Source organism: Corvus hawaiiensis, chromosome 5, assembly GCF_020740725.1.
Source record: "Corvus hawaiiensis isolate bCorHaw1 chromosome 5, bCorHaw1.pri.cur, whole genome shotgun sequence".
Lineage (NCBI taxonomy): Eukaryota > Metazoa > Chordata > Aves > Passeriformes > Corvidae > Corvus > Corvus hawaiiensis.
This window is the reverse complement of record NC_063217.1, coordinates 38,022,724-38,599,439: the sequence shown is the minus strand read 5'-3', so window position 1 is coordinate 38,599,439 and position 576,716 is coordinate 38,022,724. Positions and strand designations below refer to the sequence as shown.

The following is a 576,716-nucleotide window of genomic DNA, read 5'->3' as shown; positions in this document are numbered from 1 at the left end:
ACTGCCTAGCTTGTTGACAAGATTGGGATACCAGCTTCAAAACTTTGATGGCTGAAAAGCTGTTCCCTGGGCACAAAAGCCAATGAATTCTGGTTGCCTGCGGTTCTGAGTTCTTTCTCCCTCCATCACAGCTACAATACCTCTAAATCTCCCTCACCCTACACAGTATTGTTCTCTTTCTTCTATTTTTCCTATCTCCTGCTGGAGAGCATAGACTATAACTCATTCCAAGCCAAGTGCTAAGGGCCGACTGGCAGGCTTAACAGAGTAGGTAAGTCTTGCACTGTTTAACTGAATGAGAGTGGAATTCCAGTATTCAGAAATTAACTTGCAAAACTCAATTCTCTAATGAAAGAGAGCCTGATTAAAAATAGTGAGTTTGCTACAGGATATAGAGGTGTCTAACTTAGAAATGAGGTTTTGGATTTGGATCCTGAAGAATGTGAATGAGTTTGGGAGTCATCCAGCTTGAGGAGTTTGGCTCTAGAAATTAAGTTAACATATTTCATAAATTCATATGTGCTTACTGTAGTTATTATTTAAATCTCAGGAATCTTGCATCACTTTAATTCTTGTTAGTCAATCAATGTACGCAAGTAAGTATTTTTCAGTTTTCATATTCTCAACTCATGTAAAACACATAAAGCTCATCATCTGCTATTCACTTTTTTTAAACCTCCTACAAAGTATGAAAATCCAATGAAAATTGTTTTTAAATTCTTGTATTTTTTGCATGCAAAACATGAGTTCTTAATTTTTGAGACATCTTTTCATGAATGAACTAAAATTTCTAGATGAAAGAGCTCAATGCATTACAATGGAGGATTAAAAATAAAATAATATAATTAGCTCAATTGTCTTTTATATGCTTCTTTGGTCATTGCCTCCAAGCTTGTATTTTGAATACTTTCTTCTTGTTCTTAATATTTAAAATTGTTTGCCTTCTTTCATTTATCTCGCTCATTGTGGTAGAGTGATTAAATATTCCCATCAGTGGACTAATTATTTACTAAAACATCTAGTATAAATAAACATTCAGATACTAATTTTCATCTTAATTTTATTACTGACGGTTTGAAATTTCCTTTATTCCTGATAATAACAGGGCAACAAGAGGAATGGTCTTATGGGTCAAATTCCATAAATTCTTGAATTTAAGTTTAGAGTTGGAAGTAAGGAAACTCTACGGAAAGTACCTCTTACAGTCTCACTTCATTATCTTTAAGTTGTCTTCAGAGAATAGCTGTTATATGTCTTAAGACAGCCTGGCAGGGCTGGATTATTATCTTGAACTTCACAGTCCTTGCAGTAGGTCAGTGGAAGCAGACTGCAATAGGTTTCTTTAGTCTGAAGTAGGCTGGTACTTTGTGAAGAGCTGATAAGCACACATGTTTTGTGTAAACAGGTTACTTATCAAGTGAACACTGATACAAGCATGGGGGTTTGCATGCAAGTTTGACTTTGTCCTCATTGTGGTATTCCTTGTATTTTTTCTTGATGGTGTGGCCTTTAGGGAAAGGAAGTAAATGCGTACATTACAATCCTACTACCAGTTTTAAAAAAAAAGCTCAGGATCTATTTTCACCCATTGAGGAGCTAAAAGAGAACTAAAGTCCAAGGATTTGGGGTTCAAGGTGCTTACAGGAGCTGAGCAAAGCTGAGAGAGTAGCCCAGCAGTTTTTTATGATTGGAATACCGTCCATTTATATTGTTTCACGAAATGAGAGGCAAAGAGGTACAGGTTCAGAGGCTGATTAACCAACTGCAGAATATACTTAACTAGACATTAATATTAGTAGATGCTGAAAACCTTCATAATACACTTGAATGTGCTAAAAAAAATGCTTTCCATACTTTAAAATGGAACCTTCCATTTAATCCTTTCTTTGGATTTTGTCCATTACCATTGCATGTGCAATAGTTGGTATTCAATTTTGGTGTTGGGGTTATTTAACCTTTAAATATTGAGTTCATACACCATCTGAAGTGGCCAGCTTAAGAGACCTAAATATTCGGTTAAACACTGTGCTTCTACTTACTTGGAATCATCTCCTGAAATTATCATTCATGTTGTAATACCTCTACCATTTTTTGACTCTTTCGATACTAAAACTGGGAACATTTTATTTCACCAATTCTTTTAAATGTATCACTGTAATTGAAGAGGGATTGCTTACATATTTCATTATAAGAGCACAGTCTGGAAAGAAATTGAGAGGCTGAAAGTGTAAAACCAAGGAGGCAAATGAAAAAATCTTCAAAGGAACAATATTGAAAAAATATTTTACATGTCATCAGAGATGAGTTTAGATTACCTGCTTTCTGGGATCGGCAGAATTCAGAATCTTATTTTTAAAAATCTAGTGCTGCTTTCTGTGGCATCTTTATTCCTATCATTTCTATTTAAACGACTAGCATGAAATAATTATTTAGTATTTAGTTTATTTTAGGGGTTTAGTTTAGTGTTAGGGATTTTTCCCCAATTATTTAAATGAGATGTTGTTAATGACTGTGGTACATTATTTAGCTCTCAGTGTTAATTCAGATAGATCCTCAATGTCAGGACCCATGTCACTACTGAGTTACATGACAATACTATTTCCTGCTCTGCTGATTGTCTTCTGGAGCTAATGGAGGACCTTAGCCAAATATTACTATAATTAAGGCAATATAGTCCATATGTAATGATTTTCACATAATAGTTGAATTTAATAACTTCAATCATTTTTGTTACTGGGACTAATTTAGATAATACACATAAAGTTTTGTATCTGGATGAAGGTGTATTTGCAGGATTGCAAGCAGTCATGTTCTATAAAAATTTGAGAAATTACTTCCATTAAGGAGGTATATGGTAACACTAATCATAACTCATTGCAATGGCAAAAAACATGGATTAGTTTCTGCAACCCATTCAATAAAACCTAGCTAATGAGCAACTGACAGATGAAGACCTTGCCTACAGTGGGAAACACAAGTTTGGGAAAAATAGGGAGTGCTCAGAAATGTGAATGATCCAGGAGCTAGTCTGAAACAGGGGCAGCAGAAACTTGCCTCCTACTTTTACAGTTTGGATGGGTGCTATTAATTCAAAGCAATATGCTACACTTGAATGCTTTTCCTGTTAACAGTTTTGTCAGGACTCAGATAATCCTGTGGGAAATATCCATTATTTTTCTGTGAGAAACTTGATATTGTTCTCACTATGAACAGCAAATCTTCTATTGTGTAAATTGAAATTGGTTTACTTTTGTCTGGCAGCAAAAAATAGTTAAGGTAACAGCAGTAATAATGGGGAATCTGTGCTAATAGGGGTATTAATGGAATGCAACAGCAGCTACAATCTTACACAATTTTAAAAAAATAATGTCTATTTAAGACATCTTTGTATGAAATAAGTATTTCCATATAGGTAATTCATGTGACAAGATTCTTTTCACTGATCCATCAAAATGGAAACACTAGATTTTCTGTTGATTGTGTCAATCCTATCAACTAGAGAAGCAAAAGGAGCTTAAAAATTTAAAATAGTAACTAAGTAACATCGAAAGGAAAATTAAAGTTGGACTAAAACAGCAGACAGGTAAAATCCTGGTTCTACTGACATCTAAGGGAATCTAGGTTTGATCCATGCAGTCAGGGTTTCATCAAGAGTATAGAGTTTTGTTTTAAAGAGGATGGAAATTTAATATGGTCAGAATTTTGAATAAAAATTGCTAGGACAAGCGCCAGTTTCTGTTCGTGGGACAGGGCAACCCTGAACGTACAGATGGAGTAGGGAATGAAAGGCTGGAGAGCAGCACCACAAAGAGGGAGCTGGGGGTCCTGGTCAACAGCAAGTTGAACACGAGTCTGCAGTGCCCCGGCAGCCAGGAGGGCCAGCTGTGTCCTGGGGGGATCAGGCACAGCATCTCCAGCTGGGCAAGGGAAAAGTTCTTCACACAGAGGTTCTTCACACAGAGGTTCTTCACCAAGAGGGTGGTTGGGCACTGGAACAGGCTCCCCAGGGAAGTGGCCATGCCAGAGTTCCAGAAGTGTTTGGACAAGGCTCTCAGCTGCATGGTGTGATTCTTGAGGTTGTCCTGTGCAGGGCCAGGAAATGGATGGACTTGATGATCCTTGTGGGTGCCTTCCAACTCAGGATATTCTGTGATTCTACGACAGTGTCACAGCATTGTCTTGATTCTGGAAATAAAATGCTGAGAGAACAAAACCAAAATTATTTGCTACTGTCACAATTCACTATATGGGGAATATTTCAAGAAAATGAAGAAAGACAAGGACAAAAAGTAAAAGCACCTTTTACCCTGTTATTTATTAGTGTGTGATTTGGTGTGGAACTGAAAACATTGTTGCATATCATACTAGTTCTTGATTTTAATAAGGATCCTGGACTTTTGTTCAGACACTTTATTTTCTATAGTGTTTTCAGGCTACCCAATTTCTCTTTTAACAGTAATCCTTAAAATTCACAACAAGAACTTCAAGGCAAATGTATAAAGTAACCAACATTTTCTCTTTGACATGTAGACCATTGCTGTGACTAAGGGCTTTGGAATGCAAGTCTAACTTTTAGTTTTATGAGTATTCTTCTCTAAATTGACTTTTTTTTCTTGAGGGACAGGTAGAGTCGAAAAGGCAATATTAAAGTTCTGAAAGATAAAACTTTTTTACTGTTTGTTTTCAATAACAAAATAAATAACTTTTTTTATCCATATCCTGTGAAATATTGCCCTGATTATTTAAAATTTGTACCTCAGCTACTGAACAAAACAAAGAAGGCTGCCAACAGCATGTTTTACAGGATATGGATATCAATTTATTTAAAATGCTTTCTAAAATAAATGGGAATGCACTGTACTATAATTTAAGTATTCTTCTGTGTGGTAACACAGGAAGCTGTTAATAAAAAGAAAGAAAAAAAGAAAGACAAAAAAGTAATTTTACTGATACCTGCGGGAAAATCTAAAATAGTGGTCACTCATATTAAATTTATATCAACTTTATGAGGTTTTTGTCATCTTGACACATTTATGGAGCTGTTAAATTTTTGCTGCCTGAGGGATATAATGTACTTGATGTGACCCCACTTATTAAACCGAGATGATGCAAGTAACATTGATGACTTGTCATTCAGGAATAAAACAGAGCCAAGCCTTCTCTGGTTCTAGAGGCAGGATATATTTGTAGCAAAATAGGTAGAGAAATAGATATGGTCATCTATATCAAGAAGACACTTGGAAAGAGAATGAAGGAGAAACATACAGGCATTTAATCAGGTACTCAGAAACCTCCTGCAGTCGTTCATGGGTGGTGAAACAGGTACACATGCTAAAATAGCCTGTAAAACCTCCCAGTGTCCCAACATAAAACCTAAGAGGGCAAGCACATATTTCTTGTAACATATTTATGTAACATATTTGTTAAACATTTCAAATATCTGTATTAAAGTACTTTATAGAGTCTATATTTCCTATATGGCTTTGTATTACAGCTGGTGAGGTGGTCCGAGGCTGTGACCCAGGAAGAGATGACCGGTCTGGGGAGATGGTCCCGAAAGGAATCGCCTTCCCAGGGTCCAGTGTCTTCCTCTCAGCTGCTGGCAGAGGGGCCCTTGCAGAGGCTGTCAGCTCTTTAGTGATATCAGCTCGTGATTCCAGCTCAGCTCTGCAGGGCAGCCTCCAGGCCAAACCAGAGCAGAGAGAGACGAGAAGACCCGTATGGCTGGTTCCGCACGAAGGTAGCTTTATTGTGGGTCCCCTCCGGCGAAGGGAAGGCCAGGGACGAGCTCTCTCTCCACAGGGGCGAATTGGTCTTCTTTTATAGGGATACAGGGGATCAGCAAGGGGATCAATGGATTACAGAGGGTCTGGGACAGACCAATGGGTTACGAAGGATCTGCATAGTGTCTCCCAAAGGATTGTGGGTCTACTTTTCCTCACCATGACCCAAAGGAGTGGTTGCCTTTCCAGGGAGTCCTGCTGGGCGATTGCAAAATCTTTTATCTCAGCAGACATCCCTCCAGGGCAGTGGCTGGGCATACCCCACAGCTTTGCAAGTGAGAGTGCATTGCATTAAGGCTCATATCATCACTGTGTCATCACTGCCTCGGAATTACCATGATCATTAAGTTGAATCAAATTCAATTCAAATAAAAAAATATTTAAGTCTGATTTATTTTTGTTGGAACCAGATCCAATAACCAAAAACTGTCAGTATCCACTGAAATTCAGAGAGATCAAATTTAAAATTATTTTGCCTAGAATAACTTTAAGTTAGAATAACTCTAAATAATTCTATTTCATTGATCAGGAAGATTTCAAGCTCATCAGTTAGTAAGTCATCATGAAGAATGTAATTCTGTTGCTAAATATATGAGTTTTGTACATTATTTTTCACAATCACCGAAAAATTTAGAGTACTTTTAAAATAAGTTAATATGTTCATATTCAGACCTTCATATTCTCTAGAGCACATGGTATTTTGGGCTAAAATTTTGGGTCAGAAGGGAACAGTTCTTCTCTAAATATTTGTTTGAAAACTTGTATAACTAAAACACTTTGGTCAGATCCAGATTAATATCAATACATATAATTTTGTCATTTACAGTTTTTGTTCATTATCTCAAGCTAAATGGCTTTACATTTTTGATGTTTTAGAGTGAATTAATGGGTTTATCATCACTACTTAATTTTTTTTTTTTTTTTTTTTTTTTGTGGGGCACATTCTTCTGGTAAAAGAAATGTATTCTCTGTTTCACAGACAGAATATTTCTATTTTTACTAGGCACTGATTTGCATGGTCATGCAAATATTACTGACACAGTGGGAACCGCTTATTATATAGCTTTTAGCTTTACATAGGGAAATCTCATGGTAAGTATTTCTGTCTAAACACGGTGCTATATGGTATTTACTGAACTGAATCATAGCCCTGCAGATTTGACACCTGTGTTTGGAAGTGCCCTAAGTCCCTCCTTTTACATTGAGTTTTATCTAAAGCTACTAACACCCTGCTGATTCTCTGATATTAACATTGTGAAACTATTTACCTTGCCAAACTGTTAAAGAAGTTTTATAAGAATGTGTGTTCTGGAGAGCATTCATGGCAAAATGTTTCTGTCCAAATGAAAAGTTCAGTGAGTATAGACCATTCTTTAATGTTTTATTACTGCTGTTTAGCATTCTAAGTAAAGAAATTCATTGACACATGAAAAAATATATAGGAATTAATCAAAGTTTTTCTGTGTTGGAGCTGAAGAATCCGTATTTTTTATCCTTTCCACTTTTCTCATGGTCGTTACTATTTTAACACATAAAAATACTCACAAATGATGAAAGTTCTGAAAAAAACAAACAACAGTAGTAAATACTTCAGAGTTAAATATCTCTTTCCTGTTCCAGCCAGTGACATTAATAAAATTCCTTATGCAGCACAAAGAACAGTTAGTGTCTTTCCTGTGTAGAAGACAACCAGCTATGACTAATGGTAAAATAGCCATAAGGCTTTCTCTTGAGAGCAAATTCTTTTTTCTAAACAGGCAAGAGACAGGCAACAAATCCAGTTTAATCTGTAAATCTTCTTGGTAGATTATAAATTAGCATCCAGATTTTTTCATCAGGGAGATGATGGAATGAATCTGAAAACAAAGGTATTAATATTATCACATCAAAGATATATATTATCATCTATCATATATTATACATGGCTCTGAAACTTCTTTCATTTACATAGCTATATTGAAACTTAGAAAATTACTTGAGAGCAGCAGTAGTATTAATTTTTTGTATCCAAGCCAATTTCAGCCAGTCTTCGGTTCTTATGCTATTTATTAATATAATAAAGCACCATAAGCCATTTAATTTAGGTACTTTTTAATCCTCTTTGTGGGGTTTTTAGGATTTTTTTGGTTGTTTTCCCAAAAAGTTGCAAGTTCATTTAAAACAATTTCCCTATATAACTTTGGGCTTGGTTTATGAGGACAATATCAAAATATTTAACGAAAATTGAACTACTTGTGTATTTTTATGACTAAAAATAGAATATATATCAAAACTAAAGTTTTTTACATATGCCTCCCTAAGTTTAGGAGGAAAAGACCTTGATTACAAAGACTTGTCTACTATTTTTTTAGATTCATCATAGATTTTCCAGAATTGTTGTGCTCTGGGCCACAGCTGTTTCATGTGGATCAGTAATAAAGGCAGTGGTAGCCCAGAACAATTTAAATTTATTTTTTTCAGAGCATAACATATTGACATACTACATAGCATTGGAGACAGAGAAGTTAATTTGTACTTCTGACTTACTCTAATTGAAAAAACAATGCTGCATCCAATATCCCATTTCTGATGAGGTATACAGATATTAATATCAAATATTTTAGAAAACAAGTCAAATATTTTGAATTTTACTTGCTTAGTCATATCTGTTCGAACAACAAGCCCTCCATGTTTCCAGCTCTTATGGGATCAGACCAGTCAGCTTTGAAGAATTGAACCCTATGATAAGCATCCCCACTTGCTGTCCTCTGACATCTTGGCATTCTATGAGTTCTCTCCACACACAGATCCAGTACAGAGTGGACCTCGACATTGGAAAGAGGACCTCAGTGAAAAAAGAAAAAGTGAGTAGCCATGCAGAATTCTGTCAGTTTCCTGTTCTATCCTCTTCATTTCATGCTTTCTTACATTCATCAAAACATCTGTTTTATGACTAAATGGGCTTAGTTACAATCTCATTGTTTTTTAAATAGTTAAGCTGCCCATAAAATACGCTTACTAGAAATAATGTGTTTATTACAAAAATGCAAACCACTGAAGAAAACTAAACCACAGATATTTTAAGGCATACATATCACATGTAGGAATGTGAGATATGCTATATCTAAAATGTATTACTATCTTACAGAGGTTTGCTGTGTCAGAAATGCACAAAACTACTTTATTGATTGCAGTAGTTGAAACTGAAAGAGATTTTTTTTTTGTCCAGTGTGGCAAGAGGTGTCTTTTTAGCTCAGTATAAGGAAGAAAATAAACTTTAAATTTATATTCATCTAGAGGAGCAGTTTCTCTTCATCTGTTGACTCTGTACCTGAGCTATAAAATATCTTTGGAATCCAGGTGTATGGGATGACTGGGTTAACATAACAAAAAATTCTCATGAGATATTGAAAAATTACTGTTCTGACCAAAAGAAAACTGGAGACTTTTTCAATGACCTGATCTTTTGACTACTGTATCAATGAGGGCTTCCAGTTACAATATTTGTATGAGGTTGCAGCTATAAGTAGGTTTATCTATTAGTTATTTCAATTATTTTCCAGTCTGTGCTCCCGCTATTTCTCAAAAGCCAGTCAGACAAGATGAGTCTTCTCACTAAGATAGATAAAGTATTTCATTACAATTTCCATTATCACAGAAATAGGGAAAAATCATTCTAAACTAAAAACTATGTCAAAATATTTAAAACAAATATAAGTTTCAGGAGTTGAAATATTTAGCTCATTCATCCTGTTCAGGTCTATTTTTAAAGCCAGTGCTTTGAAATCTGCTTGGGGTTTTTAAATGAGCTGTTCCATCAGGATACTCTTCATTCGCAGAATACTTTTTTTCCGCTACTCACCTATTTTCTCATTCACTTTGTTACTGAGTGGAAATAGGTATTGAGCTATTTGAGGGGTAAAATCACCTCTTCGGGAAAAAGAAAACAAGCCTCAAATGCATCAGGTTTTACTGTCTCAGTATTGGTGACAAATTCCACAATAAATGAGTTATTGTGGCAGACTTTCCAGCTGCTACTTGAAGGAGTGCCATGACTGTTTTAGGTGAAATAATGCAAGTAAATGCAGGAAATATGCTTTTATCACTTGAATATTACAGAAGCAACAGATAAACATTAAAGAAAAATGGTAAAGAAAGATGGTTTACTCTATACGTGTCACTGAGAATACAGATTACTTTAAGAAATAACAAAAAAAAAGATCTAACTGACTTCCTTGTGTTTTAGACAAGTCTTGGTGGGAAAACAATTATTTTAAATGGTAATCTGAAATGGTAATTTGTGTGGCATTGGGTTTGTTACTGTCCCATAGTAGCTAACTTCTAGTGGAAGACAACAGCTCATAGATTTGAATGAAATTCAGGAGAAAAAGTCATATTTTTGTGCCTTTGAAAGTACATATATGACAACCATGCAAAATACGTATCTATATTTCAAAACTCCTTTCAGCAGCATAGCAGAACCATGGTTTTATCTACAAAAGTGAAACACTTGTCCACAAACTAAACATGCTGAAAGAGTAGTGACAAATGAGACCCGGTATTTAACATCTTAAGCAGGAAAAGAGCTGTACTGCATGTGAAATAGAACTGCAAAGCACATGTGGGATCTTCCTCCCTTTTTGCTTAGTTTTAAGAAAAAAACCCTGCATATTTTAGAATAACATTGAGCTCATGATAAATGAAGGATATATGATAAGTACAATCGCAGTATTATCTCAAAATCACTACAGTCCTTTACAGCGGTTCTGAGAAAGAACCACAAAACTAAAGTTTCATGACTGGTATTTTTTTGCTTGTGCAAAAGAAGAAATGTCAAGGAATGTAATTTTACTGAATGCCTGATGAAAACAGTAACTAGTGGTAAGCCTTTGAGCAGTGTTAGTTTTGGATGTCAGTACCTTGCTGAGTGTTTTACAGATCTATTTTCTATCAAATTCTGGAATTTTGTCATATTTAGGCTTATAGTCTTGTTCTTAAATTGGAGTGATATGATTCTGGAGCAGCTGGGTAAATCACTGTAGTCAATGTATATGATGTTTAGATCTTGATACATTTCCCAAGCAAGTATAAGTAGAACTTCCTAGGAACACAACTAAGATCAGGCATAGTGTCTCAGTGGAGAATGCAGTTCAGCCCCAGAAATGTTATTTTCTCATCTAGTCAGAATACCTTCATACTTTCAGTTGTAGAAACAAGTTAATCCATGCAGAGAGAAAAAAATATTTTGAGATATAATTTTTAAAAGAATAAGTTTTTCTCACATAGCATCTGAAATTCAAAGATCACCTTTACCATGCTGCTCAAATATTTGCTTGTCTGTAAAAGGAAGTTTAAATTATAACAGACATATTTAATTATAAGCACAGAAAAGGAAAAAAAAAGGTAAATATCACAAAGATGCAGAAATAAGAAACTGGGGAAAAGAATCTTTTTATCCTGCTTATTAATTCATGTTCTCACTTTGTTATACAAAAATATTTATTTTGAAGGAACACTGACCAAAAAAAACCCAACTATTTTTTATTTCCCCACATAAAATACTAACTACAATCCAAAGCAATTATGATTATTAACATGCATAAATGGAAATTCCCTTTTCCAGGGTATTTTCTAGGTTATACTTTTTTCAGTGAGTTTCAATATATACATCTGCCTGATATTCAGATATTAAACTGAAGGTTTCTAACTGTTGAAATCCTTGTTTGACGTGTTTTAATTAATGGTTAATTAATATGTTGTCCCTGACAACGAAAATTTGCTGTTTCTTTTTCCTGAAAAACATAAGGAGTTGTCAGTTCCTTTAATCTATGTTGGAAGAAAGACAAATTATAGACTAAATAAATGTGAAGCTGTGGCTTGGTTCTGTCTTGCGTACTGAATTAGTCCTCTGGTTACAATTTGTAAGGCAGAACTTAAAATTTAGGTTTTGCAAGCAAGAACCCACTTCCCAGGTAGCATGCAGCCTAGGGTGCTTCCTCCCACACTGCAGTGCTCGAAGCACGAACTGTATATTGTATTTGCTCAACCCTGGACATTAGAAAAAGTGTAGGCTATTGGCTGCTGGCCTATATTCTTCCTGAATACATGATCTTGATGCAAGTAGTTCTAGCACTTTAGAGGGGCATATTGCTATCAAAAAAAATAAAATAAAAAGAAAGGATATATAAAGGATGTATGTGAAGTAACACTGCTTAAAAGTTTTGTTGGAGCCTAGAAAGACATCCAGTGATCTTTGGGAAAATATATTAGATCTCTTTGGAAATGCCAGCCATGCTGCCCACTGGCAGAAGTGGGTTATAAAAGCAAAGGCTGACAAGGGCAGGGTGAACCTGAACTCCCAAGCATGCTTCTTCCAACCTACAGTCTGTGCCTCAGATACTCATTAAGCTATGCTATTTTGTCAGCTTTTTAACAGTCCTTGCATTTTTCAGTTCTAGGGAGGTTTAACCTCCATAAGATTCCAGGGTCCTCACTTTAGTATCCTCAAGATCTGACAGCAAGAAGTTACACAGGTTAATTAAACATATACCCGTGAGGTTACAAAAAACACCCAAAAAACCACCAAAACCCTACAAACAGACTGAACCAAAACAACCCAAACCAAACAACAACAAAAGTTAACCAAAACCCACCACAATTGTTTTCTATCTGCATTCTTGTTTAATTTCATTTTCCACACTTCTTGGAAAAAAATGTTAATTACTGTTTTCCTCTTGCCTGTCTGTGGTTTTTTTTAAATAATATATAGGTGTTCATCTTTTTTTCCTATAAACTGTCTCTTTCGCAGACTGAAGAATTCTAGTTTTAAATCATACCAGTTGATTTTCTCTGGACTTTTCCCAGTTACTCCACAAAATTACTGAGACGAAATCCAACTGCATACAGTATTCACGAAACAGTGCATGATGCATTTTAATGACAGCATAACAATGCTTTCCATTTTGTTCTTTTCCTAATTGTTTCTTCAATTCAATTTCTTTTTTTTTCATTGCTCCTAAGCTTTGAGCCAAAGTAGTGAAAACCACTCCTGAGAAAGCATAGCTGTTCTGTTTGTGAAATTAAGTTTTTTCCATATGCATCACTGTCTTTCTACACCTATTTTTATCTGCCATTTTATAGTATAATTGTTCATTCTTTTTTCCTGTCTGAAACTGTGAACATTTGGCTCCTTCCTCCCTATCTTCAATAACCTTGTATTGTGAAACTTTGCTCTTCACCTTCTCAGAGAAGATATGGATATACTAAACAAAGAATTAACCAGTACGAATCCTGAGGTGTTCTCTGCTGACAGCTGCTCATTCTTTTTACTGTTTTTTTTTTAAACTTTGAATTCATCCTTACAGAGCCTTCCCTATTATCTAGAGCTATTGGAGGCACCTTCTTGAATGCCTTATAAATAGACAAGTGGATTTTTCTTTTCCACATGCTATTTCATAATCAAGAGATCTGGAGGTTCTGTTTTCGTGATGAACCTCAAAGAGAACCTGTGTTGAGACCAATAGAGTAGAAGTATTTTCCTCTGTGATCATGCCTGATGCCAATGAAAAGTGTACAGAGTAAAACCAATGTAGATTTAGTTACTCCTAAAATAACATTTTTTATTTCTGAGATATTCACCCACTTGCAAGGCCTGTGGCTGAACAGCCTATATATAGTTTCGTGCATTGTATTTCTTTTAAAATTTCATTTAGGACTCCAGCCAGGAAGTAACAAGTGGAGCCCATTTGTCTCTAGTCATTATATATCACAGGATATGCCAGAATGCTGACCAAATGATATGTGTTCTACTTAACATATTACATTTTGTGCTTAAAAGTAAAGAGATTTATTGATAAAATTATTTTGGCAGTGTTTGAAGTTGCATTCCTTCTTATTCACTTATTCATTCTGTACATTCATTTGTGCAATTTTGATACTTGCAACTAAAGGATGGACCCAAATTTTGCCCTCACCTTACAATGTGCTGTATCCACTGTTTAATGGACTGAATCCAGCATGTGAAAAACATAAGTAATACTATCTTTCTTAATAATTTTATCCCTGTGATTATATGGTTCTCTCTTTAAGGATGGTATATTCTAACAATATAAACGTCATTAACAAAGCAAGTTCTTTGTTTCTGGTCAGAGTTGAAAAGGGACAACTTTTTTGTGAAACTGATTTGCAGTACTCCGAAAGCCATTTTCCCTATCCCAATGACAATTACTTTTGATTATTACGTGTATGCATGCTTTAATAAGAGCTGCCTTTTGAAATCAGCTCCACCTTAGACCTAATCTAGGAATGAAGCTGTAATGCCAAGTTTATGATATCTTAGTGTGTTGCTATGGAAGTGATATTAGCAGTATTAGAAATCCAGCACTGTGGGCTGTGAGGCAGTAGAATGTGATAGAAACTGAAAGCAAGGATGAAGTAGAAAATGATTTAATTTCAACACAGATGTATTTGATTCTTTAGAAAATCATCAAAGAAAAAGAGGGCAGTATATCAAAGTAAGTATTTTTAGATATTACAGTTTATCTTGATTAGGATGTCTAGAATGTAAGAATATAAAGTTCTTAATTGTCAAAAAATATCTTTTAAACAAATAAGTTTAAAGGTTAAAATCACTGCACATGAATTAATATTATTTTTAAGAAAAAAGAAAGGAAGTTTTTTTATTGCTTACTGTTTTGATCATAGGCTTCCTTTCCTTTCATATTTGCCTATTCTTTCTAATATCTTTCTTTTTTTTTTCATTTTGAGTCTGCAATGGGAAACAGACCAAGCAGATGGTAGCAACCTAGTTCTGTTCCTTTTTAGCTTTGATTATTTCCAGTGACAGTTACAGATGTTTGGCTGTCTTGGGTCCTTGTATAGTAAGCCTGTTGATACTGACTGATTATTGAATAGCTCTATAATATGTATTTATGTGTAATTTAAGATAGAAAATGATCAGTGGAAGTTTTGTAACAATGTTCTTAGATGCATGGAAAGATGAAAGGCTGAAGAGTGGATCAATAAAGTTATTACTAGATGGAAAATGTTATGAGAACAAATTGGTGATGTATGATTAAACTAAAGAACAAAAATCATATACAATCACTGGTTCCAGCTTTTGACAGGAAACATGAGCCTTTAGGCATAAATGACTGTGAATGGCAAAATGCAGCTGCTGCCTTCATTTGAATAGCCTAAAGAAGACAGGAGGCCAATCAAAACCTGCCCCAGCTATAAGCAATCATTTCAGAGCTTTAGCTGACTTAAAAAGCAATAGCAAGTTAGACTCTGAAGAGTACTAGACAGGATCCTGTGATGTGGCACTGCCAGCCCCGTTGGAGGAGTTACAGTGAATAAAGGAATATTCATGAGAAAAGGAATGTTCCACAGAGAATTAAACAGCTGCAGAACCCACAGTCTCTGCATGAAGCATCACATACATTCCAGTTTCTGCAGCTGCCCTCCAACCTCTCTTCAGCTGCTGAAGCTCTCATCTTTGCCTCCCTCTTTCTGATCCTAATGAGTGCTCTGAAGCAGCAGTTAAGGACTGTTTGGATGTTCTTCAACAATTGGATACAGTGCTATTAAAATCCGTTCTCAGCTGCATGGTTTTACATTTATTGCCCCATTATTCCTTTTTTTAAATTTTATTTTGCTAAGAATTTTAAAAGTGAGAATATGCCAGTTACCCTAAGAATGTGCTGGAGCTGTGAAGCTGCCCACAGTAACTATTACAAATTCCTGCTGTGAGTACAATTTATTTACAACAGTAGTTTCAGGAGGAAAGAAATTCCAGATAAGGTGCAAACCAGAGGTGTCATATCCTCACAGCATAATGCAGTTCCAAGCTCTTTAAGAGCCTTGGACACAATGATAGCACAGGTCTAGAAACAATAGAATCATATTAAGAACATGCTGTCCCAGCTAAAATCCCATTCTTATTTTCTTTCTTGTTTTGAGGCAGACTTGATCAGCAAAAGGCTGAAGGTCTGTATCATGTTGCCTGGTGTATTGTGCAGATATATCCGTAGCTGTCTTTAATCTTACTGACATCAAATACAGCATTTTGGGGGAAAGTAGAACTGATAAAACCACGTAAAATATAAAAATAAATTTATCTGTATTATCAGAGGAGCATATTTTGTTGACCTAGGTCCAGATTTTGCTGTTTTACATAGCTCTATTTTTCTTCATTCCTCATTCTTCCTTTTATTGCATTCCATAACTGCTAGAAACAAATGAAATCCAAAAATTCTGTAGAGAAAAACAAGTTAAGCACCCCCAGCTGTTTGCAACAGCATAAACTGCTGCTTCATTAATTCCAATATGTATGTGCATAGGCCTCTAGCACAGCCTTGCTCCAGCAACTGCTAGGATACAAAATTATTGCTTATAATAAATCACTGTAAGCCAATCGGAGCTCTGGGTACCCTGGTGTTGTGACACATGCTGCATTTGTGAGAACAGCATTTTCAAATGTTAAAAAACTTTGGGAAAACTTCATTTTGTTATTGTCTTTGTTGAACTTACTTCTGACTTTCATCAACTTAACATTATTCTTAAAAAAAAGGAAGAAAAAATTTGATTGCCAGTGTAAAGAAAAAGAGCTTAAGTAGCTCATAGAAGAGTAATAATGCTGTATGGCTTTCCTTACATGGAGAAGAGTTTAACTCAAGGGCCATATTAAGTTGAGAAAGGTTAAACCACGCCTGTGTCACCATTCATATATTTGTTGCTTCCTGCAAATGAGTCTTCTATAGAGGTGAGACAAAAAATAGCACTGTTTAACAGAAATTGATAAACTGAGACAGAAAATATCGTGAGTTGCTGTGGAGAATAAGGAGTTGCCCAAGGAGAATAAATAAAGAATTATCTCCAAGTCTTCTTGAAAGGTCTGGTCATATGGTACCATTTTTTTTCCTTAATAGAACATTTTGTAATGGTTAAGGGAGCACTCTGCTTAAAATTTCTCAAAACAATATGGCAATAGCTGTATCATGTAATACATCATGCATGGAGGTCGTAAGTAAGGAGTTTTTCAGATGAATCCACAGCCTTATATAAACATAGGAAATACACCAATTCTAATTAGTTTGTATTCACTTGAGCTGAATTGAAGTCTGGTTTATAACTAAGCCTCATTTTTGTACTATTTATGTAGGTTAATTTAAATAGCATCTTTTTTTTTTTTTTTTTGATTGGAAGATACAAAAGTCTGAGAAACTTGGTTTGGTTTTTTGGCTTTAAAAGAAAGGTAAAACCTACTTCTATTTGTTTACTTACTCCTGTCTGCTGTTTGTCAGGATCTAAGTTAAAAACATTCCAGTTCCTTTAGCTGCTGTGAGAAAAATTAAGTTGGGATTTGCAAGTGGCTTTGATATTGGTGTTTAGTAGCATGTTTTCACATCATCTACACAAAAGAGCTACTTTAATAGGCTCATCTACTTCAAGGAGAATACATGCAAGGGTCTAAACATTATTTTCCAGCTGAAACCCACTGGTGGAGGTTCAGATAATGTCAATAAGGAGAGAATAGCCATCCAGTGCTAGGACAGGTGTCAGATTGGCTGTCAATCACCTGTATGCACTGGGCAGTGAGAAGCCATAGTACATCACACAAATGAACATTATGAAATTTTGGAGCTTACTGGTGTGCATGGTACACTAATAATGTGAGGCTGGGAGACAGAGAATCCGCGTTGATTCGGGACTAAATAAACCTGCCCTTGTGGGGTTATTACTAAAGAGCATTCCAAGCCATGCTCATGTCTTAAAACCTTACAAAATTGTCCATACATAAAGTCTGACCTTTGTTCAGTGTACAGACAATTTCTACCCATGAGAGGAATCCACATTGTTAACATTTACCTGAAGATACAAGTCCTAGTAAATGCAACCCCTTAATTAAATAGGCAGCATTTGTGGTTTGGGAAGAAATACAAAATAATGCTGCGAAAATATATCTTAATAAAAGCAAAATTTGAGTTAAATATCAAAACTGTTGCATTTTTGATATTATTCAACTAATTGAAATCAATGATACAATTGTCTTTGCAATCTGAATGTATCCAAAAAAGTGTATGTGCTTTCAGGTGAGAATAAAGCATATTCCTGCTTAAATGATACATCATTTTATAAATGGTGTACCTTGGACTGTAAATGTAAGTTGCTAAAGGAAATCCATCAAAATTAGAACCATAGCAGAACAGCACTAGGATCAGGAAGTAGCAATTATGCAGTTTATTTGACAGTTCATTGCTTTGTAGAGAGGGACAGAGCAGGTATCTACTGATTAAGCAAATGCTTGGGGATAATTGATCTGAAAAAGAGAGCAAACTTTAAAGAACATGGAAATTGTCTACATTGGGAGAAAAAAGACCAAGCCAGTGTTAATTCAAAATCTTTGTACTTACAAGTTAGTGCCCGGCACTGTGAATCTGGAAACTGAAGTAAAATTTTTCTCCTCTCAGTTTAACATGAGACTTACCATAGTTTGAGATTAACCCTTAATTCAGTGGCTGTTCCACAGCTGACCATATATGACCTTGTTTTGACTTCTGTGAACTCATAAAATTCCCTATCTGTAAATTAGATGTCATTTTTCTGCTCAAAATGGATGCTGTGAGACTTAATTAATTGGTGTTCTTTGCTTATAAAGAGGTTCTTCTATCAACAAAGCTTACAAACAGTCAAAGCTGATAAAATATTTTTGAGTATTACAAGAGAAAATGCACAGGCTTAGTTAAATGCTTAGTTAAATTTTGGATATGCAGTAAATTACAAGTCATGCCTTGCCAGAATTATTTTGATAGTTTAAAAAAAATCTTTTTGAGGAATATAGTGCGAATATAAGGAATTATCTTCTATGCTTGTGTTGGAAAGCTTTCTTTATCTTGATAAGGTTTTATTTGGATGTTGTAAGCAGACTGGAGTGAATGAATTTCTCCTGAGAATTTTTAAGTACTGGTACAGCCTAAAATCTCATAATAGGATTGGTTTTGTTGTTGTTATTATTGCTATTGCTGCTATTATTATTATTAGTTTAGCTCTTATGATTTTCATTTTACTGTTTTGATTTATATTAATAAGTGAAAGTATATTTCATTTGCATTTTTACTTTTGTAGCTATGACCTCAATTTCTATACACATGCAATATGGGTATATACATTTTATTTAAATTATCTGATAATTGCTCAGAACATTAAATTTGTTGATTGTTTTTACAATATTTACACCAGAACTTTTTAATAGAATTGAAAAGGTCAAGTCTATTTTATCATATCCTACCTTAACAGGGACTGAATTAGAGTTAGCACATTATTGCATGAAAGTGTAGATGTCTATTTTGCATATAATTTTAACAGTTAGAGGAAAGTTTATCTACAATTAGTCCAATTCACATTCTCATGTGAATTAGATTATGTAACCATAACACTTTGAAAATATTTCAATCATCCAAAATTAAATTCTACTTTACATTTCCAGGAGTTCTGTAATACACTTACCCTATAAACACAAAATATTTTATAAAAGCTCTTCCGAATCAAGTTTTAGTCTTAACGTTGGCCAGGTAAGTATGGCCTCAAGATACTGATCTATACTGAATTTTGTGCCATGAGTGCAGAGGACAGATTCCTCATTCATTTTTCTTACTTTTTTGTACTCTCCTTTCTTCTAGCAATATTTTTAAATTCATTCACAAAAATCGATGCGCTTTTCATTTCTACTGTATTCTGGTATTTGAGATGTACATCAAATAGCACCCAAGATATTGTGGGATGTGTGTTATGTCTTACATCTCTTATTTGATTGCCATTACTGCACATCTATTATAAACACTCTGCTTATTCACTGTTTGGATTCTCTGTACCACAGAGTTTGACTGCATCTCCATTCCAGGCATAACCAACCTCCCTCCTTCAACACTCACTCTTTCTCTGACAGCACTTCATGTTAACCTTGGCTGATCTTGCATCATTCAGACAATGAGTTTTTGTCATCATCTTGTTAGGGAGGATGCTTCCTGGGCTGGATGTTTCCTACGTGCATATATGTGATGTATCTGTACAAAAATGATAACTTTCCTTTTCCATCTCTCTTTCATTCCTACATTGTAGCAGATTTTATGAACTCCACTTTGATAGTTGTCTGTTGTTTTCTGTAACCTAATGCCAAATATGGGAAAAATATATATACAATCTTTTTTGCTATTTGGGATTTTTTTTCCCTCCTTTTAAAGTGTCCTGTGCTTTTAGGAAAATAATTAATGCACAAGTTTAAATGCTCTAACAAAGCAGCATCAAGGTATTCATCATCATAAGGGTAATATTTTTATATCAATTTAAATTACTTTGATTCAATACTGAAGTTATATGGGGCATCGGTTTAAAGATATGCTTCTCCCTGTTCTTCCTCAACCAATAGCATTTGTTAGTAAGACTGTGCTGTGAATCGTGAATTGTTTACCCATCAGTTCAAGTTGGATTGATATTAAAACTATCTATTTCTCAGTGGATAGAATAATTTTCATTTGTATTTAATTTTTTTACAGTTAGTTGGTGATGGTTTAATTCTTGTTTACTTGTGGTTTCTTCTCTATCACCTAACATAATCCTATGGAATGCATAACTTACTGCATTAGTTTAAGGTAAGCCTTAGCTGAGTTTTGAAGCTGAGTAGTGTTCTCTAGTTAAAGCAATCTCTTTAAGTGAGCTGTTAAATACTCCACTGGGCTCAGTTAGAACGATGTACTAATTAAATGTAGAGTATGATCATTTCTGTCAGTATTTCCTATTTTTCTATACAACTTGAAACTTGCAAGTTTTTCAAATCACGTAGAAGTTGTTTATGAATGGGAATGGAATGTTTAGGAATGTCTTTTTATCAATCTAGAGGAAAATATGAAGAATTTTGTTGATCTGTGGGCGTTTGACCTTGGCTTAAGTAGGAAACTTATATTCATTATATTTAGGAAAGCTAATAAATTGATTGGAAGACTTAGACCGTATAATTTATCTTTTATCATGACTTTAAAAGTTAGGCCATGATTCTAATAAAAAAATGCCACTTTGGATTTTAAATCTATTTTTATCACCCAGAGCATCTTATCTGTCAATATCTGATTAGAGGTCCTTGCTGCTTGAGACAGCTTTTCTCTGTCTGACAGATAATCTAAGGCTCTGAGACCATCGATTGAGGATTCATCTCTAGGAGTAGGGGGAATAAGAAAAAAAAGGCTAGAAAGAGCTAGGAGAAAATTTTTGGTTATATTTTGACCTGTGACTTTTGCCTTGAGCCCAATAGAAAGGCTGAATCTCCCTGTCTTATCACTGCAAAGATAGAATGCTCCTGTATTGATTTAAACAGAGAAGTTCAAATAAGTTTCAGCTTGATTATTTCTTCATAACACGTCACCTGAGTTTAAGGGAAAGTGTCCTATTGTTCTTTCAGTCTCAATTTTTTGTCTTAATTTTCAGTGCAATAAATGTAAGTTGTTGGACTAAAACAGGCCTTTGGTATTCCTGTCCACAGTGCTACCCAGCCCATGAGAATCATTCTGTTGAAGCACCTTCTCTGAGGTTGTTACTTCATTACAATACAGTAACTGTCCTGAAGATGAAACAGAAATTAAAATTTCCAAGTAATATCTATGTAAAATCAGAAAGAGAGAAACTGATTGTTGTTGGAGACCCTGAAAGGTCTTTCACACCTACTTGCTATAGTGACAATTGTTTGTCTAATGTACTCATAAATACATCTTTTGCAAAAATTTAATTATATTTCATGCTACTTGTAAGAAGAAAAATACTGCATTTAATGTTTACAAGTATTCACTTTAGTTCACAAGTCTGTATTTGACAGTAAGTAGTACAAGCATATTTTCCTGACATAGCAATTTTGAGTGCAGCATATCAGGCATTTATTTTGCTATTTACCATAAATATGGGAATAGATTTCTACCTTTAGTTCTACAAGTAATTTTTAACCTAAAAGCATAGTGTGCCTGTGTTGTTTCCTGTTCCTAGAAGGATGACTGTGTGTTCTTCCTTGTACTGACAGAAGTGGATACTGGATAAAATAAATTCAAAGTCCAAGAGGCAGAAACTTATCAGCTGACTATACAAAACCTATGGCACATACTTTATAATTTTATATTCATATCTACCGTGTTGAAATTTGATAGTGTTCAAGGTTTGAAGTTAGATTTTATGTCACACAGAGAAGTGTTGGTGAAAAGCTGAAAGGAAGGTGAAACTGTGCTATGCCTGGGTATATTTAGTGTAGACAGAGTCAAGGGTTTCATCTCAGGTCAGAGTGAAAAGCCAAATTAGTCAGGGACACCAGTGACTACCTGAGATTGCAAGACATCTGAAGATGTAGTATCAAACTTACTCAAGGTAAGCATACATGAAAACAGGAAATACCACCACTAAAAATTTGCCAGAATTTTTACAAAGAATTCATCTCTGTTGACATTCACATTAATAATTTGATATCATTTGTAGATAGCTGGAAGCCAACGTAGTACTCAAAGGAGTTGTTCCTTAATATAGCTGTAAGGTTAGAACAATGATAGGGACCCTTAGTAATAGATGTCCAAATAAATGTACATCAGAGACACTCGCAATTATTAGATAACTCATATCTAATTAAGCTCTCCATTGGGTTTCTGAACTAATGACCTGATTAAATTTGACTTGCAGCCTTGCCAATTATTTATTTTCCTCTTATGCACCCTTTTTTGAAGCAAATTCACAGTATGAGCAGAGAATAGTGGTTTGCTCACATCACAGAAATGCCATTGTCTGCCTCAACTGGAGTGTTTCTTGATCATCCTTGTGAAATGCAACACTGTATCTACTTCCAGTAATCTGAGATTTCTTTATGATCTATGTTTGGATTAATCTGCTTAGTCAAAAACCTTTGAAAATAATTAATAGCTTAGAATTTTAAACAGGAATGGGCAAGAATTGTTGATTTTAACAAAACTTCATGTTGAATCTGCAGGTTTTTCAAGTTTTGAAGCTCAAGCGGTGAAAAAAAAGATCCTGCTCAGATTCTCACGGTTTCAAAAACTGCCAAGTGAAGAGTAACAGGTAACTTTACAGTTAACTCAGCAAACTGAGTCATGAAATAACATTTAATGGCAGTCTGTGTTTCGCAGCTCCCTGACAATAAGGGATCTTGGGTATCATGATGGTAATTTTGAGTATAGAAGGAAGAGAAGGTAAAAGCGACAGGAAAAATAAAAAATTTAGTCTTTCTTTTGAAGGAAAGGAAAGCTGTTTATAGTGATGCATATGTAAAAAATTTTCTCTGAGCCTAGACTGGAAAGACAAGCATAATTATTATTGAGGAAAAATATATTTAATTCACTTTCATTACTGTAGGAACAAAAATGTCATTTTGAGTAACATATTGAATCTGATTCATATTGAATCTGATGCATGTTGAACTTCTATAATCACAACTATAAGCAAAATTAGTTAACAAAGTAACAAAGTCAACTAAATTTCCGTATTTGCAAGAAAAGTCAGTTCTCTTTCTACATACTAGAAAATCACATCCTAGAAGAAAGATAATCCAGATTTTTTTCCTGTCTTTTAATTTGTCTGTTGATGTGTCATGCACTAATTGTGAACTTCAAGATGGAAATAACATATAGATTGTTAATCGTTCAATCCAACTTCACATTATACAAATTTCCAGGGCACTTTTTTTTTTTTTAATTTGCCTTTCTCGGGGAGATTCAAAGATTTAAAGCAGGTTTGGAGTCAACAGATGAGGTTGTGAATTTAATTTTTGCTTTTCTGCACTTCCATTTGCATTGTATCAACCTATTTCAATTCTAGAATTTCCAACAATGTCTTTTGTTGCTTTTGTATGGCAAGCATCCCTGCTTTATTTGTTTTAAAAATATTTACTTTTAGATCACCTTGCAAAATGAGAAGGTGACACGCTGTCATATACTGTCATACATGGAGATTAAGGTCAAAGTGCCACTCAGCTTGGTTGACAAACTGAGATCCCCATGACCTGCTTTCCAGGCTACTTAGCATTCCAAACAGCTCAATGGTACAGGAGCTTAAAGCAAAGCCCCTGCTGACTTTCTGCTGCAGCATTTGTTATTCAGTAGGTCTGCATATAGGGACCATAAGCCAGAAATCAGGTGATCACTAATTTTATGACCTTATTAATGGCAATCCATGAGAAGTCTATTTCAAATAACTTGCTCATTAGCACATAGGACTTCAGTAGCTAAGGAAAGAATATTATTTCATTCTACAGGTTTTAATTCAGCTGCTTTAATTGTGAGCATGGTTTTGTGCTGTTGCTATAACCTCAGGTTTATTCTAGGGAAGCAGAGATTGGGGAGGAAAGGAAGAAGAAAGAACTGAGCCTGAGATGGGCTCCTACTATCAGGGTTAATAAGCAGACTTGGATCATGCATGATCCTCAGATGCTGCTAAGAAAATATCCAATGGCCTCAGTCTGAAGCATTGTCAGTACAAATGTAATTTATCAGTTACAGTAAAGCTTCTTTAAACACATAAACACTTTTCTAAACATGTTTTTAAAAGCAGACAATTTGGGCAAACTTCCACAGGCATAGCTAGCTCATGATTTCTATGAGAACAGCCCCTGTTATTTTTTAACTGCATGCTTTGAAAGCACAGAATTTCTACAGCTTTCCAATTAATAGTTGATGAGAATCTATCATCGATAAGAATTTATTTTAATACTAGGGAAAAACAAGTTTTCTCTAAATTTCTTTTGCTAAAATCAAGATGAAACAAATTAAAGTAACCTTAAATGGAAAATTTCAGCTTTAATGATTCTGTTCTGTCAAATTACAGATAATTAAAATCATTACCTTAAAAAAGTCGGCTAGTAAACATTAAAGGTGGTACAATTTACACAGTTCTAATATTTAATGACAGAAAATAAAAGAGGAATTTTTTTGTATCTCTCCTCTTTTGCCAAAATACACTGTTCTCCGAAACCCTGAAGTGAACCAAAACTGTCACTGGCTGTAAATGGGCTTGAAACACAGCCCATATTGAGGCCACAATATAACTTTAACAAAATTTCTTATCAGAAGAGGCATTTTTCAATCCCCTCATAATACAGTTAGAAAGAGCTTGGTTGAAAGTACATTAGTAATTGTTACTTTTAATTCCAAGACATTCTGTCCATCAGTTCAGGTTTTTGACGTAGTTTCTATGATATTATTAAATCAATTGGCAAGTCAACTTTCTCTGTATGTGTCTCAGCAGATGGGCTGTTGGAGGTCCCACCTCACAAATGCTCATCTGGTATACCTGTTTAAAACTTTGATCATTCACATCAAATCTCCACTGTTTTTTTGACTGAATATTTGATTCATGCATATATACATGTTTGGGTGTATATACCCACCCTCTTGCCCAGATATATATATATATATATATGTATATATATATATATATAAGGCACACACACATATAGAGAGAGAGATAAACACCAAAAAGAACCCAGATATCCTGGGTTTGATTTTTATGTTCAAGAAAAGAGCTGTCACTCTGTAGTATCTGCTCATAGCTAACCAGACTGGAAACTCTTCACTCTTCCTGTGTGCAGAGATGTATTGACAGAAAGGTGGGAGGATTTTACATCACCAAATAAACTTGGCTTAATTTAAAGGGAAAGAAGCATGTCAATTATATGACAGAGTGATAGGACACATTAAGGAAATGTCTATCAGGTATGTTTAGACATTTAGCTTCCAGGGAGAAGATGCAGCTAGGAACGCAGTACTTTGCTGATTACATTAGTCTAGCTTTTAAGAAATCATATTCTGATGCTCTTATGCTTTTGGAAGACTCTTTGTTAATCTAATATTATATTTTCATATCTTGATAATGAAATCCCTTAAGTTTCCAGAAAAGTACGAAGGCTTTTTTTTTTTTTTTCCTTTTTAATCACACTTAAGAATTTCATAAGTTGTATCTTTTATTAAATGGTCAAAAAACTCCAAGAGAAGAGTATTATTCATTACTAAATTCTACCATGTGTCATTATCTACCTGTTTTTCTTTTGCACAGTAGATGTCCATAGACTCTAGTGAGACTCTTGAAGCTTTAGGTCTCTGCATTGCTTGCAATGAAGTCTACTTTTAATATTTGCAGGAAAATGCCAAGATGTTTCCCCAAACCCAAAGGCAGCTTTTCTTACTTGCCTAAAATTAATGATAGGAATTTACAAAACATCTCTTTTTCTGTGTAGGAGAAAAGGCTTTTGGAAAACTCAGAAACTTGGACGTTTCTAGAATTGCCTTGCTATGTTTATTTAAAGAGAAGTAATAAACTGCAATTAAGGGTTCTGAGGATTTTGCCTGGAGAACCAAAACCTAGAAAATATTGAATTATTTTGAATCTCAAAGAGCTGAAATATGGATACAGAAATAAAATTAACATCTGTAGAACTTCACTTTTACTGTTCACTTTTTATGTTCATTTAAAATGAGAAATAATTATCTCCTCATCTTTTAAAACTGATGAAACCATAAATGCTCTGCATTACACTGATGCATGGGAGATTTAGATCTTTTGAGCAAGTCAACCCATTCTATATTTCTAGTTTAAAAGTTTGAGCATCTAACAGAATGTGAATAAATAGTAAAGAAAGTATATCAGTCCAGCTGGGCTTTGGTCATTTCCCACTCACTGCTGTATTTTTGCCGGGGTACAAGTTCAGCTTCCACATCTGTGAACAAGAGAATCTTATTTCAGAAATGTCCTGAAGAATTACTCTTAACGTGTTACTTCAAAAGTGGAAGTTTATGTTGAAATAGATCATTCTGTAGATTATACTGCTACTGTGCAGACACACATACCACTTTAGTCTTACGTCAATGTTCAGGCTCAGGAACAGCTTTCTGCTGAACCTAGTGCTGAACTTAGTGTGACCCTGAGGAGTCATGCATCTCATGAGAGAATTGGATGCTTCACAGGAAATATAAATAGAAACTGTTTGGGAAATGCTGTGTTAATTATTTCATCTTGTTTGAAGGAAAAGCATTTTTCTGACATATTGACCCAATTGAGAGATACTAGCTGGCTGTTAGGAGCTCCCTATTTTTATATCTTATTGTTTAGCAACACAAATGAGTATGTGAATTTTATATGTGTAAAAAAATATGTAATTGGAAAATCATACCATGTAAAGTACCTAGAAAAAGCAATCATTTAGTCAGAAGCACTCCTAAATATGCTAATTATTTTACAAGTAAATGGGTTTATAGTTTCATATACAAAAGATTTTTTTTCCTGGTAATTTTAATGAAGTCTTCTTTAATAACTCTTAAAGCTCACTCTAGATTTGACGAAGTTTCCTTTGCTGTATATAGATGTCATGTAAAAATAAATAATGTTGAGGGGGTGTTTTAATATATCTGGTTTTAATTCCCATCTCTAAAAATTTTCTTTTTAGTTCGGATATTTGACCTTTAGGATGGCATTTTCCTTTCATTCTGTATTAAGAACAGGTAATGTATTCCAAACAAAATCAATGAATCCCAGAAAGAGTTGCATGGTAAAAATGCTCAAGAAATATTTGTATTTAGTTCTGAGATTTGGAGATAAATGTTCTGTAAGTTTGGAGAAAGGAATCTTTATTATGTACTATTTTTGTGCTAGTGAGATGGAGATCATGCCATAAAATTTCCTTATGGCATTCATCAGTCCTTAGTTGCTGTTACAGAAATTGTTAAGTTTCTATTCTCTAAAGTGCTTTAAAGACACTGTGAGCAGCACCTTTTTCAATATGTGCCAGAGCAAATTCAAGAAATCAGTGGTAACATTTTTGCATTTAAATGTAGCACAGCTGCAGTTCTGGTGTTGTGGTTGAAAGATGACAAAAGGTGTACATTAGGAATAGATAAATGACATATTTTTTATACATGAGCTTCACTGTTTTCTTTGCTCTGGCTAATCTACTCTCTGCCATTCTTGGCTCATCTTTTCTTTTTTTTCTTTTTTTTTTTTTTTTAGCTCAGTAAGTGTTCTTACAATTTTATTATCAAAATCCACCCTTTCCTTCTCTCTGTTCATGTTCTTAGGGGAAATTTGTCCTCTCTTTCTTTGTATCTAAAATTTGAATGCTTGACATATCATCTTCTATGCTTATGTGTCTCTGCTAAACTCCGGGGGTTTTGCTTTCATCTCTTGTAGAATCAAATTCAAACCCTTTGCCACATATTTAATAATGGGTCTTGCCTCACATGTTTAAACTAATAACTACCTCTTGTCCTTTATCTCCCTTGCTTCACATTACTGGTTTGTTTTTCATTGCTACCCTTCTTGCTTCCTGTGACGTGAATAGTAGTTCTATTACATCCTCTTATTACAAACTCTTTCTAAAAATAATTCCTTTGAGAAAATTCCTTACTCCTTTTGTGTCCCAAACTTCCAGTTCTTACATGTCTGCAGCAATGGCCTCTGAAAGCCTGTAGAGGATAATATTCCTTGTAAGCAATCGTATTGATAAGATAGCATGGAAAAATGAAAAGTGATATGACACAAGACTGACTGGACTGGTGACACAGGTTCAGATTGTCTCACCTGGTTTTGGCTGTTTTCCCTGACCTGCTACATTAGTTTTACAGCTTCAGTTGTTTTAGATGGAATGGTTTACAAAACATAGAACATCAGCTGCCAAAAAAATTACAGAGAGAAATGACTAATGTTCTTTTTTAGTAGAGAGGTTTGCTTTCTCTTTTTTTTCTTTTCACTTTACTCTCTCAGGCATGGATAATTCTATTCTATATTAAATGAATATGTAGCGGGTCTCCAGATTTTCATCACTAATGAAGACTAAGAGTAAAAAGCCCTGATCTGAAACAAATCTTAAATGATCCTTCCTACCAAAAGAGATATTAAAGGAAACAGGAGAAATCTAATAAATGAAATCCCTCCCATATTCACCCTTGAAATGGCTGGTCTTAGATATGGTGTGCTCTGCAAAGCATCAGTATTCATGCCAGAGTAAACTGAATTAATAGTGCTGAAAAGTGAATTATTTCATAGCACGGATTTTTGGTATTTTCTACTGCAATTGTCATAAAAGAGAAAATGAAAATGTATGAACTTTCTGCCATGAATTATTTTCTTATTTATAGTATTTAACTTCACTAGGCCATCATTGTGCACATCATCTCTGATGGATAAAATATTCTTGCAGTAGCTGTACAACTTTATAATGAAACTTTTTCTACTTTTGATGGATAAATTATTAGAAATATTTATATGGTGGAACAACTTCATTAGCCATCATTTCCCTTTCTGGTATATTGCATTAGATAGCCTCCATACATACTATAACATAAAATTGTGGGGAGGGAAAATACAGTCGGGATGAAATTACTGATAGGATTCTTTTTAGTTTTGACAGTGGAAGTTTCTTGGAGAGTGGTGGTAAAATACAGTTTATGAAGTAAAAGTTATGCTTTCAATTTGCTTGAAAATAAGTTAATCTCTTAAATATCAAATTGAAAATGTGATTTTAGAGAGTATCAAAATATGAGATCTTACTTTTTGGGGGAATTGTAAATACTGCTGTTAGTTTTAACCTTGAAAATTCAGTTATAAAAGTCAGTTGTTGAGCAAACACCAGACTTTCCAATTGAAACATTTGTGTGGCTAGCCTTCATAACTAAGCAGAATTTTTTATTAACTTTATTCCACTGCTTTCAATGGGATCACTTATTCCCAGAAAATCAGTATTTTCTTTCATGTTGCACAAAGATCTGACTTTTAGAAAGCACAGAAATGGTTTAGTAAGAGAGGAGACTCTGTGGCAAGATAGGACACCAACCTAAACTTTAGAGATGAACAGGGAACATGGAACACCTGGGATGCATTGCCTAGGAGACACTCCAACAGCTCAAGGGAACGCACAAGTTAATATCCTGTGATTGGTATATGCAGCACAGATCCCTAGGCTATGAATATGGTAGATTTGTACTGGGGTGGTTCTCTATTTTCTTATTTTTACTCTTTTTCTGCCCTTGGATGTCAAATTGTTCTTATGAGAGAAAGAAAGCAAGCAGGGCTAACCAGCTCACTTTCCATTAGGGGTACCTCTGAAAGACTGGTAGGAAGGATAAAATCAGTATTTACCACTTCAGCTCTTTGACCATCTCATGTAGAAAAATCTTGCGTGTTCTTTTCCACTGTTGCTTGTCCTTATCTCTCTTTCCAGTTTAATGGTCAATTTTAAACATAAATCTGCCTGAGTCCTATCCTGAAACTCATAACCTTCAGGTTCCCAGATACAGAAATATATCAACCACAAGGACAAGAGATCCCTCTGGAAACCAGCATAAATGTGATCCCAGGTGGAAGAAAATGAGACTTTTCCCTTTTAAATAGAGCAGATTCTTCTTGCCACAGCCTTGTCAGCATTCAAAAAATCAGTCAGATTTCAAGGTCCATTTAAAAAATTGTTTCATCAAACACTAGAAACTGCCTTAGAATGGAATTTTTTTCTCTCAATTGAGATTCCATTTCTAAGATTTTTGTCCAAAGTATCTACAGATATTAGCCTCCAAAGTATTCAAAGCAGAACAAGACATTTGAAATAACTGGTATATTTTTACTATTTTCATTTTTATTTTCAATCTTTCATGATCAAAAGTCCTTTCTCTGAAATGGTTGGCAGAGGAAAAAAGCATCTTACTGGAGTCTTTGGCACTGTGCATTTATAGGTGATAGAAACAACATGCACTATTAGAGGAAAGGAGCAAAGGTGATGGATAGAAAGGAGATGATATCTTCTCTGGGAATCTTCAGGTATAAGCTGGAAATTTAGATCCTGTAGTCTAAAAGTGGGATTTCCTCTTACAGATCGGTTACTCTGTACAATGGATGCATCCTGCCATCTAGATATAGTCCACTGAACTTGTGATAACCTGCAGTGCATTTCTGATGCTCCATTCAGTGTAACAGTGATAGATGCATTTTTGATGTTCCTTTTACCCTGCTTTATATGCAGCTGAATGGTGAAAAAATAGTTCAAAGAAACACAGTTTTGAAGACGAGTTCACCAGAACCATTGAAATGCATGCAAGAGGATATGCCTGTATACCCTATTAATGCCTTCCAAAGCACAGTTTTTATAAACTCCATAAATTAATAAATTTCAATAATTGGTGGTGTAACCTTGAGTAAATCAGTCACTGTGTTTTGAAGCAGAGTATGACCAGCATGAAATACCACCTCCAGGTCCAAGTAAAAAACCCAAACATTTCAATGCTGTTGAAAGATTATGTTGTATACAATTTTTCATAGTGACATTTTAAATATTATTCAGAGAAGAGATAATTAGGAATTCATGGCATTGGTGAGAAAGATTGGCCATATGTTATTGGAAGTTTCTAGTATAGATTTTTTCACTCTACAGTGTATCTTTAAGTATAGTATTTTAGACCCCCCACTGTTTGTAGGTACCCTTTTTCTCTCTGCCTTAAAGGGAGATTGAAACATTTTTGTTGTACAGTCATGTATCTAAACGAGTAAGACAAAATCTTTGGCCTCTATAAAAAGACCTATTTCTCTGGATAAAGACAATTAATAATGGCAAGAGTCAAAAAGATACCTGCCTGAATTGCCTGAATATTTGTCTGAACCAGAAACACTGTGTAACAACCAAAGAGTTTGATTCAGTGATGAGTATTTCTCTGTAAACTATTTGTTTTTATATGCAATGTAAGTTCACTGACTGTATGATTAAAAATTATTATGATCTTCCTTTAAAATGTTGTGAATGTTTTTACTTTTGCTTGTCTATTTTTTCAAAGTCGATTTCTGGTTTTTATTTTTCATATAAAAACATAAACCCATGAGAGAAAAATATTGGAAGGTTATTGGTGACGTCAAGGACTGAACAGAAGAAATGATGCTATCTCTACTCTGGTTGTCACTACTCTGCCCGATACAGCTATAAAGAAAAGTGTGTGAAAGGTCATCGAATCCTTAGTTCTTGGATCTGGAAATGGTAAGCTGTCTTTATGTGTTTGAGTTCTTGATTTTATAGGATTAGCACATCAAATTTAATGCTAAGTAGGACTCTAGGACTTACATTTTTCACAATTTTGGTTCACCTTAAAATTTGGTCTATATTTAAATACAATGTAAATATACACAGTGTAGAATAACTAGGGTAAAAGATTTCTTTTTCATTAAAAATGCAGCTCAGCAGATCTGTGATTAATGGTGACATTATGTATATGCCAATCCCTTCTGGAAAATTGGAGTGATTCTAGCCTTTGCCAAGAATTTGACATGCCACCCTAAATGTTTAATCAGAGATGCTGTGACATTCAATGCTGCTTGTATAAATGTGTCAGTCTAATTTTTATTAAACCTCTTTGAAATGAAACATTTCTGGAAAAAAGAAAAATCATGACTGAACCAAACTAATAGTATTAATATTTCTCACTGGATATGATATAAATAATCTTAAGTTAACTATGATTTTCACTACACTGAGCACAAACTTACCTAGTAAAAGTTTTGAATTGGAATAGAACTCAGAGGAGTGCTGTGTCAAATTAATGATCATGAAGCAACGTTCACAGAGCATTAGTAGTCAGCTTCTGCCTTGGGGGAGACCAGGGAATAGATGCCATTCAGGCATCTGAACAGACTTTCTGTGTTAAAAATCTGTCCTTCAAAAACCAGAAGAACCTAATGGGACTTTCCCGTGACTTCTTCATTGCATGATTCTATTCTGGCCATGGAAAATACATATTGGATTTCAGATAAGGCCCAGAGAAGCCAAGTAAAAAGAATCTTTATTAAACTGTGGTTGCTGCAGATTAAAAGAGCTGTATTAGCTAGTAGTTCCAATTCTGACAAGTTTTGCTTATATTTATTATTTTTCATTTGTACATATAGTCTGAGGCTTTTTAAAATGAGATTAGATGCATACTTAAGAAGACTTTAGCAGAATTTAGGTTTCTGGGTATGAGCTAAATTTTCCAATACAGAATGTATTTCTGAATTACTATTTCTATTTCATAATAATGCTATTACTGGTGTTTGTTCAGATTGCCTCTTATATACACTTTATTTGCTTTTCATCCCTGTTCTGGTATTGAAATAGAAAAGTAATGAGGTTCTATTCTGCCATCAATAAGTGATAAATGTTTTACCAATGCCAGATCATCCAGGCTTTAATTCCTAGTGCTTGTGAGAAAGTAATGGACCCCATCATAGTTTACATATTGATTTTTATTTGTTCTGGCATAGGACACTGGGACATGCTGGGTTGGGGAAGTTGCTCTATAAACACAGAACAGAAACAAGCTCCATAGGATAGACAAGGTACAGGCATATGCACAGAGTAAGCATAAGGCTAGGAGACAGTGCTGGTCAGTGTAATAAGCAGTGGGGCATTTGTGCATGCTCTGAATCTTCTGAAGTTTTACAGAAAATATGGTACTGAAGAAAAAAAAGACATTGTCAGACACACCTAAAATATTAATGGAAGAGAGGGTGAGTTTTCTCTTTTTATATAGCCAAAGCTTCCAGTCAAGTTGAAAGGAGAAAGGAACAATTTCTTATGCTGTTTCTCCCAATGTTTTCAACAAGAAGTTGTACCATATTCCCTTTGTGGAAAAAAAAAAAAAGACTCTAATACCTTGAACAGCTCTGGATTGTAAAGCTATTTACATGCTCTTACTTAATTAACCCAAAACTGCAGAACTGCTGGTTTTTTGTCAGCATTCTTTCCTACCTGGAAAGTGGGTACAGGCATAATCCCCAGGATCCTTTCTCAACAATGAATAGTTAGATGTATCTAGTGGCAACAAATATTGTTGTTCTATATTTTCTTTGGTGTGATGCTGTGTCCCAGGATATGCACTGCAGCACTTCTACCCAGACCTAGTATTCACCTCTGCTGCTGGATGGGAAGAAAAGGTACAGCCCAGGATTATATTCAGAAGTACAGGTTAGGCTTTAAAAAGACATCAGGTAATCTGGAGCTTTCATGGTCCCTGTAGATCCAAGGGTTTTTCTTAAAAATTGGTACTTTTGTGTAACTACAGACTTTTTCTATTTAATGCAAAGAAAATTCCTATTTAATTTCCTATAGTCATGTTTCAGAAATAATTATATGATAGCCATACTCTCTGAAATATTTAATATAGAAACACAAAATATTTCCATCATTATAGAGAAAAAAATTTCAATAGAGAAGAGGATTTGGGGTTCCTAAGAGAGCAAAAATATGGTTTATCTTGTATAAGGTCTAGTAAGATGCTAACTTTCTTATCTGGTAGCTGGATCTTTAATCTTATCTATTCAGCCGTTATTCTTTTAATGTACCCAGTCATCATTCTTCTATCATCAGCAAGAAGTTGTTATATCCAGCAATGAACTGAAAGGAGGGGTTAAAGCAAAGGGAGAGCAATGAAAGATGGAAAACACAATCTAATCTTTCTTACAGTTTTAAGGCCCCTTTTGCCATGTCACTGAAGTCCTAAACTTAGTCACAAATACATTCTCTTTGTCTGTGCTTGAGAAGAGATTTCTGTAAATTATACTGGGACAACTAGAGAAAATAGCAGCCTGCCCATTTGTTCTTCCCTGCCCCCCGCCCAAACCGCCGCCCAGTTACCCTGACACTTGGTTAATTTACGACCTTCAATGTAATTCACAATTAGATGAAGGATGAGGGTGCTTTAACATAGCTGCTGAGGGCACTATACTGTTAAATGTTGCTGGGGACACTGGAAGAAAATATTGCTCATCAAGATAGTTCTTTTTCCCCTCACAGCACTTTTATGTTTGTGTTTGTATGTAATTGCAGAATTTTGCATCTTACAAGTATCTCCTGCCTAAACTGAAGAGGCAGTTGTATGAGTCATATGGCTCCTTTGGGGAAGAGTGGAGAAGATTGACTATGGACAAATAGTATTGATTGAGTATCGAACACTGTCTTGTTTACTCCACTTGAAATATTTAAGTTGCATTAAAAGTATGCTCCATTTGGACACTACTTGGAGTTTGATGACCAGTTGGGAAGCTGAAGTTAAAAAAAGGCAGACTGATATGAAACCATTTGTTTGCTGTCTGAAGACAGTTACCTCCCAGGCTTTAAACACACAGCAAAAAAGAATTCTGGACACAATAATTCCCTTACTGAAAATATGAGGAATAAGCTTACAAATGGGGTTTCTGAAAAAGCCAAATGAGAAATCAGATAAAAATACAGAGATAAGTGTTTGATATTAAAACTCCACATGATTTGATCATGTTTGATAAAATGTTCAGCAACTGAGGAAAAGTAGCACTTACATTTTTCTATATTATAGAAGAGAATGAACAACAGGATTAAAAAATATAGAAATGACTGGGAAAAAACGATCTTTTACTGTAGTGCACATAGTAATGTTTGCATTCTAGAATGAAAAAGCAAAAAATTGGAGAGCCCTTTCAGTCATGCTAAAGACTGTATGATGATATACCAACCCCACAGTGGTCCCTAGTTACTGCAGCAGTGTGGTAAAGTCATATTTGCTATTCATATCCCAGCAGTAAAGTGAGGAAAACTTAACCTGGTCTTCTGGAGGCAAGCTGTCTATAACCTTAGCATATAGAAAAGGAAAAAGGAATGAGAAAAGCTGTAGAGTCTTCAAAGTTGCCTAAGGTGCCCTTTATGGCAGAATGATTCCTAGCCTCAGAGCAGAACAACTACTACCTGATCGATGCATCACATAAATTGCTTTACTCTGTAATCTTACAGAGAATTGTTTAGTTCATAATTTGCTTTTGAAATGCTTTATTTTACAGCACACCCATAACAGTAACTGCCATAACTTAAATGATGTTTTAATATCATGAGATCTCATTATAACACTCTGCTTATTCAGTTTTTGCTGATATGTGAAGTAAGAATGCCAGCTGTTCTGGTTGCATTACTGGGTTCATGGATTACTAAAAAGAAAATTAATATACTCATTATTCTTTTTTTCCTATTGAGTAGCATTTAGAGGCTCTAGTCAGAATTACAGTCTCATTATTATAGATGTTGTATAAACATTAAAGATGCCCTTACATGGTAAACACAGTGTGCTGTTATTGTTTAGTTTAATATTGAAACAAACTGAGCTTTGTTTATAGTTTCAGAAAGAGAGGTCATGTTTAAATGTTGTTCATATTTAACTAATACATTTAATTCAGTTATCCAAAACCTGCATAAAGACTAACAAAATGTATATCTTAGATCTAAGATTAGACTGAAAACTCTCTAATATGTATTTCAATGATTTTGGATTGACAGCCTAAATATTGTATTGCATACTGATCTGGGGGTGGGGAAATGGAAGTAAAACAAATTGTTTTCCATCACAAAACAACACTGAATGTAGTAGCACTATTTTATTTACAGCATAGATGTTTATTTAATAAATTTAGTGGTAGCAACCTAAAGAAAATTGAACCAAGTTGAAAAAAATGCAGCATTTCATCACATACTGAAAGAAGAATGTGTGCAGATATGTTGCAATTTATTGAAATGTACTGTATTTTTATATACATTGCATACTGCAGGCAAGAAAATTTATCTTTATATCTTATGTTATTATCATATGTGTCAAATAGAATTTTAGTTTTTCACGTTTCTAAAAAATATGGGATCATTTCAGGAAGGCAGTTATCACTCTATATGTATGTTTGCCGTATTTATTTTAAAGTCTTCACCATCATCTCATCTTGACTTTTCTTGGAGAGGTAGAAAGAAGTGACCATCTTTCTCACTGTTTAACAGAGGAAACTCATGAGCAAATTGGTAAGATCTCTAAAGATGATTGTAGCATTAGCTCATCTGGAGTGTGCTATCAAGAAAAAAAGGATGCCATGGAACAGCATTCTTGCCATGGTGTACTAGTAAACATGTGGAATGAACACATTCTTGGAACCAGAAACCTCCCCATGTAAAGAAGGGGCTGTAAAAGCATTGTCAGTGATTTGAAGTAATTCAAACACTTTTAGCTCTGCTTCTTAAAAAACATTTTTAAATCAGGAAGTTATGGCAAAATGTCAGAATTCTTTGCAAAGGGGAAGTTTCAAAATTTTGCCTAAAATTTTCTTACAAAAAATTTCCAAAGCCCTTATGCTATCATTACAGTTTAACAGTAACAAACCTTAAATAGCAAATAACTCTCTTTGATTATACTAAAAAAGAAAGATAAGCAGGTCTGTTTCTTTTCAGTTATTGGCTACAAGAAGAGAAGCTTCAAGTTTATTAGCCTGGGGTTGGAAAGGTCTCTGAGGATCGAGTAACAAGTCAATGAAGTGACAGTATTTTCCAATTTTTGTTTTTGTAAGAATCTCTGCTTTTGAAAGAAAAAAATATTGTTCCAGATTTTTTGATAGCTACCTTATTTTGTAGGTATTTTTAAAAAGTAAGTTTTAAAGTGAAGATGAGAAAATAGATTATATATTGTTTTTTCTCATTTTGCTTTCTGCCGCACATTTTCATATAAATTTTTTTATATAAATGCACTAAACTTTGAAATTATATTTTCGTAAAAACATTATGTCATACAGGAATAACAGTTAGCAATGATCCCTTGGAAAAAAAAGTGCAATTTGTTTATATAAATTGATTGCTCAGAGGAACCCAAGAACTATAAAATAAATACCCGTAATGTTACATGAGATAAATGCAGCTTCTACAGAAATCATTTTCAAAGCTTAATTAGAAATTGTTATTTTTGACAGATATGTCTGGCTTGAATTGGGAAATGTAATAAAATATCCAGACTAGAACTTAGACTTTTTCCTTTACCCTCTGAGACATGCCTTTAATGGGAATGGAACACATACAGGGTGGTTTTTTATGTACAGACAGAAAAGACTCTTCAGTGTAGCAATCTTTTAATATTAATATATTTTCTATGGTTTAGTAGTGTATTTGCAGAACAACATGTAACATGTTACTGCAGTGTGTCCCAGAACCAACTCATCACATTTAGCAACAGTCTGTGACCACAGTCGCAGGGATGGCCAGTATGGACCACAGAATGTATTTCCTGTATTCAGCTGTTCTTTTGACATTATTACATCCTTTAACCCTTTGTCAACACAAACTCCAAGTATTTTTGTTATATAGCATAAGAGAAATGCCAATAATTCAGTTGCAGAGGATTCATTCGTATCCAAAAAAATTAATGTCATTTAGTAACGCCAAAAATTGAAGTTCAGCATGGAAGATAAAAATCCAACATCAGGCAATCTTACAGGCCAATCATTTTGTCAAAGGTTATTCATGCAATAATGTATATGAGCATAGGTCTCAACCTTCATAATTATGACACAGCTCTCAGAACCTATAGTAAATATTTTAATTGTAGAAAAATTCTATTTTGGGAGCACTGCAGTAAGTCTTGCTATAGCTCACTGTAACAAGATTTGGGGTTTTTACAAAGATCGATTTTATGCAACACACAGATCAGTCAGAGCTCAAATGGTGAATAAATTAAACCCATGTTGCACTTTAATGTGATGTGATTGCTGATTGACAAGTATTGCAATATATAAACATTCAGTTCTCAGCCACCAGTTAAGATCCAATTAGTGAGAGACGCCTCTGCCCAAATTAAGGTGCGAACAAGACCATATGCCAAAGTCAATAGTAAGGGTTTTATTTAGCAGTAAATGTGAGGTAGGGAGAAGGAAATCAAAGAGAAGGAAATAGAAGAAAGAGAAGGAAATAAAAGAGGGACAGGGAGAAAGTGCTAAAAGGAGAGAGAGAAGGAGAGAGAGAGAGAGGGAGGGGGGAAGGAGGGGGAGACAGAGAAAGGGAGAAAGAGAGGAGAGAAAGGGAGGGAGGGCAGTGAAGAGAGAGGGAGAGAGGGACACAGAGAGAGAGAGAGAGAGAAATCAGACTATCAAGAGATAGTCACCATCAGCGTCCTATTGGTCCTTCTTCACCGTGGGCTTCTTTGTGGTGGGGGTCCCAGAGACATTCCTCTGGAGGATACTGTCTTTATACAGCCCAAGTTCCAGGTATCCGCGGCGATGTGTTCCCATAACTTGGGGTGACCTTTGCTCGATCGGTGATATGTGTATGAGCACTTATTTCCTTTCACAGTTTGCACCAGTGGGAATTCTTGTCCAGATACGTTAACCAGGATATGCTTACCAGATCTCGCTTCTGCCAGGGCTGGAATTAGTGCCTTCCTGTCTCAGATTCCTCCCTTCTGTGCTTATCTCAAGCTGTCACTGTGGAACCTTATCTTATGTCATGTTCCTTCTGTGCCCTTGACAGTGTTTGAGACAGGTTAAGTCCTTACAATACTTCTATTTGTTATTTCCCTGTTTCTTACTAATGGCTGATCCAGTTAATCCTTACCTTCTGTCATGATTTCTAATGACAGGAATTGTCTGACAGGTGCACTTGCAACAGGTAATCTTGGAGGCACGTAAATTTGATCTCATCCAGCCAAATAGTTCCTGTCTCTACTTATTTCCTGTTTCTGAGCTTCAGGGTTAGGGTGTTTATTTGCTTTATTTTCTTTTGTTTTGGATTTGTTTTGGATGGTTGGTTGGGGTTCTTTAAAGGAATACGAATAGGTTCAGAACAGAAATGGGAATCAGCTAGAATAGTAAATTTTCATGTCTTTTATCATATTATTTGCTATCCAAGTGTCTAGTTTGTTTATTAAAACACCTTGTCCTTCCGGGATGCCTATCAGAAATGTTGACAAAATTTGTCTCTAAATCTGAGCCCCAACCTGCTCATTTTCTATTTTGTTCACCTGATTCAAACCCCAAAAGGTGTATAGCCTGGCTGTATTAAAAAAGTTATGTAGATTATGTTATATTTCAATAGGCAAACACAAAACCTGGTAGTAGCTACAGCTGCTCACTGGTGTGTTGATGATATCCTCTGTCCTGTTATGGTTGCTTGGATGTTCAAAAGAAAGTTGACTTTGAAGGTTTCTAAAATGGTGCCTTTTATGGCAGACAGGTAAAGGCATGGGCAAGCAAAAGGCTGCTGTCACTTTTGGCTGAAGACCAAGCAACTTGGAAAAATTCAGCAGAAAGTTTGAATTGTTCACTCTATCATTTAGAGTGGAATGAGATGAATAGTCAAAATTCTTTTCAAGTGATCAAAATTCTATACCATGATAAGCTCGACATGCTGAAGATACATTTTATGTATTCGGAGTTAAAATATCATATTCAGAGACTTCTGGCAATGTGTTGCCAGAAGTTACAGCAACTTTGGTGTTGCTGTAATTTCAGCATCACCTGACAGCTGTAATAAAGATCAGTGAGTTATTGCAAATAAGTTGCTTATCATGTAGCTTTGCACTGGAAGAATATTTAGTGAAATTAGTGTCAGTGTTACTGACAGTGAAGCCATTTGGCAAATCTAGCAGGAAATTTAAAAACTAATATAGAAATAATATATGTGGCTCTCCCTCCTTCTCCCTGTAGTGTATAAACCTGAGGACTTTCATATCAGGTAAGTCTAAATCTCCCATCTAATCTAAAATAAAATTTAATAATTAATCAGATATAGAAATATTGATATCACTCCTAAACTCCTGATAGCAAGCTGGCCAGAGTTACTATTTTCAGATAAACCTTTAACATATTGTCTTTGAGCAGTACTTCTTTCCTATTTTCTGTGAGCAGCTGGATGGCCATGCAATACAAAGGTAAAGTTTCTTCCATGCTTGTTAAAGATTGTCTATCCTTATCTCCTTTAGATATCAGAGTACAGTTTGGTCTAAGTGGAGAAAATTACTGCTTGTCTTTGTTGCATCAGGGAAGATCAGTGTAGACTAGAAAGTTTCCAAGGTTGTGTACCAAGTACAAAAGATGAAACTGGGAGTGGGGGGAGGCAGGAGTAGGAGGGCTGAGGCGCTTAAATCAGAGCGGACAAGCGGGAGAATGATCCATACTAGTCAGAGGTCACCAGGAGGCTGCTGCTGTCTTTGCCTTCATCTTCCATTTAAGTCTGCACCTGATGTGTTGTCTTCTTGATGCATCAACATGTTAAGGAATGAACCATCTCAGCAGGCTTCAAAGGTCTTCCTCTCTGCTCATTACAAAAATTGGATAATTGCCTGTCCACTAGATAATATCAACCACCATGGATTAGCCAGGCAAGGCAAAGAAATGCTCTTCACCTGTGCTTTTGAATGTATCTATCCACTTCTCTGTCCAATCTTTATGTCACATCAGGACAGGAATTAAAGCTCTAAATTATAATAAGATTAGGCATGCATTTTGCAGGGGAGGGTATTTTTATTTTCTTATTATTTGTTTTGTGCATTTCAGGTTTTTTAATGTATTACAAAATTACCTGATTAAATAAGGTTTAATTATACTAATGTCAGGCATTCAGTATCAGATTTCTTGCTTTTCAGAATACCTTCAAAAAAGTATAAAAAGGATTTAAATAAATCCTGATAAAAACTATTCTAGCAGAAGTTTGCTTAAATTTAAAGTCCATGTGTTTGCTTCTACATTTCAAACCTAAATAGTACAAGCAGTTTCCTTTTAGCATTCGTTCTGGGTTTATTTACAATCTGCTGAGAACAGAAAAAAACCTTAGAGTGAGTTGCCTTATCTTAAAGAGTGGACAATGGAGCCAGCATGTAAAACTGTATATTAGCATGTCAGTCAGAGTGTTATTGTACTCCCCCAAAATAATAGGTCTACTTCGAACAAGACTGTGATTTATGATTCGAAATCACAAAAACTCTTTTTCTAAGCCAATAAAGAAGACATCTGGGAAGAGCAGATCTAAGCTTATTCAAAACGCAGAAATTTTATCTTTTATAAACTCAAGTTATCTGCTTTCAGTGCTGAAACAGTCCTTCATAATGGCAAAAGGAACTGATCACAGGTGTACAACAGCCTGACTTAATCACAGACTTCACTGAAAGTGTGCAGGAGAGGTTTTGTAAATGTGGCATTAAGAATAACTGGTGGTTGTCTTGTTTTGGTGTGAGCAAGAAAACAAATTCAAGTAAATGTAAATGGTGGTTCTTAGATGGCAGCTCCCATTACATTTATGTCTAATATTAGTAATTATACTTCTGAGAAAGTTAAGGAGCTGTGAATGCTATTGATTTCAGAATTTAGTTAAAGCTTTAAGAACCATGGGATTTGTCACATACAGAGTAAACAAAGGCAAATTGAAAGATCTCCACACACAATGGAAGTCAATGTGGTTGAAACTGAAGCTGCAGAAGGCAGAGCAAAAACACAAATGACAACTCTCAAGAGTTCATGAAGTTATCAGATCCTGGCATGACATTTGGTGACGTGATTTTATATGCCTGCTTTGTGCTGAGTGTAAGATCTGGAATAATAAATCAAAGGATGAGGTTTCTTATTCCAGCATATTTGACAGCAAAAGTTTTATGGACTTGAGTTGAGCCAGGAAAACACCCTGCAGCATTTTTGCAAATATAGCACAAAACATAGGAACTACACATTCTGAGATCTGTCTCAATACATTTGAACCTCTTGTTCTTCTTTTCTGATGACCATGTCACAGAATTCCTGCTCATCCTCTTTATACCATGCTCACCATACTTCCTTAGGAAAAAAAAAGAAGAAAGCAAATTATACAGAAATTTTTGGTAACATACTATCAAACCAACTTTTGAATCAGAGTGGAAGTATTTTGCAGAAGATTAAACTCACACTGAATTTGTCAATGCAAAATGCTAAGTCTTGTTCTGTTAGCTTTGTAGGGGATTTACCTACTGAATCCAAGTACTCACACAACTGCGCTAAGACATTTCAAACACAGCCTTCAGCATCACTTTAGTGGAAGAGGCAAAGAACTGCCTATCAGAAATTGCTAGCTTGGCACACACTGCAATCTCCAGCTATCTTCAAGTAAGGACAGGATTTCTCTTTGAAAGAGGTATTTCCATTAGTGATGAATGTTGTAATGGATTTTTCTGTATGAGTAAATGGGCAGTTTGTGTATGTATCTCCTTAGTATCATTTACCTAAGCTCAAAATGTGTAATTCGTTTATTGTTTTTTAAATTATTTTGAAGCTGTGCCAGAAATTAGAACAAAAATTGGAACTACCATAATATTATTTTTAATATGGAGTGCACATATAACTGGAATCAAGACATAATTCAAACTCGTTATAAATAGCAGCTTAACACTGAAATGTGCTGATATGAAAAAAATTAAGTACAGGATTAATTACAGAGAAAAATAAAGTGAACACATGCAGTAAACTAATTAGATGTGAACTTGTTCATAGAAAAGAGAATGTTTACCCTGTCCAGAGACAGATTTAAGATCTACTGATAATTAAAAAATCCTGCTAATGGTCCTAAAGGACATTAAAAGTTCCTGCAAAATATTCCATCAAATTATAGGATTCAAAATACAGGAAACTGCATGTATTTTCCATTCACTCTGGAACCATGTGCTTCAGCAGTTATTAGATATAAAAGCTATATAAAGCTATACCTTCTGAACGGCACTGGCCTCACAATATTTTTCCTCTATGCTAGTTTTCCTGTAACAGATTGGATTTGGTAATGAAACCCTTCCAGGTTATTTTTGGGCTTTTATACCTCTTGTACCAAAGGGAAATTAACTTTTTATATGATCAAATGTCATCAGGACAACAAATTATGTGACAAATATTCACCTGTTCTATTTCAAGTGTCCGTCCTTGGAGACCTTTGATGTGTAATTTATGGGAAAGCTAACTTTAAATGAAGAAGAAATGTAGAATTATACCAAAGGTTGGGTGTCAAGTAGTGCACATCCAGTAAGAGAACTTGCTGCCAGGGTAATGGGGAAAATACAGTAAGATAAATGAAATGTTTCAAAGTTTTCAAAAGGCATGTAGCTGTCAGCTTTCTGGTTAGGTTTAGGTTTGCTTTAGAAAATTATTGAAATTTGCCACAACCCAAAGCTGGTCATCCCTTCAACTCTGTGCAAAGCGTTCATCAATGCAATCCCAAACTCACTGCTCTAAGCTGGATGTCTAAGAGATTTCAAAGCATTAAATAGAACAAGAGTCCAAGGGTCATGGCCTTATCTCTGATCTCTTGTTTGAGCAAGAGGGAGGTAAAGGCTATTCCAATAAGTACATGGAGCCTCTTGTCTGTACAGAGAGAGAGACGAGAAATGAGAAATGGTCTCTAAGCACAGAAACAACAGTTGTCTCTGAGCTTTTTTGTTTCAAAGAAGGATTGATTTTTTTTTCCCACCCATCTGTGTACTTTATATACATATATATGTTTCAGGAACAGATGAGAACCATGTGAAATGAGATTTTTTTTTTTTCTTCTTTGCTATGCTTTATCCATAAGATCTCCTTCCTTCCTTCCTTCTTTCTTTCCTTCCTTGCTTCCTTGCTTCCTTCCTTCCTTCCTTCCTGTTTTTCCATTTGTGTTTAACTTCAGGCCAAAGCCAAGACCCACTGATTAGACGGAGTGTTTTTGTGGGTTTCAGAGACACCATTTTTTAAAAATCCTTAAGACAGCACCACTTACAGAGAGTGTTCCAGATCCTTTAGGCTGTTACATGATGGTAAATTTTATAATTTACTACTGCATAGGGCGCTAATAAATGCTTCTCTAATAGGTGAATACTTTTATTCCTAGAATGTCGATTACTATAAGTGATTCAGAAAGGCTCATTTTCAAAATTACTTCCTTATACATAACTATAAGTGATTCAGAAATCACTTATAGTTATGTATAAGGAAGTAATTTTGAAAATGAGCCTTTGGAGTGCATGAAAACAAAAAGAAATGCAGTTTACTTAGGAGGTGCTGATGAGATCAAAGAAGTCCAACAGAAAATGGAACTCTTGGACTTGACAGGAATAATTTTGTTAAGTGTGAGCAGATACGACTCTCAAAAAGAGTAAGCATCTAAATAAGAGGCATTTAATCTTAAAATAAAACAGTGCTTGAAGCATTTGCAAACATTCATCACATCCTTTCAGTATGGGCAAGGAATATTTTAAGATAGATTGTCACTTTCCTTTCTGGCAGAATTCAACTTATGAATACAAATGGCCTCTCTATCTAGTTTGCTAAGAGTAAAAGGCTAGAGGATGCCTTTGCACCCACTGCTGGCTGAAAAAGAACATGCATGATGAGGAGGTCACAGGCTGCTTCGGGGTATGATGTTTCATGTGGAAACAGTTAAATTTATAAGTTTGACTGATATCAGTTCCTGGTTGATACACCACAGCTCAGACCTTCATTCATGTGCATTCTTCCTTAGGTTCACTTCTTCTCAGGAATTTATTTATTTTCTGAGCTCAGTCATATCTTTTTACTCTCAGGCTTTCAGTAAGCCTTCTACTTCACTTGTGCTTGAAGTAAAAATTTTCTTCAATATTTCAGGAGTCCTACAGTGTTTCTACTGTCCTATTAAACTTCAGGTGCTGGGGAGGTTGGCCTTTATATTTTGGGGTGGGGTTTTTTCAGTCAAAATGTAAGCCTTCCTCTTCTGTATGATTTTTGAAATTTTCCCCAGTGTCTGAGGAAAAAAATCTTCCAGACAGCTTCAAGCTTCTTACTCTTTCTTTTCAACTCTGTACACAACACATACAAAAGTTTCTGTCTCAGCCTTTTTTTTCCCTCTGTGGAAATAAAGTCTTCAGAAACACTGCCTTTTTTTTTGCTTGCCATCTAGTTGTCTTAAACACTCTTTCATTTGAAGTATCTAGGTAGAGCCGAGTCTAATAGAAATGTCTATTTTTTTTTTTATTTGCTTTCAGGTAAGACTAGATTATCTCATGATGTCTTGCATTAAAGTTTGAACAATAAAGGATGATGCTGTCTACACACTGAGCACTGTGTGCTAAGGTAGATGTCTAAGGATTTAATGTGCCTGATGTGCAAACCTTTCTGAGATCCTCATGAACGTCACATACCTTCTGTGTCCCCAGTTCAGAAAGCGTGCTAGGAAACTACACATAGCATGAACTCAGCAATGCTGCAGCAGTGTGATTAGACTGTGAGTCCTGTATTGGGAAAAGTGATCTTTTAATTGCTGATTTGAATTCAGAAATTACACAGAAAAGCATTGTACCAGGTGTTTTAGACTGTGAAATTAAGAGAGGAGCATCTGCCAACTACTGAAATAAAAATGGGTCATTCTTATGCCTGTAGTTTTACTGAAAAAGGTATGTTATCGATTTCACAACATTGCCATGCTGACTCCTGTGTACATAAACTCTAACTCAAAATATCACCAATTAGAATCAGGACATAGACACAGATAGTTAGTTATCTCATATAACCTTCTTCAGGAGAATGGATTTTGGCAGGTGAGTACATCTAAAATTGTTCTGTGGTAAACCCCTGGTTTTGTGAAAGTGATCTGTTCCATAAAGTTTAAGTCGTCATTATTAGTCATTTCACTTTCTTGGTTGGTGATCAGCTGCCAAATGTTGGAGTGACATATATTCATCTCTGGGAAGTGAGACGAGTCAGTTTGGGTGAACTGGATGCTCTGCTTTTCTTCAATTACTTTAAATCAGGAAATCAATGACTATAAGAAAAAGCTCAGAAAATGCTTCTGAGACAACCATTTTCTCCAGAAAGGGCAGTGAGTGATGCATGCACCTGCAGCAGAATCCAAGTTCATGCAGCTCCTGGCAAAAGGAACTCCAGAGCCTGGCAAGTTCAGTGTCTGCCTAGGGTCATGAAAGATGTTTTCAGGCCTTTATGTAGGCATTTAGTCCTGTATTTCCTGGCTTTGTGCTCTGTGAACTCATAATGGGTAGCACAGAGTTTAACTTCACTCTGTGAGTCCTCCTAACTCTGGTTATGTTGCATACCTTGCTGTCACATATCTTTTCAGACTCTTTTCAGGCATCCAAGCTGATGACACCTAGGCAGTCACAGCTCCACCTTGCTCAGAATTTTACTGGGAGCCCCATTATTGGTGGTGCTTCACATAATTTTGATATTCTGAAAATGGTGAAAAAAGTAATGGTTTCAGTACAGAGGAAGAAGGATCAAGTTTACAGGTAGAGAGGAAGCACTGGAAAATCCTGGAGTTTTCATGTAAATATTCAACACATTTTGGATCCCAAATTAATAGCTGATAATCAAATGATTAGATTGTATTCAGTTTAAGTAAAATTTTTTAAATAGTGCAATGTTTCTAAAATACTAAGCAAAGAATTTTATTCAGACATTAGATTTTTTGAGAAAGGAAAACAACTTTCAGTGCAGACACTCTGGAAAACATAGTAAAAAATAAATAAATCATATCATCAGTGAAAAAAAGAAACAATACTAAAGGAACATTTAATTTGCTTATGTATACACAAAGAAAGAACCCATACTGCTTTAATCTGGGGTTGGATTGGTTTCAGTTGGCTCCAGTGATGTATCAGGACACAATTATTTGCGACAGATATGAATTTCTTGTAGGTATTTTATATAAAAACACAGAGAAGTGACAAGAAACCTAATAGGTATTTGGACCACAGCAGAAGTTTAATCTAGCTTTGAACCACATTTAGTTCTGTAGGAGTGTACTGCACTCATCCCTGGATGAGATTTAGTTATTTTGTGCACAGATTATGATATCACCACAATAAGCATGACAAATGCTCCAATTTGAGCAGGAATCCTGTCTGAATGTTAAAGATCACCTTCTAGGCATGCCTCTGGATTTCTAATTTCCTAACCATACTCATTATGAAAAATATATGAGACATCAGCAAATCCATTTTTTAATAAAGAGCAGGAAAAGCATCCAATTAAAATTCTCTGAGAGAAAGGATTTTAGCCTATAAACACTCAGATGCATGTGCATCCACACAGACCCTTTCTCCATTCCAAAATTTTTAACTGTTTTGTGTCCCTCTCCAGTAAAAGCTCCTCATGGGGGTCCTGACCAATATTGTGTTTTGTCAGGTGCTCATAAAAGTATTTACTGTACCATCTCTGTAGATCAAGCAGGTCTAGTCTGAAAAATTGAGTTCAATGTAACATGGTGAAATGTGGAGATATTTTCTGACAGCAAAAATTTTTTCACATGATATGCAGGTGAAAAATTTATAGTTTTTCATCGGGTCTCAAATGTATATAACCTAATCTTCTTCCAGCTCAAGAATGGTGATCACTTCTGAAGATTTACAGAGAAATGAGAAGAGGAGGTAACATAAAGAAAATAGAAAAATATTTTGCATGTTTGAGTTTATTTTTGAGGCAATACAAAAGACATTAAAGGACTTGTAAAAGTTCTCAAATATGGCATCACAAGGCACTGCTGAGACCTATGATTAGTGATTGTGGCCTAAAAACATCCTTAATCTGAGCATACTTGTTATTTTTTTAATATGCATACCTACCTTGCTGAGATTTTCCTTTTGTAATTTGTTTTTACACTTTCATATTTTGTGAAATTATTCCATAGCTTGAGTCTGAAGTAGAGGTCTTATTTTGATCCACTGTTGCTTGTTCACTGTTATTTTAAACATTATTATTTTCCTTGTGTATAACAGCTTTTTCTTATAAAATAGCTGTCTGTAATCAGAAGGTTCTACTGAAGTTGAAAAACTTTAATGAAAATTTGAACTGTGATACACTGGCTGATGACCTGGAGTGTGAGCTGGGCTGTGTGGTCTTCTTTATGGTAAGGTGAGTTATAAAACCTAGTTTATTTTTTTAACATATTGTCATTAAAGATTTTGCAAAATTTCTCTTAAGATTACTTGCACAAACCTGGTTATCCTGTGCAAAATTCAGCCCAGTTCCACAAACCACTACTTTCTTTTGGCTAAGTTCATATGGTACACAAAATGATACCTTTATGTGTACACTATATAACTTGTATTTTCATTTTTTAAATTACTTTGATTAGCTATTTGGGGCAAATTAAGATTTGGTGGAACTGACCAAAAGCAAGATGATTCTAACAGAAAAGTTAAACTGTAGTACCTATTTAGTAATAACTGTAAACTTATTTATTAATAAAAGTAAATTTTTTATAATTGGAAATGATCAGTGTGTTTCATGTAATCTGGCAGGAAATGTCTCTGCACCCACAGGGCTACTTAAGTTCAAAACTAATTTGGTAATCTTCCAGCTGGAAATTACAATAAATTAAGGTCATTTCTCCAAGCAATGACAAAAACAGTAAGTAGTGGAGCTCCTTCCTTTATGTGGAATTACATAAGTAGAATTAGAGCCTACTTAATTACATCTATTGTTGAATGTTTTGATCAGACATTTAAATACCTGCATCAGGACTCACAATCACATTTCTCTTTGCTAAGCTGGAAACATTAAACCCCCAAGCAATCAGGGCAGGCATATCTGTTCTGCACAAAAGGACATAGGAGAATACTGGCTAACTAATAAAGCTACAAAGGGGAAAAAAAAAGGTGAAAAAGTGCCAAGGCCTACATATTGCGGATTTTTACATTTCATTTAAAATATATAATGTCTATTGATGTTGATGTCTATTTTTATACCTTGCCATTACAGTTTGTGTTTTATTATTTTCAAAAAGTATAAAGGCCTAGGAAATAAGGGTAAGTAGGTGTTTTTCCTTCTTATTTCTGCACATCTCCATGTAATTTTGCAAGATATAATGTATCCTCAAAGGAGAGGCTGATCATTGCAAAGTACTTTGTGGGGCAACACAGTTAGATTGTCTTTATCTTCTCTGAACATCAAAAATGACATTATGTAAATACACTCACCTTCTAATTTGACTACATGCAAAAAATCCTTTTGGTACTCAAAATTTGCTTCTTGCTACTTTTCCTTTACATCATCTTTAATCAACCATCAAAGTTATTCAGTGTCACAAACCCAGGTTTTTGGAAATAAATGTGTAGTCCTTAAGCATCTACAGTCCTTGATATGTTTTGCATGTGTCATGGTAGCCCGAGTATGACTTTTGAGATTTGCTCAAGTTTTCTGATAGTAGTACTGCACTAAGAAAGCTGATTTAACTCGAGGCCACTGTGTCGCTTCTAAAAGAACAAACAGAAGACTTTTGGGGGAATTTTTCGCCTTCAGTTTACTCAGTACCTTAGTTTTGTACTCCACAATCCCTTGTCTTCTTTCTTATTTAAGGCAATAAGAATAGAAAATATTTTCTCTTGGGGCTTGGAGAGGTCAAAAGGAAAGACCACAGTGCACTGTCCAGGTGAGATTTTGTAGAATTCATTCAGGCTATTAGGCCTCAGACACTAAATCCACAAATATATGTGAAATTCGTGTTTTTCATGTTTAAAATCTTTGGCCTATTAGATAAACAGAGATGCAATAAGTTGACTCGAGAAATGCAAAGAAGGACTACATTCAGATGGATTAGCTGGAAAAGCCTGTGCAAACTGTAGTTGATGTTGACAAGTGAACTACGGAGTCTGTGTTTTATTGAATTTTGTTCAGTTAAATAATGTATGAAAGTGACAGAAGGAAATATATTAAACTTATACATATGGATGTTACAGTCATGCATGAACATTTTGGACATAAAAAGCTACTTAATCATCTTTCTCAGATAATAATGTTTGATGTTGTTCTCAGAAGCACTTTAAATATAAGCAGATAGTATTAATAAAGCAATAGAATTGAATTTTAACAGGAATTTTAGCTAAGTTCATGAATATTCATCCAGGTAACTTCGGCCTCTGGACTAGACAGCCATGATTTTCAATGCCTGCATAGCATGACCATAGTCCTGACTAGTCAATTAAAACCTTATTATTCACAACAAAAGGTGAATAAACCAAGACCTCCTACATGGATACAAGTCTCTACTGTTGTAAGAAACATTCGATTTTTTGTAGACAAAATTGGAAGTTTCTGAACAGTAATTACGCTTTTGTGTTATAATTGGACAAATAAGGTTGAAAATGCTTTCCTATTTATATTCTGTAGAACAGTGATGAGTGAGATACACTAAAAGTACATGAAATCAATTTCTCTTACTTATTTCACATGGAATTTTATGTTTCATTGCATATTTATAATTAGACTTTTTGAATATGCAAATGATACGAGTGAAAAAATGATCAATTTTAAAAAACACATAATTATAGTAATATTTAAAAACTTTAAAAATATTTATACTCCTACTATATGTCATTATCAGTGAGTGAAATGCTGGGTTTCAGAAAATGGAAAATCCATTCATTGTGCAAAGATTATAAAAGACTCTACATTTACTTAATCCTTGCTTAAGGGTTTGCAAATTCACTCTCTATTTTATCTCACTGGTGAGATACTTCTTTATTGAAAGAAGAAAGGCTTGCCATTGGCTTCAGCAGAAACCAGAATTTTTCCCCATGAAGTGCAGAGTATTGTAGATATATCATTTATTTTCCCAATAGGGTGCTTATTATAAGGTATTAGAGAACTTTCTCCAGACCTGTAATCAAATAAATTTTACCCCATCAGTATAAAATATCATAATGACATTCTGAATTCCAGGAACTAAATTCTTATTTAAGAAGGATTGAGCCAATATATTCAAGTATCAGGAATTTTAAAATGCTGTGACTGTGTTTCGGGAATCCATTTCAAACACAGGTGGACTCACCTCTCTTTTCAGATTCAGTTCAACTCCCCTTATCTGGCTGAGTGGTCCCATCTATCTGGAAATTTCCACAGGATTTCACATGAATCCCTGTCTTGTCCCTCATAGGGTTTTTATGTCAGCGGTGCTACTTAGTTTGAATCTCAGTACTCAGCAGCTGGCACCTGAGTAGAAATGTTAAGAAACACTAACATACATGTCAAAACAGATTTGATTTAAGGTGCATGTAAATTAGTAATACTTTTAAAGTGATGACTGTGTGCTTTTGAGGCATATTGTTTTACAATTGAAAAGGTTATATTTTGTGTTTCTGCATACAAAGCATGCATCAGTCTCCTCTAACAGGCTCATTTGAAAGCTTAGCTAAATACAATTAGATTGTAGCTTTCTTAATAATGAACTGTGCTTTGCTGTGAGACTAGTCCTTTCCTTACTCAGATATAAAGGCATGCTTGAACTTAAGGAAATGCTTTATAACATGGCAGTAGTCATGGTTCACTTTATCTCACTTTAATTTAAGTGAGGATTGGAAGGGTTTCTGTACTGATTGTATAGATTTTATGGGAATGCTAAAATATAAACAAATTATTTAAAGGAGCATTTGCTTATTATATATTGGTGGTCTGAAACCAAGCATCACGTGCCTGAATGGTTGGTTTATGTTCAAAGTTGCTGATCATGGAGATGATTTTAAAATTCTGGCAATAAAATAAAGGAAAGGTTAGAATACTTGTTGCACTTTCCCCCTCCTTTCAGTATTTCATTATTAAAGTGCTCCTGACAGAAGTAGCTTTTCCATTATGTTTCTGTGAATATGCCTCCTTTAGGACAGACCTTTTCAGTCTTGAAAGGCAGAGAAAAAAATTTAAAGAATCAGAAGATCTCAGAAAGATCTTAATACCCCTGCTAACTCTGTATATCATAAAGTGTAAAACTGATACTTCACTTTAACCATCTGTTAGTGTTTCTATTGCAGCAGCATCCCTCGAGTGTCTGATCAGTGATTCCTCTGTGCTAGACATTTTACCCCATCGTACAATACAATCCTTCCTCCAACAGCTTATGATCTTATGATCTAAGGTCCTACTCTTGCAATGGATCCCAGTAGCCAAATGGAGCACAGAAAAGCCTAAAGAAAAGCCTGTAATATCCAAATTCATGGACCTTTGATTGCAGAATTGTAAAAGCAATAAGCAGTGCTAGCAGCAATAGGGAAGAAAAATTTCAAGCTCCTTTTGTTAGTTCATAACGAGGACCCCATTCAGCAGTGTCTGGTGTGCCAACTAGCAGACTCGGTCAGAGTACTTTATGCAATTTCATTATAAACCCTGCTATTGAGAAATTTATAAGACTGCTATAAAACTTCACTCAGGGCTTATCAGTGCCAAAGGACATTCCTTTCCCACTCAAAAATAACACGTGGCTGCTGTTGATAAATGATAGGGTTGCAAAAGTGGAGACAAAGAGAAATTTGCAAAGGCATAAATTGGGGTTGGACACCCATTCTCCCTGTCTTGGAATAGCAGCCAATAAATTCAAAACAAGGAGAAGCAAAAAACTTTTACACAATTCCTGTGTAACAAAGCATAAATTTTGATTAATAGGAGGAAGTAACAATGGAAATTTTCCTGCATAAATTTTTTCCCCCTCAACAGGAAATCCTGATTTCAACTCTGTCTTTTAAAATTGTAATTAGAATTTGGATTATGCTCTTTTGGTGATTGAAACTTTAAAAGGACAAGTTGCTAGAGTTTCAAAATTATCTTCTATAACTTCTCCTTCATATAATTTTATACCTGCCCATATTGTCATTTTAACAACTTCCTGCTGTGATAAATTGTAATGACTATCTGCCCATGATCACCTGTCAGCTATAAAATATTGCAATATACATTTTGAAATTGGACAAATTAATCTTTACGTGATGGACTTTTTCACTGTCTTATTTCTTATATACCTCTGTAATATTTCTTCTTCTAAATTTGACTGCCTTTTAATTAATAAAATTAGGTAAGAAGAGTTAGACAAAGGAAATTAAATTTCAGGTTGCCAAAGGACAAAGAGTTTGAGCAATATACACAAAAAGAATGGCAAATCAGAGTTCTTGTTGCACCTCTGTTCTTCAAGGATTTAGAGATAATAAAGGTTATAAAATCTGTTAAATTTTTTTCTGTTTTAGAATGAATAGTGCATATGCACAGTATTATTAAGTGTGTATTGGCTGGATATGTTTTCCCCTTTCCATCAACAACACTCTAATTTGTAGAAAGGTGCAGTTGCTCCTCACTGACTTGGATATAACAGACTCCCTCTAAGCACTCTGCCTCCTCTCCAAGAACAAATTTATCTTGTGCTTTTGCAGCACGTTCTTAACCCAGGCACATGAAAAGAAATGGTAACTCCAGACGTGAACAAAAGGAAAAGGTGATGTTTAGGAAAAGCTCTTTCTGACTATTAGTCTAAAATGAACAACTGAACAATACCTCTCTTAACCACTCTGCTGGTTTTAACTTCCTTTCTTTTCTCTGGTGTTTCAACTCTCTATGATGGAAGATTAAGAGAATGTTGCTTGTGGAAGACGATTTAGTAAAACGGAATGAATGCAGACATATCACTGTTATCTAAGTTCTTGTAATACAGCTAGGGGATGGGATGCTTTGGCAAATTACCTCCAGCCTCCTGAGTCCTTAGGTTTTGTGGAAACACACTGACTAACAGGGTACAGAACATCTACCTTCTCCCTATAAAATCCTCTGACATTGAAAGAAAATTCCATAGAATTGCCTCTGGAGAAGACATAAATTATGTCCAGATAAATAAAATTTCTTGAGATATCTTCTAGTTGGAGTTAAACTGCTGTCCAGGTCAAACTGGGAATTAAAACCAGCCTTGTACCCCCTATCACGTGACAGAGTTTAGTACAAAGTTCCTAATTAATTTTAGAAAAGAACAAAGGACCTGTTAGAAAGGTGAGGTTAGTCTTACCTAATTTAGAATTGTGTTATCTCACTGTTCTCAGATATATATTGCTATACATAAGGAATAAAGGAGGAATAACATTGTTGGATTTTCCTATACTTTTCATTCATAATTTCATACATACATTTATATATATTAAAAAGTATTATGTGTGCTGTGTGTAGAGATGTTTTGTTGTGATGTGGGAAATCTGCTTTTCATAGTAATAAATGGTGGCAGGAATTTTTTCTCCTATGTATCATATGGCACTGAAATATGAGGAGCATGATTTTGCAGGAGAATAACAGTTTTAACTATATTACATGTTTAAAATCCCAACTGAACATAACATAACTTTACTAGCTCATTTCTCCTGAGGCATCAACACCATTTATCACTACTACTTCCATCTGGCATGTCTGAACTATCACGATCAGCATTTTATGGGGAAATGAAAGCATTCAATATGGTCTCTCTTCTCTAATGCTCTTAGGTCAGATACCATACTACTGCAGGGAGCGAAGATGCGCTTTTATCACACACTTGGGAGACATCCATTTGACATACTTTATATTTTTCTAGGCTAAGACCAGCCAAGCTTTTCCTTATTTGCACTGACCTGGCATGGGGTCATTTGCTGTAATAACAATATAAAATTAATTTCAGGTTTTTTATACTGCAGTGTTACAGGTTTGGCACATACAGGCAAATATTTGGGGGCTGAATCCCAAACTCTAGTACAGTTTTTGCAAATCTTAGAAAGGCAGTGGAATCTCTTGCCCAACAACTTTTTCCCCCAGAAAATGCTGCATGTGGTTTTCTTAGCTGAGGTCTTTCTGAACAGGTGTTAATTGCTCTTATTTTCTCATGGACTGTGAGCTGATAATTAAGTGCTTCTGGTAGTTTCGTTTTAAAACTTGAATTCCATTGAGTAAAAATACGTGGCTGTTCCTTTTTACACCACAAATTCATGAGTCTGTCAATTTCTAAGCCTCAGTAAACCATCATGTGAGAAGCAGTGTTAGCACAAATATGTTTTATCACCAGCTCCTTCACAGCCATTTATGATCATTTTAAGATAGAGAAGGAATTATGGAATAAAATATTAGTCTATAACTCTTCACAGATCACACCATAATCCTTAAATTCTTTAGAATTCCCCCTAATAACATATACCTACTTACATAATTTCAAACTCCATTTTTCAGTGCAACATTAAAATAAAGACATCCTTTTTATTAACATCATATAGGCCATGAAAAAACACAGGTAAATTTAGTGTAACAGGATGTGGTGAGTACATGGGAGGTTATGGATAAATTTTGTTCTTAGCATTGCTTTTTATTGCCTCATGCTTTTTGTTGATTGGAAATTATTGCATTAAGGCAAAGCATCTTCCAAAAATTGTCATTTATATGATCACCCTCATCTCTCAAATTTCTCTTTCACTCTTGTTTAGTATCGCAACTGAACCAAGTCTTGTCATCATCTGCTGTAAAATGGCTAATCAGGTATGTCTTGCACAGGATTGTGGCTGTATTTCTTTTACATATGTAAGCACTGATTATGTCAACTAAAAGCAGCTCTTCTTTACATAAATCCAGGTCCATCTTATGTTAGTGCATAGCTAATACCAAGTTGGGGCCTGAACTCAAATTCCATAATTGCACTCTACCAGAAAATCTGGAAGTATATACATGGAAGACTGGTGGTTTTTCTAAATTCCTTGTCTCTACAGAGAAACCTGACTTAAGCATCCTATTTTAGGGGTTTGCATAAAGGGGTTTGAGCAGAGGAAGAACCTCTCTCAGCCCAGGTTAACACTTGTGAGCAAGAGGGAAACCGTTCCAAACCCACAAGTTCTCTGGTGACCTCTCAGCTGCATTCCACTCCTCCAGGTGGTGGCACATGACTCCACTCCTGCCTTATGATATTCTGCTTGCTGGGAGAAAGGAATCCCAAAGTGTGACCCCACTGTCAGTGGGAGCATCCAGGGGACCAGGAGCCTGAAATGAACCGCTACATATCACCTTTCCAGTGTGGATAGTTTTGATGGTGTCCAGGTTTGACCTTTCCTTCCATATTTCTCTTCCATGTAGTTCAGGTATTGTATCACTAAGGTCAAAATTCTTCATTTTTCTTCTTGGAAAGAAGAAAAATGGTCACTTACACTCAGATCAGAAATCCAGTTAGAAAAACCTCATTTTGAAAGGTAAAATTTAGAGATGGCTTTGAAATCAAGTGCTTAGTGTTTGTTCAATAGCACACAGATGCCATGCCAACCTTGGGGAGAAAATGACAATCACAAAGCACTAAAATCAGTTATGAACTCTAAATTCAGCTGTGTTAATTCAGCTAGTCCTCTAATACAGACATTTAGTTTACTCTTAGATAACAGATAATTCCAGAAGAGAGGCAAAACCGAAAGGCCCTGACTATTGCTACAACTTCTGTTAATAGAATGAAAATTACTTCTTATATATTAGAATTATGATACCAAAACCAAATATATTTACAGTATCACAACTGTTCTGCACAATTTTTTAAAACATCCCTATCTGTTAATACTGAAGAGCTGAATAACCTACTGCCTAGCTGTTAGTACTTCCAAATAGCTTTTCACAGTTTCTGGAAACATACATTTCAGTATCTGTTGAAGGAATTAAAATTAGCAGAGCTTTGGAGAATTAAACCTAACTGACTAGGATACCAAAAAGTCCTGAAGGAATGATTCTCCACAGGTTTGCAAAATACTGTTGGAAACCTCTGGAAAATAACTAATCACATGGGGTTTTCTCTAGCTTCACATATGCTTTTATACTCTTCCCAAGAGATAAACAAGTTTTATACACTCTCTAAAGGGAAGAAGTAATGGCTTGACTTATCTATATTTGTTTTTTAAAATCTCAGGCTTGGTGTTCTTTGAGCAGTCAAAACAAAATGAAAATTCTAAAAATCAAAAATCAGAGTTCTTAAATTTCTAACATCCCATACAAAAACAGGTGTCTGTGTGACAGCCAGTGACAGAACTGTAACTGCTTTAGGCATTCAATCAAAAGCAGATACTTATTATAATAAAAAAACCCTGGAATTCAGCACAAATATCTTCTATTTGACAAGAAAAGATTGGTGTAATAGTGTATACAAAACTAATTCATCAGTAGAATAATTATCATTTTTATACTGATTTCTATTTTCTTCCCAGTGGTTTTATGTGACTTATATACAGGAATCATTTTGCTGTGAATTATTGTTTTGAGCTATCATCTCCCTGAAGGCTTTCAAAGTTTTGTTTGACATGTCTTTATCACCCTTCAAGCATACTTATTGAATATTCATTTTCTTTTGTTTGTTTGAGTTTTTTTAGATGCAAATAAGTAATACATTGAGAAAAACTACAGAAATTACCACAGAATAGCATGCAGACTTAAGTGAAAAGTGCTTGTACTTTAAAAGTTTTTGTTTAATCTGAGTTCATGTACCACTTACCTAATATACAAGATATTGCTCTAAATCCCCTGTCCTCAGGCAGAACTGAAATGTCAGTTGATGATTGGTGCAATATTACAGCTTTTGACTGGATGGAAATGGAATGTGTCTATAAACCTACCTGCTAAGAAGATGACACCAGCAGTTAACTTGGGGGTTTGCTATCCTTATTTGGAAATCGCATGTCACATTAAAGACATCTATAAATCTAAATTTCAAATGCCTATCAAATTACATGCTGTTCCACAGAAGCATCAACAAGAGCTTATTTTTCACAATTTTATAGTATCTAACCAATGCCGTTTTATTGCAGAAAATGTGCATCACAAACAAGATGAGACAAGCTAAGCAAACTTCTCAAAATCTAGGACATGGCATTCACTCTCTGTGTGTGTTCTACCCTTTGAATAAGCCCGAATGAAATCCATTATGTCATCACTGTTCAATGAGGCTAGAGAAAGCAAAAACATTAGCATCACTGAACTGTCAAAAAGAAGACCTTGTTGCCAGCGTTGAGTTTGAAGAACAGAAGGGAAAGTTTTGCACAGGATCACCAGTTTTGCCTAGTAGAGGCATGCTCAAGATGTGGGCCAAAAATGTTTCTGGCACCACAGCTTAAAGGACATCTTTCACAGCATGTTCATGTCTCAATATTTCCTAGGTTTTTATCATGTTTCAGAGCAGTATATGGTGGAGAGATGGTACAGGACAGGAACCACCTCTAAAATCAGTCAAAGCAAGGCTGTGTCCATCACTTCGCTTCAAAAGTAGTTTTTTTAATTACAGACAATATCAGTTAACAGAAAATACAGTTTATAATTCTCTGTTTAAAACATGCTGCAGTAAATAACAGACAGTACTATCAAAGTGTCAGTAATAAAATGTCACTGCATACCTGCACTTCAAGATCTTTTCATTGGGCTTCTGATTGTTGTCAGTGAAGCTAATAGCTTATATTAAAAGCATGTTTAGAAATACAAATCAAAACACAGGATTGTTTGTAGAAGCAAGGTTCTTTTTAATTAATGCACTGGGACAGTTCCCACAGCAAGGTGCCATAACTCTCTCCATTACCGTGAACATACTTTGGTGTTCATTTATTGGAAAAAGCTTTGGCTAATAAAGAATAATTATTTGGAGAGATTGAACCTAGATTGTTCTTCAGAGGTTTTCCCTGTGAAATGAAAATGTTACCATTTTCTTGCTTTCATTCTTTGTTTTCCTTATGTAAAATACATGTAAAACATTTATACAGTGAGATTATATGGTTCTAGATTTTTTGATTGAACACCTGTCACACAAATGACCTTACTTCAAGAAATGTGAAATGCTTTTCTTGCAAAGGGAAGTTGATATCTGCAAAAATGGTTGCAAAAGAATTTTCCAAAGATTCTGAGTCTCTGTGTAAATACTGAAAATACCAGCAAACCACTGTGAAATTTAGAATTCATATGGCACAGCATTGCCAGCTGGTTGAGGGACATGATTGTCCTGCTATGCTCTGTGCTGGTGCAGCCTCACCTCAAGTCCTGTGTGCAGTTCTGGGTGCCACAATATAAGAAAAATATAAAGTTATTAGAGAGAGTTCAGAGGGGACAATGAGGATGGTGAAGGGTCTAGAGGTGAAGCTATATAAGGAGCATCTGAGTTCAATTGGTCTGTTCAGCCTGGAGAAGAGGAGACTGAGGGGAGACCTCACGGCAGTCTGCAACTTGTGAGGGGAAGAGGAGGGACAGGCACTGATCTCTGCTCTGTAGTGACAGTGACAGGATCTGAGGGAATGGTCTGATGCTGAGTCAGGGGGGATTTAGTTTGGATGTCAGGAAAAGGCTCTTCACCCAGAGGGTGTTTGGACACTGGAACAGGTTCCCCAGGGAAGTGGTCACAGCACCAGCCTGACAGAGTTCAAGTGTTTGGACGATGCCCTTGGGCACATGATGTGACTGTTAGGGTGGTTGTGTGCAGCGCTGGGAGTTGGACTCAATGATCCTTGAGGGTCCCTTCCAACTCAGCATATTCTGTGATTCTATGATCTCATTATAACAATGCTGATCTAGTGAAAAGTAAGAAAATGGTTCAATATTATTTATTTTGTCTCTAAGAGAAACTGAAAACCTGATTTTGAAAGTCAATTCTTAAAAGCACTGAGCAGCACAGATACTAGTTTTCCGTAGTTTCATTCACCTTCTTTCTGTTCTTGCAAACTTCTCCATTCCAGATAACATTTCCCATATTTGCTGTAGTTAATGTGTCTCCTGAGGTTGGATATGTATTCAACTATTCCCACCTACTTCATAAAGCCTACAATTAAGACTATATCTCATTTTTAAAACTCATCTATTCTTTGAAAGAATTTTGAGCTTCTACTAATCAGCAAATGTAGCAAAATAGTTGGTACATTACCTTTGCACAGAGAATAGAATGTCAGTTAAATATGACAACTTGGACCAATTTTGTTTCACCTTTTGTAAAATCTTTTATAAAATGCTATTCTTTGATTGCTTCCACTTATATCTTCTCTCATGTGACTTCTTTTCTGTTCTTCTCAGTCTTTCATTTTGCTGCTGCTTCTCACCTTCTTTCAGCTTTCTACTGTTGCTTTTTTGCTGGGTTTCTGTTGAAATATTTGGTGTTCATAATCTTTTGGATTAAAAACTGCTACACTGTATCTTGCTGTATGAATACTTACCATGGACACAGATTAGTTAATATTTGCAATATTAATAGATCATGATGCAATTACAATGCTGAGAATTCTTGGCAAAATTTATGTAAGATAATTGTTTATCTAATGTACTTAACAAACTGTTACTTAACTGACAGGTCTTGGAGGCTTTACTTCCAAATCTGTATGTTATCCATATTGTCAATAACAAAGACAAAACTCAAATTAACAAACAAGATCATGTAGTTAGATAGTTAGACCTAAAAACTGCAGATCAAAACAGTAGGTAGTACCTTGCTGTTTCTTTAACTAAGTAGGCATCCAGATAGTAGTAGAGCTGTGAAAATCCATGGATTTAATTATTCCAGAGCTGCTAAACAGTCTTGAAGAGGAGCCATAGATTTTGTTGTCCTTGAAAAGGTATGATCATGAAAACTAGAAATAAAGTAGACATAAAACTGGAAAAGTTGACATAAATTTTAAACAGCTAAGTGCAAGTAATACTCTTAAAGGCCAACATAGAAGGATAATTATTCATGTTGCTCAGTTCATCATTTAATATGTTTGTGTAGGGAAGTTAGGGTGCAAATAGATTTACATCTTTTAAATCATGACCACAGATTTACACCTTAGCTATCCAGTAGCAGAAATAATGTTCCTTTTGTTTTATGCAGGTCTAGAACTCTGACCTTGCTTAGGGTTGTGGAATTCAAAACTGAATATCTAATACCTTTAGCTTCAAAGGTTTGATATCTGAAAAAGAGCTCTGTATAAATCCACGCTAAGTTTTATAGAGGCACTGGAACTACTTTGCTGAAATGAAGAAGATAAGCCATGAGTCCTGAGCTCGGCACAGAGACAGTAATGTGAAAATACTAAGAAAGTAATTTGAGTAAAAGAAGATAATAGCGAAAATAATTAATTAGAGAAAAAATTAAAGAAATAGGGAAGAAAAAAACCCATAAACTACAGTATATCTTCAATATGCACAGGTGAAGAGCATGCTACTTAAAAGAAACCAAGTGGGTTTTAATACACTCTATGTACTTAACATTTTTAAGTCTCATAAAAGAGACCAAGTATAAACATATGCTGCAAAAGTTTGAGAAGTATGGCACTGCACATATAAATGAAATTTTTTTATATGTCAGAAGTTTTAATCATTCTGACAGAGTCAAGCTTGTGCTGAGACCTTACAATTTCTTCCCTAGTTCTGGTTTCATAAGTAAAGCTCATAATGTAGAACGTTGTTTGATGGGCATGAAATTATGTTTGTGGTCAAGTGTGGTTGTTCTATCATCACAACCTAACAGTGAAAAAGGCTCAAAGTAATAAAAGAATGATTTGCTACAGTTTTATTATCAGAGTGAGCTGAATTTGACATTCCTAATTTATAGGGAAACAGCAACCAAATGTGTGTTTCAATGCTTACAGAAATTTTTATGGCAAATTGGGAATTTCAATGCTTGTAATAGATGCTGGTGTTAGATAAACTGAGAAATTATAGACACGTTAAGACTCAGAGTAAGACTGGAGAAGAAAAAAATACCTGAAATCACTTGTGCTTAGTGACAAGCCTATTAGTAATAGAATTTTTTTTGTAGGGGTATGACAAAAAGTAGTCACTTTGAAATTCAGAAGCAAAGTAATTTCTAAAACAGGGAAAAAGCAACATGTTGAATTTCAATTTATTTGGTTAGAAGACTGGCAAGAAGAGAGTGGATGCACTACCCAAAAGGTAAATTATCATTTTAGAATGGGGAATTTTTAATATGCAGTTTTATTTCCCCTCCCTATTTCAGAAAAGGTCGGTGTTCCTGAACACGCCTTGTAAGACAGCTGAGACCCTCACCCTCATTGCCTGAAAGTGATTGTGCATCTCTTGACAGCAGTATGAGTGACAGACAGCATTATGTATTTTAGAGGTTAAATGGCATTAATAAATTCAGTCAGTGGGTAGATTACAAGTATTTCAAATTACACAATAGGGTTCTGTAAAGTGTTGCCTTCTTTGCCTGGAAAATAGTGACGTGAAATTAAAAGTCACATGGTCAACAAGTGCCCTAAATGCCTTAATTCCATTCAAACCTCATATTTTTGGCTAGTTAGATTTTTTCTAGTACCTTGATTTGTTTAGGGAATGTGAGCATGAAGCCACAGAAACTCATGGATAACTCATGGGTCAAACTGATCATCAGTTAGCAGGTACATTTCTTCCAAGTATGTTGGATCCAAACTGATTTTCTACTGAGAGACAAATGTCATAATATATGAGATCCAAGACCTTACTAAACCATAATAAAAGCAAAAACCCCATAAGATAGAGGTCTTTGATAGCAGCAAAGCATTAATCTCTCTGGGGGTGATTAAGTAAATTTCTTTAAGGTTATTTCTTCCTACATTCCTGCCCACTGTAAGATGTAGACAGGGAGGATTTAAAGCAGCATTTTCTTCTGTGTAGACCCTCGTGAGGTCTCCCCGTGAGCTGCTCCTCAGCTCAGGAAACGGCCAGACTTCTCCAGGCTTGTAGAAATGGAGTCAAACTCATGGCTAAGTTAGCCTGACTTCTACTCCTTGCATTCTCAAGAAGATGGATGGATGAGCTAATTCACGCATTCTACTAGAGATTTAGGTTTTGACAGAGTGCATTACACACAGCTGTGGTGTCTCATCAAAGCTAGTCCCCTTCTCTGTTCTGCATAAACCATTCTCTACTACGACTTCACTCAATTCCCCAGTCATCCTTCTCTTCCTTTCTACCTGATGCAGAGAAGTGTGATGTGTTAATTAGGTAATTAACACATCTTCTTTGTAATTAACATGGCCTTCTCTTTACCCTGGCTACCCACACCATAAAGGATGATGTCAGGTAGATCAATTTACAGCAATCTAAGCTGTTTACAAGCACATAGGCAGCTTAAAACAAAGCTTTTAAGGTATCTTAAAAGGGCCTCAATTGGGAAAAAAGAAGTTTCATTAGCACCTACTGAAGTAGCAAAAAAAGGCATTTTCATTAGGATAACATCTATGTTTTACTCTCAAATGCCCAGCTGGTGAAAAGCTGAGGAGTGTTTTCTGGAAAAAAAATTGGGAAATGCTCCCACTGGGCAGAAACAGGGAAATGGAAGGGTGCAGGTTCAGGGAAAACATTTCCTGACAGCAAGCTTTGGGTGAGGCATTAGTCATTCTCTCCTGCTTGGAGCATGATGCTTTGTGTAGGTGAGTCTCCTGGGGGAAAGAGTGATTAAGGAGCAAGCAGTTTTCAAGGTTAGACTATTTGACTTATTCTATTTGGTTCAGCTAGGTATTATGATGGAGAGATTTTATTTTTAATTTGTATGGTTGTGAATATAACAAACTTTTAAACAACTAGGGCTAAATCAAAAAAGAGAGTTATGTATTGTTAAAAAATACTGTTAGTGCCTTACCTTTAAGTCATTGATCTCCTGAGTGGAAAACAAAACCTGAGAGGAACTTTTCAGTATAGACATGTATATTATATCCATTCCCTCTCCAGAGCGTACCTGTCAGACCTACCTATCAGAGTAGGCTCGAAGTTTTAATTTTCTCTACTGTGGAACTCTGATGTGGAACATTTTGTTGACAGTTCTCCTTTAAAAAGAAACATTAAAGACAGGGAAAGGGGGAGGGATGAGCCAAACAACCCAGTAATTACAATTCTGTGATATCAATTGTAGCTGATTACTGTGAGAAGTCTAGTGTGTAGTATTTTACATATCTTACACAGTTAATGTTTCATGAAAATATATAAATAGTCTTGCCACCTAGAGCTTCCCTTTACAGGTAAGTTACTTTTTTCTTTTTCTTCCACGGTTGTATATGGGTTTTTTGTTTGTTTTGGGTTTGGCTTTTTTTTGTTGTTCTATTTTTAGACTCACTAACAACTGAGTTGCTACAGGAAGTTTCTTGATAATATTTTTCCAAGCAATTTTTAGAAGAATTAAGACACCTCTAATAACTTGACTTTATGGGTAGCTTTATTCTGAAGGCATTCTGTGAACACTTTCAAGTGGCAAGAATCACAGGGGCAGGGAAAAAACCCAATTTTTTTTATATGGTATTAGGTTTAGGAGGGAGGTTGTATGATCTGTCTACTCAACACTATCAGGACTGAGGTTTTGTGGAAATACACTGAAGAAAAACTTTCAGCTCTTGAGAACTTATTGAGTTAAAGAAGTGGAGGCAGCAATGACAATTGGAAGTGTTCTAAGTGTGCTGAGGTAGATAAACAGGACCTTCTAGAATTATAAATTCTGAAATAAGTCTCTGTCTTCTGTCTAATTTGTGCTTCAGATGCTGAAGTCTTATTTTAAATCAAGATTCTAAAGCTTAGGTAGGAGTGGTATAAACCCAAAAGAGTAATAATTCTATATTGCTTGGGTGCAGTGAAGAATAGACTGAGTTGAGTTTAAAAAGGCTTTCAGAAAGCTTTTTCAGCTTATGTCTAGAATTTGAACAGTGTTCAAATGCAATGTAGTAATTAACTCATCCTCAAATTAGGTGATTCTGCAGATCTTTTCTAAAGATAAAGTTCTTTCTATTGGAAATGAAATGTTAGGAGCATTCTCTTGTGTGCAGTGCACACATGGCATGAAGGATGCAGTCCATGTGTTGCTGTGTGACTCACAGGGAAAAAGGTCCTCAGTGCAAGGGAATGCAGTCAGTTTATCCTGATTTTTAAATTTGCGTTCATTTGCTCTAGCTGCTCTTCTGAAAACATGATCAACTTAAAATTAGTGCTCAAGTCACCTTTAACAGATTTGTGTACTTAGCTGAAGGAAAGCAAAACCCCAAGACATTTTTCGCTTTGTTCTGTTGCAGTAATCTGTCTTGGCCACTGTAAGACTGAGCCTGTAGATGTTATGTGTGGTCTTATCTACAGAACTAGTTAGAATGGGAACAAAGTCTGTCAGAAATCACTTTGCATAACTCCAAACTTTGCTAGTTCCAGAACAAATACAAAGTGTCTTTTTGAGATATGTCATCAGGAACGGATGTTAATGAGCCCAGACAATCAGTGTGCAGCAGGACCAGACGACCATCCCTTGTAATTGTAGGGGATGGGCTTGTTCAAGCATGCACAGATAATGTTCTCTGGGTGGCTTTTGAAAGTGCATCTGTGTGACTCTGAAGCTCCTTACCAGCTCTGGGAACCATGGCAGTGAGAGCTGTTGTCTTAGGAGATGTGTGCACCAGCTTTTGATATCAACTCCTTTGTTAGGATGGATCTGTACCTTTGAATCCTAGCTAAGGGCTGGCTGCCTCCAGACAGGAAAAAATTGGGTTCCCAGTGTTCATCTAGGGATGCTCCCTGCCTCACACCTCTTCTTGGGTGTTCTTCAATCCACTTTAAAGCAGCATTAGGAATTTTCATTCATATGGGAGCAAACAAATGTTCATTGAAGACAGCAGTGGCCTTTCATCTGTACTACCTGCTGCCTTTACAGTCAGCATCCAAACATGCAGCACTTGAGAATGAAGTTCTCTGAAAGTCTTACAGTTATTGGGTTTTTTTTCAAGAACATTACTGTTCCAAAACAAAGGGAAGATATGACAAGCATGGATAGTTATGTATGTCTAAGTTAAAAAATTGTGACCAATAAAGAGTGAAATAAACTGCATGTTATATGCTGGGCAACAGCCAATTAAATCACCCCTGATTATTCCTGACATCAGCCTCAGGGATTCCCTCTTTTCTCCTGAACTCTGTGCTCTATGAAGAATTTACAAAATAAAAAAAATTGCCAACTGTTATTCAAATGATAAGTGGTGCATGCCAATTACATTTTATATGGTGATTAATTAAAAATATCCATGCAAATGTCTAATTTAAGAGTCACTCAATTCAGTAAGTCTTCAGACGCTGCCTAGCTGCCCTAGGCATTCGGTGGTTAGGCAATTTATTCAAGCTTTCAAAATATTCTCAGAATGTCTAAGATAACGAAGCTGCTTGAAAAAGTTCCAGCTAACTTGGAATATATAAACAGAGGTTTCAGAGCAGTAAAATAGCACTGCATATATTTGCACTTTTTAGACAAAGTACTCTGTGTATACATAAAAATAGACTAGGAAAGGAATAATAGAGATCCTAAATAATATGAATATTTAGCTTCACGGCACATAGCAGACTAGTTCACAGATTATCTCAGGAGCAGACGAAAATTAAATATAATCTTATATCTAACTTCTTTGCATAGAAAGACTTTGATTCTCATGTAGATGGGGTCTTTGCTTTATTTACACATATACATAGCTTTATCAGGAGAGCCATTTCATAACTGTGATTTGGTTCAAATATACTGAGCATTAATCCGTGGAGTATGCAATTTACAGAACAGATTACAATGGCCTGTCATATGGAAGAATAAAATATACAATATGAAGAACATTTTCAGAAAGTAATTAATAAAAAAGAGGTATAATTTACTTTTTTTGCTAATAGAAAAATAATGTTAATACCTGAATTGCTATTTTGTGATCTGATTCTATATGACTATTTTTTTGGTAGAATTTTTATTGAATTTGGTCAATAAATAACAAAAACAAGCAAAGAAGGAATGTGTCCAAGAAAACTCCTGTATTTAATTTCATGTTTCTGCTTAAGTAGAAAGCGGTAATCCAATGAATATTACCAAAATTCTTCCTAGACAAAATGCTTGATGTTTTTGTATCATGCAAGAGAATTTATGCTGTCCTACAGCATCCTACTCCCAAAACTTACCTTTCTAATTTTAAGTCTCTCTAAAAGATACTGAAATATTTTTCACTGGGGTGAATGAGCCTTGGATTATGACAAATGGTCTTAAGACCATCCTCTGCACTGGAGCAGCTTCACTCCAGTAAAGGAATAACCAATACAGCCATCTTGGGGAAGAGAATTATGTAAAGGCTTTAGCCATGTAATTCTGGGCCAGTTGAAAACTGTTTCATCTCTGAATCTTTTTTGTTAAATTTTATGTTTACAGCAAATTAGTCTGCAGGAATATTCTGGTATTAAACCAGAAGAATTTAGATCTATAACTGCTGCCTATTCTGATCTGTAACCAAATGTACTTATTTTTCCATGCATTAGGGATATACCTACTGCTCTCCAAAGATTCCACTTCTAAAAAATTGATTCAGCAATAACAGGCACTCTGAGACTGTTCTGTTTCGCTACAGAAAGCCATAAATGGTCTTTAAAGCCTCTGTCTCTGCAGACACTCCTACCTGCACACACTTTACAAACAGAAAAGTAAAATTAATTATTTGTAGTATTAATTATGAAGAACTATTACAGGTTTTATAAATAGCAGGTTTTTTTGCCGCATACAGTGAAACAATATTGAACACGATATCTGAGATTATATAATGAAACTTTTCTATAAAAGGAGTTTTACACACAGAATAAATATTTTATTTTTGAATGTTTAAATAGTTTACTTTTTAAACACATCACATAGCAGCTGCATAGAATTGTGAATAATAGAGATGGAAAAGACAATGTGTTCGGGTCTTTATTATTTATCCTTTGTTCATACAAATTGCTTACCTGTTTTTTAAAAAAATAAGTTGTTGGGGTTTTTTTTTTAGTTTCAAATGACTAGAATTTCAAGTGATGGAATCCAGGTTGCTTTCTACTGGCAACACCCATTGTAGGTGCATCAACACTGGATGCATGAGTCTAACGAACTCCCTCTTTGTACATCCAGAAATTATGTTTGGTGTCTGTTATTCTGCTAGCATCCCCAATTTAAAGGAGGTTTTCCAGTTTACTAATGATCTGCCAGTGGAGGTGTCTGGAGTAGTTTGAGATTTTACTAGGTGATATTTCAAATACTGCACTAATTACAGAGAAGTATTCAATGATCGCTGTCGTCTCAAAGTATTCTCTAGTCTCAAATGAAGTTACTTCATGGAGATAAATTTCCCAGCTTTCATAAGGAGTGCATTTAATCCATAATTTCTTTAACTTCAGATGAGGTGCCAGAATATATATTTATAGCATTCTCCAGATTTGCAAATACAACTCAGACCCAGTTTTTGGACTCTTAATGATCAAAAACTGTTTTTTGCAGTGGCTGTTTTTCCAATATAAATTAGCTGTATAAAAATATCCTAGATCTCACAAGTAGCCCAATAATTAGAAGAGATTCCTTGTTTCTCCAAATTTTTTCTCTACATTTGAATAAGAAACTAAATTAGAATTTTTTTTTTAAAAATCTGTAGAATAATAAAATAAGAGGGAAAATTTAATACATATCTTCAGCAAAATATTCTATCACTCTCCCATGTTTTGACCAAATACTCCACTCTGAAAGTGCACCAGATGTGTTACACCATAATGTTAGTCAGAATAAGTTATGACCTTAGGTCAAAATATGTGCTCATCAATTGAAAATCTGCAGTGTGTAAACCAGAGTATATCTACCATTTCTCTTTTCTCATGCATTTTTGGACAGTCACAGGAACTTTTATTACTTCAGGATCATAAGTATGATTTATTTCCACTTGATATCTGTCAGATTGACTCTCAGCATGGAAATTATTTCCTGGGAAGCTCAAAAAGTCAATTGAACCATTGCAGAGAACCAACAAAGTAAGGATCAGAGTTGCTCTTTCTGTCAGAGCACTATATATTCAACATTAATAAGGCCTGTTTCACATTGGTCAGCAACACAAAAGATCAGGTTAGGAACACAAAGCAGTCAGTGAATCAAAAGCATCAATGTCTTGTCTTCCAGCTGCTCTCTCTTTGTTGAAACAGTGACAAAAGACAATGCTTAGACTGCTCTGAACCTCATGCCTGTGTAGTCCAGAAGTCCATGACTTCCCTCTCTCATCCTGCCAGCGCCTGCTTCCACGCCATTCTGGTAGCCCCTACAGGTGTGGTTCCACCCAGGCTTGGTGTGGGCAAACACAGGCAGCCAGTCTGTGTAAGAGTGACTGCACTGGGCAGATGGGAACCCCATTTGTCCCAGGCATTGTCTCCTGTGTGTGCATGACACTACATTTAACTTGCAGGACAATATCATTCAACCAAGTTGCTAATTCCGATGAGCCCTAAAAACTGCTGTTAGTCAAAGTACTATTTCAACTGCCTGACTGTGACTGATCTTTTTCTTTTTTTTTTGGCAAATTTTAAAATTAGAATGAAATGGGAATCTGGCTAATAGGATATCTTACTGAGCTTGTTCTCCCTTTTCTTTCAGAGTATGCAAATTTTACACATCTTTTAACATATAAAGAGTGTAAAGAAAAATAGGTGTTTATATTTCAGAACATTAATGATCACTCTATCTCTTTGTAATTCTTTTGTTCCATATTTTATCCTCAGAATCAGTTCAAAAGAATTTTAATGGGAAAACTGAATGTAAAAATTCTACAGAGAAAAATACCTAAACATTTTGTAAGCTCATTTGCCCTTTTCACAGATCCTGTTACCATAACAACTTGAACTGTCACTATAGTAATATTCTTTTATTATGAAACACAGTATTTTTTTTTGTATGCAAAGTATTTTTGTAAATATCTTGACCTCCAAAATTAAAATTATTTAAAACATTTTCTGGAACGTATTTTGCAGTTTCATAGGACAGTACATGCAAGGGATAATTTTGAAAAAAATATAGTTTGATTTCTATTTAGGAAAAAACAAAAAGCTTCTCCTAAGAATTAAATGAAATTTTACATACTTATATTGTGAGGTCTTTACTATCTCCCTACAAATTTACTTTTCTACTCCCTTAATTTGTTGGCTTATGAAAAACAGAAAATGTAAAGATATTTTTAAAAGCTTATTTTTGCTTTTCATGTTTCTCTTCTCACCTTTATAAGAATGATGAGTGATAAGTGTTACTTAAAAGCTGATAATTTCTTTTTATATATGTACGAACCTAAGGATCAAAAAAAAAAAAGTGTTTAAAAATATCTTCAATTTAAAAAACAAACCAACACTATAGTAAAATAGTAACATATGAATTTAATTTATATAAATGAATATACATTATTTCATAGCTTATGTAATTTATAAATATTAACAGCTTTCCCCTTCTTATACGGCTTTTATAGGTTCTGAGAGAAAAGTCTAAATTTTCTGGATCCAAATAATGTATTGTAAGTATATTATATTTTTCTACCAGCTTCTGTTTACTTTTCCCATTGCAGTTTCCAATTTTTTTCCCTTTGTGAAATTTTGTCTTGCTTCTTCTGTGTAATGAGAAGCTGGTGCCCAGCTCTCACACTAGGTCTCCAAGGATAGAAGACTGTACTCTAAAGAGAACCTTGGCAAATAAATCAAAGCAGTTAAAAGTTAGGTTCTTTAGAGCAAGCTGTGTTTTTAAAAAACAAACAAAAACATAAAAACCCCACCTGAAACAATAGAAGTGACATTTTCAGAGAGATGCTATTTTTAAGCAAGGCATTTTAAATAATTTGTATATAAACTCCATCAGAATTCTAGTGTTTGTTAAAAAGAAAATTGGATCAGGAGGTCGATAATGCAAATTAGGTATTTTCATTTCATCAGGTCTGATTGTATTTCTGATATCTATTGCTAGACTAATCTTTTCCCTACAGGTGTGCCCTGCCTGAGGGCCACTTGTTTTGAAGACGCTGTCCTCAGAGGTGAGAGGAGTGGAGAACTGCACGTGTTTCCCCCATTACAACCTGCCCCTGAAGGCAAGGGTAGCTCAAGTCTTGTTAATAGATTCCCTGCTGCAGATGAGAGTGAAACAAAACTGAATGATCAGTGCTTATAAATATATATATATATATATATATATTTATTTTAGAACAGTTTGGTTGCAATGGAAACAACGTATGTAGCCATTTTGGTTATTATCTATAGAAGTACAGCAATATGAAAGCCTAAAAATAACACTTAAGAAAATGTATAAGGAAAAGAAAGCATAAGACTAGAAAAATATCACCACCTGAAGATCCAGTGACGAGACTTGATTGTTGCAATATTGATGTCTGTTCATCAAAGTGCTGATCACTGTCCTGATCCTTCAGGGGTGGGGAAAGCCCACAAAACATAGAGTTCAATGGTTAATTTAAGTTCAGATTTACGTGGGAATGCCCAAGTACCTCCCCAAAGGGGGAGTTCTATGATGTCTGTCACAACAGATCTGTTAGAACATTGGGATCATGCATGGTCCTCTGGTGAGGAACGTTAAGATCAAAAACTTCTTTAGAAGGCAATATAATTCAGCTGTTGTAAGATGGAATTTTGTTGCAGTGGGGATTACTGTAACATGCATATATCAAACCAGGAATCCCGTGGAAAGGAAATATATATGGACAGACAGATTCTTGGTAGATGTTTCAGAGATGTTTATTTCTCCAGCCGCATGGCCGGAGCTCTGCCGAGGAACTGTTCCAGTCACGGGACCAAGGGTCCTTCTGCCCGCGCAGGGAACACAAACCAACCAATGGGAACGAGGCTGAGCAGGGGCAGGGAAACCCCGTGTCTGTGCCCTCAGGGCCCCTCTCCCAGGGCTACACAGCGGGGGAGGAGACCCCGACAGAATTTGAGACAATTTGGTGCTTGAATTTTGTACTTGAACTGCTGGAAAACTCAGCCAACTCCTGATTCAGATGTCTTCCTTCCTAGTGTTAGTGATTACAAGTGGTGCAAGGTTAGAAGTGTTGGTATATTTTCTCTGTGACGTCATGTAGAGACTGCAGGATATCTTTGTTCTGGTGTCCAGTATCTCAACATTGAAGTTTTCTGGTACTGAACATCTGTTTTAGATGACACTTGCTGCTTTAGCATAGCCAAAGCTGTATCCTCCATAATGAAGCCACTAAGCTTGTTCATTTATCTCTTGTTCATATGCAACTCTTTTCTTGGATTTTTGTGTGGAAGACTACAGTCGTTCATCAGACACTCTTTATCTGAGCAAATTTCCACTTCTCTTGTTATGAATGTATTGACCTATGTGTATGTAACATTGTGAAGAATGCTGGACGTCATTTTTTAATGCATTTTAATGCCATAATTGTGAAATCTACAAGAGTGTACATTTTCTATAAAGAAAGCCTATAATTTATACGTCACGAAGAATTTCCAAATGACATTGTTATTTTCTGTTCACACATTTAGCGTCTTTTTTCATGTTGTACAGTCTTTTACAAAATATACACACTTTCAGTAATTGCACTGATAAAACACCAAAAGGACTTCCAGTACTGTATTTTGCTATTTTTCATTTTCATCTTACCATTATTATCTCATTTCTCATTGCTGTCTAGTCTGATACTACGTAATAGGTTGTCAGGACAGAGTGGAAGTTTTCAGGTAGGTATGAGACCATTTTTATTCATATTATTTAACTCTACGAGAGTATATCTGCTGTATAGACACTTGGCAGTATGTGTGTATAATACATTATTAGTTATATATATAGAAATTCATAGTGGGGATAACACCCTGTGTCTATATAGTGTTCTATTCCTATATAACATCATAGATAAACTCCTGGAACAGTACTACAGTTGTAAATTTATGGTCACAACATAGACATTCTGAAGCAGTTACACTGATAGGTCTTAGTTTTAATAATGTGAAAATTCATCTTTTACATGTTGAGAGCAAAAGTTGAAGAGTAGCTGCTCTACTACCTTTTCTGATAAATTGTTGTAAGAGAGGTATTAAGTCTTTAGTTTTAATGTTTACATTAGGGGGTATGCTACATTCAAGAAGGGTTTAAATAGTGTATATCTGTAAAATATTTTTATGCCTTGAGAGGGCCTGGATCATATTCAATGTCAGTTACTCATATCCAGGAATATTTCACTTTTGTTACTGGAAACAATGAGGGAGTTCTTACATCAACAAAAATTAATTTACCTAATAAATTACGGGAAAAATCAAGTCACCTCTATAAGATCAAGCTCTGATACTAGGGTATAGTCTGTACAGAACTGTGTTTTACTCCCAATTTTGTCTTGTGCCCAAGCTGTTGGAATACAAAATTGTGCTTATGATGCTGTAGGGGAAAATTTGTGTGCAGGAGCCAAAAAGCACTCCTGCTTGTAGAAGCCAGGCAGATGTACAACTAGCCCAAGCTTGCCACTGTATATTTCTTCTGTCCTTGCAGCAACATCAAATGATCAACATCATGCAGAAAATCTTAAACCCTGGAGGGGTTCCAGTACTGGGTTTGCAAAGGGTGGTAAGATCCTTAAGTCAGCCTGTGCTCGGGTGGAACAGCTTGGCTGCTCTGGATGAAACTAGATGTCATTCTGCTACTAATATAGGTGCCTGGAGCAGGGCTTAGGGCAAATGCTATGCTGTAACCTGTTTTTTAACATATATAACTCCTAAATTTTTGTGTTTAATGAGTGGAGTGAACATTTATAAGACAAAGTAGATTGACTTGATTTTTGTGTACTGTCATCCACTTATTTCCTTAACAACGTTTGTGTGGAAGGAATCTTCTGGGTTCCCCCTTTTTTTTCCACATCTTGTTTTGCACTAGGGATACTGTAGTAATGCTGTTTACAAGTCTGTGCTGTCCTTTGCATCTGAGATACTAAAAATGCTAATTAATGGGCTTTCTTTTCAGTCCCACCTTTCTCTTCATTTGTAAGTGTTCTGTAAGCCTGCCAGAACAGTCATGCATTACTTGACAAATATGTGCATTAAGAATTAGCTTGTATTTTCAGGGTAAGTTTGGAAAAAAAATGTTTATGTTACGAACTTCCTAAATACAGTTAAGTAATTTTTTGGGTCTTATTTTGCTCTCTTACCATGCCCATTCACAGGCTTCAATGAAAAACCTACTTATAAGTAAGGCTGTACAATTAATTCACTACATTATTTTAAGTGTGAAGGGGAAAATATGTAAATTTGTTGGGCTTTATAGGTAATCATAGGATTTTTCTACAAATAGAACTAAATGGTTATACCTAAAATGAATCCCAAATTTCAAGTTCTAAAAATTATGTTTTATCTTGCAGTGCTAGTGGAACTAGAGACCCAGAGCATTAAATTTAGTACCATAAAATTCCACGTAGACATCTGAATTTAAAAATACAGTGCATTACTACTCAAATCTTGATACCAGAATAAGTAGTATGAAGGCAGTAGGTGATTTCACACTCCTCAGAAAGACCTAACACTTGTCCAGGTGGTCTGTGGAAGAGAACAAAATGTCCCATCACATTATAAATATTACAGTTGTGAGGGTCTTGGGGCACTGGTGTCAAACCACGGGTGTCCTGGTTTGATCCACAAGAGAGTTAATTTTCTTTCTGGTAGCTGGTATGGTACTCTGTTTTGGATTTATTTTTACCTTGTTACACTAAAATTAAAATGATGACACTATTTAATTCATTATCCAGGTTACCGTGAGAGTCATCATTTCATAGAATGGTTTGGATTGGAAGGGACCTTAAAGATCGCCTTGTCCCAGTCCTCCCAACGTGGACAGGGACACCTTCCACTAGGCCAGGTTGCTGAAAGCCCCATCCAACCTGGCCTTCAACATTTCCAGGGACGGGGCATTCATTTCTTGGGCAAGTGGTTCTAGAACCTCACCACCTCACAGTAAAGAATTTCTTCCTAATATCTAATCTCAACCTGCCCTCTTTCAGTTTTAGGCTGATATTCCTTGTCCGATCCGTACCTGCCCATGTCAAAAATCCCTCTCCAGCTTTCTTCTGCAGGCTGAACAACCCCAATTCTGTCAACCTGCCCTCATATTGGAGATATTTCATCCCTCGTTTTCTCCTGTTCTTAAAAACAACATCCTTGAATGCTAGACTAAATTATACTCCAATTCTACTTCTGTGTATTTCCCAATAAAATTTTTAAAAAATTAGTTAAGTCACTTCAGCTACTCTTTCTTATGCCAATATTAACTAGTGCCCAGTATGGCCAAGTTTACCTCTTTTGACAATTAAGAAGTGTATCTACAAGTCTACATTATGTGGTATTTTATTACCTTACTAAAATTTTTTTAATATAATGTCTATCCAGCTTTAGGCAACTTACAATAACACTTCTAGAACCACCTTGCTGAATTTAAGAAATTCAGTTTCCCATGTAATAGTGCCCATAGGTGACTAACTAAAGATTACCTGAAGCTAAAATGATGGAGGAGAACTGCTAAATCCTAAATCTTTTACAGTTATATAGACCTTCAGCCATCCAAAACAACCCTTTAAGGGGCTAATCTCAAACAGCATAAGCTTGCCATTGATTTCTGAAGGCAGAGTATATTTGGAAAGGGTGAATAGTCTTAAAATGCTTGTTGAGAATCAGAGATAAATTAGAGTTTAAGGATTGCCTTAGAAGTGGATCATTGTGAGAAGGGAATAGGATGAAAGTTACCTTTGTGATATTGACATACAAGGAAGAATTCATAAAAATAAAGTATACTTGAATAATTTTGAACAAATTTGAATAATACTAAATTAGAAAGAGGGCCTAACAGTAAGAATTTGATACAAATAAACTCTCAAATTTTCATTACTCACATCCTTGATTCCTAATGATTCCTAGCTCTATACAGTACAATGAGTAAGTAATGACAGCTCAATTTCATGCTCTTCAGCAGTAGTAGCTGGGTCTTACTCAAAAATGAGAAAGCTGGAAGCCCAAATCATTCCAAAGTTCCCCCTGCAACAGTGACTGTGCATTTACATTACTGTTCATGTTTTCTGTTGAGAGCCAACAACCCATGCAGTGCCTTCTGCAGCACAAGTGTTTTATTTTTAAAAGATTAATGGTTCTGCAGAGTGGTAACATACATAATTAGGAAGCTTGTATTCCCACATTTAACCTGATTCAATGCCCTTCACTTGAAAGAAATGTAGAATTTGGCATTCTAGTTGAGTTCTGTCAAAACATGAATCAAAAGCAATTTAGTCATAAAAGAAAGTAGAATGAAAGCAAGACCAAAATTAGCTTGATCTAGTTAGAATCAAAGGCACCTTTTCTTCAGTAAGACAGGTGAAATTATGAAGAACAGTGATATAATTGTTGAATGTGGAAAAATTAGGAACAGCATCACATAAGGAAGGCTATGGCTAATGGCAGCATTTATGATAGGTACTTGAAAGGTAATGGAGCCTGCAGTGGTTAGCATGGCAATAAGCTAAAGCTAAGCCATTATATTCAAAATACTATGTAACGGTAACCAGCAGGTACCCATAAATTATAAGATTACTGCACAGAATATTTAGAGCTGTCTGAATAGCTGTTTCTTGTTTAACCATAAGAAACACAAACTACAAACACACCGGAGAGCATCAAGTGTAACTATAACTTTTCTTCATATTTGTATTTTCTTCGATTCATGTGATGGCTTTTATTTCCCCATTAATGTTTTACTTTTCCCCATTAAGACTATGTTTGCATCTAAATTGGTCCTGATTATGTCTGAAACCAGGAATTGTAAAGGAATACAAATATGATATGGTATGCAGAAGTTTAGCATATTTCATCCAAGAGTTTTGGTTGAAATATGGGTTATAACAACTTGATATAAAACTTGTGTTAATCTTTTTTCTTTTACTACTATTCATCCCTGAGACTACTTTAATGATTGAAAAGTAATTCTAACAGTGCGAAAAATATTTAGTTCATGTAAAGATTTCAGAGTAGTGCGTGTATGTGAGGAAAAAGAAGGGGGAAAGCATCCTGTGCAAAACCAGGATGCAGTAAGTAAAATACAGATATCATGGGAGGTAAAGTATCTAGCAAATTGTAGGGACAAGAAATTTGGGGTTAATAAACATGCAGACAAAATTCTTAGCTAGTTCTAGAAATTCCAAGGGGAACTAGCATCTTTCTAAGTAATAATAATTTCTTTAATAATGTGCTTGAGTAAATTGCCAAGAAGTGCAAAACATTACGTTATGCACAAATATAAGGATATTGAAAAGATATCAAAAAGCAAATTCCCTTTGAGAAAGGTTTTCCTAGTTTTTATGGGTAGAATAATGATCTTGAAAACACAGATGATTCCTCTCCCCTCTGCTGGTGAGATATGTCTGGAGTGCTCTGTTCAGGTCTCCTCACTAGGAAAAAGTGAAGCCAGTCTAGCAAAGCACATGAAGATGATTAAGGTCTTGCAGCACCTTTCATAAGAGGAGATGCTGAGAGAGCTGGGACTGTTCAGCCTGGAGAAAAAAGGCTCAGGCTTATCCATGTGTACAAATACCTGAGGGCAAGATGGGGAGGGAAGCAAAGACAACAGATGGTATTTACTATGGCCTGTTTTTATGAGTACCCCTAATGGATGTTGCACAAAAAAGTTAGGAGTCTTGGTAGATGTATGCAGCTCAATTTAAATAATTAAATAATTACAGATAGTGTAAAAGTTACATATATGATTAGGAAGAAAATGTTTGTATGATTAGGTTAGTGAAATTGAAAAGGAAGAGTTCTGAAAATTTCTTCTGTGTAAGAAAATGTGCCATGATAAAAAATAAAATAAATTGTGTACAACCTCTTCTGCTGCAGAAATAACAGATTGGAGTGGGCATAGTCTTCATACATTGAATTCTTGCTGATGTCTGCCATCTCTGTAGTAAATACTCTGGTAAGACATAGGGAGAGGGAAGGAAAAAAGCTGGTGAGTATTAACAATGTTTGGCAAACCTTCATGAAAGGTTTGATAATGGCAATTATGATACAAATATCTACAGCAGTGGAAGAGTTCAATGGATCTCTGATAATAAATATAATTAGTAAGAAGTCCAGAATGGACATTGACTATAATCTGTGTCCTAGAAGGGTTTTGTTTCCTTTTTTTTTAAACCAACCGTGCTTACATTAGTAGTTTACACACTAATTACTCACAGGTCTTGCATATTTCTTGACCCAGCTACTACAATGATTCAATTGTATTCTATTACAGAGCATGAGGCTATATTGTATTACTGCTTGTTATGGGATCATATTTTTAGTTCTTGTCAAGATGCATTATTCAAACAGTAACACACAATTTTTCAGTGTAAAACAGCTCCCACATTTATGTTATTTTCTCAAGACCGTAGGTTTGGATAGCAATCTTGATTCACAGAAGAGGTTTCCAGCTGAAATGTGCTGTCCTAAGGAGAAATGGCATGTGAAGGCTTTCATATTTTCAGCTGCTTGACTAGAGTGCTGCTTTTAGATCATTAGACTCTGCTGACAGAAAGGTACAGCAGTACCTTTTCGTCAATTTAAAAGTTTGCTTTACAGGCACATAGTGTTTCTTCAGCTTGCTTACTAAGTGAAGCTCTTCCTAAATAGTATGACAATCCTTCAATGCTTTCAGTAAAACAAAAAGCAAGGAAACCTTGGAAGCCCACAGAAACACCTGTAGAATGAGCTAACAATCTTTCTGGCTATCAGTTGAGGACAATGTATGGTAAGGTGAACTTGGGCATGTGCTGAAAAACTAAAACAATAGTCTGGAATGGCGGTGCAATCTAAAAATCTGATACACAACAGGATCAAAACTAGATAATTTATATATGTTATTTAGTGATAGTTATACCTTTCAGTATTTACTTATCACATAACACAGAAGAGGATTTTTTTACCATACCCCACAGGAAAAAATACTTGAATATGACTTGTTAAAATTGACCTTTACTTACACATTGTGACTTTTACATGACAGTATTATGATAAACTGACTCTAGCTTCAGATTTATTACTCAACCCTGACCTTTGGTTATATTAGAATATTGCTTTCAACCAAACTAAATAATAATGTCTCTGTGAATGTAAGGAACTGGCAGATCCGAGATGTCAATTGCCAGCTCAATTTTCCTTTCACCTGGGAGTACAGCATGTCACCGTGCTTTATTGATCTAAGAGTCATTAGAGTTCAGTGTTACAAGTCTTCAGTTTTCCACACAGAGCAGTACAGTGCTCTGTAAAAGGGATGAAGCATGAACTGGAGCATGGCTCCAGTTGAGACTGGTCAAAATCTGGAATGTTTATTTCATCAGAAATAAGTATAGTGATTTTGATTTTTTCTTTTCTAAGTTGGAACATGCAGCCGAAATATCTTTGGAAAGATATTCAAAATGATACTTCCAAAATGATTAGTGCAGAGTATTTAGTATACTGGAAAAAAGCCTGTTCTTGAGATTTAAGTGCTTAGTTTTGATGTTACTGGAACACTTCAAGCAATAGCATTGTTGCAACTACATTGCACTCCTATTTAGTATGGCATACTAAAATATTTCAATTTCATGATTTAATGTAATATTCAAAATGAAAGATACCATTATATTTCAAATTGACTTCTTGAAAACTTTTTTCCTATATGTCAGTGAAGTAGATAGATTTTGCTGATATGTTTTGATTTATTAAAATCAGTATCCATTGTTAAAAAGTGTTTAGATAGTCAAAAAAATTTCAATCTGCTGTAAACTAGAGTATAACAATGAATAAAAGCACCTTCTTGCGACTTCCACTCATGATGCTTCAGAAGAATTAATGTAATGGAATGTCTTTCGGGTGGTGCAGCAGCTTCACGTGGCCTTGCTTTTCAGATAGGGACTGAAGTCAGTAGGATTCTTTCTTTAGAAAGGACTATGATTATAATCCCAGAGAAAGTTGCATTATCAAAATAATAATTCATTTGTGTAACGTGTACATAAAGATTAAAGAGCATGACATACTAGTTTTGTTATGCTATTGGTGCTGGGATTCTTCCAGATACCAAAGCATATCTCTGCTGACATTCAGGCCTCAGCCAATTTTTAAGCATAGAATCATAGAACAGTTTGTGTTGGAAGGGACCTTGAAGATCATAAAATTCCAACCTCGTTGCCATGGGTAGGGACACCTCCCACTATACCAGGCTGCTCAGAGGCTCATCCAACCTGGCCTTGAACAGTTCCAGGGATGGAGCATCCCTGATAAGGACAGTAGAACACGACAGCATTTTACTCATTTGATAAGGATAGTAGAACAGCACAACCTCTACTCTTCTCAAGGACAGTAGAACACAACAGCACCGCTTTGGAGAAATAAATAAAGGATGCAACTTAAGCAAACAGAAATCATGCAAAATGCAAGCAGGATGCCTGCTCAGCTCTGCAAGGCTGACAAAGCAGAAGTTATATGGAATGACAATATTGAGCTCACTCAAATGCAGGGGTTGAGGAACAGTTGCCTAAAAAGGACTCCGGAGGTTGAAGACAGACCCCCAAAGAACCAAACAAGGACTTCTGAGTTATGGGCCAGACTTCTGTCTTAAGGGTGTGACTATGTAAAATAAAGTCAAGGAAGTGGGGTAGCTAGTGAGTATGTAACCAACGTGTATGATAAAAACTCTGTTCCAACACTTGTCGCACATGAATGGAGGAGGGATCCCCCAAGTGGCCAGCACGCTGTAATAAAGAACGCCTGCTTTCGAATACTCAAAACTGTTAGAAAGTTTCTATCCAGCTGGTTTTGGTATCACCACAACCTCCCTGGGCAACCTGTTCCAGTCCCTCACCACCCTCACAGTAAAGAATTTTGTCTATATATCTAAGCTAAGTTTCCTGTCTTTCAGCTGACCATCACTACAGTTCCTGATGAAAAGTCCCTCTCTGGGTTTCTTCAGACACTGGAAGGTTGCTATGAGGTCTCCACCCAACCTTCTCTTCTCCAGGTAGAACAACCCCAACTCTCTGAGTCTGTCTTCATAGCAAAGCTGCTCTAATCCTCTTATCAACTTCATTGCCTCTTCTGGACTTGCTCCAAATGTTCCATGTCCTTCTCATGTTGGGGACACCAGAACTGTACATATATTCATAAAGCTGTTTGCTATTGCATCTTACAACAGCCTGTCATATACTTCTGCCTACTCTGTTTCTGCATGGATGTCTTCTCTACCCAAATTATTTTTAAAGCTTTTGCATTTATTGAATATGTAACTTAAGTATGTAGGTATCCATAATATAGATACATTTTAACAATATTTTAACAATATGTTTTCTAGAAGACATATCATTGAATTGTTTTATTTGTTCAGTGACATTTAATTAACAGTGAAAAAAGAAAGAATTTCTCCAGAGATTAGCAGTATATATTTTTGTGGTTTAATATTTTCTTCAAATGAATTACATATTGGTGGGGTGTTTAATATTTTAGACAGTGTTGTGTGATTATTTTAAGAGTACATTCTTTCTTTCTTGCTCAGGGTGGATAAAAACATACTTTAAAGCTACCAGAGCAACTTAATAAGAATGGAGGTGATAAGTGACATAAAAACCACTGATACTGTCTTACGAATAGCAATCTCCTTCAAATTCACATTTGTTAAAACCTAATTTTGTAATTAGTATAGTTCAATACATACTTAGGTACTGTACATAATGTTTTATGCTTCTAAACTTCATCTAAAAAATTCGCTAGTAGTCATTGAACCATCACAAAGAGGTCTCCAGTAACCTTGCTTTAAAATCAGAACAGTTTACAACTGATACAGGATTTTATTAGTTTGATGGCAGCAACAAGGTTACCTTTAAAATATTTGTGTTAAAACAAATGTGTTTTCTGGAAAAAAATTCAGTATGTGATGCATTGAAAACAGCCATCAGTCAGCAAAATGGTCGTAGAAAAGATTCCAACAACTCTTGTTCACTTTATTTGACTGATCTGGTAAGGCCCGTATACCAGAACCAGTTTGTTATTCCAAGAGCTCTAACCTTCCTCTCACTTTAGGAAAAAAAATTTAAAAAATCAGTTGTCATTTTCAGCTCTTTAGAAGACTCTGCATCTTATTTTAGAAAGCAAATACTTGTTCCTATTATGATGGAGGAAATAAAAATGCAACTTCTGTCTAGAAGTTACTGCTTAGCTTATTTCTACTTTATGAGCGTTTCTTCCCCCTGACTGAGAACGCAGCTTAATTGCTCAATAAAAGGGTAAGGTTTTAAGACAAAAAATCTACTATAAAATTAAATGAGATTTAAAAAATGTATGCTAAACAATGTGTCAGTTCATTGCACCAGAGGTGGTGGCTTTGAGAGCAGAGAATTAGTGGGTCAGATTCATTAAAGCTGTATTGATGTCATACGAAGTTGAGGGAGCATTTTGTCCTAAGTTTACAACATACTCAAATTCAGAAAAACTGACACAAAAATCTTGTGGAAATGATCACTACTGGGGATATGAGGTCTTTATTCACAGATAACCACATCTTCCCAAATGAAAGAAAATTCAGATTGCAACACTTTGTTGTTAGGGGACTTTGGGCTCTGTGGTGTTTTTTTCTGCGAATTTCATTTATTGGGCAGTGACAAGGTAGAAAAATTGAATTCTCCCTGTGTGCTCTGCTATACAAAATTAATGAGAAAATACTGTAAAGCCTAGATTTTAAAGCTCCTGAGACGAGAATGTTGGAGATGCACCACAGGGGAAGGATTTTTGCCTGTAGCATTCGTAGAGATTCACAGATTTGCGAATAAAGCCGGTGCCTGACAGTTCGAGAAGATGGCACTCAGCAGAAACTCCTGTCAGCTATTGCCTTCACCTCACGAGGCACTTGGTATTTCTGTGCTGGAAGAAATGCTCCGGCTCTTTAACCTCCAAACCATAACCAGGGCATGTTTTCATATCGATTTCAGCACCCTGTCAAATAAGAGCAGCTTTTCAGAGACTGTGACCAAAGAGTGGTCAAAGCGACTGGTCCACGACTGGGGTCTAGACAAGGTTCTCCCCTTGCTCTGCTTGTGGAGGAGATGGACACTCCTGGTTCAGGTGGGACTTTGGTGGCAGGAGGCCATGACCCCTGGCAGGCTGTCAGCAGGGAGCAGCAGTGCAGAGAGCAGACCTTGAGAAAGAATTGATGAGACAAGTTGAGGTCAAGCAGAAGCTTCCAGTTTCATTTTGATATAAAATCAGAAAACCTGGGGGTGATTGGTGTTGTGAGGTTTTTTAGAATTACTTATATATACCAAAGCAAATCAGGGGTTTTATAAGCCAATGTGATATTAAATTTTAAATTATAAATCCTTTCCATAATCCTTGCCAGGATTAAAGCATATCAGTGAGTGAAATATTATGGACATTTTTACACATATTTGCTTTCAGTTTTTTAATATATATTTCATTGTCTGCTAAATCCTTGCACCACTAGAGAGCCTAAAATAGCTTGCTTCTAAAGCTGAAGCCAAACAGACTTCATTATAGTAGAAATGGCATAGTTTATTCTTCATTATTATTTTTTGTTTCACTGTTAAACTTTGTACCTCATAGCTTTCTGTCTGCCACTTATCTTTGTTCTGCAGGCTAGAGAAGAAGGAATTCCATACTAGTAAATCCAAATTGATTAACAAGTTAAACTCACTGGCCCTACCATCATTCTCAACCAGGGAGAAAGGACATTTTCTTACAGGTTGCACCCTTGAGTCTCAGTTATACTTGCTGTCAGAGAAGTACAAATCTTGCTGTCAGAATCTCTCACAGTTCTCATCATCTGTTATTAAAATTCCATTTTGTGGGTATTTCATGAAATTAGGGATTTCCTCCTTGATGAATGGTTACATCATAACACACAGCTGAGCAGAAGGTGGCACAAATTTTGAGTCATGGACTGATTAAGGAGGAAACATTTACCAGTAAGGAACACTTATTTGGACTTTGGTTACTCTGTTTGATGCCTCTGCTCTTCTGAGATTGAGTCTGTTTTCATATGGCCTCTGAATATTTGTAGGGATAAAAATACTAGCATAAAGCATGTGGAAAAATTCCTCTTCAAGTAATGGAAAAGAAGAAAAAGATCCCGCTTGGAAAAGCTCTGGGTAATGAAAACTGTTGACGTTTCTCTCCAAAAAGAGAAAGATTAGATCCTATTTTATCTGTTGCAACCTTGTAAAATGCCAGTAAAAGTAAGCTGAAGTTTCAATTCATGTTTACAGTTCCTCTAACATACCTTTCATACCTGAAAGAAAATAAAAAATAGTTATTTTCATTTATGCTTTTTAGAAACAGTGACTTTGAACATGGAAAAATTAATTATCTGGTGTTGCAGTTCCAGAGCAGAGAAGTGTTGCTGACTTGCATGGGAGTTCTCAGATTGCCACTGAAAAATTTAATTTTGGATTGATCTGATGCTTTTTCTCCTTCTAAATGTTTCATTTTATGTATAAAAAAGGTGATGACACTCATTTTTCTAGCTATTTCTAGAACTTCAGAAGAATCCAAAACCATCTTTCTTGCTTTGTTTTAGAATCTGGAACCTTTCATTAAAAAAAAGAAGTCCTGATATCCGGACAGTACATATTACAAACATTATGTGGAAGTTAAAACTATTATGTCCATTTTTAAAACTATATGCTTTCAGTTTTCTATGTATATATTTTTTTGTCAAACCCTTGCATCACCAAAAAGAGCCTAAAATGCCTTCAGGTCTATGTAGGCCAAATATTTTCCTTCTCTGTTCAACAGTCCCTAATTGGACCAGGGGCTTTTAATAGCTCTTGATAATTGATTATATAAAATGAAATAGTTTATTTTTCCAACTGGAATTGTAGCCAGATGCTTATTTTTGCTTAATTTTCCATGATTTTTTATGTATTTTTGTGAGTCAAGGTAGTTAAATATTTATTAGTGCAATAAGATATGATCGTAATATAGGCATCTGAGTAAGAGGTGTATGCCTTCCTCCATAGAACTTTTATTAAGAAATGCTCTATGATTCTCTGAATAATTAATCATTGACAATTTCAAATTTTTTAAAATAATATTTAAGTAACTCAGTGTTTTACCAAAGAATCCTTTCACCCACTTTGATATTCCCAAGTCTTTTAATTGCTTGGCACACCGAGAAAGCTTCACAGCAACTGATCAAGGTTGTGGATGACTTAAAACATTGTGGGAATTACCTTCTATCCTGATAAAATCATATGGTACGTAATGCACTCATTCATTTTGAATAAACTTTCAAAATTTGAAGTTAGTTGGCACTGATTCTCCCACAATGTCATTTTCTGAAGCAGCCTCAGTCTGAAGCAGTCTGCCATGCTTTTTGCTGCATAAATTATAAAGTTGTAATTTGACGTTTTATTTCATTTTAGAAAATATCAACCGCCAGTTGGAAGGAGCCCTACTGTTCTTCAGTACATGTGGGACCCAGCAGACAGAAGTGAAGAAAGTTTTTTATGTTGCTCTGCCAAGACTGGGTCAGTCAATGAAGCAGGCAAAATATTTAAGAGGTATCCACCTTCACACTAGAACAGAGAGAGATAATTCTTTGTTCTTGGTTGCTGTATTTTATGTAATTACAAGATATTTTTTCAATCATTCTGGATGCATTCAAGTTGTAAGTGGCTCAGGATGCACATAGTGAATTATTAAAATGTTGGCCTATACTGGAAGCTTTATGAGCTGTTCTGCCTCCTGATTTGTTAGAGGAAGATGAAACCCCATAAAAGTCAAGCTGAAAGCTACAAAAAAACATTAATGCTTTGTTTTTCCTATTTATGAAGCACTGAACTGTAGAGTACTCTAATGATAGCTTGTATTAATTTTAACAAACTTGAAAATCTTGCTGACTAGTCTAACATTTAGGTGCTTTTTCATTCTGTTTCTCATCAACCTTTAGCTTTTTTGCTGGAGGTGCCACATTTGTTAAGTTAGTGTAAATAGATAATTACAAACAGTGGTAAAATGAAACACCACCACTGGTAAAGCTGAGAGGCTTTTAAAAGTTTCATCCCACTCAGATACAAAAAAATTAATTTAAATTAAAATATATGGATTGTGAACATATCCATTTTATTAACAAAAACCTCTTGTTTTTTTTTGTGTGTGTGTGCTGCTTTTTAAATAGCTTCAATTCTCTTAGAAAATATAGAAAACATTCTGTTTCCTAAAACTAGCATTTTCTGGCTCTTGTTTTCTACTTACACATGAACAGTGGAATTTGCCTTCAGAAACTACCCATGGAATTTTGGGGGGAAAAAAAGTAATGCCTCTTCTCACAGATTGGTCTTTAACTGAAGGTTAAACTGTGTAGTTGAAACCCAGGTGATCCCAAGTTGTCTGTTGGAGGTGATCTTTAGCCTTTTGTAAGCAGGGCTTTATTTTGCAAAGACACCGGGGATGTGTTGTAGGGGAAGTGGGTTATAATGCCTGATGTGTTGTACTGGAGACCTGAAGAAGAGAATACTAAAGAGGGAATAGTAAGTGTTAAGAGAATAGCATGGGCACAGCAAGTGCCTCCTTCGCAGTTAAGTTCAGGACATGAAAAAAACCTGCTGTTGGTTCATTTGGAACATTAACCTGCAGCTGCACCTAGTGATGCTGCTTCAAACTTTATTTATGTCTAGTCAGAATACTCTTTATATATGTGCTGTAAACGCTACAGCTCTAAATGCTTTCTTTGGCCTTTGTTCTATATTCCATTATCCTGTGTGAAATTCATCCTGGGAGCAGACATTGGGCACAACATTACATGAGACTCAATGAAGTTGTCATATTAAAATTAAATGGGATGTGGACTATGTGCTGGCCCTTTTCCAAGGATGAATTTTACCATTTTTGGCATGAATTTCTGATTTCTTCCTTTGTAAAAGGTTCTCTATTTCTGTTAAGGTGTCCTTATGCTCCTTAGAAATTAATACATATTTTAGTCCTTTATTAAAAATGTGACAAGAATACTGGGAACAAGGTTTGCTTTTCTATACTTTTATCTTAGTGAGACTAGTTGCAGAAAAGGAAAAAGAAGGAAATACACATTCACTGGTGCTTCATAAATATTATTTGTAAATAATATTCTCAAAATCATGTTCTTCCTTTTTTTTTCCTGTCCCATTTTAAGATCAGCATATGCCCCAGGGGACCTTACAAAAATTTTAAATATCTTATGACAACTTTTTTTTATTTCCATGGTATGCAAAAGAGTAATCAATATTGCAGCAATGTAGTTCTTTGATCCCCTGACTTTATTATGCATGGAGAATGCATATTGCATCCACAGGTGTTTACTAAGCTTGTCTTCCTATGATTCTTGATAAAAGTAAGAATAACAGCCTGTCCTAAATCTGCAGACAGGGATGTATTTTATAATAATCATTTTCTAAACATCAAGTTACAGAATTTGCTTTTAGTCTGCTTAGCGCTGACCTATCAATACTTGTGTATTATAATTTAATTAATTTTCTGGTTTTTTCAATTATTATGGTAATTTTTAAAGACTTTTTTTCACACAAAAAGTGTGTATGCAAGTACTTACGCATATTCAATTTTCTGTATGCTTCATGGAGGTCACATTTCCAAGCAGAGCAGATAGCTCAGGAAAAAAATTCCTACACATAAACACACACTCAGACACAAGTGCTATATGTATGACATAGTTTATTCTGAGAGAAACAGAGATCAAGTATATTGAGTGAAAGGGAAATTTTTAGACAAAAGAAAAAATACTTTAGTTGTTGTCCTTGCATTAAGACGAGAAACAGTAACCATATGCAGGTTTCCAGGGATATTAAAATAGACTAGTGTTAGAACTGTGTAAGCAAATGTGAATTGTAATATAGGAATAAAGCATATGGCAAAGTGGTTGAATAGCTTATTGCAAGAGTTGTAAACTGATTTCAATTTAGGTCAGTTATTGACATTCCCCAGACCTCAACCATAGCTTCAACAATCCTTCTTTAGCAATATTCTTCATTTGTCTCAAATATGGTGTATTGTTAATTTTTTTTTAAAAGAGGAAAAATGTCCTTGCATTTTCAAAGTAGTTTTAAGATGTAAAAACAAAAAGGAAGTGCTTTATATCAAGCTAAATAAATGACTGGAAAAAGAGATGGTTGATTCTTTCCAACTTCTTTCTTATGCCACAGCTTCAAAGTGTGATTAACTGGTTGTTACACTCTGTAATAAATATGCTTCAACTGAAGAAGTGTTCAATTGGCTGTTAACACTTTAAATTAATCAGTGTGTACCTCACAGCCAGCTAGAATTCATTTTTGTGACTGTAAAGTGCCATCTCTGTCATCTTCTAGTACAACATATATACACACTATTCTCTACAATACCTTTAAAATAGCTCTGAAGTGATCTCCAGGGACCATACTTGTCATGAGATAATTACTGTCCTGTGCTATACGAAACTCTTGACTGCTCTTCCTGTTTTAGGATATCCCAGGAGAATAATCACTGTATAACAATGTCTTTTCTATTGTGATTTAATATCTTACGATGATTGACAAAGCAGTCAAAGATGAAATTAATTTATCTTGTACCAGTAGTTTCTTGGCACAGTTTGAAGCAAAAAGGCATTGGGTAATGCTGCTCAGAAGTGTACTAGTCCTCCTTTCTGAAAGCAGGCTTCAGCTACCTACATTTAAAAAAGTATGAAACATGACATCTGGTAAATTCATTTTTCTCAACCACTTTTTGTAATCAGGTTTAAGATCTCACTGGATACTTCCTAGCTGAACATGCACAAAGCATAGCTGCTGACATGGTTATTAGATCTTTACATACATATGGGGTATATAAACACACAGGTGGAGAAGATGCTGATATTCAGCACCTGAGCAATTCACAGTTTGGGTCTTATTGGGGTTAGGTCACCACTTCCAGATGGGGTTGGGTTGTGCAAAGGTAATCCAGATCCCCGAATACAGGAGGAAGTAAATCAGGAAGAACTGTGCAGGCTGACTTCACTGAGCAGTGAGGGAGAGGGAAATTGCTGAGGAAACCTCTGTGGTTATATGTACCCTTTTCCTGGGAGAATGGTACAACTCCTTCTCCTAGGCTCTCCAAGGGATGAGATATACATCTTGGTCAGACTAAAACTTGGAACACAGCTTGTGGGGCTAAAAAGTTGCTGTTTCTGGCCGCTTGTTACCAGCACTACGGTTCAGGGTTTTCATGGAACAGTATTTCACCTCGCTCCCCTCCCAGCCTCTGTGGTGCCTAGGTCCCAGAACAGCATCTTCTCATTCAGGGGGCAAAGCCTGCTATTTTTTGTAAGTTTCTCTGACTTATGTCAGTAACAAGACATGGTATTTTGAAAGGAAAAGGGAGCCAGGTCAGGGGCAGCTTGGAAAGCAGAGGAGGAAAAGAAAAAGCATTCAGAAATCCAAATTAGTATTTTAGTTATCAAAAGAAGGATGACTGCTTCTTAAAGATAGGAGTTTAGTTTTGTGAATGTTTTTGTGACTACATGTTCTTTTGAAATATATGCACCCCTTTTCACGAAAAAAAGAGTAACAAAACCCCAAAACTGATGCCTTAATTTTTATTTCTTATATAATGCAGCAAGGAAGCATATGAAAAGAAGGCTGTAAACCATTTAAATCATTGTTTGACTTATTATGAGAAAAAAAGTAGTTATGTGAGAATTTCTGATTCCTCACTCTCCAGCTGAAAGAGAAAAAAAATAATATACCACTGATTCATGACGCAATTCTTGATTTGCCCTTAAGATATTTATGAAACTATTATCTTTATTTCCCCTTTTTCTTCTCATATTATTTGATTTGTGTGAAAATTAATAGAAGAAATTACATACACAAAAGCAGTCCATAACTGCTGCATACTCAAATTGATAAATGTGAACCATACTCAGTGTGATATTTAACAGAAATGAAAATATGAAGGTACTAAAGTTATATCTCTTTTTTTTTCTCTTCATTGGTTCTGTTATTAAATGAAAGGAAATCTGAATATTATGTATCTTGACAATGGACTCTTACATAGAGAAACGCCATTAAGTGTTATTAAAATGTGAGTTATTCTTGTAATTGAAATTTTTTTCAACACTAAAACAGTGATTGATGTACATAATATTCACTTGATAATTCACAGAAAATATAGTAACAGTAAATTTCTAAAAGCAATTAAGTTGTCTTTTGTTAACATTGAAATTACAAGCAAAGAATACTTATTAAATTAATAGAAGTGATGCATATATAATTGAGATTGAGGTAGAAACTAATATAAACTGAATTAAAACATATTTTTACATATAATAAGCTTCTAGTAATACTTCTGCTTGCCTAGACAGGCAACCACAAGCTCAATCTAAACACCTTAATGCAGAAGGGAAAATATATTTTAGGTTAAGCAATGCTAAGTTCATGGTTGTACTCAACAGTCTTAGAGGGCTTTCCCAGCCTTAATGATTCTGTATCACTGAAAAACTCATCACAGGCAGGAAGTTTTATAAGTGGAAAAGCCAGCCCAGTGCTTCTTTCTTTCATGCTTTAGCAGAGTGGTTTCTCGGTTTTCTATGCAGAAAATAAGAACTTTTTGCCACCTTATTGTTATCTTGGTCTTCATCTGTATAAGATCATAAAGATCATAAAGAAGGTCTCAGATGCTATGGTAACAGTGACTTATGAGCCTGACGAATCACTAAAAACCACTTTATCATTTGAATAAAATGAAAAATATATTTGCTTGTAGAGACAAAATTAAAAGAAGGCAGAAAAAGCCTGGAAGGATGATGGGCACAAAGCAAAGAAAAGCACAGCATGTAAGTGAAACACTGTTGTGGTGATATGCAATGAAGACTTTTATAGATAATTGTTGCTATCAAAAAAAGTGACTTCCAGAATCACCTTAAAAGCAGGAATTATATAAAGCCTTCCCATTGTGGTCAATTTGCCATACTTTGGCAATGCATGTTTTGTGGTTGTTATATACTTTACAGAAAAAATGTTTAGAAAAGACTCTTTTAAATTATTTTTACCACTGGTTTTTGTGATTATTTTGTGACTATTCTTGATCATAAAGACTGAATGCTCAGTCTGTGAGGCAAAATATATAGTAAGTATACTTTAGAAATCTCTGAAATTGAGGTGAAATATGTCCCTGCCCATGGCAGGGGCATTGGAACTAGATATCTTTAAGATCCCTCCTAACCCAGTCCATTCAATGACGCTATGATGATTCTATGAAAAGCTTCATTCTTACTGCCATAATCCAAAGTTTCATTACCTCTTTATAGGTTATAAAAGAGAGGCTTTTTGTGCTTTTGAGAACTTAGACTTCTTAGAATCCAATTATTGGGAGATCAGTGAAGTATCATGTGCCAAATATTTCTCTAATGTTGCTAGTTTAGGATTGTTTCTTGGAGAGAAAATTCCATGTGTGAAAGCAAAGCACTTTCTTTCAAACACTGTAGTTGTTTGAAGCTATTCAAAGTTTATACCCTAGCTTAGTCAAATTTTCCTAGAAAACTTCCTAAAGTGTGTGTCTAAGTAAATGATGTATCTGTTGTGTGCATAGGTAGGAATGTTATTTCTAGGTAAATAGTGGCACTGAAGTCTTGCTCTGTTTCCTTCCGGAATTCCGAATAATCTTCCTAAAGCAGTGTTTTCTATCCATGCTCAGGCTTTTGGCATAATGAGTAAGAGCACCAAAGTGCAGGAAAGGATTTGCATAAAAGAGATCAGAGACTCTAGGTTTCCATGACTTATTCCAAAATACTCCACATTAATTTACCCAGATGAAGTGATAACAACAGGAGTTTTGCCATTGTTCATTGGGATCAAGGCTTCTCACCAAACCACTGCCCATAATTCAATGGCACAGCATCGGCAGCAGAAAAAGGCCAGCCTTTTCTCCACATATGACTTGCCTGCATCTTTGCTTTCTACTGCTTTGCAAAATAAGCGAAATATGCACACCTGAGCATCCAGCTGTTACTGTTGGCAAGCCTCCACTTGCACAAACTATAGAGGCGCAGGGTTACAAACTAACACCATCATGATGGGAAAGTGGTTCCTGTGTTCTTTTTTTATTATTATTCCAAGTTTCTTCAAGTGTAGCAAAGCATAAAACTATGTTTTTGTTCTTTCCAGGATGGCAGGACTGACCTTCAACCAATTGCTTAAGGTACTCTGCAGAGTCTGATGTGCTCCACACTGCATGATTTGATGGGAAGGAAGCCTACCTCTACAGGAGGGCATTGAGAAAGTAAGATAAAGCAGCACTCTGAAAGGAACAGCAGCAGGATATATCTCAAAATATTATCAAAGGACAACTGTTTTCTTAAAGGGCAGCACCCTCTATTGCAGAGGTAATATATTTGCATTGCAACACTTTTAGAAGGTATGTGATTTTCAGTGTGGTGTCATGGCATTCAGACAAAATGCCACACAAAAAAAGAAGTATTTATAACCTATTGTATGTTTTTAAAACCTGCCTGAAAGTGTGTCTGCCACTATGAAGTACTTCAGCAATTTAAAGAGAAGTTCTGCAGCTTTCTCACCCAAACAAAAAAAAATACTTCTTTCCCCTTTAAAGGAAAGGACACAGATAAGTATTAGAAGTAATGGCTGGAACTTTAACTATAGATGTTGCATAGAGAAGACATGGTAACAGCACATTATAGAAAATATTTCTTTCCAGTCTCATTTATTTTCTTCAGAATGTATTTCTGAAGGGACCATTAGGGTCTTAGATGTAAATGTCAGGAGCAATATTTTTAAAGAAAGAATTCATAAAACTTACTTAAAACTGAATTTTGATAGTTACACACAGACTGTCATACAATATTTCAGAGTGCTTTTATAAGATGTTGGAATGTTCTATGATTATCATACTTGAATGTATAACATCAAGACTGAAGGCAAAGGAATGTCAGAAGAAATACATTATGAGAATAAAAATTACATAAAACTAGCCTTCTAAATAAGTAACAGTCAGGCATGGCACTGGCAAATGTCAAAACACATAATGATTATCATGTTCAAATTCATATCTGAATTCTGCTACCGAGCAACTGTGCCATGAACCCTGTACCTTGTCTGAATGTTACATAATCTCTCCCTCAGATTTAGCCAAAATTGTTTGCATTACTAGGCATTAATTGTAACATGATAAAATGAACATAAACATCTAAATTTAAATGACCTGCATGCTAGGTGTCCTGTTTAAAGAAAAAGCTAACACTCTCTCCCCCACAAAGTAAAAACCCACCTCCCACTTAATAAAAAATATATCCATGACTAGATTTATTAAAAATGTTAACTGAATTATCCAGTTATTGACAAAAACATTCTGACTTCAAAATTCAACTAAAAGTATAGGATATCAGCTCTTAACTGTCCTGGTTTATCTGAGCATGATTTGCCTTAGCATCCTCTTCTGCTGAAGTGCTGTAGCATTAGAAATGTAGCAATACAGTTGCTGATAGTCCTACTTGTCAGAGCAACAGTCCTCTGCTGCTGAATCCCATCTCTGACCAGTCACAGGTGCACAGGGAAAGCATATTGAACATATATCTAGAGTAGATGCATGATCCTTCAGTACTTCCTCCAAAAGTCAATAATTTATATTTTATTATAATTTTTTCTCCCATATCATGTACACTAAATTTTGATGGATGTTCTTTTATTACTTCTTTAATCATTTCTTAACCCATTTTGGTTACTGATAAATGCCATGACAAAGTTATATAATTAACAATTGTTATTTTCTTTCACTTGCTTTAAATCTGTTGCTTGATAGTTTAAGGGCATCAAATAGTTCAGGTGTTTCAGCATGAAAAAGTAAATAGATTTTTTTTCCACTTAATTCAGAGCCTTCATAAGCCCATAGGGCTCAATCAGATTCTCTCCAAGCCACCCCTTTTTCAAAGTGGATAATAAATTGCTGCCTATATATTTTTATATGGAAGTTACTCAATGGTTTGCCTCATCACCTTTTGTTTGATGTCTAGGGGTTTTCTTTTAAATTAGTAATTGAAGTGTGTGTAACAGAATTTATCAATTTTCTTTGTGCATTGTTGCAGAATAACCTAAATTCCTCTAGGAAGCTGAAATTCCAGCAGTGATCTTCCTTTTCTCTGGCAGTAAAGCTGATTGAAAGTATAAGTAATCTACTTAACATGCTGGCAATTTCACATTGAAATATTGAGCAAATATCACATGATCTGTCTGATTTATTACTATTCCATTTATTGATCTCTTATTGAAAATGATTTATTAGCATGTCTGACTGAAACAATTCCTCAGACTTATCTCCTTTAAGGAATGCTCTGTGTACGAGCTTCCCTTAGCTTCTCCATATTGAAATGCTCAAGTTTTCTGTGATGGTTTTTTCTTCCCATAGCATTCTTTTCTGTACCTACAGATCCATTCACTTAAAATCACAGATCTTTGGCAAAGGAGTGAAAGGCCATACAGCTATTGGGAAGATTCTATGCTTATGAAAAGTCTGTAAAATTATTCATACCCTTGGACTATTTACTAAGACATTCCTCAAATCTTTTATTTGTCCTGCGTTGTTCATGGTTTCATATTTATGTTATGAAAGGTAATGATTCTCCTGGCCTGATTTACTTGTAACTTTCCTATCTCTGATTTATTTTTGCTGTAAGGTCCTCCTCTTTCATTATAAATGGCCCCTTTTTTCAGAGATGGGGCCTTTTACATAGGCTTTTGCTGCAATATTATTTTTATTCTGATTGCCTAGTGTGGTGCCTTGATCTATTTTCCATTATCTATTTTACCCTGTCAGCTGCTCTTTTTGATTTCCTTTTTTTTCAAGCTTCTCATTTTTATATACCACTGCTAATTGAAGGCAAGCAACTATGAATAGTTGATACTGTTTCTCTCTGTTCTATAAGCATATAGGTGACCGTCACAAAGTCACTGTTTGATTTGAACCAAATCCCATCCTTGAGCCAGAACTAAATCAGGTTGGTTTTTCTCTCTTTTTGCAAGTTCTGAAAGAAGTTGCTGTGAGTAGCAGTCATATATGATATAAAAAACATGTACTTTAAATTATATACCATCTGATGTTAGTCCACTTTGGATTATATTTTCATTTTTGGTTTTATTGACCATTTGGAACAAGACATACATTAAGCTGTCTAACTGAGGCTTTCTTCTGACTTAAAAATAGATCAATCAAACTTCTGATCCTGTTTACTTATATACAGTGAACTGTAGTTACTATTGAAATACATCCTGGAATTACTTTGGGAACCTTAAGTTCTAAAGGGTTAAGGGAAAACTAGTCCACAGACAAGGAATGAAAAGAGACTGGTTTTTAAACAGGGAAGGAAGAAATTTCTTCCATAAACTGAAGAATTTGATATCAGGACAACACTTTCAGGCCCATGGTGTGATTCTTGGGGTGTTCTGTGCAGGGCCAGGAGTTGGACTCAATGATCCTTATGGGTCCCCTCCAACTCAGTGTATTCTGTGATTCTGTGATTCTAAGAGATGCTTGAAGATTGAAGCAAATTTCACAAAAGAGCAGACATAGGGATATCCCACAGAGGAACTGTGGAGTTCTGCAAGAGCGAAATAAAATTGCCTACAGAGAATAATGGTGAATATTGTAAACCTTACTGGGTTACACAATAATCAAAATCTCCTTTTTCTCCCCAAACTGCAGGATAGAAAATTGTTTGTATTGGGAGAAATACAAGCTGGCAATTGTGCTTTAATTTAGACTTTTGCTATGTGGTGTATTTTGTAATTTCATGTGACAGGGTTTCAAGATAAATTGAAGAAATAAGTATTTTCCCAGATTACTAAGGTTGTGCTGACCCTGTGCATTTGCTACGTTAGACTTGTACTAGACTAGACTCCAGTACTCCTTCTCTGAAATGGCAAACATAACCATGGTACTCCATACAAAATTCCATTGTAAATGAAATGCTAAACTAAAGTACTCACTGTGAATTGCCTATCCATGTAATCTGTGAATTCCTTTCAATAATCCATAAAAGGAAACAGACCATGCTATGTTAAAGGTTTTTGCTGTATCTCAATGAGCGCAGCTCTGCAGTTGCACTTATTCACTCTGGGAAAATTTGTTAATGCTTCAGATGAAGAAAGCATCTTATCCTTGTAGTCCAGATCTCCAAGACTGAGAGAAAAAGATGTTCCTGTAGTTGTTCAGACAAAATAGTCTCCCTCTTTGACAGAAAATCCCAGAATGAATAGTTGAAGTTCGGGGAATAGCATGGCACTACTGAACAGGGAAGAAATGGAAAGCGTATCATGTCATTCTGATTTACTCCATATCATAAATACATGTTTCATATGAAAAAACTCTGCACAGTGAAATGGTTACTTTGAGGCCTTTCTTTCGACTTGATGTACTCAGAACTCTCTTGATGCCATGCTCCAGGCAGTGTTACTATGGAACATACATGTGCCATAATCCCGCCCCTCCAAAGAACACAACCAGGCTAGTTCATTAGAAAAGGGATCTCTTGTAAAGCTGGTGTCAGACCTTAGAGCTGCTCTATATACTAGTCAGCCTTAGTCATTGAGGTCTACTCAAGTGTTTACAGTGAACTACAAAAAAATTTACAGGATCATTGTGAGAGAGAAAAAAACAATCTTTGTCTTCAAAAATGCTGACAGTGTCATAATACAGAAAGACATGTAGGGGTGCTTTATAATTCATATCAGAGGAAGATTTCAGCATTGCTGATATTTTAGTACAGCTGCATAAGAAGAAACAGTCAAAAGAATAAAATTACATGGCTGAGATTCAAATATGCTCATAAAGCACAGAGTTTGGATGCTCAGTGAGCTTTGTAGCCCCAGCAATTCTCACTTGTGTCGTATCAGATGCCTTAGGCACTCCTGTCCTATGATAACATCTTGTTAGCAAGCAGCAGACCCCAGCAGAAACAAAGGCTTAGGGCAGCTCTGCCTAACTGCCCATGAACTCCTGTTTCATTACAATTCTGCCTAACAAGAGACCCGGTTACTAATTTGATTTGTAGAAGAGAAAACTCTGGCAAATTAAAAGCAGCAAACATTCCCAAGTGATTTGCTGCAAAGTAGAATAAATGAGTAACTGCTTTAAAGGAATCATATTCCATTAATTTTACATAACAGCAAGAGTAGTTGGGTTTTTTCCTTGTTTGTGGGTGAAATTGTGTAGTTTGAAAAGATCCATTATTGGAAGTATTGGAATTAAAGGGGGTTTATAGAAAATACTTGATTATAGAAGTCCTTGATGCAAAAGTTGTGATTTAAACAGTATTATCAGTGTCAGGGTACAAACAAGTAACCATTGCCTTACTCAAAAATTGCTTCGAAGTTCAGGAGAGAAATGTATTTGGAAAACAGTAGGAAGATTTTAATGCTTAACATCCCTACAACACAATTACAAAGTATGAGAAATATTTCTCACATGGATGTCTCACAGTCTAGTGAAATAATTGCTCTAACAACCAGATTCAAGATCAAACAACCTGGGCATACTCAAAGTATATTTTGCTGTTGTTTTCCCCATATGAGTTTTACAAGACATTGTAACAAGAGTTAACTGCAATAGAAGAAATTAAACAGATGAAAACTGGAACAGATGGGTCTATTCTAGGTTTTGACAGATAGAAGAATTTGAGAATCCAAGGTGCCTTGACCTATTTTGTGGGGTCAGAGCTAAGGCAAAAGTTCTCAATAATTCTTGAAATAGCAACAGAAATACAGAAAAAAGAGGACTTCCAGCTATAATGCTAGATAGAATGAAACATTTCTCTTAGCACCAGCATGCTGTGCTCTTAGTCATCATTCATTCTCCACCATCTTAATGCTTTTCTCTGTCATTTCCATCACTCTTCTGTAAGCAAAATAAAACAAATGTGTCAATTTTCACATAGAAATTTCTTCTTTTGGTGCTCAGCATCACTGACTGTTTTATTTCCCTTTCCCTTCAAAAACTTAATTCCCGTTAAAGCTAAGATAAAGCTTAAGTTGTAAAACTTATTCCCCTCCTGGTTTTAAAAGCAGTTTATTAATCTTTACTCACCTTAGAAGTGTCACTACAGTGTAGTGCTTAATTTACATTAATAATCCCAATTACTTCATTTTGTTCCTGTTGCGGGCCTGAAAACCAAATAGACACCTATAATCACATGTCTGATGAGTCCATTTGGTATTCCATCCTGCAACAGGAACCTGATGAACTAATTTGGATTATTTATGCAAGTTAAACATGTAGGTATTTTCTGGACAAATAGTTAACTGTACTTAACTGTTTCTCACAGTCTGTAGAAATAACTAAAGTGAATTGTGATTATTTTATAATTTCTAAAAATCATGGAAGCAAAACACAAGTTCCTTCCCCAGAGGCTGTTTAGGATCCTAGTACTTGTAAGGTGGTAGGCATTACTTTATGGCCAAATAGCTGTAGAGCAGCAGGATTGTTCAGACATGCATATTTCTATTTACTATGGTTATTGTAACACAAGAGTAGAACAGTGAGAGTTGATGGTATCTATTTTTAATATAGGCTTCTTGATAACCATTACCCACGAGAGGGAGCTGATCTAGAAATGATTGAAAAATAGTTTAATTGTTAATTTTGGTTTCAAGATATTATTCTTCCTCACCTTCAGCCTAAGGAATAGGGATGTTTTAGAAGTATGTGTACTGAAGTGAAAGATCAATCTTAATAGATGAAGCATGCCTTTTTATAACCATGTGTCATGCTTTTATCCTTTTTATAAACAACTTTCAATCCTAGGGTTCATGAGAAAAGCTAATGTGCAGGGCTCTGTGCCAATCTAAGGGCATAGTTATTAAGGTATGATATTAATGGAAATGACCCCTGTCAGTAAGACAGACTAGGCTTGCTTCTGAAGCCTACCTGGTCTTTACCAGTTTTATATTTCAGTTGTTCCCTTAGGCCCATCTGTGCACTGGCACATAAAGTTACAGAATTAAAGGAATGTAAATTCTACCAGTAAAAGTATTCCTATAAGTAAAGTAAGTTAAAAAGTTCAAACTTGATCAAAATTTGTTGAACCAATGACTTCAGAATACTAAAGACTCTTTTCTAAACGTTAGACTGGACTCTGAAAGAATCTTTCACTATTGGACTAATTTGATCTCTTGTTTCGTGGATATGGTATCTTCCTTTTTCTTTTCTTTACTTCCTAGTGCTCTGGAAGAATCCTTCCAGTTTATGGATAAATTTTATTATATTTAGTTATAATTAAAATTTAGTCTTAGGAATAACCCTATGAATCCTTAAATTTAAATAAATGTATAATCTTATCTTAAGTTGCTCACCTTTACACCAATTATTTCTGAAATCATCACTTTTAAGAGGAAATTACAAAGCAACTTAGGTCAGGTCCACAGTTTTTAAATTGCAACTATTTTTCTTGGTCACCCTTTGGATTATTATTTCAGATATGTGTAAATTAATAGGTATTTTTAAAAAATTAGTTGCTGGGAGTGTTTGAATTTGCTTGGTTTTCCATTGAAAGCAAACAATCATGTTTAAGGTAATTTTAGAGTTTTCGCTTCACACTTGAGGTGGACTCCATATCTTTAGGACAAACTGAAACAGCCCTTAGAAAATATTACTGTGTATATAAATTTCAAAGTTCCATGTATGTAAAACAGAAGTAGAGTAACTAGGTGCACTTTACAGTATCTATTCTATCTGTCTCACTCACAAAGAAATATAATTACCTATCTCTAGAGTACTATGAAAAAGGACAAAACCCAAAATTCTTTGAGAGAAATACCTTAACATCCTGGGACTAAATTTCTTGGCTTGAATGATAAAACAGTAGTATCTTATTTCCTAAGGTTATATAAAATAGTAATATATTCTAAATGTTTGGATGCTTTATTATCTACAGAAAATCAATATTTTTTGCAAGCTGCTGCTGACATTCATCAGTTGTTCATCCACATTCTGCTTCAAAGCCAGTGAATGTATTTTTAACTAAGATCTTTTGTATCAGTCAACAGATTAAATGTAATTTATTGAGATTGAGTTTGAGGCAGATTTCTGAGTCAACTTGCCAGCTGCATCGTTTTGAAAATCTACAGGTAGCTGCAGTGAGAGGCATTTAGAACTTCCAATAAGCTTAAATCTAAACGATCAGCAGCATGCCTGGGGCTGTGGTGAAAAACTAGGGCAGATTCACTGCCTTAGAAGCCAATAAAGGCAAGTTTGCTACATGCTACAGCTACTGGCAAGGGAGCACATCCATTCAGCACCTGCCGTGGTTCAAGCTCCATTGAGCTTCTTCTGGGCAGCTCATCAGATAGCCCTGAAGGAGAGTTTAAATTTTAGTTAAGTCCAAAGAAAAATCAAACAAATGTTTTGTGCCTTGAAGCATATAGATAGAAAGAAATTTTATATATTGCATAAAGCAGATACAGATTCATATATGCTTTGCATAATTTAATAAGTTAATCTTCTGCTTAGCTGACAAAGGGAATGCCAGCAAGCCTGACACCACAGCTTTTTTCACCACCCTAGCAGTAGATGGAGGCACTTTGGATGCACTGTGATGTGAAGTGTTCTTTCCTGGGAGCATCCTTAGTGGTCACAGTTCCTAAGAGTCCCAATCTTAGGAACAGTGGATTTTGGTCTTTAAACATAAATTTATAATAAGAGTTATGATTACATTTACAGTTGTAATTTCCACTTTAATTTCTTTTCTGCCTTGATTCATCTTATAAATTCTAGGTAAAGCTTCCACATTGGGAAAGATCATCAAAGCATGTGCTTTGATGCAGGTGACCCCCATCATAATGGCCTTCTTAAATTGGGACCGGCTGTCCCAGCTTCACACCAGATTATCAGCAAAGTATACAATTTCTGCCTTAGGCTTTCTTACCAAGAATTGTCCTTTAATTTAATTTAGCATTATCAGCTCATGACATGGTATTCCAGAGAGAAATGTCATGTTTTAGACACAAGCTGTGATTTTTAAAAATATTATTTGTCTTGCCTTTTTCTATATTCAACAGCAGAGATAAAACTGCGTCAAAATAATGTGGGTTTGGTTTTTTTTTTCATTGCAACTGGTCAAATTAGAAAGGTTACTGAGGCACTTACAGCAGAAAGATATTTCAGGAAAAGGAAATTTCCTTTTTCTATTATTTTTCATAGAGACAACTTTCTCTGAAGTGTTATTAGAGGTGAAGAAAGAAAAAGAATTGGAAGGAACTGAAATTCTTCTGGAAAGCAGTTTCTAAGTTACTGTGGAGGAAGGGTTTTTGAAGCCTCCCACAAAATTGAAGTTTCTCTCCAAAAGTTGTGTCTGCTCATTCAGATTTGAGAAAACTGAGATATGCCTGAAACCTTGAAATCTTAAAAGAAGAGAAGATGTTTTATTTTCTCAGCACAGAGAAAAGCCATAGATGTTTCATAGAGATATAAAGGGGGAAAAGAATATTCTGAGACGGAGGCAATTTAATCAATATATTCTCTAAGGGAAATTACAAAGTGATTAAGAACGTTAAGCAGACCCAGGGCATACAGCCAGGGATTTATCTCCTCTAATAAGTAAGACAAGAGAAGGGGCTATTGCAACGATATTATTCAAAGTTTCACTGAATGCAGGTATTATTGGAACATTTGGCCTGACCTTTATAGTAACTGGTCCTTCTCTTTTGCCAAGATACCCTGTACTGAATCAAAAAAATATTCCTGAATAAAGCATGTCTCCCAGAAAAACAGCAGGTGGGTCCCAATCCTATTAATTAAAGCATGGTAATGCTTAATCCCACTCATTGTTGAAAATGCATGTACTTTCTCATATGAGTTTCTGTGATTTTAGATTTCCAGTGCCTATTTCTTAATCTTGTCCTTTTTAAGTGTCATGCAGTGGTTTCACCCTGTGAAGATACTTAAGCACTACTTGAATTACCACTACTGCTGGTGGGGGCAAATGGGAAAAAACTAGCAGTTGCAAGGTCACTCACTGCAAGGTGTTAGTTTGCCATGTCCACTAGAAAATACACCTAATTACTCACCAATACATTTGTTGTGGTGACATTTAAATCTTCTTACTAACATTAGTTAAGCCCATTCTACCATGTATTTTTCATAATGCCTCTAAATTCCTTTATCAGATATCTGTATCCTGTATATGTTAAGTTCATATTGATTTATCTTCTGTTTCCCTCTCACTTTTTTCTTATACTGTTAAGTACTGTCCTCACGTTGTGCTGGACCAGGACACACTTTGGATGTCATTCTCACCTCGATATTGTTACCGCATGATTCTTGCTGTCTAGCAGCCATCTTATTTTAAAACAGTTTCCAAATTTCTTTTGACATCTTTCTCTTTAAATATTGTTCTCTAACTCATTTGACTTACCATGACCTTATTTTGGGGGAAATCACTCCTTTGGAAATCTGTGTATTAACATAATTCTTAGTGTCTGGGACTATATTCTTTTTCCTTGTGGAGAAATAGGTGGGCAGCTGCATTATTACTATTGGTCTGTAGGGTTCAAAAAAATATCCACTTCTGTTATTATTAATCTTTAGTCAACATAATGATGTCCAAATTATAATAGAATTGCAGTTAAAACAATGTCTCTTGAGCTCGAACGTTATAGTTTTTTATTTAGCATTGCTATAATTGTCCTGTTTGCTATCCTACATGCTTTAATCAAACTATTTCCCAAAATCCAATTTTACTTTATGCACGTCAGAAAAACAGTTAAGAATTACTTTATCTTGGTACTGTTTTCAATTATTTTTATCATCGTTCTTAATTACCACGGTTTCCTATAAATGTTTTTTAAAACTCTGTATCTTCAGTGATTCATATGCATTAAGGTTTTGCACTATCAGTACGTGATTTAGGTACAGGTTTTTCATGTACAGAGGGAGTCCCTCTTTTTTTACCACCTTCTTTATCTTGGTTAGCAGCATTTCGGTGACTTTTTAACATCGCACTAATCTGACTTGTTCTCACAGATTTCGGGCAACTCCTTGGCTCTTCTCATGAGTCATAACAATACTTTTCCTTAGCAAAACAACTGGCAATGGATCCATAGGCAGTTTTATATTCTTTGTCAGCTCAGCTGAACTTGTTTGCAATATGCTGAGTAGATGTTTGCATGACGGTTGTCATCTCAGCACCCTTTTCTCCCTGTTTCTGATACAACAGCCTCCTTGAGATCCAGCTAGTCTCTGAGACCACTGGTTCATAATCATAATCAGTGGAAATGCAGCCTGATCTCATTGGCTAGCCTCCTTCCTTATGGGGATGTGGCACACTCTTTTGCAAAAACAAATCTTACACTTTGCACCAGTTATGGAAATAGCAGCATGTGTGTAGCACTCACAATAACGAATCGTGCTGCAATAAAAACTTTGCTAATATCCTGAAATCTTCTGCTATTGAAGTGGACTCTGGCAAAAGTATGTCATTAGAGGCAGCATACAATTTTAGAATCTCATGCAATTTAGCATTGCATTTTTACTTTTGCTCTAGGCAATTAGCACAGTATCTTGTACTTACTCCCGCCAGCCTTCACTCTCTCCTTAGCTGTAGTAATGCTTCCAGCTTTTTATCTCCCACCTCTGAAATACTGCGTAAGTAGATGCATCTCTTAACTGAAGGGCTTGCAAATTAGAAAGGTATCTTTCAGTTCAAACAGTACTTCTCAAGATTGATCTTACTTCAGAGCTTACTTAACCTCTAACACTAAGACAAATGGAAATTCACTACTAACTTGCAATGTATGTTTCAACGGCTAGCGTTCCCTCAAAATTAAATGAATGTTTTCGATGAGTGGAGATGGACTGGGTACGATAGACCAACAGCTGTGTATGAAAATGTACTCTGTTAACATTCTGTATCTACTTCTGAATAGCAAGCACCCGTTCCAAAACGGGTACAGGATGTGCATGCCCATTGCATATGCAACATAAAACTGGATATTCTCCCTAATTGCTAGGATACTGAATGACTGGCACACACACAAACAAACACAACCCGTTTTAATAGCTCATTTGCTTTTATAAGTATTTTTAAAGGTCATAGCCCTGAAAATTCTATCTCCAGAAAGTAGCAGAAGTGACACGCTGTTGCCACTCTTAAATGAGAAATAAATGTCATTGCTAGAGTGTTAATTACCAATGAGGATACTGTCAGAGAAACATGGGAGGATGCTGTTAATTCTTTACATCAGCCAGGCAAAACCTGGGCAATGTCAAAGGAATCTTCTGAATCTTCTCCAGATATTACTAGGAATTGAAACCTGGGCTCCTCAACTGAGTGTGCTCTGTGCTTGCTTCAGAACAATAAGTAACCCACTGTAACCAGACAGAAGTGAGTTCTTCTGATAACATAATTTTTATAAATTTTCAAAGTGAAGATTCACAAAGCCATAAAACTGTACTGCCTCGTGCAACAAGAAGCAGCCCTCTCTCTCAAATGATTTTAATTGGTTTAAGAGACTGTCCTCCTATGCCTGCACTAAATAGGTTGAACTGTCTGTGACACTCAGTGGTTTGTCCAGATTAGTAATTTGGCATCTGAACTCTGTTCCCACTAATTGAAAAGCAATGTAGTAAACTGCTAGGGCATTTTCTTTTGGGCATCCCAAATGTGACATGAAGAAATGCATTAGGAATCACCTATTCTCCTTCTAAGGATGATCTATCCTGAACTGGACATGGGGAGCAGATTCAAACTTCACTCATGACCTTAGTTTTGATGCTTTTTTATTTTTCTTTAAAGAACTGTACATCACTAATACAAAAACAACCTATAATTGTTTTAATTTTGTCATTATTTTTTGCTCATATTATTTTAATGTCTATCTGAACACTAAAGTCTATAACACTTAAAAAGTAATAATTTCAAAGAACAAAACAGCTTTCAGTTTTGAAAATGAGATTAATGCTTCAGTAAAAACTGATGTATATGGTTCTTTGTATTTTAAAATATGCTTGTGAGTAGGAAAAAATACCCTTTGTTTTACGAAGCTAATTTTGGGATGATACTTTAGTAAATGAATAACTTATGCACTTCATCTCAATTAAGATGTTTTATACTGAATGATAATTTTCTTTGGCATATGAAGGTATTTATCTAAAATCAAAGATGCTGATTGTCCCCAGGACACTTGATTATAGTCTGAAATCTTTGTGGAATGGCTTTGTTTGTATTATTTCCTTTCTGAAATGGAAATTTCCCCCTTGCTGTGACATACTTATGATATAATCTACACTCAGCAGCAATGAAACTTGATGACTGGCACTCTACAAAAACAACTAGCTATTTCCGTTAATGAAACAGACTTCCTGACACACTTCAGTTGCAGCTTAGTTTAAGAAATCGCTTTTCTGTAGGGTATACTGGAACTAAGTTACTCTGTAGGAAGCTGGATGCTCTCACACTTACATTACGTTTCTGATTCTCTCTCAGCAGTAAGTGCAAAGCTCATGCTTTTGGCTCCACCATGGAGCTACCAATTGTAACTGCAACTGCACTGTTGACACTCATCATACCACTTGAATCTTAAACTTAAATGTCTTTGCATTACTATCTCTACCCTACCTATGTATAGTATAACTTCAGAGTCACAAGATTTTAAAGCACATGATGCTTTACTGAGAAATACTTACTAAGAGTAGAAAGGCTGCTAAGCTATCAAAAGTTATGTTTGCAAGTTAATGCATTTTCAAGACATTATTTAGAAATACAAACATGACCAAAAAAAAATATTTTAAATTATCAGTGAAGAAGCTGTTTTAGTACATTCCTATTCATCAAACAACTCTAACTTTCTAAAGTTCTTTAACCACACCATCACTTTCCTATGCTTATGAACTTTTGCTAGTCACAAAAATATGATTGCTTACTAATCTGTCTCAGTATATATATATCAAAACTGTAGAATTCTGGTCTGCTTTGGTGAAGATTTTTCTTGTTTCCCTCTTGAAAGCTTTTATATATGATTTATTTAATGTTTCATACTGTGTTGTTTCCACATTAGCCTCAGCTATTAAATTCTATTGCTATCTTCCACAAAGGGAAGTCCTTCCTCCCATGCCTTTAAGAAAAATACCTTTGAAAAATAACCTTTAATGCAATTTGAAATACAACAAAATGATCACACGTACTGACATGCCGCATACTACTCATCCCCTAGTATTCCCTCAAATGAGGACACATCACAGTTCACATTGTTAGGCTCACTGTATCTGAGACAGAGGCAACTGAGACAGCAGTTATTAGCCTTAGGACATGCTTTGTGTGTATGGGAAGGATTCATCAGTTGTTCTACCTGATACAGATTTGGGTGTGGACTAACTAAGGAGGATTACGAACCAAGCCTGCCCGTGATCACCATATTTCAAAACAGATTCTTCTGCTCCAAAATATTGGCAACTCATGCATGAGTCACTTTATGAAGTTCAATTTTTCAGAACTTGAAGCATTTTGTGACTATGTCGTATGAATAAAATAGAAGTATGTAAAGTCTAGTTTCACCTTACTTCAGTCACCCTCTTTCTAAAGTAGGCTCTCTGAGAGATCATTTTCTGAAACTTACTGGCAAGCAGTGTTTTGCTGAACTTTAGTGGAGCTTTGGCCATGCATAGTGTCTGACATTCCAGCCATGATAAAACACAGTATTTGAGACCTTGTTAAACTGGGAACTTTATGAGGTGGATTCCTACCAAAAGTAGAATTTTCATGTTTGAATTTATCATGATATACACTGAGGAACTTTGACACTTTACAACTTAGCATCAGTGTCCGTCTACAGTGACACTGACCAAAACTACTCAGGCTGTGGATGCAGCTTTCCTGGTTCAGAAATAAGCAAACAAACTAACATCTAAAGAGCTATTTTGTCTTCTGATTCTGGACCTTTGATCTGAATCAGCTAGAGACGAAATAGTAGACTTGTGTGACTCAGTACATAGTAAGTGACCCAAAAAGAAGAAGCAGCATTGTTTCTTCCCTTAAAAGGCACTTTGACCCTTGGTTCAATAGGGTTTCAGTTGGGCAGAAAAAATACTTCTTTCTGTGCTATACCTGCTCCCCCTTCTTTTCATTTAGCAGCTGATTTGTCAAAGGGACTAAGCCATCACAACTTTGAATTGTAAGCATTCTCAAAAGGATCCAGCTTAGAAATACTAATTCTTAAAAGAACAATTGGAAAACTAGGTAAGAAAGTACTCCTGGCTCTTGAAGGGCAATACAGAATTTGGAGACTTTCAGACAGAGATGAGAGTAGCATTAATCAAACAGCTACAACAAGTTTTAAATAAAATTAAGTTGCTTTCCTCTAATTCTTGATGAAATTTTAGTCTAATAGCCAAATTTTCAGTCCCAATTTTCATGATTTTTTTTTCTGGACATTTTATGTATGATATTTTCCCAAACTACACTCCACTCAGTTTCGCTTTTATTATTCAAGTCCCCAAGTTATTCTATTTTTTCCTATATGCCTAAATTTCTCCTTTATTTCTGATGACTCTCAAAATGTCATTTGCATATACCTCTTTTTGTGCCAAGATTTAACATCATATTCAGCAGCATTTTTACCACAACTGATGCTTGATCAGCCTCTACAAGAGCTGAATTTTACACAGTGAAGATAGGTTTATGAAAAAAAAAAAAAAGGAAATTTATATCTCAATTATAATCTGAAATAGGGCATACCCCCTAAAGATGTAAGTATATTTCTCAGTTACCTTGATAGAATACAGTCAGAGGTTCAAGAATAGAGATAAAGGAAAAACAAAATGCCAAACAACTCATGCCAGTAATAAAAAGTGCTTCTAAATAGAGGCCTATATACAGTTGGCTCCCCTTTTCTTTCACAAAAACATTTCATATGGGATATGGGTGAAATTTTTTTGAATAAACTATTGACCAACACCACACTGACCAATGACTGACTGATACCATGAAGATTTTTTGCCTTTTCTTTTATACTGCTGTTGTACCTTTTTTACAACTTCTGTATTCTTAGTGCTTTTAGCCTACATTCTTGGACTTGTTTGTCAAGCTAAGAGACTAAACATTTTAGAAGCTTCGTAGCTAGGGATCAGTGTGCCCCAGACCCCAAGGTCCTCTCCAGAACACATTCTGTAAACCAAGATAGAACCATCCAGGGGAAGATTCCTTGGGGAGGGGGGCTCACTTGAGCCTCTCATTGGGGAATCTTTGATAGATATGCTAATTAGTAAAACCTATAATGTTATACCAGATCTTTTGGGGTGGGAATTCTTTTTGTGGGGTGCATCTTGATGCATATGACCTGGATGTGTGCACCTAAGGATCCTTAAAATAAATACCAAGGTAAAATCCCTTTTCCCCTTCTATCCATGCATGACTCTTGATTTTAAGACCAGGAAAAGGCATCATGACATAGTGTTACATTATTAATAATAAAACTAGGTAAGCTTGAGGTAAGCTTTCCTTTCTTGGAATTATCTTCCCCTTGTCTTCTGCACTGACAAACAGGTAGGTGTAGTCTTTCTGAAAATTAGGTAGTATAGATGTGCCTCTATAATGATATTTATGCAATTATTTTTGTTAAACCTACCAAGAAAATCACTCACAGCAGCAAAAGCACTTTTTCTACATGCTGTCTGTGAGCATCTCCCCCAAAACATACATCTCTGCTATGATTTTTTTATACTTTTCAAGGTGTTCAAAAACTGTGCTAAAGTAGCTTTTTAAGTGCAGATGAATCAAGATGGCCAAAAACTATGTATTAAAAGTCGTTGGAACACAGGTACAGAAGAATCTTTCGTGTGAAAGCAGGGGTGATGGTTACAAACCAGACTTGTGTGAAAACAGGTCCTTAGTTGCAGTGGCCTCGGTCAGCAATTACACGGTAACAGCAATAAGCAGGTTCATTGACTCACACAAAATGGCAGTTCCATCCTCACTCAAAACCACACATAAGCAGTGCTTAGAAAACTCTTTAAACACTGAGAGATTCCCCTCCCCTCCCCCCTTTATCATCAATAAAATTTGTGTCTCTCTGCAAGATATAAGAGTATGTGTCATTGTTATTCATGGAAACTGTCAGGCTTTTTAACTCTGCTGAGAAACAAGAAGAGTGAATGACAGATGGGGCCCGCTCTCTTGGCAAGGAAGTTCTCTGCTAGCAGAATGCCATACTATGAGTCCTGAAAGAGAGAAGAGATGACAATTTAACTTGTTCTTATACATAACCGCCATCTGAAGAGAGGCATTTCATGTGAAGTAGCCTGATTTGTCATATTAACTCCTATATATATAGGCTGATGCTGTCTTCAGTCTTAGCCTTAGATGCCAAATGGTCTTTAAAAGCTCGAAACATTTATATTAGGTGTAATACCACGAATGAAAGCTGCTTTTCCCAAAGGCTGGAAAGCATTAACTCAAGTGTGGAACCTTGAGAACATGAGCCTGAAGATTTTATAAGAAACTTCAATAGTCGTACCTATTGCTGAGGTGTTCAAACTGTAGTGACTCTTTATCTTGCTTAGTATGATATGTTTTCCCATGCTTATTATATGCTCTTCGGGTCAGAAACATGAATCAAGGGTAATAAACTCCAATATTACACATGTACATTCACCATGTGCCAAGGTCCTCAATGCAAGGTCGTGCAAAGCACGGGAAGGATATAAGTGAAAACTCCTCAACTAAGCATGTGTGTGTGGGAACACAGGTGGGCAGGAGAAGAAGGCTGATGGCTGAAAGGAAAAACTGAAAAATAAAATTAATTTGGGGGAGCAAAAGCCCTCGTATTCATCAAAATGGAGTACTTTCTTTGAACTTTGTTTAAAAATGTCTTAAGGTTTTTTGCCATTTCAAATTTTAAAAGTTCCTTTACAATGTTCATATTTTAGTTTTTTGTTTTCAGTTTGGTGGAGTGGGGTTTCTGTTGTTTTTTGTTTTTAACCAATCCATTTCCTTCCACATGAACTCAAATTCAGAATTATTTCCCCATTGGGTAGAATCTATAATTGCAACAGAAAGTTGTTTCTTTTTTTTTTTCCTTTCTCCTCTAGTATGTATGAAATTGCAGATGTATGTACTTGGAAAAAGTTCTAGAGATTTTAGGATTTACTACTTAACAGACTTCATTAATAACTTCATAAAGAGCTCTTAATATTAGCTATTCTTAAATTTATCGTTAACTTCAGAATGAATGTTTTTTGAAAATCCATTTGGCTCTATTCTTAGCTATTTTTTATACTTGAACATGTAATGATTGTTTTGATATTGGACTAAAGGACTAAAATTAGCTCCCCAAGGTATGAAGGGTCTTCAGTATCTTAGTTATAAAAAAATGTTTCTTCTAAGTAATGAGGTGGGGAATTTTCTGAATTACATTTATTAGGATGGGACAATACCATGGAAATATGTCTCTCTTTCAGAATGTTAGCTTTTAAAAAAAAATAAGTGTGCCAAGCCATACAAACAAGTACTGGTTTTTTACCTTTAGCCTGATTAACCTCTCATTTGCTCCTGATTGCTGTAGCTAAAACGAAGGTGTTCTTGCTGTCACTTTTAGTAAAAACCTCAAGCCATATGAATGTGTTCAAGAGCTGTAACTCTGAAGTGATAGGACCAGACAAAATGCTTATTGATTTACATTGCAGCAGAGGATGTTATTGGCTTTCCCTATGTACATTTCAGTGTTGTCTACGCACTATCAGCTCTCAAGTAGTTACTGCAGTTCCAGCAGCTGGTGCTGCTTCTGATCTTATGGAGGCAAAAATTTTCTCTGCCCTCAGTTTCTTCATAGTTATTAGCTAGTCTTTTATTCAGCTTATGAGGAGAACACTCCCCCCACCAAAAAAACCCCACAAAAAATTACCCCCCCTCAGACTATTTAAATTTAGGACCACTTAGATACATGTAACTTTTTTTTACATCTGATAGTCATTAATACTGTATTTTCTCACCTTTGAGCTAATATGAAACTCATTGAAATTAAACCATTTTGTTAAAAATTTTCTAGCAGCTTTTGATTAAACTCTTTGGTTAGTTTCACCCTTACTTCCTTCATAATATTCGGTGATGTCTGTATCTCTTCTGTTTGATCCTTTAATGTATTCTGAGTCCTACTACAGTGGAATAGCCTATGAACCTGAATGGAGTCTGAGACTGAAAAGACAGCTTGTGATGTCTGAATTGCAATGTCTGAAAAAGTCTTCCAGTTCTTTTGACGGCTATTTTGAAATATGAATAATAACTTCCATGAGAAATACAAAATATATGGTTAGTAAGACCATAGATCAACCTGACAGTAGCTATTGGTAATAAAGGTACTAGTAAGCATTTTTTCTGAGTGGCATTCTAGTCCTTTATGTTCTGCCTTGGCTTATCTCTGCTTTTCAGCATTTGCATGAAAAATGTCAAAGATGTTAATCACAGAAAAGCAGAAAAAGCTTACTAATATCCCTTACAAAAATACTTTCTAATATAAAGTACTTATCTTCAGCCTTGTTTCTTTCAGCATTTATTTTCTTACTTGAATATGGTGGAATCAATATTGCAAATCACATTCACAGAGCTCATCAGAAATCACTGGATTTGGTGATTATAATTTTAAATAAAATGAAATTTTCGCCTTAATGATGGAGCACTACGCAGTCATTAGAACACAGGTTATGTAATTGCTGGGTTGCACCCAAAATGAAAGACCATCAGCTTGCTTTCTGTGCCATCTATTATGCCTTTCTACAGTATATGATGGAATTCAATGAACTAATGTTGGAGAAATGTGCTGCTTCTTATTTGCCTCATGTTTTTATATACATGTATAGTAGAAATTTGCAGTGATGGAACTAGAGCTGTCAGCATTATGATCTTCATTTAAATTCTCTTTGACAGTTTCTTCATCTACAAATGCAGAAAGTATTTATACAGCATTCATTGTCCTAGGTATAATTCACAGGAATTGTCAACCATTGGTAAGGTAGGGAAATACTACATGTCATTTTGAACTCTAAGTAGCAAACCAACATTTTAGTGTGCCCACTTCTCAAGCTGTTGAGCTCTGTCTTCAGCACTGGCACAATAGGGAGAGAAAAAGATGCAGGCCATTACAGTGTTTGAGGTGACATGAGGTCTCTGTGCAAGTCACTAAAGTGATTTTTTTCAGGCCTCAAAGACATGTAATGTACCCTAGGGAATGGCAGGAACATGACAGGGGTTTGGGGTACGTGATGCTCAGCAAACTGGGAGTGCATGAGGATGACAGAGGTATGAACAACCTGGTGCTGTCTCACCCACTCATCCTTACATATTTTTAACTGAAATAAATGATTCCCAGTGCAGGACCCAGGGTTTGTCCAGCCCAGCATCAGCCCAAAACAAAACAGAAGGCAAATGAGCAACTAAGAAATGTGGAGCTCCCTCTAGCCCATTCTGCTCTCCTATTTATCAGTGTAGACCTCTCCAAAGCTTGTTGGTGATGGCTCTAGTGAAAAATCGGAACGGAAGATGACATCTGTTACCTTTTTGTATATTCTGCATATTGGTGAGATGAGATTCAGTCTTGTTAAGGAAGCTTTGCAGAATTTACTGTTTTATTTCCAGTAATACGATGTTATTTTAGATCCAGCCTGGATCAGTTAGTGTGATAAAAGTGTGAAGGCTCTGTGTGTTATCAGACAAAGGAGAATCCTGTGTGTTAAAACAGTAAAGTTGATGTGAGGCCTTACTAGATACTTGGAAAATGTATAGCAAGGATTCTGACACGGGACAGCAAGAAGACCGAAAAGGAGGGCTGGTCTTCAGAAAACCAAAATGCTTTTCCTAACTATCACGGAGCTGAGATTTTTCTGTTCTTGTAAAGCTAATGCTTCTGTTTGTTGAAAAAGATGATCTAAAAGAAGATAACTTTTTCTCATCCAAAATTCTGCAAATGCCATGTTCCTGTACCATATTTAGGTCCAAATTACTGTGGATTTGTGTGAAAGGAAGAATGAGCAACTATTTTTCCTGACATCAGTGTTTTATGATTACTGAGCTATTTAGAAATATTTGACATTGTACTGATTTTCTCTCCCAAAATAAACTTTTCTGATTACCCTTGCATTTCAGTGATTTCTTTTGTGAAGTAGTGAATCTGCAGCTTGTGAGGTAACTGCCAAAAAGTCTGATCCATCAGCATTTTTGTTTGCTTTCTTGAGTTTCTAGTGGCACAGCAACAATGAAGAAGCAATCATCCATCATCCAGCTAGTCAAACAGAACAAAGTTCTGAAAGTGGAAATAATTCATGGTGTTATCATTATGCATTTAAATTCTATGTTACTTTTACTGGAGTTTTTCTTCAGAATTTTAACCAAACTTTATAATTCTGGAATAGGAATGATGCTATTTTCTAAATGCCAAAGGTTTGGGGGTGGGATGGGACACACAACTTCCCCAATAATATTTTCATATAATTTAGGTTTTTTATTTTTATAAAACTTTTTTTTTAAGGTAATGGACTTTAAGAGTACTACGACTAGAAAATTTCCACTAGCTAATAAGAAGCCGTCTTCAGATTTACATATGCTTCAATTCTAATAAATGTTTTTAGTATACTTTTCAAGTAAATTTTCTGTCTCTATGCAATAATGACAAACCTAGTAACTCAAAACACAAAAGCCAAAATCCAAAAATCTTGATAAAAGGAACTTCTCTCGAATTTGCTCTGGGAACTGAATTTCTTGATTTCCTATATGCATAGGAGGGTTCCTTGCTTTCCCTTTCAGCTGAAAGTTGACTTTGAGAGCAAGAGTTTGATTCCAAGAAAACCCCAACAAATGAGAATTACAAAACATATTCCCACAGTTAGCAGCAGTACAAATATGTGATGAGGATTTTGAAACTTGATGACAAAACTGGAGACAGAGGAGGACCAAATGACTTAGAAAGAGAAAGTCAATAAAAAAATGTTATATGCATTGTTACTAATAGCCAGAGTCTACATATAAAAGAGCATTTCATTTTTTGGGGTGAATATGTTGAAAATTTTCTCTTCAGAATATATTGAAAATAAAGGTTCTCTGTGGGAGTCTGGAGGATCTCGAATTTTGAACTTTTATAAGAGTACTTTTGTTTAATGTCGAATTTCCATTTCTACTATGCTATCAGCATCATGGCTTTCTCTTGAGGTTTAAGTGATCTTAAGACAAGTGATGGAGAGAGAGGGTGTGAGGTGCTCTGAGAGACCCTTGGATGTCTGAGGATGAAAACCAGGTGTGATAAAGCACATCAGTCCCCTAAATACCAGAATCACCAATTGTTTGCAACTCTGTTTCAGATCAGAGTTGTATTAGCAAAAGGACAGATCCCCTTGCCCTTCTTCCTGCCTTTGAGGATGGTTTGCAATGCTCTCTCCCAGAGCAGATTGAAAAAATCATGGGAACAGACCTGATCATTTTACATCCTGAGTTACCTGGAGGTAAATACTATAATGAAAGCAAACTCCCACTCCATTACACATTTAGACACTCTTTTTATATGGCAATATTATAGATGGTTAATCATCATTTTACTAGATTCATCCTCTGCTTAGAGCACATCAACCTCTGATGTTTGTAACAGTGAATGTGAAGGTGGGTACTTGTCTTTCATGTGAGGGCAGAGTTTTGCTTCTGCAATAAATGCACTGAATAGTGGATTTCCTGCATGAGGAGAATTGATTAGCCGTGAGCTGGAGTCTCTTTCGAGTAATTCTAAACATAAAGAATTTTCTGTGATCTCAGAAAATTTACCTTGGAGGACTTCAGCTTTCGGTTGGAAATGCATGGCTGAACAGCTTTGCAGTTCTTATCTCTGTTAAGGTATTTTACACTCTTATTTTCCACCCTAGGTCATATCAGAAATCTTGGCAGAAGTTTTGTCTTAGGTGAACATGGAAGAGGGAAAATGAAAATATGTCCCCAATACACTCAGTTGTGGAGCCAACATGTGCATGGTTTCAGGATGCAGCTCTTTCATTATTTATCATTTATGGCTTGAGATTTCAAACATCAAATACTTGAAGGTTTGAACATATTCCCATGAAGAAACTGTATATTCTGCAGCTCCACTGCAAGTTCTTCTAGGGCAAGCATAAGTTATTGCCGCATGTCTTGTTGTATATTTCCAGCTTTTAACTCACACAACAGTGATGTTTTCTTTTTCCTTCCTTCAACTAGCTTAGTGCTTTAAAAATTCAGCACTGCCTAATAGGGCTAGGTGGCTTAAGACTATGTGAAAAAATATTTGCTGTAAAATATGCCTTTAATTCTTTACAAAGCAGACATGAATTTTCCAGTTGTGGCCCATGACCCTTACTACAAAATTTTTCTCAGGATTCAGGAAATTAAATTGAATTTCATCTCTCGAGAGTCAATGTCTGCATTCACTTCAACCTTCAGAGGCAGACATAACTGGCAAGCTGTGGAATTCCAGATGCAACCTCTCCTAAATCTTTCCTGCCAGTAGTCTTACTTTTTCTACACAATTATTATATGATCTCATAGCAATCATTTCTATACTTAGGATGGTTTTAGCTATTATGCTTTTTGCACTGAGTGGAAGAACATCAGGGCTGAATGTCTTCAGACAAAAAGGCAGCTGAATCAAAATTTCCAATATGCTTGGTAAATTTCCTAACTCTGGATGATGAACTAAAAAAGTAAGTGGAATTTCTGACAAGACCAATGCCCTTTGGTTTTCTGAGTATTTTAATCTTTGGATGGATTCATCTCTTGAATATAAACCCAAAGTTTTAAAATTCAGTTAAACCAAATAATTTGTTCGTTAGATGCAACAATAAAAAAGTGTAAATGCTTGCATAGACTTTTTGGTGACTTTGTGTGACATTGTTATAGCCTGGCAGGGGTGAAAAGGAACCAATGAATCCTTTATCACCAAGACAATAGAACAAGCCTTGCACACGACAATCTTCTAAGCAAGATTAGTTTACTTAGGTATGTCAAGTTGTCTGGAAACTACAGAGAGAGTAAAGTATCCATGGCATTCCCTTAAATGTAGGAACATACATTTTACAGAGCTCTGTGAGGAACTAAAGTTCTTGCTAACAGTCTGGATTGCAGAATTGAACAAATTTTGTACATTTGTATATGACAGGAAGATCGGCTTAAATTCAAAGTGTTTTTGACCAACTGGATAAATATTTTGGAAAAAAAAAGTTATGTTCAATAGAGAGTACAAAAGGGAGAAATACTCAGTCATAGAAATATGAACAAAGGATTAGGTGATCTTGAAGGAAACAAAACCAACCAGAGCTTAAATTTTATCAAAAAGTGGTACTGCTGTTACAACCAAAGCTTGCATTCCATATGAAAACATGGAAAAAGAGTACACACTGTGACATGTGCATGATTATCCTTCTTTCCTTATAAACATCTACAAGATCCCAAGTAGCTTATTTGCTCCAGCTTTGGACTTCAAATGAGATACAAATCAGTTGAAGACAGTCCTGATGAAGGCAGGAGCATACATCAGCTCTTGAGATGTCCTGGAGTGCCTAAAGAACAGTTTCTGGAAGTGGGCTTTACCTATGTAAAGACTGAAAGCAATACTCTGCTTGCTGTCCCTTTGGCAGCTAGTGTAATACTCTGGAATCACAGCAAGGAAGGTTCAGGTTGTACGTTAAGGAACAGTTTGACACACCAAGTCAAAACAGATTGCCTGAGGAGGCTGGAGTGGTGCTATCGCTGGAGGACTTCAGAATGGGTTAGACAAACACTTGTCAAGAATGGCACACATGTAGTTGATAGTACCTCGGGGCAGAGCCATGGAGGAGCTGACCTCACAAGGTCCCTTCCAGTCCTACTTTTACATAAAGAGCATTATGCTATTTCCTCCCACCCCACCTTCATCGTTCAGAGTTTCCCTGTTCTGCTTTCAAGCTTTCCCTTATCACCAGCTACTCCCCTAAAAACAACCTTTCTACTGCCCCTTTTACTATTTTATGCATATGTAGAAAATGGTTTTTTGAACAAGACAGTTCTGTGGATGGACAAGACTGATCTCATCCATGGAAAAGGACGGGACTATTTCTCACCATTTGTAGCTATGTACTGTGGTTACAGAAAGAAAATTCTTACTGCAGGATTAAGACCTAGACATTCAGAAATATTTTAGTCACCAACAGAAACAGGAACTGTGGCTGAAGTGACAGCTTTCTGTATGCAGGGCAGAAAAAAAGGAAGGGGTAGCTTTATTTTTCAGTCTTCATTCTGGACACACCAACATTACGTGTTTGGTACACATTTTCCCACTGTTTGATGTGACAAAGCTGAAAGGGCATTAGGTCCTAGTAAGTTTAACCTGAGCATCTTCCTGTTTTGCTGAGAGGAGTTAGTTTGAGAAGATAAGGTAATTGCACTGCGTAGTCAGAATGAGCAGCTGAACTCAGACCAGAAGTCCAAACGGGTCCGACTGCAACATGCTGGGTACAAATCGACAGCGCTTTGAACATCTCCCTCCCTCGGTGCTGCTACCGAAGTGGGGAGTGACCTCAGCCCCCGCGGTTCGGGGAAGGCTGCAGTTGCTCAGGTTGCGGCCGGGCGGGCTCGGGAAAGGCGGCGCTGCGAGGGGAGTCCGGGGACACCCCGGCAGGTGAGCGCCCCAGCACCACCTGGCGCAGCGAGCCGGGGCCCCGGGCAGGGAGCCGCCCGCGGGCTCTCCGCGCGGTTCCCCCCGCATTTCACGTAGCGCCGTGGAGGACGGACCGGAACGGGAATTGCAAGCCCCGTCCCCTATGCACGGCGGCGGCAGAACCAGCAGCAGCAGCACCGCCCGGCTCCGGCCCGCGGGCCCCGCACCGGGCTGTCGCTCACCGCCTCGCCCGCCGGGGGGAACGGCGCGGAGCCAGGGGATGGGATGAGGGGGCGCGGTGGGGCGGGCCCGACACCGCCCGCCCCCGGCCCGGCCGGCGCACGTGGTGGCGGGGGGTGCGGGCCGCCCCTCCCTGCCCGCCTCCCCGGCGCGGAGGGGCGCGTTGTGCCGCGGCGCCGGCATCAGCCTTCTTCTCCTGTTTTTTGGGGTTTTTTTTTGAACTCTTGCTTAGCAAATTGCGCGTGATGAGCTCATGATGCCGCGCCCCCCCGCCCGGGCCGGGGCAGGCAGGGGGACGTGAGGCGGGCGGGCGCGGCCAGCAGCGGGGGCTCCGCGCGGCCGGGAGGAGGGGGAGCTGTCGGTCCCACGCTGTTTACTGGACTCGGGTTGTGAGGCTTTTCCCTCCTTCTGTTTTTAAATATATATATATGTATATTTATTTATTTATTTTTTTTTTGCCCCTCTCCCGCTGTGTGGCGGGTTGTTTGCCGCTCTGTTCGCAGGTGGATCCATGAGCTCCCCCAAGAGCGGCACCGCCGCCGCGCAGCGCCGCGCCGGGGCGGGGGGAGCGGCCGCCAGGTTCGGCCCCGCTGCCGCTGCGGGGGGCGGCCCCGCCCGGGCTCCGGGTGGGCAGGCGTGAGGCGGGCGAAGTTTCTGCGCGGTGCCGGGCTCTTCCGAGGGACTGCGGGCAGGGAAGAACCTGGCCCCGCGGTGCTGCGGGAGTTGACACCGCCGCCGCCGCCAGCAGAGCAGCCCGGCTTTGGCCATGAAGAGGAAACAGAAGAGGTTTCTGCAAATGACGCTGCTCTTCACCGCGGCTCTGATTTTCCTGCCCGACATCGGCCTCTGGTCTCTCTACAAGGAGAAGCACCTGGTGAAGCCGCCCGAAGCCGCCGAGCCGCAGGTAGGTGCGAAGCCGCCCGGGAGCACAGCCCCGCGCCGGGCGGAGGGAGGCAGCCGCCCCTCGGGGCACGGCCCCGGCTCTCGCCCCCTGCGGGGCTGCGGGGGGCCCGGCGCCGGCCGAGGGCGCGGAGCGGAGCGGGAGCGGCGGCACGTGTGCTTGTCCTACCGCCGCGCCGGAGAGAGAAAGTTGTGGGAGCATCTGAGTCTGCCGGGCTGGGCTTCCCCGGGAAGGGCAAGGGGTGAGCAGGCACAGAGGCCGCCTCTGAAATTAGGAGGACATGGGATTTTGTGTGCTGCGTTGGTGACCTGAGGGTGATGCTGGGCTCTAATTTTCATTACAAGAAGTGGAGGTTTTACCGCAACTTTTGTTTGTCTGCCTGCCTGCAATACTTCTCGAACTGGTGTGTGGCTGTAGGTTCGCTGAAATTGCTTGGGGTCCGTGTAGATGTCTTACCACCGAGATTTTTTGTTTCCTTTTCTGTTGTAAATTCTACAGAAGTGACTGGCAGTGTTTTTTCTCTCTGAGTATTACTATTGTGACTTGATGCGGCGACGCTGTGTGTAACTGCTTGTCAGACTGATATCACAAAGAACTTTCAAATATTTTCAGCTTACAGTTTCCTTAATCGCTTTTATTAATAAGAGCAGTTGACATAAGCTGTTGTTTGCTTGAGTTATTCTTCAGCTTGCTGGGTTTATGTATGGCTCATAAATCACAGTATGACCTGCATTAAGTGAAGTTTAGTTTTAGGGAGTTGTTGTAATGCACTTCTTTATAACCCTGCCTGTAATTTACCAAAGTTTGTGTTTGTTCTGTTCAACAGTACAATGTTCCTACACTGTAATTGTCAGTATAATTTAAATGTAGCATGAATGTTTCATAGATTATCAGTAGAGAAATTACAGGATTGTATGATCTTTTAGCTTGTTTACCACTTACATTGCCTTAACGTTAGAGTGTATTAGATGGCATCATTTATCATTTTAGTCTATTAGTAGCCTTCATTTCAAGGGTCATCACCCATGTATGTAATGCACTTTCCACATACTAAACGTGTTTAAGTCAATGGCTTCAATTGGGCAATAACTTATTTGATTCTTTGTTAATAAGGGTATCCATTACAGGAGTTAGTCCTCCAAAGTATCATAACTTTGGTTAATGAAATATGCTGAATATTACTAGAGGAGGAAGTTAAGTGTAGCTTCTTAATTTGAAGCTTACTTTATGTTTCTGTGGGTTTTAAAATGCAGTTAGTTGTCAGGTGCTAAGATTTAGTTGGAAGTAATTTCTGCTGAAAGAAAATTATACATGATCATAAGTGTCTGTCATTAGTTTACAAGGTCCACACTGCAGTCTTTGTAGTTTCTAATTTACTTTGTGACTTAGGAAGGCTAAGGTATTCAATGCAAATAATGATTTCCATGTGCGCATGGCTCTTTAGAATACACATGCCTTGATGTAAGATGAAATTTCTAATGTTCAAGAGTGCACTCTAAGTAGAGCATGATTGAATAACACTGAAAGGGAGATAACTTTTTTTTTTTAAGAAAAAAAAGGTTCTGGATAAAGTGATGTAAGAAATAAACAGCTAAGCATATGTGAAGGACTAGCGAGGCTTGCTAATGAGACCCCAGAAAATTTTACATTGTAAGTTTTCTGAAAAGGTCTTTTTACTAGCTTCCCTTTTTCTCCCCTTTTTTTTTCCCCTTCCCTTTTCTCCCAGTCTGAATACTAATTGAGCAGTAAGGGGACTGTTTAATGGAAAAACAATAAAAATGAGCAGTGAAACTTTGAACCTTACAGTTGACCCTAATGTAATTCCGTTATCATTGTAAGTATTGAAATCATGTTGGCAATGTCATTACCCAGTAAGGATGGAAGGTTGAAGTACAGACAAGTAACGCAATTAGGGTACTTATGTCTTTTGATGTGCACATTATAACCCAAAATACTTACAAGGAACAGGGATTGAAATATGAGTTTGAGTTCAACTCCCTGAAATATAAAGAAAATTTTAAGACTTCTTTGCGACTGCCCTAGAAATGAGGTCATACTAGAAAAGACTGCATTAGAAATAGTATCATAGTAGAAATGTAGCTTCTTTTTCTCCTATTAAGTTAGTAGCAGATGCAAGAATTTAAACACTCAGCACAGTTATTCTTTGCCCTTGAGGTGTTCAATTTCTTGATACTTAGTGTGACTTGACACAAGTTTAGAGGTCCGTCCCACTGAAACTGCAGCAGACTTTTCTTATATATTCTAAGATCATGTTAGGTTACAAAGGTATGTGTGTAGAGTCAGCACATCAGGCTAGTGACGTACAGTTGGACTGCTGTGGTGTGTCCTGACCACTGGAGAGAGCCAGAGTTGTCTGTGACTTCAATAATTTAGTTACAGGCTGAACTAGTTTTGCCCTCATGGGTAAAATGAGTGTCTAGTTGGTATTCTGACCTTGACAGTAATGTTTATAAATGTGGTGTCTTGTTTTAAGAACAGTTAAATTCATGTTATAGATCATCAGGTGGTTTTGAGGAGATGTCATGGTGAAATGATGTTTTGACTACTTATAAATTAGGCTTTCCCATTCATTGGTGAAACAAACATCCCCAAACTTCCCTGTGAATGAGGGCTCTGTCAGTCTCTCCCACCACCTCAGCTGCTTGCCACAGCACTGGAGTGAAGGAGGGATGGCAGTGTGATGGAGGAGGTATTGATCTTCTGACAGCAGTAAGCAGGGAAGCTGTTCAAAAGCAGTCCACAATGCAAAAACAGTCTGTTTCTATCAATGGTAGAACAGTGTCCCCTGGGGACTGTGTCATTTCCAGCGCCTAGAAGAGGCACTTGTGTTCTTTACTGCTATCTAGAAATTCCCATATGACGAACTAAGTTGACTTTATTTCCATGAAAATTGTGTTGCAATAAGTTACATAAGAATTTTTTTCATTGTGCAGATTCTGTCTCTGAACAGAGAAGCTCTTCTTTACGAAAAATTAAAAAATGAGAAAATGATACAACTATGATTTCAGACAACATTAATGATTTTGATCACTTTACATTAATTCTATAAAAATTATTAATCTCTATGAACCTTTGTTTCATATAAACTTTTTAAAGCTGTCATGTTTACACTTGAGAACTTGATAGGCTTGATTTTTATATTTTGCTTATTGCTATTTACTTTTGGTTTATCATATTATTTAAAGTGGAGCTTCAAGGGTAAAGGTATATATAAAGGTTCTGAATTATGTGGTGCAACAAGATTTCCATAAGATATAGTTTGTCATAAGTGGTAGACATGAGGAAAAAAAATATACTCAGTTTCTAGTTTAATCTTTCTAAGACTGCCTTCCTTGCTGTCCTGTGGGAATAAGGGAAATTGAATAGGGTATTTTTATTGCCTTTGTAAAAAAAAGTCTTAAAAATTCCTTTACACATTATTGTGTCCTTGAGTTTTGATTACAGTTTTTACAGTTAGTTTAACTTTAGAGGGTGAGTTTGTTTGTTTTTGTTTTGTCATTGAGATATTATGTATGTGATAAAAGTATCTTGTCTGATCTTTTGATAAAATTCCAAGACTGGGTTCTTTGGATACGAAGTTATGCTGATAAAACTTTTAATTTCAGTTTTGTTTTCTGTGGAGGAAAAGCAACAATTTAGTGCAACGAGTAGGATGTAATCCTGGTCCAAACCTGATTATCTCATGCTATCTAAACTTAGTGCTCCTTTATTTGGCTACAGTAAGGCTTTACCTTTGTCTGTTCATACACTGTCAGTATATGAAGCATAACTTAATGTAAAAGTACCAAATTTCTTGCAGCAGTTTTCCAGTGTCTGTAATGTAGGTATTGTGATTTGTTTCTTTCTGTTCATATGGGAGGCCAGTGTGGGTGGTGACTGAAAGTCTAGTGAGCTAGCCCCTTACATATTTCAGCTTCATTTTGTATTTTTTTTCATTCATTTGTCACATCCCTGCTTCCTGGTGTCAAATCTCCTCACTTAAAATTGGATTGAACAGCAGCACCTCTTAGTCACAGATGCTCTGTAATACTTACAGGTGTATTACTGAAATGCTTTATGATGTGTAAAGTAAGGAAAGAAGGTGGATTTCTGGCTTCGTTTCACATATACGCTGGGGCAGTGAGGTGCGCTGCTTTAACCTCCTGACTGAGGCACTTTTCCTGAGGAAACGAAACTGGTGATGATGTTGGCCCTTTTTTATTTTGATATGTGCACAGTGTCCAGATCAAAGAGCAAAAGTGGTGCTGTGAGGGGGAAATGTTCCGTGGGATAGTCATGGAACTCTCTTTCCATTGTCCTGTGAAGCCTGTACTTCTATCTGGTTAGCCCCAAGATTACACCTTTCCCATGGGATAGTGAGGTATGGATTTGAATGAACTCCTTAGGATAAGGAGAACTTAGTCCTTACAAATCCTAGGCCTCTATTGTAGTTGGCAAACAGGCACAAAATTGACTTACTAAGCCTGGTGGTTATGAAAGTACTGACTTTGTCTTCTGAATCCAGAAAGCAACTTCAGCCTCAATTCTGTCTTGCAAACAGTCATTAGCTTCTGAAGTCTGTGAAAGAAGTGAAAGAATAAATTTACCCAAGAATGCAATGTTTCCTACTGTTAAGCACACAGGTTCTGAAAATAATAAATTTTCCAGGACAGTTAACCCTGTTAACTCACTATTGGTGCCAGCAAAGTACAAAGCTTGGGTTGAATTCTGTTTCTGGTACATAAAAGCAGTATCTTGAGAGCAAAACTTTCTTCTCCTGCCCCCCTCCTTTAGCTGTATTTCCCTTGCTTTTCTGGTTGATTTCAACAGCTGCAAAATCTTGTACAAAATATAGTTTGGTTAGGACACAAATACGCACCTTTCTTTTATTACACTGTTAGGACACTGTCAGTTACTTATGCATTTAGTTCCACTGTCTCAATTATTTACCTTTGCTTTCACCACAAACTTACGAGGCAGGAGAGTTTTGTTTCTTTTTAGCAAAGAGGTAAATAAAGTATAGAGTGACAAACAGGCTCAAGTCTACAAAAGTAGCTGCTTGACTGTTGCTGACATTTATTTGTACTATTTTGGGTGAGTACCTGTCAGACCCTAAAAAATACTGATAATATGAAGCCTTACTTTCTCTGCTCAGTTTCTATGCATGTGCTGTTCCAAGCAAGTCCTCGTTTCTCTCCTCAGAGCAGCAGCTGGGACCTGGTGTGTTCAATCCCCTTTTATTCTGTGGCCCTGTTCATTGCTGTGCTGATTGCTGTGCTGGTGTTTCAGGTCCAAGAGTCCCCACACGTGGCATGACGAAACAGACCTTAGTGCCTTAAAATGCAGAGCATTGGCAACCTGAGATTGCCCTTTAGGTGTTTTAACTCACACAGTTAACACTTATGTAATTCAGTTCTTTTACCTAAATTGTTCATGTATAATTTCATTCCCTTGTATCTACTGAGGATAATATCATTTGAGTTCTAAAACCTTTGTTACTTTATTGCCAAAAATAGTACTGTATCTTAAAACAGTATGCTTCTGTTGTATTCAGTATACCAGAGGGAGCCCTCCTGTGGTTAATTTAATACCTATCAATTTTCAGGAGTGTTACTAAATAGAGTGTATCTTACAGGATAAAATAGACTGGTTTCTATATTTGATTTTCTTTCTGTTTAACTCACCATTTGTAATGCATTTCAGCTAATTTATTGTGCACAGTCATTTTGGATTAGTCCAAATCAAAACACAAGATCAAGAAACCTCAGTTCATGCCGACACTTGGACTTGTGGAAAGAATACTGTGATGAAGGGGATTCCATGGCCTTATTGAAGCAGTGGGGTGCAAAACTGCTCAGTTATTAAGGGGGAATACCCAAGCTGTGTTTTGTCCCCTCACTGGGACATGATGCTCAGTTCTTTCCTAAACTTCCTCATCTCCCTGTGCAGGGAATTTCTCTTGTGTTTCGCTGTGAAGAATCACAGTGGTACTATAGGTAGCTGGTCAGGAGCCAGACTGCACTGTATGTACTGTGTGTGTAGGCAGGTTTCTGTTCACATAAAGAACAATTCAGCTTTTCTCCTGTTTTTAATGCTCAGACAGGTAACTTATGGTCTTTGTTTAGCAATATGCTGCTGCAGACATTTATAGCAATTGACTGCAGCAAGACTGTGTGTGTGCTAACAATTTTGATGGATTTGGGCCAGGAGTAGACATCTTGGCTACTTTAAATTAGTCTGAAAAAAATTAATTCATAAATCAACAAGTTAAATGCAATGCAACTCAGGAATCCCAAGCTAAAAATTCTGCATGTGTTGTAAATGCTCCTCATGGTCAAAAGACTAAATTGCCTTGACTGAAAGAAATAGCAGTCCCATTCTTTTAATAGTTTCTTTAAAATGTGAAAAGGCTTCATTAGGAGATGGCAACGTTCTGAAACTTCTTTCTAAGAATTCCAGTGTGTCATGTTTTAACCTTAGCAGGCAACTGAGCACCACACCACTGCACTCTCACTCCCATCTAAGTGGGATGGAGGAGAGAATCCAAAGGGTAAAAGTGAGAAAACTTGTGGGTTGAGGTAAAGACAGTTTAATAGGTAAAGCAAAAGACCCACACACAAGCAAAAACCAGAATCAATTCTCCACTTCCCCTGGGCAGGCAGGTGTTCAGCCTTCTCCAGGAAAGTCAGGCTCTGTCATGCATAACGGGTACTTGAGAAGACAAATGCCATCACTCCTCTTGTCACTTCTTCCTTCTTCCTTCAGTTTTATTGTGACTCTGATGCCATATGGTAAGCATATCCCATTGGTTAGTGGTTTTCAGCTGTATCTTCTCCCAACTTCTTGTACACCCCCAGCCTCCTCAGTGGCAGGGAACTACAAGAAGCAGAAAAGGCATTGACCCTGTGTAAGGCCTCCTCAGCAACAACAAAAGCATCCTTGTGTTATCAGCACTGTTTCCAGCACAAATAAAAAATACAGGCCCCTACCAGCTACTGTGAAGAAAATTAATTTTATCCCATCTGCAATCAGCCCATAATGTAAACAGGTTTTTAAGGTAAAGCTCTGTAATAATTGATTTCAACCTGATTTTGACAATTGTCACATTTGGGAGGGTTTCACTGGATGATATACTTCTCTAGGTAGTCTTACTCAAAATATGTCTTCAACAGAGAAATAAATCCTTTCCCTCTTCATAAGAAACAGCTTGGGAGAGACCTGCTTGTGATGGTTTGCTCAAGAGGTAAAGAAGAGGAAGCAAATCTATTGCAGGGATTTAACAGGACTTCATGCTTATTTTTCAAATTCTTTACCTTAATTTCCATGATTTTCACACATTTTTCTATAACATGGCTCCAAGTCTATGCAAACACCCGGTGATTCAAGTCAGCTATTTAATCACCTGTCTTGGGGTGACTTCATGATGTTGTATCCCACGTCACTGCCCAGAAAGTAATTATGTGCCTTTCTATGCCTTTAAACTGACCCTGAGAAGAGAAAAAACCCGACCAAAACTTTCAAAGCAGTTTGCAGTGTTTCAAGGACACACAGAGACAGAGACAGTTGTGTGCTGCTGCGGGGAGAGAGAGGAGCGGAGGAAGCACTGCTTGCTTTACAGCCAGCTTTCGGCCAGGTTTTTTCAGCTCCTTTTTCTCCAGAGAGAGACAGAGTTGAACTTTGCTTTCCTGGGACTTTGATTTCTTTTTCTCCTCTTCTTTTTTGGACTGTTTCAACATCAGAATACATTGGGAGGACTTTCCACTGAGGCCTTGGCCCTGGAGGTGGGCCCACCACCCCCGTCCCAGCTCCAAGGAGGGGGAGAGAGTTCTACGGAAGGACTCTGAAATTTTCCCAGGTTTCTCTCCGCAGAGCGAGAGGTTTTATTATTTAGCATTGTTATCATTTTACTGTGTGTTTGTTAAATAGTTTTTATCTCTTTCACTTTCCTTCGAGGAAAATTCATTTTTTCCTGAACCTGGTGGAGGAGGGATGGTTGTAACCTGCCTTCTCTCAGAGGATATATTTCCAAATTTGTCCAAACCAGCACATTACCAAACTAATAACAAAGAGAATTGCAGGAAGAAAAATTATGAAGTGTATGTCCAGCTAACATAGAAATATGTAGGCCACAACATCCCACTCTTTTCTGGATGCTTGTATTCCGCAGGGTCAGAGCTGTCATGTTTCTGTTTGAGGTCATGTTTCACAGGAACAATGTTTCCTTATGCTGTCATTTTAAGATCTCTTGGCAGATCCTGTTGAAGGAATTTCTTATGATCTCTTTCTCTGGTCAAATCCTGTTTATTGAACACCTCTGCCCTTAGGAAGCAGTCACTAGCTGAAATATGAGGCTTTCTAGTCACATGTGGATTTAACAGATAACTAGAGCATCACTTTCCCCACTGTCACGTCCAGCTGTTGGTTACCTTCCCATGCCAGAAATTTTCAGCCAAATCTCTGATGACGGGACACAATGGTATTTGACAGATGCTTCATTGGATCATCTGAAACCACCTCCACAACAGTATAAGCCTATCTACCAGACTTTTCTCTGAAGAAGATGAAGAATATTTTTGTGTCGTCTGCAGAGCCATGTGAACAGTCACTCCCCTGAGAACTGCAGCAACAAGAAGTTTGGAGATTGGTGCCATCTGGCAGTACTATGAATGTGCAGTGCCATGAAACTTGTCATGTTTGTTTCACCTGAGAGCTACCATGTCCAGTGTAGTTTTCTGTGAGTTGCCAATTGTTGTTTTTTGTTTGTTTCTTTTTATGCTAAATTTAAAGTGCAAATTGGATATGGTAGACTGGAAAATCTGGCCTGTGTGACTTAAATGTTACATTGATCAGTGATAAACCATTGATTCTGTACTTAAGAAGCAATGGCAATTGAACAATTTTCTTCTTTGCTACACAGTGGTTTATGACAGCATGTGATACTGCTGAGAGGTTTAGCTAGGCAGAGTAATTATCTAAACTAGAATTTTGTCAGGACACCAGTATTAGTACAGGGTGCTTTAGAAATTGAATTGCTCGCTGAAGTGTGTAAGTGTAGATTTATCAGATTAACTTAGAGTGCTCATTTGCTTAAAGAAGCATAATTTTTCATACTTGTACTTAGAATAACAGATGCGTTTATTTAGAAAATTTTAGCCTGTTTACTTATTTTTGCTCTCTGAAAATAGTTTTCTATAAATTAAGTACTAGGAGAAGGCAAATATTTAGGACAAATAAGAACATTTTATAGCAGTCTGTGTATGACAAGTTCCATTTATAGATGAAAATGGGGAAGAGGAAGGACTCCTTGTGTCTCTGTTTAGAGCCAATGTCTGAGAAATACAGGCCCTGCAGTGTTACCAGCTCCTCTACTGTGAGATAAATATTTTATCCCATATGTTTTTGCCTCACTGTGATTAAAATCTCACAATTTTGCATTAGATGAAACAATTTTCTGCCACAAGCAGTTTGTCTTTCTGTTTTGTCATCCAGTCCCTGGGCTAAAACTTGCAGTTGTAATGTAACTTCTGGGTAAACTTTGTGTAACTTTGCTGAAGCTTTGTGGTTGTGTCCAGGTGGGCAAGGTCAAACTGTGCACATGGACTTGAGAGGTTTGAGACATTCCCACCCATGAGAGATAGCTCCAGCAGATACTGGCAACTGAAATCTCTACTGTACAGATTAACTTCACCTTTGGCAAAATTTTGCTTGTCCCTGGCAAAGCCTGTATAGATGCAGTAGTAGTTAGCCAGAGCTAGATAACTTGAGGAGAGACTGTAAATTGCACCAAATGTAGTGCTGAAGCACCATCCTTCAGTGGTTCTCCAGTTCTAAATCCTCAGTCTTGAACAGAATTAATACATGGTTTAATGCAATAGTTGACTTTTTTGATTTTTTTTTTTTTTTTTAATATGAGAGCACAATGCCTAATGTGGTTTTTCAGCTTTTGTTTTCAACATAGCAGCACACTTCCATCTCTTGCCTCTTTTTCTCTTTATTTGCTTTTTCTTGGGGGGAAAGCCCCCACATTTCAGATTATTTAATGGTTTTGATATCTCAGTTCCTGGGAAAATTACTATATTGGATTGAGTTGTGGAAATTTTTAGATTGCTTTTTCTATAGAGCAGTAATTTCACATTAGCATGGAGAATGCACTTAAAAGACACATTAATGCCATCCAACAAGCAATATATTTCTATTTTTCTCAGACTCTGATAAATGACTACATTTTGAGCTTTGTTTGTTATGGGTACAAAATGAATGACAGGCTTGAACGGATGTTGTTTTTCCAAAATTGCTCAGTATAAACTAAAGTGACATTCAAATTGCTGATCAAATTTTACAATTATAACACCAGTATAAAAATGTAAATTCAGAACTTTTATGATATTGAAATTCTCCACTAAAGTTACAGAATCATTAAAGACACAACATAGATGAAAGCAAAAAATACTTGTGATGGCTCTAAAAATTAGCATGAAACTAAAAAAATGACATACAAAAGCCTCACAGCAAAATATTCCTGCAGTATATGTAACCTGTGTTTCACATCAGATTAAATCTTTTCCAGCATCCTTGGGCATCCTTGACATAATTCCCAATAATGGTGAAGCAGTGGGTATTTCTCCAAGCATATGGAGATGCTCCTCCATGGAGGTCAGACTTTATTTTGAGTGATATTGCTTGAACTATATAGCCTGAGAGGAGTGTGGTTTCATATCTATTTTCCCTAAAGTAATCAATTTAAGAAATAGAAGCCCAATGAAAGTGTAGCCAGAACATTTATATTAGCCTATGCTTTGCTAACATGAAAGTGAAGTTATGTTCAGCTCCACCAACCGCTTGTACTAATGGATTTTGAAAACTGCCATTTTTAGCAATGTAGACAGACATGCCATGTGAACAAGAAGTGCTTCAGAGGACAGGAAACTTCTGGAATTCCATCAGGGAAAGCAGGAAAGCTGCAGAGGGATGGGGAATAAATTTGACTAGAAACACAGTCCGTTACCTTCTGTAATCTTTCCCTGTCTTTCCTGTCTGCTTGCTCCCTGAGGAGATGGTGCACCAAGAGCAGTAAAGATGCTGAGAGGTTGTTTAAACCATTCATACACAAAGTGTTGAGAGAAACTACGTGACAAAGAGTTATTAATGTGAGACTTACTTTCTATAAAACTGAGGTGGTTTCTCAGCAAAATTCTATGTGCTGTAGTGTGTGTGCAGATCCCACAACAGTGCAGTCACTGAAGTTAAAAGGTGTTTTCTTTGAAGCAACTTCAGTATGAACATGTGAGAGACATTTTTCTTCAAATGCTCAAGACTCACAACAGATGTCTCCATCAGAAGCAATGAAGAAAAAATGCATTTTATATTGGGAACAAGGAAATGGAGATGGCATCATGCTGAGCAGCAACCTGCTTCTGCATCTGGAATGGATGTGAATGACAGATGAACATGGGAGATTCTTCTGGTTTCAGCTGAGACAATTTAGAGTAACTTTCTTCCCAGTGGCTGGTATGGGGCTGTGTTTTGGATTTGTGCTGAACACAGGGCTGACAATATAGAGATGTTTCTGTTACTGCTGAGCAGGGCTAACACAGAGCCAAGGCCTTTTCTCCCTTTCATGCTGCCATGCTGAGGAGGCAGGTGGGGGCTCCTGGGAGGTTGGGAGGGGACACAGCCAGAACGGGTGACCCAAACTGACCAAAGGGATATTCCAGCCCAAATGACATCATGCTCAGTATGTATGGAGGGAAGAAAGAGGAAGTGGAGCAACATTTGGAGTGATGGTGTTTGTCTTCCCAAGTCATCATTACATGTGATGGGGCCCTGCTCCCCTGGAGATCGCTGAACACCTGCCTGCCCGTGGGAAGCAGTGAATTCATTCCTTGTTTTGGTTTGCTTGCGTGCGTGACTTTTGCGGTCTCTATAAACTGTCTTTATTTCAACCCATGAGTTCTCTGGCTTTTACCCTTCTGATTCTCTCCTTGATCCTACTGGTGGGGGAATGAGAGAGCAGTTGTGTGGGGCTTGGCTGCTGGCTGGGGTTAAACCATGACAGTCCTTTTTGGTGAGCCAGACAGGAGCTGAACTGAGTTAGTGTCAGATTTGACTGGGATGTATTAGATTGAATTTATATCCCTTAGTGGTAGCTGGTAGTGAACTGGCTCCTGTGCTTGCCATGGGCTTGCTTTACTTACTGTATGTTAGAATATAGTGCTTGTTAGTGGCTGCTTTTTGCTTTTGCTGCTTGTTGTAGAGCTGCACTGTTTATTACCTGACTGAATTGTTCCTGGGAACATTTTAATAGCAGCCATGGCCATGTGGCTGGCCTGGAAGGTGGCCAGGGTGTTGCTGCTGTTTTCTGTGCTGCTGTACTGGACAGGCTGGAACTCCAGTGTGAACCTGAGTTGAAGGGCCTGTGATGTGTGAATGAGTCCATGATAGAGCAGCAGCCCATGGAGGACCCCACCCCAGAGCAGGTGGATGCCTGAACGAAACTGTGACATGTGACCCTGTGAGATGCCTGTGATGGAGAAGGTTTGCTGTCAGGACTTGTCACCTCATGGGGGACCAACACTGGAGCAGTTTGTGAAGAACTGTGGCCTGTGGGAAGGACCCATGTTGGAGAAGTTCAAGGAGGACTGTCTCTTGTGGGTGGGACCTCAGACTGGAGTGGGGGAAGTAAAGATTACTGTGCAGACCATGGTGAATCAGGCTGTCCCCCAGCAGCCCATGGAGAGCTGTGATATGGACTATATGAATGGTGGACTCTAGCAGGAACCCCTTGTTGTTAGCCAGGCTGGAGGAATTCATTGCAATGGGTGTGCCTTTTAATTGTTGTAAGCCATGGTTTGTGTTACAGGAATTACTATAACAGGAAGCACCCGAACTAATGTAGGAAAAACAAGTTAATATCCTGGAGATGGCTGAACACCTGTCTGCTCATGGGAAGCAGTGAATTAATTCCTTGTTCTGGTTCGCTTGTGTGCATGACTTTTGCTTTTCCTACTAAACTGTCTTTATCTCAACCCATGAGCTCTTTTTTATCCTTCCAGCTCTCTACCTGATCCCACTGGTGGGGGAGTGATTGAGTGGCTGTGTGGGGCTTGGCTGTTGGCAAGGGTTAAACCGCAACAGAGAACAAGGCCAAGACTGTGCACTTCGTAACGCCTTCAAAGACATAGATTTTGGAAAAACTTGCCACTTCCTTGTGTTGTGGAAATGTTTGTTCTGTTATAAAGTAAAATCTTTCTGAATTAAGTTTAAAACTAAAATTCAGTGAAACTTGAAACCCTTCTTCAATGCGTTTTAAAGAAATTGCTAGTCGAATAGGTTGTTCAAAGATAGTTGTTAGTGTGGGTTTTGAGTTTTTCCTTTTACTTATATGTATACACATACATATGTGCACTTGTGTATGTTTGTTTATGGGCAGAAGGTGAAGAGACCATCTTTGCTTCCTAGAGGGAGGGGAAATTTATTTTTCTTAGTGTAGCATGCCAGCAATCTTGAGAGGAACGGAATAATTTTGTGAAAAACATTGTGCAAATACATGGAGAAGCATATGTTAATGACTATAAATTCGGTACAATCTACATTGCCTTTGGCATTTTTAAGTGTGGGGGGGTGGTTAATAAATTTGGAGTCTTTTGTTTTGGTCTCTTGTCCCTCTTTAAAAACAGATTGTATGTGGGCTGACTTTACATTCAGTTTTTGAACAGCCATAACTTTCAACAATTTACTGAATGTTTTTTCCTTCTCTACTTGAGAAGTCTTGAAATCTGTAGTAAATAGTGATGTCTCATTTCATTTATGCCCTTGATTATTTCCAGTCTTTCCTGTTAGTCATGTCTACTCTTTAGACAGTGGACTCACATACAGATTTTTTTTTATTTAGGAAACCATAGACAAGATTGTTCAAAAATACTTGCCCAAGGCTGCCATCCTTATAATATACTTTCCTGATCTGCTGGCCTCCTGGCATGTGTGATTTAAAATCAAACAACTGACCTTCTCTTCCATTTAGTAACCTTCTTCATATCGCAGATTAATCTCCAATTTACTCATCTGGTTGTTCAAGAGACCAGATACTATCTTTTAATGATAGCGGAGAAGCTGGCAGAATGTTAGAATGGAAGTGATAGGAAGGAAACATGAAAGTAATGAAAATATACACCAAGGAAAATAATAAGGAAAATATATCCCATCAAATATATATATATATTTATATTTATATATATATATATTCTTGAACTTCTAAGCTGTGTTGCTGTCATGTTTCCTATGCCTTCTCTTTCATGTTCTAATCTGCATGTCTGGCATATTTTTCTCTTTCATGTTCTAATCTGCATGTCTGGCATATTTTGCTATCATATTATTATTTTTTTAAATGCATACTAACTGCAACCTTGCTTCTCTGTTTTAATTTATTGTAGCATATTAGTAAAGCTGCTTTGGAATACCCTGGATTAATGATGCATTTAAATTGTTTTAAAATGACCCTGGGCTAGGTCAGTTATTGAAGTAATGCCAGTGAGGAATATTTTATTTTGATTGCAGTAAGCTCTTAGTTTTATGTTGACTGCATCGTATAAACATGACCTGTGGGCTTTTAATGTTGTAGTGAATTGGAAACATGTGAATAAAGCATGCTTTATATTTGCATGGAGCAAACTAAGTCTCCTTCTTGAGAGGAGATTCTATCTTCTTTTCTTTTGTTGTACATGGCGTCACCTTTTGTGCAAGTACTCTGAGAATACAGGGCACTTACATCTTTTTGATACAAAGGGAAGGCATAGTGAGGTGTAGGTGCTGCTTATGGCACGTTAGGCCTCACTGCAATCACCCCTTCTATATTCCCCCAAGTTTACACAGATCCATGGTACTACACCTGTACTCACCCTTTCTCTGCAGCCTGAAGGGTGGTGCAGTGGGAGAATTCTGTGATACTGGTTATTTCCCAAAACTTCATTTGTAAAAGCAGTGCATTTAATTTTTTCTTGTAAAATTCCCAGCCTTAATTATTGCAATATTTCTTTTCCTTTTTGGAAGTGTAGTGTTACTTGCTGTGTTCTGCTTTAGAATTGAGTTAGAATGAGGGCTTATTGTATATTTTTCAAAATGCAGGGATGTGGTTTTTCTCATCCCCAACATGTTTCTATGTTTTAATCTAATCTGCTTTTCTCTGTGAAACTGCACTGTAGTTGCCCTGCTAGATTCCAAGATGATGGGCAGCTTATGCTGCAAATTTAAAAAACAAACAAAAATCAGCTCTATATAACAAAATTTTAGTGGCACAAATTATGTCAATAAAACTGGTATCGACCGGTCTTCAACGATATTGGACTTCACAGGTTTGGCAGTGCTTGGGAAGCTTGACTTGCTCATGAAGTATTACAAGTAACTTTAGGCTGTGGCTGTTGTTTTTTGTTAAATAGGTTTTCTGGAAGAGGACCTGAAAACTGACTGCAGTCATGGCCTGAAAGTGCACCTATACCAAACGTTTAGACGTTTGCTTAAAATAAACAGGCAATACACTTGTCCAGAACAATGTTTTCAAATAGTTTAGTGGCCTATTAACTGTTTAAAGAGGGATAAAGCCAGTTTCTAATATGTTTCATGCCTAGGAAACAGAGGCATAAAAAAATCATCTGTGCATTCAATGGCCAGTGTTTGGAATATACATTATAGTGAAAAGATTTTATGTGATGGAATAGAGAGAAAATAAGGAAGTGGGAAGTTTGGGGTAGAATATGAGCAGAGTTTTGCTGCTGTATTTCAGGATCTCTCTATATAATCTTCTTTCTTTGTCTAGCCCTCTAAAGAAAAATGTGGATAAATTATAAAATAATGTTTATAGGGAAGTAAATAATCCTAGGTTTACATATGCAGCAATAACTTTTGACACAGTAATTGCTACTCAGGAAGGAGCTCTTGATGCTTATATTAGTTTTATGAAAATGTTAGCTTTCATTTCAAAGAGAATAACATTGTTATGACTACTGCATAAATTCATTGTGTACTCTCAAATATTCTACAATTCTTGCAATCATAATCATCACAGATGGGATAGAAAAGATAACCTATTAAGGGAGGCCACATTAAGTAAAGGCTTCATTGTTGTATGACTGATGAGAGGTCAGAGAATATGATAGGGGTACCTGAGAAAAGAGTAACATGGAAAAGATATGCAGGCATCACTTTATTGACTCTTTCTTTCAATAGAAATAATAGCATCAAATTTGATACTGTACTGATATCAAAACAAATGGCAGGTAGAGGTCTGTGTACAATATATCATTAAGCTGTGGAGCTTTCTGATCCGGGGATTTTGGATGTTAAAAGCTTACATGGCTTTGAGAAACAATTGCATACATTCATGGAGGAAGAATACATTGGGGATAAAGACGGTGCCTCTGGCTTGCAGTGTCATTGAACCATCAGTTGCTGGCATCTGGAAGGATATTGTAGGGAAGTTAAGTGGTTTGTTTGCCATGTATTTATATCTTTTTGTAGCATATGCTGTTGTTCGCTGTCAAAAACAGTTAGCTAGATGGACCTTTTTTGTGTAACTTAAAGAAGTCATTCTTAAACTAATAATGTGTAAGTTAAAGTCATCCATAGTAGTTGCTGATGGGAAATCAAGTTGTGGAACGGGAGCTGATTTTGAATGAGTTTCTTGATGACAGAGAATGTTCTGGTAAGCCAGAAAGAGTAGTATTGCCAGACAGGTTCAGTGTTGCTGCTCCACAATGAATTTGAGGTGTGGCACACTGAGAAAGCACATACCCTAGATTAAGTGTAATGTAATAATATGCATTTTTGTATTATAAATGCATATCTTGGTGTATGAGTTAATATCTGAGGGAGATTAAAGATACAATTTCAATATTTAAAACTTCAGTGGATACTTACAGGGGCACTTACCTCCATCCTCTGTTACCTGCTAGCAGTAGAATCCTAGAGTGTTCTGTGTAATTAGTTTGCTTTTACTTTTTATGCAACTTTTTCTCTATTCAAAATAATGTTAAATTATTCCTCTTCAGGTTGAAATGTTGAACATGGGCATGTTGAATATGGTAAAGTGTCATAAGAACACCTTCAGCCTGAGATCTTGGTATTGTTCAATATATGTGAAACAGCTTGGAGGGATTGTAGGTTTTGATTTCTGGTATTTTGTTTAATATTGAAGGAAAATATTTTCTTAAATCTATACATTGCATACAAAGAGGAGATTATGACCTTAAAATACTCACATTACTCTGAGAAATATCTACAGAACTGTGCATTCATTACCGTATAACCTGAACTCTTAGGTTCATAGATACGAAAGTGATAGTTTGCTATTTACAAAAGGTCCCCATTTTCCTGGTATTGAACTTTGTTTGATGTCAAGGTTATGTTTTTGATTTCAGTATGAATAAAATCTACCAGGAATGTGTATCTTAACCATACAGGACTAAAGAAAATATCTTTTCTCCCCCCCCCACCTCAGTAGAGATTACTTACAGGAAACCTTATTCATTAGGGTGCTATATGCTGTACTTGTCAGGGATTTGCCAGGTACTTACCAGAAAAGTACTTAATAGTTTGCTGAGAGTAACTGGTGAAGATAAAAGCTCATCTCTTTTTTGCTTTCTTTTCTTTTTTTTACTTTTTTTTTTTTAAGTTGATAGCATAATGTGAAGTTGCTAATGCAAAATAGTACATCTAAGATGGAAAAGGTGTTTTTAAAGAATGACAGAGTCCTTCAGCTTGGAAAGATGTTTAAGATCACTGAGTAAACCATTAACCCAGCACTGCCAAGTCCACCGCTAAACCATGTCCCTAAGTGCCACATCTACATTTCTTTTAAATACCTCCAGGGATGGTGGCTCCACATTTCCCTGGGCAGCCTGTTGCAATGCTTGATGACTGTTTTAGTGAAGAAATTTTTCCCGATATCCAATATAAACCTCCCCTGGTGCAATTTGAGGTCATTTCCTCTTGTCATAGGAAGAGGAACTCCTGCTTGTTAGCTGGGAGAAGAGACCAACTCAACCCCTTGTCTACAGCCTCCTTTCAGGCAACTGTAGAGAGTGATAATGTCTCTCCCAGACTTCCTACAGGCTAAACAGTCCCAGCTCCCTCAGCTGCTCTTTGGAAGACTTGTGCTCCAGACCCTTCAGCAGCTTTGTTGCCTGTCTGTGGACACACTGTAGCACCTGAATGTCTTTCCTGCAATGAGGAGCCCAGAACTGGACGTATCAGTTGAGGCCTCACCAGAGTACCAAGGGACAATCACTGCCCTGGTCCTGCTGGCCACACTGTTTCAAATAGAAGCCAGGATTGGCCTTCTTGGCCACCTGGGCACAGCTGGCTCATGTCAACCAGCATCCCCAGGTCCTTTTCCACTGGGCAGCTTTCCAGCCACTCTTCCCCAAGCCTGAAACGGTGCATGGGGTATTCATGATCCAAGTGCAGTACTCAGCAATCTCCTAGAACTTAGTTTTATAATCATAGAATGGGTTGGGTTGGAAGGGACCTTAAAGATCATCTTGTTTCAATGTCCTTGCCATAGGCAGGAACACTTCCACTTAACCAGGTTGCTCAGAGCCCCATCCAACCTCACCTTGAGCATTTCCAGGGATAGAACATTGTTGCTCTGAAAAATTTCTTCCTTATATCTGTTGTGGTTGAACAGCAGCGAGCAACTAGGAACCACACAGCTGCTTGCTTTCTTCCCTCTTGATGGGATAGGGAAGAGAATTGGATGAGTAAAACAGAGAAAACTCAAGGGTTGAGACAACTGCCGTTTAAGAAATGACACAGAAGCTGTGCGTATAGACAAGGCAAAACAGGGAGTTCAGCTGGGAACAGCCTGGGAAAACAGGGCTTCATCTCATGTAAAAAACACCATCACTCCAAATGTTCCTGCCCACCTTCCTCCTTTTGCCCCCAGCTTTGTATGCTGAGCATGGTGCTGTTGCTTGTTATGTTATGAAATACCCCTTTGGTCAGTGTGAATCAGCTGTCCCACCTCTGTCCCCTCCCAACTCCTTGTGCACCTCCAGCTTCCTTGGGTGGTGGGACAGTACGAGAAGCAGGAAAGGCCTTGACTCTGTGTAAGCCCTGCTCAGCAATAATGAAAACATTCCTGTGTTATCAACGTTGTTTTCAGCACAAATCCAAAACTTAGCTCCACACCAACTACTAGGAAGAAAGTTAACTCTATCCCAACCTAAACCCGGACATACCTAATCTAAATCTATACTCTTTCAGTTTATAACTGTTGTCACTTGTCTTATCATTACATGCCTTTGTAAAAAGTCCCTCTCTGGTTCTCTTGTAGGCCCCCTTTAGGTACTGGAAAGTTGCTATAAGGTCTCCCCAGAGTCTTCTCCAGGCTGAACAACCTCAATTCTCTCATCCTGTCATCATAGGAGAGGTGCTCCAGCCTGTGATCATTTTTATGACCCTCCTCTGGACTCCAGCAAGTTCATGTCCTCCTTATGTTGAGGGCCCCAGAGCTGGACTCAGTACTCCAGATAGTCTCAACAGAGCAGAGTAGAGGGTCAGAATTGCTTCCCTTGGCCTGCCGGCCATGCTTCTTGTGATGTAGCCCAAAATTTGGTTGGCTTTCTGCACTATAGGTGCACATTGCTGGCTCATGGCAAGCTTCTTGTCAACCAACATCTCCAAATCCTTGTCCTCAGGTCTACTATCAACTGATTGTCTGCCCAACCTGTATTTGTACTTGGGATTGCTTTCAAGATCCTTCTGGATGCACCACACCAGGTTGGTGGTGTTGGCAAACTTGCTGAGAGTGTGCTCAATCCCACTGTCCATGTTGCCTACAAAGATGTTAAATGGCACCTTGTCTTGATACTGACCCCTGAGGAATGCTGCTTGTCACCATTCTCTGTTTGAACATTGTACCTTTGACCACAACTCTTTCCATCCATCCATCCAATTCTTTATCCACTGAGTGGTCTATCCATAAAATCCGTATCTCTTCAGTTTGGAGACAAGAATTTCATGCAGGGCAGTGTGAAATGCTTTGCGCAAGTCCAGAACCATTGCATACTTGCTAAAATCTGCTCCTGGACTGCACTTCTGTGTATGATACAGAATTTTTTAAAATTTCTATCTTTCTTAAATACATGCCTACTATGTAGTCCCAGCTCTTACACACAAGTTGCAGTATGATCCAGTCAACTGTACTGTTGATCAGGTGTTAGGGCTTGAATTTAAAATCTATACATGTTCTTGTAGAGTATTTAATCAAGATCAACAGGATTTTGAAAAAAACAGACTTCATTGGCATAATCCCCATTGCCAGAGTAAAGCTTCTGTTGCCTTCAATGGGAACTGAGTTTTGTAATCAGTGCTGTCAGTCACCATCTGGACTGACACAATTTTGCCATAGAGAGAGTCCGTCTTTTCTGGGATGCCATCTGTTAGGCGGTTTCTTCTGACTTGTTTGCAGTATCAACCTTTGTACCTTCTTTCATGTTCTCTTTTGTGCTCCAAGCAACCTCTCAAATCCTCATTCCCCCTGCTGTTTTCAAAATATGTTTTTGAACACCAGTGAATACAATGAAGTACCCTAGCAATAATGTCTGTTACTAAACCCTGGGCAACATCACGATCATCCAAAGAAAATCTGTTAGGAGACTAAGGCTTGGAAGGCGTTGATCCCAAACCCTTTTCTTATCCCTAAAAGTGATATTTCAAAGCAGTGGCTGGGGGAGAAGTTTAAACCACTGATTACTTTGAGTCTTTGCTGTGGACTAAAGAAATCGGTTAGTATGACAGCTAACCTACTAATATCTTACAGAAGTATCAACTCTTGTAGGTTTAAAAATAAGATCAAGTAGCATTAATCTAATGGTATAACTGTTTTTCAAAGGCTTTTATTCAGTAAAGCCAGATTTATGAATTCTTAAAAAAAAAGTAATTTTGAGCTAATGGTTTCTCACAGTCCTGCACACAGTGTTCTCACCTGACACAGTTAAATGCCAAGAATTTATTTGGCACTTCATAAGCAAATGGAATAAAAAGTGTGAATCCAAAACCTTTCAGTTTGAGAGAGAAAACAAAAGAATATATTAGAAATAATAATTACATAAGGGGTGCATCTTCTTAATAAAATAAAGAACAGTAGTTACCATGTGGTTTCATTAATGAATTTTAAATATATTCACGCATGGAGGAGATGTCTGTGTATCTGAACAGCAGCCTTTCTTTCAAGTCATTTGAGGGTTGTGATTTTTCTGAACAAAATTTGAGTGAACTCTTCTTGGTTTATGAATTTGATTTGAACTGTAAGCAAGGATGATTCAGAGTTTCAAAGAGATAGAAGCAGTTACTTTCATAGTAGCAGCGTCTTTTAGTGTGTCTGTGTATATCTATCTATCTATCTCTGAATCTCTAAAAAAACCACCCACCGAAGTCTTTCACATTTTGGTCTACCTGTAGATAGCCTACGAGTAGAAACAAACCAATTGATGCGTTCAGACTGTATTCATTCTCCAGGAACAGCCCTGGCTATTTCAAAGGTGAGAAAATGTGGCAACAGACAATTATGTAACAGATAATGCAAATAGATTTTACAGGATCAACCTTGCCAACACCTTACGATGATGTATTTGCTTATGGTTATTTTGCATAAAAATTAGTAGTAGAATACTGTGTTGGAAAAGTATAACTACATTGCAGTGTAATTAAAAGCTGATACACAATATCTGTAGATACTCTCATTTGTTTAAATATATTGAAATGAGAATAAGCAATATTATTTCTGGGAAGCTAAGCCGGCATAAGATACCTTCCTTTTTCCCAAATATGAAATCTATTTCTTGCTGGGAAATAGTGTGAATGACCAAATATTGTCATGTTCCCTGATGACTGAGACTCTCTTCACGACTCTTCAGTCTCTCCATTTGTGATGTCTAGTTTTTATTTTGTGTGATTAGCTTCCCTTATTTTTAAGATGCATCTGGGAGGTCTTCCTCTGAGAAGCAGTTCTCAATTGCAGATGAACATTTCACACAAGAACCAGATGATCAATGATTATTGTGTGACTGATGTTACTGCTGAGCTTTACCTTACAATGGTTTCTTGAAGGCTTTTTCCTTTCTGGTAGATGCTACAGAGAGCTGGCTATATACAAACTGGTTTTTTCTCCTAGGATAAGATAGTTGTGTTTATTTTTCATTTCCACATGTATGGTGTTATTCTTCTACTGTTCCTCCTTTAGAGGAAAGTGAAGAAATGAGTCTGACAGAAAACTTAGAGGGGTTTTTCATCCACATTAGTGACACTGAAGTATTTTTCAGTCTTACATTAAATTTTCAAGGTTACCCAAGCAATCAATCTGGACTATTTCTGCTGTGGAAAATGGTCTGTTTCCTTCATTTTCCTTTTCCTTCTACGCAGACAAATAGATGGGGGGGAAAATAAATTATCATTTGAACTTTGTCACTAAATTTACTTGAGGCGTCTTTCTGTGGAACAATAGTATGTGGGAGCGAGCATGAAAAATCTGGCTGCAGTATATCAGCTTTCAGCAGCTCTGGTAGGTTACCACACTCATATTTTTCAAGGCAAAGCTCCAGAAGGTCCTAATCTGACTTTTTTTCGGTCCGTCTCAGAATTTTCCTGATTCAGTTCAAGCACTCTTAGCTGAAATGGGGAAAAAAATTAAAGTCTGTGAAAAAACCACTGTCCTGTTGTCACCCAACTACCTCCTTCTCCCCAGTCAAATTCCATAGGCTGGGGTCTGCCCTCATTCAAGTGGCCTATGAGCTTCTGATGTCAAAACCTACGTAGAAGGAGCACATTTGTCATCAGGTTTTCTTTCCAGGCAGTAAAATGTTTACAGTTAAGATGCTGCTTGAAATTGTCATAAAGCAGTGCATGGAAGTTTTTCACATGCACCAGAAAGATTTGTTGTGGCTTCAGACTTTGTTGGATGTTTCTGAGTGATCTCTTGAAGTGCATTTTATCAGTATGGGGGCTTTCATTACACTTATTTGGGGACACAATTCCATAATTTTATCACTTTTCGTAGGCTAGGTGCTGAGCAGTTAAGAGCCATGATTCAGTCTTCCTGCAAAAGCAGCTGATTTCTAACACCTTCTATGATACGGTAATCAATTATACATGTAGTCATCAGAGAATTGTAAAAACACAAGTCATTTGATAGTGAGGGATCATACCTAAAGCTGACTGAGCTTCTTCATGTTGTTTAGTATTGTGCTGTGTCTTAGAAGTTCTCTGAAGCAGAGGTCTCCCAAGGAAAGTTCCCCACTTTTTAAAAATTAGGAACTAGGTAAATATTATTACTACTACTTAAATTTACTCTGTAAAAATTTTAATAAATATTGATTATCTTTTGTGTGTAATTATTATATTTAATTTGTAACTTTTTGCCTTTTTTGATTTATTTATAGTGAATAATCACAATATATTTACAAAATATGAACTTCTATGTTGGGTAAACTGTTTTTTTTATTTGTCTCATCAGCATCAGCCCTTCTCCAGCCCTGTCTAGTAAGAGGTGTTAGAGAGTATTTTTTTTTTTTTTTAATTCCTGGGATGGATGGTTATGGAATATCATGCTCACAGGGAAAATTATTTCTTCCTAATCCTTGTCAGTTAGTGGTTGGCTTATTTCCTGTAGTCTGAAGACTTATAGCCCATATTCTAGTTCATACAGTACTTCATTTTAGTTGACTTCAAGTTTTGTTCATTACTGACTTCTAGTTTGGCAATGTTATTATTCTTTATTGTCTGCACTTGGACAAAATCAGTCAAGAAACCATCATTCTAACAGAAAACTGTGACCAATTGCTTTAAAAATAAATGATACTTGCACTGACACAAGAGAGAAAAAAACATTCATTAAAACTCATGTTGGAGAACTCTCATCACTCTTTTCCGATTGCATTTGACATTGCCTGAAAGACTGTTATATATTATGTTTATTTTTAGAGACTATTGTTCTCTTTAAATCTGCTCTACAACCTGAGGAAAGCAGTAATGCTTTCGAACAGAAGTTTACAGAAGCAAGACATTGCATCCTTCTGTTGTAGTAAGGGGCTATTCCATGAAATACCTCTTTTAAATAAGTTTGACTTCGGCAAGGAAAGAAAAAACCCAAAATATAAGGAGAATCAGAGGCTGCTTTAGGGCATACAGACTGAAAACCTGTGCACTTTTTCTCAAGAACATAATAACATTTGTAAGTGAGACCTTTAGCACGTCATGCTCTTTTTAGTAATTTCTTTTTAAGTGCTGAAAAGGCAAACTACTTTCATTTAGTTTACTTTTTACCTCAAAATTGGCCTACTCTTCTACTCAATATTCTGCTCATGTATGTAGCTCATACAAAACTAATGTTGTATTACACAAGAAAGACACTGACCTGTTGGAATGAGACCAGAGGAGGCCACTAATTTGATTAGAGGGATGGGACACCTCTCCAACAAAGACAGAATGAGAGAGTTTGGGCTGTTCAGCCTGGTGAAGAGAAGCCTTCAGAGAGACATTATGGCACCTTCCAGTAACTAGAGGGGTTCCAGTAACTCCCATACAAGTGGGCTGGAGAGGGACTTTTCACAAGGGTATGTAGTGACAGAACAAGGGGGAATGGCTTCAAACTGAAGAAGAGTAGATTTATATTAGACATTAGGATGATGCTCTTTCCTGTGAGGGTGGTGAGACCCCGTAACAGGTTGCCCAGAGAAGTTGTGGACTCCTTATCTCTGGAGGTGTTTAAGGCCAGGCTGAATATGGCTTTGAACAACCTGGTCTGGTGGGAGGCATCCGTGCCCATGGCAGTGAGGTTGGAACAAGAGGATCTTTAAGGTCCCTTCCAACCCAAACTGTTCTGAGATTCTATGATAATCACACACTTGGAAAGGCAAATATCTTTTCAGGGTTAAATGAATTGAAATATGTTTCATTTCATTTTTTAAGGAATTTAATATAAGCCAATAAGAAAATGACAAGTTATTTTGGTTTTATCATTGACTAAAGCTAAAACAGAGCCAGTTTCAATTAGAGCATATTTAAATATACTGAAAAAGGATATGGTATAACCAGACAAATTGTAAACAACCGCTTTCCTGCATTTTTCAAACTGGTAAACAGATTCAAGGAAAGCCACATATTTTGTGTGTGCTTGCCTCAATTTCTTTGTTCTCCTCAGTGTTTTGATAGTTCCTTTGCATGGAAAAAATACCAGTTTAAAAACTGCACTAGCTATTGCAGTAGCCTTGTTTCTCCTTTCAGGTTCCTTGTGGGTTTATCCCATACAGTAAACATTAAATGGAGTACAGGGTTGTGGCTTTCAGGGGCTGTGACTTCACCTTTGCAATCCTTTCATTTCAGTCCTCAAGACTGACTTTTGGTCAGGTGACACAGAACACATCATCCTATTTACCTGTAAAACACACCAGGCTTCTCTCTTTCCCTTTAATACCAGAGCATCTTGTGTTGCTTTCACCTGAAATGAACATTTGTAGGGAAAAAGAGATCCGTGACTAAATAAAAATTCAGAAAGTAAAGCTGTCATTATATATTCTACATTGCTGAAACAGATAACACATTAGAACAGCTGCCAAATTACCTGTAATGAACATCTACACAATAGAAGACAATCTGCATACTGATGAAATTGTGATTAACACCTATTAACAGGATGGAATTTGTCAATGAAAAAGTAAAGATGATTCAGTGCAATATTCAGAAAGAATTGCTGTCTGTGAAGCTTCCTGATTTTGGGCATATTATTTTTAGATTGTTGTTGGAAATCTGCTAATGGTTTGAAAACATGCTTTGAAAAACTGTGTTCATAGCTGCTAAGAAAAGGTTGCAAAATGATGCTTTAATGGAAAAAGTAGTGGGTCTGTCTTTCTTGTTTTTTGCCCCACCCCCACTCAGTAGTCCCCACTTCTGACTGAGTTAAATGACAAGAATTAAACCATCAGAATTTTTTTTTGGCATGTCAGGTCTCAAATCGCCATGGAACTGTCTGTCTGGATTGTTTCTCTCTTTCCTTATTTTATTCTGCATTCAAGCTCTATAAAATTTGCTGTAGTAACCTATGATAGGAGGATACAATAATTACTGTAATACCAACCCTGTTAATACCCCTGGAATAATATAGAGAGCACATGGACTGCTCTGTAGAATAGTTAAGTTTGTTTTTTTAATGCTCCCAAAATCTAAGGAGATAAGCAGGGACGATGCATAGAGTATTACAATTACTTCTCAAGTAGAATGTGGGACTTCATGGCACAAAAGTCAGCTTTGAAACCTTTCTTGGGTTTTAACCAGCTGGGAACCCTAGGGTGGTGTCTCAGCTCTGGTAATGCCATAGAAACTTACGAAACTATGATGATGACTCTATGAAATCCACCTTTGGAATTTGTGAGTTTGTCCTTTGATTTCTTTGGCTTAAGGCTTGATCCGAAAAGAGGTCTGAATGTTCAAAGTGCTGAGCTTTTTAACACATAGTGCTTAAAGAAAGTTCAAAGTGATCCAGAAGCCTGTTTCACCCTCAGGGTTAAGTATCTTGATCATATGCTTACTTGTGACCTACATGACTTAAAGAGCGGGGGAATGAGCCTGCATGCAAGTAGCTGGAAAAAATGCTGCTCAAGGCTGCTCAGCATGTGAATCCTTCATGGCATCCTTCTTAAGAAGCCAAGCTGAGGGGAGGTATCAACAGCTTTCCTCAGTGGTGACCGTGCAACTGTATTTTAGCATCCTTTATCTGGAGGAGATGTAGTGGCAGGTTTTTTTTGTCTTTTTTTTCTTTCCTTAGCATTTTTCTCTCAGACATTAACATAGCAATGAGAGCATGTGTAAATTCAGGTTCAGTTCCCTCCTTTGCCTGAAGGGAGCTAAGGGTCAGTTTTCATCTCTCTGGAGAGAGAAACTACAATTTTTCAGGCAATTTTGAGGTAAGAATGCTCACTTTTCTCCCTTCTGAGGGTACACATGAAGAGAATTCATCATTTGTTGGTTATCATCCAGGGACACTATGTTATTTCACTGTCTTGTCTCTCAAGTGGCTTAACTTTCAGTTAGCTCAGTATCCACATTACCTAACTGGTTGAAGAAACAGGGGCTACTGATCAACTTCCACACAGGCTGTGGGAGTGAGGGGTTCAGTGCAGCTAGGTTAGCTGCTGAGCAGTTGAGAGGTAAGTGGGTTTCTGAACTAAGGAAGGCTTCAGTTCTGAGTTCTGGAAATACAGTATCAAATCTCTTAGGCTTGCAACAAAAAATTTAGCTTGCTTACCGGGTTTTGTGAAATAGTAGGTATCAACAAAGCCTGTCCTAGAATAGCCTTGCTGTGTTCTACTGAGACATCTCGTGTCAAGAGTTCCTAGTTACTTCTCTTTCTTGCAGTGTATTTTGTCAGATACTTTTTTAGACTCATTCATTGACAAAAAAGGGCTTGTCAAATCTTGTCATCATGGTTTAGAAAATGAATAAATTTAGTAATTTATTTGAAGATTAGTCAGTCTCTATGATAGTCTACTATGTTCTGCCAGCAGAGTAGCATCATTAGTCAGATTTGGTCTTTGTTTCATCTGTGTAATCCCTGCCAGTGCTAACAGAGGCATACCACTGTAGCTAAGAAGAATAACTTGAGCTAGAAAATCTAAAACCAAAATTCATATGCAGAGAACTATTATAGCAATGGTTTTTTTAATCATTAAATACTATTTAAACAGTGGTGGGGATCTTGGTTGATTTAAGAATGTGGCGCCTTTTTTTCTTTTTTGTTTTTTTTTTTCCCTAATTCCGGGGACATGACAACTGGCAGAACTCATGTGTGGCTCTGATAAGACATCGGAGATAACTAACTTGGGGTTTTGGGCTTTTTTGGTGTATACATCTATCAGTATCACTGAAGCTCGGAAACTGGAAAAATGTGTTTTATTAAGTTAGAAATATCTGAAATGTTTATAAGGGACAGGGAAGAGCTGAGTCTGATGTTATGTTATTAGACAAAATTGTATTGATGTAGTTCTTACATTTTTTTATAGATAGACATTTTAAAGGTACAAAGAAAAATTATTCCCTGAAGTCAATAGGCACCTCTGTTAAAGGAAGATGAGTTGAACTTTATATATCTCCAGAGCTGTTCTGTGAAAATGAAGGCTGATGTTTTTAGGACTTCAAGAATTTTAAAACCTGGAGATCTCTATTTAATATGTGTAAAATCTCTTAAAGAGGCAAAGAGCATAATGTGGGGCACTTAAAAGCATCCAGCTCTGTAACTCAGCTATTCTAATGCTACCAGTATATATATATATGAACTGTGTAGAATCTGCTGCCTCTTGTTTGTATGAGATGTACTTCCCTTGCACTGGACCAGTGACAGGACCTTGATGATCCCTAAAGCCTTGGTAACTAAAATCCCATTGAGATTGTTGTGAGGTTACTCAGGGAGAAAATTGGAGGCCACACCTCAAATGCTGTGTTCAGTTTTGGGCCGCTACTACAAGAAATGATCCTGAGGCACCAGAACGTGTATGGAAAAGGGCAACAGAGCTGGAACACAAGTCTTGTAAGGAGTGGCTGAGGGAGCTGGGGGTGTTTAGGCTGGAGAAAAGAAGGCTCAGGGGGACTGCACAGTTTGGTGGGGATGGTGACCGCTGGCTGAGTTGCAAGCTGCTGGCTGTAGCTAAGCCTGCCCCTCCCCTCAGAAGGCCAATTAATCTCTGAGCAATGCCTTGTGCTTTAGCTGCTATGCTTTTATCATTAACCTACGATGGGAACCATTTCAGAAATGGAATAATGGGATTCGTGTCTTCTATATAACTTCTTTGGTAGTACTTGAAGGAACAACCTTAAGTATCATAATTTCTACAAACATATACATTGAAATGTAATAAAGTTTCAGACCAACCACAGAAAGCTACTGTGTCATCAAGGTTACTGTTCAAGTTTACTATTTTCTGGTTAGAATCTGAATAACATGCAATAAAGCAGTGTAGTTGTTTGGAAAATAATGTAAAACAATGGAATATGAGATTCATCCAGCAAATGGAGATAAGCATATTGCAGAGAAAGTGATTGATTTGGGGTTTTTCTAAGTGCTTTCAAGTTCGGTTCTCAAGGTGATTTTACATTATTGAAACTTTTCTACCTATTTTTCAAGGACCAAAGGATTCAATATTCTTATGCTGTGGGGTGATTCTTGAGATTTTTTTTTGTTGTTGTTTCATTTTTGCTTTAATCCACATTTTAAACATAAGGCACCAATTTTCCTGTGTGTTGTTTGGATTTTGGCTTGGTTTGGTTTTTAACCTTGTGTTGTCATTTTTGTGCTTTTAAAGTGGGAATAAAATTCTATCAGAACAGAACAGGAGTGTTTCACATATGCTTTACACCTGGCTCAGAAGGTATAAATCTTAACATACAGTACATACCATGGTCTTATTCTTCATTCTTGACCAGAATTTTTTTTTTTTTTTTTTTTTTTTTTAGTGGGAAATAGAGCAACTTCAAATGTTTTTCTGTTTATTGCTGCAGGGAATTGCCAGATAAATGTTAACTTGTTTATAACTATGGTGGTAGGCCTTCACTTTTTGCTCAAATGAAAATTCACATATTTTAAAAATAAATAAAATCCAATCTGATCTAGGCCTAGTTTCTTACGTTTGTTTTTGTAATGAAATAAACATGATGTGGAAATACACACAATCTACACTTAATTTCCATGCCATGATTTCATATATAGATATTTTGTCTGTTTGCACTGTGTGCTGACAAAACCAGAGCCATTAAAGATCAACTATAGACTTAACACCGGGATTTCATCAAATTTGAGGAATTTGATAAATTCGGATACTGCTGTTAGAACCCAATGCAATAGTGTTAGTTTTCTTTTTCTTTTAATCCTCTTAATCCTCCTGTAAGGATAATATGGGAGTATTGCAATAATTTTTCTTCCTGTAGTATCTGACTATCTAGACAGACTAACCCTGAAATGTTACTCACAGTGTTACCTTTTGGAAGGCAGCAGCTGGTATTTTCTTCTCTCCTACAGGCTATGACAGTCTATTGCCAGATTGGGGTATTGTGCCTCTTGTTTTCAGATGGATTTGGCTAATCCATGAGTTTTCTGCTCTGGTGTCTGTCACCTCTTTGTAGCAGTAATCCCTCTACACCCATCTGTGCAGAAGTAAGAGGTTGTTCAGGTATTGGAGTGAGGAGAAAACAAAATAGCAGGTTGGATTAAGTGTAATTCACAAATTAATATGAAATGAAAAAATCTACCTGATAAAGAAACCTGTCTGGTGGAGAAGAGCACAGAAGGGGAGGGGATGTAACTGCTAAGAGCAGACATGGGTAAATTTTAACTTTGGTCCTTAACATGTCAGTAGTTTGCAATAAAAATAAAGGGTGGGAAGAATGCCATCTCTGTCTACAACCAAATATACTCCTTGCTCTTAAAAAAAAAAAAAAAAAAAAAAAAAAAGTATGATCTCATAAACCTTGTAGAACAAAATATAATAATCCATTTCTGCTTTGGAGAGTAACTTCTGAGCTGTATTTAAGTCCATGACTTGTAGAAATTGTAAACAAAATCATATATTTCAGGAAACCAAAGTGACTTCACTCCATTGCTATTGCTGATTGATTAGAAATAGTGTAAAGGATACAGAAAACTCATTATTTTAGGCTTTTTGTATTACCACACAATGCAAGGCAATAAATTAATCAAAATAGTTCTGAGGACAGTCCAAGACCTGCATTTACCTATTTGGAATGTATTTTCTAATGTAATTCTGTGTTGCTAAAGCAGCTTACTATACTGGATTCTCATGTGAAAAAATAAGTCATTATTTGTTGAGCTATACATGTTACTAAATAAAAACTCATACACTTTAGTTTCACTTATTTTATAATTTCATGTTTTAATATAAAGTCAGAGTTTATGCAGCTGAAGTTAGTAACTGAAGTTTTGCTTATCCTTAATGATTTCCTATACTTGTTTTTCTGTGGATTTTTTCCTCTTCTAATTTTGTAATGAACTTGACACCTTTAGAGAAAGTTACACCATTCTTTAGCACACAGGGTTCAAATGCTTTTTTTGTCTTCTAAAAAAAGTTCCTTTAAACTCTGTTTTTGTATTATTAGCATTATTAATACTGTGTAGTACTTGAAGAATTGAGTGTCCTTTGTCATTATAACTCTGTTAAGATTGAGACACAAAAACTATTTTGTCTTGCAAATCTTCTATTGATGGAAAAAATCAACTTGTTTGTAGGAGTATTTCAGTGTATTTCATATCCTTCTCTCATGGATTATTTAATTACAGTAATATGTCAAAGATTTATATTTTTTTTTAGAATGCAGTGGGAGAAAGAGTGGTCAGCATCATAGCTACTTGTCTTCTACTCCTTTGACTCTGCTCTCAGAACACTATCATAAATGGCTTGAGTTGAAAGGGTCCTTGAAACATCACCAAGTTCCAAACCCCCTGCTGTGGGCAGGGACACCTTCCACTAGACCACACTGCTCAGAGCCCCATCCAGCCTGGCCTGCAACACTTCCAGGGATGGGTCATCCACAACTTCACTGGATAACCTGTTCCAGTGCCTCACTGCCCTCACAGAAAGGAACTTCTTCCAGGTATCTGATTGAAACCTACTTTCAGTTTCTATTTTCAGGTCATTCTCCCTTCTCCTATTGCTAGATACCCTTGTGAAAAGTCCCTCTCCAGCTTTCTTGTAGGTTCCCTTCAGATACTGAAGGAAGGCTGCAGTTGGGTCACCTGGAAGCCTTCTCTTCTCCAGGCTGAACAGCCCAGTTCTCTCAGCCTTTCCTCACAGGAGAGGTGCTCCATCCCTCTGATCACCCTGGTGGCCTCCTCTGGGCTACTCCAACAGGTCCATGTCCTTCCTGTGATGGAGACCCAGAGCTGGATGAAGCCCTATAGGTGGGGTCTCACCAGAGCAGCACAGAGGGACAGAATCCCCTCCCTCTCCCTGCTGGCCACATTGCTTTTGATACAGCCCAGGACACATTTGGCTTTCTGGGCTGCAAGTGCACGTGGTCAGGTCATGTCCAACCTCTCATCCACCAACATCCCCAAGCCCTTCTGGGCAGGGCTGCTTTCCATTTGTGCATCTCCCAGCCTGAGTTGATGCATAGAAATATATGCATATATATATACAGATAAATATATACACAGAGATAAATATATATACACATTCCTGTTGAAATGGAATTCAGTGGCTCTACAAACATTTAACCATATGTGTGGGTTTCCATATGATCAGTCTAAAGGGCTTCTTATTGAATTTATGACTTGAATGAAAGATTGATCAAAAGGGGTATAAAGACCAGTAAACCTTGCTGAATGTAATTTCCAACACAACTGTTCAGAGGCATTTTGTTTCACATTTTCTCAGAGTTTAAAATAATAATAACATTTAAAAAGCAATTAAGATGTCACTATCCTTCCCTTCAATCTGGCCCAAATTTCTGAACTCATGTTCTGTTTGCTCAGCTTGGCTCACTGGTCATTAATGCTCCATGAAACATAAAAACCATTTGGCAAAGGTCTCTATGGGGTAATTCGAAATTAACCTATGTGAACTAAAGTTTGCTTATTCTATATTGCAGATTTTGGGGGTTTTACTGATTATGAGGCTGCAGACTTGTTGCTGCATTGCAGTTCTGAGTAAATGCTACTCTGGAAATATGCCGATAAAATTATGAACTTATTAAAATCACTTACTGATTTATGTAATTTATACAGGTTTTTTATTGCTTTAGTGTTGAATGTTAAATTTTCCTGCAGTTGCACATGTTTTAATATATTCTACTTGCCTCAAAAATGTTTCTTGTTGCATGCGTATTAGGCAGGTGGCAAAAGACATTTTTAAACCATGGTTCAGGGTACTTCACAACTGCCTCTGGAGAAAAATCTAAAATACTTCAGACTTACTTTCGCTGATGATGTTTTACTGAGCTCATGAAACATGAGTTACATAGGACCTGCACAGATGTATCCCTACACCATTTCAACAATCCCTCCTCTTGTTTTTGTATTTTTCCATGTTTTAACAAAATGATTTGCCAGTGTTGAATCCTAGATTTCATAGTCTGAGATTCTAGTGTTTAGCTGGGAATTAATTAATTTGGTTGGCTTCTGACAACTCTGTGTAATCACTGGTATTTTTAAGTATTAATCTTGTTAGGTGTCACCCTGGCTATGGATAATTTCCTATACTGTTCTAATGGAAATAGTTGTGCTGACAGTGTTTCAGTGCAAGCCCAACTCAATCCTATAGTTATGGGCTGCCCTGAAGGTAGAAAGTCTCTTTCACAAGTAGGAAGTCAGCTGTCAGGAACATGGCTTTGATGAGAAAGTGCTGACTCGATAACTTGTGGCTGTTGATCACCTCCTGGAGAAACAGAGGGGGAGTGTGTGTCTTGTGGGCTCCCTGTTGAGGTGACAAGGAGCAGAGGTGTTTGGGGGCATTAATCCACAGCACGTCATCAACCATACAGAACTGTGGATGGATCTCTACCTGAAACTATCCATGAAGGTGTTTGGACTATGTGCGATGGTGTGCCAAGCAAAAGAAACATCTGAAGTTAGGCACATGCACCAACCAAGATAATTTAAATCAGGTATGAAATATCAACACCAGCTTGAATAATCAGCAAGATGTGAATTGCCTTTCTGCAGACAACACAGTAGTTGGGGATACATAAACCCCATTTCAAATAAAACAGACTCTTTCTCAAGTGCAGGAGCTTGAGTTAGCCCATAAGTGCACTTCTGTTGGAAGACAATATATACTGTAGAATAAATATTATGGAAGCATTTCATCAAATGAGTCCTGAGTGGGTTAAATTGGCAGTTTTTACAGGTTTCTCCTTTTTAAGTATGACAGCACTGAATATATTTTGCACAGCTATCAATGTACTGTCACTGCACGTTTACTTTTTAAACAAAACCTTATTCCTGAAAATTACTCAGCGCTGGGGGCTAAGTCTTTAACTCTGCTCTATAGCTTGAAATCATCCTGGCACTACAAAGAAATTTTTACATTGTTTTAATTGGACCCATGTAATTTTTTTTTGCTGTGATTCTATATCAGTGCTTAAGAGCTCATCACTGGTGTGTCCCTCACCTGTCAGAGAGTTGTAGTGGTTTAATCATTGGCAACAGAATAATGCACTTAAATTTGAAGATGCAAATGCAGTTAGGGTAGAATAATGAGTCAGTTCCTGAATTGTGTAGACAGGAGCAGCACTGTTGACTTCAGCAGACCTGTGCCTTTATACATCAATTGAGAATTTGACTCAAACCCTGACTAATGAACTCATTTAACTCCTGTGACTCAGAAATATGACTTTTTTCTCTAACTATAGCTTAAAGGGCAAGCTGTGTTTAAGCAGATTTAATTAACCTGTCTAAATTAAATCATCAGACTAATAGGTATTCCTGTTCACTTAGGGATGAGACAGAATCATTGTATTTTCTAATTAAGAACGAAAAGCTGTGTGCCCATTTTAAATATGTAGTGTTTGGATTGGAAGGGGAGATTTGGAAAGGAAAAGGAAGTTATCTGAACACTTAATACAAAAGAACTTGGCCAGGAAGGAAATATAAGCATTGCTGGTCATTACTCCAAGATAACAACAAGTGAATTAGAGAATATGCTTTTATTTCGTATATTTTGCAGTGGTTTTTTGTGAGGGCTTGCACACCTGGTGCAAATTTACATCTCATTCAATTTCTGTTGTTCTCCTTGCAAGAACTGAAACTGTGGGAAGACTGGGTTTAAGTTTATTTCTTTCAAGAGAGCTCTGATTCATCTCACTTCCTCCTCCAGCTTAAATAAAACATTTGTGGTGCTTTATTAAAGCACATGCGATTTTTCTTGCCATCTTCCCTGCTGGCCTTTGTTTTCTTTCCCTACTCTTCTCAGTTCCCTGTGCCTGACAGCTCAGGGTCTCCTTGTCTCCTCTACTGAACTCTACCACCTGCTTCTGTGCCCTTATGTGTTTTACCAGTTTTAGAGCTTCCATAGCATTTCTCTGAATCATGGGAAAATTCTCTCTTCACTCCTCTCCCCTAGGGATCTTTGTTATCCCTTCAATTTCTGTTGTCTCTCTCTTTCTCCCCCTTCCCCCAAAGTACTGTTGTCTCTCTCTTTCTCCCCTTTCCCCCAAAACCATCATCATCATCATCATCTCCTCTGTGAGATGAAGTGATATTGGAAATGCTGTCTCTGTCTTGTTCCTGGTTGTTCTTGGGTCATTTCTTTGCCTCTGGGTCCCTCTGTGTGCTCTGACCTTGTTACAGCTACTGCTCTTCCTACTGTTACTCCTTTCCAGGATGCTCTGGAACTACTAGAAAGGATATTTAGGACAACACAGATTAGGCACATGAGCAAATCTTGGTGATGCTGTTCCTTTATAAGCTGATAATAATCATCCTGATCAGAAAAGTATGCTGTCTTTGGCCTCCATTGTCACTATCTCTTGTGTTTGCATTTTTGTTACATGATGCCAATCTGAATTTCTGCTTTTTAGAGCCACTTTTCCTTTGTTGGATCCCTGTTTGCCATGGAGCAGTGGGAGGACTTCTCTGTTCTCTTCATTTCTCTCAGCTGGTGAGATTGATCTTATTGTACTGAAATTTGCTGTATTGAGGGCTTTCTGGAGAATATATTCTTTACAGTTTGTTAGCAACTGAAAAAGTAGGAGTTTGAATGAGCTTTAAAATAATGAATAATCCTGTACCCCTCTCATTCTCTGTATCATTAACGATTTTTAGAGATTTTCCACATCTGTATCTTTTCTCCTCAGTCATTATCTTCCCAAGCTGAAGAATCCCAGTCTATTTAATCTTGCCTTTTAAGAAGGAAAGTTGTGTGCTTGTTATCATCTCTTCCCAGCACTACTATAGTTTATGAAATTTCATGCATCCTTCAAAATGTAGTTAGACCTTGATCTACACAGCAGCAAAGTAATGTTCGTGTATTACCTTTCTAATAATTCTTGTCATTCTGTGTTCTTGAATACCTGCTGAGCACTGTCTGTAGTATGTACTTCACTTTTCCCTGGCACATACGACTTGTAATTTTGGGCAATAACTGAAGAGAATGGGCTAGTGCACTGACAATTTAGTAGGTAAAAATGCAAACCATGGAATTTGGGTAAAATACTGCAATTAATTGACTGGTATAACTGAGTTTGAGTATATATGTATATTTACATATATATATCTATATATCTCTAAATATATATCAGATAACGAATTAGAGATTGCTGTGATGGGAGTGCTTTAGAAGACTGATGTATCAGGCCAGTTCTACACTTTTTAAACTTTACTAAACTAGGCAAACACTAAGCACACCTGTTAAAAGTTTCTTGTACATTATGAATCTTTGCCCGTGTTCAATGTAGTCAGCCCTTAAAGTGTGCTTTCTGTGTAAGTTGGGAGTATACAACACTGTGCTGGTGCACCAGGAGATGACAAATGCTGCTTGCACAAACATCGCTAGTGTCAGCCAAGACAGCTTTAGGTTTTCCCACCTTCCCATTCCACTCTTTGACTTTTCACAGCAGGTCTGCAGGAAGTTTTCATTTCTCACTCTGAATCATAAAGAGGTGCTTGTCAGAGGGAAACAGTGGAAGATGGGTGGCTCAGAAGAGCACTCAGGAACTCAGAGGCAGTTGATCTTTGGATCGTTGTGACCTGACCCTACTTATGGCAACGTCTAGAAAGATTCTATTTTGCTTTGGTGTCCTGTGAGTCCTTACAGACCTCTGCTCTGTTAGTGGTAGATCATGTGAATCAATTCACCCAAAACCATGGAGAGAAGTTCTCTCTGTGTTTGGAGCATCAACTCTCAACTCAGCAGTCATTTAAGGCCAGCAGGCACTGGTTGTATGGTTTGTGGTGGCCGATACTAACTTTCTTAACAATAATGGCTGTTAATCCTGGAAAATTTTTGCGAATTCCAAGTTTTTGAGATTTAACAACATGAAAAAACTCCCCATTGAATTACTGGTACAATTGCTAGTGTTAGAAGAATTTTGCTTGAGGTGAAGAACCAAACTAAAAAAAGCCAAACCCATGCCATGACTGATCTTCAGTTACTGTAGTTTGTAATTTCAAGCTAAGGGAGCTATAAAAGTTTATACTAGCTGAGAAACTCCTTAATTTTTTAAAGTACATTCATAGCATTAAGTTCTGTAAATATGGCATTTCAGCAGCCAGGAATAAGAATAGTGTAAGTTGATTCTCTGTACTAAACAGGTTAAACCTGCTCAGTGGGAATTCTGAATGTGATGAGCACTTCAGAATAAAAATCATATTTAGGCACTTTAGGCATGAAATCAAAATAATTTGGCTGTGTTTCTTGACGTACACACACACACACATATGTATATTCTCTGCCTCTTTCTCTCATTGTATTCAGTTGCATCATCTAACCTGCAGCATTTTACCCAAATTGCGTGGTTTGCATCTGCAAACTTAAAACTGTCAAAATGTATTTGCAAATAATCTATTTCTGCATATATATGGACATATGTCTTCCAGTAAAGATGCAAGGCTGTATTATAAATTCTTGCTAAATTCTTATCAGTACACAAGAATTACTGTATACAGAATTTTACATATGCACTTGAGAACTGAAGCTTTTAAAGTTAAAAGAAGAGAAAGCCAGGGGGTGGGAGGGAGAGAAATAAAGAAGAAGCACTAGCAGATTGGCAATAATACTTAATAATGCATTTAAAAATTTCACAAATTTTGTAATGGGAAAAATGATACTTTTTTCATTCAAAATGGAGAGAATTCAAAAAAGTGAGTTTAAAGCAACGGCTAATGGTCTGTGGCATACTCTCAGACTTGCAAGAAAGAGACTGATGTTGCTGTGACTTAAAATGTTGCTGGTTGAGGTTTGAAATACTTATTTGAGTATACAAATATTTGAGTTCAAAACAATTGTTTAGAAAAACATAACGTCAATTTTCTACTTTCTACAAAATCAACATAAAATTTTCCCTGAAAAATACAAAAATGAGCTTCTTGGAAAGCATTTTGAAAACTCCCATTTAAAGTTATATTTTTTTATATCTGTTTCATTATGCGTCTTTACAAAGCCATTAATTAGGTGCACATGCAGCCATTTTCAAACTCCTTTAATACTGTCAAATTGGTATTGAGATACTTTTACTTGTGTATAGAGCTTATCTGTAGCTTATTCTGATTACAGTGTAAATTTTGTTGTTGGCATCAGAATTACTGTGAGGAGGGAGAGTTACCTGCTACAAATACTGTTAATTCTACTAATGCTGTTCTAATTTTCCACTTTTTTTTCCTATAGTCACATAGCACAAGCTCCATAGCATCTGTACATTGTAATCACAAATGTTTGCAAAAAATTGATAATATGGAAGTACATCTGAAAATTACATGCACAAATTCTCTATTCATGATACTGATAAGCTGCTAGAACTGTATCATACTAATAATTTCATTGCAACATCGTGATGCTTCATAACTATGAAAAACTTAATTTTCTTGTAAAGTAAGGGACTAGAAATTGAAATTAAACCATATTCTACACAGATACATAAGGTGTTTTATCTCAAGCTTAAGAATTCTTTCAAAAAAGAGCACATTGCCTGGAAGTGTCAGTTGAAAAAAGAACAAACCTAATCTCACGAAATTATTAAATAATTGCAATCTGCTGATGTGATTCTGTAGGAAAAAGGCATGTGTGACTGCAATTTTATAAGGAAAGGGTAATGGAAGTGCTTCCACAACCCTACACATTGCTGACAGCATTGTATTCCTGAATGATGAATGTAAACACGTGCTGAGGGACCTCCTGTGTGACCAGAGGAGAGGAGGTGGAGCCCACGGGAGGAGATTAAAAGATCCTCTTGTGTTTTGTCATTTTTGTCATTGAGGAGGACAAAAAAAACCCCACTACATCAAAAAGCCACAACCCACCTGCAAACATCCAGCACAGCTGCAGACTCCAAAAAGTTACAAATTGCTCAGGAGCAGATCGAGTTGAAAATGTGAAGGAGGTCGTTAAATATAAAAATCATGCAGAAATAATCTAATCTATCAGAGCAATAATTAAGGGATGAAGAATCCTTGAAGACTATGTTGACTAGTTTATGAAGTAGACTAAGCAGTTGTTGAAGTAATAGGCAGCAGGAGTCAGTGTCTTCAGGGATTCGCTGCTGTTTCTCACCTACAAAATACTTAGTTTTATTGAAAACGTACTCAAAATTTACTCCAAAAACTAGAGAGATCACAAATTCTAAAGGGCTTATTTATTTAATATTAAAGATTTGAGTTGGACAACAACTCAAAATACAAACTATTTATATTTTTGAATGACTTTCTAAGTCAGTGGTTTGGAGCTTTGTATTGTAATGCTCTGGATGCTTCTAATGCTGCAATGTTGTGGAAGTTCAGGGTGTCAGCCTCTTGCTTGGTTGTACTTTCTTTCATTTCTGATTTGGCTTGATTTAATTATGTTAGGTTTCTTTGAAACTGCCAAGTTACTCTGTGTGATAATACGGGTCTCTTATGCATAGGGGGTTGCAGACTTTGCATAAGTATTCAGAAAGGGAATTTTAATAAGCAGATTTACTATGCGTACCAGGAAATAATAGTTTACAACCTAATACCAACCAACTGTGTTTCAGGACACAGCTAGTGAATTAGATGTCAGCACTTGCATATTTCAGTGATGGTTATGTACTTTTTAAGAAGTCTTCTAAGGTCTTACATGCTGTTTAAATACTTAATTATTACAGGAAATCTGCCTCCTGGTTTTTAAATCTATTCACTGTCATTAAGAAAAGTCAGAAAAGGGGAGGACAGTTTGCTAGCAGTCTAAATCACAGAAATTAATTTATAAGAAATAGTCTAGGGTGTTTTTGTCATAAAAGATTCAGCCTGTTTTCTGAAGCTGACAATGTCATTCTGACATAAATACCTCATTAAAATGTTTCCACATTTATTATGTGAAAGGACCCCTCATACAAGTTTCAGGTCTCTTAAAGGGTGCCGGAAGGCATCCAAAGTTGGCTGTTTCTGGCTTGTGTAGACAGGGGAAGCAACAACAAAGCTTGGGCTGTGGCTGTGAGGGCTTCATTCTGGTGTGGGCATTGCAGCACCAGTGATGCTCATACGGTTGATCCTAAACATTGATACACCCTTGTGTGCTGTAATGGTTGAAGCATTTTTATACCCAGTAAAAACAATGTTGTTATTGCTGATAACTGTGCCTCGTGAGAAGAGGTATTCAGATAAACGTGCAGGGCCTAGCCCTGGCCTTTTGTTAGGCTCATTATCAACTAATTATGGTGACTTGCTGTGCAGAGTGTTGTGGTGGCACTTGCTGTGAGGATGATGTACAGCCTAGGGGCTGGGGTAGCAGCAAAGGCTTTGAAAGCATGAGCATAAGAAGACCCTGTGCCCTGCTGATGGGCAGTGAAAAGAGCATCCTGGAGATCCAGGAAGAGGCTGGTCTTGTTTAAGGATATTAGCCAAGCCAATAGTGTGAGGCAGTTTCTGTGCCCTGGAAAAGAAGCACCGGTGAGCACCTTGCAGCAGGTGGTATGGGCCAAGGGTTGGTGATTTTCTGCAAATTCAAATGTCTGACAAAAGGACAAGATTGCAAGTGCAAGTGTGAGAGGGGGCTGATCCACCTATTGACTCTCTCTCATCCCTTCTGGATGAGCTCTTTTCAGTCTGTGTGTTTTGCCCGTGAGGGTTGAGACCATCAAAACTAAGGTGACCATCAGCTCAGTGGAATCAGAATGTATGTCCAAAAATCCCGCTCCAAAACCTTTCTTCTATGGTCTTAAAGTGAATGTGTAATGTCTCTTCATTGATAGTGTCATGTTTGTGTGAGCTCTCTAATACATCCACATTGCACCTTACTGACAGAATATCCTTAGCTCATATATTGCAAGTTGTGTTTGGCAGATTTTTGTTTATATCAAGCCCTGGGTTGCAGAGTAGCAGAGGAAGTCTGAAATTCAACAAGGACAAATGCAGGGTTCTTTACCTGGGGAGGAATAACCCCAGGCACCAGTACAGGCTGGGGGCTGAGCTGCCAGAAAGCAGCTCTGTGGAGAAGGACCTGGGCGTCCTGGTGGACACCAAGCTGTCCATGAGCCAGCAGTGTGACCTTGTGGCCAAGAGGCCAATGGTGACCTGGGGTGCATTAGGAAGAAAATTCCAGCAGGTCAAGGGAGGTGATCCTGCACCTCTACTCAGCCCTGGTGAGGCCTCACCTGGACTGCTGTGTCCAGTTGTGGGCTCCTCAGGACAAGAGAGACATGGAGCTTGTGGAGCACATCCAGTGAAGGGTGACAAAGATGATTGAGGGACTGTAGTATCTCTCTTATGAGGAAAGGCTGAGGGAGCTGGATCTGTTCAACTGCGAGGGGACCTCATCAATGTCTGTTGGTATCTGAAGGGAGGGTGTCAGACGATGGAGCCAGGCTCTGCTCAGTGGTGCCAAGCAATAGGATAAGAGCAATGGGCAGAAGCTGATGCACAGGAAGTTCCACCTGAACACGAGGAAGAACTTCTTTACTGCACAGGTGAATGAGCACTGCAACAGATTGTCCAGAGAAGTTGTGGAGTCTCCCTCGCTGGAGATATTCAGAAACCATTGGGATGCAATCTTGGACCTTGTGCTCTGGGATGACTGTACTTGAGGGAGATCAGATGACCCCTGTGGTCCCTGCCAGCATTACCCATTCTGTGATTCTGTGATTGTGGGGGCACAGACACATCTGTTAGAGCAAGCTACACTGTAGTAGGCTGTAATAGGCATACGTGGGAAGTGCATGACTGAGGAATGGCATGCACAAAATGCAATATATACAAGTGAGCCGTAGGATTGACTTTGACATTCTGCAGAGTGCTTTGTTCTGGTCTAATACTTGTAACTGCAATGTGGAGCCTTTTTCCTGTAGGGCACTGACTACTGATCATTGCTTTCTGGCTACTAGCTGCAGGGAGGTGCCAGATCCAGTCTAGCTTCCAGCGGGAAAAACCTAGTTTGTGTGTAGAGAATTGCAATTCCAGAGGTGAAGATACTCTAAATCACTAATGATTACTCAACAACTTCCTTCTTTTTTTTTTTTTTAACCATACTTTGTTCTGTTTTCAATCATTTCCCTGTCTTAGATTATAGAATTGAGAGAGGGCTATTTTTCAGCATGACTGAGAACCAGTTCATATTACTATAGGGAGTCTGACTAATTTGTAAGCGAGAAGCAGGAGTGATCTGAAAGTTTCAAGAAAACAGAGAAAGAAGAAAACTTTTTCTTCATGAGTTACTGAATATAAAAGACCGATTATGACTTCTGCTTTTGTGGAGGACAGAACTCATCATCACAACACTACCAACACCATCAATCTGAACAACCAGACAATTTAAAAATATTCTGTCATAGCTTGTGGTTGTGTAGTTGTTCAGCTCCTTTCTCTAGAGTGAAATAATCTAATGCAGTATTGAAACTGCCACCAAGAATTGTTAATGTATAATTTATCTTTGCAATTAAAAAGCATTTTTAACCAAGTGTCACAACACAGTGACAAGTAAATTAGGCTGTGATTTACATTACAGTACTTTGCAACTTGATTTAGTGTCACCCTGGAGGAACTGACAAACAGCCCCAGTGGAGTAAGACAGTGCTTTCAGTAAAGAATGAATTCATTTCCCATGTGTTAGCAAGGATTGAAAGATAGTTGCTGCCTGGTATTGAAACAATGATTCATATTTTTTGTTTGTTTTCTAGCATGTCAAGCAATACAATAGCAAAAATTTCTAGACAGAAAGAATACTTGGGTCAGACACAGTGACTGATAACTCAGTGTTTTTATAAAATAAGGCTTAATTAAGCTTTTTTCTTTTCTTGTTATAGTAAGAAAGGAAGATGAATCTGGTTATTTTTATATTTTCCTAAATTGGGAGCTCTGGAATTTCAGAATATGAAAACCATGAAGAAGTCAGGTTAAATATTGCTAAATATAGTGCACCAAAGGTAATTTAAGTAAAACACAATGCCATTTGATTTAGAAAAAAGACCAGTCTCTCCAAAATCATCAGTAATATCAAATCTTCACTACATTAGTATTTTGGGATATCATTCACTTTTGGTCTGGGACACTTCATTGTATTCATGTCTTAACTTCTTTCCAGTGAGACAGTACCATTATGGAAAATAAGTGTGAAGCTATAATGATGGTGGGATTTTTGTTGAGAGAAAAAGACTTATACAGTGAGCTAAATGAGTAATTAATTATCCTTATTAACTACAGTTAGCAGTTTCTATGGAAACTATATGAACAGGGTTAGAGTGAGGTTTACCAGTTTGTTCCAACTGTACTTGATTTGCTCATCACTAACTTGATAGTTACTGGAAGTTGCTGAATGAACTTCTCATTCCTGGCAATGTGAGAACTGTTCTTGCAGTCTGTGGGATAGTCACAGTCATTAGAGGTGGTTAAGCAAAACCATTCCTGCAGTGGGAAGGAATCATATAATCATAGAATATCCTGAGTTGGTAGGGACCCACATCATGAAGACATCCACAAGGAACTTGCGGCTGAATGAATATTGTGAGATATTCATAATGGTCCATCCTTTAATCCACAGTCACAGAGATTTTTCTCCTCAGGTCCCTTTAGATTCTCTTCAAGAATGGTGAAAAAATGAGAACAGATCAATATCATCCAAACAGTTGCAAACAAGTTAAAAAAGGTAACACTATTTCCACATTCTATGTGCAGTAACTGCCTTTCACAGTGACTTATCACAGTGGATATCCATATACAAACTCACAGCAGCAGAGTGAACTGGTGAGTAGGAGCTCTGAGGGCAAGCTGTGACCTGCTAAGGTCACGAACTCACAAGAGCCAGCAAGAAAAGTGTTTTTCACAGTTTACAGAAGTTAGTTTCCCCACTGTTTTTTTCAAATCAGAGTCTGAGCAAGTGGTGTCAATTTTGGCAAAAAGTGTAATCCTTTGTATGACAAAGTGATTTGGCATTACTGTGACTTGGTCTCAAGTGCCAGCTATTGCTGTACAAAATATAGGTAACAAGACGAGTCTAGCACCCAGGGGTAGTTCAAGAGCATCTTCTTCTTGATGGGTTATTCCCATTGCTCTTATTCACCTGCGGTAGCCTTATTGCCTTAATAAAGTGTCCTCAAGGATACTGAAAGAAATAGACTAATTTGGAAGAAATTACATGGAAGTTTTTTTCCCCATGGAATATTAATTCAGCCCTAAATACAAATTCTTAGCTATGACTTATAAGGTCTTGTTAGGCAAATGTCTTGTCCGCAGGAAGAAGAGTGGTAGCAGGAAGGCAAGATATCAATTGTGAGAAGGCAGTTATTATTATTATTATTATTGGTAAAGCTCAGGTGTAGTAGCTTCATTTCCTGATTTCTCAGGCTGAAGGCTTGAGTACTTGGCACTCATAAGGTGATGTGTGCCTTGGTGTTGTCTGCTCCAGATCACTGTAAGCCAGAAATAAAAGCAGCACAGAGTGAATTTTCCTTCTTGAGGAAATTTATTTCTGTTCTGCTCCTGCTGTTAGTGGAGTCAATAACAGGACTGACTTCAGAGCTGGAAGTTGAATCATCTTTGGTCTTTGCTATACAAAAGTCAGGGAGCAGAACAATGATAAGACTGGAGCAAGAAGCATTTATTTTATACTGACATGCCTCTATTAGGAGGGCTATGCACTCTGTCACAGTGAAGAAGGAAAACCCTTCTCTGACCTGTCCAAAAAGAAAATCCCTAATCTTCTGCACTCTTTCAAGGTCTTGGAAGGTACTGATTTTCAAAAAGTTTTTCTTCACCTCCCCATGCCTTCCACCTTTGAATTCTCATAAGATTCTTTTTTGTATGTTGATGACCTAATAAATATATTGTAAAGATGTTAACAGAAATTGAACAGTGCCTATTTGCTGCCTTTTTTAAATTGATCAAATTAAAGTAATAGAGGTACAAATCCAGATGTGTGGCAAGCTTTGTAAAGTGAGAGCTTCATACTGAAAAGCTGGATTGACTAATAACTGTTCTTTCCCAGTTCTGCTATTAGAAAAATATATTTTCTACTAAAAAGAAAGTAGGTAAGTCCTCCTTTCAAAAGCTGTGAATTACTGTTGAGTGCACAGGAGCTAAGGTTGATGTTGCTGATTTTTATAGATGTGACTTGAAAGGTAGCCAGACTTTTGGATTTTCTCTGCTTCAGGTAATGAGTAACCTGCACTCATCTTGATTTGTGCCCTCCTTTCTTTTTCTCCATGGCATAGGTCAGTATTACAGAAAACCTCTTTTATATCCGTCTAAAGTGATTGTATTGTGTGATTGATTTATGCATGAAATATGTCTGTGTTATTGTCCAATGCAAGACAGATTATAGAAGGGACGTTACCTGAATGTGCATTGTTTTCTCAAGGTACCTAATAATATCTTTGCAGTGCTAATGCCACAATGTGAAAAAGAAGAATAGGGGTAGCAAGCACTATAGAGAAAAGGCAAATCTTGTAGTTTGTCTTAAGTATTGAATAGAGGAGCTGCTAGCAAGCCAAGCCGAGGAAAGGGACTGATTTATTTACCTGTTTTGTGTGTGACATAGAGACACAGATATTTGTGGACTTAGATTTAGCACTGTACTTACAAAAATAAAATATAGGAGATATTTAAAGTTAATCTAGTTGAAACTAGCTGGGTGCACAAATGGGTGTCTCCATTCCTTTATCCCTGCCTTTCTCCAAAGATCTGAGAACTAGTAAGAATTAACTGCTTGGAGCTGGGCTCCATACTTTCCATAAGATTGTGTGTGGTTTATATGTTTATATACAAAATAACCTGGTTATCTACTGTGATTTACTTTATGAGTTTAACTCATTTTCTGGTGCAGTTAGGGTGGATTAGAAGCAGAAAAGAGGCAGTGGGAAGGGAGAAAAAGTAAAAGTGGTGGGGCAGGAGACTTCAGGAGAAAGGTGATATGACAGTAGCAGGAAAGAATCCTTCCTTAAAAAGGAAAGTGTTTACTATCAGTGAAAAGCTAAAGGTGCCTGGAACTGAAGGAGAGTGTAAAAAAAGCAAATCACAGTGCCTTTTGAATTTTCTGCTACAAAGGAGGTTACAGGACCTTTGTCATAGGATGTGGTGAAGGAAGAAGGAAGCAAAAGGAAGGTGAGGGAATTTGCTCTCAGAGGTGCTTTACTTGTTTCTGTTTAGTGTTTTAAAATATACACTAAATACACTACTTGCACTGTTACCATTATTGTTATAACCAACAATAATCAAGAGGCAGGTTTCTGTGATATATTTTTTCCAAACCAATTTGGGAAGGTGATAGAAGAAACAGGCATTTAAGAATTAAGAAACAAAATATTTTTGTGAAGTATATTAAAGCATGTATAATTTCCAAGGCAGTTTATTTTAATTGATTATATCACACACTGGTAATTTTGACTTAACCTCAGCTTGAGTAAACTAGAATGCACAATCTTTCCTTAAAAATGTTTAGATTATTCTTAAATTATAGGGACATTTGCAACAACGTTTGCATATAATGGGAGCTTAACTTATAATAGACATACTGTGAATATCTTGTTGCTTTATGTAATGATATACCCTTAGAGCTGTTTCATATGTGGTTAACTCTAGGGAATTTGAAGGCATTTAAGTTTGTACAATGTAAAGATAGATGAAAAAAGGAAAGGGTCTGCCTTGTTAGTATGTTTATTTTAGTAGGAAACAGCATAATGGTAGTGATTTGGAGAGAAGAAAAATTGGTAACTGTTGGGATAAACTGTGGGATAATTTCTTTAACTAGGAAATTGGTATTAGGTGGGATGAAATTGTGCTTCTGTACTCTCAAGTTCAGTTTGTTTCTATGTTCTAGTCTTTCAGTCTTACCCAAGTAAATGTCTTTTGTCCTAAAATTTCTTGGCATACTCTTATGGCATGCAGTGAAAGTCCTCAGCACTGTGTTATAAATGCACTGACAAGCTGCACCACAGCCTTCAGAGTGCGTGAAGTACATTGAATTGAAGAGCACAAAATTACATCTTGGCTCCCAGCTGGGGCCAAGAAGCAGCCAGGAAGGTTTTTCTGGGAGCAGTGTGCGTGTGAGCCACCCTGGCCTGAGAAGCCTCTTAGTTCTACTACCAGAGATTGTTGGGTGTGAAAACATTCAACGAGGTAGACACATCTCGGAAAGATCTGTGATGTAATCTGTTTGATTTTAAAATGGAGCAGAGTAGAGACTTGTTCTCAAAACCAGCAGCTGGTGTTCAGCATGGAGTTGGAAACTACCAGCACAGCAAAGCCCAAGTAAAATGTCTGCTGTCTCTCAGCTGATAGCAGTGCCTGTCTGGATGAACTTTTTTTTCATCTACTTCCATCCAGCTCAGAGAAGAGCTGCAGAAAGTGTATGTTAAAACAATCTGACATTTTGTAAAGCAGAGCAGAACTGAAACAGGCAGGAAATAGGAGTCACTTTTTGTAGGAAAATACAGAAGTATACAAATGAGCATTCAGGGACACATCTTACTGGGAAACTAACTGCAAGTAGTAACACAGAGAAAATGTTTGTCTGTGTGAAAGAGCAGTATTGTGTATTTTCAAGACCCAAGCTTACAATTACCTTTGTTATGCAATCAAAATCATGCTTTTCTTATTGGCATTCCTTCTAATTGTTGAGAATTTATTGTTTTGTTAGATTGTAATAGTGTATCTGAAATCTCAGAGTGGTACTTCCAGCATTTGCCAGTTTATATTGAGAAGTAGCTGCAGCATTTCATTCCCTTTTTGGTCCCCATTTCTCCTTCCTTTTTCTCCATTTGTCTTTCTGGAGAAAACCATGGTAGATTTTGTATTTATGTACTAGATATGATTATGTTCAGCTGTGATCATAACATCCCAGCCAAAAGAGTCCATAATGTTCAGTGCCACGGGGGAGGAATGAGAGAGGGATGATTCTAGCTGTTGTGGAACTGAAACTCAAAAGATAGGAACATTTAATGTATAAGATGTCTGCGATAGATATTAATGTTGGTGTATATAAATCTAGTAATTATTTTGTTTGTAAATACATTTTATTTTAGCTAAGAGAAATAAGAAAGAAAAGTGCTAATGGGAGGCGTGCAATAAAACTATCTGATCTTGAATTAATATTTTTTTAATATGCTGTAATATTCTACTAGTTGTAGTTTGGTTGCAGAATTGCAAGTTCCAGCCATATAAAAGATTATGACAACCCTAACAGTTTAAACAATTCACTTTCAATTAAAAAAAATATTCCAGAGAGATAAAAAATTGCAGACAAACACTTATTAAGTTGTATAAAATGCTGTAATTTTACTGACTTCAGGATTAATTCTAATGTGTTGAGAAACTTGTCTATTTGAATCTTCAGTAATTTATCATACTAGCTGAGTTCAGGGAAAATTGCTGTTAAATTCCACAAACCTGAAAGAAAAACTGTAGTGGAAAAGAATATTCACATGAATGTTTACAATAATGGACATTTAACATCCTGTTCATGAACAAAAATGTTTATTGATGCAGTTTATATAATGGAAAAGGAATTGTATTTTAAAACTCAAAAGGACTTCAGAAACTGCTTAAGGAGAGACTGAGCAGGTTATGGTGGACCTTCTTAGGAGGAGGAATTCTTCAGTGTTTGGTCTTTCAGTAGCAGCTTCTTTAAAGATTCATGTGCTTTTGCAATATAATTTTTGATACACCATATTAAAAAAGCTATGGTTGTAAAGCCTATCACTGAATCAAATCCCTAGCATGAATACCATTACAGAACTTCTCTTTTTCCCCCTGAAATTCCAGTAAGTGATATATATGATGCTGATTGCTCCCTTCCAAAGAGACAAACAGGAGAGTTGTTGGACTCAGAGAAAACCTGTTTGAAGCATGGGAATATTTTGTGTGAATCCTCCTACACTGAAAGCAGACCCAGTGAGCATTAGCCAGAGATGCTGTGTGGTATAAAATGCTGTATGTGGAAGACTCAGTAAACAAAGCAGGGACATTAAAATGGTCAGAGAAATACGCAGCTTACAGGCTGGAAAAGGGACTACATCAGTAAGAATAAAGTGGGTTTTTTCTTTCAGAGAAAAATTAAGTAAAGTAAGTGTACAAGTGAAAACACTCAGAATGTCCAACAAAAGCACAAAATTTTGTATGCCTCCGTGAAGTATTTTTCATGCGGTTTTGTCATTTTTATAGTTTTATAGTCAGTGGCTAAACAATGTAGTCCCTGGAGCTTTTAGAGGGATTTATTTTATCCTAAGAATGATTAGGTCTGATAGTCAACAGAGGAAAGGAAGAAACAAGCAGATTATTGCATCTGTTCTTTGTAATCTGGATTACACAGAAACACCAATGGAAAGCACTGGAGTAATGGAGGAAGTAAGTATGTTCTATGTAGACACTTAGAAGTGAGTCAAACAACTCATAATAAAATCTTGTAGGCTGTAAACTATTTAAAAAAGTAGAAATCGAAGAAAAATCCCTGACTTTGCAGATAAGGCAGTTGTTCTGGATGCTGTGATAATAAAAGATGATCTGCAGGAGGAGGAGTAACAGCAGTGCGTTAATGAGCTCTGAAGGAGAGAGAATGGCAAAAAGAATTGTTAACTTACTGTTGCACAGATGTAGGACTTTTAATTGGGGCTGCATTGACTACTTTCAAGGACAGTGAGTAAGGGTTTAATTATTGGTTTTATGAAGACATCAACTGGGATGCCTCAACAGTTTTATTTTGAATATCATCCCTGCAATTTTGTGCAATTGATAGCACTCTGTCTTTCTTCCTTGATCTTTTCATGGTCATGTCACTTCTTTCAGAGTGTAAAAGGCCAGCTGGGGGAGACAGACTCCTGGTGTAATTAAACATACCATTTTTTTGTGTACAGATATTGTTGCAGTCCTGTGAGAATATGAAGTTACATCGTTGCACAGATTGCAAAACCAAACAAATAAAGAACCCCAAGCCAGACAGTACCTAGCCTCCATGATTAATAGCAAAGGAATAGAGTTCTGAAACTGTAATCCATAAATCTGACCTGCTCATTGTTGAAAATGTCTTAAAACTTCTGGCTTGACTTGAGGGTCAGTGAGAGATATTTGGATGGGAATCCCAATAAGAATTGGATTCCTTATTTCTGGTGGCTAACATTTTACAGGTTTTTAGAGAAAATCAGCAGAGATGCAATTGCACAGTGCTTCCAGTAATAGCTAAAAATACAACCTTCATGTTGGGAGAGAGAAGGAAAAATAAAATCTCTGCAAACCATAATCTTTATCTCAAAAGAATATAAGAGGTTTGCATGCTGTGAATACATCAACTATGTATGCTAATGCAACGCTATCAGTACAGTGTGATCTCTAGCATTATTGAAGTACATTCCACATTTTGGGCTTATCTAAATTTGTTAATTAAATACTGCATTTAAAATCTGAAAAAGTATGTTTTCTGTGCATTAAGGTCTAACAAGTGTGACACACTGCTTATCTTCTAGTCATCAGCAATTTGTCTTAAAGCAAATTGTAATGGAAGTCTCTGCTCTTTCCTGAGTACTTTGAAAGGGGACTTTAAAAAGAGAAGCTGGAAGCTGTAGCTAGAGCAACTGGTAAAAGCAGCAAGGAACACCTGAAGAAGTTTTGTCAAATGTGGTATTTCAAAGTTTGTATTTGTCATCGTAACCAGGAATGCCAGATCTTTAACTTTTCTAAATATTAGTAGCTGCAGAGACTTGGACAGATAACAGTAGATTTTTCCTTCATAATAAGGTTCTTTAGATGTGCATACTTTTTCACTTGAAGAAAATCCCAGTGACATCCACTAGCATACTGCTGGTCCATGTGCCATTTGGCAGCAGGAGCTCTTTGAGATTCACACCTGATGAAGCACTTCAAAGCCCACTTACCTCTAAGCACAGGATTTTGATCCAGTGATTTCAAAATGAGACAGTGCATCAATTTTGATAAAATGAGGCGTGAGAAGATTTGAGTTTAAAAAACAGAAGTAGAAAAAAAGAACTTACCTACTATTCAGGTTCTGAAAGAGGCTCCTTCCAGAGCTTTGGTCTGGACGTGAGCAATGCACCACTGCTGCAGCTGAGAGGGATCCAGAGTTGTATTTGCTGTGTATTGCAAAGAAAACAAAAACTTTTGTGTGTTGTTTGTAAAATTCCAAATCATTCTCCAACGTTTTTTCATTTTAACCTAGTGATAAGGGCAAATCTGTAGCACAGGAGTGTTACAACTTGAACAAGTTCAAAGCTATGTCCTACTTGATTAAGACAAGAATTATTTCCCTCAGCAACCCACCTAAAATGTCAGATACTTGGGTTGATACTGCCCAAGTAACTAAATATAACTGACATCAGTAATTATGATTGGAGATTAATAATGATGTGTAACAGAAACTGCTTCTGGGTTTGAAGTTGCATCTACCTTGCTTGTTTTATGGTGTGGTTTGGAGCCACCAGTTCATTTGGCTCTAACTCTGGTGGTTTTGGCCCATACTGTGTAAACCTCCCTGAGGGGGAACAGCAAAGACCAAAGTCTTCCCCAGATGAAAAACCATGATCGCAGATCTTAAGGACAGAGAGAATTATTTCAGGCACAACACCAAACAATTGCATGAGGCATCATGACTGTAAACCTGTCATTTCATAGCAGGATTTGTATACTGTGTATGGTTTCCAAAGTGGCTGGAGAGAAAGAAGGCCATTACAGAAGATCTGTGATAGTGAAAACACTTGCTGAGTACCACTGAGTGGGATGGATGTTTTCCATTAATGAAGTTCAGTCTTTGTATGATAAAGAAATTACTCTGCCAACACTGAAATTATGTATCCAACTACTCTAAAGTGACCATTAGAGTTCCTTGTTAATTGAAGCCAGTGGAGATACACAAAACAATGAAGTTACTAATGTATGGGAGGATTTGCGTATCAAATATATAACGTCAGTGTTGGGGTGTTTTTTCTAAAAAAAAAAAAAATCAATAATTCCCTGGTATATGTGTACTTTAAAAGAAAAAAGATGTAATTGTGCAAAGTCAGGTGAAGGTATTTTGGTTCTAAAGTACCACAGAATAATCTGATCTAATCAGACAAAGTAATTTGTGGCATAAGGAATTTTTGTCTAGAGAAATGAAAATCTATTTCAGAGGTACTACTTGCTTGAATATAATTTAAAAAGAAACCTCATACACACCACAGTTATCTAGCAAAATTTTAGAAATATAAAGCCAAATTTTCTTAAAGTTTCCATTATCTTTCTAATGTTGCTGATGATGTAATGTGTCTTCCTGCCAAATGGCCAGGGTTTACCCAGATGGATGTGCACAGCTGTTCACTCTGTAGGTAGTGACCTTCAGCGCAGAGGTATTTCAAACCCTCACAGATGTTTGTTTCATGACTATGCTGTGGAAATATAAAGTGCAAAAGGCAGATTTTTAACTAGAAAGCACCATCACAATCTTACAGCATTCCAGAGAAAACTTTGGAAAACATTTTTCCAGCATTTTAAACGACTGTTTAATTAAATCAGCTAATGGAAATGATATTGAATTATTTCTTAGTAAATTTATTTAATTCATTTTCGTGGAAATAAAATGGTGTGGATAAAAGCATATATAATTATTAATGAATGCTACTGCAGTTAAAATCCTCTCTTCAAATAGGATATACTGTGTGTCTTAAATAAGATTTATTCTTAAGAAAATTTCTTCTTTTCCTGACATAGGATAGAATTGTTTGTGTCATTGCTTAGATCTGTCATTTTTATAACTAGATAACTTTGACGGACTTTGGCATTTTTGTTGTAAATTGATATATATGCATATCAGCCATCTTCCTAAAATGAAGTGCCAAGAACATCAGCTTTGAAACAGCAGAGACAGATTAGTGTATAAAGTAGGAATCTTTACAGTCCTTTCTAATATAGGCTTTTAAATGATTTGTAATGCTCCTTCTATATTATCAGCTATAGGAAAAACACATCTCTGGCAAAGTTTTAAAGAAAGTTTTTATGAATCACCCTCTTCTGTATACACGTATCTACATTCAGTGGTAAACATACTGTTTTCTAACATGTTCTGAAACTGAAATTGAAAGTAGTTATTGCATCAAGGTATTGCTTAGGAACACAAGAAAATTACATTTTAAAAAAGCTACCCATGCTTAAGTGGAAGTAATGTATATTCCCTTATTCACAGGTGATTTAAACACATAAGATCCACATCCTTAGAGAATTAAATCTTGATTTTTAAATTCAGCTTGGGAGCCTAAGTCTATCTGAATAATGGAAAACAAGATCATATGTAAATCAGTAGGAGTCACCATTTTAAGTGCTTCCATTTGTATTTATAAATACTTTTCTGTATTTTATCTAAACCATATACATTTATCTTAAAATTTACTGAAAGAATGTGTATGTTTGGTAGCTTATAAATACACCTTTACAAATCTGATATCATGTTAACTGATTTAATATGAAATTTTTTATTCAGTTCTTGCTAATGGTTAATACAGTATAAGATCTCATCATTCTCTTCTGTGTTAAACTGAGCCATGCAATTTTCAGTGTGAGAGTTTAAATTATGAATTTCATCAGTTGATTACAAATTATTGCTAAAATGATTTTTTATAACCATCTATTTCTTACATTTTTAATTTTCTCAAATTGCTGGGTTCTTGCAATAAATTTCATAGGAGCCTTAAATGCCACTTGAAGCAGCTGTTCTTCCAGAGTACTGATGCTCCTTCTTGCAAGTTTGTTCTATTCTATTCTATTCTATTCTATTCTATTCTATTCTATCTCTGCTTAAACTTGTGTGTTGCTCAGTCCCATTATTTTAAAAGAATATGGCAAAGTGGACTGCTTTAAAATTGGAGAGTTCCCAAAGTTGCCTATTGTTGAGGAAAATAATGGGAAAATGATATTATGATGTCCCTTATTGGTTTTATATTTGATAAGCAGAAAAATAACCGTGATAAAGGTTTCATACTGCTGGCAACTTTTATCCCTAGGGCAAGATTGGCATGGCTGGTATCTTATATGCAGGTGTACAAGATTTGTTATCTAAGAAGTATCATTGCCAAATGAGGCCTAAGATACAGTGAGGGCATCACCAGTGTTGCCATTCAGCTATAGAACAGAACAGTTATAGGATATTGTGTTCAATCTTAATTAACAGTGCCTTCAATTAGACCTGAGATTTGGTTGCATAAATGGCAAAATCTTCACTAGGTAGAGACATCAAATAGAGAAGGGCTTTCTATTCTGGGTTCAGATGCTTGTCTTTTATGTGCAGTTCTATTAATTTTCAGTAGTAGTAATTACTACTAAAATAAGGTGAGAAAAAGTGGCCATTTTAGTTATTTGTATTGTGGGTATGTGTTCCTAATTATGTGTATGTATACATCAAAATGATAGAGTTTATGAATTTGAGTAACTGCACGTTTTATTATGTGATATACATTATGTTTTACATTTTATTATATAAATAATTTAAATAATTTAAAATTATATAATAATGCAAATAATTACGTAATACTTAACATTATTAAACTATTATAACTCTTTTGATAATATAAATATTGGTTTGCTACTGATACTAAAGTCTTCCTTACCTTTAGCGGATACAGCTGTAGTTGTTACCTGTTGTATTGCCTGGTAGAAAAAGAATGAATAAAATAAATGCAAGCAAAAGATTCTCAGGCCCAGAGTAAGTTTTGCGTGTTCAGACTGCAGTTCCAGTAAAGAGAGTGACATCTTGAGAATGGAAGCATAATGGCAACATGGATATAGTTTGGTGGATACTCCTGAAACAAAAAAAATCCAAAGGTCTGAGGTGCCAGATTACCTAGGAGGTAGAGTAACCAAGGGTCATAAATTTAATGCTTAAAAGCCATCTGGAACACAGGAAGTTGAATGTCAATATAGGAGAAAGTGTGATATTCTTCATTACTTGGCTTGAGCACACTGTGTATGATGAAAGTTTTAACAGGAGACTGGGCTATTGCATTACCATCAGTTTTCAAGCAAGAATGTCATTCTAGGTATTTGTTAGTGAGGGCATAAACTCAAAATTACTGTGTAAAGAATTAATGTTTTCTGCTGTTTCAAAGCATATTTGTATAGTGTTTTGTTTTCAGCAGTGTCTCTTTTCATACACTTTTTCCTTAACGAAATTCTCTCTTCTGTGATAATGATTTGGTGAACAGAACTCCTAAACTTGACAAAGTCACGCTGGTACCCTAGAAGAATGGGTCAAAAAATTAGAATTTTTGGTATTTTCAGGATAACTTAAGGTAGTTTCTTTCATCTTTCTGGATGCAGCCAGAGATGATATTAAAGATTTCCCCTCTAGCTTTCGAAGTGCTTGTGGGGGATTCAGAAGAACATGGTGCTGACCCAGTTCTCTTAAGGTGATTTGTAGCTTCAAAGGAGATGTGCCTCACTGCTTTTCCTTTTGAAGTATAGGTGAGCTGAGGTCAACTGTCCTTTGAGCCCCCACAGTTGCCAAGAAGAACCCAAGGTGCTGTCTGCCTGATCTGGCCTCTTTGACCAAGCACTCCTGCCTGTCTTTGTGAATACATCTGAGAGTTGCCTTTGTGTAGTGTCTGTGTTGTATTTGTTAGTTAAATGGGTGTTAATATCTTAAACTGTTAAGCAAAAAAATTGTTTTCTTTTGCCTTCCTTCCTTGCCCAATATCTGAAGAATTACATCCGTCAAGACCATACCAGTGTCCTGACCAATTAAGTGCTAGACAGTAATTCTGTTTAAACATAAATATATAAATACATATGTCAAGAATGTTTCCTTTCTTAAATAGGGAATTTATTTCCTCAATGTTTTATTCTGATTTAGAGTTACAAGTCTTTGTTCCTAGGTTAGTAACTGCTTTAGGCCCTAGGCTAAAAATGAGATATGCGCCTTTTTTTAACGTTTGAAAAGACTGGCGTATTGTACAATTTAAAAAGAAAAAAAATAAGCAAGTTCTATGAAAAACTGTGGTGTAAGCCTTGACCTTAAAAGCATAGTGTATAAATTATTTCAAAATTGGAGACTTAAAACCCCCCAAAATTCCTGTCAAAACTATGTGCAACTTAAGCGGCAGACTGTTGGGCAATTTTAGATAAAATATAGCTATATCTTTGAGTAATCTTAAAGGGGTATTGGTTGTAAAGAGAGGAAGGCAGTGTATTAGAAGTTACTTTACCACACAGTTAAGTGTTCTTTCTCCAGAGATTAATGCAAAGTATTTGATTAGGGAAAATTTCATTTCTGTGGTAGATCACTTGTTTACACATTACTGAAACAGTCTTGTCCTTGAGCTTATTCCATTCAGTCAGAGCTCTCAAAGTCAGCAAGGTGGCTCACAACAGCTTGCAGAGGTGAGATGTTACGTGTAAATCCAGATGACCTAAATTACCCAGATCTGCACTTCACCTTTTTTTCTTTATTGACTGCCTGTAAGTCTCCAGAACCAAAGGCCTTGGGACCATAAATAGAATTCAGACTATCTGAGCCTGAGCTTTTGTTCTCAAGACAAAATGAGATTCATTGCATACACCAATTGGTGTTCATGTCCTTTAACTGATGCTCCTCATACACATGAATTTCACCCTTTAAAAATGCATTAGTGTCTTCAGTTCTCAAACGAGAGGTTTTTATCCTGAATTTTTGGGCTTTCTTTAAATAGCTCGATGCTAAACTTGTAGTAAGTAGGGAAAATTCTGCTTTCATCCAGTCTCATGTAACTTTTTTTTGGTAAATAAATAGCACTGAGAGAATACAGAAGCTGTGCCCCAAACAGACAACACATTCAATAGGGAAACTTGAGATACCTAATCTATCTACACATTACTTTTATTATCCCTTTATTTATTGTTTTTTTGTGGAGAATCTTGTGATTACCTGCATAAGAAGTCATATTCATTTTGCGTAGTCATGCCTGTGAATTCTCTCTTGAAAATAGCAGAGGAGTTGTTACTCTGTTTTATATTTTAATTTACAGTGATCTTTTGAAAGGAGTTTACAGTCCTGGCTTTTGCACCAGGAGTAAAGTATTTAGGGGAAAAAAACCCGCACTTTCCAAAATACTTTGTTAAAAACAATTCTATGATCTCTCATTGGGCAAATGAAGAAAAGACTGAAGGCAGAATACTGCATAAGTTGCAAACTTCTTTTTAATTTCAGTGTTTAATTGCAATATGGTCTGGTTTTGTTATTATTATTTTACCCATGAGAACTCCTATGGTTAAAAAAATCATAATCACAGAATAGATATCCTTTCCTTTGTCTCTTTTACCTATCTGTCAATTAAAATTTAACTGAAATGGGCAAGAGTTTTTGCTCATTTTTTGTACTGTGTTATTTATTGTTAAAATGGTTTAGCATTTAACTTTGATGCTTCCCATTATTTTTTTCCTCTCCCTCTTGAGATAGTACACTAGCAGTGGTTTTTGTTACCTTTCAGAGGATGCTCTGGAAAAGCCAGAAAGGTTCCAGCTTTGCTTTGGTCTCACGTCACATTGCATGATGTAGATAGTTCAGTTGCAAAAAGTATCATCTTTCTTAGATCTTTTTTGTCTGAAAACCAGTTCTTGGGATCAGAATTTTGCACCAATTAAGCTTAGAGCCTGAACCAGCCAGGAAGAAGACATGATTAAGCCAAGTGAGTTGGAAGTAGACTAACATATGTTATCATATGATAGTAGACATGTATATAATTACCAGCATGGTGCCCTGGTGGTGCCCACTGACAGGATGAGGAGCAGTGACTGTAAACTAAACCACAAGAAGTTTCACCTCAACATGAGCAAGAACTTCTTTACATTGAGGGTGGCAGAGCACTGGAACAGGCTGCCCAGGCGGGTCGTGGAGTCTCCCACTCTGGAGACATTCAAATCCCACCAGGACACATTCCTGTGTCATGTGCTCCAGGTGACCCTGCCTTGGCAGGGGGTTGGACTGGATGATCTCCAGAGGTTCCTCCCAACCCTGTCAATTTTGTGATTCTGTGGTAATTTCTCTTTTTTTCCCCCTCTCCATACTCTTCTAAAACAAAACTCTATGTGTTATCTTTTTTATATCTATAAGGTTGCTGTGCCTTATCCTTTGTTCCAGTAGTTTATCCATGTCCTTTTCCACAGGCTCAGTTGGTGAAAATGTGCTTATGGAACAGCCTTTGAAAGAGAAACGATGGTGATGTCTTGCATCACCTGACAGATGAAAAAGCAACAATGGAGAAATGAAGTAATCTCTTGCTGCTCCTCTTGCATCCTTACAGGAGAGCCAAGCAGAAATCAGTCCCATGTTAGTATTTGATTTCTCTTTATGTTGTAGTGGATAGGAGCAGATGTTTCTTGACTGAATACAGGTGAAATGAAAAAATACCTTTTTTTTCTCATACGCTTGCAGTAAATACTGTCTTAATCTGCATTAAACTGCTGACATTAAAAAAATGTCTTTTACTTATCGTGTATCAACTGTGACAAAGTATGCCAGAATCTCTTCCAGAGATTCCAATCAATGAAAGGCTTTCATATAGTTATTTTTAAAACTATGGTGCTCTAAAACAGTATTAATAACATTGGAAAATAATTTTATTTCCTGCTTCATCTTACAGAATGTTTCTTTCTAACATGGGGAAATAAAGAACTTCTAAAAATGAGTTACTGTGTTTTTTACAAGCAATAATACATAATTCTAGATATGTGTGTAGTGGATGCTACGAGGAGATAACATTTATGTTGATAGAAGAGTAGCAGGAAAACAAACATGCCTTGCCTTCCAAAGGTGCATGGAGACCTTTTTCTGAAAATTTCCAGTAAAAATCTTTGATCCTCAGATAGGAATAAAAGGGAGGTTTATGCCCAGTGTCTGTGTAATCTTTGCTGTAAGATCAGCAAAGGTCAAGAGTACAAAAATTAAAGCACGGTTAATAACCAAAGAGAAATGCAATGAATTGGTAGCATGAAGGCAAAGACAGAGAATATGAATAAAGATTAAATATTTTAAAACATAGGCCTAAAATGCTGTATTAATTAGAAATTGCTTAATCTCACTTTGGACCTAACTTACTCAAATTCTGTTCTTCTACTTCAATACTAATATATATATAATATATATAAAATATAGCAAGGTAAGAGTTAAGCTTTGTCAATACGGTTGGATGCTTGACTATAAATGGAAAGGGAATGATGAGAAGAGAAGTTCACTTTATTAATCTCCCATTATCTTTTTGTCTATTATAATGTAATGTCTTTGCCTTCTAGTGTTCCTAACAGTAGAGGATTATTAATACCTCCTCACTGAATAGAGCTGAAAAATTGGTCATATGCTTTTATTTTCCTATTGAATGCTTGTTTCCAAATAAATCTGCTGCAGAAGGACAATTGTTGTGAATCGGCAACTGCTATTATTACAAAATAGAGACTGTTGGTGACTCTGAAGAGAGAGTTTTCTAGTCTTTGTGTATGCATAAGTGTTTTTTCTGAATAGTTAAAATCTAGACATTTGGTGTTTTCATTTGGATCTTCCAGTTGGTCTCTTGTATTCATACTAGACTTACTATAATGCAGAGGAAATCTACACAAATACGTAAGAACAAATCATCTTCTTCAGTGGCTTGCAGATAGGATCTGGTCTTTCTCATCAAAGTCACTGACTATACTTAGAGGTATACTAAAACTAAAAAAACCCAGGAGCAAATATGGAATTTAAATTCACATCTTTTGTTCTTGTTGCCTTAGTGAGTTTGTTCCACAAAAAGATGCATGGTCTGAGCTCTCAGCTGGTGACAGCTTTCATAAAGAAGCTCTGGCTAAGAGTCATATAATTGGAGCTTTTACAAGAGGATTTGCTTTTCTCTCTGTGTGGCAACCCCACAATAACTAGTAGCAGGTAGAGAGCACCCTGCGAAGGTTCATGATCAATGAAGAGCAGCTGAACAAGGCAGCCCAAAGCCAGCAGGCTTGTTAAAACCTTTCAAAGGCAAAATCTGTCCTGCATGGGAAACAGCTGGTAAATGGAATGCCTTGTTTGTATGAAGATCTCCTGTTACACGGCTTTTCAAAGAAAGGGAAATGCTTTGGTGGCAGAATGGTCATGGAGAATTTTTTGGCATTGTTTGTAGGTTAAAACTCAAGAAAAGCTGAAAAAAATGAAATTAACATTAAAAAAAAAAAAGGGATTTAAGGAATGTTTTAGTAATAATAGATATGTAGGGGTAATATGTGAAATAATGATTCGATGTTTCTTAAATGTGTAATAAACCATAGGTATTTTAAAACAATGAAATTAATCACGTTTATTACAGCAATACTCAGTGAGTTACGTAGTTTTGTAGCTCTGTAATTCTCATCCCACCATAACTATAAACACAATAGTATATGCAGAGAAAGATGAGAGATATAGACTATATAATGTACAGTAGTGTGATTATTACACGTTTGAGGACTGCTGGGGACCAGAAAAGCCTGTTGTAAGTTGTCATGCAGAGGTTTTAGGGATGAGAGGCTGTGTTTTATACCAGTGATAAGGGCGCAAAATACTCTTCCTTTATCTTCCAAGTACTTCCATGACCTGTGTCAACAATATTGATGATAACTATGTCATTTCAAAAGGAAAAAGAGAATGCTAAATAAATGTGTGGCACAACTGGATATATTAAATGATTATACTTATAATAAAACTATTTGGTGTTTTCAGTACTAGCCTCAGTTTTATCTTGACTCCTGGTGGTTAGCTAAGTCATGATATTTCTTCTCCTTGAAAGAACATGTATGTTCACAAAACGTTCAGAGAGGAATCATGAGACTTCTCTGTTATTTATTCTCTGGAGAATTTGGACTGCTACTCTTTCATAGCTTGTTCACTGAGAAATAAGTTATTTTATGAAACACATGCACTTAGGCATTTTATGTGTACACACATTAATTCCCCATTATTTCTTGGATCTCCAACTGCAGTGCTTTCTATGTTCACTGCACTGATATTTTTGGAGAGCCAAGCCTATAATTCTGGTTAGCTTCAATGTTATAATGAAAGGTATAGTTTTTGTTGGTGGTTTTACTGTTGTTTCTTCCTTCCCAAGAAGGAATGTAGAAGTCCTGAAGAAAAAAATAGAGCTGTAGATTTTTTGTTTTTCTTGCTTGCTTTTTTCTTTCTTTTCCTTTTCCATTTCCCTACCACTTCGGTCTCTGTTTCTTGTAGAATCAAAGCTAGAGCTAATCTTTGACTGAAATTGGTTTGTCTTTCCTAAGAAAATAAGACTTTTTTCTTTTCACTGCTCCGACCTGCCTGGGTAGATAGGTCAACATTTATTTCACAGTCATTTTATTTTGAAACACAAAAAAAAGGTTTTCTGAGAAAATTATTTTTCCACAAAAGCAATGAATTAAAAGAAAAAAAAAAGAATACCTAGCAATATGCAGTAGACATTATATGTACTTTGCAACTTCTATCTTCTTTTGCATATGATTCTTTGTGTGGTTTTGTGTGTGTAAAACTGCAAATGTGATACAAATAAATGCTACATACATACTGGAAAAATCCAATAATATTGGTGTAGTGATTGCAGACACTGTTTTAAAGGGATGAATTAGGTATTTCCTTTTACCTTTATGCTCCTAAATATTTTTTTTTTTACTTTGAATAACCAAAATTTAAATTAAACCATTTTGACAGGATAAAATATCATCTCTTCCTCTGCCTGTTCTTTGTTGTGTCTTAAAACTTCTACCTAACTAGGTCAGAAATTTCTGTCATATTCCATGTGAATTTTCCATGCAGTAAACTTTCTTTGTGGCGGGTGAGAATTTGAACAAAGAACAGACGTAAGATCAGCCTACCTCTGTGGAAAGATTTTGTATCATCGAAGCAAAGTAGTTGAGGATGTGGCTCACAGTTACTAAGAGACTTTGTTGTGGTTTTTTTTTTTTTGGTCTCAGGCAGCTCCATCACTGTGTTATATAAATGAACATGCCATGTTTAGTAGTAGTAAAACAGATGGATGTAGAATTTTTATCGAAATGGGCTGTATCAGGATCGAAGTTGTGTAGAATACCTTAGGCTAAGAACCTTCTTGTTCCTTTGTAACTGCATATGCAAATATGTATTCTCCAATATGTTTCTCTTCCAGCAGCTGGATTTTTTTTTTGCCTTTATGTACAAATCATTGACTAAGAAAACATCAAAATACTGAGATGTGTGGAAAAAATACTGTGTACTATAAACATCTATACTGACAAGATTTACGTATAATCACTGTGAGAAATTTTGTTTATATTTTTTAAGGAATAGCTTTTGAGCAATTTACTTACCTACAGCAATGAATCAATAAATGTATTACATCTGTGAACAGATTTTGAAGTGTTCACTTGAACATAAAAAAATCTCATAGAAGTCATTATGTTCTGATACTGTAACATATCTTGAAAATTTTACACAAAATGTTCTTAATATAATCAGAAATGTTCACTGTAGTCACAAAAAGAATTGATGCTAATTTAGAAATTCAGTAATTTTCCCATGTAATGTCTGTGAATGGTTGAGGTTACATTTATAAGTATATAAAGTTTTTGGAAACAAGTTTATTTGTGTAACTTTGGCTGAGTTCTGTGCATGTGTAGGCTGTGTTCTTTTAAACATGATGTTGTGCTTTGTGTTTACAAATGATTATTGCTCTCTCTGCTCTGCCCATAGTAATTCTATGATTCCATGGAGTTCATTAATAGAGTAAGAGGAGTAGTGCCTGGTGTAGAAATATGTAAAAATAACTTCATTTCATTTGATTTATTTTTTTAATCCTTACATAGAAAACTATATTGTTCCACATATATGCATCCTAGGCTATAACATGTCTTTCTCTCCTCATGAGGTTCCTTGATTTATTGTTGTAGAACTAATTTGTTGGAAAAAGAAATTCAAGCTTCAAATGTAGTGTTATTCCAGGTGAAATGCTGTGCATTTGACAAAGACAATAATCTTTGAGCATCAGAATTATTATTCTTTTTCATTTCCCTAGACCTTGTAATATTCTGGTTTCCAAATCACAGATGACAGTGTCTTTTTACCACTAGTATTAGTTCTTTATTACAAAACAGTATACACAAGGTGATGCAAAGTCATTATAGCAACTTGAAGTCCCAAAATCTACTTTCGTCTTGTCTCATCTGGCAGACAAGACAGAGACAGGAGCAAGACTCCTATGTGATGCTGAGCTGTGTTAGCAAATCCCAGCTTGGAGTTAAAGTGTAAATGCGTGTATTCATAAAAGTCTTATGTATACTTTAGAAAGTGATTTAGGAACAAGTAAACTCCAAAATACAGTGCCATCTGCACACTCTAAAACATTAAAATGAAGAATCTTGTAAACATTGTATAAATCACAGTATGTGCAGGTTTCAACCTGGATTTAAGCTACGCCGATTTTTTTTTCATAAATTTGCCAAATTAAAAGAAATATACAATTTTTTCAAAAAGCAGTGAGCTGGTCACTAATCCCTCTATTACCTATTGTGGATTCCAAAGATGTGAGATTTTGTTTTAAAAGTTTTTTCCCTGTTTTATCTGGCAATTCTCCACAAGAAAAAAATTTAATTTTGAATTAATATAAACAGGTAGGTTTATTTTCATTTAACCCCTTTGTAAAGAGTCTTTCCTCTAAAGCATTTTGCAGGGCACTGGGTAGAATGCCAGGGAGCTGATTACAAAGATATCCATAAAAGAAAAATACCAGTCTCATAATTCTGTAGTGATTACCTAAGCATTAGTGACTGCTGCACACTGTGTAGCAGCACAAGTGTGAATACTCTTTAAAAATTTTGTTGACTTCAACGTGACAGTTTTATTCTCACATTAGTAAATTGTCTCAAGAGCGCTGCCTTTTTCACATCTAGAAATTCAGTTGTCATTAACAGAACAAATGTTACATTGCAGGCATACTCTTAGCAACAACTGAGAGAGCAAAATCTCCATGTGCCTAAAGCTGCAGAGGAGCCTGCGTGCCTGGCTACTGAATAACTGAAAATGCTTTCTTGTAAATATTTCAGTGTTGTTTATCAGGGCAGATGAAATCAGTTTCCCTTATTCCTCACACCCACCCAAGCCCCAGAATCCTGTGGTATGTGGTCTCCAAATGACAAATAAGGGTACTTTTCATTATTAGTGACAATTTGTGGCTGCAGACAAGCTTTCCTCATCTAATTCCTGTTGATTTTTGTTCTTGACCTTTGCTGCTGTGCCTGCTGAATGGGCATCTAAACTCTGGTTCATTCCAGTGGACCAGATGCCATAAGGTACATCCCTCTTTTCATGATTAGGCTTAGTTTTTTTAAAAGTACCGCCATTTGGGTTGTAGCGGCTTTCTTACCTCCTGTGCCATAGAAAGGTCTCTAGAAATGACCAAAATATGACTCCTTTTTTCCCTGCTCCCCTCTGTTGGTGGGTATTTGGTCTCTCCCAGCTGACAGCAGAGTACCATCCACATGGTTCCTCCTGGAGGAGGTAGGGCTTTCACTACCCAGCTCCCTGTTATCTCCCAGATGCTTTGTATTTCAGTGTCAAGATAAGTCAGTTCTTTTGTAGGGCAGAGAAAGGTTCAAATGAAACATGATTAATTTCTATTGGTGGCGGCCAACTCATTACAACACACTCAATAGGATTATAGAACCGTTCCTTTCATACTAAATCAAACCAATGCTCCAGCCATTTTTAGTGTTCACAGAGGTTTTGATCTAGATATGGCTAGTACAAATGCAGAAACCTAGTGAACAATTAAAAACCAGCACATCTGAAACCTCTGTGAAACTATGTAGTCAGATTTGAGCCTCCTTATTTGTATTAATTTTTAAGTACCATTGTTTGTTCTTCTTTTTGTGTGTGGTTGGGGGGGGGAGTTGTCAGATTTTATTTTGTGGTGTTCTTTTTTAAGCTGGGGGGAGAAGAGTTCTTTTCCATGGGAAAGAACTGAGTATTTCCTTCTCCCCATCTTGTTTGTGACAGCATTGCAAGGAAAGTAAGGTTAGGAATAAAATACAATTTCTGTGAAAGTGACAGTACATTGGAAGGATATTTTATTTCTTTTGAACCAATAGGAGACATAAACAAAAAAGTAAATGCTGCTTTGAATCAGCCTGTGGTACTTGTCTTCTGAAATAAAACTTTTGCAATAAAGTCTTTTTATTTGTTCTGGCATTACATATTTCTTCAATTTGAAACTAAAATAAGTAGCATATATGCCAGTGGATTCAGTACTGAAATACTGAAAAATTATAACTGAGATTAGAAAATATATGGTATGTTTATCAATGGTTAGAATCCTTAAGTTTGCTAACATAGACTTTTTTTCTTTGAATAAAAGAGTTTTAAAACATGTTCATTCATTTAAATTTGCTGATAATATCAATTCAGAATGCCTAAGTATTTCATTTGCATGGAAGAATGCATGAGAATATTAGTTTTGAAATGCACTTTTTTAAAAACATGCTCAGTTTCTAAATGTGCTTTCCTCGGTGGCGTATCAGCAGTGATTAAAGCCTGTGTGTGCGTATGTGCGTGTGTGTTCCTTTGCATCTAGGAAGCAGTTATCCAGTTTGTGAGGAGGACTAATTCCGAAATATGTGTCTGGAGCAGCAAGATTCTTCTCTCCTGTAGACTAGAAACTGGTTTGACTTCTCTGTAAACTGCTTTTCCCTTTGAAGGCTTTGCTTCTTTGTTGTTGTTGTGAGTTGCTGCCAGAACCACTGCGTAGAGACAACCCTTCCCCAAGAGCGTGTGTTGTTGTGAATGTTTGCTTTTTGCATGACATCTGCCACTTCAGTGGCACTTGATGCTATCTCAGGTTCAGCAGGCTATCCAAATATCTCCGTATCTTCAACTACAAATTTAGGAGCAATTTTGTCCTTAAATGAAAATTAGAGTTTGCTTGCACCGTTTTCTAAATTGGTCGGTGTGCAAGGTAATAAAAGGAGATAGGAACCAAGGCCTGTAATGTAAGGGTAGTCCTTAAATCTTAGAAGTTAGGGCTGCTCAGAAGATTTATTTTGTGATTTTTATTTTACTACTTCTGTGGATGTTGATATTTGAAAATGTTATCTGTTTCTTACAGATATATTTTCTTCAAAGATAAGAATACTGATTTAATATCATTGGCATAGACAGAAGTCATATAAATATATATATACTTTATATTACCGTTATTTATAATGCAGGGAAAGCTTTTTGAGAACTAAAGTGTCATAATGCCTTTAAAATAGATAATGAAGGGAACACAGATAAAGCAAATTGTTATTACTATCCTTTCAAAAATAAAATAGATTGTGATCTCTGAATGAAGATTTCAAGGTTTGTTCATGTTATTTTATAGTATGTTCTTTTTTACAGACCTTTTTAAATCCTGTAACTTTATGTCATATATCATAAACTAAATCATTTATCTACTGCACACTTGTGTGCTAATCTTGGAAAATGAGGAACACTGCCGAAATATCTAAGGATATTTTTCCTCTATGTTCTTTTAGCAGACAAAATAGGTATAATTTAGAATGGATCAATTTCCTGGATGTATTTGAAAGTCTTTACAGAAAACTAATAATTTTCCTTCCCCCCCCCCCCGTTTTGATGTTTGTTTGTTTGTTTGAAATAAAACAGCTCTAAATGCTTTGTTGCAGTTGTGTTTTGGTGGCAGAGGTGCAGTGGAGCAGATGTCTCCACATCAGTATCAAGTTCTGCTGTAGAGGCTGTAGTTTTCTTCTTTCTTTTACTAATGGAAGTAAGCAGGGCTGTAGGTCAAAATTTTATTCTTCAGAGTCAACTTTTTTTATGGCATCCTTATTATCGTTAAAATCTACCACTATTACTATTTCAAAATGTTGTCAAACAGCATTGATTACTTGGTAACTTGGATTAATTCCTTGTCAAATCAGTGTTTGGTTTGGAGTCATTTGTTAGGATTTCGTAAGTTCTTTATCGTGACCCCACTACTGTTTTTTTCCCTGCAGTTTTAGGAAACCTAAATGGCAGCAGATCAGCAGTTACTCAGTTATGACCCTAACTAAAATGTGCTATGCAAGATGATATTGATGATTTACAGTTGACTTCTTATTTACTAAGTGTAGTGATAAATGTGTTCAGTCTTTTTTTCCCTCTAAAAGTGAAAAATTGCTAACATGAAGGGATAAATTCATTTATCTTATGTTTTGTTGGAGTTTTTTTCATGGTTTTTGTGTGTGTATGTGTGTGGTAGTGGTGGGTTTTGGGTTTTCTTTTTGTAAAGAATTAACTTTTCTCTTTCCAATTCAATGTTAAAGTTCCTCTGCATTCACTTCTACTTACTTCACTGGTTTATGTGGATCGTTTTTTACCCTCTTAACATTAAGATGCCTGTATGGAAAATAGGAGAAATCTTTATGATAAGTTTTTTTCATTGAAAGAAAAGCAACTTGTAGAATCTCTTAAAAGTGGAATATAAAGTTAAGTTTCTTACATGGGAATGCTGCATCTGAGGGGCCCTAGAGTAACCTTCTGTAATCTCAAAGCTTTTGTTTTTTAGAATACCTGGGGAAAAAAAAAATAGAAGTTTCTACAAAACATAAGGCCTTTTAATGAATTTTTACTACTATCCAATATTTAGTAACCCTTTAAGAGCCTTCTAGGAATGTTTCCTTCAAGTTTAACTTTCTAAGAACAGGCACCATCCTTGTCTTCAGCTCAGTGACAAAAAAGAAATAGTATTTATCTTCTTTACTGAGAAGTCCTTTAACTGTACTGTTCATTGATTAAAGTCTCTTCAATGGTCCATCTGCTGAAATTTCCTGAAACACTTTGAATCTACAAAATAGAATGGATTTCACAGTTCATGTGGTGTCTGAGAAAGTATTTTGTCATTGGCTGGTAGTTTTTTTCTGTTACTCTAAGGGTGCTCTCCTATAGTTTGCATTATGAGAAAGAATAAATGGCTCATTAGCTTTTTTATAAGATTCATGATTTCTGTAGCCTGCTAAGCAGAAGAATCTTGAAGCCATTCTCGGCAGCTTTTCATGTCTTTGATCACCTTTGTTGCCTTCCTTTATACAAGGTTTTGAGCTTAATTTTAGTTTAGTCACGTGTTTCTGAGATTGGGTTGCCATCAGTTACATAGTTTGTGGCATAATATTTTATTCTCTATTCCTTTATAATAACTCCAGAAGTTTTTTATCCTTTTGGCTTCTACTGAAAAGATATTACAATTTCTGTTTTTTTCTAAGAGAAAGTAAAAAATTTACAACTTATCATAAAACTATCATAACTATGTTATCAACACTCAATTTTGTTTCTTGTTTTATCAACCCCTCTTTTCAATTTACCTATAGTTTTCTTTATTATGAATAATTTCAAATCATTATTAAACTTTGATGTTTGATGTTATACCTTCCTTCTTTGTTGAACTTACTGAAGAATGCGGAGCTCAAGACAGATGCTGTAAAACTTATGAATACTGCATGTTGTGGAAAGGTGGAAAGGACCATAGATTCTTCTCTCTACTTTCCCATCACTAATATATAATCTTCCATAAATTCTTTTTAAATTTTATTTCATGATAAGATCGTTTCTTTAAGAAATTTTGAAAAATTAAAATAATTTTGGGAATTCTCCAATAAGACGAACCTATTCTTTCTGTAATGTTCTACTTTGAAGAATCCAAATACATCTGTCAAAGACAACTTTCTTCGAGCCAGTACTTACTATACAGCGTTATATAAAATACCACCTGACGTGCTTTTCTGGTGGGTGAAATTTACCTTTACCAGTCCTTTAAGTTATTGATTTTGTTTAGAAGATATGTAGTAAATTGTTTTACATTGCTGTGTAATATGCACATGGTGTAATGACTGATAGAGGTAGTACTGCATTTCTGCTTTCTAGAGGTTTCTGTCTGCTGGCCATGTATTTGCCTAACAAGCCCAAGAACCAACATTGTGACTTGACAGTTCTAGATAAATGCTGTGGTGAGGTGTCCTACTCCATCAGTGTCTCCAGTGAATTATACCAATGCCAATATAATCATTCTCATCTTCAGTACCTCAGTGAAGACAAATAGGTTCTCAGAGCTAACCTGCAAAAACGTATGTCATGTAGGTTCTGTGTGTGACTACTTGAGTGCCTTTCGTGGTCCTGATGTGGTGTTGCTAAAATAATGTGTGAAATCATTTGGGTATATATATGTATTTGTTATATTATTGGGTGTTAAAGGACAGTGGTTATAACCAGTCATTACAAGAAAGCCCTCCACAGAATGTAAAAGACTGTGAATGATAAAGAAATCCTCTTAAAAGCATGAAAACACTTAACACAATATAAGTAAAGAATTGTCAGGCTCATGGTTAGACTTGCCAGCAGGAATAAACTCCTTTAACCTAATAAAACATTAATATCTCCTTCTCATCAACATTAAAGTAATGCTGTGAATAATTGAAAACTGTAGATTGTCATCATCCTGTAACAGGAAAAATATTTTCTGTTTCTTTGTTAGTAAATAGGATTACAATAATTTTTCTAGATTTTTTTCATTTCTCTTCATCTGAGGTGTTCAGCATAGTTCTCTCCTGTCTCAGTGCAGCTTTTTTTGTTTTAATAGAAGCTGTAAACCAGTGTGACTAAGGACATAGCCTGAAGCTTACCGTTTCTGTAGCTCATTACTATTCTTTATCAGCAAACATGCATATAACATAAAGCAGGTGTATTTCCTGTTTCACTGCATATCTGCTTGATCTGGCATCCTACAGCTAAAGACAGCTTCACAGAAAAGACCATTGAGTGGATATATTTGGAAATGTATAATTTAAATTATTATTCTGAATACCGTAAATGTGTAGATCAGAACAAATAATTTTCGTGTATGCTATGTTTGTTGAGAGAGTGTTCTACATACAGATGGTCTGATATTTTAATCACTTAGGGCCACATTCAGTCAAAAATATAGACAGACTGTGCCATATTTGGATAGCAGATTAAGGCAGACTTTCTAACTTGTTCAGGTAGCCATAGCAAGAGAGACAGTGAAGCACTGTGCCTTGCATGTCAAAGAGAGAAATTGTGTTTGCCAGAATTTGTGAGAATCATCTTTAATCTTGTAATTCATAACAATATTGCTCATCCTGAAATATCTGGAACCATTCTATACAGAGTTGTTAAAACTCAGCCTATGGAAATGTCACACAGACACTGAATTTCTGATTTTCTTTATAGGCAAAGTCACGTATAATTAAAACTGCAAGCTCATTTTAGTGCTATTGTTCTAGTTCAGCATTTTTCACTGCTAAGAGCATTTGCTGTCTTCACGGCTTTTGGTTTTTGGCTTAATTCAAAAAATGTTATGTGAGTCTCAGCAAACTATGTCAAATATATATATCATTACCAGTTGGAAATCCTTTAACTTAATTAACTTAGTGCATTTTACTCAGGTCTTCACACAGAGCTTTTCACTTTTTGTTGCTTGTTGTATGAGACAGCATTTATTAGGTCAAATGATACCTGGGGACATACAGAGGGACAGTAAAGTTGTAACCTGGGAAGAAGCTTGCTCTAGCCCACACTGTATGGATATTGCTTCAGGATCCTAGGTACTAACTGATGAGCCAGAAAATCCTGCTTCTGGTGATCCTGGAAATCTCCAGGTTCAAATCACTGTGATGTCTACAGAAATTCCAGCACTGCAACAGAAATCTTGAGGTCAAAGAGGATCACGCTGTATTTGGGAAGATGAGAAGATCAAGATAAGTTTGGGAAAGCAAGGAAAGTTTCTTTATGTTTCTGAGAGATGTAGCAGTAGTAACAATTTGGGTGAGAATAATTTGCTGATGTTAGCAGACTTCCTTTAAATCACAGGACTGAGGGAATTTTCCAAAATATTACACTAAACCTGTTGCCAGAGGGAAAAGAAAACCAATTATTTTGTTTTGGTTTTTTTAAATTATGATTTTTAAATTATTTTACATTTCAGGACCTGGAGTGGGTGGTAATTTGATGGTTGGGTGTGTGGGTTGAGGAGGTGTGTTTTGTGGACTTTTTGTTTCTTTGGGTGGTGGGGGGTTTTTATTCATGTCTTGGATAATGTAGAAAGTATGTTTGTGAACTGGCTAATGTAATACTATATGAGAAATAAAGTTCTGCATTAGGGATATCTTGACATTACTGGCATTTTAAATATGTGTGCTTTATATGTTTATGCAAAAAGTACAGCTTTTGCTTTGTGAGGTGTTCTTCCCCTGTTAAAAGAAACTACAATATTCATACTCTATGGTACTTGAAGCAGCTTGGAAGAGCAATAGAAGGGAGATGGGTTAATGCTAATGATTAATGCTAATCATCAGCAGGAAATAAAATAACGTGACAGGGGAGAAACACACGGAGGAAGCCGGACAAGAGGATTAGCATGGGATACAGTGTGCTTGCAGTTTTTGCCAGCCCAAATGGTACAAGATGGAAATCTGTCTGCCTGAACTGTGAAAGAGAATAAAAAAGATATAACTGTGTATAAATGCTACCTTTCCCACTTGAGATAGATTGTCTGTGTGTAACAGAGGCCAGAGAAACAAGAATTATGTAAAAAAGTTCTTTATCATTTTGAGAACAGAGTGATTGGTAGAATAATTACTTTGCAAAGGGCAGTGAAATGAACACTGGGGAAACAGATGTTATAGCAGTAATCTGTTGGGAGTCCAGAAACTCTTTAGAGTGTGAGCAATAATCCATTGGAAATGACTGAGAAAAAGCTGTAATTGTATTGCAACACTCACTGAGGAACTACACACAGATTTCTCAGTTATTTTCTCAAGTGTTGTCGAAATTTAGCAGTACAGTATCTTCTTTTTAAGGTATATTTCAATTTGATAATGAGCTGCTAGTTTCTCTAAATGACCCCAACAGAGAACGCTGTGTTAGGTATCAACAGGTGAACAAGTTTCAGGATTTTACATAGCAATGTGTGATAATTCAGATAACACCTGTAAACAAGGAAAAAAATCCAATAAGTAGATTGTGTGTGAAGGGGTATTTTTATTTTCTTCCCTGGTGAACACTTGAGGTTTTGGTCTTCTGTAATGAGGACAACTAACTTCAGATGCAAAAATTTAGAAAAAACTTAAAATTTTGCTCTGAAATTATTTCATTACTGCTTCAGGACTGGAGGCCTAGACTTCAAAGAGAGTGTGTTGCAAACCCCAAAGCTGAACTCAAATATACTGCAATACTTCTGTTGTAGCTCAACTACTGTTTAGCAGTAACAATAACAACTTTAAAAATATTTTTATTTCTTGATATGACAGAATAATCCAAAACAATTGTTGCTTGGTAATTCTAATCTGTTGCTCATTTTAAGTGTTTTCCTGCTTTTTAGCATGTTCAGTAATTGCTCAAAGCCAAAAGCAGCAGTCCTGTGTCTGAAGCACATGAACTGGTCTGCGTTAAGTGCAGTAGGCTTCCCCGTTCTTGGCAGAAATAGTCCTCCGTGTCTTCTTTTCCCACTTAAAAATATTTATAATTAATAATGATCAATATTTGTATGTCAAAGACTCTTCATACCCTTGGTTTGAAAGACCGAAGCCTGCAACACTGTATAAACTTTCAGGACTCCCAAAACATTAGTCCCTGTTGGCAAAGGCCAATTAATCTGGCAGTTTTCCTTGATGTCTTGTAAATCTTGTAATCTGAGGGAGATTAGTTGAAAAACTACCAGTTTGTTGATTTCTTTCCCTGACTTTTTATGGAACTAGAGAATTGTTTTGTAACTCTTCATGGCAGATGTCTGGATGAGTGAGGACTGCATGTCTGTGACACCTCTGCTGTTTGCAGCTGTGGTATTGAAATGGGACAGTGACATATTTTTAGCACTTGGTAGCAATTACGGGCACCTTAATTTATATATATATCTTTCTATAAATAAAATAGAAAATAGAAAAAAGCTTCTCGTTTTCCCTCTGCTGTGTTCAGCACCTTCATGACAGAAACTACGTGGGTTTGAGCCTAGTACTGACTTTTCCCTTCTCTTGCAAATCTTGCCTTTTTCCATTTTTTAAAATGTATCTTTTGTTTCAAGCAAATCTTATATTAGTAAGATTATTACCAGTTCTTAACATTTCTGCTTGCCCATGGCTATTCACTCCTAATACTGCTGCACCTGGCACATATGGGCCTCTGTGTCAGTCTAAGCAGAAAAGAATAAACTCCTCATATCCATTCACTGATAAACTGTTAATTTTCTGTTGCAATATATGTCTAGTCCTCTGTGAAGAACTTCACTGGACTAATGTTACTTTTCTTATCGTTTTTGCTAGTGCTGTACTTGCTTTGCTGTGTTTTCACGTTCAGTTTTTGATCCTTGCAAATACGAGAACACATTGCCATTGTTTGCACTTTCTTCCAAATTTGAGCACTGCTTATATGCTGAGACTTGTTTCCCTTGCTGCAGTTCATGTTCCTTGTCATACATGAGCTGTTTTTTGGGTCTTTTTGGTTTGAATGTAGATTTTTAACTCTACTTGCTTTTCTTTCTCAGGAATATTTTTTGCAGTATTTTGCATTATAGGTCCATAGCGTTGCACATAGCACAGTGAGGTTTCTGTCAGCTTCTTCATACACATTAAGCAAGAACTAGTGGTGTAAACTGTTGCAAAGGAAAGTAATGTGGATTGTACTTTTGTGTGATTTTCCAGAAACAGTTTCACAGTTTCAGACTTTGCCTATTTGTATGCTATTACTCCAGAACAGTTTTTTTTTTTTTTTTTTTTTTTTTTACAAATCCTATAAACTTTTTGCCCATAGCCTTCTCTTGTCTCATTGGGTCTCAAGTTGCTTATAAAATTAGAAAATGTCAGCACACTTGCACACTTGTCTGGCACATTCTGATAGACACATACTGGCATTATGTGTCAAAAACTTTCTGAGTGTTGTGGTCCGGAACAGTCTGGTCGTGTTTCATGTACTTGGTAGTCTGGAAGATTTTTAGGCAGATGGCAGTATTTCTGAAATTTGACACATTCTTAACATGTTACTTTTAAGTTAACGGATACCTTATTGCCCATTAATAAAAAAAAAAAAAGAAAAAGAAAAAAGTGCTGTGTTTATTGAGAAGTAGCATTATCTTTTTACTAGTGCCCAGTAATAATCTGAAATGCTATGTGAATTTGCTTTTTTTCTGTAGAAATTTCTGTTCTTTCAGACACACTTTTATTTAATATTCTTATTGAACACTGTTTCAGCTTTCTCTCTATTTCCAGAAATTGCGTAGAGTCATGAAGCTTGACTTAATAGTGCCTATAATCTAATCTGCCTATCATGATTTCTGCATAGGAACAAGTTCCAGCAACTAGTTTAAATGTCCCAAGCCTTGTAATAGTGCTCTTCTTGCCTTATATTCTAAGTGATCGCAGGGTCAGAAGTATAAATTGTTTTAGTTTGCAGAGAGGTTGTTGCTTAGACACATGCCAGTTTTTGCATGGTAATGAGGCAATTTGTTGTTGTATGTTAATCTGTTACTTTCTATTTTAAAAGTATAATGAATGCTTGATAGGTTGAAATAAATTTGCATAAACTGTTACGGGTCAAATTCATGGATCTTCTTCTTTCTGAGTTTGTAATGAGACATGAAAATTCTAATGAGACATTCTAAATGAAAGAGTTTCTTAATATGATGCTGTGAATATAGCTGTGAAATGTGTTATGAGAAATGGAACAAAAAGAGAACAGGAAAGTTTTTCTCTAATAAGAGATTTTTAAAAACAAACAGCCAACCTTCTTTTCTTCTCTGACTCAATCCAAACTCCACTGAAGTCACCTTTGAAACAAAATCAGCAATGGAGAGAACAATTGGGAATTTTATAATTTTTTTTTTTTTAACCTTTTATTAGCTTATGATGTGAGACAGGGAAGACATCTACAATATTTCAGTCAACAGACAGAGGAATTTGCTGACTTAATGTAGAGAAAGGGCCAAGGCATGGCTTAGAGCACTGGCACCCACAATGTGGTGTTGCTTATGTCAGCTACCAGTGCATCAACAAAACTCAGGGCTTAGAATGGATGGTCACCACTGCCAAATTTTTTGGAAATGGCTGTATTGATTTGAGTGTTTGGAGAGTTTGGCACCAGGTGTATCTGTTAGTTTTGGGGGCAGAGAATGATGTCTCACCAGGTTTACTTACCAGTGTAGATACAGGTTAAAGGAGGGACTGCAAATCAAATAATCACCTCATCTTTGTTCATCTTTATTAGCTAATGGTGAATTTATGTATTTCCTGTTCTAATTTAGTGTACACAGTGAAAATACTGGTTTCTGTGGACTGAATTTAAGACTTGGACCTGTCTCTGAATTTAGCTTGTAATTTCTGAAAGACGTTGCTCACAGCATTATGTGCTTAAGCAACCTATTGTAACAGAGAGACTAAGAAAATGTAGGTATACAGTATTTTTTAAAGTGATGAGCAATAGCATAAAAGATAATAATTTCTGTTATAAAAGACTGTTCCAATGATATCAATCAAATTCTTTAATTTCGTAAGTATTGATAGAACAGTAATTTATTTCAAAATTAAGATGTACTGAGAGATGATGCAAAGTGAATGAATGATATCAGAAAACCTGAGTTACTGGCCAGTTTTCCAGAAGCTCTCTTGAAAAAAGAACTGCTGAATCCATGCTGTCATCTCCTCTCAATGATGCCTGGTGTGCCAGCACAGCTAAAAGAGTACATTTATCTCCCTACACCTCATTTGAATCCCTTATTAATGCTGACATCTGTTCAAATCTTAATTACCACATTACCACAAATAGTCCCTTGTCAAATCTAACCTAATTTAAAAATAGCTCAAAAACACAAGTGCAAAATGTGTCTCTATGTAATACAATGATGTTTTATTAATAAAGTAAATGGATACATCATTTGCATAGTATCAAACCCATCAAGATTACAAAAGTTTTTATTCAGTTAATGGCAATTTTTTGTCATGACAACTTATATTGCTGATAACTTTTGTATATATGAAAACTGACTCAAATGCATTATACTTGGAAAGAGGATCCATTATCTTCCTAGAAAAACCTTTTTGTATGATATACAGTTGTTTTGTAGTTATGTGTCTCTAGCTGACACCTTTTACAGAACTGCAGACATTGTTATTGAAAAAAAACCCCAAACCACCAAGACTGAAGTATTTTTGTGTCATTCTTATGATACCTATATATTGAGCACATCAGCGCATGTTTGAAATGAGTAACTGAGTAGCAGAACCAGAATGTTAGAGTATTTCCCCTTGACAAAAAAGAAAACAGTAAATCAATGGCCTTTCCTGATGCACATGTTTTCAGATGCATTGAAAGACCTTAAAGGTCATTATCAGGTGTATGTAGCTCCAGATGTGCCTACCAAAAGTTATCACACTTTTTATTTTTCTCAATTATATTGTTTGAGCCTTTGCACAGTATCGTGGCCTTTACCTATCAGGTGAAGTGGCAAAATCTTGGACAGTCAAAATCCCAGCAAAATCAAAGTTTGCTCCTTAGGGTTATGTAGATGAATTATAGTGCTTTCAGGTGCCTCTAAACCCTTGATCAGCTGTAAAAGAGATGTAAAAAATCTCAAAGATGTGTTAGGCTAAGGATAAGGAGTGCCTTCTGGTATGCTGCTCATCTGCTTGTAACTAAACAAAAACCAAAAAATGTGAAATGAACAGGGGGAAGTATATATATATTTATATATATATATATATATCTGGACTTTCTACGTGGCATTTAGAGATTGGTTACCAAGGCTAGCATCCAATCTGGGATTGTTCAGTAGCATCTCACCCCAGCTGTTGAAAAATTAAGAGCTGTATCTGAAGCTTATAAATTGGCCTTGCTACTTGGGGGTCATTGCTTTCGTGAAAAGTTTTGAGGCAAAAAACTTTTGTGTTTTTAAACACATAAGCACTCTTAATGACTTTTCTGATTATTCAGTCTTTCCTCCTAAATATGTTCAATATTTGTATCTTGCCATTGTGTAAGTTTCTACATACATATATCTTTTTGTGAAAGTAGTGTACTGGAAGCAACATAGTGCTATGGTACTGTAAAGAGGTAAACAGAGGTAACGTTTATTGTGCAGTTTGAAGCAAGCTGTACCAGCATTAAAGATTGTGCCCTCTGATTGCATAAATTTTATTCCCCCAAAATGCAAGTTTTAATCGTTGTACTTTAATTTAAATGTAAAGCACAAATGGAGTGTTATGTTGACCTTCAAGTTTATGCATACATTTGTATTTAGTTTGCAATCTGAGAACACTCATGCATCCTTATAATGACTTAAGTGAAAAATATCTTTAGGTAACCTTGTGAAGAAACGGAAAAGCTAAGCTTAGGTCTTGCATTTCCAGTTCTCTACAATATGTTTTAACTTCATCTTCCAGCTGACTGTTAGAGGACTTAGAGGATGATGTTTTCTTGGAAGCTTTTTAAAACCGAGATCATGTCTTTCGAGAGATCTGATGAATGTTGGTATTGAGATAATCTATTGTGTATTGAGAAGGAGTTTTATCTGCTGACTTATCAAACATCAATAACACTGATTTTTTTCCAGTAATGCCTTTTGTGAATAAAAACTCGCAGGAATCTTGGAAAGTTTTGAATGAGACAAATCAATGAGCTGAAAAATCAAATAATGCCTTCCACCTAAAACTTACGGTTTCTTGATTTATTAGAAATATGAAGTTATGACTAAAGCAAGCAGCTGAATTTTCTCTTTTTTCATCTCTAGTGTCAATAAAAAAGGAACACATTCTCTTAATTTTCTCAAACTCTTGAGTGTACTGGACAGCAATGATTTTAAAATAGCTAAAGGAGCGCAGATCTGCTGAATGTAAAGTGATGTATCTCAATCAGCTCTTTTTGTAATGCAAACAAGCATTTTCTTTTATTTTCTCATATCTTTTTGTTCTGCAGAAATTAATTTATGTCTATGATCCATGCTAATTCCTCCAAAAAACTCACAAAACTCTGCTCTCTCACTCTCCAGAGAAAGGGACCGAAGGGTAGTGCATGCTAGAGAAACATCGTATCCTTACTCTTGGGAAGCCTGATCCATGCTCAATTAAATGCTATTTCTTCTGGCTCAACATTCCTGTGTTCTAGACTACACGTGTACAAATGACACCCGGGGTATTGGGTGATGAATTTTGCTTTGTTTATTCTAGCACAGTTTACCACCACCATACATCATCGTCTGAGCAGAACTCTCATCTAGTGCCGAATGGTTTACCCACAACTAACGAGTAACATCTGTGAGGCTCAAGCAGAAGCAGCTGATGCTTACAGTCCATTTTGGATTACCAAACCTTTATTATGTATAATCTCATGATAGCAAAAAAATCCACTGACCTCTCTAGTCCACAGCTGGCTGCTGGGGGAAAATAATCTGTTTTCACATTGAAATGCAGCAGGTTTTTGATAGCCAGTGGAAACAGAATGTTCAGTGATGCACAGATTAAGAGTTTAAAATTTCCAATATATGTCTAGGTAATTGCTTGCTTTTCCCTCTCAGAAGCAAGTGAGTAAGGCAAGAATCATGCAATCTGTACAAAATTGTTTTCTAATTGTTGAGCCTCAGAATATACCCCCAAGTCTCAATCCCTTCTAATTTCTGTCACCTTGCATCTGCTTTCTTAGTCCTGTCAAGAGCATTTAAGAGCGATGCTTTTTATCAGTCACAACGTGCTGTCTGTATCATGAGTGCTCAGATCAATGCCATGTACTTTACCTCCAGAGGAGATCAATGTTATTTTATGCTTAAAACTGAGTGTGCCATCAACACTTCTGTTTTAGAAATGGTAATATAAGCCTGAAGCACTGAGGATCTGGCTGGCTGAAGGCTTAGGCTCTTGAAACCAGCAGCAAGTCTGCTGCTGTAATTGTAGTGTGTTGTTTCTGATTGTTATGTCTGTTGGGTGGGTTGCCTTAAATGTGTGTTCCTTTTCCCATCTTTTCATGTGTCAATCTCAGAAATTTGGAGAGGCTTTAAAAACAAAGTGGGATCCAGTAAATGTGTAGATGACATTCAGTGACTTTTGATGTGTTAAAAAGGACGTGAATTTCTAAAATGGAAAATGGATCTTTAGCTTTTCTTTCCCATCAGTGAAATATTTTGGTATCCTGGTCCTGTTTACTCACTTTTACAAATACTACATAGAGTTTCATATCACTATATTGAGAAATACAGTCTACATGTCTCAGCAACTAATTGATTGATTATCTTCTCATCTACAGTGATCAGAATTGATGATGTATGAAGTCAAGTTCTGAATATATGTTTTTCAAGATTGGCTATCCAAAGTTTACTGAAATGGTTAGAGCTGATCATTGCAGTCCCGTGAACAAGAACAGGTTGCAGAGTCTGCTTTCCTGAGGAACAAGTGCTTTCTCAAAAGCTTGTTTCAGATCCATCATATTATAGGTCTTAAAAATTAGAATGCCTAGATGATTAATAGTAAAGCTTGCTCTTCCACTAACAAATTAGTACAGCAGTTGTATGGTCTGCACACACTTTAGGGACATAAATTTACTATATTTGTGAGTATGATGCACCTCATTGGTCATGACTTTTCTGTAGAGGTGTCCTCAGCTGGTGGAAATGCTTATGTGACTCAGTTGATTGATTTCTGAGTTAGTATCTCTACGCAGGGGCACGAAATATCTCTTGCTCCTCCTTCTCTCATGATGTTCACCTCTGTGTACCATACTGAAAAGACTGTCTGATTTTAGTCCTGGCAGTGATCTGTTTCCCTTAAATTTATGTTCTATCCTGGTGTCTTGGGTAATGTAATAGCACAAACATTCCCATCTCAGTCTTCAACCACGAAGCTCATGTTACTGGAATTACATTTCTGAAAGGACTGCTCATTCAGTATTGCCTACTGCAAAAATAAGAATAATCCAAACTAATCATTCTTTGTTATATGACTGTTAGTTTGATTTGATACCACCTGCCCATATTCATAATGTCTCCGCATTTGGCTTCTTTTCTAGGTATGTTTGTTATGTGTCTTTCCAATTCAGTGCTTTCCCAGTGCTGGCAAATATGCAGTCTCTAATTCTCTTTCTTTTCTATAAAGGGAATATCTATTAATTCATCACAGAGGTACAGTTGTGTCTGGCTTCTCAAATGGATATTGCTTTTCCTTGAATATAGAGAATGTGCATTCTAAATTCTTGTACACTGATGGGATCTTTTTTTTTTCTTTAATATGTTCATTGAATCCCATCTTCTGTGTTTCAGATTTTTTTTCTGATTATCTACCTACCTGTGCACATGCATAATTGTAATTTATAGGTGTTCATTCATAAATATCTACACAAAGTAGGGATTTTTTTCTGGTTCAAAACAGTGCTCTGTGTATTCCATCTCTGCTTTGCCATAGTTTTTTCTTTGACTGCCTCTGGTCTTGTCAGCCTTGGCAGTTCTTTTTAGCCTTTAAACAACATCCTTAGGCATAGATAGGGACAGAGATCTTCCACAAATTCAGATTATATTTCGCTAATGGAGCATCTGTGTATTGTTTCTGTTCATGAATTTTTGTCTGTACTTAAAAGGCTGGATTTTCTTTTCTTGTATCTCTGAAAGATGTTCCTCTTTGACATTACAGTAAGCAAATAACCTCAGATTGGAAAGCAGCATCAGATTCATATGCCAAGAAGAAGTTTTCCCCCTTAGGCATCAGATTCCTATTTGCTGCTGTCAAAGACAAAGTAAAGTGTTGGTCTTCCATGCAGTTGTATATATAAGCTTATTTCTTGAAACAAAAGAGGAAACAAATTTTTTAAAATATTCTTAGTAATGTAGTACTAACACTCATTTGACCAGTTTTGACAAAAAAATCAGTGTTTAGTGTCTCTTGGAGCTGGATATACCATGTTTTCAGTATAGATCAAATCCAACTCTTTTTTCTAAACCTCTGAGAAAAAAATCCTGCGTTTCATAGCCAAAACCATTTAGCTCTATATTCTCTTTCCATATGTAGAACACAAGTTTTAAGTCATTATTATTAATACTGATCACTGAATGTTTAAGTATTGCTATTCTTGAGTAAGTGTACAAATATTTAAAAGAAACATGGAAGAAGTAGCTTAGTTAAAAATGCTTTTACTTAGGGAAAAATAGGTACACCAAAGCATTTTTACATGTGGTATTTTTCATGACCAATTAAAAAAAATATTTTTTTGATTGCTACAGTGTATATATTTTTTATTCCATGTAGAATATATATGAATTAGTGGTACAGGAAAGCATATGGTTTATCTCTACTAAATCTAATCTAAATGTCGACTAAAATCTAACTTTTTTAAAGTTAGGCTATCACGATTACTGTTTAAATTCTGTAGCTTCAATATGCAGACAGCACTATCAAGCTAATGTTCATTTCCCTAGTGATATGATGAAAGGTTGTTTATGTTAAAATGTAAATAATTTGCTAGAACAGCATCACTGTATGGACTGAATAAACTTAATTATATGCAGACATTTTTTTGTTTTCATGCCTTTCTTAATGATATGAAATATTTTCTGAATTCTGTTTTATTTTAGAGAATATTTATGTTTCATATAAGGATCCAAGTAATGGCGCTTTTGCCATTTTTCTCTCTTCTGTTTGGCCATGATTAAGCAGATCTGCATCTTATACAACTGTTTTAGTTGTCTTTGGGCAAAAAACTACTATTTACTGACTTTATTGGTCTGTGATGCCTCATACTCTACATACTGAAAGTGGGAAGAAAACTTCTGTAGTTGTCAGCATTCATAAGCAAGGTCAAGTAGTATATCTCCCTCCTCCTGTGTCCAAGGTGTTCTGTCTCATGGGAGGTCACAAAATAATTTTCGACAGTTTAGAATGGATGAAGAGAGTTTTTTTGTCCAGCCTGCAGGTAATACGTGTTCTTTTCAACATAATTGTGATGCTTGTCTGTGTCCCTAAGCACATGGTCACTCTTAGCTCCACTTGAAAAATGGTATTTGTCCATCATAGGAAGCTTTTTTCTTTTGCTGAGGGTGACATTGCTAAGTGTACTCCACTGAATATAAACACAGTAAATTACAAAAAAAGTTAGTAACCTTTTTTTTTTTTAATCTGTAATTTATGCTAATCTGTTTTCCTGGTTCTCAGAACATTGTTTCATTCCATCACAGGAAAAAGTACTCAATTCTAGATGTAAACTTATGTTTACAAGTTTAGTAAATAGCAACTCCTAACTTCTTTTGGACATTAAGTGTGTGAAAAATTTACTCTTCCCTGACATAGACAAATAGAGTGCCCATAGCACAGCTCTGAGGGTGCAGAGTTTCCCATTTAAATTTGCACCCATTGTTTACAGTGAGCACTTTACTTGAGGTAGATTGCATCATCTCATAGATAAGGGCAACGGAACTGGTGAAGGGTCTGGAGCACAAGTCTTATGAGGACCAGCTGAGGGAGCTGGGGTTGTTTAGCCTGGAGAAAAGGAGGCTCAGGGGAGACCTTACTGCTCTCTACAACTTCCTGAAAGGAAGGTATAGCCAGGTGGAGGTCAGCCTCTTCTCCCAAGCAGCCAGAGGCAGGATGAGAGGATAGAGCCTGAAGCTGAGCCAGGGGAGGTTCAGGTTGGACATCAGGAAGAATTTCTCTGTGGAAAGGGGTTGTTAAACATTGGAATGGGCTGCCCAGGAAGGTGGTGGAGTCACTATCGCTGGAAGCATTCAGGAAACAACTGGGTGTGGCACTGTAGCGGTTTGGTCCAAAACACTCATTACCGTTTATTAGTGCTGTAGTCTAGTTGTCAGGGTGGTGATTATTTAAGGGTTGGACTCAATGATCTTGGAGATGTTTTCCAGCCTAAATGATTCTGTGATGATTCTGTATTCCTACCTTTTTATGACAGCCATTGCATTTGACATTTTTACTGCACTGCCCGAAGAAAAAGAACCATTTCTGTTATGCTTTGATTTCATTACCTGCGTTATTTTAAAGAATAAATGTAAATTGTGGTTCAGTTGTTGGAGTATGCCACAGCTGACAGCATTTAATTCCGTGCTCTTGTTTTTTCATCACATAAGCAGTAGCTGAATTATTTTGTTGACATTCTCTTTATATTTACATTTATTTAAAAATCAATAAAGAAGCCATATTAGGTAATTTTTTTTTTTTTTTTTTACCGTGTGCTTTTATTTTCTGTAATTCTGACTACGCTGACATTTCTCCTAGGAGGACAAAAAAACAACAACAAAAATTCTGTATGTTCCTTGTTAGTTTGCAGCAATGTTGGTTAAGGTATTTATTAGTGAATTTGTTAGGAAGGCTTTATGTAGATGATAGAATTGCTTATACCATCGAAGTCAGTTAAGTCTGAAGACTTGAAAGCTGGGAAAACTTTGTGAAGTTTTATATAAACTGTATTCATAAATGTTTTGTAATAACTGTCTGAAACAGTATGGAGAGTGTGTAATAGAGATTTGTTTTAAAACTCTAAAGCCTAAATAATATTTGTAACTAACCCACATCATACTGTCAAAAGAAGGTTTTTTTTTTCTCTTAACAGTGACCTTCTATGTTTTAACTAGCTTTTTCTTCAGCTAACTTGTTTTTATAGAATAACATTAAAATGTAGGGACTAATTCTTTTTTGAACTTACACCATTTTGATTCCATTAGCTGGCAACAGAATTTGGTCACTGGTGTTTCAGAAACATGTATCACAATTAAATGCTTTTTCTCAGGGCAATGTGTTTTCAGGAAATTGATTTTTGAGTTACACAGTGAACATGGTAAATCTGGGAAGCCTTTATATGCTACTAGTGCTATTAATTATCCGTCAGATAGGGAATGGACTTCCGTGTTTTGGAATGAAGTCAGCCTTTGCTTCCTGATTGAAGAGAACCTGGATATAGGCATTCAAAAGCATAGTAGCAGTCACCCTGGGGTAAATCTTTCAGGCTGGTGCTTGTGCTTATACTGGTGTATGGCTGAGAAATACCAGAGGAAAATTGCTTTATCTTCCTTTTTCTTCTGGATCAATAGGAGCAGACTAAAAGAAAGCATATTAATGCCTGTTTCCATTATAACTAGGAAACAGCACAGAACATGGCTGTTTGTTTTGGCAGCAGTTTTTGGCAGCTATGAATAACCACGTAGCTACCACTCACTGATTGAAGGTGTTCTATGTCACATAGGAACTGACATTTTTGGAGCTTATTTTATTGTGTTTATTATACCAGTTATATCATGACAACTAAGTAAGTGGGAAGACAAAGAAAGTAAAGTATGTTCAGTTGAATCAACTGGAGAATTCAGCACCATGCTATTTGGTCATATCTTCAACTACCAAGAAAAAAGTTGAAATCTTCTGGTTTGAAATATTTCTGACAATAGTTTCTCATGTATAGGAAACAGAAGGACTTCAGATAATCACTATTTCAGATGTTTAACTTGAAAAAGCAAAAAAATATGTTTGTCTTTGCTTTAGGATTAGAACATGTTTTACTCAAAGTTCTTCACAAAGTGTCTGTTTAGGCTTGTTGTTCTGCCTTTCACACATTTTTGTTGTCATTACTTTTTTCCTAATTGCCAGCTGCATTTGCTAACCACCCTATCAGGCTTCAGGCTTTCATTAATTTCTGGTTCTTTTTTTTATTATTATTTTTATTTTTTTTATTATTAGGCAGAAACTTTCTTGTACCAGTATTTCATTGATTTTAGAAAGTTCTCTGAAAGTATCCAGTTTGTTTTTTACTGAATCTCGCAATGTCTTAGGCTTGTTGGTTTCTCGTGATGCAGACACCTTTTAATAAACTTGTGGGATGTGAGTAAATGATCAGTTTTGATTTGCCTGTGTGCAGTTCTTTATGTGATACCTTGTATAAAAAGAAAGTTCTCAAGCTGTTCAGGTAATGGTCTGTTTACTCTGAAAGTGATAGTGAATTAGATACTTCATGCACAGAAACTATATTAAATGTACTGGAAGTTCTTACCATAATCAAAGGTGTGGGAAAGAAAGGTAAGAGGGGAGCCTGGAGTGGTCAGCAGGAATTTCAGATGCTAGTCTGGATCTCTGTGGGTGGTAGATGTTTCTTGAAGGTCTAGAGATGGCTTACTGAATAAGTCACCATGCAGTGCAGCATGTGAAATCCCGAGCTGACTTCTTAGTAACTGGTAATGCAAAACATTAAAGATCTGTATACTAATTGTTCTGGAATTATTTTTACTTAAATGCTGCTACATGGAGGAATACCAGCAAAGAGACTAAGCTAGATCAAACCCAAGTGCAGTCTTTGAGTTTAAACCTTACCACATTTCTGGTTTCAAGTTAGTTATTGCTTTCTGTCGGTTTATACATCTTGTTCCTAATTACAGCCAGCTATTAAGATTAATGCTTACCTGGAGCAAGCAGTATTTGCCAGGTTTACCTTTTGTTTTGTCTGCCTGATGGATGTGCCGAAAAGAGAAGGTTTACAGGATTCCCCCTCAGAAGCAGGGAAGATTGATCAACTGTAATGATAAGAACAGCAGAGTCGTTTTGGCTTTACCAGGGGATAAAAGCTTATCAAAATGATATAGCTAAGCAAAAGTGAAAAACAATTAGTCAGTGACTGTAGTTTTTCTGCAGGGATTATGTTAACCTTTAATCACCTGATTAAATTTCTGTTTCATACATCTGTAGAAAATGGAAAAATGTGCGTTATTTTTTTTTTAATACTTGGGCTATTATTTTTTAGCATTATCTTTTAATTTATTTTACTAACAGATTGTTACTTGCATTCCTAAAGTAGAGAACATTTGCAGTCATCTCAGAACAATAAACACATATTAAGCTCAGTGACTTACACCACAAGTTGAGTCAGAGGAGTTTTAAAATCTACCCCAGGGTAGATGCAAAAAAGCTTTCAGGGTGCTTTTTAATCCTAGACCTGTGAAATTTGATGTTTCCTTACTTTGGTAGGCTCTTTATGTATACAGAGGTCTGTCTTTCCTCCTTTTATATGAAGAGATATATAGTCTGTAAGAGGACAGGAATGCTGGTTTATTCAGTTAGGTTATATTTTACTTTAATTATGTCTGAAGTTGAGCTAAAGTGATTAAAAATCTGTTAGTGTATTCTTCAAGCTAAGAGATACCTTTATCTTAAGAACAAAACCCAAAACCCTACAGTTAAATAATCTGATTAATTATGTGCAGTCATAGCCCTCCCTCCCTCCCTCCTTCTTTTCCAAATGTTGTTATTGGTACAACTGAAAGACTGAAATCAAGTAATGGCTCAATCCTCTTGAAAAGCTGCATCAATTACCCCTTTGCCTATAAATTTTCATGAGGGTGGGTGTGGTTGTTGCGCTGATGCACATGGGTAGCACTCCAGTGACCATAACAGGTTTTTATTAGGATTTGGCTGGCTGCCCACAGTGCTCTTTGGGCAATGTGGGATTCCTGTATCAGAGAGACAAGCAGCCCCCATGAGGACAGGCACTCTGATACTGCAGCATAGAGATGGCCGTGTTAGCAAAATCAGAAAAGCTACCTGTGCAAGAGGGTTTGAAGCAGAGAGATGGAACAGTGGTGGTGTGTGTTGCTCGTCAGCCTGATGCAAATGCTGAGATACTCGGGATGTTTCAGGCAAAGATATTTCAGACTGTCCCGTGCAGGAAGCACCAAGGGTCAGTTGATTTTACTGCTTCATGATTCATGGCATTTCAGTTCAGGAACTCTTAGGTCTCAAGAAGAAATAGTCTGCAAAGTGGAGTAGGAGGCTACTTACCACTGCCAAGGTAGTCCTTCTCCCATTTATTGGAAAGTGGAGGTTTCCAAAAATCTTGCAGTTGTCATTACTGATCTAATATCCTGTCTAATTAATTTTCTTGATTTCTTTGAAAATATTGTATTCTTCTTTTAGATCACAAAGCACTTGCTCCCCTAAAAGTACCTTGACATTGCTTGCAAATTTTAATGAGTCATAAATAAAAGTACTGAATAATATTCTGTTGTATTCCATAAGGAACCATTTGCAATGAGTTCCCACTCTGCATAATACATGAAAGACTTTGTTAATTAATTGCCCACCTTGTTTTCTAAAGGTTTTTCCCAACACATCTCAAGACTTGCTGGGCAGCTATTTTCAGCTGTGTCCCTTATCAAACACACACTTGGGTAACTGAAGCTTCCCATTCACACTAAGTCTGGAATTTTGCATGCTTCTGTTCTATCATTTCACCCACACTGCCTTTGTAGATGATCCATATTAGAACCTTATTATGAATTGTATGTATCTACTTAAATATGGCCAACTAAACTGCCTTTCTAGAAAAAATGAACATGTAACACTTGTAGGACAGGCAAAGGTTATTTTTCTGATTGTTGTCACTTCAAATTTATACGCTCTTTGGAGATTGTATTTTAAAAACACTAGTTTGTTGAAAGTATAATAACTAAAATTCTGAATATTTAAAGAATCTTCCATCTGGAGAGTAAATGGAGAAAACAGTTAGAAAAAATGCGAATCTTTCTCTATAAATTACCCCCAAATAAAGCTGTCATCTAAATTTAATGCTTTTTATTTCTTTGTAAGACTTCATATTAACCATGTATCTTTGTATTGTAGTGGGGATTCTCAAGTAGAATAATCTATTAAATGGAAAGCCGTGTGTTGGCTTGGTGATAAGACATTGTTTTATTTAACCCACTTTGCTATAAATATTATATATATGTATCTTAAAACTGAAACAAGTTATGTAATAAACTACTAAAAAAAATGAGACTTCAGAAAAGGCTGAAAAAAGCTTTTGAGAATTTATTCCAGCAACTATTCTTTCAACAAATGTTCTTAATAAAAACTATTGTTCTGCATTGTTCCTTTTTGTTGTCCTTTGTTTTTTCTCCCAAAGCTAAATATGCCAGGCATTGTAATGAATTCATTACATATAGATGTCAGAATTGGCTTTGGTTCTTCACATTTGCTAACAGGTAATGAGCTAGAACAATTGGCAATCTGTGCAGATTTCTTACTGTGAAGGCAGTTTCTTTAATTTGAACAGATGACCTGAGGACAGGGTCCATTAGCATAACCATAGTTGGTGTGCAAAGGGGTATTTAGCAAGAGGAGTTTCTTAGCATTTTTCCTTTCCTTTCGTTTGACAGAAATAGATGACATTTGATTTTGCAATTACTTAAAGCCAAGAACACTTTTGTCAAGGACAGTGTTTCGGTAACAGAAAACCCTAAATAATCTTGACACCAAAATCCAGAAGTATGAATTTTTCATGTGGAGTGTCTTTACTGGTAAGCTGTATAATGATCATCCCACAATATACCACAAATAAGTTGCTTTTTGACTTAAAATAGTAAATACCAATTACAGAGCATAGGGATCAGAACCCGGAGTGTGGCACTGTCTTTTAAATATAATTCTGTAGGCAATGTAGACTAATTCATTTGCATCCTTCCCAGGCATTATTTCCCTAAATTTTCACCTGCAGTCATCTTCATAATGTTCTATTTATTTTTCACTGTTATGTAACTACAAGGATTTTTATCTCATAATTCCATCTATCCAGTTTTGTTTTGTTGAGATTGAATACCATTTTTTAAATAGCATTGAAGATACCTGGAGTCACATTTTGTACTTGAAGGGTCAAAACGTGGTGTGTGCATTGCACATTGCAAGGAGTATAAACATGGCTATTAGGATAATTTGTTAAGTGCTGACAACATGACATAAACCAGGAAGACATGGTCCGTGTTGTAAAACAGCTTGTAAGGGTTAATTGCTGCCTCTGGCTAAGCAGGAATGTAAATGGGGAAAAAAAACTCCTACAAGTCACAGTAGTTAAAAGCTTCCTTGGGTGGTATATATCAGGCTTTGGTGTAAGTGTTTGGGTAGCACAAAGATAAATAGAGGAAAAAAAAGAAAGAATTGTAAGGAAAAGAACAGAAGCACAACAATCTGAAGGATTGTGAAGTTTTTGTGCCAAACCCTGTATTGTATTTTCCTGGTTTCTAGGTGCCCTACATGAGTTCCTAACCTCTGCCTGTAAGCTGTGGTGCTGCTTCCATTGCCTTGTTTGTTCCATAATTTTATGTAGGAAAGTAAAACAATGGAAGAAAGTCAATACATTTTGCTTCCCATGCTGTATAAATGTTAGGATTGTGCGTGTCATCCTGTCCATGCTAACCTCCAAGCTTAGCTGTCCTGACGGAGTGTAAAAAAGGGGGCACTCTGTCTTTGCTGTCTGTTGTAAGGACTTAGAACATTTTGCTAAATGAGCATAAGGGAGTACGTTGTAATGCTGAAAAACATTGTAAGAAGACAAACTGTCTTCAATTAGTTCCTCTATCAGTGAAGTACTAATGTAGAAGGTGATGAAAGAGGATCTAATTCACTCACACAAGCCTAAAACTTACGTCTGAAGACATTTTCATAAAGCCTGGCTAGTTTTAGTTCTTAAGAAGTGCTACTTGCAGGAAAAATGGCCACTCTCTTTGTAAGCAGGGGTATTTGAAGATTGATGAAATATGTTTTAAAATGGAAGCAAAAACTTCATGAAGTCACAGTTTTAAATCCAGTACACTGAATCTTGTTCCATTTTATTCAAGTTTTTCTCACATTCCTTTGACCTATAATAAGTTTTTCTTCTCAAATAGAATTTTGAGTGGTCTCTGTGCTTTCTCTGCTGGCTCCTGAAGGCTTGTTTGCACCCAGCAAATAATTCCAAGGTTTCCATTTCTTCCCCTTTCTTGCTCACATGAAGCAAAAAAATCTGTTCACATACCCATGTTCATGTCAAAGTTTAAAAGGAAGAAAACCTTTTGCTTCCATCTCTTACTGTCCTGAATTTTCTTTTCTTCTTTCCAGAACTATTCTTTTTATCAACTTATTCCTGATTTTAAAATTTCCTGGATATGCTGGAACAACAGAAGACGTTTATTTTTATAAAAGAAAACCTAGAATTACATGTGCTACAGATGGAATGCCTGATTTAAAACTCCATCTCATTCAAACATCTTGATTTAGCAACCTTAATATCAAATGAAGTCCAAAGTAGAGACAGGTGCTAACTAACCATTCATCTGCTCAAACACAGTGGATAAAGTGGAAAAAATTACTAGATACATGCGCTTCAGTTCTGAACAAATGGGGAGACTCAAGTAAAACACTGGACTTCATGAGAGTGTTAATAATCACTTGATAAGAGAAATGAAACTTTCTGCATTTCAGCAAAAACCACCAAAGAAATCAATAAGAAAGTAATTGTGATCAAAATGAACTCTATAGAAAATAAGCTTCCTGTGCATTTGTCTGTGGTTTGGGGTTTTTTAATTTGTTTGTTTTTGTTTCAACTGTGTCCCCATTGTGTTTTTTCCGATCTGAATTTATCACTGCTTTGAAACAATTTGGTTTTTTAATTTGTGGCCTAGCCAGCCACATTTCTTCTGATAACATAGTGTTTTCTGCACAACCAGAGGTGCCAAAGATTTATCACAGATAAAATAACGGAATGGATCTTGTAATTTCTGTTGGGTTCTTACAGTGGTAAAACACATTATCATTGAGGTGGTAGTCTATATTCTCCATACAGCCTTTGCAAATTTTCTAGTAATAGTGTTAAAAATAAATTACTATTTTCTGCCTTCCGTGATGGTGATGAGATGGTGAAATGACGATCTTTTTACTGAGATAGGCTGAGACACCTGCTTCAGTTAGCTGTGGATGACTCGTTTGTTTTTGTGTTTGGGTTTTTTTGTTTGTTTGTTTGTTTGGTTTGGTTTGGTCTGTTTTTTTTAATCAACTTTGAAAATGAAAGAAGGACTATTGCTGATAAATTGTTTAGATAGACATTCAGAAAGGCTTATTGGAAGCTCATATCTTTCTAGCAATATTCTCATGAATATAGAATTTGGTAAGAAAAAAGCAGAGACTATTTATTTATTTATTCCTACTGTGTTATGAGATGCAATAATTGCTTATCTCAACCCAAAGTTTAAACCCAGATCTTACGTTGAAAGAAGGTGAAGCAGTTACTCTACTTTTTGCGCTGCTGGTGGTAATAGGAATTATGCTGTCAACAAACTAAGGACAGATAGCAGTACTTAGGTGTGAAAACAAGCTGTCATTTCTCTAGGTCTTTATTTAGTGCATAATCACAGAAGGTCTGTTGTAAGGAGATTACAGAACTCTGTAAATGAAGCTAGAGAACATGCGAAAAGAATTGCCATCTCTACACCAACTGTTAAAGGAAGTTTAAGGTAGCTTGTCTTGCATAATTTTCAAAAAATGAAATGAACATAAGAAAGTCATAAGAAAGATTATTCAGTCAGTTGGCAGAAGATTTGCTGGAAAAAATGATTAGACTACTAATTCACCTGCAGGATAATTTTGTAAACAACATCCTATGAAAGTGGTTGATCTACCTCACCAATTTTTTAAAAATAAACTGCCTCAGGAAGCAGTCGTGAGTAATGCAAAATGGTGTAGCAAAACTGTAAATTATTTTTTTTTAATACAGAGATTACTAGAGCTGTCGTACCAAAGTGCACTGCATGGAATTGACTCATGGTGGTAATTAACAAATGTAGCAACTAAGTGTGTGGCCATCAGTCATCCTAAAGAATTAAAGAAAAATCAATTAACAATTTAATTAAAAGTCATTTGATGACCTCAGTTATTCTGTTTAAGTAAGATCATAAATTCACTTCCCAGTTTAGAATTTAGACCAATTATTTAATTAAAATGCCAATGAAATACTGACCTGGTTAAACCTTTATTCTAGGTGTTTTAAATATAGATTATCAAATTATCTTAACGGCTGCTTATCCCATGGGAGATGAGCAGTAGTGTGCCTTTTATTTTATAAAATAGTTTTACTGCTGGTGAATTATTATTCTATAATACAGACAACAGAAGGTTGCTCAGGCTATTTTTGTCTGTTACGCAAATTTTTAGCTGTTATGTGATGGCTAGTTTTCTTTTCCTCACCTACAGTCCATGTGTGTTTTCTTTCCCTTTCTTCTGATGAGAAGGCACACTGAAAGTGAATTTAATATTTTTTGGCATTTCTTTTCAAAATGTCTTTGCTGCTGTGGGTTGTCCTTTCCTTATTTACAAGAGGAATTTCTTGATTGAGTTCTGTCTCTTGTCTGCGGGAATTTCTGTTTTCCTAGATTCAGGTTTTGAATCGGCAAGATGGTGTTAGCACTCAGTTTAGTCGTCTAGGTTGTTTTTTAAAGGCAAATAAATTAATTTTAAATTGAATGTTTTACCGTTTAAAAATATAAATTAGTCAGCTAGTGTGGTTTTTTTGATTGGTTTTTAACTTAATTTTTTTAAAAAACTTCTGTGGAGCTCCAGACTTTCCTATTGCACTTCCATCTGCCCATATTTCTACTAGTAGAGGTTAAAAAATACTTAATGTAAAAAGAAGCATTAAAACTTAATAATCTTTAAATGCTTTCATATCTTGAGCAAAGAAAATGGAGAAGAAAAATACAGTCTATAAAACAAAACAGTATGTTAGCAGTCCTGTTTTTCCACTGGCACACTTAAGATAGTGGGGGATCTAATATGAAAGAAATAATTACCACCTTCCCTGCCTCTGCATTCTGCCCTGGCCACAGAAGCATCTGCAGTAATGAACATGTATTTCCCCATTTCTAAAGTACAGGTTCTTGATTACAGAAGGTTATCAGCATTATCACCAGTTGTCATGGATGGAAAGAGAGGAACTTGATGTAATTAATTTCCTAGGTGTCACTTGGTGCTGGGACAAGCACAAACCTGTCAAGCAGAAATGGGGCATCCAAGCTAACAGCAGCCAGTTAACAGTTAGCAGTGGGTCTTTGACACTGTAAAATGTACTGTGAAACTTGGAGTGATCTTCATGCATCTCTCTTGAGTAAATGTCAGTTAATCTTCCTTTGTATGCATATGTTGAGATATTTCTAACAGGCCCTGCTCATCAACATTCATGGAGGGGGAGAAGTAGAACTTGGGCTCATGATCATCTACATTTTAAGTGTCCCTTTTTGCCAGCCAAAGCAGTATGAAGGTTCTGGTTTTGGTAGTGGTCATCATTAGGATGTTGGAGGACATGGACTCAGTGTAATGCTTGCTAAATTACTTGGAAAAATCCCTGAATCAATAATACAAATAGACCATCGAGGTCAGTGCTCCATCTTCCCTTGTGCCTCGAAGGTGATGGAAGTATGCAGTCCTAGTGCACAGCTCCTGTGTGGACAGGCACTCTGTCCCTGCCCATCGTTCCACACGTAGCATGTTTTAAGTAGAAAGAAGGCAGTTACCACAATGTCAGTTTTACCACTCCCTTTGCTGACACAAGTACCAAATTTTTTTTTGAGACTTATATTGCGAAACAAGCTTGAACTATTTTTACAAAGCTCTAAAGGCACCAACTGATACCTGTGAGGGCTTACACTAGAAAATTAGTAATTTGAACAGTGTTTGGGTTTTTTCCTTATATGGAAGTTATTCATTAAACTGACCTTTGAGTTTAGACTGTTAAAAATGGGGAAGATGCATAATGTTGTATCTTACTCACTGACCTACTGAAGGTCACATTAAATATTTTCTGTGAGCAAATAGAAACATTACTGAATGAGTGTCCTGGTCTTTGAGGACTAGGAGCCTCTATCCTTCAATCCATGAAAGCAAAGTTAACATTCATATCTCTCCTTTTGTACATTGCATTTGTATACAAAGTCCAACAGGTATCAGAATATACAGCCAGAGAGCTAACGGGTTTTTTTCTTTTAACCAAAGTCAATAGGAGTGTAAAATTTTGTGAGAGTTGAATTATAAACAGTATATATGGACATACACAGTGCACTCAGTAGTTGTGCTACAGAGTATATAAGATACTTATGCCATGGTGCATTTACTACTTCAGATAAGTTGCTATTACATCATGATGTCCTAACTAAATCTTGCCCACAGTATATGTAGTTTTAATGTACAAAAATATACTTGAAATGTGGTTAAATTGGTTATCATGTGCTTTGGAGCATTTTGCGTCCTCTTGTCTGTCAGTATGTCTTATGGATGTGCTCCCCTTTGAACACCTTTAAACATCTTGTTTCTTTTAAGCAATCATAGTCAGCTGTTACTTGTCCATTTTTATTTCACTTGTAGACCTTTATATTGCACCTTGTCATTATGTGCTGCTTTACAATTTATTTTATAACACTCAACTATAAGACAAGGTCTGTATCTTTCAGTTTTTTGCACTAATCCAAAATGATGTACTGCCTGATTTAATAGACCAGGTCATGAGCCAGACTTGGTTCTGCTAGCTGGAGTTTATTTTTGCTGCTATAAAATGTGCATTTATTCCCTTCCTTTTTTTTTTCTGCCTCTAAATGTGCTGATTTTGTGATTTGTCCTTTTCATTTTGACTGAAATGTTAGGTTTAAAGCTAATCTTACTATAAGAATACAAACTCAGTTTTTCTTTTATGATTTTTTAACTTTAATTCTATTCTGCTCTTGGATGATTGAAATGTGATTTTTTTTCTCTTTTTTTTTTTCTCTGTCTAGACCTTGTTGCTCTAAGTCGTTTTAACAAGTGTCTGGTTAAAGTTGACTAAAGATACAGTGTTGTATGTGATTTTTATGGGGGTGCTTTGATGGTTGTTTCTACTCTTTGCTCAGTTGTTAAGTATATTTTACTTGGTTCTGTTAGTTTCATGTTGACTCTTGCAAACTGAGTTCTCACAGACGTTGGAAATTGCATTAGGTTCTTCTAGCTGAGGCGTCTGTAGCACTAAAGACTGCAACCCGCCAGTTCTGCTGACCAGCAATGGTTCTGGACTAGTTTCTCTGTCATCTAGACCAGTAACAGTACTGGGAGCAAAACATAGCAATACTTTATCATTGGAAGAACACAAATTCCTTGTTGCTGCATGTCATTTGCCCTAAGTTAAATAGACAAAGGTCTATTTATGCAAATTATCGTAAGACATAAGTCCGTAAGTACCTGGTACTGCAGCATATTGACTACCAGGAAGTGGAGTCCTGCCTCTGCCCCATTTCCTGATTCACCCCCTCCTATTCTGAGGCTGTTTGTGTATTATACTGCTCAAAATGTAATGAAAACTTTCCCCCAAAAAATTAGCTTTCCCAAATGCAGTTGTAAATCCTTTATCTCTAAATTACTTAAATTTGGGGATTTTTTGGTGTTCGTAGCTTTGTTGTACTGAGCATGTTTTCCTCAGTTTCCTGAGGTTGTGAAAACAGTGTGTTCTCTTCTAAACCATGTCCAAACATAGAGTTTAAAACTTTTGGGTTTCCATGGATCACAGTTTTTTAGGTCTTTTTTTGTTGGTTTTTCGGGTTTTTTTTAAAAATATGTCAAGAAATTATAAATATATTTAGCAAAGTTAGTTTTAGGCAGTTTTTTCATAAAATTGGGTGATTCTAGGAGTCAGAGACTAACAGAGAACCTCTAGTACATTCCTTGGAGATAAGAATTGTTATTATTTTAGTAATTTTCTATGCCATTTCCTTACTTATGAACCTTTCCATCACTCCTGATGGAGTCTGCATGTATCTTATTTTGAACAGCTTTTGTTCTGTTTTAAGCTTAATCTTAGCTATTTATGTGTATTCATACATTTCTTCATCATCTCACAATATAAAAGAAGGGGATTTATTTGTTACATGTTACATTTGCTACATTTCTTTATATTCCTTTTACCACTGCTTTAAACTTTAATTTTGTAAAGTATTTTAGTGTATGCTCTCTGTGAAAGATGTAATATTTTATTAAATTTTATTTTTCTCTTTAAGTTTGTGAAGACATCCTGTTAAGTGTAGTAAATTGTTTTAATGTATGGCCATGACTATTAAAAATAATACGGGAATATAAACCACCAGGAACATATATTTATAGCGAAAAGTTTGGTGATAATTTTCATACTGCATGATGAATGTTTCAGGATGTAAGTGATAGTGATTTCTAAGTGATAAATCTCTCAGGTTTTATAAAGGCTAAGAGCAAAACTTTTGCATCAAAAACTGTCATTCTCTTCTGGTACAGCTATTTGTTAAGGCAGCCTGGAAAATAAGTCTTTCTTTATAATGACATCTGAAGTTTCACAGCATGATTATTTTTATCAGTATTTCATTCTCTGAACAGACCTATGCTAAAGGTAGTTTATCTAGCTTCAACCTTACATGGAGATCATTAGTGTGGCAAAAAACTGACAACGTGGAAAAATTATCTGAGCTGTGGATTGTATTTCCACCACATATTGAGAGAGGGGTGACAAAAGCTTTGCCTTCCCACTGCAGTTTTCCTTGAAGTGCATGTGAATTTTATTAATCTGACGGTTCATTATATACTTTTTACATCATCCTTCCTATAAGATAATACATATGAAAATTTGGACGTATTTAAAGTATATATGCTATAAGTAGAACTTTTCTAGATGAAGTTTTGACCTTGAAAAATTCTAGAACCAGTAGGGCTTTGTTACACAAAGGCCACTGCTCTTGCCATTAATCATAGCAGACTGTGCCTACGGCTATTGTTGCCTTTTCCAAGTGAATTATTAAAGATATAGGAACATGAGGAGTATTTATTGCAGATGATTTTATCAAGCCAAAAGGGCAGGAGTCATTTGTATGGCAAAAGGGATGTTTTTCCTGTCTGCATTTACAGTAGGCCTCCAACTTAGTGCTTTTAGAACATATCAGCTTAAAATCAATCTACTATTAAAGGAGGATTTGATAAACCAATTACTGAGTATTAGTGTCTTCATTCACAAAAGTATCTTCAGCATCCTTTATTCCAATCCATGTCATCTGAAATCTCCTTGCATATTTAAGCAGTTCTCTCTTCTATTCCTCTGTATTTTTGGAAGCATACAGGATGGCATCACAAACTCCTATGTGCTATTTGTTAGATAAAGAAACAAATACTTGGCTGCCTTTTTATCTTAATTAAATCATCATTGATAGAATGATGTATTGATTTATAGCTCACAGACATGCCAGGATCTTGAGGTTTTAAGTTCAAATGCTAAAAATACTTTTTAAAAACAAAATGAAAATTGAATAGCGATATTACTTCCCCAAAACCCTCATTGTTCTCTTTCTGCTGGGTTTAATTAGTTGAACCAAAGCCAGAAGAAAAAAGTATAATCAGCAGTCATAAGAAATACGTCATTTGTATGGCAGATAAATAGAGGTAGTGAAGAACTGCTGAGATAGTCAAACTGTAGCCCCTTAATGATGCCTGCCCCAGTCGCTGAACAGGTGGATAGGATTTTCCTGGAGAAGGTGTTCATGAGAATGCTGGATGCTGTACTATGGTGCACCAATTAGGAATTTCCAGTAAATTTGCAGAATTCCGTTAACTGGAAATTTCTAATTGGTGCATACAATGTCTATTGCCATTCAGAATGGAGCATTGTAATTTGAGACTGACTGACAGGAGTTCCTGTGAAACAACTGCTTGTTTTATGTATGTCTGAAGAGACTTATTTGCTTATTCATCCTCAGGTGTTGCTTATTCAGTCTCAGTTCAGAATTAGACTTGAGTAAAAGTACATCATGGGGCAGAGGGAAGACAGGTTCCTTCAGAAAGTTCCAGAACAGGATGGTACCACAGCAGTGAATTGATTCCTACAGGTAAGACTGGAGAAACTTTGAAAGCCATCACCACTCTAAGTGTTTCTCTTTCTTTGAGCTTGAAGAGTCAAGAGGTAAATGAGTGCAAGTGCTAACTACATCGTTCTGTTGTGCACCTCTTGAACATGTTCAGATGGCCTATGGATGACACTTTCATCTTTATATGTGCATAAAAACATAAATATAGATACTTATATGTTACATTATTTCTATCCTTCCATTTTAGTTGATTGAATGCCATCAGTTCCACAATTTTGTGGAATGCTGTTTTTGTTAGTCAGTCCTTGTTACCAGTCTAGGGATGCAAATGTTCCCCAAAGCATATTTATAATGCACTTTTTGTCAATGTCAAACCAGTAGGGTTTTAAACTTACCATATATGCTAAACAATTAATTGCATAGCTACTCACAGATTATGTGTATACAAGGATGCACCAATGATGTGACCTGACAGAGAAAGATTCTACCAGGGTGTACTCTTGTAGCATGGCAAATTAAGTTTTGAGAATTTTTGTGCCACAGTTACCAGCTTTATTCAGCCATCTGAAATTCAGTGCTTGGGTCTATAAGAGGATTGCAAGTGAGAAGGTGTGTCACGTCTTTGAAATGAACTTTGAAAAAATAGTATTAGAATATTCTTAGTACTTACCAATACAGTGGCTGCTAAGGCATAGATACTCTTTGCTTTCTTTGTGTCAGAGTAGAACTTGGGTTTGAAAAGTTTGTTGTGTGCAGTGTCTCACATAAGTTCAGTTCCCTTTTTTAAGGTGTCTTTACTCTCAGTGTTTGGCTAACTTAGGAAGGTTTTTTTTATGTTGTCAGTATGAAATCAAAGCTTATTTCTCTGGAATATTGCTACTAATGTAAAACATGCTTTCAAGAAAAGCATGTGTTTTTTTCTCACTGGAACAAGTGAAAAACTTGTTCTTATTTTCAAGGTGATAATTTATACATAAGGTGCTGTAAACAGATACTTATTTTGCATATAATAACTTGTGGATTTTCTTTTAATCTGAAAACCCAGTTAAATGTTGGCCAGATAAGCTGCTAAACCCTCTTATGGATAAACATGATTTAAATTATTCCATACCTTCCTCTGAGAAGAAGAATGAAGAAAACAAATTTATTTGTACCTAGAAAGAGGACTGAAATGAAACATTACAATACAGACTTGAAAGGAGATTATAATGATTTTATACATCTGTAATATTTTAAACTGGATTTTTTCAATTGTTCAATATTTTCCCTTTTACAGTTTTTACAGGCTTTCAGTGAATCCTTTTACTAAATGAGGACAGTACACAGTGTTGGATGAAAAATGAGAATGCTGTTTTTCTGACGGTAAAAAACAAAGGAACATTAGAGAACTTTTGTTTCTCTCACAGTATTACTTTATGAGCTCCTCTTTCAAAGGAGTCTAAACACACTAAATTTGAGAGCTTGCAACAGTGTGTAGTCTATTCCAGAGCTTTATTAGATTTTTTTCTCCTGGTCTAACTGTGCCTCTTGCAGCAGTTTAAGACTGTTTCTTCTTGACCTGTTCATCAGATATGTTTCTGCTTTACATGTTTTAAAATTGCTCTCAAATTGCAGCTCAGCTTTTATTTATATATGAGGGCATTAGTGTGGGTATGAGAATAAATTAATGATGACATTATCCAAAACAACGAACAGTAGCACAAAGATGGTGACAATGATTAGAGATGGTATTTTGAAGCCTGCTCTTGGGCCCTTGGTGGGATGGTCTGAGGTCCCTTGGAAGAATTCCTGTTTTCCAGGGTGCTTCCAGGCATGCTTGAAGTCCAGGGAATAATGTCAGTCTTATTTAGTATTTCAGGTTTCAGCAAGTAAATTTAGACTACACAAGCTGCCTGCATGGGCATGACCAGCAGGGCACTGTCAAGCAGTTTGCTGCTGCTTTCAGGGCCAGGCACATGCATTTCATACTTCTAAATGTGAATTTGACAGGGATTTAAAGTGTATTCAATGTGTGAGTGACGAAGCAGACAACCAGATTGTTAGCAAATTGCTTGTGAGTATATAGATCAGATAATGGTATTACAGGTCCTGCTATTGTATTTACTCCTAATATATATTAGTTGATCTGTTTAGGCATATAAACCAGGCAGACTCAATTAATATCTTTTTTATATTATTAAAACTGGGGGGAAGGTCTAGTATTTCTGAAATACTTTGCAGGTTGAGGCCAGCAAGTATGTTCTGTGATGAGAATTTTGCTCATCCAAAATGGGAGAACCAAAATATAGATAAAGGTGAGTCTGAACTATAAAGTAAAAAAGTCCCCTCCTCTTCTTGTATCCTGTGGTGGATTTTGATTGTAAAAAAACAGTAGATTTTTTACAGAACTAATTTAATGACTAAGTGTCATGGTTAGAAGATATGAAAAAGAGCTGCACTAGAATGCTCTCTCAGCAGAGAATTCCATTATAAATAAAAATATGCACTTGGCTTAGGTAAGTATATATATCAATATTAACAGGCGTTTAAAATTTTGACTTTAATATGTTTCATAAATTTCTTTCCGCCAAAGATGGAAGTCTGTAAGCCTCTAGTAATGCTTTTGAAGCAAAGTAATACAGAAAATATAGTATAGTACTCCCAGAAGATGAAGGTGTGAATTTTCCCATACATCATCTTAATGGCAACATTTTCTACAAAATGACATGGGGCACTCCTTTCATATTTCATGACTTTTATTTGCCCAGCTTCAAAATGCCAAATGTGCCAGTGAACAGCACTTTAATATTCATGGATTTCTGGGATGGCTTTGACAGTTGTCAGCTAGAAAAATGGCTTAATTAGAAGGAGTATGACTTGTGGTTTCTTCTTCATACTCAGCCACATACACAAACATGCAACATATAAGTCCATGTTTGTCTTCTACAGAAAATACAATTCACAGATGGGAGTGTTCTTGTCCTATCACACTTGACTATGTTGATTGAAAATGCATTTTCATTTATTATAATTGCTGGAATAATACCTTTGAGGATAATATATTCTAATCCAGGGGGAAAAAAGTCCTGATTAGCACTGAAACTGATGATTTAAAATTGTAAATATGAGTAAAACAGTATTATCATTAATTTATGTTATCAAAGAGGCAAATAGAAAGCTAAACTAAAGGCAGATATTTTCCAGACAGCTGAGTAATTTGTGCAAGAAACAGATTTTTGAAGAGATTAAAGAAGAGGCCAGAGTGTTTGGAAACAACAAAAGTTCTGAAAAACAACAAAAGGTGGGGGATGATGTTTATAGTGTGTTGTTAACAGCAGGAAAGCGTAACAGGAAGCTAAAAAAAAGCTTCAGAAATTAATTGGACTAGTATGTAAGAAAAATCAAATGTAGTGGCACAACACGTTGTTCTTAGAGGAGGAAACAGAGTGGACCTAAGACTTATCCTAGTGGATGAAGGCCTGAGCAGTTTGGAGTTTTTATAACTTTACACACACTCTCAAGAATAAGAAAAAGACTGTCAGTATGAAAACTTGGAAAGTATATATAATATCAACTCCTTCTAGTTTGTCAAGTGCTCACTAAAAGCGAGGTGTGAACATGTGTGTTAAAGAAAATGCGTTGTTTGGATTGCCCCAGAAGTGCTTGATATAAATTAAGTATGAAAATGTAGGAAGCTAAGAATCTAAGCATCTTTAAGCAAAACATTAAGTGATCAGATAAAGTCAGAAATAGTGTATTTTGTAAACGACAGTATAAAAAACAGGCAGGAAGTTCTTTTTTAATTCTGGCACAAAATTCTAAGAAGGATCCTGAGTTTCATGGGTGTGTAAGTAGAATGACAAGACTTTAGAGTCTCTCATATAACTTTATTTAAAGGTATACAGCCAGATGGGAAAGTGTACTGTCTCTCATTAATATAACTTAACTCTCTTTCAATGAAGCAGAAATTTCCATGTTTGAATTCTATATGGATTCTTTTGCCCTTGGAACTCTGGTTCTATCAAAACTTAATGCAAACTGAAAAACCTGTTTTTTTTTTTAAAGTAGATCTTAGTTTAGTTTTAATTAACAGGTTAGATTCAAACATGAACAGGATTTGGATATTTATTACTAGAATTTCATGAGTTCCACTGTCCAGCTCAAACCAACAGCTAACTACTTTAAACTGTTGCAATTAATGAAATTTTTTCTCTGTATCTGAACCACAAGTTAGAGGAATTTTTTTCAGTTTAGGTCTCAACAAGAATCAAGATCCCAAGGCAGTGCAGATTTTATGATCCAAATTGCACTGAAAATAATGAGATGTATACAATTTAAAGTTGTTCTTGGCCCAGGCTGTGATTCTATTTCACCAGTGCCTCTAACAGTGTGCTGTACAGAGGTGTTTTTTTTCTGTCTGCATTTTATTCCGTGCTTGAGTTCGTCTGCATACCGCTCGTGGATTCTCACTTAAGAAATTCTGTGAAATCATGTGTATAAACTGCAGATGCTGTACACTGCAGGCAAATTGCAAAATGGGACATCCTTATCAGTTCTTGACCAAAAATATTTTCTCCACTAAATTCACAATGAAATTTCTATAGTCAAAAATGCACCATCGTAATTTTTCACTAGTAGTAGTAGTAGTATATCTGAAGGTAATATGAATTTAGATTTGTTATATAGTGAATTTTTCATGATTTCTTGTTCTTTACTGCTGTGTAAGTATTTTTATTTGATGTTAGATCCTGAGCAGTGGAGATACGCATGCTCATGACTAAGTGCTTTGCTACAGTGAGAGCTATGTAGAGCTAACTTCATCCAAGACCTGTTTCTGAAAAATAAATAGCATCTCCAAATCCCTCTGTAGTCAGGGAAGCACTTAAAAATTTATTTAAAATACCCAGCTTTCTTAGCAGTCAATGGAAAGGTACAGCATCTGAATTAAGTCTTGAATTCTGAACACAAGGTTTAGGCTTGATATGACAGAGAATCAATCATGAACTTCCTCTTCAGTTGCAAAATCTGCAAAACAAAAATCTGATTTTTTGATTATATCAGCAGTGAAATCTGTGGCAGTAGACATTAATCTGTACAGTAATTCAGGCTTGTCTGGGTTACTCTATAGTAATTTATTTCCCTTTTAGTTACTTTAGGAATCTAATACATGTTTTGGTAGCTTCTAGAAATGTTTTGGCTTTTTATTATGCTTATTCCCTGTAAAAAATGTCTTTTTGAAGAAAGTAATTTGATTTGTAGCACCTGTTTTACCATTAGAGAACTTGTACTTGAATGCATGCATTGTTGTCAGTGCTACAGATAATAAAATCTTGAGAGAGAGGGACAGCAGGGGATTAATTACTTTTATTAAGAAATGAGCATGAAGTTTGATAAATAATGATGAGGGTAGCCATGAAGTGTTACTATACTGACTTACTGTTTCCATTCATCAGTAATTATTGGCTTTTTCTGGACTTAAATACTGATCTTCTATATACTTTTGTTCATGTGTATATAAATTCAAATGAACTTCCATTAACTTCAAAAGAGTTCTCATAAAATTATATATTCATAAGCTTTGTAGAAGTGGCATTTCAGATTATTAATATTCTAGATAGAAACCAGGGAATTAATTCCACCTGGCATTAGCTGAAATAAAACCATAGATTTCCGTGATACTGAAGTGATTTGTGTCACCTGATTTTTTTTTCCTTAGAAGTTTTTAGATTTGGTGATTATAAAAATTTGGATTCAGTCAGTCAGTATTAGCAATATTCAAGGTCAGTTTTGCCACACGCAGAGATGGAAAGTCAAGGAGATGACACAGATACTGAGGTGACTGTGTTTATCTCGGCATCCCAAGTATGCAAGTACCCTGCCTTTTTCATGTAACACAGCATTACGTTTCATAAGTAATATTTTCTGTTCCAGAGTAATTTTTTTTTTTAATATTGCAATTCTGTAGTTGCTGTTGTCTGATGTGAGATAATCAAGACATTTTTCAGTGCTGTGGGACTTTTAAGTAAGGAATACTAATTGGGCTCTTTCATCATCTGTATGAGGAATAGGTCACTAGAGAATATAACATTCTCAGGTGACATACCATTATACAACAGGGACATCTCTGAAAAATTTTTTGACATGGCAGTATTTCCAAACCTGATTTGTGCATACCTGTAGTCAAATCTAATGTATTCCAGCACAGCTAGTAAATCTGCCATCAGTCTGTCAGTCACATCAGTAATGCTCCCTTTTTTCAGGTGTCAGTCCGTAAATCTTTCATTGTATTTATTGATTGAGCCACAGATTATTTCACCTTTGACCTTCAGAACAGCAAGAATTTGTTTTTTCATCAAAAAGAATGTTAGAATTAAATTACAATAACATATGATGAAAAAATCTGCATCCTGTTTACATATACTAGCCTTGATGTAATTTATGTTATTTGTTTCTCTTGTGAATAAAATTAGCAAACTGTGGGAATTTTTCATGAATTTACAAGTGATTTTGTTGCAACAAGTGTTATATTTCAGTGGAAACTCTTGAAGCTTAAACTATAATCTAGCATGTTCCATTTAGAGCATGTAGTAGTATATTTTCAGAAAACAGCACAAAAATGAGTGGAGGAAAGATGGAACTTGCTGCTGTTTTGTGATGTATGCCCTAAAAACTCATGAAAGTGAAAAATGCACTGGACTTTTGCTCATTTTTAATTGCTAATTTTAGTGTAACTAGAATCAGTTACAATAACCATGAATTAAAGAGGGAAAAAAGGCTGCACCAGTTAGCTGTGAATCAAAAATACCAAAAGCTGTACTTTGAGAGCAGTTGGTCAGAGCAGTGACATTTTCAGTAATGTACATTGCCCATATGGCTCTATAATTTTCTGTCAAGCTTCTGTCTGTCTTTACTGCATCATAGACTTGGTCAAGTTTGATATTATAGGATTTTGACCAGATCTTAAATTTTAGCTTATTTTACAGTGAAGTAGAACTCATGGAAGGAGCGGATTTGATTTTTTCAATGAAAGGATTAATTTGTGTATAGCTATTTTTGGGTTGTTGTGTTGTTTTATACAAGACTATATTATGTTATTAATGGTAGTTAAGAAAAAGACAATGAAACACATAGGAAACATGAAATTTTAGGAACATATACCACAGGCAGGTCCTTTTCCATATTATTTGTCCATCTTACTAAGAATCTTCCATATTATTAAGAAAAAAACATTTGTTTGAATGTATTAATTTGAATATTAGCAAGCAATAATAGATAATGAGTCATGCTATTGAATGGAGCACTAACATTACAGTGAGACGAGTCGTCAGGTACAGTCTTCACCAGGGGCGGTTTTTGACCTTTTGTATAATGATGAGTTTGTTAAAATTGGATGGATGTGAGAATGCAGATTACAAAGGGAAAAATGCAGTTTGTGTGTGTTCATTTTCTGTTCCTTGGCAGCATCAGGAAGGGTTCTTGAAAAGTATCTAAAATGTTAGTAGGTCTGAAGTCCATGAAGATGAGAAGATGGACTTTAGGAAGTGGGGTGAAGATGTAAATCCAAGCCAATACCTTTTATTTGACAATGTGCTGAGACACTCAATAAAATTGCACAAAAAATAATGAGGTTTCAGTTTATGATGTTTGAGAAGGTTGTGCTGAACACTCAGCAGAGAACTTTGAATTCCAAATTTGGCGTTTAAATAATAATATTGGTCGTATATACTTTGCCTATGCGGTGTTTTCCTCACATCTGAAATACGTGTCTATCCTTCTTTAGAAAGATGTGGTACAGTTTATATGTGCTGTGACTCAGTAAAGTACTTTACCATTTCAATTATTTATTGAGGTCCTCAGTCTTGATGGGCTCCTCAAAGTCACATCTCTTGGCTCTTGTTTCACCTGCTCTGCAGTCCTTGTCTCCACTTCAGCCATCTCTGGTCCCCATTGCACCACTCTCTGATGTCCTCCATCCCCTCAGAGCCTCCTCTTTGATTATTCATTGCTTTTCAATGCCCATTAATTGCTTTGGTTCTCTGGCACAGTCATCCAAAGCAGTCTGCCAGCATCTCCCTCTTTTCTAACTTTAGTTCCCCAAAAGTTGCATTGGCCTTTCCTAGCTCTTTCAGATCTTCCTGAAACTGTTGGGACATCCCTATTACTGCAGATGTATCATCCCTATTGCAAGGACACTCTCTGTCACCTTCATGCAGAGAAGTTTTTATGTGGCTGTCACCAAATTAAATTCATAGTAATTGGCAAGTAGAAAATAGAAAAAAAATCCAGTAAGAGATCTTACAGCATCTCTGCTTTCTTGCCTTACCTGCATGACTATTTTTTAATTAGTGCAGTATGAAAAGTTTCTAGTATATTCTGACTTAGTTTATTCTTTCAGGTTGTATCCCAACATTGTAGCTAGTTTAACAGTAAATCTCTAGAAAAGCCCACTACCTATCTATGTACTTACCTGTTTGTATCTCTGTATTTTCAGTTAATTCATCTAGACTGTTCATGATTATTAAGTGGCCGTACTTGTTGGCAGGGCAAAAGTTAAGCATATAAGTAATAAACAAGGAGATATGCAAGAAATAAGGTAGGAGTAGAGGTATAATTTAGAAATTTATCATAAAGCCCAGATCCTGTCGTTATGCTGAAGAATTAAATGGAAAGGTCAATACTTTAATATTCTCTTTGCCTCATCACATATGCCATTAAATGTCAGGACTTTACTAATGTGCATATTAAACTCATCTCCTATATTTTTGGTCTCTCAGTCTTTGTCAGGGGCTGTTGTTTTCCCAAAGTGGCAGAAGACAGTCCATTGTTTTAAGGGTTCCAATAGAAAGTGTATTTGGGGAGTTTTGGAGTGGAAGATGAGTCACAGGTTTTGTGTGATTGTAAAACCCTTGCTAGGGACAGTGTTTCACAACATCATTGCACTGAGCTTAAGCATGGCAGGGGTGCCTGCTGTCCTCCTCTGCTACTCACTGTCTTTGTTTAATTGACTGACCCACCAGCTGCTGTTCCTCAGTTGCTGTGTTCCCTGAAGCTCTCTATTGATTTTCTGGTAAGAAAAAGTTCTCTGAGACAGCTGCACTTGAATCTAGCTTGGTCTTTCAGGTTTTGGACTTTGCTTTTGATTAATTTGAATTTGTCTGTTTAAACAAGACATGTCTGTGGTCTTCTCTCGCAATGGATATATATATATATATATAAATATATTAAACAGTTATGGTGGCTTAAAACATTCATTAAAATTAAAATTGAGATAGAGTATACATTTATTATATAAACAAAAGGAAGGTGCATACCACTGGGTAAATAAAAAATGTGTCAAAAAGATGTATTAGTGGAATTTTATTTAGCTTTTTTTATTACTCCATAACCTGGAAAAGAAATTCAAAATCTCTAAAGGAAAGCAACTGTTGAATGAATTGTTTAATGAATTACATAAAAAACCCTGTATGTTGTTTTCATAAGAATAAATTGATCGATTTTTTGCTCATTTGTAGATTGTAGCCTGATGCTTTTATAACCAAAAATGAAATTATATTTTTCATTAATTTGTAAATTCCTTGGTAAAGGAAGTTCTTAACATTAATAGTATATTTTCAGGAAATAAAAACATTTTGAACAGTTGGATTTAATTTTATTAGTTAAGTGGTTCACCTCTCTTCATCTATATGGAATGGAAAAGTGCATGGCTAGCTTTGGCTCTGAAAGTATCTCCATTCACAGGTGTCTAGCGCCTCTGTTTACCTAGATCGAGAAGGCATTCAGGGTTAGACGCGTCCAGTTTGCGTGTGTGAAAGACTTTGTTCCTTATCAGTCCACACGTCAATTTTTCCCAAATTGCTAAAGATTTGGAAAAGTCCAAATCTGTGGAAAACCTTCCTCTGCCATCTCATGAACACTTTATTCTAGTCAGGGCTGGAACACATGATTTCTCAAACCAGCATTGCAAGTTATCTCCTGGTGTGAAATCAGTTGTGTATCTAGGCCTTTAGATCAATAGAGAGTCTCAGCAGGGCAGTAGAGTTACTGATAGAGGGCAACCCAGATTAAATTAAATCAGGACACGTTCAATTAGGTTTAGTAGAGACATTTGGAGAGAACATAGCATGGAAAAGAGCAGGAGAATTGTGACAGCATATTACTGCTGACAGCTGATATGCACGTTAAGTGTCTTTTAGATCTGCCTACAGAAATATTATTTATTGGTGCCTGGGCTGAGTTTTTTGTGTGTGCATGGGGTGCAGTAGTAGTATAATTGCATATAAAAGCAAACAGTAATCTAACATTAGTAGAGTAGCTGTATGTAAAACACTTGGTTGTTTCAAAGACACAAGTCTGGGAAGCCTGTCAAACAGTTCGGCCTTTCTCAAGCATAAAGCTCTGAGGAACAGGACAGAATTACTTTATCTGAAACTCTAAAACTACATATAATATTTCAAAATAAATGAACAGAACAGAATGCAGCAACTGAAGTTATTTGTTTGAATAGAGGGATGGAGTCTAGCCAAGAGTTTTTTCTTAAAAAGAGAGCTTATGACAAAATTGTCCCATTGGCACTGGGAGTGATTCTAGAGAGAAGAATTCCTTGTCTCTCAGTTGTGCACTGTCTGCTACAAATTCTGTTTTGATTTTAGAAACTCACACGTCATACTAATTTAAAATGTAGTAGATTAGATGGAGAAAGAAACCGAATACTAACAGATGATGATTATCCTTTTTTCAGTTTGTTTGTTTGTTTTATTTTGTGTTATGTTTGTGGGTTTTTTTGTACTTCAAAGCTTGTAAACTAAGCCACTATATTATGTTATCATGTGTTTAAAGCCTGTTTAGTCATCAGTGGTGGGTGCTGTGGGATATTCAGTGGATATAAATACCAGCTTACTGACAGATTGAAATTTGGGTTTTGGGCTCCCGGCCTCATCTGAGTTCCAGTCTCAGGAGTACTTTCAACTTCAGTCTCCCTGGCAGTGTTTTCCCTTTTACTCCTTGACACCCTTACTGCTTCGTGGTCTGTCTGGTAAAGCAGTCTTGCCCTCAGTGGCAAGCTGCCACAGGCAAATTAGACATGGCCTTGGGTAAATGATGCTCAAATAAATTCTGTTACAGAGTTCTACATCGAATAATTGCAACCCCATCTGTTTTTCCCAATAGCATATTTCTGAATTTGTTGACGGTAAAAATCAAAATCCAAAAGAATTAGGATGATACAAAATAATCTTCTTTCATCCTGTTTGCTGCTGCAAGGAAAAGCTCTGATCCTGCCCTCCAGCTGCTGCACAGCACACTGCTACCAGCTGGAAATGGAGGTATGATCTGTATTTTACATATTAGCATCATATATGTGATAGACAATCCTTGGTATGTTGCTAAGATTCTCCTGAGGCTCTTGTTTCCCTGCTAGGTTTATCAGCCCTTGTTTTTTAACCAACCTCTTGGAAAACAATTAATGCCCAGCAGCAATAAGCTACATCTGTAAACTCTGCTGACAGTAAGAGCAGGAAGCTTGGACTTCAGCTTTTCATTTCAGAAATTTTTTTCTGCAAATAATAATGCACAAAGTTGCTTCTTTTTTGCAGAGTGATTTTAAAGCTACTCCTCAAGAGATTCGAAATGCAGGTTAAACATTTGTAAGATTGTTCGTTATCTACAGAATTTTTGATTGGAGACTCCCTGGCCTGCACCACATGTGAAAATATTGAAAAATTAGCTAGATATTTTTGAATTACTAGCTCCACAGAGAAAAAAGCCCTGATGTCTGAAGTGTACACTGCTCACAGCTAGAAAGCAATTCAGTGTGATAAGTGTAAGTGTGAAATGAAGATGAAAAGATTAATGAAAATAATGGGAAAGTTTAGGAGCAGCATTGGGTTTAAATTTGTTCTGGGTAAAAAATATGTAATTATAAGTACTATAATCTTTTTTTGCTATAATTACATTCTAAAAATTAGAAGATAATTAGTGCTAAGGAGCATTCCCTTTTATCCATTTCTTGCTACATGCTTTTTACAACATTCTGAAGTCATTACATGCAGTGAAATACTGCATTTAAAATGTGTAATCCAGAGTATTCGAACCTCTGTGTTTTTCATGAGCTGAAAACAAGAAAGGACATTTTTCCTGCTTGTAAAGCCAAAAGGAAGGGTCTTGCATTACATGTTTTCTCCTGAACATTGCTTTTTTTGGGGTGGTCTGTACGTAGAGTTCTTTAGTGGGTCCAATGTAAGGAATTGTTCAAGTTTTGAAATGTAGCCAGGTCCTCTGTGAATCCTGCTCACCAATGTATGTAGCTATATCCAGTGTACATACCTATAAGGTACCATCTCTGTTACTAGCAGGAGAAAAGATCATTCAGAGTTAAATCCTGATTGAATTTGAGCACTGAAATCTCCTTATCCTTTTTCCTTTCTCTGAATTGGAGCAGCATTTGCTCTGTTTTCCAATTTTGTAAATTAAAATTATCAATCACAACTGAATTTTCTTCTGAAGAGTTATAGTCAGAAATAGAAAATTCAGACTCAGATACCTAGGAGTGCTTCATGTTTCACTGCTAGTGATGTCACTGGAAACTCATTTTGGCAATGTTCCAGACGTGGTGTTATGACTTTAAATATTTTAAATACTAGAAGGTTGAAATGAATTTAGCAATACTTAAAATTATACAGTCGTGTTATTCAGTATATTACTTTGAATTAGGTTATGTAGTATTAATATAGTATTAATATAGTGTAATTAGTTCAAAGGAGTTGCTAACTATGATTTCTCTTAGTAGAAGAGAAAAAGTAAGCAGACTGGTTAAAGCTTCAAGAGGAAAAATATGTGTGCTTCTTGCTGATCAGAAAAAAAGCACATGTTAGAAGAATATGATGTTTCGAATTCAGAAAGTACTATGCTTTATTCACTTGCTACATTGCATGAAAGCTTAGAAATTTACGTATCTATACACTTTTTTTTTTTTGAGTTTTAACAGAACTGGAATTTATGCTTTGCTCTGTTACTTTTTCCTGGATATGTCTGGAAGCTGAGCTTGACCATAAGATTTAGAAGTCTGAAAAGAAGGAGAACGATTTATCTCTCAACCCCAACTTCAAGTCTTTCTGACAGTTAGATGTAATACTTTACACCTCACTAAGTGATTGTCGAGTGGAGGCACTGACATCTGAGACTACAAAGACTAAAATATTCATGCATATTAAAAATACAGAATGTAAGGAATAGTGCTCTCAACTCACATTCACTGCTAGGAGTTAAGGCGAATATATTAATCATATCTTTGATATCTCTCTGTACCTTCATTCACTTGCCCAAAACCAATGATACAACATGCAGCTTTAGAGCAAGTTTTCATCTTCATTTTGAATGCTGATCATGTTGGGAAAAGAAGGCAGAAAATCTCAATTTAAAATTTCTAGTATTCATCCAAGTCTCTTTAAAAATGATCTTTTAAAAGAAGGAGAAAGAAATTGATTTTGTGTTCTTTATTGTTTTAAAGTAATTATTACAATCATTTTTCTCTCTTAGTTTTGGCAAATTAGAAAATTTCACACAACATCATGATTAGATGGAGCCATTTAGCATTGGCATATCTGCTCCTCAAAAGAAGTCATATATACGGGAATTGTATCAATCTGAAGAAGGCTTCTTTCAAAAATAGCTGTTGCACAGGGGAAAAGCTATTCTTTCTGTTCTGTTTTCTTATTTCTGCACACCTTTAGTGTATTTTTGGAAGTAAAGAACCAATATTTGTTCCATATCTTTCTTTACTTTTAAACAGGCAGTGGGGCAAGTAAGGCAATGTACAGTACAAACTGTACCAGAGCTATAATTTCTGCTAACTATTGTTCTACTGCCCCAATAGAAATCTTCTTTTCTGAATATTCCTCTAAAGTGGTAATACTTTCAGTTCTGTAAGCTCTTATAGTGCTTTTGAAATGCTTTACAATTTAGTATGCCTGTGGGAAGCTTCCATATGCTTCTGTGCGAAGGAGCTGGAGTAAAGTGGGAAAGAAGGAAAGACATTTTTCTGTCCTCACTTTGGAATCTATGGTTTTAGCTTAATGAGAGAACAAACAAAGCCTGGGATCCACAAAGACAAAAAGCATTCATCTGAAATGGTATTTCAAGTATAAAGAAAATATAAATCAAATTTTTGTTTATTTCAGAAAGTTATCTTTCTTTGCCATATCTGTGATTGAATAGAGAGGCAAATAATTACTTTTTGATTTGTAGGATCAGCAATTTTGCTTTTTATAAAACTTACTTTTTTTCATGTCTGGTTTGTGAATCCAGTTATCTCCTGGGTTTGTGCAAATGTCAGGTTTCAGAATGAATTATACGTGAATGGCTTAGATATACCAAAGAAATGCATTAATTCAGCTATATTGAATATTTCTCTTGTATTTCAAGTCAGTCACTGCCCAGTCAGTTGTTTAATCAATTTTTTTACCTTTTAACCACGGATAATAAGGTATCATTTTTGGTCATAGTATATGCAGTTTAAACAGTTATAAAAGGGAAACAGAGGAGGGTAAATTTATCTAGTTTGGAAAAGTGTATTTTCCAGATTGTGCTGGTTTCATCTGGGGTAATTATCTTCTTAGTAGCTAGTGTGGGACTATGTTCTGGATTTGTGCTGGAAGCAGTGTTGAAAATTCAGGGATGTTTTAGTTATTGCTGAGCAGGGCTTACACAGAGCCAAGGCCTTTCCTGGTCCTCACCCACCCACCAGTGAGGAGACTGGGGCTGCACAAGGAGTTGGGAGGGGACGCCGCTGGGACAGCTGATCCCAACTGACCAAAGTGAGAGTCCATACCATATGGCATATCGTGCATTTTTCAGTTGGTAGTGACCAGTCTTTCATTTATATCATGTGTCTGTCTTGGGTTTTATTTATCTCTTTTTTTCCCCTGCTATTTTCCTTTTCATTTGGTTTTATTATTATCATCATCATCATCATTTACTATCATCACCATGTACTATTACTGTTTTCATTCTTTCAGCTGTTAAACCGTTCTTATTGCAATGCATGAGTTTTCTCCCTTTTACCCTTTGATTCTCTCCCTCATCCCACTGAGGGGAGCAGTGAATGAGCTCAGTTGCCAGCTGGATTTACACCATGACACAGTTACACACATAACTGACTCCCAGCAAATGTAAGGAGACATTAATTGTTATTTGTCTTGTGCAGAACAGAAAGATGCTGAGCTTGACAGCATGATAAATTCCTTGGTGCCCTTCCCTTTCTTTGATGAATCCTTGAAAACTGGTACCTAGATTTAGTGTTGTTGACATCAAGTTAGACTAATAATTAAAAAACAAAACAAAACAAATAAAACCTTTATGCAAGTAATTTACTATAATTCTGAAAATTGAGACAACACTTACATTCAACTGAAATATCCATGACTAAATAGGAAACATTCTATTTTGGTTAGAAAACTAGGAAAATACATTAATATATTACTCAGTGCAGTAGAAAAAAAAAATCAATACATATAAATGAATTACAAAATGAATAACACTCTATAAAGAAAAAGAGCCATGCCACAATTATACTCTGACACGAATTTTTTTAAAAAGTGATAAATTAACTCCACATTTTTGAATAGAACCTTGTGGTAAGCATAGAAATCTAGAAATGTCTCTCTGTTGACTTTATTCCAAATACAAGAGAAAACAATACCATTTTCACCTGGAACATCATCTTTTACTTCACAGCACATTTTTTTTCTATACCAAGTGTCCTTGGTATTTTCTTGCTCTTGTTTTAGTTTTCAAGGAATCATAGATGAATGATTATCACAGTTAGGGTTGGGGACTTTTTTTTAATTGTTTGCTGTTGTTTTGCATTGAATTTCTGTCCCAATAAGTAGGAAGATTTTCAAAATATTAAGCAGTTTCTGATATTTTGTGACTAGCAGAGGAGCTCTGAGAGATGAACAGGAATAGCAACAAAGCCTAGATTAAAATCATGAGATTGGTAAAACTATATAAATGGGACTTTTAAAAAGCAGATTCTGATGTTACCACTTGACATTGCAAACACAATTTTAAAATACTATTTTACAACTTCTGATATTTAAGGACCATAAAAATACTTATTTTAGTATACATGATTTTTGCCAGATAATTCTGTAGTGCTCTTTATTATATATCAAATTGACTTTCCCAAAGAAGTTTTAATTGTGGCTTGAAAAGTTTCTGTTGAAAAGTTAAATCAGTACTTGAGAAATAAAAGAAAATTACTACTAATATTATCTGTGCAATTTCTAGTTGTGCTTCTAAGATGTTTTCAGGGGTAATTATAGTCTCTCAGCCAGTTACATTGTGAGCAGTGCTGTCTCTTACAGAAATGGGCTAAAATTCTAGAGCCCGGGTGTGATGTAAACCTTTAGTTTCATGTTCATGTTCATATAAAAGTGATTATCTTTCTATCATCTGACTTAGTGTTATAGAACATGTTTGGACTGTGAAAGTAATTTAAAACAAACAAACAAAAACCCAAGAGGTTATATAATTTCCACTGCTGAAGTAGTAACTGCACTGTAAGTTTACTAAGTGAGACTCAATGACAGCACATTCTGTAATAACCATCCTGAGAGATGCAGTTTCTTTGTGATTCATGCTCTGTCAATGCGGTCATTTCATGCACTTCTCCCTTACAAATCCTCTCCAAAACCACTTGTCTTGATTGGCAAACTGATTAGTTTCAGATTTTAAGATGTAAGTTTGTGACTGTTGGTAAATGTAACTAAGAAAAACCGTAAATATTCTTCAGCTAGAACATTGCCTTGAATGCCTCAGCAGTTTTTATAAGGTTATTTCCATTCCTTGTTTTGAAGTTATTTAAACTACATAGAGTTAGGCTTTTTGTTGTTGGTATTTCTTTCTCTGTATGACCAGTAAAAGAAAATCTGTGGGGCTTTTTTTCATTTTGTAAGTGGTCTTTAAGTTCTTTCTTATCGTTCTCACATAGATTAAAGTTCTTGGTAGAGTTCACAATTTCTTTTTTTATGGGCTTAGATTTCTTGAATTTCTTTTTTTCATGAAAACAAGCATGGCACAGGATGCATGGAACATCCCATATGATATTTGATCTCTGTATTGTAAAAAGCTACAAGACAAGATTTATAACTATGATATAGTGTCTCTTACCCCAAAACATGTATACAGGTCAACATGAGTTGATGTCATGGTGTTGATGGGCCCATGACACCATTTTCCTCATTCTTAATTTTAAGTTGGAGCAAAAAGAGCTGGAGGAGGGACCAGATCCTCCAAGATATTTAAAAACATGTTTTCTTCTTTAGTCACCTGCCTCTTGGATTGAACTCTGATCCTGAAATTCTTAGTCAAACTACAACCAGTGTCAGAAAACTAATTAAGGCCAGATGAAGAGTCCAGCTAACCTTCTAACCAATGCCTCATTCGCTTTAAATAGTCACCGACATTTGGCTGTCAAAATTACTGTAATTCAATTAAAATAATCAACATGGGTATTTACATTTATTCCCAGATAGAGCTTGTTACTTCATTTCACGTTAATGAAAACAGTTGCATGATTAATGTTACTGTGTGTCATTTTGTCATACTGCTGTACTCCCCAGAAACAGGACTGACCCTGCATAATATGCAGCCTTTTGTTCTTTTCCATGTTTTGTTTTCCCCCATGTTTCCAACAACTTCACGTGTCTTGGAAGAGCCCTTTTTTTTTTAATAGTTGCACCCTCCATAATTCAGTACTTGCATTTGTGGATGATAGGGTTGGAAGGAAGGTATCATTGAATCATCAGTTCCAATGGCTTTGAAGTTTTTTATGACTTTCTACAGAATACTCATTAGACTACCCCTCTGCCTCTCTCCAGGTCTTTCATGAACACTTTCCAAGATGGTGACCCGGTTGCCTTTCTTTCAGCAAAGCAACCCAATTAGCCTCACTAAATGTGCTTGCATTTATTTAGGCTTGTTTTTCTTTTCATACTTCAAGGGCCATTTCTTCATGTGCTGACAGTAACTACTTTTCATTGTTTTCATTAGCTCTCCTTATGTACTCATAAAAAATTACTATACTCTTTCAATAGTATTTTTTTTTTTCTAGTGTATATTAATTTGCTCTAATTTTGATCATGCTTATTACTCTTGCATTACAGAATAACTCTGTACTGTTCTGCATTCTTGCTATCACACTAATGCAACCATACAGATTAGCAACATATTTACAGTATTGTGTGTTTATCTGTATCAATACATCAGAAAGTTAATTGCCCCACTAAAACTGGCGGTACAGCCTCTCCATGTACAATCTCTAGCATACAGTGCTAGTTTTGTAACTCTGTTCACATTCAGTATATTATATTTCTCATATATTTTCATGCAGTACTATCCCCTAATCAGTATTTTCTGTGGTTCATATGTGGTCCCGTAGAGTTTTTCCTCTCTAAGTGTATCTCAATAAAGTCTCACTCAAATGATTGTAGCACTTATCCAGTTATATTATGTCTTTAGTCAACATGTTAACCACTTTAAAGTGTTTTCTCTTCCTAATTCTTGAAAAAATTTTGATTTCACCTTACCCTTCCTTACTCCACCTTCTTTGTATTCGACAGAGCACTGGTTAAGACATAGTCTTGCTTTTTATCATCTCTATAATAATGCTGTGCATTTTTCAGATGTTATTTTGTACTGTTTTTCAAATTCAGGGATTGCTTCTTCCTCTGGTTGTGTGACGTGATGTGGCAATATATATTGCCATAAATGTAGTGATTGTTGATTTCTGTGGCTATGGTTTTGGTTATACAAGCACTTCTTAGGGTCTTACTAAGACATAGAGTACGGAGTATGGATTTGCAAAATGTTTTATCTCTATAATGCCTTCGTAAACCTTCCTATTAATAGAAACTCTTAGTGTAGAGGGGAAAGGAAGGACTGCAGCTGCTGGCATCCTGAAGTAGCCAGTCTAATTAGGGTGAGGGTGTCAGCAGCACAGCACATGCAGAGGTGTTCCAAGCAGCAGTGATTTTGTGGGCTGAACATTTAAATAAGATCTGCTTTCACTCTGCTTTGACACTTGACATTGAATCAGCTTTGCTTTCTGTGTGCTCTCCTCTTCAGCTGCACTGTGCATCGGAGCTGGGTTAGATGTCTGGCAGTTTTGCCACCTGTTTCATGTCACTCTATTTTTTCTCCAGCAACTCTTCAGTACAGTGTAAGAGAGCTCTTGAGTCTGTTTAAGAATATAATTTGGGCTCTTTTGCTAGTAATCAGTGACATATTTCAATTGTAAATACAGTACAAACAGATAGAGTTGTTTATCTTCTTAAGGAGGAAATGGAAGTCCATTAACATAATCATAAGGCTTTTTAATATCTGCAGCTACAGTGTCATCACTGGACATGGCAGGAAGTGCTTTTCTATTCTACACGTCTTGCCCGATCTTTTTCTCAGCCTTACCAACACAAATGTAAAGTTTCTACAACAGTTACTTAAGCCACTGAAAATATCCCAGCTGAAGTCAGCTAGATAGCAAAATAGTGATTGAGGCATACAGAACTGAATAATGGTGTAAGCTTATACCAATAACAGATCATTGTATTGTGAAACACTTTGAGGTGGTATGCAGAGGACCCAATTGCTGTATTTTTGTTGTATTAGATACTTTTACTTGGATCATTAATTGACAGTTATGATATTGGAACTTGAGGAAGAAAAGGTAAACTGCTGAAAAACTTCAGAATATTTAGTTTATCTTCTGAATAAAAATAAAGCATTATGTTATTATAGTGCATTATCAGTGCATAATTGATCTCTAACTGACGATTTTTTTTTTTTTTTTCTCTTTTAAAGTTTGGCAAGGTAACAGCTCTCCTTGGATGGTTATATTATAGAGTCATCACAGAATGGTTTGAGCTGGCAGCGCCCTTAAAGATCATCTAGTTCCAAACCCCTGCCATGGTCAGGGGTGTCACCCATTAGATCAGATTGCCTGGGGTCCCATCCAACCTGGCCTGATCAATTCCAGGGGTGGGGCATCCACTGCTTCTCTGGAACTTGTTTTGTTGTCCCACTACCGTATGAGTGAAGAATTTCTTCCTGATTTCTAATCTAAATATCCCTTCTTTTAGTTTAAAACTATTCACCCTTGTCCTATCGCATATGATGTGTCACACACTGTACAACACAGAAGTAAATGTTAAAGTAGGTCTCTCTCTGTAGTTTGCTAAGTGTAAAGAAAGAGATGCAAAATCCCCATATTCATGTTTCTTACAGAGTTTATGTCAAGGATTCAATTATTCCTGTTATTTCCAATAGAATAATCTATGAAGAAGTATTTAGTCTTAAAAAAGTAATGAATTATATTACTACTTAATTTAATGTGACATAGATTACAGTAGGCCAATAAATCATACGCATCCTTAGATGGGCTTTGAAACATTTTATGGCCAAGACCAGGATATAAATTGAAAAACTGACATACCATTTTAGAATAATGATACAGCTGCAGCAGGGAGAGAGATGGCCAAGGATAAAGAGGCAGACTCATTTTCTGAGGTAATTGCGCCTGTGCTTCTCTCATGGTTTTTGACATTGCAAGAGTGAGGCCTTAGAAAGTGACTTCAGTATATTGCCAGTGTTCTTGTCTGGGACAGGGAAGGTGCAAACCTGGAGTCACGTGTCTTACGAAGTAACGGTTATTATAGAAAATATTTTTATTAATTAATTATGGATTTTTAGTTTACCAAGAAGCTGTAGGCAGTAAATAAAAAATACTTTAGGTCTAATTATCCAACTCTTTTTTGCTAATTGTTTTTGTGTCTTCGACTGATCAAGTGGTTTCCTTCTCACACAGTTCTTAGCTCATTTTTTTTTCTCTTTCCTCTACCCTTTTTGAGATTCAAGTTCTTTTACGACATTACAGGTTATCTTTAGTTTCAGATATTTTTGATCAAAAATCAAATTTTTTGCTTAAGAAACTTGTAGCTTGTGTTTTTTCATTTTTGAAGAAGAGCCTTTCTTGTCTTTAATTCTGTAGCTGTGAATCAGTTGCATGAGTATTAAATCAGAACATTTATTCAGGCCTTTTATCTTTTTTTCAGTCCTAAGAATATTTGAATCATTGAGTATGTCACCAAACATGATATATGAGATTACTATGGAGCTATGAGCCATTTTAAAAGTACCAATATTGTAGGAGATACTAATGATAATCATTATGTTTAATAAGATGACCATGTAAAGGTAATGTGTGTACAATTTTATTTGCCTTGGAGAACAGTTTAAATGCAGATGAGCAACACAACCTACTCACATTTGAAATATGTAAGTGGGGTTGCACTATATTCAGACTTAGGAGAAGGTATCAATATGGCATGACTGTTAGTATCTAATTTAGCAGGCTAAATTGCCTCACTAATCTCCCTAGGATCTCGTCAAAGTGTATGAGAGAACACGGCTTCTCCAGAGAGCAATTCTTTACCAACAGCCTAATTTAAGGTGCCGAATTGTCCTCTGGAGAAGCTTATTGCTCTCCTTTGAATAAGCCAGGAGCTTGGTTAATAACTACTAATTATTTATCATCATGCTAAGGTACATATCAAAACAGGAAATCAGAATGTGTATGAAAAGTTGACCTAGTTATGCCACTTTGGGAAGGTCTGTAATTTCAGGTGAAATGGCTCACTTTGGTCTCTTTTTTCTATAACTCCAGACTTCTTGTTGAATTTCAGGAAAATAAATGCTTACAATTATTTTTACCAGAATATAAGGTATGAAAACAGGCCTCACATCAGGAAATCACAAGAGAACTTCACATAGGTGTTCGACTAAACTCATGGAGGAAGACCAGAAGCAGATTGAAAGAGGCTGTTTAAAAGACCTCATCAATCTACAAATTCCTGGGTGTTACCACGGTGTATCTTGCAAAACCTGAGAGGCATGCCATCCCCTCCCTGAACTGTCTTTCAAAGGCAGTCTGTGCAAGAGATGCAGAGGCAGCAGCACAGTCATAAATATTACCTTCCTGAAGGAAAGTGTCTTTCCTGAGACCCCATAAATAGCAACTGCCAAGCTGCAGACCGAGAACTCGTCTCAGGAGTTCCACAGCTGTTGCCTTGTAACTAGCAGAAGCTGTAGTGTTGGTGTGGGGATTTTGTTGATTTGCCTTGGAACTGCATGATGGTTGCATTAACTGAAATTTTCAGAAAATCTTTAAATTGATGTAATAATTATAGGTCATTTTCTGCTTGGTAGGTAATTGTTTACTGAACATATGCAAGTTCATATAGATACAACATACAACATACATACAACAAGTGAATGAGCTCATCAGACAAACATGAGGTGAGCTCAGTTTCCAGGCTTTTAAGCAGTACCGAGCTTCCAAAAGCCAGAACAAGTGTCTTGAGATTGAGCCAGTTCATGGCCTTGTAGGACCTCCTAAATTGAATTTGATTGAATTTGAGCTAGCTCAACCTTCTGCTTAGACTGTTTCTCGAATTGGAGTAATGGTGTTAGAACTGTGAAGAGATTTATTATCCCTTCAGTTCTTCCATCTAATTAATTCTGGCCTAATTGTATCCACCAGACTCAAAAAAATTAAATGAAAAAAAGTAAAAAAAAAAAAGGAAAACATAAATGGAATAATAATACAATACTAGAGAGTCTACCTTTTTTATTTTGTGGTTTGTTTGGAGTTTTTACAGTGGGTGAGAAGGGGGGGTAGCTTTACATTTAAAATATCACCTAGGTTTTCCTGCCTGTTGTGAGTATCACTGTACTGTAGTCAGAATGTATGACTACCAGATTAGTTAGTCTCACCTGTTCTGCGTTAAATTGAGCTGGACTGAATCATTGGTGATGTAATGATTTTACAGATGTCTACATGAATTATACTGTCTTTATTAAACCTTATGTATTAATTTGTGTGGATTCACTGCTATTGCTCTTCATATTCATATGATACCACTCATGTATCAGTGAAGTAATTAGATAAAACCTCTACTGATGAATTTACTGGTATGTTGATTTGATCTAGAGATTTCTAGCAGATATTTAATGTGTTAATAGCATGTCCTGTTCACTTTCTGAAAAATGAGAAGCTTCTTGAATAATATTTGTTTAGGTTTGTGCAACACAAAAAAGCAGAGATACTGAAGCTCACTGAACTATTTTCAGACAGCACAAGATAATTGCATACAGCTGCAAGTTAGCAGCTGACACAGTACTCCACCTGGGTATTTATCACTCTGCTTGTAGTGTAGATAATTAAATAAAGCAGAAAAGATTACATAAAATTTCCCTCTTTTAGATTTCTAGGTTAATATAAGTTCTTACCGTCCTGTTAAGTAAATGCACTTAAAATTGAGGTATTGGGAGCAATGAAACAAAAAATTGTCTAATAATGATATAATTAGTGCCATCCTACATTGTTTTACGAGAAGATACTCTTCCTGATGTAGATGAATCATTTTGACATTATTATTTTGGCATGTTTTGCCTCAAATAGTCAGCTATGTTTTGTAATACAGAAAGTTTTATTTTCCTAATAAATCAAATACCACAACTTTCCTGTTGTCTAACTGCTACAATTTGAATTAATGAGTCCCAGTTCCTTATCACAATGCTTTAATTTACAGTTCTAACATGACCAATGACAGTAAAATGTTCTAGTGTATTATCTAGCAGTAAGTAAAACCTGTCAAAAAATCGATAAAAAGAACAGTGCTTAACAAAAGACATATGCCTCATAAATAATATGTCATGACAACTGGCAGTCCTAGTAACATATTTGAAGCAAAATGCTGAAAAAAGTAACCAACCATAAGGAGCTAATGGGTTATTTTTGCTAGAAATCTGTCATAGACTTCTCCTGTCACAATATTATTGCATTTGTGATAAAGCAAAAGGATTTGTACTGTGATTTTTCTAGCACACTATAGAAATCTCAATTAGCAAATATCATCTCACATTTATTTTTATGAAGAGAAAGTCTGTCATCCTATCACTAATCCTTTTCTATGTCAGTATTCCAATAATATTAGTCCTCTGTCTTAACCTCAAATCTGGCTTGTTGTTTTCCAAACATACATGATGCACTTGTGCAAAAGGCACATTTAACTTACGAATCATTTGTTCAAATCATAAAACATCATTTTGGAAGAAACACATTCTGATAGTTTGAAAATGACAGGTGAATGAATTTGAGAGAAATCTGTGTGTTTCACTTGAACTGACTAAATAACTTTCAAATCTCTTAATTCTAGTGTGAGGGTTTGGGTTTTTTTGTGGGTTTTGTTTGTTCGTTTGTTTTTTAATGAGTATGCTGGAAATATTTGTGGTGAATGGGCATATTTGCTTTAATGCAGCTTTTGATGATGAAGTGTAAAACTACAATAATAGCATGGAAGAGCCACACCACCACTACCCCCCTGAAAAAAACCACGCAAGCCCCCAAGATCCTGTCTCCCCAAAGCAAGATATAAAGGTGTCCTGAAACACTAGTTCTAAAAGTAAGCTTTTAGGGAGATTTCACAGCAGGAGTTAATTGGCCACTGGAATGAAGCCCAATTTGATGTCATAGAAAACTTCAAATATGAAGGCCAAATAATTTTTATAGAGAAGATAATGAAGACATAATATAGGGGATAATGCAGTTGAAAATGGTAGAAAAGTAGTAATAAAATAGAATTACAAAGGGAGGCAATTTTGAGACTGTAATCTTGAACTGATTCAAAATTAGAAATTTAGTTAAAAAGGCAAGGGAGGAGGACAGAAAGCAAGAAGAGTCATGGTTCAGCATTAGCAGTTGCAGGAAGGGGAATGGATTATGGCACTGGTGACGGCAAAGAATTTTTGTGCTTTACTCTTAATTCTAATTTTTTTATCAGCTTTGTATTTAGCTGACAAATTTAAATGCAAGTCTTCCATGTGTTTTCTCATGCAAAGAAAGTGGAAAGAAAGCTTGTAACATAAGTACACAAGAGTTCCTGAGTACTTAATGGGCTGGTTTATTATAAGTTCAGTACTTGTCTAATTTATCTGCATTTACTCTGTGGGTGGCAGAAGAGCTATTATTAACTATTGTCTTCCAGTATTAACTTAGAAAAAAAAAATCATGACATTTAAGTTAAAGCTGAGTCTTCGCTGATCTTAATACATTCATAGTTTTCCTTTGTTTCATTTGTGATTTTGCTGTACAAAGAATTCAATGCTCCTATTACTGCTGGTGAATTGAAAGTGTGCTATTATCACATCAGCCTTACAGAGGCTGGTATGTGAAATAATGGTAGGAGTACAACATCACAGCCCTCCTGATGTGTGAGGTGCAGAAGTTGTGCTGTTTGCTAATTATGTACCTTTTCTTTTGGGAATAGAGGTACTGAATAAGACCAGAAATGATAAATGGCATTGACTACCTGTATCACTTTGAGGTGAGCAGTGGGTCACAATTCAAACAGCAAAAGAGATCTCCTCTTCTTAAATAAGAAATTGTCCTTTAATGATAAGGGACATTATTTCTGTTATTTCAGAGGAGAGCCAAATGACCCACTAGCTTCAAAGATTGTTCTGGATGCCTTTCAAATGTATCTGCTTCAGAAGTGCTGTCTGATAATTTTGGTGAATAGCCAATAGGTTTTGGATATGATTTCAGTGCTTCTGTGTATTTACCTAGGAAGCATAGTGAGGAAAAATACATATTGAGAGAGAAGAGTAGTTTGGGTCAAGTGAATAATATAAAAAGGATCATCTCAGCACTCAAAGAGTCTGGTCTTCTGTGTCATTTGTGAAAAAACTCCAAGTAGACAGAAATTTGGAAAGTTTTAGTATATTTCTCCATTGATGAGAAAATATAAAATATGTGTAAGTTTTTGAATCCCCACTGATGAGAAAATATATGATGAATGGAAAAATATTTCCAGTAAAGTATCACCAAGTGTTACCTTGTGGCATTAGTAGGTCTAAGCATGGATCTCACACTGTTTATGATTTTCTGCTGTTATGGTCATAATATGGACGTTTGTCCTACTCAAAACATGATTATCTGTAGATCAGATGGGAATGTTCATTGTCTCTTTTGGGGTGGCACTGAGATTAATTATCTTCATTTTGACTTGTGCTAGGCCTGCATGTGTCTAATGTCACATCCCAGGAGTGCTTATTGGCACCTTCCACTAATATGAATGCAAGAAGCCTTGCACAATTCTCTGTGCCAGTGTTGGGAATCTAAATTAAAATATGCTCTCAGCAAGCAGTGCTGATATGTGGAAGAATATCTGTTTGCAATTTGGGCAGCATGAATGTTAGCCAAAGAAACCAGCTGTAGAAAACAAAAGAAAATAAAAGCACTTACTAAAAAATACAAAAATCATATTTAGAAGCCTCAAAGCACAGAGTCTAACCAAAGAAAGAGATTTATGATGTATCACTTTTAATTCTAATTTGCAGTCTGTTATTATGATATAATCTGTGGTTCTCTTCAGGGAACAGCAAACAGCATCTGGTAGCTCTTTGGATTCAATCCAAACTGCTTTGAAATAGATGTGAATACAGTAAAGTAGTGTGAAGAATAGGGTATTCAGTTCTTTATATTCTGGTAAAGTTTACTGTTACGAATGCTGAGTTTAAAACTTAAGTGAGCTTCTTATTTCAGGTGCTATAATACTGTTTTGCAGTGTGAATGTGTTCTCAGCTGACCTTGAAGATTTCTATAAATTGGATAGCATAGAACTGTGGAGGCTGACTGAGCTTACCAGTCAGTCTTGAGCACTGTGCTGGAGTGACTGAACCGCTTTGAGGCTGTGTCTGCTTTAGGCTCACTGTCTCTTTGATGTCGTGCCTCAGCATCACAGCCAGGGAAGGCTGGCTGGGCATGAGGCAGCATAACTGGGAAAGCCCACGGCAGCTGGCTGACTTCTGCAGCTATGGCAGCCTTTAAAGCCGACAGCTCAAACTCTGCTGAAAGAAAATACAGTGACCTTCTGCAGATCGATGTGAGCTGACTCCGTCAATCGTTTAGGCTGATGCAAAGACTTTGCTGCTGAGAATAACTGAAAACTCTTTGGCTGTGTTTGCAGAGTGCTGAATGCAAGCTGATGAATGCCATGTTTTCATTTTGGCCTTTATGGGTGGCCATCGGTGGCTAAGCTTATATCAACAAACAGTTTTGATAGCACAATAGGTGTTGCTGAGCACCCAGTGCCTAGTTTACTGTACTCCAGTGTGTTCACTCTGGAGTACCTCTAGACTGATTCTATGGACTAGCTGTGAGCTAGCAGAAGACCTGGAAAATCTCAGTTCTATGAGTTCTGAGCAGTTAGTTCCTATTTCTCCCCAAAAGCTGCCTAGATGTAGCCTAGAAGCACAAGCAGAGGAATACTACTTTGTAGGTGTACACAAATGCCACATTTTCCTTCCTTGCCTCCCTTGGTGTTTTAATAAAATATAATCACTTCCTTTGGAAAATCATATTACAATTTAATTAACCTAAGTGTTATGAAATGCCTTTTAATGTCCTGTTCAATTTCTTTAAATTGTGTCATACTTTTAATTATTTCTTATAATAATTTCATAGAAGTCCTCTGCTTTCTGTAAGATGACAGTGCTTAAATCTACATAAAAGATTTATCTTCTTCACCATATGTGATTATTTTCCATTTATAGTTATTTACTTTAAAAATATGAATAATGAGTAAACAATTATATAAGAAATGTAATTATATACCAAGTAAAGGCAATTTTTTTTGTTTTAATAGTTTATTAATAGTTGCCTCACACAGCAATCCTAATTGCCATTTATTTGTCAGTGTGACGATCTCCAAAGACACTGGTGCCTGTACAGTGACCTGATGTGAGTGCCCAATATTGGGAGTAAGGTTCTTATGCTGAAATCCCTACACCTTGCTTTTATGTTCATAAGTTCCAGCCTGTGTGCTTAAAATATGTACCATATAATGCAAATCAAAGATTCATATATAATCCATTATAAGAGGGATGTATAGGATTTTTCAAGCCTTTTAGTGATATCTCTGTTCTCCAAAAGTCACATGAGTCATGAACATGAATAGAGGAACAGTTAAGCTGTTTACTGTGAAAATGCTTACAGCAGTGAGAATGTTAAATATATTCTCATAGTGAAGAAATGCAGAGAAGTGGTTATTTAATCATATGAAATGTTACAGAAGTGAAATAGTGAAAGACATAAAGAAAGAGCTTATTCTTAATGCTTTCAACAGTCAACTGCCTCAGAAATTTATAAAGGATTTTACCATCACCAGAATTATTTGATTACTTTTTGCTGAGGAGTTGGAGTTCCAAGCATGACATCCAAACTAAAGATTTCCTGAAGTTCGTCTTTACTTGTAATATGAGAAATAGTAAAATAATTTACTAGTTAAACCACACTTTTAATTTCCCATCAGCTTAAGATTTCTTAAACTAGGAAATGTTATAGATGAGTGCTATTTGTTGTCTCTTTTCAGGGAAGCAGAGTGACTCTGAATGCTAGCTTGTGACTACTGCAGTGATCTTGTAGGGACAAGACATTGATAGTTACATTTTTACTCCTAAAACCCACCCAACCACCCATATCAGGCTGAAAAGTGTAGTACTTCACTTTAATGCAGTGTGAGCCTATTTGTTCCAAAAAATCTATGAAAAATAGAACGGAGATTATTAATAAAGCAATTTTATTGCAAATTTGCATGCAGAACATTAGCAGTAGGAGCTAGAAGCTGCTGGATCTGTACCTTTGAAGTTTACCCAGTCACCCAAGCAGACATTGTTCTGAACTCTGTCAGAACATCTTGCATGGGGACTTCTGTAGGGTTCTTTTTTCTTTGAAGTTTGTTTTTTTGGGGGTTGGGTTTCTTTTTTTTTTGTTTTCTACATAAAAAGCATGTGTGCTTATAGTGTGCTATTACATTATGTATTATATAACCCCATGCTGAAATGAAAGTAAATCTTACCTGTGCCAAAGAAACCCAGTTGCTTATAATTTGGAAAATTATTTTTGTTTATTGCACACAAGCAGTATAAGATGTGATAGACTTAGTGGATTATTTTCTCCCTTTATTTCAAGTACTGTGAATTTCTGAGTGATACAGCAGGAATAGTTATGGCTCTTAGTGGTCTTCACCAGCATTTTAAGCTAAGCGTTTTGGGTTTTTGTTGCCCTTATAGCCAACTGTATTCTGGGCTGCATCCAAAGCAGTGTGGTTAACAAGTCGAAGGAGGGGATTCTGCCCCTCTGCTCTGCTCTTGTGAGACCCCACCTGGAGTGCTGTGTCCAGCTCTGGGCTCCCCAGTTATAAGAAGAACATGGAGCAAGTGCAGAGGAGGGCCACAAAGTTTGTCAACTTTATCAATCCAGAGGATTGGAGCAGCTTTGCTGTGAAGACAGGCTGAGAGAGCTGGGGCTGCTCAGCCTGGAGAAGAGAAAGTTGAGTGGTGACCTCACAGCAACCTTCCAGTATCTGAAGGAAGCCAGAGAAGGACTCTTCATCAGGAACAGTAGTGGTAGGACAAGGAGTAATGGGTACAAATTGAAAGAGGTGAAATTTAGCTTAAATATTAGGAAAAAATTCTTTACTGTGAGAGTGGGTAAGGCACTGGAACAGGTTGCTCAGGGAGGTTGTGGATGCCCCAGCCCAGGCAGTGTTCAAGGGCAGGTTGGATAAGGCTTTGAGCAACCTGGTCTAGTGGGAGGTGTCCCTGCCCATAGTAGGGAGGTTGGGACTAGATGATCTTTAAAATACATTCCAACATTCTATGATTCTGTGATTCTTTGAGAATTAAAAGCAACATTTTTATTTAGGTTAGCTGAAGGAACTGAGATAATTTAAGCAGATTAGTTGATGACATTATTATTAAACTCTTCAAATTCATTATTACAAGTATTGTTTGTCTGTAAAGCTTAAAGTGTTTAAGAGACAAATTTGCAAGAGGGATGCTGGTGCCTAAATGTCCCTGCAGACATCTAAATCAAGCATTTAAATGTCAATGTATTCATACCTCACCTGTCAAGTACTGAGAAGAAAACTCCTGTGGATTTTTAGTTCCAAATTCCATAGCTGTATAAGCTGATAATTTGCTTCTCCACAGCATTTTCATGGCTTACAAAATGTGACCCATGTGTTGAGCTGCAAGGAACCTTTGCACCAGCAGCCTTATTTGTGAAAACAGTGAATATGCAGCATGGATGCTCACGACTTTTTCCATGGTGATATGCAGATGATGTCCTAAAATGCGCTGATGAGCTTCCAGAAAAGATGGTGTAAAATGGTTTTACTTAAAATACTTTGCTGAAATATTTGAGAGACTGGAGTCACACTTCTTCCCTTTTTCCAAGGGTTTTACATTCAGGTTTTTATGTTAAACAATTGACTAGTCCTTTCAGAGACTTTCATGATGGAGCTGTTCTATTTAAAATTAAGTACTTAAATGCCTTTTAAGCCAGAGAGAAGAACTCTGTAATCTAGGGATTAAGGCAGCCCTTTGGGATGGGAAAGCAGCCTTTCAGATTCCACAACAATGAACATTTCACTATTCTAAATTAAGCATTCATAATAGCAGGGTCTTGAACTCAGTCCTGCATCCTCCCAAATGAATAACCTAATCATGGAGCTATGGCAATTCCTATGTGCTTACTGTGATCCAGGGGGAATCTTGGGATTTCTTGTGGTGTGAGGGAGGTGTTCCACAGGAGCATAAGGATGAGTGCAGAGTCTGTTATCACAGCTGGCTGCGTCAGTCTTCTGAAACTGGAGATCAAGTGGGCATCCTTTATTTGCAGGGGCTTTGAACCTGTGCTTTCTGTTATCTCATGTGTGCATTGTAACCAGGGAGCAACCGGGTAAAACAGCAGCTATGCCAAACGTGTTTTGAAAGAATTGATGCTGCTTAGTTTTCAGAAGGAAGCTCAGGACTCTTCTTCAGAAAATTTCAGAGTTACAAATAAAGGGAATATCTGCTGCCTTCTGCCAGAGGTGAGCTGCCTGTGGAAGTGAAAAAAACTTTTGTAGTGAATAGCTCTATGCTGAGTATTCTGACTGTACGAAACTACTTGCCTAGTCACATGCTTATATACAGATATATTAATCAATTAATTAATATTTTTATATATATGTACGCACACATATATGCATATATATACACGTGCATAAATTTGTAGCCTTGTCTAAAAACAGAGGTGTAATAGTGCATTCTGCAGTAGTTTTTTATAAAGAAAAAGTTATACATTATTTCTATATAAACTTCAGGTTTTGAAATACATTAAAAAAACCCCTTTATGTAATTTTCCCTATCATTAAAACCGGCAAATTAGTTAACTGAAATAATGATAATTGAAAATGATTTGGATGGCGTAAGCGTGCGCTGCTTTGTTAAAATAATTGCAGTTCTTGGGCCAATTCTTTTAAATCTCTACTTGATTTTTAGTATTTTTGACAGAAGGTTCCTTTTGTCAGCTTTGACAATTAATATTGTAATAGAGCAATCTAGGGACTTCCCTGATTCAAGTCAAACAGTTTATACTCTAATACATTGTAGAATTTTTCACTTAATTACTGTAAGCAGAACTGATGAAATGTCTGTTAGGTTTGTTGAGTATTTCTCAATAGAATTTTTGATTTTAAGTGGCTTACGACACTACTAAGCATAAGGCATAATGGATGGAATTCCTAATGTAGAATATCTGCATCAGGCTGAATATTTGGAGATTTTTCAGGCTAAATGCATATTTCAGAAACCTCAAGTAGAGAAAACTATTTTTCTTATTTATACATATTATTTTACTTTAAATAGTCTTACTGTCCTACTTTGAAGCAGGAAGGTGAAACTACTCAGAGAAGGGGATTTTATCAAATCCATCCTTATTATCTGCTTCATAGGCCCAAAGTTGGACAAGTTTTAAAACTTTCAGTAATACCACTTTTTGCATTCCCAATGAAAATGTTTCAGTTCTTCCTAGGTAACTAGATTTGCTTGTCACTTAGCATTATTAACCTTTGCCATTTTATGGACTATCAGAGCAGAATCCTGTGGACTAGTATGTTGGGAACATATGTTGTCTGCTGAGGCAAGCTTAGAATTGAATGTGTAGCACATGAAGTCTGTGTCATGAGTGACATGGGAAAAGGAAGGGAGAAAATTGGGTACAAGATCTGGTAAGATTAGGAGATGAATGTAGGGGAAAGAATTGGTTTTACAAAGGAAGGGCACCAGAACAAAGAGAAGGAAAGTCTGGGAAGAGAATTTGATCTGATTAATTTGATTTGGTGGTGATCACTGGGCTAGGTGAGGTATTTTGGAAACAGTGGAAGCAGGATTCAGTATAGAAATGAGGCAAATGACTTCATGGAGTCTTGATTTCACCTGCATTGCTGGAGATTACATTTGGAAGGTATTGTGAATTAATTCCTTGCAAGATCTGATCCAAAAACAGTCATTAGGCACTGAAGATCATTTGCATTCCAGACAATATGAAAAAACGTGTTTTAGGGTTCAAGAATAATGTTGCCTCATAAGCAGGGCAACAGTAGACATGGAAAGGAATAGATAGAAGGGAAATTACTTTAACCTGATGAAATTTATCATCAGTCCTGCCAGTCCTGCTGTTGTCCCTGGAGCAGTTAGGGACCATTAATATTAGGTATGTAGTCAAATGTGTGGATGGTACCTTATTGATTGATGTCTTATTTGATTGGAGATGAGGCTGTAAATGTATTGGTATGACAGAGATAATGGCTACAAGGTGTAGTTCTTTCATCATGAATTTTAATTTCATAGAGATAAAATGTCTATTTTCTTATTTGACTTTGGAGTAGAGATACACACTTGAAATTGATTATTTAGAATGTTAATGCTATGGGAATCTCAAAGTAGTTTAAAATAGGAAAAAAACATCTGTCTGTGTTTCTGATTTCCCAGAGGAGGCAAGCATCTCTTTTCCTTGCCTAATTTCAGGGATAAGTTCTAGCAAAATTCTGTGTCATCAATAATAATTATTCATTGTCTTTAAATGTAGTGAGGGCTTTGACAAATAATTTCACATCTAATCTACTTATTTCAAACTTAGCAACTGTAGTTCCTTAAGATATCATTGAAATACAGGATTCAGAGTGAGTGAGTTCATCTTTCTTCTTAACTTGAGAATTCTCATTCCCATGACTTTCATCTGATAGAAGGTAAGCAATACCTTGATAAACCCATACTGCCATCACCTGGAAGCAAAACTGCACATTCCCTTGCTATGAAGAGGTGTGTGTGAATTGGGCCAGTTCCCCTCTTGTCACCTGCTCCTGCAAGCTCAAGTGGTGAAGTTTTTATTTCTTGTGTATCTGAAGCCGTTCTCAATAAGGTTTGTACATTTCAAATAGTATGCATTGTACAAAAAGAAAGATACTTAATATATTTTCATAAAGTCTAGTTGTTAGTGAGGAGGTTTTAATCATGATTGATGATTAGCACTATTGACTTGTTGCAATACCCTAAATAATGCTTCCTGCCAAGACATCACAATCACCTTTGAATGTTTAGTGCATAGTCTTGTTTCTTAGTTGGGAAAAGTTGTTTTTTTTTTCCATAAAAGTTTCTTTTCCATAAAAAAGGTAAGAATAGCTTCTTTTCATTGTTTCTCTCTATTCCCTGTAAGTCCTTGGAAGATACTAACGTTGCACGTGTAGAAATTGAGGGCAAAATTGGTGCCTTTTGCATTGTAACATAAGATCTATTGTAAGTGTAGATTATGCTAAACTGCTAATTTTCAGTTACTTCATCATGAGGAAGTGTAATAATGCTTTATTTTGCAGTTTACAGGTTTAGACAAATTCTCTTTTTCTGCATTATTTCTGAGCCCTGAAAACTAGAATTTTTTTATAAATGAACTTTTGAAAATGACATTTTTTTTTTTAAATGTGGAGGAAGCATTTCACAGTTGGCACAATTAATTTGTGAACAAGTCATAGGGTTTTTTTAAGAGATAAAATTAAAGATATTTGTACAGTCCGAATCATTAAAGATGGGACGGTATACTCAGATCCTAGAAGACAATTTAAGGAAAAATTATACTAAGGATGAGAAAAATTGAGTTTTTGAAAGAAAACTTCATGGATTACATGTTTCCTAGGGAGACTGTGAAATACCCACCTCTGGAGATACTGAAAAGCAATGTGGACATGGTCCTGGGCACCCTAATCTTGGTGACCCTTCTTGAGCAGGGGTTGGGCCAGATGATCTCCAGTGTTCCCTTCCAGTATTAGCCATTCTGTGAATCCGTGATAACCCTGTGGTAAGCCCGTATTGCTTAGAGGCTACATTTTTGACTGGATATGGTCCTTGGAAGTGAAAAAAGCAGGTGCAAAAACCCACCACATCTAGTTTTATTTATTTTTAATGATCTCGCTTAACCAATATTCATGGCTTTTATTTCCTTTTGCAGGAGTTCAGAGCACAGGTGAATCTAATTCCACATAAGGAATTAATCTCTCTACTCTGATTAGTCTTGATTTTCTCAGTGTCCTGCAAGTAAAACAAATGCAGCTGCAGCCAGACCTTGGCATTATTTGGAAAAAGATTTAGTTACTTTACAATTTATTTATTTTGGGAACTTGTACAGCTCGAGAGAATGGTAATTGGACACATAATCTATCACCATGAAATAACCGGTGTAAATAAGGTCACCATGATTAGTGATCAGAGGTTTTTTGGCATTCCATTGGAATAACTTTGTGAAATGAGATTGGTCTCAGTCCAGTTCACAGTTTCAATTTTGTTTTTTCACCTCAGGAAACATCAGCTTTTGCTGACAGTTTCCAGAGACAGATCAAGAACTTTTGCAGTCAGTCTGTTTGAGAGAAGAGTTGCAGGTGTAACATAGGTATGTTTTGATGCTGCCTGATGCTGTATCTGTATAAAGGTGTTTATTTCAGGTTCACTAAATTAGATGTTTCTGGGGTTGGTTTTTTTTAGGAATGTGTGTTACTAATTTTAAGCAAATATGTACCATTTTTAATGATGCCTTATCTTCATTTTTTTCTATTATAAAAAATCAATTCACTTTGAAACAGTTCAGTAGCCACTGTATTGTTAGCAGTGCTTAGTTGCGCACACAAAGCTGATTGATATTCTGAGCTTCTCTGCTTTTTCTTCTGTTCTTTTAAAGGCTTTTGGAGATTTTTTTTTTGTTTTTCTAATCATTAGATCCTGTCAAAAATTTTGAGTTTGTAAACCCTTGAATTAGTAAAAACCAAAACTCTGCGTGGAAAAATTTCTAATTGCAGGGTGTGAATGAGCATGATCTTCCTTAGAATTTTGAGATTTTTTAAAATAAATAAATCTTCCATATGTACTGTGAGGCTGATGAAGTAATACATACCATGAAGGCTGGTGCGAGGCACAACTGTGGCAACTTACTGGATCAAATCTCCATTACTTCTCCCACACCATCTAATAATTCATCAACAGAGAAGTACAAATTTAATTTTTACTTGCCAGGGTCTCAAGTACCAGCTTGTACTGCTTTCCTGCTGCCAGCCATTCTAGAAAATAAAGTGGTGACATTTTTTTAACATTTATAGCAGTGAAAGACTGTAATTTACAAGTTATGCATAGGTAGTTTTTATTTTGGATTGGAACATAAGCGTATGAATAATGGTTGTTTTTAAACTAAATGGTCATGAAAAATTGAATTCATTTTGCATTTAGTTTGTTCATTTTGGGTAAGAAATTAAAAACCTAGAGGGTTCTGAGTTTGAAAAATGATGTTTAAAGGCTCATAAAAACAATAAGTAATTTCTTCTCCTCTCCAGATAGTATAATCTTCTCCTCCTGTAACCAAACATACTTATATGCCTCTCACTTCATTTCTTAGCATGTGATGGAGGCATTCATTCTTCAGCTAACACTTTCATCCTAGTTTGGACAAGTCTGCTGTGCTCATTTCAGTACTCACCTTTGTACCTTAAGAAACACATAGACATCTTTAAGAGTCATAAGATTTTTCCATGCAGACATAATAAACACTTGATTTGATGGAAGGGACATTATTGCAATATATTATACATCAAATTCATTGGTAATTGCAACTTATCTTGAGACCTTTTTATAGTAGAGTAAAAAAAATAAAAGCAAGGTAATTCTTCTCTTATGTATGGTAAGTATGAAATACTTTTAAGCTCTGTGCTGCTGATTCCATTAATATGTGCTGTGCAAACAAGATAACTGTTTGTATTGTTTTGGACTTTGTAGAAAGATAATTTCAAGGGCTAGTGAAAGCTCCTCCATTAAATATTTCTCCTCACCCTCAGTGTTAACATTTATGCCTACATCATGGACTGTGGCTTGGCAACTACATCAGCCAGTTCCCTCAGGACTATGGGATGAATCTCATCAGGTCCCATAGACTATGTACATTCAGGTTCCTCAAGTGGTAACTGATCTTTATTTACAGTGGGAAGCACTTTGCTCCCCCAGACCCCATCCTGCTGTTCATCCTCTCAAGAGGTGTGGGAAGAGAGGTTGCCGTTGAAGACAGAGTCAAAAAAGTTGTTGATTACCTCAGTCTTCTCATTATCCACTGTTCCCAGTTTACCATCATTGTTTATTGAGGGGTTAAGCCTTCTTTTACCTTCCTTTTCTGGCTGACAAACCTATAGAAGCACTTTGCATCCCTTGCCAGGTTCAGTTCCAGCTTCTCCTTGGCCTTCCTCACCCCTAAACAACCAAACTTCATCTCTGTACTATTTCCAGGTCACCTGTGCATGTGACCTCTGCCTGAGTGTTTACTTCTTTCCTTTCAGTTTGACTAGCAGTTCCCTACTCACTCATGACATACAAAGCCTCATAATTATTGTGCATAGGCATCTGTGGGGAGTGAGGTGGGTGAAGGATTTCACTTGCCACTCTGATAATGGACTACCCTCTATTTGCTCTGTTTCACCTGCCGCCTTTTCCTTGCTGGGGGATGGATAGAGGATCCCCTTGATCTTTAATTATTTCTGGTGCCTGCTCCTGTCTCAGGGAAGCTAGAGCTTGATTCCAGTAGCCCTTCTGATTCTGTAGTACTCTTTAACCTTTCTAACTCGTCCTGTAACTCTGCTGCTGGGTTAAGCAGGTCATCCACTTGGTCACTGACACAAGTGCTCTCTCGGCTACAACCCAGTGGAAGAAATAGGCTCTCCCTGCAGCCTTATACTAGGATGGCCACATGTGTTTTTGGGAGCTCTGTCTGGGCCACTAGCTCCTTTTGGTGAGCAGAGATGACATGGCTCCCCTCTGAGTGGATACCATACCAGAGCTCCTCCCCAGAGGGTGATGGCACCAACTGAGACTGGAGTGGGTAGGATATCCATATTCTGCACATGCGAATTGCCTGCTCCTGGTTGCTCACACTCCATGGGGGTGACTTATCTCCATGATGGGTCAGAGCTGCCTCTGAGGCACAGCTTCTTCACTGCCAGCTCAAGAGTAGGGGGTTGGGCCCATCTTTCTGTTCTAGTGTTGAGGTCTTGCTGGCTAGGAAAGCTCTCCTCCCTCCCTTGGTGGGATCCTCAGCTCCAGAGCACTTCTATCTGTGCAGGTTGCTTCAGAGTCTTCACTGAAGAAGATTTATGTTTAAGTAATAAATATAGCAATTGTGATGTGTTCAATGTTTTGGGGATAGAAGGAAGGAATCACACATATCTGCCAAAACATGTAAGTCTTTATTCACAGTGCTCAAGTGAATTACAACAGTTCGAGTCTATAACAACATAGCAAGAAACATTAATCCACTTCTCCATCTAGTAGTCTGTCTCCTGACTGCTATTATCCAGCTATATGATTATCCAGATTTTCAATATAGTGTGTAGGAGTGAAATACGGATTATTTAAGACATCAAGGCAGACTACTCAGAATTTTTTTTTTTGGTGAGTCAAGTTGTAGCTCATATTGTATGATATTTGTGATTCAGTCATTGTAGATTTGAGAAAAAAGGTGATGGTCTTCATTTTCTTCAAGGGTTTGTTCATTTCTTTGGAAAGATAAGGCTTTTCTTTTAAGTCCTCAATGTGTGACAGTGTTGCAATTGAGCTTTGAAAAGAGAAAGTCAATACCATGCAGAATGAAGAGCTAAAAGGTCCCTGAGAAAAACTTTTTAAGTGTCTTCTTTGCCTAACTAGGCTACAGAAATCTCTGGGAATTGCTAGTTGGAAATACCTTCCCCAGGTAAGCTTCCTTTATGTTGCACTACACAGCAAAATAATGCCTGTAAAAGGATCACTGAAGTCCAGATAGCTTTAATTATTTTATTATTACTCTACTATTGAATTTGAAGAAAAGACTAACTTAAAAGTGACCTTAATACTTCATCCACCTTCAGGTAATTCTGGGTGTCTGTCTACTCACAGTTGTCTATTAAGTAAAAAAGGAAAAACCTGAGAAAGTAATTTTGGTGGCATTTCTTTGCTATATAATTTAAAATAAATTCTCTGTATCAGTGATCACTAAGAGTACCTAATTAAGATAAAGCAGTTACTATACTTCTAGACATAAACCCCACACTTACATAAGCCCACACATACAGACAGTCCTCTCCTAATCAATGTCAGAAGCAGGGGAGGATGAAAAGCAAGACAGGTTTTTGTGGTAGCAGAAATAAGATGAGTAATAGCAAGATTACTATTGAGAGATGCAGATTATTCTACAGGGGATCAGGCTGTGGGAGACAGAGAAGCAGCTCTGAGATAAAACTCCTTTTACTTGATGTATACACAGTCACAGTGCAACTGTGTCACAGATTTTTTTATGTATAGCCTCCAAGCTGTAAATATTAAAGTAGTGTAAAGTGAAAAGTAAGTCTGGAGGATAAAATCACCTGTAGAGACGTATTCATCTAGCAGTGTATACCTTTTCTTTGATAAGATAATGAAATTCTCTAATTTAGAATGAACACTAGAATAAAACATTATAATGGCTATCAAAATTATGAGGAACACTTCTGCTCTTAACATTTACCAGAGCTCAGTTGCACACAGTTCACCTACCAAGTGCCTCACGTCTCTTTTTTTCTGCTTTCATCACAAGTATTTCTGATATGCCTTTCAAGATAGCCTTTTTGTGGAGTCACATGGTACAAATGGACATTGTAGGCATTTCACAAGTAAATTACTTTGTCACTGGAGTCTGTGCTATTTGTCCAATATCTGTATTCTTATCTGTTTCAACAGCTGTGAACTGCTTGCATTCTTTAAAGTCTCCATGTTAATAAAGCAAAGCAGAGCACAGACTTAGCAATTGAGTATTCTACTGAGAAGCACTTTGTGCTGTTGTAAATTTTGCTTTTTTTAAATTGAAAAAGGAATGCTGAATAGAGGCTGCAGCTCTGTTTCTCAGAGGTGCTTTGGACTGTTGTCTACAGATGTTGTCTTTCAAGAGCCTTGAAATCCAGCTTTTGAATGTCAGTCTTCACCATAACAGCTGCCTTATTTCTCTACACCCCAGTCTTTGCATTCGGTCACTTGTCATGGTGTCTTCCGGTCTTATTGGTTTTGTTTTGCTCCTGGTGGTCAATTTCAACTCCATTCTTCAAAGAAACACACCATTTAAAAAGCAAAATGGGATATGTCCCTGTTGCTGCTCTGCTGCTGACATTTACCCAGTTCCCTATTATCAGCTCCTGAGTAAATGGTTGTTCAGAGTTGATGGCCGTGCTGGTAGGAAACATATTACTCCTGTACAGTGAAACTGTTAAGTGTAGAAAGCTCTTGATTCCTCTGTCACAGATTCCCAGACAGAGAATGTCTGCTGGCAGTCAAGCTTCTGATACAACATGGGTACTATAATTTGCAGAAAGAGTTTTGATCATAAATAGCTCTCATGTATTAAAATCAAATTCATAACTTGAGACAGAGTATCTTGAAAACTCCCATAAAAATTTTGCTTCTTTGGATATAGGAAATTAAGTTTTTAGAACTGAGTTAAATTGTTGCCTTTGGCAAAGTAATTTCTGTCATATTTTGTGATTTTATTTTTTTTATTTATTCTGTGGTTTTAATTTATTTTCTTTTTTTAGGCTTGCCATAGTGGCCAAAAGTCCTATTCTTGAAGTATATTTTTCTGTTGTAGGTAGAATAATGAAGGCTTCAAGGGCAGCTCTTGCATTCTGTTGTATCAACTTCACTACAAATGCTAAAACATTTGTGATACTGATGTTTCCTATTTTCTTCTTGTTGTCTATCATGATGAACTGTTTATACCAATTCTCAGTTGTTCATTGTGGCATTAATAACTGATTTTACATAATCTTGTTATTTCTGCAGAAAATGTAATATAAATACTTTATTGTTCATAAGACCCTGCAAGTAGTGTTGGAAGTTCTAATTATCACTATTGCAGTAAATAATTATAGTTCTAATTATAATCCAAAAGGTATATTTTGTTGTAAGAAGCTGATGTTGTAACACGAGAAATTTTTAGAGTTGTGGCTTACTTTGAAAGATTTAAAGAATATCACCAGTAGTCCCTGTAAACAACAAGGTTTACAATTAAGAAAATAATTGAAACCTGTGCCTCACAGAAAACCTAGTCCAATATCCATTTTCAGTAGCTTTATGGTGTCACTGTCTTAAGTTTTATTAGTATATAATCCCTAAAAATTACTGTCTTTTTTTTCCTCAGTTTGATAGACTGATGCTTCTTGCTGCTAATGTTAATAGGAATTAAGTATTAGAGTTTAAACTAGTGTTTTAGCCACTATCTTGGACAGGGCTGAAAAGAAATGGGAAGATACCTAGTGAAAGAATCTATAACAAACTTCTAATATTAATATAAGGGAATTCTTTCTCAATATAGAGGTCTCGAAGCATTCGGTAGTTCTCATTGTTTTCATTCTAACAAATGTAACTTTTCAGACTAGCCTGAATTTTAATATAAAGTTTTTATACAGAAAAGTGAAAAACATCTTGATGATCATAAAATCACTTTGAGATAAACAAATGAAATTTTTAAATCAAGAGACTCCAAAGTGCTAAATGTTGACCTTCCACAATAATTATGGAAAGGCATTATTTATTTTCATCACATAAAATCTGCATTAGATAGAATGGTGTGGATCATTCAGAAATTTGACAGCTAAGACTAGAAGCATTTTCTCGTGAGAGTACAGTAATGCTATCAGAGAAGGAAATAAGGCACCTGCAGAATTCTGATAAAGAAAATGGTATATATTGATGATTTTAAGTCTGTGGAAAAAGCTTGTCTAATCTATCTCAACAGCCACTAAAGCAGCTGAACTCATTATAGACAGGTTGACCTATGTTCTGTACAGCCTATTCAGTTCTCTATCTTTCAGGAATTTTTTTTAAAGGATTATGGATGTACTCTATATTATATGCTTCAGTCTCAGCATCACTGAGTTTTTGGTACAGTGATTATGACCGAAAGACCTAAACAAAAAAATCTCAAGTGCAGTTTATCTCCTCCTATAATTCTTCAGACACTATAAAAAAAAAAAAAATTACTGCCCTGACACTAATGACTCACTCACCATTTGAATTTGCTCTGTCCACAGTTCTTATTACAATTGCTAGTGCATAATATTTACATTAATGGACATGCAAATAATAATATCAGAATTATGATGTACGAAGGTGGTATGTTTTCAGTTTAAAATATGCTAGAGGTTGTTTCAGACAGGTCAAATTCCATCAGCCAGATATCATGTATTTCTCTTGTTTATCTTCTTAGGTATAAGCCCATGGGAATTTAGTCAACCACGGATAGGATCATGACATCCAGGTCTTATCTGGGTATCATATGAATAAATTAAATTAAATTAAGACATTTTGAATGACTATTTCAAATCTAGAATCCCCTTGATTAGATACATTTCAATTTTATGTTTCAGATTGCAGTGTAAGCAGTGTGATGTACAGCAGCAGAACAGAGCTGAAAAAAAATTGTTTTTGAAAGGTTAAAATGGTTCATTTTGACACTCCTGACCTCAAAGCATTTTGTGTTATAATTTTTTTAATTTTTTTTTTCCATTTCAAGGAATCTGGAATTTCTTTTGTGTTATTTTGGGCAATGAATGGAGGAAAAAATGATCACCATGTCTATATGCATTGTCGTGTATTTTCACACATCAGTTGGAATATTCCTAAAGATGATGGCAGGAGCAGGAATAACAGTTTCTAGGTCAATGACAGAAAAATTTCAGTCGGAAATAACATTTCCAAATGTTCTCACTTCTGTATTTGCAACATGTGTAGGGCATATCCTTGTTTTCTTTTTCTCCCTTTTATTTCCACTTTGCTTTCTGGAGCATCCACTACATTTGGACTCCACCCTGGAACCTGATCTTCTCATCACTCTTACCACTATATTACAGGAGTGAATAATGCTTATGAGCACGTGGGAGCTGCTGAAGGTGTCCCTTCACTTTCTGTCACACAATTAGCTGCTAGGTCCTGGTGTGCCTGAGAACCTGACAGGTGTCTGTCCTGAGACCTGAGCATGTCCAGTGAACTGCATTCTGCTGCAGGATTTTATCATATTGGCAATAATAGTTCACTGTTCCCTGTTGACACCATATCAAATTAAAAATCTGACACAATGAAGGAATATGTTACTTAGCCTGTCTGTTTAGTCAAAACCACATACACAGAAATGCAATATGGACATGTATGGAAGCTGGTAGTGCAATTAATATATATTATACTCAAAGAGTAGATTGACAATTGCTTGCTCTTCTAGAAATACTCATTCTTTGCATTAGCAATATTCACACTTTTATTATCTTCCCAGTCCAAGTCTTTTTACAAGGACATGCAATGACAGGAAGGTGTAATGACTTTACAGTGACAGGGGATAGGTTTACATAAGGTTTTAGGAAGAAATTCCTTCTTGTGAGGGTGGTGAGGCACTGGAACAGAGAAGTTGTAGTTGCCTCAGCCCTGGAAGTGTTGAAGATCAGATTGGGTAGGACTTTGAGCAACCTAGTCTAGTGGAAGGTGTCCCTGCCCATGGCACGGGGGTTGGAATGAGATGGTCTTTAAATCCTTTCCAACCCAAACCATTCTGTGATATTTGAAAGGTCATGTGCTTGTCACAATGTATAAGATTTTTGGTAACACAAGAAAGCTCTAGTACTTCAGTTTTAAAATGCAGGGTACATCATCTAGTCTTGCAGAACTGTAATATGTATTTTATAATTCCATAAGCATTGATCATGTGTAGATTTTTGTTAGTTTACAGTTAAATATGCACTCCTTTAACAAAATTTACCAAAATGCAATGTGGTACTCTATAATAAGTAATTCACCGTGAAAAAAGGTCAGACATAACGTGAAAAATATTATATATATGCTATATATATCTTACATAGGTACATTATACGTGTGTATAATATATCTATGCAACAATCTGAAATAATTTGTTGCATTAGGGTGATATAGGTCTGTTATATAATTAATACACTTTTTTAAAGTATAAAGATGTTTTAAGAAATAAAGACAATGGTCATGTCAAATAAAGCTTTTGATCATAACTGTCATGTTTCAGTGCACATCCTCTGAATTCTGCTCTTTGTCTTTAAATATTACCAGATCCTGTGAAAGTGAGAGCACTAGTTTAGGTGTCCTGATACCTGCACAGGAATCCTGTGCTGCTATAAACTTTAGAAACTCAGAGGTGTTCAAGACAATTTGGAGGAAGAGCAGGTGGAGAGGATGATAATTAGGGTTGTCACAGCCCAAAGTGGTATTAGCAAGCTAAGCTGTTTACTTGTTTCCTCTTTAAAAACTACAAGCCTACTCTCTCAGTTACTTACTTTCTTGGCACATCTGAAAAATAACTGTAAGTAAATTCTTCTTACTCTAATTTAATTCAAAGAGGAAGAGAGGATTCCACAATATGATGTGATGTAGTGTTGCCCAATTTTAAGTAAAAGAAACATATTCTCATAGCTGAAATTTAACCTGGCTTGAGGAAGGACAAAAGTGATGAAAAACAAACTTTGACCAGAACTCCAGAGGCCATGTGAGGGAAGCAGCAATAATATATGGCAATTTGAAATTCATCATTCGAAACAAGTCCATCCATGTGACAGCCTGGCCTAAAACCACATGGTCACAGGGCTGTTGGTCTGAACGATTCCAAAATCCTCAGCCTAAGGAGAGAAGCATTAGGTGTTTCTGCTCAGAGTTTCTGGCCACTGTTGTAATCTTGGGATTCTGGTCCAACATCTTTCCTTTAAACAAACTGACTGGAATGTTTCAATTCTGAAATACGTGGTTTGGGTCTCCCATGTATCTCCACCCCATTGTCACTAATCCACACATTCCCTCAGCATTTGATAGCACTCAGGCATCAAGTTTAACCCATTCATGGATACAATAGATAGCAAACAGTGTTGGCACAGCAGAGGAATCTTATAGATGTAGCCAATTTTAAAAACACTTGGAGAAAAGTACTTGAAATACCCTTAGAGTTCAAGCCGAATATTTGGATTGGGCTGAGAAGACACTTTGCCTATTATTTTTCAGTATGTGACATGAATACATGACATATGGTGTCAGTAAAAAACATCCTCTTTTAAAAGGAATCTGTTTCCATAAGTTCAGCTGGAAATTCAACTCTCTTTCTTTAGTCCTACTCCTCCCATCTGTGCAAAGAAGATGTACTGCTCTAGGGAACAGATGGAGTCAGTGGCTCTACTTTGTTGTGCTGTGGGCTCCACATTTGGGATTAGTCACATTCCCTGAGTAGGGGAGTGTAAGATAGCATGCAATGTTATGTGAGTTTATTAGATATTCAGCATATAAGAAAAAAAATAGAGTTCTGAGTGCTATTAATCAAGCTTCGTTCTGGCCTACCAATTTCTCTTTCTGGATGCATTTGAAATTTCATAATATCTGCCTAAATGGTATACCTATGTTTGTGCTCATAATTTTCCTTAGTTTTGCTTTTTAATTACATATCTGCTCTAGAAAAAGAAGTCGACAACTGGTCGAGAAATAAAAAATGCATCCATTGCAATTTGGCTTAAAAAATACTTGCAGTCTCAGAAAGCACAGTATTCACCATGCAGAAATTAGTTTCAAGAAGGATTGGTGATCAAAAGAGTCCTTTTCAGATTGTTGAACAAGGATAGTTTCAAAAGTCGTAGGAACAAATGCATAAGGAAAGTGTGTGGATGGTATCACAGATGTAACATTCATCCCTTGGGTGCAGTTGAAGTTTTTGTGAGAGTTTGCTATGAAACTTGATTGAAATTTGCTATTTAGAGGAGCCACAAAGGACACATGAAAAAACTTTCAAGAGTATATGAGTCATCAGTTACCTGTGTTCCAGTACTACTGTTGTCAAGAGAAGACTTAGGCTTTCTTATTGCAACTATGAAGTTATTTTAAGATAAACTTCTACATCTTCTGAGTTTGGCTTACGTATTATATTGAATTAAAAACATTTAAAAAAAATCTTTTGTAGAAAAAAATACATTTACTTTTTCAGTGGAATAAACTTCCACTTTTTTTAGAGCAGATGGCTTAATTTTTCTATAAAATAAAATAAGGAACATGGGCTTTGCAAAAAAAGATCGGGGCTCATTTTATTAAATAAACTTTTTCTCGATTCTTATGGCACGCACTACTCAGTGTCACTTCAGAGATGCTCTTTAGCAAAACCTTTTAAGGGTGAAGTCATTACGTTGAGGTTACATTCACCACTGTTGACACTTGTGTAAGCCATCCAAGAACGTGACAGGCATTTTAATAACTTGTCAACACTTTACCTGTGACAGCTACTTGCAGGTTATATGTTCTTGAAACAGAGGTCACATTTTTCCAAAGGCAACTGTAATGCGAAATTATGGTCACAACTTTAATACAGATGTGTATAGACATGTGTCTATTACACTAAGCTGTGAGAATTAAGCAGAAAATAATAAGGTGGTATCTAGAATCAGAAACCATGAAGATTTTCTTCTGTCTGCATACATTTTTGACTGTATAGTAGCTGTACTACTTAGGTATTTGTGATTAAATTGTTGTCATGTGACATTTGTAGTGCTGGTATTGGGTATGGTAAGTAAGAGGAAGGTATAGGAAACACCTTTGGCACTTTAAATTCTCTCTACTTTCAGTAAATAAGTACCTGAGCTATGTAGTTATATTTAAGTGATAGACAATGTAGGCTTTATTCCTATGTCTACAAAGACCGTTTTATAGATTTCATTCTTTTTACCATTTTAGATAATATTGCTGTGTCTCTTATGTGTATTTACTGTACAGAATTGAAATGTACCAACTGATGATGCAAACCTTATGAACTAACTGCAGTAATGAAAATTTGTTTGTGTGCTGCTTGGTGCTTTACTACACACTACAATAATGCCTCTAGTGTCTTCAGCAGGCATTTTGAGGGTTTGATATTACTGAGATTAAAAATGAAATTTAGGAGACTTACAGATAATGTATTTATAATTTTTTTCATTAAGTCAGTTCATTATATTTCGTAGATATGGAAGAGTTTTATTATTTTTCTATTTTTTTTAGGTTTTTTCTAACATGTAAATATTGAAACAGAGAAATTGGATGATGCAATTTAACAGCTGATGTTTGACTGGTTTGCATTAACATTTTGTCCGAGCTGTGCTTTTATTGCATGTAATACCCCATATTATTGACACGTCCATGAACGGTGACGAACTGTCACAGAGTGGCCAGCATCCTCACTGTGCAGCTCCTGGTTTCCAAAGCAAGACATCTGAGAGGAAAGCACTGGATGTGAATTGATGAGTAAGATATAATCACTGCAGAAATTTATGTGGGCTAGTTGGTACAGGACGAAAGCATAACAGGGATTTTTCTAATGGCTCTCTGTTATGAAAAGCCATGTTTCTTTGCCTAAAAGTACTCCCAAGCACTTTTAAAAGTTAGTGCAGATATAGCCTGTCAGCTTTCATTATCTGCAATCCACTCTGTCAGACTATTACCCTTTTAAAAGCAAAAAATTACATCATTTATCAGTGCTTTCATATAGTGCCTCATTTATTAATATGTCTGTTATCTGGACCTTTCTGATAGATGACAGGGTTTTTTTCAGTACTGATTTTCAGAGTTATATGTGGTGCAAATGAGTTTTCTTCATGATTTTCTCTTCCCTTGTTGATTTTATTTTTATCATTTTTCCCCCTTTCTATGACTGAGATGTGTTGTGGCAAGCATATTCTGTCATGTCTGGTCTTTCTTTTGCTTTTTAGTACATAGTACTGCTTGACTGTGGCCTTGTATTTTCCTCAAAGAAAGACTGCTGTTTATGGCATTTCTTTTCAGGTACATTAATTTAATTGGATGCATTATGGCCTGAGCAGTGTGGTGTTTCTCTTGTAAATGACTCATTTTGGGTCCAGAAGTCAGCTGCCTGTGTGGTTTCACCAGAGGTGCTTTGAGGAAGCCTCTGGGTCACCATAAACTCAGGTGCCTCACAAGCCACAGAAAATTGACCTCCATCTGTTGTTCCCCTGATTTAGTTCAGGCCAGGCTTAGCGCACTCCTGAGGTAACGCTGAACAAGCCACTTGAGCAGATGGTCTGCTCTGGGCCCTGCTGGGCGTCGGGTTTATCCCGCAGAGCCCCATGTGCATGGATGGCTCCCGGGCCTCCAGAACAGCTTTCTGGAGACAGCTTGTGACCTTCCTTAGTTTCCAGTCACCAGGGTGATCCTGTGGTGGTGGTTGGGTGGCCCCAGCTGTTACCTTTTAACTGACTTTACTTCACATTATGTAACGATTAATTAATTTAGTCATTATTATGCTAAGTATTAATTACCATTATATAACAACCCACTTAGTGATTTATATTTCTGGATAATGTACCTCCAGCTTTTTGGTGAGTTACGTATTTTTAAAGGTACCCTCAGGCCTTTTGAACTTGGGAAAGCGAGTAATATTGTTGGTGCAGGACTGGCCAGAAGCAGCAAGAGCCCAGCCATAGGCCCGGGCTACTCTTTAGGGTCCTGGTGGCACGGCCAAGCCAGGCCACCAGCACACAGGTGTGATGGCCAGGATCAGGCCTAGTGGGGAGAGCCAGGGTGAGATGCAGCCTAGATGGCCAGGCAGGAGCACAGGGATGTGCAGGCTGCCTGTGGGTTGGGGACTGGCCCCAGGCCCATGGATGGGCCTGGTTTGTCCATGGTGGTCACTTGGGTAAGGTCTAGGTCTCCCTGACAAGACCCTACAGGGGAAGATGTGGCAGTCTGACAACATTTTTCAGTATTAAAAGTGCCTTACATAGTGCAGTTTCCTAATGTATCAATTCATTCTAACTGTGAAACATTTAAAGATGACTGTAATGTGATTATTGCCACCAAGTCACACATTAGTAACTAAAATACAGTATTTGTGAAAAATATTTCAATATAGCATTTGTAATGATCACATTATGGTTGTCTGATTACTGTTTTGAGAACCACAATTTTTCAGATAATATAAATTCATTGAAAAAATGAATAAAAGATAAAAGCTATATATAAATAAAAATTCAAATGAAATTCTTCCAAAAGATTTTTCTGCAGTGAGTTTTCCATTTCCACATGTGCATTAGCTGCAGGAACCTGGTGATCGATCAAAGGATGATCCCATCCTTTAAAGAGATGTAGAAACCATAATTGGATGAAAAACAAGTTATACCCAGTTGCTGCAGAAACTGAATGAGTCTTGGGTTGAATGAATTGCTTTATTTGAATTTTTATTGAATGAATTGCTTAAGTTTCACTTGCTACAGAGACTGATATTAGACAGAGATTATTTTTCATCTCAGAAGAAACTTAACAATAACTGAAGGGGGTTTTGCCCCCTGTGGTATGATAAGGACAAGGTTATAACTTTTCCTAAAGCTCTTAATTCCTCTTCAAGTCAATTTAAGGAGAACTATTCCCACTCTTAGTGAGAATTGTGTGTTGAACTGGAATTGGGTGACAGAAACATTAAAAGAAACTGTTCTTAAATTATTTATGTGTGGTACTAAATGCAGACAATCTGACAGATGAATACCTGAGCATAGATGAATGACAAGTACTGCCTTAATCAGTACTGAATGGTAGTGAATATAGAGCAACTTATGCGGATGAAACTGTGGGCACAGGACTGGTGCATGCTTATATTACAAAAGGTCTATGATAGAGGACTTCTCCAAGTCAGGACATGTCATGGAGAAGATTTTGCAGTGCCCAAGTGATGCACTTTCTGTTGGGTTTGCATGTGCAGTATGGTCTTGATAGAGGCAATCAGTGAAATGCAGACCTGACAAAGGGTTGTATCATGCACATATTCTCCAGGAAGAGCAGAGCGACATGAGGCCTTTACTGACAGTGTAGTTTGGTGTCATCACCTTTGTCATCAGGGCCATGTCCATGTGAATGAGATAAAGAGGTACTGGGGAGGCAGGAACCTGTGGGTCTGCTTGACTGTATAAACTGCATGATTAATGATTTGTATGAGGAAAATTGTGTCTTAAAAAATTTCCAGACCGATTATAAGAAAAATCAGCAAACTAAAGAGTTACTTCTGATTTAAGGATAGTGTATGATATTTTGTTTGGAGACAAATCGAAAACTTAAGGTTTTTTCCCCATTTTTCAGGGACATGGAACCTCTTCTATTGATCCATAGAGCTGAGTATTTGTTCAAGCATTAGCAACTAAATTCCTGTTGTCTCTTTCTGCTTAGAACTGACAAAGAGCAAGGAAAAGACTACTGCCTTGACTTGGTCTCATTGTTGTCCCTAATATAAAATATTAAACATTCTCTTCTTGATTTTAATCCCCAAGTGGTTTGGAGATTACCCAAGCTCTTTCATTAGGTCTTCAAATACCAATTCTCATTAGTCCATGGATCTCAGTCTAAACACTGATCTTCCTTTTATGTTGCCTCAGAGTAGCACAAGGTAAACTTCTAAGAAATAATGTAACTACTCCTTAATTACAAATGAAATCTTCTTTGTGATGACTGATTCTTTAATTTAGCACTAGTTAGGTTCATAGTGCATGTAGTTTTCCATGCTGAATAATATTGTCTCATTGCCTATATTTCTCTCCTCATTTGCTTTAATTGTAAACCCATTTGGGCAAAAACTAGGTTTTTCTGCTGAGCACTGTAGGCTTATGATTCTTAACTAGGGATGTAAGACACTGCCCTAGTGAAGTATCTACAATAAAACTTTAATTGCACTATTCTTGATAATACTGCTGACAGTTTGTCCATGGTAAAAGCTTAATAAGATTTGCTTGCATTGTGAAATTCTGTTTAAAAAGATATCTTCTGTTTGGTAGATTTGCAGGTAATATGAATGCAGAGGTGATGGTGTTTAATTTAGTAACAGAACTAATTCCTTTTGTTTTCTTTCTGTTAACACGGTTCATGCTGAGCACAGTTAAGAGCACAATTTCAGTTTATTCCTTCTCCTTCACCCTGGCTGAGTTTGATAATTCACCTGCAATAAGAGGTTTAACAGGCTTCGCCATTCTAAACTCAGGGAGGCACTTGACTGTGCACAGGTGTTTCTGGGGGCTCAGATTTTGCAGCTCAGAAAATTACTTGGAGGAAAATTCTGTCAGAGCTTTGTTTCATCTAGGGTTCATGGTGACCTGATCAGCTTTACGTAAGTGATGAGCTTCTTCAAATGGCTTTATCTAAGATCTAATGGTACAGATACTGATATCTATCTTTTGAAGACACATATATTGGTGACTGTAAGTACAGTGATAAATGCTGTAATATAATAAAAAGACCTTATTATATATCTATCTCTAAATATCATTCTAAGATATTTTTCAAATTACTATTGAGCTGTTCATATTTTATTGTATGGTATGTGTGCCAAGACACTGTATCTATCGGAGAGATAATAGGAAAGACATCTATCAGAGTGATAATAGAACATTTAGAAGTGAAAATTCTCAGCTAAATTGATACTATTGATAGCCTTCAGAATGGACTGTGCTAGGCATCATATGCTTGTAACTGATTTTACAGACTTACGTCCTTGAATACAACCTGGAAAAACACTTCTAGTTGCTAGATAAAGTTAGGGAGATCTGTGGCTTTCAGTTTTGTTTTTTATCTATGGAACATGTAGCGTTGAATTTTGCCTCACTATATTTCTGTCAAATGTGCTGCACTATGCCTCTAAATAATTCCCAGGTTGTTTTTTATTTTGTAACTAGAAGCTTTTGTATGCAGGGTGGGGGAAAGGAATAGGGAGGGGTTGTGTGTATGAATAAGTGATAGAGGAAGAAAGATAAATTATAAATGTACAAAAAATAAGCTGGCACTTGGTTGACCTATGATCTTTTGCTCTCCTGTTTATTCTTAGATATTTCTTTCCTTGTATTTTGTGTATGCTGTCATGCAATCAGGGCATATTACTTAACCTTTCCATGTAATCCCTGTGTGCCTGGGTTTTTGCGTTACTATGTTTATATCTGTAGACATTGAAGTCTCCAGAAAAGTAGGCATGGGAGGAACAAGGGAGATCTGGATGCAGCTATTACTATGATTTTGTTTGTGCTTTTGAATTCTTCAGTTTAAGGTTGGGCATCTTCCTCTACAAGTTGTTCTCAAGACTCTCAAGAAATATTTGTCATCTCTCAGTTTGAATATTATACATTAATAGAACTGTGTATTTAATTGCTTCCCATTTCTTTGTGTTTTGCATGAAAAGTCTGCTGATGAAAATGTGTATACAGTTCTTAATAGCCCCTTTAAAATCAGGTTTGCTTGAATTACTATTTTTCTTCTGTTGTATGTTCTGGTTTATGGTAGTTCTGTGGTTTTGACCTTTATTAGCTTCCCTTGTGAACTTTCTTTCTCTGTATACGAGCTCAGTCATAGCTCTCTGATGTTTCACTTTAATATCTCTGTACCTGAAACCTCATTAATGTTTAATATTCATAGATGAAAAGTGAAATTTAATGTCTCCATGGATTCTAATATATATTAAACTGACAATTTAATGGGTTTCCTTTTTGGCTCCTCCCCAGATCTGAGAAATTGTAAAGTTCAGATTTTTTTGAGTATTGAAATATCTAGCTAAGAGAAAAGGGGGACTAATAATATTAATCCCTGTAATTGTAACAGTCATCAGTAAAAAGTCAGTTTTTAAAGAACAGCTACTTCATGGTGGTAGCTGTGATAATATAATTTTTCATCTGTGTCTATGTGGTAATAATGGCCCTGCTTGTAAAGAGAATTGGTGTTTTAGGGAGCCCTGGAGTTTGCCTTAGAGCCACTGAAGCATAGGTGGATATCAGTTCTGCTGGGGAGCATAAGGACACTGAGTTCAGTCAAGGTAGTGTGAAGGGAATAAGAGTGTTTTATGCTTATGCATAGAGACTTTGCAAAGACAGAAGGGAGACTCTCCTAAGCTCTCAGCCAGGCCTGGTGGAAGCCAGCCTGCAGGCAGATGTGAGCCTGCTGGGATGAAAGGTTCTGCAGGGCCAGGGTTAACTGGTGCCTCAGCTGTGACCCAGCAGGAGGCTGTAGGATTCTCTGCTGCCTGGAGTTTGCTGGCAACCCACACTCAGACGGGGTCATCAAAAGGGTCTGTCACACCTTGCTGCACCTGTTCTCAGGGGTGAGAGCTATGGGAAGTGTAGTAACTTTTCTCCTCTGCCATGTTTTTTGCAGCATTTAGTGGCTCTTGAGCACAGACTTTGCATTAATTCCTCAGTGCAATGCCACAGGATGGTCTGAAGTACAAGATGCTTAGATATAGTAAATAACATTAGCATTTTCAAACTTAAAAGGTAACATCTGTAGGAGTTGTGGGTACCAATGAAAATTAGGATGACTATATTAATTTATCTAAACACAAATTTAAATAATTAGCTTTGGACATAGGATAAGGTCCTAGTTCTTAGAAAACGGAAGGTCTTAATTAACTCAGGAAGTGAGCTCACATTGGAAAAGTATTATTATTTTGCATTTTAAGGAAGAATTTTTCAAAATCTATACAAATAGTCCAGAGCAAAGGTATATATAGAATCTTCTTCCCAAAGGACTATGATAATTAATTTTAATGCTCATCTTTGTTTGCTTTTGTGGTTTTTTTTTAAAAAAAAAAGATTTTATGTCTAAAATGTTTGCTCATAGCTCCAGACCTATAAATTTGGTGTCTATATACTACAGGGGGGAAAACAAAGTGTGAGAAAAATTGAAGGTCAGATCTTTGAAGCTACATTTGAGTTACAGTAACTTGCTTAATGATGTGTAACCTTCATTTCCTACCAAAAGAGTGGGAGACGAGGAATTGGAAATTAAAACTCAGTGTATCAATCAAAGCTGTTCACCTTACTTTAATATGCTATTCACATTCTGGCTGTTGATAAAATTAGATTTAACTAATCACAGTACTCCTTTTAGTGAAATATACTGTGATTGGTTTTGTGACTGAAAACTATTGGCATAAAAAAGAAAGGTCGTCTTAAATGGTATTATACAGAGGAGATCATCAGTTTGTCCAATATCAAAATTTTTGGTTCAGAGAAAAAAAAAGAGGTCATTGCTTGAATTTGAACCTCTCATAAGTCTTCTTCCACTCCTGTTCTTATTTTCCCACATGGGGATGAATTTCTTTGCATATGTGAATCCTTTAAATATGCTCTCACGGCCAGGGGAAAACTCAGCATTCATTCAGGCACAACCAGAAATACAAGACGTTTGATCATAATTGCTAGTAGTTTGGTAATTTTAAGTATATGAATCCTGTTGAATTTCAGTGTCTTTCTAGGTTTTTAACATTCTTTAATCTTGACTACCTTAATTATTTCCAAACATTTCAGTCATTTGTCCATTTTAATTAGGAGAATTCACTGCTGCTTCATAAAATAGTGTCAGGCTGGATTGGAAGTATGAAGTATTTGTGAGGCACAACATGGATATGCTAGGCTATTTTATTTTCAGAGGGGGAAAAAAGCCTGCTACAGTAAATAACTTAAACTTGCTTATTTTTAGGAAATGTAGCCTCCTGGCACTTGTCTTAGTTCTTTGTCCATTTAGTAATCATGTTTCTTGTTGGTTTGTTTGGAGGTTTTTAATAAGCATTTTGTACTTGCTATTCTTAGCTTTATCCAGTTACTAACAAAGTAATGCTGTTCTCAAAGTTTCATATATTTCAGGGTCAGCAACAAGAGCTAAGAAGAAGTTGAAAAAATAAGAACATTTAATCTAGGAGGGAAAATAATTTTCATGTCCATGAAATGTTGCTTCTGGAAAGGAAATATATTATTCCTGTCCCTGGTGAAAAGAACAAAGAAATGAAAGGCTTAAATTATGGCAAGTAATACAGGTTAGATGAAAGAGGAAATTTCCTAATTGCAAGATTAATGAAGTAATGAAGGAAATTGCCTTGAGTGCTTGTGCAATCTCTACTATTGGAAATCTGCAAGGGCAGATGTAGTTTAGGCATACCCAGTCCAGATTTGAGGTGGGTTAAGATTATATCTCAAAGAAACTTCCAGATACATTTTTATGATTCTGCAACTGATTGTTGATCTTCACAAAAAATCCTTTAAATTTTCTGTAGTCGTCAGTTTATTTTGGTGTTTCAATGAAAGCTGACATGACAAGGTAGCAACAGGAACTGACATAATACCTAAGTATTATGATGCTTCAGTATCAATTTACCTGTTCTTGCAATTAACTGGATTCATTTACATGTGAGCCAAATCTAATCTTGTTTAATATGTTAAGATTTTTCTTATAAAATTTTGTTATTGTTCCATTTCTAGAAAGTAAGAGTGAAAAACTTTGTCTCTCATGAAAGAAGTATATTAAACAGTGCTATTTTATGAAATCTCCCTCAATTTACTTAATTTTTAGAGTTACCCATAAAAAGGTATAAGCATGGGAATAGCTTGACTTAAAAACTCCTACAAGAAAGGAAATGACTGGGGGACTGAGTATGAAACAAGCATGGAGCTAAGTCAGATTGAGAAAGCATGATGAGACCTAAACAAATAATAAAGTGAAAATCCCAAAAAACTAAAAACTATTAATGGTAGTAAAAAGAGGTATGGTGCAGACTGGAAAAAAAATGCAGTAAATACGCAGTCTGACTTTACGTAGGGAAGTGAAAAAATGTCTTTAGCTCAGAGCTTAGGAACTGTTTTAAGAAGTTGAGTCTCAGACTTCATGATTGTCTGTGAACACGTACAACCACCAAAATTTTTAGTTCCTTTAGCTGCAAGCTTCATCACACTGGAAGAACTAGGAAGATTGTCTTTGGTCTCAGTAAATCTGCATTGAGTTCACGCAAAGCACAGAAACTGTCATGCTTCCAAAGACCTTGCAAGAGGTCCCCTTATCAGCTTTGTGTTGTCTTAAGATGACTGAACAAGAATGTAAACCTGTCAGTCATGTTTAATCGGCTTGTTTTCTGCAGCAGCCTGAGGACTTTGTTTGAAAATCTCTTAGACAATGGAAATTACTATCCAGCACCCACATAAGAAAAGAATTCTGAGAGGTTGAGTAATAACGCGTAAGCTGCAGCACCAGAAGCCTGCTGCTAAGAGTTTTTTTCTCTCATTTGGGCTGATTAGTTTAAGGTCTTCCTTAAAGTGCAGGATGATAATTCTTTTCCAACATGGGTTCATTGCTTTAGTTAACTAAACATTGGGGTTTTTTTCTTAAATCCAGTGCAACATAAACTACAAATTATAAAATGGGTTGTTAAAGCCAAAATCTTGAGTATTCTGCAAATAGGTGCCTATGGAACATGAATTTTGTTGTGGCATAGATCAGCAAGAAATTTTAAAAATACAATTCAAACAAATCCCTCTGCTATTTCTAAAAATATTCAGACAACTACATAAAATATAAAGTCACTGTATTTTACCTGTATGCAGGGATGTTTCATTGTATGGTGATGTAACTGTACAGATTATAATTTAAAGCTCATTAAAATACTTGTTAAAAAATCTATTATTTTTCTTTTTGAACAATTAAAAAATGTACTCATAGAATACTACTAGCTTCTACAAATATTTGGAGGGGCCAAATTAAGTTCTACATTATACTGTAGTCAAAAATATAGAATATGCTATCTCATTGCTGCATAAACTGATTTTTTGTAGCAAATTTTTAAGTAGTGCTAAAACGTTCCAGGTAGCAAATTTGATACAAGTTAGTTTCTGCACCTGACCTTTCTCTTACAATGTTTCTACTCTAATAGAATGTGAAAAAACAAAAAAATAGCCATTTCTATTGAAAATATTGATCAGCTTGAGTTATTTAAGAAAAGCAGTAATAACTGGTAGAAGTCTTTTTTCTAATATTACTGTGTCTGCTGGATCAGTGGTTTCAGATTTGCTGCAAAGCTGTTATCAGTTGTACCACAGAGATTTGAACAGTGTCACACTCATGAAGCAACTTGTATTTTTATAAGAAAGAGGTCAACCAGAAGAGAAAAAAAAAACGGAAAATGCTCCTGAAATTATTCTTGTTACCTCATGAAGCAACACATAAGTTGAATTTTACTCATAAGGGATAACCTAACTGTAGTGAACATTCCTTACTGTTTATAAAATCTGTTACCTAAGAGAGAATGTGCTTCTAGTAAGAGAAATGCAAAGGCAAATTACTTCAGAAGTTATCATAAGGAAATAAGATTTTTAATCACCACTGAATAGATAAAGCAGGAAATGTATTCGTGCTTAAAACACCTTACACTTCAATCCTGCAAAAGCACTTTTTGTGTTAAGTTAGTGCTGTAGCCAACACAAAACAGCGTGACACTTAGCATAGTGAAAACTAAAGACATTTTTCTAAACTTCAGGAAAAACATGTATGTGAAGAGTCTATTAACAAAAAGCACTATCATATCTTTATTATTCAGCCTTTTAGAAATTACAAAATTAGTAATGATCTGGTTCTTTCCATGAACATAGGGTTTTGATTTTCAGGATTTGCTGTTTTGTTTTGTTTCGGATTTGTTTTGGTTTTTTAGGGAGAAGAAGGCTGTTTATATAAAAGAACATACTTAAAACTTTCTGTATCCATGTTGCATATGGTTAAACACCTCAGAAACCTAGCATATAATAAACTCTTCCAGGAGTCACTTGAAGCAATTGTTTATATTGTTTATCAGAATGGTCTTACAGATCTTTTTTGGTTCAAAACCAACTAATACTGGCAAAAATCCTGCTGAGTCTCTTCAAATCCCTTTCAGGTCTTTTGATGTTAAAAACAATTTCTGAAAAAGGTAGTTATTAAAAAAAATGCAGCATTAACACAATTTCAGGTATGATTTTTAAACTTCCTGAAAATGAACAGTCAAATATGGATGCAGGCTCTTCTGCAAGCTGACCCTGTTGTGCTGTCAAAGTAGTCCTCAGTTGAAAAAGAAAACCTGGAGAAGCAGCACATGGTCAGCATGGTCACCATGGTTTCTTTAGGTCCATCGTAGACACTCATGTTACTTGAGTTTGGTTTCTTTTCTTGGAATTGGAAATGAGACGAGTGAAAATAAAACAAGAAAAGGTGGGTTTAGGTGTTTTAGTTATTGAGCAAATCTATCAGCAGCTTAGGTCAGCAGGAAGAAGGAGATGGGAGTTGCTTGGTCTGAGGAATATTTTTTTAATTATTGTTATTTTTTTTTTTTCTTTATTATCCCTTAAGTCTAGACTCTGCCTCCTATCCTACAGTCAGTTCAAATTGTGTCATTTGGGAAGCCAAGGTTCACTGCCCGACTTTGTAGGTCACCTTTGGCAATTCACTATGTTTCACATTCAACAGATACGGAGTCCAAACTCCTCTGCAGTTCCGTGCTCATGTTTTAACTTAATTTTTTTGCTGCAGTTTTGTGACCTGAAATATATAACCATAGTGCAGCAGTAACAGCTTTTTATACCTGTCTATAAAAGTCTCTGTAATGAAATGCCTGGGGAGCTTGGCATTTTCTAAATAACATTATTAACAGCTTTGATTTGGAATTGATGGCATGATGCTACTGGGTTGTCCAGGGTATTCTAGAATCTACAAGCACAAAAAGTCTGATATAAGTGTTTTGAAAATGAAATAACCTTGAGTCATTCAGATGTCGCAGACTAAATCAAGTGCTGCCCTTTTTTTGGTGTGCTGGTCTAATTATTTCTACTAATGTAAATGTCAGTGCAATGAACGCTTATTTGCTGTGGCATAACAAATAAGTGGCACAGGAAATCTGAGCATATGAAGAAACTCATCATGTCCTAAAGTTTCTATTATATGTCTTCAAGCCAAGGATTTGGAAAACAATTCAGATTTACAGTTCTTAAAATGTTTTGAAAGTACATAAAAATGGAGTAAAAATAAAAATAAAAGGCAGTAATTATACATCAGTGTATTTTTATTTTTTCATTCTTTTTGAAAGATTTTTTGAAATATTCTAGATTTAGAGCCTTTACCACCTTCTCTTGATAGGAAATAGTAGTTCTCTACGTTTTACTGACTAACCTTGTCTTCATCATCAGAGCCTTTCCAATGGGCAGCAATTTTGGCAGGCAGTGGCTGCCCAGGAGGGGTGCAGGACCAATGTAGATGGCATGGAGAGGTGGGTGTCCCCTTGTGCAGGGCAGCTGCTGCCCATCCCAAAGCCTGCCACTGCATGTACTGCAGCCCCTGCTCCCCACCTAGAGGAACAGAATCCCAGAGAAGGATCCTGACAGGAAACATGTATCCTGGAGCCTAAAAACTATTGGCTGATATTTTTAGGCCGTAGAATGCCTGTTCCTGCTATCTTTAGGAAAGATTCATGATAGATCCAAATTGCTACATGTGGTACTTTCATTTTACGGTGATGGGAGCTTCACAGGCACTTAAGGGCTGTATTGTACCTGTTTCACTATGTGTGGTACTTATACACAGATTTCAGTTCCGATATGGGGCCTTTTTTGGTTTTTACTCTGATACTGAAGAGATACAGGAAAGGAGAGCAACCCAGGCAGTGTTCAGAGCTTAAGCATAAAGGTGTAGAGATGAGATAGTGTGATGCTTGGGTTTTATACCTCTTCCGTAGATCAGACTGCCTTGCATCAGGCACATCCTTAGGGGACATAATATTTTGGTTGTCATCTCTAATATCCTCACCCAGTCACTGTACCAGAATGGATTTTGCTTGAGCGCTTCAGGTTTGGCTGCCATAGTGCTAAGATTTCATTTTGATGGTCTTGTGCTAGAATGTACCATAATCAGAAAAAGGGGAAATCTTTCAAAATGAATACTTTTCATGACTCTTCCAGCCACTGGGAAGGAAGCTTTATGGGCATGTCTGTCTTCATATACTTCTGATAATACAAGACAGAAACTTGGTAAACGAACATATTGTGATTTTGCAGCTGATTTATGATGAACATATATTCAGTGTTCATATTTATATATATTTATGATGAACATATATTCAGTGACACCATTCTTTAGAAAGTTATCCTTAATTTTATTTTGATAAATGAATTAATTTAATTGCTCAGTGAGTTCTGATTCTTTTGTTATTGTTTTTTTTGATCAGAGTAGTTGGTCGGAGCTTAGAGTCCTGAGAATGATCTGTATTAGAAGGATACAAGAAAAGTAGTGAATTATGTGTTTTACACAACACTGTTTACAAACACTATACAGAAGCTTTTATTCCAATAACAGAGGAATCAAACAGTGGTTATTTTTATGCTTCTCTTGAAATATCCCCAAAGGTGTCTAAGCTCAGTACTTTTTCACTGCCTTTATTTCCCGTGCGTTATCTTTTCCTGAGTCTGAACAAGTGCTTATGTCTAAATAAGATTAGTTCCTAAAATTCATTAAACAATTTGAAGTGGTTATGCTGATCATCATATGATATTTTGATAGTGCAGTATTCAGTTATACACTGATGTTTAGTAAAATATCCCTAGAGCCAGTGAGCAAATCTTCATGCTCAAAGTGAATCTGTAATTTCTGTAATTATATCTTTTTTTTTAAAAAAAAGTGTATTTCCATTGAAATATCCTCTTCTCTTGCCTAAGTCCCCTCTAATTGTATGCCTCCACAGAGTGAAATTAGAAATAAATGAATTATTCAATGAAGGAACTTGTTTCTTAGTTCAAGCTTTCAAATGTCAAAGTAGCGAAGCTTTTTTTTCCTCTCTGAGGGATCTAATAGTCTGTGAGTGAGTTTTTGGTAATTGTGCTATTTTTTGTGCTTATCATATTCTCTGTAATTGAACCAGATGTTGAGTCTTCTCTGGAGGAGAAGAGTCTTCTGAGTTTATTTAGTACTGTATCAGTCTTGCATCCCAAAAGATTTGAGGTTAATGTGAAAATGAAATAGTAAGGCAGATGCTGTATGTAATGTTCCTGTAGGTGGATAATCCCTTTTGGACTGAAACACTTAAAAATGTGTAACTCAAAGGTGCATACTACATGTAACAAATGGCTGGATGATAAATTATTGTAGGATTTTTTTGACAGTCGGTCAAAAGCCAACACTTTGTATGCAATGGTATATTTGCCATTATAATAGTAGTGCAGTGATGAAAATAGTTCATGAGTTCAAGAGGCTTAGGGCTGTAGAAGCAGACTGCACTATTTGTGGGTGACTTACAGAATTTTTTTGTAGGGGAAAACCCTGAGTATGTTTCAGCTACTCAGCTGAGCTGGTTTCTCACCCATACATATTGATATGTCAGTAAAGAGTATGTGTAAGCTTTGCTTTTGTGTTAGGTTGAGGTACTGGGGGAAGCAGGGGCAGGTGTGCCTGAGTCTTCTCCTTTCTCTTATCTTGGTTTCCACCAGGAAGAAGCCTTACTTCATATGTTGGAAGGAACCATAATGTTCTGAAGACATGCTTTCCATTTCTAAGGCCCTTACATATACCAAAAGAGTATTGTTGCTCTTACAGTTACAGGCACATGGAGAACTAACACTTCCACACTGTTTGTGGAGTGTTGCTGCCATTTAAGTACATTAAACCCTAGGATGTGCAAATAGCAAATGTATATTTCCAGAATACGATATCTCCTATGATGTATGGTTCGATAATTTTCCTAGACAGAGATTAATAATACTTGATAAATTTTTCTTTTATGGGTTGGAACCCAACCCTATTTGTTTATTTGTTTAAACACCTAAAACCATTTTTGTGCTGAATTCATTATGCATTTTGTAGCATAAATTTATTAATTGTTTGGTCTGATTATTTATACATTACCCCTAAAATGAAGAATTTCTTTTGTTGCCTTCTTTAGCATTCGTTAGCACAACTTGCATGTCGTGGTTGATTTTATTTCACTTGAGTCCCTCCGTTTACGGTTAAATATGTGTTCAGCAAAAGTTCAGTGTCACATTCAGCTACTCAAAACTTGTCTTCCTGAAATGGGATGTAGAATTGTATGGGCTTTCTTGTATGTACTTACAAGTAGCAACACTTGGTTGTTACATATCCAGCCATAACACCAGAGAGTCAGCCTGTGTATGACTAAATCAGAGCTGCCTCTAGCTTGATGCAAAGTAGTTTAAATTGTCAATGTAGCAAAAAAGGTGGAGAACTGAGGAAGAAAAGTATGTAGGCAGAAGACAAATGCTAGAGTAAGAATACTGCATTATTTTTCCTTTTTTTTTTCTTTCCCTTCTTCAACAGCTAGAAATGCTTTAGAAATGGGAGCTCTTCCAGTCATTATCATCTGGATAAAAGAGGCATGTGAGCATACAGAGTTTTACAATGGAGCCTTTTAGCAGTTTTAAAACATTCCAGAAACTGTATTTTAAGGTCTTTCAAAATGCAATTTGTTTTCCTTTAGGCAGAAGTGAAATGGAGAAACCCATTTTCTCAAGTGCTTTTGTATCTTGTTGAACAATAGAGCAACTTGGAAAAAAAAGAAAAAAAAAATCCTTCAGTTGCCGACAAGGGAGATATTTAGTTGAGAGTCTGAAGGCAGTTTAGATTTCTTCAGAGCTAAAGAACTTGCACTGCAAAACTCTTGCTCTTCCCAGAGAGTTTGGCTGTGCAACTTGACATCCCTTTCTAAGCCCTGTTTCATGCTGACTGCAGAGGTGGAACTAGTGTGTACACAGAGGGAATTGAATGAAGTCCAGTCCCTGTAGGGGTCACCACTGAGTACTGGTCTTGCAAAGTGACGTGCTAGAGCGTTCCATTGAATTCCCCTTACACTGAAAGGATGTTAGAGCTGAAAAATCACCATGGTATGATATCAGGGAGTTAAGGGATTCACTAAAAAGAAATACCAACAATCCAATCCAAACAATACTCTCAGTTGTTAAAGAGGAACTTCTAACGGCACCAACACTATGGTTTGTTTCCTGTTTCCTCTTAGGGCAATGTTACCCTTCCAAAATATGAGCTATAGCAAGACTACAATTAGATTTTTGTGTATTATACTATATTTGGATTTATCCTTTTGCTATATTAATTTTAGTAGATATATTTATTTAGCTATATTATGCTTGCAAGAGAGTCTCCTGCTACATTTGACTTCTAAATGCTATCAGGTAAAGTAACTACATGTAATTAATATTTTTAAAGAGTAGTGGCATGAAAATGCAAATAGACAACAGGAAGCCAGCTGTAAACTCTACTATTCAGCTTTCTTTCAGTGTCCTGCAAACTTGCCATTTAAATAACTACTTTTAGGGACAGAAGCCAGCACAGGAATAAAGGGTAACAAAAGTAAAGCTTATCCTGCTTTTGATAGTTTCAATAGTCTTGCATTTTTGGAGCCAAGTGATTCACACCAGCTGTACCCATACTGAGAAAGGTACAAATTTAATTGAAGGGAATCTGTCTGGGCCTAACTTTTAAAGAACAATTTACTGCTTCAGAGTAGATTATTTTAGGAATTTGTGCTTAAGAATCATGATTAATGCTGTTGCAGCCTATGTTCTACCTTATGTTTCTGACCTTAAAACCCAAGCAATTTAATATTATTATTAGAATATTAGCCTTGTTTGAACTCAAAAATCATTTAAATTAATGAGTTCATTTTATTGACATTAAAGGTTAGATATTTTGAAAACCTGACATATTTTTATCAGGATGTGTTAAGTTCTTCAGTTCTTCCACGTGAACCTCTGATTTTTATCATGTTAAAATATGACAACAGTGTTTTCTTGGAATATGTCTGCAAAAGTGGTAATAGAAGAATAAACAAACTAGATTGCATTTTGACATTATGTAACATAAGTTACCTTTAATACTGAAACTTAGAAACGTAGGCCATGCTATAGCAGAGTGTGAAGGATTTTTCTCAGTATCTCAGGGATGTATTGGAGAGCACTGAGCTCACAACACTTTGCCCTAAATATCCAGGCTTCTCAGCTGTTCCAAAGCAGGTATTTTCAGCATGAATCTTTGTCAGCCAGGATTTCTAGCATCCTTTGCTTGAAGGTAACCAGCCATGCCTGGCATTCCTCACTTCTTGCTTACAAATCCAAAAGCCTTTGATCCTCAGTTTTAAGGATGGCTTAGCAAGCAGATCTGCACCTTGTAGCTTGGCAAATATTTGTCTATCCTAGAAAAAAGAAATCCGAACTGAGTATGCTAGGACAATTTCACTTGGAGCCAGTGAGTGTCATCCAGTTTTGTGCAGCAAGTAGTGTAAAATCAGTAAGAGAATATGGGTGATTCCAGTGTTCATTGAGTTTACAAAGTTCATACATCGCTGTTACATAGGCATGAGATTTTTGTAGGCCTTTCAGTATTTCCTTGTAGAAGGCTGATCAGATGTTGCATCCCTGGAGCTTCTTTTCGAGTGTCTTTTCTCATAACTTTGATAACATTTCTAGCATGCATTATATATGTGCCTTTTGTTCTGGACAACTTACTGACTTAAACCTGTAATTAGCAGAGCTAGAGTTTTCATGTTATTCCCATGCAGCAATGAATCATTTCCTCCCATTTCTCAGCACAGATACAGCAGATCATCTTCTTTGCTTGTCAAAATTTTGTCCATTTCTTTTACTACATATTTTTGAAAGTTAAGCATTTAGAAAAAGGTTAACTTTATTTGAACTGCTTCCTGTGGATCTACATTTCATGTACTCCTAATGGTACATTCTGATTCTTAATTTTTGTAAAAATACTAGCTTTTGGCAGAACAAATCAAGGGGGAGGAAAAAAAAAAAGCTCTAGGAAGATAATCTTGCTTAGAAGCAAAAAGCAGTTCTTAGCTTTACCCAGGAATTTGGAGTTTGGAAAGGGGAGGTCAGCTTACCAACTAGACATTATATGGGGGTTTCTTTTCTGGGTATTCTGTGGGGATAGGGGGGTGGAGGTAGTGTGTTTTTGGGGTATTTTTCTCCTTATCACTTGCCGTGAAGATCTACAGGATTTGAAAGTGCTTTGAGAGTCTCTTTGCTCTGTGCCTTTGATGCAGTCCTTTGACCTTGTGTCAATAGCAATAACTTAGTAGCAGCAAACTTAGAAAAAAATTAAAGGGGAGCATTTCAAAGTGCAGAGTAACTATAAATCCAAGTTTGAACAAGTGATAGTTTAAGGAAAAAATCAAAGTCCTTCATGTGTTGAAGAATAAGACATTTTTGAAACCTGTTCAGTTCTAGTGTTCTGTTTAAATCTCTATGAGCTTCTTGCCAAGCAGTCATATCAGAACACTGCTGAAAAGAGAAATGTTAAGCACGAGTTGTTTGATGTACTTCAATTAATTGTTTGTCAAGAACTAAATTCACTGTTTTCTCACAGTATTTAGAAAAATAGTTTCATTTACCACAGTAAAGTTTCAATATTTGCATTGAATAAACTGAATGTTTTATTTGCTACTGCCATATTATGAGGGTTCCTCTGTAATAACATGAACCACATATGTATGTATATATCATTTGTTTGTTTATTTACTGTTTTCACAGACACTTCCTTTGGGGCTGGGAGATGGACAGCTCTTTACCTGGACTGATGGCCTGAAAAGGAAGGACTGGCATGATTATGAAAGCATTCAAAAAGATGCTATGCGTTCAGGTATACATGAGTTCAGAGCAAATTAAAACGGTTTGTTTATTCATTCTTTCTCTCTATGGCTATTTTTTCTTATAAGTCCTTTAGAAGATATTCCTAAAAAGTTTTTTTTTGATTGCAGCAATGTCACAAGGACATCGTGTTCTGAATTGAGGGGTCAGACCAAGCACAAATACCTTATCTCTGAAAGTAGCCATGTGACAATGTGTTTCATGCTAGTAACTATATAATGATTGTACATGGGCAAAAATATTATCAACAAATTATTTTTTGTGTTGAAATCAGTTGTCAGACTGTGACCAAATAGAAACAGAGCGTTGGTCTGCAAAAGGGCATACAACTAAAGCCAAACTGTCCTTAAATTAATGAACAAAACCTGAGCTCAGTACCTATAGCTGCCAAGAACCTTTGACACTTTTGCCGTTGTCAAACTCCAATCCTTTAGTCTTGCTAAAGCAACTTCATCTCATTCTGGCAGTCTACAATTATTTGAAAATGGGAGAAAATTGTGCTTGCAAATACACTGAAGGACACTTTGTTACGGTAAGTAATGTTATTTTAATGTACCTTTTACGTGCTGCATCCCATACATGCAGAGAGTGTGGTTTGTGTTCCTCTTTCTGTCACCAAAGCATGTTCAGATTTTAATTCTTCTTTTGTAACATAATGTACAGCTATTCAATGTAATATGAATTAAATTAGAAGGAAGGAAGAGAAACAGCAGTTGAATTACACCTTAATCAGTGATTGAAAGTCATTATTCTACAAAGGCCAATCTACTATTGTAAAACAAATTAGGCTGTCTTGATCCCACTGTCTTGAGACAGCCAAAACCTCCCCCAAAATATCTCTATAACTGAATCTGACAGATTCATAAGACTTGGTAAGTACTTAATTTTGCAGGAGCCTGAACTACTAAAATATTGCAAGTGTATGTTAATTTTGTAAGCTATTTTTCCCTTTCTCTTTTGAATCTTGATCTTCTTAACTAAAGAAATTATCCTTTCCTCCTACGTGTGCTTAGGAGGTAAAAAAGATGGGGAGGGGAAGGAAATTATTCTAGGCAATTTAGTAGTTGTCAGATCAATAATTGCTGTGTTCCAAATTGCTAAATGTAAAATCACAAATATGCAAGAGAGAATGTACAAAATAAAAGCAGCATATAAGTGGAGACTTGTACATATGTGGGGAATATCATGTTAGAGTGGACCTTTTTGAGGGCTGTGCATTGATGCTTTGGCAATGTACTTTTAATTTCTAAATATGTAATGTGGACCCTGTATGTTTTGGACAATAACAGTAATACTTATGATTGTCTGATGGATAGCTTAAAGCATTGCCCATGTAATGCAAGCCATTGCATGGAGTAGCTGAGAAACTGAAAAAACATGTTATGTGGCTTTGTAATTCCCAGTCCTAAACCTAACATGATAACTGTAGTAGTATGTGAATATTAAGAAATTCTGACTTTTATTTTTTCTTTATTTTACCGTTTGCTGAGTTTGACGTTTTAGAGATATCTTTTAAATAATTTATATTTGTCAACATTATTCAACAGATTAAAATAACTTTTAATGCTCTTTGTAAATCACAATATGGTAATACATATGCAAAGCTAGAGCATCTCAATGCACTTTTTTAGGACATACTATGTGATTTCTCTTCCTAATAACATTAGCTGAAATACACTATTAGTTGAAAATCTATCTGAAAGCATGATGTGAAAGGGCTTGTTGGGACATTTCAGGAAAGGCAGTCAATGCTTGTTGTACAGAAAAGAAGAAAGGACTGAAGTATTTTTTTAATTCAGCCTGCCTGTTTATCTGTAAAGCTTACGATTTCCTAAGTACTGGGAATGGGAATTTCATAATTTCTAATTATGGAGAGGTACGAGTTTCTTCATGACTACTACTGTTTCATGGTCAAATATTTTGATCCCTTTTCATTCCACCAATTAAAACCTATGTTTTTGAATTTGAATGGTCTCTCCTCTTGAAGTCAAGGAATAAAGCCTTTTGCAAGACATGCAGAGGAGAAAGGAATTATTTCTATTTATTTCAAGTGTTTTAGCTCATCTTTTTTGTCTCTAAAATTACAAATGATCTGGCATATAAATCCTGAAATGAGCTTGTGTTGCTTTTGGTTTTGCAGGGCTGTGTTGGAACACCTGCGGTTCAAATCTGCGTTTATGGTGTTTCTATTGTTACTTCACATTTTGTTAGCATGGTGATGCTACTTGAGAAGGTACTTGAAGTGAATGATGGAATGGCAAGGCTTTACACGTAGCCATAACTTAATTTAAAAGCACTTGTAAAGACTTCCAAACCAGTTCTAATAATATTAGTTGGTTAATCTTGATAAAAGAATTCAAGAAGACAAGAGAGGGAAATGCTGTTGGGTTGCAGAAGTACTAATTGTTATACTGTTGATGGAACAGTGAAGCTATCCATTTAGTTGCTGGTTATCCAAGCCCTGATTTACTCAGTGTCAGAAAGGAATCTATAATGACTTAAATATACTACTTACCCGTACAGAATAGATGTAGTGAAATGAATATTAAGTTATTTAATCAACCCAATTGCTTCCGTTCTTCTCTGAATATTACTCTGTTATTAGCTCAAAACCAGTGACTGAAATATAGGAAAATGAAAGCAAAAGTTAACCTTAAAAAAGGTAATTCCTAACTAAACAATTGTGATAGATACTTTGGAAGGAATTCCTTCCATTTTCTAAAGTGAGCCATTAAGTCAGTCAGATATTACAATGGAGGGGGAGGGAACAAAATAAGCTAATCAGAGAAACTGACTTTATTGGAGTTGATAAGTCATGCCAGCTTTTTGACAAGAAATCAGAATTGAAAATAAGACCTCTTTCTATTAGTTTCTTTTCCTTTGGGAATACAACTGATGACATGCCTTGATGAAGAATATGCTTCATTTGCATTAAAAATATGAGAACTGTAAACAAATGCAAATCCTACATCTGTCAGTTTTTGTTTTGGTAAGTAATAAACAATGTCTCTGTGTATGAGAAGAGCACTCTTGCGTTGGAGTTCAGAGTGGTGGGTGCACCCTACATGAATGCAGCCTGCGTAGTAATGGCCCAGATAGCTCCTGGTGTGTGTATTAGCCCAGCTACACAATGCCTGTTGTGTCAGGGCACTGTAAATCTGCATGCATCTCTACAGAGAGTAGACATCCTGGATGCTGAAGCCCCTGGCATTTCCATGAATCAGCTACTGTAGCTGATTCTTTGTTTTATCAGAGATTTCCCTACTTCAGTTGTCTAGGGAGGACTCTGAGGTCATTTCTACCAAGACGTTCATTTCAGGGGCATGGCAGCTTCTGTGGCGCTGATAGCACTGGTTTTCAATGGTTTCTGTGCAGAACCCGGAGTCTGAGATCCCTGAATGCTCCCATGATGAAATTCACAGCAGAGAGCTATGAAAGCCTAAGGCAGTAATTCAGAATCATCCATGAGAAGACATTACATTGGTTTCACTTCTATCTTTATGTCCTGAGTAGTGAGACTAAAAGTCCTCAAGAATCAATGTCATTGTTCTTCCATTTCTGAAAGTTATTTTATCTATTTCACTCAAGAAATTCTCAGCTCTATCATCAATTACAAGCAGTAGCAGTAATGATGAATTACAACCCTTCTCAGATAAGAGGAAGGATTCATATGTATAATTCTTGGGCTTTTAAAGAAATGCAGATTGAATGTTTATATTTAAATATAGTGCTATTTCTGATCATGATAACCTATTTCTAACCACAAGTGATAACTTTTCCAAAGTAAAGTACTACAAAAGGGTAACCAAGGGAATAGAAAAAGAGAAAAAAAAGAGGTTTTATTTCTGAAAGCATTTTATCAATTCTATCGGGGATGTTAATAGCCTATAAGATACATGTAGAAAGACTGCATACTGCAAGTGATTTTGGGTTTTTTTTTTCAATATTTATTCTTTAAAAGCAATTCTTTTAATTTTTCCTTTATAATGCTTTGCAGGCATTTTTGTCTGATTGCATGTGTATGCTGAAATGATTATTTCGATGAGGTGGATTGAAAATTTAGTGTAATAAGCTAATTTCTGAGAGAATGGTAAAATGTAAGGAGCTGTATAAATATAAATTTATAGAAACCTTTGTCTTCAAAAGAAATTGGCTAAGAAATAGAATAAGTGACTTCCGAGATATGTCTGTCAATACTTTTATGTTTGACTGTTGAGCCATTTTGGTCTTGTCTGCTAACAAGATCTCAAAGGAAAAACCTTTTAGAATGTACCGTAACACCCAGTGGCTATTCCAGCAGTTACTGAGCAATTTGCAGTCTTTGTTCCTCCTATTTGTATATTTAAATAGCATGTGGAAGCCTTATGGGGAGGGAAGGAATGAAGGTTGTAATTCTTTCCTGTATTCGGTACTGTCTTTACCTTTCTGCTGCTTCAAAATGTTACCTTAACTGGGAGAAGGGGATTTTAAAGATCTTGACCTTTACATGCCTCAGTGCAGGCATTTCGTAGAGGTTAGTTCTATAAACAAACAGACAGTATGTTCTATAGTTCTACAAACAAACATTCAGATTACTTTTATAAACAAGCTAAGCAGAGATATTGAAAAGTAAGTGACCTGTACATATTTGTGATGACAATGGAAATAGATTGGAGCTCTGTATTCTTGGGGTAGAATGTCAAAAGAAGGCAAAAGACACGAGCACTTTTGTGCAGCAGTAACAAATAGTGAACACCTGAAATTTGACTTCAGTGTCAGTTAAAGAAATTGTGCACTGGTGATCCTTTTCCATCACTTCTGTTCAAGTACTTGGTTAATCCTTATAATAAATTTGAATAGGGCCCGTTCTTAAATTCAGAAGAAATCGTCAAGGCAAAGCCTAGTGCCAGACTGTTTCTAGAAGATACGAGGCAGTGTGATACAGAAAGCAACATTAATTGTAATTTCCTATTGTTTATGAAAAAAATTAGCTCTGTGATACTTATACAGATAAATGTAATAAAAGTTGTGCAGGAAAAAAATGTATACTAAAACACTGATTTACTTATGCCATATTTCATACAGAATTATACACTGGGAATTTTGTCAGCACCTTATATATTAAACAAGTTTACTAAATTTAATTTAGGTCTCTGAACTTGCAATTCCTTTAGAAAGAATTTGAGAATTTGTAGTATAATTGGAACTGTAGTGGTAGCCAAGGTCTCAATAAACAGTCATAACCTAATTGTTCATAGCATTAATCATGAATATGCTTCATGCAGTTTACAATGCATTGTTTGTAAAAGAGAAAAATGTTTGTCAGTTTATCTTAATGTAAGTCTGACATGATTAAAAAATTCTAAACTGTAATGTTAATCACAGCTTGTCAAGGAGACAGCACATAAAGGATGTGTAATATGAAAGATGGATGCAATCTACTGCAGTTACATGAAGTGTTTCACATATTAAAATGTATTTGCTCTGTAAATAAAGTGCTGCAGACTGTGATCTGATTCTACCACTCTTAAGGGTCTGGATGTCCTATTGAAAACAGTGAGATCAGCCTGGAGCTGGGTGCCAAGCACAATAAAACTATTATACTCTTAGATAATTACTTGGAAAGAGAATTTTTTTTTCCAGTGGTGCCTTTTCCAGAAGTTTAAACTCTGATAGGTAGAAAATATGGTTTGGTGTTTTGGTTTTTCATCACAAGGTTTTCTCTGGGTAACTACAGAGTGGCTTCCTCTGATTGTGAAATGGTGTTATTTAAGTGATAGCTGGGGTACACACTCTCACTGGATCTCAAGTTACAACTTTATATTACGCTGCAGAAGAGCTAGGAAGTGTAAAGCTGCAGCTGTACAGAATTGGTCAGAAAACTGTGTACATGATAGAATTCTTGCCACTTAAATCTTGCCACTCTAGAAAGAGTTTATAGGTGGCTGTAAGTCAGAACCAAGCTTCTATTTTAAAGCACAATACCTCTGTTGCCGTGGCCAGATATGAGGCCCTTTTTGTGGTTGAAGTAAATGTGATTCTTTCCCAGTCCTTCCCTGTTCCCCCACCACACACACACACACACACACACTCACTCACTTTGGAAACTCATCAGTTAAACCACCTAAATGTAATTGGTAAGCTAATTTCTAAGAGCTACCAGAGCAACTGAGGAAGAGGAAGCACAGTTCATAATATGACTCCTACTATTTAGAACACTGAAAATTATCTTCTGTATACTTTTTTGTGCTGGGCATTGGCATGTTGATTTTTACCATGATAGGCAGAAAGAAAACTGTATTTCCAGAAACTTGGCAAGAAATATTTATGACTCTCACTGTATCAGTGATACATATTCTTGAATGAAACTAGTATCCAAAATTCAAGAAGTGCTCTCCTAGAAAAAATATTAAAGTTGCTACGTTTTCATCTTTCTCTATGTTTTCATCTGTTCAGGGATATGTGGTTTCAAAAATCCTTAACAAACCAAAGTTTGCTCTCTAGTACCTTCTCCCGTTGTATTTGAAAGTTGATATGAGTGCTCACACCGTTTTAAAAAGAAAAAAAGAAACAAGCCAAAGCAAAAATAAAATTTAAATAAAACAATAAGAAGCAGATGCCATCTGGTTGTGATAGTCCCAAGTCTAGTATTACCTATTCTGCAAAGTGGTGAAGACCTGTCTTCATGGACTTAGATCAATATTAGTGATCAAGAGCTGATATTGGTGAATGTATTTAATGTGTAATACTTGGGAGTTTAATAGAGTTGCTTCCTGAAAAAAAAGGAAACTTGACTTTAGAAGTTTTGTGTTTTGGAGATTTTTTGGGAGGGAGGGGTATGAGAGGACGTCTCAGCTAAAACGGATCTTTTAATTTTGCACTTGCAGTCTCGAATGATGGTTTCGTTTTTGGCTCTGTTAGTCATCTTCCTCTTTGTGCTTAAATGTTTTCAGGGCTATCTAAGTAATATTTAGTAGGAGTTTATCTGTAGGTGCTTGGCTGGTTTAGTTTTATGTTTGGTTGATTTTTTAAAGAGAGATATGTTTTGCAGTAATTCTGGAAAGGGAATTTTATCTGGACAGTCTTCAAAAACGTGGCTCATTTGGAGAGAGAGTTTGGAATGAACAAACAGCTTAGAGATCTTCAGGCTAGACCTGTCTGTGTGTAAGGAGGATGAGATCTCTATAGACCATCTAAATTAGGCTCATTGTCTCTTGTGATGGGTGTAAAAATGATCAAGTTTGTCAGTTCAGGGCAATTATTGATTGACTCAGTGGAACAAAGAAATGTCAGTTTGCTGTGAAAACTCAAATACAGAGAAGAAGGAAATGAATTCTGATTAAACTGTAGTAAAAGAGCTTGAACAAGTACTTGGCAGCAATTATAGCCTATCAAGATCATACTTTTCAATTCAGATGCAATGAGAAAATGGAATTTTTCCTACTACTTTTATGTCATCTTTTAATTTTAAAACGTGCAATGAACTGCTGTCAACCAGCTTTAAAGTCCATCTCTTTTAAAGATTTAAGAAAGACATTCCTGTAGCTTCAATCTAGGTCAAAACCCTTATGAACGTCAATTTTAAAGGTTTGGCAAATGAGCAAGACTCTTTCTTGGCCTAATCTACATTATAATTTTGGGGAATTTGCTGTCAGTGTTGTATGCTAGTGCCACATATTGCTTGCACCCTGGTCAGTAACCTTGCATGTTACAGACTTCATCGTTGAGAATGATCACCATTATAATCACAAGCACACCATTCCAAAGACAGTAGAAAGCTCTCACTCTAAAATTCACTACTTGCTTTCCTTAACATTGCAATTGTTAAGGTTCTTCAAAAATTATGTATAATGTGTTTCTGTATGATACTCTATATGTGCTTTCATTTGACTTGATGCAGTAAACTTAATTATTATCATGTATAGAAAATACAGTTTAGCAGAAGACTTAGTTACATTCACAAAAAACATTTTTGGAGTATTGTTTTAGCCTTTTGGTCTTCAAAAAGACAACATGATGTTTGGATTCCTAAAAAAAATAAAACCCAATAAATAGTGCCTACTTTCCTGTCATAGCTTCTTTCTTTTGAGGATATGAATTAAGTTTGCAAGTACAAAAGTCTAGTATAGTTATCTCAATGCAGTTTATGACTGAAATATGTGTAAGGTGACTTTCTTTCTTTTCCTTCCTGTTTTCATTAAACAAGCTGACAGAGGAAAATTATTGGACTAGTGAAACCATTTGTCTGACATCCAGTGAATATATGTGAAAAGGCAGAGATGTATGATTGTTTTGCTATAATTTGCTTTATAGACACTAGCTCATCAAACAATGCCCTGTAATCACTGCTTCTCAAGGAACAGAGCTACCTTTTGGATGTAATTATGTGACACAAAGTTGTCTGCCCTGCATGCTTGCAGTGAAGTGGTGTCTGGGGGAATCCATCCTCCTCCTAATATAAAGAAAGTAAAAAAAGAAACTGCAGTTCTAAGAGTGACATTTTGTTCTGCCAACCTCTGTGAAAGTTCTGCTGTCTACAAGGTAAAAATGAACTTTTTTTTTAGGCAATCTTCAGTAAAGGTTCTGCAGGTGATGTTGAAATGGGAATAGTAAAACTTGTCAGGAAATTCAGTGGAAAAATGCTTAGATTAAAAAAAAAGTTAAAAAATCAAGATGCATATCTAAGGGTCATTATAAGTATTCTTAAAATATGGAAACAGTCTTTCTCTTGAAATTTCTCATGAAATGGTTTACGTTTTTATGTTTTTAAAAGATAGCTGAAATAATTTCAGGTTACCCTGACCATTACTTCTATTTTATGCGCTAATTAATTGGATAGCTTGTATGTGTTTTGGAAACTACTGTTAATGTATATGAGGTTACTGATACTTTTAGTTGCTCCTTGCATTTTTATTCCATGCCAGTTTACAAAAGGTGAGACTGATCAGAAACACAGTGGGTACTGGTGTATAAAGTGGGGAAGGAGTAGTCTCCAGAGGGCAAGTTGCAGACACTAAAAGGATACTGATTCTATTGTCATCCCAGATCTCCTTTCTGAGCAACCCTGGTTATTGAATACTTCAAGGATTTTTTAATTGAGAGACCAAATATTCTGCTGCTAATCTATTTCTAATATTGTCACAGGAAAAGAAAAGAAGCCTCTAAATAAATAACGTTTTAGTTTATTTGGATTTTCTTTCTATATATTTTGTTCCCAGCTTTTACTGAAGTGGTTATACTGGAAAGAAGCCCAGAATTCATATGCTTCACAAAAAGAGTGAAAGCTGTGAGTAGTTAAAGTTCTGGAGGGCTGACGTTTTAATTAGCTGCTATTAATGAGTAAGTTAAGCACATTACTAACATACTGCCACTTCAGTATGGTATTGAAATGACTTTTTTCTCCCAGTTTAGACAATGATCAACATTTTAAATTCTGTAAGAAACTGTGATACAGATCATGTTTTCATGTTTTTTTTCTTTTTTGGAGACTTCTGAAGTCATACGCAGAAGTTTTGAGACCCTGAGCGTTTCTTGGCAATAAGTTAATTTTTCCCCAATTCAGCTCTGTTTTGCCCATCACAGCAGTTGGTGAGTGATCTCTCCCTGCCCTTATCTCAACCCACAAGCCTTTTATTATATTTTGTCTCCCCTGTCCAGCTGAGGAGGGGAGTGATGGAGTTGCTTTGCTGAGTACCTGGCGTCCAGCCAGGGTCAACTCACCATAGTAGAACATCAATTCTTTATCCAGTCCAAGTCCTTTGTCATAATTTCTCTCACTATTGTGAAGATGTTGGTTTACTATTTAAGCAAGTACAGGAAAAGTTAAATTAAGCATATGCAGAAACACTTTCTCTAAGTTAAATGACATGCAGGGATGAATTAATAGCAACAAAATAGACAAACTAAGTGGGGTTTTTTCCTCTCTGGAAAATGTGAGGTATGAGGTATGATGATTTCTTTCTGCTTTTCTAGTTTTAAATGTACTTGACAACTTAAATGGTGGAATTTCTTGTAATGCATCTGAAACTTTACGTCCTACTCCTCTGTTACCTGTGGTTATGGAGGGCTAGGGAATTGTGTATGCTTGTTCTCTTAACGTGGTTGCTAAAGATCTTTCTCCTCAAAAACCAGATTTATTGAGGGGCTTTTAATCATACAGCCATAAGTAGAATTCAGAGTTACTGTGTGCTGCATAAATACATCATAAATATGCATAATGGAATTTAACATTTTTTAAATTTTCTCAGTGAGAAAGAAATTTTTATGGACTTTCTTCATATACACCTGAAATTTCAAGCTGTGCACATGTGAGACTTTGTGTTGGTACTTGACATTTTTTTCTGTGTGTGATAAAATTAGAAAGTATTGTTTTGGTTCACAAACAAAATTTATAATTTGAATGTCTATCCTTTAATAATACTAGTTGAGTTCTGTCATTTATATAAGATTTGGGGAAAAAAAAGACTGTAATTTTAAAATTTTGGCCTTCAAAATACATTTTTATTTGCTTCCTTTAACCCAGATATCAACAAAATTAAAAAAAAAACCCAGCAAGTACTTTTGGCTGAATCCCGACATCAGTTTTCAACAACTTAACTTATTCAAAGAAGTTCCCAATGGACATATTGGGTTCCTACTGAATTATGCATAAATGTGGCCTTAGGATAAACGTTTAGTTGTGTTCTGTAAGTGATGAGTTGTCCTTTTGAATGGAAAATATTTTAAACTAATTAGTTTAAAATTTGTTCAGATCCTGGCTGAGGTGGCTCATGAGGTCTCCACTTCTGCCTCTGCCTGATTTGACAGCATATATTGACTGGAAATTTCAGTTGACTTTGGTACAGGAAGTTTGCTCAAATTTGTGTCAGGCATTGAAAAATAGTTAGCGTTAATTAGACTTGTATTTTTCAGAAAGATGTGAATCAATGGCAAGGGAGGAAAAGGGCTGTGTAGAGCTCTGCTCGTAGCAGGTCAAACATTAACTTTAGCTCCCCTTACTACAGAAATGTCAGTCAGTTGTAAGACTTTTTAAAATAAAGAATGCATTTTAAACCACAGACTGAATGATAAAAGGCAATACGAATGATTGCAGCGTTAGTATCTTTTAAAAGAAGAAGGAAAGGCAGTAGCTGGGTAGTGTGGTACTAGTGAGTATATGGAGCAGTATATGTAGTATTAAAAGTTTTCAGAAGAGTAATGTGTCTGATTTTCTGAATGAAAACATGAAAAAGAGAAGAGCACTGAGATTCAAAGTGTTACTTTGGGTGTGATAGAACAAAATGCATTTTGTTCTAAGTAAAGCAGAAAGACTGATGCAGGCCAGTCCCAAGAATATGACATCACTTGTTTCAGTTTTTTATGTGGGTTTATATTGCTTACCTTGATGTTAATTCTTGCATCTCCTAATTTGTAGGGGTGCCGGCTTTTTATATTAACACAGGTAATTATTTGCATACTCAGCTTATAATGTATAAATCTCAATGGACCTGAAAAGGCAATAAACCACTTACGTACTACCTGTGAAACTTGCCCTGAGTTTGCAAATGCTGCTTGCTCATTGTCATTCTTCTCAGATTTACGGAAGGAATAAGTTTGTCCTTGTCACTGAGTCACCATGTGGGGAATCAGATGGCTTAGTTCTGCTTCTTGGGTCTGCCTCAAACTTTAACTGTGAATATTTACTATCTCCATATGTAAGAATGGTTATAATTTATATATATATATATATATATATATATACACATTTTTTGTTGTTGTTTTCTAGGGGTGTTCGTGGTTTGTTTTGTTTTGGGGTTTTTTTGTAGGAGTCATGCAGGCTAAATCCAAATTTACTGGGAGCTGTGACAGCTCCTATGTTCTCTGGAGGATATACGTCATAGAATAATGCTTCATGTACAAGAGTGACTACACTTGTACACTGTTGACTCACGCATAGCTAAATTCATTTTTTACAGGTTATTCCATCTTCTTCGTGTGACAGCCACAAAGCCAGCTTCTGGAGCTAGTTTAGGTTGAATTCATGAAAAAAAAAGGCAAAAAAAAGATTCCATATTAAGAAATTTGTTCCATGGAACATCCTATTTGTTTTCCTGTGATGATATACAGTAAACAGCACATGGTTATAATATGTCTTAGAATGAAGAAAAATAGAGAAGCAGGGATAACTCTTACATTAATTGTTATGACCCTATCATTTTGTATTTTGAGGTTTTCTGAAACGCTACCTGTGCAACTGTAATTCTGCATTATTTTGTGGGTCTGTTTGGTTCCTGTACCTAACCCTGTTAGGGACACTTTAGTTTGAGCTTTTTCAAGATATCAGCTTGACCGTACACATTAATAACACCATCTGGCACTAGAGACTATTGGAATGCCATTCTTGAGGCATTTTGTGTGACTGAAACAAACACCTTACCATTATTAGTACATTTTTTTTTTTCAGGTTGTGTTCCATAGTAGATACTTTTTATCCTGAGAGATCCTTCTGTTACTAAATAAACTGTGAAGCCTTTTTTATGGTTGAATTCTATTTCTCACACGCTTGCTCATTCAGTATTTGGCTCTGATTAATAGTATACAGCCAGTCTGTTCTAATGTTAAATGAAAAAAACATTCTGGTGGCTGTGGCGTTTGGTGATAAGTAGTTAGACTAAACAGAAGATGTACTGTGCATCCCTTGGCTACAGAGTTATGATTAGATTCAGCTCAGCCTGCAGAATACTACTGAGGATATTGCTTCTCTGCTGCAGTGATAGAGAAATTCATATCAAAACAGCATGTGTTGCTGCTTATCTTGCATTGTACCCTGTGGCATTCTAAATACACTGGACAAAATACCAAATTGTATTGGTCTGGTTTTTTCTTTTATTTTTGCTAGACTTATTAAAGTGGAAATGGGGGGAGTAGAATGAGTCTTTCTACCCAGCAAGCCATTGTAGTACTTGCAGCAAGTTTTAAAAGCCATATCTTTTAAGAAAAATTCTATTGCTTATTTTCGTGAAATGCTTATTCGGACAGTTGACTTTTCAGGGTTCATATGCAGTCATTCTTCTGCTAAAATAAACCAATCCCACTGGTTTACCTCATTATATATTTTAAAGCATTCACTTACCCCCCCCCAACCCCCCCCCCCCCGTATTTTAACTCTGCAATATATATGTTGGAAATTTAGAGGCTGCATTTTAATGTTTCAAATGAATGAAAAATTTGAGGGGTACTTTACTCTAATGTTCCATAAAGCACAGACTATAAGATTTAGAAATTAATTATTAATTAATTGAAAATTATTAATTGAAAAAATCCACATATTTAAGGTAAACCACAGTTTCTTGTTTTTATATCACTCACTTCATATTGGTTATTTGAAAGTTGTAAGATACAGAGTTGGATTTTTCCAATGGTTACTTGTATAATGCCATTTTTCTGCTAGGACACCACTGCCAACAGCAAAGGCCAGGTTGCATTTTAAAGTGACATCTAGTAAAATGCCTAGATACCTGCAAGAATTAATCTCCAGAGCACTGAGCTAATTATTTCTTCTTGAAAATTAATTAACTCAGCAAACATTATTTTATGACAGATAAACAGGTAACATATAAGAGCAAATTCCTGAAGTATAACAATAATAATTTTGCAATCCACTTCGTCAAGGCAGCAGCTGGGCCAGCTGATTGTTCCCCACTCCTGAGCCAAAGCCTGCCTTACTCTTGGGAGCTGTGGAGTCCTGCAAGGCAACAAGCCCCAGCTGAATTTTCCAGAGCTTTGTGCTGCAACCTGGGGCTTTTGACACTCTGCCAGATGTTGCTGTTGCTTGCTCCACTTGGTACACTCATTCACTCTTCTGCTCATTGCCACTACTGCATTTTTGTGGTGCTCAGCCTGACCACTGTCACTTTGTATCATTTCCTCTTGTTTCATATTTAAAAAAATGCACATGAAGTGCTAACATGTCTGTGATATATACAGAATATTGGTAATCAGCTTCTCGTGCTTCATGGAGTCTTAAAAAAAAAAAAATCTAGTGCCATTTTTTCCTTGCAGTCTGACACAGAAGTTATGATCTTAAATTAACATGAAGAGTTGGCCCAGGCCTATTGAGTCTGTGGAAATCTGGAAATTATATTTAATACAGTTACAAGGCTGCAATTTACTTTTTTTTTCCACTTGGATATTTTTATAGAAATGCTACTCAAACATCTGTAAAATAAGTACATGTCAGAACTTCCTATTTGTCCCTCTCATTTCCTCTCTCTTCAGGAACTACTCTTCCTTTACCTACTTCCTACCGACTCTGGGTTGAGGAATGGCAGAACACATCACTGCTATAAGTAGAGATTTCATTCTGTGTTAGTAACAGGTTCCTTTCATTTTCATCTCATGTGAATGATAAGCAAGCAATACTCCAAAGATCCAACTACAGTACAATATGAACGTACTCTTCTAAATTTTTTTAAGGAGCATGTTCTTCTCTGTTGGTTCTTTTGTTTGGTTGATTGGAGGGTTTTTTGGTTGCTTGTTCTTGTGGTTTCATTGTTCTGTTGAGGTATTTTTGTTTAGTTCTGGCAGTCAAAATACGAAATTTAAAGTTACATGTTTTTTCTCCCTTTTTCTCCCAACCTATGCTATTTGTATAAAGACATTCCTGAAGAGAGAAGCAATTTAGTTCATATTTCTCCTGCCAATATCGTATTACTGTAGCAGCAATCCAGAGAGGACAAAGCCTCATATTTGCTCCCAGTAACATCTCTATACCATTTACCAAGGACTACGTGATCCTTGGAGAGAAAACCTGTATGTACTACTGTCATCTGAAGATAGATAAAATAGTAGGGACTTTAATACTTTCTAACAGAAAACTGAGTGAATTTTTGATTGTTGTTTTCTGTAGTAGTTCAATATTGAAACTGTAATAAATAAATTTCGTTATATATTTGTAAAGAAATAATTTATTCTTGCTTAAAAATTTATTGTTCAGGATTTCCTTGACAAGGTTTTTGCATAAGTAAGATTTGATTACTTCTGTAATGCTAAGAAAAAGCCTTTTATATTGCCTCAGATCTTTACAGAGTTATGTAATAAATAATTAAAAGTGTTGTAAATCTTACTGCAGTGCCTTTTTAAGCTGCTAAAAGGTAGAGTAGTGATAAAATAATTTTTAAAAGATACTTTTGATCCTATTTCCATTGATGTAAAATCAAATAAATTCCTTTCCTATAATATAAATTAAGGTAATGAAATTGTACAACTGAGTGAGATACTCTGAGAAGTTTAGGAAAAGTAGAATAAGTTTGAGATAAATATACTTCTGTTTCTGATGCAAGTTTTATGGACTCTGAGGGAAGCTATATTCAGTTCTTTTATTTCTCATAGTGCTCATAATGTTGGGATCCACCTTAATAGATGACCAGAGTTGTATCGATCATCTCTCAGAGTCATGGTATCATTTGTTGCATGCCTATACATGGATGCCACAGTTCTCTGGATTGCCTATGCCGTTGTTTTACTACTCATACAGTTAGAAAAATGTTCGTTACTTTCAACCTGAAAGCCATTTTATATACATATAAATATACACCTACAAATTATCTGCAACTTGGGTAGTTCCATTTGATATGAAGGGAATTACTTTAATGTGAGACATGCAGTTTTAATTCTGTCTCCGTAACAAATTGGCAAAGATCCTTCATGCATTTATTAAAGTTTTAATCCATTTTATTGGAAATTAACATAAATGTGCAAAACCACAAAAGGCACTTGCTCAAAACAAGCAATTCCCTTTCTAGTATGAAAGGAGAAGGTGATTTCCACACCCTGCCCTCCTGTGAGGAAAAGGAATGCAATTATTTTGTTTGTACTCAAATGGAAATTCACTTCCAAAAAAGCAGAATGTGCTGGGAGTTTGAGCTGCAAATCTGTTTTACTTATCTAAAGAATATGAAGTTGATCTTCACAGTGAGAGATGGGAGACTTGTATACAACTGTGCATTAGGAAAACTTCAGTAATTATGTAAAAGATACCACAGATTGCTTTAGAGTTTTTGCCCTCTGTCTTGGCCAGTTGCCATATCAGGGATGAAAAAAGTTGTGTGAAAGTTTAGGTGTCAAAATGACATAAGATCTCCGAGTCAAATATTTTTAATCTGTTGCTGATCTTTATTTCCCATTTTACTTCTCACACTCTTTCTTTGAGGCTGATGTGTGATTGCATTCATTTGGAATTTGTGTTTTCTCTGTCTACCTTTGCTAAGAAATATACTCACTCACCCCTCATGGGGCTTCAGTTCTGTGTAGAAAGATTGCTCTAGAAAGATCTGTTCTCACTGTGAGAACTTCCATGGGAGAGGATGGGGTTGGAGTTCATGTGTGATGAGCGCAGATGAGCTGTGATAGATTCTCAGTGGAATATTTAGAGATAATTCCTCGTATATAATTTAAAGAATGGCAGAATTAACTTATCCAAAATAATAAAATGCGCTATAAGTAAGAAGACTTAGTTATTTGTAGGTTCATGTATTAAAACAGACTGCTTGCATGTACTAAAGCATTTAGCACATGGAGAATTCTTATTCCCTACTGCAAATGGTTTAGGGTTAAAGGATGCTTGAATGCTTGAATTAAAGGCTATGCTTAAATACTTCTGTGAATTATAGTCTTGGCTTGGTGTAGCTGTGTAGTCATGCCTGAGTAAACTAATAGCAGTGAGTATAAACAGTAAATAATTCAGAGTTGTACACAGTTCTTCCCCACAGACACTGAATGGCTGATGTTCTTTATCCACTTGGTTTCCTGTGTTAAGATGTCAAGCAATTGCTTAACTTCTTGAACTTACATGGCAAAGCCAATCTTTTTTACCATGCCTATTGAATTATAAAGAATGTTAATCTGAATTATAAAAGCAAAACTCCAAAAGAGAACCCAAAACACCCTGAAATGAGAACCTGTTGCCGTGTGTTTTCTTGTTTATAATTTTAAGCAAGTTCCCCTATCCATTGCATATGGAAGTAGTGCAGAACTCCTCTTCTGTTGCTTATTCAAATTGATTTACAGTTGATCTATTTTGATGGCAATACCCCTGTTCTCTTGATAATTATAGTACCTAGCAACTGTACCAATGTGGCTGTTCTGCAATTTGACTTTTGTACTGAGTTTACAGAATGGTTTTTATTTTCTTGTTTCACTTTAATCATCTTCCCTTTGTACCATCTGTTGAACAAGAGGGCTTCTTCTTCTTCTACTGTACCTGCATAATATATAAGCAGAAGATGCTTAACTGAGGTGTCCTTGAACTATCAGATATCACAAGTTGTCAAGCATAGAACTGAAAATCTTTAGGATGTGTTATACAGTGTATGGTTTCCTAGGAGATAGGAACATCCCTGAGTAGGGCTAAAAAAGTCTGTACAGAGTATCTAATACTTGGCCAAGCCAGTACTTTATCTTGATGTCTCTAATATCTTACTTAACCTTTTCTTTATCTGCATATCTATGGAGAAGCATTTTAAGATGGTGTATGAAAACTCTTACAATAACATAGTACTAAGCAATTCAGGGATGTTAACTCCAAAACCATCATAGTGCCTTAAGAGGAAAACCTAGCATATTTTCATACTTGCTTACATTGATTACTGTAATCAATCAGACTAGTAATTCTGTAATCACAAAGGTAAGACAGCACTGTGTGAATGAAACTGCTGTAAGGCTTCCCATGCAGTGGAACATTCTGATGGGATTTTTGGGCCCAGGTTGAATACATGTGTCATTCTTATTATTGGGTTTCTCCCTTCCTGAAAAATCAAAATCCTGAACTAAAACTTCTGATTGTCCTTAGTTCATGAGGTTATTTTTACTGCAATTGTAAACCAGCCTCAGAGAGTTAGTATCAAGTCTTAGTGCTGGATTGATTTTATCCATCACATTTGGTTGAATCTCCTTTTAGATGTAAAGAGGCCAAAAAATTCACCATTGGACTTTTTTACTCTCAGTTCCTACAGTACTTTATAGCCTTGTTACACTTTCTGTATTGCTATTTTGCCTTCAGACAGAAGAGACAATATAAGAGGGCTTATATCTGTCTATCAATAAATTTAAAGCAGTCGTCTGTAACCAGTAATGGGAAATTATACTTAATCATGGTCCTTTGCACCAGAATTTTACTCTTGCTGCATTGTGAAGTTTCCCATTTTTATCCTGGCATTTAGGTCCACGTCCAAACCATTGTGCAGTAATAGAAATTACTGTCTGACACGTAGGAAGGTAAATCCTCCTAAAAAAAAAGAGTTTTCTGTGCTTAGGATGTTTTTTTAATGCTGACAAGACTCATACATGGCACTTTTCTCTACAAAGGGAATCCTTCAAGTCTAATGATCACCCAAAAGTCTTACTTAATTTTTTTTAACATTTATCTTCTGACCTCTGTATTTCTCTCCTTCCAAGGTCATTCATAAGGAATAGTCTCTTTTTACCTTAGCTCTTTTAGAGAAATTAGCAAACTGCTTCCAGCTGGATCTGATAGATGGCTCGCCTAGCTAATGATCCTTAGCTAATCAGGAGGAACTGCAGGGTGAGAGAGCAAGCACACAAAAAGCTGGGAGAAATAGTCACAACATTTATAAAAGGGCACAAGCCGCTGTTTATACTCTACATGTGTATTTTAATAAAGTGTTAGGAAAGAGTCATGCTTCACACATTCTAGTGCACCTCATGGCTGAGCTGTACTGCATAAGTGCAAAAGCAATTTGGTCAGATCCTTACACAGCATGATAGAAGAAAGTTCTGCCCATTCCTGAGTTGCTCTAGATAACAACCATGATATCTATGCTTTTGGCTTATGCACAGTGATAGTGCTCCATATTGGGTGGGAAAGAATGGGAGACGGGTTTAAAAATGCTTGTCTTCAGTCTCACTAGCAAGGGACATTATGAAGAAAACTCTACTCTTATGAAAAATATTCATCTCCTGAAGACCCAAATGGACTCATTTAAGAAAAGCAAAGCAAGAATCCACCTCTCTTTGTACAGGGTGAATAGCTGGAATACACAGGAAATCTTATAGAAAAAAGAAAAAATTATTTGCAATAGTATCTTTTAACCATTTATTTCAGAATTTTCACAATGTTAGCAACTACCTGGATAAATCTCTTACCAGTTAAAATATTTACTTTTGGTCTAATTAGGATATATGCTGAAAGAGAAGAGCTAAAATTTCTATGTCTTGAGGGTTGAATGACATTAGCTTAGTGTTACTTTATTATGAATCATATTTGATACAATTGTACCATTGAACTTTGAGTAGTACTTTGACTCATTAGCTGCTTTTTTAGAATCATAGCTCCTCCCCATTATTAGCATGAAATCATAACGATTCACATAGAAGCTTAGTCTCAGATATTGCATTATGTTAGTATGTTGTATACATTTGGGGATAAAAATGGCAAAATACCTGTTAGGAATGGAATAGCATAAACAGAAAGTGTTTCATGATACAAATTAATTTTCCCTCCTTGTAAGTAACATTATTTGTTTTCATTAAGAATTTAAATGAAATTAAATATGCACAAGTTTTGGAATAAAAAAAATTACTATTTTAGCTGAAAAAAGTCTAAAATTGAGTCACTACAGCACCTTTAGTTGTGTATTCTGTGTTTTTAATGTCTTGTGCAGTGTGAAATAGAGCACTGACAAAGGCTTACGGGCTTTAAGAATACCACTGGATGTTTCTCTCAGCTTCTGGTTGCTTTGCTCTTCATCCACTCCTGTAGCTGCTCCTAATTAGCTGAGGATCACATGCCCTTGGTCACTTATTGAATCCAGCTGATTAATTTCTCTGTAAGGGCCCAGGTAAAAGGAGGTATTTTCTTAAGAGGGAGCCTGAAGGTAGAAGGACAGAGAGGTTATAACGTGATCTATGAGATGTAAAGGAAAGCATATCTTCTTGAGAACCTGAGTAGGCTTGAAGGGTTTTGCAACTCTGAAAAGTAGATCCTCTGCAAAAATGGGAAGAATAAAAGTAGTTGAGAAGAATTGAAGGCTTTTATATTCTGATTTTCTTTGAAGTGTTTTTATTTGTTCTCTGCTCTCTCACTGGAAGAGGTAGAGGTATAGTAGCCTGAGGTGGGTACTAAGGAAGCTGAGTGACTGATGATGAGAATTAACTTGGGAATAAAAACCTGGAATAGAAAGTCTGTGCTTTGCCAGGGAATAAGCAGATGATTTCTTTGGGGAAGCACAAAGTGACCAGTTTCTGAAACCAGCTCCACAGTGCTGTGACATTAGAAACACTGAGTACATCTGTCTTATCCCTGGGAGTGCAAGGGTATTCCAGGAGCCTAGAGCAAAATGTCTGGTTTCCTTGCTGTTTCTTCTGGAAAGTTGGATGCCATAAACTTCAGTGCTAAAGTTGTAGTCTGAAAACATGAGCATGTGGTAGGGGTGCTATAATGTAAAGTAACTCAGTAACTGGGTTCCTCATACTGATTGAAAGGCATATTGCTGGAACTGATCCATTTGTTCATAATTTTATTATGAAAGAGAAAGGTCTTAGCTTAATTTATAATTGAATTTTTTCTGTATAAGATGGCTTTAACCGGATTGTGTGTCTGGAAAGAGGAAAGTTAGATGAATTGGGTGAATTCAGAGTGACTTCTGAGCCTTGTTATTTGTACCTACTTTCTGGTTTTGTATGGGAAATAACAGGTTTGTTGCTAAAGACAGTGCGAGAAGTTTCTTTGAGGTGTTCCAGGCACAGTGTACAAATTGAAGCTCAGTGTAACTTTTTTTTTGTTGTCATAGTACATTTTTTGCTGTCAGTTTGAGGCAAATAATTGTTTTGTTTTGTTACAGGGAAAGGTGAACATGGAAAACCGTACCCTCTTACAGAGGAAGACCACGATGATTCTGCTTATAGGGAAAATGGCTTCAACATATTTGTTAGCAACAATATAGCACTGGAACGATCCCTGCCGGACATCCGCCATCCCAAGTATGTAAACTGTTTCCTGGACTATTTAATTTTTAAGATTTTATCTTTGTATATCTCTAAAGCAGTTGTTTTCAGGAAGGTAAAACATGAACCCTCAGTCAACAAAAACAATTATTTCTTTAAATAGGAAGTGGAAAATTTACAACCATTGTTAAATCATTTGCTCTGTCTTTTAATGTCACTTCTTATCTGATTAGTAACACATTAAGACTATAGAAGGCCTCTTTTCATTACAGAATGATTTTTATTAAATTTCTGTCTAATGAATTGTGCTAAAAAGCATTCACATGTTTCTCATGTTCTCATTTGATTAAAAGCTGCAGGTCTTTGGGCTGGCGAGCAGAGTTGTATACAGTTTTTGTCTGTGTTTGCAAAATGTTTCTTCTGTTTTATTACATAAAAAGTTAAAACAATCCAATAGCTGCAGGTTGCAGGGTGCTTATAATCAGCTGATTTATGTAGTTTAGAATTATGTAAAAACAGAATGTGCACGAGGCACAGGCAGAATTTGAGGACACTGGATGATGGTATTGTTCCCTAACAGCACTAATATAACACAGAGAAATGGGATAAAGGTTATTCTGGAAAATAACCGCTGAGCTAAAAATCATCATACAGCAAACCTAACTTGCTTTTCATGTTCTTTAATTTTTGGCTCCCTTATACAAAGAGTCAAGCTTCCTATCTGTGATAGGAAAAGGGACACTTTTGCCTTTCTAGGCTCCAGGCTCTTGTCCTCTAGAGCCATTCTGAACTCTGGAGAGAGAGCTGATTTGATTTGTCTCCTTACCTGGCATTTTCCCCCTCTTTTAATTGGATGATATGCAACTAGTGTATGGGAGAAAGGTACAGGAGTGAAGAAAATATACTTGTGAAAAATCTCTGTGACTGTTTGTATTTTTCTTTAGATACAATTCTCTCTATTATACAATGTTTCACATTAAGATATCTTCTCATTTCTTAACTTATTTTGGTATAAAAAGTTTTTAGAGAACAGAGCAGAACTTCTTGGCAGAAGTTCTCAGTTCAGGGAGAAGAGAAATATCATGGCAACTAACACTACTTTTTCTGTCAAATGTGCAACTTTTTCAAAGAATGAATAGTATATAAACGTTTGCGTAGTAAGAGTTTAAAAAAATTGACAGCAGAGGAATTAACCTTTTGTTAGAAATGTTTCTAATTTAATTTTAATTGTTAATTGTAAAATAAAATTGTTGCATTGTTTGGAGAAAAAAACTGTTTCAATTTGTATACATTAGTATTGTTTGCATAAAATTAAGTAAAAAGAAAGATATTGTTATAACAAGCTGTATGTTTTATGTAAGTTCTTTGCTTTCTGCTTTGCCAAATTACCAGAAATTATATGATGAGTGCTTCCAAGAAGCTCGAGTTTTAATGTACAGCTGTATGGCTTTGAAGCTGTGGTAGATTACATTGCTGGTATAATAAATATGTTCATCTGGCAACCTCCTCTGTTAGCGAAACTGCAGAGGACAGTTACTAAACACAAAAGGAAGCTGTCAGGTTTATCATCCCTTTGTGGTTTTGTACATTGGTCTTTTGGCAACCTCTTTCCTACCTGCTGCTGTCCTCACAGTCCCTGACATTTCCATGCATGTCCCCAGAAGTGATGTGTTGTCAGAAGCGGCGTATTAGGAACGAGTCAGTGCCACACCAGCCTTTCTCTGCCCTCTTTTCCCCAGGACAAATCTTTTTGTGGCTTGCACCTAAAGGTCTCGTTTGGGAAGCTTGTATCCTTAGATGCCTTCATTGCTTCCATGTTCCGAACAGCTGGCTTCCTGTGGCGTTCAGTGAAATCTCGTATGGGGGATGTTTTAGTAGTGTCCTGGCTGAACTGACTTGAGTCACGTCCTGCTAACCTTCCATATGTTAAACACTCATAACACAAGTAGCCCATTAGTTAATTGACTGTATCACCATCTAAAGGTAAAGAGAAAAAAAAGGTTCTTGTGCTATAATTGCCTACTAAGTAGTGCATCAGTTAAGGTGACAAAACTGGGCTCAATACTTCTGATAGCTATACCTTGAAATGTATTTATTGAACTTCCAAGAGACATTAAGTCTCACAATGCTTTCTGACCTACTGTTAGAAACAAGCACATCTCTTGGCTGCTGTGTGTTAAATATGGCCAGTCTCAAACTGCACTTCACTTTTGGAAATGTCTTTCTTCAGAAGTGGTGTGAAATGTGGAGTAGTTCACACGTTATTGTGCTGGTTTTGGCTGGGGTAGAGTTAGTTTTCTTCATGAATTTGCATGTCATCCATGCTAGAGGCTGGGACTAAACCATGGCAGTAATAAAGTTGCTTTCAGAGAAACTACTGGAAAATTAGGTAATTTCTCTCCAAGAAAAGGGTGCTCTTCAGTAGCATTATAGTAGATAAATCAGGTATGGTGTAGCAGGCAGGTCTGGTTTGAGCATTATAAAGGGTTTGGCATTGTGGAGCTTCTAACTGCTTTGAGGCTTTTAAGTACCATCTTATGCATGTTTGTGAGAGATACTAGTATTATAAAGTTTGAGTTTTGATCCTCTGTTTCTATTTAGTGTATGCCATTTGCGCAGGGAAAATGGTCCTCCTCTGCTGAAGACTGGTTTCCTGAAAACACTATCTATCATGTGTTTTATAGAACCAAATAGAATGGTTTTATTGCTGTCAGTAGAGAAAATTCACAAAATAAACCTTCAAATGCAACAAAACTGAGTGGTAAATCCTGTAATTTGAAAAAAACTTACTTAAATCAAAAGAGCAGCTGCAGTAGTTTCTACATGCCTCTAAAATAACTTCAAAAATATTTTATTCCAAAGTCAAACCAAAGAAATTTTAAGAACCACTTCCAAGTGTTTGGTTTTCTGGGAAGTATGCAAAGACAGCATAAAAAACTTTCCCTTTTTAATCCAAATAAACTTTTCTGAGTCTGTTTGGAAATTGGGCTCAGGATTTGCAAATAACACCTTCTGGCAGGGGGATGGGTAGAGCTAAACAAATGTTTAGATGATTGAGCTCTTAGAAATTCAGGTTTTCAAAATTTTTAAATAATATTCTTATGTTTTTCCTGTGATGTTTAAAACACTTCAGCAAGATGTTATGAATGATTCTTCTTTCCTTTTTGAGACAGAAAAATGTGTGTGCTGTAAAAAAAATCCATAGAGAAATGAAACAGTTAATTTCTGTTTTAAGGCTGACTTGACCTTTCCTGCATCCTCAATATGTTTTTTTTGCATCCCTCTAGTGTCTCCTATGTCTTTTTTCCATCTCTCATAGCTGTGCTCAAAGAATATTTTTTCCATTTTTGAGTAGTCTTTGATGTTTTGTTTCTGCCCCACTCTTGTGAGAAAGCCTTGGCACAATGGGTGCCAAGCTATATTAGCTAATTCTCTGTTCTCTGCCCACAGTCACCGCTGTCTTTAAGTTTAAACAAAGAAACAATCAAACAAAACAACTTTTTTTTTTACCCCCCAAATTCTAAATAACATTCTGAAAGAGGCTTACCACCTCATTTTATTGGGTTTCAGGACTGATTTAGTGAAAGTAAGAGTTCTGGTCACCCTAAGTGAAAGGCAGCATTGAGTTTTGGGTACTATTCAGAGAAAGCGATGGAATTAATATTTAGGGGTTATAAATTTTGTACCAATGTAAGAAATGTTTCAAAACCCACAAGAAGGGTGTTTTCATTCATTTCTTTTTTCACCTGCTTCATGCTACTTTCTGTGGTTTAGAATACAACAAACCTTCTAATGCTAGGGAAAAAGTTGGCAGTACTATTTTCTATTGTAGAAAGAGAAATGCTACTTATTCTAACATTGAATGTACCAGTTAAAATTAATTCTTATCTTCTCCACATTATCAAATATTCTGCTATTAATACCTGTTTTGTTCAAACAAACAAAAATGAATCTGACTTGCATTTTGAATAGCATTCTAAATGTGATTTTAATGAGGCTTGGGGAAAGGATTGCAATCACTAGTCTGAACAGTGAACATGTATTTTGTGATCTATCCTGTTTCAAGCTCTTAAGTTTTTGTATACTAGACAATCCATTTTTAAGCCTTTCATTATTGAATCAAGGAATTCAAGTTAGTCCCTGATACCAATACAGTTGCAAGCTTTATAGTTTAAAATATTTTGTTTGGTATGTTTGTATATCTTAATTTCAACAGCAGGTCTCCTTTTATCTAAAATTTGTAGATTAATTGCTGCTAACCATGTCCTGGAGTGCATCAAGCACAGCATTGAGAGCCAGACAAGGGGGGGGGATTGTCCCACTCTGTGCTGGTGCAGCCTCTCCTCGAGTCCTGTGTACAGTTTTGGGCACCACAATATAAGAGGGATAAAAAGCTACTGGAGAGCATCCAGAGGAGTATCATGAAGATGAAGGATCTAGAGGCATATGAGGGGTGACTGAGGTCACTTGGTCTGTTCAGCCTGGAGGAGACAGAGTGGAGACCTCATTGCAGCCTTCCTCGTGAGGGGAAGACGAGGGGCAGGCACTGATCTCTCTTCTGTGGTTACCAGTGACAGGACCCTAAGGAATGGCATGAAGCTGAGTCAGGGAAAGTTTAGGTTGGATATTAGATAAAGGTGGTTTTTACCCAGAGGGTAGTTGGGCACTAGAACAGGCTCCCCAGGGAAGTGGTCACAGCACCAAACCTGACAGAGTTCAAGAAATGTTTGAAAAAATGCTCTAAGGCAAATTTTGTGATTCTTGGGGCTGTCCTGTGCAGGGCCTTGATGATCCTTGTGAATCCCTTGCAGCTCAAGCTATTCTATGACTTGGCTAGTCTTAGATCAGGTGTGCAAATCATTCCCAGCTTGCCTGAGTGATCTATTGCAAGATATCCCATCCTTTTAAGGTTTCCCTGGGCGTAGATAGATAGATTCATTTGGTAATGAAGTTCTTACCATTTTGTTGTGCATCAAGAATGTCCAACCTGATTCCTGTAATTTCTGGTTTTTAAAAGCCTGTGTGGGCTGGAGTCAGTGTTTCTAATCCTTTTTTGCTGGTCTTGCTCTTCCTATGTGAAGGACTGGCCCTTCATTGTCACTCCCAGCAGTGTTTCTTTTTGGAAGTCTGAACTATGTTCATTTTTCTTAGGCATTAAATTTTTCACAACCCTCAGAAGAAATGCATTTTCATAATCAAAGAAATAAGAGGGTTTAGCTAAGGGCTGTTAAATCTTCTGTGTCCTGAACACTAATGAGGTTTTATTTCTTTCTAATAACAAACCCAAATTTCATTCCATGGGTTCTGCATATCTGAAACTCTCCTTTTCAGTAGCAGAAGCTGAGAGAATGCCTGAGTGCCTCTCTCAAAACATTTGAATGCAGTGTGGTTGGCCTCCATTGTATTTTTAAAAGAGGCTAAAGTGAATATGTAATGGGATTTCTCCAGGCAGTATGTTTTTTGATTGACTCCATTTTTGTGTTTCTTAAAGTAGTTGTACTTAAACCATAATGATGTTTTAGTACACTTTGCAAAAACTAGACTCGTGGGAAAGGGATATGGTTAGATACATAGGCAGTAGTACCTATCTGAATCCCCAAAAAAAGTAGTTATTGCATTGTATTTAGTTACTTTCTTTTTATAAAAACAGTGCATTTGTCACAATCTAGCCTATGTATATTGTCCATAAGACTAAAATTTTAAAGTTTGTCTTTAATCCAATACTCCAAGATAAATTTGAATTAATTCCCTCAGCAGTCTGAAAGACAGACTTGGGTTGTCCTGCCTTGCTAAAAAAAAAAAAAAAAAAAAAAAAATTAGACTAAATAATTTAAGTATGCTGAACTTATAAATATTTAATAAGTCTTATGGAAGTAATTAGTTGTTTCTGTCGCTCTTCTGTTGAATTTTTGATCATATGGTGGAAGAAACAAAGACAGTAGAAGGTTTTTTCTAGTTCTCATTCATTTTGGGTAATCAAAAATGTCTTCAGACACACACATGTTGCATTGCTTCATGCTACTGATTACTAGTATTAGCTTAACTTTTTATCTGGACACAGAGCAACTGTTTAAACTCAAGTTGTGTTTTTAGTGGGTGGGTAGTGGAAAAGCTGGAGATAATTACTGTGCTTTTCAAACTGTTTTGTGTAGTTACTGAATAATATAGTGAAAGTGAAAAGTCATGCAGTCCAAAACACAATAGGCAATGACCCTGTTTCCAAGCCTGACCTGATTGTTCTCTGCAATTGCTTCACAGCATCCCATTTGAAGTGCAGGTCCTCAAAATAGGATCAGGAATATATTATACCCGAGAAAACCTATAGCTTTCTGTCTCTGTCATGCCTGCTGTCACTTTCTCTGCAGGATGTGTATTGATAGTAACAAATCACATGGAATAATTCCCAAGTGCTTTCTGGGTGCTTGTGTGTCTTTTTTTTTTTTTTTTTTTTTTTTTTTTTTAGGGCAGCAACAGCAAAAATGTGGCTGAAGATTGATGATTCCTCTTCCATCCTTTTATTGAGAAATAGGCTGCAGTGTTAAATAGGCCAGTGAGGAGAGTCCAAGCCTGATGGGTCTGTTTCTCTCTACTGAAAATTATTTGATAAAAGAAATAATCTGTTTATACACATGGGGAAAAGTAGTTCTTCTGCATTTAGCTGCCTTGCATGTTACTTAGAATCCAGTAAATCCTCCCACGCCACTGAGAAAATAGCAAGCTGCAGTAAACATAACTGTGAAATCTAAACTTAATGGGAACAGGAATTCTGAAGCATAATTACCCTCCAGCCAGTTCTGTACATCTGGGATAGCCAAGTCTATTAGCATTTGGCAATGATTAAAGCTTTTAACTGTCATATAATACAATAGCAAAATTGGAAAGTACATCCAGCTTTGCTAAGATTTGTGAGAAATGTGAGATGTTCTGGGGTTTTGTATCTTTGAAGTTCATAGGTGAAAGTGATGATATATGTTGTTAATATAGTAATTTTATGAAGAGCCTCTGTACACTGTACTAAGCCAGCAGTACATTCTCAGTGGCAGCACAATTAGCTGTTGCACCTCATGTAATAAGGATAGCAGATGTGCAGCAATGCTGGATTGGAAAAGCAACTTCTATTTTGCCTGATTTGATTGTGAGTAACCTTCTTGAGCTCCAATTTTCTGAAGGCGGTGCTGGCCACAGGACGTGGTACTAGAGAACTTACTGATCTTGTTGGCACATGTGGTTCATGAGGCCCAACAGCTTTTTCACAGCATTTGCTCCCTTGTCTACCAGCTGTGATTTTGGTATTATAGACCCTGGTCAGACCTATATTGCCTGTTATATCTTTTATTGTGTACACTTGATGGTGTTGAGAGAGGTGTAAACCTGACCACGTATTGCAGTGAAAGGGAGTGGTGAAGAGATGTAGGTAGATCACAGAAAGACTATCTTTGAAAATTATTTTATGCTTAAGCAAACTGGACATAGTAACTCCATAGGCCTGATGGGATGTACCCATGAATGCTGAAGGAACCGATGTCTATTTGAGGCACCTCTCAATGGTCTTTGAATGATCACAGCAACTGAGAGAAGTACCTGAGGACTGATTCAAAACTGGGAGGACTGGCTGAGCTTCTAGAGGGTTCCTAGAATATAAAGGGAATATAGATGGGATACCTTTGGAATATAAGGCCAAGTGATAAAAAGATAACTAGGATTTCTGAAATAGAAGTTAAAGGGTAGTTGAATGTCACAGTTTGGTTTGTTCCTGAAGAAGTATGCTTTAAAATGCACTTTGAAGTGACAAAAACCTGAATGCTGATCCTCTTTCTTCTTCCGCCAGGAAAATGACCTTAGACTCAAAATAGAGGCTTTTTATTGATCATGTTGTGGTCTGCCTTACTTCTGAGACACCATCAGATAAGCATGCTAGGTTTGGATGAATTAATTTTGAATACATTTTTATTTCTCTGATCTGCTCTTGCAAAAAAAAAAAAAAAAAAAAAGTGGTTGGAGGGTGTTTGTATTAAATAATGTATGTATTAAATAAATTCTGCTGTCTATTATTTTTGAATTCATAGGTAACAAAGTGCAAGGTTTAAGCTAAAATATAATTAGCGTACTAGGATGCTTTCTGATGTGCACTTGCTAATGAGGAATTTTGAGATGGTATAAAATGATTACATGTATTATTTCCCAAGCCTCCTAGACTTAATACATATAGGTGAGTAGATAAGTTTATTAAAGCATATTAATATATTTTTTAAAAAATTTATAACATCTTTCCATAAGTGATGATGATTTTAGAACTCACTGTATTGTGAAACAAAACATTGCAAACATAAACATGCTTTGTGTCAATATGGTTTATCTGATTCTTAGACTCTTCCCTTGGTTAGAGGAACTTTTTGGTTTGAAGGACAACGTGAGGCAAACTCACAGACTTTGATTTCTTCAGAGACACACAGTGCTGCTGAAGAGACTGTATACGACAAGCCAAAATGAGGCAATTTGACATAAAGCAACAAGCACCTAATTCAGCTCCATCAGTTCTGATGAATTCCATGCTGACGGAAGTCTACATAGAGCACAGGATTTTGCCTTCTTAGTTCCCAAGACATGCTGATAGTGCCTTTAATAGCAATTTCACAAACAATTTCTACTGTACAATTTAATCTTTTTTCTTCTTTTTCGTGAAAATAGCATTAATGCTTTGGAGAAGGTTTACTTGTTCTAGTAAAGTGTTGTGACATTTATTGAGGCCTATACCCAGTAATGCCTGCTTTCTGCCCAGCTGTGAGTCACTGTGAAAATAAAGATTACTTTCCCTGCCATCAACTCACACCTAGGCTAATTTCACAGCCTTGTCAAATGGCAGGAGAAATTACTGGTTATCACTACTTAATCAGGCTCTGTTGACAAGACTAGATTGGAACAGAAACATGGTGTGACTGAAGCTTGTTGCTGTAAATTGAATACTTGAACATGCTAAGACAATTACTATGTAAATTTCACTGGGAAATGTTTTGTCCTGGTAGCTTATGGAGGTCTTGTCAGTACCTGGGAGCCCACTGGGTGCTGTAGTTTCTTTTAACAACGGGAAGGAAAGGGTCAGATCTGAAAAAGCAGCTTAGCTAAGAGAGCAAGAGCTGATGAAGCCAGTAGGGAAAAAAAGGTTGAAAATCTTTCTGTTTTGCTTTAACTTTCTCTGGCACTTCCTGTAAGAGGAGAAAATTAGTGGTGGGCTACTTTTATGATCCAGAAAGTGCCATAGTTGGCTGCTACCTTGTTTCCTAAATGCAGCAAAGGGATGTCTGTGAGACACTTAACTTCTCCTCTGTTATTATCTATCAGAGCAATTTTCAAGGTTGTTGATGTGTTTGGAAGGCACGGAGCCTGGTAACTGACCACAGCATTGCTACTGGTATCCCTTAGTGTGCATAAAACATTGTTGATATATCCACAGGGTCAATCAAATTGCTGCTTTTATGAATCAGCTTGTGCTGTCAAGTGGCTGGAATGCTGCCAGCACTGCTCTCCTTTCTCATCATTTTAGAAGCCTGTATTCTTTCATTTTGTCTTCTACAGAGGCAGTGTATTTCTGCATGTTTCTGTTAACTGTGAAGCTGTAAAGATGGAGGGTTTGGACGTTCTGCATCTTTTCTTAAGCTCGTATGATGTTTAGGCCATCTTTTCCCCCCCACATATAAAGTTATCAGGGAATTAAACAGGAACTACTCCTGTTCCTTGAAGTAAAAGGATGCTGTTATTAGTACCCAGTAGAGTAAGCTAACCTAGAAAATGAAATCATAATAGTCTTAGCATTTATAATAGTGAGTAAGAAAGAAGTGTAATTATAACTTCTTTTCACATCTTCACTTTCTATGAATAGTCCTCTTTTCAAGTTGTATTTTAAAAGTGCTGGCTGCAGATATCTTCATGGTGTTTCTGGGACATCTCTTTTTCTTCCTCAGGCAGGTTAATATTTCAGGAATAGAGGAACCTCTTGCTATTCTCTTAACCTTTTAAAAGTCTCCCTGCAACCTTGAAGCCAACTTTAAAATTGTTTTGTTGAAAAACTTGGTTTTGATTCTTGTTTCAAACAAGCAGAAGAGTTCTGTATCCTAAAGGAATAATTAAGTCAATATTGAGTGTTTTAAACTAAGGGTGTGACTGTGTATTACTTTTATGAATAAGCCTTGAACTGCTGGAACCAAGTGCCAAGCTCCAAAAATAAACTGTAGGAGCAGCATGCCAAGTACAAGCTGATAGAAAGTTCCACTTTATCAGTTATGTGCATTTAAAATTTTTTACTATAGAAATTGTTTACGAATAACTTCTACTTTACCTTTTTTAAAGAACTTGGGTTTCATAAGTAACCATTTTCTGGTGACTGTGGCAGGTGTGCATAATAAACAGTACTGTGCAGCTTTCGGAATTCAGTTTTTCAAAACAGTAATAAATTACAAAATTGAATCATAAGTGTGATTAGTGCTTAATAAGTATCTTAATAAGTGCTTAATTAGTATCTAATAGGAGGGAGAGAGGAAGGAGATTCTTTGGACAGAGATTGATTTTCAAAGCAGTTACAGCCTCAAAATGTGGAAACAGCTTGTAGACTGGTAGATAGGGCCTCTGTTTGTAAAAATCTCACCCAGTAGTCTCTGAGGGACTAATTTAATGATGTAGTGATAATCTTTGATAGGAAATACTAGATATTAAGTTCTGAAATATCATAGAAAGAGAGACTAAATTGGTCGAGGACAGTGATATTTGAAAGCAAAATTCAAGGTTCATAACTTTTGATTCATTGTAATCTTGAAAATGACATTGTATCTGACTCATCAGCAAATTCATCATTTGATGCCAGTTTTTGGTTGTGGTGTTTTTTTTTTAACACAAGTGTTAACATTTGTAAAATATTTTTTTGCAAAGTCCACATGGCTAGTGTTATTTAATAATTCTGAGTATTTGTGCAGGGGCAGTGCATAATGCCGCTTGCATGCCCTCTTCTAAACTCCCTTTGTTCTGAATGGTAATGTAATAACTTCAGTAAGAAAATACATGTGTGAGCTACTTAACTAGCAGGATGACTGTTGCTTATCATGGTTATTTTCTTGCTGAGTGTGTCTACTGAGGCATTTCAGACATAACACAGAATGTATTCTGACATTTAAGACTTCAATAAATAAGCTTGAAGAAATCTATTATTTATGCCAAGAAATTTTCCATTTTTTTAACCTTAGCTACTGAACCTATTATTCAGCACTGTTCCATGAATAAGTGCTAGTGTGCTGCACTAAAATAATGTTATGTTTAAATGCAATAAAAGAGGCATCTTTAGGAAAGCTTCTGACGTACATTACTAAGGCCAATCTGTAGTATTCTATTAAGGCTATAAAGAAAATGTTTCTGCTGAGTAGGAGCTCTTTTCTAGTTTCAATTGTCAGCTTCTTCACCCCCTTGAATAATACTCCTACCATGAGTCCTAGTTGCTTCTTCATATACTGTTGCTTCTTCATCCCCTTGTCCCCTCCCAACTTGTTGATTCAGGCATTTGGATACTGCCCTCTGAATATAAATGACCTTGCTTTCCAAAGGGCTTAAAATAATCTCTTTGGCGGCAGCCATTTATTTGTTTTGAAAAGTACAACCAAAAGACCGGTAGTTACTTGACTGAACTCTTTCTGAAAAGTTCTGCATTTTTAAGTGTCTAGGATGAGTGCATTGTATAAAAATACAAAAATTTCAAGTATACGCTTTCTTTAAATTAGAGTTCACCTAGCAAACACAATGGACATCCTCTTCCCGGTTTGCCTTTGTAACAGGACCAGCATGCAGTTGGATCATACTATAGAAGCAAATTATTTTGGTTTAATAGTTAACTTGCTCTATGGAATAATGATAAGCTATTTTTTTTCCATTGTTATGTGTGATCAAATGTGTCACTGTGAAATTCTGCAATAAGCTGGATTCCCAGTCTCCAATAAGGAAAGTATTGGTAAGGGATTCCATAAGATGAACTGAAGATGATCAGTAGTATAGGCAGTATAGTCTTGAGCACTGAAAGCCACTGTCTTTTAAAGGTCAGGAGAAGAGTTGGCATGTTACTTGCATATGATGAGACTGTGTGGTGAAAGAACAAGAGAGATAACATACCCATATGTTGCTGGATTCCAGTCTGGCTGTGAAATGGGCAAGCTGGTTGAACTCACCAGCCTAGTCTGGCAGCCTGTAGAGCTAGGAATAATCCCAAAATCACCCTGTGGAGTAGGCTGGGGGTCTGGGTCTATTCAGTTAGGATGTACCGCAGGATGTGCAGATGTTTACTGTTATACCGCACTGGGTGCTGATGGTGTAGCATGGCACATACCTAGAGTTATGAACATAGGTGTGAGCTAAGCTGACTGATCAGCATGTTTTGGAATACTTTGTGGAAGATGGCATCAAACCTTGAGCACTAAAACTTCCAGTTCTGTAAGTGATCACTTACCAACCACTTAAGAGGAAGCAGCATTAGTCCTGTAGCTGAACAAGGTAAGCTGAGGAAGAGGTAGTGTGAGGTTTCTGAGCAAAGTGAATGAGTGGTGTCTCAAACATTAAACATTAAAAGTACTGCTGGACTGAGCTACTTGGTTATGTAAAGAAACACAAGTATGGAGGTAAGGATAAAAGTGATGAAAAATATAACAAAACCAGTGGAAGACTAGTCAAATAATGTGATGTCCTCTTAGCATCCGTAAGTATTTATCCTCTTATCAGTATGGGAATGATGAGCATACATACACAGCCAGAGCTGATTACAGAAAACACTTTCATGGAAATTATTATGATCAAAGCCAAAGTGAAAAATCAGTTTGGTATACTAATTTCAGGTAGGCTGATTCGGTTTTCTGCCCTCAATCCCAAAATTATAAAATATCATGGCAAGTTTCTCTTCTGAAACTTTGTGTGTTTTTATACTGTGTTTATACTAATATATATTTCATTCATACAAGCCATTTTACAATATATCCAGAATGAGTTAACAGAGTCAAATGACCTGTCTTCATCTTCATTTGCTATTTAATTCAGTCTTGTTAGTGCAGGGTTCTCATATGTTACTTTAAAAGTTAATCCAGTTTAAAGTGCCACTAGGGCAAAAACTAGTCCTGATGGAAACAAGCTAAAAGTAGCAAATAATACATTACCATTAAAATTATTTTGAAAGACTTAGTATGTGTACCCATTTTTCAATTCACCACTGATTTTTTTTCTTTTTTAATTCCTCAGTCAAAATAGAATGTGACACTAAAGCTCTTCAGTAATACATTTGCCTTTATCAATCGAGCTGTGATTTCATAATCAAAAGGAGAGCTTAAAGTAAATTTGATTGACATCAACTATGTATCAATCTTTTCTGTGCTGAGTTATGTCTTGGAGCAAACCCTTAATTACTTCACTGAAACTGGCTGAACTGCCTATCCGTCCATCTTAAATCTACTAACCTTTTTTGAGTATTGATTTTAGGATTTATTTCCGGGCCTCTATGGATTTCCTAGTATTTCAAGCCTCAGTGAATATCAGTGGACACTTGAATGGCTTGGACACATTTTTCTGCCATTCAAACTACTTGAATGATACTTACTGTCCACATAGAGCCTACATTCATCTAAAGTGTGCAAGTAATTTGCAGTGTCTTTATGTGGAGGATGACAATTGGAGGTCATGTGTGCAAGTACTAAAATTTGCTAAATTGATACAAGTTTGACAGAATTTTCCACTAAAATTTTGAGGCTCTGGGAAAAGGTACAATTTTGCTCAATAGCCTTTTAAATATTCCTATAGGTAGTCAGTTCAGTTTCATTTAACATGTATATCATAATTCAGAAGGTTTTACCTAATGTATATGAGATTATGGTAATCTCTTATACATAGCATTTTTCCTTTTTACAGCAAACCTTGCTTTATATTTTATTTTAATAAATTCTGGTAAGATTGCATTCTTCAGGAAGCATGAAAGAATCTTGAATTGCAATTTTTCATTACGTTGGAGACTCAAGAATTTCCCTTTTAAAACAAGAAGCAATGTCTTTAGCTTCTAAGTAGTCTTTTTGCAGTCAGGGTATTTGGCATCACTTCTAAAACTCAGGATATAAAGAAGCACACTCAAGGGCTTTGAACAAATGCTGCATGCATTATATATGTTTATTCTCATAAACATATATAGGTTTATTCTCACGGTACATCCAGTGTCTCAGCTGCAGAGGTCTGACTGCATCTTTGTTGCAATTCATGGGCGTTTCCCGAGCATTCCAGCTATTCATCAGGTCTGCCCTGCAGCCCATCACAGCACAGGGCTAGCTGCACTCTGCTGTGGACATTGTTGAATAGAACTTCATATAGAACGTACTTCATGTTACGCTTTTTAAAATAGTGACCTTCTGTTATAGTTAGAGTCTCATGTCAGAGAACAAGGGGCTAAAAATGAGCAGAATTCCACTTGCTGAAGAAAGGCAAGTAAGCACTACTATAAAACCTAGCAGACTGTCTTTAACAGTAGAAATGATGCAATTTAAGGTTTTATTTCTATAAATTTGAAATCTGACCAGGTTTTTTTTATAAAAGCAGAAAAGGACATTTTGGTGCTTTGTGGTTCTTACTAGAAATCAATTCACATATAGCCAGATACCTTTGCAATGGCAATCAAGAGTAAATGTAAATGAGGATGAAAGGTCAAAGTTGAATGATGGAGGAATGTTAAGATGGTGTAAGATGCTTTCCTCTTCTAAGTGTGGCTCTGTTTTGGAGCAATCTGTTCGGCAGGAAGAATTGAATAGTTTTAAACTAAATCCATCAATGTTGCTTCTCTTTCTCATCACTTAAGAATATGTAATTACTCTGAAACTGTCAATGAGACTATCCAAATCCAACGACCTTCCTCATCCTTACGCACGTAAGGTTACAATATTAACCATGCAAATACACACATTTCAGTACAGCTGCTTTCAAAAGGTATATTGTCATACTGGAAAGGTGACTTTTTAAAAAATGTCATTCTGATGTGTTTGGGTGTTTCGAGTATTTTTTTTCCTCTTGCCCTTTAGAAGTTGTTAGTCTGACATATGTGAGGTTCTCTTGCTTGGTATTGTGCGGTGTTTTTTGGTTCTTTTGGTTTTTTTGGCTTGGGATTTTATGGAGGTAGAAACTTACTAGTTGTAAAATCATAATTACTGGGAGTTGAAAATGCTAAAGGGAACAACTTTTGCTTTCAAAAATCATGTGAGAATTACATGTATGTCTGGTAGTTACAGTTGTTCTAGTCCAAGAAGCATCCCTGTTGGCAAATGGCTGGCAACAGTAGGTGTTGGTTTGGTAGGCGTTATTCTTAATTGGTCAACTGAAACAGCTATGTGTTAATAGGCTTCATTTGTTGTACTTCTTCCAACAGATAAGAAAAAGAATTTCTACTAAATTCTCTTTCTGCAGCAGATTTTCTTTTTCTCACAAAACATTTGAATATACATACTTAGACTTTTCTGCCCCTAGATAATGAGCACTTGTTTTTCCAGAACTTCACATTCTTGCAAAGCAGCTCTCCTTTTTCCAGTGTGCATGTATGTTTTACCAGCAAGCTGCTTATTAAAAAGTTTCCACAGTTATTATTTCTGAAAATGGCTTGTCACTAAATTAATTCTCACTATGTTTTAGGAAGAAAAGTCTGAACTACAAATTTAAATCTTAATTTTTTAAGAGAGCATCTAAAAGCTAGTTAGTTTATTTGCAGGTACGTAACAGTTAATATTTTGCAAATACAGCTGTAGTACCTAAGAGTTTTTATTTCTTTAGAACATTTCATCAGTGTGGTAGCCGTACAGTGTATTGGTAAATATTGATTTCTAAGTGACATTTATAAAGAGAAAATCCAAACTAAGCTGCAAATATATGTAAATTAAAATTATATCCTCTAGCAGTGTTTGATATGTGTAGTTATACTTTCTGACAAGGAGCAAAGATATCTATACTTTTTTTTTTAACCTAGAATTTGCAGGTCTAAACTTTTAATTTTGTTTGTTTATTGCAAAGATGACAGGTTTCTGCTCTAGGGATACCTTTATCATGATGTGACTTTCTTTTGAGGAATGAGAAATCATTCAGTTACTGTGTCCCCAGAGGTGAAAATGCCAGGCTTTGTTAATAACAGAGGAATGTGTCCCTTTTTTCTCTTTTTCAACAAAACATGAAAGATGAGGTCCTATCAGTTACAGTAATCTAAACATTTGTCTTAAAATATTTTTGGATATTAGGAGACACTGATTTGCATGACCATTATTTGAACGTTTTGTTTTTTTCGTTCTGAAATGTGTAAATAACTCAATATTGAAAACAGCCGGGTTAAGCACTGATATTCCATAGCTGCTGTGTAATTAAGATGTTGAAAATACAGCGCTTCCCTTTCAAAGATGAAAGGTTGTTTACATTTCCTTGTTTATGAGTCTGCATTTCCAGGATTGTGCGTTGTTTTATCTCTATATTTAATAGGAGCAGTCATTTTGGATCTGTAGATGTGGAGTTGTATTTGGGGTTGTTGTTGTTTTTCATATTGTAAGCTCATATCACCCAGGATAATACTGAGTTGTTTTCTAGAGTTTTTCCTTGTAGACCAAACGATCATTTCAGATTAGCTTCATATTATGCTTCAGAGTTCTTTTTGATAAGAGGATTTGGTTTTTGGAAATGATGTCGTAGAAGATATGTCATCTGTCATACTGCAGGAAAAAGTTTTCAGTGAAGGAAAAGAATTCCAGCCAGTTAGATTTTTTTCACTCATTCCGCTTAAATTTTGTTATTGTTCCAGTTTACTCAGTATTGTAAGCAGTGTGTTTTAAACAATCCAGTTATTTTCACATGAAGATACTGCTTGTTGCACTGTTCAATTTTATGCCAGAAACCATGTTGGTTGAATTGCCCAAATGGATGACAGCATATGCCAACTGAGATTTTCAGTAGGCTTATACAATTACTTTCTTGCCTCTCCAGCTGTAAGCACAAGGTGTACTTGGAAACACTACCAAACACCAGCATCATTATCCCGTTTCATAATGAAGGCTGGACTTCGCTCTTGCGCACCATCCACAGCATCATCAACCGCACTCCAGACAGCCTCATCGCAGAGATAATTCTGGTGGATGACTTCAGTGACAGAGGTAAGGCCCAGCTGGTTTTGTTTTAACTTGAAACTTATAATGCAGTGTGGTCCATACAGGAAGCAAAAGCAGGAGACCTGGACTGCTTGCCTTGATGTACTGTTTGATTGTTAGCAGGAATAAACATTTATAAGAGGCTTTTGTTTTGCTTGGCATGAATACTGAAATTCGTATCAAAGGGAAGAGAGACTGTGAACTGTTCATTAACCCTTCTTAATGTTGTATTTTGAAGGTTGTTACTGAAATACTGCAAATTTTAATATTTCCTCATCTTTTCCCTACGTTTCTCTTTTGCTCTGAAAAATGTATCAACTTTGACCATGTTGGATCCAGCGAATTAGCTTTTGATCTTGGAATTTTACTGATCTAGGCAGATTCACATACTAGTATAAAATAACCATACAGAGAAATGAGGCTCTTTTGAATAGAATGTGAAAAAAATGCTTTAGAATAGTTGATCAAAGTTTACATAATTTATATAGTAAAATTAAGAAAACCTTATTCACTTAATGTCATATGCTACCATTACTTCTTGAATGCAGCACAAAAAATGAATGCCTCAAGTTCCCTAAATGAATTTTAACAGTTCTTTAGGTAAAATTCCTCCATGATAAGGATATGGAACTGGGAAAGAGGGGTTTTTTTAAAATTTCAGTGTATGTCTTAGAAGTTTAAGCATGAAAACCTTTGACTTTGGTGTTTTGGGGGATGGATTTTCTGTTTCTGTTGAAACATCAGTTTCTGGTGTGTATGTGAGCTTTGTTCTCAGTAGATTAATAGACAGTAAAAGAGAGAATTGTACCCTTTGCTAATGTTTTGCTTAAAACCTTTATCTCAGCAACTTAGAGGAATAGATTTCTGACCTGCTGTTTTAAGAAGCCCCTGGGTGAGTGAGAGAAATATTAGTGGAGCGCTGCAGTAGCAGAATCATTTTTGTAAGATCTTTTTTGAGCTTGATATCTCAGGGTTTAGAAAGATAAATGCTGCACGCATCTATCTTGCCCTCTCATATCTGCTGGTTTACTTGCAATATGTCCTTTGATGAACTGCCTCTCGATCTGTAATGCAATTTAAGTGGAATTGTAAAGTGAATACAGTTCTGACTATTCTATGTTTATGAAATCTAGACCACAGATGAGAGTTTTTGAAACCAGACCTGTAAAACAGCACAACCAGGCTGTTTCTGCAGGCTAACAATTTCCTAGCAGTAAACAACTCATGGGGAAGTCTGTAAGTTGGTTTTATGAGATATCTGACAAGTAAAGAAGCTTTTTTCTTTCTTTTTCTGTTGGGGTTTTTTTTTTGTTTGGTTGGTTGGTTTTGGGCTTTTTTCTGAAATAGCAGCTATTGTGGCTATGCTTGCTCAATATGGTAATACTGTAGCATTTTTTAAATTAAGATCATAGTTGCTGTTGTTGATACATTTTTAAATATGTTAGTGTTTTGTAAAGCTTACCTACTTCCAGGTAATTAGAAAAAGAGTTGATGCCAGTAAACAGGCTGTTGCTCTTTCTTGCATGCTCTTAGTTTCTGCTGGTTGCTGGAAGTAATATTAATTGCTATCACACTATACAAATCTCCAGAGTCTTCTTCATTTCCAGTTATATAATGCTATCTGACTTTTCAGTGAAACAGTTTTCAGCTGGAAGTGGTTCATATAGCATAGAAATGTTTTACAAAAGTGTTTAATGTATGTTTGAAAAACTGGAAGAAATTTACAAAGCAAACTTGTATGATTAAGCTGGGCCTGGAAGTGCAGTGCCAGTAGAATGATTCGCTTCTGTTTATCAATGTTATTAAAATAAAGATCAGAAATGGGCTTGTGAATGGTTGCCGGTTTTGAACTTGAGCATATTTGTCACTGTATGTTCTAAGAAGAGAGAACACACAAGAAAAATCTGCTGCAGTCTCTACTCTGAATTCAGTAACACTGACTTATAAGTTAGTTGAATCATTTTGGTACACTTGAAGTTGGTTTAATTCATGTATTTGTGATCCTCTAAACTTTACTTAACTGCGACTATATTGTGTTTTTAACTAATGCAAACATAAATACTGAAATACACTGAAAAAACTTTTGATAACAAATGATGAAAATGTTTTAGTGAACAGCTAGATACCAAGAGTTTTCTGGTTTGCCTGCAGAATTACTTGTATGCCTTCATTTTATTCATATTCACTCCTTTGGCTTTTATGATCAAAACCTTTAGATAGTTCATGCATAATATTCAGAATAAATTACGACATTTAGATGTTATAAAAGTAAAAGGACAGCTTCACATCTTTAAATAGCAATATAATGCAGACTAAAGGCTTGGTATTAAGAGGGAGGTAAGCAAATGTTATGAAACTTGGAAATGAAATATTTGGTTATGGACAGATTTAGTATAAAAGACTACGTGAATATTAGAAGTCATCTGTGACAGAAAGAAATGTCGATTTAGGAATAGGTACACAGAGTTGCAAGATTTCTTTATTCATATAACGTATAGAGAGTGCTTATATTTAAAAATGGTGAAGCAATGGGTTGGAGAAAAATGTCTGATTTAGTGGAACTCCATTTCAACAAAAATAACAGCTTTGATTTATATTGTAAACACAAATGGACGAATGTTGGTGTACTGGTGAGATGAAAGGGGACTGAATCTAGAGTTCATAGGTGCTCTAATACATGTAGAATAAATACATTGTCATTTAACAAGCTCTGTAAAGGAGAGGCAAATAATAGACTTCCATTTAGCTTGCCTTAGAAAGCTGCAGATACAATAAGGGTGCAATTTAATGATGTACATATTTTTGCATACTAAAGCATGCAAAGTATTTCTGATTTGTGATGGATTTGGGATTGCAAATCCAGAACCTGATTCATGTAAGCCCTGTATTTCAAACTCAAAGACCCGTCAGCTTCAGTGTCATGGAAAATGAACCTTTATATTGGAGATACCAACACATCTGTGTCAGGTATCTGCAGTGGCTTTGTGTGCAGCTCTGGTTTTGTGACCCTGATTTCTGGGAAAATGAGCCTTGTGGAAAGTGACTTTTTTTTCTGGGAGAGTTTTGGTGTTTGTGTGAGGGTTGTTTGAAATGGAAGGTGGGGAGGATTGGGAATAAGGTTTTACTTTAGAGATAGGGTGTTTCTTCTTGACCTAGCTTGCTCTGAAGTCAGCAGATCCCTGAAAAGGGGCAAGAAGCAGAATGTGGGCAACGGTTCTAAAGGAAAGGGGAAATTGAAAAAGACAGCAAATTTTCATTGGTTCAGTTATGGAACAGCTTGCATTTACAGAAGAATAATAACTATAATTAATGTTTTAAAACTTTGGGGAAACATAGATTTGCATAATTCATTAGTTAAACAGTTCATGTAGGTTGCCAGCATTTGATATATTTGTACATCAACCTTTATTTCTTTTGGTGTTTTAATTACTTTATTAGTATAATCAGACCTCTAAACTGTTACTAACACAGTATATGCCCATGAATGTAAAGCTGACTTACCAAGCATTCTGACATTACCCCGTAGTTCTTGAACCGGTACAGCACTATTAGAAGAAAAAATAAACAGTGCCACAGCCAACAAATTTATTAGCAGTAACAATTATTTGGCAGTATTTTAGTTTGAAAAAACCCCTCAGATTTGCCAAGGGAAAAAAAAAATGAAAACTTAGTAGCCAGCAGCTTCTTCTTCAAGTAGTTCCTGTCACTGGCAATGAACTGGGGGTTTTTTTGGTAGAAAATGACAAACTAGGAAATTTTCCTTCATGTTGATGAGCCAGTCCCTTCTCATTTTTCTGTCTATTATGTTCTCTGGTATCTGTCCCCTTGCTTAGGTCTGTTTTCTGGTCCACTAGTCATTTGAGAGTATCATAGTGTCCCCTATCAGGTACCATATGGTTTGTGTCAGACCTCTGAATAGCCCAGATTAATAACATGGAGGTCAAAGTGCAAAAGCAACCTGTAACTACTTCATCAGAGCTTTAGTTGGTTGGTGAACTTCAGTGCCAGTAATGTGTTTTTTTCCTGTGAACATGGAAGAAGACCTGATGTATGACTGGGGTGCTTTTTAAACTGTAGTTCTGTAAACTACACTGGTCATATTATACAGTAATGGAAGAATAAGGGAAGAGAGTTTGTGCTAAAAGCAGAGCAACTCTATCACACTATCAGATTGCACCACTTTCCACTGAAGGAATACATGCTGTTGCATGAAGCTGAACTTACCTGTATTTTGTTTCTAGACAGTTTATGTAACATAATTGAGATTCAAGTGTATCGATGCTTGGCTTCAGATCATGGCTAGATACAACTTTCTGATTAAATGAATGTGGAATTGTATTGTATAAATGTCTTGTCGTAGGAAACCTCTGCTATAGACAGAAACTCTCAGTATGATGAAAGCTCACATCTCCAAAAATTGCTGTTAGGCATAGCTCATGTAAGGCCTTATTGGCAAGAAAGTAAGGATGAATCCACATATAAATCTATTAGGTTTGTAGATGAATAGCTATACCTGAAACCCACAGCCTTACCAGCTGGGAAGCCTGTTGCTGCAGACAAGTAATTATACGAAGGTAAAGAGATGTTTTCTGCTTACTAAAGAATTTGCAGTGGCTTCACACTTGCTTAATGCAGAATCCTGGAACCCAGAGTGACCCCAGCAACTTGAATTGCACTGTACGTATCACTGGTAGCATAAGCAAAACTTTATAGGAGCAGAGTTAAATACAGCAAAGTTTTCAAGTAATGTTGACCTTAATATTGACATATTACTACATCATGTGTAATACTCAGGAAAAAAAAAATCTTAACTTTTAACCCTATATGAAGGTCAGTCTGATTTTTAAAGAGATTTAAAAGAAAAAAAGGAAAAGGTCAAATAGAAAATGAAACAAATTCAGTTTCAAGATGTCTATATTGACTAGAGATCTAACTAAATGCAGTATTTACATTTTTATACTTGTGATATTGAGCTATAAAATGCCTCATTCATTTCCTCTACAGTGCACTCAGTGATTTGAATTTCATGAAACTTGGGACTTGCTTCTGGTCAAAAAAAAAAATACTATCACTGTAACAAGTACAACTTAAAAGATCTGTGCTTAGGTTGGAATAAACTGATTTGAATCTGTAATACCAAGTTTTCTGTTCTTCACTGTACATTCCCAATTTTGATTGTTTAACATTATAAATTCTGTTGTGGAGTTTTTCTTCTGAAATTATGGAGTACAAGATTTTACATTCAGCTTCTTGATGTACCTCACAATAGCAGTTTCATTACTGAAGGCATTTTGATTTGACAGAACGGCTTTACCAGTGGGAAAAGAAAGGGTTGTCCTGAGGCTGGTGAGAGTTCAGCTCAGAAGAATAATGGTCATTTTGAAGGCAACTGTACCTCATCTCAAAATGCATTTTATTTGCTCGAGTAAAAGTATTGTCATGTTGTGAGAGAGGCGAGAGGTGGGAAGAACTTCAAACAATTGAAGTTTTACACTTTACCTAGACAGAATTAATTGAGAATGTGTCTGTTGTGGGATAAATTTAGGATTATACCCACATCCTAATGTATACAGGGAATTCAAATACAACTTGGCTGTAAAAATGAAAACTCCAGTGACAAAACATTAGTATACAAACAAATTTTTATTTTTCACATAGTTGATCAAATTGATTATAATAGATAAGTAATTTCACTTTTGAGTACTTGTGGAGTCAGAATACAGAGTTTTTGTTTCCACAAGCTCTATATTGCTCAGTCTATCTTTAGCTGCCCACCCTATGGACTGCTTGATGGGTGTGCATTGTGCCTACACACTGCATCCCTTTGGTCTGTGAACATGCGAGGAATTTTTGAGATGGGAACCAGTGAGCAGCCTGTACTTAGCAAGATTGTGTTCTCTGGGTGTCAGCTTCTGAAACTGTTATGCCATGCTTGTATTGAGTATGGTTCGTGAGATACCTGAAGTAAGTCTTAGTTTAAAACAGTGTAGTCACTCTGAGTAATCTTGAAATACTGGAAGCACATTTATTCATGTGGCAAATTTTCTACTGTGCATCTCAGCTTTGATTTACATTTCCTTAGGGTTTAAAATAATGTAATTTCAGCCATAATTCAATTTAAATTCCTCATGTGGAATACTCAAGTTTGATCTTACAAACAGAAAGGAAAATTTTTAAATCTGCATAAACATTGGTTTCTACATCGGCTCTTCTCTGAAACATCAGCTGTTTACTTTCCCCTTGAAAAAGCATTAATACATTGCAGTAATAGACTAAACAACTTGACAAGAGACTTGAACAATTATCTCACAATTATCTTTTTCAGCTTCAGTTAATGAACTATGGAAAAGATGCACATTAGTTTCTGAAAAATTTGAAAAGATGTTGTTTTTATACCTCATTTCCCTACATTTCTTTTTTCTTTTATAAGTTTCTTTTAAACTTTTTATTTTCTTTTATAAGCTTTGAGAATTTTTTTTGTCTTATTTGCATTATGCAATTCTTAGCTAGGATTCTAAATGTATTACTTCCACAACTTCACTGAGTAGTGTAATGGAGATGGTAACTAATTTTTACGTCTTCGAATGATATGTCTCCTGAATATTCAGGATTAAAACCTGCAGACCGGTGATCTAGGATGGAAGCTGAAGTCTGTTGCTTTGGACTTTTTGCAGACATTCCATCTGGTCAGATCCAAACTGATCAAATGTTCTGTTCTGGGTGGTTCTTTGTTATTAGGAATGAGGAGAACAGGCCTGAGATCTTCTAAAGTATTGTTTTTCATAAGCTTGTCAACTAGGTTTTGCCATAGTATCAACAGAAAGGATTCTTGCCAAATATTAGTTGCCTGTTATTTAGAAAATTTCCTTTAATTTAAAATTGAAATTTATTCATGATCCTTTTCATGCATGGGTATTGTTTCAATGTTATCTTTAAATAACTCATTATCTTCTCATTGTACACAAAAAGAGATAGCAACTTTCAGGTTTCAAAGTTCATTGCAGTTTAATAAAGTGTAATAAAGTGTAATAAAGCTTTCGAATTAACATCCTAGTAATCTTTCCAAAAATGGTGCTTTGTTACAGTCAAGGTTGCCTTAATTGCAATATTTGAGTTCACCTACGTAGACTTTAAAAATATACTTCACCTTTCTTGAATGTAGACTTTCAAGTAAGCTTGTAATCACCAAGGAATAGTATTGTCCATAGTTACATTTTATGCATCTTAGAGAAAATAATTTTAGAAAATCTTTTACCGCATTTTACTGTATTATAAATGTGTTTTGTTTTGTCCTTTTTTCCTGTTTGCAAATCATGGGTGAACCTTATTTTCCTGTTCCTTCTCTGATACTTCACATAAAGCAAGAGGGGGGAAAAAAATGTGGGTGGTATAAGGAAAGCTGTGAAATTATCAAAGCAGGAAATTATGATTGTCACTCATAAGAGAATTTTAAACCCAGAATTCTGGTAGTAAAACACTGTGTTTTACTAAAAGGTCTGTAAAAGTCCTTACAGTCAGATACGGGGTATCAATACTATCTAATAGTTTCCCTGGGAGATGAGTGGGAGAACATTGATTTGGTTGCTAACCTAAGGCCTTTTTTTTTCCCCCCAAACTACATGCCTTTGTCTTTTCTAGACTGATTCTTATATGTAGGATTGCTAGTGAGTGTTTAGTTTTTAAATCTTAACACATCCTAAAGAAAGAAGAAAAATCCTGTAATGAGGTTAGCAAATGAGTGCCTTCAAAGCTTTATACATGAAGAACAAAGGTTTGTCCTGCCCTTTTATTTTTGGTAACCCTGACAAAATCAGACATGTTTAAAGAGTTCTAATAGGTGTTCTGACCTTGTTTCACTGATGTAGTAAAACAGTTAATAATTTCCATTAAAGTTCTGGTATATTCTATTTCTGTGAAAGTAAGTGAATAAAAGCCTACAGAATATTTTCTTAGACTATTGAGAGTTGAAATTAATCTATATTAATTTAATCTTGATGCTTTTCTTTTGAGATAACCCAGTAATAATTTGACAGCATTTGTTTCTGATGCTTCTTTCCTGGATAATGGCAAGCAGTTCCACCATCATTTTTATTTATTTTATTTATTCATTCTGAATAAATGAAGGCCTTGTTTCCAAAAGCATCTCTTTGTTTAGTGTTGTATATGTTTATGCAGATTTTTGTTTTGTGCAGTTGAAAATCAAAAGTGTACTTATGCATGTTTGTTCGTTGCTCTTCAGTGTCTCACAGGAAGAATTTGTGACATATGGAATTGTCTAGTTACAAATCTTCTTGGACAAAAATGCAATCATAATTTCGATTAACTTGAAAGGGAATGTTGTTGCTCTCAGAAATCGCTATCCAGACGTTCAGTCAACTTTGGGGGCTTTTCTGCGTGTGCTGATTTCCCAAATTGAGCTCATGCGTCTTTCAGACAGATGGGCAATTTTATGAAGCTTATAAATGGCTGAAAGCTTTAATGGCTCTGTCATGCGCAGTTTGTTTTTTAAATGCTACTGATTTGTGAACAAAGCATTAATAACTTGTATCGAGCAATTATAAAGGATTCATTTTAATAGGACTGGGTCAAACCATGTTTTCTAAATTAGAATAAGTTCCATATGCAGTGGAAAATTTTGATAAAGAAGAGTGCCAGAAGCAAGATGATTTGGTACATGCAAAGAGCTTTTAGCATTCTCCTCTGCCTTCCCAAGTTACAGGTATAAACTCATTTTACTTGGGGTGGTGGTTTTCTTTTTCCCCTTTTTATCCAGTTGTATGTTTATGCATTATGAGAGCGAGTACACACTTTGGTTTTTGCAGCTTTGCAGGGCTGCTGCATAATTGAGAGACACAGCACAGAGAGGCAAACAAACACATTGATTTCATTTATGGTCAGTGACCTAGCAACCTTTGTTCACCTGCTGTAGGAATCCCCATAACTGCCCTCCCCACAAATTCAAGAAATATGCATTAGGATAACAATGAGAGAGTGTGTCATGAAAGCAGAATGCACTACACAATATGGAAAATTCTAACCATTTAGAACAGGCGATTGCTGGGGATTTTGCTTTTATGTGGTATAGAAAACCCTTCTTACCACACTGGTAAAATGTACTGCAAACATGTGCATGGCATTCAGGCATGAAGACTTTCCAGTCTGTGCTGATTTCTGGCTTTCAAATCTTGAGTGAGTGTTGCTATTGTCAGAAAGGTGGGGGGGAGGGGGGGTGGGAGTTGGGCAGATTTTGGTTTTGTTTGTTCTGGTTTTCTAACATATGTAATCTAACTTCTCCTACTGTTACATCAGGATATTTTTCTACAGTATTTCCTATCTTTATTTTTTTTACTAGGGACCTAATAATTCTTTAGTAGGTAGAAATCTCAGCAAATGTAGAAGAGGATGTCTGCCTAAGGTCTCTTTTTTCCCTTCATTTGAAGGGCATAATACTGAATTTAGAAAAAAGAGTTAACAGTCTTTGTAAAAGGTGCTGTTTATGCACAGCTATCAAAATAGCAAACTTACTCCATTAGATTTAGCAGGATAAGCATGAGTTTGCTGTCTTACTCCATTCCTGTCTCATTTAATCACAGAAGAGACACAGTTTAATTGTTATTTGTGGTACTCTATTTCTAGTCAACAAGGAAATCTGCTCACGTTTTTAAATATTCTAACTTTACAAAGTTTCTTTTTAAAAATGTTATACATTTTAAAATGTTATAAACATATATAAAAATGTTCTAGTGGACAGTGATGATGCTTTAAAACATGTTTCAAGTATAATTGATTCATTGAGGAGAATTTGAAAAAAATTTGTTCAAAGGTCTTACTGCAATAGGCTTGCATAAAGCAGTTCCTGGTGTGAAGAAAGAAAGATGTTCTATGTACAAGCAAATGTGATATCATTGAAGACAGTATCCTTTAACACTACAAAGCAATACAGAACAGATGTTAGTCTTGTTCTTGAGTGGTTTACTTGTTGCAGCTTTTAACTCTAGAAAGCAATGACAGATTATCCTAATGAATGGAAAAAATGAAATTAATCCATGCTACATTTGAGTCTAAAGCTATTGCAGTTCTTGAATGTGTTTGTAAACACTAGGTGAAGTGCTTGCTTCTTATCTGCAAACCTCATTGTTGTAGTTTTGTATTGGGAGTTTGATATTAATGATAAGAAGCAAGCTTTGTGCTACAAACTGTAATAATACATGAACACAGCATTGAAGTGTACTATGGGCCAAATTCCAATATGTGCATCTAGTCAGTGTGTTATGGACTTATGTATCCTTTTTTTAAAATAATTCCTGGTTGTGGTTTTTTTCTTTGAAGGAAAGTTAAACACGTTCTTAGTCAGTGAGTGACAATCTTTGTGCCAGCTGTGAATGTAAGGGTGTGAAACGTAAAATAGGTTGATGGTGCCAATTATGCTGGAGCCCCTTTTTTTTGTGTGTACTCCTGAAGTATGGGTGATTACATTTTGAAGGAAATTGATGATTATTACTTCTGAACTGAATTGATTATTTCTGTAGAGTCTTGTAATTGTTGCTAGTTCAGGTAATCTAACTGAATTTAGAGCTTCTGCAAGAACTGTGAGCTAATTTCTTTTTTTCTTTCTCATGTCCCATGATCATTTTAGTTTTTTGAAGTGCTATCTGTTTCAACTTGGTTTCCTTCATGGAGTAGGCATGGAGTTAAGCTGTACCTAACAAATGTCATATTTTTTTTAAATGCTATGTCTTGATTATGAATGACAGTGAAATAATATTTATAAAAATTCAACTTAAAGCAAATTTCCTTTATTTCAATGGGGTAGAGTTTGGGAGCACTTCAAAGAAGTCTGAAAATCTGGAAAGTATATGCCATTATTAAATGATAAACTATTCTAGCACACTTGTTGGTCATGGTGTCATCTTTGTTTTTTATATGTACAATCACTTGCATTTTGCTGTGCTGTAGTGGGCTTTGTTTGTCCTTGAGTACTTTCAGAGTTCATGTAGTAGAAGGGATGAGCTTGTCCTAGTATAAATCAATTATGTTGACAGAAAAAGTATCTGTGATTAAGTTGCTTGTATCACTTTTAGACTGTCTAATTAAGCTGGCATATACTGAGTCGAATTTTAGCAACATGCTTTAGGTAAAAAAAAAAAAAAAAAAGGATCCTGTCATGTGCCCAAGAACAGTTGACTCCCCAACAAGCCCACCTGTTCCCCACCTCACCCCCAAGATCTGCATTCCATACATGAAATGTTTGAAAAGATGTGGCACAGTCATTTCACTTTCAGTTTATTCCCCAAACAGTTTTTCTTTAGGCAGATGATATTTTATTTCAGGATGGAATCACCTTCTATTCCAACATACTGGTTGCTTCACAGTGGTTTCTCTGTGGTGTGAAAATTGTAGCTTGTGTGGCACTCCCACATTACTGAAGCAGCAGCGTGAGCTGTGAGGTAAGTTGGTGGTACAGTGATTTAACTGCACACTATTGGGTATGAAATAATTTTTAACTCTAAGGTGTCAGTCTAGCCTACCTTGCTATTTTAAGTTGTACTGCAGATGCATATGTGGGTTTTTGGTCATGCATCCTTGCAGTGTTTCTGTAAAGCTGCTTAAATGCATATGCATTCTTGTTGTTAAAAGGTAAATACAAAAGAGGTAGCAGAATCCTGCAAGCAGAGTTACATCCCTGTTTGTATATAAGAGACAAGTAGTGGAAGAAAAACAGAGTTTTTCTGTTTCCTGTCTTCAGTCTCCTCCCTCAGGCTGTGTTTAGCATCATGGGGAGCAGATTTTCTCGATTCTTCTAGATTTTTGACCAAAATACAGTGTCCCTGAAGCTGTAAACCGCTTCAGAACTATGGAATGTGATACCAAATCCCAGGGAACCTGAATGATTCCAGGTTTCAGTAGCTGCGAAGAAAGAATAGAGATGATGGTGAAGTTATTATTGAAAAAATGTCTATTGATGGGATCTTGATCAGTACAATCTGCAGGGAGCTGAGGGACAGGAATGAGAATTTGTTTTGCAGGAAACAGAGAGGAGGATCATAGCAGAAAAGGATGATTGACAGAAAAAAATCGAGATCAGAAACATAATTCTGATGCATTTATTTTAAAATTTGGGGTGCATCTGCCTTGCTAGTTTTATCTCTCTGCATAAGGTTGTGTTTTAAGATGAATCAGCTGTATTTTTCTTAATTTCTCACTGTAGAATCAGAGGGCTGGAACACCTATCTTATGAAGACAGGTTTAGAGGGGTTGTTCAGCCTGTAGAAGGGAAGACCCTGCAGACACCTTAGAGCAACCTTCCAGTACCTAAACAGGCATACAAGAGTGCTGGAGAGGGACTTTTTACCTGGGCATGTAGTGATAGGACAAAGGGGAATGGCTTTCAACTGAAAGAGGGTAGGGCTAGATGTTCTTTTGGGAAGGAATTCCTTCTGTGAGGGTGATGAGGCACTGGAACAGGTGGCCCAAAAGTTGTGAATGCCCCATTTCTGGAAGTGTTGAAGGCCAGGATAGATGGGGCTTAGAGCAACCTGGTCTAGTGGAAGGTGTCCCTGCTGCCCATGGCAGGAGGGTTGGAACTGGATGATCTTTAAGGTTGCTTCCAGCCCAAACCATTCTATGATTAATCAGGTATCAATCACACGTCTAAAAGCAAGTTCCCATCTGCTGTAAAGGTAAAAGCAGTTTTTCTGAGTATATTTATACACAAATACTAATACTAGAATTCTTCTTGTCTGCTTTAGATAGCTGGACAGAGGTTTGGAATGAAATGGCTATCCTAGTTTTCTAATTAGTATGTATACATGTTGTGTATACATGTTGTTGGTACAATATTTCTAACATATTGTTAGAAGTATATGTATATACAGAGTGTAAATGGAATTACTTAAGTATTAGATATAAATATAAGCAATGTAGTAAATTCAGTATTCACAGTCAGAGATATATTTCAGAAAAACAAGTCAAGAACTTTGAGCAATGTTGGTTGTCTGACAGTAGCATGCTCAGTTATTTGACTCTTTTATTCAAAGCCATTTTGTGAAAAGTATTATCTAATGCTTTCTGAATCGTTCAAAGAGCATCTTGCCATAAAAAGATTCTTACTGAATGTTCAAATCCAACTTTGTGGATTGCTGTCAGATATATATGCTATTTATCTCTTTTGCTTTTAGAATTATTACACAAGGAAACCAGTAATATTCGTTTTATGGAAATTGTTCTTGAATTCAATTACTCTTTTTTTGGTTTGTCAATGTATAAAATAAGGTGTTTAATGTGTGTATTTTTTGAGAGAATGAGTTGTTCTAAAGTTGCTAAAATGAGCATGCCCCTTCTGTGGCATGCCAGTTCTCTCTTGTAAATGAGTTACAGAAATGCACTGTGTGAAGAAACGCATTAAGGCTTTGAGCAACACAATTCACAGAATCACAGAATGGGTGGGACCACAGTGGGTCATCTGTTCCAACCTCCCTGCTCAAGCAGGGTCATCCTAGAGCACATGGCACAGGATTGCATCCCGACAGCTGTTGAATAGTCTCCCTCCATTCCAGTGAGGGAGACTCCACAACCTCCCTGGGCAATCTGTTCCGGTGCTCAGTCACCCTCACAGTAAAGTTCTTCCTCATATTCAGGTGGAACTTTCTGTGCATCAGTTTCTGCCCGTTACCTCTTGTCCTATTGCTCAGCACCACTGAGCAAAGCCTGGCTCCATCCTCTCACACCCTCCCTTCAGAGACCGACAGACATTAATGAAGCTCCCCCTCAACTGTCCCTTCTTGAGGCTCAACAGTCTCAGCACTTGCTTTTAGCCACCTTCATAAGAAATTTTACTGAAGAGTAATGAATCAGGTATTTGGTGTTTTCTTTCATGTTTGTATTTGGGTTTGAGTGGCAAGGTTTTGGTAGTGGGAGTAGCTACAGGGGTATTTTCGGGAAGAAGCTGCCAGAAGTTTCCCCTAGGTTCAACAGAGCCAATGCCAGCTGGCTCCAAGATGGACATGCCAGCTGGCTCCAAGATGGACATGCCAGCTGACTTCCAAGATGGACATGCCACTGGCCAAGGCTTAGCCCATCAATTCTGGTGGTAGCACCCCTGGGATAACAGATTTAAGTAACTGCAACAGCAATTTCAGCCAGAGAAAAGAGAAGTGAGAATATGTGGGAGAAACAGTTCTGCAGATGTCAAAGTCAGGGAAGAAGGAAGGGCAGGAGGTGCTCCAGGTGCCAGAGGTGAGATTCTCTTGCAGCCCGTGGTGCAGATCATGGTGAGGCAGCTGTGCCCCTGAAGCCCATGGAGGTCATGGAGGAGTAGAGGTCCACCAAAAGGAGCCCCACCATAAAGCAGGGGAATGGCGAAGGGTGCTGTAACACAGTGGGAAGCACGTGCTGGAGCATGGTGCTGTCAGGGCCCATGGAGAGAGGAACCCACACTGGGGCAGGTTTACTGGCAGGACTTGTGACCCCATGGGGGACCCATACTGGTGCAGTCTGTTCCCAAAGGACTCCATCCCATGGAAGGGACCCATGCTGAAGCGGTTTCTGAAGAACTGAAGTCTATGAGAAGGACTCAGCTTGGGGGAGGTTGGTGGAGGAGTGTCTCCCATGGGAGGGACCACACAGTGGAATGGGGGAAGAGTATGAGAAGTCTTCCCCATGAGCAGGAAGGAGTGAGTGGCTGAGACAAAGCTGATTGTGCAGCCTCCATTCCCTGTCTCCCTGTGCCACGTAGGAGGAGGAGGAGGTAGAGAAAATCAGGACTGAAGTTGAATCTGGGAAGGGAGGAGTTGGGGGAAGGTGTTTTAAGATTTGGTTTTATTTTCTCATTTTCCTACTCTGGTTTGCTTGGTAATAAATTAAACTAATTTCTAAAAATTGAATGAGTTTTGCTCACGAGAGTAATTGGTGAATGATTTCTCCCAGTCGTTACCTTGACCCATGAGCTTTTCATTATGTTTTCTCTGCCCTTTCCAGCTGAGGAGGGAAGTGATAGAGGCTTTGATGGGCACCTGGTGTCCTGCCAGGGTCAACCCACTATTATTTAAATAGAACTGAGTTGCTACAGGACCAAGGTCAGTACCTCTGACGAGGAGTTTAACAGCTGCCTTGCCATGTGTCACAAAAGCGATGGTTGGCTGGCTGGCACCCAGAAGTGGCCAAGCATAATGAATGCAGAAGGAAATGGAGTAATGCGGTTCATAATAATGACCTGGAAATCTGATTTTCCTTCTTTGTGTAAGACTCAGAAAATGCAGGGGCTAATTAAAATACTTAGACTAAGCCATGAACAGTCAAAGAGATGCCAAGCAGCTCATTTCTGGGTCTCTGATGAAGCAGCTCTGGGGTGATATAAAACACTGTTCTTCACTGTTTTTCTGCATGGCTTTAGGGGACTAGTAGTTGTCAAGGAGAATTGGAGTGATTGATGTGTTAAGGTAAAAAGTCAGTGATGTAATCTTTGTCCCAGAAGGCATGTTGTTCCGTGGTATATTTCCTGTTTTACAGAGAAAGGCTTAGAGTAGATTGATTATGTATGAGAAAGAGTAAGCTAGAAGAATTAGCCAAGAGAGTATAGTAGTCATCTAGACAGTTTCCTTTTGAAATTGAAAAAAAAAAAATCTGTGCATGTGATGATAATGAAAAGCAAATAACCTTAGGTGAAACATAAGTGAGGAATTTATTGTGTGGAAACAAGAAATAAACTGTCTTTGTAATCATTGCAATAGGAACGTGTTTCCAGCTATGTATGGGTTTGTCGAATGCTTGTCTCTTTTCTGTCGGGCAGCTTTGTAGGGAACACTGTTGGATAAGATGGCATCTAGAAAAAAGCATTAAGATGGTATTGTTACTTTCATGTTGTGTATTTTACCATTTTAATTCTAATTTCATCATTTATATGGATTATATCCTGGATATGTGCAAAGGCATCTAATGCAGCATCATGACTTTCATCCTGTGTTCTCTGAGTTCATATGGCTAACTGGCTGTGTTCCAAGATCCATTTGGGAGTTTAAAAAAGAAAAACTTGGTATTTGAAGAAAAAAATAGCCAATAATACATCTCATTGAGTCTTATGTTGATTGCATGGTTTCTTTCTGTTTATGTCAGTGGGCTTCTGTTAGAAAATGCATCTTAATTTTATGCTGAAAGCTAGTGAGTGATGACTGCTTTTGATAAATTGTATTTGCTGTCTGATGAGTACAGCTAAGCACTATGGCTCTGTTGGTTTAGGAAAGATAGAATTGAGCAAAAAGTGAAGTAGAAGAAAAAATTAAATGTAATTAATTTCTGGGAAACAGATTTAGAAGCTCTCCCTTTTCTGTTGAGCAATCTGGTATAAGAAACTTATTTTTAATTGGGTCGTGTCTTAGAGGGAGAGAGGATTTTTATACCTTAGTCCTGTTTTCAGCTTTTTTGTCTTTAAGATCTGTCTTGATTTTCTTCTCTTGATATTGGACATCTCTGAGCATATTTAACTCCAAAGTCATTCTTGTCTGTATGGTGTTTTGATATCATGCAGTTACTTTGCCAGAGTAATAATCTAACTGTATTTTGTCTATTTTCAAATAATTTTTCAACCGGGAAGCAAACAATGTCTTATCTAATTGAGGAGAATGAACTTAGCCTCCTTAAAATTCCTGTTGATTTGTATGACAGTCTCATACCAAAGAAAGCATCTCATTTACTAGTTAGCTCAGAAGTACCTCTAGCCAGCTGGAATGCTAACCCAGCAGATAAGATGATGCATTTGAGAAGCTTCATACCAAGCGAGTATCGCTGCTGTTGGTACCCAGCGATATTCCACAGACTATCACAGGCACAGAACATCTTATGTTAACATCATATTATTGTTAACATAATATGAGCTGGGAAAAGAGATTTGCTGTGGGAACATTCTCATGTGGGCCTCAAGATTTGCATTCATTTATGCTTGTTTTGTGTTTTAAACTTGTACGCGGTTCCCTGGCGCTCTGATCGGATCTCTTGCCTTGCCAGCAGATTATCACACAGCAATTGAATACATTCAGTTTGTGGTGTCTCAAAGCACACGTTAATGACTCCAATGTTTGAACAGTAAGACAAATGTTGGTTGGCTGTGGGATGCAAGGAAAACAAGATGTGTGTAAAGTGTGGTGTACTCTAGTGCTATAACACAAACAATGAATAGTGAGCAAAGTTTAAATTGTTTCTGCATAATTTGTTGTAGAAGTTTAGTATCTTCCCATTATGCTCGTATTCTGTTACTCTTGAATACCCACTGTCTTGGAAATACAGCTCTTAGGCAAATGATCAAGTATTTCTCTGTTCCTTATGTTTTAATGGCCACTTCGATTTTAACTTCTGCTTTAATTTCCTGTTCTGTGGATGTTGCAAGCCTTAAGAGAAGTATTTTGGGTGGGCACGTCTCAGGAAAGTCGCTACAGGAACTAAGGCAAGACATATATTTTTCTTAAGCCTACATTGAGCACAATTAAGGCATTTAGGTATATTTTCCCTACAGTTTATAATACCTTGAGGCTCACTATACTGCTGTTACAGTAACTATGTAAGTCCCATGTTCTAGAAAAAAGTTAACAGCATAAATGCTTTTATACTGATAAAACTGCCCACACTGAAGTGAAACAATCTTCTAAATGGCTTTCCTTAACTGTTTAATGCAGGATCAACATTGAGGTGAATCAATGGGAGGTCAACAATCCTAATGTGAAGTGGAAGGTCAGCAGCTTTGTAGAGCAAGTTGTTTCCCTAACTTGGCTGGCCTTATTGGCACTATATTAATGATTTATTTCAGATTATATCTAGCCTCAGCATAAAAGTTTGGGCTTGAAAAGGATTTGATAAATCATTAAAATAGTGGACTACGACTGAAGAGTTAAAGTGGTTAAGTTATTTTGGTCACAGAACCGTAGTTGGGCACCTATTTGGTTATAATAGAATTATTCAACTATCTGCTTAATCTTTCCATAAAGTGAAGGGTGCTACCAAGAGTGACACTTCAGGTTACATTGACAATACTGGTCAATATACCAGTATTGCAGTATACCATAAATTAGATTAGGAAGAAAGAAAGAGGGCCTCCATTTGGTGCACTTGATCATTAAACCCAATCATAATTTTTTCAATGTTTCCTCACTCATTATGAAAGTCCCTTTGTGTTTTGGTTTTTTTTTTTTCTAAAAAGTGGTGCATTGCAGCCAGAATGTAAAATGCAGATGGTGGAGATCAACAGGAAGGAGTTATCTGTGGTAGGAAAAAGGGAACCAATTATTCAGAATGCTCTCCTATTTCCCAATGTCCCAATAAAGGTTTCCACAGGCTCTGCTCACTTCTCCCTTTCTTGCCAGCACTTCCCCAGATTTGTTTCTTGATGCTGACAGTCAGTCTGGGACTGTCTTGTGGTGTGATGGACTCTAGTGTTTTTTAGTATCAGGCGCAAATTGTTCCCAGTGTGACAATAAATTATTTGTGTGTTTTCAGTGTTCCTAATTGCTGCTTTTGCAGCCTTTCCTCAGTATTGTCAGGGGTGATTTAAGCTGACTGTAGGTTATGACTGAAGCAAGAAAGTGAAAAAGTAAAGGAGGAAAAAGGCATAAGGAATTCTTGACATTGCTTAACTTTCATCTCAGGCCATTATGGTTACTTAAAACATCATCTTAACTTTTAAAGCACATACCTTTATGGCAATTAATTATATTTAGTGGATGACATGGTATATTTTATATTCATATTATATTGCAGTCTTCATATTATACTGTGATTTGTAATGTGTCGCTCTTTTAAACACTGAACAAGAAACTCTACAGCATGTACCAGACTTCTAAGATACGGATCAAGTATAATTTCTGCATTAAATGTGGTCACATGTCTAGAGCATGCTGCTATGGCATTGAACAACCCATTTGCCTTGGGAGCTGAATGTTGATTTTAGCTGTTCAAACACTAGAGTCTTTTGCTGTTAACCTGTTTTGCCTTCCTTTCTTGAAAGTTACGTTCTCTGTGCAGTTTCTAAACCTTTGTCCTTATATCCAAGAGTGTCCTCATTTTGGTTTTTGGTTGGGACTGTTTGTTTTTATTTTAATCTGTAATGATGTTACAATGGTGCATGTGAAGATGGAGTGCCAAGGGCTTCTCTGACCTAACCAAGTTACAGAGGAGAAGAAAGCAGTTTTTTGAATAAAATACAGGTTTTACTCCTTTCTGGTCCTATCTGCTCCTTAACACTGCTGCAATAATGCTACAGATTGAGACAGTCTTTAACTTGTATGTGTTTGCGTAGATATTGTGGTAACTAAGCAGGGTGTGTAGGCAAAATTAAAACAGAAAATCTTATCAGAAGTCTGTATTCAGCACAGATATGGGCACAGTTGTCTTGCCTACCCTCTGATTTAGTTAAGCCTAATTGCTCTTCTATCTCAGAATTGATTCTTAACTCGAATCTGGCTTTTAATGTTTTTAAAGAAATTATCTCCTTAAACTTAGAGCACAGCATCTGTATTCATCTTACATTTTTTGAGATACTTTGTGTTCTAGGTAGTTCTTAACTGCCCGTTAATAACAGCAGCAAAATTGTCTCAATTATTCCAGAAAAGGCAGAAATTATGAAATTATGACACAAGGAAAATATTTTTTTTTTAAACTTGCTATTAAACTACTGTTGAGATTGCATTTTAAGTATTTCTTCAAAATGTTTTTAGATGCAGTCAAGTATCTAGCAAGTGAACAGATGCACATCCTGCAGCAGCAAGGTAAAATAAAAAAAAAGAAATGCCAATGGCCCCTTTAGGGCTGAGTTTCTTTAGTTATTTTATCCTGTCATATGATTCTTCAGTCAGCTGCAGGCTCTCTGAGACGAGAACTATTTTGAGGAGTTGTGTTTCTCTGTGTGTCTAGTAGGGTTTCAACTCAACTGATGCATGTAGAAATTACTACAAAGCACATTGAAAATATAAAGAAATGGATTGCCTCATAAACAATATTAATTGTGTCTTTTAAAGGTAACTAGTAGCAATACCTCGATATTAAAGAATGCTTCAGTCTGAATGAAGCTTCCCATTATGTGAGGCAGGTATGCATTTCTCTTCATGAATTATTTAATTCCTTTCTCATTTTGCGTAACAGGTGGTACCTTCTTGGAAATGCTTATAGTTTTCTATGGAAATAGCTTGCAAAATGTTCTGACACTATATATTCCCAAAACTATGGTATTCCAAGTGGGAAATGATCATTTAAAATAGTAAACTGTTCAAGTTTCATGCTAATGTTCGCTATTAATACCATGTTTTTGAGTGAGTTCCTAAAATTTCCTTCTGGAGCATGAATGTCAATGTGTAAGCCAATCAGTCTCAGTACTTCTCAGAGCACTTTTGTTAGAGCTGGATCATGGTTTGGAAACTTCAGTTAATTTCAATTAATTCCCCATTCAGCTGTGTACAGACTTTAATTCCTGGACTCCTTAGATCAGTGAGTTTTGCTCATTTTGTCTTGTCATTTCCTAGGATAAATCATCATGACCCAGGCAACCAAATTTATTCCAGTTATGAAACATGAGTTAAACTTAAATTTTGGAGGTGAAAATCAGTAGTGTATATCAAAGCATCATGCCACCTCCCTCCCTAGTTAGCAGTTTTATTTGCACTCTGAAGATGGCAACCAAAAGTGCTAATGCAAATTACTGTCTTTATGATATGAAACTGGGGGAGAATTACTTTAATTTTGACAGGAAACTGTGAGAGATAGAGTGGAAACATAGTATCACACTGGTGACATTTTGCAAGAGACCTTGGAGAAACTTCTGTATGTTTGAAAAAAGCAGCTTAAACCTTCTGGGTGAACTTACCTGGAAAGTAAAGATTGGAAAGAAGCAGGCCAGCTCTCTTTGAAACTGAACAAAAGTTGCATAAAAAAAAAGGTGCTAGGAAATGCACTTATAACTCAGTATCCCTTTTATTTGATAAAGAATACAGCACAAAATAAAAACAGATTTTTAACATGTGTGTGTTTATATTTTTTCTACTACTTTTACATCTGTCCTTGGATAGATAGCATTTTCATGATAAGCACACAATATACACACATTATTTTTATTATATAAAGCTCTTCACTCTGTAACATTTTTCTCAGTCTTTTGTTGTGTGTCCCTAGGTCCACTTAGAACTATTTGTATTTCTACTTGACCTCATATTTACTGAGACATAAAAAAAATCAGGGCAGCAAACTGTTCTCTTTTAATAGTTATGTTGGGATTGCATAGATACTTTTTACTGTTTTTGAAAGTCTTTTTGATTTTGAAAGTAGTAATATCTTTATTGGTAGTCATAATGATTTTGTGTAATTTATATATGTCTTTGTATATATTAAATAAACCTATTTTCTCACATTAATTGATTTTAAAGTATGTTATCATCCCCACTAATCTGCCTGCATTAGGCTCTAGTTAAAAGCAAAATAAACAATCCCTTTTCCCCTCACACCCACCTTGTAATTTTTTGTCTTTTGTAAATCTCAAATATGCAAATTTATGATCTGCCAGGTCTGGTTGGATTGCCTAAACACAGCTGAATATTTTCCACTGTGGATATTCTGATGTATTAGTGGCTTAATTAACGAAGTTGTGTGCAGAAGTCTCTAGACTGTACTTCTACAAAACAGCTTTAGTAGCAGATTGCTTATATGAAATACTTAGGAAGTTTTTAAGACAAATTTTTTCAGGAACTCAGTATTATTACAGATGGATTTTAAAGAAAGCATACTCTCACAAAGGTATTAAGTTGATTCTTTTTCATACTGGGTTTTTAAAAGGTTCTGAAATGTTTGCTTCTTGCCTGAGGAATGTTATAACAACTTGTAGTGAAGCGAATTTATCAAGAGCTGTTATATTGGTGACAAGCACACAAAAATAGCAAATGCAAATACAGATTTTTAAGTCATACAAATATTTCTTTCCTGGGTGATTTATATCTTTAAAACTACCTAGAATCAAGTGTCTAAATGCTCATGAGATGAAAAGAATAGAGATTTTCTCAATGATGTAATAGTCACCACCCAGTGTAAAATTAAAAGTTTAAGCTTATGTTGTCATCATTATCATTATAGTATTTTTCTTGAATTTTGTAAAATATTTGTCCCCTCAAAATTGGTCTTTCTAGCACACTGTCAAGATCAGATATTCCATATATTTTGTACTAATCTGAACAGTATCCTCAGAACTTGAATTTCTTTCAAAACGGGTTGTTGTGCACATCAGACCTTAAATGAACACATTAAAACAATTGGTGACTTCACTTTTCCACTTGCTTTTATCCTTTACAGTACAACACGACAAATGATAAATGAGGCTGTCTTCAGTGCTAGATGCAGTGTTCAATTTGACTTTACTGTGATTATCTAATCTAAAAATTATAAAAACGAGTACTAACCAGATTTATAGGTAGCAAAAAGTATTATTACTTGCAGTAGATCTTAAAGTTATTCTGAAGTAACTGAAAAACTAAAAAACCCCTATGTTTTCCCCTTTTGAATGTCCTCAGAAAATCAGCAGTCTTTATACAATTTCTTGTTCTATTTTTGCTGTTGATGTGACTGGATCCCATTGGCTAAAAATAAGTTATCCATCATTAAAGTGGTACTGGATATCTGGGACAGTTATTTCTTAGTTCTGATGGAATACAGGTGTTACCATACAGTCAGAGCAATGCTCTGCATCCCCTTCCCACAAGGCTAATACATTCTTGAGAGAGTAGAACAGGCCAAAAAAGGAACAATGCTTTCATTAAATACTTGCTCAACAATCTGAGGCTTAGTAACTCTTTAAGGCTGAAGTATTGATTTCTTTATTTTTAGAACTTGATACCTTTTCCTTCTAGATACTTATGTCATTATTTTGATCAATGCTTCATGGCACTGAGTTCTGTTTTTTTATACGCATGTGGTGTAAAACAAGTACCTGTTTAGTTCAGTTGCTTTCCTACTAGCCAGTTCTTCCAAAACGAGAATCAGAAAACAAAAGCAGGGTTATTTTGTCTGTCATTCATGATTTCACACGTAAGGCTTACCTTCCATCTTCAGTCATCTCTTTTCTACACTGAAAAGTGCTGGTGTGCCTACCATTCCTATCATTCCTTTTTTCAGAAGTACTTATTTCTAACATCTCTTTTTTTTTCTTTTGCTGTTTTTATCTGTCTTGTATCTTGGGTGGCAGCAGACAGTGCTGTAGATAATACTAAAGATTCAGGCACACAACAGATTTGAGTGAATTTATATATTCTTTGCATTCTGATTCTTATTTTGATCACTAGTGAACATTAAGACCTTTTTTCCATTGAGATGTCTATTTATATCTACTGTCAATATTTTTTTGTGTATAGTAGTTGTCAGCTCAGTCCAACACATATTTGAAGTTAGCCTTTTCTTTCCCATGTGACTTATTTTGTTATCTACATTGAAATCCATCTGCCATCCAGTTATTGATGAAGGAATGTAGTCTTTTTTACTAGGCTTTTTGTCAGCAAAAGGATTGTCATTTTGCTATTAACTCCTTTCTGAATCATATGTGTATACGTTGAAAAGCAGTCCTTAAATAGGTATTTGTGGAATTTGTGTTGTCTTTGATGTGAAAACTAGCATTTGCCTACCATTAATCTTGTGATTAGGCAATAATCCTTTCATGAAAGGAATTTTCCCTCCCTAACATTTCAGTTGCTTTCTGTTTGGTGAAATCAACCTATAGATTCTATAGTATGATGTATTATCCGTATGTGCATTGTTTCTGGTTTTTTGTTCCACTTTCTGTCAGTTTTCTTGATACTGGTGTCAGACTTTAGGAGTATAGTTTCCCAGATCCTGCAAACATACTCTTCTGAATTACTGAGCCTATATTTGCTGCCTTTTTTTTTCTAGTGTCCAAATGTTAATTGATAGTTATGGGCTGGAGCTGCAATTCAGCCATTTTATGTTAAGGTTCCCTGAAATTCCACAGAGGATAGTGTCTGCTTTTGACATTCTAATACTGACTGTGTTATGACTGTTTTATAGCTTCTTCTAGTAGTGATGAATTTTGAGACAGATCTTCTACCATATCTGTGGTAAGTGGGAGTTGTAATGTGAAAATCACCACAAACTCTTTTACAGTGGATGTGGATGCCGCTGAACATGCAAAGATTTCTGCTCTTTTCATGTCTGATTGGTTTTATACAGTAGCCTCAATTTTTGGCAAGCTTCCTTCTTTGGAAAATAATTTATTATTAAGCACATATACTTTTGCAAGCTGTTCCTCAACATCTTTTTTTCTTTTTTGTCCTACCCATGTGAGGTAGGACACTCAATTTGCTAGTCATGAGGGTTTTTTGAACCATTTAGATTTGAGTATAACCATATTTTAAATAGGCTTTGATGATCAGGTGAACTTCTTCTCATTGTCTCTTTTTCTAAATTGTTGTGCATTTATTGCTTGAAAACAAGTGTAGATCATTTCAAACAATACAAAAACTGCCAAATCCAAAAATTCCTCAGTGCTTCAGGGGTGCTTTTTATAGTTTCAGATGCTCCTCTTAACATTCTCTTACTGAACTTTTTATGTTGATGTTATTCTTATTTGTCTGCCTTCCTTAAGTCCTATACAAAAATATAGAATATAGGAAATTTCAAAATCTGCATGGAAGTTGCATTGTTATTCACAACACACTGAATATTGCTTAGGATAAAGTGAAAATTCTGGTTTTCTCATTTAGTTTACTTCACTGTGTGCTAATGTATTTTTTTTGTCATTATGGCTTTTTGTTATTATTTTTTTCGTTATGAATTAGTCTTGTGTCCTGACCTGAACTTTATATAAATAACATTGGTAATGAAGTCATTGCTAATTTAGTAGTGTTTCCTACTCACAAATATTTTAATACCCACTAGCCTGTCAGTCATTGAGGTCACCGTTTAAATTGTAGCACGGTACTATTTTACCCTGATCAGACCACAAATGTCAGTCTGTATTTACTGTCTGCCAAATTGCCCAGCCCAAAAAAAACCCCAAAACAAAACACAAAAAATTACCAACTAACCAACCAAAAAAGAAAAAAAAATCCAAAAGACCCCCACCAAGCCAACAAAACAAAAAGAAACCCACCAGCATAATAAAGGAATTTTTGCTGCACAGTTGGATGCTAGCTTGAAAAATATGGAGAGGGTTTGAGCTGTCCAGTTACACTGATAAATTGCTTCTTGTGGCCCTTTCTTTAATATTAATGAAATATAAGTGGTTTAGTGATGCTCAGCAGCTCAAATCATTATCGGTCAATATAATTTGGTTTGGGATTTTTTGGTTTTTTTTTTCAAATAGGATCTTTATGCATATGAACTGTAAGTACTGAGCTACTTGACATCTCTTCTGGCCAACACAATCCCAAATCCCCACAGGATGTAGTAGCCCTGCCATGTAAAGGAGGGTGCCAAAACAGAGTGGAAAAGGTGATTATCCCTCATTGCTGCAGTGTATGTATCAAGCTGGCTCATAATAGCAAATATTGGACTTGTTATGGTCCTCCTCAGCGTCTGTCAATATAGTATCTTCCAGGCATTCAGATTTCTAGTTGATCCATTTGAGTAGTGTAATATAAATCATTACACCAGACTTTTCCTCCTAAGCAGGCTGTCTTCAAGGGGTTTTTCCACACGTTATGATCTGTCTGCCTTTCTAATGTTTGTTGAATGGTTTTGCTTCTTAATGTTAATATGTGTCTTTTAAACAATTGAACATAAACCCAGCATTGCATTTTTCTGTATACTGTTACAACTTAGCCCCAGGTGATCATGGTATGGAAGAACTCCTGTTGATTAACCACTCCATTTAGGTGTTTTTGTGACATTGAAACACTTGAATTTGTATTGAAACAAACATTGAAACAGTTGAATTCATCCTCTGTTGCTTTTACTCATCCAAGAGATTGACATGAAGTCATGTACCTAGAAAGGAGACATTTCTAAAATGTTTTATGAAATGTAAAAAGCAAAAATTATGTTTACTTTTATTAATGATGTGCAAAACCAAAGGCATAGTTAATAGCTCTCTGCTCCTTTTGAATAGGCTTAAGTCTTCAGTGCTGACTGAAGAATAAATCATGAGAAAGCAGAGGTTGGCCCCCTTGACTATATCCTCACTGCAATTTTAAGTGATTTTTATATGTATCATTAGGTGTTACCAACATGGAAACTTCAGCTTATGGAGGGTTTGTGGCATATAAATCTTGGCTCCTTTTTTAATTGCAAAGAATTTTGACTATTATGTAGCTGATCTTGCAAAATCAAAAATATTCAGTACTTTAATTATGCTTACTTTATTTAAGTGCTAAAGGCCACAGCAGGCCTGCAATTGCTAGCATGCTAACAGTATATAATACAGCCAATTGCAAACAGCAGTCTAATTTGTTGATTTCAACTGAGGTGTAATTATATTGCTTCATTTGCTGAGCAAATCATACGAGAGCTTCTCTAAATCAGCCTGATTGTGTAATGAAGAGCTAATTACAAACAGCAGTGTTCTTGCAGTAAATTTATGGTGACTACTAATGCCAGGTTGGCACCACTATGACAATGGCTCATTAGTACATTTACAAAAGCAACAGTGGAATTCTGCCCAAAGCACAGCAACTGTTCCCTATTTCAGGAGATGAGAGGGATTAACTCCCTTCCATTGTTACTACTTCAAAGAACAAACAAAAGCACCACAAAGCACCACACTTGTCACTCCTTCTTGGAAGGAATTATACACTTCTAGAAAAGTCTGCCATAAGACAGAATGACTTGGAAAGAATTTTTCCTAACATTAAGGGCATGTAGACTTGGAAAACGTTACTTGACCAGAGACTGCATTAGTGACAAGTGGAGGTCTGGTTTGAGCTTTTGCAATTTCACTTTTTCCCTTGTACCTTTGCAGCATGAAGTCAAGGATTGTCTTGGCACTCCTAAGGCTGAAAGAGAATTTCTGAAGGAGAATTATTTTTGTCTCAGCCCTGTGATTAAAGATTTTTTAAATTATTAAAGATTCTTAGAGTTCTGTAATTTAACATTTTTTCTGTTTAAGTTATAATTGGTGGTGACCTGATACAGCTTCTTTTATTTAATTCTAAATTATGTTTACTGTCAGATCAACCAACTCAAGTAGAAAGATGAACTGGTCACCATAAAAATTCACAGCACAGGATAACTTCTCTAGTCTTTCTGAAGTTTCCATTAATCTTTTGGGTTTTATTAATTTCTTTGAATTCCATGAAGCATACATTCTTATAGGTACTTTCAAGCAATTGGAATAATTTATTTCTGAATTAGATGTGTGTAATTGCCTGTTCGATTTTAAGCCTGACACCCATAGTAGATTGAATGCTGTTTTACACAAAGGCTTCTAATCTATTAAATGGTGCACTGGGACTGATTTCCTATGAAATTGTCTGAATTACTTTTTCTCTTGGCACAATAGCACAGAATAAATTTCTTCTTCTATATCTCCCTCTTGCTTTCTTTCTCCTGTAACACAGAAAAATGAATTTGTGGCCTCTTTTTATTTCTTCTCTAATTCTGTTAAGTTACAGGTGACCCTTAATGAATGGTTCAAATTGGACAGCCACCCCAAATACAGAAATATGGATTCATTAGATCACAACAATGGACTTGAGTTTATAGGAAGCAGGCTTCCTTGAAAAATATTTCATATTTAAGTCCAAAAAAGTGATGGGTTTTTTTGCCCCACAGGCACCAAAGTGGCTGTTTGCTCTTATGCCTTTGAGTTTTGGCTGGTTTTGAAGCTTGTACATAGCACGAAGACAGTCCAGACTAAATTTCTAGATAAAAACTTTGTGGTCGGTAGGGAAATTGTGGAGAAAGATTATAACAAAGCTACTAGGAATAATACACTAGTCACTGGTAGTTATTGACATGGGCATGCATATTTTGAAATTCCAGAAAGGAAATGAATACATGCAAGTTTCATCTAAGTGTACATTTGTTAGGCATGGGGAACACCTTGTAAATGCTGGGGGTTTTTTTGTTTTTTTTTTTAAACGGTGGTTTGCCTCAGTCTTGTGAAGTATATATTCTCAAGGAGATACTATAGACACTCTCTTTTCTGACACTATATTCTGACATAAAATCTGTTTCACTAAACAGGTCTTCTGCTCCAAAACTCATATATTAATAGGTGTTAGTAAGACTATCAAAGGAACTGTATTTTTATGATTTATGAGACATAGCCAAAATATTGCAGCAGAGAATATAAGTTATTTTTGTATTTCCTTAATTGTTTGTCCTCTAGAGAGTAGGGGAAGGGGAGGTTGCAAAGACACAGCGAAAATTATTTTCCACATTTGTTTTCCCAGTTTTCAGACTAATATACAAAATAATTTTAACAGAACCCTGTCATATTCAGGGAAGTTTGCTCTTTGGATGAAGACTGGTCTCTAACGTAGAGGCGGCTTCCAGTTTTCTTTTTAGCTTTTGGATTTGCAGGCTAGTCTTCTTATGCACAATTTCAAAGAGCACATAGTTGCCTACTTCTTCCCTTGATCTTCCTAAACAAGATTTGTGTTAGAGAGATAACTTCAAAATTCATATTAATGGGAAATCAAAGTAAGAGAATAATTTATGGAAGGTAAGTTTAAAACAAATTATTCCTTCGAGTGGGTTAGGAGAATGGAACAGAAGAGCAAACCACCTCAAAATGGGCTGGTGCCTGAGGAATATGCATGAATTTTTGTCTAGTTTCTCATAAAAGATAAGTATTATCACTTTGTTCCCTCTGGTATTTGCATTTATCACTTTTTGTTATTGTGCTATATGAACTCTATATCATATTTCCTCTGAGGAAAGAATCCTGGGTTTTTCTGGTTTTGGAAAATAAAATAGATATATCTCCATCATGCTCTCTCTTTTTAACTCCCTTTGTTTCTTGGGTTTTTGTTGGTTTTTTTTAAGCAAAACAACAAAAAAACCCTCAAACAAACAAAAAAACCGTGACAAAACCAAACTCAAACCACAAAAACACATACACAAAAGAAACCACATCCCCACAGCAAATAGAAGTTTGTTGCCTATATAAATTTAGTAAAAAGTGGTTTGAGTTAGTTAGAGCAAATGTAAAACATTCAAACACAAGCCTGTAGCATTAAGAACTGTGTGAAAAATCATTACATAGGATGAGATGGCATTATACAGGGAAAACACAGAAAATACTTTCATTATGAAATTCTCATGTGAACCAGCTCAGATAAATTTGATCTTGCAGAAGTTAGCATGAAAATATTGTTGAGAGTCAGAATTAGTATTATGGTACTCTAGTTCCCTATGCCTCATCTGTACCATATCTTATTGTGCTGTTTTGTATTGCTTACTTTTAAAACATCTTAGTTTTTATGCTTATGATACCCTCTTGGATGTACTTTACAAATGTGGTGTTTGGTTTGCTACTGAAGGAAAAATGGAATGACATGGCAAGGTTGATTAACGATTTGGCCCACAGAGCAGGATTCATTTATTCCAAAGTCATAGTAACTCAATTGACTGGAGATGATGAACAGATGTAAGCTGCAGATTTATTCATGCATGTTTCTGGGGCAACTATTCCATTTTAAAAGTATTGATGTAGATGATGGATGATTACGGAATTTTTTTTAGGAATGCTGATACTGTTTTTTGTGTTGCAGCACTTCACAAATTCAGTTATGTCTGATGTTTGCCATCAGGGAATTAAATTCTTTGTTTGATTATTGAAATAACATGAGAAATATTTTCCAAGAGTGTTTGAAGTGTATTTGAGACATAGGAAGTAGAAGATATGAGTGATTGTAGAAGTCTTTATGTTTGGATATGGTTTGCAAATGAACATATATGTATGTACACATGATGCATGCATTTGTAAGACACATATTCTAGATTGTGTAATACCATTTAATTCCAACTGTCTTTTTCGATAATAAGTAGGTATCTTGCTTAGTAATTTCATTTAAACATTAATGATTAAATGATTCATTAGAACAAGTGTCTCATTTTGGTTAACAGATTGCTAATTGTTCGGACTGAAATCATCTTGCACCCATGATCCTTTTGTGGGCCTGTTTGGTTTGAGGTCTCCTGAAGCTACCTGTATTTGAGTGTTACCTACATGTTTTCAAGTCTGTGTTTATCCTTTAATTGTGCATTTGATAGCTGATGTATTAAAGGATAAGGAGCAACAACTTATTTCAGTTTATCACTTCATTAAACCCTCTTAATTCTATCCAAAATCATGCCATTTACCCAGATTTCATGCTACTAGTGTCCTAGTCCTTGTTTCAATAGTACTTACTGCTATTCCATATTGTTAGCTGAATCAGTTTTCTGGGAATTCTTAATAAAATAGCAGTCCCAGTTTGGCATATCCCAGTTAAGCCAAGTATTTTGTAGCAGTGTCATACACCTGTGCAGCAGTTCTTTTGAAGCCTTTTACAATCACGTTTCAAACAGCTCCTGAAATGGTAGAGGGCAGGTAATAACTGAGCTTGTAGACAGTGCAGATTAAGGACAAGAGGAGAAAGTTTCAACAGTTGTGTTAAAGCAAACGTTATTTTAGCATGCAGTACCAGCTCTTCAACATCAGCTTAATTTAGCCAGTGCTGAAGTTTTAGAACCTACCTGAAAACCTTTAGAATAAGTGATCTACGACTTTGTCATTAAAAGACTGACTCATTTACCTGTTCCATTCACCAAAACCTGTACTGGTCTCCCTTGAAGGAGAGGAAATTTCACTTTATTTGAGAAGCTGCTTTGCTTTGAGACTTTTTTGTGGTATTGCAAATATGCTATTAGCACATCTTTTGGTGTTACTGAAGTACTAAAAGCACCACTGAAGTACTAATAGCTTTTCACTCAGTTCAAGTTGCCATCTTCAAAAGGAACATTGTCTGGATTTTGCTTCACACACCCCCATCTTTCACAGATACTGACAATAGCCTGACAACTGGCTGTTTCATCCTTATTTCTTTGAAAGTGCTTGTTTATTTCCTCCGTCTAGAACTCTATAGATGAATATTAATAACGATTGGAAATGGAGATATGTTCATGCAACCTCTTAGAAGAGAAAGTTATTTATATTTGTGCCAATATCTGGTTGAAAATGATAGAAATGTCTATCATAAAGGCTTTTCTTTTGCCTAGAATCTAAGAAATGTTTTTCTTACTAATGTGAAAAAAGAAAGGGTTTTGAGAATACTTCAGATTTAAGTATAAAGTATACTTAAAAGTGTAAGTATATAATCTCCAAAGAGCCAAGCCCATTGCATGAGTTTTGATATCCTGATAGTCATTTGCAGGTTTTGTTGGGGTTTTTTTAATAATATGTGTATCATAGTGGTATTAAAGCTTTCTTCCCATTCCAGAAATAGTAATGGATCACTCACACCAAAATGTCTCAGCTGAAAACCATCACTGAAATGAGCAGCTGAAAACAATCTGGAAGTGTCCAATTTGCACAGTTTAGGAAACTTAGGATTTTATAGTTAGTGAAAACTCGTACTGACAAAAGAGCAAGAGAAAGAAGAGGAGGAAATTGGGTTTTTCATTATCAGTTTGTGTTGCAGCTGCAACAAAATGAGTTCTCCAAGGAAATCTGATATTTGTAAGTGGAATTCAGGTAGGGCCCAGAAACTCCCACTTGTCTGTAGTGTCACTTTCAAGTTTTTATGGTGTTATCCCTAAAGCAGAAAGGTAATGTGTTACCAAGATCATAAGGATAGACCTTGGGGTAAAGGGGCCCAGAACTTTTTGGGTGAGCTGTTAGTTTACCCTTTAGGAAGTAAAACTGAAAATTACATACTAGTGAAAGGGAACAGATAAGCATTTTAAAAAAAAAAAAAAAAAAAAAAAAAAAAGCTGCCAATGCAACATTCTGTGCATGAATTTCACATAAGTTTAAAAATAATACAGCTGGAGTGGTGACATGTAAATATGTTGCTTTTCTGAAACATGAATAAAAAATTACGTAGTCATATCCACAGGCCATATATATCAGATTCCTGTCTTAATGTCTGAGAGGAGAAAAAAGGCAGTTGTCAAACTATCATTTTCTCTTGGAGTATATGAAATGCAATTGAAATTATGGTATGCATGTAGGAAAATATTAAGTAGAAGGTGCTGGTTTGCATTTTTTTAATGGAATGGTAATTTATTAAAGGATTTGTATCAAGGACTTGTTGATATGACAAACAGTACGATGGGTTTCAAGTGTTACGAAGATCATACTCTTTAGTCACAGTTCCATGCTGTTAGATATCTGATGTGGTTTTGCTGTTACAGTGTATTCGGTGCTGGCTCCAGAGCATAAATATTAAAATATGTCTAAACTTCAGTAAGAAACTGAATCATATCAAATATGTTTTGAGCATGCTTTTCATGAATTTTCTAGTAAGTTGATTTGCTGATGAAAATCTTTAAAAATCTTCCTTGATTTCTCTTCTTAAAGGCATCTTAAACTATAATTCTCGGGAAACTATAAGTTGTACTTGCACCATTGCTGATTTGAAGCTTATTATTTTTGACTTTGAGTATTTCAATGAACCCGTTAACAAGCAGAAATTACTTGCCTAAGTTAATTGGCCCATTGTTATTAGAAAGTCATGCATTGGAGTCTTGATTAGTTCACAAATACTGCATGAACATACTGAGGGAAATAACAGATCAGTTGCAACCTTTCAGAACATTTTTGATGTTAGTTTGGTGGCATATCTAAAAATAATAAATGGTATCTCTAACCATGCAAAAGTACCACATTTCTTAATTACAGAGATTACTGTCAAATGTTCTAAAATCCAATGGCCAATATTTTTAAATATACCAGTTGTCCTCTAGAATCTTCAGTCATTCAGTATAGCCTTGAAGTGTGACTTTATATCACTGTATTATTTTTTCATCAAACATCAGAATAGATCATGGGCAAAAAACTTTTTCTGACAGACATCAGTTCAATGAGAATTCAATACAGTGCTACCTAAATTTAATTTTAAAGGAGCTAATATGGTAAAAGCTGCTGAAATGGAAATTGATTTTCTGTTTTTCTCTTGTTTGGCAGTGATGTTGATCAAAGAGATCCCAGTACTGGTTTACATTTGCACACCCTTTTCGTGGTGTGCTTGTAAGAGTTTTCTCTAACAGCATGCACTTCAAACTACTGGTGAGAACTACTTTCCTGGGGAGGCCAGGATTACCTGAATTCTGCAGATAGGGACTGGAGGCACAGTCACAGTTTCTCTGAGATTGCCAAGTATCAGTAACGGGAGAAAGAATAGAAGCGTGGTTCTCTTAGTTCTTGAAACCTTTAAAAAAAAGTCCAGTCCTGTTTTACAAATTGCATTGTTTTGAATCCTCTCATGGCAAATTGCTGGCTTGAGAGTCTTGGTATCTGATTCTACAGCATAGGCAGACTCTTCCTACAAATAATATACCTTCCTATCCTTTTCTTTCTTCTGATACAATATTATGTAAAAAAAGAAAAAAATTCTCATTTAATGTTTTGCCGTAAGTGAACATAATTTTTCTTTACTATTAGAATTGTCTGCCTTTATTTTCAAGTAAACTCAAATGCTACATTATTTTAATATAAGTAAATTAGGCAAGATGTTTTTCCATTTGGGCAGACCTACTCAGTGCCTGTCATCATGCAGCTCTGTTCATTGGAGCTTTAGGAAACTCCCATTTACAAGTCTCGGGGAAAAAAACCAAAATCTGCAAACGGACTTGGTTGGGCAAGCAGTTACTGGAAACCTGAAAAGTTTCAATTCTTTGTAGTATCCAACTTGTGTGCAAGTCATCTGGAGACAGATAAATCTTTGTGTCTAGAACAGGAGATAAACCGTACTGGGTGTCAGTATTGCCTGTTTCCAAGACTCACCATAGATTGCATTACATCTTTGGAAATATCATTCAATTTTTTTTTTCTTACCTGTACAGTAGGATAGTATTTACTTTCTAAGCCCTTGGAGGGCAAGTGAGCAGTAGGCAGAAAATTCTCAAGGCATTTGAATTCATGTTCTTTCCTTGTAGGTCGCACTAACAAGTATTCCTTTACCTGTCTGCAAATTTTGGTTTCACACTTTGAAGGTTAATTTAACTCACAGCAGAATAACAAAGGCAGATAACTTAAATGTGACAACATGTAAATGTTCTCATATGAGAAACCCTGCCCTTGACTCTCACGTTTCTTAAGCTACATGATAGTTTAGTGGTGAATACTTAGAGCCATCTGTGAAGATGGCATGTAGCCCATTTCTAATAGGTGCCAAATAAACATGTTCTTAGATGGTAATCTTGTGCAATACTGCAAATGCTATCTCTGCTACAGAAAGGTCATGCCTTGTGACAGCTTTGCCAAGCATCTCTTTACACTTTGTGATACTTGTTGACACTAACAGGCCAGAAAAAGATGATATTTCTTAACAGTGAAAGTAGGCACCTGTGCCTGCCCACAAGGAAAATATAATTGTAGGAGTGACCTTGAACTACAGAATTCGTTAGAAAACTAACATCCGAAACTTCTGTAGCAATTCTGTATTATTAGCCTAATTCCAGGGTGCATTAGGAAATTAAAGAACAGGGCACAAATTTCAAAAACTTCTCAAAGACATTGATAACTGGAAATGAAAACAGTGCTTCCTCCCACAAACTGTCATTGTTGGGTTTTGGTGTTGCAGTTAGATGAAAAGAGATATTACAGATTTGCCATTTGTCATGATGCTTAGTCATCTTTATTACAGCCAGCTTAATTAGACTCTTAATTCAGCTCAGAAAAGTTGTAACCTTTGGAAAATATCTAATTGATAAAGTGAAACTTTCTGCTTTGTGTTTTCTTAGTGCTTTTTTTTTTCCTTTTAAATGTCTGCCTGCCTTTTATCATGTCTCAGAGAATTGCTTAGTGTCGTCTGCTGTAGTTTTCACTGCATTTCAGTGCACAAGCTTACTAATAAGGTGTATTTAAAACATTGAATTATCATAATATAGAAGCCTTTAAAGAACTTTTTATCTTATGTATTTTTTTTTTAAATAGGCAAAACCCCACACTAGATGTGGTTAGTATTTGGAAATTGTTCCATGAAGAAATAATGTATGTTTGAGCAGCTCTATCTAAAATTTTGACCATATTTTGTCATTTCAGAATTAATCAGAAAGTTTTTCGTACTAATTCCCTCTTTAGAACCTTAATAAAAATTCATGCGTGTTTTTACCCAGAAATTATCTTAGGTAGAGTGACTCTGAAGAGTACCATTTTAATTGATAATTCCTCTATGCAGCATTAACATCATCACTCTTACATTAGAGTTCCACTTTCTTTTTCTTTTTTTTTCTCTATTGTAAAAGAATATAAGATTTTATAAATAATTGTGAAAGGATGTAAGATTTTAGAAATAATTCTCTTATGATCTTACTACTCCCCACTGCATATGCACATTTTACCATGGCTGAAGTACCGGAAGAAAGGATTAATTTATTTAACTTGATAATCTGGAAGAGAATGATCTAACTCACAAAATGATGGACTGGTAGAATAATTCAAATCCAACTTGTGCAACTTACTCATAAATCTGAGTGAAAGATAAATTCCTTTTTATCTTTGACAGGAAAAAAAAAATCTCTCTTCCAAATTGGTTCAGTTTTGAGTAGTGAAAATTTGCAGTATAAAAAGGAATGAATTTATTCATTATTTGTGGAAGTTTCTTCCTTAACTGTACTGATGATCCCAAGTTGTCTTTTCATAGCTGGGAGGTATTTGTATGGGTGTTGCAAGATCTGCTCTTATTTTTCAGCAGAGGACATGATTATGGTCAATATAAGCAGTACTACTAGTGACATAAACTGCAAGGGCATAATCTGTACCATCTGTGAATATCAGCAACAATAACAGAACATCTCTGCAGTGGTATGCAGTTAAGGTATTGTCGTCAGTATTTAGTACTAAATTGTTTCATTTGACCTCAGTTACTAGAGCAATTTATGTTACTCAAATACAGCAGGCAGAATTGGTTCAAATCTGCTTTAGAGAAGGCCCACAACTAGCACAGAAGTTGTAGTTTATGCTGATGAAACACAAGTATAAAAGAAGCCTTAATGTGGATTTGTTGTGGACTGGTTCTTGCAGCAGCATTTGATGTTCAAGGAGGGTGGTCTCTGCAAACAGCACTGAGTTTGAATTCAAGCAACTCTGGGCAGTTGTGGCTTTTGCCACTGACCTGTTGTATATACTTCTTTGGTCACAGTATTTTACCTCTTCAATCGCCATTCTTTTGGATGAAATTGTATGTTAATGGGCAGGGACTGTTTATTCCTGTGTACAGTGCCTGGTACAACACTTCTCCAACTTGATTAGTTCCACCTTATATGTTGCTATAATGGACCCTCCTCATACCCACATTCACCCAAAATGTTTTGTAAGTCTAACTGATTTTTGGAGGGTTTGTTTGTTTGTTTGTTTTTGGCTTTTTTTGTTACTTTTATTAATCTCCAGTGTTGGTACCACATTGTTCAAGGATTTAAATTTAGAGAATTAATTTTATGAAACAGTGTTTCTGTTCTTTCTTCATACTGATTTGACATGTAAGTTGGAAATTGACCTTTATTTTTATACGTATAACTAAAGTTCTAGTACAACGTGGTATGAGTATAATAAATACTTGAGCACTTAAGTGTTACTAAATATGTAATGAATGAGATATGATGAAAACTGATATTTAAACTTTTTTTTTTTTCTTCTTTAGGGTGTTGTTTGGTATGTTGTCCATGTATGTGGCTCTATCCACATTCTATTTAGTAGAGTCTTCAATCTAGTACTGTTAAAAAACATTTGTCCTTTTCAAAAAGTACTACTCATTCAGAGGATTGACATATAGACTTTGAGATCATATCTCTAAGTATATGATCAGAATTAAAGCCAGATTTCACTTAGCGTTGCTTCTTTTTGTCTTCACTCTTATTTCACCACCATTCCATCCTGGTCAGCAGCTCTGAAAAATAATTTTTTTTTCAATCTCTAACGTAGTTATTTTCCCCCCAAGGAGACACTACATTTAAGAGTTAATTAGTTTCCTCACAAATGTACATGTCAATAAAGTTATTATTATTAAAATCATAAAAATTATGTCAATCTTACAGATCTGGAATACTTCTGAACATGTATTCATCACATGCAAATTTCATTGGTATACAGATCATCTGCACTTCAGTTCTTTGACAAGACAATATGCTAAGACAGGGATGATTTCCAAAAACAACAACAAAAAAGACAAGGTCACGTTTAAAGAAACAAAAAAGTGAAATATTAACTGGTGCCAGCCTGAGGAGCTCTTTTGCTGTTTGGGCTCTTCTTTTCTTCTATCACTTTTCTTTCATGGTTCTAGTTTTCATTTGGGTAATTTTGGAAGTGCTATTAAGTAGCTTGCCTGTGTACATGTGCTGCTAATAACAGGAGGCCTGGTCCAGTAATGAATAACTTAGCTATAAGTAGAATATATGAGGGAAGAAATGCACCAACAGGAAGCAAGCAGCAATTTAGCAGAAATTTGGGTGTGCCAAGTGCATTTAAATTCCAAATTTCTATTTTTTTCAAATACAATTTTTCAGGAAATTCAGGGTTGTGTGTGGAAAAATGCTATCCAGTATGTGTGTCCTACTATATCATGAACATACATCAGCAGCATGTCTGGTGGCATGGGTGACTGATCCTTATTCTCTGTAGTGGAATAGTGTTGAAATATTTCGACCTTAAAAATGAGTTTAGGAATGGAACAAGTATGTGTGTTTTCTGTAAGTGATACTAATGTTGACTCCTGTACACTACTTTCTTTTGCATGGGATTAAGCTATTTTATTTTTCTACTTTATTCCTGGTCTAAATATGTCTGAGGTTGACACCAGTTCACAGTTCATGTTGCTACACTTAAGTAGAGTTTTAGATAGGAATCACCTTCACCCTGGCTGAAAGTGTCAAGATATGATTTGCAGTTTAAAAACACATAAATGATAGTTGCATAAATTAGTAACTCATAGGTGAAACTACTCTTGTATGTGCAACTGCGCTTACAGTGATTCTCAGTGGCACTATTCAAAATAGTAAGGTGTGTGCAGCTCCATATGATTTTGCTCCATAATGTATTTTTGCTATTGGAAGATGGAATAGAGCATGTGCCTGTTGAATCTAGTGACAGGTAAATGCTGTGAGGGAGCCTAAGCAGGTTTGGTTGCACAACTTCAGTTTAAAAACACTTTGGCTATATGTAGAAATGACCTCGAAAAACAAATGAGTTCTTTGCAACAAGGCAGTTCACAAAGGACAGATGTGTTCCTGTTTCTTTTAAAAAAATATTCAACTCAATCAATTTAGGATAAGGAAAACTTGCTTATATGGAAGCCTCAAAAAATGTATGTAGGTATCCTAAGTGTGTCACCTACACGTATATATGAGACACAGAGTAAAACTAAAGCAGACAATGAGTCAAACAAAAAAAAAGTATAGTACCAAAAATGATGCAAATTACTATTTCCTCCAGTTCTAACTTGTAACAACTGAGAAGAAATAAAAACACATTCCTCTGTACACAGCCAAAAGCATTAGAAAACCTCCAATTGTGTTGGATTTTTTTTTTTTCTTTTCAGAGGGAAACCATATGGAGTATCTTTTATATCACTGATTTTCAAGCATAAATGACACTTATAAAATTATACGACTTTAGTTCCCTTTTTATATATATCTGTAAATTGCCTTTCATTGTTTAAGCTGTAACTGCCAAATAGTTATAGCATGTAATTTATTAGGTGTATTTAAAGAGTTTTATATTTGTTCTAAATTCTTTAAAAGAGAGGTGACTGAATGCTATGGGCATTTTCCCAGTATTTTGATTGAATTTTCTGAAGTACTTTATTACTGTCTCACTTTCAGTGGCAAGTTTCCCTGGTAGTCCAGTAGCATCTCTCTTGGACAGCAGAGCTGGCCAGACACCCCTAATAATTGTTGCAGTCATGTGTGCCAAAAAACCTACTCATATTATAACTATGTACTTTGGAGGGGGATAATTTAGTGGTATCAGCTCATAGCTATGTAAGTTAAATTAATGCAAAAGAAAAAGCAAATACTCAAAGTTTAAATTTTTTACTTTGGTTTTATAAACATACGCTTTCCTTTTATGAAGTGTGATTCTGAGATTTATTGGGATTTTTTAGTTCATTTTTTTTAAAGTTTTACTCTTAATTTTTAATTTTATTGACCAAGCAAGCGACAGCAAGATAATGCAACAGGAGTACAAAGGCCATAGCTGTTACTATTGAGCTGTAGTCATAGATTATGATGGCACCGACTTTTATTTCAGTCTCACAGGGTTATTTTCCTGCAGCAACACTTTAAGGAAGGGATGTGGCATTTTTCAAAAGCAGGAAGAATTTAATTTTTTTTTTTTCTAAGAATACATTCAAAATCGTATCAATTAATTTTTTATTAATTTGTCTTAATTGTTCAAATCACTTAAGCTTTTAAAGTAAGTGTCGCATTTCAGGATGATGCATCCTGGTTTCTACCAGGACAGGATTATTTTTCTGCAGTAGCTGGGAAAGGGATGGCTGAGGCCCTGATGTTATTCTACAACACCTCATGTCATGGTCTCTCTCTTCCAGGGAAAAGGGGTTCCCAGTCGGTGTTTGTTTATTGTGTGGGCTTTCCATGTAAATAATTTGTCTTATACCTCTTGTTACTGATGTTGTTGCTATTACTGTTTGTTTTCTTACCTCTTTTCAGTAGATTGCTCTTATCACTACCTGTGATCTTCACCTTTAATGCCTCCAATTCTCAAATTCATCCTGCCTAGCAGGAAGGGGAATAGAGAGCGCAGCATGTGGTTTGGGAGAGTCTCAGTGAGGGCACTGAATTCAGGAGTGCCATTCCTAAACCACGACATGTTTGCATAGAATTCTCATTTAGAACAACTGCTCTTACTATTCCTTATTCTAACTGAATTCCTGTAATTTCTCATGCATTTTTTAATGTACTGAAATATAATTTGGCATTTGTCTGTTTCAAATGTAGTTATAAGCATGTCTTCATGATAAGTAGGTATCACAAAGTCCAAGCTTACCTGCCAGTAATTGTGTATTTGCACATCCTCACATAAATGTATGAGGGGAATATATGTAGCACCCATTCTTTAATAAGGTTTATGTATTTTGTACAATAGAGAATATCAGTTGAATCTAATAGAAGCTGGTTTCTAAACAAACCAAAGGAAGGGTGGTTTTTTTATGAAACACAAGTCATGCAGCTGTATGATGTAGTGAGCAGTTCTGTGTTTGGTACTGTGTAAATGGGAAAATTCCTTCAAATTACCTTTAACAAAAATGGTTAGTCTCAAAGAACACTGTATTGTGTATATTTGCCCTATTTTTTTCTTTGCTTTTTCCTGGACAGCTCTCTATGGCTTTTGAAGACAAAATAGTTAAGTCAAGGTGTGGATTAATTCTGTACACATGTTCTTACATTGTGCCATGAGCCATAAGCGAGTTTGCTTTTTGAAAGTAAATTGTTGCCTTCTTCCTTGCTTCCTAGTTTTATTCACAGTCTGAAGTATTTTTAAAAGGCTCTTTCCACCAAAAATGCTTGTAAAAGTTCAGTATTTAATTTTGATATGAATAGAAGCACTGTACTAAAAGGAAGTTGATTAGAAAATCAAGGTTCTTGTAATAGCTGTTAGGAATGTGTAAAAAATATACAAATAAAATTTGAAATACTTACACAATATACCTCACTTGTAGAGTGTAGTATAGATCTGAATTTTACTTGAATAAACTTCTAATGGAGTCCAGAGGGCTGTTCCTGACTCTCTGGTAAAGTGTAAGTTACAAAGGTCAAAACCTTTAAATAGACTAATTGAAAGTAACTAAAATCAAATTTGTTTAGCTATAGAATGGCAGATACACCTTTAGGTCCATCAGAAGAGTAATATGTAAAATGCTGTTTTAATTTTAAAGTGATGAGTTTGTGCACCTATATTTTACTTTTTCTTGTCTATGAGATTTCAACAGCCTACATTTTCATTATGATTTACACTGTGATTGTAGTTGTAAAGTGTGCTCAGGCTTAATGAGTACAATGAACCTTATGGAATAACTGATGTAGCTATTAGGAAAAGAAAGTACCCTTCTGAGTAATACAAATCTGAGTTAATCTGAAGAAAAATTTTAATCTTCCCTATGCTTGCTGGGAGAATAAGAGATTCTTCTGGAAGTGATGGTGAAAGGAAGCATTTGATAGTTTTATACCCTTTTAAAAGGTGGGGTAATTTTTTTGGAGTATAAAATGGGTAAGAAATAGATAAAATTTTAAGAGCTCTTTTGATCATTTAAAAAGAGATTCAACATCAGAATCAAGTGTATTAAATTTCAGTGAGGAAAGCTTTCTTCTTGGAATAACCACTTGGTGCCATAACAAGCCTTAACAGGGTCCCAACAAAAAACTTCTAAGAGAACTGCTTCAGGCAGATGTTTCATGGTGCATTAGCTAAACCAATAGTTTAGGATCTGATGGCCTCAGTTACTGAAGAAACACTGGATTTAGAGTCAGCTATGTAGACAACTTATCAAAAGAGAGAAGGTACACTGACTTACTACTATTCATATCCTCACATATTCAAATCTTACAACTTGAATTTTATTGAAAGGGTTGTTATGATGGGTAAATCTGAATGGATAGTTCCATTTTGTTACTGTTTTTTTACTAAATCAGGGAGTTGGAAAATCACCTTGAGAACATTTTTTTAAATTGAAAACATGAGCAAAACATTACATAAAATTGGCTTCTTTACATAAAACATTTAATTTCACAGGAAGGAAAATACTCCTTTTCACTCTTACAGCAACAAAAGTAAACTCCGAATCAAGATAACTGTTGCATTTCAAGTATCTTAAATGAAAATTTTCACTTCAATTTTTATTTGTTTAATCAGAAGAATTTACTAAATTTCACATGAACATCTCTTTAACCAAGGTATATTGCTCAGCAAAGAAATTACTTTCTAAATTTTTTGAGCTGTGATATTGAATCTGATTTAGTTATGAGTGCTGACATGTTAACAGCTACCATCTGCTATGTGTAGATTGAAAAATACAAAATAGAATAGTTAATAATATACCCTTGTCATATCACAGGATATGTGCTAATTTGTCTATTCCATGGTTAGAGTAGAAAAATCATTCATATTTCTCACACACAGAGTTTGACATTCCATAGACGATTACTGTCTCCTGCCAATGCCAGTTTTTCTATCAATAATTTGCTCTTTTTAAGGGTTGTTTCTAATTTTATATGTGGAATGGTAGTAGCAAATTACTGGATACACCTGCTTAACTAATTACTTCTTTCGAAATTCTATTATCTGGGCCTGATTGTGAGCAAAAGTAAATTTAAGGACCAAGACTGTCACTGAAAAATTAGAAATTGCGGCTTAAAACGTTTAAACATATTCTCTCCATGTGAAGAGTTGTTAATCATGTTGTGCCACTTAAGTTAATTATGGACAACACTTGGAAATAAGACTAGAGGGGAAAATTTTTTTTACCATAGAGAGATATGCAGGCTGTGGCACTGACAAGCTGCTCATGTCCCATACGTGTGAGTCTCCTTTTGTCAGACCTGCAGATGCTCTTGAACCAGAGCTGTGCAGGAATCTGTTGAGAATAAAAGAGCATAATTCCAAAGGGCAGGATGAAGTGTTTGGGATTTAGTGGCCTGTTTTACTTTCTATGTGCTTAATTCGGTGTGTTGTATTTCTATTCTATAAATGTTTAAAATCTGGGATGTACATTTGGATTTCTTCCCTGGCTGCTTGAGGCAGGCCTGTCAATAGACTGCATCACAATTACAATGAGTGATATCACTGACATTACTAAATTTTGCTAATTTCCTCCTTTCCCTGTTTGCACATGACTTGTGCCATATAAGCTCTTTCCTCTGCCCAGCTTGTGTTCCCAAGGATCTGCAAAGGGAGAGTGTTGTCAGTAATCCTATAAGTAAGTTGCACAGTCTGGACTGAAGTTTGAGGCCAAATGAACACTTTCAATATCAGCATCTACGTTTATCACATTCCAAAGACCACAAATAATTCTGTAATTATGGAAACAAATATGAAATTTGGTTCAGAAGCAAATGGGATAGGGAGAGAATATGTATTCCCATATTTCTCTGCTAATAGGCTATTTACTAATTTTTCAGCAACAGTGTTAATTAATGTCAGGATACTTTTTGTTATGCTGACCCACCCCGAACGTCAATGTAGACAACAGCCACGTTGTCTGAGTTGTTATTTGAAGTACTTCAGTGCAATATAGTAAAATAAGATCTGTGCAGAGTCTGTTCTCATTGGCAGTGGTATGGAAAGATTGTCTCCAAATTTTTTTACTGCTTCTAAGAAAATTATATTCTCTCACGTAAGGTCAAGTAGTTTATTATTTTTTCTATTTTACTGAGTAGTTTTTCTATTTTACTGAGTTGTTTTATTTAGTTTCTCTTTTTTTTCTTTCTCATTCTTTCATATAAATTTAATGATTTCTCTAAAATTTTGTTTGTTTAACATTGTGAGTTGTTCTTGAATAAAGTTTTCACATTTCTTGAGTGGTTTTGGTCAATATCAACAAATTCACTTACAATCTTCTATTCCCCCACATTTAAACATGAATGAAAACATGGCATGGAAAACCACCAAAGTGCTTTCTTTGCAGTTGTATTGAATGCTTCTGGACTAACACCACAGGTTTAAGCCTTCTTAAAATGAGACTATTCAAATCTCACTTGAACAGTTATGTGAGCTGTAATACTAGTGACTATTGAAAAGACATCAGTTATAAAACATTCTGGTCAGAAATGTTGCTACTGCTAATGAAAATTAATTAAAGAATTTCCAGATTTTAAAATTGAAGTCAATTTCAGTACTTGAATTAGTCAAAATAATTGTGTAACTTCTACAGTGGGTTCTTGGTTTTGGTAAGTTCACCTTAAATAAATACCTTCATTGGTAGACAAAGGATAGTGATTTCTAGTTATTTGTTACAAACATTATTTTGACATGTTTATTGAACATCTTATTGAATTTTGATTGCCTAGCAGATTTGTAATGAATTGCATAGCATGAGTCATTGGCTTATATTTACAGCTGTAATATACTACTTAAAATTCAGCCTCTTCATAAACAATTTCATTTAATAATTCTGTTTGGTATATGAGTCAGCAATGAACTGTGAGAACTTACCTATTGCCTGTCAAAAGCATGCTTTTATAGAGCAAGAAAATAAAAATGTGAGGTTTTTCTCTATTTGGGTGAAGGGCAAAAGCTAATTTCATTATGACTGACTTACACTATTAAATAAAGAATATATCATATTGGGAAAATGGCAAGGCCAGGTAAGCAAGAATTTAATTTGGGGCTTTTTTATCTCATTATATTGTGTGCCTAAACTTAATGAAGAAAAGCTCTCCTCTTGTTTTAGATTGACTTTTGATCTATGTGTATAACAGCCTGTTCCCAACAATAACTTACCAGCCTTTGAGTTACTACAAAGTTTCATGGCCTCATTGACCTTTGACCAAATATACTGTTCATGTGTTGCTAGTAAATCCTTCAGTGATAATTTTTCAGTGGGTAAAATTCCATCAGGCAAACTTATATTCTGGGAACTTTACAGAGAGTCCCTGTTTGTGCAGAAAAGGTAGAGCAACTGAGGTATCAAATGGAAAAGGAAGGGAGTTGACAACTGCAGTAGCAGACCTGGAGAGAGACCACTGCGCATCACACAGATTTGTGTAGGAGAAAAGCGGCTAACCTCCTGCTTTGGTAGCCAAAGTGCCTTGGTAGCCAGATCTGCCCACATTGGCTCTTTGTTTCAGGCACTGCAGATCTCACCTAGCAGTTAGAGTCAATGCTAAAAAGTAAAAGTGTTCTGTCCTGTTGTTACAGGATCTCTCTTCTAAGCTCTGAAATAAAAAAAAAACTTACTGTAAAGAACTAAGAATTTTACCAGGAAGCACTTTGTCAGTATGGTATTGATTCTGAGTTCTAGTTCATATACCTTCTTTCTGGATGGAAGAAGGAATTTTGCTGCACATTTCAGGTGTCACAAATTCGATTTCTATTGCTGTATATATTCCGATTTTTTCAGCTCTAGAATAAGTAGTAGCAGCAGGCTGCTTGTTGACCTTGAGAAACAGTCTCCTAGTGTTTTTCTGTATCTGTAAATGTTCTTTAGAAAATTCCACGTCTTTATTATTTTGGCAGTAATGGCTCCTGAAAAAAGAAACATTGTGTTTGCAGTTACCAATTCTTTCCTTTGTAATGTGTTAAGGAAACTTCCCTGTCTGGCCATGCAGGATCCACTCTGTCAGTCGCTCTCATGCCACCTGAGGTGGGACCAAGGTCTCTCTGCAGGTACTCACCCCACAGTCACACTGCTGTCATACCTAGTGCTTTTGCTGAGCTTGAGTAATTCTTTAAAGAGCTCTTTCTATTGCAGATTTAGAAATAAGGTTTAGAAAGGAATAATATCCAAGTATTTGTGTGTAATATCCAAGTATTTCCGGGGAAGAAGGAAGCAGTAGCTTCATCTTGGTCATTTGCTGCGGCAGTAGCACTTGTCTTTCAAATGTGCTTCGGCAGCTACTTTGAGAGTCAACACACATCAAGTGAGTGGCTGGAAAGCAGAGGAAGGCATTATCCTGCTTCTCAGGATGGTGACACACTCAAGGCTGTCTCTACTAATTACTGCAACTCAGAGTCAGAGTGGGGCTTAGTTGCCTCACACTGCTATAGTAGGAGAAGGCTTTGGCTCTGTTAGCGTTGTCTTCTCTAGGTCTGGGCTAGAGAATAGCAAAAATAGCAGGGCACGAGTAGAGTTAAAAGCTTGGATTTCTTCTGCATTCTAGGGTCTTTTGAATGACATGCAGCCCAGAAGAGAAAGTGACCTAAGTGCTGGGTTGTGACAGTCTGGGGGGGAAGGGAACAAAAGAGCATTCCATAGAGAAAAGGGTATAATATTTCATTTCCTATAGCAAATCTGTAAAGGTGAGAATTTGCTTGACCCTTTGCCGTGTCAGTCAACCATATAATGACTTTTAAAAGTCTGGTGGCTGGGAAGCCTCAACTATTACTGCTGTTTCACTGTTGGTAACAAATTGCAACCAGAGGCTGCTAAATTGTCTCTCTAAATGCTTTGAGTAGGAAATCTACGTGACAGCCTTTTGCTGCTTCATACAAAGAAAGCTTCCAGCCCTGGACAGCTTAGAAGTTTGGTAGTTCCTGCAGGGAGCAAGTTTAAAATTTTAAAAAATAATAATCTTGGGGTTTTTTCCTCCTGTGCCAGACTTTGCAATGCACACAAGTGAGTCTTTATATATGTTTGTTTGGATTAGTTGATTATTTATATGAATTGATACTGCTAGATTTCATTCTACATACCGGTAGTTTTGCACTCCATGGGCAAATGGAAAAGGATTACAAGAGGTCTCTCTCTGGCACTCTGATTGTGTATTTGCTGCGTAAATTACCCCAGTTAAAATATCAAGAGTTTCTCTAAAGAATCTCTTATTTGCCCGCATATGGATGAATCCTTCTGAGGTAGATATTTTACGGATGTCTGAAAATATAGAACATGCATTCTCATGCACACGGTGCACATGGCAATTAATTGTTACGTAAAGGCAAACTTTGGAGCTGTTATTTGAAAATTTGGTTTTAGATGACTTACATTAATACTTTTCCAAACACAAGCCTGAAAGCAAACAGAACTTCTAGACTACTTGACTAGGGAATACTTGTGGTCTTCTCAAACAGTGGGGGCTTCTTTTTTTTTAATAGACATTTATGTAGCCAGTATTTAATATAGTATGTGTTGTGCTTCTTTATTTCTTCTATGCTAGGAGGTTCTTCACAGAAGTGATTTAGTGAAAACTTCCTCACTATGCTGTGCTTTCATTACTTGTTAGTCACCTGGTCAAACAGAGTAGAGGTTTATAGCACATTATCTTCGTGTGCTAGCTGAGCATTGTATTTACCAGATTCTCTTTAATTGGGGCAGATTCTGAACTAAAAATCTGATGCACCTTTGTTTCGACATGCTGCTGTCTGAGTCCTTGTTTTTGGATCTTTGCATATCTGTTGACAACTAACTGGTCCATTTGAATCAAATTCCCTGAATGCTAAATTCTGGCAATTCTTTCTTTCCCAGTCCTTTGGGAGTAAAGAAGAAAATTTATTTTCCTACAGGGTCTGTCTTTCCAGTTTCTGATACATAATCTAGTAAATACAGCTCACTTTAATATACTTATTCAGCCTAACCCTTCTGAGAGAGTGTTTCATGTCAAATAGAATTAGAGATGCACCAGACTCTTAATTTGAGGCCTCAGTTTGGCACAGAAATTACCCTTTCATCCTTTCACGTGTGAAATTGAAGGTTCCCTGCTGGCTTAACTCAGCCCTTAACAGCTGAGCACTTGGCCACAGTGCTGAAGCTGTGAGTAGCTTTCCACAAATACTTCCCCCCTATGCCTGTTAATCTGGGGGGACTATGAGTGAGGCAGCATGGCGTGTGCCTGTTGCAGATTTCTATAGAGTCCTGCTGTCACCTAAAGAAAAAGCTGAGCTATATACATCTCAGTAGATCTTTTCCCTTTGTAATGATTATTTGTACCAGAGATATGTATTCAGAGGTCTGAGTATTTCCAAATACATCTGTTTGATAAAGATTATAAAATGAGAAAGTAAGTAAATTAATTATTGTAGTTATATTTGAGTACCGTAAAATTCTCCAGTTGTCAGTACCGGCAACTGACAGCCCGTATGTGGTAGTCTGTTTTGTGCCAAGTGTATTATTTGCATCAGTGTGAAAGATCAATAGGTACAATTGCTTAATACTGTGAATATCTATTTAACAAACTAAGAAATATTTTCTTTATTCATAGTAACAAATCACAGAGTCACAGAATTTTTGGGGTTGGAAGGGACCTCTGGAGATCATCTGGTCCAAACCCCTGCTAAAGCGGGTTTATCTAGAACAAGTTGCCTAGGATCTCTGGGCAGCCTGTTCCAGTGCTCTGTCACCTTCAAAGCAAAGTGTTCCTGATATTGAGATAGAACTTCTGTATTTCACGCTGTGCCCACTGCCCCTTATCCTGTTGCTGTGCACCACTTAAAAAGTCTGGCCCATCCTCTTCACATCTGCTCTTAAGATACTTGTATGCACGGATAAGATGTCCTCCTCTCCAGGCAAACAGGACCAGTTCTGTCAGCTTTTCTGCATAAGAGGTTCTCCAGTCTCCCAATAATACCTTTAACCCTCCTTTATATGGACGGAATGTTTTTCCAGTGTGCCTGTTCCTTCTGTGAAATTTTTTGGCGATGGTTGCCCACCCTTTTCTTGGTTCAGTCAGGTTTGGGTTTTTTTCACTTATGATCTAAATCAAAACCCTGCCTACCGCTGGGAAGGGTCAGTCTCTCAAAAGGAAGCACTGTTTGCCAGCTCTGCTAGTACTACAGCAAAGACATTCCTTCAAAGCATCGTATCAGCTAAATGATTTGTCCTCATATTCTTGTACTCTCATTGACACATTCTTACTTATAGACTGTGACGTTCTATTTGAAACTAATTTGTACATAACTATTTTAGGTGGAAATGATCTGTACTCTCCTCATCTTGTTCCTTCTTTTTAAACGTGGTGGCGATGTGGCTAGAAAGCCAAAGATTATCCATCCCAGATTTCCTACATTCAAGTAATAGTCTAAGAGGCTTTAGAAAAAGGTAAGCAACAATCTTACACAGCAATATGCAGTGATCATAGTTAAGGGAGCATCTCTTTTTCTAAAAACTACTGTCATTATAAAATACATTTGTGTCTTTCTTGCAAATATGTAAAGTAGCAACGTACAATGAGGTCAAAGGTAAGATTTTGAAAACTTTTAGTTGGGAGGAAGCCCTAGCCAAATTGAATGTTTTATTAAATACTTAAAATATGCTAGTACGCCTTTGGGGGAAAAAGTATTTTGTGTAGCACAGTTCTGCAAGGTGTGAAGAATTCACCAACTATAAGGTTGGCTCAATAGTAAAGGACCAAGGTTTGATTCAGGTTTTAGTAACTCTGTAAAGAAGTAGCAAACTACATGTAATTGTTAAAACGCCTTACATTTTTTGGGAGGTTTTGGGGTTTTTTTTCCCCAGAAGACAAATATCAAGAGCTTCAAAACATAAAACAAGAATCAACTACTGCCATCCTTCATCTTTGAGATTAGAAATGTAATGAGCCTCAGGATGAAATCTGAACTGTTGCATTGGTTTAACTGTATTAAGATATACCATTAAAGAATATGTTCTACTAAAACTCATAAACGTAAGTGGTGGTTTTATGAAGTCAGTGGTTGTATACAAAATATGTTTTAGACTAATTAATAAATTACAAGAATAAAATTCTATGCAGGGCAATTTCTTGAGCCCTGGAGATCATATTGTAACTTTTTCATTGTTAAAATTTAAAAAGCATACATTACTTGATCTGGGTCAGTGCATGCTCAACATGTGAAGTGCTGAATGGCCAGAATTCTAAGATGTCTGAATATCTTAGATATTGATATCTGAATGGCCAGAATTCTAATAATTACTGAATTCCACTAACATGTGAAGGCTTTTATTGATTGCATTGTCCTTCCCTCAGGCTGTGTTGAAGCATGAGTTGTATTCTAAAAGGCTGACAAATGAATTCTCAAGAGGGTATTTCAATGCAATTTTCATTCAAATTGAAAAATTTTCCTCATTTTATTTGGTGTAAGCAGTTGCCCATCTTTAAGCCTTATTATAGGCTTAAAACATATATTATCTCCTGCAGATTAAAATTTCTTGGCCTGCCTTCATGTATGGGCCATTTTAATGATTCCTCAGGTGATTTTACTGGATGAAGGCATTAATGTCACAAGTTTATTTGACCTTTGGCACTTTACCATGTCGTAAATCAAGTCTCTCCTGATGGGAGAGAATTTGCTGAAAGTCCTTGCAAGGAGTTGCAAAGATAAACCGAGACCTTACCTTGAGTTTCAATGCTTCCAGATAGTTGTTTATTAAGTCTTATCAGAGGAACAGAGCCACTAGCGTGACCCAGGTACAGCATGGAAGGAAGAAAAGTAGGAGTGAGGCTAATTATTAAGATTTACACATCCTTTTAAAGATATTTTTAACCAATAGTTGCTAAAAACGTACATTATTTTCACTTTCCTGCCAATTATTCAGTAACACAACTAGGAACTGCGGAATTTTCCATTCACTCATTCCAAACCACTTTTACTGCAGAATATGGAGTAGCAGAAGAAGGAGAAGAAGGTCTAGAGAACAACAACAATCCTCCACTTTCATATTTTTTACTCTTATCTATTTACTACAAAGAGAAGCCTAAAATCTCTAAATTTTCACCCTGTGACAATCTTACATAGTAGTCTATCACCTAATTCACACCACTGTATTTTCTAGTTCTTGTCTGACTGTTGGTAATTTTTTCCAAGGTTTGAAGCTAAAACAGTGTTGTTCAGGGGGGTACGAACCCTTAAAAACAGGCAGAGAAATATTCTTGGCACTCTGGGTTCCTACAACCTCTACTCAAACTGGCAGGAGAGTGGAGTAAATGAGAGGTGGTTCCATTTGTACATACGTCCAGTCTGTTTTTTTATTTTCAGATTAACTACAGCAACCCTATATGAGCAGGAGTTCCACTCCAAACTGAAGCAATGTTTTAGAGTTTGGAATTTGGGTTTTGGTTGTTGGTTGGGTTTTTGTGTTTGTTTGGGTTTTTTTTCCTAGTCTGAAGTGTATTTAATATTAGGCTATATACAAATTAAGTCTTGTTTCCTTGCACTTGTTTGGATGTTTAAGTCCTTGTTGGCATAAGTTTTAGTGGAATTTTAGTAAGTTGTCAATGCAACTTTTCTAAGTGAAAGTTAGAAGTTGTAGAATTTTATCAGCTAAAAAATAGTATTTATAAAGTGCATAAAAAGTATATGAGAAAATATGACGACTTATTTTTACTTAAAATCTGTGAAATCCTTACAGTTTGCTTAGTGCTTGAAGATTTTTAGTCTTTAGTCTAGCCAAGCCTTCTACTCTTAACTTCCAGGAGCAATTTTCTTTGGAGTCATAGTACTATTCATGTGCCTGAAATTACATCTGTGCTTAAAGGATTTCTGAGTCAATGAAATGATCAAAGATGTAAGCAATTGGTTATTATTTCTTTTTCTCCTTTTTCTCTCTGTTCACTAGAACCTAGTGTAAATCATTTTATTGAAACCGATAATGGAGACATAGATGACAAAAAGTTATATATTCTTGCACTGAGAAGAAGCTTATAGTGTAAGAAAAATAGTTGTCAGTGTCCATCAAGCTCTGGTTCTAGAGACTAATGTCTTTGAAAACCCTTTTTCTGAAAAGATCAGACTACTGAATGCATAATGGTTAGCAAAAAAAAAATTCTAACTTGCACATCTTCTAAAATATGAACACTACATTGTTTAAAATGCAGATAACCCAGATATTCATGGTATTATTTTGGCATTTCTATTAATTGTGACACTGTACTTTTTGAGGGAGGAAGGAGAGGAGATTTGCTACCTGTGGGACCATATACACCTTTTTGTCTATTGATACATTTTTGCTTTTATTGTTGTTTTTTTTCACTGCAATGACAAAATGGTAAGTCCATGAGTTTTAGTGCCTGCAAGAAGTGTCACAAAAACTTGTCATAGTACCACATCTGACTCAAAATTTGATCTGTTTTGGAATGAGATAGGAGTGTGGCTTCAGTCTGGTGTTTAGTGTATGTATTTATTATTTGTTTAAATATAGTAACTGAAAGACTGTTTAAAACTTAAGTGTCAAATCCTTTATACATTTATGTAAATATCCCAGGCTTCACTTAAAATTGTGTGTCTGTATTTGAAGCAGGCTCCTTCTTGTATTTGACTATATTTTAATGTTTTTATGTGTATGAGATAAATAATCTTTTCTTATATCATAGAACTGTAATGGAAAACAATGAAGCTTCAGGTAATGGCAAAAAAAGGGCTTTTTTTAGAGAGTCCCTCAGCTCCCTTTTTTTTCTTTTTTTGTAAATACAGGTCCATGAACTGTAGTCATCAATACCTTTTTTTTTAGTTCTCTATCAGAGACTAATAAGGCAGAATGATGTTTGAAGTAAGGAGTTTTCACTTTTTACTTTTATATGCACTTTTTTTTATTGCTCCCTTTGAATAGTGTGGACAATGGCATTTATAACAATTGGCTAGAGTTACTAAATGATTAGCTGGCCAGTCTTCAGACTCTGGATTTTTACTATTCAAAACTGGCAGAATTTTTCAAATCTACTTCTCTGGTTTTTGTGCTTTCATAAAGACACACTTTCCATTAACACAGTGTAGATTTTGTAAAAGTAATTTGGAAGCTCCCCCCCCCGGCAAAAAAAAAAAAAAAAAAGCGCTTAAAATGTAATGACATTTCTGCCTAAATAGCTTTTGAATGTACTGATTTATTTCTGTATATTAAATGTGAGTATGTTGCATTTAATTTTTTGGGAGGTTCACTGGCATTTATTTATATTTTTTTTTTATTTCTTAAAGATTGCAGTAAGTGTCATGGAAAAGAATCTGGCAGACATCCAGAGACACTTTGAGTAAATTTAGTCTTCCAATTAAGTGCAGCCTTCTTAGCCCTCTGTATTGTCCTTGGAAAGCGTGTTTTCTTCCTTAAAGCAAGAAAATCATTAAACTGTGCTGCACAGGAGAGTAGGAGATACTGAGAGCCAGGCAGTGAGCATTCAGAATTTAAAAGATGGTTTTTTTTTCTTCTCATTACACATTCTATTTTTTAACTTCTCTGTGTGTGCTAAACAATTGGAAACTGTTCTCACCTGACAGGATGAAAAGAGTTCACTGACTTAATGCACAGATCTCTCAGTTTTGCAGAGTGAGCATTCATCTGTTATTAGCTACATGTGTAATCTTAGGGACCAAAACAAAAATTCATTTAGTGTGAGGATGCTGGCAGGACCAGGAACACATTATAACTACACATGGCAATGCTTCCAAAGCTGTTAGAAATATTATCTCATTGGACTAATATCCAAGACTTGTAAAATCTTTATTTACTAGATCTTTCATCTGGCATGCTGTGGGGTGAGAGACAGTTCAGTACTGAAACTCCTGCCCAGTGAGAAATGTATAAAAGAGTAATTGATGGACTGACCTGAGTAAAAACTGCTTTGCAATTTTTAACACAGTTTGCAGAACAAATGATACTACTAGTAAACATTTTTGGCTCAAACTTAATTGTGTAAGGAGGGAAAAATTGTGAAAGATCCTTGCTTTCATCATTTATGGGAAAGCAGCCAGAAGAAATGACACTATCAGTATCTCTAGATTAATGGAACTGGCTGAATAGGTAGGCTGTTCTTCTTCCTTTATTGGGTGAGCTGATATTTGAGGTACTGAACATTATGGTGCATTTTGTCAGTTTTATGCTTGTGGCTCCCTGTGGAAAAAAAATAAATCAGTAAATATTTTCTGTTCAACAGTCAGAAAACTTTGAAGAATGAATTGAAGGAGTAAATACCTCTTCTTAATAAATGCTCTTGTTTTATATTTTTCCTTCTACTTCTCTTTCCAAATTCATTTGCTTCCTATTGTTTGGGTGGTTTGCTTTTGTTGGTTGGTTGGTTTGGCTTTTTGGGTTTTTTGTTAATCACCTTGATTCCATTTTTTTTTTTTTTTTTAATACTGGGTTAATGATTTAGCCTGTGTACCACAGAATAGCAGAACAGTAGAAATGGTCTTTTAGCTTCTAATGTTTTTCATAATTAATGCTGTTCATATAATGTAATCAATATAATTAAAAGTCATTTGAGTGAGATCTTTGGTTTTAACCCAAGTAAGTTTTGAATTAAATAAGGAGAAAAATATTTCTAGAGCATTTATATAAACTTGTATGTGATTTCTATAGCTCTTAAATAATCATGTGATAATAATCCTAGTACCTCAATTATATGAAAAATGGTCACCATTAAAATCTTTTCTTTCTTGATGCTTTGAGTTTTACCTCTGAGATATGTAGGTGTTGGGGTGCAGGCTGGCAGGAATTGGTCAGCTGGTGCCAGCCTAGAGATTTGAATCCCTAGGGGTATGCTGGTTGCTCAGCCACTTTTTCAGATATTTTTGTCATGAGCAAGTCTGTTCAGAACTTCTTTGCATCATCATGGTCACAGCCAGGTTCTCGATTTTCAGCTTTGATTTCCTTTGCACCTGATAAGCCTGATTTAGATGGCAGTGAAAACTATTGGGTCAGCATCATCTTAAAGGTTAGGTATTTTAACAGTATTGTCAAGCAGAAGATAAGCTCAGTGAATTGTCTTGATTCCTAGTGAACAGCTATACAAGTGCTAATTAAATTCTGCATAGTGCATATGCTTGTAAAGGGACAGGGGCTTGTGGTTCAGGAATCCTGGTGGTGTCTGATCAGACCAACAGACCAGATGTTACCTGATAACATCTGTCACACTAGATAAAGCCTGCAGTTGTTTTGTTTCTATATTCAGTCCTTTAGCACATGCACAGTCTGCTATCAGGAGGTGAGTTGCTTTGCCCAGCCTGCAGTGCAGTGCACACCCCTGAGGTTCTGTTGAATGAACTAGATGGTGGACTAATGGATTAACACAGTGACATTTCAGCAGGGAAATGGGCCGTTTGACCTGTCTTTTGAAAATTTCAGCTATTTTGTTGATTAAATCTGTCATGTATATTCAAAGAGAAGATGAGGAATTCCTTTCACATATGTACTGTCATTTTACTCAGTTTAAACTGCAGAATTTGGGCATTCTTTCTGTGTGTTTGCAGTAAATGGAGATATAGTCATTGCAGGGTGAGCATGCTTTAATTTTTTCAGTTATTCAACTCTGGTACTCTGAAATTACACAGAAGCTGTGTGGAAGGATAGAGGAAGATGTAGAAATAATGCAAAGGAAATTTTTTTCTGCTTTGCAGTCTCACTAGCTTACAGAAGACCAAGTCTTTGTGAATGGAAATGTCCATGACTGTACATCTGTGCAGTCTATGACAGGAATTCAGGAACAGAAAAGTAGTTTAAAAATGAGCACAGCAATACAACAACTGCAATTTCCCTACTTCTAACTTTCTCTTCCTCTGTTGATATTACCCCTGATGTGAAAAATTTGGTGAAAATATGTACAGTTCAGATGAGGGAGAGCAGAATGGTGGAAAGTGGAATTTATTTCCAACTGTAGATAGTGCATCTTTCTGCAAATTCACATCTTTATATGAAAATGTTTATACACAGTGCATAAACTGATACATTGCCAAAGGCAGTCTCATCTCCGTATGCAAGGCAATAAAAAAACCACCCAATGATTGCATCCTGTGAGGGGATTGTCAGTGTTCTATTCTGACAAGTCTGTGTGTTTGTGTGTGTTTGCATATGTATGCTCTACTCATTTAAAGTATTTTTCAAATACGAACTAAATTCCACTGAATCTTCAGTTAGTTTTGCTTTTCTAGGAAGATAGTTGATAGAGCCTTACCATCTTGTTTCTGGGCGAAATTCATCTGACGTGTCACCATATTTAACACATCTGGGAGCAGGCACCCTCACCTGATATACTATTTAATTCTAATGGGTCAGTGGAGTTACAGCAGTACTTATAGATCAGCTTTAAATAAACTATAAAATGGCTCTTCTTCCTTTCCTGAGAATTCCTGTACCATTTTTCCATTCATCTTTCTTGTGGTTAGCCAATACAGTATCACATACCTAAAACATTTTACAGGTAATTAATATTTTTTAGAAGTTTATATAAATGGTTATGCTCTAATTGGTGCTTTCTGAATATCCAGTAAATTCATAGAAATTTTAAGGCAATGTTGGGAATAAGAATCTGTTTTGATATATTTTGCTGTTCAGGCCTGCCTCTGTTCCAAGAGGAGACAATTCTGATGTATTGTCCCCATTTTTTATCAGAATTATTTCTTCATTGATGTTCATCTGTGTTTAGTTTATTGCAACTGAGAACGGAATTCAACCTTGTTATTGTGGGTGTCTGAACAAAGTTATTGCATTTTTTCATGGGTTTTTTTTAATTATTGGGGCTAATTCTATGTAAATTGTGAGTGAAGTACCTTGACTTTTAACTCACTAAGATTCAACAGGAAAGTACAATTTTTCCAGAAATTTTACAATTGAAGTATAAAATTTCTCTTCTGTCCTCTTTTATGAAACACACAAGAAAACAACCTACTGTTAATGAAGATAGTAGCATGGCTGTGAATATAGAGAAGTCCTCAAAAATAAATAAAAGAGAGGTCAGTGAAAGAGGTAAAAAGTTTTTAATATTAATATTAGCTTCAGTTTCTTGATTTAAAAAATAAACCACCTTAGATTATTGTGTTTGCTTTATTAGCTGTGCCTCAATGCTTGTAAGATCGTAGGGATGGGTCTGAAGAAAGCCACCTGTGGGAGAGTAAATGGAAGCAAATGAGGCTCACACACTTGGAACTGGAGAACTATTCACAAATGGGACAAGTGTGTTTACCAGTGTGTGTGACTGAGTCTGCTGTGTTTTCTGCTTGTGTGGTGCTTGTTTGCTGCCTCCCTCAGTGGCTTCTCCACTGCAGAAGGTTCTCAAGCAGCCAGACAGAAAGCAGCAGCAGCAAACCTCCCTTTGGAAAGTCACCACTGCTCATAGCACAACTTACCGCACAAAAATCCTTAGTGACATGTTTTCAATGTTCTCATGTATCTCATTATGTTCCAGAAGTAACTGGAAAATTAAGTAAAACACTGTACTAATTCTATTCTGTGTCAGAGAATCCCATGACAATGGAAACCACCTGCTGTTTCTTGGGATTGGGAAGTTGGAAACAGTCTAGAAAGCCATGCCAACTGGAAAAGGAGGCTCTTCAAAAAAACTGAAAAAATTTGTAGCTACAAAAATAAAAGAAAAAAAAATCCTAAAGCAGTAATGAGAAACACTGATAACTTCTTATAGAGGAGAATAAGAACTGGTTTCTGTATATAATTAGAATATATATTTGGGCCATTAATGCATGCTGCTGTATTGAACTGTCCCAGTCCAAAAGCTTTTTGCTATATCCCTTTCCCTGAAAGCCAGCCTCTAGTATCCAAAAGTTCAGTAATAGAGAGGAGAAAAGGAGAGAACTGTTGTAGTGCGAGGTTTAGTTTAGCAAGCTGGAGCTTTCCCTGGGAGCTCAGCGGGGCTGCTTAGGGCAGGGCAGCCATTCTGTCCTCCCGTAGTCCATTTCGGACAGCTCTGCAGTTTTGCTCCGGCAGCTCTCAGCTCCACAGCACAGTGAAGGCGAAGGAGGCGAGAAGGGTCTCCCCATGAGGGTTTTAGAGGATCTTTAATGGTTACATCTTGTCCCAGCAATCCCCAGAGGCAGAGAGACCTCATGTTCTGGGTGCGGGGTGCTTTTGTCAGGGGCTCAGGGGCAGTACATGGGTGGAGTTGGGGTACAGGAACCCATTGGGAGAGCCCGAGGGAGTGGCCACAGCTAAGGCAGTCGAGAGCAGGGGGGAACAATATGGGATAGGAAAAGCATGGTGTAAACAGATCACCACAGAAAACCACAAGTAACCCTGTGTGTCAGATTGCATATAGTTTGTATTTTCCCGTAGGCCATCAAGGGTAGGCCCATTTTCAGTTTCTGTTACAGAAAATGAGGAAGTGCCATACGTTCTGTAGAGCTGAAGATCCTCCTGTGCCCCTCTGGAGTCAGAGCTGACAGCCTGTCCTGCTGTTTTCCTGTGTTGCCTCCTCTCTGGAGTGAGTGTGCATGTCCTCCTGAAGCAGAGCAGAGACATGGCTCTCCCACTGGGAGTCTATTACCATATTGCCCTATATTGTCTTCATTTCTGATGATGTTCTGTTCAGACTGACACCGCCTACTGTGAAACAAGGTGCTCTGTTCTCCACAGCACCTTTCCTGTGGGATTCCCTTCTTCACAAGTATAATGTTCCAGGAGGTGATATTCCCCTATTTCTAATGGGTTTTGCTTTTCACTTTTAAGTGCCTGAAGCTTGATACTGTTTCATCTTCTGAAGCGTACATAAAACTGAAAATAAGCAGCTTTAGCCCTTCTTTCTTTTCCACCCATGTCTAAACCATTCTTCACGAATTCTCTGTATAAATCTTGTAAGGTTAGTCACCAAGAGCCCCAATCTGTTTTATACCTCATTGCAATATATTTTTCTCGTGAAAGCCCTTTTATATATGTTCTAGTAGATTTGCTGTAGCATTTGTGTGTTTATGGGGAGGTTCTGATTCCTTTCCAGATTTTTTTTTTTCTCCCCTTCTTGCTTCTAAGGTATTGCATGCTTTTCTGAATGTTTTGTTTTGTTGGTTCTTTATTCCTTTCCTATGATAACCTAAGCCTTTTTCTTCTTGGATTTTTAGTATTTCAGCTTTCACTATAACTATATTCTTACAAGAAACCAAAGGTGAGATCAAATATGTTTCAGTGCCTAGCAGAATCTGCAAGTATTTGCATCTGCTCTTGAGTGCTAATATTTGTGGGGAAAAAAAAATTAGTTAAATGATTGCTGTAATACTGTCAAATCCATGGTTTCAAGTCAGCTTTAAGGTATGTGTTTTCTTCTTTGATGATTTCCTACACGTACTTGCAGATATGTAACTACTATTTGCACCAGATACCATGTATTTACTAAAACTGAGTTCTCAAACATGGCCTCTTGCTCAGATTATGTACATATATTTAGGAGGGCCTGTGCAATCATTTAAAATATTGACATATGAAATGAAGCTTTTTTTGAAAATGTTTTTATTGTGGTTCTGTCCTTATTTTGTATTTTTCTTTTTTCTTTTTTTTTTTTTTTTTTAATCCTCAACACAAATCTTGCTTACAGCTATTTTCTTAGTTTTCATATCCAAACTTTATTCTAGCCAATTCCCTGCTGCAGAGTCTTAGTAAACATCAGTCTGATCTGGGGTATCCTACATTGTACTTCACAATTGTCTTCAAATCTTTCTTTGATGCGTATAAATCTTATGATGCTGTTACTCATGAACAGCTGTGAAGTGCCCGGTCTTCCTTGACTGTGAATGAATCCAAATCCCTTGTTTCTTAATTTTATGTTGCTACAGCTGTGTGCTTGTTTTTCTACTTTAAAAAAAAAAGTGTATATGTATGTATGTCTCCCTTTATATAGAGAGAAAGCAAGAACAGAAGTTACTTCTACGTCATAAGGTATTATTGTTGTGAAAAGTTTGTGGATATCAGGCAGTGCTCATTACAAGAGATCCTAGAACATCGTGTCAAATAACCTTGCTAAAATTCACTTTTTCTACAGTGTCTCATCCAGTGGGCAGTTAATCTGTTTAAGACATTCCTGCCCTCTTCCAGCCTTCTGGGATTCTCATCCTCCTTCACTTCACAATAATGTTGTAGAGTTTGCTTCAGGTGCTTACTTAGTGTAGTGAGTTTCATCCACTGCTCTGGGCTGGGCCTTTTGTCCTTATGATTAATCTGGTTGAGTAGTAATACTACATAATTTATTGTTCTTACAAATACTCTCTTTTGATTCAAGTCTCCTTAAGTCATGAAGACCTCCTTAAGGCAGTTACATTATGTCCCTAATACCACAGTGTCATTCCCACATCAGGTTAGTTTTTCAGGAATGTTCCTTTCTAGCAACTTTCATCCTTGCTTGATGTCTGTGGTTTTCTCAGCAACCCTGTTTTGTAAAACTATGCCACGACGTTCCTCCTGATGCTGTCTCCAGTGCTGTGCTTTTGCCTCTGGTGATATTTGAGTGAAGCCCCACTCAGTGGAGCAATCTGAGTCTGCAGCACATAATGCAGCACAGCAGAAAATGGTTTGCAGGAGGAAACAGTAGGTGCTGACGAGCTAAAATCTGCACTGTTATTGTTAGAAGGAGTTACTGAGGACTGGTTTGGGTTGGAAGGGACCTTAAAGATCATCTAGTTCCAGGCTCCCTGCCACAGGCAGGGATACCTCCCACTACACTAGGTTGCTCAATGCCTCATCCAACTTGGCCTTGAACCTGGCCAGGGATGGGACATCCACAGCTTCTCTGGGCAACCTGTTACAGTGTCTCATCACCCTCACAGTAAAGAATTAAAAATTACCTAACTAGTCCTGGTTTATACAGGTATGTGCAAAAGAAGACAGTGAAAAAAAATTATGGTATTTCTCATTGTCTTGATATAGGAATAGAGAGAGATTTTAAAAGTTGACTGGGCTGAGGGCATAAAAGGAAAAAAAATTGCACTTTATCCTATGAAGTATAATTGCAACGTGGAACTCATTCTTTCAAGATACTGTAAATGTGCAAAACTGTCATTAGGTGAGGTCATACAGACCAGGTTTATTGATTACTGAGAAAAATTACATTCCAGATGCAATTTAGCCTATGGTTCCCCCACAGCTATGGAAGCATTACTGTGGAGGGATTGCTGTATACCTAGCTCTTTCCTTTTGATACTCTGCTACTGAGCAATGGAAGAAGTGTGGCGGTGCACCATAGTGCTTTCCTCTGGTCATGGGCTGGAGCAGTTTTGCATTCAGTGAAACCTGGATGAAAGTGAGCCAGATCTGGTCCCTGGCAGATGGCCACACCAATTTCAGGTATCAGGACTGGCATTTCAGCACTGCAGTCAGGCACCTCTTGGACTCCTCAGAAAGGCTTGGAAACACCAAACTCTAAAGTCATTTTGTAACTTCTACCCGAATTTGTGCATTTGCTATGTGACAGAAGCAATTCAAATTTCCTTAACAGGAACCATTTTTATGGTATAGGTATCTGTCTGCTTGGGTAGTAGCAGACTTAATCTTCTGAATTCAGAGGAGTTGAGATAAAAGGATTACATTCCAGCAAACAGATAATTTGTTTACTGATCTCTTTGGTGTTTAGAAAGGTTGAACATGTAGGTGAATGTATTTTTGCTGTTAAATGATTCTATACCGCTTTTAAGAGGTCTGGTATGAATAGCTAAGACTTCATTTATAGCTCCACTGAAACTTTGCAAAAGCATCTTCAATATACATGGTGAAAATGTAATAGACAAAAAAATTTGTTAAGTCTTTAGTCATAGGCATAAAATGGTTTTCCACACTTGAAATGTGTCCCACTAGGCCTATAGAATGTTTTTATTGCTTTTTCTCCACCCCCCAATTCCTGTATAGTTGTTAGTGGTGTCATTGTACATGCTCTAGTATTTAATATAGTGCAGAAGGCCTTTTTGGATGGTGTAGGAAGAAAAGCATCGGCTTCTTTTGATTTAAATGAAACATGAATGCCTCAAAGAGGGACAAACACAGCATGTTGATGCCAAAGTCATGCTGCCTTCAAAACATTATCTTAACACATTTAGAACTCTTTAGTTCTAAAAGTATTTCCTACAGAAGATAGGTAAGACATTTCGCCAGCACAACTGGTGAAATAGTCTTACAACTATTTTTCTTTGACTTTGTTCAGGAGGACCATTAACTTTAATTGTAATTCCACTGTCATCTCTCATAAACATTTTTCCCAATTGAAAGACAAAAATACATCAATATTGTATAGCTATAGTAACTTCTCATAACCAATAATGCCATTAGACTGTGTATAGACTTACTTACTATAACCTATAATGATATTACAGTGGTGTAGGCAGGGTCTTTTACATCAGGCGAGCCAAACATAAGCTATAGAATATGTTCTTGATTCTGAATTCAAAATAATGTCCCAACTCATGGTAAATTTTTATCCTTTAAAGTGACGTAGGAAAAATATAATTCCCATGTTATTTAGCAGGTTAATGCAATTGTTATTATTTTCCCATACTGTTGATTTCCAGATACATTAGTTATGGAAAGAAATACTTTAGTCTTGTCTTCCAGAGGTATTCTAAGTCCACATGAAAATCCGTCCCAGGTTACTGTTATTTAGCCAACTATGTATGCAAATGCACTATTCTATATATTTATTCCGTGTGCTTTGATGTTGTTTGCTTTGTTTCAGCTTTCCCTTAACAAATCTGTTCAGAAATAGGTTTCTTTCAAAGGGGTTTGGGACACAACTACAGTAAACAGAAATCCATAAAGTTGCCTTTTACTGTAATTGTTTCATTTTCCCAATCCTCCTGAGATTATTTTGCTTGTGCATTTCTCATAGTCACAAATTTGATTCTTCTACTACAGTGATTTACTTTAAGAAAATTATTATAACCTCTTCAAAACTCTCAGCTGTGAGCCATAACTCCCTGAACTGCTGTTTTACTTTCCAAGCATTATAAATGCATTTCCCTAGTTCCTCCATATGGAAGTCATCTCATAGTGAAGTGTCATTTTCCCAGTGGATTGGAGGCATAGAGTAATAATAAGTGCAAATAGTAAATATTTTTAAGACTTGCAGTACAACAATCACAGAATGCCACCCCATTTATGCGAAATACTCAAATCGTAGCTTTGTAATTTAAACTTCAAATACTGAGTGTGCAGTGTTGTGTGTCAAATGGGTTCAGAGCTATGTAACTTGCTGATAGAACTTCATAAATACAAACTCGGTAACTTTATGGATCACTTTTTGGACCATAAAATTCAGTACTGAAGATGTAGGAAAACTACAAGAGAGATGCACACTGCATCAGGGAATATTCCAAATTTTAATGAATAATACAGCTGTGTTGCATAACTGTAAGTACAAAAGACAAGCAGCAGGCTGGAAATGTATACTCATTTTGCTGCATATACTTCATCAGATACTTAATGAATGCCTTTAAAGTGCTTTAAATCGCAGGTGTTTCAAATATTAATTTGTAATTGCTTCAAATATTGTATTTTTGAACACTACGTAGCTTACCTCTATTATTTGATTACAGTATTTAAAATGTATATGCAGTCAATTTTTTCATCATATGCATGTGGAGGATTCTTTACCCAGCTTTCTGTAAAAATTCTGAACCATTATTTCTAGAGTGATGAAAATTCTGCAAAGGAGAAAATTTTTTAAAAATGGTAAATGTACACTTGGCACAAGCACACAGGTGTATACTTTGTGTGTCTAAAGTCCCCATCTTTTTATTATACCTATGAAGAAAAATATATTGTTCTTATTTTTCTTGGATTTAGTTTAAGCATCTTTAAATTTGGTTTCTGTTACTAAGAAAAAAGTTAATATGTGAGAACAAAGATGTCAAAGGGTGAATGCTCTTTATAGTAGGACGTACTAAGTTCTCATCACCTTGTTGTCATCTCTTGTGAACATAAGTATTTTGAAGGTGGTTAAGGTAATAAATTTATACAGGGTTATATTTTGCTGAATGTTGCATTCAAATGTGAATTGGCAAAACAAATATGTAGCTTAGCTAGAAAAACAATGCATTTTTGAGAGAACCAAATCTGAAATGGAGACACTCGAGGATTTTCAGAAGACTGTATGCTCTCTTGGAAGAGGAAGTCAAAAAGATAAAACAATCTTACTTGTTTAAACAAAGTAGAAGAAAAAAGATATCATTTATCATAGGTTGAAGATTTTAGTTACTGTACAAAACTGTTTACCAGGCCTTGCTTTAAGACTGCCATGCCAACGGATTTCTCACCACTATCATTTAGACAGTAACAGGCAAAAAAATTCTGGATCTAGAGTTTTGACCAGCTATAAGAGTCAAGACAGCATCCTCTGAATAATCACATCTGACTAAAGAATAAAATAAAAATTATGTTAGGCTGGTTCTCCACTCTAGAACACTCTACTGATTTATTCTTGTACATTTGTCCTTGGCTACTGAGATTTGGAGAACAGCCTCGTTACAAGGGTAAGAGTTTGCATAAGCAAGCACCACAAAACCATTGTCGTGTGAGTTTGTTTCAAGGCTGCTTTACTGTAGGCAGTGACTGTAATGTTATATGTTATCTAAGCTACTGCCTGAATTTGGTGAGAAATCTGTTGGCACTTGCAATCAGCAGTTGGTCCTTTTGTCTCCCTCTTTGTCATCCTGAAGGCCTGAACCTGACTTCTGATATTACACTGCTTCATCATTTTGTGACAAAATTTAGTTTCATCCCAAAAAAGTTGTGTTTTATGGATCTTACTCCTTTTTATTACCTAGTATACTCATCTTGTAAACATGTAGTATTACTTACCCAGTTTAGTTTTTATTTTCACCATTCTTGAGGAGACATGTTTCTGTTAACTGATTCCTAGTCCTTGTTGCTTCTAGCATGAGTAGCATCTGATTTCATATCATGTTATTCTTTCATGCACCTAGATGTGCCTACAGTACAAATTTGTGGCACTAGGCATTAGGCGTCTCACTGACCTTGATGTCAAAGAACAGCTCCAGGCTAAATGAACTTGCTTAGTTTGTCAGCCTTGAACTGCTGCCTTTCAAGCCTCTACAATATGGCAGTTGAGGGAAACAGAAGGTATTGGGTGAGACTTAGAAAAAAGAACAATGGTACTGTACAAGCTGAAATAGGGAACCCTGAAGATAGGTCGAAGTAAAATAGAAGGGAGAAAGGGCTGTTAGATAACTAATGTTGGCATCCTTTGCAGATCTAAATTAAGTTATCATTAGTAACCTGCATGCTGAGCATTTACATTATGTTCACAATTGAGATGTCCTGAAAAGTAATATCCTTTGGATTTTAGTGTTCTTGGAAAAAGAAATATTAAAATGTTTATTATTCTCAGTTGGCAGGGTCCAAGGAAATGCAGAGATTGACCATTCAAGTCGAGAACAAAATAATTATAGGCCTGCTTTGAGGCCTTGTTTGAGTGAGTTGCATAAATGTCCATGTTGGAGTCATATAAATGCAAATGCTAAATGAACTTTCACTGCACATACCTGCATCTTGTCAGGGTATGTTAATGCAGAATGATTACTGCTAAGCTTTTCACTCTCCGCCTCCTGTTTATGTGTATTCTGGGAACGTTAAAGCAGTTGATAATCTTGCTGCCATGTACTGTCTTTGTGGATAGGTTGCTCAGCTGCATCAGATGCTTATTAAATAATACAGTGATTATTTAATTTGAAATTTTTTAAGCCATTATGTTAGCCACATAAATTGTAGCTTGATGCACATGAGTTTGTGAATAATTAGGTGCTGTAGGAGCTGCCTGAAAATGTGGGTGAGCAGTCTGTGTTGTTCCTTTAAACACAGGCAGCTTGAAAAGCGGATGGAATTGTGTTCTCATGATGTTTAAGGACTTTAAGAGCACTGCATATCACCAACATCTGGAGACCAATTACTGAAGAGTGTCCATAGGGGTCCTGCCTCAGGGTTTTTAGTTGGATGAATAATATATAAACTCTATAGTTTCCCACAGAGAGCAACTGGAGCAGTATCAGAAGCCTTACAGGAGTTGAGCTGAAAATTAAATAGCACAGGATTTAAAATGAAGCAGTTTTGCTTTTACATGCAAAGTTGAATACTGTGTATTAGTTACATCGATTCTGATTTATTATTTTAGCCTTTATCATTTTGGAATCTTGCTTTTTCTAATTTTAGCACACATGTATTTGAAGGGCTTAGCAAAACACTGTAAGGCTTATGCAATTACTTCAAGAACTAAATTTTCTTTTGAAAAAGCAGTGGAAATTAATATATACATCATTCTTTTTATAATACAGCATTATTGTATGCAAGCCATATTCAGATTTTATTTGATCTGTTGTTGTGTCTGGTTTTAGGTTTGCTTTTTACAACCAGAAACAGTTGCAAAATGGCATATCCACTACTATTCATCCACTACTATTCAAAACCCTCTTTCAACTCATGATACATCCCTTGAAATTCGTATCTCTGTCTTCTGTTTAAATTTACTTGAAAGCAAAATACATTTGAAAAGGAAATAAAAAGATCTGAATAGAGATTCTTGGGTCTGAGAATAAATTTGTCTTTTTCTTAATTATAATAGAAATTCTTCTCAACTGATTTGTTTCAATACAGGTACCAGTCAAAATTCATTAAGTGGGTACTTTAGAGCTGAAGAATACATTACTTGAAGAGCACTACTGAGACCTATGCAGAAGAAAACAAATGAGAGCGTAGCTTTTATTAAAAACAACAAAAAGAGCCCCAAACCAACCAACCAGAAAACCCCCCAGTATCCTCATTGGTACTATGATTGTTTTAGTTAGCACTTCCACCAGACATTTTGGGTAATTTAGAAAGCTCAGTGCCCTGAATTTTTAATTGTGGTAGTAATCTTCATGAGACAAATGTTCCTACCAACTTCAGTGTAACTATTCAGCTGAATATGCAGCTGAATCACAGAATGGAAGGGACCACTGGAGGTCATCTGGTCCAGCCTCTCTGCTCAAGCAGGGTCATCCTAGAGCACATGGCACAGGTTGTGTCCAAATGGTTTTCAAATATCTCCAGTGAAGGAGACTCCACAACCTCTCTGGGCTATCTGTTCTGGTGCTCAGTCACCCTCACAGTAAAGAAGTTCTTGCTCATGTTCAGGTGGAACTTTGTGTGCATCAGCTTCTGCCCATTGCCTCTTGTCCTATTGCTTGGCACTACCAAGTACAGTGTGGCTCCATCCTCTTGGCACCCTCCCTTCAGATACTTACAGACATTTCAGTCTTCTCCAGGCTAAACAGGGCCAGCTCCCTTAGGCCTTTTCTTATATGTGAGGAAATAAACTGAAGCATTTGCACGTTCGATCATGACACCAAAATCTTCAATATGAAATGAAGGGAAAAAGGTAGCAGTAGAATCATGTTCTGGGAGAAAAGGATCAGGATGTATTTGGAAGCTATGTGTTTTATTATGTTGATCAATTTGCTATTTAGAGCTTCTGAAAAACAAATTCAGCTAACCCTCCAAAGGAATAGGAAGTGCTATATTATCAGTAAAGTAATTATTGGCATGCAGTGGAATGCTAGAGCCACAATAAGAATTAGGGTGTAGTTGTGTCAAATTACATATCAAACTGTACTGAAGGTATGTAAATTATCCTGCTTTTTATCCATGAAACTACCCATGTTGTAAAGGGAAACAAAAATGGCTACCAGGACTGAGTATTTGCCTAAACTGAACCTGGCTAATATCAGAGTTAAAGTTGCACTTTAAATGAGATTAAAGCAGTCCCTTGGCTTTGACTGTTCCAAAACCTGTATACTTATTTGAATAGACTCGAGTTGTTCATGTGCATCATTGCTCTCTAGGGCTAGTAATCTGATTCTGATGATGTTTGAAAAAGTCGTTCACCATCTCTTCTCAGTTTTAATTTGCAGCCTCTGTTTTCAGTCATGAGCATTGTATCTAGTCTGAGTGATACCAAGTCATCCTTGGTCTGGTCATAGTTGGTGCTCTGGGCTACTGGTTCTTTGTGAAAACCATCTCTAAGGTAATTGACCTTGAAGTATAATGCATAATGCTAAACTTTGTGCTTCCAAGTTTGCTGGGAGAGTTTAAAAGGCAAAAAACCATTTGGTTGGTCACAGCAATAGAAGTGAAAAAGGATTTAGACTGCATAGAGTAGCAGGGGAAAAAATGACAGTATGTGTTGGAGGAGGGTACTGAAAAACAGTGAAAAAGAAAAAAGGCTTTCAGGTGCCACCTCAAAAAAAAAATTTTTTTTATCAGTGCTTCCATTACAAAGGTAGCCTAAGGACTATAGGTCAGTCTCCAATTTATTTTTTTTTAATCTTGTCTGTTCTTCAGCTCTTAGTTCTGAGTGTCCAATATTGGTTGACATCTGAGCTATGGAAACCACTAAGAATTGGCCAGGATGTCTAAGATGACTCAGGAAAAATGAATGAACCAACAAAGTCATTGCAAAGTCAGTTAAGATATCACAGCTGTCGCTGTGAGGGAATAAAAACAGGGCGAGAAGGGAATTTCAGGGGTGCTGATTTGTGTTGTTGTTGGGTTGTGGTTTGTTGGTTTTATTGTAACTGAGAAAACTGCAGACTTTAAAATAACCAAAACCTGATATATGTGGAAATAGCATACCTTGGTAACTTCCATTATGCTTCCAGACCATGCAGGTGAACTGAATTGAAATCCCTGAGTGCACAGAATTATGTGATGCAGGTACAAACTGTCTCTGTGATGTCACTCCTGAGCCTGCAATCTCTAGTGATGCTGCTGCAAAGCAATACAACAGCTTAGAAGGATTTCTGCTTCTACAGATGCCATAAAAGAATACAAAGAGAATGCAAATGATCCTCATAAGACAATCACTATTCAGTGTCTGGCTTAGATCAGGAGTGGGGGGAGTGGGGGAGCTGCAGGTTTCTGCTGCCTGCATGCAGGGATTTAGCATTCCCTCTCAGGGAAGATTGTACCTAAGATATTTCTTTTCCTTATCCATTGGTCAACCTGAGAGATTGCAGCCGAATATGCCACTTTTCTTCTGGGCAACTTTAAGCAAGATGAAAGCTTTGTGGGCTCAGCATAGCAAGTCCATAAAATGAGAAGTGTGTAAAAATAGTCAGTAATAAGGCATGTTTGATCCCTCAAGGCACAAAGGCATAGGTCTCCTAAGCTGATGCATTGAATTCTTCCACTCTTTGCTATAATATACTTAGATCTCTTGCAATGACTGTTGGATTGGATTTAGCTACATGTGGGAATGGAAATGCATGCACCAAAATAAAAGTACACAATAAAAGGATACAGCACATCATTTGAATGCATTTGTTTCTACTTATGCCGTCACTTTTACAGTGCCATTGCAATTCCTGAGAATAGGAGATGAAATTATACCTGGTTTAGTGTGTTGTCTTAGTAACACTGTTACTTAGTGTTAAACTCCGTGTTTCTGCTCCTTGCCCTTCTGTCTGTGAGCACTGGCTTACACTACCTTACACAGCAGTTGAATATAAAAGATATAAGCCTTGCCTCTGCAACTTCATGTGCTCTTTTTAGTATCAGATAAACTTGAGAAACTATCAATTTAACATAATTCTTATCCTAATTTGTTGAATATGATTGCTTTGTTGTCTCTCAGTTTCTGCATAACTGAAATGCATTTCCTACATTTTGCAGAAAGTCATACCTTATCAACGTTCTTTTCTCTAAAGCTGTACTTGACTCAACTAATAAAACTATTAGTTAATTTACAAAAACAAAAGCTTTTCTAACAGTAGTAGAAAAAATTGAAGAAATGTAATTTGATTTCAGTTACGGACTTTATAGTATTGAAAATTACAAAAACTACTTCTTGATTTGCAAATTAAACAACTTAATGGACCCATTTGGAGAAAGTAGGTATCAACACTGGAGAAATTAATCTCTTTTTTTCCTTTCTTTCTTTCTTTTTTTTTTTTTTTTCCCTTTTTTTAGGAAAGCATGATTTGATGTATTCCAGTAAGTTGAGAGATGTTTGTTTCATGTTCTGGCTCTCAGCCTCTGGAGAGCTTGCTTTTTCAGCAGCCTGTAGTGATAAGCAGAGCTGTCAAGACTCTGATTTTCATCTCCTTTCAGCTTCAGTCTGGATACTTCCTTTGAAAGTTTCACAAAACATTAAAAACTTGTTTCCTCTGGTATTTCTCAACATTTCTTCAACATGTCTGCACACATTTCAAATAGATATCACTTTCTCAAATCCCTCTCTAAACTGTTTGGGTCTTTTAGGACTATTTTTGAGGAATCTCTAATGCTAAAAGTTTAAAATGCAAAGGCAGTCTGTAAATACTAATCTCAATGGATGTTTTTTGGTTAGAAAAAAAAAACCTGCATGGTTTAGTTATTTTTTTCTCTTGTACATGCAAGAGGAATTTTTTGAGTAAAATAATTTGTATTTACATGTATGTGTATATAAATCACAGTTTAGATTAGGTATGAAGAATGAAGTCTCCACTGAAAGGGTTGCCAAGTACTGGAACAGGTTGTCCAGGGAAGTGGTTGAGTCACCATCCCTAGAGGAATTTAAAAGCCGTTTCGATGTGGCACTTAGGGATATGGTTTACTGGTGGACTTGGCGTTGCTGGGTTGGGTTCAATGATCTTAGAGCTCTTTTCCAACTTAAATGATTTTTAATCCTATTTTTTCATCTTTTTTAGTGGATGTAAGTAGAATTAAGAACCACATCTTTGCATCAACTGCTATGTTCTAGTTCAAATGAAAGGTTGCTTGAAAAAAATTATTCAGCAGATTTTTAATCACAAATTAATTCTATTATTAAATATGTTGCAGTTTTACCCCTTTAAGGTCTATTTAGCTTTTTAAAGCTGGTTTAGCATCTTAAAGAAACAAGAGTTTCAGCTGCTTTATGTAGCATATGTATGGTTGTACTCCATAGTCATGCAATGTTTACAGAATGTAGTATTTTATTAAAATATCTGTTAAATGCTTTTTTCTTTTCTGCCTGTTGTTCTGCCAAGAGATATTTAGTCAAAAGCTGTCATCTTTCCAGCAAACTAGCTCCTTTGTCTGATTTATTCTTTGTTACGTGAATGTGGCATTGTGACTGCTCAGCTGTTTCCCAGGAGGTGAACTGTGATGTTTCATGCAATTGCACAGTTCTCTCCTTATTTTTGGTGCCATATTAAAGCAGAGTGGTCACAGAAGGAAGAACTTCTCTTTGACCAGAGAGATACCCTGCAGGCTACTTTGATAAAGAAATTACCTTTTTTTTTTTTTTTTACCGTCTACCGCAGTGTGGCAGTAGTTCTTTTTGATTCCATGTGCTGGTCCTGCCCTCTGTTGCAAAACTTAGGTATTTGCTATGCAATATCCATCTGATACTTTTCAACAAATTCCAACTCTTGTGCCACTGATTGTGATGAGATTCCAGGAGCATTATAGTACAGATATGATCTTTCAGCATCCAGAGAATTGTCCTCCTTCCCTTTGAATGGATATTCAGTGCAAAATGTTCTTATTTATTCAATGGGTAACCGTGACTGATACCTCTGACAGGATTTTCTTGGGACACATTCCCTGGAATTTCTACTGGAAGTCACTAGTTTCAGGTTTCAGTTGCATCCCTCTATATTCTTTCTTCAGGCTCTTCATTGTTGTTTCCTTCATTTCACCATTCTGTCTTGGTGGTGGTAACAATGGTCACACCGTATCTCCCTCTACCAGCTGATTTAACTTTCCTTTTTTATTTACTACTTGTTCTAGCCTTATGCAAGTGTGACCTCAAGATGCAGTATTATTGTTGTAAGGATATTGATGGAAGTAACTAGACTGTTTTGTCAGCAGCCATGAAGACCGTAATACTGCTTTGTCTTCAGAATAGCCATGGAATATGGTACCTGCAAGATGGAAGGATTTTGTGGGAGTTTTTCTCTTAGTTTGGACAGCTGGTATACAGCACTGGGCCTGATGACTGAGTGTGTACTGGTATTACTCGTTAAGTGAGGAAAGTTTATCAAGAGGATGCAGGTCTTCTTACAGAAAATAGCCTCTGAATCCAGGGAGTTCACAGAAGCTGATTTGCAAAATTCATTAATAGAAAAACTAACTGGAAGTCAGCTGGAGGGTTATGATAGTTTCTCAAGCTATGTTGTAGCTCAGGCACTGGAGGGTGAAGGGACAAGAGAATTGCTTATGTCTGGGTGGTGTGAATGACATAGCACCTCAAGCTGTACTACCAGTGATTGAGGTAAATAAGTTCAGCTACATGGGTGGATAAGATTTTCTGACAGCTCCAGAAATGAAAGGTTTCTTAAAGGAAAAGTAGCAGTAAATTATCTCAGTAAATTTCTACAAAGCTTTGAAAAGTTCCGTAACTCTCCTCAAAAGGGAGGGAGGGATGGAGGAGGGAATTAAAATTGTTATCTAAGAAACTGGCACTGTACAATAGTCAAAGATCTGATGAATAAATACTCTTTGTCGTCTCTCATTTTGGTGACTTCTTCAAAGAGAGACAGTGTAGTTAATTCTTAGATATTAAAAATGAACCAGCTACAGAAAATAGATAGCATTTTAAAAATGCCCTCTGATGTTCTGCTGACTAAAAGATGAAGCTATGCTGACTAAAATTAATCCTTTGCAGAGTGCCTAGAGTTTTAGTGCATGTCTAAAATTCTGATGCAGTCTTCATATCTACATAGTATTTACCATAAGGATGAAGTTTCCCTCAATTCCTTGAGTTATAACATCATAGTTTACGGATTTAAAGATTTTTTTTTTTTTTGTCCTCCTTAGTATTGTTTAATGCACTGATACCAGCTTAGAGATATAGCTGAAAGCAGGCAATATTGACTGAAAGGTTAACTCTGAAATAGTGGCCATAAAAGTATATTAGGAAAGGAGCTGAGCAAACAAAATGGAGACATTGTTATGCCCTTAATGTACCTTTGATCCAGCTGCAAGTTGAATCCTGTGTGGGATGTTCTCATTTCAAAAGTGGCAGAGCCAAATGGGGGTATTTTTGTAGAAGAGTAGAGTGAATGCTCAATGATATGAAATTGCTTTGCTGCAAGTCTCGCAGATGCTAAATGATTGTATTGATTTGAGAGACTGAAAAATTAAGGCAAATTCATTGAGGTTTCATAAATATGTAGGCAAGCCCTTCACCTCAGGACACCAAGGTTGACACTTGTAGAAGTAGAGAGAGGAATGGAAAGATATAATGGCAAATTCGTCTGTTCTTATATGCTTTAGAAATTACCTATCAATCTCTCAGAAGATGCTGGGCTAACTAAACCCACAAAGGACTTCTACTCCACACTGATTCAAGATAAAAATGAAGCTGAGAAATTACCCACATTAAAATTCCTTTTACAATAAAATAAAATATGAGTCATAGACAATAAAATCCAGGTTTAGAAACTTTCACACAGCTGTGTTAGGCTGGTGATGTAACCCTGCCTTAGAGCACTTACATACCCTCTCTGAAGTAAACAAAATTTTCCTAGTTCATAACTGCAGAGTTATTCAACACTTTTTTTTCCCAAGGAAAATAATTTCTAAAGATATGGTCTGAGTAGACAGAATATGGATCAGTAAGTAAGTATTTAATGGGAGAGGAATATTTATGGGAAAAGAGATGCTGTTAAGAAAGTGAAAGGGATTGATCTTAACAGAAAGCCATTTTTATGTTTTCCTACTGTGTTTGTGGTATCATGGTGAAGATTTACTGTTAAATGACCATCATATTAATTTATTATGAGAACGCTTACATTTAATTATTTGGGACTGAATTCTGCTGCTCACAAATAGAAATCTGGAGATTTGTCTCAAATTATTGAAGGTATGCTCCAAGGTAATCAAAGTCCACTTTTGACCCTCTTTTTTTCTTGGGAAAAAGAGTTTAATAAAATAATCAAAAATAGAATTTTAGACTACTCAAGTAATGAAAATAATAACCTATTCTTTAAAAGATGAAAAAGTTCATATGTAGTGGGTCTCAGCCTTTCATTGCCACCTTCTCCTTTTATTTCCACAGCAGAAATCATAGACAAGTTAGTCTTCAGAAGTCTGGTCCCTTTCCAGTTCTGTGGGGATATATCCCACTTGTGCGTAATTAGCAGTATTGTCATGGTAATTTTTTCTTTTGGTCCAGGATCTACTGCAAAGCCCCCATAATTTCCCCAATGCCAGGCTTAAATGTTGAGACCAATTGTAATTTATTTATTGCTCCTTTTGAGTTTATACTGTAGTTGTGTACAGAACATGTTAATCATTATAAAAACAGAAAGACTGTTCTTGCCTCAGGACTTTTTTGTTTGTCTTTCAGATCATGACTTGACTGACATTTACAGATTCTGCAACAAAGCTGCTAATTTAATTTTTGGCGTTTGTTAGCCAAGGGAAGGAAAATAATTTCTGCTGTGAAAACAACATAGAAAGTCTTCATAATTTTTTTAGTTAAGTGTTTCCCCTTTGAAAAATAAGGTTTTCTGAAAGTCAGTAATTTCTTCTGTGAAGAGTCATAGCTGCCATTAAACACTTCAACAGGGTAACAATAGAGGAAAAAAAAGTGAATTCAAAACCATTTTCGTTTTCACTTTCCCTTGCATCACAGTTTACTCTTGGACATTAAAATGGTTCTGACCTGTTCTCAGATTTCAGGATTGCAAATATTTTTAATTTCTTTTAGCTTTGATAAACAGTTTTGAAGTTGTTCAAAGAACTCAGTCTCTAATTATCTCTGCATCTCCTTTTTTTTTTTTTGGTTGCTTTGCTTAGCTTTGCTAAACAGGCAAATATAAATAAGAAAGAAATAATGAAGCATTTGAACAACACTTGTACACAGCATAATGCCTTGAAAACTTTGTAACAAAGACATATCAAAGAGTAGTCCCTATTTTAAGACTTGGGAAATCTGGAGGGTTTTACAATATGTTAATGGAAACAGGAGTTCCAACTGTCTAAGTTTAAATAAAGTCTAATTAAAGTTTAATGACTGTAGAAAATTTTGCTAAGTGTTGTGCTGTGTATGTGTGCTGTGACAGTGCATGCTATTGTGAATTAGTTGGCAGAACACAGGCTTTTAGAGCTTGCACCCACAGCTTTCATAAAACTTTCTTTTGATTTTGCCAGTCTTGCATATCTTTGAAAAGCATGCGCAGTTTGAAATGAGAGCATTGTAATCTTGTGCCCAGACTGAACAAACTGTTCTGCTTTTAGTTGCAGTCCCTTATTTCCTTTGTACATTCAGTATATTTGTAGCACCTTGACTCTGCAAAGGCATTTTGCTGCAGATGTTGCTCATAGTTTGCAGTTAATTTTAAACCCATAGCAGATCTAAAAATGTTGAACTATTAACAACAAAAGCAGTACTTTGAAGAATACCACTATTATGAAGAGTACTGCAGTCTCTCCTAAGGGTGCCTCCTAAAAGACTGTAAATGCCTCAAGATGCAGAAGGTACCAGGGCCTCAGTTAAAGCTCATCTACACTGTATCAAACCCCAACAGCTCTGCAGCTCCCTTTTTACTTGTAAAACAATTACTTTCTTATAAAACCATAGTAAGTAGCTAAAAAAAATCTAGAGAAAAAATGGAATAGATGTTTAGTTTTAACTACACATTTTGTAGATATTAGATATAATTCAAAAAATTCAACATTTGTATTAATGACTAAAATATATAGCTATGAGATGTGTCTCTTCTCAAATGTACTTTATATGGGAGTAAAAAGATGTTTCAGAATTTTTTTAATCTCTTTTTAAGTGTTATTTACCTTCACATTAATTACTCTTTCTATTTCTGTCACCCCATTGCAAACACTTCTTAGGCCTTTGAAGGACTGAAGAAATTTACGTTTACAATTTGGGGGGAAAAACCCAATCTTTTAGCACAAACAGACCTTTGGCAGGTTTAGCACATCTGTAACAGCTGTTATAATTTGCCATAATTTTTTATGCAACATCATACAGAAAAGGCCATAACTCCCATCTCTAAATACAACTGGCATATTTCTTCCTGCTTCTCCTGCTGTGGACTGCCAATTATCAAGAGTGAGTAATGAAAGAGTGAAGGCTTTGGAGCAGCCAATTCTCAGAACCATTAGCTTTCTTTTATATTCAAGCCTAATTCCAGGAATGTGCTATATGAGAAATAAGACATATCATGTCATTTCAGGATAATACCATGTAATTTTGGGGGTAATAAAGAATTCATTTCTGGAGAGAGAAGTGATGTGATATGGAAAAGTTCAATTTTGTTCTCTCCAGAGAGCTTTATCTCTTCAGATGTGACCTTGTATAATTAAATATATTCCAAATATCAAAAGAAATGACAGGAAAGCAGACAATAGAGTTCTCTATTTTATGTAGAAATGAAATGAAATTATATGAAGCAGTCAGTGTAATATAAGATGAAGTAGATTGCTACTATTCATTGTTTCCAGTGGAATTCCTGCTGTTTGATTTTATTCATTACATCTTCATGAGAAGGCAATCGTATTGTATCTTTGTGACTAGTTTAAGCTTCACACTTAATTGCATTAATTACAAAAGTACTGGCAAGAATCAGTACTTAATTGCTGTTATTACTTGAATATAAAAAAGAGGTGGTGCCCACTATACAAGAGGTTACAGATTTCACACATGAAATATTAGGTGCCTGGAGGCTACAGTTCTGATCCTTAAAAGAATACATGTTTGATCAAAGAGGATCTAAATCCCTTTTTTATTCCAATAAAAAATTTAAAATATTTCAAAACAAATACAATAATTTCCAAACCACCTATTTATCCTAAAATCAACCGACCTCACTAGTCTTAAGGCAGAAAGTTTTGGCTGTTAAGAGATGACAGGCTCAGACACACAAATTGCTATTGCATGAATGTGTCTGGTAATATAAAGACAAGCTGGAGTTTGCTCATCATGTTTTTAAATGTGGTTTTTAATAGTTTTATTACAGTCCTTGTAATGAAGGAAAGTGACAAAAAGATAATGTCTGGTCATATGTTAACTGCTAAAAAGGAGTGAGAATGGCTGAAAATATTTTTCCTAAAACCAGTGTGCATCCTTTGTTGTATTTTCACATTTCACATTCAGTCTTTTCAAGCTGTTACTTAATTATAGAGGTTAATGGTGCTCAGCAAATATTTTTTATTGTAGTATTTTGGGTTGCTTTCAGAATAGAGGCATAGGGTTCTTTCTTGAGCTCCTCCAATTCAGGGGAGCCTTGTAGCACCCCAGGGGGGGAAATAATAAGCATGCTGTGTCCTCGCCCCATGTTTCCCCTGCTTGCAGAGTGGTAGGCTTGTCCTTGGGGCACCCAGGCATGCTGCTCCTGAATGAGCAGGTGCTTTGCAGGTGGCAGTGTGGATTCACAGAGTCTGTGTTACAGAATGCGCTGAAGTTCAGCCTGCACTCTGACATGCTCTCTGGAAGGGATGGCAAACATAAATTTTGAAAATGTTTCCTTTAGCTCTGATTTTACAGCTTTGGCACTGGTAATGTCAGATGCTATCTAGAAAATATATAGTAGATGAAACTCCTCGCAATGAATTGGCCCTAGAGCTTTCTTTATGAGTGGTGTCATTTTAAAGCAATAACATAAAGTAACATGGCAACTTTTATTCTATAAGTTGAACCTGGTAGAAAATTAGATTTAGATTTCTATTCACTTAGGGTACTTGTGGTTAATGGCATTTCAATACTCACTGAAAAGGCAATTTTAGCGACTTGGGGTCTGAGGTATAATAATAATAATAATACAGCAAGGTGACTCAGTGTTGAGGTGGACTTTCTGGTTCCTTCCCAGCATATGAAATGTTAAGGAGTTTAAGGCTTGAGCATAACAATTTTTAATTGTTTTCTGTATGATTTGCTATAACAAGAAGTGTGCCTGTTTCAGCATAAAGTGGGGTAGAGTTTTGGGGTTTTTTTCTGTAGTATTGATTATATATTGCCCTACACTCTGGGGGAGGGAAATAATGTGTTGAAGAAAGTCTGTCTCAGAACAGTACCTTATTTTAAAGATAAACTCATGTTTTATGCTGCACTAAAGGTAAGATAGACCACATTCTTGTGGAAAGCAGCTTCTGGAAGGTCCACAGGAAGATGGACCACTAAAATATCTTCGAACAGAAAGGTTTCTATATATTCTCTACTCTGGCCCAGTAACCTTATACTCTACAAAAAAAGGACAGTTTTTCCATAATGTTATTTATTTTGAGAAAGAATATTTTAGAACGGAATGCAAAGGAGAGGCATTTTGAGTTGATTGTTTTTGCTAGTGTCTCAGCTGTTGGGACAGCCTCTGTGTTCAAAAGAAAGTTTCTTGTATTGTCTCCTGCAAGTGTTCTTCTGTAGGTATGATCAAAACCAAGGCCAGAACAGGAAACAATTTCATTTTCCAGGCCCAAATACACAGCAATCTTAATTCTCTCTTGTAATTTGAGAATCTAGTATGTCAAGAAGTCAAGGGGAGGAAGAGTTTTGAAGCAAGATAGGCAGTTTTGATGTAACTTCAAAATTGGTGTGGCATTCATTACCTTTTGAACTATACTACATCCCTTGTGAAAATCGTGCTTCACAGATGTTTTTGCCCATTTCAATGTATACTTTTGCTGGCTTTTGTAACTGATGTACATCTCAATTCAAGTCAAAAAAGTTTGTTGTCCTTCTAACTCTAGTAAAAGTTAATTTTATTGAAGTTGCCAATTCATGTATTTTTGTACTGCTAAAATATTCATTTTTATTCTGTAAATTGCAGTTTTACATTTCAGTTGATTCTAAAATTACATGATTAATTTACTGTTTATTTTTTCAAAGTGCAAATTGCAACTGGGTATCTGAACATGAATTATGGAAATGTACATTCAGTTTAATATAAAAGCTCCTAGTTTAAGCTTATTAATTTCACTAATATGGTTCAGTAGCAGCTACAGATATGAATTTGTTTGAAATGCTTTAAGACTTACTCATATTAAAGCTCCGAGGAATTTAAGTAGTGGTTTTTGCTCCCTCAAGGGTGCCAAATATGTAGAATAAAAACATACGAGATGAATACACCAAGACACTGTTATTTGATGGTTGGTAGTCAAATATTCAGGGATTGGAAGTCAAGAGTTTCATACAGATACATACATAGTTTCAATTTGTATATTATTTCTTCCAAAGGAAAGGTAGTTGATAATGTGACCCCAGATTTCTATAAAAGATAAAAGCAAAATCAAAAGATTTTTGAATTATGGCTTAAATGAATGGCTGCTGCCAGCAGGATAGGGATCTGATAATGCATGTCATACGTTTCCCTGTCCGTTCCTGTGTGTTGCCACAAAATGACTGGATAATGATAGCGAAGGACTTGCAAAGATGATGACCAGTGTTACATTTATTTTTACATCATAGCAGTGCAAATATATGCATGAAATTGTAGTAGTCTTTGGCAAAACAACCTCAGTAACTGCCCTTTTTTAGCTTTTCATTCATACCTCTGTGTGCGCCTGTTATGCCTTCAGTCATGTTGGTATCTGAAAAAATTGCAGTTATTATGAAAAAGTTATTCTAACAGCACTCAGATGTAATCCTGCACTGTTATGTGCATGTGCATAAGTAGAAAGAAAGGAACGGATTTCATTCAAGGAGTTTTAAGTGATATTTTTTATAAAGAAATATTTAAAATAAGAAAAAAAAAACTCACTAATTTTTGTGTTGCTGGTATCTGAAAAAGGTAGATAAATGTTTTCAATGGATATATTATCTTCACTGTAAGTTTACTTATATAAATCAAAACAGGTTTTTAGCTACTTACAATTCAGAAATGCTATTTGTTTGTTCTCCCTTTCTCTTTTCCTGTTCTTATTTTCTTTCCTAAATAAACGTGTGTGCATGGAGAACCTTTTTATGTGCGGTGGGGCGATAAATCTCTAGACATACGTATGTAGCTGTCACTGAGTTCCTTGTGAAGTGATGGCCTAAGAATGAAAGGCATGGAGACCACACATGTACATGTCTGGTATGTGCAGCATCTTCTGTGAAAAGTCCTAGATCCAGATGAGTCCTAACTCTAGTTTTGCACTTTAGGAGTTCTCAAGGATAAGCATGACCAACACTGTAATGATCCAAGTGTGATCTTCTGTACAAGTTAATCCAAATATTATTCTTTGTTTTAGGAACTGTAAAATGACACAATGGCACAGACTACATTTGTAAAATGCTTATCTTGAGAAAGGGTTTTTTGAATATTCACTAAAGCTGTGATCACAAGGAATATAAAGAAGAAAAAGTGAAGGGAAGCTCCAAGGAATTTAGCAGCTAAAATCTACATGTCTAGGGAATATATGCAAAGTTGAAAAGACTGCCATAAGAATGACAAACCCCAAACTTCTGCACAAGCTACACCCTCATCTGTCAAATTTCAGTTATCTGTTGTGAAAACAAAGTTTCTCAACAATATTTTTTTCCCCTTGCTTTTTTTCCAAAATGAAGATGCTGAGAATTGTCTTTCAGCAAAGAAATATTTTTTTCCTAGCTATTCAGAAGCTGTCGAGCCATTTTCTGAGGTTACTCTGATGATTAGAAAACAAAAATAAATCTTCATTTAAGACCATGACATGGAAGATTTCAGGACTAATCATTAAGTTTTTGTAAGGTTGACATAGTGAAAATAGACCTATAACAAGGAATTGTTGATTTTCAATGAGCATAATTATCATCACTACAATTTTCTCGATATTAAATAATTACAAAGCACCTCCAGTGTGTACTGACCACTTTTTAACAGCCTTGTAGTAGGTCCACTATGGATTAGTATGGTACCTTTTCTTTTTAAAGGTAGATAATGTATGAAATATATAATTTATGGGATTACCAACAAAGGGATTTTGTAAAAATAGCCAGTAGAAGGGGCAAATTTTTTTCAACTCCTTGTACTTTGACTTACCTATACAGTCATGATGATGTGTTGAGCAAAGAATCAAGTTTCTTGAACATTGTTTTTCCATGGCAATTCATATTTAGTAATTTATTTACAAATGCAAAATAAGACAAGGTTTTACTGCTACTATTTCTCATTAGAAAGCAGCATACAATCTCTAGTATCAGAAGAGGAAAAAAATGGGAAAAAAAGTTAAATTAGTTCAGAATAACTGTATTCATGAACAGCCTTAACCTTAAATAAAAATGCCTAACTAACTGAAACCTTGGATCATACTACATATAATAGAACAGGAAAAAAAGAAGAAACAAAAAAACCTTTTCATTTTGATTAATATTTTTCTTTGATCTTTCCTTTTGAAAGGCAAAGCAATTTTTAGTGCCAGCATTATTGTTCCCATTACCCACAGTTCTCTAGTGACTCTTTTCTCATGGGTTCCTAAGAAATGCCTTGATACATATCTCACAAGTTTTCAGAGTAGGGTAGAAGAGTGAAAATTAGTAACATTCTGATCATTTTGAAAATACTGTGTTTTGAAGTGCCTTTTTCTTTGGTCTTCACCATTATGTCCCTTATTTCTCAGGGAGTTTCAGTAAGTCTCATATGAATCATGAGACTCTTCCAACTAGATAGTGGTGAACCATGACATATTAAAGGTTTTGTTTTAATGAAAATTTTCCAGTATTTACTTAATAGAAGAGCTAAACCAAGGATGTACGCTTGTACTAACCACTTTAGTATTTCTAACTGTTTAGGTATGACTTAGTCCTCAAAGTATGATCTTAAGGATGAATAAAACTAATTAACCTCAATGTCTTAAAAATCATCTGGTCCTATAACAACAAAGATTCTTTCATTTCTGAGCACTACACATGGATAAATCCCATTAAATAATATAAGACTGCAGCATTTAGTACATCATCTTTTTTTTAACAAAGAGAAGCAAACCAGACATAGAAGGACAAATGACAGCAATGCTGATGTTTCACAGGGCTAATTATTTGCTTTTAAAAGTGTTTCTCTGCAGCATTTTAGAAGGGAAAAGGAGATTTCTCTGAATGTTTGCTCTGATAAAAAATGTATATTGTTAACTCTGAAGATTATGCACAGGAGTGCCTTTTCCAGTTTGTAGCACAAGCTGTTTAGGTGTCAGTATTTATCAAGGTTGTCAATCCTGTGTTGATTTGAAGAGCTGCAGGATCTTGGTAAATTTATAGAAAGTCTATCATGTTTCAGTCAGGGTTCTAAATTTTGCATAGCAAAACTACTTATTGTCATTGTCCTTGACTAATGCATTCTTCACACCAGCAAAAATCCGTAAGACTTGGTAAAAGTGGTTGTGCCAGTCTTAAAGCAATCCCCATGGGCTGTCTTAAAGAAACTGAGAGAAGCTCACTTGAAATTCTAAACTTGTGCCTCCTTCTGACTTCCATTGCTGTGTTCAGACCAAAGCATCTCTTTATTTAGCCAACCATGCAATAAGGAAGTATTACAAGTTCTCTGTTTAGTTGAGATGATTGCCAGATACTGTATTTGGAGGAGAGTTTAAAACTTGGAGCTAAGCAGCTTCTTTGTTCGCTGCAATGCTTTGGGGTTTTTTTCGCTTTACGTGGTATTTTGAAAGACATTAAAGAGTAAGGAGTCACAAATGGTGCTGTATGAAATCAAAAGGATAAATGTTTATTCATAAATATTTTTATATGGAAAGGAATAAAAAATGTCATTTCCATATCAACTATCTACATTTTTTGAGTTTTTGAAAGTGTTCACCAGTACTAGGTTTTTAGGTTTGTTGTAATAGGATTTTACTTCTTGCAATGTAAGGTTTTCCCAGGTGCAGTTTACCTGTGCGTTTGTTTCCTTCTGCATATCTCTGAATGCTTCTGTAGAGTTTTTTTAGACATGTTTCTCATGTAGTAGTTCTGACTGGAGACAGTACTGTGATGCAGAAACCATTTATGTTCAGCAGCTCTGTCAGTGCATGGGATGATTTTCTTGGCTGTGGGCACGAGCACATGCAACAATGAGACAAGCCTATTTGAAATAGCTTTCTTTCAAGAAGAAAAATATGTTTAAAAATTCTCCACATTTATTTTCCTAAAGGTCTTACTAGTCTGTAATATTTGGCTGAACAGACTTGCTTTCAGTTAACCTTTCAGTAAATTGTCAGTCTTCCCTTGTTCTTCTCCCTGATCCTAGTACCCTACTGTGTCTAGAGAGTATTACTTTGTAAACCTCTGTGTTCTTTTGATGTCTGTTGTGCTTCAACTGTCTCTGAAAAAGCAGTCTTTTTCTTTACAGAATTATTTCTTAGCTCTCTTTTAGAATTTGCCAGGATCTGACTTATCCTGAACACTTCATTTCTATCTTTGTACCAGACCTCAAGCCAAACTAATATATATATATATATATATGTTTAGTAATATATAAATGAATATATGTGTATATATTTAGTAACTTATGCACCTATATAGCATCACCTGATGCATGAATAAGCAATTCTATAGTTCTTAACTCTTGTTGAATATATTTAGGCTAAAATTACTTTATTAACTGTTAGCTTTGAAGCTTTGAGCTCATTCTGCATCTTGACAGAATAGTTTGAGCAAAATTGTTTCAGTTTCTAAGGTGAAGTACTGCCATGCAGAAACTAGAAAGATAAAATCATTATTCTTTGTTGTGTACTGATATCCTGACCTGTACTAAATCATAGATTATATTCTCACTTTACATAAATAAGAACAATTTTGTTTATTTCAGTCTATCCATATGGATTAATTCCAGCTGTGGTTCTGTTCCAGTAAATTCCTCTTCAGCTTGCAAGTGTGTAAGTTTGAACCATTATAAAATACACAATGGCTAGGTATTATTCCAGAGGCTCAGATTCCTCAGAGTAATGAAAGAGAAAAGCTATTCCCTAAAGGATGTTACTAAGCATTTCTGTAACTTCAGTATATGAAACAAAAAATAGCTACATCATTATTGGCTAATTATGGCCATTACTAAGAGCACTAAATACAATGATTCTGCTACCTTATTTGTACCTTGCTGCTTTCCCACCAAAAATGATTCTTTTGGCAGAGTTGATAAAGGTGATTAGGGAGAGTAATTTCCATTTCTCTAAATTCAATAAAAGCAATTTTTAGCTGCCATCTTGGTACTTCTTTAATCTCCCACATATTAAGAAGTTTTCCTGGCTCTCAAAGATGTGTCTTCAGAGACTCTATAACTGCCATCTTCAGCATATTAAGGGGAATTAACAGTTTGACATTTTCTGAATATTCCACAAAAATAATTGCTACTGTAATGCATAGCACCCTAGTATCCAGGATTTACAATTTGCTGCTGTGATGGAATGTCCTGATATTATTCATTGGAATTTTACTTAACACAAATAAAATTAAGATGAAAGGTGTTTATTAATGTACAAAATCCAAAGTGAACTAAGTACAGTTTAATGAAGGAGATAAAACCATAGTTAATTCACTTGCACCAAAAGTAAAAACCTCTTGTGGCCGCTTGCTCCTTCCTCCATGCAACACACAATTCATGTAATCAGGAATTCAACCCTGGAACAATTCTTTTAGCTTCTAGTTTTTGGAGGGAAGAATCAAATTCCAGTTTTCCTCCTGAAGAAGAATGCTGATCGTTCAGTGGTCTCTTCCTATATTCTGTATATAATATTCTGTAAAGTTAAGTTACACATTAAGCTATAATCCCCAATTTTTCATGTTGAATCAATTCTTGTGTGTAAAATGTTAACTGAGTTAAAAGAAATAGCATATCAGAAGAACATCGCTTACAATTTTCCTCTCGTATCGCTCTGGAGTTTTGGTTTGGTTTTGTTTGTTTGGGGTTTTTTTGACTGTGAATATACATGGTCAGGTGAGTAAGATATGGGTCTGTGTCACTTCTTTGCTTTACCTGCACCCAGTAGATTGTGCTTGACAATATCTGCCTTTCTTGAGTTTCTTATGCATTGTCAAGATAAGGAAAAGTAAGACCTCTGTTCCCTCTACACTGCTCCTGATGTCTAGCACATCCAATTAAATCAAAGACTATAAACCCAGGAGTTTAAAATTGTTCTGTCTTCTCTTCTTCGTCAGAAGATACTTTTAGAAATTGCTAATTGGCAAATATTTCAAAGGCTGTCATGACACATCGAGTGGAATCTGGGTCTGTAAAGGGGTCTGCTGTTTTAGGGCATGTATTTCCTTCCCCTTGCTGGATTTCACATCTCTTGTTTCCAGTTACTCAACACCATAGATAGGGAATGTTTCACTGATGTGAATTACTCAACATCTATAGATTTTGGTTATTACTACCAAATTCTCCAAAATGCATAGAGTTAAGAATTCTAAAGGCTGGCAGTGGGATATTTGGTATGTGATCTAAGAAAAAAATCTAATTTGTACACTGTAAATGAAGAGATTTGCAAACAGCCTAAAAACCAGACCTTCTCTTGTGAAAGGCAGTCAGTCCTGTATTATTTACCATTCTGGTTATAAGTGCTTCTCACTGATGAAAAGATACCGCTAATCTTCTCAGAGGCATCTATTGTTATGAAGCAAGGATATCTGTTATCAAAATTTTTAAAAAATGTTTTTAATGAACAAAACTTGAAAGCAGATTTGACAGGACTATATTTTTCTTTTTTTTTTTTATTCTAAAGTAGATGCTTAAATGTCTGCTGTAGCACAAACAGGAAAAATAAGATGAAGCACTTTTTTGCCCTAATTATTTCTGTTTTCGTTTTTCATCTTCATTATTGGAAGAAACAAAGAACTACAAGTTTCCAGGACTTTAATTGCTGTTTATTAACTAGTACATCTAGCAGGAAGATTACAGGATTGTGTAAAGTCATTCCTGTAAATTTTTGATTGTGAATCAAATGCAGTATCCACTCTTGGAAGTGACCAAAACTACCAGTGGCCAGTTTTTCGTGGCAAAGGGGTGGTTGCATTGCAAGACAGATTCTGAAAACTAATTTTATACCTCTTGAAACTATGAAGATTTAAGTTAGAGCATCTTTGGTTCCAGTGAAATTATTTTCTTTAATACTTATTTTTACTTTGTTTTAATAGTCAGTACATATCAATATTATTATATTTGCTCTCTCTTGCATATAAAAGATGCTTTGATAAAAACAAAGTACTTTATTAATGAATTCATTGGTGAAAGGAAGAAAAGCCAGAGAGGTGACTCTAAAGTCTCCTGTGGCTCATAGTAATTACTGTAACCTAAAGTCCTGCATGTGTAAGTGCTTATGCACTTCTGCTGAGTATTCCATGTTAATTAATTGGGGATAAGATCTTTGACCTTATCCCTTTTCATCTTCTTGTGAGTTTGATATATTATTAGCGATTGTTTTAAACACTGAAAGACTCTTTGGCTCACATAACTCAAATACACTACACAGGAGCTTTAAAAGTGTTTAAAGGCTACTTACCACATAAATTGACTCATTAAGGAGTATTACAGTCTTAATATACAATTAACATTCAAGTCAGATGATGAAACTGCTTTTTTCACTGGCTTGTATTTCAATCTACTATTTTCCTCATGTTTTCCAATGCCACTAGGTAAGCAAAAATGCTGCATTAATTGGAGCTGTATTTGGGCAGATGATATTTAATGATAGCTTCGATGTCAAGTATTAGTGTTGTGAACTAGTTAGCCTTTCTTTTGAAATGAACAGTTTTTTTCTTTTAAATCCTGCCCCAATATTCATGAAATACAGAATCTGAATTTCCCAGAGCCATAGACTGAATCTTCTCAAATTAAAGCTTCCAATGAAGAGGATGCAAAGTGCTTTCCAGATGGTGGATCACATCTTTACAGTGTAGATAATCTTTCAAGGGATGCAAAATAAGTAAGATAAAAAACTTTAAACTATCATGTATATTTATTTGAAATGTCCTCTCAATAATCGAGTATGCATTTATTCATGTTATGCAAGTTGTTAGTGGTTTTGGGATGACCCCTCTCTTACCTGGAGAATGAGAGATATTGTGTTATTTTTGTTTTATACCGAAAGATTTCAGGACTATAGTAATTTATGAAGATCTGCAAGATGATGTTTTAAAAGATAACTAAACCCTAAATACAGGAAGCCAGGCAAATAAACTTTTTTCCCCCTTTTGATTTGCATGGCTTAAGAATGCTAAGGATTAAGCTGCAATCAGACAAGATGGTAATCTTCTAAATTCTATTTTGTTAAGTCCTTCAATAAGTATTACATATATAATATTGTGTTCTTGTTGCAAATTATTTTCTTGGGATGGAGAATAGTGTAGGGTACTGCTCAGAACAAGAAGGTGTGCAGTTTTGTAATGAGGTAGAGAAGCTCACAGTGTTTTTTTGAAGGGAAGAAAACAGTCTCTTTCCTTTTTTTATCTCTTTCCATGTTTACAGTGCCACTGTTGAGTAATCAAAGTTATCTGGAAGTCAGTGTTGTTACTCTGCAAAATGGTTTAAGCCTTTTCATGACTGATTATTTGGTCCGAATTTCGTGTGAAATAGGCCTTGTTTGTTTTTTCCACCTAAATCTTCCACTGACAGCACTGCTTAATCAAGGGAATTGCTGTTATTGAAACTTGGCTAATAAGAAGGGTCTAGTACCAGCAGTTACTCTCTGTCCTGCCAATAATCCTCAAGCCGTATTTGTAGCTGGACTCTCTCAGTATTTTTAGATACACTTAAGTAGCTAGAAATTAGCTGAAAGGAAAGAAAAATGCTGAAGATAACTTGTGCCCAATCTAATATATATGATGTAACAGAGTAAGCGTGGTACATGCTTCCTTCAAGGTCAGGTATTGCCAGTAACCATAGTAAATGTTGGATCAGAAGGAACAAGAGAATATTTCAAGGAACTTTGACTTGAAATTTCAGTGTTTTTGGTGGAGGGAAAAAAAAATACCTCATAATGCTTGTGTCAAAGGCAAGCTCATGATGCAACATCACTGCAGCTCTAGTACATAAGCTTCTGTGGATAAACACTGAATTAATCCACAAGATAAATGCCAGAATTGCAAATCTATTTACATACATAAATACTAAGAAAAAAAAAATTGTTCAAAGGTAGTAAATTCAAAAGTGACACAGTGGGAATTTCTCAATGGATTACATGTCTCAGAGTACATTAATTATATTCTCGATTTTTCACATTAGACCTGTGTAAGTGGGCTTAATTACAATTCTCTGGGAAGAGATTTTGCTAGGTTATTCAAAAGCAACAAGAGTCACAGAACCTAAGGTTCTCTGAAGTCTGGATATGTAAGTTGACTTCAGTTTCATTTTATAATGGGCAGTAAAAGATGTTTTTTATAGAGGTGGAATAATAGAACAAAAGCAAAAATTATTTATTCTAATTGTTGCTATATAAAATTTTACCTTTGACAAAGCTTGAAGAGCTTTACCTTTTTCAAAGATTGAAAAGTTCTGTGAAAATATTTTTTTAATTTGAAATTAGAAATCAGTGTTTAAAAGATTTAAAAGTTAAATAGCTGAGATGCATCAAAAAGGCTCATATTTGTTCATATGCCCCAAAGAAAAAAGGGCCATTGCTTTGCAATTTTTATATGTGCAGTGCTGCTTATGAACTTTTTACTGTCAAAATGACTTTGAGTTCTGAATGCTTGCTTATGTCTAAGCCCACAGAAACCAGGTTTGATACCATAATTTTCACATGACAAAATAAAGATGTAAATTAGGAGAATAAAAGGGAAAGAGAGAAATACTTTTTGAAGGAGATAATTATTATAGGAACCTCTATTGGTCTACATATAGAGTTGTATCAGTAGTCTTGGGGAAAGAAAACAAACCCCAGACAGTTTTCATACTTGTTTCAGGAAAATGGTACTTATCTACCCCAGAAGGAGACCGTGAATATTAAATACTTAATGTATTTGATGAGCTTAGAAGGTGAAAAGGGAATTAAGAGTACTAGGTTTTAAGGATACATTTTAAGATGCCTAGTAAAATTGCCTGGTGTCTAACTATTAAGTAAAATAACCAAAAGAGCTGTATTTTGTTGTAGTAATTCAATATTTTTTGTACATTAGTAATAATAAATTCCTATTTATGCTAGACTTTTCCAATCACTTTAGTAATATGGGGCTTCCGTGTATGGTCTTTGATTTAATCTTATTGATCTTTATAGGATGTTTTAAGAAACTGGGAAGTAACCCCTCTGATGAATTCACTGAAGAGATTCCCTTAAGTGGTTTTGCATTCTTAAAATGTAATGTTATTCCCTGTGCTGTCTTGTCAATGTAGGAAGTCTGTGGGTTGATGATGTACAATTGCTGGCATAGTTTATAAGCAAAAAATTTTTAAGCCTCTGTTCTTACTTGATTTGTTCTGTCCTGCTTCTATACATTTTTTCATATTTTTATTTCTCAGAGGCTTGGTAGTAGAAATTTGCTGCAGAAAATTTGATGCAATGTGATGTTGCAGCTACCTGAGCTACTTGCTCAAAGCAGAGGAAAATTTAAAAAAGAAAAAAAGGCATTATAACAGAGTGTCAGGAATACTGGTTGATGGGGAAAAGGGTGGGAGAATGTGACAGCATCAGGCTGATTCCAACAGGGTGGTTTCAAGGATGAAGAGTATTTGTTACAGAAGTATAAGCAGAGTCTGGCTGTCCAAGCTGTCTCTCCAGCCCTCTTCCAGTTTCCTGAAGCCTTTTTACTTGTAAAAAATGGCATAGGACTCATCCCCATGACAGAAAATTCTTTTCTGCAAATTGAACTGAGGAATGTTGAAGTGGTTCTGGCAGCTACTGAGACTTGTATAAGGATCCAGCTTTCAGATTAGTGCCTGGCACTCAAACTGAAAAGCAGCATAAGAAATGCACCTCCAACCAATTGGATGGCACTGTGTTATATTTTTTCTTTCAAATATTTGAGGTTCACTACTGTAGCACTTCTTAAAGTTAGTTTTAAAATGTGGGTCTGTTGTTTCAGTAGTAAATGCATTTGGAAAAAAGCAATCAAAGAGAGTATGTTGTGGTTGGTGGCAGGGAGAGGGAAGATTCATTCACCAGAAATATTGCTATGTTCCAAACTGAAAGAATGTTACTATTATAATAGTTTAGTTAGGATTACAAGGCCCTGGATCACATTTCTTGTACTTGAAATTAAGTATTCCTCTCCCTGGAGGGGGAATATTTAATGGATTATGTCAGTGTGGCAACCTTGTACATGTGTAACCCTGTCTTAAGCCAGAAAGTGAGTGGTGTTTCTTGTTACAGACATATACAATAAGTTTCAAGAAGCAATAGGAAGTCTCAGGTCTTGATTGCTATTGATCAGCTAATGACAGAAAGGATTTTATGTCTAAGCAGTCTCCACTTTTCATGTGATATCAGACAGGTGTGCTTAGGTCCTTTTCCTTTTTGAATAAGCAGTCTTGCTTAGCAGCATCTTTTCTTCGGGAATCTATCTCTGAAGCTGTTTATGTAAAAGAAAAAAAAAACAGTGTCTATTTTCTAGGGAATGTTTATTAACACCTGTTTGGTTATAATACTAGGGGTTTGCAGTCAATATCATTTAACATGGACTTTTCCTGTATAAAGAATGTCTTCATGTGAACAGCCAATTTTTGTGCTGTCAGAGCAAACTATTCGAGTATAATTAACATGGTACAAATATATAATCATATAGTATGTATTACTTTGTGAGATGCAAAACATCTGGGTTTTCTTCTACAGCTGTAGAAGACTGTTAACCAGATACCTGTGATGACTTCAGTTTTGGTGGACTTGCCACAAAGACTTAGTTCTTTGATTGTCTTAAAAGTCTTCATCCTTTTTTATGTAGATTTCCTTTGTTAGCTAGAGAGCTCTCAGGTTGCTTCTCTAGGGCAAGCAAAATACAAATTTCTGTCAGACTCACCTCTGCAAGGAATCAGTCTTGCTATTTTGGGCCATAGTGCTGTCAGATATTTCTGACCCTTTTTAGAATTGTTCCATGTCTGTAGTCATGTTCTACAGATTGTAATCTTCTGATTACCTTATACCACATTGAAAGTGATTATATGAGGTTTTTTAGGTACAGAATACTATCCAAGTGGAAAAAAAGATTTTTAAGGACAAAAGCAAATGTTGTGACCTGGTTATAGCACCTGAAGAATCTTGCTGACATCTCAAATATTAGCCATCCATCATATTCCCTACAATTTCTCCTCATATATTTGTTGGTAGTACAAAGTGTTCCATCCTTTATTTTTAAACACAGAAGCCTATCAACTCTTACTGCTATGAATCAATTCTTTAACTCAGCCATCTAGCAAAAGCATATACATACCACATTGTTGCTCTCACCAACAACCTCTACTGATTTTTGCCCTAACTGGCTCATTGTAAAATTACTGCTTGATGCAATGTTACCTCAGTACTCAGTTACTCAACTGTTGAGATTGTTGGGTATCAGTAAGGTGTAGATACCTCCAGAGGCTGGGAAGACTTAAATTCTATCAGCAGTTCACTTCTGTTTGTCTTTTTGAGTTTTGTAGTGCTTGATTTGTGTTCACGTTTTGCACATTTAGGAATGCATGTGTCAGCAACTTATAATGAACATATCCAATTGCCACAGCAATTGTGAAGGGAATACACTTTTTAAACAGCATATCAGGAGTGCTATCTTGATTTTAGAACTTGGGCCTCATCAGCAAGGTATTCCCCAGAAGACAATAAAACAAAACATGTTTCAGGAGAATCAGAGACAAGGGCAATTCTGTTCATGTCTTCAAATGAACTGATTCGTAGTATGTTTTAGGATTTGGAGGGGAGGCAAAAGGCATCATAGTAAACAGGTCAAATGTAATGAAATGTTGAGAAATAAAATGTGGGCATGAATAAGAAGCACAGTTCTTCATCCCTCAAAATAAAAGCTACGTAATTAAATCCAATTATTTATGCTATGAGGGGAGGATAGGATTAAATTTCTGATTGGTACCAAAAATGCAAAATCATAGTAATTAGACTCATGTTCTCAATATTAAAATCTGGTTGTTATTCTCTGATAATATTAGCATTCTCATATGCTTAGCTGTGCTTCAGTAAGGTTTATTTTCTACCATTAGGCTACCCTATGTATCTGCTCTCCAAAGTTTTAATAGATTAATTATATTTTAGTCATGCAGTAGTCCATACTTGTGTGGCCTAATAAAACATCTCCACTGCTAATACAGACAGGTAATTAATAGTAATATTTACACATGAAAATAAATTATTCTTTGAACTGTATACACAGAAAGGGTTCCACGCAGAGGCTGGAGGCAACAACTGCTTTATGGGCAGCTGCCACTAATGGACTGACCGAGGCAGTGATGGGTGTGTCTGTCAGAGGAAGCTCTTGGCACACAAAGTGACAGCGAGGCTGCTGCACTCTGGAGTTTAGAAATGGAAAAAATTAGTCCTCACCATATAGAAAGGCAACTGGGTTGTCAGCTCTCTGATACTAAATACTGGGAGTCTTGTAGTTCTTGGTGAGTTAGTTCAGTGTTTGCAAAGCAGTACATTTGATGTTGTATCCTGTCAGGAGCTAACTAATTATTTTCTGTGAGGATCTGCTGTGTGGGTGGATCACCTCTGATCCTTTCGCTGTTTGTGCTGTGAATCTCTGCAGATTAAAATACAGACTATGCTGAGACCCCTACAAAATACCTGTCTTTCCTCTACTGTGATGTTGATAATTTAATTGGTCCAACTAGGTGTGCTATTTTATGAGCCAGCTGTGCCCATGTGGCCAAGAAGGCCAATGGCGTCCTAGCCTGTATCAGCAATAGTGTGGCCAGCAGGACCAGGGCAGTGACTGTCCCTCTGTACTCAGCATTGGTGAGGCCACACATCAAGTCCTGTGTCCGGTTCTGGGCCCCTCACTACAAGAAGGGCATTGAGGTGAGGAGCATGTCCAGAGAAGGGCAGTGGAGCTGGTGAATGGTCTGGAGCACAAGTCTTACGAGGAGCAACTGAGGGAGCTGGGGTCGTTTAGCCTGGAGAAAAGGAGGCTGAGGGGAGACCTTGTTGCTCTCTCCAACTGCCTAAAAGGGGTCGGTATCTTTTTCCAGGTGAGAAGTGTCAGGACAAGGGGAAATGGCTTCAAATTGTGCCGGGGAAAGCTTAGACTGGATATTAGGATAAATTTCACTGAAAGGGTGGTCAAGTGCTACAGTACTGTAACACGCCTATATCAAACCAGGAGTCCCGTGGAAAAGAAATATATATGGACAGATTCGATTCTTGCTAGATGTTTCAGAGATGTTTATTTCTCCAGCCGCATGGCCGGAGCTCTGCCGAGGAACTGTTCCAGTCACGGGACCAAGGGTCCTTCTGCCCGCGCAGGGAACACAAACCAACCAATGGGAACGAGGCTGAGCAGGGGCAGGGAAGCCCCGTGTCTGTGCCCTCAGGGCCCCTCTCCCAGGGCTACACGGCAGGGGAGGGACCCCAACAGTCAAGCATCATAACAGGCTGCCCAGGGAAGTGTTTGAGTTACTGTCCCTGGAGGTATTTAAAAGATGTGTAGATGTTGCACTTAGGGACTATGTTTAGGGGTGGACTTGGCATTGCTGGGTTCACAGTTGAACTCGATGATCGTAGAGGTTTTTTCCAACCTAAACAGTTCTGTGTTTCTATCATTGTTATTATCCTCTTGTTCCTTTTTGGCTTATCCATAAGCTGCAGAGCGTTGTATTATGTGCACTTTGTGTGGCAGTGCCAGTGTTTATAGAGATGAGTCTCAGTGAAACCCTACCTATAGATTCATGTGCTTTTGCATACATTTTGCTTCTTTCCCCCCCTTTAGAACACACTGAAGGGTTGAAATGTATAACAGGATTGATACTCAGAAAGTTTTGTGTAACCTTTGCTTCACTTAGCAAAGCTTTTAAACATAATGCACTCTTTTGGACAGAGTCCTCCAATCTGGCTCTAATCTGTCAAGGGGCAAAGGGCCCCATACCTTGATACACATTCTTTTTGAGAAATGCCACATAACTTCCCGTAGTTTGTATGAGACTGTGAGCAGTGGAATATTGCAGTAAACAATCCTGCTTCAGGTTTTGTTTAAGATTTAATTGAATTATTTATGTATGATTTGCTAGGTAACGTCATTCTCTGTGTCTAGCAGCTCCCTGATTCTGCTGGACAGATAATGAAAATATTTTTCCTTTCTCTGCATTTCCAAAGTATTTCAGAGTTTCAAGAAAACAAAAATCTGGAGTACCAAGAAACCTGTAAGTTAGTTTATCTTCTCATCAGTAATTTATTCTGCTGTGCATTAATATTTTTTTTTCTAGTCATAAAGATTCTGTTGCTATTCTTCTGGGCTTTTTTTTTGAATTCATAGGCTTCTCTTTTTCCTTGCATGATTCTTTTTATTGCTTTATTGTCTAGATTTTTCTCTGTGTGTCTTCTACATTGTATTTTAAACTCCTAAAGTAAGTGGTTGCCATTTTGTATTCTTTCTAAGTGCTTTAAACCTTTCTGTTCTGAGGAGGAATTCACTGCCATGCTCAGGTCTCTGCTTTCCATAGTCAGTGTAAGACAGTACTCCCAGTGGCCCTGCTTGTAGGAAGTGTGAAATGAGAAACTGGCAAGTAGTGCTCTGTTGGGATGCAGTTATTACTCTTTGGATCATGGATGATTAATGAGATTTGGGTCTAGAAATGAATATTATCATAATCTGATCGCTCTTGTATACTTGTACGCCATATACCTGTAGTTTTTCATAAATCATGCTCTCAGCAGCACTAGTGCAGCTAGAATGTATTTCCTCTCCCCCTGTACTGAAAATGTCAATTTCAGGCTAAAAGACTTGCTGTGTAATGAGACCTCTACAGAAGAGAACAAAACTTGTTTGAAGAGTTAATCTCTGACTGCCAGTGTGTCCTCATTATCATCCAGAGCAGTGATTGATTCTTCTAGGAGTTTAGAGAGAAAGTAATGCCAGTATGATTTCTAGTAGTTGTGCAATTAATATGGTGATGTGTTATATTTTGTGCCTGCATAACTTTGTATGCTCTTGTTCAAAGTTTTTGTGTAGCTGGCATTTTTCTTTTGTGTTTGTTTAATTTGAGCCTATTGATTTCTCTGAGTAAGAAGGGTTTTCCTGTCTGAAAATCAGGACGGGGACAACGTTTATCTTCTTGTGCTAACCCTATGTTGCAGAAGTTTTTGATATTTGGCTTCTCTGGCTTTTATAATGCTGAGATCTCTGCAGGGTTTCTAAAGCTCTTGTCACTTTCTTTCTCCTTTCTTTAAAGCTACGAAGAGATAAAACAGAGAGTAATTGCTGCCATAATTACTGAAATTGTTTACACAGCTATACTATTTGTCAAATTTCATTCTGCTTAAAAATGGTTCTTTATAGATCCATTTCACCAAGCGTCAATAAAGAATAAGGACAATTAAAATTGAATTTTAATGCAAATGTGGCCTTTTCCCTATTCTGCATGAACGCACATTTATCAGGCTCATAAACTCTCCTGTTGACAGCATACCATTGAAATAACCAAGAAACAGCCATACTGTTATTGTTTCATGAGCCTTTTCCCTCCAGAAAAAGATTGCAAAAGGTCAGTAACATGTCACAGGAGTCTGTTCCAAAACAGCTTGGGGACATATTTGCCTAGATTTGCAAACTCTGCAACCCTGGTGGGCCAGATCCGTGCAGTGACTTGTTTGAACAAGCATTTAACATAAAAGTGATCCAATCCTTCATTCACATATTCCATTATTACTGAAAAGTTGGGATTATTTAATCACAAAGTGGTTAGGTTGGAAGAGACCTCTCGAGATACCTCATTCAGTGCTGTGGCTGAGCTTTAATACTTGTATTGCTTTTATTAATGAATTAAATCTATGCCAACTACTTAAAAAAGGACTGAAAGAAAATTAAGTTTTCTGTTTATTTTTTAGGACTATGCCTTTAAGTAAGATTCTTTGCAACCTAAAAAATTATTAGATCGACCCCCACTGACTAAGAATACTAAAATATATTTTAAAATTCTGCAATGGGGAAATGTAGTTGTTTAAATTTTAAGCCACGCTGTATAGACTTATATGTAAAAGCTGAATGTTTATTTATACACAGTAAATACCCTAAAATGAGGCATCTGAAAGGCAAATTATGAGTGACAAGACTCATTTGATGTTGGGAAAATTCAGTCATATTCTCACTCTGAGATGTAATAATAACTTCTGTGAATTCTAAAATCATAAGGGATATTTAATGCATTGATGTGTGATACGCATAGCAGAAAGTGGACAAGTATCAGTCTTGTTGAGATTGTACTACCAGGCAGTTCTTTAATGTGAAGGGAGAGTAGAGGTTAGAATGAGCAGGACAGTTTGTGACTGAGCAGCTGTTGAGTTCCCAGAACAAGCCTACAGCTCTAGGTCAGAAGCACATGCCGTGCAAGTTAAGGCAGAACTGATAAGAAATCGAATGGTACTTTCACCTTTCCAAAGTATGGCTTTATTTTTTTAAAAAGCTTTACTCCTTAACGACAATCATTATAATTATTGCACTCTTTTTCCTTTTCCCTGTTTTCAAGTTGAGGCTGGTAGTGGCTGCTTTGGATTTGGATTTTGTAATTGTTGTTAAACTTTGTGATTAAAAGCAAGAAAAACTTGACATCATGAGCATTTTATTAGATTTAATGAGCATTTTCTGTTGTGTTATTTCTATACAGCTAAGTGTAGGCATGTTTTGGTTAGAAGAACAAACATCTGAGTTGGTCATATATAGATATGATGTGTGATCCTTCCAGTAATAACAATAAACATGTAAAAAAGTATTAGTCTCATTCCAGTAATGATACTGCTTAATAGATTTTCGTGACAAGCATCATCATCATATTTTTACAGAAAATTTTGAACTGTTGTCATCTGAAACAATGTGTTCACATTGACCTGTTTGCCCACAAGATGTGGATGCTAAGCAGTAAGACTGTACTTATTACATGTGAGCCCCCATGGTTGATTTGGGAAGGGTAGAGCACATTCAGAATTCTGAATGTGTTGGCCATGAACAATTGTTATTGTTAGTGTTTCTCTGCAATGATACACTTTACAAAATCCCCAGTACTAAAGAGAGATTCTCCTTGGAGCTTGAAACAGCCTATTTATGCACACACTGAAGCTGAAGAAGGAAGGAGAAAACACTGTATCTCTAAATTTTTCCTGGTAAAATAAAAGCTGCCTTTTTCAGTTGTTTCATAAACTGGTTATTGCTGTGGACAGAGTGGATGAAAGTGTATCTACATTTGGGAATTACAGACGTGGGCCCATTTAATTTTTTCTATACCTAAAGAACAAAATTACAAAATCCTTTCCCTACTTTCAGAGAGAACTTGTACATTTTCCCATCACTTTTGACAGTTGTTTCATTTTTGATAGAAGTTCCTCACATCAGCTTCCTATTTCGTTCCTCTTTTGCTTTGTAAACCCTTTGTTTGGATCTATAGAAACAGCATAAAATTCTACTGCTGAAAAAATGTGATGGAGGATAAAGGATCGTTTGATCTCACAACATGAAAAGCATTTGTAAGTCTGGAAATCTTTTATGTGTTTTGAACACCAAAATGTCGCCCTATTACAACACAATATATCATTTAGCCCATTGGGAAGAAAAATCTATAACTTTATTACATAGCTATTGGAGTAGTAGACTTTTTTCAATGGATTCCAGTGGATTTGAATGGGATTTTTTAATGAATAATTGCTCCACCTGTGTGAGTGAAGTTAATAAAGCCCTCAAGCATTCAGGTTCAGGCAAATTGTACTTTTTGAATCCAAACTGCCTCCAAAAAACAAACCCCACAATGTAAGGATACACGAGTGAAGTGATGTAGGAAGAAGGTTGGGGTTTTTTATCAGTAGATATACAGACAAAAAAAGGTGACGGTTAAAAAACAGCATCAGGAGAAAATTCATGTGGTTAACTTCAGTTGGTTTCGTGGAGATCATGGAGGCTGAAAGCCAGTGCAGGCTATAAGGGCTGGGTGTGCTGCTTAGTAGAGGTAAGGTGATCATTATTGGAAGGTTAGAATGTTTTATGAAGACAGCCTGAGATGTCCTGATGAGGACATGTAAATTCTTTGTGTTAGTTTCATAGTATTTAGTGAAATTTCACTGATGACATGTGCCAAAATTTGCTTGATGCTTTTGTTACAGGCTTTAGTAAAGATTCCAAATTGAACTGCTATTGCATATTTTTGTTCAGTAATCTAAATGAAAATACTAGTTATAAAAATATTGCCAGTTGTTGTTATTGTTCCCAGAGTCCTATTCATTTGCATCCTTCTGAATCCCAGTTACAAAGCTAATAGATTTGCTACCAGGGGACATTAATTAGGGGTGGCACTACTTTAGTTCTGTACACATTTCTATTCAGTCATCTTTATTGTAACTTGATTACTTTTCATTCGATGCTAAAACTGCATTATAGCAAATTACCATAGCATAGCTTCTGATATCATTTTCTCAAAAATTAAAATACTTGTTATCAGTAGACTTGGGTTAATTTAAATCATTAATCATGCTGGATTTCATTATTCTCTGGAGGAATGCTTCAGGAATCACTAACAGCCCAGGACTGCTGGGCTGTCATCATTAAATATGAGCTACCTGTGCTTTGAATAACATAGAAAGAATTGTATTATCATGTTGGAGGAACCAGATGTCATTTTTTTTAAATTATGGAAAATATTTTTAATGGGTTTTATTTAGTTTGCAAGTTTCCACTTAGTAGCTTACCTGGCATAGGAATAATTGCTGTAATGTTTAATGATTTGATTATTTGTACACCTTAATTTGATCAGCTCTGAGTTGGATACAGCATTGATTTTTATTTATTGTACTAATAGCAATTAGTACAATAAATATAGCACTTTCTAGTCAATGCATTCAATATCTCTTGAAGTTTTTAAGCCTAATAGAACCTTTAGTAGGGAGAATTTTATTTCAGACTGTGACTTAGCTGCTAACAGAAGTGTTACAGACCAGCCCAGAGGGTCTCTCCTTCAGAAACACTGCTCATGTAGACATCTCCATGCTGTTGCATAACACAAACCAGTGGGACCTTGCTGGGCCCCCACTGCCTTTCGCAGTGATTTTCAGCCAGGTCCACTTGGAACCTTTTAGGGCAGATTAATAATGCTTGCATAGTGATTGGTTCTACAGGTGGATTGTCCTATATATAATTTGATAGCTAAGTCATTTTCCCTAAGAAGATAAAATACAGTTCTGTTTTGAGCTCTTTGCCTGGATCATTATCTAGTCGTCTTTATATTCTTCTTCACAGTGTTCTGAGATAGGCAAGCACCCTAGCCCTGTTATAAGTGTGGTGATTATGAAATGTAGTGAAATCTAACTTTGATTCAGTATTAAATTTTTCGACCACAGTGGTTATCTGCCCTGGCTCTATAAATCTTCTCCTATATTTAGACTACAAACCTTTCTGCTGAATGCAGGTGGAAAATTTGGCAGTTTGCAGAGTAATATAAAATGCCATATTGATCAGGAAATCACTTCAGAAAGATAAGAGCCATGACTCACCAAACATCAACCCTTTTTCTACATCTTTAGTGCTGTGGATGCCACTTCAGATTGTTTAAGTTGGAAGCATTTTCTTTTAAAGAAATTAAAGAAAATTAAAGAAATTTTCTTTTAAAGAAAAGTCATCCCACTTGACTATGCTCGGGCTCACATCATGAAGTGTTCCTGCTCTGAATCAGCTTACCTTTGCAACCTGGTTCTCTGCAAACCCATCACAGACTTAGAGAAGGGGGGAGGTTGGAATGGACCTCTGGAAGTCATCTTGTCCAAACTGAGGCAGGCACAACTAGAGTAAGTTGCCCAAGACTGTCAGTTTTTAAATATCTCCAAGGGTGGTGACTCCAATTAGCTGATCATTATGGGGTGAACTGGTGAACTGGTGAACTAAAGGCAACAAAATAAAAGTATATAAAGCAAAGAGTTTCAATAAGTAGCCAGTTCTATGACAAAAATAGTATCCTAATTATAAAGTGAAAATAGAGTCTAAAAATATGTTCTCTAGGATCATGGAAAAGAGAAATTATATTACTGCACCATAGAGATTATGGGCTTCCCACAAATTTATTATATGGGAACTAACAGTCTGGATTCCAGGTCAAATTCCGCATCTTGTTTGTAATTGTGGCTTTTGTTATATAATCCTTTTTTGTCATATAATTTTTAATTTAAATTGTCCTTTAAAAGTACTTAATTTCTAGGGAATTCAAAGCTCTTATGTGGGCACAAGGCTATTCTTTAAAGTCTTTATTCTAAATGTCAGAGTAAACACTGGTTTCTTATGTGTGGAAGCAGGTGGGAAAGAAATGGGCTTCTCCAAAAACCCTGTAATGGTGTTCATTCTTCCATTAAATAGACAGGAGAGAATAAAATTTATAATATTCATAGAATCACAGAGTGGTTTGAATTGGAGGGGACCCTAAAGATCATCTAGTTCCAACAGCCCTCCTGTGAGCAGGAATACAGTAGACCAGGTTTCTCAGAGCCTCATCCAGCCAAGTCTTGAACACCTCCAGGGATAGCTTCTCTGGGAAACCTGTTCCAATGCCTCATCACTCTCACAGGAAATAATATTTTCTTAATATCTAATCCAAACCTACTCTCTTCCAGTTTGCAGCCATTCCCTTTTGTCCTGTAACTACATTACCTTGTAAATAATCTCCCTCAATATTCCTTATAGGCTCCCTTTAGGTATTGGAGGGCCACAATTAGGTCACCCCCAAAGCCTTCTCTTTTCCATGTGGAAAAAAACCCAATTCTGTCAGCCTTTCCTCATAGGAGAAGTATTCCATCCCTTTAATCTACTTGGTAGCCTCCTCTCGACCTGCTCCAACAGGTCAGTGTCCTTCCTGTGCTGGGACCCCAGAGCTGGTTGCAGCGCTGCAGGTGGGGTTTCACCAGAGTGGAGCAGAGGGACAGAATCCTCTCCCTCTCCCTTCAGCCCACATTGCTTTGAACGTAGCCCAGGATGTGTTTGACTTTCTGGGATGCAAGTGCACATGGCCAGGTCATGCTCAGCCTCTCCTCCACCAACACCCCCCAGTCCATCTCCCCTAAGCTGCTCTCAACCTGTTCACCCCCCAGCCTGTGCTGCTACCGGGGGTTGCCCCAACCCAGGTGCAAAACCTCACACTTGGTCTTGTTAAACCTCAAGAGATTCCCATGGGCCCACTTCTGGAGCTTGTCCAGGTCCCTCTGGATGGTGCTCTGTCATTCAGGAGTGTCAACAGCACCACTTAGCTTGGTGTCATCTGCAGATTTGCTGAGGGTGCACTTGATCCCTTCTCTATGACATTAATGAAGATACTAATTAATACTGTTCCCAATTTGGACCCCTGAGAGATATCATTTATCCCTAGTGTCCATTGGGACTCTGCATTGTTGACCACTACTTTCTGCATGCAATCATCCAACTGATTCCTTATCCAGCTTACAGCCCACCCATCAAATTCTTCTCTCTCAGAGAGAGGGATGTTATGGGGGACAGTGTCAAAGGCTTTACAGAAGTTCAGATAAATGACATCTGTAGCCCTTCCCCTGTCCACCCCATCACAGAAGGCCACTGGGTTGGTCAGGCAGGACTTGCTGTTGGTGAAGCCCTGCTGGCTGTCTCAAATCACCTCATCTTCAAGCTGAGTAAAATGATTCTTCAAATCATCGTCAGTTATAACAGATTATTTGATAAAATTTTATATATCATTTCAACAATTTTTTTTCATAACAGTTTTCAGATATCTGATGTCTGGTTAGAAGAATAACAATTTTATTTTTTCTTTCAGCAAAATTAAAAGTAATTCAGGTCTGCTACATCTCTCTGCTCATAATTTTGATAACTTCTGTGGACTTGATCAATAGTTTTCAGACTTTCTGGTCATGTAGTGCTTCTGAATTTCAATACCAAACCAATGGTTTTACAGGGAGCTTTTCTATTTGAAAGATGTGTCCACGATCTGGTAAAGAATTCAGCTATTTTGTAGACAAAGTTTTAATATGTTTCTGTTTATTTTTGAAAGATGGATAAGAACATCCTCTGATACTCCAGTTTCAATTCTGATTTTAGCAGAGGGAGGCCAGGGAGTCGTACTGTAACTATTCTCTAAAGTGTTTAGCAAAGCAGTCTTTTTCAGCTCCAGTATGGGATTATGTGATATATATATATATATAGGCATTAAGTCCCTTCCCAGGAGCAATGGGGGAACTAGGAAGGAAATTCATATCCAGACATCAGAAGCTTTTGGTTAATGGGGCTCTGAACAAAGTTCCTCTCTCCCTTTTCTTTAAGCTTTGGTGCAGTCATAGTGTTCTTGAGGTTTTCTTTCATACTACTTTTCATATCTTCAATTTAAATAAAGACGTAATTTGGAAGGAAATAATTTGAAAGTAATTTTCTTTAAGCAATATTATTCTCACTCCTTTTTAATGTTCTCTTTGTAGTTTTCTGTCCTCTGTTAATAATTTTTTTCCACACAACCAATAAAGCATGCAGTAAATCTCTAATTGTTCTGTCTTCTGTTTCTCTTTCTTTTATGAAAAATCATGGAATTTTAGAGGTGTCTGTTTTATTGCTTTTCCATTCTTCTGCTTGCTATCTAAAACATGAATAATGATGGATCTTTCACCACAATGGGTTTTCACTACCTATTGAATTGAGTCTTTCATTTTTTGATGTTCATGCCATCATCTTTCTGCCAGACATGACACAATTCTTAACGGCAGATATGCACATAGATTCCTGAATGAGAAAATGGTGCTGTATGTATGACCAAAGTGTTGTTCAGTGGTAAAAGAAATACTCTCTATATATTCTAATAGCAGAATCACCTACTATTTCTGCCTCAAACGCTGTCTAACTTTTTCTCAAATATGTACCTTTTGTTTTTTTAAAGGTAAAATGGAGTAGTATGTGTGGTGATTAACAGGAGAGTTTAACTCCTTAAGTGATCTCTGTGATATCATGGATAGGCATTCATCCCTCGATACAGAAGGGCAACACTTTCTCTTCCTTCTTCAAATTTCTTCTGTAAGATGGCAGGACAGTCTTTAAGCACTGATGCTTCAAGCTGGAGCTACCATCTCCTATCACTGTTTGTGTTGGGTAGAAATTGAATTGGTAGGTTTGGTTTGGCCCATCTATGTCAATAAAGGATGCTTTAGTCCTCTTAATCAGAGATATGCAAAACATTGGGTAAACCCCATTCCCATATGAGTAAGCATTCCCATGTGGGAAACATTACCAATTTTTGTCTTAATGGAAAAATCTATCTTCTATGTTGTGAGGCCCATGAAGAACAGAAATGCTGTTTATTACTGTGTCTTTTTTGGCTTGCCTTTTTTTTTTTTTTTTGTAAGCACTTTTAGCATGTCTTTTCAGCACACTGATCATATGAGCAAACTTTTCTGCTTAAACATTCACAGAATGACAGCTGAATGTGATGTCAACTTAATTTTGCCTTCATTTATTTGAACAAAAGTATGTGGAAAAGTTGGTGTGCACTGTTTCTCAAAAGTACGGAGATGATACTCTGCAATGGTCATTCAATGGAAGGCTGCTTATGTTTCAGGGAAGTTTAACTGCCCCTTAACTTTGTATCGAAATGAAAGAATCTAAAATATAGATTTTAAGGGATATATTGCACTGAGACAAAAATCTGTAACCTGGTCCTTTGAGAGGTGCTATGTCAAATTGTTTTAATCTTAAGCAGTAGTCTTAAAATAACCGTATGGGCTACAGTTCTGAGTAAAATGGAGGAAGCATTGTCAGCATTGTAAACTTAATTAGGTGGGTGATGTGGATCAATTTGTTCTGTCCTTGACTTTCTGCTTCTGTTAGAATTCTGGAAGATCATTAGTCACCTCTGGGATGTATTTGATTAATAGGCTTGGTTAAACAAAAGAGGTGAGGTCAAGCGTGATCGGAAACTGTGAAAAATGTGTATCCCAGTGGGCTTTTCACTTTCCAAATTACAAATGAGGGAAAGTGCCTTCTCTCTTTTGATTCTGATTAATTTAATTGGGTTTTGTCATAATGATAGCCTGCAAGAGCTTAGTTTTGCCTGTTTTATGCTATACTGCCGTGTTTAAAAGTAGTATGTACTATTAGCATGCATGTTAAGGAATGATAAACTTAAATGACAGTTCTAAAACTAGTGTACAATACAGGTTCTTTAACCTAGAATAAGACAGGAAAGTGCACATCTTTCTGATTACTTTTTTAGCTTTGAAGATAATGGTGTACACTTTATTTTGTATCTGCATAATTTCAGGCAGAAGATAATACAGCCAATTCACATTCCATTATCTATGTGCATACATTTATTATGTACCAGAGCAGAAGCTATTGGCTGGTTTTTACAAATGGTGATGTTATGGTGGTTTAGAAAGAGTGAAAATTAATATATATATTAACTGTTAATAATCTCTGTATTGTTCTACTCCCCTTGCTCTTCAGTCCTTGCTCCTTCAAAATTTGTCAAACAGATCATTTATTTCAAGCAATGATGTAAAGCAGAAATTACAAACATACCTGTAATACTCTAGGTTGCTTATCAGTGGCTTTGTGGTTTTTTCTGTTGCTCCTATTTTCTTCTTCAGGTCCACTGGTTTGTGCAGATCAAGCATGTACAGCTTAAAGATGCTATTTCTGTCTACTTAGCTCCCCATGAGATGAAAGCAATGAGTTTAATTGTCTTTATTTCTGTGCAATTCACAATTAGTTTTATAATCTATACTGAGCATGTCTGTGTCTTATAAATCCAATCCATAACTCTCATTTTTCTGATGGTGGCAGTGAGTCCCTGGAGATAAAATATGACTTAATTTCCTTATTATAACATCCTTTTCATCCTCTAAATTACTTCTGTCCTAAAAAATGCTGCCAATTCATGTAGCAGGTTAGCAGTAGCTGTACCTTAATCTGCAACTTTGGTATCATTCTATTTAATTAATAACAAGTCATATTCTGTTTATTAGGCTCCAAAGATTTTGTCTTGTAAAAGAGCTAGTTTTGACTTTTTATTGTAATTTTTGTTAACAAAATTTTGACAGTTACATCAAATGCTTTACCCGTAAAGCTTACTTGGTTTTCATCTTTTCAGTGCTTACTTACTCAGTCAGCATGTGTTTGCTTGTACCTTAAAGATCTTTACCAATTCCTTTAATAAAAAGAACTTATTACTGAGTTAATTTTACTGCATTTGCTTTGGTTTCCCCTAAACAAATTAGTTTAATTTTCATTAACAAATGAAATTCAGTGTAATTATATATATTTACCATAACTGTTTCCTTTATTGATAGACTTCACAAAATCTTCCATTTCCAACTCCATCTGCTGCTTATGAAACAAAAGCAACAACATATTTTCTCTTAAACAGTTACATCAAAAAAAGAAGATGTGCTAGAAACTATTTGAAGCTGAGTGTAGGGATTTTATTAAGTCAATACATAATTTCCCAGAGTTGTTCAGTTATTATGGACATGTGGACAAATACTGTAGACATATTATGGACACTCTGACCTGTGCAGACATTGAGTCATTGTACAGTCAGATTTACAAAAACAGAATGTAGTTTGAGTGCCACCAAAGGAAAAAATGCCATAAATACAACAATAAGCAGCCATCAGGTCTCAATCTAATGGATATGAGAAAATCTTTGGTTTTCAGCCAAGTTGTATTATTGGCTTACATTTAGGTACTAATAATTTAGCATCTAAATCACTATAAACTTAAGTGGCCATCACTTTTAGTAAATTTTTCTTGGTTTTATACATGGAGAATCAGATGGGGCAAAATCCTGGTGAAGAAAAGGCTCCCATTCATTTGGTAAATGGGCTGTTTTCCAACTGCCACATCAGTGGAAAGAGAATTTAAATTTACTTCTGGGAAAGTAATGTTACAGGACAAGAAAAGATAGGTTTTTTCATAGACGCTTTTTAAGATGTTTTTCAAATATGTATAGCGCTGGTTTTCAGACTTCTGCTGCAGCAGATGGGTGCAGGTTCATTGGGCCCAAGTATTGCCCAAACTCCTCTTACAGATTCTTCTGTGATTCTTCATGGCTAACCATTGACTTTATCATCAGCAAACTAATGTCACCGTGCATTTTAGCCCTTGGTTTTCTGGTTATTTTTTAATATATGGAATGGTATAGGTTCTAGGACACACTATGGCAAACTTTCACTGTCAGTCTCCTGGCAGAAATAAGCTTTTTATTTTGCCCTCAATAGGACGTATTTCAGTCACAGCATATTTATACATGTCAAGTGTTTCATCTTACATTGTGACTTACTAAATTCCTCAAAAACATCTTGTAATTCCAGTGGGACTATATTAGTTAGACCACCCTTACCTCAGTGCACAGATGTCTGAAATTTTGGCAGGGCAGGATTTCCTTCTGCTGGAGTCATGCTGACTTTCTGAATTTATCCTGGTGAGGTGTCCTTCAGTCATACATTCTCATAATTTGCTACTGAAGCCTGTAATTCCCAAGATGTTCTTTGAAGTCCTCTCTGAAAATTTGTAGCTGAATAAGAGAATTTGAAGATGGACAGCTTTTTAAAGTCTGTCTTTTCCACAAAGTAGGCAACTTTCATAGCTTTTCTTACAAACAGAGCTAATAGTGTTATAGTTGTGCTGGTCTGAGGCATTAGTGGGGTAAAAACCAGGTCTTTTCAATAAAAAAACCTGAATAAATCCTTGAACTCCTGCTTTTATGGTGACCTAATATGTAAGCATTTATTAGCCTTACTGCAGACTCTGTGTAGTTGTATACACAGACATATATCTGAAGGTATACATGTATATTACATAATTACATGTGGCATATAAGTGTGTAGTATATTATATAGTATGTAACTATACCTACATAAAAGGATATATTTGTGGCTGTGCATTTACATTTGAATGTGCATGTTTATTTAAACTTCTATTTAACTTGTTGTAGCACAGTAGGTTTTTCTTGCCATGTCATAGACAAAAAAAGCAATTTTTTATTATGCTGGGTGTTGGAATACTGACCCATGTAAGTCACATGCAAGTATAAAGGCTAAATCTGAGCCCTTTTAAGACCTTGAAAATTACGGACCACAGAAAAAAATCTTTTCCCCTTACTGCTGAAATGGAATGCACTGCCTCTGATTGTTAAATTCTTTGTATCACTTTATTGCCAAGTGAAGGTCAAGTCATAGATAGAGCATTACCATAATACCTCTTTGTAGTACGTAATTAGGAAGCACATTGCTTCTGTTAACCACACGTTCATCATCAACTCCATGCAAACAGTAGCAGCTCTCTCTACTCCAGTTTTGGTTGCTATGTAATAATAATGTTAATATAATATATTATATATATATTATATATATATATAGTATTATATATATATAAAATATATTAATGTTAATATAATATAATGTAAAAAATAAGGAAACTATTACTGTACCTATATATAGAGATATAGATAAATATAACTTTTAAAGCCTTTAAGCAAACTTCAAATACCGCAGCACTGAGTTTCTTTTTCTTTTTTTTTTTTTTCCCCTTAATCCCTGTCTTGTAATTACAGGAAGATTTGTCGGAATTATAAAACATATTGTTTATTTGTTTCTTTCTTTATTTTTAAGGAAATAATATGGACTAAGTGCTATTGTGAGTGCCATCCAAGTCAAACTGATAAAATTTGTTTTTAAAGATATTATAATTCATGTATCCCCATGCATTCTTTTCTCATAACAATCTAGTGCCTTTGCACATTTCTTTCACTTTTTGTTACCCATAAATTAACTTTGGAGAAAATATGAAATGAGAGAGGAAAAAAAAAGAGGGGAAAAAAGGGGGGCAGGGGGAAAGGCATCATTGATTGCCTTTATACTTCCAAAAGATCAGATGCCTCTAGTTTTAAGGTATTCATCAAAAACTTTCTGTAATACCCAACAAGGAAATTAATTGAAATAAACTGAGGAATCTCACAGTGTTCAGCTCCTGCATGTAAGTTCAAAAATTTGGACATGCTTATGAAGCCACAGGATTTCAGGTATGCTGAAAGTGCAGACAATCATACACTTCACTTATCTAAGCAAATCTACAGAATCTGTCATTTAGAAAGTAGATTATTTGAAATTATAGAGAAGAAATATGTTAAGTCCTGCAACACATTCCTTTAGTCCGCAAGTATTATTAGAATAATTGAGAGAGGAATTATTTCTGACCGTTTTACGTACTGAAATGTGAGATTTGATCACCATTGTTAAAATAGTTTTCACAGCTACAAATGTAGCTGGAAGTCAAAACCTGCTGGGTGGTTCTTCCAGTCTGGGAAAAACCAGCTTTCTCCACTGTTCTCCCTGCAGTCAACCGCCGGCTCCCTTAAAACCTCTTGTTTAGTCTGGGCTGTCCATCATGTGGTGCTTTGTTCTTAAATTGGCTCTTGACTAGATGTACATGGAAAAGTGTTTCCAGGTGGCTGCAGAGATAGGTACTTTCCTTGATAGCATATAATAGAAATTAAGCTAATGGGTTGCATGTGTCTCTTCTGAGCCTGAATATAAATGCATGGTTTCCACGTCAGTACCTTAAAAATTTATTTTAAGTATCTTTATGCCTGCATATTTATGCCTGCATATTTATGAATGCAGGTACTTTTTATGTAGAAAGTCAGTGTACTTCAGGGAAAGCCTGTGGAACATCATAGCCATTCCACTTGTAAGTTAAAACTGATAGTTGAGGTGCTTTAATTTAGGGTAAAAAAAATAAATCTTACACTTCAAGTGGATTAAGGTTTGATTTTAGTAAGAATTTAATTTTTAAGATAAAATTATGTGACATTTCTGTTGTGTAAGGCGATATGATCATATATTGATTAAAAAAATCTGACTTGATGCTTGTGCTTAAAGAAGTTTTTATTGACTTAGTGCTAGTCTCTAAGAGTCTTAAAGAGAAAGGTGGTGCAGTCTGCAAACAGAGCAGTTAGCTTTGAGTGTTGTTTCTGGCCTTTTCACTTAGCCTAGAAGTATAATTAGCAATTTCCTCTCTGCTAGTATACAGCTTCAATAGGAAATCATATATGTAAAATTCTTTGGTTTATACGTTATTATGAAACATTTTTAAGAGCTTTAGAGAATATTATATACACAGAAGAGAGACATATTTTTATCCATTTGTAAAAAGAAAGGGGACAGACACAGAAAAATGAAGAATGAAAGACGATCAGCATAAATAGTGTCTTACTCTGTATACCATTGTTAAACACAGGAATTAAAATTGTAGGTATTTTGCGTAGTTTCTTTGTACTAGGGCATACCACAGATGATTATTACTGCTCTTCTTAAGCTCAGAAAACTTCTGTAGTTTGACATCATCAGTTAAATCTCCCTTCACGGAAGTGGTTGCTTCTTTCTAAATTGTCTGGCCATATTGGGTTATAATCTTACTAGAGCAGTAACTCAAGTAACAATAATTGAAATATTAATATTTGTAGCATTTTTAATTTGATAAGTTCTAGTGAATTTCTTGCTCTGATGTGTCTAAGCTTACACAGAAAAGAATATTGGGTCCGGTTTTTTTTTTCTTTTTTTGAAAACTAAATCCTTCCTTTCCTAAATAGACCAGAATAGTGTGAAATATATTGGCAATAATATATAAAAGAGTATGCCATGTTTTTCATGCTGTTGTATCTTCAACCATGTATTCCTTGGCATATCAAACAGTTGAAATGATGCAGTGCCAGAATTTTATCCACAGCCTATATAGCTAGAATCTTTTTAAGAGAAATCACTCATAAATCAACACATATAGAAGAATCAGTCTTGGCCATAATGATATCACTTTTGGATATCTTGATTATTAACAGCAGAACACAATGTATTACCCTACAAGCTATTTTACTGATTACAGTTCACATGCAAATCTGTGTCATAAATTTTGGAAGCCATGTACCTTTCTGCAGATGTTATCAGTGATGAATCCTGTTCACTTATTAAATGATGATAAATGGTGTAACATTTCATTGTCACACATTTATGAAGGATTTCCACAATAAGAATGAAGACTATGGACAGCATATCTTTAGGAGAATATGAGTATGTTCATGGGTTGATTGAATTTGTATTAAAAGATGCATACAGCCCATTGTATGCAGTGTTCTTTAGAGTGCTTTCATATTTCTCTGGAATTTTTCCTCCAATGCCTAATGGCTGTGAAACTGAACTTGTAGTCTTGGAATAGAAAAAATACATAGGAATCAGTCCTCTAAAAGTCAAAGATCTTCATCGTAGAACATGTCAAATTACTTACACAAAAGAAATTTTGTCAAAGATGTATTAATAACAGAGAAGTTTCAGTCATTAGAAGAGAGCTTATTTAATTACTGTGGTTTACCATTTCTTGTGAGGTGAACCCATGAGTGGTATTTAGAGACCTCATTCCACAGGTTTCTTGTTTTTCTGAAATACTGGCATATTTCTGTCAAAGTGCAACCATCTGGTTTAGAACTTGCACAACCTCACCATCTTTACTGTAGGCACAGTAATTACAAGTCATTTCCTGGCTGAGTATGTGCCTATTGAGTACATATTGATAAAGAAGTGGTGGGGGTTCACAGTAAAGTTTCACAGTATAATTTTATTAAGAATGAATGAGATGTGTGCTTTTTGCAATGCAGTATTCAGAATGGTTCTGAACAGTTTCAAGCTGGCACTGTCTTCTTGCTTTATCATGCTGATTCACCACTCAGTGCTGTCATTTATTTTATAAAAATGGAAAACTCTTCAATAAAGCATCTTTAAAATACAGCAACAGCAATAGAAAACCACTTTTTGTTTATCTTTTTACCCAGTTCATTAGATTGCAACTAAATACGTTAGAGGAGATGGTATGAATTTCTGTATGCATATTCTCATTTTGTAATTTTGCATCTGCAGTTTTTAGTGAAAAATTACAAGAATATAATATAGCTACTAAAGATGTTGCCTATGATGTAGGGAGCCCTTAAATAAGTAGGGAGCACTTAGAGTTGTTACTCCTGATGGAACCAGTTGAGAGCAGTTAGGTCATTGAATGGCAAATCCACTTTGTAAACAAGCACAAGTTGCTCTTAACGCTACAAAACTGCCTGGAGACATCTTTTTTTCTTTAAAATCTGTCTCATTTTAGCCTGCCACTCACATGTGATTAAGTTTCAACTTATGAGTGTATGTCACAAAAAGCATCCATATACAGTTTTCCCTGCGGCAGAATTTTTCTTATAAAACCCCAACATTTTGTCCTAATTATTTATATTTCCATTAAAAAACAATTCTCTGGCTATCTCTGGGAGAATAGAAGGTGATGCTTCAAAGGGCCAATTCATTAGGTGTAAACAAATATGCCTACCTTTGTTTTCTGGCTATAGCAGACCATAGAGCTGAATGCTCCTGGCTGTCTCTTCCATAAAGCATGTGTATCTATTTTTAACAGAATTGAATCCACAAAGGACATAAACAGGAGGAATATTTTCTGAACAACCAAATTATTGACTTTTTGAGATGCCTGTTGCCTCTACCTGCTTTCCTTTGAAGTAGTGCAAAGGAAAGAGGTAGGCTCAGAAGGCAACCGTCTCCTCAACTTGCTGGAGAACACTAAAGACAAGTAAAGAGTGGTAACACAAGCCTGAAAGCAGCCTTTAGGTGTCAGACTTATGAGAACCCTACTTTGTGTGACTGAATTTGCTCTAGACTACTGAAGGGTGAAATAGTAGATAGTGCCTAACCCCATCAAAAGGCGTCCTATTGTTCACCTGCTGACTTCAGTTCTAAATTCTGAGAATGAAGCTTCAGCCTAAATACAAAGTAATGGTCAGAAGTTTAACAATACATCATAGTTCAGAATTCAATTTTTCTTTGTCACCTTAAGAAACAGCCATGGTCACTGTAAAAGTTTCTAAGTTTCGAAGTTTGCAAGTGTGTTTATGATGATAACCATAATTCATTCCCTCAAGGATCATAAAAAGAGACATGATTTTTAAAAATTATTAGGCTACACTCAAATTCTAAGCGTTGGAGTCTAAGTGTATAGAACCTATGGACTCAGCATCTAAAGAAGCTGCATTCCCTAAATGATTCGTTGTGAATTATTCACTCTGCTGTCAGCTATCAGTTGTTCCCTAAAGCTGAGGGATTATGCCAACTACTTTGGTATGTCTTCCTTTATCTAATTGCATTTCTTTGCCCTTTTTTACAAAGTGTTTTCATTCACCTCTCAGTTCTACTGGATGGTTGTTCCAGTAGCAAGGACTGTCAATGACTGTGGTTAGTAATTATGCTGATGTGGGCAGACAATCCATCATAGTGGATTTTGCATGTGGCGCCTGATAATTAATCATGGGGCCATGGTGCAGAAACCACACAGCAGAGTAGAAATTTGTCTTTTAAAGGCCAGTTCAGGGTTAGTATATAAAGAATAATGAGCCCATAGCTACTAACTCCTGTTTACCAATCAATCTTCCTATTTTGCCTTTTAAACTTTTCTGTAGGATTTGATTAAATCACCCATGGAAGTGATAATAATAGCTCAATAGAAAAAATGGCACATTTAAAGATTTCATTTTTTATACTCTGGGGTGTTATTTTTTTTGTTTCCGTCAAGTACATAGTAAGAGGAGTTAAATACTTGATAAATTAGAAACTGGATATATTAGTTTTAGCACCAGGTAAAGGGGGAGAAGTCTGTGCAAGTTTGGAAGGTCTTGTTGCTATACACAAGACAGAGTAGCCCCCATAAGATCAACAGAAAATGCCTGAAAAGAGCATGAATATTTGTGATCTTGCTTTGGCATTGCATGTGGAGATAACTGACGTTCTGCCAAGGTATCTCCACTCAGGTTCATTGAAAATGTTCTTGCTTCCAAGGATTCAGTATCTTGGCTGTAGGTTATTGTATGAAAACCATTAAGAAGCATGAAGTGCTTTTAGGCTTGTTCCTTGAGCTTGCCTAGTACTGACTACGGTGGGGTTGTTCCCACAGACATTATAGTCCAGTGTTTCCATAAGGATAGGATGCCTCAGCCACACTGTACATAGCTGAGGAGAACAGATTGTACTTATCTGCAGTAATAAAGGTTTATGGAGATTCAGAGCAAAAATGAAGGGGAAAAGCCAGCATTCATTTTTGGCACTTGACAGTAGCATCTCACAGCCTCTCTTTGAAAATTTTATTATATTATTATATTATATTTTGATCAAAATGTAATATTAATGCATATCATGCAATCCAGCTATTTACATGAAAACACAACAGCCTCTCAGAAGTGCCTTTGGACAAAATTCAATGTACCCATATGTATGTTAATTATTAACACAGTATCATTTACAAGGATTGTCTACTCTGCTTCTTAGACAATTTCTAAACACACACATTTTGTGTCAGGTATTTCACTCAATGCAAAGCCCTGTGTTCATTGTTTCATTATTGTTTAAATCTCCTCTTTAAGTGTCAGAGTTCACACAATGTTTATGACCCTTTCTGTCTCTGTTTTGAGTGATAATTGTATTAATCTACTAATTTATTTTTTCATCCTCTCTCTTTTCTGTTCCAGTGATATCTTTCATAATTTCAGCACATTACACCACAACATCATTTGCTGTTTGGGTTGCTTCTTAACTTTTCTGTTACAACTGTTCTCAAGCTTTTTTACTCAGATTCTGGATGCTTGAAATCCATCTTGGTTATTAACTAGATTTCTGTAATACTGACATATTCTATATTAAATAGTAATTATTTTGATGAACTAGGACCTTTTTAGAGATACTGTTGCCTGACAATGAGAAAATAGTGAATTTTGTCTAGTGGACTCTGGATAAAATTTTCCCTCTGAACTTTTGTGCAGCTGCTGCCTGTTGTTGAGCTAGTCACTTTCCTCTCTGTGTTTGTCTCGTGGTCTGTAAACTGTGGCAAGACTAGCCTCATTTTTGACAATTCTAAAAATTAAGTGTTCTTGATTTTGCTATTATTTAGGCATCCTAGGCAAGAATAGTAGAATTTTCCATGAAAATGATTTAGCAGAGATAAGACCCTAATTAAAGATCTGTCATCAAGAAGATGAAAGATTAGAGAAAGGTGCCTGTTTTACCATTTTACCAGAAATGCAAGGATCTATCATATAGCCTGAGAGCTTAATCCAATCAAAAGCACTGCTCAGTCAGCAGAAAGATCTGTGAGAAAGTACAGGAGCAAACAGAGGAAAGTGAAATCAGGATTTTTTCTGATGAGGAGGCACACATCTGGATTTGATTGTAAAAACAGAACTTTTAATACTGAAAACTACAATGATGCATTTAGTTTTGTCATCATACATGGTGAAGTTCTGTACATGAAGAAATAACTCTTTTTATCATGAGAGCCGAGATTGGTTCTCTGTCATTTTTTCTCCTTTGTCTTAAACTTCACAGAAAGAATTCAAGGAAGAAAAGAGATCATGTCTCCCAGTAGTTTGTTACTCCTTTTTACAGTTTGCTTAGTGCCACTACTGCCTACTCTCTTTCATGTCACCCTGTCTCCTGATCTGCTCAACTTCCTTCACCATTGTGTTATAATGTTAAATTTATTGAATGAGGGTAGGAGTACAACTCACTGTCTAAGATCAACTCATCCTGGAATTATCTTTTTTTCTCTTTCTTGCTCTTTTTTCTATTAATTAATGATTTGTCTATATCTAAAGTATGATCATCATCCCCTGAAATTTCTTTCTTTTTTTCTTTCTGTTTTTTTTTTTTTTTTTTTTTTAATTTTACAAGAGAAACATCATTTTCACATTTAGGTTTCATAACATTTCAGTTTTCCTCTGCAATTAAAAAAGGCCTGATACCTAGTAAAACATTGTTGAAATTGTCAGTGCACTTCCTATAACCATGTTAAATGGCTAACACAGTGGTGGTGTTAGCGATTCACTTACTGGCAGCCTTTAAAACAAAACAGAACAACAAAAAAAAAAACCAATAAAAGTGAAGCAAGAGAAAGGGGGAAAAAATAAGGGGCAAGGAACAACACCTTACTCATTTTATTGTTCTCTTCAGTGGGAATTGCATCATATGATTAAATTATTTTCCTGTCCTGACATAAAAATGAGATAAGTAATAAAGTAGTACCATCATATCTACTGACTTCATTCTTTTTACAAAACATGAAAATTAGTATTAAATTAAATGTGTGATAAAAATTAAAATGCACAAGTGAAAACCTCACTGACGAGCATTTTTTGATCTCACAAGCAGTTATGCTCTAAGGACAGCTTTAAAAGTTGCAAAACCAAGATGCATTTTAATTAAGGCAAAGATATCTGTAAAACAAAGGGCCTGCAGAGCTGAAATGGTCTGTAAAAGTATTGTGTAAAATACTGACATCTTACATGACTTGCAGCTACTACACTGCACGTATATCCCTTCCCTTTGCATTTTCCTTTGCTTTGCCTGAAGCACCAGTCCATCTCTCCATACAGTCAGTCTCTCCATTGTATCTGTTCACAAACCTACAGCTATCTGAAAAGGACCTCCTTTTCTCTTGTCTCATCTCCATCTTTTCTTGTTTCCTCATTTAAATCATTAGGACTAGCATAAGAAAAAGAGTGATAGTGACTGTCAAGTATTCAAAAAGATTTTATTTCTCTTACTGTTTTAAAAGACCAAGGATATGGGTAAGTATCCCAAGATGAAGGACAGGAAATATAGAAGCAGCAGAACTTGGCACAAATACCAGAGGTTGTCTGGTTTATATCATTAAGTTTTGCAGGTTGCTAAAACTTCTCTCAAATTCCTGTGTCTGTCGTTTATATGCTGTTGGGCAAAACCATTAAAATAATAGCCACAGTTTGAGGGGTGCAGATGTCACCCAAGAAGATTGTTTCCTGACCCGTCATCTGATTGCATTGTGAAGTTACCATTCTGTATCTCAGTACTTGAGCAGATGCCAAGAAGTGACTCTATCACAGGCAGCCATAAAGCAACAGGATTTAAAATGCATCAGACTGACCTGCATGAAGCTGCATTAATTGAAGTTGATACACTGTAAACTGGCAAACAGAATGACGCTGATTAAATGCTAAGGTTAAAAATGTATGAGTTGGCATAGCAGTTACCATTAAAATGTAATAAAGACAGCAGTCTCAATGTTTTGAGACTAACAAATAACAGTTTTGGCTGCACTGTTAGAATTAGATTTGTAAAGACCCAGCAAGTTCCTGTAGCCTTGTATTGTAAGAGTTAAAAATTTGTATGAAGACACTAAGCATGAACATTAGTGATAGAGAATGTGTTAGTAATGCCTCATAATTTTTGACCCCCCCAAAATTCTACATTTCTCCTAAGTCACTGAAGTGCTGCCTACCACTGTGCTAAAAGTATTAGCACAAATGAAAGATCAATATAAAATAACCCATAGAAACAGAATTCTCAGCTGTATTTGCCATGGACAAATGTGTTCTTTGGGTGTAGCAGAAAGGTCTAATACTTATTGCATCCTCTTGCTCAGTATTTCTCAATGACTATGTCCACAGTGTCAGTTTTTAAAGGTCTGCTGTATTATTTACTTGTGAGGTGTTTTTTCTCCACAGTATCTGCTGTAAATCAGTGCTATCAAACCTGTGATCCATTTAAGTATGGCGGTTCTGTTTACACTATTTTTATTATTAAGAGCTGTGTCCATATTTTTTCGGGTGGTTGAAAGAGGTGATGCTGGATTTACAGATGTGTAAGATGAGGCAATAGTTATAAGTGAGAAGGGCTTTGGAGCTAGACACTCGTCAGAGGGGCAGAAAGGGACTAGCAAGTTGATGCAGCAATGAGGCACGAAGAAATTGAGTCACGTGTCCAGTAAAAGATGTAGTCAGGTGAACATCTAGTTTCAAAGGTCCCCGAAATCTTTAGGCTTTTAAGGGTGGTTTCCAAGCTTCAGTAACAGTTTTACTTGGTGGGGAGGTCTAAAGGAGAGCAAACAAAATGCTTTTGAGTTGGATCAAAAGAAAACTGGTTTGAACAGATCACCTCCTGTGACCACTGCAGGATCCAAAGGTAGAAGTACCGTGTGTTTCTAGGAACTGCTTTGCAGGAAGGAAAACGAAAAGGAATTTTCTTCATGCTTTGGGTTGAGAAAAATGGCAGCATATTAGTTGTAGGAAGAACATTGTGATGAATAACTTTTGTAGACCGGGAGAGACAGATTTGAAAACTTTACTGCTTCTTTTCCTTACCCTGCAGAGTTTCTAGGACTTGAGCATGAAATTTGGTATGTGAAACAGGCTAAGAGTTGGTTAAGAGCCAGCTTCTGATCTTTAAGTCAGTTCCTAAGAATTTGGGAAGAATGAGGTGGAGATCAAAGGTTAGAAAGGGCCATTTGACCTGGCTCCTGTCTTCTTTATTTCTTCCAAGTAGAATATGCTGCATGTAATTTCTGAAGATTTTTAAGTAGCAATAGTTGAGTCCAACTCAAGAGAAATTGAGGGGGTTTCTTTTTTTTTTTTCCCCGTAAAGGAGTATTAGAAAACAACTATTTTAGCCACAAACTTGGAAAGGGCATGTTTCCAGGATAAAGAAAATTAAGTGTTTCAGGGGAGAAAGAACTGCTCATGTTTTCTACAGCTTGCCCCCATTTGAGGACATTTCTGACAGTAGTATTTACATTTATGCCATATTTCTTTGATGCTTATCAAATTTTCCCAGCAAATTGACATATCTATGGATGTTGTTCTGGGGACGGTAGGAGTCTGTTCATTATCTACCAGGATTTCCTGCTTTTTCAGAAATAATATAGAGGAGTCATGATTGCATGTGACACCACCATCTGGGGAAGTTAAGGAAGATTATTGATTGTCCTGTAAAAACATGGTTGAAATGGTAAAATGTGTCTCTAGAACATAGGTTTTCACTTGGGCAGAAAATACTTTTCTTATAAATACCAAAAAAAAATACAGGGCCAAGTATCATTTCAGATGCAGCTCTGTTTCAATTGCTGCTAAAAATCTATGAAAAGAAGCAAGGAAAAAAAAAGGAAAAAGAAAAACAGACGCAAACAACTAATACTTACTAGATTTCTTCCTGAAAGCCTAAAAAGTATGGGGTGGGGTGTGGTGATGGTGATGTATGTATTCAGCTTTCAAGTTGTATCAAAATTCTAGCTATATAGAATCATAGGATTCTTTAGTGTGAATAGACCTTTAAGGTTATCGAGTCCAACCCTTACCTAGCACAGCCAAGTCCACCACTAAACCATGTCGCTAAGTGCCACATCTACCCATCTTTACCTTCAGGCATGGTGACACAAATGCTTCCCTGGGAAGCCTGTTACAATGCTTGACCACCTTTCTGTGAAGAAGTTCTTTCTAATATTCACTGTAAACCTCTCCTGGCATAACTTGAGGCCATTTCTTCTTGTCCCATCCCTTGTGACTTGGGAGAAAAGACCAACCCCCACATGGCTACAGCCTCCTTTCAGGCAGTTGTAGACAATGATAAGGTGTCCCCTGAGCCTTGTTTTCTCCAGAAAACAACCCCAGCTCCCTCAGCCACTCCTTACAAGACTTGTGCCCCAGACCCTTCACCAGCTCGGTTGCCATTCTCGGGACACTCTTCAGACCTTCAATGTCCTTCTCGTAGTGAGGAGCCTAAAACTTAACGCAGGATTTGAGGTGTGGCCTCACCAGTGCTGAGTACAGAGGGGCAATCCTTTCCCTGGTCCTGCTGGCCACACTATTGCTGGTACAGACCAGGATGCCACTGGCCTTCTTGACCACCTGGGCACACTGCTAGTCTGGAGTTAAACCATGATAAAACTATGAAATTAAAAGGTTGATATTTCCCTCAGTTTTCACAGAATGAATTACAATGGACATTTGTCCTTTGGGCAGTCAGAGCACAGCATGCTTTGACTCTTTTCTGATAAATGCTAATACTGTGCATATAATTTTTTTCTGCAGCCTGTAGAGCCTGTTTGCCATTTAAAATAATGTTTTTAGTGGCAACGTGTATGTATGACCCAGAAGTTAGTTTAATTAGCCTTTGTGCAGCAGGTTCATTTGAAACTAAAATTATGGTATAATCCAGTACACTTAAACAAACTAAGTGCGTACAAATGGCTTTATAATCAAATAATTAATTGAAGACTCTTATGGACATTGATTAAGTGAGATAAGTGTACAGAAAGCACAGGCAAATGCCAGAGAAGAGCCTATAATCAGCACTCCAAATGTTTTTTTTATGAGTTTTCCATTAACTCAAAGTAAACTTCATGATTACTTGATGATTAGGGAAGCACTTAAGTTTGATACCATACTATACTGGAGGGAAGTCCACTAAATAAACTGGGCTTGCTAAGCAAGTGGAAGATTGACAATAAGTTTTCAAGACATCAAAACAATGGTGTAAAGATATGCGACTGCTGTCCTCTATGAAAAGAAACCTGCTTTTGTATGCACACGTGTAGTCACACTTGGAAGAAAGCATTTGGGTACAAAGCCATTACATTGAAGACACTAGACAGAGGGAAATTCCATACTTGGTGTGATCCCCGCTGTTAAGTACTGGGATTCTGTTGTCACGTTAGAGATGTTTACTTTCTTGGGACACTTCCAGTTACAGGCTGACAAGAAAGTGATTGATTTTGTATGGAAGTCAGAAATAATTGAGCTTTGACAAAGTTTCTTCAAAAGATTTAGAACTACAAGAATTTTATTTCTTTTCTGAAACAGAATGAAGTGCAAGTATTTTGTGAACTCACTAATAGTATGTGTCACATATGTCCTCATTGTATCTTGCAGGTTCTTGCCATTGTCAGGTGGGTTTACTGCTTTGTGTTTAAAAAATCAACAGAGATCAATCTAATTATGCATTATCCCTCAGACTTAAATAAATATTTGTCAGGATTAAAGAGAAAAGCCGACCTCTGCACAAAGGAAAAAAAAATTGCCATTCATTTCTAATTATTAAGACAGAGTAAAGCAAATTTTTGTCTGCAAGTATTAATATGTTCTTCTGGAAATCGCATAATACAATTTAATTCATAAATCTGACAGTTCTGAAGCAGAAAACCTTTTACATTCTGTAAATAAATAATTGAATGAATGGATAACTGAATTAATTACACTTTCCTGTGAATAAAATACTACTAAAAGAGAGGACATTTGGGCAGCTGATTAAATTATTGACTCTAACAGCTTTCATGCTTAATTTTGGCACATTTCTGATCGTCTGTACATCACTGCTTTTCCTTAGCTAAAAAATCATCAGCTTCCCTGATCTCCAGCCATGCTGTTAGGAGTAATTCTCTAATGCTTATAAAAGCCAAATGGCATAAAAATAAATAAATAAACAAGATAGTCTTTACCTGGATTTCCCTAATCTGATTTACAACACAGCTGCATAAATGCTTGTGCTAGCATGAGAGGAACAAGTTCAAGTGATGGGGTGAAAGGGTGAGCAAATTGCTTATTTTGGAGCTACCAGCTTAAAGTGTTTATGAAACATCATCTTTAATGGATCTTAGGGCCCATGTATACACAAAGAGGAATTGCAGCCTGTTTTAATCATACATGAGCAGTTCTAGCTGAAAAGGAAAACTCACCATGACTTCAAAACAAGCAAGGTTTTAACTCACCTGAAAAAATAGAATTGCTTCAGCTGTTCCCCATCACAATCATACAACTCAAGCTTAAATATGCTTAATAGGATACAAACTCTTCACAAGTACTTGTCAATTCCCAGATTTGGAAGCTTTTTTTTTTTCACTTTTCTAAGAATCAGAAGGTAATTGAGTATTTCTAATTGTGAAGATTCTGCAATCTGTGTGGTCAGGTATTCAATCCATTAACCACTACTTTGACAGAAACAAAACTGACAATCAAGTGTAAGATTTATGTATCTTGGTAAATCTTTCCAGGCTTATCATGTCAGTGATTTGAGAGAATTGCTTCAGATCATTTTTATACAGTCTGACTTGTTCCCTTGTTTGAAAATAACACCTTTTCCAGGGTTGATGTCTCTGCCTGCAGGTTGTCATTTCTGGGGATATAGCAACATTCAGTAGTTACCGTGAAGGAAAGCTGAGGTTGGCTTTATGCAAGTAATTCTGTAACTGTGTCACGTAACTGACAGCCTGCAATACTATTAAAAACAGTAGTGTAATAATAATTCGTTCACACGGGAAAAAAATAAAACAAGTAAACAAACTTGTAAGTTTAGAAGAGACAAATAATTCAAAAGGGATTTAATTAGATAGGAATTTAGAAGTTCATTTAACTAGTATTTCTTTATTAAGTCATTGAATTTTCACATTAAATTGTTCTGTTACTGCAGGCATTCTTCTGTCTCTGTCACCTGAATCAAAATGGAGTGGAGGTCTGTCTTTGCTTCTAAAACATTCCAAGTGAAATCCTTCAGGTGCTGAATCTCTTTTGCCAAGATTCCAGTATGAAGAGTTGTCTTTTAACTGTCCCACTCCTCCAGTGTGTTAAGGTGTGGCAAGCTGGGTGTTCAGAAGTTTGAGAACAACTGTAGTTGCAATTAAGATGGCTGCAATGTGTTATTCGTGCTGTAGTAGCGGCTGAACCGAGAGGGACTTAGGAATTCTGTCAGACAGGAATCTAGTTCTCCACGGAAAGTCTCGATGTGAGCTCAGGTGCTTGCGCCTTTTCTTGCCCCGAATTCTGCAGCAGATCCAAACGTGGTCTGACAAGGCACTAGAACTTTGCTTTGCAATATGTACACATGAGCACGGCCTACAAAACCTCTCTTAGGTGTTCTGTATTTCTGTGGTCTGAAAATGGGAGTTATAAAGACGCATAATGGGCTGGCTTTGCTTCCACACTATGTTAAGATACATTGCTTTTTCTATACCATTTTATACAGCAGGTGTGCAGTACTTTCTTTTTACGAGGAGAAAAACTAGTTTCACTTTTCTTACAGTTTTGGAGGGGGAATTTGTGTCTACTTTTGTCGGCAGTTATTGACAAAATAATTACAGTCTCCATTAATAGAAAAAAGTATTCTGTACCCATATCTCATAGCTGAAGAAACTGTAACTAGTCTCATTCTAGGATTTTGAAAGAGAAAGGGAATAAATATAATTAATGAATTAATCTTCTTACTTTTGTTAATGTGTAGATGCATTCAGAATATCAAGAAAGATTTTATAGGAGCATGTGCAACTAACTGTTTTCCATTTACCAACTCCAAGCTTGATTACATATAATCTCAGCTTGATTGCGTGTGGAAAAAATGGATTTTTCTCCTATAAATTCTGGAATTGATACCACTCTGTATTAAGCAGGGCAGAAAACCCAGCATAATTGGGAATAATGTCAGAAGATCCATTGATGTAGATGGCTGTTTCCACTTATTTTTAAAGTGATATCTGAAGTATTTGTGGCAAGAGGTGTAGCTGTAAGCTGAACAGTGCCAGACACTTGTATGAATATTACAGCTCAGTGACCTAGATGAATAAACACTTTGAATTTGTAGGAGGGTTCCTGGTACAGCTTTAACCTGAGACACCCAGCCATATGAAACAGTTCCCAGGTATGGTTTGGGAGGTACCCAGGACCACGACTATTCCTGTTATGCAGTTTGGGGGTTGTTGTGATGGTTTGATAGGTTCAAACAGTTTAATAATAACATGGTTGTCACCAACTGTTCGCTGACCCGATGGCAAAATTTTGCAGTGTTTCATTAGTATAGATCCAGACTGTGAGCTCTATGTCACACTGAGCCTTGTTTTACCTACCTGCTGCCTAAGCTCCTGTACAATTTAGCCATGCTAAACCAACAGATGTCCTCGGGTGCTTGAAGCTCCACCTAAGGCCCTGCTTTCAACTTTGAAGTGAAGGCAGAGGTGGATCTGCTCATGACTTTGTCACACGTTGGATGCAGTCCACTGGGACTATGTTCCCATTCCAGATTTCTGCAGTCATGACAACTCTGGTAATAACCAAAAACCAGGCAGGGAGGATCAGGGAAAAACTCGAACAGGAACTGTTCTAGCCATAGTCTGTGCCATCAGTGGGAGTAAGTCACATAAACTTCCGTGGCTCCACCTTGTTCTTTTTCATCTCTGTCAGTCCATTGCCATGAACTCCAAAGCAAACTTGCAGCTGAATAGCATTAGAATCAGCACAATTCTGATTGTATGCATAGCAGTATGTAGACATCTTGATATCCAAGTTCAGTTTGCCCTAGAAGAGGAACATTCCTACTGTTTTAGACATGGAAGAGAAAATCACTGAGTAACTTTTGTGAACTGTATTATGTAAAGTGTCTTGTTAAATGGTATGAACTATCTCTTCTGCTCCTAAAACCACTGTTTTATTCCCCTGAATGTGAACTTTTCTGTAGTCCCTTCACTATGATGTTGGAACATGTAACAGTTATTAATCAATGCATTCACCCAACATCCTAATCAAGTAGAATTAAATAAAAACAACTTGGGTTTCAAGAGCAGGAATTTAGCAGCAGAGATCACATGATTTATTGAAAGTGACAGAATCTGCCAAAGTACCAAAGCAGAAACCAGCACAAACTATTGTGACGTGCAGTAGACAGATATACAAATACACATATATTATAAATCAATTTTCTAGTCTAGAAGGATAGCTAGTATTTAATAAGATTGCAGCTGTCATTGCAACTGGAAGTCAGCTGAACTTTTTGTAGCAGTTACAAATACAGATATCTCAGTTCCTTACTGTGATGTGTCTGGTGTGATGGTTTGTTGCAGTCAAATGCAGGGGTGTGTCTGTTCTCTGAGACTCCAGTGTGTAAATCCATAGCCAGTCATGGAGAGCAGGATTGGAAGGTTAGTCCTGAAACCATCTTGTCTATCGCCCATTTCAAGACAGAGGATGCTTGTGTGCTTGTCCCTGCTGAGAGATGTTAGCCTAACTTGCCAGTGTGGTGCTCCCAGAATCACCTAGGCTTGCTTGTTCTCTGCTTGCTTCCCATTTCAATATTTCCAATTTCCCATTCAGTATTTCTAGACTGAATCTACTCTGTTGCTCTTCAAACACATTCCTTCTTCTCTTATGTGCCATGGGTAAAAAGAAAGAGCATTCTTTTCCAATTTTAGTTTCAATTAATATAATCATTCCTCATGTTTCCTAGGCCCCTTATTGTTCTTGTTTATGTTTTCTGGAGCCACTTCAGTTGGCAGATACTGGTCACAATGAGTGGTGTGCAAGAGTGAGCTCAGCATTTTACCTCAGATTGTGTCAATGCTGAAGGCAGCTTATGGATTTCTTCTCCTTATTTTGAAGACTAACGTTTATACAAGTCTTATATGCTTATATTTTTTCACCACTATAATGATTGTCTTTTCATAATAATTTAATCTTATTTACTTATCTTCTGATCTACTATGAATCAGAGAATTGCTTAAGGAACTACTAGATGAAGGAAAATGTTTCCCATCCAGTCTTCGTACAACTGCTTATTTGCCCCTTAATGTTGGAGGCTTTTCTTTGTCGAGTGAAATCCCTTTTTCTTCAGATCATCTCTCCAGTTTGCCCAGATAACTTTGACTTCTAATCCCATAGTTGCATAATATTTTTAGCATTTTTAGGGCCCTGTCATGTAAAACTTATCTGATATGCTATTGAATAAACAGTATGATCTTCTCCAGATCTTAATGGAAAAAAATACAGCAAATTCAGGACAGATTGTGTCAAATCCACATATGATATCTCTTTCTATTTTAGAAAGTGAATGATTGGCAGTGAAGGAAAAAAAAAAAGTTTTACTATGTATAATTTTCAGTGGCTAAAAAAAAGTATGCAAAGCAAGATGCACATTAGTAAAAGGTGTGTGTTTCAAGTTCAGTTCATTTAACCTTCTTTAACTTAAACAAACTGTTCTGTATGAATTTGAAAGGTGTCATAGAAATGAATGACAAGTATCTGGCTCTAAAATTCAGTATTTGTTAGTTAAGTGCTCATATATAGTCTGAGTTTGTCATTTTTCCCTAATAGGACAATTTCATGTTTTTAATTTTTCATTGCAGTTCCTTTCTGAGGCCTGATTTTAGGCCATAGAAATTGTATATTGAAAACTGAGGGGAAATAAGGAGGTAGTGGGACTTCTTTCTGGTCTCTAGAATCAGGAACCATGTACAGGCCATGAAGTAATCTGAAAGCTTTGAAGGTACACAGAGGAGCTTGAATAGCATAAAGGTACTTTTTTATTAACTAGTCCAGTGAAAGTCTAATTTCCCCTGCTGATAATTTTTTTAGTATGTTCCAGTGTTATCCTGGCCTCAATTTTGGTCAGAGGAAGACCTCGTGAATTTCTCATGTTGAAAACAAGCAAATGATGCCAGGGAGAACCAAAGTTTAATAACAGATGCCAGTTTTAATATGATAAAAAGATAAAGAACTCCTAAGGTATTTGTTCATTTAGCCCAAGACTCCATTACCACTGAAGATGATTATGTGCTGTGCTACCTGTTCAGTCTGAGACAGGAACAGAGCAGTTTAATCATTCTGAACTCTTAAATCTGTGTTTCCTCCTGCAGACTGGACAAACTGCTTGAGAGAGTGGGGAGGCTTTTTTCTTTGGCTAGCAGCTACAGAGAGCAAGGAATGTCAGAATTCGTTCATTTCCTTAGGCTGTGAGGAAGCATCTGAGGACAACAAATTCTGTCACATATTCACAAGCTCACAAATAAAGAAATCCCTGGTTTTCTCTGTAAAGACAGCAACTGTATATTTTTATACCCATAAATAGAGCTGTGAGTATACTCACTGATTGCTTTATCTGATTGCTGTCTTTAGCATATATCTAAAGAAAAAAAAATGCCCTGAGGATCTGGCATTAAAAGTAGTTAAAATGCCTTTTGATGTTTATATCTAGAGATAAATATGAAATGGCACTCTCAGTCATAGAATATCTTGCTGCTGTTTTCCCTGTACCACATACTTTTCACCTGCATTCAGTCAGTTGTGGAGAGATTCCATTTAAATTCAGTGGAAGGATGTAGAAGCAGGTGTGCCAGAGGAAGCCTGCACAACTTCCCCAGATGCAGAGGAGCCACTGAGGACTTGTGTACAGCAGGGAGGATTTGTGTTTTACCTAGTGGCTCATGGGGCTTACAGGAAATGACTGTTCTGATCTGCAAATTAGTTTTCTAATGCAAAAACTTGCCCAAAGAAAGGTCTCCTAAAACTGGGAAGAATCAGGAGATTACAGACTAAGGGGTTTATTCTGTCCCACTAAGCTCTTATAAAGAGCATGTAGCAGCTCCTGGACCATCACTTGCTGCCCTAGAGTGTTTTTCCACTGTAAACTGGAAGAAATGGGAGCTGTTTTTTCTCTAGTGACTTAAAAAGGATTGTTTTTTGCTTTCAGTCAGATCAAGTTACAGTAGTTGTGAAATTTCTTATGCAGCCTTCTGGGAAGAAAAGAAGCTTTAAATGGTAAATCTGTAAACCTTACAGATTTTTTTAGGCTGACCAAGCACAAAGCAAATCACTCATGCAGGGGAAGTTGTTGGATACCTATACAGACATGATTTATGATGTATTTTTTTCTAATATGGTTTTATGAAGAAAATGTCTTCACTTTCCTTAGCCATCTATTCCAACGCTTTATGAGAAAGTTTTTGCTACAGTCCAATGTTAATTTACCTTGCTGCAAGCAGTTAGGCCCATTTTGTTCTATCTCATCTACCATGAATTTGAGATGGTCTTTTCCTTTACAAACAGCTTCTTATGTATCTGGACTCCTGCCGTTCCCTTCAGTGCAGATGTCTAAGGCAGCTCATGACCTTTTCAAACAAACTCCACATATCTGAAACTTTGCCAAATTCTGGAAGGACTTCTAGCTCAACTCTGTTGGTGACCAGTGAACAACTTCTCATATGTTTTTGTGCTTGGGGTTCACTCTTCCTAGTGCTTCACTTTCCCCTCACACTACCCCATAATGTACCTATGAGTGATAAAGCCTTCCATTTGAATAACCTTTGTATCACTTCTTTTATGAACTATTGAACTATAAAAGGACTTGCACATATTAGGTGCTGAATCTCAGTCTTTTCTAAGTGCGAGCATACTCTTCTGTTCCAGGCCAATATCTGTTAGGAAGATGATTTTCAACCTTAGCATCTGTGGATTTATCAACCCTTTTCCAGAAAGAATTCATCTGGGAAAATACGGTGTGAAACATTAAATTTTAAGGAAAATACAGTATTTCAAAATATCACCAAAGAAAAATTTCCTACATTACTATAATACCTTCACAGCCAGAGGTATAGCTCACTTTTTTTCTGATATATGAGGTTTTACAAGATCTTTCTTCATTTTCATCCAGTGGTGTTGCAGTTCTGAATGATAAACCCAGCTTATTAGAGTACTGAAGGACTTTGAGCATTCAATTACACTGAAGATTCCTTGCCTGTGTTTGAACCTCTCTTTGAGACATAAATGATCAGAAAGAGCTGAAAGCAAGTGTGCTACTTTACTAACATTAACGGCAATTTCGTAGTTTCATTTGAGCACAAATCAGAAAATAAGTGTTTCCTTTATGTTCTATGAAAATAGAAATGGTTTCCCCCTTAATATTGCACTGTCATTAAGTCTCTGTGTATTTTTGTGAAGTTGCACAAGCAGAGGCATGAACCTTCAGTTCACTGCAACAACAGAGGAAAATCTTTCTTCTTTAGCAAGAAATTATTACAAAAAGTTTAACAATCTTTATAGATGGTAGAACTAGCTGGGCAGAATTGACAGCAGTCTGGGAGTTTCTAGTTTTGTCCTCAAACAAACACAACTTGCAAGCTAAAGATAGTACCAAGAAAAAAAAAAATACATGGGGAGAGAACTGATTGGGAAAAATCCTGTATTTCACACAGCACTGCATGCATCACTCCTTTAGCAAGCGAGTCTCTAAGAGACTTTTATGGGTGAGACTTTTGTAAAACTTGCCAGACTATAAACTGAGTTTTCACTTTGATTTAAGGAATAATTTCACTTTGATTTGTGCTGTAATACATGTTAGAGGAAAGTGAGCTGTTTTAAAAATTGAGATTAAACTTGTAATGTTTACCTGCAAAATGAGCAAAATTCAAAACGCAGCCAATCATGTTTGCTGCAGTTAATCTACATGATACGTATGGGATAAGTTAATCCCAGAGCCTTGGTGGCCCTTTCAATAGGTGATGGCATTTGAAATGCACTTTAGAGGTTCACTTTAATTTGAAACATTTTTAAGGGTTGGAGGTTTTTTGGGGGGGGGGTGGGATAATTTTGGGTAAAAACTGATTTTGAACTGAATTTTAGCAACCAGTTTCTACTTCAGTGCCACTATTTGAAACAAATTCTTCTTTGAAAACAGAGAACACTTGGAAGCAAGTCCAAGACACACAGGTGGTGGCAGAAGTAAAACCAGCAGTCTTCTTCAGTACTGATATGGTGTGCTATGTTACTAATTCTGATGTTTTTCAATAACACTACAAACCTGAATTCACACTATGAATCACCTGACACAACACTTTTGTCCCCATGCCCACCTACCACTCACTAGTACAGTTTGTGAGTTAACTATATTTTCTTGGTTCAGTTCTGTTGTAAGAATTGCTTACATGAGAATGACAGCTTCAACTGATTATGGCTTTGGAAGCTTTTTTGTGCTGTCTTCAGTTATTATGATATTGTTGGTTTTGTTCTTGACTTTACTGACATATTTTTGTTTATGAAGAACATAGCTTTTAAAATGAGATCAGTAATCAGTCAGCTTAAGAAGCTATCTGCTTACTCGATGTCTGTTTACTCCTGTATGGAGCAGGAACATGAGATGCCTCCTTACACAGACCAGGATGATTTTAAAGATGAGATATCAGGTTTGCTGTAGATGAAATGTATACTGTGAAACAAGCTGAAATTTAAAAAAAAGAAAAAAAGTTAAAACTAAAAAAAAAAATTAAAAATTAAAAAAAAAAAAAAAAAAGGCACAGAGATGGGCAGAGAACTGTTGGCAATTCAGCAAAGGCAAATGCAGGGTCCTGCACCTGAGGAGGAATAACCCCAGGCACCAGTACAGACTGGGGGCTGAGCTGCCAGAAAGCAGCTCTGTGGAGAAGGACCTAGGGGTCCTGGTGGACACCAAGCTGTCCATGAGCCAGCAGTGTGACCTTGTGGCCAAGAGGCCAATGGTGACCTGGGGTGCATTAGGCAGAACATTCCAGCAGGTCAAGGGAGGTGATCCTGCACCTCTACTCAGCCCTGGTGAGGCTTCACCTGGACTGCTGTGTCCAGTTCTGGGCTCCCCAGTATAAAAGAGACATGGAGCTCCTGGAGAGGGTCCAGTGGAGGGCGATGAAGGTGATTAAGGGACTGGAGCATCTCTCTTAGGAGGAAAGGCTGAGGGAGCTGGGCCTGTTCAGACTCAAGAAAAGGCAACTGAGAGGTGACCTCATCAATATCTTTCATTATCTGAAGGGAGGGTGTCAGAGGATGGAGCCAGGCTCTGCTCAGTCATGCTGAGCAATAGGACAAGAGGCAATGGGCAGAAGCTGATGCACAGGAAGTTCCACCTGAACATGAGGAAGAACTTCTTTACTGTGCAGGTGACTCAGCAGCAGAACAGATTGCCCAGGGAGGTTGTGGAGTCTCCATCACTGGAGATATTCAAGAACCATCTGCACACAGTCCTGTCCCATGTGCTCTGGGATGACCCTGCTTGAGCGGGGAGGTTGGATCAGATGACCCCCTGTGGCCCCTTCCAACCTTCCACATGCTGTGATTCTCTGGTTCTGTAATGGCTAAGATGTAGTTTGTTCTTTGCCGTTGGCCACTGTTGCTGTCTCGTTTCTGAGATTAAATAATTAGCATTCATGCATTGTATTGTACCATCACCTCACTCATCATTTTCTTTTATGTTCCACCAAAGTGACATTTTGTATTGGAGACATTAAATATCTCTAGCTGAGCTTGAATATCTGCTTATTACTTAGTTTTAGTAGCACTGTGCTATACTCTGAAGAGCAGGATATATTGTTCTTGGAGTTATGAGAAACTTAACATAGATTATTTTTTCATTGCGGTTATTCAGACCCTAAGAGCTTTTGAGTTCATGGGGAGTGAGCATAATTGAAAACATAGAATTCAAAGTTTTCAGCTTTCAGGTGTATATCATTTTTGTATAAATCATATCAATCCATTAATGAATTTCAGTAAATTTCTTTTGAAGATTCCACATAAGAGTTATGAGTTAAAGCAGGTGACTTCTCATGGATTTGGATTTATTTGCATATACTTCACAGGGTCACAATGTCTGTGCTATTCGTTTTTGTAGGAATTTGCACAGCCAGTTCCTTTAATAGGCTTTGTGTCCATATGTTGTGCAGGAGGAATCAGGAGGAGTATTTTAAGAGAGTGATGTCCATAAAATGTGTTTGACAGTACTATATAACTATCATTTTCTTATTTCTTTTTGTTCTGTGTTGCTGGTCTTGCATCAGTGGCACAAAGTACTTGCTTTTAGAGTGGTCTATTGCAGATGAAAATGATGAACCAAAGTGAATGGCTAGCAAAATAAAATGTTATATTAAGCCTGAGCTGACTCAGTACTTCCTGTTGTCTTTATACTGAGATCCTGAGCTGCTGCCACTTGGTAGCTTCCACAGTGTTCCTTCTGCATCTCAAAGTTTTGTTAAAAGCACAGTCTTTGTAGTTACAGGAAAATCAGATTTTAGCGGAATGGCAAGCAGTAAAACAGGGGGAAAGGGCTACCAGAAACATTATCCAAGCTAATTATTTGTTTGTTTATAACTCAAAGTGTTGAAAACACCATGACAAGCTTTTAATTACTGCTGTGGAACATGGACTTAATGGACCAATGAGGGCAAATGGCTACTAGAATAACCAGTTTTCTGTATTGCACTGTCATTTCTTGTCACAGTAGTCTAATCAGTACCATGCAAAATAATTCAGAAAAAAATGTCATTGTAATCTTGAACAGAACTGTAAAACTGCTTTCTTGTGTGTGGTCACATAGCTGATGATTTCATCTATTCATTCTTGCTAGCTATGAAAAGCCAAGGCAGCTGTGAATGATTGAACAGTATTTATTGTATTGCAATTCAGCAGAATTACTTCTCTAAACACAGCCAGCCCAGCAAATAGGTTGGTAGAGATTCTTTGGCTCATATCTGCAGAATTGCATTAATAAATAATATATTGGGGAGGGGAGCATAAACTAGGATGAAAATGTAAAGTTATTCCATATTGTAGGAAATAACCTCTCCAGGGGTGAGTATGGTAATTTTTAAACTTGCTATATGGTTAAATTATCCCTCCTGAGGGTAAAGCCCTTTAAGATAGATGGAGACACAAGGACCCTGTCAGCATCCTTTGTAGATACTTGGAGAGTGCTTCCTCTGTCCTTGTTGAGGCGTTTAATGACTGCAATGTTTATGTGTATACATGTCCTCACAGTCAGGGATTGCTGCTGTTAAGTGGCATTCCAAAGAATCAGCATACAGCCCTCTGCTTCCAGTAGGAAACTTCTATTAAAGGGATTTTGTGATATCCCTTCATTACCTTGGGCAGGCTGCAAGAGCCTGTTTGCATGGCTTTGGCAAGAACTGTTCAGATATTTCTCTTGGAGTTACATGCTTTCTTGCAAACAATAGGAAAGGCCAAGACCATTCTTTTAAACTGTGGTAAATGTGGGGTAAAAATGATGCCATTATACTTGACAGAGGAAGGGAAATTTAGTGAGTTATCAGTACGTAGCGTAGTTTCCCTATGGAAGTTTTTATTCCACTGACTGGTTGTATATTTTATCCAGTGGATATTTTATTATGCAATATTGACAGTAGGGTGTGAAATAGAGACCCTTTATCAGGCAAAGTGAATCTTTGCCATATAGCTGGATATAGCATGTGCAAGCTCACACACGTGCACACAGATATGCACAGTGCTGGGAGCCTTGAAAAATGTGTTACTGGCTATTTAGGTGCTGCAAATGTTCAGGTGGATTCGAAGGACTGTAGTCCTAGACAGACACACATACTTTACAAAGGAGTTTTTGTGGCTCTCTTCTTATTATTCATTTTTATACATCAAGACCAAAGATCTTTTTGTACATTGGTTGTCTAAACGTGATAGTGGCTTGTTCAATTAACTATGTGTATATTGTTCACAAAAATATTTGGGAAGTATCCATGTATTCAGTATTCTTTAGTCTCACAGTAGTGGATATATATTTTTAATCCTACCTCCCAGTTTATCATTCTCAAGCAATCTTGTGGCCCATGCTATCAAAATTAATTTTTTCTTCCATAGGTACTTTTAAGGAAATTTTTCTGTGCAGTTAAATCATTCTAAAATTCAAATCATTATCATAAAAGCAATGAATTAAAAGACTTGCAATCTCACATCATCAAAATGGATATAAGCCAATATTTCTCCCTTTGAAAGGCCTCTTGGCATGAGTCTGGTGGATTTCTTGAACACTTTATAAATATAGCTTACGGCCAAGTGTGGTTTACAGCTTTGAAAGCTAACTGAAGTAAATTTGTTGGACTGAGGTGTTAGGTACGACATTTGTTTAGAGCCAAAATGTTGTTGTCTATGGTTTTCAACAGTTTATATTTTTATTTATGGGAAGGAGACTTCATGCTATGCAAGGTGTTAGTCTGAAGCTTGTACTGATGAAGATCATCTCACTGCTGTTTATGAAGACAAGAGCACGGAACACCAGATCTTTTCCAGCACCCAGAGGGCAGCTGGACTTTTTGAGGTTTTGTTTCCTATTTGAAATCCTGATTCTTCACTCTTAGGTTCATAACTCAAGTATCTCCTAATTACCGGCAGCTGATTTCTTGACAGGAAGCTGCAGCCTTACCTTTACTTCAGTGTTGGGCATCTCCCTCAGGAGACATCACAAGGAGGGTTTGATGTTTCCTGTCTTCCCGGGAAGATAACAATTGTTTCCCTAGTGTAACTCAAAATTATGCTAAGTCTCTGACTAGCATTTTTGCAATGTCGACACAGGAAATTTTAGAAGATCCCTGTCTGAACTCCCACTAGTTATTTCAGTTCAAATGATGATGAGCTGTGTTGGTGAAGTTTGCCTTATTAAAAAATATCAAATAATTTCACAGAAAATTAGTAAAATCTTCTTGCTATTTCCTTAGCCAGCAAAAAATATTACCGGGTATAAACTGCTGTCAGACTGTATTACAGTATCCCACAGCCATAGGGAGGAGAGGAGAGATCCAACAGGCAGGAGTTGTGCAGCAAGATTGATTTATTTAATTATTTTACAAAATCTTTTATAGACCTTTTTTCTTCATAGTCTAATTGGTCAAAGGATCAGCCACCCCTTGGGGTTATTGGCTAAAATCCTAAAACATCCATTGTCAAAATATTTTTCTACTGTACCATAAACAAAGCTCTGCAAGGTCGCAGGTGTTCATAGTTTATAGAACTCTGCTGATCTCTTCTGTAAGAGAGAAAAATATCTCACGGGACTGGAAAGAAGCAAGAACAATTCTTGCTAGCCGCAATATTGTATTCACAAGACTGCTTCTCCCACCGCACCAGCTGCTTATTGTCACACCACTGATGGTATCAGAGTCACCAGAGGAACCTATAGTTGACTCTGCTGCATCTGCCACAGCTGTGTCATCTGTGCACTCACCACTGGAAATGTACACTAGCCAGAATAGTGCTGGCTTTGGCTCTCCACTGCAGGACTCACATGCATGAGGTGTGTTGTAGTGACTGAGCTCAATCTTATCTGATGCTGCCCTAATTCTAAAAAGTCCAACCCAAACTAACATAAGTTAGTAAAAGAACCTCTCCATTTTAACCATCTTCAAATAAACATACACAAACAGATCTGTGGCGTACATCCTGTCATTCTGTACCAAAGGCACTTGTCCTCAGCTTTCTGCCCTCCTTCATTCCCTCGCCTATCAAATCCTTGCTTTGCATCTTTTTTTTTGCTTCTTTTCCTGACTTTGTCAGAATCAAAATAAGCCTATTGCCCCAGCTGTCACTAGCTGATGTGCTCTCCAACCCTAACTGTGCTTTCTCATTGCTGCTTCTAAGGCTGTTGGTGACAGAAAGAGCATGTGTTCTCTCCTTGACACCACTGATAAATCTGTTGCAGAACATACAGTAAGTCTGAAACATATCCATAGTGATGGGGTATCAGAAAGTTTCTGTAGAGCCTCTACTGCCTTGAGTTCACTCCTCTGTCATAGACCAAAATCCCACTCATGACATGCACTGAGCATTTTCTTGTACTGAAAGGCATAGTGCCTGAGAGAGACCACAGTGTGCCAGTGATGTAGCTGACAACTCCTCTTTAGACAGTTAAGCAACTGAGGCCCATGCTCATCTTGAAATACTTAAACTCATTATAATGCTTAAAGAGTAGAGGAGTTCTGGTGTTTCTGAACTCTGCAGTGGTTTGAGGTGTAGCTTGAGAGACTTGGGTTTCAGCAGGCCAGATACATCCAGTGTGAACCAAAAGCTGTACAGCAATTGTGGTCATAGCATTAAGCCCACACAAGCACAATTTTGTTGTGCAGAAATAGTGTCTGTTTGGAGCTGGATAGTGTAAGGTCTGTGTGCAAAGTGGCCTGAGCAAATGCACACCAAGTCTCCCATGTAGACACATAAACCTTCTGAGTGAATCTCAGTTTAAAAAGCCACTGTATTTTTAGGCTTTTCAGGTTAACTTCCAGTAGCTGGTCTTGAAGTCTGTCCACTAGAATGAGCGTGAACCAGGCTCTCTCCTGTTGATTCTCATTATTTATCTTGGCTTTCCCCTTGAGTTGTTTGGATGAGCAAGGAGGTCTTGACCACTCAGCAGAAGGGGATATGATCTCATTTATACTGCTGCATCTTCTGGCTTAGATTCGAAGAAGTTATTAGATGGCAGGACTTCGGGCACTGTGGTTGATGTAGATTTATGTTAGAGTACAGTGTATGAAAATCTGGTCTGTTTTATTTAAGAGTCATAAAATTACGGGCATTAGCCTTACTAACTTGGGAATATTTGATTTTGTGTGATTTTTTGATAGAAATGTCTGTACTCTCAATTACACATAGTAGTTTTCCCTGTCTCCTCTGTACCTCTCCATTGAGTAATGTGCCGTAAAATATTTCTTAAGCTGCTTGAGAAAACCACTTTTTAATCTTGAGAAGCAATTCCTCTGGAGTTTAAGAAGAAAATTCAACACTGAGTTACGTGAATATAAATCTAGGTTAACTTTACTATTTTCTGTTACCTGCATTGTAATGATATAACCAAAGGCAAAAATTTTTCTGAAGCATTTTTGAAAGTCAATTTTAACCTCTCTCAGAACACTATTTTATATACGGTTGTTGGCACATAATTCATCAATCATGTTATACAATGCTCTGATAGAGTCATCACAGATTTTCCCTAGCTTGCACACTATTTTCTTTCCCAATATTAAAACATATACGTGATTTATGCTAGAAAACATATTGAGAAATGCTACATGCCACGGATGGGTGTACATGTTGAAAAGGCACTTTACCTCATTTCTCCCTTTCATCCTACCTCAAAAACCAGGACATATTTCAAGCTGCCCTCATGAGCTTTCCTGCAACCTTCCACATTGCTTAATTGTGTTTAGTAACCATGAATGCTATGCAGTGTCATAAAGGCTGAACATCGTTTGCTCAGCCAGAACCTGGAATACATTTAACAACATATTGAGAATGAAGTCATATCAATTCAAATGTTTAGCATCTATGCATATTAAATGGCTGTTAGTAGAATCATCAAAATCAATACTTCATTTGTGTCTCAGGATGTGACTCCACTGGAGTTTCATTCATTCCTTGTCTAATTATCCCTAATCTGCTGCTCCACATGCTCAGCAAGTGAAGCAATTGAGATAATAAAGTTGTATTAAGGCGACTCTGGCAATAATGCAAGTGTTTTGGGTAATAGAAGAATTTTGTTCATTTTGTTGCTTAGTAACAAAAATACTGCAAATAGGTTGTGAGAAAAAAATTGAATTTTTAGTCAGGTATTCATATTTATAGCTCATGATTAATTTTGCTGCTCAGTTTTGACAAGACACTGTGTTTATGTTTTGAATCTGCAGTAAATAAGTGGAAAAGCCACTTGTCTTGAAATGGTATTTTTGTATTTCTTCTTTAAGATCCCAAAATAAGTGGCAAATAAGATTTTGTTTAACAGCAAAATTATTTTAAATTTTATGTATATGTTTTTTTTCTTCACCTTAGGGAACCCCAAGTATAGTTTTAAAAACTTCTGCTGTTATTTTCTTAGGCTAGGCAGGAGACCATCTAATCTGTGTGAGTTCTGGCAAGAGAGGTCTGTAGAGTATATAGAGCAAGTGCATATGCATAACTTTCTGTACCATGAGAACATCCATGTACTGTGAGACTGCCTTTATTTGCCTTTGGGTCCCTCATGCTGCATACAGAGTAGGCACAGGAATTTGTAGCTTTGTACAACTTCTACTTCTTTGTTTGTATGATGGGAGAGGTTTTTTTAACCCAGACCCAGTCAGAAGCTCAGAAATGTACTGTTGGACCTCAGCAGCAGTTTTGTTGAGAAGAGCCCAACACAGTGCTTCAGTAAGAGAGTAGAGCAGGCAGTACTAATTTCCACAGAATAAAACGATTACCTACATAATAAGCATAATATTTTTTTAGAATACTACTAGCCTATTATGCGCATGAGCTCATGTGTGCGATTTTTTTACAGCCTTGGCCTCACGAGGTAAAATCAGTTTCTGAATTGTAATCCTGACTTCTGTACTTAGTGGGATGGCCAAGGGTACCATAGAGCATATACCCCCCTTGACCATAAGAATTACTGCAGGGTATGTTTGTGTAAAAGATCTGAAATATGAATAAGGAGGTAGAAATCTTTGTCTTGAGTTGGAGGAGGTTTGCTATTGATTTCAGTAAAATGACTTTACCTGAGATTTGAGAGTTTCAGACAATTTCCCACACTTAGCATTATGAAAAGCTTGTAGTGGATGTTATTTGTGAGTTTTTCCATTATAAATGACTGGGCTGGAGGTCATTTTCAGCATGTGCCGTTCTTCAGGCGGTCCTGGGAAGGGCCAGAAGTATGTCTAAATCATTTGCTGTTGCTGCTCATCCCAAAGTAGCTTAGTGTAACATATTTTCAAGTTGTTTCACTCAGTAGCCATAGAATTACAGAATCATCAGAGTTGGAAGAGGTCTTCAAGATCATCGAGTCCAACCACCAACCCAGTGCCACCATAATCACCCCTAAACCATATCCCCAGATGCCAGACACCTCTTGAACACCTCCAGTGACTCCACTGTCTCCCTGAGCAGCTTATTCCAAAGCCAAACCACTCTTTCACTGAACATTTTTCTTCTAATATCTGATCTGAACCTTCCCTGGTGAAACTTAAGGCCATTTCCTCTTGTCCTTTCTCTTGAGACATGGCAGAAGAGACTGAACCGAACCTCATTACAACCTCCTTTCAGCAGAGAGCAGCGGGGCCCTCTCTGAGCCTCCTCTAGGTTGAACAACGCCAGCTCCCTCAATTGCTCCTCATAGCACTTGTGCTCCAGACCCTTCACCATCTCCGTTGCCCTTCTCTGGACACAGTACAGCACTTCAATGTCCTTTTTGAATGGAGGGGCCCAAAACTGAACGCAGGGTTTGAGGTGCAGCCTCACCAGTGCAAGTGTAATGGGACAATCACTGCCCTAGTCCTGTTGGCCACGCGATTCTTGATACAGGCCAGGATGCCATTGGCCATCTTGGCCATCTGGGCACAGCTGGCTCATATTCAGTTGGCTGTCGACCAGCACCACCAAGTCCCTGACTGCTGAGCAGCTCTCAAGTCACCCTTCTCCCAGCCTGTAGCACTGCCCAGGGTTGTAGTGACCCAAGGGCAGGACCCAGCACTTGGCCTTATTGAACATCATACTGTTGTCCTCAGCCCATCAATCCAGCCTGTACAGACCTCTCTGTAGAGCATTTCTGCCCTCCAGCAGATCAACAGGTTGATAATAACTTGTTCCACTTATTATAGTGTCTGGTAATGGTGGCATTACTACTCTTAATCTCAGAATTATGACAGCCAGAAAACATGATAATCTAACCCCCAGGTATTCTAATAATATGTACTTCTAATGAACAGTCAGTATTTTGAGAGCCACATTCACTCTTTCTAAATGCTGTTGATTAATAAAGCATGTGCTGAAGTATGCTAGAAATCTGAATGTAAGTTTTTTGGGGGGTAGGTTATGAACAGTTCACTTTCGAATTGTAGTTATTTGTGATAGTATTTTAAGCAATATTATTTATTTCCATTTTATCTCTAATGATCGTTAAATAATGATTCGTAGTAGAAAAAATTCAAGAGGCAACAAAGCAAACTTTAGTTTATTGTCTTTCAAGGCACCCTGGCTTAGTTATGACAGCAAAGCGTAGGCAGCATTGATCTTGAATGTTAACTGTCTTTCTGAAAAGGCAAAACATTTCAAAGCTGCTGAGTTCCTTCAGCATTTCTGGGATGCCCAGATTGTTAGTGCCCACAGTAAAAGCTCTGAAATGTTTACTCCTTCCTAAAGGTCAGTCAAAAATAATTATTATAGAGAAACTAGTGCTACTGAAGCAAAGATAAGACATTTATTTTTGTAGAATAGGTATTATCAGCATTATTCCAGGGCTTCCTGCCTTACCAAGAATTCAGTTGTGATGAATTTTCATGATATTGCAGTTTTAGAAAAAAATACTTAATTATGAAACATTATGGTTCTTGGATTAAATTGTTGAAATTTCATGTTTTCTATGAGAGGTCCACTGCTGGAGGACTAAACGTCAAAGTTTCACACTTGGGTAAATCTTAAGCATTCAAAGTAAATCCCAAAAGCCACCTTCTTATTTGGTTTTCAAATCAATTTGCATTTTAAGTACATTTGATAACATCCAGTTACCATAAGCTTTGAGGCAAACTTGTCTTTTTTTTTTTTTTTCTTTTTTTTTTTTTTGTACTTACACTATTTCCTTATATTTTGTCTTGTTTCTTTAAAATATGCTGTGAGGGTAGGATCTAAGTAGTGATTTCAGTAGCTTGTAACGTGTAAACATACACATCAGACATGGTTTATATAGCAAGATGCTGAATTTCTTTTATTTCCAGTTAGTTGGGAGGTGGACTAACTGTGAAATGCTGTTATAACGACAAGTGCAGAGAAAACTAAGATGTGCTGCCCCAAAGGTGTGGAAGAAGGGGCATCAGTATTAGTGTAACTACAAGAGGATAGTTCCTTTTTGGGAGCTGGCTGTATCAAGTAGTGATTGTGTTCTTCATGTTCATTGTGTGGTTTATGACCATCCTTGAAACAAATTTGCATGGTATTTATTTTGTCTGTAAAATATTGCTAAGCCAATATCTATAGCAGATACTCATAAACTTGAATCACCAGCCCATCTGTTCAAAGACTGGTTTTCTTATGCATATTTCTGTTTCTATTTATTTTAACTTACTCAAGGATGGAACTTCCCTTGCTAACATTGGTAGCAAAATATCTTTAAATCTAATAGGTCCATATTCAATCCTTGAAATTTTTGTGTGCTGCTTAAATTATTCACAGCAATATTCATGCAAAGTCTTTCACATCTATAAATGTTTGAGCTATTGTGATTTAGCAAGTACTGAATTTCTCTTCATTATTTTTCTATTTTTTCAAAGTGGAAGGAAAGAATTACATTGTTTAAATACAAGAATCATGAGTCATCTTCTACAGGTCAATTCAGGACTCTGTTACCTAAGAAATTAAAAATACAGTGTTTTGGTATCTTTGAAACCTAGGAGGCTTTTTTTGCAAGTATGTGTTGCTAAGTGCCTTGGACATATATCACTTCAAATTACAGACTGCTGACTTGAATTCATCCTGCTCACTTCCCTAAAGTGAGATTACTTCTTTTTAATATTTTATTTATGTAACATTTTCTATTAGTCCTGATGACCTAATTGAAAAAAAGCTGTATTCATTATATTGCCTGCTTTAATGAAAGATTTGATCTGTATGCAAACTTCTGTTTCCCCTATACTCTTAGACTGTCACAGGTACATAACACTGATATTTGGAATTCTCATGTAAACATAATTTTCCTAAAGCATCAGAGAGTCTCTTGCCATGAGTGGTGTTAGGTAACTAAATTACCTGTGTGCTATTTAAAAGTATTTACATGAAGAGAGTGAAAAGAAAGGAAACTACCAGCAACAACAGCTTTAACCATTTTCTTCCTCTTTCTTGTTTCTGGGTTTTGTGTCCTCTCATATTTTCAGACTCCTTCCTTAGCATAAAATAATGGTTGGTAGGAACTTGGTGAAACTTGCTCTCCTCTTCTCAGAAGCTGTCTTCTCATAAATTAGAAATTAAACTGTATCTCTGTTCTTTTGGAATAACATTAATAGCTCCTGACATTGTGTATGCTACATATTTTAAATTACCTATTCTTGTATCAATATACTGAAAGAGCTTCTCAGAATTGATTTCTCATGACATTCAATCAATATATGACTCATCATACCCATTAACCTGTTCTCTAATCACTCACCTGAGCACTAGACTATGAAACTCTTCTGCTAACTTGAGTAAGAATGTTGAAGAAATATCTCTGAAAGCTTACCATTGGGTTTGATTTTTGTTTGTTTTCTTAGTCTTATCACTGACTGTAAGCTTCTAAAAAGCATTTTAACTTTAAACAATAAGGTCCTATTTACCAGAGACTATCCAAATTACTAAAGTAATTGAACGTAAATATCTGCAGCTTTAAGTCTCTTCATGGTTGTCTCAATATAGATGAGCCTGCAAGATCACACCAGATTTTCCAAGTATTGTAGTAATAGACAATGTTTCATATACTCTTGTCTTTCTTGTAAGCAAACATTCTATTCATCGCTCATAAGACCTTGTTAGGTGTAGTTGGACATAAATTGTAATGTTCTAGTATACAAATGAAAGTGTAGATAATTGTGTGATATCTACAGTACAGAGTGCAAATATAAGTGTAAAGTGTAAAAGTTTAAATTAGCAAGAGAAAACCACCAAACTTTCTGTGAATCCCAAGTTAATGTGCTACTAAAGCTTCTAGCTCATACATTCCCATATTCTGTATATGCTATGCATGATATATACAAGCTATTTAAGACATTTTTCAAACTTTGAAGGATGTGTGGTTTGGGCATTTTAACTCAATGCAAGGAATTGCTGCTGGGATAAATGTAGTATTCCCTGAAATTATTAGTATCTTCTGCTATCATTACAGAGAATGTAAGGATTTATGTTCATTATAAACACCATTACAATTATCATCCTGTATGATCATCATCAGCAGCATTTTCTTGTCCTATATCCAGCTCAAACATCATAGATCTCTGTCCTCTAGGGTCTAAGTCTTCCCCTTTCAGACTCGTATCATGACTGAAGTTATGAAGTCCATTTGTTCAGTCCACAAACTAGTCTAATTTTGCAAATGTGAGGGGGGAAATATTTCATTATGGAACGAAATATGTAGGGGGGAGGGGAAGAAAAATAAGTGAGTCTCTGTAGAAAACTTACCAGATTTGGGCTGAAGTAGGCTACAAATCACATCCCAAAAGAGCCTTATATAGCAAAGAAGGTTTTGCACAATCAAATTTGTAGCTAATTCAGTATTTGTGCCCACAATGAATAAGTACCTATTGTGTCAGTGCTTAAACATTTGCATCGTGCTTGAATTTTTAATGGGTAATACCTCTACTTTAAATCTCTTTATTATATGCACTGTATCAGTGCCAAGGTTTATTCTTAGTTCACTTTTTTCTTGTTCTGATCCTTTTTTCCAAAAGTGAGTTCCTAACGCATAGGGCATAATATAATAGTGAAGGTTGTACCTCAAATCATTAGACTCACAAGTTTTCATCAATACACATCAGTAATTTGGGGAACCAATCTAAACTGTCATATAGGGAAACATTCCATGTTCATTAAGCTTAGTCCAGTTCAAACTTAGAGTACTGCTTTATTTGTTTACTTGTTTTTCCAAGCAGGATGAAAAATGCAAAATTCAAATTCATATTGATATTTTGAATTCTTCATGGACCAATGTTCAGAAATAACAACCACTGGAATTTTTATTAGTTAAAACTAGTTTCATTTGCTAGACTTGGTATGATCTTAAATTCAGCCTTTGCAGCCAGCCAGGGTCAAATAGATTTCAGAGTTCCTGGCATCCCTAGACTCATAAAGATATGAGTGCATGGCTGACTTGATCCTGATTTCACTGCCTGGACATGTAGCTACTGCTCCCTGGGCTCTGGTTTCCACCCACCCATGCAGGGGCTGCAGAAGGCTGGTTCAAAATAGGGAAGAGGGTAGGACAGACCAGAATCGGAGTCATCCTCCACACAACCTGACTTTCAGCAACCTGAGTATCAGTGAGCCACAAATGCTGATATAACATGGTAATTACTTTACTAAGGCTAAATTGGCCAGAAGAACTTACTTACTGTTTTTTCAAGTCTAAAAGGGCCTAATGACAAAAAGTCATTTTGCTACTTAAATTGCCTTGTACTACATTAGGTGCATCAATAGGAACTTTGTCAGAGTTAAAGCTGTTGGATCAAATTGTTAATTTGTGCAGATATTGAGACAACTTTGCTTACTCCTGACCAAAGAGTTTCTTCAATGTGTACATGCAATTTTAGTCTGACAGTAAGGTGTGTTAAAGCAGAGGTAAAATGTGCAGTCCTGCATTTTAAATATCAGAGGCTATAAAAACATCCTTTCTGTGGCATATGAAATGCAGCTCTTTTGTTGAAATTCGTCTCAAAACTTGCTGAATAGTTTTTGGTCACCACAACTTGGTTATGGTCAGCCAGAGGAAAAAAAAAATATTTCTGTTAATTTTCTACCTCTTTCCCCTGTTTTTGCTACTGAATAAGTGCCAACAAAATACCCTTTACTGGCTGGTGTCTTAACAATCCATAAAGAGTTCCAGAAAAACATCTTCACAGTGTCAATCAGAGTGATAATAATCTCAATAACACATGCAGCTAGCTTGGAAGCTGATGATAAATTCTGAATGTCATGAGTCATGGAGTGATAATTATCTAATGAAGAGCATCTTCTAAGATTTTGCTTGGGATGTGTGGATTAACATTCTTCTTTTGAGGTTTGTGAAGATCATGGATCACTTCTCTTTTTATATTTTTTGGCGGCAATGAACTTCTTCCATATTATTAGTATTACTGGATGGTATTACCCAGTAAAATTTGAAAACTTACGTGAAAAATTACAAAGCCTTTTCTGTACATGCTGAACATTTCTGACTGTAATATGTCCTCACTGTCCTCATCTGCCTGAAGCTGTTGGCGTGCAAGCTTTATTTCTACTTGTTTAACTACAAAGTAGTTAAAAAAAAACCTGCAAATGAGTTTGCATGTGAGGGAACATGAGATTTTTAGTAATTACCAATGACCAAAATGTTTTGTTCATAAAGGAAGATAATTCTAAAGCATAGGTGATTTGGAGTGTCATAATGCCATCAAATTAAGAGCAACACTCAAATTTCTAGGTTTGCTCACCAAACCTTTCCTCCTTACCTGAGTTACAGTGTTTTGGTTAGTCAGCACTTATGCACTGCTTTTAAGCCATTGTATGGTGATAAATATTGCTCACTAATTATATCCAATTCCATTTTTCTGGTAACTTTTACAAATGAACTTGTTGAAGAAAAATAGCAGGAAGTGAGGTCAGAATGTTTTTACCTCTTATGCTTTTTTGTCATTAATGAGAGTTTTAAAAGTATTTAAATACTTATCTCTCATTTTTACCACGGACCGCTCAATGCTTGAAGAGCTTTAGGATTCGGGCCGTTATTTAACAACTAGTTTATCTGACATGGTTATTGCTTGTTAAAGGATTTTCTGCATTTAGTTCAGCCATATTTTTTTAATGAGAACTTACAAATGTAAACAAGGAAACTTTTCTAAAAGCCCCTGACTGACTACCATTAATTCCTCTCATTTGAGATAAAAAGGCAGAGGGATCTTTAAAGATTAAATAAATGGCAGCTCTTTTCCTAGTGCTCTGCAACATGTGGCTGAGCTGTGAAAATTTTACATTATGTAGAAAAATCTTCCTGCCTAATGTGTGCAATTCATAGCGGTCTGAAGGTTTTAGTGTGAGGAATTGTTTCTAAAGCGTATCTTCATAACTTATCCTTGCACAGATGAATTGTGCAGAGTAAAAAGAACATGAATCTTTCCGTGAGGTCTTTTTGAAAGCAGTCTTTGCAGTTTCCCTTCAGCAAGAGCGTTTATAGATTATACTTGGGGAGAAATTTTCAGTTCTAAAAGACAGTAATTTAATTGCTGCTGCAGGGCATACAATTCCATGCTTCCTGTAAGCATTGATCTATGCTCACAGCAGTCACAGTTTTCGAACTGTACATTGTCCCACAGAAAGGTCGGATTCAAGAGCAGGTGTTCATGTGGCAATTACAGGGGAAAATGCAGCAACCAGGTAGAAGGCAAGTCATTTAAATGACATGAAAAATGAGGAAATATAGATCAGTGATAAAGAAAAAAAAAAAAAATTAAAAAATAAATCCAAAGCCTAGACACATATATATATGCTGTGTTGTTTCAAACTGGGATGTATAACAGAAAGAAAACAAATAAACAAGTCGTTCTTTATACAGAATTTTCATGACTGACGACAGAAAAATCTGAGAGAAATGATGCTGTGAATCGGATGACTGTTTGTGCTTTGCTATATTAGCTGAAGTTTTCCAGGAGAAGTTCAGTGCAAGGTAACTCTTTTTAAAACGACACATATTCACCCTGGGTTTGTTTTCAGAAAAAAATCAGAACATTCATAAAAATTAATTGGATGTTTAAAAGTGTATGTGGCAGTACTATAAAATATTAAATGGAGTGACAAGTCCTGGAGAGTCTTTTTAGTTTGGGCACTTTAGTAAGTCTTACATGACATGAAATACATGCTGTCATTCCATTGCTGAATAACAAAGTGTTTCACAAAGCTACCGATAGTAACCATTCTCCATTTTTACTAAGGCAGTCACCTTTTCACTCAGAAATATGAAAAGGAAATTAAATTTAGCTTATAATAATGAAAAATAACTAGTGTTGTCTGTCTTTTTCCCTATAACAGTGCCCACAGTCTAATTTTATTCTTTAATTTCATGTAACCATAGCTATAATGGCAATAATATAGAGCGTGTGACAATATATGAATACATAGTTAACTGACTTTTAGAATCCCTCTCCATTTTTTTTGCAATCAATCCATTTTTGCTCAGGAAGAGAGACTATGAAGAAATGTGAAACCTGTAGGAAAAAACAAGACTAAATAAATCAGAAGCATACAATAGATTCAGAGTTCCATTTGTTCTCTACAGATATCTTCGAAATGTAGGCAAAGTTTGGGACAAACAAACAAACTGGGCTTCATTGCAAAAAGAAGTGAAACTTTCTGTAGCCTGACAATTAATTTGGTGAAAACTCCAAAGTGAATAGAAATACTTAGAAAAACTCGGTCATGGTATTAAATTGGCTCCTACCAAATAAATAGTCCTAAGTTTAAGTATTTGTTTTCAGCTTTAGCCACCTGCGAAGGTAATTTGTTCACTTTTGTTGACTAACCAGTCACCAGAGTGAAGACGGGAGCTTCACAAAGAGTGAATTTCCCATCTGCTGTCACCTCCCATCCTCGTGTATTTACACACACGGGTAGAATGTCTGTATTGCTACTTGGGGGCAATGTCTTAAAGACTTTGTGCTGCCCTATGCAGTCCTTGGACTGCAATGGCTCAATGGAGTCAGAAATTTCCCTGCTTTGCCAGCAGTTCTTAAAGCTCCTCTTGCTTTGACCTTGAGCCCTTCACACTCCCCAGAAATGAGTTCCAGGAAAAGTGAAATGAGGCAGGGACTGAACTGAGGTCCCACAGTACCGTAGCAGCTCTGGTGAAAAGCAGCTCACAGAGAGTTTGTACCTGGCTAGCTGAGGTTTAGGGAAGCTCATCTGAGCCATCAAATATGGAGATGGTTTTATATTTTTATATCTACCTCCCGTTATTTTGTATATGCTGAAGTTTTCCCTGTATAGTTTGCAAATTACCTGTGTTACATCAAAGTCCTTTTCAGAAGATCTTGGCTTAAAACAAAGTGCATTTTCATAAACTTGATAAATGTATAAAGAATTGCTTGTGTGTGTAAAGCTTCCTCAGTCTTATGGCAGATACTGAATCTTTACATTAACAAGCCCTAAGTCCCATGGTAAACTGTTGTCTGATGAAACAGATAGCTCTGGTGTTTGGAGGCTGCAAAGGGCCTTAAAAGTAAAAACAATATTGACATTGACGAATAGATGAAATACTGGCCTTGCTGACTTAGTTGCTTTCAAGGTACTCTGCAGAGTTTTGCTGGAGTAGTTGCTAAACGAAACACACAGTAGGGTTATTGAAACAAGATACTATGAGAAGTTTCTAGGACATGTTCAAAGGAAACTGAAATATTTTTTATTCTCTCACATTCAGTGAGATCCTTCCAAAAGCATGGTGTGTGTTGTTATATATACAATTTATATACAATTTTGATAAACAAAAGAGCACACGTTTGTATCCAAGAATTAAAATGTACTGTTGATCTAATGCTTTAATTGCCTAATCAGAATGTCTCAGTCATTTAACTTAGTGCAATTTAAATTGTATTTACACTTATGTAAATTATCTAATTATTCCTTGTTGTTATTAATGATGATATTAAAGTAGTTTTAAGCCAGCATCTTTTTATCTACCCTTTTCTCTAGTGATATGCTCACACTCCCTATGTGTTGCTCCACTGAGTTGAGTTTTTGCCAGCAGGAGTACGAAGTAGAGAATGAGGGCTTCTTCCTCCCAGGCCTGATTACTTAGGTTTTTTAATCCTTCTCTGTAGATGCTATGATTTCCTTTAACAGAGAGAACCGTGCAACTATACACAACTAAACAAAATGCAAAAAAAAATTGACTGAATATAAATCTGATAATGTAACTAAAGCTTAGAAACACAGAATGAGCAGCAGCCAACTTCCCACCAGTAATTGTGGTATTACAGTGTGGTAGTTTAAACTTAGTTCGATGGACAGGTTGCTAAACAAACAAAAAAGTTGGTACCATCTCTGCAATTTACATATTTGAAGGAAAAGCAAGGGCGGGAAGTTCCTTTTGTTCCTGTTTCCCCCCCCCCAGGGGTGGCGAAGGGGGGGCCTCCGGGCCCTGTCCTGCAGCAGGCCTGAGCCCCCCAGCGTGGCAGCGCGGGGCCAAGCCGCCAGGGAAAACCGTCCTGGCTCGGCAGGCAGCCGTGACCAGCCTTAAACAACCGCGCAGCCAGAACCGCGGGACTTGGCTTCTGGGCCCAGTGGGCCCCTTCCACACAGCCAGCGCGGCTCACGTCAAACCGAGCAAAAACATCATGCAGCCAGCAACAAGAGACATGGCGAGTTCTCCCCCCAGTGGAGCCCAGACAAGAGACAAGATCAACTTCTTAGCCACAGCTTAACAGGCACCAGCTTTCCTCCAGGTCAGAGAGAAAGGAAAAGTGAGATCATGTAAGATGAAGCCAACATGGCGGCGCCAAGGTCAGTAAAGGAAGGGAAGGAGAGCAGGCACTCCAGTGCCAGAGCTGAAAATTCTCCTTGCAAGCCATGGTGAAGATTATAATACAGCAATTTGTTTTCCCTATAGTTCATAAGATGAGGTACATGGGGGGATGTAGAAATCCATATGCAGTTCATGAAAAATACTCACGCCAGAGTATATAGAAGCGGTGAAAGACTTTGAGAAGAGAGCCTGTACTTCCAGGCTGGAATAGCTCATCCTTAAAAGACTAAACCCCATGTTATTTATGACCCATGATGGCAGTGGGGGAAGACTGCAAAATTCATGGGAGGGATTTTTCTTTTTTTCACTGCAGCAGATTCCAGGTGGACTGTTGTTTGTGAAAGTTTGAACCACACTAGAGAAGTTCGCAGAGAGCTATCTCCTGTGGCAAGGATCCCATGGCACAGCAAAAGAAATTCTTTCCCTTAAACATAGAAAGACTCCTAAGAAATGAAACACTGACCAAACTCCATGTTTGTTTCCTTTGCGCGGGTTGGTGGAAAGAGAGAGCTACTGGAAGAGAAAGGTGTTCTGGAAGCTTGCTTTAATTTCTCATTATTTCTTTTAATTCTGTTAGTAATAAATTTTCTTTATACTTGCGGGAAACGAAGCCCACTCCTTTTGTTTTTGGGGTTTTATAAATTTAATAAGGGACAATAGGGGACAGAGGTCATTTAAAGCAAAGGACAGTGCTGGGTGCTTAGCTCATAGCCACAGGCACTCACACAAATTTCCCAGTTATATGCTTTAACATCATGCATATTAATAAACTACAATGCATATGCATAGTTCTTCTGTGAACTAATTCACTTTTTTTTTTTTTTTTTTTTTTGGAAGGGATTAACTTAGTTCCTCCCCGGTCTGGCTTTTAGAGCATGCGTATTATGATGTGAGGGTCTTCGGGGGTCTTCTCTGATAAAGGCTCAGGTCTTCACATCTTGAACTTTGCAACTTTGTCTTTGGAGCATGCACAGTTGTGGTGTTCCTAGGTCTTTCTGGGTCTAACCGGTTTGAATTCCATTCTCATTAGCACATGCTGCTGCTTCTCTTATCTTGTCTATTTTTGAGATTATCCACCTGGCTTTCTGTTTATTTAAGCATTAAGCGAAACCATATACTACCTATTACATTGTATAAAAAGTTATAATTCAAATTATATAGGGATCTTATAACTCAAGCTATATAATCATCTTGTAACTTTAATCCTAGTTATAATGTTAATTAGTAAATATCTGCATAGCAAAGTTATTCTTAACATGCATATAATTTTCCTAACATATTCCGATACATAATATTTGTTATATTTCACTACCCACGAAAGCCAGTGCTATTAATAGCTGTTTATCACATACTGTAACTGTTTAAGTGTGGACCTGTTTTGCCTTGAAGTTTTTTCCGTTTCCTAAATAATCCTTATTTCACCTTACGAAAATAAAGTTTTAATTTCCCCTTCTCTGCTCAATTATAGCAGAGGCAAGTAAAGAAATAATTTTTTCATGGGGCTTGGTGCCTAACCAGCGTCTAGGGAAAGCTAGATGATAATCATCAGCTCTTTAAGCAAGTTGCAGGTATGGTCTATGTTTCTTATGTATTTTTACAGATACAGCAAATCAAAATACGATAAGTCCAAGACACAGCACAAGTCCCATGTCCTGATGTGTTTAATTTTTTTATAAAAACTGAGGTCTATTGCTAGCGCCTGGCCATGCCAAATGGAATGGTCCACAGAGCTACAATATAAATGAGTCCTTCAATCCTTGATTCCCTTGGAACCAAAATTTACACTTGTGTAGAACTCTTGCTTTAAAAAATTGTCTGGTAATCTTAATAAATGGAGCACATCACCTTCATACCAAGGGAAATTTCCCATTAAGGGAGTCTCTTATCCTAGAGAGAATTTCCTCTTGACAAAGGGAATGTGTGTCAGTGAAAGAAACCAGCTAGCATGTTGTATCCTGCTTCTGAACATCTCCAGCTGTTCTTTTGGAAATCGGGTTCTTTTGTCTGAGTTTTAAGTATTTTCCCTTTGGCTCCGTGCCGCAAGGTGAACCAAATTACAAGATGTATTGCTAAAATACAGTGTGCCCTTTACAGCAGAACTAAAAGCCCAGCCCTACAGCAGAATGATAGGCTGGTATGAATAGAAGTCATATCTATATCATAATATTGGTAGTTATTTTTATTTTACCTTTTACTTATGTGCTATCAGCTGGTTTGGGGTTCATAGTGTTCCTGTATTCAGCTTTGCCCACTATGTTATTAACTCCCCTGTTATTTTTCTGTTGCTCTGACTTCCTTTAAGCTGCTTCCAATAAAATATGAACACAGAAACTTCACTCTAGAAAGAATTCAGAGCTCCAGCTCTCAAGTAGCTTTGAAATTAAGCTAAACATGTTTCTTGGGGTGTAAGTGCTGTGACAGTTTGTGTTCCAGAGTCTGATAAGCATCTACCATTCCAGATGATGATAAATAGATCTAGGAATGTCTTAGCTAATCAGAAAATTTAGTCTATTTTTTTCCCCATTTTTCTTTAATTTCTAAAAATTCACTAGAGGAGAACAGTTGCAAAACTGGTACATGGGTCAATGGTGGCAGTTTCTCTGCTTTTACCTATACCTATTCCATTTGTTACCTACTTGTTCTTCTTGTGCCTAAGCTATGCCCTCACAAGAAACAGAAAAGAAACAAACTTTGGGGAATAAGTTATAAAAAATTAAACAAAACCTGAAAATAAAAAAGAGAGATGTGATTGCAACATTTCCATGGGAAAACCTCCCAGCTCTACAGATGAAACTACAGCTAAATGAAAAAATACCTGTGTTTTTGCAGGAAAGCCCTTGCTGGAGCTGCCATAGAGATGAGTAACTTGATTGTTAGAAAGATACTGCTGCTTGTGTAATTCTGAGTAGCTGGAGGAAGTTATCTCTAGGTAGCACAGTACCTCTCTTGAAATGTGACTCATACAATGAAAAGCTTTTCCACAGAGAATATTTTCTGCCTTGATTTATTTTTGCATTGCACTTAGCGTGCTTACTGCAGTAAATCTTCATGTGGCTGGTTTTCAACTTACAGTGCAGAGGACATATAGACTAAAAAAAAAAAAATGTTTACAGGGAATGGCAGTAACTTTCCCACTTCTTTTGTTACATCTTTTTTTAAAAACAAAACCTTGGTCTGCTAAAGGTGGGAAACCTCACACTGGCACAAAACTGGGGAGAAGTGTAAGTGACACATGGTGTTTCGTGAACCATGCTTCCAGTTCAGTGAAAAGGTGGTGGTGAGGGGAGGATTCATATAGTTCTGGACAGGACCAGTGGGACTTCTTGGATCAGTCAAGATATTGACACTCTACTGAATGCTCAGTAAAAAGCACTTTAAAATGAAAATTATACAATCTTTCATTTTTCTATTCAGATATTTCTTAAATTCAGGTATTTCTATTATGGATTTAAATGGTTATTTTTTTATATGTCAAGAAAATATGAAATACAAAGGTTATGTCCTTTATTGAATCCATAATATGCGGTTTTAACAGTAATAAAGGTGTGAAAATTGTGTTCAAAATTACAGCATTTTGTCCATCTTTAAGGATTGGTAAAATGCTGTAAAGTAGGTGTAACTATTCCAGTTTTGAAATGGCTTTACACTTTCTAAGAGCAATAAGACATGTTCATGGTAATGATTTATTTCTCACTTGATACCAGCTAGTCCATTAATCCTTTCCTTATGAAAGATTTAAAAAGATCACTAGGACAATACTGTGTTTATACAAGTAAAATGTATATCCAGATGTAACAAGCCCTGTGTTTGAATCTGGATTCATGTGGCTGTCTATAGGAAGGCTCGGTTTTCCAGAGATTAATACCAGTCCATGCCATCCTTATTCGTTGTATGCACAGATGACTATATTACCATAAGCTTTGTTGCCATGTAAACTGAAAAATACTAGGTTATATCCTCTGTCTTTTGATGTTGCAAGACAGCTGTTTGAGTGAGGGAAAGTGGTGAAGGAATATTCAAAATAAGATGTATAGAAATGTATGGGTGTAGTCTGAGCCTAATCCCTTTGTCATTGTGTGAAAGCTTCCCGGAGCTTGGATCTGGTAGTTATTATTCAATATAATATTTATTTATTTAATTAGTTAAACTTTAGGTCTTAGATGTTAATTTAATATTCAATCTATCTTTCTGTTTCTTAGCCTTAATGAGGCAACATGCCAGACTAAAGAGAATGTGAAGAGCATTAGTGATACTGCAGAACAGTTGTGACAACTGAGAGAGATAGGAAAAGACAGGTTGATTCAATGTTTAAAACAAAGGGAGAAAAACATAACAAAGAAAAGAAAGAACTTGATGTCTTTCTTTCCAAAGCTTGATTTATGTAGCAGCTCATTTATTTATTCTTTTTCTTGTTTTAAATAAAAAGTAAAAAGCAGATCACATATCTATGATAAAACATGGGGTTCTTGTTTGATTAATAGCTCACAGTGATGTTAGAAGATGCCTAATTATGCATCAGTGTTTGCCTCATTATGTAGAGGAACATCATCATAGCAGATAGTCTGTGAACAGAGAATGGTTTCCTTTTTGATAATTAATTCTCCTGCTTCAAAGTATGTAACCCAAACAACTCTTTCCCTGTAAGTTTTCAATAGACCTAATTTTGGAAGCAAACTGTTGCAAATAATGAAAGGGGGTAAACAAGGTACCTGACCTAATCTAAAAAACATGACTTAAATTGATTGCTTTTCTTTGCCAGTAGGTTTTCAGAGAACTTCCATGGACTGCAGCTTTCTGAAAATCTCTTTAGCAATAATAACTCCATCTTCTTTCACTGTGCTCCTCGACATTGCAGTGAGTGCAAAGGTTATACTACTAACAGGGCTAACTTCCGCAGTTAAATGATTGAAACAGTTTTGAGAACTACAGTTCTAGCTTAGTAAAAAACAGAAACTTTTTAGTTTCAAAGTTTCAGAAGAAGGGTTGTATGTCCACTCTGGGCAAAATTGAAAAAGGGAAAAACTCTTGAAATAACAGCTAAGAAAAGAAAATGTTTGGATGATGAAATGCAGCAGTTGAGAGAAGGAACTGGATACTTCCTTCAACAATAAGTGTTCTTGAAGCTTATAAAGGCCTGCATTCCACCTGTAAAAAAAAGTCTAGTATTGCCAGGTGCTTTGTTATAGGAAATAAAATTCAGGAGATACAAAGGATGATTGGAAATTTATGGCTCCATGCTGCTGGCATTTGCACTGCTAGGAATTTAAGGCCTCTTTCAGTAGGTCAGAGAGAACTCATTGAGTATCTACATGTTTTATCCTGTTGCACTGTGCAGAGCTTAGGTAAATTCATCACTCCACAGGAAAGATTTGGTACCTCAGAACTCCAGTTCCTCTGTCAGAGAGGGCATTTTTAAACAGAAAAATATTGATACGAAAGTTGGAAGACAAGATCAACTTCTTGTTAAAATATCAAATTTCAAAGACAGTAAATAAGATATTGCCCACAATCTATTTTGTATTTTGAAATCAGAGTTTCAAGGCATATTTCAAGGACTTCTCTTTGAAAGCATATTTCAAGGACTTCTCTTATTTACATCAAAATCCTGTGCACTAGGGGGAAAAAACCACTAAATTCTTGAGGAAAAGGACTAACTTCAAGCTCTATTTAAAACCTGACCATTAACCTGTAATGGTTAGCACATAAAATGGAAAAGAACTACAGAAGTATAGCTCTCTCAGTTAGTCAGGAGGTTATTCAAAGATTCTGTGAGTAGATGGCCATATTCCAATATCTTTAGGTTAGTCAAGCCTAAGTTTGCAACACGTTAGAATGCCAGTAGAATTACTCTGGGAAATAAGTGTTCAATGTGGGGACCTGTACCGGAATCTGATGCCACTTAAAAATTACATGTGTTCTGTGAATTCTATTTCCAGTCTTCCCAAGGGACAGTGTTATGGTCCTCTGCAAATATAAGATCCCTGCCATCCTCACAGTGGTGTTTTACCAGTTCTCCAATACAATCTGTCCTTGGCATTGGAGAGGTTAAAAAGAGAGGAATGAGGGAAAACTCTTCTCTGAAGACAACACCTATTGCAAAAGTCAGTGGTATATTTTGGAGGAAGAACTAAAAGTATGTCAGAGATAGTTTCAGGCAAAACAGAGAAAATGTCAGTCTAAAGACAGGTCTCGAAATCTGCAAGGCTCTTTGCAGTGTTAAAAATACCTTGCAAAAGGAAGTGCTGCTTGACAGGTCATCATTTACAATTTTTAAGAATCAATATTGTCAGGATGCAAAATTGTGACTGTGAAAGAAAGAGGATGGCATTTGTGACTAATGTATTGATCTCAAGGAAAGTTTCTCTTTCATGGATTCACTTCCAAATAACCTTCTAATTGGCCTTGCAGCCTGGAAAAAATCTTACAATGCACTTCCCTTGAGGACGAGTTACTGTATAAATACCTCTGTAGTAAACAGACCTGTTAAAAATAATCAAATTTTAACTCAGCAAGGTCACTCTTTTGACAGGTCTGTGCTACGTAACTGTGTTCAGAGAATGATCTATAAAGGCAGCTGTACATTTCTGCATTATCTTACTGTTTACTGAAATGGTTTCCCTTATAGGTAATCTAGTAGTCCAAACTCTTGCTTGAGCTGTAGCCGTAGTAACATTCATTGAATTAGACGTGTAAGAAAAACAAGTGTGTGCATTCACAGTAAAGTCTCTGTTGTAAAAAAAATTGTTCATTAAAAAAGCTTTTGCAACCTCCTCTGCCTTCTTTCTCATCCCCTGGGTGGGCAGTATGTCCCTGAGCACACTTGTATGGGTCACATGAAGTTCAGGGCTACCAAGATGATACCAGGAAAAAATTCCTCCCAGTTTGGTTGAACTTTTTTCCATCAGCCATGCTGCTGTTGTGGTAAAGCTATTCCAGGGAGCAAAACGTTCTGCAAAGTGCCATTCAAAGTGAATAGTATGGTTTCTTTTCACCCTTGAGGCCAGGCACTGTACTTGCAGTGCTCTCAACCCATACAGTTAGCAGGAGGACAAGCAGAGGGGAATGTGGCTTTTGTTTCCTGTTTGTGCACTGAGAGCTCTCTCCTGTTTAATCTGCTGGGTCATTAATTGGCTCAGTTTCTTGATCACATTCCAAGTCAGGCAATTACTGTATTTGCCTTGCAGCAAAAATAATTTCCTGTTAATTAATTTTTACTTTCCATTTAAGACTGCTTTGCTGTATATTCTTAACCAACATCCTTATCCAGCATAAGGTGGTTGCATTTTATAATGTGTCTATCCTCTGGTGAACAAAGTTATTCATCCATGTATTACAGATTGCAAACTGTTTTGGTACAATGGGTGGAACAGAGCTATAAAAAATAACGTATTTACTCACTTTTTTTCAAAGCTAATATTGGGGGACCATTATAGGTAACCCAAAATAGGTACAGGCACATATGGGAAGAAGCAGGTCATAGGGCTTCTCAGGCAGTTTCAAAATTCTTTTCTGAACATGGGCATTGAAAGAATGTGAACGGCCTGAGTATATAAAAGATAATTGCTTTAAAATTAGATACAAAGAAAATTCAAAGAAAGAGTAATTGTCTGTAAATGTTCTACTTTAAAAGATGTATTTATTTTGGGGAGATACATTTAATTGTCATGGCTGCAAAGACCGGCTAAAAAAGCAGAGGTGGATACCAAGGCTTGGGGGTTTTTTAATTGGTTTAATTTTGTCCATTAACCAGATAAGATCAATTGATAAGGAGTAAGTGCTTAAGTTATTTCTGCCTCCTTTTTAACATATAAAATACATTAATCATTGATAAATACCTGAAAGAGTTTAACTGTGATATGAAAATAAGATTTTGGTAATTTTCTTACTTTGGAGGCTTTCAGATGATGAATAATGATTAGATCATTTAGTCTATGGGTAAAAGGTAGTCCCACCTTTCTCCCAGCTGGAGATCCCTTTCTCTGAGCTAGACTGATGTGAGCACAGCAAATGGAAGAGTCTGCCATCAGCTGTAGAAAAGACATGTTACCATATTACAATGCCATTGAGGGTATCAAGAACTACCTCATACAACTGGCAGCTGGGGTAAATCCATAAAAAAAATCTTTCACTGTGTCCTTAGAAGAAAAGAAAATTTGGAGCTGCGTCAGTGCTCCCAACAAACTGTCAAGCCAGCCCTAGCTGCTTATGAGGTGGCTTGACTTACTGTGCTGCATTACTGCTACCTAAAAATGAAGTGTTTCACTCCTTTTCCTGTTCAAAAATCTAGAATGGAAAAGTACCTCAAGAGTTTAATGATGCTTCAGTGACATCTGTGTAAGCAGTCACCACACCTAATATTTAGGTGTTCAATTACCTGAACACTCACTTTGTTGACAAAGGCGCTTCTCTGCTGGTGACAGAATGGCTGGTAAGTCACAATTACCTGGGCTTAGGGAAGTGGAACAAAGAGGTACCAGGATCTCTGCATATCTCTATTGAATGGAGCTATCGTTGGAGAAGTCTCAGCAAACCCAGTTTGCCTTAGAGATTCTGCAGTCCCAGTCACTCCTTTCATGACTGTATGAAAGCTCACGCACAACAAAACAGATTTGTTAGAGTTTACCTTAAGTCTGTCCTGAATGAAATCAAGCTGTATTCATCTGCTCTGTTCAGCCTCTTGCTCTTAGTAATGCTAACCTTTTCGGGTTGTGGCAAAAGAATGTGCATTTACTATGGAGTTTGGAGATTCTTTCAACTTTAACAGGCTGTAGTTGAAATCAAAATGAGGGTGCTGTCTGGGAGTTCATAGTCATTGATGTGCAAGGAATGAACAGAACTATTGCACATTCAGGATACTCTCCATAGCCTTGTACTATATCATGCAAGGACTTTGAGTCATTACTAACATCAGAAAAAGAAACTGCATTTTAGCTTGACTCATTTTTAATATCAGAAAAAAGAGATTGCATTTTAGCTTGACTCAAGCCAGTTAACCCAGACATCACAGCCAAAACAAGTTTCCAAGTGTTTGGCACAAGTGTCTGTGTAAGTAAGTACATAGTGATCTCAAGTGATCTTAGTCTTAGCTGTGCAAAACTGTTTGGAAAGAATGGGTTATCTAGTGCTAAAATAAGATTGCTCTTAGCCAATTGCTATTAAGTGGCTATTAATTTTGCTCTTATTTATCAGTCTGTATCAGAACTTACTGTACCCAATAGCTTCCACACTACCTGTCTGCTTCTGGAACTTGCCGTTGTCTAGAGTGGCTATGGATCAGATGCTAAAATCTGTTTGGCAGAAAACTTCCTCATCCTTCCTCCAGATTTCCTTAGTCAGGACTAATTGGCAGAATAGCTTAGGTAAGTACTGGGGTCAATGCTAGTCACTGATAACTTGTGTGATGAGATAGTGTGCCCTCAGCAAATATGTGGATGATACAAACATGGCGAAAGTGATTGACACATCAAATAATACAGGAAGCTCTAGGATTGGGCAAAATAAATTTCATGCAGTTCAACAAGGAGTGATAGATTCTGCGCCTAGGTGAATAACCCCATGTACCAGTAAAGATGCAAACTGGCTAGCTGGTGTGGTGTAAAGAACCTGCAAAGGTCATAGTGGATGCCAAGTGAATAGGAGAAAGTGATGGCCTTGTTATTACCAGGAAGGCAAAATGGATTGGGTTACACTACGATGAGAGTAAGCAGATAAAATTAAATTTTGCTTTTTACCATGTTGGTTCTGCACAGAGCTGTAATTCTGCATCCAGTTTTGGGCTCTGCAGTCCTCTTCAAGGACTACAGCTGGAGTCAGCTTAGCTGAGGACTGGCAGGACTGTCATCGGCCAAAAGTATGTGACCTTTGAGAAGAGACTGAGAAACCTGGGCTTGTTTAGTCTGGCAAAGAAGCAGCTAAATGGTGATCTAACATTTGCCCACAGTAACTTGAATGGGAATTGCAGAGATGACAAAGTTAAATTACTCCTGCTACTGTCAGATGGTATAAGAGGACACAACCCCAGGGTGCAGCTTGGAAGATTCAGTTTGGACTTTAGAATAGACTTATTAGTGAGAAGGGTAGTGCAGCAGTGAATTAGTTTACCCAGAGTTGTAACCCGGGGACTTGTCCTTGTAGTCTTTGACTTGGCTATGAAAAGTGGCAGCTGCCTGGTATGGACTGTGCAACCATTCTGTGTTCAACTAGCACTTCCAACCAAACTTCTGCAAATAATAAACTTTAAGGGAAACTGGAAGAAAGCAAAATTATGTACCCAAATTTGTAGGCTCACCTTGTATTGTCTGTTCAGACTGATTTGCTTTTATGGTAGCAGACATGCAGTCAGTGAAAGTAAAAAGAATGACAGTGCACTGCAGAGGGCTGTCTTGTCAATTGCAGCAGAAAGCAAATAATAACTGAAAAACCATAGGCCCCTCAGTTTCCTTTATGTATTTTCTGTCAAGCTTAAGTCAGTCATCCAAAGATTAAGCTGTTCTGGTTCAAGGTTTCAGGAAATGAAAGGAGGATATCCTTGCTAATTTTACCTGGGAAGATAATCCCATCTTGCAGAAAGGGAAATAATAAGGTGGTAGAGGCTCTTCTCACTATGAGAGCCATGGATGGTGCATAAGTGTTCTTGCAGGTTTGTCTGTGCATATTAACACACAGCTCTTTGTTGCTGGCCAGAGAGTAAAAAAGATAGAGAAAAATCTTGATCTGGCCTCAGAAAAGCTGGCCTCGTGGCTCTTGCAAGGCAAAATAGCCGTTTTACTGCTTTAATTTTCACCAAGACAGATAGTCACTTATGTATTATTTTCCTGACCTAAGGCCATGGACTAATATAGTTTTGGCCACATTGCTTCCTCCCATATGCCTGTGCTGAGATAACAGGAGAGGCCAGTATATCTTTTCTACTTCTGTAAGGTTTTCTTGGACTATTTTCATATGGTTCATGTTGGGAATGGCAGAGCAAAGAATTACATACCTCTCAGCCAATTCAGATTAGAAATAAACAGATTTAGTTCAAATTGTTTATCCAAGCATTTAGCAGACTCTGTTGCTGCTCTTAAATATTTGATAATTTGTGGGTCAGTGATCCTTAACAGAAATTGTTAGTACTTTTGGGCAGAAATTTGAGGTGCTAGATGTGGAGAAGGGCTCTGTTACAGGCAAAGATTTGGGGTGGACTTGCCTGGCCGGCCAGAAGGGGGCCTTAACAGAAGACTTTATTTTCTTTGTATTTTCCTTCCTTTTTCATGGTCCATACTGCAGTCAAGCACATCCTGAAAACCAGCTCTAGCTTTCACACAAACTTTTAAGTCTCCCTTACCAATAACCTTGGAGGAACATTTCTTTTCACACAGCAATATGGGTACTAATGTGATAATGAAATACCATCTGTATGCATCCCAACATGAGAGAAGAATTTCAGTTCTGCCTTTTACTACTATGTGATTTTTTTCCTGACAAAGACAGAACCCTGATTTCCAATTTATTTCTGGGCACCAAATTAAGTAAATGGGTACTCTGCTTGAGTAGATCCTTAGTTATTATGACCAAGCAACTGTGTCTCTGCTATTATTTTAGAAAAACTTCTCCAGACTTTAAATGAAGACAGAGGAGGCAGAACAATTACAATGGAGAATTTGTTTACAGGCTGTCACTAGAAGAGACATAATGCCTCCCTTTATCACCACTTGTCAGAGCAGTGACAGCCTGTAAACAGCCTGCCCGTGCATTATTCTTTATTTGTCACCACTTGTGCCAGCTCTTGCCCTAGCAGGTGCCTGGCATGTGTCAAACTTACGATTCATGGATTCATTTGATCAGCACTGTAAAGAAAAGTATGATGTATTTTCTTTTAAATTACAAATTAGATATTTGGTCCCCATATCTAATGAAAGGGGCTTTGGCTTCTTTATATGCAAAAGGTACCATTTATAGATTACTCTAGAATTTAAATATTGGCTTCTCTCTCATGCCCAATTCTGAAAGTGGAATTTATGTAATACTACAGAATATAAATTAAACCATCCTACCACCCTTTTCTATTGTCATGGCAAATCTGTTCAAACTGTTTCTTTTGATAGTGAATGGGCAGAATGTGTTGTCCTCTGGACATTTGAATGTCTTTTTATTACAGGTTGCTGTCTATTTTACACACTGCATTATAATTTCTTTCAAATAATTTCTCTAGAATTATAGTTTTGTGCTGACATTGATTCATGCATGTTTACTTGTGCACTTCAGTGTGCTTACTAGTAAATGTATATGTGTAACGTAGAGGGTTTGTGTGTGAGATCCTTCTTCTGGAGATAATATTAGCAACTAAATAGTTGAGATCTGTGAGAAAATGCAGTTGTACTAGGAAATAAAATATTTGGTGTTCTCTTCTGTGAGGGAAATTTATGGAGTTCTGTGAAAAGGGGCACTTTATTCTAATAGATTTGGCAAATTACAAGATTTAAAAAGTAAAAAAAAAAAGATGTAAAATTTAAGAGACCTGTTTCCCGTGTTTGCAAGGAATCCAAAGTAATGAAAGAACAGTATGAACTACCATTGATTTCATGGATTTCAAGCTCCAATACAACTGATGACAATCAAATCATATTATTCAACTCTATTGTTATTCAGCAATTGATATAAGAACAGAAAAGAATGTATCGTAATTTGATACTTCACATCATCCCTTGCTGAAGTGTTTTCCCAAGAAGATAGGCACTCAGCTTTCAGAATTTGCTCACTGAAAGATGTGTAAGGAATGAAATAATTCCTTTGTATGAGATTGAATTTCAGTGAAAAGGGTGCATTTGTATGAGTTCATTTAAACATCAGTGGTGGCCGTATTCAAACTGCCTGTTGTAAGGGCCTTACCCTAACCATTGTGACACTAGCTAGGGAAGGTCCAACTCACGTGTGCCTACAGGCAACAGAGAGCCTACCAACACCACAAACAATTTGAATTGTCCAAGTAAGGCTCCTGCTTCTCTCCATCAGAGTGTTTAGGTGCTTTCTTGGTATCTGCCTTCACCCACAAAGAGGGAAACTACCTAGAAAAAGCAAAGAGTAAAAAAGCAATTGTGTCTGACACATAATGAAATTCAGAGCTATGTAGTAGCTGGTTAGCTCCTCTGGTCAGCTTAGAGCCTCATCAGTGAACCCATCTGTGAGGGCAGGCAGGTGACGATGGGGCATTTGTACTATAGCCAAGGCTTTTAGTGGTTGCTTCCACAGCTGGAGAGGTGTGTTCTGGCTGAGTAGCCCAATTCTTTTTGGTGCGTGTCTGTACAATGTGCAGGAATGTGGTCTTGCTCTTGGTGCTGAGTCCCTACGCACTATTCAGTGCAAACAAACTGAAGACTTGTGGATGGAGGAGGAGAAGGGTTAGGTGACCTTAGAGAACTGCAGGAAATTTCTGGTGTCTGAGGACTCACAGAACCTACGGTACCTAACTGATTAGATTTGATTTACTTTGGAAATATGTAATAACCTGTCACTTTGGAGCTTTTTCATTTTTCATGGCTATTAGATGGTACGATTTACAATACAGAAAAAAATCCAGACTGACAGCCCTAACAGACTTTCTTATATTACTTGCAAGATCTTTGTATCTTTGTTTTTAAGGTCTATTTCCCTTCTTCTATATTCCTGCACTATGGGAATAGTCTCAATGGAGCTCATAAAAACAGAAAAACAGTTCAATAAATACACACTTTAAACAGTCTTGCCTGTGGGCACAAAATGATCCAGGGCTTGAATTAACCTCAGTTCAGTCACAAAACTGAATTGTAGCTAGTACCTAAAATGAGTCAGAGTAGCACACAGGCCTTGTCCTGTGAATGTGGTTGGTCATACAAAACCCACCATTCAAGACACAGGACATCTCTTGACATTGTTACTGTTGGGGGATTGTGTTGGGGTTTTATTGGGTATGTAAATAGTGAAACGGGATGGAAAAAGGGATACTTCTTTCCATCTTATTTCAGAATTTAATGTGTATTCTACAGTCAACCACAGAGTAGAAGACAAAAACATTCTATATGTATCTGAAGGTCATTCTTTTTTTTTTTTTTTGCCTCAGACTTGGCTTTCCTCACTTGACCTAGTACTTCTTCCAGGGAGTACTTCTCATGACTCAGGATGTCTCCACAGTGTTGAGTTTCTCCTCCCAGAAGCCCCCTGTTCTGTTATCTTTGCAGGCTGATGTTCCCAGTCCCTCTTCTGTGCTAGGGTGCATCAGGATTCCTCGGTACAGAGGACCATCCCATGTAGTACTATTCCACTAAATACACATAAATACGCATCAGTGTTCTACTTCTTCCTAATCTGCAGGTATCTTTGGAAAGTCTTATGTGTTTGTCAGCTAGGAAAAAAACAAGATGAAAAGAAACATGTGCAGGGAGCTCTATTTCACTGGATCTTAATTTTTTTTTCAGGATCCTGTATTGCACTGTGAGTGTTGTGACTTGCTTGCTCATTGACCTGAATTTGTGTGTCACCATTATATACTCCAGGATACTGCTAAATGGAAATCCTTTTGGCTTGTCCACAGCAAAATTCTTGCAATCTGTAATGATTTAAGGACAGGAACAAGGCCTGGTGTCCATAAAAGTGCAAAGAATTAGTAGCCAATATCAGAAACAAGCATAACTTGACAAAGCCATTTCAGTGAGACTTAGCTTGCAAACCCTAGCATCACTAAATGTAGCTTATCAGCAGTTTTACTTATCAGAGACTAAGCTTTTCTCTCCCTTTTTCCCTGACGAATGAAATTATCATGTTTTTCCAAAGTAATGAGTGTCAAGCTGAGGTGTTATAGCAAAGACAAAAGATCAGGATTTGTCTTGTAGATGTGTTTAGGAAGAGGCAAAACTGTGGGGCGTTTTTTTGTTGATGGATTTTCTTATGAATCTTGGGGTGCATTTCTTATCAGAAGAAAAAATGTTCCCAAAGATGATGTTTTGCGATACAAACAACCAGATTTTGCAGATCAGAGAACTTGTCAACTACTCTAAATTTGCACCTTAATTTTATTAGAAATTCAGCTGTCTATGTGCTGTCATGCTGGTATCCAACTATTAAAATCTTTCTTCATTTTCCATTACAAAAGCAATCTCATCCTGCTATTTTTATTTTTTAAAATTTATTTCCATGCATATTTCTTCATAATAAGTTGATATAGGAAACTGACTTGGAAAGGACACTTTATAAAATGACACGCCAGAGTGTTATATGGCCCTGGGCTGCAGGAGCCAGAGAATGGATGAATATCCTGCAGCTCTTTTGGCCATTGTATCGTGGATGGCAGGTTGCCAGTAGCAACTGCAGCAGAGTGTCAGTGTCTTCCTCTGTGTGATAAAACAGAGAATATTTGCACTTTCTGAACTATCTCAGGAGGATTTGTGGCAGAGTTTGGAGGACTTGAAGTGACAAGAGATGGAAGTAGATAAGCTCCTTGCAGGTTGTACGCCAACCTGTCCTTCTGTTGGCTCCTCCAGACCTGGCACCACTGACGCTTTTTTGCCCTTCTTTCTAGAGCATTTGAAAGAGAAGCTGGAGGAATACATGGTCCGTTTTGCCAAGGTGAGGATTGTGCGTACCAAGAAACGAGAAGGGCTCATTCGGACAAGGCTGCTAGGAGCCTCGCTGGCTAGAGGAGAAGTCTTGACATTTCTGGATTCCCACTGCGAAGTCAACGTGAATTGGCTGCCTCCCTTGCTTAGTAAGTGCATGAGCGTTCATCAGACATTAAAATCAGAACATGCAACCAACAATTGAAGCTATGTCCTACAGTAAGCAGGACATACACTTTACCAAAGTGTTTGCAGTTCTGCTGCAGTGTCTGAAGTGTCAGCATGAGAGAGAACTCCAAGAAATGTGAGAAGTTGCATTTTGTTTCTTGAGACTAAAGGACTAGTAAAATCTTGCAGTATTGCTTTAGCTTACTATAGTTACAATTTATTTTATTATTACTACTACTAAATACACCACTAAATCTAGTATTATGCTATGTCCTTACTATACACCTGAAAGTTTTGTTATGCAGGTATTGCACTCCTTCCTAGTTTTCTACATTGCATTAAAACAGCTTTTGCTGTAAATATATCCAAGGCCTCAGTGTTAAATCCAATAGCAACAGCATTCACAACAGGAAGCTCAGAAAGAATGATTTGCTATTGACTGCTTTGCTGGATTCCAGCTGCAGCCAGCAAAGCGCCATTAGTTAAAGGAATGGAAAGAATCAATTGTTGTAGTCTAGGATTTCACTTCAGGAAACAATATTCTCTTTTCTACACGCCTGACTACATGGAAAGTATATATGCTTTGCAAAGTGAGTGCTTTCTGCTACCATAACTAAAGGAAATTTCTGAGTTGCCTAATAAAGAAATTTGTAATAATTTTAAAAGTCTGCACTAAGTACACAAAAGGTTATGGTTTCACTAATTAATGGTTATTGTTTCTAGATTTTTGTTGTTAGGACTCTTGGGCCACACAGTAAGCTGATGAAGCATTTGCAGCAAGATGTGCTGTTCTGATAATGAGCTATCAGTAGAGACCAAGAAAAGTCCTGGTAACTAGCTTCTCTTCAGATCAGTAACAAGATAATCCACAAAATTCCAAATTTTTTTCCTTTCTGGCTTCCATATCAAATCATGCATGCAGTCTTTCCCTTTATTAGCCCTTTGCCCTCAGTTACAACATCTGCATTTTAAAAATAACCTCCATGTCTTCATGTGAAGCACAAATGGCATAAAGGAGCAGAGAGAAATACAAGTTTCAACTAGCCTTCTACATGCAGCCCCAAAAAGTAGCCATTAAACACTCATGAGTACTCTATGTGTACAGCCACCTTTCCTTTGCCTTCTGATTTTGTCCCACTGCACAAAATACATTGCCACAAATTTTAAAAATCTCAAGAAGTTTCTCACTCATGTCCTTTGAGGTCTTTTGCTAGGTTACAGCTTTAACCCTTCAATTTTGCAAACTTAAACACAAGAAAATTGCAAGTTGCAGAAACAGTTCCTTTTCTTGCTTTCTCATCTGAAAGGAATAATATTATCATTAAGATTGGAATAGACCTGCAAGACCATCAGGTTCAATCTTTGATCTAATACCATGACCAGTAAACAAAATCCCAAAGTGCTACGTCCACTCATTTTTTGAATACTTCTAGGGATGGTGAGCCCACCACTTCCCTGGGCAGCCTGTCTCAATGCTTAATTACTCTTTCAGTGAGGAAATTTTTCCTAATCTCCAATCTGAACCTCCCCTGGTGCAACTTGAGGCCAGTTCCCCTTGTCCTATCACTGGGAGAAGAGACTGACCCCCACCTTACCACAACCCCTCCTTTCAAGCAGTTGTAGAGAGGCTCAGGTCTTCCCTGAGCCTCCTTTTCTCCAGGCTAAACAACCCCAGCACCCTCAGTTGCTCCTCATAGGACCTGTGCTCCAGACCCTCCGCCAGCTCCATTGCCCTTCTCTGGACATGCTCCAGCGCCTCAATGTCTTTCCTGTACTGAAGGGCCCAGAACTGGACACAGCACTTGATGTGCAGCCTCACCAGCACTGAGTACAGAGGGACAGTCACTGCTCTGGTTCTGCTGGCCACACTTATTGCTGGTACAGGCCAGGATGCCATTGGCCTCCTTGGCCACCTGGGCACAGCTGGCTCATGTTCAGATGCTGCCAACCAGCACCTCCAAGTTCTTTTCCTCTGGGCAGCTTTCTAGATGTGCATCTGTAAGCCTTTAGTGCTGCATGGAGTTATGAGCCAAGGGCCTCAGTCCTTGATCCAGCCTATCCAGATCCCTCTATAGAGCCTTCCTGCCCTCCAGCAGGTTGACACTCCCATCCAACTTGGTGTCATCTGCAACCTGGCTGAGGGTGCACTTAATCTCCTTCTAGATCATCAATAAAGATGTTCAAAAGTACTGGCCCCAACAGCACTTCCAATCTTCCACCGGCTGGATTTAACTTCATTCACCACCATTCTCCAGGCTGGCCATCTGGCCACTTTTTTATCCAGTGAAGAGTCCACCTGTCTAAGCTGCCAGCTTCTCCAGGACAATGCTGTGAGAGACAGTATCAAAGGCTTTACTGAAGACCAGGTAGCAATGTCCACAGCCCTTCCCCAGATCCACTAGGCAGGGTACCTGCTTATAGAAGGAGATCATGTTAGGCAGGCAGGATCAGACTTTCATAAACCTGTCCTGGCTGGGCCTGATCCCGTAGCCTGTGTGAAATCAAGATAATCTGTTCCATACATCTGGCCAGATTTCACCCTGTAAAAACTGAAAAATAAATAGAATGGCAATTAAGGATTCATAATGGCAGCCAGGTTGCAGTTGGATATTGAACCCTAAGCCTCAAACCAGAAAACCGGAAAGATGAGAGCAACTTTATCAGTGCCCCTTAGTTCTCAAGAGGGATGAGATCTTTCTCATTCCACATACAGTAGAATACCTGTAGATAGCCAACCATCCAGAGGACCTGGAAATGAATCTTGAGGAATACTGAAGCCCAGAATCAAATCTGCTTTATTTTGAAAGAAAAAGTAGAGCATTATGTGAAAGACAAATAGAAAATGAGCACACCTCTAGTATGTTTTCCCTGTGCCCTGTTTTTCTAAAGGGATTAGAGAACTTTCTTATAAACTTCAGATGGCAAATATTTACTGTACTGAAATCAGATGCCACCTGGCTGCTAATAATAGTAAAGTTAGTGTATGTTTTCGAGTGTTTATCTGAAGTTATATCTTGTATTCACTCAGCACTGCACGTGACTGAAAGTCATTCAGGGAAGCCACAACACAGGACATGTTGAGTGTTTATTGCTTTGAAGCTGCCCTGTTCTAGCTCTGATTGTATCTGCCATGTGTAGTGCAAAATCCTTAACAAGTACATGGTTCAGCCCTGCTCTGGACTGTCAGTCTTTCCTGAGAGGGCCAGTGGTTTCCACTGTTCCAAACCAGGTTTTGTTCAACATGAGACCTTGAAAGTTAGAGGCTGGGGATGGGGATGAGGAAACCAAGAGCCAGCTCTTGAAGATGGTTCTCAGAGCTATTTAGGTATCTAACTTATATTTTCAGAATTGGCTATCAGCTTTTAGATGGAAGGAAGACTGTTATTTCGGTACTTGCAGGGTATCTAAATGGCTTTGTGGAGCTGAGCCACAATTGTTTTAAGTTACGGTCCTTTGTTCCGTTTTGTTTTGTACCGGTTTGGCCAAATTTAGAAATATATCCCCTGAGAGAAGGCACAACCACCCCTCCCCCACCAGGTTCGGGAAAAAATAAATTTTCCTCAAAGGAAAGTGAAGGAGATAAAACTATTTCTTTATCAAACACACAGGAAAAGGAAAATAATGCTAAATAATAAAATCTCTCGCTGTGGAGAAAAAACCTGGGAAAAAGTGTTAAGAGTCCTCCCTTTGGTCTCCTCAGAGCTGGGGCTTGGCCCAGGGCCAGGCCCTCTGTGCCCAGTGGAAAGTCCTCCTGATGTGCTCTGATATTAAAGCAGTCCAGTAGAAAAGGGAGAAAATCCGAAATTCCAGGGAAGGAAAAGCAAAGTTCAACTCTCAGTCTCTCTCCGGAAAAAAGGAAACAGAAAAAAACTGGCCAAAAACTCACTGGAAAGCAGCAAGCTGGGTGCCTCCTCACTCCCCTGCTATCTCTGTGTGACCTTGAACAAGCTGCAAACTGCTTTGAAAAAGTTTTGCTCAGTTTAGAGGCATAGAAAGGCACAAAGTTTATTTCTGGGCATAAAGCAGTGACATGGGATACACATCATAAAGTCACCCCAGGACATGTTTTCTTAAAAATGGGTGTAAAATGCCCTTATTTTCTTTAAGTTTTATTTAGTTTATTTCTTTAGCTTAAATGGGCTCTTACGACACTCTGAGATACTAGAGAGTTTTGACTTATGCTCACTGTGTAGGCAGCTGTAGTGATGTAAAAAGGTTGGCAAACACAGCTGTTTGTTGTCACTCCTCAGCAGAAGGAAAGATGTGACTTGGTCTCCAGCACTTGACAGTTTAGTGCAGTGTGAAGACACAATTATTGCAGTTAAGAAACTGAGTGGCAAACAGGAAAGGTGCAGGCACCTTTTCCTTCTGCTAATGTTGCTGCAGGAGTAGTAAGAGGAGAGATGGACAGTAGATCAGCAGTAACATAGGCTACCATAACTGGGTTTGTTAAAACAGATTCCTTTCCTGACCAAGAATTAAAAATGTATCATGATCAAGTTATGCTTAACAAGTTATCAAAACATCATCTTGTTATCCATCTTCACAACATGTATATGATGTATTGCTTGACAGTGAGGAAACTGAGGGCACAACTACTTATGGAAACTCAGAAAACAAGAGATAATTTGCTGAGTTACTCAAATGTTGTCACTATCTGTGATCACATATTTAAGGTGAACAATAAAAATATTTGCATTGAAAAATTACAAAAATAAGACTATTTGCAATTTGGCATTGTTACTTTATCCAGCCCAATTTGAAACAAGCACCTGAAATTAAAGGGGTACCTCTTTGTCATAAAGATAAAACCTGCATTTCTGAGACAGTGACTCATCCATATTGAAAACTTCTGTTTATTGCCATATATGCTTACTCTGCTTGATCCAAAAAGTGCTGAATTGAAATATGTATGTATATATTGGTTAAAATTGCTAGGGAGAGAGCTCTGAGCCATGTTCCCTCTTGTTCCCATGCTTTCCCTCAAATATGCAAGATTTTTGAATGTACAGTGATGCTTATCTCTTTGTTCTTCCCTTTAACTGAAGTCTTTATGCACTGAAATAATGCATGGATATTTTTAAACCAGTAGGAATCTGTAAGGGGATGAGGAGTAAAGGCAGTGGAAGAGAAACTGTAAAGCATTTCTGCTGTGGCTTTCAGTGTCTGGCATTAGGAGCAGGTGGAGGAAAGAGCAGTGGCTGATAAAGGCAGCAGCATGTTTGCATACTGGCATGTGACACCACCACACTTGTGAAATGTAAGCTAGCCCTACAGCCTTTTCTTTCTGTTTCCTAAATTCATATTGGGGATACATTTAAGCCTAAGTAGTATGTATGTAAAATTCATTATTTTAGGCATACTGAAAGAAACATTGAGGCTGCAAGTTTGGTTACTCTGTCTTTTGGTGTGCACAACTACAAACACCATGGTTTCATAAGAAATCAAGATCTTCCTGTGGTTCCTTATCTCTAAAACATTTTGGGGACTGAGAAGTTCTGCAGAAACACACTAAAACAGGCAGGTAAGCATCATCATACTTGCAGAATTCTTGAGAGTTGCAGAAATTAAGACTGGGCTTGAGCTTGAGAATTGCTCAAATAAATTTCCCTCTGACCAACTCTGCATGAGACTTGGAGCTTCAAATCCTTCAATGTATTTAAAGACTGCAGCTTTTAAAGATGAAGAGAAGGATACTAAAGCATTATGAGTCTACCTTTGACCTGCTCCAGACAAATCAATCCCATTTAGTTTCTCTCCTCCAATCAGTTTAGAAGGGGGGTTCAGAGACAGATTGTTATAAGCTCTGTAACTATTAGGAGGGCCATCACAGGAAAGAGGTTATGTAAAAGTGACTTTATATAATGATCACAGATAACACTATACAGTGTGCCAGTGAATGTAATTATATTTGGCAATAGCAACAGTAACGCAGCCATTATCTCTGGGATGAGTTTCCTAGAATTTTGTGAGAGCCTGTGCTTTAAATTTATTTCACTATTAAAGGACAAGGATGTAAAAACCTGCTGAACTTCCAGTCACAGTAATTTCTCACTAGCAGCATTGATCCCTGATTTGGACAGTGTTTCTAAACTTAAGCTACTGAGAATAAATATAAAGATTCAGATGTTTTGTGAAAATAATCTTTTTTTCTTAATTGCAGTCCCTCAGAAGCATGGAAGCAGAATCTCTATTATTAATCATTATACCAGTACCACCTGCCTTCTTATCTAAGTGTTCAAGCCACACTCAGCCCTCTGATTATTTTTAGGGTATTATCAAGCATCAGTGAAATCTAAGCAACAAAACCAAAAAACAAGTTTGCCCCATAGGCCCTAAAATGTACTAAATAATGTAAAGGATCTAAGCTGCCATTCAGAGAAAAAGCTTTATTATACTTGGAATTTTAAGATTTTCATTTTTTTCGAGGGTTCATAGGTAGTTTTTTACTGTCCTTTCATGTCAACACAGCTACAGGTTTTCTCTGTACTTCCTCATTTCAAACCATTAGTCTTCTGCCTAATTCTTGATGTTGGCCTATCTTCTTTACATGTCTTTCTTTTCAGAGGAGCTTTATGGGATTAAGCAATAGGATTCACCAAAGCAGACTCAGGCCCACCTGAGCTTATGCTAGAGATGGGAATTTGATTTAGCCTCACAGTTCTAATTTTATTTTTTTTAAAAGCAAAACTAAACTCCTTTCTTTAGAAAGCAGGTAAGAATAATACTGTGGAGCCTTCTTTATAACTCAAAGATTGCTACAAAAAAAAGGACACAAGCTCTGTTTTGCTCTTTGTGTTGGAGTTTCCCTTTAATTTGAAACATTTGATCTCAAAGCTGATGCACACTACAGCCACAGGAACAGTGACTGAATGGTTGCAAGGGCCGAGATTCACATTTAGGAATAAATCTCTCTTGCAGGGGCTTCCCATACACACTCCCCACAGATGAAGGTGTATTTTTACCATTTTCTTGCTGGCTTGTTCCGTTCTGACAGACTGGGGACAGCTCAGAGTAGCAGTGTGAGAGATACAGTTGACTGGACTCCTATGGGTCTCACAGGGATATACTTCCCTTTAAAAAACCATAAATACTTCTAATCATTGCCCAACTGCATTAATTCTACTTTAAATAAGGGTTTGATACAGATTTGAAAAATGAAATTATGGGGGGGAGGGGGGAGCCATAGGGCACAAAGCAAACAATCTTCAAACATCAGAAACCTGTGGGATTCACTTTGCAGTAATATGATAGATGGCTTGACTAGACATGCCGTTTCCTATTTTCTACTTTCATTTTTCAGACCAGATTGCACTTAACCACAAAACCATCGTGTGTCCTATGATCGATGTCATTGACCACAATCACTTTGGCTACGAGGCACAGGCGGGGGATGCCATGCGAGGAGCTTTTGACTGGGAAATGTACTACAAAAGAATACCGATTCCTCCAGAGCTCCAGAGAGCTGATCCCAGCGACCCCTTTGAGTAAGTAGCGATAAAGGGGAGAGTGGGAACATGAAGAAGGGCAAGCAAAAAATGTAACTGTAGCAGAATCCAAGCCCAGACATTTCCATGTAGGCCACTTTCTGCTAATGAAAGGTAATAGAAAAAAACAGCTTTTCTACACGTTTATAAAACCTGAAAACTAGGAAAAAGATCGAGGCAACAATTTGCAGAATTCACAAGCTGTGCCTGGAAACACGACCTGGCTCAGTGATTGTACATAAAAGAAACAGGCACACACTTGTAGTAAAGTATTGGCATCGGACAAGAAGTGATTGCAATTACAGGTATTCTGTTTATTTCACAGAAACTTTATTTAATGTTTTATTTGCTAGAGATTGATGCTATATATGCATCAGCAGTTGAGTCCACATTATGCCAGCAGATGCTTTGTTTATAACTGGTGATATGGCTGCTGTATATGCAGTGCTGTAACTTAAACATAGAGCTGTCGAATCTGAACAGTGTCAAGATGATTTGTAAATAGTTTTAGATAAGACAGCCTCTGATCCCAGTATTGTAGAGATCATCTCATTCACAGGAATGATCTCCTTTTCACAAAGGTACATCCTTTTTTCTTATCTTTTCTTATAATTATTCTCATGTAAGGATCATCTAGGATTAATCCTTATCAAAAGAGAAAGGACAGACAGACAGACAGACATGGTTCTAATGTGGGAAAGTCTCCAGGTCTCTCACGCAGGCACATCCTAGCAGGCCTGCCAGCGGGGCAGGCTCTGACACTCACTAGCCCTGGCTGAACCTCCGCACTTTAGGTTATGGCGGTTTGAAACGTCAGCATATTCCCCTTCCCAAAGCAAAACCTGGAAACAATAGCAACAGAAGAACTGTGTCTCTGACCCAGACTCTGCACTGTTTTGAAGTAATGAATCTAATTCATGCAGAAGTTGACCCTAATATCCAGGGAATGACCAGCTCTGTAGAGGGAGGAGTAGGTAACTGTGACATTTGTGGGCTTATTTTCACTATTCTACTTGTTCCTTTTTAGTTATGTCCATGCAGTCTTCATCTTGCTTTAGTGTAAGTGCCGATGAAGTACTTTACATCAGGTGCCAGTGTGACCACTTGTTACTGATCGAGTGGGAGCTTCAGGCAAGCCCTGCCTTAGCCTCAGATTTTTGGCAGCAGCTTAAATTTAGGTGGCCCGCACCTAAAATCGCTCTGGCCTGCAAGTTCTAAGGATGGCAGAACAGGTTTATTATAAAATGAGTTATTTATTGAATAGACCGGCAATAACAGACAAAAAGCTTTAAACATAGTTACTTACTACACAGCATAAAACAAAAAGAACTAGTAGATTACATAAAATAGTGCACAATATTGTGGTACCTTTATCAAAGCTAGCAAAGAACTGGTATAGATTAGGAGTCAATGTAATTTACCGTTAAAATAACGATAGTGTACAGAGTCCTTTCACTCAGCTCCCAGGAGAGTAACCACAAAGTAGGCATCCCAGCTTTGGGAGGAAAGCCCCACATATTTCCAAGGAACATGCAGAAGATTTTTGCTTTGTGATGGTTTGGTGTAGCTTTTGTAGTTTGTAAAGTGAACTGTCAGTCAGAAATTTCAGCTTATCTTTCCACATCTCAGCAAGATTTCTACAGCAAGATATCTATTGACAGCTGGAAGCATTACTTTCATGGCACCAAAATAACTCACTACAAGACAAGCTGTCCTGATTGAGTTATTTCATCAATTAGCAAGCTCTTGTGAGGGACGAGATGCCCTGAGTTATTTCACCAGCTAACAAGCAACAGATAAGCTCTTGTGAGGGGCGAGATGCCCTGCTACATCACTCCACAACATAGATGCAGCTAGTGCAATCACATAACACTCCAGAGTTGCTAAAGCTTTCATTGCTCTAAGTCTTCTTGGTGCTCTGAGCAGTTGTAGTTCCTTGGCACTTACTGAAAGTAACCATTGTATAACTTGGTTCAGCATTCAAAGTTTGTGTATAAGTAGAACTTCTCTATTGCCAGCAAAGCTACAGCATTGCCTACCAACTGTTTCACATTTGCCGTTTGTAGTATGCATCTTGTAGTATCTTGTCTCAAAGACAAGAGGCCTGATGATGGATCACTCATAGGAAAATTTCCAGAAAGAGGAGGTTTTGTGCAGTACAGAACAGTGTGGTGCTTTTGCATGAACTGCTGTTCCCGTCAGCATGGCAGCAGTGGATACCCACCTTGCCCTGCCAGCTTAAGACACAGGTAGATAAATGGCTTCTTAAGGAACAACATATAGGACAATGCAGCCTATAAATCTCTTGTAATCTGAGTAGTTGTCAGGTGGAAAGGCTTCCCAGTGCTTACACAAATCAGTGAGTCTTCCTTTGTTTTCCCCATAACAGGATGCACATCAGAGCGATGCAGCTGGAAAAGCAGCATTGTGCATGGAACCATCCTGTCTGTCCCCACACGTGCCAGCAGGACTGAGCTAGGACAATATACTTGCTTCAAAGTACCCTCTGGCAAATGGGAATAGAAATGTTTTAAACAATCAGTATGAATTTTGCTTAGGGGAGAAATTGTTTTCTGATTCAAAGTCAGTACTGCTTCTCTCCTAGGGCCTTCTCTGCTGAGACCTCAGGTTTTTAATACCTTCCTTACAACAAATACAGTAAACATTGCAAACCATTTTACCTATCAGTAACTTAATTGACCAAGACAGCTTCTATGGAATTAAAGATATAGAACAGTTTTCCTTTAAGTACATAGACACTGAAACTAGAAATTGCTTCAGCCAGCACCATAATTATTATGCTACTATTTTGTAAGCAGTAGGGAGATTTTTTTTTTTTTTATTTAGGTTAAATATTTTACTGTTGGTATCGTAATAGTTTTATTTCTTGCCAGCAGAGTCAGATCTGAGATGATCCCTAATGAACTGGAAAATTGCCAGCATTTTTAGTAAACACCAGTAAATAATGGATACATGATCCAAAAAGTGTGCTGATGAGTTCTTCCCCTCACTTAAAATGCCAACACAGTATATGTGTGAAGTAGAAAAGGTCACATCAGCCTAAGAAATAATGGACGTAAAACCAGATCAAACTACAGAAGACCTAAGAGCAGTTGTTGTATCATCTGCATGGTACATCTGCTTTCCATCTGCACATGATCAAAGCACTGCTGCAGCAGACACCAGCAGCGTGTTCGCAGCCGACACAACCAACAGAAGTGCTGGCAGGTAGGCTTGTGGTATGACAGGAGCACGGGGCTTACTAAGCTCCAGTGCCAGCTCAGCTAGTGTTCTGGAATTGATCTTTTCCCATGTTTTAATTTTTTTAAATTGTATTCCACTGTGGTCAGTTTTGACCAGGTACTCTCCCATTGAATGCCATCTATCTCAACAGTCTTCCAGTTTAAAATCCTTCTTGACGTTCTCATCCATTTGTGGTGTGCGTGTAGTCATGGTTTATTGTTCCTATACCTGCAGTGCCACTTGGGGTGGCATCTCCATCTTTTGCTGTGACAGGACTTGGAGCTTCACTGCAGGTCTGAGGTTTTTCTGATGTACACTCTCACCCACTGTCAGGCCCTCTGCAGTTATTCACAACAAGTAGCTTTACACCAAGATTTGGCTTGATGTTCATGACTTTAGGACTGTAAAACACTCTCAAAATCTTCCAGTGTCAAATTCAGGTACAGATGATGTACTAGCACTAACTGGGGAGTCACATGACAAATTCGTAACTGCACTTGGATCAGGCAGCATTCATCCACATCCATTTTATCAGTTTGGTTCACATATAGTTTGTCATTGGCCACACCGAATTTCCCATAGGTTTCACTGAACCAAACTACAGCCATATAAAATGTATTTTCAGTCAAAACTCCCATGTGAATTATTGGATATTTTTCTATGCCCATTGTAGCGTATAGGAAAGTTTAACAACTATTCCATAATTGGATCTCGTGTAGTTTTTAAGAGTAGCAATTTTTTGGAAAGATCTGTGGGAATATTTTTCAGGATATATTGAATCTGTATAGGCATGGAAGCTGGACTTCTCCCCTAATAAGGTTCCCTTCTCATCCAGACACTAAGTCTGTGAGCTCCTTGACTACCCTTTTTCGTGTGCCACAGAAACAACAGAAGTTTTATATTGCATTCAACTGATCTGTTACAGTTGCAGATCATCACAGTGACTGTAGTGATTTTTGTCTGGCAATTTGTGTACAATTACCCGAATATACTCTGAAGGGTGCTTCATGCTATTTTCTTCTGCTGCATCCAGGGTTGTGCAAACTCAAATTGGTGTTCTTACGCATGGTGGGAAATGGTCAGACAATTGTGGAATCATGATCATGTCACAATGATGCTCGCTGTCTTGATCCCAGGATGAGTGATCATTCAGCAGAATTGGAGATGACTTGGGACATTTTCTTCTAGTCCATAAGCAGGGAGGACCAGAGATGTTTATCTGCTTTGTGGCAAGGGTCATCTTGGCTTATCATCTCCTGCTGATTTGTTCCTCAGTCACGGCACAGGTTTGAGAGCATGCCCTTACAGGACATGTAGATTTGGGACATAAGAGCGTGCTCCTCTGTGGGTGTTTCCATGGTGCAGGCACTCTGGTCTCCAAGTGGAGTTTGCCTAACCCAAGCAATCGCCACTTAAACTAATAGGATAACCTTGTTACTATAATGGACTGTGATATACAGCATGTCAGTTTATATGATTTAATAGCCTGTCTGAGCTAAAAGCTCTGTGGAAGTTCAAAGTGGAGGTTTGATATGCTCAGGCCCGATGGGGATGACTGCTCTTTATTTCCTGGCAGCACTTACATTACATCAATTCATGTTATCACATGCCTGATCTGAAAACTGGCATCAGTGTCCATTCATGCCAGCATGAATGAGAATGAGACAAGAAAACATCAGTTCAACTCAAAAAACTATTTGGAAGGGGCTCCAGAGCTCCTTAGAGCAGTTTTATGATGATGTAACTTTATGATGCAGGAAGGAGAGAAAGGCGCAGGTGAGACCTAACAACGTTGCTATTGAATTGCAACTCAAGATGGAAAATTTAACCAACGAGAGAAGTGTTGTGCTATTTACTGGGTGCCAAGACTCCTAGCACCTATCTGAGGAAGTTAGAAGTGTTTTGGTGTGTGGCCACTCCCTACTCTCCAAGAGTTCTTTGCCTTCCAGTGTAGAGCTGTGATCTCCAGACCTTGCTGAAGTGAGACAAAGCTGGAGAGTCATGTAACTCTAGCAAAGGACTAGGACAGTGGTTTTGCAAATACTGAGCTATTCAAGCAAGTAGAAACAACTTTGTAACATCTGACATTTTAGTTCCTATATGTAGGTTCAGGGTGGGTCGGACGGTCAGGACGGATGGAGACAGACGGTTGGTGACGAGAGATCTCTATAGTCAGATCTTGGAACATGCGGTTTATTGCAAAGGGCGTGGGTATAGGGGCACTGCTTAGAGCTGCAGCTGGCAGCTCTGAGCAGGCCCAAGAGAGCAAGACAGTAAGCGAGTAAGTAAGGAGAGAGAGAGTGTAAGAGTGTGCGAAGAGTAAGAGAGGAATGAGAGTGAAGAAGAAGTAGTAAGAGTGTGTAAGAGTGGAATCGTGAAGTCCTGGTTACAATACAATAAATCATCTTCTGTACTGAATATTCTAATTGTCACTAACCAATCTAATACAAGATACAAATCCTATAGCATTTACATACAGCCTATAAGAGTTCTTATATTACCATAGAGTGTTACATCTTAACTTCTAAAAACTACTCTTTGGACCCCTTCTGCTGAGCTAGTAGGGTCTGCTCTGACCCTTGGACCTGCCTGCAAGCAGAGGGTATTGTTCAATCAAGAGGGGATTACCTTCAGTCGGCCATACCATTGTTTTCCAGTTGTTCAGTAACTAAGATTTGGTATTTCAAAAGTGGCTTTCATTTCGATGTCGCCTGTAGTTTTCATATTCCCAAAATCTTTTGTCAGGCAATCATATTTATAAGGCTTTCCTGTTTCATCTTCCCCAACACCTATACTCAGTTTCCTATTTATAATATAGAAATAGAATCACTCCACCATCCCAAGGCTCTCACAGTAGTAGGAGCCACTTATGTTTAATGGATGTACTTTTGGGTAAAATTTTGGACATGCTCAAGGGATAAAATTGGGTGATCGGTACATTTTTCTTTTCCTTTGCATCACAGGCTCTCAACCTTGAATGTAATTTATGACCCTAATGTAGTTAGTTGTGTGTAAGAGTGGAAGGTTACTTGTCATTTTCTGTTGAATTGCATATCTAAAATCGCATTATTATTTTGCAAACTATCATCAGGATGCTCTTTTATTTGAATTTGATGCCCTCTCAGAAATACTCTTTTTCTGCAGCTCCTTACTTTCAGTATTTAAATACATACTTTTTACAACATGTTGGTGCAAAGAAAGTCTTTGCTAAGACTGCATTTCAAATCTGACAAGTACTTTTACAATTTTATTATCATTTTCTGAAGTTCAGAAAGTGCTTTGGACAATGATTTCTGTTCTATAGCTCCCAATGCTTTATAGTCTATGTCTTTTATGGCTGATTTCTGCCTATAAACATATTCATAAAACCTCTCACAACCAGAAACAATCATCTATTTTTTTAAAGCCTGGGTATAATCTTCTGTTTTGAACTGTGCTAGAGGAGTGTTTTATGCAAAGACATTATTCTACAGTGAAGCAGTCTCCAACCGGTGTGAGTTTGTGTAAGTTACAGTCTTGATTTATTGTTTTCACAAGCTATGGTCTGTAAAAGACTGTTAGTGGAGATAACAATAGTGTATATAAAAATAGCTTTTACAAATTGTCATCCACCCATGGCTCTTTGAAATCTCAGAATTTTTTTCAATGAAAAATGCCGACATTAACACAGAATTTGTGAGTATGTAGTTGCTCATTTTGAATCATTTTCTCCTGCCTTTGATAGGATTTCAGTGTAGAAGTTCTGTACAACCAGTACACTTTCTCTGAGGACCAGTGCAGAAGAGAACTCTCTATAGAGTGTAACTTGTAAGGAAAAAACAAAACAAAACCAAAAAACCAAAACAAAACAACAAAACAACAAAACAACAAAACAAACCCCCCAAAAACATCCACAAGGATAAAAATCTGCTGCTGATTTAATTTATTTTTCAATCAAGGAAATCAATCACTAATCAAGTTCTCCATGCTTGTTGAATTGGGTAGATTCAGATTTGATACACAACTTTTCACTGAAATGGTCATAGTGGCTCATGCCACCCAAGACAAAAGTGTACTAATTTTGTTCCTAATGCCTGAACTTGTATTTCCAATTTTATTTAATACTTGGGGCATCATATTCAGTATAAAAATGTAAACATCTTGAATGTAATGCTTCTAGAGCTGTTAGCCTGCTACTTCACAAGTATTAACTTTGGAGCTTGACTGTCTATATGCCCATATGCTGGGGCAGATTCATAGAATAGGTCACCAAAACTACCAGTAATTATAAAATTAAGTAGCTTCTGGGCATGATTTTAATATGTCTCTACATAAAAAAGACTAGGATGGTGGCCAAGAAGAAGACAGAGATATATTGCTCAGTACATACAGGTGAGCTATTTAAAACTATCACCATACTGTTGATACAGATGGCTTAGCTTTAAAATTATAGAATCACATCTTAACAGTTTTCCATAAAGAAAAATAAAACACCTTTTTAAAGCAATTATTTCTATTCTTAATTATATGTTTTTAAGCCATTTTCTCTAGAACTTTCATGCAGAATTTGCTGACACCTATTGGTTCTAAGAAAGAGGAAACCAACACCCTTCTCTTCCATTTTATAGTGTTTGTCAGCATAAATTTGTGAGTGACCTCTGCATCCACTTTGTTGTTGTGGTTTCTTTAAAGAATTATCTATTTCTGTCTAAAACCTCAATCTAGTGCTGCAGTTGCTTCCAACAGAAGAAAGAAAAAAGACTGGACCAATAAATTTTATGGGATCACTCAGCCAAACCACTTTCAAATCTGTACATTGATGCAAGTTCCAGATATGCTCATTGGCCCAGGTTTATTAATACTCTTTAGCATCTGTCCAGTTTAAGCAGCTGGGGTTGGGTGGAATGTGTGTGTCGTTCACCCCTTGGTCTGCAGGGTCTGCAGAGTCTGCAGGAGCTCCACCTGTATCACAGTGCTTTTCCTCCAGTGCCCATGGTTCTTTTTTTCAGAGGCAGTGATCAACTAAGCATGACATAGAAGCATCTTCACCTGCCAATATATACCTTCTGATTTTTTTGACTCTGCATGGCATAATTCTGATTGTCCAGCTATCTTGGTGTAGCCCTGAGGTGATGAGATTTTTCTGGCTTCCACTCTGAAAAAATTAGGCTGCTAATGCAATGTGTTCTGGAAGCATGAAAAAGGAGGAGATGGGAAAGAAATTTGTGAATACAGCCAATGTTTCAGTACTGTTCTTACAATAGTCAATCAGAAACTTTCCTGCCACGGCTTTAACCCCTTCAAATTTTAAATCATGTACACTGTACAATGGGAGCAGACCTTTTAAGTACTTGAGGACATGTCAGATAAGTTCGTTGTTCATTTTCAAGTAAATTATGTTCTTTTCTTCAGTCTCTCTTAATATATAATGTTTCCTAGATCTCTGATGATTACCTTTGCTCCTCTGTGGACTGTTTCCATCCTGAGAGCGTACAGCACCAGCCAAAGCCTTACCATTGCCTGGCAGAATAGATGGGTGACTCTGCCTCTCTCAGACTACGTTCCTGTTTACATTTCCTTGACAGTATTGATTCATGCCAGGCTTGTGCTCTGGTGTAACCTCCGCATCATTTTCTGCAGAACTGGTATCTAGCCAAGTGTTCATCATCCTCCTCTTGTAATTCTGATTTTACATGTGTAAGGGCAAGGCATTTATCTTTATATCTATTTCAAGTGCCATGTCCAAAAGGGTGATCTGTCTTCATTACCTGTAGATCAGTGTGATATTTTGTATCTGCACGTTTGGAATTTTATCTTTTTTTCCTTTCTTTACTTCACTTCTCCAATTTGCTAAGATTTTTTAATTCTGATTTTAAAAAATAGAGGGTTCTCCAGTTGTTTTCAGCCTATTGCAATGTTACTTGAGCTTTAATTGAGGTTTGTGCAAATAGCAAATTCTGTTCTAAATCCTGATTATAAATTATAATAATGTCTGTTTAGTCTATGCCAGAAATCAAGACATGCAAAGTCCCTGACTTTCCAACAATCCATTTTCTCAGCCAGGAATGCAGCATGTACCACAATGTGGCCCTTGCAAATTTGTCAGCTTCCTGCTAAGCAAACCTTTATAAAATGGTACCAAAGAATTCCTCCACATCCTGTAGATGGCATCAGGTTTACAGCGCAATGACAGCTTGCTTTTCAGGTCCAGTTCCAGCCTTGAGGTCAAGATATAGGACTTCATGGGCACATGTTCCAATCTGATCCAGTTATGCACAAAGCCCTCCACTCCATGGAGCTGCTGAATTGCACCATGCAGATTTTAATGCAACACTGAACTGAATCAGATGCAGGACAATGTCTGCAGATGATCTCAAGACAATTTCCATTTTGATTTTGGATTATAGGATATCAGCAGGTTTTGCATCTCTGTGACAGCAGTTGTGTACCTTTCATATTTCTGCAGTTTTTATCCCAGGCAGTTTATCTGTGAATCAGATCCGTCATCTCAGACTTGAGTGAGAAAAGTGAATACATATTTTGTTTACCGTCTTAGGAGAGTTCAGTATAGATATTGACCTGATGAGGACCTTATTCTGAATTATCCCCAGACAAACCAGCATCTGTTTCATTTTCATGTAAGTAACCAAAATATCATCATTCTAGCTGGAAGACAAGTTTTTGTCAAGAGGCAAAGGTAAATGCCTCCTGCAACCTGTGAAGTAAAAATTATGATAAACACTCTGAAATTTGCTGTGTTAATTTATTTATAAAATGCTAGGCATGTCTCTTGATAGACCAGGAAAAAATGAGACTCAAAAGAGTTGACATCGGTTCTTCCATGAACTGCCAAGACAGTATCCCTTTGTCAGGGAACAAGATTCATGTATCAGCTTTACTCATTTCTAAATGCACCTCTTTTGTTTGTGGGAAAACAGCACAGAGATGTCTCTTCAAGGGAATTATTTGGAAAATCAACCCCTCTGGTGTTTTCTCTTTTTAAGATGGTGTATCAGTGTTATTTTCAGTGCTGGAGAGGCACTGTAAGCATGAAAGTCCATTTGCCCCCTACAGAGAATGAGATGCCTGCAAGGAGAGAGGAGATCCCATTCCCTCCACTCTCCTTGTTCTCCAGCAGAAAATTTAGCTGATGCTGCAGAATTTCCCTGGATTTTTTGTGCTAGGGCAAGTAACCACTCTGTTTTCCCATGAGTGCAAATGACCTGTGGACATGCAGTGAATTGGGAGTGTAGACATGGTGGTAAGTCAGGAAGAGCACAGTGGGAGAACAGTAACAACAATTTTCCTTTTCAAAGCACTGCAAACATGCAAAGGACCTCTCAAAACACCCAGGGAAAAGATAAACAGCAGGGAAGAAAGTAGTTTGGAGGAGTGTTTTCAGACCACTGTTTTGAAGAGATTCCCAGAGGACCGTGAAGGAGAGTAAACCCTAAGCTCTCAGTCCACAGGAAATGTTTCAAGTCCCCAGCTCTCTGCTTTGCAGTAGGTTTTAATACCTAGCCTGTCATGTAGTGATTCTTTTGACAGAATGACAGTTTAAACAGCAAAGCTGTTCAAAGCACAATCTTTGTTCCTGACTTGTTCAAAGGGCATTCAGGGAAGACGAATACTTCTTTGTTAGTCATATATATGCATATAATTAGTTGATACGGCTTAATCATATGGGCCCTGTTATTTCAGGGGTGTTTTCATTTGACCTTAAACCAAACAGCGTAACCAAACCAAAGAATTTATTGTAAACGTTGAATATAAACTATATTGCCTTAATTTTTACACTTATCTTAGTGCATTTGCTTGCATTTCCATTTCTGCTACATATAGGGATATTATTATTCTATAGCAGAGTAATGTTAAGAGACATTATTGTGTTTTTTGTAAATCACAAGGTATTATTGCTAGTGCAACCAATTTCCAGTATGAGTTCCTATAATGGTAATTTAATAGAGTAATAAATTTTTAATGCCAAGACAGGGTATTGTGACTGTCTTAATGGAAGTGGTAATACTTTAAAAACATTTGTTTTTTCCATATGTACATGCTCATAATTTCTGTAGGCATGAAAGGACTCAGAACTTATCAAAATGTGAGTATTGGAATGTCTGGGACCGACTACATTTTTTTTATACTGCCATGTTTTTTAATGTGGTATAACAGGATACTGATCAAGCTTTTTTAAAACACTTGAATTTACATATTTGTGTATTAGAAATTATGTTTTTCCATCACCTATTTAGCTTTTTGCCTTATTACTTTCATTAATAGCCTGTTGGATATGAAAGTTTCCTAAGCTCTGCAGGCACAGCTGGCCATAGGCTGTAAGAGAAGGAGGGCTGATAGATGGGCTTTAACTGCAGACAGATTTCATCTGTCTCATCTAATACTTATTAAGAAATCTAACGTCGGTTAAATTGTATTATACAAACCTTCAATTGTATCAAGGACTGCCAAATAGTTGTTTTCTGCATTTACTGGACTTATATCTCCACCTACTGGCTGGTAGGACAAAGTGCCTTGAAAATATTAATGTAAATTAAATCCAAGTAGTGTTTTTGCCGGTAAAAGCTTTTCTTATTCATTTATAGCCACAATTTTCAGGTGAGGTTTCTTTGAAGTTGTTTGGCCACCTATATAATGAAGCCACTGATTTTAAAGCCGTTGACCTATGCATATTAGTTTAGGCCTTAATAATGAAAACATGACAAAATTTTAAAATCAGGAAAAAATATCTATCTGCTTGTCTATCTGTCTTTCAGTGAGAATGCATGAGTACATCCAATAGCCACCTGTACAGTACACCTATAGAAAGTTATTCCTGTGTAACTCAATATTAGTAGTATAGCAAGAATGATATCAGCAGAGAAATAATTTTTAAAAAGACAAACAGAAAAATATCTTGTAGAGAAGCACTTAGGTGACCCATCAGGTGATTATCAGTATTATTGCTGCATCCAGAAGGAAAAAGAAGGCAAAGGAAAAAAAATCCCATTGTCAGTTTAGAAGTTAGCAAAAAGAACAGGCTGAAATTTGGTAAGAAAAAGTTCAAAGTTGAGGTGGACTGCTAATGAGAATTTCTTTTAGAATAGTGTCATCCATTTGTAGTCATAAATGAAGAGAAAAGCTATTTGTAGAAGCTGATGATCATAGATAACAGTGACTTTCCAGTGTGATAACAGCTGTGAAAAGGACAAATGCAATCCTGGAATTTATTTTGCCTGTAGCCTTTGGCCATGGTTACAAAATATTTCCAAATCCCAGCTGACCCTACTCCTTTTCCTTACAAGTCAGGATATCATCTCTTTACACCCTCAGATGGATTCTGTCATGCTTCTCTTGTCTCTGAGACACTACAACTTCATCCTCATTTCCAGAGAGAGAATGTGAGAACATTAAATAGACACAAAATAAGAGCACAAGGGGTTCTTTCATACCTTAGTTTTCTCCAAAGATTTTGCTTTCTTATTCTTTAGGATGGGACATTCACCTGTGAAAGCTGATGTCATGTCCTGTCTACTACCACCTTAAAATCTTTCAGCTGGCATTTCTACTTAATTTCCATTTCATTAGTTTAATTTAAGTTTCTGGCTTCAGAAAGCTTCCTACTGAAAACACACTAGTGAAATCCTAGCTATTGTGAGGCACCTTAAGTATACAATCTGCCTAGAAGTCATAGAAAGAATAAATACAGTACTGTGCATGGTGAAACTAGAAATCTGCTGCTTGGGCTGAATAATAGTAACTCTCACACACACCTTTCGTTTTACAGAGATAGGTTTAGATCCAGATACCACATCAGGTGCATCTACAAAAAAGTCATATGAACCACTTAGAATTAAATATCTTTTTCTGTAGAAGTTTGTGTTAAGCAGTGCTAGAATTCAGATGCTAAATGATGTGGGTTTCTTTTGAACTTTTCTTTCTCTGGGCAATTTCTTCAAATAGTTACAATAGTAACACAAAATAGGAGCATGCCCTGAATGAAAAGTAGCTATTACCCAGCTGGAACAGAAATTTTCCCAAAATGTGGAAGATAACTGAAAGAAAATTGAAAGGTACTTTGCTTTATATCTGTAAACAATAGGCACCAGCAGAAACCTTAATTACCTAGTGAGACAACCTCTGTAGTTCTCAAGATAGCTGATTTTTGAATGCTTTCATTTGACTAAAATAGAAAAGTTAATTATGAAACTTAAATCAATTTGTGATTTTCTGCCTGTTGTGACATTCTGGACATAATAGAAAATCAAAAATACCCTGAGAGCAGAATTGAAGCAGAAGGATGTGGAGTTTGACCCATAAAGAGGGAAAACCAGCAGGACTAGAGGGCTTCCTGCAGCTTGACAGCAACAGAGACCATGTCTCAGATCTCTGAAAATGCTGGGCTTTCTGGAATTTAATTGAACATACCTAAGCAGTGAGGGTGTTTAAAAATATTTGACATGTCAGATAATTCCTGGTCTATTGCTAAAGAGAACTGACATTCTGTTTCAATCTTCATTTCACTGGCCTTCTGCAGCCTCTTCGTCAAATACAAGCTCTATCTTCCTCTGGTTGTTCTGACACAGCTCTAAGTTTATTTTCACATCTCCATTTTGAAAAATGCAGGCCAGATTTGTATGCAGCATCATACAGCATGCAATCCTCAGCTGCTGAGCTATATCTGTTGGAAAAATCTTTACTAAAGTTGTGTTTGCCCTTTCCAAAGCTTATCTGTTGCTTGTTTCTTCCATCCCTGAACAATCTGACCTTGCATATCTCAGAGACTTGGGGCAGCTATTCTTGCAAGTGTTCAATTGATCCAGTCATGGCTCTGATGAGGTAATGGACACAAGCTGTATAGAAGAGCAGCAAGATGAGATGTACTCGAAAGATTCCCTGAGAACTTTGATGTTGCTTTTCCAATACTTAAATCCATTTTTATTCAATAAGCATTGTCTTTTTTTTTCACTTCCATTTCTAATGAAGCCTGAAATTAGCACAGCTTTTTGGTTTCCTCTCTTATTTGCAACATCATTGATAGTAGTAGCATAGCAGTAGGAAGAGTTATTGTAAAGCTGGAGGTAGAGATCAGAAGTATTTTGGATAGGTCCTGTATGTTGGGAAGAGGAGTGTTGTGAGTTATTTGCTCTGTCCCGATATAACTAGTACTTAATATATCTACGTTTAAAATGCACTTTGTCTAGGGGAGAGGCAGTCCATGTGAATCTTAGTTAAATTTTGAACTCCTTGGTGTCATCACATTACCTTAACAGAGATCCTGTTTTAATAAAAAGCTGACGTAAATGCACTATTTTCTTTTAGGGATTTAATTTTCATGTTGTGATTTGCATGTGTAACAGCATGAAAAAAACCTACCTTTTTAAGGGAGGAACTATAGCAGCTGATTATTCTAAAATTTCTGAAGCCCATAGATGAGCATATGCTACTGGTGAGCAAGATTTTAGTAAGCAAATTTAACAAGTTGAAAGTGTGACAGGGATGACTAGCATTTTGATATTCAAAATGCACCTTGAAATTTCTGGTGTCTTGTATATTTGCTGTTTGTGTGAATAAGCTTGGTGTTAGCCATAAGTCAGTGTCTGTTAATATTTATGTTGGACAATTCTGCCTTTCTGAGCCTTTTCGTCTCTCTCTGGGTTTTGTCTCTATAAGAGTGATGTTAACACTATACACATCCTACCAGACATATAATAGTAATGGGAAAAGTAAACTTAGGTGTCCTCAATCCATTTTTCAAAGTTATGTAATTCAGTCTGAAGAATGCAGTGCTTTGGAGAGTCTCTTGTTGGGATACAGAAAACAATAGCTGGAGCAGTAGAGGCTCGTCTCAGTGCCAGAGGCAGGGCTGGTCACTGACGTGCTGTCAGATTTGTTAGCTGGAACAGAACCTTGGGGATTTTCATGAGAGCTTTCCCTTCTGCACATTGATATTCCTTATTTCTGAGTTAATCAGCATTGCTGGTGCTTCGCCAGAGAGTGTCTCTGGAGCATAATTAGCTAAAAAATGGGTAAAAACAGGAAAAAAGAAATGTCCCAGTTATATATTCATTGTTTTGTGAGTACTTGAATAGCAGTTTAAAATACCAACTATAGTTCACAGGAACCTGCAAGCCAGAGCTGGAAAACTCTGGAAAAGATATCCTAGTCTCAGTCAAATTAATACCAAAACTCCTATGGTATGAAACAGGGCAAAAGTTAAACCTTTTAAGACATGTAAAAACAGACAGACACAAACTAATGCTGATATATGACCTATCCTACATCTACCTCATTTTTAAGAGAAATGGAAGGACAGTCCCTTTTTCCATGTATTAAATACTTTGGTTGTTCTTTTCCATGCCTTACCATTTTTTGAAATTAATGTGGTTCTTACTGAGATAATAATGAGACTATTTGGCTAGGGTTTGATCTACTACTTTTATTGCTGGAGCTGAGTTTTTCCAAAAAAAGGAATGATGCTTCAGGATTGGGAGCTTGGTAAGCTTTTGATTAGGTGTGCGGGTGCTTTAATTTTTTTTCATGGTAACGCAGATTATTCTCAGCTGGTTTCCTTTCAATAAAAATAGGCTGATTTAGTTTGAAGAGCACTGTTTTTCTTGACAATGATTGGGACTCTCTAACCCATGGCAAAAGTTACTATGAGGTGTGCAGAATACATAAGCTCTGTCTTTGCCATGGCTGAGGTATGTGGAAGAAATAGGCTTTCCTGCTGGTCCTTGGTCAGCGCCAAGTGAACCCACTTTGGATTTTCCTTTGGGAGACAGATGTTTGTGTGAGATGGCTGCTGGCTAAAATGAACCCTTGAAGGTCTCTGAAAAAACAATCTACATACTTCTTGGGATTGAATCAAAATGTTAAGAAATGAAGTGAGAAAATTATTTTGTTAATTTCATGTGCACTTAATTAAAAGAAGTTACTTCTTTCTTTGACCTTTCACAAGGAGTTTTTAAAGAGGGTCTTTCTTAAAAGCCTTTATTTGCATCACAAGTTTGAGTGTTATAAAAGCATACTACTGAAGTAGAAAGATATTAATATTGAATTTAATAGATGAAGCACAGAACAAATGACTTACCAGAAAGCCTTCACACAGAATTACCCACAGAGGACACTGTTGAGGCCAAATCTTGCTACCATATCTTAGGCCTTCTTCCCCCATTTTCTCCAGCTGTTAGCTTTCTTTATAACTTAATTAATTTTAATTAACCAGTTAGTTATCTCTGGCAGAAATAATTAGAAAAAAAGTCAAGAATTTCCTAAAATATTTTTGGACAAATAGTTGTCATGTATATAAATTGAAAGAAATAACATGAAAATAAATTTCACCAATATTTAATGTCAACTAGAATACCAGGTAACTTGGTTGACTGGTCACAACAAATACAGCTCAAATATGGAACTTCTGATCCATGAAAGTAAATTTCAAAATATTATTAATGAAATAATTTTGTGTGGCAAAGATGCTCAGAGAAAAGTGCACGCAAATATTTTATAAACCTAAGAAATAAGCTGATTTCAACAAGGAAAGTGTTTTGAATTTGAGATTTCTGAATGTAAATCAGTGTTATTGCAAATAAATGAGAAGAATCAGAAACGCTGGCAAAAAGTTCTTATGTTTTATCATTGTCAGAAGTAAGCTTGATTCCTGAGTAAAAAATCCTGGAGGACAGGCTTACAGCCAAATTAGCCATCCATCCATGTTTGTTACCTGCAGGAGTGATATCAGAGTTGGCTCCAGGGACACTCCAGCTGGTGTTCTCCAAATGAAATACTGAGTGTCATCAGTCTGAGTACACCTTGCAGACACACTTTCCTGCCCTGAAGGTAGGGCTAACACACTCTGGTAATAACAACAACAAGCAGGGGAGATGAGCCAGGAAAAACTTGTTTGAGATGAATTTGTGCTGTCTGTGGCTTCCCCAGATTCTTCCAGAACCGGAGTGATTGTGTGACTCTGATTTCAAGCACCCAGAAGCCTGCAGATCTGGGGCATCATTGCAGGCGCCAATGACACTACTGGGTACAGTGTGAGTGGAAAAGGTGGGCATATTCTTCTGGGTCTCAGAGGCAGCCTAAAATTCAGAATGCCCTCAGGAGCACTCTACCGGGTACAGCAGATGCAGGGATTACCCCACTGATTGGTAAATCTGATCTAGCATGAGGAGGAGGATTTGTGTGGTATGCAAGGTGTTATATATGCTTGCTATGAAGTTTTGGGACAGGCAAGAGACAAGTTTATCGACTCACTCTGGATGAGGGAAGAACAGACAAGAAAAGGATGATGGTAGATGCTATAGAATACTTAATCTGTGTTTAAACCACCTAATTCAGGGGTGGTTACGGTGGCATTAGGTTGATGATTAAACTAGATCTTGAAGGGCTCTTCCAACCTTGACGATTCAGCACTGAAAAGCAAAGAGTGCCATGGCTGGGGAGAAATTTAAAGTATAAATGCAAATAGCTAGTGTTAGCACTGCGACAGGAAAGGATGAAAGTGTTATATTGTTAAATAAAGTTCCATTTTCATTGTGTGATGTGTTAACATGCATAGAAGTTGCAGGTAGATATTCCAGCCTGTGTATCGGCCACAGATGCATTGCTGTGTCCAGATTTGACCACCATTATCTGGGAACCATGGAATAGTTGTTTGGAGGCTCCAGATGAACTTCAGAGAGGACTGAGAGGACATTGTATCTTTCTGATATAGAAAAGTCATTAAAGAGGATAGTGTTGAGTTGTTCCCTTGGAGACTCGGGCAGGTTTTCACAGTTGTAGCATAGTCCCCTGCTTTGTTTATTTACTGAAGTTTGCATCAGGCAAAGGCAGTCTGTGACATGGTCAAGGAGAAAACTTTGGCTGAAGTTCATCAGCCCTTAATATCTTACAGAGGACTGTATAAAACTTCAGTGGCAGTGGTGGTTTACTTGTGTACAATAAATATTTTGCTATGAAAATATCTTTTCCACAGACAAAGAAAAGTGCTTAGTGATTTCTTGAACTCTCCAGCTCAGTCAAGGGACTTAATTTAGTAACTGAGATGGAGGGAGGAGTGTTGTTAATTTACTGATGTACTTCATTTATGTGGTTTTTTCCTAAGAGGGAAACATAGCATAATAATTAAACCTTTTGTGATAAAGTTTGCAAGGCTTCCAATAACTGGAAATGTTTAACTTGGAAAAGTTTTATTTTAAGATTTATAATACTGTAAAGCAATTCAAAGAAAAATGCAAACAATATATTCAAAGTTAACATTTGGGACACGTGTGAAATCATATTTCAAAGGATTTTTTTAAATGTAGCTTCCTCCATAGTAGCCCTGAAAACATTTTATTCAGTATTATAGGTCAGTATAGAGGCCCAGCTAGAGTGCTTTAGTGACTGAAGAAAGCCCTCCTCATGTATCAGTTTCTAAACAAACATCTTTTTTGCAAGAATTCGTATTTCAAAGGATTTTTTACAGCAGACAAGCCATGCACTTCCTGAAAATGGATTATTTCTATGTTTTACTAGTTACTAAAATAGATGGTATGCTCAATTCTTGTTAGAAAATATATTTAAAAGATCTTACATTAGTGTCCACCTGGAGTACAAATTAGCTGTGCTTCATCGATAGAGCTGTAGCTGGAAAACTGAACTGAAAATTTTTCATGCAAGGAAAAAAAGTTCTTGATTATATTCCTTTCTCTGAAACTGGAGCTTATTACATACATTATTTGTCAAGAATATGATACATATTTCTTGCTGCATATTTGGGTGTTGGCTTTTGTCTTGATGATGAAATACATACACAGAGGCTCTGAGTGGATCTTGACAGTGGAGTGAACTTCATTATTCCACAGAGAGGTGAAGGAATATTGGCTCGGTTGTGCAGTGTTCATCATGTGGATGCCATTGCTCATGGCAACGGGAATTTGTGGAATGACATTATTCATTTGGAGTTTGCCTGGCACTCATCTTTATTATTAGTGCACAGCAAATAATGTGATGATCTTGAAGAACTACCAGGAATGCATACATGGATCTTGTGCTTCTACCATGTGCTTTCAGAGTTGTTCAATTTGCTGAAACAAAAATAGGAAGACTTTTTTCACTGTCTCCTAATTTTCTTCTTAGTCATCACTTCAGATGGCACCTGTCTGTAATGAGAATCTGTGTCCTACAGCAGACAGGGTGTGTCTTTACAAACTTTAAAAACCCCAAGCAGGTGGTGCATCTCTTGCATCCATTGCTCTCTGACTTAAATCCCCCAGGAAGTGAAATCAAATCTCTAGGTGGATCCCTCCCCTGTGATGCAGGAAGAGGAAGGTTGCTTTGTGTGTTGCTTCTGCATGGGGATTTGGAGTATGCTGAGTTTTCTCCTTGGAATACACAGGTGTATAAACCACTCCTAGATTAATGGGAAGGTATCTAAAGGGTATTGCTACCGACAGGGTGATGTATGGAGAAAGAAAACTGCTAATGCAGAGCATGCTGTGTCAGATTTGCTTGAAACTCTTCTCCCTGCTCTGGAAAGAGAAGCAATGAAGACAAAATTCTGACCTCTGTGAAGCTCATTTTTTTTCTGAGAAAATGTACTTAGTCTTTCTTTTTTGCTATTATTCTTTGTCAAGAAGTTGTACCTTCCAGGTAGAGCAGATCTGGGCTTCCAGGAATAGTTGCACCTGCAAGTGATTGAAAGATGTTGTCAGGAATCCACTTCACCTAAGCCCAAAACACAGTTTAGTTGTGACCATATCACTTTTCTGCCTCTGTGGAGAGATTAAGCCTCATCACTAGAAAACAAAGTAAGTTATGAATGGAGTTCTTTTAGCAATACATGAAAGCAAATTTTTTCCATTTGGCTTGTTTGCTTTCCCACTCACTCCTAATATTAATCGTTAATGGAATAACATCGTGTGTAATTACAGTGGAAGCATGGTATATTTTAAAATATAGTTACGAGGAGAAAATATCTGTAATGTTCTGTTTCATTTTCTCTTCATTTATAAGCAATAACATCCAGAAGAATAGCATCCTGTGTATAGCTTCAGAATGAAAGCTTTAAAAGCAATTCTGTTAATGCTAATAATTTCAATCTTTGACCTGCAGTTCTGTGTTTCATAATGTACTTGTGTTTTGCAATTTATTGCATGTTTAAGAAGGTTCATGCATAATATTCTTCCTTTAAATCTTTCATTAGTTTTTTTTCTTGCCAGCAGAACATGGCTGAATGCTCATGCACAGCAGCTGCTTTACAACCATAACTCTTTCGTGTTATTGCTGGTAATGACAGCCAACATTTACTGTGTGTATTAAGTTAGGTTGTGTTGTTGTATAACGGAAGTTTTTAGGAAAATATTTTCACAAACGTAGGACAACAAATATCAGACTGAGCTAATTACTTTTCTTATCTACACTTTCTATGGGCTCTCTTCTCTTCTTCTAGCTGGAGATGAGTGGTTTGAAAATGTGTTCTCTAGCAAAATAGTCAGCTTTATTATCTTGGTCTTTATGGCATCATAGTTCTCAATTCTGTTTAGCTGGTAGTGAGGAATTATTTTTATTTACAAAAATAAGTGGCAGGAGTGAAACCTGCTGGTGAGATCGATGCTCCCCAGTTCATACCAGCTGCAGAGAGAAGGATCCCTTGACAGTTTTTCAGGGAACCTGGCAAAGTTTCCTAGGTGGGGAGTTGGGGAATGAGCTATAGGACAGGGTCGAAGCCAAGTGTTCAGAGGGCTCAGATCAAGAGATCAAAAAGCAAGAAGGTCATGGTAACACTGTAGACACATGTCATCAGAAGACTTCTATCCTTTGGAGGTGTACAGATTTTATTCAATCAGCATAATCTATGCTGACCCTGGCCACCAAATAACAGATGATAGTCTCAAAGACTAAGGGTAGATTACTGCAGCATAAACAGAGGTGATATAAGTATGTGCAGGGCTAAAGTAATGTCCCATGGTGAGGAGTTTTTGGACGGATGGAGCGGTTTGACTCCTTGGGGGAAACAGGTGATCTGCAGCCTGAAGGCCATCCGTGTGCTGACACCAAGTTGGGACTAACAGCAGCACCTCAGTCTCTCGCTGGGATTCAATTCGCAACCCCACGGACAGCCTCCACTTTTGAGGCTGAGAAGCTGGGGAAAAGTGAGGACTCAAGGCCTTAAGTGGACACTGAGTCATCTTTGAATCTGCATTTGAAGTCTTTCTCAGAGGAGCTAAGAAACCCGTTGAATCAGAAGCCCTCTTTGCCTAGTCTGTAAAATGATAACAACGTTACGAATTCCTCCTATAAATACCATCTACTTAATAAGACTATCTGTCAGTAACTGTCTAGATGATATTGACACCTTAGGTTTTAACTTTTATATTTTTCAAATTCTGTACTGCTCAGTGTCTAACTGAAGTTTCTTGTAGCCTGTTAATTTCTGCTCTCTCATGCTAGGTAGATGTAACAAAGCCTTTCTGGGTCTACGCTTCAAGAACACCCAGACTGTCCTAGGCCCAAAAAGTATAAACCAAAGAGCCTCTAAGGGGGAAAGCGGACGGGAACTTACATCATTAAACTGAAGCTTTAATTGGAGAATTAACCCTGATATGCAAATGAACCAAACCTATAAAGGTGTGAAGAACTCGTGACCTGTCGTCCATCTTGGGGTCCATCTTGGCAATAGCCTGTGGCTTCCAGGGTGTACCTTTGAAGACCTTTCAAATAAATATCTACCTTTATTCCCTTACTCCTGTCTAGTCTCTGTTTTTAGGTGGCCTCTCAAGGCATCAATATAGACCCCATTTTTTTGTGGTGTTTGATGGGGTGAATGATGGAGAAGGTCAAGTGAAATTACAGTTTCACTGGGGTCAGTAGCTGCCATTTCTGGCAAAGATTGTTCTGATTGTGTGTAATTAAGGATTTGCTTTTTCTGTTGTGTTTTTTTGTGCTGGTTTTTGGTGGGTTTGAGGATGGGGTTTTTTTGTAACCTCTTAACAATAAAGCCTGTCTAGGTTAGATTAGCTCGGTTGGTTAGAGCACATTGCTAATAATACTAAGGTTGTGGGTTTGATCCCTGTACAGGCCATTTACTTGTGGGTCCCTTCCAACTCAGAAGATCCTGTGATCTTCTCACCACTTGCAAGAGTTCTTATTACTGTTTGGTATACCTTCTTGCCAGTTCAGGATTTGATACACCTTATTTTGTGCTTTCTAATTTAATTATGAAGTGATAGAACTATCTCTAGCACATTTTTGTAAATGATTTGGGCATTATTGATTGCCCAAATCAATTTCTCCAAATCTTGAGATGTTTCCTAAAATAACCATAGCACTTATTTTATCTATATACTATTAGTCTAGATAAATTAAAAAGAATATTTTTTCCTGGAAGCAAGTTGAGACAGAAGTCTTAGGGTTTGAGTTAATGCAGTTGCATTGCTTATATGTTATTATTTTCAGTTCTGAATTTTTTCTTGCAGTATTTTCATTATAGATATCTATAGGTTAGGGTGATCCCTCTTGATCCATGTGCTATTACATGGCAGGCAGTGGGACAGTGCTGGCATAAGAGTATCTGGGCTGTGTGAGCTTCCGGATGCAGGAGGGAAAAAGCTTGCAAGGCAGCTGCAGTCTCTGTTGGTGAGTCACCTAAAGGCCAGCAATGTACCCAGTCCAGCCTGATCTCATATCATCTCCCTTTATCCTGCTTTTGAATTACTCCCAGAGGTCCCTTTCTGCTTGCTGTTCTCAGAAATGTATCCTGTACCTTCCAGCTAGTAGAGAATTTTAGTGTGCAATTCCTTGTGTGAAGGAGGTTGGCTGTCTCACTGGTGGAGGTACTGGTGTGAGGACTTGCACTATGTAGGGATTCTCATTCCTGACTCTGAGATCAGTATGGTTTGCTCAGCAGTTTCCCCTATGGCCTGTACAAATTAGCAGAACTCCAGGGCAAACTGATTATCTGCATTTGCCTTTAAAGTCAGGTGCAGAGTTCATATACACAGCTTAATTTCAGTGCAATTGATAAACCAGGATGGCTCATTTCTCTGGTTTTCTACAGCCTGTTCATTTACGACATCAAATTAAAAGCAGATGCTATCATGGGACAATCAAGTGCTCGGCCTCATCAGTTTTCAGCTCCTCCATCTTCCATTAAGAAGTACTTTACAGTGTTTTTTCTGTCAGTTCTATATTTGAAAAACTGCTTTCACAGCTTCACAGTTTTTACAAGAAAATATTCTTGTGCTTCAGGTGCAGACTGGGAGAAATCTAATGCCTGCTTCCCCATTACCCTCCATAATAGAGTAACATAGCAAATTATAGAGCTTTAATAAATGTCAGTGATGCATCTAAGAGAACATTTCCAGGATCCCAGAATACCTTTGGCTGGATATTAGCCTCTTCAGGCATAATTTTTTTTGCCTTCTTAAAACTTAATGACAATGTTCACGAAAACTTTGACCACTGGCAAATGGATGACCCACTTTTTGTAGCAATGGCACAGCTACACAAGCTCAGTCTCCCTCCCTGTCAGCATGGAATCTCTTCAGGCTTCTGCATTAATCCCCAAAGACAGGCATAAATGAAATATTGAAATTACCTTTTTTCCCCACTTCCTGCTTGCGTTTGAGGCCATGTGTGTGCATGAGGGTAGAGTGGGGGCAGTTGCTGGCAGTATTGTGGAAGAACTGATCAAAGGAACAACGTTCATCCACATCCTCAGCTCCATGGCAGATCACAACCGCATCATTAACTGTGTGTCTCATCTAGTTAGCCTAGTGTGAGAGCTCTGTCTGCTCGAGTCAGTCACCAGGGGCAGCTCGTAACACCTTGAAGAAAAGCCAATTTCATCAGGATGCTAGGCAGCAGTATTTTTAGAGACTGCACTAAAAAAGCAGGAGAAGGTCATTGTAACTATACTTCCACTTATTCGAAATCTTTGTAACTCAGAAATGTTCTGGAAATAACCTTCACTAACTATTCAGTCTGATCTGGTGTGTGAACAGTGGCAGGAACAAAAAGGAAAACCCACTGAAACTCCAGGTGCCATTTCCTGGCAGTGCTTCAATACTAACACTTCTCATTTGCCCACCTGAATCATTCAGTGTTACACAAACAAAGCTGGAGCCTGAAATACTGCAGGAGATCCAGAACAAGCAAAGGCTTCTCTTCTGTGTGTAGTTTGTGATGGTGACTGCAATTCAGCTGCCTTTTTGGTCTTTTTTCAAAGTTCCCAACTGCTACAAATATGCACGTGGTGACGTCACTTCTACACCTTATGTACAAAGCTATTTTGGGTGGGCTGTGATGTCCTTAAATCTACTTTAATCTGCAATAAGTACATAATGTTTTAGAGTTCTAGAAAGCATAGAGCTATAATAATCCAAATAACTTAGACAAAATCACCTGTAACTTTTGACAGCTTCAGACTCTTCAGACTCTTACCTGATTGGATTTGTAGTAATTCATCTAAAAATCTGCCTTGGGAGGACAAAGTCTCACTTAAAGGACTATTTTGGAAATAAGAACCTATTTTCAGGCCATTGGTTATGTTTCAAAAGGAATCATTTATTATCTTTAATGAAATTGAAAATTTCTCCTTGAGTTTAAACTTTGCTTATGATGCTATACTAGGCTTAAGTAAATTAATAAAGCAAAAGTAAGCCCTGGAAGATGATTCTCTGGATTATATCTGTCTAAAGAGGGGAAGAAAATATTGGATAGTAATTCTGTTCAGATACTGCCCCCATATGTTCTGAGAGAACTTCCTCGAAGATAGTGATGGGATTTAATGAACTGTTGTTATTCATAGAAACATAGAATCAAACTGAAGCTCAGCAAAAGCCAGGAAGCCTAAAGTTTCTATTTTAGGGACAGTTGATAGTATTTTGCCTCCAAACTATCTTTAGTTCTACATTTAATTTTCAAATATTATATTTTCAAGGGACAACTATGAATGAAGATAATACATATCAATATGAAAAGGTGCTAAACTGACAGAGTTGTTTCAAATTGTGTTTAGAGGTTGTTTTTGTTTTCTCCAGCAGTTCTTACATCCCACTAATAGATTGAAGGATTTTTTGCTGCTGTTGAACTCCACGTGTCCAAGATCCATCCCTCCTCATGACATGAATGTGGCTCAGCTGAAGTGCTGCTCTCAGCTCTGCTTTCTTGCTTTTGCAGCACACAGGCTTCAATCGTGTGTGTATGCTTGTGCATTGGATTTGTCTCTTTAGTATGACTTCCAGCTGCTTTTTTGCTCCTCGGTTTTATCCTTCTGAACACCTTTGCCTGCAGGACATTACCAGAAGCTTTCATTTACTTTTTGCTTCAGGATGCTCGTTTTTTGCTGACCCACCTGTTCAGTTTGAGTGCTGTAGATCTCCTCTAGCTATAATTCAGATAGATTTCCCTTGGATTATGAGAGGTAATTGTAAAAAGGGGAAGCCTTTTCTTCAGAGTCTTCCATCTCTACCCAACTCACCTCTTTTACATATTCATTAATTTTCTAAGTATGAGAGAAAAGGCTAAAAGGGCCTCATCACCCCCATAAGGGCTCATTGCTTTTTTACAATTTTTTTTAATGAAGTTTAGCAATGTGGTAAGAAAAATAAACATGTGTGATGAAATTACAGTGAAAACTTCTATAAACTGAAAGTCAAGCACTTTTAGAGGTTTCTTTGTAGCTGAGTCTCCACAGCTTTCTGGCTCACCATTTGAAGAATGGGGTTTTATCTTAATATTTCCCAAACAAAAGTCTAGTTTAAAAATTGAATATGATTATAGACAGACTTTGGAGTTAATTTTAAATAATACAACTTGGCTGCTACATGTTGCAGCACAATGATCATTTGAACTAGTAGCTGACACACACTTATCTAGGGTAAAAGTTGTTCAGAAAAAGGGACACTTGAGTTAAAAAAGAAAGAGTAACTGCCATAGGCTAATGGCACAGAGACAGGTTTTACTTTCTGAATGTTGATGATTTTATAAACATTGAAATGAGTCATGTTGTTAGAATGGATAAGAGATAAAACAATGCCTTACAGAAATACTAACTATAAAAGAGTTGATACATTTAAAAATACATTTTAGTTACATTTGATTAGAGAATTAAATATATAAATGAGTCCACTTTTTTTTTTACTTCTTGAGGAATTCAGGAACATTTACCAATATTCATTTCAGCTACATCGAAATCTTTTCCTATGCTCCATATAGAAACTGTCTTTAGCTGGAGGAGCCTCTAAGTTTTTATTTTTGTCATTTAGTTTCTTAACCTACATCACTTTCTTGCCATCTGATCAACTCATCTTAATTTCAGTTTGGTTTACTTCTGTATTCACTTCCTCTGAGTGGCCAAGTCTGTCACTTACATAACACATACATAAATTTTAATTTTTAGTTTTATCAGAACTTTTATCTAGGATTAGTGTCAGCTTTAAGAAGTTTTGATGCAGTATCAGGAATCACTGCAGAGAGGACCTGGAGCAGTCACCAGTGAAACAAGGTAACTGAATTTATTCCCTCTCCTGAGGTGCCTTCATGTGGTTATCACTAGGGTGAAGAGACACTTCTTAGCTTAGCAAGACATTGAAATTCATTATAAAAAATGCAGAAACCTAGCTCAAAGCTGCATTCAGTAGGTCACCACCAGTCATTTCTGGGGCTGCTGCTGTGCCAGCAGCAACATGGCCCCTTTCCTCCTTTTCCATTACATCCCTGACTCCCTGAATTCAGTAGTCAGGACCGAGTCCTGATTCCTGTTGCGGGCTGACATTGGCCTTGTTTTTGTGTAACGTGCCAGTGGGTTTGGCACTGAAGGTCAGTTTTTTTGGTGTATCCTGCACGAGATGGACTCCTCTCTCCAGCATTTGTCTGTCTCTGTTCAGTAGTTCAGCACAGAGCCTTTAATTAGTCTGGATTATACAGAGAGGTGCAGAGTGCAATATGTGCCATTCCCTGGATATGATTATAATGGCCAAATTTCAGCTGTTTTAGGGAGGTGGTTCCTATCAGTGTACCTACTGTGCATGTCGTCTAGCACAAGTACTTTCCCATTTTCATTTCCCTCATTTGCTTTCTGCAGGCTATCAAAGCTCCTCTTCCCTTTTCACAAATCCTTTAGTTCCACTGTATGTATCACTCTTGCAGTGTAATTATTCTAAACCCTGCTATGCAGTTTGCTTGTTTGCAATGTACCACATTTGTTTCTAATGTAAGTAACTTCACATTCCTTTGAAGTTCATTCATTTTTCTCTTACCTTGAAAATTCATGGATGAGATTATCTTTCCTTCCTCTGCATGCTAATTGCAAGCAGTTATAAAATCTTTGCTGGCTATAGTTTGAGCTACTGCTACACTTCTTTTAAGGTACTCTTTTGTTTGTGAGCTATCTTTTCACATTAAGTATTTGTCTGCCTTTTTCTCAGTCTATCTTTTTTTGCAAAACAAGTTTTCTGGGGTCTAGGGGGTGGGTTTCACACTTTAACTAAATCAAATTCTTGTTCTGTCTCATCACAGCAAGCTTTGACCAGTTGGGCCATTTTTCAATTAGCTAGCTTTTACTTCCAGTATTGTTCTTCCAGGTATAGTCAATGAGTCTGTGCAGTAGTTCTCATGTGGAAGGTCTTTACAAATATTTTTAAGTTTAGCAACCTTACCCTTCCAGCTTTTCTAATGTGTTTGGAGTCTTTGTCCTTTTAATGTTTTGATCGTAAGCACTTTACAGCTTTCCACTGTAATTACTCACATAATATTATGCTATAATAGTTCAAGTCTGATTGTTTAAGTATCTGAGTAGGACATTTCATGAAAAAAATACTTCTACAAACATAGCTTTGTACTTGACATTTCTATACTGAAGCCATTAAACAAGAGATTAATTCTTCTCCTTTGGGCTCAGTGCAGTTCTTTTATCTGTGTAAGTGATCCTATTGATACATAAGGACTTTTCATATCAGCCATGATTGCAATACTGGACTCTTGTCTTCATATTTTGGAGACAATTTAAGGCCTGTTCAGCAGTAGCTGCTTGTGGTATGGAGTGGAATTCATGCTGTGCCAAGTGCTCAGTTTCACACAGCTTATTACTAATTCCACTCTAATGAAAACCAAAAGGCCATCCTGCTTTTCCTCTTCATTGCTCTTCCTACAAAACAACAAATGTCAGAACATCTTGTGGAATAGGAATTAATGGGGCAACATTACATTCAATTTCTTCTCCTTTTTTTCAAGGAAATGCAAAAATTATGAATTTGCTACTGTTCCAGTCATCAGGTAGTTTTTTTAATTGCAATAAATGTTCTGAACATTCACATCCAAATAACAAGGGGTTTGATTGCTCAGTATTTATCACTAGAAAAAATCTGTAGATTGAAATATAATTTGTAAATATTTGCCAATTATTTTGCAATTTTAAGACTCTGATTTTGTTCATCTTCCATCTGATTTATCTGCAGCATTTGCCTTTTTTATAGGTCATTCACTGTACTGAGAGAAATGCTTCGGAAAGATCTTGTATCTATGAGAATTAGAGAAATCCTGCATTTTCCCAGTGATTTCTGGGACTACATTTCTTCTGTCAGTAGCAATTTAGTTACAAGCATTCTCTATGTAAGTCCTTCTTTATAAAAGGACAATATGTTTTGATTATTTAGAACCTGAAGTCAAAAAGAGCAGGTTGTAATTAGATTTACTTTGGTAGGAATTGAAAATGTATTGTAGTAGTCAGAATCCCCTGGGGAAGGTTTCTAATAAAATCTCTGTTGAATTTATTCATATGTGGAAATACAGTCAATATTGAAATACGAAATGTCAATAAAAGTAAAAAAGTATTAGCATTCAGTGTATGTTACAGTACACAGCCTTGCCAGTTCGGATATTTTTTTGCAAAGCTTTGTTTCTCAAAGCTTCTATGTGCTTTTAAAAATGTAATCTCTAAAGGAAAATGAAATTAGTCTGTAAGAGTCATGAAAATGGGTAGTTTAATTTTTTTTTTAGTTTTTTTTTTTTTTTTTAAACTACCATATAGAAGTGAAAGGAAAATTATCCATGTTTCTCATTACCATGAATGCAAAGCAAGGGATCATCTTCTAACATTCATGCGTGGGGATTCACCGGGTGCCTGATGGTGGCAGAGACCACTCAGCTGTTTGCTTGCTATTTTATCATCTCTACTGCCTTGGATAAAAGACAGCAGTATAAAAAAGTGTTAAGACAGAGAAAATACGGCAGAAAGTTCCATTAACATGATGTCCTCTTCAGTAAACTTCTAACTTATGCATGGATTCCTGAAATATTTACCAGTCCCAAGTTCACTGCCAAATCCTAAATCAGTGGCGCAGGGGGAAGTTTTTATTTTCCAGTTAGGACTTCAGGGATGATACCATCTGCATCCAGTGCCCCAAACAAACCACCAGCAGTAATTCAAAACAAAATGCCCCAGGATGGAATAATTTTTCCTAGGGGCTTCACTGTTACAAGGCACGGGACATAAGATCCAGTTTCATGTCTGCTCTCTGGTAAGGGAACATTGACTGGGAGCCATCCAGCTCTCCCAAGGCTTTGTCTTTTCTCTCTCTCTGACCAGCCATCAGCATGACTATGTTCCTTCTGGCCTCTTGCTCTAAAACTCATAAGGCCTGTGTTGATCTGCATTGATGGAATTTCATAGTTGGGTTGGACTTTCTTAAGCGTGTTGTTAATCCTCCTGTTCAGCATGGATACCCGCCAAAATTTCAAGGAATCAGTGAGCAGCATTTGAATCCTGAGAGCTGTCAATATATTCACTGCATTAGGAACATGGTCTTCTTGGCACTGAAAGAAAAGAGAAAATACTTACTTTCCAGTACAAAATTCCTGCTTATAAATTTACAATATGTTTTTGTCATTATTCTCTAACAGTAACTTTAAATATCACATTTGTTTTCTATATTGTCTGTGAAAAAGACTGAGTTGATTGAAGCAAATTCCACATATTTATTTGTGGAATAAATGGAAACATGGGAAACACAGCAAGTTATTTGTCTATAAGTCACATTACCACTGTGAGAAACATTTGAAGAGTTTTAAATGCTTAGGAAAGGAGATGTTTAACTCCCACAGCTTCTCTTCAGCCATCCTCTTTCACCTTTCTGCCTTTCTCTAGCCAGCACCTATGAGACTGAAATGAATTGAAAACTTTTGCTCACTTTCAAATGCAAGTTATTTCACATGGAATACTGAGACTCATTAAGTACTTTGGCAGGTTTCCAGAGTCCCTTTCTCTGTTACTTAGCAACAAACAGAACTTTGGAGGGGGCTGTTGTTTTTTGGGTTTTGTTTTGTTGGGATTTTTTTAAAAAAGGAGTTTGTGCATGACTGTCTACCATTCTCTAGATCTAACACATTTTCTGTTTCTCATCTAGAGCCCCTTTTTGGATGAGTAACGGTAAATATTGTTTGGTTACACTACTGTTTGTCTATGCCTTTCATAGCTTCACATTTCAAACAGCATTCACACAAACACACCCAGAGGCACATGCACACATGGTCCAAACATCTTCATTATTGTTTGTGTTGCTTTATTCATCCTTCAGGTCTCCTGTAATGGCTGGAGGTCTATTTGCCGTTAACCGGAAATGGTTTTGGGAGCTGGGAGGCTATGATCCAGGATTAGAAATATGGGGAGGAGAGCAGTATGAAATCTCCTTCAAGGTAAGTCATCGAGCCACGTTATAGAATACTTCCTTGCTGGTGTTATCACAATGCTTTTATTCATCTGGGCTTCTGTCTTTTAACTAAAATTAATTTAATACAATACTTTTTTCATTAGGAATTCCCACTGTGCCATAAACATATGCTCCAGAAGCCATAAAAAATGACACTGAATGCAGTTCCCTCTGAAAATGTGGTAGCTTACCACTGTCAAAGAATGAAGTTCCACTTTTTGCCTTTCATCAAGTCTTCTCCACTTACCTTTGCTCAGATGCTGTGTTTGTGCTCAAGTGTTGAGCTCAGTTCAACAAGCCAACAGAGAACTAATCCAGCAAAAAAGAAAATGACATAATTTTTCTGTCCATATCAACAAATTTAATCATCTCTGGGCATAGGGTCTCCTGGAGTGAGCTAGAGAAAATGGGTGGAAATAGAGAAAGTCATAGGAAGAAAGACTCCTTTCAATAGCAGAGGATCACTAGAGCAGCTCAGCTGCCATGAGCTGTTGTCTGCAGGCCAGCTGTTCCAAAGCAGATTTTTTTAAATTGCATTTAAATTATTGTAATGACATATGGGGAGTTTTTAAATACTCAGGTTATGTATAACCAGACACATTATAGTATACCTTCATATCCTGTATGTGGACATGTGTATTGAAATCAATTACTTAGTATTTACATATAGAGCTGAAAGTCTTGTTACTTTCTACATGCAGAACAGGCATTTATATTAGTTTGCTGAGGACTAACATGTCTAATTTTGAAAACTTAATTTATTTTTTAGTATACCCAAGGACATAAGAATTTTACCTCATGGTCTCTACATGCAAAGTTTTTCAAGGACTTGATAGCTTCGTGACATAGATAATTTGAGTCAAATGTATTTGGATAAAGCTTGGAACTGAAATTACAATTCAAATTTCACTCCAGGATCTTTCCAGCCTTCTTCCAAACTCTGTCAGTTTAAAGCTCTTTAAATAAACTTAGCATGTCAGCCATGACTAATATCAGGTATCTTGCTGAATCTGAGTTATCAGCTGCAATTAAAACAGTGCTGTGGCCATTCTGTTGAATGAAATGTACAGTGTTACCCAACACTGGGTTTCCAGGCTGTCTTTACAGGAGTTACTAAGAACAGCAAAATGTTTTGCATTAACTGGCTTACTCTCATGTTTCTCAAAATCATTTTTATACCTCAGCAAAATTAAACAGGAAGGCAGGGGAAACTCAATAGCTAGACCATATGTTTAGAATATAATGATTTACCATTTAGATTGTTTCAGAGGCAAGTATAAGTAGTTACTTGTAGCTGTCACAATGGTCTCTGACAGATCACCCATGATTTTATTATCCTGTTTCAAATATTTCTTTTACTTATCATCACAAAGAATATACTTGTTGTTCTCTCCAGACTTTGTATAAAAACCATGGTAACACAACTGGAAATTGAGATACCAGATTGTCCCAGTGTATTTTGTTCAAGTGAGAGATTTTTTTTTTTGGTGGCAGCTGTGTCACACTGGTCCTCGTTTCAGTCATATCTCTGGATCTATCTCATTAGTATATAATGACCTTAGGGTCCCTGTCCTTTCTTACTAGTGTTAAAAGAAGAAAAAAATCATCCTTAGAAATGACTGCCAAATAGGAGTAAATTCCTATTGGAAGAATTTAAGAGATGTAAATTTTAAAAAGAAGATTGCTGTTTGGTTTGGAATAACAAAAAAAAAATGGAGAAAAATCACAGAGGTGGAAGACAGAAACAGAAAGGACTGGGTTTTATTACGTCAGAATCACCACTATCAGCTTGAGAAAGGTTTCTGCTTCAGCAGGTTCTACTGTAGCTATAGATTCAGTCATCTTAAAACTTATTTAAATAAGGACAAGTTAGCAAGACAGTTCAATTTACCAGATTTTCTCACAAAACTTGGTAGGATGGTGGACTTGCAAATTGTTACAAAGTCAGTGAAAGTCAGTGAAAAAGCCAGACAACCAGACTGGTTCTGTTTCCTTGGCTTCACTTGAGTGATTCTGAAATGACAATTTACTCTTTCTTAGAGCATCCACATCTACGGCCTGTGGAAGTGTTTTTGGATGGGTGCCCTGTGTTGATGCCAAATCTTATATTAATTTGCTTGGCAAAAAATTATTTGGAGTATTCTGGATGGTGACGTAGCCACAAACTGTGTGTCAAAATATGACCTCTTCATTAAATAATTTCTTAGATTAATTTTTACGTAAGAAGGTGTTCAGGATTTTTTTTTTTTTTTTTTTTTTTTTTTGCAACATCAGCATCAATTTTTATAATTAAAAAGGTGTATGACATCTTGGTGACAGACTCTTCGGTGTGTGCTAGACTTGTGAAAGCTGGCAAAACACCAGAGCTCACCTGATTAATAGCATCTCTTCACAATAACAAGGAAAGCTACCATTTGGGAAATCCTGAATTTAAATGTCAGACAGGCACAGTTTATGTAGTAATCACCACAACACAGAGTAGCAAAAGATACTAATGTCCTGTGTTTCCTGAAGATCCTTGTGATTGACCTTGGCTGTATGCCAGGTACCCAGCAAAGCTGCTCTAACACACCACTCTTCACTTGAAAAAGGGAAAGGAAATATAATAAAAGGCTCATGGATCAAGATAAGGAGAGGGAAAGATAACTCACCAGTTACCGTCATGGGCAAAGCTGACCTGGACCTGGGGAAAAAATATTTTATTACCAATCAAATCAGAGTAGGTCAATGAGAAATAAACCCAAATCTTAAAACACCTCTACCCATCCCTCCCTTCTTCTCAAGCTCAGCTTCACTCCCTATTTTCTCTACGTCCTCACTCTCAGGGGAATGGGAAATTGGGGCTACGGTCAGTTCATCGCATGTTGTCTCTGCTGCTCCTTCCTCCTCAGAGGGAGGACTCATCACTCTTCACCTGTTCCAGCATGAGGTCCTCCAGGGGCAGCAGGTAGATCTCTGTGATCTCTGCTCCACCATGAACCTTTCAGGGGCTGCAGGGGCACAGCTGCCTCACCGTGGTTTTCACCACAGTCTGCAAGGGAATCTCTGCTCCAGCACCTGGAGCACCTCCTCCCCCTCCTTCTTCCCTGAGCTTGATGTCTGCAGGGCTGATGCTCTCACATATTCTCACTCCTCTCTCTGACTAAAATTGCATGGTAACTTTTCCCTCTTCTTAAATCTGTTATCCCAGATGTGTTACTGCTATCACTGATGGCCTTGTACAGGGGCATATCAATTCTGGAGCCAGCTGCCATTTGCCATGTTGAGCCTGAGGGAAACTTCCGGCAGCTTCTCACAGAAGCCACCCCTATTGCCCCCTGCTACCAAAACCCAGCCACACAAACCCAATGCAATCCTTCGCACTGGACATTCCTTAGGCATCGTTAATCATACCTTAACAAAAATTCTAATGGTGATCCCCTAGCCTCTTGAAATAGTCACCTGTATCTACAGTTGTTTTTTCCTTATCCATGCCAATACATCTTCCAAATTCTCTTCATCCCTGTTTTCCAAAACACACTTCCAAGTTCATTAAACCCTTTCTTTTTCATCATTATCCTCATAATCATTATTAATTCTCTCTATTGACAGCTGTCAATCTTGGCAGGAGATAGGGAGTGGAGAGCATTACCACTTGTCAGTGCAATTGTAATCTATATGAAGGACTGACAAATGTGGAATATTGCCAGTTTTCTCAGAATTTTAGAGGTGCTGGTGAGTATTGTTGAAATACCCACAGTCATCAATTCCCAGTTTACATGGTAGGGTTTTAATATTTCCTGACAGGAAATCCCACTGCACCTCCAATAATTGGTTTTGCAATTTGCGAACCCATTGACTGTAGATTTGCAGTCAGTGATCCTATTTTTCAAGTTTTTTTTTCATTTAGCTAAATGGTCTCACTGCATGTAAAAGTTCACAGGAAAACATTGTTCTTTCTTCTTTTCTACAACTGCCAAATCTGTTCTTTTGGCTTATATTTCAAGAAGAGTGACCACAAAATGCCATCAAAATTTTATATTCTTACTTTCTACAACTTTTTCCGCTCCACAGATCTAATACATTTCTCCTGTTTGTAGTCCATCCCTCCTGCACAATATGAAGAGCACCAAGTTGTCGCCTTTGCATGATATACTTTAGATTCCTCTTCCACCAGTTTACTGTTTGTATTTTCCATTCATTTCAATGTCTCTCACTGTTGTCTGTTTTGTTACTGACTCTCAGCAGCAGTGTATTTCTCAATTAGTTTTGAAGCCTGATCCAAAGTCCATTCAGTACCCTCTAAATCCTTTGCATAATTCGCTGTATGTTTATGTTTCTTTTCCCCAGTGACACATCCTCCACTGCTCAAAAAGCAGGAGTCTCTTACTACAGTAATTATGATTATATTGTAGCATATGGGTTGGAATCTCAGTCTTTCATGCACAATATTGCATTTTCCACATAGTCTCCAGGCGGGATCACTCATAAACCAGAGAGATAAGGTGGGGGAACCACAAGAGAAGGCAGAATTCAATTTAAAAGACAAAGAGGCGATGTGAAAAGAGATTGATTCACCCAAAATCCCACAGGAGCTGTAGAACAGAGCCAAAAAATGCATCTGTGACATCTAAACTCCAGTCAGGAACAAAGCCACATAACCACAGCTTAATTTCTTTTAAAGCTTGTGTTAATGCCTGCCTTTTGCTTTCAACCATCCCTATGAAGTGTTTTGCAACATTCTGTTGGAAGGAGCCATATAAAGATAAATTGTGAGATAGTCTCTAGTTGACACATAAACTACTCTTTTGATCTTTCCAAGCTGAAATTGCATTATTTTGGTTTCATCTTTGTTTTTTTTACCTCAGCTGCAGACCAGATTCATTGCTTTTGTAAGAAGGAGACATTAACGATCCTGAGAGTTTCATTGCTTCTGATACAATTTTTCCAAATGTCCCACACCACCTGAATTCCTTTCATGGTGTACTGAAGGTCTGTAATACTTAACACGGAAGTCATTTTCCAATTTCTTGCATTTAGGGCATGTGACATAAAAGTGCACATTTTAAAGACAAAGTTGCCACAACTGATCTTCTCAGAAAAATACACAAAATGCTTTTAATACCATTCTGAAGCTGAAAGATAAACAGGAACAGCTGCTAAATGTCCTTCAAGGCAGCCCAAGATTCATTTCAATTATCCTGCACGGCATACCTCAGGTGCAGCACAGCATTTTCAGGTTTTATATCTATCAAGTATAAGCCTAACACGGTGTTATTTCTCCTACTTGTTATTGCCTCAGCATATCTGACTGGAGTTTTTTCTAATTTTTTTTCTCCTTTTTTTTTTTTTTAACTGTTACCCTTCTGCTTTAGAGGAAATGCAGTGTATGTCTACTGCAGCTCTCATTGCCTCAGTTAAAGTAATACTGGCCTATATATGTGTATATATATATATATATATATAATTTCTGCTTTCTTGTCTTTTCAATTTGTTCTGGGGCTGACCTTTGAGTCACATTGCTATGCTGTCCATTCTTCAAAGGCTAAGAAGACTTGATTAATCATGGTAATAATTTGTCTAGCCTTTGAAATGACACCTTCATTTAAAAAACAAGAACAAATAGTAAACATAGGTGTGCACTTTCATTGGTGCTCTGGGTTGTTTGAAGACAGCCACAGAGAGGAAATTCCCACTAAAAAAAAGTACAAATGATGTAACATACAAAGGAAATATTGTTAGAAAAGCAAATAACGTTATTTTAACACTTTTGGTTTTATGATATTTTACCATGTTTATGCATGTGTTTTCCAGTGAGTTAGCTATCATGAGATGAAACAGGTGAGGATTTCAAGGTTTACGTAAGAGGCAAATTTTAAAAAATGTTTTTTTTCAAAGAAAATGATCTTCATGTCCACATGGCATGACTACATGCAAGATTGCGCTGGGCACTAATGAGCTATTTTGGCATGGAGGCAGAGCATTCATTTGGGTCTCCATTCCCAATCCAGCAGTAAACTTCCTCCCTGAGAAGGACTGTACGCACTAGGAGAGTAGATGACATGTCCAAAGGCACCTAGCCAGAGCTCCTATGCCTTAGTCAATTCTGTGATGGGAGGTAGTAAGCAGCAGCTTCCCAAGTAGGTCTCAACTCTACGTGACTGCACATGGGTGTCCATGGAATTTAAGGACAAAGCCCCACTTTCAGTGGTTTCAAGCCTTCCTTAGACATTTACATAAGTATATTTAGGTTTGCCCTGTAATGAGGTTAGATCCTCAAGCATTTCATTATCAGGTCTCAGTGGGATGCTGTGGCTAACTGCTAGGGGACTGTAAGGGCTGATACACAAATGATCCACAAGAAGCAGCTACCGAAATCACATTGTGATTCAAGCCTTCACTCTAACCCCTATTTTCTCTATTCACAGTGTGAATAGCACAGTCAGTCAGGGGCTGAGTTCCAGGACCAGGCAGATATACCCACTATAAGACAAACAGGCAAGCACAACGAAAGCGGCCAGACTTAAAGTCCCTTCAAACCCAAACCATTCTATTCTGTTCTATTCTGTTTTGTTCTATTCTATTTTATTCTGTTCTATATATTTTATAATTTTATTTTGAACATACTCTGCTTTTGCACAGTGAGATTCTGGATGTGACAGTCTGCCATGTTACCAGCATGCCAAGAAGGCCACCATGACTGTGGGAGGGGTCAGCATAGAATGATGTGTTATTTTCACATACACATGAGATAAAGTGCTTTTTTTTTGCCTCGTTTGTTATCAGGAATCATTTTTTCACTTGCTTTCTGTCTGCTTTCCAGGTGTGGATGTGTGGAGGTGGCATGTATGATGTTCCATGCTCTCGAGTTGGACATATCTACAGGAAGTATGTCCCGTATAAAGTCCCCTCTGGAACCAGCCTAGCACGAGTGAGTAATTGGGTCTTGCTGTTTTCCATTTTCGTTCATTATCAGTCTCTTCATTCCTTGCGAACCAGTTTCCAGTAAACTATTAAAATGGAAAATGAATGTTTCTTTATTTTTCTGAAATGAGATGTGCAATTACTGCAGTTATTCTGCCTTTCAGAGATAAGACTGCCAAGAATAAAATGGAAGCTTAAAATTACAGGGTTGGACGTCTCAGCACAGAAGCACGTTTCATGCTGATTCAAAAGAACCTAGGAATAACCTAAGGCTTGCGGTTCTCAAATTGTACAGTGTTGTCAGTCATAGTTTTTATAAGCAGGACCAATTTGAATGCACATTTTCTTATCAGTCAGCAGAACAGGCAGAATCTCATGGAAGGGATGTTTTCTGAGGCAAAAGGCCTGAATAACAATTATTTGAGTGACTGTCTGGTTATTGTGTAAAATCTGGTTGTGGAATACAGCCAGCTTGGAGCTGTGAGAGTGAGAAATTACAAGACCTCTAGACATTTCTCAGACTACTGAACACATCCATACCTATGAGGGGCTTTTTGCTCAAGAGAAAATGTTCTGTAACTTTCTGGAGATGTTCACAGGATGTCAAAAATGGGAGATGAAGGGCACAGATGTAGCTTCCAGGAAGATACTAGTATTTATTCATGCTTGAGTTAAATCTTTTCTGGTTTAGAGGATTTTTTTTTTCTTTTAATAAAATGGCATTAATATTAAAGTCTGCATATTGCCATAGGGTAATATTTTATGAATCATAGTTTTTTTCTTAATAATGAAAATGTGTTATGAATAGAAGAATGAATTTCTTGCTTTGAGAGGGAGATATCCTTGGTTTCAGCACCACAGGACAAGGCTTTCTGTACTAACTGCAGCAGAAAATAGAGGCTGCCTGTGCTGCCTGCCTGACAGCTGGCTAGACAGAAAGAAAAATTTGCCTTAACAGGGTATCAGTGCAGACACTGGGACACACAATTCAGTAATGGGATTAGTGGTAGGGGCAGGAACTGTATTGACTAAATTGTGAGATTAATATCTTCCCTCAGTATAGCTCTGTGTCCTGTCAGAGTTGCCCCACCTGAATTACACTGCTTCATTTATGACATTCCCTGCAAAAATCACACACAACTCCAAATAAGAAATTCAAACTTCAGTGTTTGTTTTCTTCTGTTATATCACATAGTACCTCATTAGAGAATATGCTGTCTCATGCACTACCTGCAGGAGCAAAATACAATAATTTCTATTTGTACTACTGGCATCTTGCATGGTTCAGCATTTAACTGGCTTTCATGGTGGCATTGTGAGTGCTTAGAACCATCAGGTACACGCAGCCTGCAGCCTCCCTGTACTATTTATTTTAGCTTGATTTCAATAAATCACTCATGAAATATTACTGAAAAACATTTCCAGTTATAAAAATGGTATCTCTGCCCATGCACAGACTGATCACCCTATAATTTATGGGAAAAGATCTAGTGGTGAGTCTTATCCTTCCATTCAAAAAATGGATAGTTTTCTTCTGTGTTGTGGCAGTCCAAAACATGATACTTAGGTAAATTTGTGACACACAGTTATCACTCAAAGGAACTTTAAATTCTCAGATTCACAGCTTCTTTCCAGTACAGTATTCTTTACATTGCATTAAGGCTACCAAGAGCACTAGAGCTCTGTATGTTTTGGTGTTTGGGGCTATTTCAATAACTAGCCCAGGAAGAGAATATTTTCCTTGACCCATCATATTGTGTGTAATTTTAAACCTAAAAATATTCTCTTTCTCTCATCCTTGCCAGAAAAAGAAAATCAAGGACAGATTAATCTTCAGTGTGTCAGCCCCAAATGGAGCTGTTAGCCAAAGTATTATTAGGCAACTATTCACAGGAGTGGCCTAGATATTTGAACCGTCTTTGCATTATCCTCCAAATGTTTTATCATCCAAAGACTATAATCTACAACTTACGAGTTTTTAATCTGAAACTTCCTTCTAGTTCAAATATATAATGAATAACACACTCAAGAATATTTGAAAATATTATCCCCACTGCCAGAAGCAGTACTTTTCACTACTAAGTAGTTTCCACAAAGGTTTTTACTAAATCCTTTTCCACCTTCTGCTGTTTAAAGGAGCATGCCCAAGATGCAGTTCACAAAAGAATGAGCCCTAGAAGGCCCAACTGTGATTATATAAATGATAGCAAGAGGCCTTTATTCATCGAGGGGGAATTTCCCCTTGTGCAGATATTGCATAAAAGGTTGACAGATTTTCCCATCCTATTCCTCAGCACCTGCTCAAGGGATATGGGGACTGGAATTAGGAAGAGAACAGAGCTTCCAGACAAATTCAGGTATAGCCCAAATGCTCATGCCATGGGTTTCCTTTTAAGCTGTTTCAACTCATGTTTACCCTTAAAAAATAATCTTTAAAGTGAGCATTTTACCTTCCCTTGGGATTTCACCTCTCTTTATCTTTTAGCAGTGAGTTCCAACACACAGTTTCAGCCAGCTACATAACACTTGACAAATCTCAGTATCTGTTTAGAGAACTGTGACCTGTCATGAGAATCGTGTGTGCTTTGAGCAATCAGAGACCTGTCAAAAACTTTGTTGCACCTCCCCATCACTAAATAATCATTAGTGTACTACACACAATAGTATGGATCATGACATCAACTTTCTGCATCCTTCTTATCTGTCGCTCAAAATCTGGAAAGCTTGTGCATATTTGTTGCTGCCACATCCCACATAAATTGAAAAGCATACACATATGAAACACTGTTAGTAAAATTGTTTGGTGGTGCAGAGCAAAATTAAGGCTAGCCGTAAACATGCATAGTAGATTTATAAATAGATTTTGACAATAAAATGTAGATTAAAAGACTGAATATTTTTGTTTGAAGATGTCTTAAGATGTTGCTGCTTGCCAAAAGCAGTCAGTGTTCAATTCACAGGCAACTGCACCTAAAGAAATAGTAATAGGCATGCAGATGTCAACACTGATTCCACTTTATAACCTGGAAGCACTACATAATTATTCATTCATTCCAAACCTGTCAATCTCTGCACAAAACTGCAGTGACTAGTAACTAATTTTGCTTGTTTATTTTAGGTAAGGCATGTTTAGAAAGCAAACCCCCAGGTCCTAAAAACTGCCGAATTGTTTTACTGGATTATTTTAGTTGCTTTTTGCATTTCTGATTGTTGCTTCCCTTTTAACAATTCTAGCAAAGCCATTTACTTTTAGCCAGTTACCTATGAAATTAGACTTCAGAATATTCTTAGAATTTTCTTCGAGGTGTATCTTAATTTATTATTTATTTTCTTTAGTTTCCTATTGCCTTTTAGGGTGGGTTTTTTTCTATTTGTGGTTCTAGAAAAGCCATAAGAAATATATCAATAAAATCTCACTGTTCCATAGGATATGCAGAGATTAACTCAGTTTCAAAATATATCCAGAGAATTTCTTTTTCTTGCAGGTATTTTTCACCTCATTTTAGCATTAACTACAGAACATTAGCTCATTAGGCCTTTTTGACAGGAAGGGCAATCCCACTGAAGTTCAAATTGAATGCTAACCCAGCAGGGTGGTGAATCCTAACCTTAAGTTGAATTCCTCCTTGCCTGCCAGGACATTGGATCCCACAGCACAGTGATCCTCTGACCCATCAGGCACATGCACAGTGGCATTTCTCTCATTACACAGTGTCACTGAATTGGAACCTGCACGAGTTCGGGTTCAGGAATTCAACTGGTAAAGGTGGGCTCAGATTCCCACCTGAACCACTGGCTCAGCCTTTTTGTGTGGCTCCAAAAGGGATCTTCAAAGCAAATTATTGTAAATATACCATCTGGTGCTCTGATCACATTTGCATTTTTGTCAGAGCTTCCTTTAATACGATGACTGTTTTGGTCTATTTTTTTCCATATGCAAACAATATTTGGGAGTTTCTTAAATTTTATATTCTGTTTCCAGGCAGATTAAAGAACCAGGAGAAGCAGTTAGTAATGGCTACATTTTCTTGTGGCTGGAGTGCGAATGGATAGATGTGGCATGCTGTTCAGAGAGCACTGCTGGCACTTTTGCAATCACCTCTGTAGCACAAAAGACTGTAGCAAAAAGTCAGTTATGATTCAGCAACCACAGTTAGCAGGTGCAACATCAGCTAAGAACTGGCACATTATTTAGGAATCAAGCAAGAATCACCTTCTTAGAGAACAGCACCGCTATAACTATGATTATTACACAGTACAGCTGTTATGTTTTCACTGTTACATTTTTCATTAAGAGATTTATAAATTCATCATTAAAATTAATTAAACCAAGATCTCAAACAGAGTACTTACCAAAGAAAATATTTAAATTATTGTCCTTGACTTTGACAAGGCTCTTGACACTGTCTCGCACAATATCATCATAGGCAAACTCAAGGAGAGTTGGTTAGATGAGTGGACAGTGAGGTGGATAGAGGGCTGGCTCTATGAGGAGGAATGGCAGATCCCAGAGGGTTGTAATCAGTGGCAGAGGGTCTAGTTGGAGGATTGTCACTGTCACTGGGCCCAGTATTGTTTAACTTATTCATTCATTCAAAATTACTTGAATGAAGAGGCAGATGCCTCCTCAGCAAGTTCAGTGATGACACAAAGCTGGGAGGAGTGGCCGATAGCCCAGAGGGCTCTGCAGCCCTTCAGAGGCACCTTGGCAGATTGGAGAGATGGGCAGAGAGGAACTAGCTGAAATTCAACAAAGGCAAATGCAGGGTCCTGCACCTGGGGAGGAATAACCATGCACCAGTATAGGCTGGGGGCTGAGCTGCCAGAAAGCAGCTCTGTGGAGAAGGACCTGGGGGTCCTGGTGGACACCAAGCTGTCCATGAGCCAGCAGTGTGACCTTGTGGCCAAGAGGCCAATGGTGACCTGGGGTGCGTTAGGAAGAAAATTCCAGCAGGTCAAGGAATGTGATCCTGCCCCTTTCTCAGCCCTGGTGAGGCCTCACCTGGACTGCTGTGTCCAGTTCTGGGCTCCCCAGTACAAGAGAGACATGGAGCTCCTGTTGAGAGGTCAGTAAAAATTATTAAGGAATTGGAGCATCTCTCTTACAAGGAAAGGCGAAGGAAGCTGGGCCTGTTTAGGCTTGAGAAGGGACAACTGCAAGGTGGCCTCATCAATATCTGTCATTATCTGAAGGGAGGGTGTCAGCGGATGGAGCCAGGCTCTGCTCAGTGGTGCCAAGCAATAGGATAAGAGCAATGGGCAGAAGCTGATGCACAGGAAGTTCCACCTGAATACGAGGAAGAACTTCTTTACTGTGAGGGTGAGTGAACACTGGAACAGATTGCCCAGGGAGGTTGTGGAGTCTCCCTCATTGGAGATGTTCAAGAATCATCTGGACACAATCCTGTCCCATGTGCTCTGGGATGACCCTGCTTGAGCGGGGAGGTTGGACCAGATGACCCACTGTGGTCCCTTCCAACCTTACCCATTCTGTGATTCTTTGGTCTTCTAATCCTTGAATACAAAAAAGTCAAAGTAATTTTTGTGGGTTTTTTATTCTATGTTTTCTCCAATCTGAATAGAAGTTTTGCTTTTAAGTAAATTAATACAATGGGATAGACAACTTAGCTATCCAAAAAGATCACGAAGAAGATAGAGAACTAGGTATTTTTGGACAATAAGTACATCAAAGTGGTGGTAGCTACTTGTCAGGATTTACTCCACAGGCTAGAAAGTTACAAGGCTAAAGAAATCTGTTGGAAGTCAAACCCCTGAACTCTTCCAGGCTTAGCTGCAGGGATGAGCTATGGTCTGTATGGGTCTACAAAGCAAGCATGGCAGCAGCCAACAAATTTGTGGAGATGTTCTTATAGCGTCACTCTGTGTTCCACAGCTCCCTCACAGCCACAGAGCTGGGGGCAGGCAGCATCCTCACCAGGACGGGAAACATCCCGGCCCCCAAACCCTGCAGGATGACTTTACGTGAGCAAGAGGTGTAGATTTTCCAATTCATGGATCCTAAATTATTGTTTTTGTGTGCCTGGTGGAGATGCAAACTTTTATAGAGAGAATGAAATCCTGTTTGTTTTCAGATGACATCTGTGGAATTTCAGTTCTAGGTATTTGCAGACTACTGGCTTAGAATAAATAGTCTCTTGCTTCTCTGCCAGTTGTGCTCTTAGAAGATTTATTTATATACAACACCAGCTTTGTCATCTAGTTAGAATACTGTCTTCCATGCAGACACATTTCTTTTATGCCTGCAGACATCTCTTTATTTGGTTGGGTTTTGCTGGTTTGGGGGGTTTTTTTACAGAAATATTTCTGATATGAAACCCATTTAAGTTTTAAACACAGTTAGGTGTAAAGAACCAAAGTAAGATAGCCAAGACAGGGAAATATTGACAAGCAGTAGCACTGCATAAATTAAAAGGGGGTTAGGGGAGAAGAGGAAAGGTATGAAACCCCACACTGAGGCTTAACTGATGTGGGCAGGTTAAGTATTAAGACCTGAACATCACAAGACTGTGGTTAGTGTCCAGGAAATGTTTTATTGTTTTTCCACTGTAGAAATACACAGAAATGGTAAACGTTGTGTTCTGACACCGATGGAAGGACCTTTGCACAAAACTGCGGGTACCGTATTTCTCCTTGTGAGTGCTCTGGAGTTTTGTACCCTGCTGCTTCTGGCATATTAATCCATACTGGTTGGATGAGCTCCTCCAGTCATACTTTGTTCTCTTCTCTGTGATGATTCATTGTAATGTTATGCTACCCATATTCCAGAGGAACATAAAGTAGAGTTGTCTTGACTGGATAGATCCCAATGCACTTTTTAAATACATTTTGTGTAAAACAAACTGTATATTATATTAGTCCCAGCCAAATTAAATACAGCTGCTTCCAGAGGTAAACAGGGCACCCATTTTGAAGTAGCAACGATACTGTGGTTCACAAAACAAAAATAGAAAAATTTGAATTAGGAAGATGATGTAGGTGAGGTGAAAATAATCCCACTGGAATTTTACTAGGAAGAATAAGAGACTAATATGTCAGTTGTTGCAGAGATTGTTGTGTTATTCTTGGCAAGTAAACAGTAATGTCCCCTCTTACACCTCACAACCAAAATACAGTTGGGCCTCAGACATGCTGTGGTGATTCGTATTTGATTGGCATAACTGAAAGTGATTTTTGATGTCCTGGCTCATGTGACAAATACTAGCTGGTGACATCCCGCTTCCTGGAAAATGTTCCAATTAAATGCAGGACAATAGGAACTCATAACAGGTTTCAAGTGTTCCAGTAGTAGTTTAATATTGACAAAAGTAAAGTCTATTGATTGAGATCAGGGTCAGTTTCATGCAGTGAGATAGACACAAAAGCAGAAAAAACAGTTTGTACAGGTGAAGTGAAACAAACAATAGAACCATTGTGCTCCTTTAGTGACACCTGATAAAAATCTTTAGAACATCTAGAGGAACTAAGAACAGGAATTACATTGTTGTGTTAGTTCAGCTGCTGCATCTAAAATGTTAATGGAAAAGATGCAGCTAGAGGATGGAGGTGCGCTGGCTTGCAGTATGCCTTGGGAGCTCTCTTCTAAGTGCTGTCACCTTAAGCCAGCACACCAGCCAGTTACAAAATGAGGAACTACCCCTCTCATATCAGGGACTAATCCAGTTAAACCTTGCTTAAAGCTAATATTCATGGACCTGTCCTGTGTCATGTCCCTGCCTCACCCTGCTGTTCCATTCTCATGGCCAGCGTCTGCTTTCTTCTCAATGACTAATATCACGTCTCTTGAAAATGACAGGTGATCTTACACACTTAGAAAGAAGGGACAATCATTTGATCACAGAGATGAATCTACCCTACTCACTGAACAAAATGGCCCATGAAAAATTTTCTTTTTTTCAAGTGCAGAAGTCCTCATTTATCTCTCTCTCTCTCCAGTCAAGTTGATTTAAACTCTTTTATTGAAGTCCAGTATGCTGGCTTTGGCTGGGATAGAGTTAATTAACTTGAGAGTAGTTAGTATAGGGCTGTGTTTTAGATTAGTGATGGAAACTGTAATCACCATAGAGATGCCTTCCTTATTGCTGAGCAGGGCTGGCATAGGATCAAGGCCTTTTCTGCTCCTCACACCACCCCCCAGCAAGCAGGGTGAGGAGCTGGGAAGAGACACAGCCAGGACAGTTGATTGCAACTGACCACAGGGATAATCCATATCATATGACATCAGGCTCAGTATATAAAGCTGAGGAAGGGGGGACGTTTAGAGTGATGGTGCTTGTCCTCCCAAGTCGCCACTAGGCTTGAGGGAGCCCTGCTCTCCTGGAGATGACTGAACACCTGCCTGCCCATGGGAAGTGGTGAGTGGCTTTGCTTGTGTGCACAGTTTTTTTCTTCCCTGTTAAACTGTCTTTATCTCAACTCTTGAGTTCTCTCACTTTCACTCTTCGGATTCTCTCTCACACCCCTTTTTGTGGGGACTGAGTAAGTGGCTGTGTGGTGCTTACTTGTCACCTGAGGTCAAACCATGACATCCATGTATCAGTGACATTGTAATTTACTGTTTTGTAAATAAAAATTAAAAAAAAACACCAAAGCAAAATCACAGTCTTAAATGTGTGAGCTCATATAAACTTAAATAAAACTCATCTAAATGTAAGCCCAGTGGTAAAGAATTTACCAGAGAGTAAAATTGTAACAGTGATTAAAATGATATCAAGAATGTGTAAATGAGCAACTGATGACAGCTGATGACTCAGTGTGGTTGCTCTCACTGTTGTATTCATCTCGCAGCTTCTTTGTGACAGCTGTTACAACCTTACATATAGAAATATGCATCTACTGAAATACCATTGGGACTTACTTATCCTCATACAGAAATTTTTCACTGAAAATGACAAAAGAGAGAACAAATTGTCATTGGTCTTCTTGGATAGGTCCTGAAATACTCTTCAGATGTCCATCTAGAGTCCCTATGACTTCTTTATTTTGTGTGTCAATTCATGTAACTAATTAATATTTAATTGATCTTCATTTAATTGTTTTTATTTAATTTTTTTTTTCCTTTTTTTCCTATTAAGAGTAACCAATCTGGACATCTGTAGCCTTGCAATGAATTTGTCAACCAAGCTAAGCTACGCCATTTTCAGCTGTAGAAACATGTTGTCAAGCATTGGAACAGGCTGCCCGGGGAAGTGGTTGAGTCACCGTCCCTGGAGGTATTTAAAAGACATGTAGATGTGGCACTTAGGGACATGATTTAGTGGTGGACTTGGCAGTGCTGGGTTAACAGTTGGACTCAATGATCTTTGAGGTCGGTTCGAATCTAAATGATTCTATGATTCTATTTTTCATTTTTTCCTATCCACATTTACATGAGATGTTCAGATTGAATCCAAGCAAGAGTGGTCTACCACAAAGATATGCCAAAACTGATTCTTTCTATAGTGATATTTGATGCCATTTGAGAAACTCGCATTTAAAGAAGTTTTCTGTAGAAGATTACATAAATAGTAACAGGAGACAGAAATCAAGAACATTCAAATCTAATTCTTGTTTGTTCTAAATTATTTGAAGATTAGTTTCACTGTGAAACTTAACTGTCTCATGATGATGAAAACAAAATGAGTGCTTAAATGATGCTGTAAGACGTTCACAAAATGTGACCTAGTCTGGTAGGCTCTTAAAGTTCTTTGACACACAAGTTCTGTGGCAGTATACACACACAGAGTAAAATCATATCAAAGTCAAGATTGGGTAGCTATTCAAAACCATTCCCACTTGTGGGGCTTATATGACATGCTCGGATTGTATCTAGCCTCACCTAAGGGTCAGGCAAGGAGGAAGTGACCATCCTCCTTCCTCCATCCACTCTGTCAAGACATCCACTGAGATTATGGGAATGGCAACTCTGGAAGACTCATAAAGGACTTGAAATCACATCCTTACCTTACAGTAAGTAATTTGATTGGTAGGCCTTAAAGTGGTCAGAGATGAGGGCTCTCATTTTGGTTGTGCTCCTCAGATAGGATGAGTAAAAGCCCTGCAGCTCCCTGCCATAATTTGCAGAGAAGAGTTATGATCCTAAGAGGTTCTCTGCAACTTATAATGCTGCTAGACAGCCACAGAATTGGGATTTTCAGCTTACAAGTTCACCCATCTCATCTTGGACAGCTTGTATTTTTGCTCCAGGAACATGCTGGGTTAGCACATTCTAAATAAGAGTGCAAATGATGTTTGCCTTTTTTGTGCAAGGTTGCACCAGACCAGCTTTCAGTACAGCAGCTCTTCCTGACTGCATTCAATTCAAGTATGGGAAGTTTTACTACTGGTCTGGACACAATTATGTTAAAAGAACGTATGGTGATTGCTGAACTTGTATAGTGGTAATAAGGCTAAGAAATGCTAGCCCAGGCTAACTGGGGTCAACAAACCTCTTTAAAACTAAGTTGTTTAGATGCTGAGTGCTTGCTTCAGAAACAGCTTCTCACTACTCCAGAACATAGTGTTCCTTTTGGTCATGTTCGTAGTCTGGAGATTTAGAGCTAGAAAATCAAGAGTTTGTATATTTAAAAAAAAAAAATATTGGAATTAAAAGGGCTGCCTCATAAGGGTTTGGCTTATGACATCAATGTATAAACATAGTAAGGATAATAAACAATTTCATTACAGGCAATTTTTAGCATGTGATGGAAAGAATGGTTTTGGAAGAACAGGGAAGCAAAGTTTTAAATAGGTTTGTCCGAAGTGTCCTACCTGATACTTGGGGAATGGTGGAAAGAACTGCCTTTCTTTAATACAATGTTTCGGTGGATTTACACATAAACACACACAAAACCCAGTTATAAAGGTGTTATTAGAAAATAAAAAATTTTTGACTGGTGAATTAGAATTTTGAGTTAGTCACCAGGTATAATATCAAGATTTTTGTTGGACTTATGTTTTATCAGTAACAATCATCTAAAGCAGAATGCAGTCTTTTAGAGCAGCCAAGTAGCTAAAGAAAAAAGTCCATCAGAGACTACACTTAATATTGGTGGGGTGAGCTGCTGCAAGAGTTAACCTGAATACTTTTACTGTATGGCTCTTTTTACAGTATGGTTTTTACATATGAAAATAGCCTATCAGATAAAATGATTGCAAAAAAAATATTTTACAGAACAGTCCTAAACTGCATTGGCATGATAGCAAATGAGGTATACAGCATTGCAGTGAAAGATACGCTAGAAATCACACGTATTTTCATTATTTTGGCTTTTTGTTTAATGTTCCTAATCATATTTTTTTGCCTCATGTACAAAACCTCATCACATAGTCTTTTTACTTGTTAGAAAATTTCTGTATTACAAGTTTTCTGCCAGAAAGGTGACTTTGTCATTTAGATGATATTCTTGAATTTTTTCTGGTTTTCTTTGTCCTACCCAGTTCTTGAATTCTAATTTCTTGTAAAGTTATTTAGGTTTTCATGACATTGCAACACAAGTCAAACTTATTTGGAGCACAAGCCATTTTTGAATAGGGATATATGAGTGTTGTGAATTCTTACACTGCTTTAATGTTACTTGCTTTATCCCTGCAGGTTTTAACATACTTGCTTCACAGAGAGAAAGCACATAGAAACTTAGCTTGCAGTGTCAGCTAAAAGTACTTCCTTTGTTCTGTGTCTTGCTGTCTTTGTATTCAGATAAGCCTTATTAGTTCAGAGACATTTAGTTTATGTGGATTAATAAAATTCAGGGAAGGAATTTTCCAGTGAATCTTGAAGGCAAGTCAGAGTATGAATCCGGCTTACTTAGATGCAGAGGATGTTCTGAAAAGAAACATTACCTTATGTTGATGATAATCAGATGTATGTTGTCCTCCAGCTTATTACAGAGTGAATCTCAGCATTTCGCAGTTAGTGTTCTATAAAAAGAATATTATAAAACTTGATTATCTTGTTTTTACAAACAAAGCAATAAGAACACCCTAGTGTCTCAATGCTATCCAGGGAGATGTTGCTTTGTTGGTGGGATAAAAGGTTATTGGGCAGCTGTGGCAATACAGAATAGACTCAGCCCATACTCCTCTACAGCATCTGCATGTAAATTTGTGTGGCTTGAGCTGCAGGAGGAATTTTAAAAACAAACAAAAATACAGAAAAAAATGCCCCCTTCTTGGTGGTAAATAACAACAAAATATTTCACTTCAGTCTACCCAGAATTTTTCTTTGCAATGGTATTTGTTTTATTTTGTAATTTGAGGCAGTTAATTTAATTAATTATAATTTGAATAAATTCTTATGCAGCAAAATAGATAATTCTGTTTCCTATAAAATGCCAACAAAAATAAACTTTGTGGAACACAAGCCAGAACTGGGTTTTACAGAACCTAAATAGTCTTAGATATCTTCATCGGGTGAGTGAGTGCAGAAAGCCACAGGTTGTTGTACCTATGCCAGGTGTTTTGCTTCAAGTATATTCCCTTTGAGGGATATGTGCTATGCCTTGCACAGAACTCAGTAGCATGGCAGCACAGCAAACCTTCCAGCTCCAGCCCACAGGTTGTGCAAAACCAGCTGTGAGATGGGGCACAGCACGCTCATGGCTGCTTGCCCCCAAACATGCACATGTAAGACCTGACCCTAAAATTTAGGTAGGAATTGCTTGGTGACTAAGCGGTATCATGACAGATTGAAGTTCAGATGCCTTTTAAATGCAAAGTGAAATATATCAGAAGGAATAATTTGAACCATTCTTCCACATTAGGAGGTCTGAACTAAGAGGGAAAAAACAGGTACCAATGTAAGCAGCTGAAAGAAAATTTCTGTTCAACATCCATCATTAATCAAAAATTCGTATGAAGAATATGCATAAGGAATATGAAGGAAAGTAAGATGTTCAACAGACAGAAGACTGTCTCTCACAGAGCCAGCAGGGAAGCAGGGTACTTAATACTCTGTAGTGTTTGCTCAACACTGTAATGAAGATAGCATATGGTTACTGGAACTTTTCCAGGTTTTAAGACTGAGAAATGAGACCAGCTAAGCTTAAAAGTTGTGTGGAAGGCTGATTTCTTGTTTTGTTTTGTTTAAAATTTTCCCTATTATGAGTGTCAACCACTCAAAGCATGAAGAAATTAATGTTTGCTCTTTTTTGTGCCACGCAGAACCTGAAGCGAGTGGCAGAGACATGGATGGATGAGTTTGCAGAATACATTTACCAGCGACGGCCTGAGTACAGACATCTCTCAACTGGTGACATCTCTGCCCAGAAGGAGCTGCGCAAGCACCTTAAGTGTAAAGATTTCAAGTGGTTCATGGCTGCAGTGGCTTGGGATGTCCCCAAATACTACCCTCCTGTGGAGCCTCCACCTGCTGCATGGGGGGAGGTGAGGAATAGATCAGATTTAAATGAGTCTAACGTTTTAGATTGTGGGAAATTAAAATTATTAAATCAGAGTAAACCTGGTGGTAAGTAGTGTTATTAAGGAAGTTCACAGTGGTTGAAGCAATCCCTGAACTATCCATTAAAATGAGAAACTGCCATGTCTTAGAACTATCACCGTTGCTTTTGTAACTCATTACAACTTTGTGTGTACAGGGCATACGATGTAGGCACAATGAGGACAAGATGAGGAAAAGAGCACTCATTACTGTATGTCGCAAGAAGATCTTAGATTCAGAGAGTCACCTTAGTAAAAAGGAAGTCTGAAGTCAATGCTTGGGGGTTTTTGCATATCTACTTGAATACCTCCTCCTGTCCTTACAAGGACAATTGCGTGCAGATGGAGTTCAGTTTGCTGACATGTGAAATGTGACAAGCAAGGCCTGGATACTTTCCTTTTAAAATGATTGATTTTTCTCAGCTGTTCTCTGCATTCTGTAGGTGCTGTCATCACTGAGTACTAGTAGCAGGCAAATACAATTTCTCCATTGATGGATGAGGGGAGGGAGAGACCACAAAAGAGAAGCCAGTATCTGAGCATCACTCCAGAACAGGGGGTGAGCAAACAGCCAGCTGCAAATCTTCACCTGTGATCAAAGATGTTCTGCTTTCAGACCTCTCTGAAGAGCAGAGCTGTAGCAAACCTTGCTTTGACAGTTTGTTTTGTGCAGAAGAATTGAGAACACAAGTAGTGCACAGAGAGGAAATTACTTCCTTAGTTGCACTGAAAAATTGCTGTGACCTTTGCCCCCAAGAACTACAGCAGCTTCACTCCGTGGATAGGTTGTGTGCAGCGGGCTTTTTCCTCTCAGTTCATTAAGATACATAAAGAAGGCTTCACTCCTCCAATGTATTGTGTTGCTTTTTTAAAAACCATAGGAATATCTGTACTGTGAGTCCTAGCCTTCTCTGATTTTTCAGATGTTCTTGCAGCTCTCAGAAAATAACTGTCGTGTTTGAAACCAAAGTATGAAGTTGAAACTTTGGCCAAAACATTTGGTAAGATCAGACTCAAGTCTGCATATTCCCAGTGGTCAAGACTGGACCATAGACTTCTAAACATAGGTTCCTCTACTATTCCCCAGAATTTCTTTTTAGAAAAGCAAATTACCTCATAGTGAAATTTTTAAAATAACTTTCTGTGGTACTAGCAATCCTTAATTCTTCTTTATAAACTATCAGTTACAGAAAAACTCCAATTATATGTGTCTTACTGTTTGCTACTTCTTGGCAGTAATGAATTCCTTTGTTGTTAAAGCTTCTTCTTTTTGGTGCTGCTACCCACTTTATGAGATTAATGTGTACCAAGTGGTAAGGAATTTATCAGTAGAAGTCAGACTGGATCAGATTGCTATGACTGCTACTGTGATCTTCCTTCACTATCTTCCACATGTATACATGCATTGTATACATACATACATTGGAGGACTGTGATCAGATGTGTAATTTCTCTGGCCAGCTGGATGATCCTTAACCTCAATCAAGAGGGTCTAAGAGGAGGAGCTTGTGATTCAGGTATTCATTTTTTTCATAGCAATATTAATATAATCTTTGCATAAACCCAAGTATTTTTAGAAGTAAATCAAAGATCGTATCAGTGGTGTGAGGTCTGTGCCTTAAAAGCATTTACTAAGTTCTTAGGAAGGACATGAAGACCAAAGATTTTCTTTTTTGTCTAAAATATACTTTCACTAAAATAACAAGAAGAGAGCTTTCAGCCCTGCTACTCTTGTTTTTCCTGAGACTGTCCCATTCCTGTGCAGTTTTAATTAATTTGTTGGCACTTGCGAGGACCTTGGAAAAACTTGAAGGTCAATGTCTGTGAGAATCTGAAAGACGGAAGCAGACTGTAATGTTACTGCTTTGTAAAAATCACTCAGCTCTAGAAACCTTGCTGATTATACACACCAAAAGTCTGTGCCAACACTGACTCATTTAGTACCCTATTTGGAAATACTTTACATCTGCTTGCCTATGCCAGTCTGAGAAAGAGTAAACAATGAAGTACTCAGACAAGTTTGGCTCTAGTATTTTGATATCTAGCTAGTAAAAGCATGTGGTGTGAAAGCAGACGTCTCATAAACAGCCTCTGCTCAACTCCTCTTTTTTTACAAACACGTTTATTTAAAATCCGACTCTTACATTTCTTGACAAAATCTGTTTTTGATGGAAAAGAAGGACATTTGGAAAACAAAAAGCAATCTTTTTTACTACACTTGTCATGGCCTTATCTCTTATGTGTGTTTGTGCCTTTTGTCCTTGTAGCTGGCAGGGTGTATGTTCCCTTGATAATCTGTTCTACCTTGTAACATCTGAAATATGTGCAGTAGAGCAATGTAATAGCAAATCCAGACAGATTAAGGTTAGTGAGACTGTCAGTTCTGTGTTTGAGTGAAGTAACTGCACTCTTTTCCACTGTGGAAAAGAGGAAAGTATTCAATTAGGTTTTGTTCTTACTCTTTTGAATATATTGGGAAGTCTGGTGCCAGCTAAAAACAGTAATACCCATCCCATGGTCTTTCTAAAACAGAATAATTTATTTGTAATGTGTATTTGAAGTTCTACTATGTAAAACAATAGATGTGAATTGGACACCAGGTGTTTTCTTAGGAAGTACTCATGAATCTACAAGCTGTGATCCAGCACAAACATATTGTGTATATTGTGCAAATATCACAGCTTCCAATACCTTTAAAACCACATTTTACTGTAAATCAATCATATAATATCAGACATTGTCATTTATTTTAGATTTCATGAGTCCTATAATCAAGGTGATGCAAAAAAAAGTTGTTTTACTGAGTCAAAAGGGAATTATTTAAACTTGGTTTCACTTGCTGTTACATGAACTTCAGTAATTTAATGAGGAAGTGTCTCAGTCACTGCAGCATTGCTAAGCTGTAGGACCTGAAAGCACTCCTTTCTCGGCCCCAAATTCATGGATTTTACAGAACTGTTTTACAGCACTGACATGAAAATGTTGCACATAGTCAAGTGGCACATTTGAAAAAAGATTAAAGCCTAAGAACTCACTACCTTCTCTTTTGGTTATTTTCCTTTTTTTAAAATGTGTCATACTCATACCCTTAATGAGTCAATCTGAGCCCAGAAAGTGTCACATATCTGTTGTACAAAAGTGATACAACCCCACCCTGCACAGACTGAGTGCTGCACAGCTGCACAGATGGACTGTTCAAAGTCTTTTATCAAGATCAGTATCACACTGAATGACAGTCCCCTGTTTCTTCAGTGAGGTCTTTGGCAGTGTTTGACTTCTTTACCTTTGACTTTTTCTTTTTTATGGCGTACACAAAGGATAAATACTTCTAAAATTACTGTGTATCAGTTGACAGGAGAAGTGGCTCGTATTTCCATATTGAATCCGTAGATATTGATGGCCGTAGGGTTATCTGAGAATGTAAGCAGTGCACTAAAACTGGCTGTAAGCGCTGCTCAAACAAAAAAAAGTAACATAAATGAATATTGCTAATGTCTTCTAAGAGTTAAAGCCATTTTCATATTGAGGGATTAAATCAGATATAGGGAAAGTATTATATAAACTGATAGCACCGAGGTGCTTCTGTTGTTACTGTTTCCCTAAGGACTGTTCTAAAACCATCTCCACAGTTACTGTTCACAGATGACCATATTGAACATACACTTGTCTTTAGATTGCTACACTTTCCCTCTTTCTGCTTTTGACATAGACAGTTTCATGTCATGATGAGCATGCAGGGCAGCTCCCAGAACGCCTGGGAATTTACCTCTCCTGCTCGGGCTCACCCCTCCCTGGCTCCATGAAGGCTGAGTTGTCCCTGGGTGACAGCCTGGCTCCAGTGCAGGTAGGGCAAAGCTTCAGGAGCCAGGACATCACCCACTACCTCAACAGCAAATCTTGCAGGAACTCACTTGCCTGGGAAAAGTTGTAGAGTTTTAGAATTATCAAAGAATGTTGGTCAAAATAACTGCTGGGCGCTGGGAAGCTATATTCTCTATGCTTCTACACCTCATCTGCTCTCTGTAAGGACTACAGTGTCCATAGTCTCAAAGTGAGTTAGGATGGCATTTCAAGAACTAAGTATGTGTAATGACTTACAGACAGTGTCCTGTGCTTGTGCCAGAATTTATTTAATTCTGAAACAGCCTTTAATATCACCACTAACCATTCTTGTCAGTCCATACGTGGGAGTCCTTGGAAGCACACTTTTCCTGTACGTTTATCTGTGTGTACAAATGATGGCATTTGAGGTTGAGCAAGTAAGTTTTGTATGTAGCAACTCAATGCTCTACCTGCATGGCTGATAAAATCTGTCTCCTGTTCATCCTTGGTCTTACAGCTGCACAAATATGAATGTTGGAAATGTGTTAGGATCACTAGCTATTTGTTTTCTAGTTGTAACTCATAACCTCAAAAATCCTAAATCCATTATGTTGTGTGACTGGAGACAAGGCAGTTTAAATGCATATTGGTGTATAAATGAGGGGGAAAAAAATTCCCTGTGCTTCTGCTTTCCCTCCTTTGTCCATGGAAGCATCTTACGGGATTTGCAGGCTGTGTGGTGCTGATACTTGGCAGAACATTCCCTGTGGCTCTGGCTCTGGCATGATGGCTCAGTTCAGTTTCTGGCAACTGCCAAGGCCACACAGAAGCGCCAGAGAACAAAAGCACAGACTTGACTGAAATGCCTTATTACAAAAAGAGAACAAAAATCAAATCACAACCCTTCTGCAGCTGAAAGGATGAAACAGAAAAAGGATGAGCTAACATGTAAGCTGCAAACAAACAGAGGAAAAACTAACTCAAGCAAACCTTTCAGGAGCAGAGGGAAGAGGGGAGGAAATAAAGAACGTGAGAGAGATTCCAGCAGTGAAGGAACTAAATGTAGCTTCAGCTCAAGCCTTTTCCAGAAATGGACTGAACACATTTACTGCACAGTCCAAATGACGAAGACTGGGATGGAGCGATGCCATCGAGACAAAATTATGAAAGCCTTTTAATGCAGTAAGCATTAATTGGACATGGAGCATATTCACTGTCATTTTACAATTCTGAATCACATAAATATACCCAATTATTAATGGCAATTGTTAGCAGTTCCATTTTAATTAACTTGCATGCTGTAAGAACTGAACTGATGTATCATTTAATTTTCTATTAGACCAGAAATCTTTATCTATACAATTGAAATTTAAGTGCATTGAGTAATGATTGAATGTTCTCAAAAAAAAATTATACTTGATGTAGGTATTTCACGTGAAACTTTAAAAATATGACATTAAATTCTATTCCACTCATTATTCTTTCCTGCCTCTTTTGCTGGATGATATGAAAATGAAGGTTGTTGAGAACTAATTACCTTTCATCTTTTTTACTGTGGGGCTGCCCAGTGCTGGATTTCTGCATCTGGTTGTGTGTATAAACAGCTAGTGTTTTACCTCATCCTTAGCAATTTTTATTGTATTGAAAATAGAAAAAATATCCTAGGACTGGGCTGGTCCAAGTTTTAAAACAAGTGCTTCTCTGAGCTCTTGTGAAGGATCCAAGGTTCCTGGAGGCAGTTGCTCAAACTGATGCTCTCCCATCTTCTGCCCAGTCTGCTCTTTTCTAAGATAACCTCCTAAAACCTTTCCTGAAGGTAAAGTTTTTTACATTTTCTCCACTACCTGTTGCTTTCCCATCTGTGTAAATCTTTCTTTCTCATGGTTAATAGATTGGATCCCACTCCTCTAGGGTCAGAAAAAGAGCAGAGTAGCTCTGGCATACAGAAGTATTTCCCCTCCTTGCAATGTTTTGTGCAATGCTGAGAAGTTTTCCGTCCTTAGGATGTGTATGAGGTATGCAGTGGCGATATGTACATTTGTCTGGCATATTATGGCAACAGCAGTGACTTCTAAAGTATTTTTCATGAAAAAACACAAATGACTGCTCAATTGTATCTCCATCCAGCATCTAGCTTTCTTTTAAAAAGGATAAAAGTAGCATCCAGAATGTCAAAATGTGCACTGGTTTCTATATATTATACATATAGAATTTGTACGTGTTTCCATGCACTTTGATTACTCAGTTTCTGTTTATCTCATTGAGAGGGTAAATTTTTTTAAGAAATCCTTTTCATTGTGGAGGTGTCTAAAGGATTTTTAACTAGCCCAACTAAGGTACTCAAGGTGAAGTGTGCAACTATTTGCAAAACAAATTTAGGATTTTGCTCTTTTTGGTGGCAGTGGGCAAATATTTTCAACCCAGTGTTTCAAAGAAAATATACCTGTCAACAGTAGTACATAACTGGTATGATTGATAGTCACAGATTAGTTATTACTCACTTGCTTCAGCCTCAAGAACAAGATTTTCCTTTTAAGAACAAGTTACACTGCAGTGTTTGCAGCAGGCATGCAGAAGGAACCTCCATGCGTTAGCATAAGTTTCAGTGCAGATTTGTTAAGTACTTTTTAATTTTATGCACTTCAGGGCGTAATGTGTGACCTTATCTACAATGGTGTTATTGTGTCAAAGTAAGAGCATGGATTGGAACAGGGCATGCCTGAATTTTTAATGCATACTGCTGCTCCCATGCCTGGGACGGACTCATACAGTCAGTTCCTTCTAATACTGTTGATCTCTCTTGCTCTCATAGGAAGGAAGAAGCAGTCAGATAAGCTTTGAACTTCTCGGACTTTTTTTCTTTTCTTTTTTTTGCATGAATATATTTCATAAGACCTACCTTTCATTTGTTAAGCAAAATATTTCAAACTTTGATTCTTCTGAAGCTGCTCCTAAAAAGAGTAGTTTATTCCAGGACATGGCTCTCTACCCTGTAAAAAGTAATACCTACCAGTTTTATGTAACCAATGGTCAATCTCAAGTCCTTCCGAGCTAAATTCCTAACCCCTGACACTGAAAGCTCTTTTCTGCAGCCCAGTTTAATGGAAAATGTTGCTGTTTGGTCTTGCAGATTCGAAATGTGGCAGCCAACCTCTGTGTGGACAGCAAACACGGAGCCACGGGGACGGAGCTGAGGCTGGACATCTGTGTGAAGGACGGCTCAGAACGAACGTGGTCACATGAACAGGTATTTTAATGGTGGAAAGAGAAAATCAGGGTAACATTGCTGCTTCTCTTTTCCAGCTTTTAAACATTTTTCTGAGGGCTTCTCCTTAAGGTAAAACCGAATGTAGAAATAATTTGTGAATTATTACTGACCCTAATGGCTTTTATAAAGTACTCCTTAACATAACCTCAGAAATTCCAACAGCCACTTGGGCTGTCTTCACTTCCAAAAGGAATTTCAATGCCCAGAGAGCTTTTTTGAGGCCCCATTCTCTCCAACTGTGTCATGAAAACATGCTGATTTTGGTTTAGTTACCTGTAAATATTTTAAATATAGTACCAGGCCTTGTACAGCTCCAGTCATTGTCTGTTTTTATGCTTTCATCTCAATAAGCATTTTAAACAAATACGAGGTATAAGCGAGATAAATGGGTAAAAGCAAGCAAAAAAACATTTCAAAAGACAAGGAATTATAAAGGCTCAATATTATAAAGGCTTATTTAGGTTGGCTGGGTAGAAAAATATTAGTTCTCAGGAGTATGGAGGAAAAGAGCTCTGATTTTTACTCACTGTGAGTGGCATAGGAAAGGGATCATGACTCACAGGCCATGGGTCTGGCCAATGTGACCAAAGAGGATCCAGATGAAAAGTACAACCTAACCGTTTATTAGCAAATTTAGTGAGCAATGGCTTTCACAAGAAAAGGCCCCAGATTAGTAAAAGGTTCCTAATGCTGAGGAGAAAAATTGACCTGGCAGTCACACATGGCACTTTGTAAAAACTTAAAAGCTCAGGAGAGAGGAGTTCTGAGGGGTATTTGAAGTGCTGAGGTCAAAAAATCATGCTCTGAGGATACTGAGAAATGCAGGAGGAGAGCTGGAAGTGCATGAAACTGAGAAGCTGAAGGATTATCTCAATTTAGGAAGTGCCAACATGGCAAAAAAGGAAGTTGCTGAAAGAAGACTTCTTTAGATAGCTACCAAAGATACTGCATGGGGATAGGGTGCTAAGACTAGATAAATACAATTCTGTTTTGTTTCTGGAAGACATACAGTAATTCAAGGAGTTAATTGAAGGAAGCTGTAGGGTCCAGACTAGACCATCACAATGTTCTCTGGCTTTAAAATCTGCAAAGCTGCAAACCCTCCTCAAGAAGGGAGGGGGGAATGCTGAGGCTGCCAGAGATGAGAAAGGAGGAAAAAAAGTCAGATGAAAAGATGAGAGAAAAAGTAAAAGTTAGCAGAGAAAAAGGAGGCTTGAAATATCCTTTGCAAGAATAAAGGCTTGAACAAAGGGGAAATGACACAAAGGGAGAAAGGATGTTAGGGAGGAATCCGTGTTTCAGCGTGCTCCAGGGTGCTGCAGCGTTTGGGATATAAAGGTCTTATTACTCTGTACTAAGGCCACAAAGTGACTTCATGAGAACCAGTAGTGAAGCTGGCACGAAGGGAGTTCAACCAGCCAGCTCCTCAGATCCCAGAACCAGAGCTGGGAAGCCTCAAGCACTTCGGTGCTTGACGTGTGCCCCAGGCACAGCACGAATTCTGTCTGCCGGGCTGATGGGGAACAGCGCATATCCTCGCACTGCCGGAGAGCGTGGAAACCTTCCCGGGAGCACCTCATCCCTGGGGCGGTGCGGCTGCGGTGCGGCGGGCGGGCGGCAGGGGGCAGCGCGGCCCAGCGGAACGCGCCTGCCGCGGGACCGGCGTGCCGCCCTCAAGGGCTGCGCCCCTCACGGCCCGCGCCCCTCACGGCCCGCGCCCCTCACGGCCCGCGCCCCTCGCGGCCAGCCCTGCCGCTGCTGTGGCACTCGTCTGTGGGGCGTCAAACCCCGGGCCGGCCCCACAGAGCTCCTCTTCCTTCTTTGTATCTCATGGAATTTGTAGCCTCCATGAGTTCTGTATACACCAGTAGAAACTAGCAGTATTAATGGAAGTATCAAGTATATTATTATCTTATTTCGAGTAGCATGGATTGACAATGAGCTGGACTTGTAACTTTCGGTATAAATTTACAGAGTTTGGTGGCAGGCTATAGTAGCTTGATGTGACCAGTGCAACAGGCGTCAGTGCTAGACAGAGATGATCCTTTGTGCCACTTGATTCATGTCATGTTTCCAGGGCAGGAATTAAAAGCTTACAGTGTCAGCCACCATGCCAGGGGCACAGCCGTTTAGCAGACCCCAGGAGAGGAAGACGACCTTCCACCTCAGCGCTGTGCAAGCCCCTCTGGGCAAACAGCAGTCAAAAGGTTTGTGGGGCACTTGCAGGCTTTCTGGTAAACAGGAGATGGGTGAGAAGTGTGGATGTGTCACTATGGTTTCCAGAAACTTCCCCAAAATTAAGAACCGGAGGGGAAGAAAAGGAGCAGGAGGCCCCTTTATGTCATATGGCACTGCATTCTTCCACCTCTGTCTTCCTAGAGCTAACTTTTGGCTTCAGGGGAAACAGGGGCTCTGTTGGACTAATAACTAACAGCAAACAAAAGTGGCAGGCACCACTGTCTCTTACCAAGTTCCCCAGCCTTGCCAGGGAATAGGTGGACAGGCACCATCTCTTAACATGGCTCAGCAAGTGCCCAGCTCTTTCTTCTCTACTTGGAGGTATAGTTCAAGCGAGAGCCCAGCTCTGAAACATGGCATTTCATCTTTGGGTGGGGGTACATGCTGTCCCCTCAAGTGCAATGGCACAGCCAAAGCACAGCACCAGCTGACGGACTGCAGCCAGACAGCGAGTAATAGAGCAATGTTGCCAGGCTGGAAAGCATTAACGGCATCAAAAGGGCCTTTGTTCCAAAGACAGTCCCAGGGCAATGGCTTTATCAGGCAATCATTCTTCAGGCCCTGTGCCAATTAGAAATGAAGCTGGAAAGCTGTATTTTCCCAGTTACTGCATGACAGGGCTCAGCTACATGAAAAGGCAAAGCGTGAGGGCTGAGGGGTTGCTTGATTGGAAATGCAGAGGATGGGGCTATGTTTTACAGACTCTGGTGTGAGAGAAGGCAAAAGAGGAGAATGAGCATCCACTGAGCCAGGACAGAGGGTTTCTTAGGTCCAGCAGGGAACAGTGAACAGCAACCCTGTGTGTTGCAGGTGAAGAATCAGCCTGCTGTTTGTTAATAATGTATCTGGGAATTTCGGCACAGCCTTGTTTCAAATCAACAAGCAGTCAGAAATGAATGAAGTACAAAAAGGGTACAAAAAGGCTCAGCCATTCCTTGTAAAATCTGCCACAGTTTGTTCCTAACAACGGAACAATGAAATCCAAAGTGACAAGTGGTGGCAAAGCAGAGCATTATATACTCTGGGCTCCAGCTAATAACATGTAGCATTGTTGGACATTATGCAGTGGAGAGATAATATTTATATTGGCCAGATGCAGTGTTAACTGGAGGAAAATTGCTGTTTAGAAGAGGAAATCTTAGAATTATGAGATTAGAAAGACTGTACAACTTCATGTTGTGTCTGTAATTGCAAGATCTTAATACTAATTGGGTGCATAGAGAAGTATAACCTTTTTTATGATTTTTTTTTTCTCTTCTCTCTCTTAGTCCTAAAACTGAGTTCCTGTCCCTAACAAGGCTGGTTTTATAACAGTATCACTAGAGAGAAGACATACTTGTTGATTTAAAAATAAAACTGTTAAAAAAAAAAAAGGGAGGATAAAGAAGGAGGAAAAAGAATCTAAGCTAGTCTAAACATTGAGATCTAGTATTACACAGATCCTAGTTTTCACTGGAAGGGAATAAAAACCCCCTACTGCTACCATGTCTTGACTTGCAAACAGGACACAGCCCTGGCAGTCTTCAAAAACCACAGAGGAGTGGAACGAGCAAAGGGGTAGTCTGGATCAGTATGATCTGATTTAAAGCCTGGCTTGAGCTCTTTCAGGTGTAGCGATGCATTCAGTGGGGTAGTAGTCCTCAGGCCAAGGTCCAGAGAGCAGCAAGAATTGGCCCCTCAGCTCACCACTCATGCACAGAATGAGAAATCTGGCGAGCCACCCACTGGGAAAGATGAGGATGGTCTTGAAATAGGATCTCTCTCTGCAGTAGTAGTAATGAGAGTTGAGAATATCACAGAAGCACTGTTCCAAACCATTCCTCTAGGTATTTGTTATTCATCACTTTGAACTCTAGGTTTATTACATGTCTGTAGAAAGGTAAAGGATAAGATAAAAAAAAAAGCTTTTGTTGGCTTTTTGCTAAAGGAAAATTGTCTCAGGCTTCTCTTTTTCTAAAGAAACAGCAACATAGCTTTTTCTGTACCAAATCTTACTTCTGTCTTTGCTGGTGAAATGATAAGTTATTGTAGGAAGTCCATTATGATGCTTCAAAGAAACAGGAGGAAAAGTGGAAAAAGATTTAACCTTTTGAAAAGCAGAAATTGCTCTGAAAATGAGGTTAAAGCTGTCCACTGCATTTTACTGCAGATAAAGGTAACGTGTACTCGGGGAGATAGAAGAAATAAGCAGGACACAGAGACAGATTAGGAAAACACTCTCTAGAAAACCGTTAATACAGATATAAATAGGGAGTAACAGCAGCTAACATAGAAAACAAGGGCTTACAATAAAACACAGAACAAAAAAGGTAAATATTCAGATATATGCTTGTATCGGGCGCCTACAAGGCAAGAGTGACAGTAATGCCTTTCAAATGTGGTATTCAGAGGATGGTACAGCACTGAAGATCCAGTGTTTTTAAGAGGTGTTTCTTTTAGGAAAACCATGGAAAGAAGGTTACTATAGCAATGAAAAGGTTAAAATCTGGGAACCACCACAGAATTATTCAGGATCAGACCCACACGATATTTATTAAGCTTCAATTTGTAGCTGGTTCTGTCAGGGAATGTACACACTGGAGGAGCAGGGTGCTAGATAAGGGCCAAAAGAAACCTGAGATGAGCTGTTGGAGGCAGTCTGAGCTCAGTATGGGGAGCTGAACTCAGTATGGGAAGCTGCTTCTCTGCATAACGAGCCTGCATGCAGTTCCACATGAACTGTCTCAGCTGAACAGTTTCTACTAGCAAAGTTTGCTCATTTAAAGACAGCTTCACTTTCTCAGTGTTACATCTTTTTTTTTCTATGGAAAATCAAAAGTCATGCAGAAAGCCAAAGAATAGCACTCACTTAAAAAAAAGATGAAAAAAAAAGAAAAGAACCTCACCACTCTTGACAGAGCTTCTAGGTAGTAATTTACAACCTGCAACCTCTTTTCTGCAAGGATTGGTCGGTGGAAAGGAAAATGCACTCCACGTCTTTAAATTTGATGCTGTCAGACCTGTCACCTTCATCTGATGATTGAAAGACTGCAGTGTCACAGCATCACGTCAGACAGCTGGTGTCTAATTGAGAAGGATTCCTCTATTAACTGTGACCCTCCATGACTCCTCTCAGGCAGCGAGAAAAAGGGCTTTGACAAGCTGCCTGTAGCTCACAGGTTTCACAGCAGAAAGATGAAGCTCATTTGACGTGTTGTTTGGGGAAAAAAGACAGTTGAGAGAGACGATGGTAACAGTGTCCCCTATAAACAGAAGGAAACTGCTCATTAAACATGGGAAAGAGGCTATGATGGGAAGATCTCTAGCCAGCTTGTTCAGATCCAAATGAGAGCTAAAGGAACATCACTGGCAGGGGCTTTCTGAGTCCTGGATAGCTGAAATCCTACAGGTGCTGCTTTAACTGGGTTAACTAAAGGCTTTAATACAGCATATCCCCTCTCTGTGTCACTAGAGATTAGGGATTGTGCCTTCCTGGGGTATATTCCACATGGCCACTGGGGCACTTTAATTAAGGCAGTTGGCATCGCTGAATTGTACACAGGCAGGACCTCGATTAACCGGCATCTGGGGTGTGCAAAAAGGGAATCTTGCATTAAGCTTTGTGTGTTGTTTTAAACGTTTTTCACTAATAATATATCATTGTATTGCCTGACTGTTTTCCTAGCTCTTCACCTTTGGTTGGAGAGAAGACATCCGCCCTGGGGAGCCACTTCACACCAGGAAGTTCTGCTTTGATGCCATCTCGCACAGTAGCCCTGTCACACTGTATGACTGTCACGGGATGAAGGGAAACCAGCACTGGAGCTATAGGAAGGTCAGACTCACTGTGGGGCATCTTGGAGGTTCAGACTGCCTTGAGCCTGTATTCAGTTTAGCACAGGCTTGTGTTTTCCCATCAAAGAAGTTTCGTTTTAAAATCCACCACATCCTATTCCAATTTAATTTTGTGGTAATCTCTCTAGAATATGTTCCTTTTGAGCATTAGATATTTAGGTCAAATTTAAATGAAAATGGATCTGATCCAGCTCAGAGGGTGTCTGTATTGGATCTGTTCCCTGAAAGGTGTTTTACCATTCTGGCGCTTCAAGATGCTTGTGTCATTTTAGCAGAGGCACTGTTGGAAATATTTTCATCCAATGTGACAGCAGCAAGACATGCTGCTCATGAGTTAAATGTTATTACTTTACTACATTTTAAAGATTACATGTGGCAGAAAAATCGCCCTCAAAAAAACAAAACAAACAAAAAAATACACCCAACCCAACATTAAAAGCACTGCTGTAAGCCCAAAGAAAGCAGTTTAGGAACTAAAGATAAGCAGCTTAGATACTACTTTGATCTGCTGAATTTCAGCCCATTTTTATAAATCACTGGAAACGGGAGGTCAAACTAAAAACCCTGTCAGAGCTTCAGTTAGTAAAAAGTCCTGGTAACACTACTGATTTTTTATTGTTGTTGTTGTTATTAGGGTTTTTTAATGGTTTATCAGCAAGTTGCCTTGATTAAAGATTTCACTAATAAACTCTGTATTCCATCCAGGGTAAGGATTTCTCTGAAGCACTGAGGATTCCTCTCACACATGGTTCAGTTTTCTTTGACCAGTGTGCCTTGCCCTTCACCTTCCTTAAGCTGAGGCTGATGTATCAGGAATTTTTTGCCAGATAAACCTCAATACTGTTTTCTAATTTGAAAATATATATAGTAGAAAACTAATTCAGAACCATTAAAAATAGGTTTGTCCTGGCACTTTTTCTGGGTGCCTACTTATTAGCTTGTGCCCTTTTACCTTATTTGTGTTGCAAATGGAGGTCCACTATAAGATTTTCCAGAAGTGTAATCCCTTTGAAAGTAAGGTATTACCTGTAAGAAAGTTAGAATGTATGGGGCGGATATTTAGAGGATATAAATTGTGGTGGTTATATTGCTGCCTATCTGACTTTATAATGCCATAATAATTCCTTCTTGCTTCAAAACCCTTCCAACTTATCTTTTTGCCTACCCAAGCTGCAAATCAAAAAGCTTTCGTACCTTTAGCACTTCATTGTTGCTTAATGTAGCTGGTTCATAAGACAAAATGCAGGTCTGTAGCTACCCTCTGTAAGGCTCATCACCTTTGATGAGGACAGGGTGTAGCAGGTATCTAAAGAAAAAATGACATTTGGAAAAAATACGCAGTGTAAGTTTTATTAAATTCTCTGCACAGCTTCATTTTTAATTTCCAGAAGGCTGACAGGGCTCGTATAAAAATTCTCAATGCAAGACAGGCATTTCCATCTCAGCAAGAAACACCACAAAGTTTTGTTACAATGGAAGTACTGACACATTCTTAACTGTAATCCCAACCTGACAGCAAGCTGCTCAATTTGCATAAACCTTCAAGTTAAGAAACTGCATTGGAATAATAGAACTATGTATACATGGTTTTCTTTAGGCTTAGTTTTAGTTTGCTACACAGTAAGTATTTTTTTAATGTTTCCTCTAGTCTATTTCCTCAGATAAAGGACAGATTTATATTAGAGATTTCTGGTAGTATAGCTATACCTCCAAAAACCTTGTATATGATATAATCCTTTTCCAGCTTTGAAAGCATCTTGGCAATAGAAGTTTTACTGTTTTCCCCCTGACAAAACAAAACCTGGTCTGTACTAGAGCCCTTTACCTAGGGAATGCCATGCTACTGAACCTGCACCCGAAATAAATACGAATAGTAATGTGGTTGAGAAATAAGTGTTTCCTTTTAAAAAACAGAGAGCAGGTCAGCCACTCTCTTCTGTTCTCTGTGCCACTTATAGACACTGTAGCTACCTAATGGTCATGTCAAATCCTGCCAAAATTCTTCTCATACTTTAGGAGAAATCACCTTGCTAGTCAATGTCTTATAAGACGCCTAATATGAAGCATTTCTTACTATGTCATACTATTTCTATAAAACTAGAAGATAAGAGGTTTTTACTCATTTAAAGATGAGTCTCTCCTCATGATCATTTGCATCCTTGAGCCACTGATATAAAGTTATGGCTGTGAAGTGATTACATAGTGCTGCAAATGCAATTTGAAGCCAGGCACTATTTTCAGATTCCATATTCTTATTACATAGAAATCCTAACTACCTGGGTTTGGGTCCTGGCGAATAAAAACAGCTTAAATATTTTAGTGGCAAGTAGAATACATTAATATTTTACTTTGAGTAAGGAGTGCTCTTCTGGAAAAAATTTACAGCCTATCCCCATTACGTGCACTTTGTTCCTCATTGCAGTGCCATCTCAGAGCTAGCAAACCACATTCTTTTCAGATGAATGAAGCCTAACCCTAAAACCACCACTAATAAACATGTGTCAAAAAACTGTTCTTATTCCCATACTGCTTAAACTACATCTGGGCAGCTATTTGAAAGTCTAGTAAGTCTGCAATATTAAGTAATCAATTTTCTTAGGACCAGTCTGAAATACTGGTCTTCAGCCAAGTATACCCTTGAGAAAACCCTGCAAGAAGCAATGGAGCAGAATAAATTCAAGCAGTACTGTTGTGGGTTGTAAATAGAAGAATGTGAGTATAATGCCAGGACAAAAAATATTGGCACCATATCAGTGGTAATGTAAGATATTAGATAGATAGATGTAGATAATCTTTAATTATAAGATATTTGGGAGAATGACTTTAGCTTCCCAAGCTAAAGCCATTTCTTTGACTCTGTTTGATATTCCTAAGCATGCCAGAGCCAATGATGAGCAGTGCCTACAAATTTCTGTTCCTCTTAGTGAAGGAATACGCCTCTGGTTTTCAATGTAGCATCATTCTGGGCTGACAGGTAGTGCATTGGTTCTGATAAGGTATGATTCAGTTTATGTGCCACAGGCCCACTGCTGCTATTTGTAGAGCAGAAGTATCCAACAGAGGCCTGATTTAGTAGGTCTTTAAAAAGAAACAATTGTGCAAAATCAATTTCATTATATGGTAATTCTACCCTGAGCCTAGTGATTATGATAGATGCTAGACTGACAGCATCAAAAACTGTGCCCAGAAGACAGGGGTTTGCTCATAGTCTCCTGACAGCTTCAGGGACAAACTGTAAGAGTCACTTCACTTGTCACACAGGAGGTGCACAGAATATTCCCTCAGACAACCGAAGACATGGCATTGTGATAGTGGCTTTTATCCTATGGTGTCAGTCCTGCTGAAGCTGCACTGGAGCTACCAACTAATCTCAGATAAACTACCACAGCCACCAGCTGATAATGACTTCCAGTTGCTCTTGACATTGGCCATAGTTATAGCAGTGACCTATAAGAAATGAAAGGCTCTGTGTCTCATTACCAATCCCCCTGAACTGTCAAGACCAATTATCTTATAGAGGAGTTTCTCCTTCTGCAAATAATCTTCAGGCTGGCTTTCATGCAGAAGGAAAAAAATTACTCTGCTGTTTTCAGATGTTAGAAATGTCTCTACAATAGTGCTTGTGGTTTCTCAATATTGGTGTGAAGAGGAATTTATGTATTTCTCTTGTAAGTTCCTCTCTGGGATGCACACAACTGTTACCCCTTGAAGTCTTGAGCTTGTTTCCATTGAATCCATAAGACTAACAGGCTTTGACCTTAAATCAGCATAAGCTTGAGATGATAAATTAATAGGCCTTTATATATAGCTGAGTCAGCCAGAATTTTTTCCAGAGTGGTAACTCTGTCCATATTCTTAAAAGACACTCTTCTTTCCTAATAACCAGACTCTCTAAATAAAAGCACCAATAATGCTTCACTCAAAAAGTGCCTGCCTGTGATATTTCTGTAAGAAAGACCACCAGCTTTCTGGAAAGGCTGGAGTGTTTTTCATAGCAAGCTTTTAGTGCTGAAGCTGTTTCCTTTCTTCTTGTACCAGCTATCGTATTAAAGCTTCTAGTATTCCGACTTCGGCTTTGTAATAGCTTGGCTGGCCCCCATGCCCAGCTATACTGCAAAGAAAACCACACACCCCTTTCATTCAAGGTCCCACGTCAGGCAGGGTGGCCATTGCACGGTCACTGTGTCCTGATTTTGAGTAGTGCCACTCCGTCAAGCTTTTATTAGGACAGGAGGAGCTGGCAAGGTGCAGATGCGTGCCTGCACCACCCCAAAGGGTGCCTGGCAGTTCTTGCAAGCCCACCTCCTCCTAGCAAGGACACAATAGCCCTTTGTACATAGTACAGTTACCCCCTTCTTGCAAGCTGAAGTATCCTCCCTGCTCTACTTGTAGGACATGAGGCAAAGGCCTCTACTCATTTGGTTTGGTCCTGTCAGCTTTGATGGCATCCCTCTGAATTTCAGTCTGGTGGGGGGGGGTGTGTGTTCATCCACTGGTTTTGGGGAAAGGCCAGTGCTGGAGGTAAAACACAGTATGAAAGTCAGATGTAACACCATCCCTGTTAGCCAGAGCACAAGGTACTTTTGACTTTGTTCTTTATTGCATATATTAATTTTTAAAAAAGGCATTGTACTTTATCATTTTTTCACAAACCACAAATCAATGAATTTCATCTTTCCTAAATTAAAAAAAAAAAACCCTTGATTTTTCAAAGTGGTTTTAAATAGCCGCTGTTTCTGTTTGTTTTCCTACTTTTTTTTTTAATGTGGGGTATTTTTAGTTAAAGAGAAGTTTCTATGGTTGTTGCTGAGTGCCCAGAGTACTTGTGTGAGTTTTTAATCAGTTGCAATTTGACAAGTAGATTTTTTTTCCCTCTCAACCTGGGCAAGCAGGCACATCCTGCATTAGTATTAAAATATTGGCAGGGCATCACTGGCATGGAGGGGAGAAGCCTGAATGTGGTTTACCAAGAGTAATCTGAAATTTATTTCAACAGATGCAGTATAGTCCCTGGAAACTTTCAAACCATCTAATGACTCCCACATCTGTCTTTCTCAAAACACTTGCCTACATGAACTAAGTATATTGAAACTACCTAACTCACACATACTCAACTGAGTAGTTTCTGCTTTAACAAAGATTCGCAGCCAGGTTACTTAGTATTCACTCCAGTTGTGTGAAGTAAAATTAATAAAACTAATCATCGTAAATACACTTTTTAAAGCAACTTAATCCATGCTTACCCTCCCAAAATCTCCATATGGAGCTAAATCAGTGTTAAGATTTCCATCTTAGTAGGAGAAAGAGCGTATTTCAGTGCTAGTCTTAGCGAGGCCACAGGCAAAGTCTGCATTGAATGGGATGAGAACATTAATCCTGTGTCCATCTGTCCACCACTTCAGTTAATAATTCTTTTTTAACATCTTCACCAAGTTGAAGATTTTACAGCTCCCCCTGCCAAGAAACACAACACTGTCAAGAACAAGACTTCATTATAAAAAACCCAAACAGATGCATTTTTCAGATTCAGACATTTAAATGGGCTCCAAGAAAATACATGGTATGCCAAGATATTAAAAGACGTTCTATTTTTTCATTATATTATGCCGTTGTTAGTCAAAGACCAGGTGGTGTCTCCCTCTTTCTTGAATCCCCATTTTCTTAAAGGATAATAGCCCAGTAGAAGAAAATAGTCCTTTCTCTACAGCTTTCTAATAATAGCTGTAGTTATTACACAGGGTTAGTGCACAGAGACCACAAAATCATTTCAAACAGGGCTGTGTTAATCCATGTTCTGTAAAATGAGAACATCTCCAATGATTTGGCATTTGCTACTTAATTCTATTTTTTTTTTTCATTCCTGTAGGACAAAACTTTGTTCCATCCAGTAAGCAGCAGCTGCATAGATTGCAACCCAGCTGAGAAGAAGATTTTCATGAACAGATGTGATCCTTTGTCTGAAACTCAACAGTGGACTTTTGAACATATTAATATGACCGTTTTAGAAAAATTTAACAGCAAGGCCAGTTCCTAGAAGGAAAAAAAAGGAAAAATGAACACACCTATTTACATAGAGACTGCAGACTACATTTTTGCCAGCATCTGGGTCAAAGGAGTCAGGAATTAAATTTCCTAGATCCAGGGAATCTGTTCTGAGGATTAAGAAAAAGCTACAGCAAGAGCCAGCAGGCTGTCCTTGTGGATATACAGTATCTGGAGAACTTGGCCAAGAGCCTCACCGGATGCTGCTGAGAACTTCAGGCTGAAAATTCCCTTGCTGGTCAAGGGAAAAACTTTGTTTAAAAACTGTTTAAAAGTACTCCAAGTTAATAAAGTAAAACAAAACTCTAGAGTTTCTCAGGTCAAATCCTGCTGTAGTGAGTAGCTCAGAACAGATGCTATAATTTGGGATGGGTTTATGGTGTGCATGACGCCTACAGGAACCTTAAGAAATCCCAGGTTTTAGAATTAAACATGCTGGTAGAAGAATAATGGTGTCCCAGCACTCCCTAGACAAGATATATGCTCTGTTGACATTCTCTTAATAAAAGGTTGGGTTAAGCAGGTTTAACCCTCAGAACTGCTGCAATTAAATACCTCCCTTTTACATTCCATTCATTACCAAAATAGGAATGGTAGAAATCTTAGGGTCTAGAATTACACTGTAGTGAAGCATGAAATAAACTGTATGGTTTTGCCCTCACACTTCCCCCCTTCAGGAAAAATAAAGCAAAGCAATTAAATTTCTATATACGATATATTTAGCAATCGTGATTCAAATCCCATTGTCACACAACGTGAGATTTTTTTTTTAGTGACAAATAAAACAGCAGCAGCTGCAGCATAATGGAAGGCTTGTGGACTAGCTATCTTTTCTAAAGGTAGAATCCTTACCAACATACAAATTAAATGGAAAATAGTCTGGGGAAAAAATTCAGGAGGAGAGTGGGAAATAATTGCATATTGCATGCTGAACTAGGTTAGTCAAATTAATACTGGTATGCTGCCATCACCTAAAAGCATGTTGACTCCCTGCAGTGCAGCTTAAAAGATCTTGCAGTGCTCTTGACACATAGGAGTGGAGAGAAAAATTGACAGGAAATCAGTTGGGTGGTTTCAGAGTTTTTGAAATGTGTGGTGGAAATCATGTGAACTTTCCAGAGTGCATAAGTGAATGGTATTGTAGATGTCATGAGGGAGGAAACAAGAAATGCAAGCAAGTCACACATTACAGTATTTTGGTACTTTAGGCACAGGCACCATTCAGGGTAACACAGACTTCCATCACACTGATGATCATGATGGGTCCCTCAGACCCATCAAGCTGTTGAAGAGATAGGCCTCTAAAATGTTTTAGGGAGGGTCTCTGTGGTTCTTCTCAGTTCATACCGATGTGTGGAACATGACTGATAACTTTGAGATTGTTCAAGGTAAGAGTGAGTATAAATTTATATCAAGTACATATGTGGCTTTTGCTTGAAAGATGAATCCACAGACGAAAGCACCATAAATGCAGATAGATCACATCCTCTGTGCCGTAACTCCTTTCAGATTCCAAAAATAACATTTGTAATTAAGTTGCTTATTTTGATTGCTGGTGAGGTGGCTGACTAACCAGAATACTGATGTGCAATCTACCCTGTTTTAAGGGAGTGGAGTGACTGTGTTTTGTTTATTTCTCCTTAAGCTCTGCTTATGCACAAAGAGCATTGATTGCATCCAGAGGATGGTTCTAGTACCAGTGTGCTATTTTATGGCAGCATCTTGTAGTGGCAGGTCATATGAAAGTTTTATGAGGGGGATGAGGTCCTGTAGCATTCAGGATGCGTGCACTTGGGAAATTGTGAAATTTTCAATATATTGAGCAATTGCTGCAAGTTATTGAAGAGATCTTTCAAATAATTTAAAAGGATGTGTTCATAGAATTCTCATTTTATGATTTTAAAATAAGTGAGCTTGTTTAGGTATTGTTGAAATTTAATTTGAAGATATGGTATGCTGGGGAACAGAAGCAGTAAGGTTTATGGCATGAGGATACTTCAGGTTTGTTCAGCTGTCAGTACAAAGAACCGGCCTAGCCACTGCAAGCTTTCCCAGACAGGGTGCTCACAGAATCATTTATTTGCAGCCTGATCATGAGGAAAGAGGGTTTGGGAAAAGAAGAAAATGGCTGCCTCAAATATAAATGCAGCCCTCAAGCTGCTGATTGTAACTGGCCCCAAACTGTCAGTCCTGGAAGCAACCCTGTATCCCCAAAATAGAGAGGCAAAGGAGGATTGCTAAACCAGAACAGATTGGTAGGGTTATATCGTTCTGTGTCTGACTGCATCTCAGTGGTCTGTTTTTGAGATGTCTGATGGGAACTAGGCTTCTGTTAGGGCAAAGAAATTCTATGCCTTTTACAGCCCTTGTTGAGTCATATTGCACAGCACTTTACACTGCCAAAGGAAGCCTTCCACTTGCTTGTAGCTGATCACAAATCGTATACTCTAGCAGCCCTTGTCAGAAAACAATCCATATGACTAATAGTCAGGTGTTGTGGGGAAAGAGAACAGTCCTTGCACAAGACTCCTCCAACAAAAGTTTTATTAATAATAAATGATCATTGCTACCTTTCAGTTAAAGTCTGTCTTGGGTGTTCTCCAAAGTTTTCCACTGATAAGAGTATTTTGTTACTAATTTTTCTTTAATTCTTCCTGCAGCCATATCTTTTCCACCCAATAAACTTCTGAACAATTTGATAGGTTGGAGAGATGTATCTTCCGCTCATATTTCTCCAGGAGCATTTAACTCTAGCACACATTTCTTCAAAAGACTATGAAATTTCTTCACAGAATTTTTTTAAAGTACCAGGTAGTTCTGGACATAATTTAAACATAGTGCACAGGTGGCATTAACTGATGTGGGCTCATCATTTCAGTGGAGCTATACTGATTTCCCCAACTAATGACTTGCTTCATGTTTTTTCAATTAATTATTTTATGGCTTTAATCAAGATGTCTGAAAAGAAGATCTTTGTATCTTTAGGAGTTCAATAACATACCCTAAATGTTTTCCATTTAAGGTTATCTAGACTTTTTTTTTTTTGGCCAGCAAACTACTACAACTGGAGAGGGGAACTGGAAGAACTGAAATAAACTCCAAGTGTAACTAAAACTCTAAAATCACACCTCTTTCCCTGTGTGTATTCCAGAATTAAACTAAACAGAGGCCTTGGGGGACAGGGCTCAAAGGAGAGAGGAGGAGCTGGGAAACAAAGCCTTTTATGTGTGGGAGAGCAGTCTTGTTGCAGAGACATGACAAGACTTCACTTTTCATTGGCCACAGTCTTACTTCAGAAAAATGAGATTGCTTTAGAGCAAATGTTTCTGCAACAATATGGATATTTTAATGATATAATGCATTATTCCTGAGTGTTATCCATATGAATAAATGGTCTCTAGCTGGTGAACTAAGTCTGCCTCATGATAAAGACAGACTAAGCTTGAAAGGAAGCTGACAAGCATTTGACAACCTTTGATTACTGGCAATTTACCAGGCATCAATGTCTCCAGTGACCTTAATGAAATCTTACACCACAGAGGATCATAGAAGAAACGTGTATGAACAGCTTGACCAAATTGATTAGACAGGTTGTACTTCTGCAGGAGTGGATGTTACCTTTTTTTAAAAAAAAACACTAATAATCACAATTCATTTGCATTTTTACAGATAACTTCTGCAAGGGACTGAGTGAGGGGGATCATTTTAGCCTGCCTGGATGGATTGGGGATGGAGCATTTTATGAAGGAGCATTTTAGGGAAGCTTTCAGTGTGGCTGATGCCAGGGGTGCCTCCATTTGCTATTTAAGGAGCACCTGTAATGCTGTTAACCCAGTGCATTTCAAGAGAGAGTACGTTTAAAAAAAGTGGTTTTATTTTTCTTTTTTAATCCATCAAGGTTGTTAGGGAAATAATTTCAAAGCCCTTGAAAACAAAACAAGCTGATCAGAAGTAACTTTTTTATAGTTGGTATTAGTATTATAATGTTCATTTATTCCTTTGTTTAACCCCCTTCCAAATCTGTTCCATATCCTCTTAAAAAGAGCATGAGGGTCCAAGAGTGCTTTTACATAACATTTTCAGGATTTTGTCCTGTCTGAAAATCTAGAAAAGCCTTTAAAAAATTAGGAAATATAAACCAAAAGGTAAGAAAAAAACCCAAAGAAAGCTACCTGTTATGTCTAGTGTACCAAGAGATTTTACTAAACTTGTGCTAAAATAGTATCTTTCGACTGGAAAATTATAGATGAATAAGTAATAGAGTAATTAAATCTTTAGTGTGTAGTGCTTTCTATTTAAGATTTTTAATTCTTTAAAAAATGTAGTGAATTTGTGTGGTTAGTTGCTGATAGGTTGGTTTTTTTAACCACATGTAAGACATAAATCTGTTCTTAGGTCTGAAATATTTCTCTCCTCATATTTCCTTGTTATAATTCTGAATGCACTGGATTTAAGAAGATCCAAACACATGAAAAATACCTCTAAAAGGTAAGAAACATATGTAAAAATAAATAATGAGAAAGTTTAGCTAGAGATGTTCAGAGAAATGCATAACGTTTCCAAAGCTTCAGCAGCATTCAGAAAATACATTTGCTCTGTGCAGTGGTTTTCTGTTCTTTCAGTGTATCATTAATATCACTGGAACTACTCCTGGGGCAGGACTTCTGGAACTGGTGTTACCAGCATTTGGACAGCATGGTGCCAGAGGGAGAAAAACATAGGAAGAGCATCTGAAAAAAATTGTGTTCAAACACTGAAGTCTGGTATGCCTTAAGATATTCCTTGTTTATAAGGTTCGTGTTATCTTAGTATTTTGTTCTTTTTTTTACAGGACCTGGCAGTGCAGTAGGTGCTTCAGTAGGCCTTATGAAAACAATGCAGATAACAGGGGAGCAAAGAGGACGTGGGTTAAAACAATAATAATTTGTGGTTACCTAAAGATGTGTTTACCACAGCACTGTCCAGCAGGTTAATTATACAAAAGAGAAGTTTGCATGTTTTGTGTGGCCACTTTGTTAGGTGCCCAGCTTCACAGAATAGATGAATGAGAAGGAGCCTTGCCAAGTGGGCCAGCAGAAAAGCTTGTACTCAGTAAAAGATGCAGAAAAACTCAATGATCCATTTTAGAGAAGCAGATGAATAAGACATTGAGATAGATATCAGGGAAAGTATACAGAATGTGAGGGGAGCTGCAGTGAGGCAAGTCTGGTGAATGATACTATCTTAAAGATACTAAAACATAGGAAAGGAAAACTCGGTCCTCATTAACCTTAGTCCTCATCAATCTTAGCAGGATCCCTAATACTGTCAAAGTATTAGTTGATTTAATTAACTTAATCCTTCATCTCTCCTACTAAATGACTCAACCTGGAAAGAACCGCAGTCCAAGCAAATTTCTGTTGATCACTCTGGAGCATCTAATCGGCAAAAGATACCACTAGGCACAGTTTAGTCAAAAACCCCAACTGGCACCCGAACTAAAACAATATTATCAGCCCAAAAGATCTGCAGGTCTCTGGCATCCCTCCATGAAAAAAGATTTCACTTGCCTAAAGGAGTGGTTGATGGTAATGATCCTAGATTAAGAAGATCAAGAATTGTGAGCTTTCAGGGAGGTGAAAGGCCAAATGCTGAGATTAGGAGTTGGCAGTTTAATTGAGAGAGGAAGGAGGAAATAGGTGGTAAAAGGGAAAAAGTAGGAATCAGGTTTAATTCCACGTATAAAGGAAGTATGACCTACAAGGGTCAGCCACTGATAATTTTGGATACCTCTTCATTGCAGGGCTTGCATGTTTATCTCCATCACAAATATTCAGGATTTGAGAGGCAATCAAGTCGTCTTGCAAGGACTTAAATTTAGAATAAAGAGAACTGCCTAATCTGAAATGTATTGATTGTGAAATACGTGATAACAACAGAGAAAAGCTTTGCTGGACCCCAAGCTTGTTATGAGTTTTCCACCAAAGGTATGAGTGTGTGTTCCTGAGGGTACTCTTTGGATAGTATGTAGAAGCAGAACATTATGGTCCGCTGTTTTACCTCAGTTTCTTATTTCTCTCTATCTCAGGCTTTTTTGAAAGAAGGGAAGTGTTTAGCTAAATTTTCCTAGGAAACGTCAACTTGGATTGGTGTGAAGTAGCTCTGCCTACTCCCTTTGCGGATCAAGATAACAAGTCTCTTTGGACATCACATACAGCTCTTAAAAAAAAGAACATTGTGGCTCTGCCTTCATGGCTCCTTGCAGCCTTCACCTCTTTTAGGCATTTCAGTTATTTTAGAGATTTTTTTTCCTATTTGGTGTTTCTTCCCTTCTGCTGACTCCCTATCTGGTTCTCTTTCTTCCCACCTTTCTGGTCTGTGCCAGAGGTGTTTCTGCTGTTGCAGATCCCTTTCCTTTCCAGATAAGAGCGAGTAAAGCTGCTTTGATCTTGACTTGGCAGAGCCACAAGCCAAGATCTTGCCTCGGGGTAGCTGGCTTGTTCTAGCAGAGGGATGGGGAGGAGAAAGGCACCTGAGGAGAAGGGAGAAGTTCTGTTGTTATGGGCCAGTCTCACTACAGCTTTTGTCCATGGAAGAGTTATAGCTCATAGCACAGACAGACAAACATCTTTGAGGGAAAATGTTGCATTGGTGACCTACTTTCTCATCTGTTTTCAAAATTCAGTGCTGCCCAGAGAGGGGAATATGTAAGAACAGGAAGCATCTTTTTCAGTGGATATACTTTGTACAAATGTTTAGAAGCAGCTGAACTTCTTCTTGACTTCAAGTTTTTAACTTTTGATTATCCCTATTGAGCTAACATAGATACAAGAAACTGAGTAGAATTATTTTTAAAAGTGGTTTGTATAAGCCACCAAGGGGTTATAACAACTTTAACTGAAGGCATTATTCCAAATCTGAAGTGGATGTGTAATCTGTGATGAGTATAGGTTAACTTCTAGTCAAGCTGCAAAGAGTCAGAGGGGCTTTATTTACAAAAGGAGAGAGATTGTCCAATGTGCAGCAGCCTTTTGCTTACAGATGTACAGGGCTCTAGTTTGTTCCCCAGTATATCAGCAAAATCAATATCTATAATGATTCCCATTATCAAAGCAACATTTGCAGAGGTGGCAGTAAACCACCACCTTTTCCTTCCTACTAGAAGAGAATCCTTTCACTGGTTTCCTGTATGCCTTTATGGACCCCCAGAGTAATTTATTTGTAACCTGAACATATGGATAAAAGTTATACCCTGTCCCTTCACTAAAGAAGTTCCTAGGCAACCAGAGTACTGGTGTAAAGGCTGTAAAAATGCTCTGTCCAAAGGATTGTCAGACAAGCAACAGGGATTTCATACAAAAGAAAAATAAGACCCCCTAAATGGACATGATCTGGCCATGTGCAATGAAAGCCAACTTTGTTTTGGGCTGCATCTGATGCAGTGTGGCCAGCAGGGCGAGGGAGGGGATTCTGCCCTTCTGCTCTGGCAAGACCCCACCTGCAGTGCTGCATCCAGCTCTGGGGTCCCCAGCACAGGGAGGACATGGACGTGCTGGAGTGAGTGCAGAGCAGGGTCACCAAGTTAATTAGAAGGATGGAACACCTCTCCTGTGAGGAAAGGCTGAGAGAATTGGGATTTTCCAGCCTGGGAAAGAGAAGGCTAAATTCTTTACTGTGAGGATGGTAAGGTACTGGAATGGGTTTTCCAGAGAAACTGTGGGTCCCCCATCCCTGGAAGTGTTGAAGGCCAGGTTGGATGGGGTTTTGAACAACCTGGTCTGATGGAAGGTGTCCCTGTCCATAGCAGGGCAGTTGGAATGATATGGTCTTTGAGGTCCCTTCCAACCCAAACCAATCCATGATTCTAAAGTTTGTTTTCCTTTATTCCTGTCATATCAGCCTCTAAATTGCAGCTACTGCTCTACATCGAAACATGTCATGGTAATTTATACCTGGAAGGATTATGATGCATCAGGCCTCTGCTGCCAGTTTTTTCTACAGATCTGCAGCATGGCTATATAAACCTGTTCTTTGGGGTTGGAGATTGTTCTGCACAGTTGTTATCCTGGCAACGGTTACATTCCTTCTAACTTTGGCAGGACCTGCAGTTTTCCACCTCACACTCTGTTCATATTGCCCAGCTTTCCAGGTGATGTGGTTCATTGCACATCTCTCAGCAGCAGTCCAGTCCACATACACACACATACACACACACACATATGGTTAACAAGTGCTAAGTAGCAAAATAGAAATATGTGATCCCTTCTGAGCCTCTGAGATGCTTCTACTTATCAACTAGTCTTTCTGATGATCAGAGTATTTTCCAGGCATCTCTGTGAATAAACACACTTTCCTGCAGGTATCCTGCAAAATATCCGTTTCTCTCGCTTTTCTGAGAGTCTGGAATTACAGCCTTCACTTGCTGTTAAACAACATTCAGGACAAAACATTTCCTGGCAATTCAACTATTATAAACTATATATAAAGGGCCAAGAAGAACTGGAGACAACTTTGTGTAATCCCTGTCCAGTGTCCCAGTAGACAAGACAGCCAGTAATTAGCTGGGCTGATAGGCAGCCAGTAGAGATCAATCAACAAGTAAGATGGAGTTGTCTAATTTTCTGTGAATCAAGGTCAAATTATTTGGTTATTGTGATTTAGGAAATACAGCTCTCTAAAAAAATGGGGAAAATATTTTCAGATGTGTGCATTTGAAGTATTATACAATAGACTACAATTACTAATATATACATTATAATAAGTAAAATGAAAACATACACTTCTGTGCTGACTAGTCTGAGATAGTTGGCTTAGATGTTACTAAACAACAGCTGTAGAAACTTTGACCAACCTGCTGATGCATTAATATAATGTTTTCAGGACATGCTTAAAGGATTTACAGAGAGCACATGCCTGTAAATTTCTGGACTGTAAGTAAGAAGCTGAACTATGGAATAAAAATTATACACCTGTCCTATTTTATATTTGGATGTATTATGTTACAGAATACAAAGTAAAAGATTGCTGAACAGCAGTTTCAAAAGAATTACCATGATCTGAATGAATAAATACCTCTCAGAAGCTACAGCATAAAATTTTCAGTTTGTTGTACCTCTCCTGCTGCACTGGGTGGGTGAAGAACTGGACAAGGCCAACCAGCTGCAGGGCTGCCCAGGGCCATACGGCTGCTCCCATTCCTGCAGCTCTGGCCATGCCAACTGTGTAATATCAACAGAAGGAGAAAACAAAGTCCTCTTCTTTAACAAAGAGCACTGTTAGCTCTGGCAATACTGTAAATCATGTCTTAAATGGCCACCTAGATAAGAGAAATAAAGAAGTGAGGACAAAACAGTTGTACCCACTTAATGTCCTTAAATGACAAGTAAGGAAGCATTGAAAAAGTTTGTGAGGACTTGATTTCAGTAAAAAGTCATGTAAGTCAAGATTTATTTGTTCCTCACCAAAAAAAACCACCAACAAAGCAACAAAAAAAAAATCCCTAGAAACTCCCAGCACCACTAGTCCTTCTTCTACCTACAACTGATAAGACATAAAATACATCATCTTCATAAAGAGGATTAACTGCAAAAGTTTAAGAGTAATATAGAAGAACAATATTAGTCAATCAATCATCTTCAAAGACTAAGGAAGAAAGAGTTGATTATTACATATTGTTTATCTTTAAAGAAATTATTTTTCTTTTTTTTTTAATTTGTTTCTCTTTACTTATACTTTCTCTTTACTATAACTTAGTTTTATGCATATGCATATGCATACACTCCAGTTCTTCAGTTCTGTACATCTATCCTAAAACCTTCTAATCTAAATGAGTTGATTAAATCCATCCCTGATATCTACTGCATATGGCAGAGTTGTGGTAGGATTTAAGTGGACACAATCTAATTTTTATTTATTTCTGAGGGAGCAGTTAAAGTGAACATTGCTTCCAAAGACCTCTTAACATCAAAACTAGCAAAACTAAGAGAACTATAAGCATGCATTGAAAATGTGACTCCTTCTTGTCTAGAGAGCTTAAAAGGATACCATAGCCAAATGCAAACTGAAGACAGCCCAATCAGGAAAAAAAATTATTATTTTCTACTTAACCTTTCCACTTAAACTGTTTGGGACTAATTTCTTACAGGCGATTCTCCTGAACAAACCTTGGTAAATATCTTCCCACTGAAACAGTGATTATAACAACAAAACAAATTACAAGTCAGGGGGATTTGAGAATAACAAAAACTTCTATCAAGTCCCTAAAGAGACTGGAATCATTAACATCACAGCCACGACCCTTGGCAAGAGAACAACTAGGAACAAAGAAGAATTATTATTAAAAGAACAATAAAGTGCTTTAGATACATCAAGATCAATTAGCCATTAGTTTTAATGTAGCCTAAAGTTAAAAGCCATAAAACAACAGAGAATTTTCCCATTTGCATCATTTAAAGTTCACAGCCCAAGGAAAATACCATGTATAAAGAAACCAGAGAGCCTTCTGTGAATTGTGTGTCAATTATCTAATTACCTTTGATAACATCAGATGCTAACTTTCAAGGAAAAATCTTTAAAGAGCTCTTGCAGGTACAGATGTATTAGGAGAGTAATAAGACTTGTTGCAGGGAGAAGAGATGGAACTGCATCTTGCTCTGAAATGAATGTCCTGTCCCTGGTTGCAAGAACTAGTGAGAGACAAGAGTTACACAGCGGTTACTGGAGCATGTTTATCAACTCCAAATGCAGCTTCTCCGCTTGGGAAGAGGGACCGGGAGACTAGGTGAGTTTCTGCTTTGACTTTTACTTCAAGGCTGAGATGCTGCCATGTATCCCTGATAGTCAAGAAGGAGAGAATCCAAGCCCAGCTCCTACCTCCTGACCTCTCTCCCTCCTCTGCAGTGTCTGTGCATGGGGAAGGGCGAGAGCAGTTTGTCATCCTCCTGCCTGGGCAGCTCCTTGCAGAGGTAGCAGAGCTCTCTGACAGAGGAGTCAGCAACAATATCTCAGCCTACAGACACGGCTCCACCTTAGGGCTTGCATAGAGAGCTGCCCTTGAATTCCCATCATGAAAAGCCTGTGCACCACCAGCTTGGGCAATAGCTCTGTACATTAGCTGCTCAATGGTGGTGCTTACATCCCTCGTTCCCCAGCTGGTAATTCCCCACACCAGTTGGAAGAGTGTTGCCTGTCTGCACAACGGGAGTTCTTTGAGGTCTGGACAACATGCAGCCCCAGCCAGGTGAGAAGGAGATGTGTCTGCACATCTCCTGGTCAGGACCAATATCTCCCCTCTGATTTTTGAAGGGAAATTGTAGTGATTTCTTCAGCTGGAAGCCTTGGTGAGTAGATGGCAGGAGAGGGTGTCTGGTGGGATGTTTTATTTGAATGATTACTCTAATTAGCTCTTTTGTTTTGCTTTTAAGATGAGGGGAAAAAACACAGGGGGTTTTAATACTGTTTTTCTCTTCTGCCTAAGTGATTCTCAAGTGACATTCACTGTTTTAGTTAAACATGCCTCATGATTTAGAACTGGTAAGTTTCTACTTCAGGGAAATGCCAGGGTAAACTTTTATTTTGGCAGGGGGAAGAAAAACTGATAAGTAGAAAGATAGTGTCTCCTAACAGACAGAGAAGTGGGAAGAGTTCAGAAAGTGCAGCTGGGGGGACTAACCCCAGTAGTAGCACCTGCAAACTAATCCTTCACAGCCCTTTGCCAAAGAGGTTGGCTCTGTGGCTACCGCCTGAACTAGAGAAGATGTGCACTCTATCTGGATTACTTGGTTACTGTCATCTCCTTGGTGCTTCTCAGAACTCCTATGGAGAGCAGGAAACCAGTCATCATTGGACATCCCCCTGAAGTGCCTCCTTAGGCCACCCCACATGCTTCAGGTGACCCAGGGGGGTCCATGCTGGCACCACCAGCACAGCAGATTGCAGTCAGGGGCAGGAACTGCCAGCTCCTCATCAATCCTACGCAGCAACAGACCATGTCAAAGATTATATAAAGCCTTTACAGGTACATGCTCAGGGTTGGGGTTTGTTTGGCTGTTTCACTTGGGCTCTTGTTTGTACCTCCTCCTTAGTGACCAGCTGTGCCTTCTCCATTTTCATTACAAGAAACCTGCATTTGCAGCTTTTTAAGAAGGTATGACCCTGACTGTCCAAGGACTGGGATACACAGATGACACGAGACAACACCAACCAAAAATCAGGTCAGTGATTAAACTTTTTGATGTTGGCAAGTCAAGTGTGAGTATCAGAAGGGACCTCGTGAAGTCATTTGCAGTTGTAGACCAGAGGGTAAGGACTGTCTATTTAACTCTTTCTGAGATTGCAGCTTGTGGGAGGGGAGAGTGGGGAGACACAGCTTTTCTGTTAAGAAATATGTATGTTGGTTTAGGAGCTGCCACATTCTTATGTCCAGTAAATTAAAAGCAACAATGATAAATTTAATGTCCTGTGTGCTAGCTACTTTTGGTGTAGCAAATATTGCTGGTCTTCTGTTCCATGGGAAAAAACCTTTCTCTTGCATTAACTCTTCACCTGACCCATTACTGAGATAATCTTCAGCTAGTTTACACCTAAAGGCTGGAGCTGTGATGATTCTCAGAACAGTCTTGTCAATGCATATGTGATGAAATTAAGGAAAGTCTAGCCATGAATAAGGCTGGATGTTTCCAGTTCCCCTGAGAGCTTCCATCAAACACAACTATTTCCCTTCTAAAGCACATGTTTGAAGAAGGGAAACAATATTTTTCTATTTTTTGCCTGCTGGAATATTCTTTACTTGATGTCTGAGCACAGTGGTAGCATATACAAATATTGCTGCTCATTTTCTGAAAACATGTTACTATATCAGTAATAAAGAAAACAGTTTGCATTTCAGACAAAGAGACAACAGTATATCACAAAATATTTACTCTGCCCAGAAGACCAGCAATTTACAGACTATTTAACAGCAGTTTGTGTATGCATTAAAGATTACATCTTTTTTATAACTCAGGTTTTTATTTGTGTGCTAAGTAGTTTTCTGTAAGTAAAAGGATTAGACTTTGTATGGCATCCTTGAATTTATATTCTGTGAAAAGCAGTAGTGATTTAGATCTGAGTTTTTATGGTATCTGGTATGTAAGGTGTGTTTAGCTTCTTGTGGATGTTTTTTAGATTTTTTTTTTTAATAGATCATAGTCTTTATTTGCTTTTCTGGAGAGAACCAACATAAGCTTATAAGTGTTCTACTTTTAAGCAAGGTACAAAACCTAACCTCTTTGTTACTTTAGTAGTCTTACACCATTTGCTAGCATTCACCAAACAAGAACACTTTCACTGAGAATGGATCTTGGTCCTTCTCTTTTCGCTGGTTTTCTTGAAAAAACCCAAAACAACAATAAAAACAACAACAAAAAACCCAAACAAAAAAAACAAGATTATGGAGAAGTGAGGGGACGTATCAGCAGGGAACAGAGAAGGGCTCGGAGGAGCCCAGTCAGTGCATAGCCCTGGGGCAGACTCTTGGTCCTTCTGTGTCCTGTGAGCTGAGTGAACCAGCACAAGGGAATTTTGTACTGCTGTCATTAGAGTGCATCTGGTCACAAAACTGTACTGCAGGCCTCTCTCTAAGCTTTATTGATTGTAATGGTGACAGCTGCATGCAAGGGTCAAATATGAGCTTGCATGGAGATGTTCCCATCTGCAAAGCCAAACCCCAGTGAAGGTTCTGTGGCTCTGCAGTGCTGGATGGTTTGTGAACAGCAGCTGTTCACGTGGAGGGGGCAAGAAGTCTGCTAATTCTTAATGAAATACGACTTACAAGGAGAATGCCTATTGGCACTTGGCTTCTCCCCAAAAAGATGGAGCTGCTGTAACTCCCCTTACAGACTATACTACTGTTTTGAAGCACGTGTTCTCAGGCCACAGTGAAGTTAACTATAGAAGAGCTCCTAAAGTGGACCTTTTGCGTGACAAAATTCACAAAGAATTTGCTCCATAAATGACATAGCTACCTATCTGTAGCAAAATATGCCATGTCAGATAACCCAGGCAGCATCTATATATTCTCACCTAGTTGCTCTATTATTTGTGGCAATGATGCCTCAGAAGAAATCCCCCAACCCTTTTGACTGGAGCTGGGGCCCTGGCTCCCACTGCCATGGCAACAGAAGTGCTGCCTGCTGAAAAAGGCAGCTGAGTCCAGAAAAGGTCACCAGAGTCCTTTAGAAACCCTGGGAAACTTTATTCTCAAAGAAAGAGGAAAAGGCACAAGTCTGAAGCTGGAAAGACAAAATAGTTTGCCAATGGCAAGCATACAAAATTTCCAGTTTATCCCATAAAGCATATTTTTAATGTGTTTTTGTTGACTTTGGGGCTATTTAAGCACTTTGCATGGTTGTAGGGGGGATTGGAGGGTGACAGGGCTTGGGGAGCAAGGATGGGATGATTGTGGTTTTTCTCAGTTGTCACAGCTAGAATTTATTTACAAAGCTGTAAGGACTGAGACCTTATGGAAAAAGCCCCAAAGGTGCAAGAGCTGGCACAAAAATGAGAAAATATCTTGCCTTTGGCTTCTTTTCTGCACTGTCCCACTCCAGCATTTGGCAGAGCAGATATAAAACACAGCGTGCTGCTTTTGGGAGTGCTTTACAGTACCAGATCTGGGGTTCTCAGACACAGCTTGGTCCAGGATGTCACAACTTGTGACATCCTGGAGTTGTAGGAACCTTTGGATCCATTTACCAGTTCCAGGCAGGATCATCATCTGAGTGGAAAGCTTTTTAAAGAATTGCAATTCTTAAAGCAACCTTTCATGCTTAAGGCTGTATATGACTGCAGGAGTTCACTCTTGCATGCTTAAAGCATTTGTGTAATGCTTCCTTAAACCTGTAAAAACTATATCTGACAACAACTATGTTGTGAAGAAAAGCATTTTTTCCCCAAGAAAAGGTATATTAAGGCTGCTGGGGTTAATGCAGAGAGAAGGTGAATGCACAGCAGCAAAGGCAGCCTGGCTCACTGACCTGAAACGTTGCGCTGGCCAAGGACCAAAAGCCTGACTCCGGTCGCCTTTTCTTTGCCTCCCCTAAAGCAGCCATGCCAAGTCATATCACTGGGCAGCAAAATGAAGCAAAAAAAAAAAAGATGCCACCACCACGCCCCTCCCAAAACCCTCTGTATTTAAAGGGGATAAGCTCAAAGGTGCTGGATGGGAATATGTATTGAGGATTCAGACACATCCTTGGTACTGCAACCTTCTCTACTCCTAGTGCATGCTAAGCAATGAGGTGATTCTGAATGCAGAAGACGGTTTTTTCTTCTAAATGAAAACACTTTAAGATACTTACAAATTCTTGGTGTGACAGATTGTAAAAAAAATGTAAAGGATTTAAAAAATAAGTATAAAAGCATAGTTGGTACAAGGAATAGATAAGAATGAAGCTTTCTAAACACTTCAATGGGTGGAATTACTCAACAGCTCTTAATTTTTTTTATATTCTTTACTTTTTTACCTGTCTTTCATGTCTATGCATGTTATTCTTGTAACCTTAACATTTTCCAGGGTCTGTAAAAGTCTGCAGCTAACAGTTCTGGTTATGTTTTTCTTCAGCAAACAGTTAATTCCAATGAATGGGTATTGCTGTTTTAATTATGGAAAAGTCAATATACTTATGCAGCTTTGGGCAGCATGACAGGCGCAGCACAAGCCTTAGTACCTTGGTTATCAAATTACTTAGGCATATGTATAACTTTATGATAACAGGGTCATCACAAAATGACTATCACATAATTCCTGAGGAAAGTGGAAAGGAAATGAGGCCATGTGTGAAAACCTATACATGTACTAGATCGCTTTTTTTTTTTTTGCCTCTGTCCCTTCCAGAAGACTTGCATAGCATTCTTATTCTCCAATTCTTCATAATTATGTTTCCCATAGCTCATGATTATTGGCAGCAGCTAACCAAAAAGCTGCTGATGGGGCAAAACCGTGGCACTCAAAATCTGGTGATATCTTGAGGCAGCAGTAGCACCATATGCATTTTTGGCATGCAAGGGACTTCAGCGCATGCTTTGACTAGCTCATAAGAAAACAGCAGGATGAGATGTGGTTTCATTGTGCTGGGGAGGTGAAGGAAAAAAAAAGTAATAATACATGGCTGTATCCTGGATTGCATCAGGAAGTTGGATTTCAGGTTGACAAATGTCCCACAGCACCCAGGGAGGGCACACTCAGCAGCAGGTGTGGTGGAGGAGTGCCGGGCTGGCCTCAGGCAATGCAAATACTCGAGGACCAGCCAGTGCAATCAGTGAAGCCACCTCACCCTGTTTGGCACGCTGATATACCTGTGCTACAGCATCACTGCAAAGGCAAACAAAGATATCCG

The 576,716-nt window shown here is 36.9% G+C and overlaps 1 protein-coding gene and 2 long non-coding RNA genes across 3 annotated transcripts; 2 read left to right on the top strand and 1 right to left on the bottom strand.

The window, feature by feature from the left end:
- Positions 1 to 70,536: 70,536 nt before the first annotated feature.
- Positions 70,537 to 92,751, top strand: LOC125326295. The gene is made up of 5 exons (XR_007203748.1): positions 70,537 to 70,576; positions 80,980 to 81,078; positions 84,127 to 84,214; positions 85,490 to 85,627; positions 92,234 to 92,751. It is a non-coding gene; the product is annotated as an uncharacterized LOC125326295 (long non-coding RNA).
- Positions 92,752 to 118,606: 25,855 nt separating this feature from the next.
- Positions 118,607 to 560,669, top strand: GALNTL6 (polypeptide N-acetylgalactosaminyltransferase like 6). Its single transcript, XM_048303651.1, has 12 exons — positions 118,607 to 118,841; positions 281,414 to 281,522; positions 302,347 to 302,485; positions 319,454 to 319,620; positions 482,209 to 482,394; positions 489,717 to 489,900; positions 520,689 to 520,806; positions 527,623 to 527,730; positions 540,882 to 541,103; positions 548,110 to 548,226; positions 554,150 to 554,299; positions 560,186 to 560,669. Exons 1-12 carry the CDS (start codon positions 118,704 to 118,706, stop codon positions 560,351 to 560,353), a joined length of 1,806 nt encoding a protein of 601 aa, XP_048159608.1. The 5' UTR covers positions 118,607 to 118,703; the 3' UTR covers positions 560,354 to 560,669.
- Positions 518,376 to 560,190, bottom strand: LOC125325965. Its single transcript, XR_007203632.1, has 4 exons — positions 555,514 to 560,190; positions 539,562 to 539,639; positions 521,068 to 523,503; positions 518,376 to 519,927 (listed from the first exon to the last, which is right to left on the bottom strand). It is a non-coding gene; the product is annotated as an uncharacterized LOC125325965 (long non-coding RNA).
- Positions 560,670 to 576,716: the final 16,047 nt, after the last annotated feature.

Excerpts from the sequence above, each read along its gene's own strand:
- GALNTL6 (XM_048303651.1), top strand. The coding sequence starts at position 118,704 with ATGAAGAGGAAACAGAAGAGGTTTCTGCAAATGACGCTGCTCTTCACC. Across the intron at positions 482,395-489,716 it reads TTGGCTGCCTCCCTTGCTTA|ACCAGATTGCACTTAACCAC; the intron begins GTAAGTGCATGA and ends TTCATTTTTCAG. Across the intron at positions 489,901-520,688 it reads GATCCCAGCGACCCCTTTGA|GTCTCCTGTAATGGCTGGAG; the intron begins GTAAGTAGCGAT and ends TTCATCCTTCAG.